This window comes from Eumetopias jubatus, unplaced genomic scaffold (assembly GCF_037043125.1).
Source record: "Eumetopias jubatus isolate StellerSeaLion01/CBP00866 unplaced genomic scaffold, mEumJub1_p1.0 scaffold_1, whole genome shotgun sequence".
Lineage (NCBI taxonomy): Eukaryota > Metazoa > Chordata > Mammalia > Carnivora > Otariidae > Eumetopias > Eumetopias jubatus.
The window spans coordinates 215,739,645-216,289,109 of NW_028274807.1; the positions used below are offsets into that span (position 1 = coordinate 215,739,645).

A 549,465-nucleotide genomic window follows, 5' to 3' on the forward strand; every position below is an offset into this window, starting at 1 on the left:
TAATTTTCCTTGGATAAACAACCACCAGAATGCATTGCTTCAACAGTGATGTGCTGTGGTGGCAGCTGTTGTGGAAATTTGTGGGGGGACTTTGGCTGTTAACTGGCTTAGGGAGCCCCATTACCATTTAGAAGGCAGAAGCCAGGCCGGGATGATGGATGTCATGAAAGCACTGGACAGCTCTGCCCATTTAAGAGTTGTCCTGTGCAGTCGCCAACCCCCAGCATCTTCCAACAAAAGGTCATTCGTGTTGGAAAATGTTATTTCAAAACCCAACATTGCTTGACACAAACACTCAAGTACTTTTTGCACTTTATTATAAACACTTTGAATATAGACAAGTTGCAAAGGTGTTACAAAGGTATGCTAAGTGACTGTTTACTTGGTTGTCACGGTTTCAGGATCCAGTCCAGGATGCCACATTGCATTTAGTTGTGCATTTTTAATATCCAGTAATTTTGTCAAAAGATAGGGACTGTAAATTGATAAGATGGAACTGTGCTTTTAAGTTTTCAATTCTAAATTCTTAGTCACTTCGGGTATTTGGCTTGCTATCACAGCACCTCTATGTCCGTGTGCATTTTCAGTTGTAAAATTTAAAAGGATTCCATTGGTAGGGGCTGTCCTGACGATTTCATTACATATTTGTGTGCTTATCCCAAGCATCTATACGTTACAAGCATGTGTCTATATTGCTCCCTATGCGTATTTGTTTCCTTTTACTGATTTTCTGTGTTATCCTTGTCTCTCTAGGCCTCTCGTCCACAACCTTTTTATTTTTAGTCTCAGGACACCTGTACATTCTAAATCATTATCAAGGACCCGAAAGACCGTTTTTGTTTAAATGGGTTTTATCTACTGGTATTTACCATGTTTAGGAATTAAAATTGGGAAATTTAAATATAATTTTATTTAAATATAACAAACCCATTATGCGTTAACATCTTCATGAAGAAAAGAACCCTCTGAAACAAAAATTGGAAGAGTAGGAGCCTACCTTTTTTCAAATCCCCGAAATCTCTGGCTTTTTCGGGGACAGCCGGATTCTCATACCTGTTGTGTTAAATGTGATAATGTGGTTTGGTTGGATTCTATGGAGAGAATCCAACTTCATTCCTGTGCATGGAAAAGAAAGGCCCTTTAAGAACTGTTATCGGAATTGTGGATGTTCTTTGATGGAACGCCAAAACTCAAGTTTTTTAAAGATTTATTTATTTGACAGTGTAGGGGGAGTGGGAGAGGGAAAAGCAGGCTTCCGCCGAGCATGGAGCCCGATGGGCTCGATCCCAGGACCCTGGGATCATGACCTGAGCTGAAGGCAGCCGCTTAACTGAGCCACCCAGGCGCCCCGGTAATATATTTTTTAAAGACATTACTTACTTGACAGAGATAGTACAGATGGGTAGAGCGTCAGGCAGAGGGAGAGGGAGATGCAAGCTCTGCGGAGCCGGGAGCCTGACGGGCTCAATCCCAGGACCCTGGGATTATGACCTGAGCCGAAGGCAGACGCTTAACAGGCTGAGCCACCCAGGCGCCCCAACACAAGGGGTAATTTCTTAAAGAATAATTACAGTGTGGTATTTGAGACCATATTAGCGAGCTTTTCGTTACTGTTAAACTCCATTGGCCCCTCTTGCACTTTGAAGGCGTCGTTTTCCCATGCAGGCTTTTGTAACATGGATTGATCCCTTGGAAATACTGGTATACCAAGTTTGCTGCTTTCAGATTGTTGACACATCTCATTAAAAATATATTGAAAAGTCCCATTTGTTAACTTTCATCAGGGAAGTGTTGGAAACTCAAGCAAACTTTGAAATACTAATTTTTTTTTGCTTAAAAGCAAAAATTTGGGGCACCTGGATGGCTCAGTCGTTAAGCCTCTGCCTTCGGCTGAGGTCGTGGTCCCAGGGTCCTGAGATCGAGCCCCCCATTGGGCTCCCTGCTCAGCGGGAAGCCTGCTTCTCCCTCTGCCACTCCCCCTGCTTGTGTTCCTTCTCTGGCTGTGTCTCTGTCAAATAAATAAAACCTTTATAAAAAAAATATAAGCTAAAATGTACCATTGGCAACAAATCCTGTCAATTGTTTCCCTTGAAGTGACAGATTCTAATTGTTCGTTTTTGAGAAAATGCCATATACCCAAGTCTAATTTACTATAGTTTGTCAGGGTTTTGTTTTGTTTTTTTTCAAGGAAAATGATGTTCCAACTCATTAAGTGTGCTATGCACAAGCGACTTTCTTCCAAAAAATGCAGTATGGAAAGGGGAGGAGAAAAAACTATTCTGGAGAAACCTGACAGACATGGAACCAGGTGACCAAGATCAATGTGAACAGCAATGTCATGTCGATAGCCTGGACCTGTGATACGGTGTCATGAGAAGGGCATTTGGTCTTCCTCCCTAAAACCCATCACCCCAGTCTATGGGGAAAAAAGAAAAATCCAATTGAGGGACATTCTACAAAATACCTGACCAGTCCTCCTCCGAACTGTCGAAGTCATCAAAATAGGAAAAAAGGAAAGTCTGAGAAACAACCAAGAGGACCCTAAGGACTAAATAATATGTGGGATTCTGGATGGGATTTGTTGAGACAGGGAAAGGACGGTGGGGAAGACATCTGAATGAAGTACGGACTTGGTTATGAGAATGTATTACTGATGGTTTGTTAGTTCTGACAAGCGTGCCATACTAACCTAAGAGGTAATAATTGCATCTAATGTAAGATGTAGTTAATTATTGATGCAACGGGTCCGGGAGAAGGTGTTTGAAGCAAGAATCCAGGCTGACGGGACAGCTTGTGCAAATACCTGGGTGGGAGTGCAATGTTTGAAGTCAGAAGGAGGGCAGATGAGCTGGGAGTGGAGTGAGCGGGGAGAGAATGGCACGAGGGCACGGTAGGCTGCGAAAGTCAAGACTTGGGGTCTTTCGTGAGATGACATCTGCAGTGGTTCAGGGCTTTCTGGCAATGATTTCTCAGCTATGCCATTTCCTGGCTGTGTGACTTCGGGTGGGTTACTTAGCCTCTCTGGGTCTCAGCTTCCCCACCTGCAGAACCGGAGAAATGTTAACATGTTTTACCTCCTAAGATGGTTGATTGGTACCTACTAACTAGCTGTTCTATCGTGTGTCTTGAGACAACACGCGTCAGAAAAATCAAGCATGAATGGCAACACCTGACTGATTTCATTTGCATTTTATGCATTTGGGTAACATTTTATGCATGTGGGTAACATTTTACAAAGGGGGAAACTGCAACTCAGGGACTAAAGTGGTCCCGGGGTCCACCCCAGGAGCGGCCATGCGGGAGCTGGGCCTCTCATTCGCTTGTCTCGTGCTCAAGGAAGGCAGGAGGAGGGACGCAGCAATTCGGCATCGCACCCCTCAGCTTCAGGACCGGGGTCAGAGGAGAGCGGGCGGGGTGGCCCAGAGGCCGGAAGTCGGCCTTCCGGCTTCCTAAGTGTGACCGGCGTCCGTTCCAGCCAATCCGCTGCCGAAGGCGAGCCTGCCGGCCAGTGGCAATACATCATCCGGAGGATCGGACTCCAGCCCGCTGGGCCTGGAAGGAGGCGGGGGGGGGCGGGGCGTCACGAGGGGCGGGCGCGTAGACCAATGGGCGGCGGGACCCCCCTCCCGGGGGCGGGCACTGGCTGACGCGGCGACGTCGACGCAGGTCGGTGCGTCCCGGCGGCCGAGGCGGCGGGGCTGGAGAGGGCGGCGGTGGCCAGCGCGGCAGAGGGCCGGCCGGGGCGCGGGGCCGCGGACGGTGCGGAGCGGGCGCGACTCGTGGCCGGCGGCGGGCGGGGGAGGCCGAGGCGGCGTTTCGGGGGCGCGGGGGGGACGTTCGGGGACCTCCTTGGGATGAGCCGGCAGGAGAAGGGGCTGGGTCGGGGCTTGTGAGGGGCGTGGCGGCCTTGGAGACGCTCGAACCCGGACGTTAGGGCTTGGAGGGGCCTGTGGAGAGGGCCGTGGCGGTGTAGCCTGGAGCTTGTCCGAAGGTTGGGGAAAAGACGGTGGAGGAGACTCTGAGATGTGGCCCTTTGCGGGTGGGGGAGACGGGATGCGGGCCTCTGCAGGGGTGCCTTCGAGGAGCGGGGAAGCGGTTAGTGCTGTCGGGACGGCGGAGGTCAGGGGGCGGCGACCGTGGGTAGGGGGCTGGCCGGAGTTTGGAAGCCATTGTTCAGTTCCCGAGGAATTTAGCACACCGCTGAGGAAGGTCTTAAGAGATCTGTGGTCAGGGGTTTGTGGGGGGGACGGGTGAGGACAGGAGGGGTTAAGGTCGCAGGTGGGCAGGGAGGTGGGGGGTGTTGGCATTGGAACGGCTTAGGATGTTGGACAGGTGCAAGGGAGCCCCGGGTGTGCAGAGTGGGGGGGGAACTTGCAGGAATGTGGGGGGGTGCTTTGGATGAGCAGGTTGGGAGAGGCCTAGGAGGGAGAGGCAGAGAAGGGCTGGGGCAGTGTGTGGGGAGCCAGAGGTGTGGGCCTGGGGGTAGTTTTGGGGCCAAGCCTGCACAGTGGGGCTTCCAGAGACGGTGTGGTGTGGTGTCCAAGTGAGGTAACGGGAAAGTACCCGGCCTGCCACATGCATGTGCCTTTTATGAGGAGCATGGAACTTCGTTTGGGGGCGCAGGGTGGGGGAGGTTGCTCCGTGTAGCTAAGAGTAATAGTTGGTGTCTCACTTCTTCCCTATTTCCCCTTTCTCCTCCAGGGTCACAGCTAGGGGACTCCCTGAGGTCCTGTCTCCAGCCTTGAGCGAAGGGAAGGCACCAGAAAGCAGGCCGCCCACCATGTCAACATTCAGGCAGGAAGACGTAGAAGACTACTATGAGATGGGGGAGGAGCTGGGCAGGTGAGCAGGGCCGGCCGCTGGAGCTCGGGACATGGGAGGGGGGCACTGTGGGGTTTCAGGATAGTATCCCTCCGCCCCGTCCTTCATCCTCCTCTCCGAGAAGGAATGAGTCAGTGGCATGTGCTGGCCAAAGGAATTTAGGCTTTGGAGTCAGGTGGCCCTGTCTGCACATTCCTGTTTTGACCTCTGTTGGGGAGAAATAGAATTGAGCCCATGGAGCACCTACCAGGGTTCCTGCCATGTGGCGGGAGAACAGTAGGTGGTGGCAACGTTTGTTGGTAAAGGTGTGTCCCTCTATTTAATCCTCTCTTGAGGGAGATGATTGGTTTTCGTGCACATTTGCAGGAGAGGCCTCCTGTCTGGGCCCACGTCCCTGCCAATTGTTTAGCATTCTTGTGGGAAAGAGCGGAGGTTTCCCATTCCAGCCAGGCAGCTGATTTCCTGTCTGGCGGGGCCTCGGAGTGTCCCCTGAGAACACCGTGCCTCAGACTAGTCAGGCACCATCCGTCCCCACCCCCCCCCCCCAGCCTCAGACCTTATTTGGTGAGTTCGCTGCTGACCAGCCCCATGATGTCACCAAAAGGGAATGTAAATAACTGAGTCGTGTCTCACGCCTTGGCTGAGAAAGTGTTTCAGGCTCATTTGGGATTCTGAAGTCCCTCCTTTAGGAATTTCCTTAATAGAGTGGTAGAGAATGTAGCCCCCCCCCCCCCGCCCCTCCATCTCATCCTTTATTGTTGGAAATGTGTTAGGTCCTCCTGCTGAGGGTGGCTTGGCCAAAGTCAGCCAAATGTCCCACGTATATGCCCCTTCACCCACCGATTCCACTGTTAAGAATTAATTCCACAGGAATATGTATGTGCACAGACCCAGTGACCTAAGAACAGGGGTAGTCGCTGTAAGGATTTTATGGGAAGTTTCTTCAATGGTCCAGCCCCACTGCCTCTGGAGCATTATGCAGCCTGTAGAATGTTCGCTACTCTGGAGGCGTACTGAAGTTTTGTAGTAGCTGGGTCCGTTTTAATAATTAATATATTTTATTTAACCCAGTAGATTGAACTATTATCATTTTACTTGTAAGCGCAACAAAAATTACAGGTGAAGGATTTTACCACCTTTTTTGGATGTGAAGCCTTTGAAATCTGGTGTGTGATACACGCTTCCAGCACATCTCGGTTCAGACTGGTGTGCAGGCCACTGCGTGGCTGGTGGCTGTCATCTTGGGCGGCACGGCTCTGTCCAATGATCCCAAATGTGCTCAGAGATCTGTGAGGTGAACGGCTAGAGGCACAGATGCTGCACACGCTGTGCCGCAGTTTATATGAGTTACAGACGTCGTTTGGACATCCCAAGTTCTAGTCTGTCTTTCCGTTACTTTCGTTCACCTACGAAAAGAGCTACCAGGCAGGTGCGCCTGCTCTCCCTGTTTTATAAAGAAGCGGAGGCCGAGAGGAGGGAAGCAGCTTGCCCCAGGCCACGCAGGCTGGAAGTGGCCATGTGGGATTCTAGCCCTGAGACCAAGCCCTGCTGGCTGCAAAGCCCAGGTGTGCCGGAACCAGAGGTGGGCATTAGGCTTCCGCCTGCCCCCCTGGCAGAGGCCCAGTAGATGTCCCAGTGGGGCGGGACCCTGTGCATCAGGAAGACGTGCACCCTTGTGCCCGGACAGCATCCTCTCCCATGCTCGCTCTGCACCTCGGCAGGTGGCTGCCGCAGAAGCTCTCAGTTTCAGAGGCAGAGTCTTCCCCGGGGCTAATTACGGACTGTCTTTGGGTAATTCGCAGCCTGGCATCCTCGTGGTGATGAGGACCACAAATAAAGCAGGGCCACGTTTTCTTGTCCCAGGGGGATGGGGCCGCATGGACTGGAAGCCACTTTCTTTGTGTGTGTGCTTGGGAGGGGTTAGGGATTCTTTCTTCCTAGTTCACCTTCACGCTGATAGTCTTGGGAAATAAATCACTCTGTGGGTTGACAACGTGGACTTCCGCTCTGGCTTCCACTTCATAGAGTGGTGTGTGCACTTGTGTGGGCTTGGGTTGCCACAGAAAAGTACTGTGGATGGGGCTCCGTGAGCAGCAGAGATTCATACTCTCCCGGGCCTAGAGGCAGGAGGTCCAAGATCAAGGTGTCCGCAGGGCTGGTTCCTCCTGAGGTGCCTCTCCTTGCCGTGCAGATGATCATCTTCTCCCCATGGCCTCACAGGGCTGGCTGTCTGTCTGTGTCTATGTGTTCTTCTCTTCTCTTAAAAGGACACTGGTCAGATTGGATTCATCCCACTCCTGTGAGCTCATTTTATTTTATTTTATTTAAAGATTTTATTTATTTGAGAGAGGGCATGAGAGAGAGCACACACAAGCAGCGGGGAGGGGCAGAGGGAGAAGCAGACCCCCCGCTGAGCAAGGAGCCCGTTGCCAGACTCGATCCCAGGACCCTGACGCTTACCCAACTGAGCCACCCAGGCGCCCTATGTAAGCTCATTTTAACTGAATCACCTTTTTAAGGTCCTGTCTCTGGATAGTCCCGCTCTGAGGTGCTGGGGGTTAGGACTTCAACAAGGATTTTTGAGGTACCCAGTTTAGCCTGTAATAGCATTTTTTTGCCTATTCCCATGAGCCCTGTCTTACTCCTCTTCATTTGTTAGTTTCCCTTAGAATAAAGCAGGGGAGAACAGTCCTCATATCTGAAAATGAGGCCCCACGTCCAGCACTTAGCCCAGTGCCGCCGGCATGGGGTGAACGTTCAGAATTCGATGTCATTCCCATCGGGGACTTGTTGTGGGACTTGCTTGGCTAGTGCAGGCAGAAGAGAGGGGAAGCATTTCGGGTAGGGGAGAGTTGGTGGAGACATGGAGGGGGCAGGAGAGTAGTGTCCCCCAAGGACCTTTGTGGCAGGTTCAGGAGGTAGGGGGATGAGCCCTGACCAGGAGCACTGCCTTTCTTGGCTGACCTGCACACTTGGCTTTTGGATGAGTGTTTGAGTCTCCTGTCACCGCCGTCACTGATCACCACAATTCAGTGGCCTAGAAGGACGTGCAATTATGTGAAAGGTCTGGGAGTCTGGAGTCTAAAACAGACCTGTAGGGCTGGTTCCCCCCAGGGCCCCAGGGAGACCCGACTCCAGCCTTTTCTTGGCCCGTGGCCCCCCCTTCATCCTCACCGCCAGCAGCATGGGGTCTGCCCATCTCTGGGACTCCCACCCTCTGCCTCCCTCTCCTGAGGACCTCATGAGGATCCTGGCCCCCGGGAACCCAGGGTCACCCCCACCACAGGGGCCTTGACTTGCTTCCACCTGCCAAGGTCCCTTTTACCAGAAGCCGTGATCTGTTGACAGGTTCTGGGTTTCACCCGTGGGTGTCCTTGGCGGGGCCATCATTCAGCCCACTGTGTTAGTAGGTTGCCCATCTTGAACGTCTCCCATCTTCCGATTGAGCGGGGGTAGAACACATCTGTGCTGGCACCATGGGTTGGTCCACTTATCGCCCAAACCCCGTTGGGTCCCTCGCTCGTCTGTGTGTCCTGTTCCTAGGCTCGTTCTGCCTGGCCTGACCTGCCTCTGCTGTTGCCAGCTTCAGAGAGCCTAACCCCCGCCTGTCCCCATCTCTGCCCTTCCTTCCTCGGAGCCCTCCCCCTCACCTCCCTGTCTCTTTTCTCTTGATCCCTGGTGGTGCCTTGATGTTTTCTTTCAGGAGTGTGTGCTTTGTCTTGCACTTGGTCCCCGCTTATGTGGAGTCAGCAAAGTACGGCCTGTGGGCACATCCGGCCCCAGCCTAGTGTGATCCTGCCTGCCTCTGAACCTGGAATGTTTTTTTATTTTTTTAAAAGGTTGTAAAAACGCATAAGAATTATGACAGAAACCACATGGCCCACAAGGCTAAAAATATTTATTGTCTGGCTTTTTTCAGCCAGCTTTTGAGTTAAAGTAAGTTAATATAACTAAGTTCTTGGATAGCAAAATAATTTGGACATTGGACAGCTCCCTGGGGTACAGTAAATAGGATTTCTGTCTCTTTTAATAACTGCTCTCTTGAGATATAATCCACGTACTGTACAGTTCACCCATTTACAGTGTGCAAGTTAGTGATCTTTTAGTGTATTTACAGGGTTTTGCAGCTGTTACCCTAAATAATTCTAGAATATTCCATCACCCAAAAGCAATCCTGTCCCCATTAGCTGTCACCTCCCCACGCCTCCCCAGCCCCCGGCCCCCACGAGCCCCCTTCCTGTCCGTGGATGAGCCTGTTCCGGACGTGTCACCCACGTGGACTCACACCCCGTGTGGCCTTCTGAGTCTGGTTCCCTCCCTGAGCGTCGTGGGCTCGGGGTCCGTCCCCGGGGCAGCACGTGTGGGCAGCTTGCTCCTGTTCGCGGCCGATTGACGTGTCCGTGGGTGGTGGACATGTATTCATCTGTCGATCGCCATCTGGTTGTTTCCCCCTTGAGGCTGCTGGGAATCGTGCTGACTGAGGATTTGTGTAGAACCACTCTGTGGATTTCTGTTGTCATTTCTCTTGGGCAGACATTGGAAGGAACTGCAGAGGTGTGTGGAAACAGTTTCTGTGGGTGCAGGCCCTGGCCCTTGTTCTCTCTGTCAGTTTGAAAATGTGTGTGTTCCTCTTACTTGACCGGTTAAATAAGAAGTCAGTGGCTTTTTAAGTTTTTTCTTAGGTTTCTTTTTTTTTTTAAGATTTTATTTATTTATTTGAGAGAGCGAGAATGAGAGAGAGAGAGAGCACATGAGAGGGGGGAGGGTCAGAGGGAGAAGCAGACTCCCCGCCGAGCAGGGAGCCCGATGCGGGACTCGATCCCGGGACTCCAGGATCACGACCTGAGCCGAAGGCAGTCACTTAACCAACTGAGCCACCCAGGTGCCCCTTTTCTTAGGTTTTTAAACATGACAAAATAGACTATGGAAAGTCAAATCAGTGTAGAATTACATCACATAAAAGAACCCCTCTGGGGCGCCTGGGTGGCTCAGTCGTTGAGCGTCTGCCTTCAGCTCAGGTCATGATCCCAGGGGCCTGGGCTCGAGCCCCGCATCGGGCTCCCTGCTTCTCCTTCTCCCACTCCCCCTGCTTGAGTTTCTGCTCTCGCTGTCTCTCTCTCTGTCAAATAAATAAAATGTTAAAGAGAAAAAAAAAATCCCTCTCGGCCGCCCCACCCCTCAGCCCCCTCCTCTGACACAGGTGGCGAGCAGGGTGGCCAGCTCTCAGGGCCTCCTGCCCACTGTGCCCGAGGAAACACCTCCTGTCGGCCGCTTTCTCCTGGCTGCCTGGGATCCCACCGGCCCCGGGATGGACTCAGTTCCCTTTTGTAAACACTGAGGCACTTCCCTGCTCTCTGCCTGGCAGACCTGCCATGGCTGCTTTGGACCCACCTAGCAGCTCACCTGCCACCTGGCGGGGCCGGGAGGTGCTGTCGCAGAAGCCCCGTCCCCTCCCCAGTTCCTCGCCGGGCCCCTGCTCACTCCTCTGTCCCCGCAGTGGCCAGTTTGCCATTGTACGGAAATGCCGACAGAAGGGCACCGGGAAGGAGTATGCGGCCAAGTTCATCAAGAAGCGCCGTCTGTCATCCAGCCGGCGGGGCGTCAGCCGGGAGGAGATCGAACGAGAGGTGAACATCCTGCGGGAGATCCGGCACCCCAACATAATCACGCTACACGACATCTTTGAGAACAAGACGGACGTGGTGCTCATCCTAGAGCTGGTCTCGGGTGGGGAGCTCTTCGACTTCCTGGCGGAAAAGGAGTCACTGACGGAGGACGAGGCCACTCAGTTCCTCAAGCAGATCCTGGATGGCGTCCACTACCTGCACTCCAAGCGCATCGCCCACTTTGACCTCAAGGTGGGCCCCAGCAGGGTGGTGGGTCCGGGGAGGGGGTCCAGCTCTTACAGCGCAGAATGCAGGCTGGTGACCTCTTGGGGGTTCCCAGGGGAGATTCGGGGCTGTCCTGGGGACGCTGGGCTGGCAGAGCAACAGACCTGCTATATCCCCAGCCAGAAAACATCATGCTGCTGGACAAGAACGTGCCCAACCCACGGATCAAGCTCATCGACTTTGGCATCGCGCACAAGATTGAAGCAGGGAATGAGTTCAAGAATATCTTTGGCACCCCCGAATTCGTGGGTATGGCTCTGCATAGTGCCTTGGGGCCAGGGTTTGTGGGGCCATTTGAGGATTCCTGGCCTGTGGGGGCGCCTCGGGCCTGGCCCTGGGCATCTGGCCCACCCCCCTGATTTCCTCTCCCGGGTCCTGGTGTCAGGCACGTGAAGGTTGGGCCTTCCTGGCCCAGAGCCACCCTGCCCCCCGCGCCCCCTCCGCCAGGTGGGCCCTGCTCCTCCCTCTGGCCATATCCCCTGTGCTGCCTCAGATATACCAGGATCTGACCCTGCCCCTTCCGTCTCCCTGTCCCTGCAGCTCCAGAGATCGTCAACTATGAACCCCTGGGTCTGGAGGCGGACATGTGGTGAGTGGTGGGGAGTGGTGGGGCCAGGGCTGCCTGGCGCTGAGCTCAGCACACACATGCCTGGCATGTAGCCCTTTTGCTCCTCAGGGAGCCCCTCAGCCTGGGAGCTGCCAGGCCACAGCCTCAGGCTGGGATGTAGCCCATCCGCCTGGCTGTTGGGTGTGGGCAAGACAGACCACTGCCTTGGAACGGGGGTCGGCAAATGATGGCCCGCCAGCCAGGGCAGGTCTGTGAGCTCAGAATGGTTTTCTTGTTAAGGTGTTGTTAAACACAAAACAGACAAATAAGGGACAGAAACTGTGACCCAGAAAGCCTGAAATATTTGCTATCTCACCCTTTGTAGGAAGAGTTTGTCAGCCCCGCTTGGAGCACGGCAGGCACAGAGTCCCGCATCTGCCCCAACCTCTCCCCTGCCCAGTTTGAGCCTTGATAGGGTGGGTGTGGCCAGATGAGCTCGGGTTCCCAGTCCTGAGACACCCAGAGCTGAGGGAGGAGTGCCCTTAGTGGAGGCCATGCAGACCCTGGAAGGAGAGCAGTACAGGCCATGGGCTTCTGGCTTCCCCATCTGGGCCAGGTAGAGATTCTGGGAATTGGGGTGCCACCCCCACCACTGAGCTGACTGTTCCTCTCTTCTTGTGTGCTCTGTCCAGGAGCATCGGAGTCATCACCTACATCCTGTGAGTGCCTGGTTGGTGCTTCCTGCGTTTCCTGGGGCCCTGCTGGGTCAGGAAGGCTTCTGGGCAGGGACAGGGACCGTGGGCTCTGACCCACCACAGTGCTCAGTGAACTTGGTGGGTGGGTGGGTGGATGGGTGGATGGATGGTGGATGGGTGGATGGTTGGATGGTGGATGGGTGGATGGTTGGTTGGTGGATGGGTGGATGGATGGATGGATGGTGGATGGGTGGATGGTTGGATGGTGGATGGGTGGGTGAATGGATGGATGGTGGATGGGTGGGTGGGTTGGGTGGGTGGATGGGTGGATGGATGGACGGATGGTGGATGGGTGGGTGGGTGAATAGATGGATGGTGGATGGATGGGTCGGTGGGTTGTGGATGGGTGGATGAGTAAACGAATGAATTTGTATAGGAGGGAAAGGTGATTTCCTGTCTCAGGCTCCTGGAAAACCCTGCTCTGTGCGGAAGAGGTTTCCCTGACCTATTCCCTCAGGCGCCACGGTTGGACTGTTCTCACCTCCATCCCTGTGTTAAGCAGGCCCCCACTGCTCTTTCTTCCCTTGTCAGGTGGCCTAGTGATCCACCCTGAAGGTTTCTTTTTTTTAGATTTTTATTTATTTATTTGACAGAGCCCCAGCGAGAGAGGGAACACAAGCAGGGGGAGCGGGAGAGGGAGAAGCAGGCTTCCTGCCGAGCAGGGAGCCCTATGAGGGGCTTGATCCCAGGATCCTGGGATCGTGACCTGAGCCGAATACAACGCTTAACCCACTGAGCCTCCCAGGTGCCCCACACCCTGAAGGTTTCTTAAGATTTTTTTTTTTTAAGCCTTTAATTATTTTTGGGGTGCCTGAGTGGCTCAGTCATTAAGCATCTGCCTTAGGCTCCGGTCATGTGGGATCGAGCCCCACATCGGAATCCCTGCTCGGCGGGAAGCCTGCTTCTCCCTCTCCCACTCCCACTGCTTGTGCTCCCTCTCTCACTGTGTCTCTCTCTGTCAAATAAAGTCTTTAAAAAAAAAAAAAGATTTTATTTATTCATTTTATGGAGAGAGAGTGAGCACAAACGGGAAGGGGCAGTGGGAGAGGGTGAAGCAGACTCACGGCTGAGCAGGGAGCCTGACATGGGGCTTAATCCCAGAACCCTGGGATCATGACCTGAGCAGGAGCTGAAGGAAGACACTTAACTGACGGAGCCACCCAGGCGCCCCTTACCTCGATCTTTAAAAACAAAAACTAGGGGGCGCCTTGTTGGCTCAGTCGTTAAGCATCTGCCTTCAGCTCCTGCTTCCCCCTCTCCCACTCCCCCTGCTTGTGTTCCCTCTCTCGCTGTGTCTCTCTGTCAAATAAATAAAATCTTAAAAAATTAAAAAAAAATAGAAACAAAAACTGAAAAATATTTAAAAAACCCATCTTGGGGCACCCAAGACTGTGTCCCACAGCTTTAGTCGGTTCTGGTGCCCTCTGCCTGGAGGTGGCTCAGGGCTTGGTCCCACTTGAGCCGCCAGCCACAGGCCAGGTTGTTAGATCAGAGGCTCCCATGAGCCCCCTTGGCCTGGAGAGCCTGCCGGAGCGGCTCCCAGAACTCGGAACAGTGTGCTTATTGGTACCAATTAGTTATGAAGGTCATAGATATGGACCAGCGGCCAGATGAGGAGGCACGTAGGGCGAGGTCTGGGAGGGCTCCGAGCACAGGAGCTCCTGTCTTTGTGGACTTGGAGGTATGCACTCTTCTCCACACATGGAGGCATTCAGAATCCAGCTGGAAACTTCGAGCCCTTTCGTTGAGGGATTTCACGGAGGTTCCATTGTGGAGGCACGAGTGATTAAATTGTCGGTGACGAACTCAATCTCCAGCCCCTCTTCTTGCCCCAGAGGTCAGGGATGGGGCCAGCAGATCCATCCTACTAACCCCATGGCTGCTTCACCTGGCCCCCAGCCCCAGCCCGCGGTCATCTAGGGCCCTTCCATCCAAAAGTGGCCGCGTTCGGGTAGACTCCGGTGTGGCTGAAAGGGGCTTGTGATTGACGGCAAAGGGTTCTTCTCATCTTATCACCTTGCAACCACTTCAGAAACCGAGGCTAGAGACCGAATATCATAACAGGTGCTCCCACCTTCTTAGTTCTTAGTGTTTAGGAGAGTACGAGGCTTATGGGAGCTCTGTGCCTGAGGATGGGTGAGGACCAGAAGTGTATTATTATACGTCACAGTGCCTTGTGCCCAGAGCCCCATGGGGGGGGGTGGGGTGGCCCCCCAGCACAGCTGCTCAGGATGCACATGATATCCTTGTGTCATCTCTGGTGACGTGGCACCCTGCCCGGCTGGCATGGTGTTGGCCAGGACACCCTCCTGGGAAGTCACCAGCTTTTCCTCTGTATTCACTAAACGTTTGGGGCAGATGCTTCCAGCTTCCTTAGAGACACTTGCCCCCTCTTTAGTGCCCATCAGTGGCTGAGCATGACATTTTTGTGCTTCCTGGTGGGACGTTGGGGGCAGGTTCTGGGGGAATGTGGGTGTGCAGGGGAGCTCAGGGCCCAGCATCCGCTTTCCTCTGTGTCTGGCCCCTGAGGTGACAGGGACCAAGTGCCGGGGACGCTGAGCCCTTTGTCCTCCTTCCAGTTTGAGTGGCGCCTCCCCGTTCCTGGGTGAGACCAAGCAGGAGACCCTGACCAACATCTCGGCTGTGAACTATGACTTTGACGAGGAATACTTCAGCAACACCAGCGAGCTGGCCAAGGACTTCATCCGCCGGCTGCTTGTCAAAGACCCCAAGTAGGAACGCCAGGCTGGGCAGGGGGGCTGGCAGGGAAGGCCTTCCGGCTCCCCAAGAACGTGTCCCTCCATGCTGTCCCCTCCGCGTAACTGGGAGTTGGGGTCAGCAGTGGATGCTCACGTTGGCTCCCACTGTGTCCTGAAGAGCTGTTAATTCCTTGCCGATATTTTAGTTTTCGTGTGAAATTCCAAATTCCTTGGGTACTTTTCCCAGGAAAATCTAAAACTTCTGGCATCATGGAGCCCTCATTCACAGAGAGGGGCTCCTGTTGCTGACAGCCCTCCCCTGGTGCGAGCCGCTCATTCCTTCCATCTCTCTGATCCCTCCTGTGGGCGCCGGAGTTGGCGAGACCCAGCGTTTGGTCTCACCCCACTTCACAAAACCCCTCAGAAAGCATGGAAGACCCCGGGGCCTGCGCCCCCACTGGCCCCTTCATGGGCTCCTTGCTGGCTGAGTGGAGCATGCACTCTGGAGATCACAGGTAGTTTCAAGGGCATTTCAGGGACTTGCCCCCAGGCTGGAGGGGAGTCCCTAGGGGTCCGTGTGTAGGAGTCATCAGAGGTGGGGATGGAGAGCAGAGGTGCGGGGGAGAGCCTGGAAAATCCCTTCCCTGTTGTCTGCTTGTCTCTCCGCCAGCCTCATGGGAGGATAGGGCACATAGCATGCGTGGCACTAACCAGGGTGGGGGGCTCTTCCAGGAGAAGAATGACCATCGCCCAGAGCCTGGAGCACTCCTGGATCAAGGTGAGGTGGGCGGGGCAGCTCCCACTCAAGGATGGCAAGGGTGACACGGCCTCTGTCTGGGGAGGGCCCCCGGGGGAGTGGGCCTGAGTGGCATCGGGCGTGGGGTGTGCCCCGAGGTGGTGTTGGTCTCCCTCTAGTGCCCGGCTGGCTCTTCAGCCGCTCTGCACGCAGCAGGGCTCCCTCCCACAGAAACTTCCAGAATGGGTGGCATCTCGGCCAGGAGCATCAACCTTCCCTAAAGGGCCAGAGAGTCTGTGTTTTCTTCGCTGCCATCTCTGGCGTGACTGCTGAGCTCTGCCCTCCTAGCAGGAGAGCGCCAGAGCCATGTGCTGGTAGAACGGTATCTGGGAAAGCCGGCCAAAGGCTGCATGTGGCCCTCGGTGGCTGCCCTGCCCCTGCTGAGGCCACGGGCCTCTGTCTCTGCAGGCAATCCGGCGGCGGAACGTGCGGCGTGAAGACAGCGGCCGGAAGCCCGAGCGGCGGCGCTTGAAGACGGCGCGCCTCAAGGAGTACACCATCAAGTCCCACTCGAGCATGCCCCCCAACAACACTTACGTCAACTTCGAGCGCTTCTCCAAGGTGCTGGAGGAGGTGGCGGCAGCGGAGGAGGGCCTGCGGGGCCTGGAGCACAGCCGGCGCCTCTTCCACGAGGACATCGAGGCGCTGACGGCCATCTACGAGGAGAAGGAGGCCTGGTACAGGGAGGAGAACGAGAGCATCGGCCAGGACCTGCGGCGGCTGCGGCAGGAGCTGCACAAGACCGAGGCACTGCAGCGGCAGGCCCAGGAAGAGGCTAAGGGTGCCCTGCTGGGGGCCAGTGGGCTCAAGCGCCGCTTCAGCCGCCTCGAGAACCGCTACGAGGCCCTGGCGAAGCAGGTGGCCTCCGAGATGCGCTTCGTGCAGGATCTGGTGCGCGCCATGGAGCAGGAGAAACTGCAGGGCGTGGAGTGCGGCCTTCGCTAGAGCTGCAGGTGGGGGGAGGGGCGCGGGGCGGAGGGCACCCGCAGTGTGGGCCTCTGTCACCCCGGGCCGGCCCTGGGGCTTCCTGAGCTGGGGGGGCCGGGGCGGGAGGGGTGCTGGGCTGGGACGCGCTCCATGGGGCTGGGAATTCGAGGCCACTTAGCTCCTCTGTCCCACGGCCCTGGCAACTCGGGGGGGTTCTGGGGCAGCGTCACCCAGGGGACTCTGGGCTCTGCAAACGGTTGGCTGGCGGGGGGCAGCCTCTGTGTGCGGGGCCTGTGTAGGGGGCTTTGCCCAGGGCCCGGGGCTTGGCATCAGAGGGGCCTCAACGGCCTCTGCTGGACACCAGACAGGAGGTGGCTCCCCCGGGGTCGGCGGTGGAGGTGGTTTCTGACCCGGCTCTCTTCATCCCCCATGCTCACTGTGCCCCCAGCACTGAGCTAGCACCAGGGCCAATGGAGGGGATGGCCCAGCCCTCGAGGTGTCAGTTTGGAGGGGCTACTGAGAGTGTGTGTGGCCGGGTGCCGTACCCTGATGCAGAAGCCCAGGGCGTCCCAGGTGCGGGGTGAGGCGCCGTCATGGCCCCACGCTCGTCTCTGAAGCTCCCACGGCCCAGTATGCGGGGATGACACACCCAGCCCCCGTCGCACCCCAGCTTTACTCCCCGTTCCAGTGCTGCCTTTTGGACTGTCAGGGCTCGCGGTCGTGGCCATTGGAGTCGTGGCCCCTGGAATGCTCTGCGAAGGCTCAGGGTCCCCTGAGTGCCCGTCCAGCCCCTGCAGCTCCGCGGGAGGAGAAAGCCCCGTTGCCCTGGACCAGAGGGGGTGAGGGGGTTGCTGCGGGCAGTGCTATCGTCCGCCACTAGGTGCCGCCCTCGAGCAGGGTCAAGGGCCAGAGGAAGGGCCTAAGGTCTGGGCTTCGCCAAAACGTGGGTCCCCGGCGGGTGGTGCCCTGCGCTGGTTCTTCTCAGCTGTTGGTCGGGTTAAGAGAGTGACACCTGTGCAGCCTGTAGCCCGAGAGTTCCCGGGACAGAGGCCGTCCTGGGCCGAGTGCGGGGAGGAACCAGGCAGGGGCACTGGCCAGGACCTCAGGATCTGGCTGTGGGGTCTGACTGGGCTGTCCTCCTGTGTGCCTAGGCCTGGCCCCAGGGCTGGGGTGAGCCACTGTGTACCCCTCTGCGAGCCCTGTTGTACCCATGTGCATGTGTCTGCTGCAATCCTAAAGGAAATAAAGCCCCACTTCCCTGACACACGGCTCTTTGTGCACTCCGGCCCGGGCACCCATGGCCGTGCCTTGCAGGCTCGCAAGTCTGTGCATCTCCCCTGCTGCCCTGGTGCTCTTTGGGAGGAAGAGGGCATCATGGGGGGCTGCGCAGGCCACCCTGATCTCAGGGTTCAGCTGGTCTCACTTCCTTGTCATGAACTGGAAGCTTCCAGGCAACCAGGGTGGTCAGAGGGGTTTCCTGCCCTCTTTGGGCCCCAGCACAGAGCCCACCCCGTCCGCTTGGAGGGGATGTGTGGCGTGCTTGGCACCCCTGCTGCTGATCACTGCAGCCTCTGGGTCTGGACTGTGGTGCCAGGAAGGAGCCCGCACCATCCTCTTACTGCCTCATTCCAAACACCCCGTGCCACATTGCTTGTTTGTCTTTTTAATTTAAAAAATTTGGATCTGACTTACCATAACATTTATCTCTTTTTAATCTCTTTCTGGTTCACAACATCAGGTTTCCGCATTTCAGTAAATTTCAGCTCTTTGCTCAGACCTCAGGTCTTTGCTTGTCCCTGACGGACCTTTGCAGCTGGCCTGTCCAGCCCAGGACCTGGTGTGGCCTGCACATGCGTCTGGCCATCAGGTCCTTTAGGATGATGACTGAGCGGCCAGCCCCCCTGTATCACACTGCAGAGAACAGTGGGCCGGCTGTGGGAGAGGGGTGCCCAGATGTGCGTAGTGTGTGTGAGATCAGTAGGCCTTCAGAGCTTGGGGGGCCCAGGACGGGCAGACGGCCCCGGTCCGGCCAGTGCTGATCAGGCCTCGCACGTCCTGGGCTCTGTGCCAGGCACCGTGCAGCGGTGGCGGGAGGTTGAGACGTCTGTCCTGATGCGGGGGAGGAGGGAGGACTCATCCATCCAGCTGCTCTAAGGTTGGGTAGAAACTGAAATTCACTTTGGCCTTAGACCTACACTTTCAGTATCCAGAGTCCTCTGTGCTGCTGGCTTGAATGGCAGGCATCTACTAGGTAATGGCAGGCGTCCTTGCTTTGGAAACAACTTGGCCCCACCCCTCCTCCCTGGGTTATCTTGGTGGCTCCACTCAGCCCAGCCCCAGGTTCCTCATTCCACCATTTGAGGGCATGGGGAGCCACTTTGGGGTCACACGGCACCTAGCCAGGGCGTCTGGCTCATGCCAGTGCTTAGCAGAGAGTGCTGTCCTTTTGCAGAGCCTGTGGGGCTGATAGTTACTAATCCTGACTTTGGCCCACAGACTCTGAGATGGCCCCCGTGGATCTTTGCCCCCCGCTGTCGCCCCTCGAGAGTGGGCTGGCCCAGTGGTGGGTTCTACCCAACAGGATACAGCAGAGGTGATGGAGGTCACTTGTGTTAGGCTACGTAAGATTGTGGCTTCCACCTTGCTGGCAGACTTTTGGCTCGCTGGTGCCAATGAAGGGAGCTTGTTGGGAGGCCCAGATAGCCAGGAGTGGCCAGCAAGGAGGAAAGCCCACCAACCGCATGAGTGGCCCCAGAAGCAGACCACTCTTCCCCAGTGGAGCCGTTGGATGAAACTCAGCCATCTGATAAAACTCAGCCTTGGCTGGCACCTGGATCGCAGCCTCCCGAGACACGCTGAGCAGAGGACCCAGGTAAGCTATGCCTGGATTCCTGACCCGTGGAGACTGGAGAGAACGTGTGTTGTTTAAGCCACTCTCAGCGGTCCTGTGTTACATGGCAGCAGCTGACTGATACACTGAGGAAAGTGAGCTACAACCCCTTGTCGGTTGACTGAACAATTCACCTGCTCCCGTCCTTTGAGGCCACACTGTGCTTGCTAAGCTTTCATTCCCTCTTCTTTAAGGGGCTGTGATTGGGACGCGTGGTAGTGCTGGGCCGCCATCTTCCTTCCGCTCTGAGGAGAGTGGACCACTGCGCAAGTGTGCAGGGAGGGCTCCCTGCCGTCTGGTTTGGCGTTGTGCAGAGCGGGGGCGGTGGCGTGCCTGTTTCTTGGGGTGGGTTGGAGGAATGGGCCAGGGAGCCATGGATTGCATTCCTCTAGCAGGTGGGAATCAGGCCAGACCTGCCCATAGGTTGGCTCAGATTTTGACTGCAGTTGTGTGTGAAGCTCGTTGGAGGGGAGGATTTAAAGCTTGTGTTTGTCTCAAAGCAAAGCTCTCTAATTGCAGAGCGACCTCGGGCAAGTTACCCCCTCCTGCAAAAGGCGCCCAACCACAAAATGGTGGCGACTCCGCCTTCCCCATCACCAACGCTGAGGATCTGGGGGGAGCTCAGGGTGGGCTCTGCAATCATGAAGTGTGGTGTTAGAGTAGGCGTCGAAGCTGATGGAAGCTGAGTCGGAGCTGGGCGAGGCCACTGCCACGGGTGTCCCCAGGCAACGGGTTGGGTTTTCCCAGCGTGCATCCCCCGACACGAGCTGCAGAGAGGGCACGGGGTGGGCACGGGCATCACAGTCGTGACTAGGGCCACGCTGCGCAGCTCCAGAATCACAGCTCTCACTCGGTGCTCCTCTGCGGTGGCGTGCAAGTCGTTTCACATCTTCCGTGGCTCAGTGTACCCCTCTATGAAACGGGCAGAACAGAACCAACAGCAGGGGTTGATTTTGAAGATGAAATGGATCAAGATATATAAAGTGCTTAAAACAGAGCTGGTCACAGTAGCCAAAAGGTGGACACAACCAAAGTGTCCACCAACAGATGAATGGATAAAGAAGACGTGGCCCATCCACACCCTGGAATATAGTGTTCTGTTACAAAGAAACTCTGACCCCTGCCACAACGGGGACGGACCCCGAGCCCATGAGCCTCAGAGCGGGCGCCAGACACAGAGGGCCACACGGGGTGTAAGTCCACGTGGGTGACGTGTCCAGAACAGGCTCATCCACGGAGAATTGAAAGCAAGGAGTAGAGGAGCAATGTGATTCACAGCAGCCAAATGGTGCAAGCAACCAGGTGTCCATCGATGGATGAATCAATAAACACGGTGCAGTCCATCCACGTGCTGGAACATGATCCAGCCTTAGGAAGGAAGGGACCCTGACACCTGCCACGACGTGGAGGGACCCCGACGATACCATGCTCAGTGAGAGGAGCCAGACCGAGAGGGACATGTCCTGCAGGGCCCCACTCCCAGGAGGTCCCCAGAGGAGTCCCATCCACAGAGACAGGAGAGGGTGGGAGCCAGGGCTGGGGTAGGGGGTGGGGAGTCCGTGCTTTGTGGGGACAGAGTCTGTGTGGGGAGATGGAGAATCCTGGAGACAGAGGGTGGGGGTGCCTGCAGGACAGGGTGAGTGTGCTCCATGCCACTAACAGTGGTTAAGCTTGTTAACCCCCGCCCTGTGCCTCGCCCTGCACCCCTCTTCCACCTGGCTGTTCCTGAGTTATATCCTTTGTAATAAACGGGTAATCTAGGAAGGAAACTGTTTCCCTGTGAGCTGTTCTAGCAAATTATTGAACCCGAGGAGGGGGAATGCACTGGCTGACCCGAAAACTGGTCAGCCAGAAGTGCAGGAGGCTTGGACTTGGGATGGGGGGCAGGTGTGTGGGGCGGAGCCCTGAGCCCGTGGGGTCAGCCCTGACCCCAGGCAGTATCAGATCTGCTTAATGAGAGGGGCCCCACACATGGTGTCAGGAGCGTTGTGGGAGGAGAGAATAGAATGTTCCGTTAGATCCTGGTCATCCGCGGAGGGACCCCAGGTACAGTTGGCAGAAGGATAACGGGAGGCGGGGGGATACACGCAGGGTGGCTCCTGGGGGTTGCAGTGTGTTCCCCAGAAAGAGCAGCAGCTCCTAAACCCTGGAACCTGGGGAAGGACACTTATTTGAAAACAGGGCCTTCACAGATGTCATGGGCAAAGATGAGGTTGGACTGCGGATCCAGTGACAGGTGTCCTAAGGAGGCCACGTGAAGACGATCCCTAGAGGATGGGGCACAGATCGGAGCCGTGCATGCTTCCGCAGCCAGGTGGTGCCAAGGACTGTCGGCCACGGCAGGAGCTGGGAGGGCAGGAAGGAGGCTCACCTGGAGCCTGGCTGGGCGTGGCCCTGCCCCACCTGGATTCCAGACTTCTGACTCCCGGAACTGCGGGAGGCCCGGGGGGCACGTCTCTGTTGTGTAAGCGCCAGGTCTGAGGCCACCCCCAGAAACTAGCTGGGGCTGAGGTTGAAGTGGTGACAGATGTCCGCTGCTGGGCACAGGGCGGGGCGTGCACGGAGCATTTCACAACTGGCCCTGGTGGTGGTTTCTCCAGTTGGTTTGTACCTGGCCATTTGCAGCCCTCGCCTCCCTCAGCCGGGAGCTGTCAGTGCTGTGATTTCCAGGCCGAGGAAATGTCCCCCGCTGGCCCTTGACCGAGCCCCCGCCTTGCTACCCCAGCAGAATCGGGCCCAGCGGGTTCCCACCTGCAGGATGAGGCGCGACAGGCAGCCCTGCCAGAAGGTTCCCCACGTGGGCAAAAAGCACTTGTCCAGGCTAGCGGCCAACAGAGAAGAGGGTCAAGAGGGGCTGGGACCCAGGGTGAGGCAGAGGAGGGCGTCCCGGGGCCCACGCAGGGCCGATGGCTTCAGGGACACCCGTGGGCAGGGGCTTGCATGGGGGAGAGCCAGCGACGGCCGCCGCCTCATGCAGCGCGATGTCCTCACCTCCCTGCCCTGTGGGCGATCATGCTGCCTCTGTTGCGTAGTTTTGTCCTGGGGGGGTCCCCTCTTTGGAAGACAGTGGGCATGACACACCCTCAGGAGAAAGGCCAATTGTGCCTCCCCCCTGGGGTGTCCCGAAAGCTCCCCTCCCCTACTGAGCCTTGCTTTCCAGCTGCCCACTGCTCAAAATGCTGAAGATGAGCAAGTGTCTGTGGGTGGCCACGCAGAGAGCTCTGGGGGGCTTCAGCCAGGCCACGTGTTGTGGACGGTGGAGCTCCAGGTGGGCATGCACCGGCCTGGCCCTGGGCGCCCAGGCCGGGCGGGGACAGAAGTGCGGGCTGTGGCTGGCTGCTGACCATTGCATCAGTGGCTTGTGTTTTAATGAAGTCCTTGTCACCCCGTTAGAGAAGGCGGGTGTCCTGCCATGGGGTAAGGGAGGCGGCCGCACTGACAGCATCCGATAGTGGGCAGATGAGGTCCAGTAGCCATTTATTGGTCACGTGGACTCAGCCTGGGGGAGCAGGACACCACAGGCCCCTCGGGCCACGCGGGGGACGCACTTGGGGACAGAGTGACCCCAGGGGCTGCAGGAGGCGGGCTTTGCTGTGATGCGGCCGGGGGGCCCTGGTTCCCGGGGTGGATGAGCTTGGCTCAGTGGAATGATTCCGAGGCTGCAGGGGGAGAAGCAGGAGCTGTGATCGGGGAGGGGGCTTTGGGCTGGGGGCCTCGTCTGCGGTGGGTGCAGTGGGCGGCACGCGGGGCCGGCCGGTTTTGCCAGCACACGTGCTGGAGCCCTAGCACTACGCCCCCAACGCTTGGGAATAGTCACGCCCTCCGCAAGTGAGTCCGCCGGTTCGAGCTCAGCCCGTCGGGCTCTGGCCCGGGGCAGACACACCTCCTCTCCCCACTGCCGAGTCTGCCCTCCCTCAGTGACAACGGGCCCATCTGTCTCCCAGGGTGGCAGTGAAGGGTGGAGGAGAGGGGTGTTGGGGGCAGCACAATGGGCACCCCCTAAGCATGAGTCTTGTTAGGTCTGGGGGGGAGGCCTGCTGGGTCCGGGGAGCGCCGCCCCCCTTGTAGGTCAGCAGCCGACCGCACGCCCCGTGCCCTGGCCTGGGGGGTTGCAAGCAGGTGCCGGGAGAAGGGCTGGGCCCGCCAAGCCCACGGCTGCCACGCTCCCGACCACACTCGGTGCTGCTCTGAATAACCGGGCAGCCCCTGGAGAGTGGGCCCCACTCAGCGGCCTGGAAAGTGAGCCGCAGGGCAGTGGTCAAGGGACCCCACCCAAGGGACATCGGAGACACAGGCTCCGTGGCGCTCAGCTGTCCCGGGCAGCTTGGGGGCCTGTCCCCATGGGGCAGAGGGCAACGAGGAGGAGGAAGAGGAAAGGTAGGGTGGCCTTTCTCCCCGATTCCCCTTGTCCTAGGCAGGACAGAGCCAGGGACCCTCCTGCCCCGGGCCGGGCGACCCCAGAACGCACGTGTCTTGTGGTGAGCTGGCCATGGTGGTCCCCCTTGGACAGTGAATGGGGAGTGACTGGAATTGAGGACTTCCTCCCTAACCCACCCCCTGGTGTCCCCCTGCCCCCCCCCCGGGTTTGTACTGTGGCAAGACTTACCCTCCTGGCCTGAGGCTGCTGCTTCACCCCTGCCGCCCCTGCCCTCCCCGGGACTCAGCTGTTCCTGACAGTTTCGAGGGCCAGAGAGGCTTAAAGGGCACAGGGAGGTGATGAGGCCATTTCTTGGGCACCCCGGCAGATGTGGGGAGACCTGGGAGGTGGCAGAGGTCATGTGGTCGTCTGTCCCCATGGGCTCGCTCCTACCGCAGGCACCAGCACTCGCCAGTCAGCCCCAAGGACGCCCCCACCGGGGCCTGACAGCCGGGAGGTCGGGGTGCCGGTGTGGAGGCGGCTGGAGGGTGACCGCTCTGGCCCTGTTGGGATGGTGGCAGAGTGGGGGTACCAGCAGAGGCCCTGCTGATTAAGAGGGCTGGCTAAGTGCTCCCTGATGTGAGTGGCACCTTGGGGTGCGGGGGGTGTACTAAGATAGAACAGAGGGGGCCAGGAGCTGCAGCTTCCGGGGGGCAGGAGAAGGATCAGCTTTAGGAGGGCCCCCCAGGGGCTCCGTGGGGGTCCTGGGAAACCAGGGGAGCTGGGGGGGCTCCTCCCGGGGAAGGGGACACCCAGAGGTGACGGGGGTCTGCCACTGGCCCCAGGCACAGGACATTGGAACTTGCCCGTGTTCCCTGGCGCTCCAACCGGGCCTGGAACCGTGTCTCCATGTTTTGTGTGTGACCACAGGCAAGAACTCTGCAGCCCCGGCCTCAGTTTCCCCATCCGCAAGAGAGGGATGGATACACTGTACTTGTCGGATGGAGTGGTGGAGAGAATGGTGCAGCCTTCTGAATGCTGGGCGGGTGTCTAGCAGGGGTCGGTACCGTCCCCACGCTCACGGGGCAGCCTGAGGGTGGGCAGGTCCGGGGCTCCTCCTCATGGTGCCTGTCAACATGAGACCCCTGAGCCCACAGGTAAGGGCAGTGAGGCATGGAGGGGGCACGTCACCTGCCCGGGGACATCTTGCCCGCAGGTGGCCGAGGCAGGGGGATTCCAAGCCGCCCACTCCCGCTCGGGGCTGCCCAGGCTTGGGGCATCTTGTCCTGGGCCCCGGGAGGGAGACCCCCGGGCACCGACCAAGGGCCGCACCTGAAGGGTGCCTGGTGGACACGGGACGGGAGCATCGGGTTTGTCTGAGCGTCGGGGCGGGCAGGTGCCGCAGGAGAGGCCCGGGCTCGCCGGACGAATGTCCGCACCGTGCCCAGAGCCACCCAGCCGGGCAGTGATGGTTTCGGAGGGAAGAGAAAACTCTTCCCGGGGTCTGGGTGGGAAGGCAGATGGCCAGGGGTGGGGCTGAGAGGCCTGGCCCTGCTGTCTCTGCTGGAAAGGGCCATAGGGCTGACGTCTGACAGACTTGAGTTCAAATCTCAGTTTTGCCGAGCGATTTGGGTGGTGTGATTTCCCTCTCTGAGCCCTAGAGAGATGGGTCACAGGATAATCTGATCTCTCAAGGTGGTGGCCCTCGATCAGGGTGACCGACTGGCCCAGTTTGCCAGGACAGGGAACTTTCAGCCCTGAAATGGGGAAAGTTCTGGGCAAACTGGGATGAGGAGGTCACCTTATTGCTACTGTTCTCATTCTTTTTAACTGTGGTCAGATACACACAACACAAAATGTACCACCTTAACCGTCTCTAAGCGCACAGCTCAGCAGCGTGAAGCACACTCACACGGTCCTGCAGCCACCCCACCCTCCGTCTCCAGAACGTTCCATCTCCCCACATGGAGACTCTGTCCCCACGAAGCATGGACTCCCCACCCCCTGCCCCAGCCCCCGGCTCCCACCCTTTCCTCTCTGTCTGTCTGCACGGGACTCCTCTGGGGACCTCCTGGGAGTGGGGTCCTGCGGGATGTGTCCTTCCGGGTCTGGCTCCTCTCACTGAGCCCGGTGTCCTCGGGGTCCCTCCGAGTCGTGGCAGGTGTCGGGGTCCCTTCCTTCCTGAGGCTGGAGCGTGTCCCCGCGTGGGGACGGACCGCGCCGTGTGTATCCTCCCCCAGTTCATAGTTTATGGTACAAACTGAGTATCACGTGACAAGCTGCCGCTAGCTTCTCCGGGCCCGGGAACTTAACAGATGGAGCAGTTTAAAATCTGTTCCTGTTGCTTTCCCAGCTGGTGTGTTTTCAGACCCTAACTGGCGGCCCAAGATCATCAGCTCGACGCCTCCGTACGTGGCCAGTGCATGATTTGTTCCACCTGTGGGAGTGTAAGACGAAATCGTTTTCAATCCAGTGAAATGGAACTGGGCGCCAGTTCCTGGACCTGCCATGGTCCCCGTCTTGCCAAAGGCACCGACGCTGTTGTCTGCTTCCTCCCGCGTACGCGGCGACCCTCGGTCTGTGCTCACCCTCCATCCACCGATGGACACGGGGCGTCGCTTCCACCTTCTGGGGACTGAACCGTGCTGCCGTGCACCTGGGTGGGCACATATCTGTTTGAGTCCCAGCTTCCCGTTCTTTGGGGTGTGGACCCAGACGTGGGGTTGTGGGATCACACAGGAATTCTGTGTGCACCTTTCTGCAAACAGCCAGACTGGGGTCCACAGCCCTGCCCCATCTCCACCCCCCGCCCCCCTGTGCCTGAGGGCCTCGATGGCTCCCCATCCCGGCCGACACGTGTTACCCTCAGAGGGCTTTCTGAGTTGAGGATCTTATTGCCACTGCTCTGCCGTGACCCCGGTGTCTGGGTGGCCAGGCAGGGCTCTGGCAGCGCCAGAACCCCTTGTCCGCGTGCCCCAATTCCTCCCTGCGACCCTTCACGCACCACACGGGTCGCAGATGGTTCCTGCCGAGGGGCACGAACGGGCTGCCTTGGGCTTTGCAGCCCCGAGGAGCTCTGTGCTCTGTCCCCGCTCCCGGCCGCTGCAGCTGGAGGGCGGCCCCGGTGACGCACACCTGACCGGACGTGGCTGCTGTCCTTACAGACGCAGACCTTCCAATTCCGCAGAGTTTGCACGTGGCCCAGCTGTCCCCCCTCGTGTGCTGCCCATGCACTGTGCCCCTGGCAAAAGTCTGGTGAATGAACCAACGTTTTGTGCCCAACGTATCAGCAGGACAGCGACGTGCTGCCGGCCAGTACGTGGGCACTGGGGCATTTTTATCAGCCACAGCTGCTGACAAAGCCCTTGGGTGAGATGAAATCACATTGACTGTTTTTTTTAATCGGAACAGCTTTATTGGGCTAGAATTAACATACTGTACAACGCATCCGTTTAATGGGGAAGACTTCTTTTTTCTTTTTTTGTATATTCACAGGGTGGTGCCACTGTCAGCGGTTGTCCATTTTACTCCTCCTGAAGAAGGAGGCCCGTCCCCAGCCCCTGGCACCCACTAACCCACTTCCGGTCCCTGGATTTGCAGGGCTGGCTCCTTCTGAGGGCCTGCGCGGCGTGCGGACGGCTGTCTCCTCCCCGTGTCCTCACGGGGTCCTCCCTCTGTGTGTGCACCTCCTCTGTAAGGACACACGTCGGGTTAGGGCCCACCCACCCTTGTGACCTCATTTATTTTTTAAGGATTTTATTTTTAAGTCATCTCTACTCCCCACGTGGGGCTTGAACTCACGACCCCGAGATCAAGTTGCACGCTGCTCCGACTGAGCCAGCCGGGCGCCCCCTCCAAGCACAGTCACATTCTGAGCTCCTGGGATGTTGGGGCTTCAACATATGAATTTGGGGGGACACGACTGAGTTCATAAGAGTGTGTTTTGAAAGGTTTTGATTTTTGTTTGTTTGACATGAGGACTTAACAGATTCAAATCCCGCTCAAGTGTACAAGGATGCAGGGTTCTGAGCCGTTAGGCGCATAGCGCGTGGGTGGTGAGGGGGTTTGGGGGCCCAGGCCCTGCTGGCCGTGACCCGCAGGCCTTCCCACCTCTCGTCTGTGGCCCCGGGGGGCAACGCATACGGTGACCCAGCACCCCCCCCCCATGTGCCTGGTTCTCAGCAATTTCCGGGGACGCAGGACTTCTGGTGCTGAGACTGGGAACTTCCTGGCGAGTTGGGGCAGGTCCGTGACCCTACATGGACTGTGTCTTCATGTCGGGGGTTGGGGTGGGAGATGGGGGGCCCACAGGCCAAGTGCACGGGATCCTCCGAGCTCCGCGGCCCCCGCCTGTCCGGCCACTTAGCTCCGCCTCATCTGGGTCTTGCTCTGCTCTGGGTCTTGAGGCCCCAGGAGCGAAGAAGGGCAGCGGGGATTTTGCTAAGCTGCATGAGTTCCGGGGGCAGGAAGGCTGTTTAGAAGGGCCAGCGGCCGAGAGGGCCCGCCAGTCGGGAGGCTCCCAGGCTGCAGCGGAGGAAGTGAGCAGTTTCCCTGGGGACTGGGACCCCAAACCGGGGGAGGGGGGAGCGGGCAGAGCTCGTGGGACCCACTGGGGCCCGGCCAATTCTGTGGTGAGGGGCAGGGAGCTTTGGAGCACCTGGAGAGCATACCCCTCAGACCCCACCACAGGAGGCCCGGGGGGCAGTGGGGCTGGGGCAGATGGGGAGGAGGGGGCGGGGGTCCCGACACCCATAGTCCCTGCCCTGCCGCCTCTGCCCACCGACTGCAAATGCAGCAGGCCCTGACTGCACCTGTGGCCCGTCCCCTGCAAACGCAGGCCTGTGGCTGGCTCTCCTTCCCGGAATCATGCCGCTGCCCAGGCCTGATCTCCCCTCCCTTTTCTTTTGGTTGAGGTGAAATTCACATAAAATTAGCCGTTTTTAAGTGAACAATTCACTGGCATTTGGTGCATCCCCAGTGTTGGGCCACCACAAGTTCTATTGAGTTCCAGAACATTCTGTCACCCCAAAAGAAACCCCGTCTCCATCAGCCGTCATCCCCCCTTCCCCAGCCGTCAGCGCCCACGAGCCCCCTTCCCGTCTGTGGATGAGCCTTTCCATAAGTTCGCTGGCTTTGTCCAAACCTGTCTGGACTGCGGACTTTTCCCGCCCTTCTGGATTGAGAGGGGTGGGCAGCTTGAGGTCCACAGCCTGCCATGGGTATCGCCCTCAGGTCAAGGGGCACCCTGTCCCCTCCCACCCCCCCTATACTCCAGGCTCCCACGGGCAAAGAGAATGGTTCTGGGGAGAGCCAGGTTCAGATTCCAGCTTCACCGAGGCACTGATGATCTCTGAGCCTCAGTCTCCCCAGCTGTGAAATGGCTGCAAAGGAGAAATTGTCCCACCAAGGTTTTGGGGAGGGTTCAGCGAGACGTGGTTCCTGGGCCAGGAAAGCTTCCCAGTCACCTTATAACGTAGGTATGTTCCAATCACAGAGGAGGTGCTGGGGGTGTGGTGAATGTGGGGCGCGGCCAAGAGCCAGGGGCACACTCAGGCTTGGCTGACTTCCCAGCCCCTGCTCCGGGCCACTCTGCGCTGTCTTTGAAAGCTCACAAGAAATTTCCTCTCTGGGGAAACTGAGGCCCCAAAGACCCCCACGCAGACCCCAAGGTCACATCAGCATGGGTCCAACCCGTGGAGACGGTAACTGCCCAGGGTTCTCGGTGCCTCCGAAACCACAGGCTGGACCCCTGTGGTTTAAGAAAACAGGACTGAGTTCTGCTTCCAAGCCCCATCTGGGAGTCGTTCAGGAGCGAGTTCTGAATGTCTTCCAGGACTCGGTGGAAGCGCCCCTCACGGGACCTCCTGCCATTCAGGTACACCAAAACCAGGGGCCCTGGGGACACAGCGGGTCCAGGGCGCTGTTGGGAAGCAGGGGGTCAGTTCCCAGGGAAATGGGCAGACTGCTGAGTCAGAAGGAAGCTGCTCACCTGCAGAGTCGCACCGCTGGACCAGGATGGCCTCCAGGGCTAACAGCAAGAGGTACTGGCAGTGAGACTGGAAGAGGGACTTCCAGGTCTCCTGAATGGGGAGGGGCTGGCCCATGTCCCTCAGAAGGACAGACAGCAACAAGGGCTGGTGAGGATGGGGAGAAATGGAAACCCTGGTGCGCGGCTGGTGGGAGGCAGTGTGGCTGTTCCCCGGAGCACTGAGCTGAGGATTCCCGTATGGCCCGGTGATTCCGCATCTCCATGTCTGCCCTAGAGAAGCTCGTACCTGAATGTGCACAGCAGGAACCACAGGTGTGACAGGTGGACACAGCCCGAATGTCGGTCAGCTGATGAACAGATACACAGCGTGTCCCCCACGCACGGCACGTCCCTCGGCCGCGAGCAGGAGCGAGGCGCGCACACACGTGGCCCCAGGGGCGGACCCCGAGCCCACGACGCTCGGGGAGGGAACCAGGCACAGAAGGCCACACGGGGTGTGAGTCCACGTGGTGACACGTCCGGAACAGGCTCATCCGCGGACGGGAAGGGGGCTCGTGGGGGCCGGGGGCTGGGGGAGGGGGATGAGGAATGACCACTGGTGGGGGCGGGGCTTCTTTTTGGGGCTGATGAGAAAGTTGTGGAACTGGACAGACGTGGTGGCCGCACGGCATTGTGAATGCGCTAAATGCCGCCGAATCACACGCTTTACCATGGTCAGCTGCGTGTGATGTGAACTTCACCTCCATTACGGAGAAAAGCTGAGACTCTTCCAGCTTTGATCAGAGAGACGGGACCTGTGTGGACAGCGGGAGGGTCAGGAAGATGCCGCGCTGCTGGCTTTGACAACGGGAAGAGGGCAGGAGCCAAGGGTGCGGCGCCTCCAGAAGCAGGGCAGGCGAGCAGTGGAGCCCCCCAGGAGCCCCCAGAGCCAGCCCTGCCCACGCTGGACCTTAGCCTCTCCAGACCCACCAGACACCTCGCGGTCAGAACTGCAGAGGATAAATTCATGTTGTTGAAGCCAAAACTTTTTTTAGATAAAAGCGTGGTATTGTTCTACACTTCTGCAAACCTCGTTCGATGTCTGGCTTAGGCCGAGACCGCTGGTGTCTCACCTGCTTCCACCGGCCGTCTTGGCAGGTGTGCAGGAAGAGCACCCAGCCTCACAGCGACAGTGAGAGGAGGATGTTCATGGCCTCTCAGGCCTTTCTGGGCAGTCTCCTTTGTCCTGCAACTACACCCGACAGGTGGAGGTTCCGGAAGGTGAGTTATTCTCTTTTGTCCTCAGATCCCGCGAAATCCACCCGTCTGTCTTTGCACTCTGAATGTATCTTTTGGCCATGCATGATTTTGACCTTGAGGACTCCCCGATAGGGTCTCAGGGACCACCCCCACCTCCCGCCCCCAGGGAGTCCCCCACATGCTTAGCGAACTACTGGTTAAGGATCCTGGGTAAGGGTCCAACCAGCTGGGTGAGCTTGGCCCCACCCTTGCCTCTCTGGGCCTCGCTGTCCTCATCTTCATGGCGGGAGGCAGATGGCCTCAACCCTCGGGAGGGAGGCTTTCTTTGGGCTTGACCCCCCCCACCAGGAGGTTTTATGAAGGGAGGTGGGGGGGGGAGAATGCCCTGCCCCTATGCATCATTTACCTGCCCCTCTGCAGCCAGAGCTGCTGCCACAGGGCCTTTGCACGTGCTATATTTTCTTCCTCGAAACCTTCGTCTTTTTTTTTTCTCTTTCTGGTGCAAAAAAGTGCTTATTATAGCACAGGGACAGGACCCATGGGCAGAAGGAGCTGCCAGAACCCCTTCGGTCTTACCCAAGCCTCCTCCCTGTGGCCTACTTTGCCTAAACCATTGTGTGTCAGCTTGGACGTCCCCTCCTCCAGGAAGTCTTTCTGCTTCCTCCAACCCCTTCCTCTACAAAGGTAGGGCCAGGTGCATCTTATTCTCCGTTGTGTCCCTGGCACCCAACAAGGCAAGGACCCCCTAAATGGTGGGGAAGGAGCTAGTGAAAGAGGAATGAAAGCAGATCATCGAATCGAGCCCCTCAGTGGAACAAATGGGGAAACTGAAGCCATGAGTGAGAGGGAGCTGTTAGAACTTGAAGACGGAGCCCCCGACCGTGACCTCCAGAGGCCTCCCCAGCGTCCTTTCCCTTCCTGTGGAGGCCGAAAGAGGGCTTGCAGGGAGGCGCACGCCCCAATCCCTGCAGGCCGCGGACCGGATTTTAGGTTAAGGACCTGAGCTGGGGAGGGTCTCCTGGATTGTCCAGTGGGCCCCACACGTGGTCAGTCGCAAGTCCTTCACCCTTTCGTCACCTCCCCGCAGGCTGCGGATGGAGGCCGTCTCCTCTACCTCCGAGCTCCTTTCCAACCGGTCTCACCCCTGGGCTCCCCCCCAGGAGCCCGATTTCAGCAAGAATCCTGCCAAGTCATTTAGCCAGACCCCTCCCCCCGCCACCCTGCCGTGTCTCCTCTCAGCAACTCTCTGTCCACCGAGCCGCCTCCCTTCAGCTGTAAAGCGGCGTGTGTCCCCCAGGACTTCTGTGACCTCCCTCTCCTGATTCCGCCGGCAGGAGCACAGTGGCCAACACAGCCGAGGGACACAGAGAGCATGTCGTCAGTTCAGCTAGTCGTTAAGGACTCCGTGCGTGGCTCCAGCCAGGACTGAGCCAGTGCAGAGGTTAGGAGAGGTCACTGGCGCCGTGACCGTCTCTTGGAAGGCAGCCGCCAGGGACAGTGTGAACAAGGGACCCCCTGTGTCCCCTCCCCCCTCCAGCCCCTTCCAGGCCTCCGTTTCCTTGACTGCCAGCGTGGCTGCCCCTGTGACCTCTAGCCCCCTCGGGCACCTGGCGGGCGGCGGGTGGGGATGCTGGTCCAGGAGGCGACCTCTGACCCAATTCCAGTGGCAAGAACTTCCTGGGAGCCTCCTTGTGGGGCACGAAGCCCAGAGCACGGGTGACAGTGACGTGCCCAGACAGGGGCCCTGGCAGGGTGCCTCCGGGAGGCCTCCTGGCGTCCGCTCGCCTGGCACACAGTGCGACACACCTGTCCCCAAACAGCGCACAGGTCATGAAGGCCGACCATCGCGTGTCAGAGTGTTCGATTCCCTTCTTGGGAAACGTCCGGAACAGGCAAATCCACAGACCCAGAAAGTAGCTTAGTGGGTGCCAGGGCCTGGGGAGTGACTACTGCTCCTGGGAACAGGGTTTCCCTTCGGTGGAGATGGAATGTTCCGGAACTAGATAGGAGGGACGTTTGCACAATGTGTGAACGTTCTAAAATGCCACTAATGGTAAATTTAGAAGAGAGAGAGAGAGAGAAGCCAGGTCCGCACTGAGCTCCGGGTCCCGCTAACACCCGTGCGGCTGATCCAGCCCCCGGCCTTTGCGCGGGCCGGGCCCTCTGCCGGGGACGCCCTCCACCCACCTGCTGGCCGGGCTGACCGCGGCTTTCCCCATCGGGTCTCCAATCAGAGAGGACCCTTCTTTCCGGGACAGGGCCTGGCCCCTCGTCCTGGGTGCCCAGTCCTCCTGCACCTGGCAGGGGGGTTCTAGGCTGCCCTCTGTGGGGCACAGCCCCCACTGTCCTGTGTGGCCCTGGGCGGGCCATGTCGCCTCCCCTTGCTCACACGGGCACCGTGCTGGGTGGGGCGTGGGCTCCGACTGTTATCACGTGATGTTGTGATGCATCACAAGAAGGAAACACTTGGTCTCAGTCCCAGCTCCTGGCACACAGTTCCTAAACCCTTGGGACTTCCTAGGTGGGAAGAGGGAGGACCTCTGTCCTTTGTTCCTGAAACAGGTCCAGAGCGATCGAGATGAAGGCGGTGTCTTTTGCTGTTTGTGACGCGCCCTTTAGTCACACCTGTGTTTAGGCGAGTGGGGGGACTTTTGGAAAGCCAAGGCCACAGGCTGGGGCTGGCGACCAGCGGACCCCCGAGGAGAGGCAGGGCTGGGGGTGGGGCTCATCACCAACGGCCAGAGGTGAGGACGCCTCCTGTGGGTGACGGGACCGCTCGGGGACACGCCCCTCGCACACGCCCTGGCCCCCCCCATCTCTTCCGCTGGCTGTTCCTGAGTTAGATCCTTTGTCATGATCAGGTAAAAAGCACGTAAACCTTTTTCTTGAGTTCTGTGAGCTGCCGGGGGAAGGTTGAGGGAAGTCCTGATTTTTGGCCACTTGGGACAGAAGTGTGGGTGACCTGGGGGCCCGCTCCCGGGGCCTGGCGTCTGAGGTGGGGACGTGCACACGTGCGGGGCTGAGCCCTTAACCTGTGGGGTCCGTGCATGACTCTGCGCAGTGTCAGGATTGGGTTAGGTCGCAGGACACCCCACCGGTGGCCGCCGGGAGCTCGTGGGGACCCCTCCCCCAGTCCGGTGTGGGAAGTGTTGGTGTGAGTGTAGAGAGACACAGAGTCTTCTCTTTCAGTAATAGTAATAATAACATATATATAATTGTTAAATTATTACTACTGTCACCTGCTGACTAGGTTTGATTCCAGACAGGACTGGGAGGTTACCCGAGGCCGCCTGCCAGAGGTCACCTAAGGTCACCCAAGGTCACCTGCGGCCACCGGCCCGAGGTCGCCCGGCAGGAGTTCAGGCCAATTCGCCTGCTCCCGGCCCAAGGCCAGCGCCACACCTTGGGGAAGTGGACAAAAGTAACAAACCTCCCTTCTCAGTTACCGCTTCTTTATTTCCACATAAAAATCCCCCAAAGCTCATGGAAATGATGTCTGAACATCATGACAGTAATCCTAATGAATTGTTCTGTTTTTAAAAACCACAAAATTCACCGTCGTTAGGATGGGCGTGTGAGCTACGACTGAAGGACGCATCCCCTGTGTCCCGGGAGGAAAACCCAGCGTCCCTTTCCCACGAGGTCCGGGGGCCGGGGGCCGTTGCGTTTTGGCCACGACCACCCTGGAGACACACGCCTTCCGCAAAGCCGATTTGGAGGTGCGGGCGGCAGCCGGCCTGGACACGGCGGCCCCCTCTGGATGGAGCTGTGCGCTGGGACTTCTCGCGCCTGGACACAGCCCCTGCCCCCGGGGTCTCTCTTGATCCCAGAGGGGCTGCTGCGGCCGAGCTGGGGTCCTGGGTCCCGCCTGCCCATTGTCTGTGGCTGCTGGTGGTCCGGAGGGGTGGCGGGCCGGCCACGCTGGGCCAGGTGGACCCCGTTGCAATTTCTTGTGCAGCCTGCAGGCTCCTCCGGGGGTGGGGGGCGGGAGGCTGGGGTCTGCTGCTTCCTGTCCCTCTGTCGCCTCCCGGGACGCTCAGTAACTGGCTCGGGGTAGACGGCATCAGTTCCTATCCCTTCGCTTGCAGCCAAGTTCCAGCCTCCGGGCAGCGGCTGCGTGCATAGAGGTGGGAGTTTGCAGCTTTGGGGTCCACATGTTGATCCCGGGGAAGGACAGCCGGCCGCCCAGGCCTGGAGTTTGGGGCAGGCCCCAAGCGGACCGGGAGTGGGGTCTCTAGGCGGGCAGCCTGGAAGCGGCCCATCTGCCAGTCTCTGCTGCCTCAGGCTGCTGGTGACACGTCTGGGCCCCAACACGGTCCTTTCATTCGGCATTTGGGAAACACGGCAGAAACACACATTCAAGAGCCCCCCACGCCCCCAGGTGTCCCCGCCTTTCCGGGGCAGTGCTGTGCCGCAGAAGATGCGGGCCCGAGCTCGCTCAGAGACTCACCGTTTTCCAACGCGGTGGTCTCCGGTGTTTGGGGGGGGGGGGACAGTTCCTTGACGTGCGGGACCCTCTCCCGCGCAGCAAAATGTTGGGCATTCCTTTTCCTCAGCACCAAACACCACTGGCTCCCTCCCACCGTTGGACTAACCTCCAAACACCTGACGTCCCAGGTCGAGAGGCATTTGACATCGCCACCGAGGCCGAGAACCTCGTGCTCAGCGCACATGAATCCCGACCGCTAGAAGCTAGCCGCAGAGCCAGTAGGAGGGGTCCCGGAGAAGGTGCCCAGTCAACTTTCACTCAGCTTTATAGAAACAGAGACTCTTAAGATTGGAGGGGACCACAGAAGACCACATTCTGCAAGCGCTTCCCAGCCTTTTCTTAAATGCCTCCACAGATGGGGAACTCACTACCTCTAACGGCCACCCGACGGGTGTTTGGGCTGCATTAGGAAAGTCTGTCTTTTGTCCAAGGTAAATTTGCCTCCTTTGACTGCAGGTCCCCACAGCATCCAGGCCATGGGGATTTCCTTTCCCAAGTGAACTTCCAAATACTCAAGCCTGTAATACCCTGTATCTTCCTTCACGCAGTTCAGAGCCCATTTCCCCTTGGTGGGAGCCTGAGGGGCACACCCCAACCCTGCACTGGGGGGGGATCAGGAAAGGGGGGACACTTCATTCCCTCAGTAGGAGGTATTGACCAGGACTGCCCTGGGGTGTGGCATCCATGTGAGAGGGGCTTGAGAATGTTCTAGATGGGGAGGGGCGGTTTTATAACTGAAGGGCCGGGGTAATTATCGGCAGCTCACTGGTGCCGTGGGCTCCGATGCTCCCAAAGAAGGTGGGTGCCAGAAGAGATGGGGGGAGCTGGTCAGATGAAAACCAGGAGGTGGAAGGCTGGGAGGTTCCCGGGGGGCACGGCACAGGTCGGGGGCTGAGACTCCAGGCCGGATGCCCAGAGCAGCAGGGGCTCTTCTAGGAGAAAAGGCACAAGAACAGATCCAGATCCGGCCAGGGAGCCGGTGGGCATTGGTGGCTCCAAAGGGGGCCAGGTGACAAGCAAGAGAAGGGTCTTGAATCAGGACTTTGTGCAGTGGGAGGGGGTCTCTGAAGCCATCAAGGACACCCGGGCCATGCCCTGAGCTTCTTGCTCTTCTTGGCCATGAGCTCCTGAGCGTGGAAGGGCGGAGGGCTGAGGACTGGGTCCTTTTCTGGAACACACTAATACCGCGTTGTTTAAAACAAAACAAAACAAAACAAAACATTTTCAAGCAGCTAAAAAGGAGGCTGGGTTTCAGAGAGGGATGGAGGAGACTGGCATCCTCCGAAGACGGGGACTCAGGATGAGGGGGGGATGAGGTCCAGGGCCGGAGGGCGTCTGACAGAGATTTCTTGGCATCTAGAATCTTCTTTCTTGTCCTTCTCTGTATTCTTGTCACCTCAGGACAGGCTAGAGAGGAATAAACACAGGTCAGGTCATTGTTACTGTTTTTAAAGCAAGCGGGGAATGCATCCCTGTGTGGAATCCAAGAGCATGACCTAATCCGGCTTTGGGGGTCTTCAGCAGCAAGAGGGGTACCTGCTGCCTGCCACCCACCTTCCAGGTGTGGTTCTGAAGGGGACCACTCCCTCCGTGCTGTAGCAGAATCGGCCCTGGGGCTGGCGCCTCCAGTCAGACCCGAAGGAAGCTTCAAAGCAGCCCCCTGTCCTTCGTCCCCCCATCCGCCATCTATTTACCTACACATCTGTCTGTCCGTCCATCCATCCGTTGCTTCCTACAGTATCTTCTTTTGTGTCTTTCATTATTTTATTTTTAAAGATTTTACTTATTCATTTTTAGAGAGAGAGAGGGAGGGGAGGAGCAGAGCAGGAGGGACAGGGAGAAGCAGACTCTATGCTGAGCGAGGAGCCCGATGTGGGGCTCAATCCCAAGACCCTGAGATCGTGACCTGAGCCGAAATCAAGAGTCAGACACTTGGGGCGCCTGGGTGGCTCGGTCGTTAAGCGTCTGCGTCGGCTCGGGTCATGATCCGGGAGTCCCGGGATCGAGTCCCACATCGGGCTCCCCGCTCAGTGGGGAGTCTGCTTCTCCCTCTGCTGCTCCCCCTGCTTGTGTGCGCTCTCTGTCTCTCTGACAAATGAAATCTTTAAAAAAAAATTCTAAAAAAACCCCAACAAGCCACAACTGTAAGTACAACACCTTTGTCGAGTTCTGTGGGTCCGTCCAGCAAACCTGAACCTGAGGGTGGTCTCCATGACCCCCCAACACACAGGCTTTCCTGGCATCGGGAACAGATGGGGACCCTGAGACAGGCCGTGGGCAAACGGTGTACCCGTGGCTGAGTAATACAGCCCGGGCTGGGGGCCCCTGGCCGGCTCAGTCCGTAAAGCACATGACTCTTGGTCTCAGGGTTGTGAGTTCAAGCCCCGTGTTGGGCGTGGAGGCTACTTAAAATTAAAAATAAAAATAAATAGCTGGGCTTTATGGGGCCTGGCTCCAGGCTAGTGTCTCAGTCAGGGCCACCATGTGGCTTAGCTCCGGGGCCTCATGGCACTGGCGCCCCCTGGAGTTGTGCAGGAACAGGCTGCCTGCCACAGAGGAGACCCTGGAGTCCCGGTAGCCGATGCCTCTCTGACTCCCCAGACAGTGGATCGTGGGGCGGTTCTCATGCGGCAGGCTCCACGTGGGACATCTGGAAAATCAGGCACTGAGATGGCTCTGCGTCCCACTCACCTCGTCTCCTGATCTTCTGTACCTGGCGCAGATCTGTGGAAGAGAGACGTCTTAGCATGATTTGTCTATCTGGGGAGCCCTGGCTTTTGGCCGAGAGCCCCAGCAGGGGCCGACACGGCTTCATCTTCATCTGTTACAAGTAAGGGCTGGCGCGTGTCTGCTGCATAACCAGTGAGCAGGCGGGGTCCAGCGACGACGGGCCGAGACCACCGAGGTTGCTCATGGTCCGGGCAGCCCTGGGCCTCTGGGTCGCGGGAGGGCAGGAGACAGAGGCTATGAGGAGGGTCAGATGCAGGAGGCGGGCAGGGCAGGGCAGAGGTGGATGATGGGGAGAGGGCCGGAGCCGGGCTGTGTTTTCCACCCATCCCAGGGCGAGGCGCCAGAGGACTTGCTGGGTGTGAAGAAAGAAAAGCGGAGGAGGGGAGGGAGCAACGGCTTAACGGGTATGGGGTCCCTTCTGGGGTGACGTTCTGGACCTAGAGAGTGGTGCAGGATGCCCAGCTTTGCCAGTGTCCTAAAGGCCCCCGGAAAGTGCGCTTAAAAAACGGTTTGTTGCATGTGAATTTCACTTCCGTAGAATAGCCCCCGGAGAAGAGGGGGGGGGCTGGGACCGGCCACCCAGCGGCTTGGCCCACGGCCCCAGGCAGGCAGGCAGCCCAGCCGGACAGGAGCGGACTTTTACATTTTATCAACTGATAGTTTATTTATTTTTAAAGACTATTTTTTTTGACGTCCTCTCTCAGCCCAGCGTGGGGCTCAAACTGACAGCCCTGAGATCAAGAGTCCCACTGTGTACTGACTGAGCCGGCCAGGCACCCCGACGGTTTCAGTGGAACTGCTGGCCTCTGCGGTGTCCCCGTGGGGACGGCCCGGGGTGGAGGGAAGAGGGACCCCGATCCCGAGCACTCATGACGGAGCCGGCATCACGCTGGCCATTCCCACCGCTTTCTCAGTCCCCGTCATGACGGCGCCGTGGTCGCTCTTACCGGCCGTTCAGGGGCTCGGCAGCCTCGCCCGTGGTCACCCGCACACCCACCTGCCCTCCGCCGGTGCCGCCTCTGGCTTCTCCTCGGACCTGGGCAGGACGAACTCTGGCTGCGGCCTGGCGCTGGGGACACAGGGAGACAGCGAGGGTGGTGAGCCAGCGTGGCCCACTGTGGCCTCTGAGGGCAGCACGGACGGGGTCTCGCTGCCCCCGGACGGGCCCCGAGGGCGCAGAGATGCCCCCCGGGGTTACTGACAGCAGAGGCGGCCGTGGGGAAGGGGGCGTGAGTGAGGGCAGGACGGGGGAGGAAGGAGAGACCCCGAACATTTGTCTCAGCTGGTCATCCCTGACACCTCGTGCCTTTGTCCGGCGGCCCTCCTTGTGCGGACGCTGTCGCCCTGTGCCCTGACTCCGGCTCTCGGGGCCGGTCTCTGTTCCCTCCACAGCTAAGGCTTGGGAGGCCGGTGGGGCACCATCCGGGGAGACAGAGGGACAGACATGGTGAATTTTATGTTGCGTGTATTTTACCACAATAAAACATTAAAAGAGAGTGAAAGACAGGATGGAAGGCAGAGGGGGAGGGAGGGAGGGTAGAGGAGAAGGCTCGGGCCGGTGCGTCAGCCTGCCCTGGGCCTCCCTCTGTGCGGCCCTCGGCTCGTCATTACTGAAGGACACGGTGCGAGGCTGCCACACCCTCTGCTCCTTATGTGGCTCATCCGCCCACGTCACCCACCCTGCCGCAGGACCCGCTCTCCTTACTTGGTGAGGTGTCCCTCTCCTTTGCCATTCGAGGAGCCCTCTGGACCACGACCCTCTTATCCACCTGTTTCCCCTGAGGCAGGCACAGGGCCTGGCAATGACGGAAAGCCCCAACCCTTTCCCAGACTTGCTGTGTGGCCTTGGGCAGGTGCCTTGCCCTCTCTGAGCCTTGGATCCCCAGGCTGTAAGATGCTGTCAGGAATCCTGGCCCTGCCCCGCTCTGGGGGGTGGGGCGGGCCTGGAATACCCCCGAGGTCCCTGTGACCGCCATTCGTGGTTATACCACTGATGAAAATTGAGCCAGAAAGCTAGTGAAGGGGCATTTCTGGGTCTGTCCGGGGTGAGGGTGGAGCTTGTGTCCTCTCTATCAAGGGACAACTTAATTTTATCATGATTACTACGAGCCACCGTTTTTGCTAAATGGGTCCCATTGTCTTGATCTCTCACGTAACTGAACTTTTTACTCGCCTAACATCACTCTGGGATTCAGTGGGGGAGACCAGGTTAGAACCCTCGTCCGATTCAAAGCCCGCAACACGGCCGTGTGTGTGGATGCCATTGGTCCCTGCTGAGCGGAAGCCACCAGCTGCCCCCCCCGACTGTGGGCCCCACCCAGCCCCAGCCCTGAAGCGGCCCTGATGCGACGGCCCCTCTGCACAGACCTCTCTCTCCTGGCCTTGAGCCTTTCCTCTTCGTACCTGGAAGACAGAAAGTAAAACGCATCAGACACGGCCCTGCTTCCCCGGTCTGTGTGCTGCCCGGGGGCTCTTTCCGCTTGGGAACGGAGAAACGGTCTCATGCCAGCATCTGGTAGATACCACTCAGCAGATGTTTTGGGGGGCCTGATTCAGCACCAGAAATTGCACACAGCCATTAGAAAGCATGCCCCTCCATCAGGGCCGTTTTCTTACAAAAGGCTAGAGAGTAAATATTTTCCACTTCGTGTAGGCCAGTTTCAGCCACAGCTACTCAATTCAGATGTAGCTCAGAAGCAGCCCTAGTGGATCCGTCCATGGATGGGCGTGGCTGTGTGCCAATAAAACTTGATCGATAAAACAAGCTGTGGGCCGGGGCTTGGTGGCCCTCTTACCCTCTAATCTCACATGTGCGTGTTTCACTGCGTTTCCCTCTGCTCTGCGGTTCCCGCTCATGTCTGGTTCCCCAGGCATCCGAGAGGGGAGGGGTGGGGCCCGGGGAGGGGTGGTGTGGGGGATGGGGGCGGGGGACAGTCGCACGCCACGAGGGACACTTACTGAAGCACGCACTCTGGGATTTGCACATGTTCCATGGGGATGAGCTGCTCCAGATCTTCCAAGCTGTGCACGTACTGGATCTTGTTGATGAACTTGACGCTGGCAGGAGGAGAAGGCGGGAGAGGTCTGCGGGCTAAGCCTGGAAGGTGTGCTGGCCGACAGGGATGCCCTGAGCACCTTCCATCAAACCTCCGTCCCTGCCCGGCTAGCCTCTACCCGTGGCCCTCGTGAGGGTGGACAGAGCAGCACCCGGGGTCAAGGGAAGGGTCCCTGCTGAGCTTTGTCACCAGCTGCTGCTTTGAACTCATGGTTACTGTTTTTTTTTTTTTTTTTTTAATTTAATTAAACTAAGTTTGGTGACATGCAAAATACGCTTTCTTTCAAGGTCAAATAATGTTTCTAAATGACAGACAGAAGGTCTGGAGAATACAGCACTACAGAAAATAATAGAATAATCGAGTAACAGTAAAACAACAACAACAACATAAGAGAGAGCCCAACATCTACAAAAGTGTGCTAAGGCGTTTCCTATCTATTTTTGGAGATGAGATGAAAATTCGGCTCCGGCTTTCTAGCAGCCGATGCAAAGGGAGACACATGATGAATTACACGGTTCACAGTGTCCATTAGGGAAAAAGCAAGCCGGCGCTCGGCAGAAGGCCGCTCGTAACTGATTAGGCATGACAGACGTTCCCCGCGGAGAGTCACAAAGCAGCCGTGTGCAGCGGAATGAGCTGCGCCAACTGCTTTCATGCAGTTCAAACCACTCTTTTTTAAATAAGAAGGAAAAAAAAACACCCAGTTATTCTTGGAGCCCGAGGTCTCCCTCCTGTTGTCATGAGAAGGGCCCGCGGGCAGGGAGTGAGCCTCAGACAGACAGGCTGGAATCCTGTCTCCACTACCTGAGTACGTCCGGCCTGGAGGGCTTGCAGGGTGGACCGAGCTGATTTGTTAGAAAGGATTTTAGGGTGTGCAGAGCCCGCACCTGCTGCCACCACCTGGTGATGCCCAGCATGCCGGTCCTCGGACACCAATGCCCGAATCTCCACGGTGACAAGGCTCTGTCTGCCTGTGGGGCCAGCTTCCTGTCTCACAGTGGCAGGCGGGGAGGGGGGGTCCTGGGAGGCAGAACTCACTGGGGCGAGGGGCATCCCCAGCCTTCTGATCATCACAGGACAAAGTGGCCTCGTCTTGAGTTGTAATCACACCCCCGGGGCCGCCGGGGACCCACAATGGTCTCCGCTTTCCTCGGCTTGTAAATGGGGACACTCACTTTTCTCTCCTGCTTCTTTCTTTTGCTTTGAAAGCTCAAAATGAGACCCTCAAAATTCGCTCGTGGGAAAGCAGTCACGGGTGAGAGAGTTATCTGCATTCGAGGCAAATGTCAGCTGCCGGTTGGGGGGTACTGAGGACAGCAGAGTGCGCTCCTGTTCGGCTGGGGTGCGTGCTCACCGTTTAGCCCAGGGGGTCCATCGTTAACACACACAGCCCGTGATGAGCATACAGACTCCCCTGATTTTACTAGTATGCAAATGTTTTAAGGTGCTGCCAAGTCCCTGAACTCAGACGGGCTGAGGTCACCTCCTTGCAAATTGTTCACGCTGAGAGCGTGATCCTTTCGGAGGGTCGACCTTCCCTCAAGCTCATCACACATCATTAACTGGGAATGTGGACGTGAAGGATTTTTTTTTTTTTTAGGTTTATTTATGTAAGCAATCTCTACACCCCACGTGGGGCTCAACCTTAAGACCCTGAGATCAAGAGCTGGGCGTGCGCTCTACCGCTCAAGCCAGCCAGGCACCCCCTTGAAGGATCTTGATTCGATTCAATGCTTTGAATCATATTAAATTAAATATCGGGTTTATGTGATCGACTAGGGCGTTTCACACGACTAATTTTGTTTTACTTGATCTGTATATCGGGCACTTTTATATCGCGCAGTAAAGGATTAACCCAGCGGGTTGAAGTGCTCAAACCCCACCCATTGCAAAGAAAAAAAAAAAAATAACGGGTTCCTGATGCTCGTGGGAGGTGGCCGGTAAGCACTTGGAATGCCCTGCCTGCTGAGTGCCCTGGGTACTTGGGCCTTGAGCCCTGCCGCATAGTCCGTGTTAAGGATGTGACCTCTGGTGGGCGTCTTGGGCACATCCCATCAGTGTGACCTCTGGGTCGCCCGAAGACAGAAGCTAAGGTCGGCCGCTTGGCTACTCCATCCCCGTGTGGCTAAACCCCTGTGAAAACCTTGGAGAGCAAAATGAGCTTGCTGCTTGATGGTAAATTCCTCTGTTGTTCTTACACATCATCATAGAGACAACTGAGGGCTTTTGCAACCAGTCCGTGGGAGGGGACCCCTTTGTCCTTTGCCACCTTCGATCTGCATCCTTCCCCTGTAGCAAACAGTAACAGCTTCTCTGAGTTCTGTGAGTCCTTCCAGTGAATCGTCACAGCTGAGGGTGGTCTCGAGGACCCCCAACACACACGGCTCGTGACATTATTGCTGGGAGGGGCTCAGACCCTCCTGGCATCCTCAGGGTCCCCACCCAGATGCTGGAGTGGACAGAGCTGGGCTCACTTCTGGGGGGACTGTGGTGGCCTAGCTACCTGGCTGCATGACCCTGGCTGAGTCCCTTGACCCTTCTGAGCCCCAGTTCCCTCCTCTGTGAAATGGGTTCGCGACAGCATCAGCCACTCAGGTCGTGGTTGTAAACGTGAAAAGGTATCCAGCATTTACTATGGGAGGGCTGCTTGCTAGTATTTTTCCTGTGTTAGTCCCTTAATAACAACACATGGGATTGAAAATGGTTTAAAGCAACAACACAGGGATGCCTGGGTGGCTCAGTCGGTTAAGTGACTGCCTTCGGCTCAGGTCATGTTCCCAGGGTCCTGGGATCGAGTCCCACATCAGGCTCCCTGCTCAGCGGGCAGCCTGCTTCTCCCTCTCCCTCTGCCTGATGCTCCCCATGCTTGTGCTCTCTCTCTGACAAATAAATAAATAAAACCTTAAAAAAATAACAAAGCAACAATACATATTCATGGTGGAGATGCTGCAAAATACAGATTAAAACAGGAGACGCACACAACCCGGGAGGAGGGCCGGCATAGGGCACAGGGCACAGGGCACAGCGTCCTTACCTGATGAAGGGACGGGAGATGGCCAGCACCGTGCGGATGAACCAGGAGGGGTGCACGATGATGAGGGACTTCAGGTTTTTCCGCAATCTGCGGGGGAAGCAGAGGAAGCAAGCCCCCGGGAGGGAGGAGCTACCAGGGGCCGCCTCCCCTGTGCTCCCAGCGGGCGCCCCTGCCCCCTGAGCTCGTCTCCAGTCTCCAGGGAGGAGAAGGGGCTGCGAAGCTGGGCCCCATCGCGGAGTCTGTGGGCGGCCACCCTGACGTCTAGTCCCGCTGCCACCTCATTCGGAGTCTGAGCTCTCGCCTGTGTGGCCATGCTGCCTCGCATTCCTGGAAGACCTCCCGGGGCGCCCTGGTTCTGACCGCCAGCTGTGGTCATGTCGCACTGCATCTCCCCCCAAATTCCTATGTTGTAGTCCTGACCCCCCCCCAGACCTCAGAACGGGACGTTGGAAAATAAGGTCATCGCAGATGTATTTCACTAAAACGAGGTCACACCGGGGCAGGGTCAGCCCTAATCCAATCGCTGGGGTCCTTATAAAGAGGGGGGGTCTGGACAGAGACACACGAGCACAGGCCACGTGACCACGGAGGCAGGGATGGGGCGAGGGACGCCGAGGACGGCCGACGACCCCCAGGAGCCGGGAGACACGGGGAACAGACTCCCCCCCTCACGGCCTCAGAAGGAACCGGCCCTGCCCACACCCCGCTCCTCGGCTTCTGGCCTCCTGAGGGGGGACAGCAAACATGCCTGTGGGTTTCAAACCGCCCATCTGCGGTCATCGGTTGGTGGGCTGACCACCACGCCGCCTTCCAGGGGTCCCGGGGCCCTTGAACCCCCAGCGGCCCCGCCCCACGCACGCACCTCCTGTCGATCATCTGGTAACACTTCTTCAGCCAGCCGATGCCGGGCATCCTCCGCCGGGGCGTGGCTCCGTTCAGGTAGACGATCATGTAATCCTCGGCCACCAGCAGTTCCAGACTGCTGATGACGTACCTGGTCACGGGTGCGGGAGACGGGGGGGGGGGGGGGGGGGGCGGCGGGAGGGCCAGAGTTAGGCAGCCCCAGTCCCCGCGACTGAACACCTGTGGCACCTGCTTAGGTGCGGGGTGGGGGGGCGTCCTGGCCCACTCGGGGTGGGGTGCATGTAGAGCCCAGCCCACCCCAAATCAGTGTCAGTGGGCATAACCATAGCAGCAGTTACTATTTTATGGAGCACTTATTAGGCACCACGTGTTTTATAGGCACGACCTCATCCAGCGTCTCCGTGAATCCTGACAGGTGGATCTCACAGCCCCAGATCCAGCTGGGGAACACGCACCCCCCCCAGTGGACAGTCCACTGTACTGGACATGAGGGGGTCTGGGGTCCGTCCCTGCCCCAACTCTCCCTGAGCAATTTTAGAAAAATCCTTTCCTCTGTCTCAGCCTCTACTTCCCCTCCGTAAGTGGGGGGGATGGGGGTTCCCTGCTCTCTGGGGCCTCTTCCTGCTCTGACCGGTCATCCTCTGAACCACCCGGCACCCCAGCCCCACCGGGTAAGAGGGAAATCTTCCTACTAACAAACACAGGAGTGATCACGGTTTACGGAGCCCTCTCTGTTACCCTCCAGGTGTAGTGTCTGTCTCCGTCATAACACAACCGTAGCAGGGTGTCCCCGGCCAGGTGACGCAACCTCCCCGAGTCTCCGGTGCTGCACCTGCCTGCCCCCCCTTGCCCCCGGGTCGTGCCGAGTGTGGACCGCGCCTTCACGGACCACGCGCTTGGCCCGTGGCCGGGGGTGAGGATGGGCGGTTCTTGCAGCCGAGAGAACCGTGGGCGTGGGGCGGGGCGGGGCGGGCCACTTACAGGAAGAGGTTCTCCATGATGTAGTGGTAGTCGGGGGAGCTGCTGTCCGGGAGGAAGCAGGCAGCAAACACGATGATGGCGTTGAGACCTTCGCCATAGTACCCTGGGGAGAGGCGGCCAGGGAGTGGCTGGCGCTCTGAGCTGGCCCGTGCTCTGGCCCAAGCGCCCACCTCTTCGCCAGCGAGGCCCCTTCCCAGAGGGTCCAGCTCTGAGTCGCAGCGCCTTGGCTGGGGGAGTCAGCAAACCCCTGGGCTGTCCGGCCACCCTCGCAGGCACCCCTGTGTGCGCCCAGCCGGTCCATGCCTGCCCCTGCCTCCCAGGGATCAGGACCTAACATCCCTGTGGCTCAGATGAAGAGACTGAGGTTCACAGAGGGCCTCTGACGACCTCCAGTTGGCTGGCGGGAGCCAGGGGGAGCCCGATGGGTGCGTTCTCACCTCCGTGGGTCACTACCCTCATGTAGGGCCGGATCATGTGCAGGTCAATTCGGTGTTCTTGTTCTCCAATGATCACTGTCCTCCACAGGCGCCCATTGGTGGCACCGCCATCCTCCGCAGCACCATCCCCAAACAGGTCTGCGCTGTCCCCGGGCATGTTCTTGGCGGCGGCCACGGGGGTGTCATCTGGAAGCAGGCCAGGGCGAGCGGAAGGGACGCCTGAGTCCAGACGTTTTGTCCCAGCCTCCCGCCCGGTACCCCTCTCCCCTGCTGTCTGTGGGCGTGTGAGCCTCATCTTCCTCCTGTGACACCTGGCTATGCGCTTCTCCCTGCCTGGAGGCCCTGCTGGTCCATTTGCCCCTCCTACTCTCCCTTCATGGCCCAGCTCAAATGCCACCTTCTCCAGTGAGCCCTCCGGGGCCTCCCGTTTGCTGGCCTCCCAGAGCACCCTGTTGGTTTTGGACCCAGAGCCTCTGAACACGCAGGGAAATCGGATCAGCGATGGAAACCCCCAGCTCAGGGAAGCCCAGGGCCAGGTGGCTTCATGGCTGAATTCCAGCAAACACCTAAAGAGGTAACACCAGGGTAACACCAGGGGCGCCTGAGTGGCTCAGTCGGTGAGGCGTCTGCCTTCGGCTCAGGTCACGATCCCAGGGTCCCGGGGTCGAGCCCCGCCTCGGGCTCCCTGCTCGGCGGGGAGCCTGCTTCTCCCTCTGCCGCTGCCCCTCCCCCCTGCTCCTGTTCTTTCTCTCTTTCTGTCAAATAAATACATAAAATCTTTATTTATGTATTTATTTATTTGACAAAGAGACATAGTGAGAGCAGGAACACAAGCAGGGGGAGCTGGAGAGGGAGAAGCAGGCTTCCCGCCGAGCAGGGAGCCCAGGACCCCGGGATCGTGACCTGAGCCGAAGGCAGACACTTAATGACTGAGCCACCCAGGCGCCCCAATACATAAAATCTTTTTAAAACAAACAAATCCTTCTCCTTCTCGGCACCGCAGAAAACTCGGAGCGTCCTGGGTGCCGGGGTGGGGGTGGGGCGGCGCTGAGCAGGCCTCCTGCCCCCCCCGTCGATGCCAGGAGCACCCCCAGTGTGACAGCCGCAGACATCCCCAGACATGGCCCCGTGACCCCTGGGGCAGGACCGCCCCTCAGGTGAGGCCCCCCACGCCCTGCCCTGTCCCAACCCCTCACCCCACTTTCCTCTTAGCACCGACGACCAGTGGCAACGAGCTTGTGCACCTGTGTTTTATTGTCCAGAGTCTGTCTTCCCGAGGGCCGCGCGTGGGGACGGGCGCCACCTCCCCCGCCGTATCCCTGCCACCCGCCCCGCATCTCAGTCAGGACCTGCTTCTGCACAAATGTTCCCCACACACCTGTGCAAGCATTGGAGGCACTTCACTTTGGACCCGGTCACCTTTGAGAACCATGTGAAAGCCACGTCCCCCCAGAAAAACCCTCAAGTCCACAAGAAGAATGCATGCGGCGTCGCAGCAGGGGACGGGTGCTCTCAGGGCTGCTCTGTGCGCCCTGGGTCGGAGCCCCTGCCCCACCTGAGCCCCTGGGCCTCACCTTCCCACTCCAGCTCATTGCCGTTCCCCAGAAACTCCAGCGAGTCGGTCTCGTCGGGGGTCTCGATGTCGTCCACGTTGATGTCCAGGTCGTCGGGGGTGTCCAGAAAGTCATCAGACAGCAGGGAACCCTCGCTCTGGTCCAGGGAGATGTTGATCTCCGGGGCGACCAGTGTCTTCCGCTTCCGATGAGCTCCGTTGAAGTTCAACGTGTTGGGAGGGGCTGTGTGGAGAAGGGGAAAATGAGACAAAATCACCTTCGCTGGTTCTTTCTTGGTCCCCTCCCCGTTGTTTCCTGACCCGGTGAGAGCTTCGCTCCATCATGTGAATGGTGAGAAGTCAAAGGCCATCCTTCGGGGCAGGCAGGGGTTCAATGTTGGAACCTCTCACCCTGCAGACACCTTGACTCTCTAAGCTTGACTTACTTTTACCATCTGCCAGATGGGACTCACACAGGGTGAGCCCCCCCCGGGCACCCTACCTGGCTCCGGACCCGCCTGTATCTGATCACTGTTGCCTCTGGATACGGGCGGCAGAGAACGCCCCCCGGGCTACTTTTCACCTCTCCGTATGTTCGCCTCTTTAATAACTGACACCACGCCACATGGGCCCGGCCCTCTGCGAAGTGCTTTCGTGTTTGCAATATCCATGCGAGGCAAGTTCTGTTATTATCCCCTTTACCAGGTGAGCAAACTGAGGCACAGAGGGTGCAGGTCCTTCTGGATCTCTCGGGAGCTGGTCAGGGTGGGCATGCCTCATGGTTTGAACTGCTTTCTCCTGGACGCTCCGAGCTGGGACTCTGGTCTCCTTGTAAAAAGTGGCTTCCCTCCCTGCCCCGGGGCTGCCCTCAAGAGGTTAGAGCTGATCCCACAGCGGGCTGAGCAGAGCTGGCCCCTCGGGGGTGATGGAGGTTACTTTCCCTGCGAGGAAAGCGCCCCCCTGCTGCCCCAAGCCAGCTTGAGGGAAAGAGGCTACTCTTCCAGAGACCTTGGGAAGTCACCTCCAGTTTCATCGGCGGACGGTGAGGACAAAATAAAGAGCCGGGGGGAGAGCCCTGCCCCTCTCCCACCAGATGGAGACATTCATCAATCCACAATTACACGCACCAGCTCCTCACTTTTTATTTTCTTTGACTTTCTCCGGCCCTAAGCCACGGGTCAGAGGCGACTGCTTCGTGAGACATGAGGAGGTAAATGGCGTGATTTCTAGATCTCACCATGACCTGGTGTGGCAAGGCACGTCACCCACTTTACAGATGGGGACACTGAGGTGGTGACTGCCAGGACCACTTGGCTGGCGAGGGCAGCACAGTGGGTGGGGAGTGGTGAGTCAGGGGTGCTTGGCAGAAGCAGGGCTCCCTCTCCCTGAGGGGGTAGAGCTGCAGGTCATGGCATGGTGAGAGGGAGCATGGGGGTGTCTGCACAACACTTCTCCCCAGCAGGGAAGCAAGGCAGAGGTAATGTCTATCCCATGCCTGTCCCACCATCATATGTTGGAAGCAGATAACCTGTCCGGTGTCACATGTTCACAGCTGAAGAGGGTTTGCCCCAGGATGAACCACACCTGAGTCTTCTTCCTTTTAATGGCCCTCGACTGATTAGATGCGGCCCACCCACATTATGGAGTGCAATCTGCTTTACTCAGAGTCTACTACTCATTTAAATGTTAATCTCATCAAAAAGGTGACTCTCAACAGGAATACCTAGAATATTTCTTGATCCCGTCTCTGGGTACTGTGTCCCAGCCAAGTGGACACATAAAATTCACCACCATGTCTTCTCCATCTCCTTAACTCAATAAATCTCTTTTGCAAAGTCCTTTTGGCCATGTGAGGGGACATTCGCAGATTCCAGGTTTAGGATTTGAATATCTCTGGGGGCTGTTATTAAACCAGCCACACCTAGGAAGTGGGGTACTGTTATTACACATTCTTCACTGTACAGAAGTAGGAAACAGGGGTCCAAAGGGGATTGATTCACCCCTCTCTTAGTGCTGTGTGATGTCAAGGATGTGGCTGTCCCTCTCTGGTCACTCTTTTCTCAGAAAGGGTGGGCACTGTGATGAGCCACAAGGGGGAAATGCAGGCAGAAGGGGGGCCCCCAGCAGGACTCTGAGGAGATGCCATGGAGAACAACACATGTTCAGGGCAGCTCCTCTGGGACCTTGGAGCCCTGAGCCCTCCTGAGTGTTTAGGGCAGCAGAGCCTTCCCGGGGCTAACTTTGTGCCTGGCAACCCCTGGGCACTTTATACATGTCACCTCATTAAGTCCTTGCATGCCCCCTTCAGCAGGAAGCTCACTACCTGTATTTAATAGATGAGGACTCGGAGGCACAGAAAGGCTGAGCAACTGGCTCAAGGACACATAGCAACACCACCAGCCAGCTTCGTGACTGGGCCCACATGTCTCTCACTCACCCTGGCTGCTTTCCCTCCAGGCTTCAGAGCAGAACAACCCCCTTCCCTGACACTCCACCCAGGAGGCACACGGCCTTTGACATGTCTATAGTCTCAGCCTCAGGCAGAGCGAGATCTGGAAACAATGCGCCCATTTCTGCACACTGAAGCGGACACTTACAGGACGTGTCTTCCGTGGGGCTGCCAAGTGGGTCCATCCCCGTCTCTTCCGGGAGTGGCCTGCAGACCCGGCCAAGCGCAGACATCAGCCACCGGAGCGCAGGGAGCAAACAAACAGCAACAAGACTTGGTTAGTTCTGGGGAGTCACTGGGACAAAACACACCTGCTCGTCGGCACAGAAAATCATAACACATCAGTGCCGGAGGGCTCCCTTCAGATGGTCTCGTGGATATTAAGCTGTTCTTTCCTCCTTTTGGATGCAGAAAGCCAAAGCCCAGAGAGAAGGAGGGTCTCATGCAGTACTGTGTCACACAGTTTCACTTTGGAATATATGCAGTACTTTTCAGGGGTGGCCCAGCAGAGTTTGGTCTCTGATGAATTTTGGCTACTAAATGCTGCAAGAAGATGTCAAGAAAACACAGTGATCAACCAAAAGAGCTCTCCGTGGCCAATGCCGGAACGGTTCGAGCAACAACACACATTTTATGAGTCCATAAAGATGTAAATAAATGAATGAATAAACAGGGAGAAGAGACAAATTTTCTGTGCAGAAGCATTCCAAATAATGTATGTCGATTTCTCTGCCGTCAAGGAGACAGAGAAGGATTCCCTTCTCTGTAAGCGTGGGCTTACAGAGTGTCCCTCCCCAGCCCCAGCATGCAGAGGGGAAGTGAGTGACCAAGCAGTGGAGACACCTGACCGCCCACCTCAGCCAGGGGACCGAGGCCAACGTCCTCAGTGACAAGCCATGGTGATGGCACGTCCTCCGCCCCTGAGATGGCATCAGGGGAAGGGCACTTGACTTGGGGGTCTTCCTCCCAAAACCCATCCCCCCGGCCTCACCATGAGAAAAACCCCAGACAAATCCAAGGAAGGGGCTTCCTACAAAACCCCTTCCCCGTCCTCCGCGCCACTGTCAAGGGGCATCAAACACCAGGGAAGTCTGAGAAACTGTCCCAGCCCGGAGGAGCCCAAGGAGACATGACGACTCTGTGTCACGTGGGAGCCTGGGACAGAAAAGGGACATGGGGGGAAACTGAGGAAATCAGAATAGATTGTGGACTTTGCTGAGAATGTTTCAACATGGGTCTATTAATTGTAACAGATGAACATCTTCTAATATAAGATGTTAATCATAGGACAAGCTGAATGCAGAACATACGGAAACTTTCTGTAATATTCTCGAAAATTTTCTGTAATTCTAAAACTTCTTTATTTATTTACCTTTTTTTTTTTTTTTTTAGAGAGAGACATGGGTGGGGGGTGAGAAGCAGAGGGAGAGAGAGAGAAGCAGACTCCCCACTAAGCATGGAGCCCGATTCAGGGCTTGATCTTCTGACCCTGAGACCATGACCTGAGCCAAAATCAAGAGAGTTGGATACTCAACCGACTGAGCCACCCAGGTGCCCCTGTAAATCTAAAACTTCTAAAAGGTACAGTTTTGTTTTTTTGTTTTGTTTTTAGGATTTTATTTATTTATTTGACAGGGAGAAATATAGCAAGAGAGGGAACACAAGCAGGGGGAGTGGGAGAGGGAGAAGCAGGCTTCCCGCAGAGCAGGGAGCCCGATGCGGGGCTCGATCCTAGGACCCCGGGATCACGACCCGAGCCGAAGGCAGACGCTTAACCGACTGAGCCACCCAGGCGCCCCAAAAGTTTTGTTTTTTTAAATAATGCTGCCAACTGCCAACTATGCATTTGTCCCCCTTTAATCCTTGCCTGAGCATGGATTTGCAAAATAAGACTTTCTTTTTTTCTGGCAATGCCCAGGCCACTTTTGGGAGCGAAAGCTCACGCTGCCTGGGTTTGACCCAGATGCTCCAGCTCCTTTGCTCCCGGGAAATAGTCAACGAGGCAGAACTTTTGCAGAGCGCTCTAGCTCAGGGTGTGCTGACTCGGAAAAGCGCTAATTCACCCCTGTGACCCAGCAGTGCCAGCAGGGCTGAATGGGGAGATGTTCAGGAGAGGAGGGGATGGAGTGATGGAATGCGTTTTCCTTTCCTTTGAAAACCATTCATTCCCTCGCTGCCTCTGTTCCTCTCAGGGCTGATGCCCTTCTTCCTCTGCTCCCCTTCCTTCCACTCATTAACATCCAGTGTTCGTTGAGCAACCACTACCCCCCAGGCGCAGTGGAGGGTCTGGGGGGTAAGGGAAGAACGGGACCTCACTCTGCTCCCATGTAGCTCAAAGGTCCCCACTGAACAGGTCCACAGGAAGTGAAGACACATGTCCACACAAAAGCTCACACCCCCGTGTTCATAGCGACATGATTCACAGCAGCCAAAACGTGGAAACACTCCAAGTGTCCATCGACAGATTGCGACACATCGACCACGAGCAGGAGTGAGGCGCCCACACGCACTGGCCCGGGGACGGACCCCGAGCCCACGACGCTCAGGGAGGGAACCGGACACGGAAGGCCACATGGGGTGTGAGTCCACGTGGGTGACACGTCCAGAACGGGCTCATCCGCAGACGGGAAGGGGGCTCGCGGGGGCCGGGGGTGGGGAAATGGGGTAACAAGTGGCTGCCGAGGGGGACGAGGTCTCATTTTGGGGTGATGGAATGTTCTGGAACTAGATAGAGGTGGGGGCTGCACAACATTGTAAATGTACCAAATGCCACTGAGTGGTGCACTTAAGACCGTTGCTTTTAAGCTCTGGGAATTTTCCCTCAGTTAAAAGAAAAACAAGCTTGGAATAAAGTCAGAAGAGGTAGACGGGGCTGACAAGCCAACGTCCAGGCCTGTTTCATGTCCCTACTGCTCCCTGTTGTCTGGGCCTCTCAACATGGGTGACTCATGAAGGAGTCCAGGGCCCCGGAGCCCAGGAAACACACCCGCCACCTGCCAGGTTACCCCAAACTCCAGACCGACGGCGGAGGCACCACCTCTAGTTTTGTCCCGCCCACGCAGTATTTAAAAACATTTTAGGTTTGCTGTCAAATCAGAGACGTGACACAAAAACTTTGGATTTCTGTCTTTTCTTCAACCACGGACCTGCCCTCTGTGAGTGGCAGCCACGCACCAGGAGCGGACTGTGGGCCACTCCTGCTGCCCTGGGTGCTGGAATGTTGCTCTGGCTCCTTCCGGCATGTCCACTGCCTGCCAGGTGCCCATCGCTGTCTCCGGCTGCAATTCCTGGTCTGGAATCTAACTTACCCCATGGGCAGGGCACTCGCTGCGTGCCGGCTCGGGATGTTCATGGCATGATCTTACTTGCTCCTCACAGCACCCCTGGCAGGCAGGGAGGAGCCCACTGCACAGAGGAGGAAACTGAGGCTGGCCTTGGGACTCCCTGGGAGGAGGGGAGTCGGGGAGTCGGAACCGCCCCGTGGCGAGTTGATGCCAGTCATTGCTCTCTGCCGCCCCCTTGTGCCCGTTCAGCACACGTGCACCGACCCCAGTGGGACACCGGAAAAATCCATGGGCCTGGGCGCCCGGTCCTCTGTCCAGCCAGGGGTCCTCTGGACCCCCTGTCCTGCCACCATCTCCCCCCTCCCCCACCAGAAGGAAGCTGCGCTGTTTTGCAGCCCGGGCTGTCTGGTTCCTATCAGGATGTGATTCAGCTTCCCAACCCTGGACGGGTCCACGTAAATCCTCTGTTGGTCACAACCAAGTGGAATGTGGCCCGGCCGCAGCTGAAACGTCAAGGTGGGGAAAGCATCCAGCTGCTCGGCGCAGGCGGGGAAACTGAGGCCCCAGGGAGGTAGAGTGCATGTCTGAGAGAGCCTGGAAGCACACTCCCGCTCTGCCACGTTGCAGTGCAACGCACGTGGGTGGTACCCTTCCTGCTCTGAGCCGGTTTCCCTCCTCTGTAAAATGGGAACAGAACTAGCACCTCCTTTTTCATTCCGTTAACAAATGCACGTTGGGTGTTGGGGCTCTGGGCTACATCCCCATTCCGTGCAGAGTGAGGACAGATCCCCAGCCACGGTTAGTCGATCAAACACCATCCAGGTGCTGCTGTCAAGGTGTTTGGTAGACGGACATCCACAATCCTGGGACGCTAAGAAGACACTATAGGCGACAATGTGGGTCTCCTGCCGCCGAAAGGCATCCAGGTCTCCCAGAGGAGGAAGCCACTCTGCCTCCGGCCAGTGGTGTCACCACAGCCTGCCCCATGCATTTCAGACCCGCCCGTCCCCGTCCCCGCGGGGTGTGAGCCGCTGCCTTGGATTAAGTCCTGTGCGTGGAAAATAACCTACTCGGGGCGCCTGGGCAGCTCAGTCAGACTCTTGATTGTGGCTCAGGTCATGATCTCAGGGTCGTGAGATCTGCGCTGAGCACAGAGTCGGCTTGAGATTCTCCCTCTCCCTCTGCCCTCGCCCTGCTTACTCTCTCAAAATAAATAAACTCATGTACAAAATGATATAGAAAAGTATATAATATATTCTATATATACATGTAAAAGATATCTATAATTATATACAATTATATGTAATTGCACATAATTGTATGTATAACACAAAAGTACAATAATTGTATAATATATATTAAAAAAGTATGTGTAAATTAATAAATACAGTAACACCAACAAATAATTTCTTTTTTTTAAAGATTCTTAATTTATGTATTTAACAGAGAGGGAACACAAGCAGGGGGAGTGGCAGGCAGAGGGAGAAGCAGGCTCCCCGCTGAGCCAGGAGCCCAGTGCAGGACTGGATCCCAGGATCCTCGGATCATAACCTGAGCCCCAGGCAGATGCTTCACCAACCGAGCCACCCAGGTGACCCAAATAATTTCTATGTAAATATATAATATGACATATTATATAATTAGTATGATTTTTTAACATAAAATATGATTAATAATATATATCATATATATAAAATGAAAAACTATTGGTTTTGTTCTTTGCAGGGACCCTGACTGATACCAGAGGGGAGAAATATAACAACGGAGTAAACCAATAGATGAAGGAAGCCGATGGTGATACTCGACACAAAGAAAATAAGCCAGAAGAAGGGGAAGGAGGGGAGGCGCAGTTGTGGGCAGTCAGGGAAGGCCTCTTTGAGGAGGTGACTTTTGAGTGGGGACCTGCAAGCAGGAGGCTGGCAGCATGGGAAGACTGGCAGAAGGGCATTCCATTTGGGCAGAGCCTCTGAGGTTGGAATGAGCTTGGAGAGTCCTAGGAACAGATCAGAAAGCAGATGGTTGGGAGGGGGGGAGGGGATGGAGAATGGGGGAGGGGCTGCAGGGTGGGGGGAGGGGATGGAGGAGGGGGGAGGGGATGGAGGGTGGGGGAGGGGATGGAGGGTGGGGGGAGGGGTGGAGGAGGGGGGAGGGAGCTCTCCTGGGGGCGGGAGGAAGTTGTGAGGCCGAGGCACCTGGCAGAGCCCCCAGCACACAACGGTTGTTGGATGATGATGTTCGAGCTCATGCTGACCTGGAGAAGCCGACTCGGCAGGACTCCACGCTCCTCGGAGGAGGAGCCCCGGGCCTGGGACATCAGCCGGGCAAATCCCACCCTACCAGCTGAAAACTGCTATTTCCCCAAGTCCCAGGAAGAGCTCATACTGTGCGGTGCTGAAGCCTGTCCCTAAACTCAGAGTAGATCCGGAGGGCTCCCTGCAGGCTTGCTCGGCCTGCAACGGGCAAGCCCCGTGAGAAGTGGGCTTTCCTCTATAGGCGAGGCGCCCGGCGTGGCTTCATCTTTCCGTGCGGGTTGAAGTCTGTGCCCCCAAAAGATAACTCAAGTCCTAGCTCCCAGTACTTGGACCGTGACCTATTGGAAATAAGGCCACTGCAGATGTAATTAAGGTACAAGAGGCCATCCTGGATTAACGGGGCCCTAAATCCAATGAGTGGCGTGGGGATGAGAACAAGGGAATGGGGATGCAGACACGGGGATGGAGCCACGTGAGGATGAGGCAGAGACTGCAGGGACGTGTCCCCAAGCCAGGGAACGCCCGGGACTGCGGGCCGCCCCGGAAGCTGGGAGAGGGGGGCAGGAGTGTCTCCTTTAGAGGGAGCAGGGCCCTGCTGACGCCTCGATTTTGGACTTCTAGCCTCCAGAATTGTGCAAGAATACATCTGTGTTGTCTCGTGCAGCGCGCAGTGTGGAATCCAGATCTCTCACCCGGGCACCCCTCTAGGACGTGGCGTCTGGGAGCCCTTCAGCCCCATTTCTGCTGGCTATGTTCCCTACCGTGCCCAGGCCCCCTTTGCCCCAGTGCCTTTGCACATCTCAGCCCTCTGTCTTGAGTGCTGCTTCCTGCTTTCTCTAACTGCTTGCTTCCTGCTAGGACGTGCCTCTTCCTATCTTGCTTTGGTGAGTCATGGGCCTGGCCCTCAGAGAAGTGGCTGGTAGAAGGACAGACAGATGAGTGAAGGTGCATCCCGAGAGTGGTGGGGGGCACCAGTGGGAGCATCTGTTGATCTGGAGCAGCTCTGCGGCTGCAACAGTGCTGGCCTAACGGGGGGCTCCTGGCTCCAAGTCTACCCTCACGCTCCAGCCTCTGGCTTCAGTTTCCCATGGTGTGAGACGAGGGGATTGGGAATGAACTTTGACCATGCTCCACCCCCACCCCCCCCACCCCCGCCAAGCCTGTGCTTCAGGACTTCGAGGGTATCAAACTTGGGCGCTGCTGCCTCAGTCTCCCCTCCGGGGCTGGCCAGTCTCTGTCTCTGCCTGCCCAAGGCCGCTTCTGGTGCACGCAACCACACAATCTCTTTCTGGGTAGAGGGAGGCTTTTCCAAGGCTCGAGCCTGGAAACTGGGCCAGCAGTGCTGGGGCTTTGCAGTATGACACCCCCAAAGCCCAGCCAAGAGATCCAGAGAGGCCTAAACCGTTCTTTCTTGGCCACTTTGGTGGTTTTTAGATGCCCAGACAGATGTGTTGTTGTGCCTTCTCTGCAATGTGCGACACCTCTGTCCCTTCGCCCGCCTCTGATTCCCCCAGCACCACAGCCCCGGGGAGGGTCCCAAGGCCCCGGGTGGCACCACAGCTCCGCCCCCCCACCCCAACTCCACTCCCAGCAGTCAGATCTTTGCAAAGAGGATGTTACAGACTGAATCGTGTCCCCCCGCCACATTCATATATTGGAGGACCAACCTCCAATATGATTTGGAGATGGGCCTTTAAGAAGCAATAAAGGTTAAATGAGGTCATAAGAAGGCCTTGATCCCATAGGGCTGTGCTTTGTAAGAAAGAGAGACAGGAGTGATCTCTGTGCACATAAGCGTGGAGGAAAGGCCACAGCCAGAGGGTAGCCGTCTACAAGCCTGGGAGAGAGCCTTCACCGAGCCCAGCCCTGCCGGGCCCCTGACCTGACTTGCCGGCCTCTAGGATGGTGAGAGCGTAAGTGTCGGTGGAATCCCGTTTTGGCAGCCCAAGCAGACTGGACAGAGGAGGAGGAGACCAGAAGAGAGGAGCCGGCACGCCTAGAGCACGGGACGGAGAAGGGCAGAGCTGAGGAGGGGCAGCGATGCTTAGGCTGCTCAGAGCCCTCCACCACTTTGTGCCCTGAACCCGCCGCGGCCGCACACGTTTTTGGGGACTGTTGAGGTGTGTGCCACCCAAAATCAGCTCATGTGCGTGTGTTCAGGGGAGAGACCGCACTGGCGTGCCCTGTGCAGGGATGGAGAGAAACAAACGGGAACTGAGTCTATGTGTGTGTGTGTGTGTGTGTGTGTGTGTGTGTGTGTGTGTGTGTATGCATATATACACATATATATATATATGGGGAGGGGCAGAGAGACACAGAGGAGGAAGGCAGAGACAGAGAGACATAGAGAGGGGAGAGACACAGGAGGGAGGGAGAGATGGGGGAGGGAATGACAAAGCAAAGGGAGTGAAATGTTAACTGGCAAATCTGGGGAAAAGTTTACAGATATGCCTTATACCATTCTTGTAATTTTTTTTCTAAGTTTGGAACTACATCGGAATAAAAAGTTACAAACAAAACCCACGGCCGCTTGCTTGTGGAGGGAAGGGCAGGCTGAGGCACCAGTCAGACATCTGTCTAACCCTGTACTTGCCTCTCCTTAACTATGAGACACTGGCCAAGATGCCCCCTCAGCTTTCCTTACATCCCTCGGTCTGCTCCCACTGGCCTCAGGGCCTTTGCACACACTGCTCTCTGAGCTTCGAATGCTCAGCCCCTACCCCTAGCTTTCTTCATCCTTCACAGCTTAGGAACAGCACCCTCCCCAACCTCTCCAGTCTCTCCACCCGGGTCAGACCCCACCCAGGCACTCTCCCAGGTACCACGAACCCAGCTTCAGTTTTATATTGGGTTGTGAAGTTTATAAGGGAAAAGTCTCTCTCTGCCCCAGACTGAATGCCCCACGAGGGTGTCTGTCCTGTTTGCCGTGTGTCCCCAGTGTCTTGCTTGGGGCCTGGCATACAGTGGGTGCATAGCCTTACAGAGAATGAATGGAGAAATAAGGCAGTGAGCTACATCATCTCCAGGCTGCCCTCTGGGGCAGAGGTGAAGGAAGATGGTACAAGGTCGTGGGGGCAGGAGGCGCTGTGGGCACCGGGCCAGCCCTCTGGCACCCCAGGGGAGCTGGAAGATGCCTCCGGCAAGGGATCACTGGGCTGGAAGGAACAGAACTGTGGGTTGTCTGGCACTAGACAGAGGTGCGGAGCTGCCCTCCCTTCTTGCAGAGCGAGGAAGGCAGACGCCCCGGCAAAGGGCTGGCTCCCGCCCCAGGGCCGCACAGCGGGGCCACTGTGCCGCAGACACTGGCCCACTGAGCACGGAGAGGGACCCTCTGCAGCTGGGAGAAACTCACTTAAAATTCGCATCTGCAGCTGCCCCATTTTGTCTCAACAAGGCTTGGGAGAGGGGCTATCATCTAAGCGATGGATGCGGGGGCAGGGAGCTGGAGTGAACAAGACGCGGCTAAGAAGAGCAATCTGAGGGGGACCGTGCGTTTGGGCAGCCGGCGTCCTGTGGTGAGCCCACCCCAGCCGCTTCATCCTGAGGGCCTCAGCCGGTTCCTCCAACAACTCTGTGAGCGAGGGATTAACATCCCCACTTCACAGACAGGGAAACTGAGGCATGAGGAAGACTTCGGCCCCTCAGGGGCTGGGATTTTCTGGAGCTGGAGACCCTCTCTTTTCCAGGGTGAGCACACGCTTCCCTTCGGCTAGTCCTTCCCAGACGGTTTTATAAAGAGCTCTTGGGCATCATCCCCTGGGGTAAACTGCTTGCCTTAAAGAAGGGCGGAGATGGTCAGTGTGTCCAGCCATCGGATTAGGGGAGCCTGTGCCGACCACATTACCCCACACCTCCCAGAGGGACACGAGGCCTGGGGGGGCACGTGTCTCTGCTTCCCTCCTACACGGTTTCTTACTCCTACCAGTGACCGTCACCCACTCACCCAACAGCTATTGAGCGCCGACTGTATGCCGGGATCTGTCCTCATGCTGCCATACAACAGTGATCCAACCAAAGGCCCCTACTGTGGTGGGCGGGGGTCCATTTGGTGGAGAAAACAGATGATATACAAGATAAATATGTGAAACATTCGGAGTATTAGACTCGTAGCAGAGTCTCCCATGGCTACTGTAACAAATCACCACACAGTGGCTTAAAACAGCACATATTTATTCTCTTACAATTCTGGAGGCCAGAAGTGAGTCCAAAACCGGTTTCATGGGGCTGAAGGCAAGGTGTGGGCAGGGCCGGTTCCTTCTGGAAGCTCTAAGGGAGAATCTGGGAAAGGGATAGAAACAGATCCTCCCTTCGAACTTCGGGAAGGACCCTTTCGGTGACACGGGGGCCCCATCTGGATAACTCAGGGTCATCTCTCCCCATTGTGAGGTCCTTAGCTTCATCACATTTGCAGAGCGGCTTTGCCGTGGAGGGGGACATTGGCAGGGGACAGGAATTCGGAGGTGGACGTCTTTGGGGGCCGCTGTTCAGGAAGAAACAATTCAGGGACTGAGGGAAGGGGTAATGAGTGGGGCCAAGAGGCCCTCCCTGAGAGGGAGGCTTGTGGGCAGAGACCCGAAGGAAGCGAGGGAAGCCTGGGTGTCTGGGCAGGGCATTCCAGGCAGAGGGAGCAGCCGGTGCGAAGTCTGACAGTCAGCGCCGGCCGGGCCTGGGGAAGGAATGGGAAGGAAGCTTCTAGAACTGGAGGGACATGACAGGGATGTGGTGGGAGAGAGGTTGAAGAAGGAGGGGAGGCTGAACACCGGATTTTCCTTGGGGTGGGCATGTGCCCCAGGAGTTTTAGGCAGGAGTAAGACAAGATCCCTCTGGCTGCCACGGGGAAAAATGTGCTATCACCCGGATTCGTGGGAACACCCGTAAGAATGTCATAGTCCACGAGATGGTTGTAGGTGAATGTTCACAACTCTTGAAATAGCGTGGGAATGGAGCATTTGCGGCGCTTTGGTGGGGGCGGGGGTGGGGAATCAATCTTAAAAAAGTCAGCAAATATTTATTATGTGCCTGGTCCCATCCGTCCTCAGCGTGCCCCACACCACAGCTCAGAGGGGCAGCGGGTACCCCCCGCGCAACGCGACGGGCGATGTGGAAACGGAGAAGCCATACCTGGGAAGAGCTTCGTCCTGCCATTCTTCCTTCACATCCACATTTTCCATCCGGAGCGTGGCTTCAGTGGTCCCCATGAGAACCAAGGAGAGGTGCTGGCTTGAAGCAGAGATGAATCCTGAAGGCGGACCAAATGGAGGTTTTACCGGACAGTTATCGTAATAACAGCCCCCCCGCCCATGTGTGGCCCTTCAGATCAATATGCAAACAGTGTCGCATCCTTCATTAAACTGAACCAGCGACCAGCCCCGTGAGGTTTCCCCATGTCACAGGTGAGAAAACAGAGGTGTACAGAGCTGATGACACCCACGTGGGTCTGGAATTTGAACCCAGGTGAGGCGCTGAGTCAGCAGGTATCAGCGCCCCCCCCCGCCCCCCGCTTTGAAGTTCTGAAGTCTATTCTCCTTAGGGCTCATCATCGCGCCCTTACGTTGGAGTTACCTGGGAAGCAATAAACTCATTTATACTAAAGCTTCCTTGCTGGGACTGACACCTTTTTTCTTTCCCAAAGTTTTTTTTTTAAAGATTTTATTTATTTATTTGAGACAGAGAGAATGAGAGATAGCACGAGAGGGAAGAGGGTCAGAGGGAGAAGCAGACTCCCCACCGAGCGGGGAGCCCGATGCGGGACTCGATCCCAGGACTCCAGGATCATGACCTGAGCCGAAGGCAGTTGCTTAACCAACTGAGCCACCCAGGCGCCCCCAAAGATTTTTTTAAAATGTTATTCAATTGAGAGAGAGAGAGAGCGAGCACAAGTGGGGTGAAGGGCAGAGGGAGAAGCAGACTCCCAGCTGACAGGGAGCCCAGTGCAGGACTTGATCCCGGGACTCCGGATTCATGACCTGAGCAGAAGGCAGACACTTAACCGAGTAAGCCACCCGCCTGGGACTGACACTTTCAAATAGGACCTGGTCGACCTCAACCCCCCTCTACTTTCTCCAGGCTACCTGCCCCGCCCCTTTATCCCCTGATAAAGAAGCAAGTCCTGACAACCTGCTTACCCCAGGGCTAATGGAGGCAGTGTGGAAAGAGACTGGGGCTGGAAGTTGGGGTCGTAATTCTTACTAAGCACAAAACACAAGTTTTGTTTTTTATTTTTCTGAGGAGCTGGGGGCAGGATGGGGGTGGCGGGCAGCACCCTAAATGGTGGTTTAGGAGCTGGGCTGTCTGGGAGCAGCAGGAACTGCGGAATGAGACTGAATTGGGGTCTACCCTGAGGCACGGGAGACTCCCCCACTCACCCCTCCCAGCTTCACTATCTCCATCTGCAAACTAAAAAGTTGGACTAGAAATGATCTTTATATAATACCTTTTGGACATAAGATTCCAGGGTCTTATAACTTAGTCAACACAATGGGCTCTATGCTTTTAAACCAGTGGCTTTCAAGTGGGGATAATTTTGCCCTCCCCCCTCCCCCCAGGAGACACTTGGCAATGTTTAGAGGCATTTTTGGTCGTCACAGTTTGGGGAGGGTGCTACTGGCATCAAGTGGATGGAGGTTAGGGATGCTGCTCAACACGGCAGGGTGCTCAAGGTGGCCCCCAGGACCAAAAATGATCCAGCCCCAAATGTCCATAGATCTGAGATTGAGAAATCCTGTCTTAATTGCACACTTGCGCAGGGAACTTGGGCGGGGTTTGACAGTCATTATAGAGGCCTCGCCGCGTCCTTGCAGCCCACCCTCCAAGTAGCTCCTGGGTAGTTATTCTCACATGCCAGCACCTGAGCCTCCCTCCCTCCCTCTCCCCCGTCCCCAGCCCCCCACCCTTCCTGATGCCGAGGCTGCCCCTCTGTAGAGCCTGCAAGGCTAAGGGTTTGGGTGTGGACAGCAGCCCCCTGTGGGAGGGGTCTGCATTTGAGGTTGTGGCTCGGAGAGGGAGGAGCCCGAGGGAGCCTGGGCCAGGTGAAGGCCAGGCAGTGGGGGAGGGGTAGCTAAAATTAGACACCCTCCCCCCGCCCCCCCCCCCCGCACGCTTGGGTGAGAGTTTCCCACTGCATCCTTGTCACTGTTCTGAATGTCGTCATTCATTCATGGAGGAGGGACAGTAAGACGCAGTACGCCAAAAAAAAAAAAAAAAAAAAAACCAACAACAACAACAACAAAAAACCCCAAAACGCTCTTCCTGTTGCCTGGGGCAACAACCACCACCCAAAACCTTACGGCAAGGGAAAGTTCAGATCAATGGAAATGAATTTCCTTTCGCGGGGCGGGGGTCGGGGGCGGGGGAAGAGGTCTCTGCGTCTGTTTTCCTTACCCCGAGCTGGGTGTGACCTCAGCGCCCAGGAAGCATGCCCCCCAATCCCACCCACAGCTGAGACTCCGGGGCCACACTTGCTGGCCCCACAATCCTCTAAATGTGGGGTGTGGGTGGGTCCCCCGTGGGCCCTGTACACGCCTGTTCTAAGATCCCGGCTTCACGTTTGAGGATGGAGAACGAGGCAGTGAGCTTTGGCGCTGTGCCGGCTGAGTTACCGGCATATCACGTTCAAATTCAGAGAAGAAGGAATCAGTCTTCAACCTTCTCCCTTCCTCCCCACCCCATAGGCAAGCCTCGATGTACACATCTATCAAGTCTTTTTTTTTTTTTTTCCTCCCAAATCCGCTCACGGCGTTATAAATAGGAAATGCACAGAGATGGGACGTGTACATTTCGGTCTCTTAGGAAGCGTCCCAGAGAGAGGCTGAGGGTTTTATCAGCCTAATCTCTAAGCATGTCCTGAAAATGGTGCAATCCTCTGCCTTCCAGGTGAACGGTGGGCACGGAAGGTGAACTGTGGGCGTGCATGCCTGCGGAAGGTTTTCCTCGGCATCGGGAGACATGGCTGTGTTGTCATCCCGGGAATCACAAGACCGTGGTTCCCTGCTCCCACCCGCCCCACCTGCCGGACGGGGCTTTGCGGCAGCGGATGTCTCCGGACAGATCTTGCGGGGCAGGGCTGCGAGAAAGGCGGGTGGACTCACCTCGGCGGCCTCTGCCCGTTACGCGCAAACAAAGGCGAGCCCCGCGCGGATGCAGCCGGACATCCCTCGGCTTCGGAGCGCAGCCCCTGGGCCTTCAGAGCATCGGAGGAGGACGCGCGCAGGGGCGGACTCTGCACCCAGCGAAGGTCACCCAGAGCAATGTGGCGGCGCGGATGGGTGCTTTTGTCCAGAGCTGGGGGACCGCTGCAGTTAGCGGCCGGCTGCCCCTCGGCCGGCTGCGCTCCCGGCCCCTGCCACGGTCGCAGCCCGTGCCTCTGAGGTGTCTTCTCGCCAGCTCGCTGCTGGCGGAGGCTCGGCTGCCTTCAGACAGTTAATTATGCTGCTTTTGTGTGCAGGGTGGGTGGGTGGGGGCAGGGCTGACCAAAAAGCACAGCCCCCTGCCAGAATCCGGTGCTCTCGATTGGCTGAAAGGGGAGTATTTCCAAGAGCCTCACCAGAGGCAGAAGCGGAAATGATTTCCTGATGGCGCATCACAGGTTTAAAAAACAAAACAAGGAAAAAACAAACAAATAAATAAATAAGGCGATGGCCTCATTCCTTAGATTAGGAGGGAGGGAGGGAGGGGAAATATCCCTAGGACCCCATTCCTTGGGTCCCTCAGCTGGCCGCTCACTGTGGACCGAGTCGAGTGTGCCGAGGACCCGGCTGCGTGCTGGGGAGGCAGAGTCTTCCGGGACACACTTGCTCTGGGGGCCACGGAGGGAAAGGCGCCGCCTGCAGTTGTGCGCCGCAGCGGCCCTGCCCTGGAGGACTTCAGGACCCCATAAAGAGTGCAGCCTCTGAAATCAGATCAGAAGGAGTTTCGAACCCTGGCTGGGAGGCTAACTAGCTGGGACACACCACGGGGTAAGTGATCTTACCTGCTGGGCCTCAGTTTCCCCATCTGTGAAATAGAAACATGGTACTGGCGTTTGGGCGTTTAATGAGATCATGTAGGAGAGGACTTAGCACGGTGCCCGAGAAAGCTTCTATACCTGTTTCTTGCTGTTGCTGTGTCTATTTTTAGGACATGGCCATGTCCTAACCTCCCCGAACTTGTGAATATGACCTTATTTGGAAAAAGGGTCTTTGCAGGTGGAATTAGGAATCCGGTACTTTCATCTCTAGGTGAGATCCCCTGGATTTACGGTGAATCTCAAATCCAACCACAAGTGTTTTTACATCCGCAAACCAAGGAATGCCAAGGATCACCAGCAACCACCAGAAGCTGGACAGGCATAGAATGGATTCTCCCTCACAGCCACCAGAAGGAACCAACCCTGTCAGTACCTTGAGTTTTGACTTCTGGCCTCCAGAACTGGGAGATAATAGATTTCTCTTGTTTTGAGCCATCTGGTTTGTGGTACTTTGTTACAGCAGCCGCAGGAAATGAACGAATGGCCCCAAGTAGGAACGGATGCGTATTGCTTTGTTGATGCGGTGGTGTTTCACTTGTTCTGTGAACACATCAAGTTCATCCCCACCACAGGGCCTTGGAATATGCTGTTCCCACTGCCAGGAACGCTCTTCCAGCAGATGTTTACATTATTCAGGTGTCAGCTCAGAAGTAATCTCCTCAGAGAGGCCTTCCCCAACCATCCCTCCCTTACCCCCCACCTCCACCACCCCATTCCATTGCCCAGTCCGATTTTTTTTTTTTTAGTATATACATTTTAAAATTGTGGTAAAATACTCAAAACATAAAACTTACCATTTTAACCATTGGAAAGTGTACAGCTCAGTGACATTGAGCACACGCCCATGGCCACGCAACCATCCCCACTATCTATTTCCAGAACTTTTTCATCTTCCCAAACTGAAACTCTGTCCCTATTCAACTAACTCCCCATCCCACAGCCCCAAACCCTGACAACCTCTAATCCACTTTCTATCTCTGTGAATTTGCCTGTTCTGGACATTTCATATAAATGGAGTCCTACACTATGTCATTTTTTTGTCTGGCCTCTTTGGTAGAGCATAATTTTTCAAGGATCATCCACACTGCAGCTTCAGTGCTCTGTTCCTTTTGATGGCTGAACAGTGTATTCCACTGTATGCATTAGCCACATTTTTGTTTGCCCGTTCACCAGTGGATGGACATCGGGGCCGTTGACACTCTTTGGCTATTGTGGATAGTGCTGCTGTGAACGTGGCTGTGCAGAGACTTATCTGGGTCCCTGTTTTCCGTTCCCTTGGGTACACGCCTGGGAACGGAATTACCGGGACATACAGTAGGTTTGTGTTTCACTTACTGAGGAGCTTGATTCCCCCCCCCCAGCACTTGCCACTATTTGAAATTATTTACTTGTTTCTTTGTTTATTCTCTGACCCCTTTGCTAGACTATAAAAGTCAAGATAAAAGAGACTTGGTTGGTCTTTTTTTTTTTAAAGATTTTATTTATTTGAGAGAAAGAGAGAAAGAGAGAGAGAGAGAGAGAGCACGAGTGGGAGGAAGGGCAGAGAGAGGGAGAAGCAGCCTCCCCGGTGAGCAGGGAGTCCGATGGGGACTCGATCCCAGTACCCCGGGATCATGACCTGATCCGAAGGCAGATGCTTCGCCGACTGAGCCACCCAGGAGCCCCTGACTCGGCTGGCCTTGTACATGGCCACGTTCTCTGCAGAGGGCAGCAGTACCCAGCAGAGAGGAGGCCTCCAGGAGATGCAGGTGGAATGTGTGGACGCTGGCTCCCCTCACGGAGATCAGTCAACACTCTGCTCACGTTGCTGCTTCATTCACTGCTTCACTCACTGCATCAGGGTCTGGGGCCTCCGATCCCAAGGCAGAAAGGCGTTGCCTCACAGCAGGGCAGGAGAGCCCAGAGCCTCCTGGCTGGAGGAAGTGGAGCTCTGGGAAGAGACACCCGTGTTAATTGAATGGGAAATCCAGGCCAGTCTTTGTGGCTGGGTGTGGGGGTCCAGTGTGTGAATAAGAAAGACTTTGCTTTTGCAGAACTCCCATTTGGAGAAACAGATGGGCAAAGGAGTCTGGGCTGATTTAGAGACATCTTTGGAGCAGAGTGGCTTGGGGGAGGGTGCATGGGAAGACTTCCCGGCGGGGAGGGTGGGCAGTGACGATGTGAGCCGGGCCCTGAGGAGTGGGTAGGAGTGGGATGGATGAAGAAGCGGGAGAAAAGCATTCTGGACAGAGGGGCATTTACAAAGCAGCAGTGCCTCCCCTGTGAGAGCACACGGGAGCTGTCCGTGGTGCTGTGGCCACTGCCAAGGAGCCGCTGCGAAAGCCAAGCTTGGCTCTTGTCTGGTTTAATCGTGGTTAAAATATACATAACATAAAACTTGACTTTCTGATCATTTTAAGTGTCAAATTCAGTGGCATCAATTACATTCACAATGTGCAACCATCCCCACCATCCGTCTCCAGAACTTTTTCACCTTCCCAAACTGAAACTCAGTCCCCATGAAACACTAACTCCCCTCCCTGCCCCACATCCCCGTTTGCCATTCTCCCATAACGTAAGTTTCTTGAGATCAGAGATGTTGCACTTTGTGGTTGTTGTGTCTCCAGTCCCTGGACCAGTGGTTCTCACGGTGGGGCAGGGATTCTGCCCCTCATGGGACATTTGGTAGTGTCTGGAAACATTTTTGGTTCTCATGACTTTGGGGGATGGAGATGATGTTGGCATTGAGTGGGTACAGACCAGAGATGCTTCTCCACACCTTACGATGCACATGACGGGCCCCCCAGAACCGAGAATTCTCTGGCCCCAAATATCAACAGCATGGGTTGAGAAACCCTGCCGTAGAGGAACACCTGAATCATAATCAGTTCTCATAGAATTGGGTTGAGGCAATGAAATTGCTAAAGCTCCTTGACTATCCTTTTCGTGATTTGCAAAGGGGATTAATACAAGGACATTCGAGCCTCATTATTAGTTGCTTCTCTATTTGTAAATTTGCCTACTGGCTGAAATTCATCTGTAACATTCGTAACCCCCAAATCCATACTCACAGTGCTTTCAGGGTCATTTGCAGACAACGCCGAGGGGTGAAAACTTTGAGTGCTGGCCATACATATTCCCAGCTGGGTTTGAACAAGGCACCATTTTGCGTCCTTATTCCAGCCCAGGTTGTAAATGGCCCCTTTCGGGACCTATTTAGTACCATGATTTTTGCATTTTTGCGCTTTATGTTGGTGGTTTTACTGTTTACAGTGGCCCCCGTGCACAGCGCTGTCTGGTGTTTCTGAGTTTCTGAGCACAAGAAGGCTGGGCTGCAGCTTACAGAGAAAATACATGTGTTAGCTAAGCTTAATTCAGGCATGAATTATAGTGCTGTTGGCTGTTAACGAATCGACAATGTGTATTAAATAAGGTGTCTTTAGACAGAAGCATACAGAGCACAAGATTATGTATTGATGAGTTGATGAAAATATTGTGACCAGAGCCTTGCAGGAATCTACCCCAGGGTTTCCTCCAGGGGCGATGCTTCAGCATTCACTCTTGCAACTTTATAGAACAGAGCAGCCGCCAATAATGAGAATCAACCGTATCTACTTCTAAGAGCTATTGTAAGGACCAGATAAGATCATGCATGCAAAGCGTTTAGCACAATGCCTGTAGTAAATAACGGGGGGGGGGGGGGCGGGTGGTGGATATTATGTAATCCAGAGAAAACATTAAAACAGACCTGCTTTTGTATAAAGCATATAGCCTTCCTTACCTCGTCAGAGCTGCAGGGAATTGGAGGGAGGCCCTGTGTAATTACCACTCTGAACTTTAGCCAGGGCCTGGTGGGAGAGCTGCATTTGCCAGACCTACTCGATTGTTCCCGGTGGCCACACATGGTCATGAAGACTCAAGTGGAAGAATGCCATTCATTAAATCACCCATACGGCTTTCCTTGGCACCCTGGGCTTGCCGTGGTTTCTGTCCAAGAATTAACTAGCCCTGTGCCTGCTTCATATCAAGGAGGAAAGGAACACCACCCCTCCACAGTCGGTACATGTACTGTTTTTCTTATTTTATTTTATTTTTTTTAAGATTTTATTTATTTATTTGACAGAGAGAGACACAGCGAGAGAGGGAACACAAACGGGGGAGTGGGAAACGGAGAAGCAGGCTTCCCATGGAGCAGGGAGCCTGATGCAGGGCTTGATCCCAGGACCCTGAGATCATGACCTGAGCCGAAGGCAGACGCTTAACAACTGAGCCACCCAGGTGCCCCGTACTGTTGTGGTTTTTTTTTAATTAATTGTTAAAAATTTGAAGTAATTGTAGATTCACATGCAGTAAGAAATAAGAGATCCTGTGTACCCAGTTCCCCCATTTACCCAGTGGTAAAATCTTACGCAATTATAGTACAATCTCACCATTGCTTTCCATACAGTCGAGAGCTAGAAGATGTCCTCACCATAGGATACCTCACGTTGTCCCTGTAAAGTGCTTCTACTCCCCACACCCTCCTCCCCATGTCCTTAACCCCTAGAAATCACTAATATGTTCTCCATTTCTGTAATTTTGACGTTTCAAGAATTTTATGTAAATGGAATCATAAGAGTATGTAAAGCATGTAACCTTGTTGCATTGGCTTCTCCCTGCTCAGCATAATTCTCTAGAGCTTCATCCAAGTTGTTGTGTGTTTCAAGAGTTTATTCCTTTTTGTTGCTAAGTAGCGGCCCATTTATATGAAATGTGCAGAGCAGGTAAACCCATAGAGACAAAAAGCAAACCAGTGGTTGCCAGGGGCTGGGAGATTGAGAAATGACGGCTCATGGAGACAGTTTCTACTAGGGGTGATGAAAATGTTCTGGAATCACGCAGTGGTGATGGTCGTGCAACTCTGTCAACGTACTAAAGACCACAGTCGCACACTTTAAATGGGTGAATTGTACAATATGTGAATTCTATCTTGGTCAAGCTGTTATTAACCAAAAAAGGCGCTGTAATTGTAATTAATAGTTTGGTTACGATCTGTCTCCCTGACTCTAAGTTCAGGAGGACTGGCACCATGCACTTTTGCTCACTGCCGCATTCCCCAACGTGGCCCGGCTTGTAGTAGGCGGCTCAAGAAATATCTCTCAAAATGACTTACAGGCGGCTCAAGAAATATCTCTCAAAATGACTTACACTTGGAGTAGGGTTTCTCAGCCTGACATTGGAGCCGGGTCTTTGTGGGGCGTCCCGGCCCCCCACCCACTCCAGGCCAGGGGCCACAGATGTCCCTAGACACCGCCCAGTGCCCTCTGAAGGCAAATCACTCCAGCTGAGAACCACTAGTTTAGGGTCAGCAAGTTTTTAGGTGCTGAGTGGGCTCTTAGAAAGCCCCACGAAAGGCTGCTAACCAGGGGGTGCCCAAGGGACATGCAGGACGTGGCCGCCTCAGCAGGGCCACCTGCACTCAGCCAGAGCGGTCACCGGAACTCCCCAACCCACCCAAGTGGGACACAAAGTAGAAGTATGTCCAGGCTCCCGCTCAGGGCGGGGCTTCGGACGTAGGGCAGAGACACACCCCCTCACCCCGACAAAGGCTTATGGTTTAAGGGAAGGCGGGACTCCGGGAAGGGGCGGGGCTCGAGGCAGAGCCCCCGGATGTTGAGCTGCCCCCCCCCCCCCGGGGGCGGGGGTAGAGGCGGGACTCCAGGAAGGGGCGGGGCTCGAGGCAGGGGCGGGGCTCGAGGCAGAGTCCGCCCGGAGACGTGCAGTGAGAAGCGAGAGGGCCTGGGCTTCGCGCGGGGGGCGGGGCCTGGGGCGCGTGGTGGGACGCGAGCGGCACGCGGCGCGGGGGCGGGGCCCGGGGACGTCACCGCCGGCGCCCCGCCCCTTCGCGCCTCGGGCCAGCTCCAGCTCTGTGCTGACGCCAAGATGGCGGCGAGTAACTGCTGCGGCTACGCGTGGGGCGCCGGCCCACACTACAGGTAACGGCCCCAGCGCCGCCCGCGCCGCTGGCCCGACGCGGGCCCGACCCAGACCCCGGGGAAGCCGCGGGCCGGCGTGTTGGCCGGAACCAAGCGGGACACGGGCTGGGAGGCCTGCGCCAGCTAAGATGGCCGCGCAGCCGGGAGGGAGAGCTGGCGGTGCTGGGAGTCCGTACCTAAGGGGGCGCTCAGGCCTGAGGTGGGGAGGGCAGCGGCTCCCAAGGCGGGCACAGAAGCCCGAGTGGGGAGGGGGTTTGGCCGAGGGTGGCCCCGGAGGGGCACAGCTGGAGGGCCAGAGCGCGGGGACCCCTGGGCGGGGGTGGGGGATAGACGGAGGCCGGGGAGGGTCCTGAGGGCCGCGGGGGGTGGGGGGCGGGTCCGGAGGGGACCTGACTGCGCAGGGTGTGGAGCGGAGACCTTGGCGGAGGAGAGGGGAGCGGAGGGGCGATCTGATTCTGATTTGGGGGTAAGACAGACCCGGGAGGGCACCTGGCTGGGCAGGGGAATGTGGGGTCAGGGGGTACTGACCCCTGACGGGGGTGGGGGTGGTGAGGGAACTCAGAGACATTGGCAAGGGGGATTGAGCCCTGATGGGGGGATCAGGCAGAGACTTGGGGGGGGTCCCAGACTCGACATGGGGAAGTCCTGACACCCAATGGGGGGTGGGCATTAGAGGCTTCCAGGGGAGGGGGAACAGTAAGGAGGGCTAGAGGAACCTGAGACCTTGAGACTTTGTGGGGTGGGTGTAAAGGACGGAGACCCATGCATTTGGGGGGGGGGGAGCTTAGAGAAGAGATGGGGGCAGAGATAGGAAGCAGCCAAGGGAAGGAGGGATCTCCAGGTAGAAACAGCACACGGGGTGTGCTGTACCCCAAGTGTACAAATACACAGCCCCACGCCGTTCTCCACGGCCTCTCTCTGGAGCATCTCTGCTGTTTCCTCCTTCAGCCTGACGCTCAAGAGCAAGTCCCAGGCAGGGATGCAGGGCTGGCGTCCCGCGGCGGGGCCGGGGCCGGGGGGGGGGGGGGTTGTCGAGCGCCTCCCGGAACCCAGCCCTTTCCAGCTGTAGCCTGGCTGAACCTCTCTGGCCGGTTCCTCACCCTGAGGAAACAAGGACGCAGACTGCCCTTTGGGCAACCGAGACATGTGTCGGCTGCACTGTAGGGGCCTTTGCTGCACGTTTCAGTTTCAGCTTGTAGAAAATAGATACATGGAAAGTTAGGGCTTTGAGAGGTAGAGACCTCTCAACCTAGTCGTTGGGATCTGGCCATGTTCTTTCCTCTGGGATCACAAGGAAACAGACCAGGGCTTGGGAATTAAGGGTTATGGAAAAGAGGAGAGCTCCTTATGTTTTCCGCACTTGGAGTGGCTTCTAAAGTGGGGTGTGTGGCTAGTAATGGATTTTCTGATGGGGCCTGCCGTTTCCTGCAACACAGTGTTTTTATTTTATCCTTCTTTGTTTCTATCACCCTCAGTGCTATTTCTATTGCCTGTGCTTAGTTAAAGCAGAATCCACTAGTCCCAGGCTGTTAGAGGCGTGCACTTTTGGAAGGGCTTCACCCTCTGCCTGCTCGCAAGCTCTTTTTTCTTTTCTCTTTTTCTTTCTCAGTGCATTCTTCAGTCATGAGTGGGAAATCACTTGAATGTTATGCTGTCTATTAAGATTACCTTCCAGGGGAGGGGCGCCTGGGTGGCTCAGTCAGTCAAGCATCCGACTCTTGATTTCGGCTCAGGTCGTGATCTCAGGGTCCTGGAATCGAGCCTTGAGTGGGGCTCTGCACTCAGCACAGAGTCTGCTTGTTTCTCTCCCTCCCCCTCGGCTCCTACCCCTGCTCGAGCTAGCTCGCTCTCTCAAATAAATAAATAAATCTTTAAAAAAAAAATTACCTCCTGGAGGAGAATTGAAGTATTTACACTGTTAAAATGGGTAATTGCTGGGCTTCAGCAGATGCATCTGTCATTTATTTGAATTAATGTAGTTACACATTTCAGCCTAGCTGCTGTCTTTAGTCTGATGACTTAGGTGATACCATGTACTCAGCGTGTGACTAAGGATGTGAAATTACCCTGAATGAAATGTCAAATTAGTCTGTGCTTTAGAAGTGTCCCCAAGAACATGTGTTATTCCTTAAGAAAAGAGTAGGGGTGCCCGGCTGGCTCAGTCAGAGTGTGGGACTCTTCATCTCAGGGTCATAAGTTCAAGCCCCACGTTGGTTGTAAAGATTACTTAAAAAAATAAAATCTTAAAAATAAATTTAAGCGAAACTGAAACACAGATCATGGTAAAATAAATTTCAGTCTTACAAAACCTTGGAAAGAGATCATCTGCATTATCTGAATGACTTTAACTAGACATTTTTTTTCTGGGGTAAGTGACTTTTGCTTGGAACCTTCAGCTGCTTGTAGAGTATATATTTCTTATATAACATAGAAGACTAATTACATAACAGATTTTGAGAATGCATACCAACTTTATGGTAGCATTTGGACAACAGTATTTACAAAACCCGTTTTACAAATTGCCAAAAGTGAAGACAACAGTTTTTTTCTTTTTTTTTTTTTTAAGATTTTTATTTATTTATTTGACAGAGACAACGAGAGCAGGAACATAAGCAGGGGGAGTGGGAGAGGGAGAAGCAGGCCTCCTGCCGAGCAGGGAGCCCGATGCGGGGCTCGATCTCAGGACCCTGGGATCATGACCTGAGCCGAAGGCAGACACTTAACGACTGAGCTACCCAGGCACCCTGGCAACAGTTTTTTTCTTAGAGGAATTTTGACTAGGTTTTCTTGGCTTTTAAACTTGATAACCATAGCCCTGGATAGGAATATTCCTTATATCGTTGTCCATTATTAGGGTTGGGATCTGAACTTCTTGAATTGTTGGTCAGTAGGAATTGGATGCACATTCACTCTCGACAGTATAAGAAAAGTTTACAATTGTTGGTATGATGAGTTTCAATTATTGTATGTTGTTTGGTCTTTTAAATCTCCTAAAGCTTTTTTTAGAGCTAGAGTTAGTGCTGCAGATATCCAGAATGAAGGATTAATCCCATGAGGAAAATTGAATTTGGCAGTGCTTTTCATCATCCCAAGTGCAGTTTTCCCAGCAGGGTTCTGTATGCGTTTAAATCACTTTGGTAATGGAAACATCTAGAACTTGGAGCTGTATGCTGGAGGTCCACACTAGTGGAACAGGATAGGCTGGCCCTCTCTGTTACATTTCCTTCCCTCTTCGTTCAGCAGTTTTGTGAAAATTCCACCTGTACAGTACACCTGGCTACCTTTGCCTTCACATTCTTGTTAAGTCTAAATAAGACAGCTGCTGGATTTGGGGGTAATACTTGATTTCTCATCGAGAGAAGCTCTATTTTAATAAGCTTTTGAGAAGCTCTCTCTTTTTAAAGATTTATTCACTAGAGAGACAGAGAGAGAGTGGGGGGAGGGACAGAGGGGGAGAGGGAAGAGAGAATCGCAAGTAGACTCCCTGCTGAGCATGGAACCCAATGCAGGGCTCTGTCTCATGACCCATGAGTTCATGATCTGAGCCGAAACCAAGAGTGGGACTCTTGACTGACTTTGCCACCCAGTGGCTTCTTTTTAATTTGAATGTCTTTGGTTGAATCCAGGGTTGGTAGTTGGACATCTGTTTTACTTGCTCATAAGAACCGCACATTGGTTGTCTAGTCCTGCCTCCCTCTGTCGACACGAGGTGCATGTGTCAGACCAGTGTAGACATGGCGGTAGAGGAGGTTTCTCCACGTCTGAAAGCAGCAGGAGAGGGCTGGAACCACACATAACCCCTCGCCAGTCCTCAAACAGTGGCCTTTCATCAGTTGGATTCACAGCAGTAGACTGGCGTGGTCATCGTAAGCCTGGTTGGAAATTCTTTTGCTTGCACTGCTTCTCTGAGGGCACATGCAGAATGCTTTCTCTTTGGCTTACCCAGCATAATATCATCAGGACAACATTTTTAAGCATCTGCCTGTCAGGCTAACCTCGTGGCCACCCTCCATGTGGGGACCATGTTCCTTTGCAGAAGGATGGAAGAATTGCACTGCCAAGCTCAGAATCCGGCTCACCCTGGAGGCTTGGGAAACGCCTGTCACCAGCTTCGGGAATCCCTGCCTCAGCAACATGGAGCAGCCCAGTGGCTCTGTCTTGAGGAGCCAGGCTGGCCCTGATTCAGAGCTGGAGACTCTTGACTACAGTTTAAAGAAGGTTGCAGATGGTGGGGAATGAAATTCTCTGTCATCTTCTCAAGAGCCCAACGATTTAGTGTGTTTTTGTTTGTTTTTTTAAGATTTTATTTATTTATTTGACAGAGACACAGCGAGAGAGGGAACACCAGCAGGGGGAGTGGGAGAGGGAGAAGCAGGCTTCCCGCGGAGCAGGGAGCCCGATGTGGGGCTTGATCCCAGGACCCCGGGATCATGACCTGAGCCGAAGGCAGACGCTCAACGACTGGGCCACCCAGGCGCCCCTCCATGTGTTCTTTTATGGTTGGCCTCGTAGGAGCAAGTGAGAGCATGTCCCACAGGAGAGAGCCCCAAGGGCCCAAAGATTTAGTTTATCAAACCCCTTTCCAGTAGGTTGGGATGTTTTCTGGATCTGAAATGGGCATTTCACATGGAGAAGGTACGTAAGACTTTCATAATTTAAAAAACTCTGCTAAAAAATAATCAGAATTGTAGGGCGCGTGGCTAGCTCATTCAGAAGAGCATGTGAGTCTTGATCTCAGTGTTGTGAGTTCAAGCCCCATGTTGAGTGTTGAGATTACTTATACTTTAAAGAAATATTTTTAAACATCAGAATTGTCATGTGAACGTATGTCAAATTATATTTTGACGATAAAAACCTCAAGAACCGAAGTGCCAAATGAGATCATCACGGGGTGTTTACGTGTGTGTGTACACATAAAGTCATGTCATCTTACAATAAAACAGATTTGAAAATGTCCTTCCCGATGAATGTCTTTAGTGACCATATCAGCAGTGGGTGTTGGAGTCCACTGCACGCCGTCTAAACTCTGGATGTTCCTCAGCCCTGTGAGTCATCACAGATGTGCCTGGAAAACTGTGCCGAGCTCAGGGTGCTGGAGCTGAGTTTTCTCTCACTAGCACTGCAGTGTAGGTGATCCTTGACGTGAGAGTTCCAGCTACTTGGGGCTCTGCGGCAGTCTCAGTCAGGCTTAGTTTTTGCCACGTGGGGCAGTGATACTGAGTGAACTTTGTTAGCTCAATCACAGCTCACTGTGATTGCAGGAAAATCTTTTTTTTCCACTTTTTTTCCCCCCCTCAGACTCTAAATGTTTTTGGTGTTGTGTGTGCATGTTCCCACTGAGTATGACCCATTGACAGTGGTGTGTATCAGAGAGATGTCACTGCTGCAGCAGACCCAGAACATGTCATTACCTGCTGTAGATTCCTCAGACATACCCTTCTGAAGTGAGGGCTACACTCAGGGTCCATGTGTTCTTTTTCTTTCTTTTTTTTTTTTTAAGATTGTATTTATTTGACAGAGAGAGAACAAGCAGGGGGAGTGGCAGGCAGAGGGAGAGGGAGAAGCAGGCTTCCTGCCAAGCAGGGAGCCCGATGCGGGGCTCGATCCCAGGACTCCGGGATCATGACCTGAGCCGAAGGCAGACGTTCAACCGACTGAGCCACCCAGGCGCCCCTCCATGTGTTCTTTTATGGTTGGCCTCGTAGGAGCAAGTGAGAGCATGTCCCACAGGAGAGAGCCCTGCTCAGAACCGGACCTCCTCGGCCGAGTCCCTTCCATCTCCAGCCCTCCACGTCCCCGTCAGGTGACTGAGCAAAATGACATCAATGGGTCTTGCCAACCTTGCATTCTAAAATCTTACCTAGATGATGTACTCAAAAAAAACCCTGCCTCCCTGAAACAAACACTGAGGCCAAAAAACCATTACGAGATAATTGCCTTGACCCAAAGAGGAGGATGCCAGCCGGGAGTCAGGAAGCTGCATTCGCGTAGATGTGCTTAAATACTGCTCTTCCTGTGCTAACGGGGGCCCAGCATCCAGCTTCGGCTCTTCTCCCTCCTGGGCCGACGGCACCAGCTGGGTCCTTGTCACGGGGTCCTCACTGTTGCGGGGACAGGCACACCCTCCCTTTGAGCAACAGGCGACTTGCAGCTGTAGTAGCACAGGGCTTCGGCTGCGGGCTTAAAGGGAGTCTTCACCAAGAGTGAATTTGTGGCTTTTTATTCCTGTTCCTCATCCATCAGGGGTTGAAAATTGGCAGCTTGCACACCATGTTTGATTCTCACACCTGTCTTCAGCCTGTGTGGTAGGCTTATTGCTTGCTTTATTTGAATTGGTTGCCAGCATTTAAAAATCGGGAGACTTTGGGACACCTGGCTGGCTCAGTTGGAGGAGCATGTGACTCTTGATTTGGGGGTCATGAGTTGAGCCCCATATTGGGTGTAGAGATTAGTTAAGTAAAAAACGTTAAAAAAATAAAAATAGGGTTGCCTGGGTGGCTCAGTCAGTAAAGTGTCTGCCTTTGGCTCAGGTCCTGATCCCAGGGTCCTGGGCTTGAGCCCTGCGTCAGGCTCCCTGCTGCTCCCCCTGCTTGTGCTCTCTCTCTCTGACAAATAAATAAAATAAAATAAAAAATGGGAGATTTTGCAAAAACCCTGATTTTTAGCCTTGCTTAAAATCGGAAGATCTGGCACCCCTGGCCTGCATTGTAAGCCCCTGCCTGCGCAATCTGCTGTAGCACGTGAGCTCCTGCTGAATTGTCCTGCCATCTCAAGAGGTGGGGTCCCAGGCCAATACGCCGAGGGTAAGAAAGAGTAAGCGACTTGCTCAAGGCCCCGGTGAACAGAGCAGGACTGGAAGCCATCCCACTGGGCTGTGGTTCTCCCAGTTCCTAGTCTTTAAACCTTTGTGACTCCAGCTCCGTCCTTGTACAGAACCTCTCATGCTCAGCCTCTCTTCTCTAACATCTTGCTTGAAGGGAATGTCTCACTTGTGCCTGTGGGATTTCATTCCATGGAGGTGCCTGAGTGCAGACGTGGAGAGGTCCGTGTTGCTGCAAGAAGACCTGATCACATTTCCCAAGAGAAGGGGACATGCCACGTCCCACAGGGCCAGACTTGCCATTTGAGCTCAGCGACTGCATTTTGGCACTCCCTGTTCCAGTAGGGATTCTTAACCTGGGGCCTGCGAGGCCAGAGTGACTGCAGGAAAAACTGCCATTTCCAAGGAATCAGAGGGAAGGAAGTCTCAGCTTCCGCCTGATTGGAAATTGAGAGAAGGCGAGGTGACCAATGGCTTCCCATGAAGGGGAGCCTGAGCAGGGGTGGGGTGTTCTCCCTCTGGACCTGTGGCAGGGAGCCTGGGCGGGAGAAACTGCCTCTGCTGCCGCTTTTCCCCCCAAACGCTAGGCTCAACCCCCAACCCCAAACTTGCGGTATCCTCACCCATTTTTGCTGGTCTGAGTTTCTCAGCAGCACGTTTGGCATTGGGGCAGGTCATTCTGGGGTGGGCCCTGGGGGATGGAGCAGCATCCCTGGTTACTGACCCAGCGCTGGCAGCACCCCAGTCGTGACAACCACAGATGTCCCCAGCATCACCCAGTGTTCGCTAGGGACAGAGTCATCCCGGGTGAGAACCCCTATGCCAGATTTCCTAGGTTTTGGCAACCGTATGGGTCATGCCTGTGGGAGGTCTTTGCCATGAGCTGTGTTTTGGCTCACTCAACTCCTAAAACCTCAGTGTGGCAGATGGGTTGCCAGAATGTCTCCGTCCTTCGTTCCTTATGTCCTCAGCCTTTCTGCCATGACCTTGCAGCTTTTCCCATCTTGAAGTAACATCCGTTTCCGTAGCCCTGGAATCTGGGCTTCCTTGTCCTTGTCTTGCCAGCGGACTGCAGTGGAAGTAACGCTGTCACAGGCTGACAGTCGGTGCCCCCCCACAATGGCTAACTGAGACCTAATCCTCCAGATGATGGTATGGGGAGGCAGGGCCTCTGGGGGGGCTTAGGTCATGAGGGTGCAGTCCTCATGAATGGGATGAGTGCCCTTATGAGAGAGGCCCCCTAAAGCTCCGTCCCTCCGTCCTCCACGTGAGGACACATAAGAAGATGGCGGTCCATGAACCAGTCCCTCACCAGACACGGCATCTGCCAGCACCTTGATCTTGGACTTCCAGCCTCTAGAGCCTTTGCCTGTGTCCCCTCCACCTCGGGAACGCTGCCACGTGAAGGACCCAAGGCTGGCCCTGGAGGAAGAGGTGCTACAGGGAGGGAGCCAGGGTGTCCGTCTGATAGCCAGCCACCCTCCAGAAGCGGAGCTGCCTGCCTGCCGCTGACTTCAGGTGCAATGCAGCCCAGCCTACGGAATCATGAGCGAAATAAACAATTGCTGTTTTAAGCCAGGAAACCATTGCTGTTTAAAAGCTCAAACCTTTTTAGTAAAGGGTCATGGAGTAAATACTTGCAGCTTTGTGTGTATCTTAGTTCGGGCTGCTGTAACAAAGGACCACGGACTGGGTGGCTTGTAAACAGTAGGAGTGTATCCCCCGCCGTTCCGGAGGCTAGAGGAGATGAGGGTGCCAGTGGGGCTGGGTTCTGGTGAGAGTCCTCTGGTGGGTTGCAGCCGGCTGCCTCCCCGCTGTGTCCTTGCATGGGGGGGGGGGCAGCAGTCTCCCCTGTGACTCAAGGGCACTCCTGAGTGCGCCAACCTCCTTACACCATCTAATCCTAATCCCTCCCAAAGGCCCCACCTCCTAACACTGTCACCCTGAGGGGTAAGGTTTCAACAGTGAATTCTGGGAGACACAAACATTCGGTCCCTGACACCAGGCCATATGGCGTCTGTTGCAGCTACCGAGCGTCCCCACTCTAGGGCGGAGGCAGCCGTAAATGATACACAAAGTGGGCATGGCTGTGTGCCATCGAAGCTTTCATTTTTGACTCTGAGGGAGAAAGAATGGATGTGCCCGCAGCCTAGCAGTTAGCAGGAGCCCTCCGCCACCTCCCAAGGCTGGAAGAGGCCTTGCAGTGAAGGGTGCCTGGGATTTTGGCGGGTGGGGCTGGGATGCGGCGCACCAGCCTGAGAGAAGGGCCTGGTGTGGACATTGAAATGGGAGAAAAGCACAGGGTCTGACCGAGAAACGGTGCTATGTGCTGAGGGACAGAGGATGTTGGGTGGGGGGGGGGGTGGCGGGAGGCTGGACAGTGGGCTCGGGGCTCTCAGATGTAAGGCAGAAGCTGAGGTTTATGTAGTCAGTAATGGGGAGTCACCAAGATATCTCCTCACAAGATTTGTCCTGTTTTGGGATGCTGAGGTGCTATAGGCTGAATTGTGCCCCCCACAATTCATGTGAAGCCCTAACCCCCAATGTGACTAGAGGTAGGGCCTCTAACAAAGTCATTACAGTTATGTGAGGACACAGGGTGGGTCTGAGGCAGCCACCCTGGCCCCATTCCATGGGCTGTGCTTGGTTTGTGGCCAGTGGGGTGGGACCCAGGCTGGACAGGAGGCTGCTCGAGGAAGCCGGCACAAGAAGGCATATGTAGAATGTACGTGGAGGATACCTTGGAGCCTTGCTGACCAGCAGGAAATTAGAAATAATGTTTGGTGGTTTAAAGAGATACCCACGAACTCTTCAAAAACTGGGGCCTAATCCTCTGCCCTGGAGTGTGGGTTAGAGTCAGTAATTCGCTTCTAACTAATGGGATGTGGCAAAAGTTCTGCCATGTGATTGGTGTCAGAGGCTGGGTCATGACTCAGTTTTCTCTCTCGGGGAAGCTAGTTGCTATGTTGGAAGATACTCAAGCAGTACTGAGACAAGCCCACACAAGAGGACCAAGGCTGCTTGCAGACAGCTACAACCAAAGTGCCCACTGTATGAGGGAACATCCGGGGAGCAGAGCCCGCCGCCCCAGTCAGGCCTTCAGATGGTGCCGCCCCAGCCAGCGTCTCGTGGGCAACCTCAGAAAGACCATGAGCCTAGAGCCCAGCCAAGCCACTCCCGCGTTCCTGACCTGCAGAGACTGAAGATCAGTATTATTGTTTGAAACCACAGCATTGGGGATAATTTTTGACTCAGCACTACATAAACTAACACATAATATAAATGTCTACCAGTAGGAGGATAGGCAAATGAATTGTGAGCCATTCAAATGAGTAAATAACTAGGCTTTAAGTTTGGGGGGCCCAGGATGAATGGACTGCATACCATACATCTAAATACTTTAACATCACGAACCAAACTGGCTAAAAGTTAAATACGGTATGTTTTATCTTACCTACCTTGGCAAATGTACGTTTCTAATGACCAAAGGCGGGGGGGGGGGGGAAGAGGCTAAGGTTTTTCTGGTTGGCAAAACATCAAAGATGACTGAGTTTATTATCATGCATGTCTGGGCATTCTGTTGATGGGCCAGGGCTATTTGGATGTCTTATAAAATAACAAATTCATAAATGATATATTTTGTAAAATGTATTTTTTGAACTTTATTTATATTATTTCAGCATGAATGATGTTTGTGTAACCAAGATTTTCATGTCGTCTGAGTTTTGCTACTATAATGGCCTGAAGCAGCTATCATGGATGGGCTGACTTGTGTCCTCCCTAAGATTTATATGTAGAAGCGCTGACCCCCAAGACCTCACTCACAAGGTGCCTGTACTTGGAGACGGGATCTTTAAAAGAGGTGATTAAGGGGCGCCTGGGTGGCTCAGACGTTAAGCGTCTGCCTTCGGCTCAGATCATGATCCCAGGGTCCTGGGATCGAGCCCCGCGTCGGGCTCCCCGCTCAGCGGGAAGCCTGCTTCTCCCTCTCCCACTCCCCCTGCTTGTGTTCCTTCTCTCACTGTGTCTTTCTCTGTCAAATAAATAAATAAATCTTAAAAAAAAAAATAAAAGAGGTGATTAAGTCAAAATGCGGTCACAGAGATGGGCCCTAAGCCAGTATGACTGGCGTCCCTGTAAGAGGCGATGGGGACCCAGACACACATAGAGGGACAGCCCTGTGAGGACATGGAAGAAGTTGGTGTCTACACGCCCAGGAGAGATGCCTTGGGAGGAATTGCCCCTACCAGCTCCTTGATCTTGGTTCCGGCCCTTACAGGACTGTCTGGTGTTGAAGCTACCCTGTCGGGACTTTGTAATGGCAGCCAGCGCAAACCCACACGGTCTCTTTCCCGATCGGGGTTCCATCTCAGAGCTGCAGAACACAGGAGATGGTCAGAGAGCCCGACGGGCCACAGTGAGCGCCATCCCAGGATCCTCAGAGGGACCTGAATTCTTACCTACATGGATGCCTGGGGGCACGAGGCCTTCGTTTCTGCTGGAATCCCAGTTGAGAAAGGCTGAGCTAAAAGATCCAACCTTAAAAATCAGTTACAGCTGAAGTGTGCAAAGCAGATATATTTTCATCAGAAATGCTGAGTAAATGTAAAACATGGAAAAATCAACATAATTTTTCATGTGTGTCTAAGAAGTTTCTTTCTTAAAATACTAAAAAATGTTAAACATTAAGACAGAATGTATGGGGGGATGGGGAGTGACTGGTAGTGGTTGTGAGGTTTCTTTTTATTGTAGTGAAATAGACACGACATAGAATGTACCATTGGACCATCTCTAAGCGCACAGCTCAGCGGCACGAAGCACACTCACTCTGTCCTGCGACCACCCCCACCCTCCGTCTCCAGAACATCCCATCTCCCCACACGGAGACTCTGTCCCTACGAAGCATGGACTCCCCACCCCCTGCCCCAGCCCCGGCTCCCACCCTCTCCTCTCCGTCTGTGGGGACGGGACTCCTCTGGGGACCTCCTGGGAGTGGGGTCCTGCGGGATGTGTCCTTCTGGGTCTGGCTCCTCTCACTGAGCAGCGTCCTCGGGGTCCCTCCACGTCGTGGCAGGTGTCAGGGTCCCTTCCTTTCTGAGGCTGGATCATCCATTATGTATGAGTGTTGGATTTTGCTTTCATGTTCTAGAGCAAGAGGTGGGGAGAAGGGTCTCCCCAGGGCCTGAGCAGGGTTCGTCACAAGAGCGGGAGTGGGCCGAGATGCTTGTGTGCTTCTCAGTAAACGAGTGTGTGTTTGTGATGGGTGAGGACTTCGCATGCAGCACCGCCCCACAGGACTTTCTCTGATGATGGAAATGTTCTCTCTCTGCGCCTTCCACTGCGAAACCTAAATTAATTAAAATGAAACTAAATGTTGAATTCCATTCCTCAGCTCGATCTGCCTTTTGACCAAGAAAGTCTCTAAGACAGAAGAGACCCATGAATCTCACGAGTGGCTGACTTGAGAAATCTCAGTGCTCCTTCATAGCAGATAGGGTGCTTTCGTTTTTTCCTGGAGAGATGCAGGCATCTCGTGTTACAGATCGGAGGTTTGGCTTCCCGTTGTGTTGTAATTTCACTGTAGAGCTGCAGATTTCGAGTTGTTTGGACGGTGGCATTGCACCTAGGAGTGGCCCCTGGGGTCCAGGACGCTGCCTTCGATTGAATCTAGAAAGCCACTGTAGATGGGAGCTGTGGGGGCTGCCCCCACCCACCCTTTCCCAAACACGTGCCCCCCGGGACGCCTGTAAGCACGTGCCCCCGCAGCTGTACTTACTGCACACCTGCTATGTGCCAAATGCCATTGCAGTGCTTGGTAAGACCTTGGGACACACTGCCCTTCCTGTGCCCCTGTGGCCTGGTGCTGTGGGGGAGGGGACAACCAGGGGAGAGACAAGTCAGAGAGGATCAGGAGGTACTGGGAAGAGAACTCCAGCAGGGCGGCGGGGACGGGATGCTGCTGCTACCCTAGACGGGCTCAGAGAGGGCTTGTTGGAGGAGGTGACGTTCGAGCAGTGACCTACAGGAGGGGATGGGGTGCATGGGCTTCAGGGCTGCGTTTCGGAGCCTTGAATGGTTCCAAGCAGGAGGGCGACGTGGGCAAGTTTGTGCTGTGCTCTCGCTGCCAGGGGGGTGGAGATGCTAGCGAGGAGGTGGGCAGGCTCCCGGTAGGGGTGAGACCCCAGGCTCTGCTGGTCCCCAGCTCCTGTGAGGAGCGTTTGCACTTGACTCTGTGTGGTTGGCCCTCGGTGTTCTGCTCAGCCTGGGCAGCGCTCCCCGGGTTGTCCCAGCTGGGCCGCAAGCCACGCAGAGGGACAGGGGCGGTCCGGCCGTCGTTGCATGGCTAGCTTTGGTCCAGAACGTGTGGAGGTACTTTTGTCCCCAGGCCTGCCTGCCCCAAACCCCACGCGCACACCCAGCCTCATCCCCTGCAGCATTCGCAAGACCTTCATGGGATCCGTGACGGGGCTAAAAGCTCTGATGATACCTTCCCAGACAAATGGACTTTGAGGAGGACCATCTGCTCGGTGACTGATACTTAGTAGCGTGGGGGGCACTTGGGTCACAAAGATCTTGGTCTGAATCGAACGCTTGACCTGCGTCACGATCCTCAGAGTTTCTGCATTTAGAAACGGGACCGACGGACAGGCAGATGGGAGAATGAGGTGGTGTCGACAGAGGCCTCAGTGCTGTGTAGAGCAAGCTGGCAATAAAACGGGTTCTCGTGACTATGAGTTTAGTTCCGTGTTCACTGATCTTCTGTATTTTAATAATTGGGGATCCATTCGTTCCTCAGTTATAAAATACTGTTCAGTCTAGCTTTCTTTGAAGAATCCTGATGTCCAGAAAAAGCTTGCTGCCCACACAGATGAGCTGAGAAGTCGACCAACGGGCTCAGGTCCTGACTTTGCCACTTACTGTGCCTCAGTTTCCTCTCTGGTAAACGGGGACAAGGAGGGTCCCTGACTCACAGAGTTGTTAGGACCTTGTGTTATTTTGTGAAAAGTGCTGAAACCCAAGCCTGCTCCTGTAGAAAGGACCGTTAATCACAGAAAGCACGGATTCACTGTAGCATCCAGAGCTGCCAACGCCCGGGGGCTGATGGCACTTACGTGCTCCACGGAAGTGTTACTTAGAGCTCATCTGATGTAGCCGGATTTTGTGTTTATCTGTGGTTCTAGCACCCAGCCTCCGATGGCTTTTCCCTTCCCCACCGCTGGAGCCAGCCTCGCCACGGGACCTGCTGCTGGAATGGGTCCTGCTTTGACCCCACCGTTTCCTGCGGCCGCCCCGCCCCCCAGGCCTGTCACCCCAGCGGGGTATGGCGGGTACCAGCTCCACTCTAGCCAGCCCCAGGAGCCTGCCCCCGCACGCACCATGGCTCCCTCCTACCAGGTATCAGCCTGGCCTTTCTTTGACTAGCACCGGATAACGTTGAAGGGGGCATGTGCCGTGGGTGCCCCGTATAGGCAGACAGACGGGGACACAGACATACCTTCCTGCTCTCGTCCCTGCCCCTGACAGTGAGCAGGGGATGAGCTTGTGCTCATCGGGCACTTCTGGTGCTCATGATGCCACCTTCCGCTCCCAGAGCTCTGGGCCTAGAGATCTGGCCTCTGTGTTTCCACTTGGAATTGCCAACGTGTCCCATGCTGGACATGGTCCAACCCCCCTGGGCCTCTGCCACCCACCGCTGGTACCCCCTAACGTCAGTGGATGGACCACGGGCTGCCCAGCTAGCAAACCTCACACTGTCTGGTTCCACCTTCTCCCTCCCTTCTCTTCCTGCTCTCTGGTCGCTGGCAAGCCCACCAGCTGACTCCATGTGGGGGCCTCTGCATCCGGCTGACCCTGCTGGGAACCCTGCCCCCATGTCTTCACCTGCTGCCTTCCCTGTACCGCTCCTCTGAGGGGCTGTCTCCAAGCTAGGCATTCCGCAGAGCACTTCTGCGCTCAGATGTTAACATTTCCTCGAGGGCGGCCGCATCCGTGTCACCAGTTACTGTGTCCCCGGCTCCTGAAATGGCCCGGTTTAGAGCAGGAGCTCAGGAACTGTGTGAGCGCGCGCCGCGTGTGGGGCGAGCAAGGGCACACCTTGCCGCTGCCCTGAGGGGCTTCCTCCCTGCTCTGTGTCGCTCTGGTAACCCCCTCGCAGGACAGTTACAGCTATGGACCGTCGACAGATGCCGGTAGCTACGGTAGCTTCGAGAACAAGCAGTATCACCTGCCTGCTGCCAGCCAGCCTCAGCTCCCGGCCACGGCCACGGCCTGCCAGCCAGGTGCGTCTCTGTAAGGAGCCACTGGCTCTACCAAGGGAGGAACCCCTGCAAAGTCATACTTCAAACTTTCCAGATGCGTAGGAGGGCCGGGAGTCTCAGGGCTCTCTTCTCCAACATGCCTGGAAGGCTCTGCGGGGGGTTGGGCTGGTATAGGGAGAGGGAGGGTGGGAAGGAAAGAACTAAGAGGGGAGCCAAGCAGTTTTATTCCGAGGAGGCTTTCCCAGGCGGGAAGGAGGTGGGTTCTGCTGAGGACTTGGAGTTTCGAGATGGGAGAGCATGGGGCTCTGGACTTGGAGGCGGTTGTGGCCAGTAGGGGCCTGGGGAGGCCAGTTGCCACGGTTACAGGGGGAGCATGGCTCCTGCTGTCCACTGGGGGGTTGTGGCAAAGGGTGGCTTTGCAGAGAGGTTCTGCTTGCCCTCCAGGGACTAAAGGAACTTCTGTCCAGTCCCGTGGAGGGCACAGCCAAGTGCAGCCCCTACAATCAGTGGCCGCTGCCGAGGCAGGGCAGCCAGCCAGCACCCTGGCCTTGAGCTACACCGAGAACTACCCCTACCCACTGGTGACCAGCGCCCTGCCCGTGGCCTCCATCTCCACCCTGCCTTCCTGCACCCTGACCTCCTACAGCCCCACCTCTGCCCCAGACGCGGGTAAGACACGTTCCCCGTGTGCGTGCAGGCACAGGCTATGCCTCTTGGAGCGTCCTCAAAACCAGCCCGTCTCCCTCTGTCTGGTTTTCCTCTCTGCTTCTTAGGACCAAGCTACCCGGGCTATGAAGCAGCGGCGCACTCGGCAGCCGGTCCTCAGTGTCCCCCACTGCTGCCCCTCCAGCTGCCACCGCCGCCCCAGCAGCCTCCAGGCTCCCTGTGGGGCGGCCCAGGAAGCAGTCCCAGGGCCAGGTCTGCCGGCAGCCTCTCTGGCAAGCTCCTGGCTCCCTGCAAGCTGCTGAAACCCAAGGGTGGCCCCAGGGAGCCCGCACTTCACTACTGTGACATCTGCAAGATCAGCTGCGTGGGTCCCCAGGTCAGCTGCCCTCCGTGCCGGCTGAGCAGGCCCAGAGGATCTTCCTGGGGACCCTGCTGCCCGCCTTGGGCTGAGAGAGCCCCGTCCCCCACCTGGCTAACCAGACATCAGGGGCGTTGCCTACCGCAGAAGGCCTGTTATTAAACTGGCGATGTCAAGTGCACGTCAGATGTGCCTTTCAGGTGTGCGTGTAGAGCACGGAAAGGCAAGCACGGCACGGACTGCTGGCGGCAGGAACGTGGTCTTGGGCTCCCCTTGCCCGAGTGGGCAGCGTGGTCAGAGCCCCCTCCTCCGTGTGGCGATGGGTGCCACAGGCACCGTTCCAAGAGGCGCCTGGCGGTGGCACTCCTTCGCTGCAGGGCTGCTTAAGCAGGGCCTCGGGTGGACGGAAGCGAGCGTGAGCTCACACCTGTTGTCCAAGGAAGATCCCCCAGCCACACTCACAGATCACCCGGCTAGTTCTCTGGAAAGGTCGTCAGACACCAGGGCTCCATGTCCACAGAGAACCACGCGCTAGTGTTGTCTTCTTTTTAATACTCTGAGAGAAAGCTGGAGGGGTGCATAGACTCTAGGATCGCAGGCCATCAGGGTGTGTGGGGAGACCCCTCATCCAGCCCCCACTTACCTGGGGGGGCCAAGGCCCTTTCCCATCTCCTGCTGTCTCTACAGGCCTGTTGATCGAACCTCCTGTGCACTTTTCCCGCTGAGACTCGCGCTCATTAATGGGAGGTCCATCTTCTCTACGTGATTTTTATTCTGTATTTCGGGGATTCTGGGTTCCTCTCACAGGTCAAACACAAGCCTCTGCTCCTAGTTCTAGACCCTTCACAGCACTGTGTTGCGCGAGTGCGGGACGCTCCCCATGCAGGGGACGCCTGTGATGTGGGGTAGGTTGGAGCCCAGCCTTGTGCTGTCACCTGAGCAGGTGTCTGAGCTGTTCTTGGGGACAGCTGTGGTGACGGGGTTTGCCCGAGCGTGTCCCCACGCATGCAGCGTGCCACAGAAATGGGAGCTCTTGTCGTTCCCAGCTTTTTGCTGAGATTAATAGCACTCTTCAAACTGGAGTTTTTGCTGAGAAAGTTGTAGGTTCGCAGGCGGTTGTGAGTAATGACTCAGAGAGGTCCCTGTACCCCCTGGCCCAGCTTCCCCAGTGCCATCAGTTTGCCAAACTGCAGCCAGTCTCGCAGCCAGGGTGTTGACATGGATCAAGCGTCCTTCTTACTCGTACGTCTGCCGCTTCACCTGTCCCCACGGGCACGTGCGTGTGCGTGTGCGTCTTGTTCTTTGTGAACTCACTTGGCCGTGTGGCCTCCGGGCGAGCCCTTCAGGGCCGGGGGAACCCTCGGCCAACAGGAGCACAGGGCAGGCCCCTTCCCAACGCGCCTCCCTGCTTCTTCTCTCGTCACACACTGAACACGTGTTTACGGTGGGGGGGCCCTGTGGTGGGAAGACAGTCATGAATGGTTCCTCTTACTTTGAGCTTAGGACCCCGCGCGGCACCTTCTGTAGGTCGTCTCCTGCTGCTAACTGCGGCCTCTACCTCAGCGTGTCAGGGGAAGGTCTGGGGCGCAGAACCAGGGACCTGGGACTGGAAGTCAGACCACGGTTGGTCGAAGCTTGCGGTTTAACTGGTGTGTGTGTAGGACGCGGACGGGAACTGCCCCACTCGCTACACTTGCAGTAGTTTCCCGTTAGCATCACTGGGTCTATCCTTCCAGGCTTTTCTCTGCCCCACAGGCTTTTACCTGGGGTGTGTGTGTGTGTGTGTGCGTGTGCGTGCGTGTGCATGCGCGCTGTTGCTCAGGTAAATGTTCAGAAGTTTCTTGAATCCCAGCAAGTACCCCTCCAGCTCCTGTCCCTGCCTCCCGTCTGCCCCAGAACCACCCCATGTCACCGGTCCATGTCACCAGGGCGGCCCAAGTCTTGGCATAGTCAGGGTGCGTTGGTTGAGCTGACCCACGTGGAGCGTGTTCCTGCAGCCGGCCTCATCTTCGGGATTGCCAGAGAGGAGTGTGAGATGCCACGTAGGAGCTTGGTCACCTGCCAGATGCCATCCGATATTTTGGGCACGGTGGTGTGGCATGCGCGGGCCTGTGACTCTCGCACCCTCTCTCGCCCGGACCCCTCCGTGTGTTGGCCGCTTTCTGAAAAGGAAGTGTGCGCGTGTCATTCAGGTAGCGGCTGTCTTCGTGTGGTTTCTGAGGTTAGATTCTGAAAAGCCAGCATTTTTTTCTGAGTAGCCCCTGAAACGAAAGCAGCTCATCCACTTTTAGAGAGGAAAAAGGAAACCTCCTGTGGTTCAGGCAGAGCTCTGGCCTGTTGACCGGGTTTAACGAAGGCACACCGGAGCATCTGGGCAGCCGATGAGTGAAGGGAGGGGGGCGGCGGCCTGGGTCTCTCCCGGGAGTGAACTGCGTATGCACCCACACACACACCTCAGGCCACTCTCGCTCTGCCTGCAGGCCTACCGCGAGCACCTAGGAGGGCAGAAGCACAAAAAGAAAGAGGCGGCCCAGAAGACAGGCACCCAGGTCAGCGGCGGCCCGGGCGGGGTGCCGGCGCGTCTGGGCTGTGGCCTCTGTGCCGTGTGGTGCCCGGGGCCGGATGCCTACGCTGCTCACATCCGGGGCGCCAGGCACCAGAAGGTAGGAGCCCTCCTGGGCCCCCGGCATCGAGGTGGCCGCCGCCAACAAGGAAGCTCTTCTGTGGGGCCCATGCTGTTGCATTCCTCAGAATATTATAGAAGTCTCACCCGCCCCCTGGGCCAAGGCGTGGAGCCAGGGGCGGGGGGGGGGGGGGGGGGGGGTGCTTGTTCCCAGGCCGCAGGGGAAACCTTAGGTATTTACACGTTTATAGAAACAAGAGTTTGTTGATGAGGTCAAGTTGCACGGTCCATTTGGGGTTCTGCTTTTTAAAAATTAAGCAGATCCAATTCGGTTAATACAATTCAAACAGTAAGGTTTCATGTCAATTTTGATAGCAGTGTTTTAATCGATAGGGAATGATTTAACATCCATGCTTTTAATATTGATTGTTGATAGCAATCAACATTTTCCTGTGGCCTTAAAAGTGCCTGTATTATGTCAGCTCATGGAGAAACTTGACGGGATCTCCCACCCGAGAGAAGGTAGGGAGACCCCCACCTCTCTCCCTGGGGCCTGCCCTTGCCCTGCTCCAGAGGGAGCTTTGTGGAAAGCAGCAACCCTTCCCAAATGGTACTGATAACCTGCAAGATAATGCTCTCTTGGGGGGTGTGTGCGCTGCAGGCAGGAAGAGTGCCTGGCAGGACACCAGCTTCTCCCCATGTAGTCACCGGCGGGACAATTAGGAAGGCCCCTGTCTCTTGGCCCCACACAGAACCTCCTCCCGGTGCCCAAGCCCACCTCCCTCCTGCCCCCGGGCCTTTGCTCCTCCCTTCCCCGCGGCTGGCCCTCCTCCAGCTCCCCACTGTGGAGTTGGGCCACCCTCAGATCACCTGCCTGAGGACCTGTCTTCTCCCCTCCTTCGGCCCAGCCGGGGCAGGCTCTCGAAAGCTTGAGCAAATCCACAAAACCCACAAAGGCGAAAGCAAACACGTGGAGGAGGGGAAGCGAGCAGGTAGAGGAGAGGTGGGAAAAGGGGGTGCACAGGCCTGGCCATGCAGGGGTGCAGGCAGAGGAGCTGGGACCCAGGAGGAGTGGGCCGTTCTGGGGGCCCGGGAGAGCCTGCGGTGAGCTCTGGGTGGAGGCAGGTCTGAGCGGTGAGTGTCAGAGACTTGGAGCCTGAGAACAGGTCTGAGGTGGTTGTCCGGGAAGATGCGGCGGGCGGTGGGACGGTCCTTCTAGTAAGGGCATTGAATGGGGCCTGGAAGCAGGAAGGATCTTCTAGAGGGAGTGATGCCTGAGAGCCAAAGGCCTGCCGCTGGGGCCTGGGATGGGACCGACACCCTCCCTCCCACAGGTTGCCAGCCCCCTCCACCCACCACGTGCTCTTCCTGCCTCTTGAGGAAGTCCGATCGGGCTCAGTGGTGGCCCTGACTGGGGGCCTGGGTCTGTTCCAGGTCTTGAAGCTGCACACTAAGTTGGGGAAGCCCATCCCTATCATTGAACCAGTGCTGGGGGACTCCAGCTCGGCCCAGGCCACCTGCACCAGCAAGCCGGCCCCCCTCGCCACAGAGAGTCCCCCCATGGCCTCTGCTAAGCCCACAGCCCCTGCTGGCCCCGGCATGTGCGCCCTGAGCAAGCCAGCGCCGGCCAGGACACCAGTGGCTTTGAAGGCCAGGAGTGTGGGTACGTGTCACAGCCCCACGCCCATGCTCTGACTCATTCCTCAGGCTGGGATTCCAAAGAAGCACTTGCGGGCATGTGTCAGAGCCATCACCTCTCTCTAGAGGGGCAGAACCCTGGGTGGAGGGTGGGGGTGGTGAGGGGCACGCCTGCTCTCCCACTTTGTGGCCACCTCGGGCCACACCCTTGGGAAGCGTGGGCAGAGCCCGTAGTCCGGTGGCAGCATGATTCACGCCCCAGTGCTCAGGGTGAACGGAGTGGGCTCCGAGGTACGTGGGTCTCAGGAAATTGAGGGGGGCTCCTCGGCCCCCCACCTGCGGCCCCACCTCCCCTGTGCGTGGCCTGCCTGGTGGCGCGGACTGAGTGGCTAGGGTCTGTGGGAGACACTCCGCTGACTGCTTTGCGGCATTCCTGATTTGCCCTCCAAACTCTTTTCTGGAAAGTAGGTTCTGTCGTAATCCCCGTTTGCAGAGGGACAGCCAGAGGTGAGGCAAGGTCACGTGCCTGGCCCGGGGCCACCTCAGACATAGTGGAGGTGGGATTCAGACCCAGGGCCGTCCCGCAGGCTCTGCTCTCCGCCGCTGAGCTTTGCCCAGGAGGGGCAGGAGGATTTATTTTGAGCCTCAGCAGCCCTGTGTTTTGAATCACCACGTGATACTGAACTTCAAACCAGAGAACAGTGTGGTAACAGAGACCCGTCTCCCCTCTGGTGCCCAGTGAATTTGCTGAAGGGGGCTAGCTTGACCATGACCCCGGGTCCACCTGGAAGGAACTCCCATCTTCAGCTACCTAGGGGCTGCAGAGTGGCGCGGCCACGGGCTCCTCCACGAGGGGCCTGCCACCCGGGCCTCCCCGTGGACATGTTCAGGTGGGCACCAAATGCTACTTGGGCCTCGTGCTCTCAGCTGTGACCCAAGCTGGCACAAAAGGGGTCTTTCAGGACTGGGAATCCGACTGACTGATGTCACAAGGGGGGGGGCTGAATGCACAGCGGGAGACCTTGGTTTGCATCGCATTCCACACTTGACGCAGGCGGACTGGAAGCTGGCCCTGGTTTCCGGCTGGAGCAGGTCCTGAGCAGCCCAGCTTTTCCTTCCAGGGCCTTCTAAGCCTCAGGTGGCGAGCAGCAGGGCCCCAGAAGGCAAAAGGGCACACCTCGCCCCAGATGGGCCTAGAGATCCGCCCGCCCGAGGAGGCTCCGCAGAAGCTTCTGGAAGCTGTGATGCGCAGCCAGTGGGCCTAGACTACGTGGAAGAGGTAACTGCCAGGCAGCTGCCGTGCCCTGGGCCGTCGGCGTGAACGCTGCTCCCCCTCTAGGCGGTGGTGAAGGACTCCAGCAGGGCTCAGGCTTCAAGACTGCGCCCCGGTTCTCCATCTGAGATGTACACACCTGTCCGCAGGCAGTCCACAGTGAGCCACAACATCTTGTGGAACTCACTGGAAGGTCCAGGCACCAGGTTTCAGATCTTAGAAGGAAGGCCTGAGGCAGACAGAGTCACTGGATCCTTGGGCATCAGGAGCCGGTGTGCGACCTCCGTGGCCACTGCCCCTATGCCCGGAGCCTGCAAGGCCTGCCTGGAACCAGATTTGGAAGCCGCCTCCCCGGGCCGCTTCCCTAGTTCCCAGGTTCCCCCTCAGTGGCTGCAAGGAAGTGTGAGCATTAGCGTGTTTTCTGGTTTTGTCCCGTGAAGAATCGCCACCCCAGATCGGAGTCCTGCCTAGGCAGCCTTGGCATTTCAGAGTTGAGGAGACGATCAGGTGCATAAAAGTGTCAGGAAGCACAGCAGGGCCTGTGATGGGTGGAACTCAGGACGGAACAGAGGCAGGGGCTCTGCAGGACAGGCCACGGGTGTCTGCGCCCGGGGTGGGGAGGGGTGGGGGGCAGGGCAGTGCACAGGAGGGTGCGTTGGTGACACACCGGCTCCCCCGAAGCCCGCTTGGCAGGCAGGACGCCTGCACGCAGGCCTCCAGGGAAGGCTCAGTGCCCCCGAGGGGAGGAGGGTGCCCCTGCCCAGGGGCCAGACGCACCGCGTGGGTAGCGGCCGGCTCAGCGGGGCGCTGTGTCTCAGGTGCGCAACGGGGAAGGCAAGGTGGTCCGGTTCCAGTGCAGCCTGTGCGAGTGCAGTTTCGGCGACACCACGGCCAGGGACACGCACGTGCGGGGGCGGCGGCACCGGCTGCAGTACAAGGTGTGCAGGGCTGGGCGGGGGCGGGGGGGCGGACCGGCCTGGCTTCTTGCACCACCCCCTGTGCCCCTGACAGGCGCTCCAGGCCCCATGGGCCTGTCCCCCACATTCGTGCTACCTGGAGCCTTAAGGAGACCCAGCAGCAGCTGTGTTTCCCATGGCGTCTCGGCTCTGGACCCACCTGTTGCTGGAGGGGTCCCCGAGCACACGGAACAGGCTCACAGATGCAGCTGAGACGGGGCGCGGGGCCAAGGTGGGGGGGGAGCCTGGGGGCTGGGAGGTCGTGACCCAGGGGCTGCTGCTGCAGCGGGGGCGCTGGGCTGTCCAGGCTGAGCGTCCCCCGGGAGCCGGACCTCCAAGAAGTGGGTGCTAAGGCCTCCAGCACCAGCAGGGCCTTTGTCGGGGCGCACCACTACCGCCCAGGGGGATGGCCCATGGGCCCTTCTGCCCTGTGGGCTCCACCAGAGGAGAGGCTGTCAGCTGCCTTCCCCAGGCCTCCCCTCATAGGTTCGCGGGGCAGTGGGCATGTCATCACGCGTGCACACTCCCCTTTTTAGCTGCTCCATTGAGGTGTCATTCACCTGCCACACAGTTCACCCACATAAAGGGTACAGTTTCATGGCTTTTACTACTGTGGATTCACAGAGCTGTGACCCTTATCTCTCTAGTTCCAGAACATTTCATCTCCCCAAATGAAGTCCCATCCCCATTACCAGTCACCCCCACATACTGCCCACGAGTCCCCTTCCCGTCCATGGATGAGCCTGTTCTGGATGTTTCACATAAATGGAGTCACACCCCGTGTTGCCTTCTGCGTCTGGTTCCCTCCCCGAGCGTCGTGGGCTCGGGGTCCATCCCCGGGGCAGCGTGTGTGGGTGCCTGGCTCCTGCTCATGGCCGAGGGACGCTCCCGTGCGTGGGGGACACATTGTGTGTATCGGTCCGTCCGTCTATGGACACGTGGGCCATTGCCAGCAGTGAATGGTCCCTAGACAGCACTGTGCCTTGTGAATGATGAAGGAAGCACCATAAGCTACGTTCAGCGAGAGAATCTGCAGTGCTATTGAAAATGCAGACTGCTGGATTTCATGCAAATGGTGTCTCCCCTGAGTTAGCTTGCTTAGAAATACGCACTTGGCGTTGGCTCTGCCGCGACCCATCCGTGGTCAGCGAGGGTGTCTCATGGTGGGGCCGAATTTCCTTCTTCCCTGGCTTCGCACACGTCGCGGCCATGCTCCCCGTGGAAGCTCCCTGTTTTGTGGTGCCTGGGTCCCGAGTGTTAGGACTCTGGGGGATGGAGCCCTGACTGTTGAGTCAGCCTGCAGAAGGCTAATGACTGGGGGGGCTCCTGGGGCTCCTGGCACTTGTCGAAATGAAGGTCTCCCATCTCACAGCCCTTCCTGCCCTTTCCAGAAAAAGGTGGACCCTGACCTCCCGTTTGCGGTGAAGCCCAGCCACAGAGCTCGGAAGCTGCTGGAGGCCAGGCTGAGGAAGCAGAGGCAGCTGACCAGGAAGTGGCTCGAGGAGATGCGGCGCTGGTACATGGGGTCCCCGCTGGGGTCCCTGCCAGGCCGCCCTCACCCCCCCAAACACCCTCTGCTTGCTTTCAGCCGCAAGGACCCAGGGGCTCACCCCTGCGATGTGGGCATGGGACACTGCCCTTGGGGGAGACGGTCACGCTCAGGACCTGTGTGTCACATAACATAAACGCAGGACGGCACAGCCCCCGCAACCACGGGCAGGCGCCCTGGGTCCCCGTTCACAGGGATGCCCTGGTCTCCTTGCACCCTGACTCCAGTGTTCCCTTGACCCCTGGTGTCCCTTCACCTCCTGTGTGTCCTTGACGTGTGTCTTCTCACCCCAGTGTCCCCTGACGTCCTGTGTCTGTCTGACCCCAGTGTCCCCTGACCACCCACACATCTGTCATGCCCTCTTCCACCCTCTGGAGCAATTTGAAAGCGTTTTCTGACATGGTGTCTGATTGATGGAAGATCCGGGCAGTGTCTGAGCTGGGGAACAAAGTCCAGGACAGACCCAGGGCTGTAGCTGCCCCCTCCTTCCCCACCTGTTGCCCTTGGCCTCTGTCCTCCCGGCCCGCCTCGCCTCCGTCTCCCTGGCCCATGGCGGGCATTGGTGCAGGACCCGTGTCATGGGCTCTGGGGGCCCCGTCAGGCAGCGGCACCTCTCCCTGGTGGTCCTGGAGCCCCAGCCTTGCTCAGCCCCAGGACGAGGCGTGCTTCCGATGCCACAGCCCAGGGGTCCCATGTTCCCTGCAGGCGCGAGCAGCTGTGCAGGAGGCGACTGGAGGAGGGGCCCCAGGCCCCGGATGAGCACTCCGGACCCTCGCCACCCGACCAGCACTCTCCTTCCCTCATCAGCAGGCCGGGGGCACCTGCCGGCTCACCTGTGGTGAGTGGTGGCCTTGTCTTTGTGCCAAAATGCCTCCCTCGGTGGAGGCCCTGCTGGCGGGTGAGCTTCTCAAGCCCTCGCTAGAAAGACCTGAATCCTCCAGGAGCGAGGAACACAACTTTGAACCAAGACCCCCGAGAGGTGCCCAGGGTTGGGAGCTGGCAGGTCCTGCAGGCCATAGCCCAGCCCCGACACTGGTCACCAACAGGAACCCTGGGCCGGGGCCCCACTTGCCTGTGGAGCCCTCAGCGTCCATCCGGGCAGGCCCGGCCCGGGGTTGGGTGGGAGCCTTCCATTCCCACCTTGCTGAGGGGAAGAGCCGCACCGAGTTGGCTGAGAAGCCTCTGGCTCAGAAATGTAAGGACATCACCAAAGGGGAGCCCACGGGCCCCACGCGGTCACACATTCTCGCTGGTTCACTGCCCCATGGATCCTCATCCTTCTTTCGCCTGGCTCTCTGCTGTCCCTTGCCTGTCACTCCCAAAGCCAGCCTGACTCCGGGGCTCCCCGGGGCCCCCTGCTGCACGCGCCGGGCCTCAGCGGGGCTGACACTCACCCGGCCCCCTGCCCGCCGGGCGCCCGGGGCCCCTCAGCCTGGCCTTTCCCGGCAGTGTGCGCGGCGGCCGGAGTCCAGTGACGACCGGCATGTCTTGTGGAAGCACACCGCCGTCTACCCCACGGAGGTGGAGCTCCTGGCCGTGCAGAAGGCCGTGTCCCACTCGGAGCGCGCCCTCAAGCTGGTGTCCGACACGCTGGCCGAGGAGAACTCCGGAAGCCCAGAGCACGCGGGCAGTGAGCACAGGTAGTGGGGGTCACTCTGTTCCCAAGGCCCGGGCTGACTAAGCGTGGCAGGGAGCCCCCCCGCCCCGGGTGGAGGGTCGGGGTTCTGGACAGGACGTGGCTTGCAGGAGGGCAGAGGCGCCTCACCTCAATTGGCTTTGAGCTCTTCGAGGTCTCTGGGGCTTTCCAGCCCGCCATAGAACATCCCCCAAGTTGACATTTCCTATCGAAGGTGCATCTGGGAATGTCCTTTACGAAGGGTGAACTAGTCTGTTTCTCATCTGTGAAATGGAGCTTAAGGGTGATTCAGACCCGTCCCCTTCCTCCGGGGGCAGCGAGTGCCCCTCTGAGCAGGAGATGCCACCAAGTGCCTGCGTGAGTCAGTGTTCCAGTCGCCATGACTGTCGGGGTGGGGAGGCCCCCCACTTGTGACCGGGAGGAAGTCGCCTTTTCCAAGCCCTTTCTCTCTGGGTGGCTGCTTCGTCTCCTTGTTGAGGGGTTTGTATGATGCTAAAATACGCCGTGGCGCTTACCATCTCAGCCACGTTCGCGCGGACGGTCCAGGGGCACGGAGGATGCGTGCGGGGGTGCGCCCATCACCACCGTCTGCCTCCAGGGCTCTTTCACCCCCTGATGCAGAGATCTGTCCTGTTAAGTCACCCGCGCCCCTGCCCCGACCCTGGCACCCACCACTGTGCTTCCTGTCCCCACGGCTCAACCGTCCCAGACACCGCACGCACGCGCAGGAGGGGTCCTGCCGTGTCCACCCGTTTGCATCTGGCTGGTACCCCTCAGTAGCCTTTTGTTACCGCCGCGTCTGCGCCCTGGGGGAGCGCGCGTGTGCCCCTCGCGAGTGAGCTCCAGGGGGTCATCGTGTCCCCTGGGCTCAAACCTGTGGCCTCCCCTAGGAGAGTGCCCCTCCTCCACCCACGTGTGGTAGGGAAGCAGGGGTGCGCCCAGCTGCCCCTGGCACCCTTGCACAAGACGGCAGAGTCCCATTCCAGCTTGTCGCAGGTGTCGTGTGAGCACGCCCGTGGCGCTCAGCTCAGCGCCTGCAGATTCGCGTGACCCCACGACAGCGGGTCAGCCTCCACGTGGTGCGTCTGGGAGCCGCCCCTTCACGGCCCCGCGCTCCACCTCCCCTAAACCGTGCAACCGCCGTGGGCTCAGAAAACAAAACTGACCTCGTTCTTTAAGCTTTCACATGACGTTTACATTAAATCACGTGTGAGGTCCTTTATTTTTCAAAAACACGGAAATGCATTTTTTACAGAGCATCATAGTGAACCGTCATGCACTCAGTTGTGGCAAAGAGCGTGTTGGCGTCGGGGGTTTTCACTTACCGTGGAGGTTCTCTCCCACACGAGTTGACGGGACAGTGAAGCCCCAGTGAGCGCCCGGTGCGGGTCCCTGGATTGTGGTCCCCTGTCCTACATGATCTCTTAGAAGGGAGCTGTCCGGGAGGCCAGGAGCCGGCTCCTGTTTTGACTTCACAAAACCGCAATGCTGTTATACTTCGACAGCATCAGATAAGCAGGGTCCACAGAGATCAGACTGTGGGTTTAGGGCTGTTTGGTTTTACAGTGGGTGTGAATTGGGATCCAGATTGATTGATGAGCCTCTGAGTCTCTTTGCAACACCCCCCACACACACCGCTGCCCCCTGTGCTGTGCCCTCCCTGGTCCTCCGCCGAGTCCAGCCATCTCCCGTCTGCATGTTGCTGGTGGCCTCCTGGCCCAGTCCTCTCGGGCAGCGCTAGGCTCCGGTGCACATGTTTCAGAAACCAACAAGAAACACATAAATGGGGGCGCCTGGGTGGCTCAGTTGGTTAAGTGTCTTGAGTCTCTATCTCAGGGTCGTGAGTTCAAACCCCACGTTGGGCTCCTCGCTGGGCGTGGAGCCTACCTAAAAAGAAATACATAAATGAATTTTTAAAAACCAGGGCCCCTCCTATCCCGAGGAGTGTCGCAAAGCAAGTGGCAGCGGCTCCTGGAGCGGAGGGGGGACTTGGTGAGCGTGTCCAGGCAGAGGGCCCGGCGAGGGAAGCGGCCTCGTGGGTCTGGAGCACAGGGACCAAGGGAGGCTGCGGGTCGGGCTGGGAAAAGCTGGGGTGTCCCCCACCTCCCCACCTGCAGAGGGGCAGCACCGGGAGGGGACATGTCGAGGCAGAGGCAGTCAAGCTGGCCTGGGCTTCAGAGGGGTGAGCGAGCAGGGACCCGAGTCAGGATGCTGTGGGGCGGGGCACCCCCGGGCTCAGGACGTGGGCCGGAGGGGAGAGGGCAGCTTCCCAGCAAAGCACCTGCACGGGCCTCCCAGCCAAGGAGCTGAGGTGGGGGGCACAGTGACCCCAGAGACCCTCGGGAGGGACACAGAGCCCAGGGCCCCTGCGGGTGGATCCAGCTGGCTGAGGACCAGGGGCCACGGGGATGGCCGTTGGTGGCCTTCCTCAGAATGCATATTATCAGGAAGGAGTAACCGCCAGCCCTTACTGAGCACACAGCTTGGTGGGTTTGTTCCCAGGGGCGCGTGCCCATTTCACAGATGGGGAAGCTGAGGCGGAGGCCCGGCAAGGAGCTGGGAGCGCAGGAGCCGGGGACCCTGGTGGCGGCCCCTTCTCCTGACCCCCTTCCCCTGCGGGTCTCACACATTTGCGGGCTTGTCTTCACAGCGGCGGCCTGTCCTCAGCTCGGATCCTGAAGGGCGTGATGCGGGTCGGCCTCCTGGCGAAGGGCCTGCTCCTGCGGGGAGACAGGACCGTGCAGCTGGCCCTGCTCTGCTCGCAAAAGCCCACGCGCGCCCTCCTGCGGAGAGTCTCCGAGCAGCTGCCCCAGCAGCTCCCGGTAAGCGCCGTGGCCCCCGCGTGCGGCCCCCAGACGGGATGGCTTTGTTCCCACGCGGTTGTAAGAAACAAGAGACGTGGCTGTTGGACCCAGACCAGGTTGTTTTTATAATAAAAGTTGATGAGAGGGGGAACTTCGGGGTTCCTTTATAAAGTGAATGTAGGGTAAAACTCAGAAATGACATTAAGCGTCCTGTCACTACGGATGCCGACGTGCCAGCCGTTACAGGGGTGAGTGGAACCGAGCACTGCACGCGGCCCTTGGTGGTGGGGAGTCGAGAGCGGCCCTGTGCAAACCCGTGTGGGGACAGCGGGAGGCTGCCTGGGCCCCTCTCTGGACTGTCCTGGGACGTTCTCACCAGAGACCGTGATTGGGGGGGCACTGAGACCTCAGGTTAAAAAAGTCCGACCCTGGGGCGGAGGGGGTCTCTTTCCTGGTGAGTCTGTCTCTGCTCCCAGGAGAATCCAGCACTTGGGGGCCGCGCAGACCCAGGCCCACCCTCTGGGGCCCCCCACTCTGGTCACGAGCAAGCAGAAGAGCAAGTGGATGTCCAGTGTGCTGTTTGTGAGGCAATGAAAGGCAGAGGCCAAGGAGGGAGCATCGGCAGGGAGGGGGGAGGCGTGCGTCCCGACAGGGAAGGCCTTGAAAGATGGGGGAGCAGTGTTCCACATAGAAGGACCTGCATCTGCAGCGACAGAGCGGCAGGAGGCCCGGGGAGGCACATGGGGGCCTGAATCACACCAGGCCTGAAGGCCATACAAGCAGGTAGGCCTGCGTTCTCAGGGAAGTGGGAAGACAGGAGGGTTTTGAGCAGAGGAGTGACAACCCCGCTTGGCTGATTTACATACTCATTTCTGTGGCTCAGTCGGTTAAGCCTCAAACTCTTGATACAGGCTCAGGCCATGATCTTGGGGTCCGGGGACCAAGCCCCATGACAGGCTCTGTGCTCAGTGGGCAGTCTGCTTGAGGTTCTCTCTCCCCCCTCCCCCTCTCCCTCCTCCTCTGCTCCTCCCCACCCCCCCCACTCTCACAGATGAACACACACGCTCTTTCTCTCTCAGATAAATAAACCTTTAAATAAATCAATAAATACCTGTTTCCTTCACACCCATGACACAGGGGTTTCTTGCCGGCTATTGCAGGGGTTCAGGCATGGCTCAGACGCAGGCTCACGAAGACAGCCCAGGCTGTGGGTGAGCGGGTAGTGCACCCCACGCCCTGGACAGGACTGGGTAGCGGGCAGGAGGAAAGTGTGTTTCAGGCATCAGTCATGCATGCAGGTGGTGTCAGAGGGGCTGGATGCTGGGTGCTGGGTACACATCTCTGTGCTGCAGGCCCCAGGCACCCTGAGGTGGGTGGTCCGGAGAGCCGGTCCCCACACAAAGATGTGAAGCAGCATGAAGTCCAGGGCGGTGAGGGGGAAGCATTTGAACCCCCGTGCCGGCCAGGTGGGGAAAGACAGCTTAGCCGAGGCAGAGAGCATTTCTAGGGGTGCAGAGACAGCTGCCTGAAGCTCCACACAGCTTGGGGGCGCCCTGGCCCCAGGCATCTCAGAGACTTCAAAACAAGGTGAGGGATGCCGTAAGGCCTCTACTGGGCAGTGGGCACTGCACCAAACCCACATTCGTTCTGAAGTCTCCCCGGAGGGCCTGCCTGTGAGGGTGACCCACTCAGGGTACCCCCCCAGGGAGGGGTGGGGGCCGTCCCTGGGCCCCTGTGGCAGGCAAGGGGTGGTGACCAGCGCAGAGGGGGCCTGGGTCTTGTCTGGAACCCGAACACCGAGTGGGTTCTCCCTCTTCTCTCCTGGTGTGCCCAAACCGTAGCATGTTCACGACCTGCTAAAGGATCTTGCTGTTTTTCAATTAGTAGTGCCCCTTGGGTCCAATTTCATGTGCATATTTAAGGAACGTCATTGTGTTGTGTGGCTGATGAGCATTTCATTGCTGTTTGTCCATAACTTGAGGGGCCCTTCTGTGTAGTTGGACGTTCAGGTCATTTCCAGCGAGAAGGTAACCTCGTACGCACGTAAGAGTTTATCCCAGGGGCAGAATTGCTGGCCAAATACGTGAGACCAGATGCTTCTGGTAAATGTTGCCAGGTCAGCCTCCCCCAGAAGTTTATAGATGCCCGGGTTTGCCAGCCCAGCTGCGCCTCACACTTCTTGAGGTCTGTGCTCCCAGGTGATGATGGTACCTCATCATAGTTTTAATTTGCTGCTTTCTTACCACGGGAGTAATCTGTGTCGTTGCGTAAAGAGAGTCATTTGTTTCTTTTCTGCAAGCTACCTGTTATGTCACTCACCCGTTTGTTTTTTTAATTGGATTGCTGGTCTTGTTGTTGAGCTGTGGGCATTCTTTACATATGAAGGCACCTATGTGCCGGGTCTGTTACCCATACGCGCTGCTACGTAGGTGCGCTCCCGCAGGCTGGGGGCTACGTCTCCGTCCCTTGGCGGTTCCAGACGCCCAGCACGGGGCTCAGCACTCAGCCACATCCTTGCTTGTTTACCCGTGCTTCTCAGCTAGGGTGACACGGACTCGTGTTGCATTTGCACCTCATAGATGGTGACAGAAGACAAGTACGAGGTCTCCTCTGACTCCGAAGACATCATCATCATTTCCTCCTGTGAGGAGCCCAGGATGAGGGTCACTGTGTCCCTCACCTCGCCCCTGATGCGGGAGGACCCTTCCATGGACCAAGGTGCGGCCAGACCCTTCTCTCCCGCCCCACGCCCCACGCCCCCTGGTGGCTGAGGGCAGCATCTGCCCGTGTACTGGGTGGGGCGGGGCGGGGTGGGGGCCACGGCCGCCGGCCTTCCGGCACTCGGTCAGCCCTGGGTGCCACCGCCAGAGAAGAGCTGGGCGTCGGGGTGGCTGCCAACAGAGTCCAGGCTGTGGTGCGCTCCGGGGCACCCACCTCGGGGCAAGCAGCATCGTCACCCTCCCCTCGCCTCCGGGCAAGCATAGGCTCCTGCTCTCCACCCAGGGAGACCAGCTGGGCCGGGTCCCTGGGGCTCGGTTGATTCCATGTGTCTGTGTAGCCGGGGCCGCAGCCGACTCCGCGGGTCGCAAAGCCTCTCGTGATACGTGGGGGCTCAGGGGTCTTGAGGCAGGTTGGCATCGCCGGGGCGAGTGGGCAGAGTGCTGGGCCAGGCCCGTGGGCAGCGAGGGCCTCGAGTCACGGCCACGTGGTGAAGGCCAGCTTCCAGGAACGCACCACGGGCCTCCGGGAGCCGCAGAACCTCCCGGAACAGCCCCTGTGACTGTCTTCCAAACTCCAGTCATTCTCGAACCCCCATCACGATTGTTTTGTCATAGCGGAGGGCCACCGTCTAACGTTCTTCTTTAAATCAGTTCGTTTTTGTCACTTAAGTTTTTAAAGAGTGGCACCCTTGAACTGTTGGTGGAAAACGTTACCAGTTGTCATGGGCATCTAAAAAAATAAACACGGGAGATAAAACAACATCGTTAAATTCTAGCTGAAGGCCCCGCTGGGCTTTGCTCAGACACACCAACAAGGGGCACGTGGGAAAGTGTGAGCAGTCCGAGGCTGCTGAATGGGGCTGGCTGGAGGGAACCCCCGCTGTGTCCCTGTGTGGATGTCCAGGCCCCGGCTGGCTGTCACCAGAGGGGAGCTTCGAAAGCCCCTCCTCGCAGACACACCCTAGCCGGCTCATCTCAGCCTGGAGGAGGGGTTGGCCCGCAACCCACGTGTGGGGACACTATGCACAAGTGACACTCGGTTCCATCGCCTGACCTCTGTGATCCGGGGCCTCCTGGAGCCAGGAGGGGAGTGTGAGGCAATAGTAAGAAGGCAGGAAAAGGCACCTGGGTCTCTCCCAGACGCGGGGCTTTCGCCGTCAATGAAGGCACCTGTTGGAATCTGACCCACTTTCTCTCTTGTGGTTGATGCACTTGTTAGCCTCTGGAAATGTGGGTCCATTTCCTGAACTGTAACTTGCTCACCACGGGACCGCAGAGGGAGAGGATTTGCAGAGAAGTGACTTCTCTGGTCCTTGCAGCGTCCTGGAGGAAAGACAGTCTGGAGCCCTGTACCTTCCAGAGACCCGAGGGCCCGGGCCGCGTGGCCCAGGGAGGCGGGAGGAGGGGAAGGGGCTCTGTGCCCACACGCCCTTTCCTTCTAGAGGGAATGCAGGTGCCTCCGTCCGACCCAGGTGACGTCCTGAGCCCAGAGAAGTGCCTCCAGTCACTGGCTGCCCTCCGCCACGCCAAGTGGTTCCAGGTCAGGAGGCAGGGGTGCCGCACGGGTTGGCCCCTGTCTCCCCGCCAAGCATGAACCCGACACTCGTGTCAGGAACGTGAGCGGAGTGCTCGCTGCTCCGGGGATGGGGACGCTGTGGCCACGCAGCCACCTGACAGCGGGTACCAGGGGCTCCGTATTGGGCCAGTTCAGTTGGCCTGGGCCCCTTTGGGCAGGGGCTCCGCTCCCAGCTGCCATGCTTGAGGCCAGTCGGCCTGTGCCGGCCCCCGGAGTCCCTCCTGGGCCAGGCCCACGGCCCCGAGTGTCAGCCCTTGTGCCCCAGGCCTCGCGCACGTGGCTCCCTGAGCTGACGGTGTACTTTTTCCCCCAAAGGCTCGATCCAGCGGCCTGCAGCCGTGTGTGATTGTCCTCAGGGTCCTCCGTGACCTCTGCCAGCGTGTGCCCGCCTGGGGGGCCCTGCCACACTGGGTAAGGCAGCACCAGGTGGCCTCCACGCCCCCACAGGCCTCATTTTGTCTGAGACAGATGACCCCCTTCCCAGTGCTGGGCTTTCCGAAAGGGGGCCCCCTTAAGCCTGAGCAGCCAGGAAAGGTAGATGCGGTGGGGGCATCTCAGGGGTCCCTTGGGGACCGGGAAGCGGCCTGCTGCGGAGCACAGCCTCATCTGACTGCCATCACCTGAAACCCACACCTCGCAGACAGAAGCAGGGAGCACGCGAAGGCAGGGGCGCCCAGGACCCTGGCCTTGGGGCCGCCTGGCACGCTCCCTCCCTCTGGTGGGGAGAACCCCCATGGCTCTGACACCCCCCGGCAGTCAGCCCCGAAGCCCATCGGGGGAAAAGGGAGAAGACAGACGCAGGGGCACCCGTGCCCCCAAATCCCAGGTTGCCTACCCTCTCTGGGACAACCCCCCCGACACCTTTCTCTGGGATCACGCCATGTCCGTGCACCCGTTGGCGGGTCTGAGTCTGTCCCTCTCTCCTTTACTTTGGGGGACGCTTGCTTTGTATGTCAGTTCTGTGGGCAGCACGTCTCCGCCACCAAAGCCGGGCTCTTAGACAAGCAGACCCTTCCCGCCCCGGCCCGGCCGCCCTGGGCCTTAGTCACAAGGGCCGTCTCAAAACCAAGGGCTCTTGTGCCCCCCCATCCCAGTCTCCCCTTCCTGCCCCGTGTCCAGCAGGAACACCGGTCTTGACACGACCCCCTTGTAGACACGGGGTCCTCTCTGACGCTGAGAGGAGCTGTTTCCCTGTAAGCCTCGAAGCACCCCCAAGATAGCATGCGTCCTGGTCCTGCCCACAGGACACCCCCCCCAGGCAGGGTGGCTTCCTGGGGACGGGGGCATGCCGGAGCAGCCCCGGGGGTCATCGGGACCCCAGCTAAATGCACGAGGGTCACAGCAGTTCTTTTAACCCTCGGGACGCCGGCTCACAGTGTTGTCGTGCCCAGGGTTTGCCGATGAGGAATTGGGAGTCGTGAAGAGTGAAGAAACCTGCGCTCAGCCAGGCCCCCCGGGAGGCAGGAGGCGAGGCTCCAGGGATCCCCCTCCTCCGCAGAAATTCAAGGGTGGGCGGGCCTGAGGGAAGGAGCTCGGGGTCCCCTGGCGACCCCCCCCCCCCGGCCTGGCATTGCGGCTCTCCCTCTAGTTCAGGCGGGAGGCAGGCCCACGTGCTCTCCCCCAAGGCACGGTGTCTCTCCTGTCCTCACCCGGCGCAGGCCATGGAGCTGCTGGTGGAGAAGGCTCTGAGCAGCGCGTCAGGGCCCCTCAGTCCTGGGGACGGCGTGAGGCGTGTCCTGGAGTGTGTGGCCTCGGGGACACTCCTGACAGGTCAGTCCCGCGGCCGGGGAGCCCAGATACCTGCAGCATGTGGCTTACACGCACTCGGGAGCACCATCAAGGCAGACGGGAGGACGTGCCCCAGAGGAGGCACGTGGACGCGCCTGCGGAGGAGAGCGGGGCGCGCGGGTCGGGGCAGGAGGGGCCCGCCCGGAGGCAGCACGGCCCTGGTTCTCGGGGGGGCCCACCCGCCCTTTCCGGAGAGCCCCGGGGAATCTTGCCAAAGGAAACAGCCGGCAATGCAGATAAGGGGCTGTAGGCAGAGGTGTTCACACGGCCTATCTTCTGCCCCCAAGGGGAGACCCCGCACCGCCCCACGGTTGAGATGTCAGATGCAGAAATGGGGTTTCCTGGTTGCTCTAGTGACACAGGATGGTAGCGGGCTAAGGGCAGAAGCGATGCAGTGGGCCCGTCTGTGCGGTCACGTGGTGCGCAGGGGGCAGGGACGGACCCCGTGGGACCCGCCTGGGCCCCCACGTTGCCCCACAGCTGTGGCAGTCTCTCACTGGGGGGCTCTCTCCTTTGCCGCCCCCACCGTCCCTTGCCAAGATGGGCCTGGGCTCCAGGATCCCTGCGAGAGAGACCAGAGGGACGCCCTCGGGTCCCTGACCCCCCAGCAGCGCGAGGACATCACGGCCAGTGCCCAGGTAGGACAGCCAGGCCCTGTGGCTCCAGGTGGGGAGCGGCCCCCCTCCCCCTCTCCTTCCCTTTGCAGAGATGGGCGGCCTGAGGGTGACAGGCCTGCCCCCGGGACCTTGCTGGCTGGAACTTTCCTGGACGCCCCTAGGCCCCCCACCCTGTGGTGTGAAAACACCCAGCCATGGCCTCCAGCCGCACGCACCCCAGCAGAGCCTCCGGCTGTGGTTTCCTTTCAGAGGGCAAGTTTACTTAGAAGACCTCCCAGCGGCCCAGAAACCACGTCGGGCCTGGCGCTTACGAATCGCCCCTAACAGGAAGCGCCAAGTTGCTCAGGATCAGACTCGGACAGGAGATGCAGGGTTTGGGGTTCCCGTAGAGAGGCCGGCAGGGGCTGATGCCCCGAGGGGCGTCCTGGCAGCGTCCTGCCACCCGCCGGCCCCAGCGAGGCCCCCACCCCTCTTTGCGCCTGAGTGTGCCCTGAGCTCCGAGTTGGGCTGCGGGCGCGGGGCGAGCCGGGGCGCCGCGCGGGGGGGCACTGACCCGCTGTCTGCCCCCAGCACGCCCTGCGCTTGTTGGCGTTCCGGCAGATCCACGCGATCCTGGGCATGGAGCCTCTGCCGCCCCCCAGAAGCAGGCCCGGGCCGCGCTTCCGCAAGAGGCTGCGGGAGGCGTGTGCGGCTCCCAAGGGCGACGTCCAGAGGAAGCAGGGCCGGCTGGGCGGAGAGGGTCCCGCGTGAGCAGCCTCACCCCTGCACGTGATTCCCTGGTTTCATCCCGACGACGTTGGACTGTCGTGTTTTCCTTTACAGGAAGGCTCCATGGGTTTCTTTAAAAACACTCGTGTTTAAATCCTCACGTTATCCCGGAGTGAGAGCTGCATGGGGCCACCCCCTCCCCACCCTGAGGCCCCCATGGCGGGGTAGAAGGTGCCGCACAGCGATGGTACACCCTGGCGTTTCTCGCTAGCTTTGCATTCGCCCGTGGCCTACTAAGCGTCTGGGTTTCTGAGGCACTTCCTTTGGATGCCGCGGCTGTGCGTGGACTTGAAGCCCTGCCGACCGGCCCGTCTCGGCTGGGGAGGCAGGCCAGGGAGAGCTGGGGGGTGGGGGCAAGGCTGAGGGCACAGCCAGGCCAGGAGCGCCCCCTCCAGACCCCCAGCCTAGAGACACCCCCCACCACCTCCACCACCAGAGGTCTGCAGGCCTGAGCTGGGCGGTGCCTCTCCAGCCCATGTCCACCCTCAGGGAGGGTGGTAGGGCCGAGTGGTGGTGAGGATGCAGGCCGGGCGCCCCCCTCGCCCCCCAGAGAGGTCTGTGACCCACAGTCGGCCCTGGCCCCATACCACTGAGTGCCTTCTAACGCTGCCGTCTGCCACTTCCGTTCGGGCCTGGGCTTCCCCCTCGCTCCCACTTGGGTGCAGCCGACGCAGGCCCAGGGCCGGGCCTGGTGGGCATGGGTGCATCCCTGGCCCAGCCCCTGCCCTGATGCGACCTCCCTCTTTGCTGGGGCATTTTGTCCAGCTGCCGGGTGGTCCTGAAGGAGAGAAGCCCATCTGTGGTCAGTCGGGCCCTTCAATTTCGTTTCTGTGTTTAGGGGACAGCTGGAGTGTGGCTTTGTGTCTCATGTCCTCCTAGAGCTAGCGGAGAGTTTGCAGGGGGCGGGGAGTGAATAAACCATGTCTTCTGGTGTGGACTGTGTGGTCTTTCCCTCAGGGCCCTCCCGCTACTCCCTCCGGGCTCCGAGCAAGGGGCGCCTGACCAGCCAGCATCTCTCTCTGGGACTCAGGCCGCGGGTGTGAACAGTGAGGACGTCTGAGGAGCTGGCGCTGCCCGGAGGCTGCACCCCGACATGTGGGTCCCTCGGGCGACCCCCACACCAGGGTGCCCTGGGGACCCTACCCGAGAAGCATTCATCCCACGTGCCCCACGGCTGCTCAAGGAACCCATCTTGGCCTGGTCCCAGAAATGAGCAGTGGGGCCATCAGCGGGAAGGTCGGGGGCCCAGAGGGCTTCCTGGGGGAGGAGGCAGCCAAGCTGAGTTGGGGTAGGGGGGCTCTCCGCCTGCAGGTCCCCTACCTGGAGTTTTCCCGAATGTTCATTGCAAACCTCAGCGGGGAGAGCGAGGGTTCACGTGGGGAGACGTGGTCCCGGGCTGAGCTTCTGACAGCTTCAAGCGCCAGGGCATCCCCAGGCAATGAGGATGGGGCATGGGTGGGGAGCAGGGGCAGGACGCATGGGTGGCCAGCGGGAGCGGCACATGTCAGAGCACAGGCACGCAGACCAGGGCAGGGAGACGCCAGGACCCCCCTTCTCAGAGCTGAGCCAGGGGACCGCCCGCCCCTTGGGTGGACGAAGCCGAGCCTCGTCCTAGCAGGCACATTATCTCCTGGAAACTGGAAGCAGCTGGCCCCTGCCTAACCACTGCTACTTCCCCGGGAGGGCAGGCCCCTCCCCTCTGCCTCTAGGGCCGCGGCCCCCCTGCCTCCTGCGGGCACCCTGACAACACCTAGGCGTCGGAGCCAGCCCCTCGGCTGGTCCTGGCCGCGGCCGCAGACGGGGCACAGGGGAGGGTGCCGATAGTCTCCTGCCGCAGAGCTTCACCAACCCCCCTCCCTCTGCGTCTGTCGGTGGCTCTGCCCGTCAACCAGCGCCCCAGGCTCACCCCCGCCACCACTGGGGAGTCCTACTGGGTTCCTCTGTGCTCGAGTTCAAGCCATCAGGAAGTGCTGTCGGCCCCACTTCTGCCTGCCATCACAGTGGCCCATCTGCTGCTTCAATCCTCAAGCAGGAAGAGCTCAGAATAAAACTCCAAATACCAACAAAGCCCCACAAAAGCCCATCCCCCACCCTCTCCCTCCATAATGCCGCTTCAGACCCACAAGCCTCTGCTGTCCTCAGACCTATTCTCGCCCCAGGGCCTTTGCACCTGCTGTTCCCACTACCTAGTAAGCTCTTCTCTGACCTATATGGCCAGCGACGCCTCCCTTCCCTCGGGTCTCAGCCCAGGTGTCACCTCCTCAAAGACTCCTTGACCACCTCACCCACATAACCATATTCATTTTCTGTACCCCTCACACCACTGATTAAAATCACGCGTTCCCTGCCTTCCACCGGGGACGAGAATTCTCTGCGGGCAGTGAGTGCATCCGCTTTGTTCACCGTGGTATCCCCAGGTCTAGAACAGACCAAGTACATAGTAGTCACCCAGTAAACGTGTCAAATGCTTGAAGCCATGCTCTGACACCCAGAGATGAGTCTCACTGTCCGAGGGACGTGCCTTGTGGCTGGGAGGACGCTGTTTGTTGCCGTTTTATCCCAGGAGACTGTTGTAATGGTTTGCGCGAGAGGCTTCAGCTAAGGCAAGGGCAACAGGATGGCGGGAAGGGAGGCTGGCTTGGCCTCCAGGGCGACCACTTGGCAGCCGTGACCATCACAGCCTCACCTTCGTGGGAAGCCCTGTGTCCCCGCTGCAACGACCCGCACGCAGTTCCTGGCAGGGGCAGGGGCAGGGGCAGCTCTGGAAAACCCCATCACCCGCGGTTCGAGGGTCCCACCCCTGGCTCCTAGGGAAGACAGACAGTATCCTCACCACCAGGTGCCTAAAACCAACCCTGTTGACAGGGAGTTACAGCTTCCCCCGCCCCGCCCCTCCCCCCCCATCAACTCCAGAAAAATCAAGCGGTTGGTTAGCGAAGCTTTGGGTCCAGATGGATGAAGCGTCTGGGCAACTGCGCTCTCTGCAAGCCCGACGAGCGGTCGCTTCTGACCTGCCCTCTCCAGCCGCCCTCCCACCAGCAGAGGACCCGGAGCAAGCCGGTGGCGGGCAGGCAGAGGCGAGCCCAGGCGCCGGGGAAGCGTCCCTAGACCTCCGGCTGCGGGCTGGGGCGGGCGAGCCCGGTTGCTAGGAGACGGCGCAGCGTGTGGGCGGGCTGACGCGGGCAGTGTGGGCAGGGCTGGAGCTGCACCTGGCACGCAGTCCCCGAAAGACAAAAATGGAAGGGTAGATCTGCCAACTCCCTCCAGAGTCGCTGGTAACACTGACAGCCGGGAAAACCCACCGCGTCCCTGGTCCGAAATAAGTCCCACCCGGGGGTAGAGGGAGCATCTCCCAAGGCTTGGCCGCTCCCGCCGGCCTGTGTGTGTTGGGGGCGGGGGGGGGGGGGAATGCCGGCTCCACGTTCTCCCTGGGCCGCCTGATAGTTCGGCTGCCGGGGCGAGAAGATGTTTCAGGGAAGCAGATGCGGACAAGCCAGAGGACCCGCGTTTCTCCTACAGTGGAGAAGGCAGCCTGGGTCGGGGGAGTAGTGCCCGTTTATGTCTGCTCGAGTTCTGCCAAAAAAAACGTATTGGGAAACATGGGGGTATTTGCACCCCCATGTTCCCAACAGTGTTGTCCACAGCGGCCAAAGGGTGGACACGACTCACGTGCCCATCAACAGGTGAATGGATAAACACGGTGCGGTCCATCCACGCGCGGGAACACGTTCCAGCCTCAGGAAGGAAGGGACCCTGACACCTGCCACGACGTGGAGGGACCCCGAGGACACCGGGCTCAGTGAGAGGAGCCAGACCCAGAAGGACACATCCCGCAGGACCCCACTCCCAGGAGGTCCCCAGAGGAGTCCCGTCCCCACAGACAGAGAGGAGAGGGTGGGAGCCGGGGCTGGGGCAGGGGGTGGGGACAGAGTCTCCGTGGGGGGAGACGGAACGTTCTGGAGACGGCGGGTGGGGTGGCTGCAGGACGGTGTGAGTGTGCTTCACGCCGCTGAGCTGTGCACTTAGAGATGGTTATGATGGTGAAGTTGGTGAGTTTTAGGTCTGCTTTACACTGAAGAGCTTGAGTGCATTGGGTTTTCCCATTACACAGAACTTGGGAGTTTCAGAACAACGGAAGAGTGGAATGAAGTGGACCACTGCGAACACCCCGTGTTTCCTTCCTTTCCTGTCTCTCGTGCCCTCGGTTGCAGAGAGGCTCCTTATACCATTGTAATTCCTGCTGTTCTTCACTTGACGCTGTCACAACTTGAATTTCTCAGGTGTTTTCAGTGTGCTCCGATCCTTTGCCTAATTTAATACTTCTGTAGACCTTACAACATATTTTTCAAATGTGGTAATGTGCACATAATACAAAACTTATCGCTTCATTTCAAAGTGTACAACTCAGTGGTTTTTGGTATTTTTGCAGATGTGCACAAACATCACCACTATGTCATTCCGGAACATTCCGTCACCCCAAAAAGAAGCCTCGCCCCCATCATTAGTCACCCCCTCTCCCCTCCCCAGGCCCCCGCCAGCCCCCTTCCCGTCCGTGGTTGAGCCCGTCCGTGGACGTGTCACCCACGTGGACTCACACCAAGTGGGCCCTTCCGTGTCTGGTTCCCTCCCTGGGCGTCGTGGGCTCGGGGTCCGTCCCCGGGGCCGCGCGTGTGGGCGCCTCGCTCCTGTTTGAGGCTGATATTCCCACGTGTGGTGGCCCACCTCTTGTTGTCCACTCACCCACGGATAGACATTTGGGCTGTTTCAAATTTTGGCTACTAGGAAGAGATGTAGTTTTTAACAGATGCATAATATTCCATAAAACAAACGTACCCTAATCTGCTTAACCATCCCCTACTGTTGGACACTTAGATTGTTTTCAAATTATAAACGACAGCATGGCAAACACCTTCTTGTACAGTTGGGGCTCTGTCTCTTCCATAGATGTCCAAAAATGAAACTTCTCGATCAAAGGGCACGAGCATTTTAAGGCATCTGAAACATCCATGTGCAAGATTACTTTCCATCAGAGCTTTGCCAGTCTCCCTCTCATTGTAAATGAAGGAGCCCCATCCTCTGCCCCCAAATCAGGACTGTGTCTTCTCATTTCCAAAATATTTTTCTTCACATGGACAGAAGTGTAACAGTTTGGCTTCCTTCTGTGATATCTTCTATCACGCTGCTGCTCTTCCATTTTCTCAATTCCTCAACACGTGCTTATGGAACACCTATCATGCGCCATGGGCCGTCACTCATGTGGCTTCTGAATGTCTACCATCGGGAGTGTGGAAATGTATTCAATATTCGATCAGCAGGCACTCAGCGCCTTCCTGGGGAGGACCCAAAGATGAACCAGAAGCTGTCACTTCATGCATGAGGGTGACTCCAGGCTCTAGTCTCAGCATGGTCCTTGAACATAGCTGTGGGGGTCTCAGGACAGCTCACTTCGACTCCCTGAGCCTCTATAAAGCTGAATCATATGGTAGCACCAACCTTTTGGAGCTGGGGGAGAACTCAGTAATAAAATGCATTTTTTCACACTTGCTGCACAGAAAGTTTCCACCTCAGGGACACAGGTGTGGCAGAAGGCAGGTGTGAAGGTGGAAACTGGCAATCGAGAAGAAAGTGACACGTGGAACAGCGGCCCCTTCAGCTTCCAGAGCAGATGTTGCTGGTGTTTGGGACTCCCTTACAATGGCCAGTGCCTCATACTCAACCCAGAGTGAAGCCACCCCAATGGCGGGGGGCCTCTGGCTAGCTCTGCAGCACGTGCCTCATAAATTCTAGCTAGTGAGAGACTATAACCCAAAAAGAGAAGAAAAAAGTAACTTGCTGGAGGAAAGAGACAAAGAGAACAGAAGAAAGCAGTTGGAGAGAAACCCTTCTGCAGGTTATCCTCGGAGAGCTTATAGAAGACACAGTGGCCAGGAAGCAGCTCTACATTTGCCTTTTGAAAAAAAGAACATTCAGGGGTGCCTGGCTGGCTCAGTCGGTGGACCATGCGACTCTTGATCTCAGGGAAGTGAGTTCAAGCCCCACGTTGGGTGTAGAGATGACTTAAAAATAAAAATCTCTAAAGAAAGAAAGAAAGAAGGAAGGAAAAAGAACATTTGAAGAACTAGAAAGAGCCCATGGAAATTAAAAGCCTGATAGTCAAAACGGAAATGTTGACAGGCTTGGAAGAAAAAGTAGAATGAGAAGACAAGAAGAAAAAGGTGGGCAAGAAAATGAGAAGATCAACCCAGGAAGCCCAATATATGACAGAGAAAAGACACCAAAGCGGAAGAAATCACCGGGGATGTCATTTAAGAAAGTTTGCCAGGAATGGAAGGCACGACACAGCCCAATAACTGCCCAGCACAACAGGTAAAAAAAAAAAAAAAAAGACCCACACCAAAACCACACTTTGAAAGTGCAGGATGTGGTGAATGAGAAGATTCTACAAGTGTCCGAAGAGAGAGAAAACAACGTGACAAGCAGACAATGAGGAAACAGCATAGCTTTGGGTTGTTCAACTGCCCAAGACTGGAAGCTGGAAGACACAAGGCAAGGGAAATTAGCCACCACCCAGCACAGCATCCTCAGCCAGACCACCAATCACACAGGAGAGTGGAAGGAAAACACCTTCTCTGGAAATGCCTAGAGGGGGCACATTCTCAAAACGAGGGCACAGACCAAGAAACAGGGAAGCCTGGACCCCAGAAACAGGAGCTACATCCCAGGAATCCCCAGGTGCTGAAAAAGTGAAGGGTCAGGGGTACAGCTGGGCTGCAGCTGGCCCTGAGTGGAGAAGTTCGTTCCATTGGCAAGGCTGGAGGAAAGAGAATTCATAGATACACAAAACAAAGGCAATTACTAACTTCAGGAAAATAACAAGTCCTAGAAGATAAAAGTGTTCCAGAGTGTACACTCCTCCACTGTAAACAATTTACATAATAACATAAGGGTCTACTATGTGCCAGGCTCCAGAGATAAATGATTGACCAAGTCAGAGACAATCCCTGCCCTTGCTCATGGAATATATGTTTTGTCAAGGGGGCCAAGGCAAGTCAGGAGGGCAATCAACAAGAATGAGTAAGGCAGGGTCACAGGCAGTGATGTGGGCTCAGATGGTGGGTGGCCATTATGGGTGGTCAGTAAGGGTCTCTTGGAGGAGCCAGAAATGCTGAAAAGGAGCCAATCTTGAGAGGAGCCAGGAAAAGCACATACTAGGAGGAGACTGGGCAACACCTGGAACATTCAAGGAACAGCAGGAAGAGGCAGAGGCGGTGGTAGAGAGCCAGCCAAGGGAAGTGGAAGGAGCTGAGAGCAGGAAGTGACAGCAGCCAGACCCAGCTGGTGATGGGCCTTGGTGAGGAGCGTGGGTGAATCCTAAGCAGGGTGGAGCCATGGAAAGATTTTAAGCCAAGAAGTGACACAGACCCAGTTTGCACGTGTTGAACCTGCAAGCATGGCTGGGAAATGACAGACCCAGCTCCACCTATAGAACAAGGAAGACAAGGTGAGGGATGTTGAGGGAGAGCAGATAGGCTCTCCCATCAAAGGCAGACCACTCCTGGCACCCAAAGCAGTCGCCTTGAGAAGCCCTTCATTCAGTGAGTGGAGAATGGCCCACCAGACCATGTCTCCAGTTGAGCGATGCAGCAGTTTTCCTCGAAAGAGCAGAGTGTTCCTCCACCGAATCCCCAAATCCCCTGGCAGGGAGGAGAAAGCTAAATTTAAAGGTGTACTAATTGGGGCAGTCTGATCTGGCCGTGTTCTCCAGCGGAAGATCCACTGGGGCCCCGGCAGCTCAGCTGTTCCCACATCTGGCTGCCACTGGCTTGCCTCACCCACCCTCTATAAAACTCTCTTGGGGGTCTGTCATATGCCCAACATCTTGCTGTGCAGCATGTGGGCCCTGGAGCCTGAGAGACCTAGGTTAAAAGTGAAGCCTGCCACTTCCTCTGTCCTGGGGTGAGCCAGAGAACCCTCTGAGCCTCAGTTTTCACATCTGTGGAATGGGTACAATGAAAGTGCTCCGTTCACACATGTCAGCCACTGCTCATTACCCCTCCCTTCCCCAATATTCATTGGCTTAAAAAATATGTTCCAAGCATCTCCTGTGTGCCAGGTATATGGAGGCCACAGCAATTAATGACACTGTCCAAAATCCCTGCCCTTGGGGAGCTGATGTTCTAGAGAGGATGCAGCCAGTAAACAAGGAAAAGAAGTAAAATGTATGGTCAGTTAGACCATGGTAGCTCTCCAGAGCTACAAGGGGAGGTGACAGGAAGTGTCAGCAGGTTGAAATATTCTGTAGGGTGCTGGGATGTTGCTGGGTCTGGGGAAGTGTCCCAGGCAGAAGGCACAACTGATGCAAAGGCCCTGAGGTGGGAACAGGTCTGGGAGCTTTGAGGAAGCTTCCTTGGCCCCTGCTGTAAAGACTACATTTCCTAGCTTCCCCTGCCACTAAATTTGGCCATATGGCTAAGTTCCACCCAATGGAAGGAAGCAAAGGTGTCACATGCATCTTCCAGGAGGAGTTCTTAAAGGGAAGAGGTGTACCTTTTTCTCCAACTTCCTGCTTCCTGTTGGCTGGAGGGCACATGGGAAGGCTGGAGCTTGAGCAGCCACCCTAGCTCAAGAGATGGAAGTTCCTGTGCTGAGAAAGGCAGAGCAGCAAGAAGGCAGGAGCCTCGGTTCCTGACACTGCCCAGGAAGGAGTACATCCCTCAGAGATGAATTTCTATCTAATTCAAGCCTCTAGCACTTGGGGTCTTCCATCCCTGTGTACCAATCCTACTAACTGATACATTATGTCAAGTGCATTATTACACGACTCTGTCTGTTCATTGCCTACGTTGATTTGCATCCATATCAGTGAGGAAGAACAAGTGAGTTCACACACCTGACTTACAGCCCCAGCCAGCTGTGTGACCATAGACTAGTCGCTTTGCCTCTCAGGAACTCAGCTGCTCAATTCTAAAACGAGAGGATTGGCTCCCCTCAAATCACCAAATCCCCCCAAAGGAGAGCATTTGGCTCCCCCCAAATCCTCCGTGGGCCGGAGTGTGGAAAACGGGGGGTGGGGGTTATACAAATCGCAACAGCCAAAATAGGAGAAAGGTAGGAAGTGAAGAACAGTGAACTTTGAATAAATAAGGAAAGGCATTCAGGAGAGAAGGGAAGTGGGTCCAAGGGAGGTGGGTCCCTCAGGGTTTTTCTGTTGCATGTGACGGAAGACAGCACCAGTAGACCCAATGGATGGAATGCAGATTTATCAGATCTTGAAAGGGCACACCCAGGAGATCCCTAGCTGCGTTTAGGGTCATTTAATCTGACTCACCAATTGCTCGTCCTAGAGTCTGTTCATTTCAACCCCCCACTTCTGGCCCCATTAATTTCTTTTTTTTTTTTTTAAGATTTTATTTATTTATTTGAGAGAGAATGAGATAGAGAGAGAGCACGAGAGGGGAGAGGGTCAGAGGGAGAAGCAGACTCCCCGCCGAGCAGGGAGCCCGATGCCGGACTCGATCCCGGGACTCCAGGGTCATGACCTGAGCCGAAGGCGGTCGCCCAACCAACTAAGCCACCCAGGCGCCCTGGCCCCATTTTCAGTCTTAGGAATCTTTTTGCTTGCAAGTGGTGGAAGCCCCCTTCAGAAGCAACCAAAACCCAACTAGTGGCTTCCAACACTAGTCATAGCACAAACCCGAGGCATGGCTGCCTCCGAGGATTTGAATTCTTCCTGCAGGATTCAATCCCTGCTTTCTGGTTGACGGAGGAAGGACGTTAGAGTTCGATGCCAAAGGCCAAGAAGGAATTCTTGAGACGTCTTTGGTGCAAAAAGGTGGTTTTATTAAAGCATACAGGGACAGGACCCGTGGGCAGAAAGAGCTGCTCTGGGGTCGTGAGGAGTGGCCCATTACGTACTTCCAGGTTGGGAGGGGGTTGGGGTAGTGTAAGCCTCCCAGGTGTTTTGGAAACAAGGCTTCCAGGATCCTGAGGGGGTAGCTATTGTTGGGAAGGGTCATTTATTACTGTTTAGTAGACCCTCAGTCATGAGACCCTTCAGATGTATGTGAAGTGCCTCGGTGGGTTGGTGGGTATGCCTGGGGGATGATTGCCAGCCAACATGTATCTTGGGGGGTAGAGATAAAGGAAGTTTCCAAAGGAATTTTTATATGTTAGAGTAGGCTTACAGGATCCTGCGGGTCGGGCCAAGACTGCCTTTTGCCCTTAGCAAAGTATCAACATCGAGGCAGCTGGGTCCCTAGAGGAAGGTCACTCTGCCTGTTTCAAGGACTTGTCAAGGGGCTGTAGGTAGGAAGGAAATTTAGTAATTTTTCTTCTGCCTTTGCTTCCCACATCATTGGGACTGGCCTCCTTCGCAGGCAGGCTGATGGGCTGGGTCACCAAGGCCAGGTGCACAGCCATCACACAGTGAGGTGAGAGCTGGTGCCTGCAGCGAGGAGTCTTTGCAGGACACAGAAGCAGGGCCTGGCTCCGAGAAGGATGGGGGTATCCGGGAAGGCTTCACAAAAATGATGCCGGACGGACAAGGCAGAAGGGCATTCCGGGCAGAAGGGCAGCCAGTCCAAAGGATGCAAGCTCCTGCCGTTCAGAGTTGCCAGACCACTGGGTGCTTTGTGGGAGCAGAAGGAGATGAGGCTAGGGAAGCCTGCTGGGAGCCGAACGGGAAGAGCTCGGGTGGCCGGACTGAGCGTTTTAGGCAGCAGGGTGGTATGGAAGGATTTAGTGCCGGGGAGGGCCACAGTCACATTTTCATCCTTAGCCACGCAGTGGAAGGTGAATGGCAGCAAGGAGAAAAACTGGAGGCAGCTGGGGAACCAGGGAGGGGCTCCTGTTACCAGCCTGCACAAGGCGGGTGGCCTGGGGTGTCAGAGGATTTCTGGAATCAAGTCAACAGGACAGAAATCTGGAGGGTGAGGAGCCCAGGGCTGGGTCGTTCTGGAGTCCAGTCTGACGGTGTGGCTACCAACTGGCTTCAGGCCGGTAGAAGGAAGGGGCTAGTCCCCCCTGCTCCTGGCAGGAGGAGGAGAAACTGGGGTTGCCACTTCTGGGGACTGCAAGACCCATCTAGTCTTTGAGATTCAAAGTGGCCAATTCTTGAATGCTTTCAGGAGTGGGCAGTTCACTCCTTCTGTAGCTCTGACCCAAATAAACCATGGACTCAAACCTATCTCCCTAGAGTCCGGGAGACTGAGACAGCTCAGTGCCCCAAGCCCATATGCGGCGGGGGGGGGGGCGGGGGTTGCACCCCAGGTTAGCCCTTGGAGATTTGGGAACCTGGCACTATCCACCTGAAGTCTGTCCTTCTCCAATCTCCGCTCCTGTGGTTCCTCTCTGATCCCTCTGTTTGGGGTAGGGCCTTCCAGAGTGTAGGACAAGGACCCCTCGGGTCCTGGGGAAGACGTAGGTATTCCTCAGACACTAAGTATTGATTCACAGGGGGAGCAAGCCAGCCCCTTTCAACGCTCTCCCCACCGCCCTGACTGTATCAAGGAGAAAGTCTCCCTGGGGTGCGCGAGCCTCTTAAGGTCTTACACACAGGCTCCTGTCCTTGCTGAGCAGAGAGCAGGCAAGCCTCCATCGTGGGACCTCTGGCTGCAGTCTCTGGTCTGAAGCTACTGGCGTTACTGGGTTTCCTGTGGCTATTTTGATGTTTCTATTTCAGGCAAGTGATGATGGTTTGCCATATATGGTGGCCCCGTGACCCAACTGAATGCTGGCTGCAGGGTCCCCAGCCCTGGGTCCACAGCAGTGCCTGAGGCTGGGAGGTGTGGCCGCACCCCAGGACTCTCCCACAGCCGAGCCCGGGGAGCCTGGGGAGCCCCGCTTAGCAGGAATATCCTTAGCGGGGCATCCTCCCTGCCAACATTACCACTTCCAGTGAATTACACCACCTTGAAGGAAAGCGTCCTCTCCCTCCCTCTCCTCCCACCCCCTGCCCTCGCTGGGGACAACCCTGGGGCTGTTTGGAGGGTCCCCTTCTGGAACTTTCCCCATGTGCTGATTCTCTCCTGTATAACACGAAAGGATGGGGCCAGTTGTGTTGAGTCACGTGGTGGTGGTGGTGGTTTTCGACAACTGTTGATTCTAGAACCTTGATACATACAATTTCCTAGTTTTTGTTCTAGAATATTCCATAATTGGGATGTTTTTACAATTCTGTAACTGGGCCTCTATTCTGAGAAATCACATGATGCCTTGGAGCGTAGACACTTAGCCTTTTGGGCTGACAGAAGATTAAAACAGGACTCAGGCTCCCTGGGCATCCTGGCCCATCACCCTCCTCTGATGAGCACCATCCTTGTCCAACAGACTCAGGCCCTAGAAGCAGAGCGATTGCTGGGCCCCGGGCCCGGGCCCGGGCCCAGCGCGGCGCTCAGCAAACGCTCATCAAACCGGTGTCTGAGGGTGAAGCCCGCGCTGCCGGCTCTGCGGAGGAGGAATCCCTGGCCCAGCTGGGTTGACCCCAGGCAGGCTCCACCAGGAGGCCTCCGGTTCCATAGGGGGCCCCAATATCCCCCTAATGTTGCTGAGGATCCTAACAATACTGATGACCAATGACATTTTTGAGCACTTGCTTTGCGCCAGACGCCAACAACCCTCTCGGCAGAGGAGGTGAGTGAAGAGGGCGTTGGAATCGCAGTCCGAAGTGTCCATTGCACAGTCTGGGCTCTGCGGCTTGCTTATCTCCCCAAACGGGCGGCTCACTCTCCCTATTCCCCCCCTCCACAACTCCCCCGCCCCGTGCGCGGCACCCGCTCCGAGCTCCAAGGCCTCCGGTTCCCCGGGTGGGCGGGGTGCGCCCCGCGGCACCGTGCCAGGGAGTGGCGTGGAGCAGGCGAGCACCCCGGCCCCCGCCCGGGCGCTGCGGGAGGTGCCGGGGGCCTCAGGGGCGGGGCGGGGAGGGGCCGGCGGCGGCGGCGGCGGCGCGCGGAGCCGACCGCAGTGCGGCCGGCGCTAGGACCTGCGGGGGCCTCCCGGGCCGCGGCGCCTCCCGCTCCCCCGCTCCCCCAGCCCTCCTCCCCTCCACCCCAAAATGAGGAAACGGAGCAACTTGTTCCAAGTTGTGCAGCCGGGGCTGCCTCGGGGTGCGCAGCCAGCGCGCCGGGGCCCTCCTGGGTGTGGGCGCGGGGCGCGGCCCGGGGGCGCCCCCTGAGCAGGTGAGCGCGGTGGCGGGGGGGGTGAGGGGAGAGACCGCGGGGCAGTGGCGGGGTGTGGGGGGGAACCCCGAGGCCTCCGGGGGAGTCCCGGGCGTGCGGCGGAGGGGCCGGTGTGAGCGCGAGTGTGCGCGTCCGGCGTGCGCGGCGGGTACGCGGCTGGGGTAGCGGGTGGTTAGAGGCGATCGGGCGCAGGGTGGGGGTATTTTTCTGGGTGCGAGTGTGCGCGTCTGCAAGCTCCCGGGTGTGTGTATCCGCGCGTCCACGTGGAGTGATGTTCGCGTGTGGCCGAGATGCGTGTGCGCGGCCCTGCGTGTAGCTCTGCGTGCCCTGGTGGCCCAGTGTCTGGCGCCCAGCGTCTGGCGCCCAGGTGTTCAAGTGTGGGTCTGTGTGTGTGTTGGGGGGGGACAGGTACACACATTTCTGGACGTCTGAGAGTCTGTCCGTGTGCACCCATGTGTAGAAGTGCACACACCTGTCTCTAGGTGAATGTGTTTTTGCTTGCGCGCCCGCGTGCCTTTGGGTACCTGTGTCCACCTGTGTCCAAGCCCCATGTGTTTCTGTGTGTGCTCGTGTGTACATGGGTCAGTATGCGTGTGAGTACACATGGGGCTGGGGATTTATGGGGGGCAATACTGGAGGGGCAGAGGCTCATCCCTCCAACCATCCCCACTGCCCAGCCACCTGCTGTGGGGTCCAAGGAGGAGAAAAGGGGTGGAAAAGCCCCTTCCCCAGCAGCAGTAAGAGACTGCATGTCTATCCTAGGTTGGCATTGGAATTGGGGGGCATCAGAGAGGCTCAGTTGGTGGCCAGAGAAGCCCAGCAGGGCTGCATGCCCGCTCCCCCCACCCCCTCCCAGCCCCACCCTAGGTTCAGAGATACTTGGGAATGACCTTGAATCATCCTCTGTTTCCTTGCCCTGCCCCTGCCCACTTACCAGAAAAGAGGAACCAAGCTCAGTTAGGTGGCACCATGTTTCCCACCCACTGTGGGGCTGCTGGAGAGCCTGAGCCAGGCACTTCACCCCTCCCCACCCTATGGCCACTTGCTCTGTGCCCACCTTGTGCATCTGTTGCCCTTCCGGGACAATGGCGGGGCTAGACTCTGGTCTCCTCGCTGATGTTCCATGGCAGCAACTCTGATAAGGAACTCCTGTGGGTAAAGACCACCTCCCCAGAGGGGCTTGGGGAGCCACCACCTGGAACCCCCCATGGGGATGCCCTCCCGTACTTGCCCCCACCTGGCCTGGGCAGGAAGTGGTTAGTTAGTAATGGCCGGCGCCCCAGCCTGCCTCCAATCTCCAGCTGGTCTCTGCCCGCCCCCAGGTGAGCCCTCGCTTCCTCCGTGCCTGGCACCCCACGTTCATCTCAGCCAGGATGCCAACGGTGAGTACCCCCAACCCGGGTGCCTGTGTCCTGGGCCGTCCCCCACCCAGTCCACACCCGCGGGACCTCAGCCCCGAGTCCGGGGTGGGGGTGGGGGGCTGGACCTGTGACTCCGGCCCCCTTCAGCCAGGGCTGCACACTCTTTCACTATCACCTGATGCTACATTTCTGTCACCTTTTCTTCCTGACCTTCTGCTTTGGGCCCCTGGGTTTGTGCCTGATAACTTCTGCCCAGGCTGCTCCCTCTTGATTTCTCTTCTGTCTCTGCCTTGCTGTCTTTTGCCCAATTTCCATTTCTCTCTCTCCCTGGGCCTCCCCCTCATGCCCCTTTGGCCCTACCCCCATCCCTCCTCCCGGCCTCAGAGGCGCTGGGCCCCAGGCACCCAGTGCATCACCAAGTGTGAGCACACGCGCCCCAAGCCGGGAGAGCTGGCCTTCCACAAGGGCGACGTGGTCACCATCCTGGAGGCCTGTGAGGTGAGTGGCGGCCGCGGGGCCTGGGCGCGCTTGGGGAGGGGTGTCTCTGCCGGGAGCCCGGACCCCGCCGCCCCACACCCACCGCCGGCTCCCTCCCCGGTAGAGTAAGAGCTGGTACCGTGCCAAGCACCACGCCAGCGGGCAGGAGGGTCTGCTGGCGGCCGGGGCGCTGCGCGAGCGAGAGGCGCTGTCGGCGGACCCCAAGCTCAGCCTCATGCCGTGAGTCTGGGGACGCCCCCCCACCCCCACCCCCGGGGCTGGGCGGCAGGAGGGCCCGGCCCGCCCGGCCCAGCGTGCCCTTCCGCCGGCCGCAGGTGGTTCCACGGGAAGATCTCGGGCCAGGAGGCCGTGCAGCAGCTGCAGCCGCCCGAGGACGGGCTGTTCCTGGTGCGCGAGTCGGCGCGGCACCCCGGCGACTACGTGCTGTGCGTCAGCTTCGGCCGGGACGTCATCCACTACCGCGTGCTGCACCGCGGCGGCCGCCTGACCATCGACGAGGCCGTGAGCTTCTGCAACCTCATGGACATGGTGGAGGTGCGGCCGCCGCCGGGCCTAGCGCCCCAGAGCCGCACGGTCTGCACCGTGGAGGTGGAGGGACCCCAGCCCGGCGCCCCCCCCCCATTCTGGCAACCGGGTGGGCCCGGGACACCCACTGCTGCACGCACAGTCCTGGTGTGGGAAGGAGGGGCTAGTCTCCGTGGACCACCGGCCCCACAGCTGGTCTGAGTCCTCTGGGCCCCCCTCTAGGGAGGGACTGGGGTGGCTCCTCTGGGGACCCCTAGGAACCTCCACGTTGACACTGATCCAGAGACCACCGCCCCACCTTCCCCAGGATCCTCCTGTTTCCTAGCCTGCATCCTTTCCGTTCCCATGGAAACCAGCCCAACTCCTCGGGTGGGAAGCAAAGCCCCCCTTCTCCCCAGCTCCTGCCCACCCCCTTCGGAGAGCCGCCCTGGGGAGGGCACAGAAGGCAGGGGTCCCCTGCACCCCCGGAGGGGCTCACGGCTGCCTCTGCTCCGCCCGCACCCTGCAGCACTACAGCAAGGACAAGGGGGCCATCTGCACAAAGCTAGTGAAACCCAAGAGGAAGCAGGGCACCAAGTCGGCAGAAGAGGAGTTGGCCAAAGGTAGGGGCCCCCGCCCCTCCTCATGGGGCCGGTGGCCAAAGCCGCATCACTTGAGCATGGCTTGCTGTGCCCGGCACTGCGAGCTGAAGACCTGGAGCAGCGCTCGGGTGGGGCAGAGGTGCCCACGGACGCCCATCGGCCCACGGGGAGCGAATTCCCACACCTGCTCTGCTTCCGGGTCCCCATCATCCACCCTATGGCCTGGGCCAGAGGCCCAAGCCCGAGCCCCAGCCCAGCCTCAGACCCTCCCACCAGACCGCCTCCTCTCTGGGGAGCATTCCCCTTCCGCCGGACCCCTACCTCAGTGTCCCCAGAGGTGACTTTCTATCAAGAAAATTCACCCACATCACTCTCCTGCCTTCTAGAACCTTCCCTTGATTGTAAGGGAAGATGGCTGAGCCATCTTTCTTAGTTCATCCACAAGACCCTTCCTCCATGCTCCTTACTTGCCTCCTTGCTTTCCTCTCGCCTCTATGCTATTGTGCATTCTGTTCCCTCCACCGGAAGTGCCCCTCCAGGCCCTGAGTAATGAAATCCCCGATGCTCAAGGCCCTGAGCAAATGCCCCCTCCCACGGCCACTCCTCCTGAACCTGATGATCGTGTCTGTCTCTCCCAGGGAAATCTGGACGTCTCAGGGATGGCCCCCAGGGGAGGCTGGTGTCCCCGTGCTTGATCAAAATTAAGGGCTCGTAATTTGGTGGGGGGGGGCGGGCTTTGGGCAGGAAGGGGAAGGAGTTTGAGACATGGAGTCTCATGGAGTCCCATGTTTGAGACAAGGAGTCAGGGAGGCTGGACCCCAGATGACCACTTAGAACGCTGGGAGATTCTGGAAGATTCGGGAACCTCTGCCAGAAGATTCCAGAAGCTTTACCAGTCTCCATGTCTGTTGTATTTTTTTGCTGTGTGTCCTGGGTGGCCAGAGGTAAAGGTCTATAAAGGGAAGAGTCCCTGGGGTATTTGGAGGGACAGTCTCCAGGTAGAAGAGAGAAGGGCAGCCCTAAAGGGTTTGCCAGCGCCACCCCCTGGACCCGATGGGGCATTCCCGGGAAGCCATGCTGGGGTCCATCCCCCACCCCGTAAGCCCCTTTCCTCAGGTCATCCCGGGGTACACAGGCTCTGTTGCTTTCCAGCACTTGATAAGCAGGCCCAGGAGTGGGGTGTCTCGGACAAGCCCTTGACCATTGCTGGGAGCAGCTGCATGTGTGCCCCTGGCCGGGGCGCTGTGGGGGACACCACCTGGCCTCTTGCCAGGTGGAGCCCGTTCCCCTCTGACCCGGTCCCTACCCCACAGCTGGCTGGTTACTGAACCTGCAACATTTGACGCTGGGTGCACGGATTGGAGAGGGTGAGTTTGGAGGTGAGTGGAGGCCTGGGTAAGAGGCTGAAGGAAGGGGGGCGTGTTCGGGTTTAGGAGTCATGAGGGGCGAGTTAATTCACACCCATGTTAGCACCTGCTCTGTGAGGGGGGCTGACGTCAGCTCAGGCAGGCACTCGGTGATCGGTGATCGTGCTTGATGCCTTCACACCTCCAGGCCCTGTGCTCGGAATGCCACTCCTGGAATTTGTTACTTGGAAGGCTCTGGGGCTTGCTTAGGTCAGGGGTTGGCCTACCTTCTCTGTAACGGGCCTGAGTGCACCTATTTTAGGCTTTTGAGGCCAGACGGTCTGAGTCAGTGTTCGGCTCTGCCTTTGTAGCAGGAAAGCAGCCGCAGACACAGGTAAATGAATGGGCGGGGCCGTGTGCCAATAAAACTTTATTTGTAGACACTGAAACTGGAGCACCATGTAATTTTCGTTTATTGCAAAGTAGTATTCTTCTTTTGATTTTTTTCCCCAAACATTTAAAAAGGTAAAAACCGCTCAGAACCTAGGGGCCTTAACTGACTGAGCCACCCACGTGTCCCTGAACTTAAGGGCCTTGCAAAAGCGGGGTGGCCTCTGACAGGATTGGGTCTGGCCCCCGAGCTGAGGTTTGCCGACCTGGGTTCAATGCTTCTCTTTGATCAGCTTGTAGGGGTGAGGGGTTTTCCAGGCCTGGGGCCCCACAGCAGTGTTGGGGCATGTGGGGGTCGGGGTAGGTGGGTATTCCCAACTGTTTGTCCCCATACCCGTTCCCCCCCGCAGCGGTCTTGCAGGGTGAGTACCTGGGACAGAAGGTGGCTGTGAAGAACATCAAGTGCGATGTGACAGCCCAGGCCTTCCTGGATGAGACGGCGGTGATGACGTGAGTCCGGGGGCAGGGTGGGGGGTGAGGAGGGCATCCCGGGGTCGGGGACCCAGCCGTGCCTTCACGGCCCACCTGCTGGCCCCCCAGGAAGATGCAGCATAAGAACCTGGTGCGTCTGCTGGGCGTCATCCTACACCAGGGGCTCTACATCGTCATGGAGCACGTGAGCAAGGTGGGGGTGGGGCCTGAGGTGCCATCGGGGCCTGGGGGGGCTGCTGAGCAGCCTCGAGCCCCCCAGGTCCATCTCCCTCCCCCACAGGGCAACCTGGTGAACTTTCTGCGCACACGAGGCCGGGCCCTCGTGAGCACCCCCCAGCTCCTGCAGTTTTCCTTGTGAGTGGGGCTCCCGAGGGGGTGGGGCGGGGGGCCTTCCAAGGTCAGGGGGGCACTGAGGCATGGAGCAGGAGAAGCCCGGCCTTGGGAGTTTGCACCCTTGCAGCCACCCCCACCTCGGGCCCTGCCCCCTCCCCAGGCACGTCGCCGAGGGCATGGAGTACCTGGAGAGCAAGAAGCTGGTGCATCGAGACCTTGCCGCCCGCAATATCCTCATTTCCGAGGACCTGGTGGCCAAGGTCAGTGACTTCGGCCTGGCCAAAGCCGAGCGGAAGGGGCTGGACTCAAGCCGGCTGCCAGTCAAATGGACGGCGCCTGAGGCTCTCAAACATGGGGTGAGCCCCCCTCCGCCCCTGGGACCCTTGAAGCCCCGGTTCCGCCTGCTCTGTGACCCTGGGCACATCTCTTATTCTCTCGGGACCTCTTTCAAGGGAATGGCTCTGCCACCCCAGTGAGTGCTTGGCCCACGGTCGCTCCTTTTTAGCCCGTGTCTGGCCTCTCCCTTGTGTGACCCTCTCTGGGCCCCCATTTCCCCATTTCTGAAGCAGACGGGCTCTGCGCCGGGGCCAAGAATAACAAGGCCCCCTCCCTGCACTGGGTCTGAGTCCCACTCGGCTGGGGAAGGCTCAGAGGGAGCAGTCTGTTGGGAGGAGACCAGAGAGTGAAGGTCAGCCCGGGGGGACTTCCTGGAGGAAGCAGGGGCTGGCGCAGAAATCCTTCGGGGCCCCTCCTCACCCTGATCCTGGGCCCCACAGAAGTTCTCCAGCAAGTCGGATGTCTGGAGTTTCGGAGTGCTTCTGTGGGAGGTGTTCTCATACGGCCGGGCTCCGTACCCCAAGATGGTGAGTGGAGTGTTGGGGGGAGGCACTGGGCCCCCTGCGGATCTGGCGACTGTGGCCCTGACCCCAGCCATGCCGGTGTGCACTCTGCCCACAGTCGCTGAAGGAGGTGTCCGAGGCCGTGGAGAAAGGGTACCGCATGGAGCCCCCCGAAGGCTGCCCGGCCCCCATCCATGCCCTCATGGGCGGCTGCTGGGAGGCTGAGCCTGCCCGCCGGCCGCCCTTCCGAAAACTGGCAGAGAAGCTGGCCCGGGAGCTGCGCAGCGCAGGCGCCTCGGCCCCGGTGGGGGGCCAGGACGCGGACAGTTCTCCCTTGCCCCGAAGCCAGGAGCCCTGACCCTGCCCAGTGAGGCCTTGGGCCCCAGAGGAGAGCGTGGAGGGCGCGGGGTGGGGCAGGGGCCAAGGCCTGAGGAGGGTCAGGGCCGGTGAGCTGCCCATCTGGCTCGCAGCAGGGCAGGCCCTCATGGGGGACTCCAGGCGGCCCGTGGACACCACAGACCGGGGAGGCAAGGGGTCAGCGCCTCCATAAAGCCTGGTTCCAAGGACGGTGGGTGTCTGAGTCTCTCTGCAACCCTTGGCGTCCCTCACCCCAGGGGCTTAACACCAGGGGAGCCCCCGCCACCATCGCTCAGCCCAGGGCGATCCACCTGCCTGTTCTCTGCCCGCTGAGGGGCCTACCCAGCCGGGATCCTGTAGCCGCCGTGGGGACACGGGTCCCCAGGGATGGAGTGAGGAGAACCCCCAGGATCACAGCCACCCCCACGGACCTACTTACTATCATCCATGGTTCCCGCTGTGGTACCCCCACGGCTGCCGTATTCAACCCTTGGGGTCCCAGGCTCAGAGGACCGCGGGAGGGTGCCAGTGGCCACGGAGGCCCAAGTTCCACGCCGCCACCCCCTCTGCCCCAGCCTTGCCCCTCAGGGTGGATGTGCGGGAGCCCGGGGAGGGTCCAGTCCAGCCACCAGACTGACCCAGCGACTCAGGCGGAGACTGGCTGAGAAGTGCTGGCCCTGCCTCTCTTGTCCACACCCACACGGGCTGGGGCCCAGGCTCGCACCCCCAAGTTCTGAGCTTTGTGGCCCTGACCTGTGGTGACCAACCAGCCCGAACTGAGAGCATTTCTAGGATGGAGGGACATTAGTGCTAAACGTTAGTGCATCTGGTGAACTGGGGAGTTGGTCCCCCCCCACCTGGGCTCCAGCAGCCTCCTCTACAATCAGGCGTCTTTTCGGGGTGGGGTTGGGGATTGAAGGCCCACACCAGCGAAGGGCTCAGCGCACACAGCTGGTGCTCAGTTACTGCTGTGTCTGACAGTCGCCCCCTCTCAACTGATGTTTCCAGCCAGCCAGCTTCTAGGATGCCTGGAGGGGGTCTCTGGCCAGGCGGGGGTGGCCCTCTCCCCGGGAACCCCCAAACTGGGGCTGGGGAGGGGACACCAGACCATAGCACACCCGCCCCCTTTGGCTGGCCCACCCCCCCCTGAGCACAGCCTCAGCGGGGGGGGGGGGGCTTTCCCAAGGTCACACTGACCTCCTGTGGTGCCCTCCCCCTAAGCCCTGCCCACCCTCTGGTCTCAGTTTCCCCACCGGCAGCTGAAGGGGCTTCGGGATTCTTCCTGGGGGAGAAATGAAGGATGGGGGACCCGTCGGGCCGAGAGTGGCCTGACCCCCACCTAATCCAGCTGGAGGGGACACGTAGCCCCACCCCACCCCGCCCTTAATCCTGTTCTCTAAGCTGACACAGCGTCTGCACCCGAATCAGCTGCATCCGCTAAGCCACCAAAGCCTCTGTGCCTAACGCCCAGATCCCTCCTGCAGCCTCTTAACCCACCCGGGGCCAATTAGCTAATTGGGGCCTGAGAACAGAGCAGCTCTTTAGTAATGAAGCAATTAGGGACTTAGAGACCACCACCTCCCCGCCCCATATTGCAGGCCTCGTACCCCGGCCCCAGAGCCCCGAGCCCACCTCACAGACAGGGCAGCTGGGCTTGGAGGGTCCCAGGGAGCCTCGGGAAGCACCTGGGCTCAGGGTGGCTGGGGCCTCCTTGCCCGGCTCCCCCCAGCCCTGGGCGCTGAGCCCCTGACCCCCCCCTCCCGGCCCTCAGCAGGAAGCACAGCTGGTTCCTCATCCAAGGCCGTTAGTGCGCGTAGTTGGACCCCCCTCCAGGGCCTCGCCCCCCTTCGCTGGGGAGGGGGTTGCACACGCGGGCCCCTCCCTACAAAGCCAACATTCCGGCAGGTGCCTCCCACCTGCTCCCCGGTCCATACACAGGCCTGGACCTCCCTCCTGTCCTCTGTGTCACTAAATCCATCAGACATTTTCTTGGCCTCCCCTTGCCCCCCCCCACCCCCAGACTCCCCTCCTCTTGGGCCCCGGGCTCTTTGGGTGGGGGCGGGGGTGGGCAAACCGCCTCAGGGGCTTCCTCTGGAACCTGCTCTGGCTCTCGGGCCACTGCCTCTGGGACAATCTTGTCATCGACCTGTCCCCAAAACGGGGGCCTGGGTATGGCCGGTTCCTCCCTCTTCCCCCAGACTTCCTCCCCGAGGATTGTTCCTCTGTCCCCCGCTCCCCCCATGTCCATCCCACAGCCCTGGCCCTGATCAGGGCTCTAGCCTCCTCCCGGCCTCCCATCTTGCCCACAGGAGATATTCCTCCAAAATGCCATCTGACTACGTCCCCGCCCCTGCTCCACAACCTCCCGCGATTCCCGAGCACCCTCCCCTTCATACATGGCTGTGTCCAGGGTCTTAACCTTGCCCTCCATCCCCCATTCTGAGAACTTTCTCTAGAAGAGCAACCCACCCTCTTCCCCACCCCCCCCCGCTTGAGTTTTCTCATTAGCCTTATGACCACCCGACACCCTCTATGTCTTATCTGCTGATTGTCTATCTCCCCTCCTAGCATGTCAGCTCCAAGATTTGTGTCTGTTTTGTTCACCTCTGTGAACAGTACCTGGTATACAGCAAGTGCTCAATAACGTTCATTGAATGAATGAAGAGTGAACTTCTATCCATTCCTCAAAACCCAGCGAAAAGGCCCCCTACTCCCCGGTCAGCTCAGTGTCTGGGGGAGGCGACTGGAACTGCCTTCACCTGTCAGGACCTCGGCTTCCCCCACCCCTGTCACCACCTGTGTGTCTACGAGGAACTTTTTCTAGCCCCAGCTGATAAAAACAGTAGCAGTGGACATTCACTGAGCACCTACTGTATGCCAGTCGCTGTGCAATGCTCTACTTTCATCTCCTCCTTGCCCCATGAGAGCCCCATCAGGTAGGTCCTGGCGTCACCCTTCTACAGCTAGGGAAACTGAGGCCCAGAGAGGGGGAGGCCCTTGTTGGTGTCCTATTGCGAGGGGAGGTGGACCCAGGCCGACGGTCACACCCCTCCGGAGCCCCAGCCGTCCTCCCCCATGCCCGCCCTCTGCAGCCAGCGCCCGGGCGGGAGGGGCCGCCTCAAGTAATCACCTCGCTCTAATCTTCACCTCGCCAGACCCCAACCCGCTCCCCGCTTGGTTCTGGCAGGGCCAGGCCAGCGGCAGACGGGGTGCTAGGCCCGCTGGGGCCAGAGCTGCGTGGATACTGGGGCTGTCGAGGGGCTGCTGGGGGCGGTGAGTACTGGGCAGGTGGGCACAGGTGGGCCCTGGTGGGAGTTGGGGGTGCAGAGAGCCCCCCAGGATGGGGGGCAGGACTATGGGGGCAGTGTCCCAGCCTCCTGCCTTCCTGGGGGTCCCGGGCACACAAAGAGATGGACGGACAGACCAAAGCTGAGCTGCAGGCCGATGGAGGCCGTCAGGGAGAGCTCGAGCGGGAGAGTGGGCATAGAGGTGGAGGGACAGACACACAGGGAGAAGAGGAGACGCACGGAGAGCGCGAGCATCCCTCGGTGGACCGGGAGGCAGGGAGGCCGAGTGAATGCAGGCCCCAGCGCAGCTCCCCGGCGCATCTCAGCCCAGGCCCGGCAGGGGCTGGGGGCTCCCCTGCCCTCCCCAGCTGGCCGTCCCTGCTGCCGTCTCACGGCCTCCCGTCCTGCTGCCGCCCGGCCAGGTGGGGGTGCGGAGAAGCCATGTTCCTGAGCCCCGGCGAGGGGCCGGCAGCAGAGGGTGGGGGGCCGGGCCCGGGCGAGGAAGCCCCCAAGAAGAAGCACCGGAGGAACCGCACGACCTTCACCACGTACCAGCTGCACCAGCTGGAGAGGGCGTTTGAGGCCTCCCACTACCCGGACGTTTACAGCCGCGAGGAGCTGGCGGCCAAGGTGCACCTGCCTGAGGTGCGCGTGCAGGTGAGGGCACCCCACAGCCCAGGGAGGGACCCTCCCGGTGTGTAGGCAGCAGGTCTCCAAGCTGGGAAGGCTTCCCAGAGGAGGGGGTGTGGGACTGGGACCTTGGCGGTTGAGTAAAAGTTTTCCAGTTAGAAAGCAGAAAGGGTGGGGGCGTCCGGCTGGCTCAGCTGGTAGAGCGTGCGACTCTTGACCTCAAGGTTGTCAGTTCGAGCCCCATGTTGGGTGTAGAGATTACTTAAAGTCTTAAAAAGAGAGAGAAAGAAAGAGAAAGAAAGAAGCCAGGTGATCTCTAAGCATCCAGGAGTGTGCGCTGAGCAGTGGAGGGGTTACACTGGAGGCGTTTCCAGCCGGTGCAAAGCGGGTGGACGGGGAGGCAGAGCATGGCTGAGAAAGATCTCCGAGTGGCTCGGACCCGGTGCCCAGGGCCAAGACAGGCCGCGGAGCCTGAGGGGCTGGGCGGAGTGGTGAGGAGAGCTTAGCTTCAGGAGACTTGGGGCTGACCTGATGGGGGCCCGGAGAGGAATCCTTCGCTCGAGGCAGATAACACGACGTTGGCCCTGCAGCAGGAGGGAGTCAGGCCGGACAGCAGGCAGAACCCTGCAAAGCTGGGAGCCCCAAAGGACGCAGTGGGGTGGGGAAGAGTGGGCTGGCTCCTCCCCACGGACCCTGAACCAGGAGCACCCCTCTCACTACCTCCAGGTGTGGTTCCAGAACCGCCGGGCCAAGTGGCGCCGCCAGGAGCGTCTGGAGTCAGGCTCCGGGGCTGGGGCAGCCCCAAGGCTCCCCGAGGCCCCGGCACTGCCGTTTGCCCGCCCGCCAGCCATGCCACTGCCCCTGGAGCCCTGGCTGGGCCCCGGGCCCCCGGCCGTGCCAGGCCTCCCGCGCCTCCTGGGGCCGGGGCCCGGGCTGCAGGCATCCTTCGGGCCCCATGCCTTTGGTCCGGCCTTCACGGAGGGCTTCACCCTGGAGGAGGCATCCCTGCGGCTGCTGGCCAAGGAGCACGCGCAGGCTCTGGACAGGGCCTGGCCACCGGCCTGAGTCTGGAGGCCAGCTAGCCCTCTCATCTCGGCCTGTCCGTGGCCACCCACGTCGGTCCCCTCCACCACCTCCTCAGCCTGCCCTGCAAGGAGACCGGCACTGTCTCAGGAAGGAGGTGGCCTGGCCTGGGGCCTCGCCCCCCCCCGCCCCATCTGCCAGACGGGCGTGCGGTGGATGGGGAGGCTCTGGAACAGTAAGGCTGCCATCACAAGCCACTCTGACGGCGCCCAGGTGCCCCGCCTGCACCTCGTCCTTCACAGCCGAGCCCCAGCTCTCGGAGAAATTCCCTTTCACTGCGCGCTCCTGTGTGCCTGTCCTGGGCCCAATCGCTTTACCCCTTGATGACCACCCTTCCCAGAACTCAGCTGGACTCAAGGACGAGGAGGCCATCAAGGGCAAGGAACAGGGTGTGACCAGGCTTGGGGCGGGCCCAGTGTCAGCACGACAGGGGACCTCCCCGTAGGACAGGGCAGCCTGGGTCAGGACAGGAGGGGAGGGGCTCAAGGGCAGAAGTTGCAAGTGACCAGCACCCTGCCTTTGAGCTCTGTCCATGAGGTGACCATAGGCTCACTTCTGGCTCCTCACACCGGTGCACACCACTGGGGTTCAAGCTGGTCTGCTCTTCTCGGTTCACTTGGCATCTCATACGTGAGTCCCAAGGCCGTGTTTTCTTTACCTTGTGGCAGCTGGGGCAATCGCCTGCCCGCCCACCCACGCACCATCCATCTACCCACCCACCCATCATCCATCCATCCATCATGTAATGCGGATGTGATGGTGAACAGACAAAAATCCCTGCCCTGATGGAGCCGCCACTCCAGTGGGAGGAAGACAAGAAGCACAGTTAAATAAATACATACGTACACAAAACACCAGCTGGTTTTAAGTGCTGAGAGAAAATAAAACCCCAAGAAGCAATCCTGAGTGTGTGGCAGGATTACAGTGCAACAGGGTGCTCAGGGGCCTCTTGGAGGTGACATCAGAGAACTGGAGGAGGTAAAAGAGTGAGCCATGGGAACACCTTGGGGAAGAGCCACCCATGCAGAGGGAATGGCATGTTCAAAGGCCCTGAGGCAGGGACCAGCCTGGTGTGTGGGAGGAACCACCGGGTGGCCCCTGGGGCTGAAGTGGAGTGAGCGAGGTGCCAACAGGGAGGTGACAGGAGGCAGGTCTGGCCAGGCCTTGTGGCCATGACAACTCTGTGTCTACCCTGAGAGCCACGGGGATCCACGGGAGGGTTGGGACCTGCTCTGGGCGGGCCACCAGGGAGGGCAGGTAATCCGCTTGGCAGAGTCCTCCTAAGAGGATGAGGGCTCTCGGTTCCCTGGGACGGGGCAGAATTAGTCCCCAGCCCCGCCCACGCCGCCAGACCAGACAGCACAGAGGAGCCTGGAGGGCCCCCGGTCCAGCCCCCCAGGTGGTGCCCGCATCCCGCCGCTCCCCCCCCTGCAACCGCATACCCTCTCAGGCCTCACCCCAGGGCCCCGGGACCCTTCCCCTAGCCAGGCAGGGCAGAAGCTAGGGCTGCTAGGAGCTGATTCTCACTCAGGCTGTGGGTCAGGTTCCTGGTGCCAAATGCAAGACTCCCGGATGCATTTCCTGCTGGGGTGGGCAGGGGGGCGGTTGAGCCCTGGGCACTAGAGGGGTGACAGGAGGACGGTGGATAGGCCTAGGTCCCGGGGCCCAACTGGCCAATGCAGAGAACACATGACCTTGGCAGGAAGGAAAAGGAAGTCCCTTCCCTCTGGCTGGGCTTGCTAAACTGGGTAGGGGGCGTCAGCCAGGAGTCCTGGGGCCACCCCTTTCCAGGAGAACTACCCACCGGAGCTACGAGGACCCAGAGCCAGAGAGAGCCATCACCTGGATACCAAAGCCCGAGCCCAGCGCGCGTGAAGGCAGAGCCCGCCCTGGACGCTTCCGTCTCTCTCTCGTGTTCGGGTAGTTCGGAACGGGTTTGAGCCCCTTGTGACTGAGATGGCGTGTCTAGAAAAACCTCCCCCTGGAGCCATGGGCCTGAGGCAGCCCCCTGCCTGCCTGCCAGCCCCAGACAGCAGCCAGGGCCTGCCAGGGACGGTCCCCCAGGGCCCTGACCCAGCCTCGCCATGGGGACCAAACAGGCACCAGGTCAGGGGTCTCCTCTGTTCTCAGAAAACCCTGTTTTCTCCAGGAAAATAAAGTCTTCCATGGGGGCTGGGTGGAGAAGATGTGCTGTGCCGCGGGGGTCCTCCTTCGGGGCCTGGTGAGGTCCCTGGTGGCTCCAGGCGGCCGGCCCCTCCCCGCTAGAACTTCTGGTTCTTGCTCAGACGGTTGTGACGCCAGATGTTGTGTTTTCGCAGCAGCCGCCAGTACTCCCGGGTCTCGGGGTCCAGCTCTTCTAGCTTCTTGGGGGGGCCCACGTTCATCTGGAACAGCCTGCCGTGGCGTGGGCAGGAGTCAGGGAGGCAGGGCAGACCCCCAGAGGTCCCCCACCCCAGGAACCGTGGGCAGAGGCAGCAGCAGGCTGGGCCCCCCCAGCCACCTGGTGGCGGCATGATCCCGGGGCCCACCCTCCCACCCCGAGCTGGGTTCCTGGCTGTGGAAAAGCTGCCCCATCCCAGTGGTGCTGGAACTGGAGGTGGGCACACACCAAGTCTTGTGCTGCCTCCTGGCCACTGTCTGTGCCATCTGCCGGGAACACCTCCCCACCCACCCATTCAACCTTTCGGAAGCTTTCCTAAGCCTTAAGGATCAGCGCAGGTCAATGGCTTCAATGTCCTGCTACTGGTCCTGGGGCCAAGAGCAAAATCTTCCCTGTATCCCCCCTGGCCCTGCAAAGGCCGAGATCCGTCACCTCCCTGCCCCATCTCCCTCTGCTCTCCACCTTCACTTCCTGCTGTTCTGCTAACAAACCAGGTAAAGTCCTGCCCCGGGGCCTTTGCACAGACTCTTCCCTCTACCTTTAAAGCTCCTTCCACCCACTCAGATCTTGCGTCACGTGCCTCCCCTCCCCAGGGAGGCCCTACGGAAACCTCAGATCTGAGACCTTGCCCTGGCACGCGCTCTCGGGGCTCTCCAGCCTGGCTCACTCACCACTCGGGGTACTCCGCGTCTGGCTTCAGGACCACGTCCTGGCCCTCCTTGTAGATGTTGACGCCCATGGCATGTGTGGTGAGTCGGACGGGGTCCGTGCACACGTCTGGGTCCTTCAGGGCCTCACTGGCCACTCCACCTTTGCCGCCTTTGCCCCCCTTCATCACTGGGGGGTGGGAGAGAGTCATTTCTGCCAGCTGCGTCCTGGGGAGGCTGGCCTTCCCTTCTGACCCCTTTCTCCTGGTCGCGCCCCCCCCCCCCCCGGGGCCCCTGACTAGACAGTGTGCTGCACCCAAGACGATTTTAAGTGGGACGTGGATTCTGCATTAAACACTGACGCTTACAGTGACCAGGCCACTGCTTTCCAATTCTGTTTATCTCACGGAAAAAGAGCTGGTATGCGTCTCGAAGGCCCAACATTTTGTCAATTCCCTCCTTCCAACAAAGGAGGTCAGGCCAGGCTATACCCGGGTGATTTTGCCTTTGCTTCAGTGGCTAATACTCAGATGGGCCCCACTGCGTCCTCAAAGTTCCGGTGGCGACTTGCTCAAAATCACACAGTGCCTTTAAAGGCACAGGCAGGACTGGGACCCAAGTTCAGGACAAACCCCCCCCCGGCAAGAAAGACACCCCGCACCTGGGGCACTGAGTCCAATCACAGCCCAGGTACCTCAAACTGCGCCTGCGCGTATCGCTCAGCGCCTGCCTCTTTGCGCTTGCGCACTGATTCTAGGAAGCGCCTCCCCAAGCCAGCGCCTGCGCACTACTAACTCCCCAATGTCCCAAACCTCTCCCCTCTGGGTCCCTCCTAACCCAGCTCACCCGGTCTCTTGGCATAACCCCGCACCAGGAGTCTTCCAGGCTCGGCAGGGACCGGGAGCTCCCGGGCCCGCCAGCCGTTCCAGGCCCACGTAGTCCCAAAGAGACGTCTGGCCGCCATGACGTACGCGGACTGCCGGCACGTGCCCTTTTCCGGGAGACGACAGCGGCCAAGGGGGTGCTTGGGAGTTGTAGGCTCCTAGAGATTTCTGGGAAATGTATTCCACTCTTAGGCGTTCCGGGTATCTTCTTAAAAACTTTTTTCTTTTTTAAGATTTTTATTTATTTATTTGAGAGAGAGAACAAGAGAGGGGGGAGGGTCAGAGGGAGAAGCAGACTCCCCGCTGAGCAGGGAGCCCGACGCGGGACTCGACCCCAGGACTCCAGGACCATGACCGGAGCCGAGGGCAATCGCTTAACCGACTGAGCCACCCAGGCGCCCACCTTCAAAATTTTATAGATATCCTGTTACTGTTAAGAGGGGACTTTAAAGATATTTCATTTACTTATTGCCCTTCTTCAGTTAGCACTTATTTTAAGACCACGCCCTATGCATTCCTGATTCTATTCAATGAGCAATTAACGAAAGCCTGAAAGTAATTAGGTGATACCTAATAGACTCATTATATCCCAGCCCTTTTGCTAAATCCGTAGCCGGCTCGATCTCATTTAGTCCTCACAAGTAGGAGGTAGGTACTATTATTATCCCCAGTTTAATTGCGGAAGCGAAGCTCAGGGATGAAAAGTTAGGCCAGGACTTGCCATTCCGCCCCCTTACTGTGAGCGAAACCGGAAGTCCGTCTACAATAGGGTCCCTGCGCTGCTTCCGGTGTCTCTCGAGTTGACTCACTTTAATATTCCCAGTCCCATTTCTTCCCATCCATCTGCCATCCATTGGAATCATGCCCACAGCCGTAGATGGCAGGCCGTGATCACTAACCCCAATTTGTAATTGAGGAAACAGGTCCAGAGGCCAGCCGGGACTCCCACTCTGTGTAAACTGCGGCCCGGGATTCGAACCCTTGATTCCGGCACCTAGCGCTCCAGCGCGGCGAGGCTAGCGGGGAGAACTACATTTCCCAGCAGGTCCCGCAAACGTGCGCAAGCCCAGTGGGTCCGAGCGCTGCGCGGACAGACCTGCCGGCGCCGCTGCCGGGAATCGGCGATCCGCGGCCAGTGGAGGACTGTCCGGCTGGGGGCGTGGGGTTCTGGGGGGGTCTCGCGGTCTGAGGCCACCTCGGTTTGGAAAGTGAGTGTCCCGGCGGGGGCAGAGCGGGGTCTGGGGCTGGCGGCTGAAGAAGGGGGTCTGAAGTCTTGAGGCTGGGGTCTGTGAGAGGACCGGGGTCTTAACTCGTAGCTTTAGGTGAAGTTACGTCTTCAGGCTGGGTTCTGAGGTCCGGGTCAGAGTCCGGGGTTGATCTTGAGCGTGGCGTTGGAAGTTTTGAGAGTAGGCTCTGCTTTCTGGCGTCTTGGATCTCTAGTATTAAGTCTGGGGTCCTGGATCTAGTCCTAGGCTGAGGTCCTGAGTCCGAGGTCTCGGGGACCTGCACCTACCGGGTCTGTATAGTCAGGCAGTGTCTCCAGCCTGGGTTACACGTCGCGGTGGGAGGAGACCTGGAAGAACCAAGTCTGGAGGAGCAGGGTCCCCGGGTGGGGAGAGGCCTGGGCTGACAGGTAACAGGGGAGTACTCCGAGGTTCGGAGCCTATGAAGCCACTGTCTTACAACTGCCTGTTCTGCATCTGGATTTCCTCTTCTATCAATTGGAGATCATAGCAGACCCTTCCTTGCAGGGTATGGTGAGGATTAAATTCTGTGTTCTACATGAACGGCGCCCACCTAGAGCTTGGCACCACGTTGGCACTCAGGAAATCTTATCTTTGAATCTCTCTTTCAGATGTTGGCCTGAGCCTGGGGTCCAGGCATGGAATTCCTGACAACTTCCCAATCTCCCTCAGGCCCTCCAGCAATGGACTTGGAGGAGCCCAGGGACACAATTTCACCCTCCCAGGACCTCACCCCCAACTGCCAGTGGGACCGGGTGCCGGGACGCTCCGGCAGCCTGAGTCAGATGGAACTCGATGGGCCAAGTATTGAGGACCTGGTGCAACAGTTTGAGGCTCTGCCTGGTGATCTGGTGGGCTTGTCCCCGGATGGACCTCCCTGCCCCTTGCACGTGGCCACGGGCCACGGCCTGGCCTCCCAGGACGTTGCTGATGCCCATGGGCTCTTGTCTGCCGAGGCCGGCCGAGACGACCTGCTGAGCCTTTTGCACTGCCAGGAATGCCCTCCTTCCCAGTCTTGTCCCAAGGAGCCTCCGGACCCTGCCCCTCGCCCGCTGCAGCCCCCTGAGGACCCAGACGGAGATACCAGTGCCCCGGAATGGGTGGAGGGAGCTTCTGCCGAGCATGGCGGCAGCAGGAGCTCAAGCAGCTCCCCGGAACCGTGGCTGGAGACGGTACCTCTGGTTGCTCCTGAAGAACCACCTGCCGATACCCAGGTAGAGCCTGTCCCGCCCCCCAGGCCGCCTCTGCTGCCAGAAACCAAGCCAGGGGACTCAGTCCTGCCCCTCTTCTGTCTTCTTCCAGAACCCCAAGACCCTGGTGACATACCCTGCCCTCCAGGAGGGTGAGTGTCCTGCCCACCCTGGCCCCCAGGGACTTAGCAATTTCAGAATCGCCCCAATCAGGCTCCTCCCAAAATGGTACAAAGTTTGCCAGGAAGGAGTTGTTTCTAGAGAGGCTTGGAGGTTGGTTGAGTAGATTCCAGATGGTCTGGGAGTGGGGAGAGAGTGGTGAGAATGTTCTAGAATGAATAGGGGATGGAAGGGCATGTGTGGCATTTGTAGCATGGTTCTAGAGCAGGGCTTGGCAAATTACCATCTGCGATCAAATCCAACCCGCCTGTTCTGGCATGTCTTGTGAGCTACCAGTGGGTTTTATGTTTTTACGTGGTTGGAAAAAAACAGAATAGTATTTCTTGATGCATGAAAATAATGTGCAACTCAAATTTCAGTGTCCACAAATAAAGTTTTATTGAGACACCGTCATGCCCATTCATTTACGTATTGTCTACTGTGGTTTTCATGTTACAACGGCCAGGTTGAATAGTTGCAGTGCAGACCATCTGGCCCACAAAGACAAACGTATTTACTGTTGGGCCCCTGCATAAAAAGTTTGTCAATCTTGGGATGCCTGGATGGCTCAGTCACTTAAGTGTCCAACTCTTGAGCTCAGCTCAGGTCTTGATCTTGGGGCTGTGAGTTCAAGCCCCACGTTGGGCTCCAGGCTGGGTGTGGAGCCTGCTTTAAAAAAAAAAAATTTTTTTTCTCAATTTCTGCCCTGAAAGCATGGAAAGAACCAGTTCTGGGCACCTAGAATGTTCTAGGATTAACCCCCCAAACTACCTGAGGCTGTAAGTCAAAGAGCAAGTTTTATGGTTGTGGGAAGGCGAAGCTGGTTTGGACTTACAGTTCCAAGAAGGTGCTGGAATCATGGGTGGAGCCATGACTCACCTTGGGAGTTCCAGAATTTGGCCTTGGTTCTAGATTAAAAGAACCTGGGCTGATAGTGTTCTAGAATGGTGAACAGAGCTGTCTAGACTGGGGGGTTTCATAATCATGGGGTGAATAGAGCATATCTACCATTCTAGCTCGGGGTGTTCTAGCACCGTGGACAGGGCTGTCTGATTCCGGAGTAATCAGAAAGTTCTAGAGTCGTGCTATACAATAGAATCATAATGTGAGTGATGTGTAACTTTTTTTAAAAAAGATTTTATTTATTTTGAAAGAGAGAGAGTGTGTGCATGCTAGCAGGGGGAGGGACAGAGGGAGAGGGAGAGAGAAAAATCCCAAGCAGGGCACCTGGGTGGCTCAGTCTGTTAAGCATCTGCCCTTGGCTGAGGTCATGATCTCAGGGTCCTGGGATCGAGCCCCACGTTGGGCTCCCTGCTTCTCCCTCCCCCTCTGTCGCTCCCCCTGCTTGTGCTCACTCTCTCTCTCAAATACACAAATAAAATCTTAAAAAAGAAAAAAAGAAAATCCTAAGCAGCCTCTCTGCTGAGTGCAGAGCTTGACACAGGGCTCGATCCCATGACCCTGAGATCATGACCTGAGCCGAAATCAGGAGTCAGATGTTCAAACAACTGAACCAGCCAGGCACCCCTGTGTGTAACTTTTAATTTCCTAGTTATCTGCTTTAAAAAAATAAACATAGGGGCGCCTGACTGGCTCGGTCAGAGGACGTGTGACTCTTGATCTTGGGGTCATGATTTCGAGCCCCATTTTGGGTGTAGAGATTACTTAGAAAACAAAAACTTAAAAAAAAAACAGGAAAAAGTAATTAACATTTTAATTAACTCAATCTATTTAAGGTGTTGTTTCCATGTATAATTAATATCTTATAATTATTTTACCTTTTTTTATACTAAATTTTTTAAAATCCAGTGTGCATTTTCAGTTGCCACATTTCAGGTGCCCAATCCCCACACGTGCCTGGCTGCTAGCATATTGGATGGTGCAGTTCTAGAACCCCAGAGTGGAGTTCTGTTGTTCCAGAATCTTAGATCACGAAAGATAATGGGCAGAACGGGCTGTACTTTAAATTCACTTCGAGTCATCCAGAGCTGGGGCCTGCACCTGCAGTTCTAACCCAAAAAAGCAACCACTCCTTGTTAAGACATTCTAGAACTGGGAGAACTGGCTGGTTCTAGATTGCTCAGGGAATTACGGAGCTCGACGGCAGAGTTTTGTGTGGTTCTGGGCTAGGTTGGTGGAATTCTAGAACTATGTGCAGAGTTGTTCATTTCTGGACTACTCAGATCATTCTTGGACTCACTGGGGACAGCTGAGCTGTCCCGACTATTTGAGGATGTTCTAGAACCATAGGAAGAGCTACCCAATGCCATCATGATTAAGAAGTTACAGAATCACGGAGTGGGAAAATGTGGTTCTGGAGGGGTGCTGATTTCTAGAACCCCTGCAGAATTCTATGGTTTGAGAGCTGTCAGGGAGCTCTAGAACCACAAACGGAAGCCATTTGGGGTTCTGGACGGTGTGAGAGTTTTTAGACATGTGGGACGTTGTCTCTTCCTACTCTGGGCAGTTCTACAACTATGGAGTAGAGTTGTCTCCGGTCCTGGGCTGACAAGGGAGAAATCTAGAACAGTGGGCAAAGCTAAATGGCTTCAGATTGATTCGGGGAATTCCAGAACCACTGAGTACAGGTGACTGGTTTTGTAATGTTGCTGGTTTTAGAAAAGGGACTGCCTGGTTCTAGCCTGATGACAGAATTCTAGAAACACAAGGTGGAGGTGCCTGAGGGCTAGAGCGGTTTTTGGATCCTGCTGTGGTTCTAGACTCTCAGAGGGCTCCTGAAACTGGGTCCTCTGCCCTGGAGTCCGTGAGCCGTGGACAGAGTCCAGCTGGCTCTAGACCGACAAGAGGCTCTGGATGTCTGTGGTTCCTGCTAATGGGATGGTTCTGGAACAGTGGGCGGATGTGTATGGCTCAAGAGTGCTAAGCCATGGGGTAGAACACTGTGCTTCCGGACCACTGAGGGAGCCAAGACCCAGGGCAGAGCCCGTGGGGTTGGACGTGCGTGGCTCAGGGCTCACCGGGGCTGACCCTCCTCCACTGTTGCTTTTAGTACCTGGTCCCTGTGACCATGAAGACCTCCTAGACGGTGTCATATTTGGGGCCAAATACTTGGGCTCCACCCAGCTGGTGTCCGAGCGGAACCCACCTCCCAGCACACGCATGGCCCAGGCCCGGGAGGCGATGGACCGTGTCAAGGTGAAGCCAGGGCTGCGCAGCTGGGGTTCCCTGCGGCCAGTGGGCGGGTGGGCGGGTGGGCTGCCGGCCAGGTCCTCCAAGGCCCCTGGAGCCCAGCGCGGCAGAGGCTGGGTCTTCGCGGGCCTCCACCTCCCACCCACCCCCACAGGCCCCTGACGGGGAGACCCAGCCCATGACGGAAGTGGACCTCTTTGTGTCCACCAAGAGGGTCAAGGTTCTGACGGCCGACTCCCAGGTACGGAGCCAGGCCCGGCCTCCGGGGTGTGGGGGCCCCGCCGAGCGCCCGCACAGCCCGCCCACGCTTGGTCTCCCCCCCCCCCCCCCCCCCCGCCACTCCAGGAGGCCATGATGGACCACGCCCTGCAGACCATCTCCTACATTGCTGACATCGGCAGTGTGCTGGTGCTCATGGCCCGGCGGCGGCTGGCCCGGCGGCCGGCATCCCAGGCCCACAGCCATAGGCTCTACAAGATACTGTGCCACGTCTTCCACTCCGAGGACGTGAGCAGCCCTGCTCTGGGCGTCCTGGGGGAGAGGGGGACCCGGGCCGGCCCCACCCTATGCCAGAGCCCGCCTGGCCACACTGTCACTGCAGCATCCTTCCATTGGTCCTCGGCGCGGGCCGCTGTCCCCCTCCCCACCCCCGAAGCCCCTGGTCCTTCCCGTAAGCCTTGGAGACTGGCAGCCGACCCCTGAACCTCCCCTCTCCGGGCCTGTCTCCCTCCCCTCCCCTCGCCCCCCCATAAATTCCCCAAGACAGGGGCTGGTTTCCACAGTCCCCGAAGCCACAGGGCATTGTGCTGTCTCTTGGGAATGCTGCCTCCCTGTGGGGGTGGGAGGGCTCGGCTCTGGGGACGCCAGAGGGTTTGGGGGACCTGAAGGAGGTGGGTGGGACACCCCCCCGAGAGATGCTGCCCATCGGCCTGCAGGCCCAGCTCATCGCTCAGGCCATCGGCCAGGCCTTCACCGTGGCCTACAGCCAGTTCCTTCGGGAAAGTGGCATCGACCCCAACCAGGTGGGTGCCCAGCAGAGCCAGGGCGCCGCGGGCCCCGGCCACCTCCACAATGGGGACCTCGACCATTTCTCCAACAGCGAGAACTGCAGGGAGGTGAGCAAGCAGGCCGGTGGGCCCCCGCCAGCCCCCCAACAGAGCAGCCCTCATGCCTCCCACCTCGTGTCCCCCTCCCAGGTGTGCATCGAGAAGCGCCGGGGCGAGGGCCTGGGCGTGGCCCTGGTGGAGTCGGGCTGGGGCTCCCTGCTGCCCACGGCTGTCATCGCCAACCTGCTGCACGGGGGGCCCGCCGAGCGCTCGGGGGCCCTCAGCATCGGGGACCGCCTCACTGCCATCAATGGGACCAGCCTGGTGGGGCTGCCCCTGGCCGCCTGCCAGGCTGCCGTCCGCGTGAGTCCCCTGCAGGGTGGCCGGGGGCCCTTCCCTGGCGCGGTCCAGAAGGGGCAAGGTAGAGCATGAAGTCCTACCCGCCCCCGTCTGCTCAAGGAGACAGAGCCTTGGAGAGGGGACGCTGCTGGTCCGGGGGGGGCCTTGATGGGGTGAAGGCAAGATTCGAACCCAGGCGGTCTAGCTGCAGCGTCGGGAGCCTTCCTCTCTGCCCCGAGGCAGCCAGTGTGTTCTTGAGTCTTGACCCTTGTTGCCGGCTGGGGAAACTGAGGCTCACAGCGGGGAAGGACCTGGCCAGGTCAGAAGGGCAAGCCCGACACGGTCCACGCAGCATGTTATGTTTGAGCGTGGCAGACGCTGCTAGCAATGTGCTCTCGACAGGGAAACTGAGGCCACAGATAGGGAGGGGAGAGGTCACCGCTCCGACCTGAGGCCGCCCAGCTTGAGTCTGTGTTCTTAGCTGCTTCTCAAGGGGTCTTCTAGAATCAAGAGCCTTGACTCTGAAGCTCCATTTCACGAGTGGGTAAACTGAGGCCCCAGGGGGCTGCAGTGTACCGAGAGGCCCTGCTAGGCCAACAGCCCATGTCCTACACAGGAGGTGAGGTCACAGACCTTGGTGACCCTCAGCATCATCCACTGCCCGCCGGTCACCACAGCCATCATCCGCCGGCCCCACACCCGTGAACAGCTGGGCTTCTGCGTGGAGGACGGCATCGTGAGACCCCAGCCCCAGGACGGGGGAGGCGGGGGGGGGGGGGCTGGTGGCCCCCGAGCGCGGCTGCCTGAGCGGCCGCGGCCCCTCCCTGTCCCCTCCAGGTCTGCAGTCTCCTCCGGGGCGGAATCGCAGAGCGCGGGGGCGTGCGTGTGGGGCACCGCATCATCGAGATCAACGGGCACAGCGTGGTGGCCACGCCGCACGCCCGCATCATCGAGCTGCTCACCGAGGCCCACACGGAGGTGTGTGGGCAGCGGGCGGGTCCAGGGGGGCGCCCCTCCGGCCAGTGCAGGCCCCCCCTGAGCCGCTGGCCTTCTCTCTGGCCCCCCAGGTCCACATCAAAATGATGCCGGCCGCCACCTACCGCCTGCTCACCGGCCAGGAGCAGCCCGTGTACCTGTGACCAGCCACCAGCGCCCCCCGTCCCTCCCCCTGCTGTGCCTTAGCCCCAGAAGCCCTGGGAGCCCGTCTGTGGGGCCTCCAAGGCTTCTGGGCGCCGTGTTATTTTCTGATGTAAAACATTAAATGCTTAAAAAAAATGGGCAAGATCTTGGATCGAGGTCTGTGGGGTTGAGAGAGGAGAGACAGGACTGACTCTCACTCTGTGTCCTTCCCAGAAATCTCCAGAAGCCAGTGTTGTGAAAATACTCTATTTATTAAAGACTGGCAGAAGGAAGCGGGTTCTAGGTTCTGAATGGGAAATCGAGTCCCAGCGCCGGTGGAGAGAAAGGAATATGGGTCAGCCGGCCACCTGGGAGGGGTCACAGGTCAGTAGCCGGACCCCAGTCATAGCCGTCGTCAGAGGACTCCACATCTCGAGCTCGTGTAAACTTCTTCCTCAGGGCCTCCCGCCCGTAGGTCCTGGGGATCAGGAAACAGAGGAGAGGCTGTGGGCGGTGGGGAGGCTTGAGCTACCCTTACCTGAGGCTGACTCTGCTAGGCACAATGGGTGTGGACAGAGATGAGCAGGACTGCTCGTTTAGGGGTCAGGCCTCATGAACAAACTCCTACACATCCTTCAAAGCCCCATCTCATGTCCTGTCCTTCCGGAAGCTTTCCCAGTCCTCTGAGGAAGCGGGCCCTGACTATGTGGGGTGGGACTGGCCCCTCTGCTTTCATCTCGCCCAGAAGGATGGGAGCACATTTAGACATAGCTTGGTTCTGGATCCCTTCATCCCCTGAGCCTGAGTCCCAGGAAAAGTTCTGAGGGGCTCCAGTCTGGAGTACGGGGGCTCTTACCGCACGCTGTCCTGTCGCCACTGACTGTGGTGGGGGTGGCTGTCTACCTAGGAGGGGGGGAAAGGAGGTCAGCACTTCCCCCAAAGTAAGATAAACTGGGATGCAGAGCACCCCTGTCCCAACTCCCCACCTTGGCCCAGGCAGTGCTGCCCACAGGCTCTCTCCTAGCCCCACACAGGTCTGCAACTCGTCTCTAATTTTCAGTGAAAAGATACGCTGGGATGGGGGGAAGGCCTTGGCTGAGATCCCCTAGCCTGTCAGCAAAGGAGGAGTTGGGTTTCCCATCTGCAAAATTCCTGAGGGCTGTTAGGAGTTCATAAATAAGTTCATATATGGAAAGTGCTCAGGATAGTGCCTGCCCCATAAGCAAGCTGCCATGGACAGTTGAGCAGGTCGGGTACTGCACAACTCCTGGGAGCACATCATAGATTTGTACATTTTCACATTTAACTAAAGAGCCTGGAGGAAGGGGTACCTTTGTCAAATTTATAGAAAGGCACTGTGGGGGCTGAGGCAGCCTCACAAAGAATAAATACTATATAAATATTTGTTTTTGGTAAACACCCAAGTCGTATGGGCTGGGACTTGGGTAAGCGCACTGAGTTTAAACAACCACCTTGTGACGTCAAGATGTAACTATTCCATAAGGAAACACAGCGGTGGAAATATTTGTTTTAAGTTGTTCAGTGACGCATTCAAATAGCCTAGGTCTGGGTCTGAGATACTGATCTCAGCAGAGAAGCTTCTGTTTGTTGATATCCTAGGGGGAAACAGGCTCCCGCACCGTGTGTCTCAGCTGCATCCCGAGACCCTTGCCAGGGCCACCCCCGTGCCCTGCTCACCTGGGCCCCTCGGGGACCGGAGGCTCTCCCGTGATCCCGTGGGCTCTGGGGCTCATCCACGAGCACGGGCTCCGAGGACCGGGCCAGAGCTGGCACCGGGGGACCCTCATCCATGTCCATGTGGGGCCCGCCCTCGCCGTCTGTGTAGCCCTCGCCATCTGTCTCGTAGTCACTGTTGACCCGGCTGTCACAGCTCAGATCTGCAGAGCTGTCGGCCAGGCCGTGGTGAGGGAGCTCCAGGTTGTCCTCCGAGGAGTTGTCCAGCTGTGGGGTGGGGGGGCCAAGCTGAGCCAAGACCCCCCCACACACACACCAAGCCAGGCCCTCCCTGATCTCAGACCGGACCCCCGACTGAGGACACCAGCCTTTGACCTCAGTCCCAAAACAGGTCAAGACCCTGACCTCAGGCCAAATCTTGACCGCGGACACGCCCCCAGCCCTGACCCGGTACCTGGTCCTCGGCCGTCCAGATGGGCCGGGTCTGCTGCTCGCGGATGATGGCCTTGAGCTCCTCGTACCAACTGTCACTTGTGCCATGCAGGGGAATGGTGGCTGTGGGGAGGGGGAATCAGCGCGGCGGAGAGACTCGGGTCCAGGCCCCATCGCCTGCCCCGGATCCCCAGCTCCCAGCCCACCCGTGAAGAGGTGTTCGCTGTGCTTCCGTAGCTTCTGCGCTTGCGTGTAGAGGCGGCGGGTGCTGTGGCGGGAGGCGGGCGCCAGCCACTGGCGTAGGGCCTTGAGGGCCGGGCGGCTCTCGGGGGCGCAGAAGACCACGATGGGGTAGTACTGCACGTAGTTGAGGCGTTCGATCGCTGACGGCGTCACGTCCAAGAGCGCGTGCTTGTTCTGGGCCCAGCCCGCAGTGGAGACGGTGGGAGGGGGAGTGCGGGGGGGGGGGCGGGGGACAGACCGCAGAGACAGAGCAGGAGACGGGTCAAGAGGCAGGAGAAAGATCAGCTGATCAGAGATGCAGGTGAAGGGCCAAGGTCAAGGTGGGCCCCAGCCTCGCAACACAGGCCAGCATGTCGGAGGGGTGGGGGTGGGGGGGAGGCTGGGATAGCCCAGGGCTCGCCGCTGTGTCCCTCCCGAGCCCCCACGTCACAGCACCTCCCCGAGGGGCGCCGTGGGAGTCCCTGCTGCTCAGCATGGAGCCAGAACAGGTCGGAGACCTGGGCCTTGGTTTCCCCACCCTTGAAACAGGACCCACAGCAGGGCCCTGCTTACTTTCTCCGCGATCACGCGCACGGTGTCCAGCTTGATGATCTTGGAGGGGCTATCCATCCTCAACACACTGTCTGTGGAGGGGAGAGAGAACCCGGCAGCTTCAGAAGGGCATTCCCCTGGCCACTCAAATTCAAGCCTCCCTGCCCCTCCCCTGCTCAAGAACCCACCATGGCTCCGCATCGCCCTGCGAGCAATCCTAACAACAGCAGCAGCCCCCTTAGCCATGTGCCTGACACTCGCTGCACTCAGTCTCCCTGCTGACCATGGCCTACACTGCTACTGACCCATCAGGCAGATGGGAGACCGCCTCAGGGACATGAGGTCACTGGCTCAGGGTCACAGAGCCAACACGGGGCAGGGTGAGGAGCCTCATTTGGAGTCTGTGTTCCAGACACTGGCTCTCCCACACTTGACCCCAGCTCGAGGCCTTTTGCTCAGACTGTGTCAAAGGAAGCTGCTCTCCCATCCCCCATCTGTCCTCTAGGACTTGATAGAGCACTGCTTCCTCCAGGAAGCCCTCTAGTATAGCCAGGCAGCTGAAGGAGACCCGCCCTGCCCAGGGAGGGGGGCGCCTAAAAGGAACGGGGGGAACACAACCTTACCTGTTTTTTTATTGTTATAAAACACGCATAACATAAAAGGTACCACCTCAACCGTCTCTAAGCGCACAGCTCAGCGGCGTGAAGCACACTCCCCCGGTCCTGCAGCACCCCCAGCCTCCGTCTCCAGAACGTTCCATCTCCTCACACGGAGACTCTGTCCCCACCCCCTGCCCCAGCCCCCGCTCCCACCCTCTCCTCTCTGTCTGTGTGGACGGGACTCCTCTGGGGACCTCCTGGGAGTGGGGTCCTGCGGGATGTGTCCTTCTGGGTCTGGCTCCTCTCACCGAGCGCAGTGTCCTCAGGGTCCCTCTGAGTCTTGGCAGGTGTCGGGGTCCCTTCCTTTCTAAGGCTGGAGTGTGTTCCAGCGTGTGGATGGACCACACTGTGTGTATTCACCGGCCTTGGGTCGTGTCCACAGTTTGGCCGCTGTGGACGATGCTGCTGGGAACGTGGGCGTGCAGGTGCCAGGGTGAGCCCTGGCCTTTACTTCTCTTGGGTGTAGATCCAGACATGGACTCGCTGGCTGGGTCAGACGGTGACTCTGTGTTTAACTTTCTGAGGAGCTGCCAACTGTCCTCCCCAGCGGCCACCCCCCTCTATTCCCCCGGCCATGCAGGAGGGCTCCGATTCCCACATCCTCACGGACACCGCGTCGTTTGACACTATGGCCCTCTGAACCACACCCAGGGGCCTCCTCCCGCCAAGTTCCTGTCCCACAGGCCCTGCATCCCAGGGTGCTCTTGGAAAAGCCTCCGGAAAGCTGCTGAGCCCCCCGGGGCAGTGAGAAGGCCAGACGGACAAAGAGCCTCACCTCCTGAAACACTCACAACTTACACGGGCACGAACACCGTGCCTGGGAGCCCCAGCCGCGAGCCGCCGTGCAGGACACATCTGCCGCCTTCCCTCACTCATCCCTCCCGCCGAGCACAAGAAACCCCATTTGAGAGGCAAGGAAGGGATGTCTCAGAGAGGGCAAGCGGCCAGCTCAGGGTCACCCAGCCACACGGAATAGGAAGGAATTTAGGGACACTGACCCACTGGACTCCCTGGCACTGCCTTGAGCTGAGAGATGCCCACCCAGAGGATCCTCCAGCAGCTAGATGAGATGTTGTACCTCCAAAAGCCCCTCCACCCTCCTCTGGGGGCTCCTAACCAAGATCTCGACCCCACAGGGCTTTGAGCTGAGGCTTTATTAAGTGCATCTGCTCTGCAAATAGTGCCCTCTGCTGGAAAGCAGCTACAGGCAATATGTAAATCAGTGGGTGTGGCTGTATCCCAATAAAACTTTATTTGTAGATGCCGAGATTGGAAGTTCATTATCATTTTCACGTGTCACACAGCATTTTCTTTTAACCTCTCTTCAACCATTTAAAACGTGTACCTATGGGGTGCCTGTGTGGCTCAGTGGGTTAAGTGTCCGACTTGTGATTTTGGCTCAGGTTGTGATCTGGGGGTTGTGAGATCGAGCCCTGCATGGGGCTCTGCGCTCAGCGGGGAGTCTGCTGGAGGATTTTCTCTCTCGCCCTCTGCCCCTCCCCACTCTCGCGTGTGCACACACACGCTCTCTCTCTCTCTCTACAAATAAATAAATCTTTTTTAAAAAGTGTAAATATCATTCTTAGTTAGCAGGCTGTATAAAAACTTAGCTGATGGGCCACATTTGGCCCGGGAGCTTTCATTTGCTGACCCCCTACTCCAGCTTGTTTCTGTAGTGGCTAATTTGGGGTCTCCTCAGGGCAATCATCTTGTTCAATGCTGTGTCTGTAGCTCAATAAATATCTCTTCAACAAATGAAGGAACAGGTAGCACGTTGGCTGCCTGGCGAGCTGTGTTAAGAAGGATTCTGAGGCTCCATCCAGACTAAGAGTGCCAAGACTGATTCAGGACATCTGGCCCCCGGCATTAGAGGGGTGCTGGTGACTCATGTGCCTCATGTTTCCACGGGCTGTTCTAACTCTTCTCATAAACAGCAGCAGCGGCAGCCTGGTCATCAAGCTGCTTTGGTCCCAGAGGTGGGGAAAGGGTTGTCAAATGATCCCCCCACACACACCGCAAACAAAGACCTGGGTTCTCACCTGCGATTTCGAACTGGTCAGGCATCGCAGCAGTCAACTTCTGCATCGCAATGTCTGCCACGGGCCCCAGGATCACCACCGGGCGCTTGAAGCTGGCTGAGGGGCAGAGAAACGGCAACAATCAAGGTCCCATTTGCAGCAAAGACTGCTAGCTCTAACCAGGCCCACGGCCACCCAGCTAAAGACTACGTCTCCCAGCGTCCCCTGCAGGCAAGGACAGCCATGTGACTAGTCCTGGCCAATAGGGTACAAGCAGAGTCGATAGGCACAGTTCAGCTTGTATCCTCCCAGGAAAGGTAGGAGCGCTCTTCACCTTCTTGCCCCTTGCCCCTGGCTGGAATGTGGGTGTGGGTGCACCATCTTGGACCATAGTAAGGCAGAAAAACAAGATGGGAGGGGACCACCCCTGGCTGTTACTTAAAAAAGGCATCTTGTCTGTGTCTGCAGGTGTCACATGGAGTCTGTTAGAGCCACTGAACCTAGCCAACTCGGTGGTCAGCAAACTACAACCCGGGGGCCACATCCGGCCCACTGCCTGTTTTATAAATAAAGTTTTATTGGAACACAGTCACATCCACTCTTTTACGTACTGTCTCTGGCTGCCTTCCCACAGAGCTGAGTCGTTCTGAAAGAAACTACCTGGCCCACAAAGACTAAAACAGTTTAGTGTTGGATGGATACACCATTTTAGCCCTGAGGAAATGGGCACAGAGGGCAGGAGGAAAGGGGGTATCTGCTCTTGTTCTCCTCCCCTGAACTCCAGGCCTCTCTCTCTCAAAAGCTCCATACATTCAGATATTCTAAACATTCTTTTTTTTTAAAGATTTATTTATTTATTTGAGAGAGAGAGAATGAGAGAGAGAGAGAGAGAGAGAGAGCACGAGAGGGAAGAGGGTCAGAGGGAGAAGCAGACTCCCCGCCGAGCAGGGAGCCCGATGTGGGACTTGATCCCGGGACTCCAGGATCATGACCTGAGCCGAAGGCAGTCGCTTAACCAACTGAGCCACCCAGGCGCCCTATTCTAAACATTCTTTGGTCAAAATTAAGTTGGCAGCCTTTTATTTTTAAGTCTTTCTCAAAAAATAAAAAATAAGTGTTTCTCCTCTCCTGAACAGCTCAGCCCGTTCCCATCCTTCCGACAGGTTTTTTTTTGTTTTTTTTTTTTTAAAGGCCTCTGCACCTGCTGCAATTCTTTCTCCCCCGAGGCCGTGGGCGAGGGCTTGCTTCCCTTCCTGTAATCTGGATGGGGCTGTCTCCCCGCCAGCCCAGTGCTCAGAGGATCTATGACCTATGTGCTGCTTTTGTGTGTATTTCTAAATATTGGATTAATTTCTTAAGATTTTTGGCTTTTTAAAATTAATTGTTAAAACAATACATAACAAAATTTACTATTTTACTGTATATTTTAAGGGGTACAACTCAGTGGCATTTAGTACATTCACAGAGCTGTGCAGCCACCACCCCTAGTTTCAGGATATTCTCATCACCCTGAAAAGAAATTTGTCCCCATCAGAAGTCACGCCCTAGTCCCCTCCCCCGGCCCCCACGAGCCCCCTTCCCGTCCGCAGATGAGCCCGTTCTGGACGTGTCACCCACGTGGACTCACACCCCGTGTGGCCTTCCGTGTCTGGTTCCCTCCCTGAGCGTCGTGGGCTCGGGGTCCGTCCCCGGGGCAGCGCGTGTGGGCGCCTCGCTCCCATCTGTGGCCTAGGGACGCTCCCGTGCGTGGAGGGACACACTGTGTTATGTCTCCTCATCTGTTGATGAGCATTTGGGTTGTTTCCACATTTTGGCTCTTGTGAATCACAATGCTGTGAACACGCATGTGCAGGTTTAGGTCTAACGCCTGTTCACAGTATGGGTGTATTTTAAAGGGTGTCTGTTTAGCACCAGCAGCACCCACTGAATGTACAGCCTCCTCTCTCTGTGCTGTCTGGTGCCACGTGGGGCGATGGAGCAGTTAAAATGTGGCTCGACGGCGCCTGGGTGGCTCCGTCAGTTAAGTGGCTGCCTCTGGCTCAGGTCATGATCTCGGGGTCCTGGGACTCGGGCTCCCTCCTCAGTGGGGAGTCTGCTTCTCTCTGTCCCTCTGCCTGCCGCCCACCGCCCCCCCCCGCCGGCTTGTGCTTGCTCTCTCCCACTCTCTCTCTCTGTGTCAAATACGTAAATAAAATCTTAAAAAAAAAAAAATGTGGCTCGTCTGAACTAAGATGCACTTTGAGTGCAAAATACACACCAGATTTTGAACACAGTGCACACACAAAAAAGGATGTGGAATATCTCACTGACAACTTATAATTGGATTATCTATTAAAATAATACTTTGGCTACATTAACAAGATAAATTATTTAAATTATCTTTAACCATTTCTTTTTCGAGATTATATATGTCGTTTGCATATTTCAATTGAAATAGAAATTAATTTTTAAGGAAAGAAGCCCTTTCCTGTTTCCTTACTTCGGCACCCTACAATAACCCAACATGGGTATTTTTGGTGGGAGTAGAGAGGTGAGGATGGGGGCTTCTGAAGGCTGACGTGGCTGAACACTTGGCCCAGAACTTCCAACAATCTTATGAGCCCCCCCCAGCCCCCCACCCCCACCCCAGGGACTCACCTTCTCGAAGCACCACGCGTTCATATGGCGGGTAGTGACCCTGCCTGGTCAGAGCGGACAGGTCTTCGCGGCTCCGATGGGTGGTCTTCTTGGCCCCGCGCCGAAGGCCCCTCAGTCGCCAGAACTCGGCCCGCGCGCTGGAGCCCGCCGAGGCACCCGGCCCGGCCCCCATGGCACGCTGGGCCTCCTCCAGACTGGCCAGCTGCTCCGCCCTGGGGAGAAGGCAGGGGACTGATCACCAAGGGCGGCAGAAGAGCAGCCCAGAGACGGTGGGCAGCGAGGCTATGCCCATGTCCGGCAGGGAAGCTGCGGCCAAGGGGGGGGCCCACCTGCTCTGGTTGGGGATGATGCCCCGCTCCTGCTCCCGGAGGTCGCGGCCCATGCGCACGGCCAGCCAGTGGCCCCCGCGGGTGCGGCTCTGCCCGGGGCCGGGGCACAGTGTGTCCAGCACATGGAAGACGTCTCCGCGGGTGAAGCCCAGGCCCGATGGCGGGCTGGCCTCCAGCTCGAAGTGTGTGCGGATGTAGAAGGAGTCGCCCACGTGGGACTGCACCATTTTCCGGAAGACTGCGGACAGGGGAGGCTCCGTGAGCGCCCAGGCCACCGCCGCCGGGCCCCGGCCCTCCTGGCCACACACACTCACTGTCCTGCTTCCGCTGTGTTACCAGCTCCACGTCCTCGCCCGGCGGCAGCCCCAGCAGGAACTGCACAGCCTCCTCCCGCGTCAGGTTCCGGAATGGCACATCATTCACCTGCCAGGAGGGGGGCACGAGATGGGGCGCAGCCCCGGGAGGAGGGTGGCGGGGACGAGACATGGCGCCGCGCTTGCAGGGGCGAGGGGGTCGGAACAGGGAGGACACTGAACGGGGGTAAGATTGTACAAGGAGTGTAAGTGTAAGGAGGTGACGGTTGTGGAGGGAGGCGAGACTCGCCAGGAAGGCACGACCCGGCCGAGGCCGTGGCCCAGAGGGCGCGGTCAGGACACGGTGGGCGCAGCCGGGACCCGAGCGACAAGATTACGATGCTGACACTGATAACAAGCACGCATCCTGGACAAGGTCATCATTTGGACAATGAGGTCGTGACACCGATAACCAGGACGTGACGTGGACAAGGTCGTGACCCAGACAAGCCACGCCCCAGTCAGCAAGGTCGTGATCCAGCCAACAAGGTCGTGACGCAGGCAGGGAGAGGCGTTGAAATGTGCAAATGCCCGTGGGGGGTGTGGCCAGCCCTCGGGGTGGGCACAGGGGTGGGCACAGGGGAGGACACGTGGGCAGGGAAGACTCGGGTACCACACCCACCGCCCGCTGCCCCAGGTCACCTGCAGAATCTGATCTCCCTCCTGGATGCCCTGCCCGTCGGCCGGGCTGCCCTGCTGCACCCCCGACACAAAGATGCCCACGTCGTTGCCACCGGCCAGCCGCAGCCCGATGGTGGTGCCCTTGGGGAAGCGGACCACCCTGGAGTCGGGGCTGTACCTGGGAGGCGAGGCAGAGGCGGGGTCAGGCCGGGGTCAGGTGGGGTCAGGCGGGGGCGTGCTGGGCGTCCCCGGGAGAGCCCCCACCCCCTCCGGGCCTCAGTTTCCCAAAGAGCCCCGCATGGCAGCCGCATCAACACGCTGGTGCCGGAAGGCAGGACTGTGTGCTAGGGAGGCGGCCCCGGGATGTGCGGGCCTCGGGCTGGCGGGCTGTCTTTCTGGGGGACATACCCACGGTCCTCCAGGCTCTGGCTGCTGGACACCCTGTAGATGTCATAGCTGCTTTGCCTCGGGGAGTCTGAAAGGGAACAGCAGTCTCTTTCCCAAGCCCGTGGACTGGTCCAGCCGCCACACCGCTGCCTGATGGCCTCCCTGCCCCACGGTGCTGTCACCCAGCCCCCCATCCTCCCCAGGGAGCTGTCCCTGACCTCTTAGGCCCATAACAGCCTCTGTAGCCCTGCCTGGCACAGCCTCACTGGCTGGGATCAGAAAAACCAGAGGGATGCTCAAGAGTCACCACCCTTCCGCCGCCTGCTCACCTGGTTCCGAGACGGTTCTGGAATCCACCGAATTTTCCCGCCGAAGTGGGGGGCTCTCCCTGGAGGGGAACAGACTTGGGGTGAAGTGAGGATGGATGCTGAGCGTGACTGTTGGAATTCTAACTTCTCTGCACCCAGGTTCAACTCCGGGTTCTGCTCCCTCCTAGCTGTGAGACCAGGGGGCCACTGCCCTCTCTGGGGATGGCTAAGTCAGCCATGTGAGCCAGCTCGGGAGTGGATCATCCACCCCCAAATCCTACAGCCCTCGACGGCGCCTCGGCTGTAACCTGTTGAGATCGCGCATCAGAAGCACCCCACTAAGCCGCCCCAGCTCCGGACTCCCCGGACATTTACTGGTGTTTGGAGCTGCTGGGTTTTAGGGTACTTTGTTATACAGCCACAGATAACTGAGAGACCCCCTACCTCACAGGTGCAGGACGCCTGAGTAGGGTGCTCGTTATCTAATCCCCACGCGTTGGGCACTTAGGTTTTTAGGCACTGAGTTGTGTCCCCTCAAAATTCATCTGTTGAAGCCCTAACCACCCATCTCAGCATGTGACGGTTAACAGGGCAGGCCCCGATCCCTTGTGACTGCTATCCTTATAAAATGGGGACATTTGGACACAGAGACAGACACGCACAGAGAGGAGGTGGACACCTACGAGCCCAGGACTGCCAGGGGCTACCGGAAGCTCCTGGAAGCTAGGAGAGAGCCCCACCTGCGAGCCTCCAGGGAGAGCCGGCCCTGCCGGCGCCCTCATCTGCCGTCCTGAGCCCCCGCCGCCAGAGGACACCCATGCAAGGTCATTGCCTCCTGTCCCCATCTGTCATCATCATAAGGAACAAGCACCCATGGCTGTTGTACCCCCCAAGAGAAAATCCCTAATAGGCGCCTTATGCACTTTGAAGTCTTCTGGGATGTGTCGGAATATTCAGTTCCTTCTGCTTTAAAGTTGATCCATATCAGGTTTTCCCAGGACCAAGAACCCAGAGCCAGTCCTGGGGGCAGGGAGGACTATGGGTGGACGGGAGACGCCTCTTCCAGGCAGACCACCAGGTGGAAAAGATATGTCCATGTTCCCCTCCTGCTGGACCATTCTGGCCAATGGGCGTACGTACTCGGAGGAGTTGGTTTGGCTGGCGTCCAAACTGCGTTGCACGTGCTGGGGTGGCGGTGGGACGTGCGAGGGCAGCGCCTGAGACAGCTCTGAGCCGAGGTCCGAGATGTCTGCAGGGGAAAGCATGTCCCCTCAGGCCTCCTGCCCACACCTTCCAAACTGGACCCGCTTCACAGAGGGAAACATCAAGGCCGCTCGCAGCAAAGGGGCCTAGACCGAGTCAGGCTCAGCCAGGGCCTCCAGCCCTGACTTACTGTGTGGCCTTGGGCAAGTTTCTGTCCCTCTCGGAGCCTCGCCAACCCCCACCCGGCTCTGCCTGGCACTCTCTGCCCCCTCCCCGCCGCCCTCCGTTCAGCCCCCAGGGCCTGCCTTCTGGCCCCTCACCATCCAGGAGGGAACTGTCGCTGTCACTGACAGCCGGTGGGATGTTCACCAGGAACTGCCCGCGGTCCCTGAGCACCAGCAGGGTCAGCTTCCCTTCTGACTTCTCGATCAGTCGCCGTGTGTCACTCAGAGACAAATTCTTGCTGGACACACCGTTAATCTAAAAGGGGCCAGGAAGGAAGACAGGAAGTGAGTTAATGCAAGATCGGGGATACCAGAAATAGATAGCTTGGTGGTGGGGGGGGACTAGAAGCACACAGTCCCCGAGAATTCATAAAGACAGCCATTCTCAAGAGGAAATAATACAACTGGATTCCTCCCGCTCTGAGGAGACCATGCCCAGAAGTGACTCCTGCAAGAATTCCAGAATTGGCCAATTTCCTAAGGGGTGGGGTGAGCACTAGGGGAAAATGAGAAGCAGGTTGAGGCCCCATCTCCCTAGAAGGGGAATTTCTCGGGAGACACTAGGAACAAACATTAGAAACAAGTCTAAGTAAGGAACAGGGAGTGGATAGCCCAAAATACCAGAAGCAGACGATCTGTAGGAGGTACTAGAAACAGACATTTAGAGGTGCGTCAGAAACATAATTTGGGGAAGAATTTAATGTCCTCTCTGGGCGCTCCGGGAATCCCTTTCTAACGTTTCCCGGCAGGTGCGTCTGTTTTCATTTACCCTGGGGATTGTGAGTTTGTCATTCCCCCCCGCCCCCCCCCCCCCACTGAGCTACCTGTTTCTAGTGTCTGCCCCAGACCACTAGAAACAGACAATTCCTCGGGGTCACTGGAAACAGATAACTCTGAAGAGGCTCTCAAAGCGATCAACTGGAAATGGTTTGGAAATCAAACACTAGGAATCACTAGAAACTGATTTTCAGGAGAGGAGTCTGGAAAGAAACCAGCTCCAAGACAGAGCCGCGCCTCTAAGCCTGGCCTCTGGACCATCAGCCCCGACCAGCTAGGGCAAGTTGTGGAATGAGCACCGTGGGCCAGCGCCCCCGTGTGATTCTGGGGATACTAGAACCCGACATTTGGAGTGTTAGAGCAGAGGTTGGGGGCAGGGGGGGTCCTGCGTTGTCCTCTCTAACCTCTGGGAAACAGGCAACACCCAGCAGGCCGATGGTTCCAGCCAGCTCTGCGGACCTTGCTGGTGGCAGGGTCGCCCGGTCTAGCCCCCGACAGGAAGCCTGGGCTCACCTGTAGGATGAGGTCTCCTTCCTGCAGCCCACGGTTCCTGGCGGCCAGGCCCGAATCGGTGATGTGCTTGATGAAGATCTGACTGCCCAGGGTGACCCCGAACTCTGTGGGGGGCGGAGGGAAACTGAGGCAGGGCCTGGGCTGTGGGCTCCTCTCAAGCTCAGACTTCCCACCTGCCCTCGACCCTCCTGCCTGCCTTCTGGGCCGCCATCCCGCAGGGAGAGCTCAGGCCCGGCTCCCTCCCTGCCACCCTGGGGCTGTTCTGACAGGACCCAGGACCCAGGACGTGTGATGTTAGCACAGAAGGTCATGGGCAGGGGCCTGGGAAGGAACAGAGCCCTGGTCCCCGTCCCCAGCGCCCTGCTCACATCACCACATGGGTGCTCTTAATGACATCGCCATCAGTGTTCAGGGCGTGACTCTTGCTATTAAAATCCCAAGGTGGGGGGCGCCTGGGTGGCTCAGCCGGTTAAGTGTCTGCCTTTGGCTCAGATTGTGATCCCGGCATCATGGGATCGAGTCCCCCATCGGGCTCCCTGCTCAGCAGGGAGCCTGCTTCTCCCTCTGCCTGCTCTTGTGCTCGCTCTCTCTCTCCCTCCCTCTCAAATAAATAAATAAAATCTTAAAAAACAATAATGGTAAATAAAATTCCAAGGTGGGGACAGATGTCCAGTGCCATTTGTCACATCATGTTTAGAATTCTAAGGTCACAGTGCTGCCATTGACTCGAGATGGGGTCAGAGGTCACGTCCCTGCTGTTGGGGTCATGAAGGAAATGCCAGTATCATGACACTCTATAGATGTCACAGTGGGTGAGTTTCCTGGGGCTGCTTGAAATTGTCACAAACTTAGTGGCTTTTAAACAATACCAATTTGGAATCTCATAGTTCCGGGCTCGGAAGTCCCAAAACCCCGGCGTGGGCAGGGCTGGTCCCCCCGGGGGCCCCAGGGAGACCCGGCTCTGGCCTTTTCCCGGCCCGCAGCCCCCCTCCATCCTCACCGCCACCAGCGCAGGGTCTGCCCATCTCTGGGACTCCCACCCTCTGCCTCCCCCTCGTGAGGGCCTCGTGAGGACGCCGGGCCCCCCGGGAACCCAGGGTCACCCTCACCCCGGGAGCCGGGACAAGGTCCCCTCTGCCACGTGAGGGGACACGTCCCAGGTCCGGAGGGGCCAGGACGGGGACATCCATGGGGGCCTTTATTCTGCTGACCACCCGCCACACGGGACGGGGGTCAGGGCAGTGGCGACCCCCCTCTGCGGGAACCCTGGGCCCCACCGCCAACAGCACACCCCAGCCGCTGGCTCACCTTCGCCCTCTCGCCTCCGCACCAGCATGGACTTCACGGGCCTCATCTGCACATCCTGCTGTGGCAGCCGCTTAAAGCCAGACACCAGGGCCAGCCCGTTGGCCTCAGAGTTACCACCGGGGGGGCTCCTGCGCCCATGGCTGCCGGCCCGGCTCCGGCGGCCCGCCCTCGGCCGGCGTGAGCGCTCGCCCCAGGAGCGGCCAGAGCCACTGGATGTGTCGCCTTCGTAGCCCTGGCCATGGTCGGCCTCGTCGGAGTCCCGATGTCCCCGGCCGGAGGGGCTGGCCTTGGTGGCAGGCAGCTGGATTTTCCGCGGACGCTTCACCGTCTGTTAGGGGAGGAAAGGGAGGGCCGGCTCAAGGCTCTGCCCCATCCACTGGGTCGTCCTGGGGGACCCTGGCCCCTCTCTGGGCCTCAGCGTCCAAGCTGTGAAATGGGGACAAGATTCCACTTGCTCGTAGACGCTTATGCTCAGACTGCCCCATGAGCTGCAGGACCAGGTGGGGCTCAGCGGGGGGCTGGGGGGGGCAGAGGTGCCCCCTGTACCAGGGGCTGCCCCTCCCACCCGACCCCCACTCACAATGTTGGCCAGCTTGGTGCAGGTCTTGAGTATCTGAATGGCAAAGGTGGAGGTGACACTCTCCATGGAGACCCCATTCACCATGACAATGTGGTCCCCTGTCCTGAGGGAGGAGGCTGGGTCTCAGGGAGGAGGCCTCACCTTGCACTTTGGGGCGGGCACCCCCAGTTCTACAAGGCCTGGTTCTAATTCACTGGTGTCGCATGTCTCACAAAGACATTTATCCTTCTGGGCCTCAGTTTCCTCATCTGTAAAATGGGGGCCTATCATGGATGCTACTGTACTAATAAAATGCAACCACAGAACAGAAGCTGTGGTTATAACGGGTGTCTCCATACTCCTCATTTCTTCTGTCCATCCCCTCTTTCTGCTATTCTCCCCCTCTTTCCCCATCTGGGTTTCAACATCTCTCTCTCTCTGAAGCTGTTCCTTGATTCCAGGCTGAGCCAGATCACCCGTCAGCCACTCAGGGCCCAGAACCATTTTCCCCCAACATAACTCCCAGGAGCCTCCTGCCCCCAAGGGCTCAGACCACTGGGTTTCCTTCCCTCCAGCCAAAACAGGTTTCCCAGTCTTTCCATTCCAGGAATGCCGTGGGGCCACTATGACCCCGAGACCTACATCGGAGGACCAGAGAGTGCCTTGGGGAGAGGGAGGGCCACATCGCCAACGCCGTCCTGCTACCAGCTCCAAGCCCTGTGTTGGCAGAGCTGGAAGGCGCCAGGCACTTTCCTGGCTCCTAGCTTTGGCCCGCACAGGTCCCTCCTCTTGGCCAGCAACCCTGCTGCCTTGATACGCACAGCAGTCTGCCCTCCGCTGGTCCCCCGGGTACCACATCAGACACAACCACGGATCCACTGGGCCGGTCTCGGCCCCCAGAGATTGCAATGCCGAAGCCTCGCCGGGGGTCCTAGGAGAGGATGAGACATAGGATGAGCTTCTGCTTCCCATGGGGACAAAGGCTCTCCCATCCTGTCGAGCAGCCCAGGATCAAGAAGACATTCTTGTTGGCAACCACGCGGGGAGAGGGAGGCCTCACCTTGCAGAGCGTGGCCGTGTGCTGTTCCCAAATGGTCAGCTCCTCCATGTCCAACACCTGACAGGAGGGAATGGAAGGTGGGCGTGAGGCCATGGCAGGTCCACTGGAGCACTCAGGGGTCCCCTGCCCTGGGTGAGGAGCCCGGCTCTGACACTCCCATGGTCCAAGCCTGTGGGCAAGTGGCTACCTCTCTGGAGACCTCAGCTTTTGTATCGGCAAAGTGGATTTATGTCAGGGGTTCTCAGTTAGGGACCACTCTGCCCCCCAGAGGACATTTGGCAACATCTGGAGGCATCTGTAGTCATCACAACTGGGAGTCCTCCTGGCACCGGGTAAGTGGGGGCCAGGGGTGCTGCTCAACCCCCCACAGAGCAGGGCAGCCCCACACAGAGTACAATCTGGGCCCAAATGTTCATATGCCAAAGCTGAGACCCTGGGTTAAGTGAACCAAACTGGTAAGAGCAGAGAAAAGGCAAGTGCCTGGAGGGGATGGGGGGGGAATCAGTGCCTCAAGGGATCCATGCCTGAGGAGGTCAAGCCTGGGGGGGGGGTGTGTCAAGACTGGGGGGAGGGAAAATCAGATCTGGAAGGCAGAGATTTTTGTTTGTCTCGTTCGCAGTGGAGTCCTGATTCATAGCAGGGATTCAACAGCTGTTTATGGAAGGAGGGAAGGAAGGAAGGAAGAAGGAAGGAAGGAAGGAAGGGCTTCCCTTGTGCCGAGCACTTTCCATGTACTATCTCATTTAATCCACTCATTGAAGGGAGATTCTATTATCCCCATGTCACAGAGGAGGAAACTGAGGCACAGAGAGGCAAAGTCACCTGCCAAGCCAACAGCACTGATGGAGGTGGCGGCTGGGGAATGTGGAAATACCAGATTATTTTCAGGCCCACGCTACAGATGCACGTGCAAGGCCGCACTCCGGGACACCCACCCTGCTAGAGGGAAGGCAGAGACGAGGAGCCCACCCCCCCAAAACTCAGTGGCCCTATTTCCCTGGGGGGCCTGGTAGAAAGGACGCCCCCTCCCCAGCCACTGCAGGTGGGTGATTCCCCCGGCAGAAAACCCTGCGCCGGCAGCCCCAGTGCCTCTTCTTAATGGTTCCCGGGAGAGCAGCATTCCTGGCAGCAAGAGTCGGGAGGAGGGCGGGGGAAGAGAGGAACCAAGCCCGGGGCGGGGCCTCCCGGGCTCTCCGGGCTCCGCAGTTACCAGGGAGCTGAGAGGACAAGTCTCACAACCGAGACTCAAACCCCTTGACTGGCGGTGCTGGTGCCTCTCCCAGCCTCAGCTTCCCCTCCTGTAAAATGGGTTGCCCCCATCCCCGCTGCCCGGTCTTTCAGGGTTGAGGTGCCGGAGCGGGCAAGGAGGAGCCACGCGCCAAAGGCAGAGGGAGCCTGGGCAGAGAAGCTTCCGGAGACGCGGCAGCTGTCCTGAGAGGGGAGAATACAGACTTTCCTCCTTTGCACATGGATAAGAAAACACCGTTCCGTAGCTGGCGGCCGAGTGCTTTCCGCACACCCGCTCGTTCAATCCTGGGGGGCCCTCGGATGTGGCACCACTATTACTCCTACCTTAAGGGAGGAGAAAGGAAGGCCCAGAGAGGTCCAATACCTTGCCTGAGGTCACACAGCAAACGGGGGACACAGGCAGCCCGTCCCACACCCTCGCTCCTCACTGCAAGGCCACAGCACCCTTCTGCTTAATTCTTGTTTTGTTTTCTTCTGAAACTCATTTTTCAAAACAGAGTCTTTTTACTTGGCTTTAATTTTACGCTTTGAATCAGGAAATGGCCTCCAGAATTTTGATTTCCTGGCCTTATTTTAAGAAACAGCCCTAGGGAACAAGGGTCCCCAGGGAACAAGGGCCCCCAGGGGGACAGGAGCAGGTGCCCCAGGCTTGTCCGGCCTTGCGGTTCGTAGGTTCACCTCCTCAGCTGTCAGAGGCCTTGACTAAAACCCAGAGGGCTGAGCCTCACCCCACTGGCCCCGCAGCCCAGCTCACCTCCACAGATTTCCCCTGTGCCTAACACACACTCCCAGGATTTGTGCACAGCTAGCCCTTGCCACTAGGGTTCTCAGCTCAAAAGCTGCCTCCTCAGGGAGCCCACCTTGGCTAGCCAAATTTCCCTGGCTCCCTATCACTCTTCCGTGTTTTATTGTGTTTTCTCGTGGCCTTCAAACCATCTTAAAATATCCTGTGTAATCACCAGTTTGCAAATTTCTGGTCTTTCCTCCCGGGCTGTGAAGGCTGGGTGAGGCTGTCTCTTTGAGCTCTAGTGATGGCCACTGGCACCTCCCAGGCCCTGCGATTAGCCTCCACTCCAAGCCTTAGCACCTGCTGTATGTACTCTCTGGGCAAACTCCTATTCATCCTTCACAGCCCCAGTGCCACTGTCTCTTCCTCCAGGAAATGAGTCTTCAGTGGCCCCATACACACATCTCACATCCCTAATTATTGGAATCTGGGATGTCTCCCATACACCCCTCTAGGCTGGGGCCTGCTGCTGGGCAGGGCTGGGGGCCCTGGGACCCCCACATAGTCCCCACAGGACCAGCAGGGAGACAGTTTGGGGAACGGGTGAATGGTGACATAAAAAGTATATTCAGCCAGGAAATCAACCGGTGTGTCCAGAATTGCTAGAGCCCTCAGCCAGCGGCCCAACCAGGTGAGCTCTGAGGGGGCGGGGCCTGCACCTGCTTCCCCACCTGGAGCCCCAGGCCGGTGACAAACAACGAGGAGAGGAGTCGCCCAGAGGGGGCAGGTCAGGTGGTACCCAGTCACACAACCCCAGACACTAGGCTCGGGGACTGCAGTCCTCTCTCCCCCTCCCCGCCCCCACCTCTGGGAACAAAGGCGCAGGGGGAGGCGGGAAAGGGGGCCACAAATAGGCCACTTGGGGGAGGGAATTCTGGAAGCTGTCCCCGCAGCCAGGAAGAAAGCTGGCGGGAACCTGGACTGCCCGGCCTTAGGGCTCTTGGCAGTGTGGTCTGGGGGGGAGCCACATTCCCCCTACGGCCTCAGTTTACCACCACCACCACCCCGCCCCTCCGCCCGGCACTATCGGCGATTGTGAGTCAGCTCAAGCTCCATGCCTGGAGGGTAAGGTCCCCCCAAATAGAGACACGGAGATGCCCTCCCTCCCAGCAGGTTTGCTCTTGCGTAAAACGGCCTCTCGACCCCTATCTCTGCTGCCCTTGTATACAGTAGGCGCCCAATACATGGTGGTTCCTTCTCCAGCAGCCTCGTCGGGTTCGCCGAAGCCACCCCAGCCCACAAAAGAAGTCACTGCTGCCGTTCCACGGTTACTCAAGCTTAATTCGGCGGAACACCCTGGGAGCCCGGCGTAAACATCTTTACAGGGCACCTAATACGTGCCGAGCGCTTAAAGACACATTTTCCTCTTAGAATCCTCCCTACACCCTTCTTTAAAATGAAGATCACCAATTTTATAGGCGAGGTACGGAGAGGCCTTGATTCACTGGCCCGAAGTTATACAGAAAAGCCAGGATTTGAACCCAGGTCTACCGGGTAACGGAGGCAGACCTTGGGGCAGAAAAAGACCCCAGAGACAGTTTTGGGAGACCAGCGGGCGCGAACGCCCCTCGCTGCGCAGCCTCAGGCTAGCCACCCTACTCCTCTGGGCCTCAATTTCCCCATTTGTAATCTGGGGTGATCTGGGGTCCTGGGTCGAGGTCGCAAGCCCCACTGCAGCTAGATCCCCTCCCCCTCCCGCCCTCTTGCGGGCTACTCGCCTGGAATCTCACCGCCATGGTCCACCCCCTGGGCTCTCCAGCGTCCCTGCCCCTGGGGGGCCTGAAAAGGGTCAATCGTTTCCCACCTTGGGGTGAGGGAGGAGGCTGAGGATGCTGGCGGCAGACAGAGCGCCCGGCTCTCGCCCTCCTCCAGCCCGCTCCGCGGCTCCCGGCTGCACCTGCCCCCCTTCCTCCTCCGTGTCCCCTACCGGCCCCGCCTCCGCCCCGACACGCCTTCGGGACGCCGCGGAGGCCGCCTTCGCCCCCAGTCGCAGGATCCAGGCGCCGGGGCGGGAATACCAGGCCGGGTTTTCCACCCAGCTGAGCACTTGCCGGCCGTCGGGGAGGGAGACCGGCCAGACAAGGCTGCAGTGAAGACCCGGGAGGAATTCCGGCTGCGTGTCCGAACGGAGCCTGAGATTCAACGTCCGTGGACCGGGCCCCTTTCGAGGTTCAGTTGGGACATCTATTGCAACAGGAGCAGGGTGAGTGCCAGAGACCTCCAGAACAGAACGCTAGCCTTTCTCGGGGCACCCCACCTCCGGGATGTTTACCCCCGTTACATAGAAGGGAAACTGAGGCCCGGTGAGGTCTGAGGCACGGACTTTTGATGCACGCAGGTGCGAGCTGCTGAGAGCTTGGTCTTCGCACCCCGCGCGCGGGGCTGGGCCCCCAGCTGAGGAGGGCGGGGCTGGCCGGAGGAAATTCTTCAGGCTCCTGAGAGCAAAGGTCAGGCTTCCCCCTGAGCCTCAGAAGGTGAGATCTGGGAATGACGGGACCAGGGCAGGAAGACCTTTCCTTGGGGCTGGGGGTGGGGGTTGAGTGAGGGAGGAATCACCTGGATGGTCGGGGCTGACCCTGGCTACACCCACACATTCCTTACTGCTATATAGACCCTGACGCCCAACTGCTCCTGAGCGGCACCTCATGCCAAGGTTGAAAGGGCAAATCTAGGCATAGACACCCCTTCCTGGCCTCATGCACTCAATTCTGGCAAAGAGGAATCCCACCCAGGCTGTGGCACAGAAAGGTAGACAAGAAACGAGGAAACTGGGGGATCAGGAAATGCTTCCTGGAAGAGGGAGCATTGCAGCTAGGGTTTTGAAGTTTGGGTAAGAGTTTGCCAAGTGAACAAGCAGACAATATAATAAAAATCTTTGAGGCTCCCCCCAAATTGACTTCTTACCCCTCCCCACTGCAGTTCTCCCAAAAACACAAGTCCGCAGAGCCCAGTCAGCCAGCATGGGCCCCTCAAGCATCTCCAAAGGTCCCCAAGACAGTAAGCCTTTGCAGAAACCCCTCTGAGGACCGACTCAAAACCTCAGGGCTGGAGGGGGGAGCTCAGCTTTTTCCCAATGTGATCTTTGGCCACCAGCAGGTGGTATACAAAACGATTTTAGGTGGAAAAGGTCAAACTTTTTTTTTTTTTAAATAGCTGTGTATTTGTTTTAATGAGTCATAGGAAAACATAAATAAGCTCCCCACTGACATGCATTGTGGGTGTTCGTGGCTGTGAGTACTCGGGAGTGGCCCATATGTGGGGAACATCCTGAGCTCCTGCTCTACCACAGACCTCAACACTATTGTCTGTGGACTAAATGGGTTGAATTTGTGGTAATGAGGCTCCTGGCTCACGTTTATTGAGTGTTTGCTTCGCTGCAGTTACACATAATGAAATCCACGTGTCCGTTTGGCAGCTGGGTTGAGGGGCAAGCCTGACTGGCAAGAGCAGGGTTTGGACCCCGATTTGGCTCTGTTTGACCCCACACCCCTCACTTTATACGAGTGTTTCTCACTGTAGGGGAATTTGCCCATGAGGGCCGCTTGGAGATGCCTGGAGACATTTTGTTTTGTCAAAACAGACTGGTGCTCCTGGTGTCAAGTAGGTGGAAACCAGGGGTGCTGCTCATCACTCCACAGCACCCAGGACTGTTCCCCACAAGGAATGACCTGGCTGAGGATATTAATAGCACTGAGGTAGAGAAACCCCACTCTAGGCCACTCTCAGAAGGGGGGCAACCACCCCAAGACACATGGTCTTCTTCCAGCCACCCAACATGCTGCCCCCATGTATTCATGCCCTACTCAAGAACTCTCAATGGCTCCCTAGTACCCATCAGACAATCCTGTGCTCAAATGCAGGTTGTTTTATTTTTTAAAGTAAGCTCCACACCCAAGGTGGGGCCTGAACCCATGACCCCAAGATCAAGAGTCCCAGGCTCCACCAACCCAGCCAGCAAATGCAGGGTTTTGAAAAAGGGTGTGGCCAGTGCTGCCCCATAGGCCAGAGGAGCTGGCTTTAAGCCCACTATTCCAGCCACCCCCCAGCCAGATCACTTTAAGGAAATAAAAATCTGCTTTCGGTCAGTCTACTTCATTCATGCACTCATTGTTTTTATTCGGCCATTAACGCAACAAAAATGTCTCAAGCCCCTACTATGCACCAAGTACCTAAGCAGGAACCCGGCGGAACCAACTTCTGATCTGAAATTTCAGTGCCAAATTCAACCAGGAGGGAGAAGCGCGGGCATGGCATGAGGGAGTGGGGAAGGTGGGGTCCCAGAAGTACCCCTGAGATGACTCTGCTCCGCCTTTCTGAGTGCCTAGGGGGAAACTGAGGCCCAGAGAGAGAGCTGGGGCTGGACTGAGGCCCCCGAGAGTGGTGGCCACAGGAGGGGTGAGAGCGTGGGGGTGGGGGCTCACGTAGGGGCCTTGGGGCCCTGTGTATACCCAGGACTGATGAGACAGACCTAGGAGAGCCAGACAGTAATCGAATCGTCACATAACATAAAGAAAAAGTACTACCTAGGCTTCTGAGAGCATTGGCAGGGAGACACCACAGGGGCTGGGGGCTCAGGGAGGGTTTCCCTGAGGAATGGCATTCAAAATAAGAACTGAGTTCAGTAGGAGTGACCTAGGTGAGAGGGATCCAAGCCAAGGAACAATTAGACCTAAAGGAGATGAGGGAGGAGCCATGGAGAGATCTAGGTGTTCCGGGCAGCGGGCACAGCCTGTGCAAAGGCCCTGGGGCAGGACCAGGCCTGGCATGTTGGAGGAACAGCTAGGAGGCCTATGTGACTGGAGCAGAGTGGGCGATGGGGAGAGAGGGAGGAGGGAAGGGCAGGAAGAGGAACGGAGGGGTTGGGGGGCTGAGGGGAGAACTTGGGCTTTTATCCCCAGGGAGGTGGGCAGAGGGGAACCCTGATTTGGGTGTTCGCAGGCGCCCCCTGGTGGCCACTGAGGGAAGGACGACGGTGGGGGGGTTAAGGCAGGAGCAGGGGGACCAGGGAGGTCAAACCTGGAGGCCCTGCAAGGTCTGGCTTTAAAACAAACAAACAAGCAAACATTTCATTTTGGAATCATTTAAAATTGACAGAAAAGTTGTAGATACAATTCAGAGTCCCCACATGACCCTCACCTGGTCTCCTCCAACACTAACATTTTCTACAACTGCGGTATATTGTCAGAACTAAGACACCAACATCCTATGTCACCATGAACCAAACTGCAGACTGTTCATGCGCGCGTGCACACACGCATGTGCGCACACGCACACACGCGCCTACACATACATCAAGAATGCTGACATGAATTTACAGATAGACAGTAAGCTGGACAATAACCACAGGGCAATAACCAACAGTCTCTGTAGGACAAAATTCATTTGCATTTCTATGGACCGGAATCATTTGCCATGCTACCGGTTTCATCTAATTTACAGGGCTGTGAAATAGTTCAGAGGCAAGAAGCACAGATAGTTTTAGAGGGTACCCCAAAGCCTGGCATTGATCAGATATTCAATCACTATACAAATGCTAAGGAGCTATTGAATGTTCTTGAGCTGGGGTCGCAGCTTATTTTTTTTTTTTAAGATTTATTTATTTATTTGACAGAGAGAGAGAGCTCACAAGCAGGCAAAGTAGCAGGGAGAGGGAGAGGGAGAAGCAGGCTCCCCTCCAAGCGGGGAGCCCGATGCGGGTCTCAGTCCCAGGATCCCGGGATCATGACCTGAGCCGAAGCAGACGCTTAATCAACTGAGCCACCCAGGGGCCCCAGGTCGTAGCTTATTAACTGCACCTTTATTTATGGGACTATTTTCAGAAGATCTCTTCTCCCTGCTGGTCTGCAAGCTCTACCCAAGCACCGATGGTATCCCAAGCACCTAGAACAGTGCCTGGTGTGCAGTGAGTGCTTAATGAATGAATAAATAGCTCCTGGGGAGCCACCTAAGATTCTGAACAGAGGAGAAAGACCGGTGCTGTGTGCCCTGGGAGGACACATTCCGGGTGCGGCGGGACTAGCCACAGAACACATAAGGATTGGCAACGTGGAGGTTGTGGGGGAGCTTTAATGAGGGCCCAGTGAGGGGAGCTGGCCTGGGGTACAGGTGCGGAGGCCAGGCTGGTAACAGGGACTGTGAGCAAAGGTGGCAGGGGTCTCAGTCCTACCCTCCAGCTGTTGCACAGAAAGACAGAACCTTGATATAAACAGCCTCGTGGGGACCCCCTCCGGCCTTGGGAACACCATAAAATCACCCTCATTTTTCCCCACTGGGGCCTTGACTCCCTCCTGCCCTGGAGTGGAGAAGGAAAGGAAGCAAAAGGAGCGCCCAGGCCAACCTTCCATGCACCTGCTCCACGTCACGCTGCTGCTTCTACTTTTGAAGCTTCCCCGTGATACTGCTCCGAAGTTGGAACCAGGTCCCCATCTTATACAAATGAGGAAACTGAGGCAGGAAGAGGGAGGGCTCTGCTCTTCCCCTGCAGCAGAGCTCCCTTCCAGAGCTCCGGCTTCCTCCCGTCTGATGGTGGGGGTACCTTCTGCGAGTCCCCCTACAGCTGCAGCCCACACTGCAAGCTTCTAGAAGAGTCTACGTGCCCCGCCTCAACTTCCTTCCCCCCTACACCACAGTGCTCTCCTTAAGATGCCCCGGGACCCCCCCAATGTTGCCCTGGGACATCCCTCCACCCTCCTGTGCATGCTAGGCGCCTGCCACACCTGAATCTGCCCCTACTACCCTCTCCCCTCCCCATCCAGTCATGAGGAAGGCATCAGACAAACGCAAAACAAGGCGCTTTCTGCAAAAGCCCTGACCAGACCATCTCCTCCAGGCGGTGAAGGTCAAGGAACAAGGTCACAGCCCGGAGGAAGCAGAGGAGACCTGACAACTGAATGGGCTGTGCAGTCCTAGATGGGGCCACGGGCAGAAAAGGCGATTCGTAGGCTCTGAATATAGTCTGCAGCTCAGCTCATGGTGACGGAGGGTGTTGGTATCGGTCCTGACAATACACCGCGGTTGGGGAAAATGTTAATGTCAGAGAAGACCCCGTGAGGATCATATGAGGATTCTCTGAATTGTATCTACTACTTTTCCGTCAATTTTAGATGATTCAAAATAAAATATTTGATCTAAAGCCACACTTGCCGGGCCTCCTTGGTTGGTCTCCCTGGTCCCCGGGCTCCTGCCCTCACCCCCACAGTCTGTCCTCCCCACAGCAGCCACGAGAGGGCGCCCGTGAGCACCCGAGTCAGGTCCCGCCCTCCTCTGCCCACAGGCCTTCACGGCACCCACCTCCCTGGGTCAAAGCCAAATCCTTGGTGTGGCCCCAAGGCCCTGCAGGACCTGCCCCTGTCCCCTCCCTGTCCTCCCATCCTCCCTCTCTCCCCCTCTCCCACTCTGCTCCAGCCACACGGGCCTCCTGGCTGTTCCTCCAACACGCCAGGCCCAGTCCTGCCCCAGGACCTTTGTACAGGCTGCGCCGTCAGCCTGGAATGCTCATTCCCCAAATAGTCATTTCCTTCATGTCTCCTCAGATGTCACCTTCTCAGCAAGGCTGCCCTGATCTTTCTACTGAAGGTTGTAAAATACCTCTTTGCCCATTTCACTCCTGTCCCTGTTGCTCTTCCACATTTTCCCCCGCTGTGAGACTGACCAGTCTTTAACCCCGGGTACAATTTCCTTCCTTATTATATCTCCTGTTTCTTGAATGTCTTCCTCTAGCAAAACACAAGCCCACAGGAGCAGGGATCTTCGTTGGTCCGGTTCCCTGCTGAATCACCAGGGCCCGGAAAGGCACCCAGCACACAGTAGGCACTCCTTAATTCAAGTTCACTCGCTGGGCAGCCCCTCCTCCCAGCGGCGTCTGCCGCTAAGCTCAGCCCATTCCAAAGGGTGTCAGGCTCCTCCCTGAGCAAACACTGCCCGTCTGGCACAAGGCCAGGCTGAGGAGGAAGAACAGGAACCCAAACTGGCCTCAGCGGACTTTCGCCAGAACTCGGGGACATGCGGAAGCCCTGCACCATGGAGGAAGGACTTTTACAAGATGCTGAGCCCAGAGTGTTGGGTGGGGGTGGGAGGGGCAGTCCCCAGACCTCCTGCTCTCCTATCTGCCTGACATCCCTACTTTACTGTGCAGCTCTGGGCACGTAGCTGCCCCTCTCTGAGCCCGAGTGCAACTTCTGTCTAACAGGAAGGCGGATGGGACATTGCAACCAGCTTGTCATTCTGAGTTCTAGTTTGGGGTGGGACCATTTACCCCAACGCCCCATGACTGAGATTCCATTACTCGCACCCTCCTTTGCTGCTCTCAGCCGCCCTGGGTCATGCTGACTCTAATTGTACCCATTTTACAGAGTGGAAAATTGAGGTTTTGATAGGCAAAATGGCTGGTGCCTAGATCTATCTCACTCTGTGGGTTTTCTCTCCAAATCCCAGGCAGGTGGGACCCGACAGACAAGATATATCCCCTTCCAACCCTACAGACTCCAGGTTTGAAGTCTCTCCACTCCCTGGGAGTGACCCCCAATTCCAGACCAGCTATATACCCTGAGACTCATGTGCCTCCCCTCTGGGCCCCCTCTGTCCCAGACAAACAGACTTGAGGTGCAATCGGACACCTGGCTGGCCAGGAAGCTCTCTTTGTCTTGCACTTTGGGGAGCAAACGACCCGGTAAAAAACTCTTCCCACCCCAGCCTGTCCTCTGCAGGTTCTGGGTTTCCTTTGCCTTGGGGACCATCCAGCACCTTGCCCACAGGAGGCTCTGCCCACCGCCCCCCCTTCTTACTTTTCTCCATTGGCAAGGTTTGCCCAGAGAAGGAATAAGTGAGATAAGCCCAGCGGGACCCCTCCCCGGCCCCCTGCAGGTCCCGGCAGCCGGCGGGAGGTGGGGGCCACTGCCTGGAAACTTTGGGAATCTCTTCGGGAGCTCCAGGAGGAGCTCCCTAGCCTGTCACCTCCCTACCCAGGCCTCCCCTGCTCGGTTTTGGGGGATCAGAGACCAGCCGGGGCCTCCTCTGCCTCCCTGGCACCACCTGGGCCAACAATGATCCTTTTAAGTCTCTGGCTCTGGCGTCCTGGGCAGGTTGCCAGGGGGTGATAACTGCCAGCCAGATAATCCCTTAGAAACTATGTCAAATGCCCACGCAGGAGTGTCAGTTTCCTGCTGTCCGGGCAGTAGAGGGGAGGTGATGGGGGTCCCAGGACCCTGTGGCCGGGGAGCTCAGTCTGCGCAGAGCAGGGCGGGGGCGGGGGGCTTACCTGTCTAGGAGGCGGGGTGGCCTCTGGGCAGGCGGCAGGAGCCGGGGCTTGGGTGCCCGCCTGGCATGGGGGTGGGGAGGGGCCCTGAGGTCTGAGCTCTGTCCTCCCCACTTGGTTCCCCAACGTTATCTCCCTCGTGGAGGCAGCAGTTCTGTCCCGAGTCAGGTGGAACCAGCAGGAGGAGGTGCAGAAGGCCAGGGAGAGACCAGCAGCTGGTTGGGTGTGTGGCTTTGTCGCAAGGTGCTCTCACGTGGGAGCAGCTGGCCTTAACCCCTGCTCGCCCAGAGGCCAGGGCCGCTGAGTGCTCGCCCTGCTCACGCCGCTGCCCACGAGCCCCTGGCCTCAGCGCGGGGACTGGAACATACAGGCGGGTCCTCGGGAAAGCAAACCCCTCTTGGCTCCCCGTCTCACGGGCCTCCTTGAATCTGGGGCAGACAAGCCCTTCCAGCAGGCGTGCCATCCCACAGATTAGCGCAGAGCTGGCTCCTTCCCACCGGACAGATCTGAGCCCAAATTCTGCTCCTTGGCCACCAACTCACCTGCTTGGATTCCTATGCTAGGGGCGTTCAGCCATTTCCCTGCTGGGCAGCTTTGGGCATGCCACTGAGTCTCTTCAGTTTCCTCAGCTGAAAAATGGCAAAATCACCAGCCCCAGCTTCCTAGGACTGTTTCAGAAGTTGGATAAATGAATGGATGTCTGGAAAGTGCTCATAGAACCATGCTGGGTACACAGTAGGTCCACACCCTCTAGCCACTCTCCATCCACAGCTCGGAAAGACTAGGGTGTGGGTAGGTGTAAGACACATGTCGGGTTGGGGCGCCTGGGTGGCTCAGTTGGTTAAGCAACTGCCTTCGGCTCGGGTCATGATCCTGGGGTCCCGGGATCGAGTCCCGCATCAGGCTCCCTGCTCGGCAGGGAGTCTGCTTCTCCCTCTGACCCTCCCCCCTCTCATGTATACTCTCTCATTCTCGCTCTCTCAAATAAATAGATAAATAAACTTAAAAAAAACCCCACATATCAGGTTTGGAAGGCTCAGCATGCAAAGAAGAACGTAAAATAACTGGTTATTTTTAATATTGATTTAATGTTGAAATGATCGTATTTCGGATGTTTTGGGTTAGACGACATATATTGTTAGAATTAATCTTACCTGTTCATTTTTCACCCTTCAAAATGTGGTCACTAGGAAATTTAAAATGACTTTTTAAGTTTTAAATTTTAATTGGCTTGCATGATAGTTCTATTGGACAACGAGGGGCAGGCGCTTAATGCATACTAATGTATGAATCTGTGAAGCCCACCTTTATCGATCATGTCTTCATAGTTGTATCACATCTGTGTTGTTTTCAAAGTATTTATTAGCACCTGAAACTGCCTTGTGTCTTGTGCCTGTTTATCTGTCTTTTCTAGAGTGGCGCCTCACTGAGGTTAGGGATTTTTGTCTTGCTCATTCCTGTGTCCCTGCGGCCTGGAACAGTACCTGGTACACAGTAGGTGCTCAATAAATATTTGTGGCATGAATGAATAGATGAATGAATGAATGAATGAATGAATGAATGATGAGGAGGGGGATGGAGGGATGCATGAGTCCCTACCTGCAGCACCTGCCACTAATGGTAACAGCCGGTGTGGGGGGGCGCACCAGAAACCAGGTAACCTGCCCCAGCAGGTGAGCCTCAGTTTCCCAGCCTGCAAAATGGGAACCCAGGAGCAGGAACCTGCGAGGATGAAGTAGGAGAATCAGAAGATGCAACCGCACCCTGCGACCGGCCTGGATCCCTGCCCCTCCTCTCCATTCCCTGCCCAAGCTTTCCTGCCTCCCACAACACCAGTTTGGGGTTGTCTTCCCCAATAATGCGCGCACTCTAAAGGGTCAAGTTGTCATTTAGGTTCGCTAAAATCAGCAGTGCCATTGCCACCCCACAATTTCTCCCTTCCCAGAGGCACCCCCTCTTTAGCGTCCTTTTTTTTTTTTTAAGAATTTATTTATTTGAGAGAGAGAGAATGAGAGATAGAGAGCACGAGAGGGAAGAGGGTCAGAGGGAGAAGCAGACTCCCCGCTGAGCAGGGACCCCCCCCCCCGATGTGGGACTCGATTCCGGGACTCCAGGATCATGACCCGAGCTGAAGGCAGTCGCTCAACCAACTGAGCCACCCAGGCGCCCCTCTTTAGCGTCTTTTACCTGATTATTTTGACATTCACTTCCGCATGTCTAAGTAAGACCTGCTTTGCCGCTTTTTGTTTTTTTCAGGCTTAGTATTGACTTCCCTCCAGGAGACATTCAGAATCAACCTGAAAGTTGATTTTCTTTTTTTTAATTTGGCTCCTTTTCATGATCCTTATCATTGGCCCAGCCCCCAGGCCTTCTCCAGTTGGAGTCAATGGTTGTCATATTCAGGCATCTGAACCGCCCGGAGTAGGGTGCCTGGTGGGGGGTGTTCCTTGAAATTACAGATTATAGATCCCGCCCATGGAGTGTTTGCTACAGGAAGTCTGAGGCTGCCCGAGAATCTGCATTTCTAACAAGCTGCTCAGTGAAGCTGCTGCTGCTGCTGCAACGACCACGCTTTGAGAACCGTCCCTCTAATTTTTCTCAAAATGGATTTAAAATGAGGCGCGCCCAGCTGGCTCAGTCAGTGGAGCGTGCGACTCTTGATCTCGGGATTGTGAGTTTGAGCCCCATGTTGGGTGTAGCGATTACTTAAAAAAATAAAATCTTAAAAAAAAAACAAAACAGATTCAAGATGATTCAGGAGATCTATCCATGGCATGTGTCCAAAGGGCTCTTCCTGGAGGCTTTTTGTTATTGTTGTTTTAAATGGTGGTAAAACGCACACAACATAAAATTTACCACTCTCACCATCTCTACGTGCACAGCTCAGCGGCACGAAGCACACTCACACCGTCCTGCGACCACCCCCACCCTCCGTCTCCAGAACGTTCCATCTCCCCAAACTGAGACTCGGTCCCCACGAAGCACAGACTCCCCACCCCCTGCCCCAGCCCCGGCTCCCACCCTCTCCTCTCTGTCTGTGGGGACGGGACTCCTCTGGGGACCTCCTGGGAGTGGGGTCCTGCGGGATGTGTCCTTCTGGGTCTGGCTCCTCTCGCTGAGCCCGGTGTCCTCGGGGCCTGTCCACGTCGTGGCAGGCGTCAGGGCCCCTTCCTTCCCGAGGCGGAGTAACATTGCAATGTGTGGATGGACCACACTGTGTTTATCCTTCAACCTTTGATTCCCTTAAGCCTTTGGGCTCCACTCTGGGTTGGTTCTCTTCTGACAGAAGCTGGGGATTCCTTTTGCCACATCCTGAGTCCTGTTCTCCAACCTTCCCTTTCTTGATTTGTCCCCTTGTTTTGACGGAAAACATTTCAGAAACATGTTTCTAGCCTCTGGGTGTGGCTGTGACCTGCTCCATCTTCCTGATTCCCCATCATCCCATTCCCAGGCACCCCAGAGCCCAGTCTCCCACCTACTTTGCCAGCACCCCAGACAGTGATGAGGGGCCATGTCTCCGAGTCAGACAGGCCTGGGTGAAAATATCCTAGGTCTGTCCCTCACCACGTGGGTACCCAGACTCCTCCACTCGCCCCCCAGCAGAAATCGTTAGTCATGAACAAAACAAATATAATACCAACATTTATTACCCCCTGAATCATGATCTCAGAATTAGTAACCACCTAGCCATATCATTAATAAATTCACCCTTCAACTTTAATGACAATATGAACACAGTTATTCTTAACACTGTATGTAAATACACTGATTCGCAGCATGATTCTTTGTGATTTGCAGTAAGTGACTTCAACGTTCTGAGATCCTGTTTTCTTTGTGTGTAAAACGGAAATGATAATAGTCCCCATCTGGTTGATCAATACTATCAAATATTTATTTTCTTCTAGGTGTTATGTTCTATATTAGGTACTGGGAAAGTATTAGTAGTAAAAAAAAAAAAAAGCAAACAAGAAATAGATCCATGACTTATGGAGAGATTGCTTGCAGAGGCTTTTGCACTAGACTGACATTTTAATTACATTGTTACTTGTAACTTACCGTTGTATTATACATGGTGTTATATATTATATATGACACTCGCACATTATATACCATTATCTCTATTATAATAGTACCATACTTTTTCTATCAATGATATTAGTATGCCTATATCTTTTTTTTAAAGATTTTATTTATTTATTTGAGACAGAGAGAATGAGAGAGAGAGAGAGAGAGAGAGAGAGAGCGCACATGAGAGGGGGGAGGGTCAGAGGGAGAAGCAGACTCCCTGCCGAGCAGGGAGCCCGCTGCGGGACTCGATCCTGGGACTCCAGGATCATGACCTGAGCCGAAGGCAGTGGCTTAACCAACTGAGCCACCCAGGCGCCCTGTATGCCTATATCTTAATAACACATATTTTATATACTGTGCATATTAATACAAATCAAATTTATTTTGACTTATTACATCACTTATTACGTCATTATAACTACTACGTATGACAAAGCACATATCATAAGTCAGTGTCATCTGCAATATGATGTTAAGTAGCTGATTAACTGTAGACAGCGCTTGGATTTATGACGTGTGACAATATTCTAGCAATAGGATTAGACGACGCGCATGGCGCCGCCCTTCCACCCCCTGGGCGCGTGGGGGCGCTCGAGACGCGGAGACGCACGCAGGCCCACCCCCGAGCCCCGGCCGGCGGCGCGCGCGCGCAGCGCGCTGGCGCATGCTGGCCCCGCCTCCGGGCCCGCCCCCCGCGCCCCGGGCCCGGCCCCCTCCCTCCGCCCTCCAGCCGGCGGCGGTTGTTGTTCGGCGGCGGCGGCCGCAGCTCGGGTGCAGCCTCCGGCCGCCCGCCCGCCGGCCGGTCCGCGCGCGCGGCCATGGAGCTGGAGGTGCCGGACGAGGCGGAGAGCGCCGAGGCGGGGGCCGTGACCTCGGAGGCGGCCTGGGCCGCGGAGAGCGGGGCGGCGGCAGGTAACGGTGCCGGACCTCCCTCCCACCCCTCTCCCCGAGTGGGCCCGCCCGGCCTCCCCCCGCCGCGGCCCAGTGGAGCCGCCCGAGCGCCGGAGGGGCGCCGGGACCCGCCGCGGGGAGGCCGGAACGTTCCAATCGGGGGCGCTCGCGGGGGGGGGGGATGGGACACACCGGGCGGGGGGCTCGCGGGGGCGCCGCCCTGCCCGGGGGTTCCGGGGGCGCGTGCGGGGCCCGGTTCTGGGAGGACGCGGGGTGAGCAGCCCCCTTCGGAGGCGTGCGGGGAACGCGGGTCCTCACCCTCGGGCGGGGCGGGGGGAGGTGAGGCCACGCGGTGGGTGGGCGCGCTGCCTCCGGCCGAGGGCGTCTGGGGACGGCATCCCACCCAGGCCTGTTGGTGGGGGCGGGGGAGCCGCTCTCCGTGTGTGGGACGGTGCAGCAGCCCTGTTCTGGTGAGGGGCCATGCTTCCGAGATGGGCATGGCAGGGGAGGTGACGCCGTCCCAGACGTGCCCCCGCCTTCCTGCGCCGGCCACCTTGCTGGGGTCAGCTTCTGGGATCCCCCCTGTGGGCACATCTGGGGGGTGAAGGGCAGGAGTTGCCAGGGTGGGGGGCTGGGGGGTCTTTGAGGCCATCTGGGCCAGCTTCCTGACTATCCCATCTCTCTTCGTGGGGGTCACCGCACCCGGCTTCTAGTGCACTGGCCATTCATTGTCTTTCTGGGCCTCAGTTTACCTCGTTATGACGGGAGGGGATTGAGGACATGACATCTCGCCGTGCTTTCAGGGCCAGGGCTCTCTTTGCAGGCAGGTGGGGGAAAAAGAGGCACTCCCTCCCCCAGCCTTCTCCCTGGACGCTGGAGGGCCGCTGTTGGTGTGTAGGGCACTGTTTCCGCCCTCGCCCTCCAGAACAGCAGGTGTGCGGAGCGAGGTGGCCCGGCCCAGCTCCCGGCGGGCTCCCGGCCGGCTGTGCCATGGGCAGCAGCGGAGCTGGGCCGCTGCCCAGAGGAATCTTCTCCTCCACGCTTCCTTCTGGGTCACATTCTCAAGCTTCCAAACAGAAGTTTCCGGATCTGCAGGATCCTCTGCTCCCATCAGGCAGCCCCCGCTAGCAGAGGCCCTGCAGACACCCACACGGGCATCGTCCTCCTTCTCCCCCAGGCCTCCTGAAGCTTCCTTGGCAGGCGGGATATGCTGTGTGGCTGAGGGGGGGGTGGGGTTGGGCGAAATGTCTGGAGAGAGAGCCCTGGAGCCAGCGAGCTTCCCCACTGCCGCCCCACGCCCTGGGCTCTGGAAGGCTCCCGCCGCTTCTGTCCCTACTGCCATCTGGAAGCGCTCGGTAGATGCCCTGCTTCCTTCGACCATCCGGTTGCCTCGCCCTTGTTCTTGGCCAGGGATTGGTGCCCTGGCCCGGCTAGCCCTAGACGTGGTTCCGGGACCCAGCCATGCTCCTTTATCAGACCCCTGACCTCCACCATCAGCCCTCCAACCGGGGCTGGTCAGAGACCAAACAGCCCAAGGCTCAGTGACCACAAGAAAGCTGCATAGCAAACATTTATGTTATTAGGGGCTCAGTGAGCCAGATGGGGGCAGATAAGATCCCAGGCCCAGCAGCGGCTGGGTCTAAGCACAGGGACCTGGAAGATAAGGGGCCAGCCCTGACTGCCTGTCACCAAAATCCACAGAAATCTGACTCCCCTGGCAAATCTTTTCTCTCACTCACTCTAAAATTAAGAGCTGCTGCTCCCTTTCCAAACTCCTTTCTCCTGATATAAATCCTAAGTTTGGGTGAAAACCGTCCAGGCTTTTCCTGCTGCTCATAGAAATGTAGAAATCCATAAACACGTCTGCTTATTTTTCGCCAAGATGGTTCCATGCCACACCAGGGGCTCTCCGCCTCGGCACTATTGACTTTTTGGGCTGGAAAATTCTGTTTTGGAGGTAGCTTCCTGGGCACTGGAGGGGGCTGAGCAGCATCCCTGGCCCCGGCCATTCAGTGCCAGGAGCACCGCCCCTGAGTTGTGATGAATCATAAATCTCCCCAGACATCTCCAGGGTCCCCTGGAGACACAGTCACCCTAGGTGAGAACCTTTGGTCTCACTCTATCTGTTATCCCTTAATTTGGGTTGCTTTTTATCTGCAATAATCTGAACTTCCCAGTCCCCTGTTGGTATCAATTACTTTCTTCAGAGAGAGAGAATATGGGACCATGGTGAAGAGGGGACGAAGCCCAGTTATACTGCCTGGGTTCCACTCAGTTGCTGTGAGACTTTGAAGGGCAAATGCCTTGACTTTTCTGAGCCTCTGTAGCCCCATCTGTAAAATGGGGTGATTTGTATACCTGCTTGGGGCTGGCCACGATGAGCTTCACCTGAGTTAGTGTGCGTCAGCATGTTGAGAGTGCTTGAGGAAAGACAGCCCATTTTAGGCACCAGCCATTACTAGTTCAACCAGCCTCCTGCTGAGGACCATTCTGGCTGCTTCTGGAGTCTACCTTTTGCTGTGACCAGCGATGCTATGGTAAACATCCTTGAACATGGCCCCTAACTGTGGTGCTTTAACTTCTAGCAGTTGAAGTCTCTGCTTTGGAATGGCTGGGCCGTGGTGAGCTGCTTGAAAATTGTTATCTGATGCCTACTGGCTTTCCAGAAAGGTCTGGCAGGGGCCGAGAGGGACCCTCGCCACAGTGTTGCCAGCTCCGAATGTTACCAGCCTCCTTGGCTGGTCTGATGGAGGTGAAATGGTCTCTTGGTGTTTAGAATCTGGTTACTTTAAATGCCCTGCTCTTTGCTCCCGACGCCTGGTCCAGGAAGGGCCGGATGGGGTTCTCTGCTGGCTTTTGGGGGCTTGGATGCATTCACGGGGCCAACTGTTGGGACCTGTGATCTGCCTCTGGGCTTTTGGCCTGAGCTGTGGTCTGGTTTTCTGAGCCATTTCCCTCCTGTCCTTCCAACTTGAATGATATCACAGAACAGTTGGCTTCATTCCCAGCACCCCCCAGCCCCCTCCCACATCTAATCTGGTGGCAGATTATGCTGGTTTTGTCTTCAGAATGGACCCAGAGTCTGCCTGCTTCTTCCGTATTCTCTGCCCCACCTGGTCTAACCCCATCATCCATCACTGGCCTGGTACCCCGTCTCTTCCTTGCTCCCTACAGCTCATTCCAGAAGGCTCCCATTAAAAACTGACTTAGGTCCCGCCCTTCTCTGCCCATAGCCCTCCAGGGCACCCACCTCCCTGGAGGACCTGCCCTCCCCTTCGCCCTCTTTCCCCCTCGCCCACTCTGCTCTGGCCACACAGCCTCCTTTGCTGTTCCTCCCACCCACCAGGCGTGGTCCTGCCCCAGGGCCATTGCACATGTGCTCTCTGTCTAGAACGTTCATCCTTCATATCTGTGTTGTTTGCTTCCTTAGCTCTTTCAAGTTTTTGCTCAAATATCTCCTTCCCAGTGAGGCCTCCCCCAACGTTGCGGGAGGCCTGAAGGGTAGAAAGGAAGATGGTGCAGCCCAGGCAAAGACCTGGTGCGCTTGAAAAACAGCAGGGGCCCACAGGGCTGGGGTGGGGCATTGTCATCGGAGGCCTCCTCAGTAGTTGTGGCCTAGTGGTCCCTCACCCCCTTGTTGCCTGTCAGCTGTGTCCCTTGGAGACAGAAATCTCCCAGTTGGAATTCTGCCCTGGATGCTTCTTGGCAGTGTGACACTTTTACCTCTGACAGTTCAGTCCCCTCCACGGAGAGGCCTTGGGAGCTAGCCTGCTCGGTTCACATCCCAGGTGCATCCTTGGCCAGCTAGGGGGACATGCCGCCTCAGGGTCTCCATCTGTGAGATGGGTGTGATGAGTGTACCTGTCTCATGCGGCTGCATCAAGTAGACAGACTTGCATGCCCTGAGAAGCGCCCCTGGCAGGTAGCCAGCTCTGTGTGGGCACTGGGAGTTTCCCTCCTCGGAGGGACAGGTGAATTCCAGGGGGCCACATGTGGTCTGCTGCTTCGGTGCAGAACCTGGAACAATTACGGGTCTGCTGTCAGACTTCCGGGTACACAAGGACACGCGGGTGCTTCTTACTTTGTCCTTGAACAGTGCTCATTAAACCTTGATCAGGCACCTGCCGTGGACCAGAGGGGGTTCTAGATGCAATGATCTGGGCAACTTCCTCGCAGCTTTCATGGCGAACAAGTAAACGGATAGGATCAGGGGTCAGCAGCCTGGACCTCTAGGGCCAAGGCCCGTCCGTCCCCAGTTTCTGTCAATGAAGTTTTATTCCCACACTGCCACATCCACCCACTCACATGTTGTCTGTGACGATTTTTGCTTGTAGACCTTATGGTCTGCAGAGTCAGAAATACTCACGGTCTTGTGCTTTACGGAAAATGTTTGCCATTCCCTGATGAGAGTGTGCCGGTCAGTGGTGAGCACGTAGTGGGGAAAGGGACAGTCGTGGTGATCCGGTGCAGGACCAGCTGCAGCTGGGGTGGTCAGGGAGGAGTGGCCTGAGTGAGGAATGCAGCCATGGGTTGAGTGTGCCAGGCAGGGGGATTAGCCTGTGCAAAGGCCCTGAGGTAGGAACAAGCTTGATTCATTTGATCCAAGGAAACAAAGTCCGTGTTTTGGGGGACCCTGAAACAGGCAGGGCCAGTCATGCGGGGCTGTGGCAGGGGGGCCCTGGCCCAGCACTCTGGCCGGTTGGTGGGGAAGGAGCTTCCCGCGGCAGGTGGCAGGTGAGCTGTGCTGAGCCAGGCTGGGGGCCTGAATGGAGGCTGTGGGGGTTGAGGGGGGTGAGGGAGCCGCGGAACCCCGGAGGGGTTGGCCTGTGCCCTGGAGCTGGTGGGGGGGGGGCGGTGGGGAGGGCCCGGGAAGGAGCAAGTTCCAGCAGGCTCATGCTGATGTGGGAGGGGCAGGCCGGGTCTTGACCCGGGGCTGACCCTGCCTTGGCCACAGACACTGTGCCTCTGAGCAGGTGAAGTTCCTGCTCCCCATCTCGGCTGCTCTCAGGGTGAGGGCAGCGGGGTCCCAAGAATTCAGGTGACAGGAGCAGGGGGAGGCCTGCGGCCCCAGGGTGGTGCTCCCTGAGTGACCGCTCCGCGACGCTGGCTCCGCGGGTCTCAGGCCCCCAGGCCTTTCTGCCCACACCGCCCGCCACTGTGACGGAGCCTCGTGTCACCACTCGTGACAAGGCTGGTTGAGACCCCACTGGGGATTGCCTGCCGCTGCCAGCTGGACTGCTCACGTGTGGGGATTAGAGACGTGGGGGATTAGCCACAGGGCCCCGCACCCGCTCCTCCACCAAGCCACCCTGGAAGGCTTGGGGTCCAGCCCGAGGGGCCCCACGTGCTCGAGCCAGTGTGAAGGCATTTTGGCTTCGGTTGGAAAAAGGAACCCCCAACATTTTGTCACAATTGCTTTCTGTCTCGTGCGTGCACCATGCACACATTTCTTGGCCTCTATTCTGGATGCGTGGGGTTGCCGTTGAAGGTTTAAGGAAGTGGGGTGCAGTTCGGGCGTTTGTGTATGAAGGACACCCCAAGGTGCGCTTGGGCTAGTCAGTCCCCTTCTCATTGCTCACCCCCATTCCCACATTTAATAATTCACATCTCAGAACTCTCTTTATTTTCTGGGAACCACACAGTTGTATCTTTCCCATATCCATTTGGTCTCTCAGGTCTTTTTCTTATTGATTTGTGGAAGCTCTTTATATATCATGAAAGGTTTTTATTTTTGTTTTTAGTTCATGACACAGCGTGAGTAGTCTTTTCCTATCTTCTCTTACAACGGTAATTAACGCCAGGCAGGTATCTTTGTATTTATGTGGTCAAATTTATCAGTCTCTCCTTTTATGGTTTCTCAGTTTGGTGTCATGGATGGAAAAGTGTTCCCTGTTCTTTCTTTCTTTTTTTTTTTTACAGTTAAGGTTTTGGTTTTTTTTGTTTTGTTTTGTTTTTGAAGATTTCATTTACTTATTTATTTGAGAGAGAGAATGAGAGAGAGAGAGAGAGCATGAGAGGGGGGAGGGTCAGAGGGAGAAGCAGACTCCCCGCCGAGCAGGGAGCCCGATGCGGGACTCGATCCCGGGACTCCAGGATCATGACCTGAGCCGAAGGCAGTCGCCCAACCAACTGAGCCACCCAGGCGCCCTCTTTTTTTTTTTTTTTAAGATTTTATTTATTTATTTGAGAGAGAGAGAATGAGAGATAGAGAGCACGAGAGGGAAGAGGGTCAGAGGGAGAAGCAAGAAGCAGACTCCCCGCCGAGCAGGGAGCCCGATGCGGGACTCGATCCCAGGACTCCAGGATCATGACCTGAGCCAAAGGCAGTTGCTTAACCAACTGAGCCACCCAGGCGCCCCAAGTGTTCCCTGTTCTGAGGTTATAATTTTTCTAGTACCTCTGTAGTTCCACTTAAAAAAAAAAAAGCCTTTAAAGTCTCGCTATATTTGGAATTTATCCTCACACAAGGTGTTAAGAGAGTTTACTGTTCCATGTTTTTCCAGGTGGCTCAGGGTTGTCCCAACTCCACTTTCTGGATAATCTGCTTTCCTCCCCGATTTGAGATGCCACCTTTATCACATACCAGATTCCTGCACGTGGCTGGTCTATTTCTGGACTTTCTGTTCTGTGCCACTCATCTGCCTGATTCTTGCAGCAGGCAAGTCTGTAACTACAAGTAATAACATGTTTCCTTTAAAAGAACAACAATCAGACCTGTGGTCAGGAGGAAGGGAAGATTTCTGTTTCCTGCTCTCTGTTTCTAGGAGCAGAAACCACCATTCCAGGTGGTTTTCTGTGTTCATACCTACCTTTTCTTTTTTAACATCTTATTTTGAAAATTTTCAAGCCTGTGGGAAAAGTTGCAGGCATTCACTGCAGCATTCCGCCCTTAGCCGAGATTCAGCAGCTGCTCACAGACACTTCACCACATTATGTTATGTTTTTACTGAACATGTATTATCGTGTGCTTGCGTGTGTGTGAGAGAGAGAGAGAGAGGGAGAGAGAGGTGCTGCGGGTCATTGCAAGCCAGCTGCAGACGTGTTGCCCCTCTGTCCTAATACGTGGGTGTAGCCGGTTCCCCATCATTCCCAGCAGTTCTGTCCCGTGAAGTCTCCGCGAACACGGAGTTCGCGAATACTGAAGCAGGGCTTCTGCAGGAACACAGAGTTAGGTCCCGGTGAGCCTCTGGTCACGACATTTTCAACATGGAGCTTGTGTCACGTGTGTGTGTTTCTGCTTAGACTCTTTGTAAACTATGTATTGTTGATTCACTAACACTGAACTCAGGGCAGCTGGCGGAAGCTGGTCTAACACGTGTGTTTTCTGAGGCGCGTCACGCACAGCCTTCTCGGCTCAGGAGCCCCAGACCACAGCAGCTCTACCCTCGGGGGCTGCTGTGAACACTGAAAATCACCGACAGAAAGCACAGACATTTAAAACGTGTCCCTCAGTAGGCCATGGAAAGGGCCCTTGTCTGTAGTACAAGAAAAGAGAGACCTGAAGGCAGAGTGACCTCTGCTGGACACATGGGTGGGAGGTGACAGATTTTTCACTCCCCTGGTGTGTCTATGGGTGACCGTGAAAGGCTCAGGAGTATTGATTTGGGGCTGCAAACGGCCAGTGGGTAAATTTGCAGGTTCGGGATCTGCAAATAAGGAGCAACTATGTATCCTATAAGCAAGGATATTCTCTTCGCTAAGTGTGGGGATCAAGTTTAAGAAGTTTAAATCCGGTCCACAGTCAGGATTCACGTTTTATCAGTTAATCCAAAATTGTCCTGGATGGCAGTCTTTGTCCCGTCGCTGGGATTCAGTCCGGGATCACACTCAGACCTGGGGCAGCAGGTCTCCCGGGGCCCCAATTAGACAAGACTTCCTCCCAGGCAGACGTGCACTCTGTGGACCCAGCCCCACCACCTGAGGCCTTCCGCCTGAGCCGTTGTGAGTGAGCCACCCCCTGCTCCAGTCCCTTCAGTGCCAGCCCTCTGCCTGCACCTTCAGGAAGCCCACCTGGTGCTCTCCAGCCTCAGGCCCTGGACTTTGGTGGGAGGCCTGCGTCTGGCACGGACGTGTGTGTAACCGTGTTTGTGGCGAGGGTGGTGAAAGTTCTGGAATCTCCTTTCTCTTTTTCTTCAATGCTGGGGCTTTAGAAAACTGTCCACTGGCCTAAGGCCTGCTGAGTTCTGGATTAATGGCCACCCTCCCCCCACCCTTTGCAAGGCTTCCTGTTTACCACTCTGGAAACGCATTTGCTTTGTGCAGTGAGGTTGAGGTGGGGGGAGCAGGACAGATCTCAGGATAGGGGAGGAAGGGTAGGCTGCTGGTCGGGGCTCTGCCCCCGGAGACTGCCCCCTGCCTCCATTCTCGGCACCCCCAGGTGCACCTTCCCCTCCAGCCACACCAGACCCTTTCTTCGCTGTTCCACAAAGCCATCCCGTCCCGTTCCCACAGGACCTTTGCATGTGCTCTCTCCCCCTTAGAGTGCCTTCGCCCTTCACTTCCCTCACTGGGTCTGCCCATGTGGTAGTTCGTGTGGGCACCTCGCTCTTCTTCCTGGCTGAGCGACATTCTGTAATATGGATAGAGCGTATTTTGTGTCTCCGTTCGTCTGTTGATGGACCCTGGGTTGTTTCCACTTTTTGTCTGTTACGGATAGTGTGTCCGTGAACATGTGCGGGCAGGGTTTTGTGTGGACGGGTGTTGTCATTTCTCTTGGGTGGACACCCAGGAGTGGAAGTGCCGGGTTGTGTGGAGACTCTTAAGTTTAACCTTTTGAAGAACTGCCAGCCTTATCCGCAGCAGCTGCCCCACTTTCCATTCCCACCAGCCGTGCTTGGGGGCTCTGATTACCCTCCATCCTGGACATTACTTGCCCCTGTGTGTCTCTTTGACTCTGGCTGTCCCGGTGGGCATGAAGTGCTTTCACTGCGGTTTTGATCGGTGTTTCCCTGACGATTAGTGATGTGGAGCGTCTTTTCGTGGGCTTGTTGGCTGTTTGTACATCTTCTGTGAAGACATGTCATGTTCAGACCCTTTGCTCATTTCTCATTTGAGTTATTTTTCTTTTTATTGAATTGTAAGTGTTCTTTATGTATTCTAGATACTATTCCCTTCTCAGATCTGTGATTTGCAAATATTCTCTCCCGTGCTGTAGGTTCTCTCTTCACTTCCTTGGTGGTGTCCTTTGACGTGCAAACATTAAAAAATACATATCTTATTTATTTTTAAAGTAGGCCCCACGCCCAGCGTGGGGCTTGAATTCACGACTCCAAGATCAAGAGTTGCTTGCTCCACCAACTGAGCCAGCCAGGCTCCCCAAACGTCTTTAATCTTGAGGAAGTTCAGTTTATTTTCCCTCGGTTGTTGGTGCTTCAGTTGTCACATGCAACTGACCCGTGTGATGGGCCTGACCCATCGTGATAAAGACTTAGGCCTATTTTCTTCTGAGAGCTTTATTGTTGCATCTGTTACGTTGGTTTAGATTTCTTCTGCGTTTTGAGTCACTTCTGTGTATGGTCTGAGATAGATTCCAACTTCATCCTCCACGCGTGGAAATCCAGTTGCCCCAGCGCTGTTTGCTGAGACTGTTCTCTCCCCTTGGAGTGGTCTTGGCAGCTTTGTCGAAATCCATGGACTGTGGACATGTACGTCTACTTCTGGGTTCTCACTGATGTATTCTGGACCACTCCCTGATGTCTTTGTTTGTCTTTATGTGGCAGGGTCACACTGTCTTGGTTCCTGTGGCTTTGTAGTCAGTTTTGAAATGGGGAAATGTGAGGGGCACCTGGGTGGTTCAGTTGGTTCAGCATCTGACTCGGTTTCGGCTCAGGTCATGATCTTGGGTTCAGGGTCGTGAGATTCAAGCCCTCCGTGCTCAGCGGGGAGTTGGCTTGAGGTTCTTTCTCTCCTTCTGCCCCTCCCCCTGCATTCTCTCTTTCTCTTTAAAATAAATAAATAAATCTTTAAAAAAAAGAAAGGAGGAAATGTGAATCTTCTAACCCTGTTCTGCATTTTACACTTTAACATATTCAGTTTGGCTTGGCTCTTAGTTCCTATCAGTGTAGCTCAGAGCCACCATGTTCTTTCAAACCCGTATAATATTCCACTGTGCACATGCTAGTCACTCATTCCTCTTGCTCATCATCAGCTCGTGATTGAGCACTTACTGTCTGCCAGGCCTGGGGGAAGCCCATCGCCAGGGGAGCCCCGAAGGGGCACGGGAAGAGGCCAGCACCCGGGGGTCAAGGATTCCCACCCTGTCCCGCTCTCCTGAGCTGCACGGGTGGTGTGGATATTCATTCAGCAAATGGATCAGACTCCAGCCCTGGCCTGGCCTCCAGTCATAGCAGGGGCCAAGGTGCATCCTGGGCTTGCCTCCAGGAAGCCCCCAGTCTGGGAGTGGCTGGAGACAGACCCTCATCTTAACCGGCCACACGTGGGTCCTCACAGTGACAGTGGCAGCAAGGCCTGTTCCATCCCTGTCCTCATCTCTTCTTACTCTGTTCCAGCCACTGGGGCCTCTGTGCTGATTCCCCAACTCTGCAGGCACAGTCCTGCCCCAGGACCTTTGCACTGGCTCCTCCTGCCTGGGAGGCTCTGCTGGCTCTAGCATGGCTGGTTCTTCCCCATCTCCTTCCCTCCTTGTGCTTGTGGCTCAGGCTGGAGCCTGACTGCCCGGAATCACATTCATCCATTCCCACTTTTTCCTGGGTAACCTCAGGCCAGTGACCTGGCTGGCCTCTCGGAGCCTCGGCTAAACGTAGGTAGCCATAGTACCAACCTCAGGGGGCTGTAGGGAGGGTTTGATGAATCACATGTAGGTGCACCAGATGGGGCTGGCCCCACATTCAGCAGAAGTCAGCTCTTTGTCACTGTGTCCACGTTCCTGTTACTTTTCCAGCCGGTCGCGGGAGCTGACTGGAGCGTCAGAGTTGGTGGCTCAGTGGTTAGAGACAAAAAGCAGGCTGTGCCCGGAGGCTCCCGCTCCCCCATTTGCCTCCTGAGCCAAGCCCTTAGTGCCCTGGGCCCCAGACCTTGTCGTGACTCCCGTTGTCACCACCAGGGAGAAGGGAGCAGGTGCTGGTGGCCCTGCCCCGTGCCCGGCACAGGCCTCCCTGAGCCGTAGCAGTGAAGCAAGACGTGACTCCTGCCTCAGGAGGCTCCTGGCCTCTAAGAGAGCAGCCCCTGGAGGACCAAAGTCATAAAGAGAAGGTTTGAACTGAGCAGGGGTAGGAATTATGGTAGGGGGTTGGAGAATGGGTTAGGGAGCCATCTCAGCCAGGCGTGCAGGGAGGGTCTCTCTGAGGAGACTTTTGATCCAGGCCTGAATGGTGAAATGGGGAAGAGCATCCTAATCAGAGAAGTGTGTGCAAAGGCCCTGGGGCAGGACTGTGCCTGGCACATGTGAAGAACAGTGAGGAAGCCGTGTGGCAGGAGCGCAGTGAGTAAGGGCAGAAAAGGTGGAGGGGAAGGCAGGGAGGCCTTCTGTGTAGACATCCCCCACACCACTGTCCTCATCTGAGCCCAGGGGCCATGTGGAAACCCCAAGCGTATCACGTAGCTATTGCTGTGAAATAAATTACCCCAAAATGTAGTGGCTTTAGACAGTGGCACACATCTACCATCTCACGGTGTCTGTGTGTCCAGAACCCGGGGGTGGCCGAGCTGGGGCGTTGTGGCGCGGGGTCTCAGATCACGGTGTCTGTGTGTCCGGAACCCGGGGGTGGCTGAGCTGGGTGGCTTCAGCACGGGGTCTCAGATCAGGGTGCAGGCAAGCCTCCTGCCTCATCTGAAGGCTCGACCCGGGCTGGAGGAGCTGCTCCTGAGCTGCTCCCTCATGTGGCTGGTAGCAGTTGGCCTCGGTTTCCCAGGCCATTTACATGTCCTCACAGCATGGTGACCACTTGTCCCCCAGAGAGCAATCCAAGAGCAAGGGAACCCGGCAGTGTCTGACCTGTGTCGGGACTCACATGCTCTCACTTCAGCCGTACCCTGTCGGTCACACCCACAGCTGCTACAGAAGCATGTGGATACCAGGGGGCTGGGCCCACCGGAGCCCATTCTGGAGGCTGGCCACCCCAGCGGGCAGCTCGCTTGGCTTCGGAGCCTCCCTCTCTCATCTGCAGAATGGGGCAGTTGTGGTCCTCTCCCCACAGGGTGGCACGCGGCACGAGCAAGAGCTTGAGCTGAGCAGCCAGCCCATGCCTGATGCCAAGGGACCGTCAAGGTGCAGGGGCCCCCGTGGTAATCCCAGAGCCCAGCGGGCGTCAGGGCCCTGGTTCCAGCCTGGCTCTCCGCCAGCTTACTGGCCCTGCCCCACTCAGCCTCCATGTAAAACAGATCCAGGCCCTAGGATTCTGGAAGTGTAGACCCGCCCTGCTGGGGAGACTGGCCCCCACTGGGAAGTTATTGCCATGTTGAGAGAACGCCCAGCCCCAGGTTCCTCCTGTTCGCCTAGAGCCTGACGGGCAGACACCTGCATGAGTGACGAGCCCCGGGCCAAGGGGGGCCTCCAGCTGAGCAGCCCTGGCTTGCCTCGGTGGCTCCTGGCATATTGTAGAATTCAAGTGCAGTGTTGCAGCCCAGCCCTGGCTTCCGGGGAGTAAAAATATGCCTGGGGAAGAAAACTGGGCAAGAAGCCTCACACGTTGGGCCTGAGACGGCGCGGGGTCTTCCATCGGGCGCCTGCTGGCGCTGGGCTCCTGTGCTCCTGCCCCCTGTCCCCAGATCTGGCTCGTCCACAGGCCCCTTCCCCCGTGGAGGTCTGCGGTTGCGTGTCCAGCGTTGGCCACCTGGTGTCCCCTTGAGGAGCCCCCATCCCCCACACCTAGGCAGAGTGCTGTGGCTCCAGGGCTGGGTGGGGACCCAGGCCTCAGGCTCCGGACCTGCGCCCTGCCCTGGGACTTTACAGGGGACAATCAGGCACCTGCGGGGGGGGGGGGGGGCAGGGTGTGCTGGGAGGACAGCAGCACTGACAGGTGGCCTCCAGGTGCAGCCAGACTTGAAGCTCATCACACCTCTTCCGTTAGGTCAGGGCTTGGCAAGCTTTCTGTGAAGGGCCGGATGGTCTCTGTTCTAAGTGTTCAGTTCTGCCCATTGTAGTGCAGAAGCCATGGTAGAGATTCATACGTGAGTGGGCATGGCTGTGTGTCAATAAAACTTTATTTATAAAACAGACTGTGGGGTTGGTGTGCAGGGCACAGTTGGCTGGCCTGAGTTATATTCTCTCTCTCAAATAAAATCTTTTAAAGGGGGAGAGGTGCCTGGGTGGCTCAGTCAAGCATCCAACTCTTGGTTTTGGCTCAGGTCGTGATCTCTGGGTTTCAGATCGAGCCCTGTGTCAGGCTCCACGCTCAGCGGGGAGTCTGCTTCTCCCTCTGCCCCTGCCCCTCCCCTTCAGCTCACTCTTGCTTTCCACAGTTAATAAATAAAATCTTTTTTTTTTAAATAAATAAATAAAATCTTAAAAAAAAAATATTCCTCCAGGCGCCTGGGTGGCTCAGTCATTCAAGCGTCTGCCTTAGCTCAGGTCCTGGTCCCAGAACCCTTGGATAGAGCCCGGCATCGGGCTCCCTGCTCCGCGGGGAGCCTAGCCTGCTTCTCCCGCTGCCTCTGCCTCTGCCCCTCCCCCTGGTCACGAGCGCTCTCGCTCACTCACTCTCTGTATTTCTCTGTCTCAAATGAATAAATAAAATCTTAAAAAAAAATTCCTCTCCACACACACCTTTGTTCTTCCAGCGGTGTGAGTTAGGCTGCTGTCTGAACGTAAAACATCCTAATTCCACTTCTTTGAGGCTCAGTTTCCCTCTCTGAAGAAGAGAGATGAGAAGCATTGCCCAGGACAGGCCCGGTGGGAAGCTCATGGCCTTGCTGGGCATTCAGCCCTTCATCAGATGTTCAGCTCAGGGAACATGTGAGAGCTCCTTTCCCCATGCTCTTCCCCTGAGGCTCCCGGCGGTGCTTACCCGCAGCCACCTCCACGCAGCCCTTCAGGGTTTCTCACTCCGCCATGCACACTGAGGTCGGCTCTGTGCCTGGGAGCTGGTATGGGGGTCACTGAGGGAGACGAGGAAGTGGCCTGTTCTCCGGAGCTCTCAGTGGAGCCAGGAGGGCCCTGAAGGTGGCGTGGCATGGGTTCCAGAGGGAGCTGCCAGGAGAGGCTAGACGTGGAATCCCTGGGTCCCGGGATGGGCACGGGGAAGGCATCCACTGAGCAGAGAGGAGGTGGGAAGGAGATGTGCCGGCGTGCATGGCCCAGGGTCCGGGGTGTGAAGGAACCTGAGCAGCGGAGGACCCAACAGGCTGGGGTGGGGGGTGGGCACTGGCGTGTGACCGCTTGAGTGCTAGGTCTGGGGCCCCAGTGTCTGAATCCATGAAAGAGGAGCAGTCTCTGTGTGCCCCTGTGATGGTGTGGGTGACCCCGCGCAGAGCGTGCACTGCATGCCACGAGCTTGGCAGAGGTGGCCGGCTTGGAGGGCGCATGATCAGGAGCGTCTGTGCCTGGGGCAGTGAGGCAGAGCGGAAAGTCAGCAAATGCAGGGGGAGCGATATGGAGCTCTCATGCTGGGCCCAATACACAGGGTGGTGGTGGTCACACAGGTGACCAGATGGCTGCAGGACACCGGGCCGGGTGCTTGGGAGCACCGTCGGGAGCAGCAGCTCGGCCTGGAGGGTCTGGGAAAGCCGCAGAAGGGCTTAGCGAGGAAGTTTCCGGTTGCTCATGAGGACAGGTCAGCTTGGGCTGCCTTGAGCCAACCTGGGAGCCAGCCCTTGTGGGCGGAGTGAGTCTGTGGGGTCCCTGGGACCCCCTGCAGCTCTGCTGCCTAGAACTGGGCCAGACCTCTGAGCCTCAGTCTCCCCAGCTGTACAGTGGGTCCAGTGACCGTTGCCTTCCGTGAGTGTTAAGAGGTTGGATGTGGCTTTCAGGATGCCAGCCCAGCACTGGGAATGTGTGTGCTCTAGCTCTTTGCTATGGGGAACTGCAAGCAAAAGCAAAAGTAGACAGGATACTACAGTTAGATATGTTTTTTATCCTAGAATGTTTTAAATACCTAGAGAATACTGACACCCACATCCTACCCGCCCCCTGTCATCCCGCACACCCCCGCAGCGGCTCCGGAGTCCGTCCTGGGCACTGTGGACACAGGGCCAGGTCATTCTGTGGGGGCGTCCTGAGCACTCTGGGGGGCTGAGCAGCATCCTGGACCCCACCCCCTCCATGCCAGGAGCCCCCCAAGTGTGACAACCACAGATGTCCCCAGATGGGGCAGGGCTGCCCTGGGTGAGAGCCACCTTTATGTCACTCCCCTCCACCCAGGTCACTGTCCCTGCCTCCGGGGTATTTGCTGACCCCTGACTGAAGGGGTAAACGAGAAAAGATCTACTTAACCTGCTGGTGTCTTTTATGTTATGTTGTGCTTTTCTGGGTGCTTAAAATCTTGTTACTAAGCATCATGTTTAGACAATGCCAGACCCTCCGTAGCATTTCATCCCCACAGCGGGGCCCAGCAAGCAGGAAATGCTCAATGCTCACAGGAATGAGCGAGGGAGGGAGGGAAGGAACAGAATATTCTTTGGGAAATTGGTTGTTAGGGAAAATTTGTAATTCCTTCCCTGACACCATTCCCTGTTCCAGGGGGCTCAGAGTGAAAAATGCAAACCCGTGAGAGGGAAAAACTATCCAAGAGGAAGAAAACAGCTTTGCGAATCCCAAAGCCTTGGTTTGAGGCTTGCCCTCTGTTTTGAAGTTCTAGGCTGTTGCCGGAGTCCTGCTGCTGCCGGGGCCCTGCGTGGTTGCCCAGAGCCACGGGGAGTGTTCTCCTCCGAGTGTGGGGTCAGAGCCGGGTTGGGTTTCCCTCGTGCCCGTGGGGGCAGGGGGCTGGGGGCTAGCCCAGCCCTGCTTTGGACAGGGGCAGCGTTTCCCCCGGCGTCTCCAGTCCTTGACAGAGACGTGGACTGAGCACCTACTATGTGCGGGGCACTGTTCTCTGCACCTGCCACCTCCGTGCATCATCCTGTGTGTGTGCCCCGCCCTGGGCACCTGGCCACATCCGAGTGACCCTCCTCTGTGGCCCCTGTCTCGGTGATGGGCCCACTGTGTGCCTGACCAGGCCCCCAGCTTCGTGTCCTCCCCAGCCCTCCCCCCCTTGCAGCTGGGTATCTCCCTGTCCTGGCTGTCAGCCCTCCGGGGTCTTTCCCAAATCCACGCCCACCGCTCCATTCGACCTGTGGTGGCTGCGCTCGGACCGCGTGCCAGGACTGGGCCAGGCCGTGGGGAAGCAGCAAGACAGTCCTGGTCTCTGCTCTGCTGGTAAGGAGCAAGGCGGTAAAGCAGTTAGCTTTAGACAGTGACGTGTGTCATGAACAAATAAAACAGGCATGGTAGAGGTTGGGAGGAGGTTAGGGGTGGGAAGGGACAGTTCCCCTAGGAGGTGACATTCAAGCCGAGACTTGAGTGATGGAGGAAAGCAGCCTGCCACGGGGAGATGGAGGGAGAGTGCATTCCAGGCACAGGGCACGGTGAATGCCAAGGCCCTGAGGTGGGAACGTGCCTTCTGGAAGGTATGCTGAGTGAATGTGCGTGAACCCCATGGCACACTGCCTTGCACACTGGTGCTCCGTAATGTCTGCTGTTTCCCGTGTGATCACTCACATTCCTCGGGCAGAAGCCACTCAGAAAACGCGTTTCTCCTAAGCTTGAAAACACCTGGCAGCTGAAGTCAAAATTCACCTTTAACCTGGAGGGAAAAGTTTGCAGATAAAGAAAATTTTCAGCTGTACAGAAAAGTTGAAAGAATGGGACAGTGGGCGCTCACTCCATACCACTTGGATCCTACCGTTGACATTTTGCTGTGCTTACTTCATGCACCCCCCCCTTACCTCCCTCCATCCACCTGTCCCCCCACATCCCCTCCCCACTCTGGGGATTTAGTGCCCCTGGAGGACAGGGGATCTTCCCAGCGTCTGTTAATTGGAAAGGGCCATCGACATTTGACAGATAAAAATTAATCCAAGCATGAAACTAGGGAGAGGCAGCCACATAAAGAGCAGGGGGTGGGTGCAAAGGGCAGAAACTCCCAAATTCAGCCTCAGCACTCGTGCCGCATGACCTCGGGTAAGTCACCGGCCACCTGCTCTGCTCTGGTTAGTTCTAACAGTTGGCAAGTTGGTTCTCCCGGGTTTTCTAAAATGTTGTCTTTCTTTCCAACTTCCGTTCCTTCTCTTTTCTTGTCTTACTGCACTGGCCGGCATCCCCACGGCAGTGGTGGCTCTCGGCTGCACTCCTCTTGGGGGGAGCGTCGCGTGTTTGCCGTGGCTTTTCGCTTTATTCTGTCTTCAAGCAAAGCAGTTCTTCTCCCCCATCAGCCCATTTCTGTTGGTTTCTCTAGTTTCTAATAGTTTTCAGGCATGAAATTTGTGTTGAATTTTGTCGAATGCCTTTCTGGATTCTGAGATGTGATCATAGGGTTTTTTTCACTTTCGACCTGGGTGAGTATCTTCAACCCCGTTTCGCTGCCTGTAGAATGGTGGTCGCAGAATGAGATAGTTAAGTCCGGTGGTGCCTGGCCCCTCTGGCCTCCGTGTGGGGGATGGCGTGACCTGGGCCTCTTGTACTGTCACTTTGCAGCACTGCCTGCCAGAAGGAGTGGAGCCTGGAGAACGTTCTGGATGGTGCGCATCGTTGGGCAGTGGTTTTGCAGCTAAAGGGATTTGTTTTTGAGATGTGTTTACATACCATAAAATTCACTCTCTTGGGGGTGCCTGGGTGGCTCAGTCGGTTGAGCGTTCCGACTCTTGATTTGGCTCAGGTCAAGATCTCAGGGACGTGGGATCGAGCCCCACGTGGGGCTCCGTGCTCAGCAGAGAGTCCACTTGGGATTCTCTCTCCCTCTGCCCCTCCCCCAGTTCATGCGCTCTCTTGCTCTTTCTCTCTCTGTCTAAAGTAAATAAATAAATCTTAAAAAAAAAAATTCACCCTCTTAAAGTACACGATTCCGTGGGTTTTACTACATTCGCTATGTTGTGCCACCATCACCACTGTCTAGTTGGAGAATATTCTATCACCCCAAAGGAAACCCCGTCCCCATCAGCGGTCACTCCCCATCCCCCCAGCCCCCAGCCCCCACGAGCCCCCTTCCCGTCCGCGAATGAGCCTGTTCCGGACGTGTCACCCACGTGGACTCACACCCCATGTGGCCCTCTGTGTCTGGTTCTCTCCCTGAGCGTCGTGGGCTCGGGGTCAGTTCCCGGGGCAGCATGTGTCTGCACCTCATTATTTGTATGACTGAATAATCCAGCCTTTGAATATATTTAGTGCTTTTTTGAAAGTAAGGAATTTGAGGTGAACAGAGGAGTCAAAGCTCTATTTCCTTCCTCCGTCCCCGAAGAAGTCCCTGGTGATAGATCCTTACATTCCTTTTAGAAACGCTCTCCACACGTCGGTGCGGTACTTGCTTCCGTCAGCTGTAGCTGCCTAACAGACCACCCCAGGGCTTAGTGCTTGAGAAAACAGCTGCGTGTTTGCTTGTGATTCTGCCCCTGGCTCGACTTCGGCTGGCAGTCCTTCTGTGGCCTCGCCTGGGGTCACACAGCCGTGGTCAGCAGGCGGCATGAAACCCAAGAGGCTCCCGCACCCTGGTCCTGCACCTCAGCTGGGGGCTGCCCGCCTGTCTCCGGAGCCCCGGGGCTCAGGGTTCCCGGAGGGCGGAATCGGAGGCCGCCAGCCTTGCCTGCGCCCTGCGGTTCCTTTGGCGGCACTCTGCTGCTCAGAGCATCACGTGGCTGCAGAGAACCGGCCGTCTTCACTCAGCCACGGGAGCCTTTCTTCCTGTTTGGAGAGAGGATTTGCAAGTGTGGCTCCTGCGCGTCCTGGCGGGCCAAGGCTGACCGGGGCTGAGGGTTGGCATTGCCCCCCAGGGGTTCCCAGCGTCTCCGCAGGCTGCCCGCAGGGCTCTGCTGCAGAGGCCTATGCTGCGGGAGGCCCAGGGCAGCCCGATCATTCCAGCTAATCAGGGAAGTGTGTGCGGCTGGGCCTCAGCACCACTTCCTGGCTTCTCGGGGCTGCTGGCCCTGTCTGCCATGGCCTTGTGCTTTCTCGTTGGCTCTGAGTCACGGGGAGCCGGCACCCTTCCTGGGCACTAGGCAGTCCTGCTCTGGGCAGGGGCCCCACCCTGCACGGAGCTGACAGGCCTCATGCCCCTTGTGTCCGGTGGGGAGTCTCTGTATGCAGAGAGCTCTGAAGGTGTCTGTCAGGGGGTGACTGAGCAGACCTGCTCTCCCGGTAGTGGGGGAGACATAACATGGAGGCACCGGGTGCTGCCGAGTGCCTGGAAGACCCAGAAGGCCAAGGAGGTGAGGAGAGTGACCTCAGAGGGGCTGTTTTGGGCGAAGTGGTTGGAGGACACCTCAGAGGGGGTGACCTTTGAGTCAGGTCTTGGATGAATTAAGTTAGCAAACCCTGCAAGTGTCTCGGGAGTGGTGTTTCGGGGGGGGGGGCAACCTGTGCAAAGGTCCTGGGGCAGGGCCCTGCTTGGCATGTTGGAGGAACAGCGAGGAGGCCTGTGTGGCTGGAGCAGAGTGGGGGAGAGGGAGGGCAGGGAGGGGACAGGGGCAGGTCCTGCAGGGCTTAGGGACCTCAGGGAGGACTTGGACTTTTCCCCCAGGGAGGAGGGAGTCCTGGAGGGCTATGGGCGGAGCAGGGCGGGACCTGACTGGGGTCATCATGGGCGCCCTCTGGTGGCCGCTGCGGGAAGAAGAATGGACTGGGGGTGAGGGCAGGACTGGGGACCAGGGTGGAGGGGACTGTGCTGGTCCAGGTTGGGGGCAGTGGGCAGATTTTGGATGGATTGTAAAGGTACAGGTGGCTGATTCTGCTGAAAGACAGAGGGGCCTTACCGGCCCCTCCCTGGGTCCCCACAGTCCTTCCTGAGCCCCGTCCTCCCTCAGTTTCCACATCAAACAAACGTGGAGGAGCAGCTCCTGCTGAAGCTCACATGCGTGCACAGGGGAGAGGAAAGGGTGTCTGTCTATCCATCCATCAGTCAGTCAACAAACATTGGTAGGTGCCTGCTAAGGGCAGGTCCAGCCCTGAGGGAGGAGGCCCCTCTCCCGTGGGTAGGACAGATGTTGGTGTCATTGTCGCCCGGAGGGGCAGGACAGGGTCTGCAGGGTGGGGCAGCAGTCCGATGGTGGCGCGGGGTGGTGGGCTAGGGAGGGGGCCCAGCTCTGGAGCCCTAGCTTTGGTCACCCACAGGGGCACAGAGAGACCAGAGGAAAGCTGCTCAGAGAGGTGGAGGGACTTGCCTGAGGTCACACAGTGGCGGGCCGCAGGGGCTAGCTCAGAGGTTAGGGAGCAGGGGAGGCAGGGGATGGCCCCCTCCCCCAGAACGGTCTGAGCCCTGGCCGCCCCGTGCCTTCCGCCCAGCGGCTGGCACAGCTGTGCCCTGCCCAGGGCGGGTCTTGGCCCAGTGTGGCACACTCTCTCCCTCCCCAGGCTATTTTTAAAACTTAATTTCCTCAAAAATGGGGTGGCTCATTCAGAAGAGAATGGGTCACATCTTGGGCTGGGAGGAGCTCGTCATGGCGTGGCCTCCTTGGGCCTGGCCTGGCCTGGCTGATGGGAGCATAGGGCAGGGCCATGGGACCTCCACAGCCCACCCGCCCTGAGCAGCCACCAGCCTCTGAAGATGCACGAAGGCCCCCGAGGGCCCGGGGCCACGGTGTTTGAGGGAGCAAGGGGGTCGCTCACGGGCATCGTGCTGCAGCCTCCCTGGCACGGAGCCCAGGACATTCCAGGCGGGAGGATGCGTCTCTCCCTTTTATTAGCCAGCGTGTGAGTTGGGCAGGAGTGGTGTGGCTGTTGCAGGGACCCTGGGCACGGAGCAGGTGACTTGAGGGGTCCCAGGGCAGGGCAGACCCGGGCAGGACCATATCAGATGCTGCTGTTGGTGTGGCCCGAGCACGCAGGGTGAGTGGGGCTGGGAGCCGCGAGGCGGCCCCCGACAAGCTGGGAGACCTGGGAAGCAGGTGGAACTGTTTGTGGGGGGAGGCCTGGACCTCGGGGCTGGGGCTGATCGGGCAGAGAGCCCCAGGGTGAAGGGCTGGGAGCTGCAGAGGCCACGGGTAGGCACGGCTGGGTGAGCTTCGGGCCCAGTGGCCCCAGGCTGGCCAGGAAGAGGGATGCCTGGGGCCCCCAAGCCAAGTCTAGAATGTTCTGTCTACTGCCGGCTTCTTTCCTTCTCTTCCCCCGCCCCCCACACCCCAGACGTAAAACCAACAAATGTTATGTCAGCTTCCTAGCGTCTTCTGCTACCTGGTCGCCTCAGGCTAAGCCTCAGGATGGGTCCAGGTTCATCCCTGACACCAGGGCGCCCAGGTTGGGAAGTCCCACACCCACACCCATCTGTGGGTGGGCGCCTAGTGACCCGTGTGGGCTCTGACCTCCGGCTGGGGTGTCCTCTGGTGGGCCCCGCGGCCGTGGCCCTGGCATCAGGCAGTCACCCACCCAGCGTGTTTCTCTGCCTGGACCATCGCCGGCATCTGGCTGAGGCACAGGGCAGTGGTGGTTACGGCTGACAGAGGACACCCATCCCCCACCCGCCGACGCCAGGCTTACCCACGGTTCACAGTCCTCTTGGGTTCGTTTTTTCCATAAGTACAATTCATACACCATAATTCACACTTCTAAGCTTACAGTTCAGTGTTTCATGTATTCACAGTGTGGTGCACAGGACCACACTGATTCTAGAACATTCTCATCTCCCTAAAGGAAACCCCATTCCCATTAGCAGTCCCTCCCCAGTCCCCAGCCTCTGGCCCTATCTGGTGTTAGAAGTGGAGCAGGTCCCTCCTCTGCTGGGCTGAGACTGACCCCGGACCCCTCACCTGGGACTCCTGCTCCCCCAGCTCCGTGGTGCCTCCCCCGGTGCCCAGGCTGGGTCCTCGGGCCTCTTCCCTCCCCAGCCGCTCCCCTCCCGGGCAGCCTCGTCCACCACACCCCCCCCGCCCCCCGTCTATGGCAGGATGACACCCACAGTCCTGTCTCCAGCCGGGCCCTCCCCTGAGCTCCAGACTCGGGGGTCTCTTTGCGGGGGGCTCCCGGGCGTCTGACACTCAGCTCGACCACGCTGCACCCGACTGCCCCCACACCGGCTCCTGCCTGGTCGCTCATCTCGGCCGAGGCCACTCTGTGCTCTGTTAACTGCTCCGGTCAGGATCCTTAGTCATTCTTGACTCCCTTCGTCCTCTAGCTGCCCTAGTCCCCTGTCGTAGTGTCAGACCTGTCCGGAATCTGCCCACCCATCTCCCTCCTCTGCCTCCACCTGGTCCAGCCCATCATCTCCCGCCGGGACCAGAACCGCCAGAACAGCCCCCTCCACGCTCGTCCCAGGCCGCCGCCTTCACTGCCGCTCCCCCGTCCGTCCTCCCCGCAGCGGCCACCAGAGGGCGCCTGTGAGCAGTCGAGTCAGGTCGGCCCTCCTCTGCGCGCAGCCCTCCGGGGCTCCCACCTCCCTGGGTCCCACCTCCTGACCCCTGCCCCCAGGTCATCCTCCTGGCTCCCACTCCCCTGTGCAGGCCCTTCTCTGGCCCCAACCCCGACTGTGAGCCCTTGAGGGTGAGGGCCGTGTCTGCCCTGGTCTCCCCTGTCTTCCCGCCAGCCTGACACGAGACCCCCAGTGTATGAGCTTGCGACACAGCAGCACAGCTCCGCCTAACACCATACACGTTTGTTAGCACACTCTGGCCGTCACAAGCCTAAAATGGGTCTCACTGGGCTAAAACCCCGGGGCAGGCAGGGCTGGTCCCCCCGGGGCCCCCGGGAGACCCAGCTCCGGCCTCTTCCTGGCCCGCAGCCCCCCTCCATCCTCACCGCCAGCAGCGCGGGGTCCGCCCATCTCTGGGACTCCCACCCTCTGCCTCCCTCTTGTGAGGACGCCGGGCCCCCGGGAACCCAGGGTCACCCCCTCCTCGGGGGCCGTGACTTGCCCACCCCCTGCGTAGCCCGTCATCCGCAGGGGGCAGGGCATATCTGCCGTCCACACTCATTGGACAGATAATCCTCAGCAGAAGCCTGCGTTCCAGGTGAGGATGCTAAGGCTCAGAGAGGTCAGTGTTTGGCCTTCTCATGGGGAGCTGGGATTGGAGGGAAGGGTCCTGAGAGACAAAAACTACCTGCTGCCTCCCTCCCTGTGAGCCTCTTTCCATGGTGAGCAGCTCTCCCCGGAGACTGTGTGGGCAGGAGCCAGGGAGTCGTGGCTCCAGCCCCAGGCACTGGGCCCCTTCCCACTGACCCCGTGGGTTGCCTGACTTCCCCTTGGCCTGAGCATCTGCTGGTTAAGCCCTGCTCCCTCCCGTGGGTGTAGACAGCACTTTGTCAATTCAGCCAGTCATTTGCCGCTGGGGACCTGACGTCTTTGGGGTCAGTGGTGGGTCAGCATCCTTGCCCACTTCCCACCCCGGGTCCTCGAGTCCCTCCGTAGGGGCGCAGGGAGCTGAGTGAGGTCACAGGCACCTGCGTGCAGCGAAGGCAGGGTGGGCTGCCCCCATCTCCAGGCTGAAGCCTCTCCTTCTCTCCTGCAGGCTTGGCCCAGAAGAAGATGGTCCCGACGGAGGTGAGTGTCCTGTGGCTGTGGGCAGCTCGCTGCGCCTCCCTGGGCCCCTCCCTCAGTCCTGCCAGCGTCTTGAGTTTCAGGGAGGGGAGCGGGTGGGGTGGGCAGGGCGAGGACCCGGCCTGGACGGCGAGGGACAGGAGACGGAAGGGCCGGAGGGGCGGGACGGGAGCTGGGCAAGTGTGGGCCCCTGGGGAGTTCCCGGGAGGAGGACCGGGTCAGATGCTGCCGTGGGGCCGTGCCCAGTGCGTGATGAGTAGCACCTTCCGTGTAGCCCCCCGGGTCCCCACACGTCTACCCGTGTCTGCCCGTCATGTTCCAGAGAGCTTTCCCTGGGGGGGGGGGCTCCCCTCCCGCTCGCTCTGGTAGCGCAGGTGGGGGTCAGCACTGTCCCTGGTCCTGAAAGGAGCCTGTGGGAGCGTGTCTGTGAGCCCCGCGTTCCAGGAGCAGCCCAGGTGTGGCGTCCCTGTGCCTGCGCTGGCCGCCTGGCCCCAGGCATCCATGTTCCCTGGATGCCACCACCATGTGGGGTCCTTGTGGGGAGGGCTTTCCTGGAGGGTGTCCAGCCACAGGGCAGTGGGGAGTCAGCCAGGGGTGCGGAGCAGGGGTGGTGCCTTCTGATTGCTGGGGAGAGCCCGCCCCCTGGTGACCAGTGTGCAGAACGCACAGCAGCCAAGCTGAGGGGCGAAGGCCGGTGGGGCATTGGAGGGCTGCCTGGACCCCTGAGTGGGGCAGTGAGGCCGCACGGGTCTGAGCACCCTCAGCTAGAGGCCGGAAGGGCTGCGCGGGCTCTGGATGGTGGCAGGTGTGTGGGAGATGCTTGAATGTCAGTGACGGTCCAGTCCTGGGAGGGGCACCAGCTCTCTCTGCTGGCCGGCCTGGGCCTCAAGCCGGGGCCCCTTCCGCCACTCTCCCCACACAAGTTTGTCACGCCTGCCGTGGCTGTCCCCATAGAGGACCCAGGCCAGGGGGACCTCTCCCCTCAGTTCACAGTCATTCCAGCCCAGGGGTCTCAGCTGGGCGACTCCGCCCGAGGGGACACTGTGTGATGTCTGGGGACATCTGTGGTTGTCGTGACGGGAAGCCTGCGCCGAGGGGTGGGGGCCATAGGGAATGACCCGGCCCAGTGTCAGCTGTGCCAGGGGAGCCCCGAGACTGGTGTCCTGCTCCCCATGCACGCAGGAGGGCTGTGGGTGCTGACCTCCCTGCTTTCCTCAAGGAGCCGGAAGTCCCGGTCCGGGTCTGGGCCCTTCTGGATGTGCAGGGTTGGACCGTGTGGCCCCTGCGGGTGACAGGCCACCTGCTCTACCCTGGAGCCCGCCACTGCCCCACGTGCCTTGTCAGGACACTGACTCAGCCCATCTGGTCAGGATTTCTAGAAAACTCCGGGCCAGCGGCGCCTCCTTGCTGATTTTCAGTGCTTCCTGCTTCCTTCTCTGCAGGCCCCGTTGATGACTGGACAACCGGGTCCTGGCCACGGGAAGAAGTTGGGTCATCGGGGCGTGGACGCCTCTGGCGAAACCACCTACAAGAAGGTTCTCCTCTGCCCTTAGCTGGCTGGGGTGGGGCTCCCAGCCATCCCGGGCCCCCACAGGCTCGGGCATGCTCTGTGCCTGTGGTTGGCTGGAGGCAGATGCTCTCGGGACAGGCCCCTCCACACAGGCCCCCGGTCCCAGCGAGGTCCTAGATGCCTGTCGCGGACATCACAGGAGTCCCCGGCACCCCTGGCCGAGCCCCGGCTCCTCCAGCCTTGCTGGCTCCTGGGAGGAACAGGGAGATGCAGTTCTCCTTCCTTCCCTTGGAAAGCAGGGCTGAGCTGATGGGAAGCCCGAACGAGGCCAGGCCAGGCGGTGCGCGGGGAGACTTCCTAACGTAGCAGCTGGCTGAGGGGTCATGGGTGCCCCGTGTAATTCACCCTTTCCAAGTTAGGTGGTTCCCAGCGTGTTCACAGTGGTCCAGCTGTCCCCACGGTCAGTTTTAGAATATGTCCATGAGCCCAGGATTACACCCCGTCCCCATCTGCTGTCACTCCCATCCTCTCCTTCTTAAGCGGGGGCAGGCTTCAGCCCAGGCGGTTTAGGCCATATGATGCCTGGCAGCCCCAGGATGGCGGGTACCGCCATCTCCATGCCCAACTATGGGTAGGGAAACTGAGGCACGGAGCAGCGGTGTCGCCCACCCAGCGTGACAATGCAAATCACCAGGAGAGTGGGTAGAAGGAACCTGGGATTACAGAAATGAAGTTCGGGTGTCATTATGCAAATTTATGTGGTCCCCCCCCCCCCCCCCGCCCCCGCAAAAGAAAATCCTGACAGTAGACAGACCCCAGCTGAGTCGGGACAGTTTTGAGAAGTTGGAACCTTCGAGAACCTTAATGGAAAACAGGCCTGGGGACTGCATGAGGTGGTATTGGAGTCTCAACCTGGCCACCTCCTTGCTGTGTGGTTGTGTGAACTCAGTGACAAACCAGAGGCCAGCAGGTCTGTGACAAGTACTGGGCAGGCGCCCCGGGGCCCTGTGATGTTGACGGGTGCCAGGGTCAAGCTGCAGGCTGGACATGTGCCCCGACCCCCTGCCCTGGGGGGCTTCTCCTTTTACCTATCACCCTGGGGGCCAAGGGTCGTGATGCAGCTGGGTTTTCCTGCAGACCACCTCCTCCACCCTGAAGGGGGCCATTCAGCTGGGCATCGGCTACACTGTGGGCAATCTGAGCTCCAAGCCAGAGCGTGACGTGCTCATGCAAGACTTCTACGTCGTGGAGAGCATCTTCTTCCCCAGGTAGGCCCAGGCCCTGCGCCATGGAGCCGCTGTTGGGGTGCCCGACAGCCTTGCTGTTCTCTGAGTTCCCTTCTCGGCTGGAGATAGCACAGGCCTCTCCTGCCACCTTGGCTTGGAGGTCTTGCCCCGTATCAGTCACGCTATTAGTTCTTTGCCGAATCAGAGATATGTAGTATAACAGCAATTTTAAGAAAACAGGAAAAGAAAACGTAGTTTCTTTTTCTCTCACGTGAAGAACACTGCCTGGCAGTCCAGTGAGGCAGCTCCCCAGTGTTGAGGTCCCGTGTTCCTTCTAGTGGCTCCGCCATCCTCATGTGCAGCTCGTCCAGCCAGTGCCGTCAGGTGGCTGCCTGGGATCCTGCCCTCTCATCTGCGTTCTATCCGCAGGACGGAAGGGAGAAAGGGAGCAGGGGACCCGTAAGGGCAGGACCTGGAAGTGCCGTGCGTTGCTTCTGCTCTCCCCTGGCTCATTGGCTGAGCAGTCACGTGACCACACCTAGCTGCCAGAGGGGCGGGGTGGACGTTGGGACACGCCCGAGACTGGCCACGCCCTTGGCCCCGGGGAGCCCCGGGGTTGTCCACCGAGGGAAGGCCTGGGGGCTCAGCCGCTGGGCGCTGCCCTGGGCGGGTTGTGCCGCTGGGCGCTGCAGGGAGTGGGAGGGGTGCCCACAGAGTCGCCGTCCCTCACCTGCCTCCCTCCCTCCTTGCTCCACAGCGAAGGCAGCAACCTCACCCCCGCCCACCACTTCCAGGACTTCAGGTTCAAGACCTACGCCCCCGTCGCCTTCCGCTACTTCCGGGAGCTCTTCGGGATCCGACCGGATGATTACTTGGTAAGAGCCGTAGTCAGTCAGCTAGTGCCGTGGGTCAAGTTGCCAGAGACACGTGTGTCTGCTACCTCGTGGTTTCTGTGGGTCGGGAATTCGGGGGCCACTCGGCCAGCTTCTTTGCCCAGCGTTGTGGTGGAGGGTGGGCTGGGGCCGGAGCCTCAGGGGGACCAGCCCAGGGGACGGTCAGCTTCCGAGCCCATGTCATTGGCGGGACCCTGTTCCTTGCCTGGGGGTCGGGGCCTCTTCCTTGGAGCGTGAACGAGAGAGCTGTCCTGTCACCTGCCTCCATTCGAGGGGAGGTGGGTCGTGGGGACCAGCTCAGCACGTTCCCTCCAGTTCTGGTGGAGTCTTAGTCTCTCAAATCAGAAAAATCAAAACCTAGGCCTAGCCTCTGATCTCACAACGCATGAGCGGGGCTCCTGGAAGTTACAGCGCGCGGGCAGATGGGGATCAGTCTGCATTTCCGGGTGGTCTGGTGGCTGTTTGGCGACTGTATTCCGGAAGCCTTAGCCCTTGCACGAGGCACGTCCACAGCCATCGGATCTATTCCACCTGACCCCGCCACCGTCGGCCGTCCCTGGGGCCGTGGTCCTGCTGATTCTCACCCGCGGTGACTCGTTTCCCTGTGTGCTGGGAGGTCCTGCTGCGCGCACCCACTTGGTCCACGGAACCCTGTGCTCTCAGCCACGGCCGTGTCCTTCCACAGGGAAGTAGCTCTCGCTCCGGCCAGGGGTTCTCCAGCTGTCCGGGTGCCCCTTGCCAAGGCCAAGGCCGGGTCCTCTGACCACAGCATCTGTGGCGGGCTTCACGGCGTCCGCCTCTGACCTGCCCAGGGGTCCTGCAACCTTATCGGAGCGAGGACAGCCTGATGGTTCTAGAGTGGAAACGACCCCGGGGTGACCTCGATTTTAGGTCTCGTGGGTAGAGCGGAGGCCTGGGGCATTAGCCATAGCAGTGGAGATGTGGCCTCAGGGCCCATTAGCTGGCGTGTGCTGGCCCCAGAGTGGACACACGGAGAAGGCCAAGTTCCTGTCTCGGCCTCGAGTGGGTGCTCAGCAGATGTTCTCTGTCTTCTTAAGACCCTCCCTGATGTCGTGACAGGGTGACGAGGCCCCCTGGAACCAAGAGGCCCTCCCGCGGCAGGGCTGGGGAACTCAGACGCGGCTGGATTGTCCCCACTTGTCAGCTCTGCCCCCTCAGGCTTCCTCTTTCTTCCCCAGGGGTCCCTGGGGGGCCACAGGCACCACCTTTGCCTCCAAAGACTTCCCTGGTCCTGAGTTTTGTGGGGGTGCGCCCACTGTCCCTGTTTGTGAGGGCCCTGGGCTGTCTTGTGTTAGCCTCAGCTCGGCATTGGGGGTGTCCGGGGGGGGCACGGGTAGGGTGGGGGCTGCAGTCAGTTGACCTCAGGCCACAGGTGCCCCCCTGGCTCTGAGGGAGAAGGGGGCACACCTGGGGTCGTCTGCCCGTGACCCCACCCCAATGGCTGGTCACCCGGCCGGGAGGTCCGTGTATGTCACTGCTTCTCCCTCAGCAGCCCGGGCCCCATGAGGCCTGACCCCATACGTGAGGGCAGCTGCTGTTAGCCATGTGGTTCTGGAACATTCTGTGCTCATAGACTTCTTTTGTACAAAGCCACACACTCCCCGTCCACTGCTCGTTTCTCTCAGCGCTCTTCCGCTCTCCTGCTAGCTGGGGTCGGCTGCTGTGGTGCCTGTGGGGTAGCCGTGGGCTCCGGAGGCCGTGGACACTGGCCCCCACAGGGTCCCTGCCCGCCCCTCGCTGCTGTCCTAGGAGCGGGTGGGAGGTGAGGGAGACCACGGGCAGCCTGGGCGTGGGCCTCTGTGTTTCCGTGGGTATTGGTGGCTCGTGGCTGTGGGTGGGCAGCACTCGTGGCACCCACAGGAGAGGGGGCGTCCCTGCTCCTCACCTGTGTTCCCCCCTCCCCTGCCATCTGCCGGCCCCCGTGTTACCCTTCAGCAACCCACAGCGTCATTCAGCAAACATTTGCTCAGCAGTTACCGTGTGGCGGGCTGGCACCGTCAGCCCAGTGGGGGACATGCTGTGGCCTCATCCACGCTGTATACCAGTGGCAGCACTCAGTCAGGACTCCGGGGGCTGCAAGGGACAGAAATCCAACGCAGACAGCCTTAGTCCTGAAAAGCACTTCACTGACTCGCTAGCTGAAAAGGCCCAGGGAGAGCTGCCTGCAGGGCCTAGCTTTCCTCGCTAGGCTGGGCACTGTCCGAGGTGCTGGGGACCCTGCATGAACAAAACCCTTAGAAATCCTTGCATCCACAGAAGGTTCCGTCTGTCCGGTGGGGAGGGCGTGTGGGGCTGCTGGGTAGCAAGCACGGAGGTGAAGCAGAGGTCAGTGGGAAGAGAGGTGGGGGTGCCAGGCACCAGGGTGGGGGCTGCTCCCCCGAGAAACAGGTCCCCCTCTCTCTGCTGTTCTGGTGCGTGGCCTCCGTACTAAAGGTCACCTTCTGGTCCAGCATGTGACTGGGGTTCCAGCTCTCACATCATCATTCCAGGTGGAAAGACATGGGATGGAGAGAAGGGCACAAACTCGAGGTGCACCAGCTTTTGTCACTCATTTAGGGAGACAGAAGCTTCTACAGATGGCTCGTAAGCCAGAGTTGACTGTTGTGACCTCACCTAGCTGCCGGCGGGGGGGGGGGTTGGGAAGGGAGCAGTGGCCAGATGTGTCAGCCCCTCAACACAGCTGGGAGTCCTACTAACAGGAGAGGGACTGGGCCCTAGGAGATCAGCACCCAGGCTGCTGGTTAGCCTGGGTTCGAATCTGCGCTGTGTGGCCTCGGGCATAGCAGTCTCCCTCTCTGAGCCTGTTTCTTCATCTGTAAAAGGACGCTGACAGTGACCTGTTCCAGAGTTGCCCACTAGCCGCTGGGCCCGTGGGGTGTCAGCGACCCACCTGCCCACTCACTGCCCCCCCCAGTACTCGCTGTGCAACGAGCCACTGATTGAGCTGTCCAACCCTGGCGCCAGCGGCTCCCTGTTCTACGTCACCAGTGACGACGAGTTCATCATCAAGACGGTGATGCACAAGGAGGCCGAGTTCCTGCAGAAGCTGCTGCCCGGCTACTACATGGTGAGGGGCCCTTCCCTGCAGCGCCCCTCCCCTTCCGGGGTTCGCAGCCCTCCCTACCCCCAGCTCCTCCCCTTCCGGGGCTCTGCTCGTGGGGCAGGAGCCCCCGGGGCACCACCCTGCCTCGGGCAGGCCCCGGAGAGCCTTGCTGGGTCAGTGAGCCTCACCCTCAGGGTGCCCCTCACGCGGTGCCCCCTGCCTATGGCAGGCAGGAGTGGCTATCCAGGCCCAAGTGGCCTTCTCCGGGCGGGGTGGGGCATGGGGGCCCGGGGGGCTGGGCACCCTCTCCACCCTCACTGCCCATCCCTGCCCCCGCCGACACCTCTGAGTCATGGATCCCAGAAACCGTGTCTTGTGGGCTCGTGTCTCGGTAGCTGGTGACTCAGGCATGGGGGAGGGGGGCCGGGCCACCAGCTGGCGCGGGGCTCTTCCCGTTCCCCATGTGACTCACCACCAGAAAGGGCACGACAGACTCCTGGGCGAAGGTGGACGCGGGAGCCTCAGACTTCCGTCCCCCAGCCGACCAGGGTCCTGCTGCTGGCACTGATGGGGGTGGGCTCCACCCGAGTGCCCACCTGCCCTGCTGAGTCCGACCTGGCACCTGGCGGGGGTGGGGCGGGGCCTTTCTGGGCAGCTCTGCACGGACTGTGACCCATCTGCGCTTGGGGTGTCTCATCCGTATCCCATGATGCTTGGGTGGGCCCTCGGCTCCCCTGGGTCGGTGGTCAGCAGCCTCTCCCTGCCTAGCTCAGCCCCGCTGTTGCAGCAGGAAGGCCCCCGCGGGCCTCGAGGGAGCGGGCAGGCGTGGCCCAGCGCCAGGGACCCTTCACTTGCTGACACTGAAATGTGAACTTCACGGAATCCTCACGTGTCATGAGATGCTAGTTTTCTGTTTCTTCCCCCGTTTTCATAACGTAAAGCCGTTTTTAGTTTGCGGCCGGCTGTGTGAAAACAAGCAAGTGGTTGCACTTGGCCTTCCAGCCAGAGTTTGCTGATCCTTGCCCTGGACGGTGTCCGGAGGCTGGGCCCCCATGTCACCCCAGGGCAGGCAAGTGGACAGCTGGTCTGGCCCTGACACCTCGCCGTGGACCCTCCTGGAGCATCTCGTCTCAGGGGAGACAGATCCCGGCTCACATCAGGATGCTGGGAGGGCAGAGTGAGGGCTGGCCCGGGAGGGAGGTGGTCAGGGAGGGCTTCCCGAGGGCGGCTCCTGGGCGGAGCATGGTGGCCGCAGCAGCCACTCTCCTCTGACCCTGTCCCCTCCCCTGCCACCCAGAACCTCAACCAGAACCCAAGGACGCTGCTGCCCAAGTTCTACGGGCTGTACTGCGTGCAATCGGGCGGCAAGAACATCCGCGTGGTGGTCATGAACAACATCCTGCCACGCGTCGTCAAGATGCACCTCAAGTTCGACCTCAAGGGCTCTACGTACAAGCGGCGGGCCAGCAAGAAGGAGAAGGAGAAGAGCATCCCCACCTACAAGGACCTGGACTTCATCCAGGACATGCCCGAGGGGCTTCTGCTCGACGCAGACACCTTCTCTGCGCTCGTCAAGACGCTGCAGCGGGACTGCCTGGTGAGGCCGTGGTGCCCACGTGACCCCCGTGCACAGGAGGGCCCGGGGGCCCTCGTCCCTCTGAGCCTCTGTCGTCCCCTCTGCAACACGGGGACGCTGGAGGAAGCGAGCGCCACGTGAACCCAGATCCACGGCCCATCTTGTAGGCGTGTCCTTGTGGTTTCCCCCACCCCAGCAGCCTGGGGGGTATCGTGCCTGCTCCTCTGGAGATGAGGAGCATCCCGGGCCTTCCAGAGCTCTCTGCTCCATCCTCTGGTCCCTCGGCCCACCCAGCCTGGCTCCCAGGCCTCCCCCAGACCTCTCAGGATCTGCTTCCCTGAGCCCAGGTGTCAGAGCCCTTGGGGCCAGGAGGGGTCCTGGGCTCCCCAGCTGTCGCCAGGCAGGCAGGAGCTCTGTTGGGAGGAAGGAAACCCCCTGTCCCAGGCCCGACCCCTTGGTCTCCTGACCACGTGTGAGACGGGGGTGAGGACAGGCCCCCGTGGGGCTGTGGGGACTAAGTGGGCACAGACCCAGACGCAGCTTGGGGGCGCACCAGGCCGGGTTTGAGGAGGGGGACGGAGCGCGTGATCTCTTGGCCCCACCTCCGGCAGGTGCTGGAAAGCTTCAAGATCATGGACTACAGCCTGCTCCTGGGCGTGCACAACATCGACCAGCAGGAGCGCGAGCGGCAGGCCGAGGGCGCCCAGAGCACCGCGGACGAGAAGCGGCCGCTAGGTCAGAAGGCGCTCTACTCCACGGCCATGGAGTCCATCCAGGGCGGGGCCGCACGTGGGGAGGCCATCGAGTCGGACGACACGTAGGTGGCGCGGGGCCAGGGGGGCTTCCAGCTTGTCTGCCTGCACCCCTTGCTAGGTGTGAGGCAGGCGGGGGTAGGGGGTTTGGCCAGGAGGGCAGGAGACCATCTGCAGCCGGTTCCTGGTTTGCGTTAGAGCAGTGGCGCCCACCCACCAGACCCCACGAGGGTCACATGGGTGGACACACAGATACCCGGCTCGTGTGTGATGACCAGGGCCTTCTGGATTAATCTGCCAGCGGATTGAGGCCGTTGGCCATCCATGTGGGAAACACAGGTGTTCCCTTCTCCCACTGGAGCCCTAAACGGGTTCAGGCACCACCATCCGCAGCAAAGCTGGAAAGGTGTTGAAGAAGGTGGTGGTGCTGGGAACGAGGGTGCTGGGCCCAGAGCCCCCAGGAGAACAGGCTGCTGTGATGGAGGAGAAGGTCCTAGGCTCAGAGACCCCGGCTGACCCGATCCTGCCACAGGGACTCGAAGTTTGGTGGGGAGACAGACTCATGGGGCGCCCCCTCCCACCCTCCCTGCACTGCGGACACCGGGCCAGGTTGTTCTCTGTGGGGGCGTCCTGGGCCCTGGGGGGCCGAGCAGCATCCCTGGCCCCCACCCACTCGATGCCAGGAGCCCCCCCCAGTCATGAGGACCACAGACGTCCCCGGACATCGTCCAGTGCTTGTGGAAGGCAGTCCGGTGGGAACTGTGTCGAGATTGACTTCTCGTCACCATACACTGAGCTGTTGGGAAGCAGTACGGCGGCGGTGGGGGGAGGGGGGGCTGGAGGAGGGGGGGCATGACCTCCCCTCATCCGCTGGGGAAACGGGGCTCAGAGATGGAAGCAGCTGTTCTGGGTGCACGGCCAGCTGGTGAGGCCGAGGCTTGCCCCTGGCCTGGCCACCACACAAGGCCAGCAGCTGCGGGGGCCAGGGAAGGAGCAGCCCCGGCCCCCACCAGGCAGGCGGGGGAGCCACAAAGGCCTGGCGCGGCTGGCCCGACCTCCCACCGTCTTGGTGTTTGTAGGGTCTGCGCAGGGCCTGGCAGGGGATGGCGGGGTGCACAGGTGAGCTCAGCACCTGAGTGCTGTGAGTGCCGTAAGCAGAGCCTGCGGGGGCCTGGGCCTGGCGGATCTGGGGTCGTTGGTGACCTGAGGACAGTCGCTGCCTTGTGAGACCTCACTAACCGCGCTGGGCCGGGCACGGGTGGGCCTGGGACTGAGTGAAGGCACTAACTTCCCAGATGGCACCCAGAAGCTCTGGTGGCCCTGCCTGGACTGAGCGTGTGCATGGGTGTGCATGGGCGTGCGTGTGCACATGGGCATGTGGGTGCTGGGCCCTTCGGCCACCTCCAGCTTCGAGTGGAGTGTCCAAGAGGAGTGGAGAGCGGCCCAGTCCCAGCCGTGCCGCCACCTGCAGGGAGCATATGGGCTGTGGCTCCTTCAGTCTCCCCAGCAGGGGGCTCCTGGCAGGGCGAGTCCGGTGGGAAGCTGCTCGGTGGGGTGCTGAAGGCCCTCGCCCCCTCTCTCGCCAGGATGGGCGGGATTCCTGCCGTGAATGGCCGAGGGGAGCGTCTGCTGCTGCATATCGGCATCATTGATATTCTGCAGTCCTACAGGTGGGAGCCCGCCCCGCCTCCCTCTCCTCTCCTCCCCTCATCTCCCCCCCCGCCTCCCCCCTCCCCAGATGCACCCCCTTGCTCACGGCAGCAGTGTGCCCTCTGCTGTCAAGACTTCCTTAGTCCCAGCTCCCCTGCCCCCCCCCCCCCACCGAAGGCTCCCAACTGGCCGCCTGGCCCTAAAGGGAGGCATTTGGTCCCCAGCCTGGTGATGCCACCTTCATCAGGATTTGTGCTAGGAACATGGTGAGAGCTCCCGTCAGACAGAGGCTGAGGCTGGCATAGGGCCTGGGGGTGGGTGGGGTGTCGCCAGCTCATCTTCTGTCCAGCTCTGTCTGTTGAGCACCTACTGTGTGCCAAGCACTGGGCTAAACAGAGCAAGACGGAAGTGCCCCATGGCCGGGAGGCACAACATCCCTGGACAGCTCACCCGGTGGGCAGGAATAAACGCTCATGGCTGGAGCCACATGTTGTGTGGTCTCAAGCGTGGCAGAGCCCAAGGAACAGATACTCAGGCCTTACCCGCAGCTTAGAGCTGGGGTGTCGGCAACCCTGTTACCTGTGCTTGTCCTTTATGAGGTTTCAACAGTGAGTGTGTCTTAATCGTTAGTGTTTTTTATGAGGGTACTGTATGTTCCTTATGCACGACCCGGACAGGACGGAGGGGGCATTGTGGGCACGGGGGTCCCCACTTCCTGTCTACTCTCTCAGGAAGCCCACTGGGCACTGGGTGATTTCTTCCTTGCGTCTTTCTTTCCCAAATACGAAACTCAGCTCCTGCTCATCAAACACTAATATTTGCAGCCTGTTTTCCTACCTGAGGGCAAACCTCTGCCGTAGGGGTATCCCTCTTGATTTAAAGCAGGACTAAGAAGCTTTTGAAGCAGCAAACCAGGGTTTCTGCAGAGGCTCTGAGCCGAGGCAAGGAGGGTGGGCCAGCACGTATCAGGCAACGACAAGCTCATCCTGGGGCTGGGGGTGTCATAAGGGGGTGTGTGCTGAGGAGAGGACCCTCCCCCACTGCGGACTAGGGGCTGTCCAGGAAGTCTGCCTGGAGGAGGCACCATTGTCCCCAGCCCAGGTGCGCAAGGGCCTAGTTAGAGCCACAGTGCCAGGCACTAATTCCAGCTGAGGGGACCAGGGCTCAGCCTAGGCCATGAGGACGGGAAGGATGTACTCTGGGGGGGTGCTGGCCGTGAGCCCCCACAGGGGTCAAGCACCGCGGCCTTTTCACTTCCTCTCCAAGAGTAGCCGTGATAGGAGCTGCCAGCAGGCCGGGTAGAGGGCAGAGGGGACAGGAAGAGGGAGGTGGCTTCTGGCTGGTGCAGCAGGTAGCCTCAGTTCCTCTAGACCGGGGCTCCCCACCCACTTGGTGCCAGGAGCACCCCCAGTCATGATGACCACAGATGTCCCCAGACATGGCCCAGTGTCCCCTGGACCCGAAAGTTTGGCAGGTGTTCAGTTCTTTCTTCTCTCTGCAGGTTCATCAAGAAGCTGGAACATACTTGGAAGGCTCTCGTCCATGACGGGGTGAGCAGCATTCATTTGTTCATTAGTCTACAAATGTAATGATCTCCCGGGGCCATGACAGAAGACGTGTTCCCTCCTTCCTGGAGTCACCATCCAAGGAGGACAGCCCTGTGACCCGGCAGTCACAGGCCAAGGGGTCGGGGTCAAGACGGGAAAGCACAGGCAGCTGGCCGTAGGCTCTCTAGTGAGGGGTCTGATCTCTACTGGTGAGGGGTACAGAAAGGCTTCTTGGAGGAGAGGACCCCCAAGCTGAGTTGGAAGGATGCCCAAGGACAGCCTGACCAGGAAAGTCAGGGGCCAACTAGGCAAAGAACACTCTGGAAATGTGCTGCGATAGGGAGGGGCTCATATGGGTCCAGCTGCACAGCACTGACCCATTGCCACGAGGGGTGTGGCCTGCTCCAAAAGTCTCCACTGCTTGAGAATAACTTGGAATGTGCTTTTTCCTGTCAATGCTGCCAAATATATTATTTCCAAATATAGAAGACTGTGAGGACCAACTGCTGGGGAGCAAACAGAGCCCACCTGGGGGCCCGAGGCAGCCCTGGTCCAGCTGTGCTGATGAGCTGGCTGGGGCCTCAGATGCACACCTCTCCTCCCATGGCCCCCTTCAGACCAATTCTTAATTAAAGTGCTAAGGGCGCTCTGTGTTCACATAGTCTGTAAGAGCCTCTGACACCCCTCAGAGAGTGTTTGGAGGGTTCAGATGGAAGCTTCCAGAAAGTGCACCAAGAAGGTCCAGGGGGCAGCCAGTCAGCAGGAAGCCCTTTCGTGGTGTTAGAAAGCCATGGCAGACGGGAGAGTTGCCCAGTCCTGGTGAGGCCACTTGTAATCTCCAAAGTAAGCTTTGGCTCAGCTCCTGGGGGTCCAGATGTTGATCAAAGTAACCATACAGGCATGAGCAGTCCGGGGCAGGTAGGGTGGCCCGTGGGGTAGAAGCCCAGGTTCTTCTGGGCGTGGCCCTCGGCCCCTAGCCCAGGTGGCTGGCCCCCCACAGCACTCTGGACAGAGGAGAGGGCAGAAACTCTGTCCCTACCTTGGCTCCCTTGCCCTGGGCCAGAACATGGTCCTGTGGTCACGCCTTGTTGCAGCAAGGATGGGAAATGTAGTTTGCATTCTGGGGGCTGTGTGTCCCTATGGGTTCTGTTATATTGCAGCAGGCGGAGGACCCGGGCCATGTCTGGGGACGTCTGTGGTCATCACCCCTGGGGGAGCTCCTGGCATTGAAGGGGTGGGGGAGGGATGCTGCTCAGCCTCCCAGTGCCCAGGATGGTGTCCGCCGTGCCGAGGGGAGACTGTGCCATAGAAGGCGAGGCCCCTGGACCGTGGGGAGTAGCAAGGAGTCCCCGCCTTAAGGGACCCAACATTGCAGGAGCACCAAGTGTGCTGGGCACCCTCCTGTACGGACGGCAAGCATAGCCCCGTCCAGCCTCCCTGTCGCACAGATGAGGAAACAGCTCTGAGAGAGGCCGTGTGTTGCCCAGGGTCACCATCCGGTGAGCGCCGCGACAGTCACATCTGCCTGGCTCCAAGTTAACACCAGCTGCCACTTGTCCCCAGAGCAGGTGTAGCTGGGTGCCACCAAACATTACTTACAATACAGGCGTGCAGCCGTCCTTTGCTGACCCCTGCTTTAGAGAATTCTTCGGGTTTCCTTATTATGATATTTATTCGTTTACTTCTTTGAATTGCTGTTTGATTCACGCGGTTCAAAGGATTAAAAATACAGATGGGTTTATAATGAAAAAATGTCCCTCCCGGGCCCCTCCCCACCAGTTATGTCCTTCCTGCCAGCCCCGTGCCGTGGACCCATCTCCCTGTCCCGCTGCCACCGTGTGGCCCGGGCTGGCCTGCGGGACATGGGGAGCACTGGTGGCGCGGCGGCACTCAGCCCCTGTTGCCCACGGGCCCCACTTCTCTCCCCAGGACACAGTCTCTGTCCACCGGCCCAGCTTCTACGCGGAGCGCTTCTTCAAGTTCATGAGCAACACGGTCTTCCGGAAGAATTCCTGTGAGCTTCCCAGGCCCTCTGGGCAGGAGGACGCCGGGGGTGCTGAGCGGGGAGGCGGGGTCGCCAAGAGCGGGGTAAACCCAGAGCCCCTCCTCCTGCCACATGGCCATCCGTGGGCCTCGGTCAGGAACTTGGTCCAGACAACAGGGGAGTCAGGACGCTACCCTCCTGGGGCCCAGCACGGGGCCTGAAGCGCACCGTCTGAGCTTGAGTTCAGGCTCCATTGCGTCCTGCCTGTGTGACCTCAAGTGGGGTCGCCCTGCTCCATGCCTCAGTTTTCCCATCTGTACAGAGCTGTGAGGGCAAGGTGTGTTTACACACACAAGAGTGTCTGTCCTCAAGGGGGGCCACCTGCAGCCTCGTGTCCTCACCAACGAAACACGGCCTTGGCGGACACGGAGGCAGCCGGGCATCAGCCAGACCGCGCATTGTCAGGGAGGGCACAGGACAAACAGAGGCGGCCCGTGCCCCGTGGGTGGCCTCAGGAGGTCCCCTGTCTGTGCTGGGCCTCAAGTCCCAGACCCTGGTGCACACTCCAGGCCAGGATCCTACATGCTGCCTGGAAGGGTCTTTCTCCCCATGTGTTTGTCTGCCACCTGCACCCTGTTCCCTGTGCCTGCCCCCAGCAGGCAGCGTGCTTGGTCACTCTGTCCCCAGCGTCTAGCCTGGGGCCCAGCACGCAGTAGGTGTTTAGTGTCATTGGTGGGAATGGTCTCAGTGTGCACTTTATTTTCCGGGCTCCACACCGCAGGAAGTGGGTCCACAGAGGCAGCAGGGGCAGGCAGGCCTACTGCCCAGCGTGCGACGTGGTCTCCCAGCCTGGGCCAGGCCTGTATGGGCGGCAACCCAGCCCCGGTCACCCGGAGCCGGCTCGTGGAGCCAGCGCGACTCCACATTCCCTGACATCGAGCCAGTAGCTTGAAATCGATGGCAGTGGGATTATTTACGTTGTGGAAATTGGCAAACGCCACAATTCTGGCCGTTGTCTCTTGAGAGCGGGTTGTTCATCTTTATCAGCATACCGCTTCTTAGAACCTTTCCCAGGGCATCATTCTCACTGGTCCAGAGGGGATGCCAGCCTCCAGGGACCGGAGGGCTGCTCACAAGGTGAATTGAGCACCTCCTGTGTGCTGGGTGTTGTGCTGGCCATCATGGGGGCAGAGTTCACAGGAAGAGCAGGGAGAACATGGTGATGGTCACTGACAGGGTAGGCCGGGTGCAGAGGGCGTCACGGGGTCACCCGCCTTGTCTGACCCTGTTGCTGCAGATGAGGATGCTAGGGCTCAGAGGGGCTGACCCGCATTTCCCAGGCCCCTCATCCTGGATTGGAGCCAGGCCCTTTGTGCTGAGCCCCACATGGCCCAAGGCCTCCAGTTCCTTGTCTGAAAGTGGAGGACATGGCCAAGGTGGGCTGGAACCAAGGGGGCTGGGAGCCTGGGACCTCTGGAGGCAGAGCTGGGTAGAAAGCAGGACAGGGTTTTCTCTGCAAAGAATATTGCTTCTTGCCCAGGCTTGAGGGCCGGGCTGGAGGCCAGGCGACGGGGGCCGTGTGTGCAGGTGGCAGGCATCAAGGGGGGCCAACCAGGCTATCATGCAAAGGAGGGATTAGGGGCTGGTGGGGCCCTGCCTCGGTGCTGCCACGGGGCCCCCAGGCTGCCCCAAGCGCCAGTCTACCTCTCTCCACAGCCCTGAAATCCTCGCCGTCCAAGAAGGGCCGTGGTGCCTTGCTGGCCGTCAAGCCCCTGGGGCCCACAGCTGCCTTCTCAGCCAGCCAGATCCCCAGTGAGCGGGAGGACGCACAATATGACCTCCGGGGGGCCCGCAGCTACCCCACACTGGAGGATGAAGGTGACCGGGCAGGCTGGGGCGTGGGTGCTTTGGTGACGGGAGAGAGAAGGGGGCTGCTGGGGAAAGGCGATGTCCCTGGGGAGCTGAGAGGGGAGGGCATACAGGGAGCAACCCAGTGTGAGGAAGGGTTTCCTGAAGCTAGTGACCTGGGTGAGAGGGGCCTGGGTCACAGTCACCCCCCGCATCCCAGCCCAAGGTCTGCAGCCATCTGGGGAGGGGGAGCAGCTGGGGCTGTAATAGGGAGAGCTGAACAGAGAAGGTCCCACCCGAAGAGGTGACCCACCCATCACCAGATGTCCAGAGACCTAGAGGAAGGAAGCACTTGATGGGGTTGGGCATGATGTTTTGGAAGGTCCCTCCCAGTTCCCAAGGTTAAAGAGTCAAAGATTACAGGCAGGGAGGGGCTGGGGAGGGGGGAATAGCATCCAGGAAGGGAAAAACTGCAGGTGCAAAGGCCCTGGGGCAGTACAGGGCCTGGTATGTTGGAGGGACAGCAGGAGGCCTGTGTGGTTGGAGCAAAGTCAGGGAGGTGGGGGAGAGAGAAGAAGCGGGCGGGTTGACAGGACCTGTGCGCCTGAGGAGGGTTTGGATTGCGGTTTGAGAGTAGGTGGCTATTGGAAGCCTTTGTGCAGAGGGTAAATTCGAAAGTATTTGCCCTCTTAAAGCTGCCGAGCAGAATGGAGTGTTGGGTGGCAGGTGGGGCCGGGGCCTGGATTGCTGAAGGTGAGCCAAGCTGCAGGTGGAGCCAGAGGCCTGGAAGGGCTGCCGCAGGTGCCCACAGCCCTCTCCCCACAGGTCGGCCCGACCTCCTGCCCTGCACGCCGCCATCTTTTGAGGAGGCCACCACCGCCTCCATCGCTACTACCCTGTCCTCCACGTCTCTCTCCATCCCGGAGCGATCGCCCTCGGAGACGTCCGAGCAGCCGCGGTACCGGTGAGGGGCCTGGGCTGTCTCTTTCCGTGAGGTGGGGGCGGGGGGGCACATCCGCAGCAAGGGCGGGGCGGGCGGCCTCCCACTCCCCCCCCCCAACCTACCTGCTTGGTCTCTCTGCAGGCGGCGCACACAGTCTTCAGGACAGGATGGCCGGTGAGCTGAGACCCCAGCTCCCCCCCCCAGCCGCCCCGCCCTCCCCCCTCCCCCCTCCCTCTCCCCCTCCCCCCTCCCCCCTTGCACCTCCTGCGCTTTCCCACCCAGAGCTCCGCCTCTCTGCCCCGCCCTTCCCCCCTCCCCCCTTGCACCTCCTGCGCTTTCCCACCCAGAGCTCCGCCTCTCTGACCACTTTTCCTGGGCACAGATTTAAGTTAGGCTTTCGAACTGCACAGAATCTTGAGTCACTTTGTACTCATCTCCACACACATACCCGGGGGGGGGGGGGGCAGAAGCCCCCTCCACCTGCGTGCTGATCCTTTTTTCTTTTTATTAAGTATTTTTATTCTAAGAGGTACAAAAGAGAATATAGTGAGACACCTCCCCCTGCCGCATGCCTCTTCCCCTCCCTGGGAGCAACCCCGGGACGGGTTTTTTTTCTCTTTCTACAAATATTTTATGAATATACAAGAAAACAAACCTACGGGCCTGTTTCTGCGTTTTGTCTTGCCACCAGCCTAGCTCGGTGCCCCTTGCTTGGCGCACTCAGCAGATACAGGTCATCTGTGAGCAGGTGGAGCGCCTGCGGGCTTCCTTCCGTCTGACAGAATGTAGCCTGCCCTCGGGGCTCTTCGGTTGTTGCCAACTCGACCACAGTGAATAGGCCTTGTTGCTTCCCTTAGTGTTGGGGCAGTTATTCCTGCCATTTGAAAAAGAACAAAACCTCACCACAGAAAACACATTGGGCAGAATGCACTTCCCTCTGTCCTGCTGCCTGCTCCCACCTCGGCGGCCTTTCTGCTCTCTAGTGCTGCCATCCAGAGTCTGCATGCTGGGCCACCAGAATGTTCTGACACACCGACAGCAGGGGCCTGGACCTTTGAAACCCCTGGAACCACCCCACCCCGAGGCCAGGCCCCAGGCCAGTGCTCAGCTACCCCCCGGGAGGGTGGGCAGGATCCAGGCCACCATTCACAGATGCCCCTGCTGGTACCAGAGTCACAGGATGGCCCCAGGTGGCCAACCTTTGCCCCCTTGCAGACCCCAGGTGGGCATGACCGCCCGAGGGACCAGGAGTGAGCTGGGCCAGCTCAGGGCACCGGTCAGATGGCACCCAGAGAGAGCACCCCATGGAGGCTCCCAGCAGGGCTGGAGATCCGCGCTGGCCTGGAGCTTGGCTGGCGCCCCTGGGGGGCAGAGTTAGGGTGAGGAGAGAGTGAGGTGCAGCTTCCCACTGCCTCCAGGCCCCAGGAGGAGACGCATGCGGAGGAGGACCTGCAGCAGATCACGGTGCAGGTGGAGCCCGCGTGCAGCGTAGAGATCGTGGTCCCCAAGGAGGAGGACGCGGGGTGAGTGTCCTATTGCCAGACTCGCACACGTGCGTCTGCTCTGATCTCATTGGCTGAGCATGGTCACGTGGCTAGCTGGCAGCAAGGCAGGCTGGGGAATGTAGTCCACGTTCTGGGCAGGGAAGGGGGGGTGAGGGGAGGCTGGGAATGGGGCCTCCCACTGGAAAGGGGGGGATGCCGGGCGTGGGAACCAGGCAGTCTGCGCAGGGGCCGCTGGGGGCTGGGACTGCTGCCTCATCAGGGCCTCTGATCTCCGGCAGAGCTGCAAGTGAGGTGTCAATCCTGGCGTTCTCACCCACCGTGGCCCGGAGCCCCCGGCTTGCGGGAGGGGGCTTTCCGGTCCCCCTGGGAGCCACCTCTGGACGCAGTCCCCTTTCCCAGCTGTGTTGTGTTCCTGTGTCATTCACTTCCACTCTTCCTTAATGCCTTCCTTCCAACTTCTGGTTTGTCTCCGTGTACGGTCCTCCCTTTCTGGCGGAGGTCAAATGTTTGGGCTCCTTTTTTTCTGCAGCTGCTGTTCTTGGCACTGCACTCCTGCCGTGTTCCGTGGGTTCAGCGGGAGGCAGGTCTTTTCTACTGGCTCTTTGATAGAGGGCAGTGGCCTTCAGCCACCGGGGACACAGGGCGGGGTCTGGGGACACCTGTGCTTGTGACCCCGGGGCTCCTGGTGCCGAGGGCATGGGGCCAGTGACGCGCTCCCACCAGCACCCGGGACCCCCTCAGAGAACTGTCTGGTTCACCCGCCATGGTGCCACAGGGGAGAGACCCTGCTCTAGGGTTTATTTACAAGTGTCTCTCAACTTCCCAGGATTTGAAAACCTGTTTAGGTGTTTAGTACTTATGTCTATTTTAATTCAGTTACAGGTTCAAGAAAGTGGCCTTTAAAAGTGGATGTATATTTTATTTTTTTTTAAGATTTTACTTATTTACTTGACAGAGACACAGTGAGAGAGGGAACACAAGCAGGGGGAGTGGGAGAGGGAGAAGCAGGCTTCCCGCTGAGCAGGGAGCCCAACGCGGGGCTTGATCCCAGGACCCTGAGATCATGACCTGAGTCGAAGGCAGACGCTTAACAACTGAGCCACCCAGGCACCCCTAAAAATGGATGTATATTTTAAAAACGGATCAAAGCCTTCACGGTCAAATACAAAATTCAGGTTTTTTAAAGATTTTATTTATTAGAGAAGAGAGAACAAGCTGGGGGAGGGACAGAGGCAGAGGGAGAAGCAGGCTCCCCACTGAGCAGGGAGCCCGATGTGGGGCTCAATCATAGGACCCTGGGTTCGCGGTACTTAACCAACTGAGCCACCCAGGCACCCCAAAATTCATTTTTTAATGTCAGTGGGCGTGTGGGAGAAACCTGTGTTCCCTGTTGAGGGATGGAACGTTCGGACCTGGCCGTGTCCAGTGTATTGATCCGTTGCTTTACATCCTTACTTGTTGGTCCCATTTGGTCTGTTTGGTTCTGTGTTTGCATTGTTATCAAATTTTTCTTGCTTGCCTTGGGATTTCTGCTTTACATGCTTTTAAAATTTCTCTTCTATCTCAAGACACCTTACTTAGCGGTAACACACACACCCCCAGCCTGCACTTGGCCGTCAAGAATTATGTCACAGATATGCAGATGGACGTGCAGTGTGACACACCTTTCAGCCTTTGTCCCCAAAACAGCCCACCCGCCCACGCTGCTGGAGAGCCAGCTCTCTGTGGTTACAGGTGCCCCCCATTTCGGAGCTGGGCATTTTGCTCACGAGATGGAAATTGTACCCCAATCACCCGGCCACCAACTGAGGCCTAGGCCTAGGCCTCGCCTCACCTTCCATCTGGAGCCTGTTTCCCGTCTGTAACTCAGGACAGCAGCAGCCCCCGCCCTCGGGGAGAGTTGCTGGGTGAATTCATGCCAGGCTCCTGAAAGGGCCTGGCACATAGTAAGTACTCAGTGAAGATTACAGAGGTTCTGGCCCCAACATGGGGGTGGGTGCCAGGTGTCCCTACTTTACAGATGAGGATACTGAGGCTTAACGATGGGAAAGGACTTCAGGGTCACCCAGGGCGTGAGTGGTGAGGCGTACCTGCCCACCCGTGTGTGCGCTTGAGCAGGGGTGGGTAGGGACTCACCTGTTAGTGGGTGGGCAAATCCTCCTCACCCTTGCCTCAGAGGTATTTGGGGGTGGGGGGTTTGTTTTATTCGGCTTCCTGAGTCTTTTGTCTCTGTGATGACCTCCTGATGAGAGGATGGGGAGGCGAGCTGGGGCTGGGGCTGGGGCCACAGGTGCTGTCCAGAGCCCCACCTCAGGACTCCCGTGTCGGCGTGTCCCCAGGGTGGAGGCTTGCCCAGCTGCTGCCGCTGCTGAAGCAGAAACCACCAGCCAGGCCTCGGAGCCCGCCAGCCAGGCCTCGGATGAGGAGGACACACCTGCCACGGACATCTACTTTGTAAGTCCCCTGCGGCTCCTTCTGTCTCCTGGTCCTCGACCAGACACACACTGCCATGCACACACACCCACGCACACTCACGGGGCACTCATGTGGACACAGTGCTCTCACTGGTCAACACTCACATCCATATACTCTTGCACGACCAGTGTGCCCTCACACGCATTCACACTCACACGCTCCCATGGCGTCGGAGCGCCCTGCCCCTCGCTGTCCAGGCCAGGCCACTCCAAGGCTAGGGAACTGCCCCGTCCCTCCTCCCCAGGCCTTGTGACCACCACCAGGCCACTGGGCAAGGCCCAGGTCCTAGCCATGAACACCGCGTCTCCCTAGGAAACATCTGGAGTCCTTAAGCTCTGAGCCCCACTGGGCCCCCTTCGGTCCTGGGCAGACCCGGGGCCAGCCACTGAGGGCTGCAAACTGTGTGGATCTTCTCCCGCTGGGTGGCGGGCGCAGCTAGGTGGGTTCTGTTCTCAAGGAGGCCAGGGGATTGTGTGCTTCATGCTGCCCTCCTCACTGGCCGAGGACTCATGGCTGCTCCCTGATGGGGCGGGGTCTGTTGGAGCAGGAAGGGGCCCTGCTCCAGGGACCCAGGACCTCTCTTCCAGAGCAGGGGGTCACCTACCCCTTTGCATCTCCCATAGGCAGACACATCAGCTGGGCCGGGAGCCTGGGTGAGGTGGGCGCGGGGTGGCCAGGGAGCCTTCAGAGTCCAGTCCAGTGACCGCCCCCAACCCCTGACAGTGGGTCCTGAGGCTGCCTTCCTCGGGCAGCCCTATTCGGTGGTCAAAGGGCCTTATGCAATGAAGGGGACTGCCTGTCCTTCCAGGCTTTCAGTCCTGTCTCTGCCCCCGTGGCCAGTGAGCTGGGGGCCCGCGGCCATGACTGCCTTATATAGCACCACCCTGCTCTCTGTCTTGGGGCCTCTGTCTGGCTTGGAGAAGTGACAGGCGCATGCACTGTGTGTGTGTCCCCACACTCGCCGTCAGCTCCCCGTCCCTGGGTGCTTGGTTTGTGTCCCACCCTGTGGCTCAGCGTGTGAGGAGGCCCCAGGGGGCCGTGTCCTGTGTGTGCGTCTGGGTCCTGACACCTGAGTGGGCGGCCAGGCCCTGCGGGCAGCGGAGAACGTAGCGACCACAGGGGCCCCCACCGCTCTGAAACTCACCTGCCGCTTGGCCATCGGCTTTCCTGCCCCTGCCCAGCGCCCTCCCCGCCTGACCGCCCGCCAGATTCCTGTCGCCTCATCCTGTGCTCTGTTTGCTTCCTCCCCGCCCGCCCGGCCCGCCCAGTTCACCGATGGGAGGTACTGGATTTACTCTCCCCGGCATCGCCGACTGCGGGCCGTGACGCTGAGCTCCTCAGGGACTGTAAGTGACCACAGCAGGCGTCCAGGGAGCCCAGCCCCCGGTCCACCACCCTGGGCAGCAGGGAGCCACAGGTCCTGGCTGCCCCTCGTCCCCTGAGAAGGGACTTGGGGAAAGAATCACTACGACTGAGGCCGGTCGTGTGTCCCCCAGCGATGTCACTTAGGTCCCTCTGAGGTGAGCATTGCTAGGCCTGCAGGCTCACAGCCAGGGCTAACGGGACTTGGCTGCAGTGGTGGGGTCTGCATCTGACCCTGGCCCCTGGCTGCCTCTGCCCCTCTCCCCAGCCTGCCTGAGTCAGGGACAAGTCGGTGGACACTTGTCCTGTATTCAGACCTGGCTGCCGATGGCTCCCCCAGGGGCATCTGCCCTGCAGAAGCAGGGCAGTCATGTGGGTCAGCAAAGCCAGGCTCTTAACTGCAGGAGGGAGGAGATGTATTTCCATACCCACTTCACAGTTGAGAAACCAAGGTCTCGGCTCCCCAGAAAGCCCACAAGAGGGCATGGTTTAGGTAAAATCGGGGTCCAAATTCCCAAGCAGCCCCCGTGTTTAGTAGATGCTCATCTATCTATTGTGTTTGGGACACTCTGTGGATATCATGTAACAGTAGTATTCTCAGGACCTATTACTCTCCTCACGAGCAATAGATGAGGGGCCTAGAGAGGCCAAGTAACCTGCCCAGAGCCACACAGCGCTCAAGCAGGCAGAACAGGTTGAAATCCTGAAGCAGGAGTTTCTGTTCTCAAGATGAGGCCCCTCGGAGGCTCACACCCCCAGCCCCAAATGCCTCTGAGCGTCACTGGGTGTCCAGCTCTGCCGAGCAAACCCAAGAAATGAAAACCACTTCCCCAGACATTCCCACCATGCTGTGTCCTGCTGAGACAGGGACGCCACACCCCTAAAATGATCCAAGAGCTGAGGACGCACAGCAGGCCCTGAGGGCCGCCCACCGGGGGGAACAATTTGCAAACGCTGCCTGCAGAGGGGTTGACCCCAGGGTGTGGGGATTTGGGAGAAGGAAGGGTGGGCTTCGTGGAGGGCACAGTGGAAGCTGGTGGGGGGCACATAGGAGCAGAGGGAGCAGCAAGTATGAAGGCTGGGTGAGTGGGAGCAGAGCCTAGCGCCTGCAGTGCTGGGGAGGATGTGTCCTTGGCCCCACTTTAGTGGGGTCATCACGGGGTCTGGGTCCTGCTGCCCGTGATCCCTCCGTCCGCCGGGACCAGCTCTTTGCAGAGTTCAGGTGGAGACCTTCTTGTCCCACGTTCTTGTCCCCTGGCTCTGAACATTGATGTAGCTGCCCTGTGTTGGACACTGGGCACGAGCAGCCCCAGACAGACCCTGCCCCCGGACTTCTGGGCAGGCTGGGGTTTTTGTGCGCTGTGACCACTAAGCAGTGAGCAGGGCCTATGCGCCATTATACCAGTTCATCTGCTGAGGATGATCTTCAAGGCGTGTGTGGCCCTGGGCCAGGTGCTCAGACAAGAATGAGCTGCCCATGGTGCCCGGTGGGCCAAGTGCCTCCTGCGGGTGCCACGGTCTGGCCCGTGAGGGCAGGTTCTGCAGCGAGAGCTGTAGGAGGGGCAGGGAGGAGTGGGCACAGAGGTGGGGAGAGGCAATGGGGGCCCCAAGGGGCAGCGAGGGCAGGGGGGCCTGCATTCACCCGGAGAGCACAGAGGCCACATGCTGGCGCTTGTCCTTCACCGGGCTCTGAAGAAGGCACCCCTGCAGAGGCGAGGCTGGTTGTAGAGACCTGACCAAGGAGGGGCAGGTCTGGGGGCTCGTTGGGTTGTGGCCTCCGTGGGTTTAGCCAGGGCAGGTGCCTGCTCAGGCCCCGTGCTCCGAGCAGAGGCCAGGCAACGGGGTCGGTCCACAAGCGCTGAAGACTGGGAGGTGGGGGTGCGCGGGAAAGAGGAAGAAGAAAGAGAAGGGGTCTGCGGGGGAACAGACTCAGGAGGGACTGGTGTGGGTGCTGGAAGAACATGCGCCCCCCCTCCGAGTCTGACCCAGAATGGGGAACCCTTTCCCTGACACCCCTGGAGGAAAAGCAGCCCACCCTCTGGCTGGGCCTCTGTTGTTTGCTCTCCGGGTGCCCGGGGCCTTTGTCTCCCCTGGCCGATCTGTGCGTTTGGGCACGAGGAAATGGGCTCCACCCTGCGCGCCCCACGGCACTCATCACCCAGGACTCCCAGTGGAGGGTCCTCAGGGCCCCGCCCCGGCTGGCGGCGCCGGTGGCCACACAGCAGGCAGGACCTGAGGCTGGGGTGCTGCCGGGCGCCCCGGGAGGCCCGAGCAGGAGGGACGACCAAGAGGGCGGAGCAGGAGGGGAGGGGACAGCAAGCAACCCCCGCCCCGCCCCGCCCCCTCCCGCTCCGCTGTCCCAGGCCCCGCCTTGCACTCCGCGCCCCGCTTCCTGCCGCCTACCCCGCGCGCTGCCGCCGCTCCGCCCCGCCGGCCCCAGAGCCGTCCAGGTTGGGGTAGGGCCCGTCATGGGGAGGGCCGCGGGGGCTGAGCCGCCTACTCGTCGTCCGCGTTGGGGTCCGCCTCCTTTATTTCTGTTTCTTCCTTCCTCCTCTCGCCTCTCTCGCGCCTCCTCGCACCCCTGCTCTTCTGCGCCCTTCCTGCACGTGCACCCGCCCGCCCAGCCCACCGATGAGAGGAGCTGGGTGTACTCCCCGCTTCACTATAGCGCGCACGCCCACCCAGCCTCCGACGGCGAGAGCGACACAGTAAGTGCGCCCGCGGCTTGCCACGCCCTGGGCCGGGGCTTCGGACCGCGCGCACCGCCCCACCTGCGCAGGGACCGGCCGGGGAGACGGAGGCCGGGGGCGGGCGGGGGCGGGGCAGCGGCGGGGCCGGGCCCCGCCCGGGAGACCCCGCAGGTGGGGGTGCCGCCCGGCCCCACCGCTGCCCTCACCCGCCCCCTTGCCTTCCGCAGTAATTTCTATGCACTCACCGCCCTGGAGCCGAGCGCCCGCCGCCGCCGCCGCCCTGGCCGCTTCGCGGAGGCACTGCCCGCCCGCCGGACCCGCCTCCGCCGCCGGCCGCCGCCGCTCCTGTCAACTACCTATGACTGTGAACCTCCCTGAGTGTCCGATCACGTATTTATTTTGGGTCTTTACTCTTTGCACAAAGACGGCAGCACAGGTGTGCTTTTTTAGAAAAAGATTAAAAAAAAAAAAAAAACGTGTGGGAAAAAGGAAGAAAGTCCACTCCACTGCACTTTGTAGTTCTTTGCTGTGCTTGCATGTGTCTCCCTGAGGGAATAAGGCCTGTTGGCTCCGGGGACCTGTGCCCGGAGCTGAGATCCACACTCCGAGGTTCTCCTGCTCTCCACTTGGACGGGGTGCCCCCGCGCCCGCAGGCACTCTGGGCTCAGGCACTGGACATCCGCCCTTGGAGGTGGCTGACCAGTGGTCTGGGGGCGGCTCTCCACCCCCCCTCCATGTTTCCACCACCTCACCTGCCAGGTGACTCGGGAGCAGGAATGGCTAGGAGGCCACCCCTCTCCATGGAGCTCAGGACTGTGGGCCTCTCTGTCCTCCCCATGCGGCCTGCTCGGTATCTCGCAGAGAGGGCCTAAGGCCTACGTGAAGGGAGCCGCGCTGGGCCCTCAGGCCGTGGGACTTCCAGAGAGCGGGTCCTGGAGCAGGGGCCCTCTCATGGTCAAGTTGCTCTGCTGTCCAGTAAGAGATCCTCCTCCAGGACCGGGAAGGGCTTTCTTTTTCTTTTGAGGTGGTGACGTGTAAACAACTTAAAGGATAGGAGACAAAGTTCTTCGTGAAAAACACAATAAACTTTGGGGGGTTTGTCATCTTCAGGAGCAGCTCCCCCCGGGCTCAGAGACCCCACTGGATCCAGAGGGGACTATGGGAGCCGCTGGCATGGTGGGGTCTGTCCTGCCCCCACAGAAATGCCCTCCCACCTCTTGAGAGGTGGAACAGTGGGGATGGTTTCCCCCAGCCCGCTCTGCCCCCCGCCCCCCCGCTCCCCACTGGCTTGCTTGCTTGGGAGGAGCTAGGAGCTGGCTTGGAGCAGAAGCTACACCTGGAAGAATTTCTCCCAGCCCTTGCCTTCCTGGCGGAGAACCCACTGATCCAGGAGTTTGATTTTCTGAGTCCCTCGTCTGGGTCCCTCACCTGCTGTCATCTCCCCTCGCACGGCTCGCTTTGTGCGCCTGGAGGGAGCCTGTTGGACTGGCTGCCTTCTGTCCAGGACGGCCAGGGACGCGCCAGCATGCAGCCTGGGGAAGGCAGCCCTGAGAGGATCCATCAGAACAAGCCTGTGGGTGTCCCAGATCAGAAGCAAAATGATGCCCTCTCCTTGTTGCCCTAGGGGGCTTTGTCCAGACGGCAGGAGGTGTCCTCACCTGGATTTCAGATGGGCATCTGTCTGCAGGTGCCCTGGCTGCATGCCATGGGTTGCCAGTCCGTCCCTACCCCTTCCTGCCGAGGAGGTGAGCAAGCAGAGGCCTGGAGGTACATCTCAGGCCTTGAAGACTAACAGGGACGACTGTGTCACCCAAAAGCCGGCATTGGAGTCCCTGCCCAGGCCCCAAAGGCCGGATGTTCAGGCACGTTGTGAGTTCTGTGGGGATGACCAGAGCAGCACGCACAGTCCTGGAGCAGTGTGCCCCGTGTCCAGGGCATCCTCAGCCACTTGGAGCTTTAGGAGCAAGGAGGGGAGCTCTGCTGGTCCCCTCGGGCTTTCCTGAGTGAATCATGGAACAAAGGCATCGCTTGGATGCTGACTTGCAAGAGAAATTTGCAAGCCTCCTGGATATCATGATGTTTCTATTTTTGTGTTAGGTCGCTGAGACCTCTTTGGAGACCTGTTTTGTGGTGTTTGCATTCTTTGTCCCTTCAGAGAACTGTCACGTGGATGCTAACGTGGTCTGCAGACTGTGCCGATGGGAGTTGTTTGCTTATTATTTGGGGGGCCAGGGGCGGGAAGGCAAGACTTTATTTATAATGTGTAGCAAATTCGTGGCCTTTCCCAGGCTCCCCCACCCCCAGAGGAAGGCCCTGGACCCACCCAGCTGTCGCCGACCCCCGGCATAGAAATCGAAATTCCTTCGTGGCGACACCTTGTCTCCCTTGTGGCTCATCTCTGATGGCTGTGGCCGCTGAGAGCCGAGAGCCTGGGCACTGTCCGGATGGCTGAGCTGTGAAAACGAAAGACATTTCCCGAGACTGACAAGGTGCAGCTTCCCGAGAGCCCCTGCTAGCCTCCCTCCTCCAATCTCCCCGCGCCCCTCCCTCCACCACTTGGCTCAGTGCAATACTCCCCTTCTGGTGGGGTCCCTTGCCATGGTACTGTCGCTGCAGCCCCTCGGTCCGTACCGTGGGCCAGCGCCTTCCACCGCCTCTTCTCTGGTGGCTCAGTTGCATCGCCTGTCCCCCACACCCCACCCCCATGTCGTTTTTATGGTCGAATTGATTTCAAAACAATGAAACTGCAAACCTTGTGTGTCTTAATTCTCTCGGGGGGTTCCATGTGCTCAGCCCCCATGGTCTGGTGTGTGACAATCCAGAGCGCGGCCTCATCGGGCACAGAATGCCGTCTCTCTCAAACCCAGAGCCGTGGGCACCTCTGTAACTGTGCAGACCTGCTGGCCCCGAGTAACATATGCAGCCTCGGGCCCCCCTTCCCGCCACCCCTCCTTCTTTTTATGTTGAAGGGTTCTCTCTAATAAAATCGGGTAATAAGCATCAGCCCTCTTTCTCTTTGCCTCTGTGCGTTCCCGGGGTCTGCTTGGGAATTTAAGGACTGACTTTGAACGAGGGCAAAAAGAAACCTTGGTCATATTTTTAAAATAACAACAGGACCCAATGCCTTAATAGCCGTGGCCTCCTTCGGGTTCCAGTTGAGTTCAGAAAACTTAAAAAAATTTCTGACAGTGCCGCCCAGTTCAAAAGAACACACACTCCCCAAAGTTTGTATTGGTTCTGCCAGAGTTGCTCAAATTGGGTAATGCATGGACCCCTTTTAAGAGGAGAACGTTTCTCCAGGATTCCCAACTGGAGAGAAGCTGCTTTGGAAGTAAGATCCCATCCCCATAAGCAGGCCCTTGGAAACCCGGTTTCATCATGATGCAGAACCGCACAGCTCACTTACAGACGCGCAGATGAGATGATCTGGAATGTGCTTACCATCCCATCCAAAGATGAATATGCACATACTTTCAAAGATATATCTGCGTTTTGACAGTCACAGGGCCAGCTCCCTCACGTTTTATCCACATCCGCTGATGAGCTGGCCTGTTATCAAGGGTGATGGGAGATGGTCTTCGGAAATTCCTCCGTGCCACTAGCCCCACCCTGTGCCTTGGCACCAAGCAGAGCGTACAAAGCTAGCATTCAGGATGAGGTCGTGAAGTTGTATGTTAAGGTGAACTTTTGGAAGAGCTTAAACTAGAACATGAAGTACCATCCTCTGGGGTGGGCTGGGGGAGCTTGGAGCAGAGACTTCGGGGTCTTCCAGCCCTACCTGCTGTAGTCCTTCTTGGCCACCAGCCCAGCAGGGACTCCACCTAAGAACCAGCGCGCTCGCCCCTCTCCCCGCTCAAAACCCTCCCGTGACTCCCCAGCACCCACAGAACAAAGCTGCACGACCCAGTTCAGATCCCAGCTCCATGTTGCCTCGCTGGGGCTGGGGGTGGGGGGACTTTAATAAAGTGATTGTCCATCTCTGAGTCTGATCTCGCAGTTCCCGCGCCCGCACCGGCCCAAAGACCTCGCCCGCGCGGCTCGCCTCCCTTTGGCCCCGCCTCTTCCTGTTCCCGCCCTCTGGGCCCCACCCACTCCGGCTCCACTTCCCCTGGGTCCCGCCTCCCCAGGCTCCGCCCCACTTGCTGTTCCTGGTTCGTTCTTGCTCCGCCCACAGTCCCTAGGCTCCCCCACCAAGGCGAGAGGACCCACATAGAGCTGTCCCTAGCACTGCCCAAAGGCCGAGCCCCCAACCCTGGAGAGGAAAGCCTGGCCGGAGTCTGTCATACGGGCCACGTTTGAGGTCAGTGGAGAGGTTACGGGGCGTCGGACCCCCTGCGGGATGGGGCAGCGAGATGGGTTTCCTTCCCCCGGCTCAGGCGCGGACGGGGCAGCCCGGCGCGCGCCGCAGAGGAGGAAGGCCCCCGGCGCAGGCCCCGGATATTTGTGTCAGCCCTGCCGCCACGGTCTCAGCTGATGGGTCGGGATACACGCTCGCGCTCGCGGTCGGCTGGTCGCAGGGGCCGCAGGCAACGGAGCGGTAGTCGGAGTCGAAGTCGGAGCGGGAGCCATGGGCGGCGAAACCGCCGGCGCCGGGACGACGAAGTACGGCGCAGGCGGAGGCGGCAGAGCCGGGAGCGCAGGTGGGGTCGCTGCGTGAACGGCGCTGGGGATCCGGCTCCTGCCCTCGGGGAGCCAGAGATCCTCGAATTAGTCAGAGAGGGCTTCCTGGAGAAGGGGACGTCCGAGTGCGAGTCGCAGTTAGGAAGCGAAAGGAAAGAGAGAGGCGCTCCAGGCAGGGCACCTGGCGGTTGGAGGGACAGTAAAGGAGCGCAGTGAGCGAGGCGGGGCAGAGGGGAAGTGGGAGAGGAGGTCGGGGCGATAAGAGACCGGATCGTGCAGTTTTGTGTACCGTGGTGAAGGGTTTGGCCGCTATTCGGAGGGAAGTAGGAAGCCATGGGAGGATTTTGAGTGATGTAGTCTGGCTTACTTTGTGGAACTTCCTCCGGTTTTCGCGTGGGAAAGGGACTGAGGAGGTTGGCAGGAGTGACAACAGGGAGGAGGAGGATGGTACGGTTGTCTAGGCAACAGATGGTGGTGGCTTTCAGAGAGGGAGGCAGTGGGAGGCACAGTGGGGAAGGATTTGAGAGGGATTTCCTAAGTAGGGGTGACAGCACCTGCTATTGGAAGTGGGTGTCAGAGGAAAGAACTGTGGGTGACAGGTGGCAGGCGGCAGGCCTGGGTTGACTCCTAGGACCTGGGTCTCAGCTTCCCTGCGGCCCACAGTCGTGTCCTTTTGGAAATGGGACACCTGTCCAGGCTTAGCTTGAGTCTGCTCCAGCACAAAGGGAGCAGACAGTGCCAGGGACTGACTTTCAGACCTAGGTCCCAGTGCTGACTCAGCCCCTAACTGGCTGTGACCCTCAGTCCAGTCCCTGCCCCACTGTGGTCCAAGTTTGCTCCTCTGTGTACTCACGACTTCCCTGGGGCCTCTCCCAGCATGCCTTGTCTCCCATCCTGTTGGCTTGTTCACACCGCAGCCACGGTGGCTGTAGTCGGACGTGGCTCATTGCTCTCTACATTTGAAAAAGTGGTTTTTGTTTTTGAGTCTCTTAAGGTCATTGCAACCCAGGACTTTCAAGAAGTTATAAGAAGCAGAACAGGAATAACGCAGACATGGTTTAACCAGGGCTTGGCAGCCTGCAGCCTGGAAGCCAAGAATGGTTTTTAATGTTTTTTTAAAGATTTCATTCGTTTATGAGAGAGCACACCGGTGCGCGTGCACAAGCAGTGGGAAGGGGCAGAAGCAGGCTTCCCGCTGAGCAAGGACGCGCCCCCCCCCCCCCCCCCGATGCGGGACTTGGTCCCAGGACCCTGAGATCATGACCTGAGCCCAAAGCAGACACCTAATGATTGAGCCACCAGGCGCCCCTGGTTTTTACATTTTTAGTTGGTGAGGGGAAAGTTCAGAAAAGGAATAGTATTTCAGGACACGTGAAGATATTATGAGATACTCGAATACGTTCAAGTTTTGGTGTGCGGAAGTAAAAGCTTATTGGGACCCAGCCATGCCCATTCATTCCTGTCTGTCCAGAGCCGCTTATGCTCTGCAACAGCGGAATGGCAGACTTGTGTCCTCGACCGTCTGGCTCTTTACAGAGAAAGTTTGCTGGCTCGGGTGTGAGCCCCCGGTGTTGCTGTTTTCCGCAATGGTTCATGTACAGCAGCACGTTTTACTGTTGTCATTGGTGCATCTTTTATACCTGCTGTTTCCTATATTTGAATTACGATAATCGGCCATCCCAGATGAGTAATTTGAATTGGCACTGTTAGTGAAAACTTGGTTAAACGTGTAGTCTGCATACAGACACTCCAAAATAATTGGTTTTCGTGGTGTAGACTTTTTGACGTGAGCTTAATGGGTGGAGCATTTAACAGAATAAAAAGACTTGGTTGTTCCTCTATGCATTCAAAGGCCCCTGACCATTAACGAATCTATCCCTGCAGCTCGTGCATTCCATTCCCTGATCACAGTGTTTTTGCCTGGTTTTCAGTCCTGCCAATCTTACTCCGGTTCCCTCTTGCCCATCCTGTGGGACCAGTTTAAACAGCACCTTCTCCTATAAGCTCCCTCTTGTTACCTTGGACAGATCAGGTCCTCTGGTTTCTACACTTACAGTTCCTGCACCATCAGGACCCAGCCTGCCGCCCTGCCCTCACTCCTTCCCTCACTCCCCCTGGTTCACACTTTTCCGGCCACATGGGCCTCCTGCTGCTTCTTGAACATGCCAGGTAAATTCCTGCCCCAGGGCCTTTGCTCTTGCTATGCCCTCTTCATGGATTACTCCCTCCCTGTAGCATCCTCCCCCACTTCCTCCAGAGTTGCCTCCTCAGATCTCCATCTTCTCATGCTAGGTCACTCTTCTTTTTGATTTCTAGCACTGTGTAGCGTCATGCTGCATGTTTATTTGTTGATGTGAGCCTCCCAAAGGCAGGGGCTGTCAGTATCACTGCTGGTCACTGCCATATCCCCAGAACCCGGAACAGTGCCCTGCACAGCAGGTACTCAGGAAACATCTGTCACACAAAGGACTGACTGGCAGGCAGTAAGCAGACCTTTGTGATTCCCTCCACAGGTCAGATTCGGAGGAAGAAAGGTGGCAGCGGCGAAGGAGGCAGAGCCCGAGCCCGCTGCCACCACGCTGGCGCTCACAGGACCGGTCCTCTCAGTCCGACTCGGAGGAGGAGCGGCAGGAGCGGCAGCGGGGCCGATGGGCCCGCCGGCAGCGGACACGCTCTTGGTCCCCGGGCTCCTCGGCTTCCAGCTCTGCCTCCCCAGACCGCTCCCAGAGCCCTCGGGAGGCGGCGGCAGCCCTGAGCCAACAGCAGAGCTTGCAGGAGCGGCTGCGGCTGCGGGAGGAGCGGAAGCAGCAGGAGGAGCTGATGAAGGCCTTCGAGACCCCCGAGGAGAAGCGGGCCCGGCGGCTGGCCAAGAAGGAGGCCAAGGAGCGGAAGAAGCGGGAGAAGATGGGCTGGGGGGAGGAGTACATGGGCTACACCAACACCGACAACCCCTTCGGGGACAACAACCTCCTGGGCACCTTCATCTGGAACAAGGTGAGTCTGTTGCCGCCCTCGGCACGTGGCGCGCGTCCTTGGCAGATTCTTCCTGCCTTTCTCGTGGTTTTGTTTTACGTGCCTGTTACGACATCTGCTTCAAGAGACGTGATTGAGCACGCACAGCACGCGTTCCCAGGTGGTGCTTTGCCGCTGAGAGTTTATTTTAGACGTGCGCACGTGCATGCACCCTGGTGCGTGGTGGCTTGTACCGCGTAAACGTTCCTGCCATGTAAGGTTTCAGGTGCTCTGCCCGAAACACCGGGCCAAGCTCCAGCGTGACTGGAGAGCGGGTTCTCTGCGTCACATGCCCGAGACAGGTGCTCAGTCGTCTCGGTGCCGACGGCTCACGCACGGATCACGTACCCGGCCAGTGGCGGCCTCACGCACAGGACTTAAAGCCACAGATTTTGTCGCCCGGTTTTGGAGGTCAGATGTCGACAGAGTCCCGCTCCCTCAGGAGGCTCTAGAGGAGAGTGCCCTCCCACCTCCTGCAGCTTCTGGTGGCCGCTGGGGCCCCCTCAGCCCTTGGCCGCATCACCCCAGCCCCTGCCTCTGTCGCCACCTTCACGTGGCCATCTTTCCTGTGTGTCCCCCTTCTGTCTTGTAGGGACACCGGTCATTGGTTCAGAGCCCAGCCTCACCCCACGTGAGCTCGTCTTAACCCATTACATCTGCAGAGACCCTGTTTCCATGTAAAACCCCCTTCCCAGCTTCCAGGGTTGGGAGGGTGACGTATTTTGTCGGAGGACACGGTTTAACCGTAACGCAGCCCCCGCCTGTTGCGGGGAGGCAGGTGGCCTGCGGCGGCGGGAGCAGGCGGGCACAGTCAGATGCCGTGGCGTCTGCCACTCACCACGTGCACTCCAGGCCTCTGTCTAGAACACACCGGCCCACGGCACCTTGGTACTCACCATTCCTCCGCCTGGAACCCTCCCCACCTCTTTCCACGGCTGCTGCTGTCTCGTGCCTTCAGGTCGCAGCTGACCCGGTCCCTCTCCTAAGAGCCTTGTTGGCACCCCGTAGTCCCATGGGTCCTGGCGCTGCATCTCCTTTCCTAGCACTTCACTGACTCACCTGTTCCGTGTACCTGCTGGTGCTGGGGGCCATGCGGGCCAGGCGTGCGTCAGTGAGCTAGAGAGACAAAGACCCCTGTGGAGCCAGCAGCCTCCTGGGGGAGAGACTGTAAATAAGTCGATTAGCCAAGTGCACAGAGGAGAGAGGGCAGGCCGGCATCGGAGTGCTGTTTGAAACAAGCAGGTCCAGAAAGGTCTTGTTGCAAAGTGTACCTCTAAACAGAGGCTCTGATTCATAATGTGCGATTCCTGCCAGACTGAGCTCCACGGGGCAAACTCTGCCCCCAGAGCCTGGCGCACGGTCGGCACTCGGTAAGTGTTGAATGAACAAGTTCAGGGTGGTTGGTACACACATGAGCTTGGGCATTTCCCCAGCAAGTCTTTCTTGGAGCGCACACTGGCTTTGGGGAATTTGCCCCACGGGAGGGCTTCATCAGCCCCTCCGGTGATAATCACTTGGCGGCTCGACCCCAGCTCAGCCTCTGAAGCCTCTCTGGACAGGCCCGCAGTCTGGGCAGCATTGCGTGTCTGTCTCCTTGTCCCAGGGCCGCTGGCTGGCAGCATGGACAGTCATGACGCAGACTGCTACCGTGCTCCATGCTGGGCGTTGTTCAGAGCGCTCTCCGCCCGTTGACTCTCCCTAACGCAGCCTTGTCAGCTCGGGCTGCTGAGTTGCTCACCCAAGGTCTCCCCGCTCGGGAATGGCAGAGCTGTGATTGGAACCAGGGCTGCTGGGCTCCTCGTCTGTGCTCTCAGTTGCTGTTCTGTGTGGCCGTAGGTGACAAGTACCGGCACTCTTAATATGTGTGGTGGCAGCCCAGGCTGAGGCAGGGGAGGCCAAGGAGCAGCCCGGGCGTCCAGGGGTGGCCCCAAGCCGGGCAGTCCTGTGTCCTACCGGAGGCGCACGTTCTTCTGGGCACTGGGAGAATCCGTGCACAGCCCTCGCAGCCGGGGGAGCGCTCGTCAGAAGTGCAGGCTTAGCGCCCGGCTCAGGCAGCGACTGTAAGGGGATATTGGAGGGCTTGAGGGGTCTCCAGCCCCGTACCTCGAGCACCCTCCTCGGGTGAGGACACGGGGAAGAACCACGTTCGCTGTGTCGTGGGGTGCTCCAGGGGTCTGTGAGCGTCGGGACCGTTGTTCCCCTCATAGCGACCCCGGGCAAGTGTGCTTTCTGAGTCTGTCTCTTCTTCCATCGCTGTCCTGCCTCTGCCCACACGCAGTGGGCATCTCTGACCAGTGGGCATCTGAGGGCTTAAACCCCACAGAGCTGGCCCAGCGAGGCTTCTGTGTAAACCAGGGCAGTGGGTGCCACGAGAGGTGCTCCCGTGGGTGACACTCGGGAGCCCCCGTGGGGGGGTGGCTGCCTCCCCTCTGCACGTGAGCGTACATCTCACCCACGCCGGAGGCTGGTCCAGAGCATTGCATTCTATCACATTAGGTCTGGGAATGCTGAGGGGGCTGCGTCTTCAGTGGAAGTCAGTGAGGTGTGGCCGTGGGCAGGTCGTTTCTTTCGGTCTCGTGGTCTTGTCTTCAAAAACACCGCTCAGCCTGGTGGATCTCGATCTGAAACTTGCGGAGGGGTGCCTGGAACACCCTTGGCAGGTGGTGCCTGGGAAGGTGGGAGGGAGCATCTCTGCTCAGTGGGTGTGTGCTTGGCCCTTCCAGGCCCTGGAAAAGAAGGGGATCAGCCACCTGGAGGAGAAGGAGCTGAAGGAGCGGAACAAGAGAATCCAAGAGGACAATCGCCTGGAGCTGCAGAAGGTGGGGTTGCCCCTGGCCTGCCTACATGGGGTCAAGAGGCCTTCCCTTGTGAGGGCCTAAAGGCTCACCCTGGCTTATGTCAAGGGAGACCCGATTGGCTTACACAGAAAGTCCAGGGGAACTGGCTTCAGGCACAGCTGGATGCAGGGGTTCGGGCAGTGCCTCCAGCAAGCTGTCTCCCTCCACCTCTCAGTTCTGCTGACCTCTGGGTCAGACAGTCTCAGACGCTTCCTTCAAGGTGACCAGAATGACCCTGGCTGCTACAGGCTGCTGTGTTTCGAGCAGAAAGAATGCCCCTCTGTCCTAGGGTCTGTCCGAGGCCTTGGGCTTCCCTGACCAGTCCAAGTCCAGGGCTGGTGGGCTGGGGGCAGGCCTGGGTTATATCCCACCCCTGACCCCAGGGCACCCCATGGCCTAAGAGAGTACAGGGCAGGCTCCACGAGACCCCCATCTGGCTGTTATGGGCCGCCTGTACTCCCCGTCGGCCCCCTGCGCCCCCAGGTGAAGCAGCTGCGGCTGGAGCGGGAGCGGGAGAAAGCCATGCGGGAGCAGGAGCTGGAGATGCTGCAGCGGGAGAAGGAGGCGGAGCACTTCAAGACATGGGAGGAACAGGAGGACAACTTCCACCTGCAGCAGGCCAAGCTGCGGTACGTGGGCCGCAGACGCGGCGCCACCTCCGCCACCTGCTGCCCTCCTCCGGGCCCAAACACATGGACCCCTGCCTGCCCCAGGGCCTTTTCACATGCTCTTTCCACTGCCTGGAGCCTTCTGCCCTGGCTGGTGCCCCTTGCCCTTCAGGTTTCCACCTATCACCTCCTCAGGGAGTCCCTCCCTGACCCCCCCTTCTGGTGCTAACCCCTGCTGTGTGCGCCACTTCCTGTTCACTTCCTTCCTTGAGCCTGTCTCCACCATTGAGTCCCGTGCCAGGGAGACATCTGAATGGTCCTTGCTCCACGTAGTGCTGCTACATGAGCGAGCAGGGTGCTAGACCCCAGGCTGGTATGGTCATCCCTCTCCACCCCCCAGCCCCCAGGAGTATCTGTTCATCAGGCCCAGTCACAGACAAGGACCCATTGAGCGCCTGAGGCCACAACAGCAGGCATCTGAGCCCAGGGTCTGGCGTGCGTGCCCCGGGAACCCGCTCCTGGCCCCATCTGCCCTGCTGCCTGCTGGCTACACCCGCCCCCAAGGGCTCAGACCTACCTGGTTGCAGGGCTCCCTTGGGTTGGACCAACGTCAGCCTCTTGACACCTGTCCCCACGGGTGCAGCTCTGAGGCTTCTGATCTTCCACCCCAGCAGCCCATCCACTGGGAGGAGGGGGTCTTCTCTGCCCCACTGTGTCCCCCCACCCCGCTCCACTCCCACCTGCTGCTCTTCAGATGCCATGCTTGCCTGTGTCCAGGCCTGTGTCTTTCACCTGTCTTGTTCCTGTGCCTGGTACTCCTCTTCCAGGAAGACTTCTTTGACCACCACCCGCCGCAGGCCAGACTCTTCCCCTGGCTCCCACACAGGTCACTCCTCCAGGGCATGGTCTTCAGGAGGGGAGGGGGGCACATCCTGGGCTCTGACACTGCTTCCCTGCTCTCTGGCAGCTCCAAGATCCGCATCCGGGACGGGCGAGCCAAGCCCATCGACCTGCTGGCCAAGTACATCAGCGCTGAGGACGATGACCTGGCCGTCGAGATGCACGAACCGTATACCTTCCTCAACGGCCTCACTGTAGCTGACATGGAGGACCTGCTGGAGGACATCCAGGTACCGCCCGGCCCCACCGCTTGCATCTGGGCCCCCGGGACATCCCTTTGCTACGCTCACTCCTCTGCACTTCCCTCCTCCAGGTATACATGGAGCTGGAGCAGGGAAAGAACGCGGACTTCTGGCGGGACATGACCACCATCACGGAGGATGAGATCGCCAAGCTCCGCAAGCTGGAGGCCTCGGGCAAGGGCCCAGGTAACCCACGGCTGGGGCCAGGGTAGCCAGAAAGTACCCAGTGTGCTCTTGGGGGCACGTGGCTGGGTCTGCTAGGAGCCGCCTTGTTCCGGGTGGCTCCCCACAGAACCTCGGGCTTGCTGCCTGCCTCAGTTTCCCCATCTGGGGTCACCATGGCCCTCTGGAGGCCTCTCCGGGAGCCACCAGGGGGCAGCAGCAAGTGCTCCAGACCCTGAATGGGTCAGGGCTCAGAGCCCAGCAGTGTGCCTGCCCACCAGCTTCCTTTAAACGCTTGTTCAGCCACGCTCTGCTTTCCTGGGAGTAGTGCCGGTGGGGCCTTGTCTGTTTGGGTTTCAGGTTTTTGCTGGCGGCTTGGTGTGTTTGAGCGACAGCAGGACTGGGGACTCGGCTCTGCTTGTCTGGGAACCCCCTGGAGCCCCAGTCTGTCCAACCTGATGTTCTTTTTCAATTCACTTTCTTTCCTTGGAGGTGGCCACACACACGCATAACCTCTGGGGGAATGAGCTCTGGAGCTCAGTTTCTCGTGCTCAGCACTGCAGTTACTGGGCCCGCACCCACTCCGTGTCTGGAGCACCCTCAGTCCTGACAGCCGCAGGTGTCCCCAGGCAGCACCTTGTGTCGCCTGGGGGCAGAATCGCCCTGGGTGAGAACCACTGTTCTAGAGGTTTAGAACCAATTGCATTCCCACCCCTCCACCCCCTGAGGCCACCGCTCAGACAGCGCCCGGCTTCTTTGGGCCTCGTGTGGGCCCTGTCCTAGGCCCTGCTTCTCTTAGGCGTGGTGATGGCCAAGGATATGCGCCCTCCCCCTCCTCCAAGCCTGTCTTACTCACACGGGGTGGGGGGGCTGGTTTCCTCTTAGGAAAAGGAGGAGTGTCTTTCGTCATCTTTGTAAGGGGTGATTGTTGTCCTGTGTCCTCATCTTGGCGGGGCGTGTCCCTTAGTAAGTTCGGGAGAAAGAAAAGGAAATTCTTTGCTCTGAGATACGCGTGAGGAGGTATCTCCTTCGGTGGCAGTGGGCTGGGTATAGAACTCTAGTCGGAGGAGCACTGACCGGGGCAGGTGTGGCCCTGGTGCAGATCCAGGCCACCAGGCAGCTCGGTGACCTCCTGGGAGCCTGGTTTCCCCTTTTGTCCCCTGGGGATGACAGGACACCTCCAGGAGCGTCAGAGGAGAAGAGACAAGTAGGTGGTGGTTGTGCCCCGGAAACCGCGCAGGCCTGTGTGACCAAGGGTCGTAGCGCGCGGGGCCGCCGCCGACCACAGGCCTCCAGCCCCCCGGCCGAGCTGGCCGGGCCCATCGGAGCATCGCCTCGGGCCGCTTTCTCCTGTCGCCATGCCCTCTGTCCGCCTTGTCCCCCACCTCACGGGGCTTCCCTTTGCTCTGCGGTGTTGGAGCCCCTCTTTCTGTGACCCCATGTCTCCCTTTCTTGTGTTTTGTGCCCTCGTGTTGGTGGGACACATTCTCCAGTAATTTCTGGCGAAAAGCAGGAAGTTCTGGGACGTCATGCGCTTCAGGAAATGTGCTTTGCCTCCTCTCTGGCTCGTGGCCACAGTGCTGGGGATAGAACTGCGGGGGCAGGGCGTTCTCCTGCAGACGCCGACGACCCCGACGCACCGTCTGGGGAAGCGTGAGGGCCGTCCCGCTGTGCGCCCCCCTTTGCACAGCGCCCCTCTGCCTCTCTTGCCAGCTGCCCCCTTGGTGGGCCCCTTGCTGGTCACCCCCTTCTGCGGCCGCTTCCCTTCTCCCGGTGATGGCAGAGGCCCCGCTTCCTCTTTCCCTCCTCACTGGTTACGGCAGGGACCCCAGCTGGCGCTGGCTGCCCTCATAGATGAGCTTGCTCTCCGGCACCTCTTTTTGCCATGATTTCCAAGAGGGCTCGCCTCTGTTGTTCCAGGAGACCTGAAAAGCACCGTGTGTTGTCTTTACAAATTCAGTTGGGGCTTTTTTTGGTTTTTCTCTTGTCGGTAACTGGGAACTTGTAACTGTACGATAAGAGTGGGCGTCCGCGGTGGCCCCCCCCACTACCATTCCCTGTGGGTCCTCCCCATGGTGCTGCCCTCTCTCCTGAGCACTGTCCCAAGGAGTGCTCCCAGCAGCTCGGCAGAGCCGCCCCAGCCCCCACCAGGATCCAGCTGGGCCCTGTGTGTTCTGGACCTGGGACGTGACTTTATTCAAACCGTGTAGCAGAGTGTGGCTCGGGTGGAGCCACGCCGGCGGGTGCTGGCTGTGTGGGTCGTGAGTTGTGTGTCCGTGAACGCGGGATGCGGCCCCACAGGCGGGGCGGGGGGGGAGTAGTCACCGAATTCGGTTTTGGTCCCATAATGTTTCTGTGCTCGTCACAGATTCAGCCAGTCTGAGTCTAGGGCTGCCTGGGATGCTCAGCTGTCTGGCAGAGGGGCTGAGTCTCTAGGTGCTGATTCCAGGGTCCCCACGTTGGTTGGCTAGAGCGACCCTTCGTGACCCTAACTGACCAGCTGCAACCCTGTGTCCAGCGGGAGGGCTGCCGGAGCCAGTTTTCTGGAACAGGACGTGCGTGCCACCCGTGCATCCCTGCATTCAGCAGCAGCTTCTCACCAAGCTCCCATGGGCCTAGCACTGTGCCAGGGAGGCAGCATTCAGAAGCCCCACAAGGTCTCCGCCCAGGGGAAGCCACAAATCAGGCCAAAGGGAGCAATCTGGGAAGCAAATGGACAAAGATCATGTTGCCAGTGGAAAGCAACACGTGTGCACAGGCCCCGTGGCAGGGCTTGGTGTCTCTGACGAGTGGAAAGGGAGCTGGTGAGCCAGAGCAGGTCACGCCAGGCGGCACCCAGCCCCGCCCTCAGGGGCCTCTCAGTCTATCGGGGAGGGACGTGGCCCTGGGCCCCCAGCTCGTGATGGATGCAGGACGGGGACACACTTGCCTCGGGGCAGTGTCAGGACTCTGCAAAGCCTGGGAAACGAGCAGCTCTCCTTACTGGGGGAGGAGCCAGGCCCAGAAACGGTGAACCGCTTACCCACGGTCACACAGCCAAGATTGGCAGAGCAGGATCTGGATTCCCGAGAGTCTGGCTGTCCGGCGATCCCTCCTTGCTCTTCCGATGCGGTGGGGGTGGCAGGCCGGGCATGCCAGGCTGAGGTGCTCAGACTTGGCCCAAGGGTCAGACGGGGGAGAGGCTGGAAAACACCCACCCGGCTCCCCCCGGCCCAGAGTCAGAACCATCCCAACTAGGGTCTGTGGCCTGGTGCTCCCTCATGTGTGTTAGGACCCAGCCAGAGGCAGGGGTGAACCGGAGGCCGGGAGGAGGCAAGACCCCAGGACCAGAGGAGGGGCAGTGTGGGCAAAGGGAAGGGTCAGCATCCTGGCCCCGTGCTGAGTGGCCCGTCCCCTGCAGGTGAGCGGCGAGAGGGGGTCAACGCCTCAGTCAGCTCTGACGTGCAGTCGGTCTTCAAGGGCAAGACGTACAGCCAGCTGCAGGTCATCTTCCAGGGCATCGAGGGCAAAATCCGGGCTGGGGGCCCCAACCTGGACATGGGCTACTGGGAGAGCCTCCTGCAGCAGCTCCGCGCCCACATGGCACGCGCCAGGTCAGCCCTGCCCCCGGCCTCTGCAGGACACGGGAGCCGGCTCCTGTGTGACCTCGGGGAGCCTCTGCCCCTTGGAGTCGGGGTCCTGGGCAGCGGGCAGGGCCTCTGGTGGGTCAGCAGGCATCACGGCGGGCCCTGAGCCCGCCCACCTCCCTCCCATCCCACATCCTCTGTGTACAAATTCTCAGCGTGTTTGGCCGCACCCTGTAAACGCAACGCCTGTCTGCCGCGAACTGTGCAGAGCTGTCTCTAAGTTTATTTTCTCCTGCTGGCGTCCTGCGTCCTGGTCAGCCCAGCTTGGGGGCTCCCATGGCACACGAGTCCCCAGTATGGGGACCAACCTTCCCAACCGTGGAGTGCTGCTCCTGGCAGGGTGTGTGACCGAGTCCCATGTTTCTCGGTGCTGAAGCCTGGCCCTCAGCACCCCCCCCAGCCCCCGCAGCCGTAGGCCTCTGCAGGGCCCCGGGCAACACCCCCCCGCCCCGGTCCTCCACAGGGGCTCCTTGCTGCTCTCCCAGGACTCTCGCCAAGAACAGGGGTCAGGACGAGGGCTTGGGGGGAGGGCAGGGTGACCTCCAGCCCCCGTTCCAGGCTCCGGGAGCGTCACCAGGACGTGCTGCGGCAGAAGCTGTACAAGCTGAAGCAGGAGCAGGGCGTGGAGAGTGAGCCTCTGTTTCCCATCCTCAAGCAGGAGCCCCCATCCCCTGGCCACAGGTAGGCCGCCTCCCGTCCCCCTCCCCACCCCTCAGCCAGGGACCTCCTAGGGGTCCCGGGCCACCCTCCCACCCCACCCCCCAATCCCACACCCCACCCCACTGCTGCCGCCCTGGCCCAGTCCATCCCGCTCCCCTCCTCAGCCTGGAACCCGAGGACCCAGTGCCCACCCCACCCGGGCCCTCGTCGGAGGGCGGCTCCGGGGAGCCTGAGGCAGAAGGGGCGGCGCCCGCGGAGGGCGAGGCGGACGGGGAGGCCGTGCTCATGGAGGAGGACCTGATCCAGCAGAGCCTGGACGACTATGACGCCGGCAAGTACAGCCCCCGGCTGCTCACGGCCCACGAGCTGCCGCTGGACGCCCACGTGCTGGAGCCCGATGAGGACCTGCAGCGCCTGCAGCTGTCGCGGCAGCAGCTCCAGGTCACAGGTGCGGGGCGTGGGGACCTGCTCCGGCCTCCCGAGGGGCCCTGCTGGGGGCCACCCACAGGTCTCTGACCACCAGGCCCTCTGGCTGCTCGCGGGGGGACACGGGCTCTTTGGTGCCCACCCAGGGGAACGCTTGGAGCTGGCCAGCACCGGGTCGGGGCGGGCTGCGTTGGGACCGGGCCCACCTCTCCATCTGCCCCTGGAAGCGGGGACAGGCGGGGGGGGGGGCGGTGTGCCCCGCTTGGGGGGTGGGGGGCAGCTCGGTGTGGTGAGGCGGGGAGCCGAGGCCCAGGGCCGCTGCGCCGGCTCACGCAGCCCCGCCTGCAGGTGACGCCAGCGAGAGCGCGGAGGACATCTTCTTCCGGCGGGCCAAGGAGGGCATGGGCCAGGATGAGGCACAGTTCAGCGTGGAGATGCCACTGACGGGCAAGGCCTACCTGTGGGCCGACAAGTACCGGCCGCGCAAGCCGCGCTTCTTCAACCGCGTGCACACGGGCTTCGAGTGGAACAAGTATAACCAGACGCACTACGACTTTGACAACCCGCCGCCTAAGATCGTGCAGGGCTACAAGTTCAACATCTTCTACCCCGACCTCATCGACAAGCGCTCCACGCCCGAGTACTTCCTGGAGGCGTGCGCTGACAACAAGGACTTCGCCACCCTGCGCTTCCACGCCGGGCCGCCCTACGAGGACATTGCCTTCAAGATCGTCAACCGCGAGTGGGAGTACTCGCACCGCCACGGCTTCCGCTGCCAGTTCGCCAACGGCATCTTCCAGCTCTGGTTCCACTTCAAGCGCTACCGCTACCGCCGGTGACGGCCGGGCCCTGCCCCCCCCGGGGCCACCTGCCCCCCCCCCCCCTGCGGTGGCCTCCCCTGGCCTTCCCCTCGCCCGGACCCACTTTCCCTGTTGGGAACTGGGGGGAGGGGGGTCACTGGGGAACCTGCCCCGTAGCGCTGATGGGACGGCGTGCCAGGCTTTTGAGGCGCAGGGACCCGAGTCCAGGGCAGCTGCAGGACCCCCACCGCTGGCCCTTGCCCAGGCTGGCCTGGTGCTGTGGGTCAGCCTCTGCCCGCCGGGTGGGCATGGAAGACCCCTCTGCCATCGGGTCCAGCAGCCGGAGGCCACAGAGACGTTCACAGGCACCCCCACCTGACCCGGGTGCCCCCGCATGTTGGGACAGCTGCATTCCTGGAGACCGCCTCCCAGCCAGCCCGGAGCTGCCCTTGCGTCCCTGTGTGTGGCCGAGCTTGGCTGCGGGGCTGACAGGTGCGGCCACCACCCACTCACACGCTGCCCCAGAAACGTTGCTTCCGACACCTTGTTCCAGACACGTTTCCAGCCTGAAGGGGGATGACCTCCGGCGCCGGCTTCTCCCGACGGCCGTACCCACGCTCCCTGTTCCATCTGGAAGCGTTTTAGGTTGTTTCTCTAAAATGACTTTTTTTTAGGTGGGGTGAAATATCTTATTTTCATTTAATTGGTCTACTCATGAGGTTGCATTTTTTTTTAATAAACACTTTATTTTAGAATATTCCTAGAGTTTCAGAAATGCTGCACGGTCTGGGGCCCCAGGCCTCGCCGCCACAGGCGGTCGCGTTGTTTCCGTCTTCTGTGGGCAGAGCACACACGTTACAACCAGGGTGAGAAGACCTTTAGTGACAGCCCTTAAGAATAGTGGTGGCCCCTCAGGAAGCTTCCCGCCGTCCACAGGTGTCCTTGTCTTGGCCCACCCATGGCTTCACCTCCCCCCGGAGCGCCTGACCAGCTTGAGCGTGGACGCTGGGAGGTGAGGAGCTGCTCTCCCAGGGCAGGGGATGGCGGTCTGTGGTCGTCACGCTGGGGGCAGGGGTGGAGGGTCTCCAGGCCGGGAGGGGGGCGCGGATGCTGCTCGGCCCCCCACAGTGCCCAGGCTGCCCTCATGACCGAGGACCATCCGGCCCAGCGTCCATGGCCAGGACTGACCGTCCCCGGGCCACTGGTCGCCCCAACCCTGTCTTAATACTCTCCCAGGAGCACCTGGCACAGCCCAGGCCTCTCCTCCATCCTGCCCCACCTCACACAAGCACACGGCAACAGGGCTGGGCCACTCAGCAGGGAGGTGGGTCTGGTCAAGGGGCCTCGGAGCCCTGAGCCGGGGACATAAGCTGGCCCACCCACACCAGCCTGGTGCATGCCGGGCGGCACACGGAGCACATCCGGCCCCTTCACCACCCCTGACAGACATCACTAGTTCATCACTGACTGCCAGGGTGACCTTCCTATCTTGCATGTATCTAAGCAGTTGGTACCTGGTGATTCTTGGCCCGCTCCACTATCCTGCACACGGGGCAGGCCCCTGGGCGCAGGGCTGAGTCTGGGGCACACCCAGGAGGCATGTCGGCCCTAGCCTGCCGCTTGGTCACAGGCTGGGTAAAGCGCTGCCTTGGCGTCCCAGCACGGCTGTGTGTCCACGCAGCATCCAGCTCTACGCAACAGCGTCTATGTCCCTTTGTGGGTACTGAGGTTTGCAGAAACCCACATCTTCAAGCCTAGAAAGTGCTCAGGGTTAAATTCTCCAGCTGGGAGAATCCCACCTCCCAGGTCACCGCCCATTGTCCCAGCCTCAGTTTCTCCACCTGCTCCCAGGAGAGTCCCAATTCCTCCATCTCCTCAGCAGTCCTAGCAGGGTGTGGACCCCAAGGGAGACAGCTGCACCAGGAGGGGAAACAAAGTGACTTTCCGGGCGCATGTTTAAGCCAGGAGGCCCACTCTGGAGGGAGGAGGGCTGGGCCCAGACACCCCCAGACCCAAGCGGTCAGGCTGCAGCAGGGGGAGGCTTTGGGGCTAGGGGCTAGGGTCCCCCTGAAGTCACACGGAAGGCTTTCCAGAGATGGGCGCAGGAGCCGGACTGGGCTAGGCAGCACGGCTGCTGGGCAGAGGGCGAGGCAGCAGGTGCTCCCGGGGCAGGGGCGCAGCAGGGTGACTGCAAGCCCAGCAGTTGGGCTCTTCCCAGGATGCTGGGGAGCCGCAGAGGGTGGATGATCTGGACAGGGCTGTGAGCTGGGCGTCAGGGGGACCCTTCAGGCCGACTGGAGGCACCACAGCCAGCCAGCCGCCCCTTGGTCCCCACCCTGGCCCAGGGCCCACCCAGTGCCTTAAGCTGCCCCCAACCCCCCCCCCCACCCTTTTCCTGCTTTGGCTGTGGAGGCTAAGAATAGATCCTCCCCGCCTGGCCCCTACCGGAAACCAGCCCCGGGGGGCGCATCCTGAGCCTGGCCTCTGTTCCCACCATCCGGCCTCCCTGGCCTCCCTGGCTGATGGAGCTGGGCGGGGGTGGGGAGGGAGGCCCGTAGGTGGTGGAAGCCAGAGCTGGGTGCAAAATCCCACCCACACGTGGCCTCGGATGCCTCATTTCCTCCCTCTGGACCTCAGTTTCCCCCCCCCCTTTTTATTTTTAAAGATTTTATGTTTTTAAGTTACATCCACAGCTAATGTGGGGCTGGAAGTCACAACCCTGAGGTCGAGAGTTGTGTGCTCTACCGACTGAGCCGGCCAGGCGCCTCTCGGTCTCCCCATCTTCCCCGCCCCCCACGGCCTTGCAGAGTTGCGGTGCTGCCCAGACTCCATGCAGGTCGAGTGCCCCTCTCTGATGCCTGCTGTGGCCGTTTCCCAGAAAGGCCACTGTCCTTGTTATCTTGGGCAGAGGAAGTGGGAAGGGAGCAGTGTCCCTCAAGTCCCCCCCACATCTGTAGCCCCAGCTCCACATCCTCTTTCCACCACATCTGCCTGCCTTGCAGTTTCCCAAAGCCTCACGCTCCCTCTCCTCCCCAAAGTTTTAAATGTAATTTCTGCCACGACCGTCTCTCTCTGACCCAGGGGACTCCTATTCATCCTACAAAGCCCCAGTTCTCATACCTTCTTCCCTCAGGATGCCTTCCCGGCTCACCTCTGGGCCGCCCTAAGCCCTGTCACTTCCTCTGGTCCCAGGCTGACTGCAGGGGGCTGGGCTCTGTCCCGCTCTGTCTTTCTCCAGCGGGAAGGCATCCTCAAGGGCAGATCTGATGCAGAATTGTCCCAGCACATGGGCTAGGACACAGAATTGCTCTTGAAGAGGGTTGGGGGTAGCAAGACTGCCTGGGAGAGCACGGCTTTACAAAGGAGGGGGCCTTAGAGCCAGGGCTCTGCCAGATGCGTAAGAGTTGGGGAGACCCCTTACCAAGGAGGAGAAATTAGGGTTAACCGCCGGATCCTCAGCGCCTCAGACAATGGGATAGGACAGGGGAGGGGCTGCCTAGAAGGACACAGGGTGGGTGCTAAGGCCCGGAGGAGGCCGGAAGGATGGCAGTGTGGGGAGCCAGAAAAGGGGTATTAGGACACGCAGGGCAGGGGAGGGCAGAAGCACGTCCTCCCCACTCAGAGCCAGAGCTCCTATGTCCTTCCCAGGCCCCCGAGGACTGGGTGGGGCAGGGTCAAGGCCAAACCAGCTAGTCCTGGCCCACGGCAGACCCTAACTTAGGGCCAGTGAGGCCCAGGGTCACCCCTTCACGCCAAAATCCTGCCCTCCACGTGGCTTCAGAGGCTGATCTCAGGCCTGTGGACCCCGTTCGCCCACCTGAGGCCCAACCTCACTTTGCTCCAGCGCAGTGCAGCCTCCGGGGGCTTTTGCTCCAGCGGCGCCCAGCCTGGTCCCTCTCTGCTTTTGTGGCTGATGAGACCCCGGCCCAGAGCCCTGGGTCTGGGGGTCTTCGAGAATGCCGGCCCTGCCTGGGAGCCCTTGGCCAAGCCCTGCACCCAGTACCCTGGGCTCACCCTCACTCCCTCCCTGGGCCTGGGCTTCCTTCTCCCTCCGTCACAGGGGTTAGGGATGGAGGGGGATGGGGGACCGGCCTCCTCACCCCCCTGCAGGGGGCTCTGTAGGGGCTTGCCTTCTCCAGCTCCACGGCCATCTCCAAGCCTTTGTCCTCACAGGACCCTCCCCCGGGAATGCCAGATCCTCCACCACTGTCCACGGACCGGACCGGACCGGACCTGCTCTGGGAAAGCCTGTCTCAAGCAGGATGCCCACAAAGCTGCTCCCTGAGAGCGTTGGCGCCCCTCCCCTCTAAACAGACCCTGCATTGATTAGGTACCTAATTGTGTGCCAGGCCCCAGCCCACCAGGTTCACCAGCTTGGAGCCCTGGGCCCCTTGGGTGGGGGTCTGGGCGCCTAGGGGGCTGATTCCGCCCGCGGGCTCTGCCCCGCCCCTGCCGGCCTTGGGTGCTGCCCAGATGGTGAATAATGCGGGGCTGGTCGGCGGGAGCGCAAACAGGGGTCACGGCTCAGGCGGGTCCGGGGCCGAAGGCTCCCGAGTGGGCGCCGGCCACCAGCATCCCTGTCCCTGAGCCCAGGCGGAAGCGCCCACCCCTCCCCCAGGCGGCTGCGCGGATTCTCAGGCGGGCTGGGGGACACCCACTGACCCCCATCAACCAGGCCGGGCCAGAGGGGCGTGGCCAGTGCAGGGGGAGGGGCCCGTAGAGACGGACGGAGAGACAGAGAGGCAAGGACAGACAGGGCGCGGGCTGCGGAGCGGAGCCCCCGGCCGAGGCTATTTTTAGCCCCCGCGGACCCCCCCTTCCGGGCCGCGAGGGCTCGTCGCCCCTCCTCCAACCCCGGAGCACCTCGCGCACCCCGGCGTCCAGAGCTGCCGTGCCCTCCGTCTGTTCCCTCTGAGGACGTGGCAGCGCCGGGGTCCTCTGGGCGGCCCGCCCCTGGTCGTGACTCGGTTTCCCCAGGGGCCCCGGGAGGCCGGACCACCCCGCTCCCCGCTCCGTCCTCCCGGGCCTGGGCCCGGCGCCCACCCGCCCGCGGGGCTCCGTGACAGGGGCGGCCCCAGCGCGTCGCACCGGTCATCATCGTGTCCAGGTGAGGCTGGGCCCCCAGGTTAGGGGCGGGGCGTGAGAGCGGGCAGGGTGTGTCCAGCGGTGGCCCGCCCTGCTGTGGGTGTGTCCCCCCGGGCCGGTCCAGCGGCCAGGTGCTGGGTGTCCCGGGTGTCGGCGAGAGTGGGTCTGTGTCCGCAGGGGGCGGTTGGGCCCCCCGCTGTCCGCCCCCCGGCCGTCCCTGTGTGGCTGAGGATGTACTGTGTGGGGTGTTTCCCTGGCTGGGCGCTGGGCTGCTTAGGTCCTTTGATGTGGCAGGAAGGGTGCAAGGCGCTGGGTGTGGCTGTGAGCAAGTGTGCGCGTGCACTTTGTGTGTGTGTGTGTGTGTGTGTGTGTGTGCGCGCGCACGCGCGTGCATATGCAATGGTGGGTCTCAGCACACATCCGTACGATCTAACTCGCTGTCCATCCATAACCACGGCCAAAGGCCCGCGGGGCCTGTCCCTCACCCCACACTCACCCTCCTGTGCAGCCCCTCTGCCAGCCGAGTGGTGAGCCCTGAGGGCACCCATTGTACCGATAAGGAAACAGGGGCTCACAGGGGTCCCCTGAGTCAGGGCCGAGGCGGGGCTCAGACCTAGTTGGGCTGACTGTGGAGGCCCCACTCTGTACCCTCTGAGGTGGGGGGCCAGGTCGGTGTCACAAACAGGAAAAGTTCCCGGAAATTAAGCCTTGTGGGCTGGTGAGGGGAGGCAGAGGCAGACCTGGGGACTGACAGGGGCCCTGCCCCTATGTGTGCGTCTCCGCGGGTTTCTCTGGGCCTCCGCCGTGGACCTGCGCCGTGGGCCTGTGAGGCCGCATCAGGCACGGGCTGGCCTGGCCCCTGCAGCTTCGCACTAAAGGGCGGCGGCGATCACTTGGCTAGTGTTCACAGGACTCGGCAGATGTGCTGGAGGGCTGCCGCGGGGCTGCCCCCCCCCCCGCCCCATGCACACGGCCAGCCAGGAGATAAGCCTGGAGCACACCAGGAGCCGGGGGACACGGCAGAGGCAGAGGCTCAGTGGGAGCAGGTCAGGCCTGGGGAGGCCAGCCAGAATGCCAGCAGGCGACTTAGTATCCCCATTTTCTGCATTTCGCAGAGTGGGGGACACGGAGGCTCAGCGGTGTTGGCCCGCAGCTTGGCGGTGGCAGATCAGGGGCTCCAGTCCGAGCTAGTGGGAAGTCAGCATCGCCCCTGCGGGGAGTTTGGGTGGGCGTGGAGACAGGCGGCCTCACAAGCCAGGGCATGGAGTGTTGAGAGGGAGATGGACGTGTTGAGAGATGGCTGGCTCCCCAGAGCAGGAGGAGAGCGGGGCTAGTGGTGACCAACAGGCAGAGGAGGGGCCTGGCGCTTGGGAACCAGAGATCACATTCCACAGGGGGCTGGGCCTGGGAGGGCCCAGCCTGTGTCTGTGCCTCTGAGGCAGGATGGAGCCCCCCATGGCCCAGCCTCACCCAGAAGGGCTGACGAGAACTGAGTGTTACACGTCCTCCAGGAAGGAGCCGGGAGCTGAGACCCAGGTGCTGGATCCCAGGACTCAGCCAGGGTTCCCATCAAAGTTCTGGAACCTCGGCTCCTTGGAATTCTGGACTCGAGGCCTCCTGGGTTCCAGAACCAGGAGCTCATTGGAATTCCAGAGCCCTGGTCCCTCAAAGCCCAAACCTCCCTGCCCTTGAGCCACGGAAGCCTGGGTTTGTCCGGCAAATCTGGGGTGGGAATCTGGGGTCCGTGCCTCCCATGAGGCACAGAGAGGGAGATGGATTTCCCCTCCGCGGGCCACACAGGGCTGATTCTGGACCTCGCACTATGTTTGACAGTCCCTGGCAGGGTGAGGGCCCTGCCATCCCTCCCAGCTAATTTGGGAGGGGATAGGAGGCCTTGCCAGGGGCGCCTACAGGCCTGGCCCGTGTGCCAGGGAACTTGAGACGGCCGCTCTCACCTGAACCTGGGGGTGGGGTGGGGGTGGGGTGGGGGTGGGACTGGAAACCACAGGGCCGTGGCCAGAGGGAGTCATGCAAGTTTCCAGCCTCCCCTGGGGCCAAGGGCTCTGGGTCACAGGTTTGTTCCCAGACAGGGGAGGCGTGAGGTGGGCTCAGAGTGTGTGGCCCCAGGCAAATGAGAAGTGCATGAGCGCCCACACAGGGTTGGGGCTGTGAGCCCTAGGAGGAGCTGGTGGTCGCTCCAGGCTGAGGTCGGGGCAGTGGCCCAGGCACAGCCCAAGTCCCCAGAAAGTTTCAGAAACAGTGCATACCAGCTCTCGAGGGAGAGAGTGCCCAGGCCTAAGAGGAATCCAAATGCAGGCCAAATCTATGATGGCACAGAGCATGCCGCTGCTCTGCAGTGGAGGGTAAGACTGAGGTCACCGTGGACCCCACGCAGCCCCCTGCCTCTCTCCGGGCCTCATTTTCCCACTCCAGGCCCCACCCCGCCCAAGTGGCCGTGGCCTTGGCTCTCGGCCTGGGAGCAAAGCTCAGTGTGGTTGTCAGGGGCTGGATAATTTATGAGGAGCGATAAGGAGTCGCTGAGCAAAGGGGCCAGGCCAGGCACCGGTTAGCAAGACGGGGCGCGAGGGCCGGCACGACAGGAGCGCCCACGGAGGGCTAAGCCCTGTCCTCAGCTCGGCTCAGTCCCGTCATCCGCGCCATTGTGCAGGAAGGGAAACTGGAGCTCACAGCAGGGTCAGTGAGAGGGTTCGTGGCAAAGCCCGGATTCAAATCGGGCCAGACCCGCTTTTTAGAAAATTCTGTCCCTTAGAGAAAATTCCAGTGATGGCGACCCTTCACACCCACGGCCCCCATCCTCCCTCTGACTAGCAGGCCTATGAATCATTTGCACACGCTTCCCACAAGGCCTGGATTTACATATCAGATCAGCTCAGGTCAGGATGTGGGACTTGGACCAGAGACGTAACCTCTCTGGTGCCTCCGTCTTCCCCCTCTGCAAAATGGGGGCCGTAGTAGGAGCTTTCTGAGCTCTAAGTGCCCGGCACCTGTGTCCTGCCCGCGCCCGCCTACCTGTGCCCGCTCTGCCCTCCCCCTCGGCGCAGCCTCGCTGGCCACACAGGGAGACCTGCGGTGTGGACGCAGGGCAGGAGGCCAGGGACCCAGCAGCTAGGCCCCAGCCCACCCCCTGATGGCCTCTCTGGTGTGTCCTTCTCGGGCACTGGGAGCTGTTCTCTGAATGGTCTCTGCTTTTATTTGTACGTGACACCCCCACAACGGGTCTGTCTGTCCACACTCGCGGCAGCTGGGTCCCCGTGTCTCCAGTGTCCTCCCGCAGCCCCGCAGGGTAACAGGTCTCTCTTGCTGCCATTTATAGCTCGTCCCGGGGGAGTCTGTCGCTCCAAATGAGTTGAGGTTTTTTATGTTGTTGTTGTTCCCAGAATGGAACCAGATTTCTGGGTTTATTTCTCATTATAAAAACAATGCCACGAAAACGGGGGGGCAAAAAGAACCCGCACGACCCCAACACGGGCAAAAGGCAGCGTCTTCCAAAAAGGCCGAAGGTGTCGGGCCTCCCGCGTCTACGCGGCGCACTCGGGACCCGGAGGCTGACCTCAGAGCTGGTGTGAGAGCCCGTGACCTCTGGCCGCCCGCCCGCCGCCCTCCTCACCTTGGACGCATCCCATCTCCCAGCGGCTGAAATCTGTCCTGGACTCTGCAGTCGTCCAAGGGCTCAGCCGGGTGACAAGCGGGGCCATGGAGCCCAGAGAGAAGAAATCATTTGCCTGGGGTCACGCAGGGGGCGCCAGGACCGTGGTTCCAGCCCAGAGTTTCTGGGCTCTTCTCGGTGACCCGGAAAAGATCCCTGGTATTGTCCAGGGGCCGCGGAGCAGACAGCGCAAATCCTCACCCTTGTGGGTCACTGAGTCCGGGGCAGGACAGAGCTGGAGGCAGTAGAAGTAGTAATACCGAGCGCGGAGTGAGATGAGTCAGGACAGGCTTCTTCAAAGAGGGGATATTTGAACTGGGCCGTTGAAGATGGTGTAGGAGTTCGCCAGGCCCACTCCGATGAAAATCACAATGAATTACCAGCAAATCTTCTCTCTGCCCCCCCAGGTGTGCCTGAGCCAGCGCCAGTTCTCCCCAGCTGCAGCCCCGGCCCGATGGGGTGGTGACCCTCCCCTCCCCACTCCGGCGCCATGTGGCCCAACGGCACTTCTCTGGGGCCCTGTTTCCGGCCAACCAACATCACGCTGGAAGAGCGGCGCCTGATCGCCTCTCCCTGGTTCGCCGCCTCCTTCTGCCTGGTGGGCCTGGCGTCCAACCTGCTGGCCCTGAGCGTGCTGGCGGGTGCGCGGCAGGGCAGTTCGCACGCCCGGTCCTCCTTCCTCACCTTCCTCTGCGGCCTGGTGCTCACCGACTTCATGGGCCTGCTGGTCACCGGCGTGATTGTGGTGTCCCAGCATGCCATCCTCTTCGACTGGCACGCGGTGGACCCCAGCTGCCGCCTCTGCCAGTTCATGGGCGTCATCATGGTCTTTTTCGGCCTCTGCCCGCTGTTGCTGGGGGCAGCCATGGCCTCGGAGCGCTACCTGGGCATCACCCGGCCTTTCTCGCGCCCCACGGTGGCCTCGCAGCGCCGGGCCTGGGCCACGGTGGGGCTGGTGTGGGCTTTGGCGCTGGCGCTGGGCCTGCTGCCCCTGCTGGGTGTGGGCCGCTACACAGTGCAGTACCCCGGCTCCTGGTGCTTCCTCACTCTCGGCGCCCAGCCCGGGGATGTGGCCTTCGGCCTGCTGTTCACGCTCCTCGGCAGCTTCTCGGTCGGGCTGTCCTTCCTGCTCAACACGATCAGCGTGGCCACTCTCTGCCACGTCTACCACGGGCAGGAAGCCGCCCAGCAGCGCCCGCGGGACTGCGAGGTCGAGATGATGGCTCAGCTCATGGGCATCATGGTGGTGGCCAGCATCTGCTGGATGCCGCTGCTGGTGAGTAGCAAGTGGGGGCTCTGCTCAGGGCTCCTGCCACCCTCCGTGACTGGGCTCCAGCTCATCCACAGTGGGTTTATTTATTTATTTTTAAAGATTTTACTTACTTGAAAGAGAGAGAGCGCAAGCATGAGCAGGGGGAGGGGGAGGGACAGAGGCAGAGGGAGAAGCAGGCTCCCCGCTGAGCAGGGAGCCTGATGCGGGGCTCGATCCCAGGACCCTGAGATCATGACCTGAGCCGAAGGCAGGTGCTTAACCGACGGAGCCACCCAGGTGCCCCTCCACAAGGGATTTAAATCCTCGGTTTTCATCTACCCAAGAAAACATGGACACAGACCCCAGTGTTCGAGTGTCCTTCCTTGAGGAGCTCGTGAACAAGACACAGATGACCTCCAACCTGGGGGGCAGGACTGGGATGCCCGGGGAGGGGCTCCAAGGTTCTGTGGGGTATCAGAGAAAGTCTTCCAGAGAAGGGGCATTGGGGCTGGGGTTTTGAAGGATACATAGGAGTTTACCTATGAAACAAAACCAAGGAAGGCATTCTAGGTAGTATCACTGAATCATCAAACATTTCCTGAGTCTACTTTGTGCCTAGTTCTAGGCTGAAACCCAGCTCTGCCCAGATTTTCCGAGTCAGGGGAGCTTGGCTGAAGTCCTTCCACTGATCAGTGTAGTTAGCCATTTGGGGTGGCTATTTTTCCATTTCTGATTCGATCAGGACATGTCTGGAGTCTGAAGTCAGACACTCGGTTTCCAGCCCATGTCCAGCAAGGACTTTGCTGCATGACTGGCTCTGGGCTTCCCTCCTCCAGCCTTGGTGTCTGATCATGGGGATTAGAAGTCTGCCCTTCCGAGTGATGGTGAACTCATTAATCATCTGCTCCTTCCACAAACATTTCATGAGTGACTCCTATGTTCCAGGCTCTGGTCTAGACACTGAGGACACAGCCCAGAACAGAAGTGACAGAGATCATTCCAGGAGCTCTTGCCAGTGGGGAAGGCAGACCATAAACATAGCCTATGGATGTGGAAAGCGGTAGTCAGTAGGAAGTGAAAAGAACTAGAACAATAACCAAATCGGCAGAGGTGCCAAGTGGGTTCAGTCGGTGGAGCATGCGACTCTTCAACTCGGGGTTATGAGTTCGAGCCCCCCCGTTGGGTGTAGAGACGACTTAAAAATAAAATCTTAAAAAAAAAACAAAAAACCTGCAAAAGGAGAGATCACAAATTTGTTTTTTTGCTTTTGCTCTGGGTTTTTTGTTTTGCTAAGAATTTTTTACAAACGTTAAGTGGTCAGAGAAAAAGTGCAAAGAAGCATCATATTTTGATATTTTGTGACACGTGACAATGACATGGAATTCAGATTTCCGCATCCAGAAATAAAGTCCTGTTAGAACACAGCCACACCCATGTGCTTCCTTGTCGTTTTGAGGCTGCACGGCCCTTGAAGAAAATGTGTGCCACCAAAGGGGCCCTAAGAGTCATTTCACGATTCAGGGAGATTCTACCTAGGATGCCTTCCTGGGTTTTATCTAGAGGTGGAACTCCTACCCATGCTTCAGAGCCCCAGCTCCGATGGTTCAGAGCAGAGCAGGGCTCATTCCGGGCGTCCTAAGAGACTGGGGCAGATCGTGGTCAGGGACTTCTTGGTGAAGATGACATTTGAGCAAAAACACGGCGGAGGTGAGGAAGTGAACTGTGTGTGGAGATCTGGGGTGGAAGCGTTCCAGGAAGAGGGCACAGCACATGCAAAGGCCCTGGGGCAGGACCCTGCCTGGCATATTGGAAGATCAATGAGAAGGAGCAGAGTGGGTGAGGGAGAGAGAGGGAGGAGGGGAGGGCGGGGAGGGGATAGGTCGTGCAGGGCCTAGGGGACCGCAGGGAGGATGTGGGCTTTTCCACCCGGGAGGTGGGAGCCCTGGAGGACGGTGGGCAGAGGAGGGTGGGACCTGACTCAGGTGCTGCCCAGTGACTATTAAGGGTACTAATAATAGTAAGTCAATATGTAAATACCCTCAGATCCATGAGAACAGGCCTGGGAAGGAAACCCCAAGGGCAGGACAAGAGCACATTTGCTAGCCAGAGCAGCATTCTGCGGCTGCGGCCCCCGTGGGAACCCATCGGTGCCAGCAGCTGGGACCCACCCCAGGCACCGACTCCTTGCTGGCTCTCTGCTCCCCTCCCCTGGAGATGCGCACGCCTGTCACCTCACAAGGACCCTGACCTCCAGCAGACTCATCCACGCTGCTGCGCCTTGCTCTCCTCCCTGCCCCACCCCCCCCCCAGGGACGCCCAGAATGGGCTCTGTCCTTCTCTGAACCATTAGAGCTGGGGCTCTGAAGCATGAATAGGAGTTTACTCACTAGGCATAAGGGAGAAGGCGTCCCTTCCCTTAGGTAGAAACGTTGAATCGTTAAAAAAACTGAGTCCCCTTTGTGGGCAAACTTTTCCATAAAGGGCCATATGGTAAATATTTTAAACGTGGCCTCTGTCACAGACACTCAGCTCTGCTGTCCCATCGGGGCGGGAGAGCAGCCACCGGAGACAAATGGGCGTGGCTGTGTGTCCGTAGGACTCCGTGTGTGGACCCTGGGATTTGAATCCCGTGTCATTTTCACCTGTCACAAATGCCCCCCTTCCTAGTTTTTCTCCCACTATTGGCACCGGTAAAAACATTCTTAACAAAACAATAAAGCCAAACGAAAAAACAAAGCAAACAAAACAGAAAGAGGTGGAAGGCCAGATTTGGCCCACAGCCAGCCCCTGCCCTAAAGCCTCCCCTGGCTCCCCATGGCCCCAGAAGATAGGCCCACAGACACTGCCTTCAAACTCGCCTGCGGAACCCCTGTGTGCCAAGCGGCTTCTGCCCCCAGCTCAGCTCCGGCGCCCACTCTACCTCCCACGGGGCCTGCCTCGCTCCCCCCGTCATGGCTCTGTCACCCCCACCGCCACACCGGGACTGCCTGGCCACCATGCTGACGGGGCTGCAAGCCTGTGCCAGAAAGACCTGGTCTGTTGTGGCTGGTGCAGTGTCCCCAGCTTTGCCCAGCACGCAGTAGGTGCTCAGGAAACAGTAATATAATTTTTTTAAGATCTTTTTTTTTTTTTTTAAAGATTTCGTTTATTTATTTGACACAGAGAGAGAAAGAGAGCACAAGCAGGAGGCACAGCAGGCAGAGGGAGAAGCAGGCTCTTCGCGGAGCAGGGAGCCCGATGCGGGGCTCGATCCCAGGACCCTGGGATCATGACCTGAGCCGAAGGCAGACGCTTAACGACTGAGCCACCCAGGCGCCCCTAAAAAGATCTTATTTTTAAGTAATCTCTACGCCCAACGTGGGGTTTGAACTCACAACCCCAAGATCAAGAATCGCACAGTCCACCGATTGAGCCAGCAGGGGCCCCACCATGAATATTTCACCATAATCATTTATTTTAATATAATACTTTAACACAATATGAATGATAATGATACTTGACAATATAAATTTTTAATTATAGTTATAAAATATACATTATAACTATCACATTCTTATTGTATTATAATTTATATTTAATTATATAAATTATACAGTTATAACGGTAATATTATATAATTTTAAATACTATATAAAATATAACTCCAATATATTACGATAATGATAATTAACAATATATTATTAGATAATTAATTTCTTACGTATTTGTAAATCACATGACATGCCATACTAAACATAAATTTCAATAGTAATAAAAATATTTAAATAATTCAATATACAAATGTAATACAGAATTATTTAATATAAAACCGTGTCATAAAATTGTATAAAATATACGTTTTAATATAATATAAAATTATTTAAAATAAAACATAGAGGGCGCCTGGGTGGCTGAGTTGGTTGGCCATCTGCTTTCAGCTCAGGTCATGATCCTGGGGTCCTGGGATCAAGTCCCGCGTCGGGCTTCCTGCTCCGAGGGGACCCTGTCTCTCCCTCTGCCTCTCTCTCTCATGAAAAAATAAATAAAATCTTTTCTAAAAAATAAATAAAATAAAACATAGAACATAAAAATTAAATATTTAGTGTGCAATTGAATAGTATAGTTTTATATCATAGAATGTTTATAAACGGTAACGTGTTTAAGAGGATAATAACGTGGGCAGTCAGTGACTCACCTGCCCACACCTGCGAGCCTTCTTTCCCACCGTGTTTACTTGCCCCCGGGACATGGGCAGGAAAAGTGCGCTCTTTTCCAGCCATATCAACTGAAGCTCAGAGAGGCTGGGCAGCCCTCCCCAGGTCACACAGCAAGGCAGTGGGAGAAGTCCCCCCCGATCTCGGCAGCGGGGGGGTGTCGCAGGGGCTGCGGGGCCCCAGCTAACTGCTCTGACCCCCCGGCAGGTCTTCATCGCTCAAACAGTGCTGCGCAGCCCTCCCGCCATGAGCCCCACGGGGCAGCTGTCCCAAGCCACTGAGCAGCAGCTGCTCATTTACCTGCGCGTGGCCACCTGGAACCAGATCCTCGACCCCTGGGTGTACATCCTGTTCCGCCGGGCCGTGATCCGGCGCCTCCACCCTCGCCTCAGCACCCGGCCCAGGTCGCTGTCCCTGCAGCCGCAGCTCACCCAGAGACGCACGGTGCAGTAGAGCCTGAGGGGGCAGCCGCACGGAAACCCCCCCAGCCAGCGCGTCCCTCCTGAGATCTCCCGCCTCCCTGACGGTCACAGCTGCCTGTCCTGGGGTTCCAGGAGCTGGGAGTATCAGAAGGACCAAGCCTTCGAATGGCAGGATCGTGGGCTGTCCTCCATCAGCGTTGGGGACTCCCCAACTCTTCCCCATCCCCCTCCCCGCCCCAGGAAGGGTGGGCAGGCATGTTAGGGGGTGTGTGAGGAAACGAGACTTGCAAGCCTCCCCTTCCAGAAATCCTCTGGGAATGGGGGACTCCAAACCCTGACTTTGACCTGCTTCCTGGGGTACAGTTGATCCCCTTGGGTACCCCAACCCGAGAAGGCTCTGCTTAGGAAATACTGAATGTGCACAGGTGACACACCCCCTCTCTTGCCAAAATATATCTTGGCCCCCCCAGCCTTACTTTCCTTTGAGTCTGGAAGTCATCAATCTTTAAAGTTGGCGCATCAGATCACTGTTCCACGGCGTGCCCACGGCCGGCAGCCGGAGCAGAGCTGGGGGGTGGGGGTGGGGGCGGGGCAGAGGGGGGACCTGTTTTTTGTGTTTTTTTTAAAAGATTTTATTTATTTATTTGACAGAGAGAGACACAGCGAAACCAGGAACACGAGCAGGGGGAGTGGGAGAGGGACAAGCAGGCTTCCCGCTGAGCAGGGAGCCCGATGTGGGGCTCGATCCCAGGACCCCGGGATCATGACCTGAGCTGAAGGCCCAATGACTCAGCCCAATGACTGAGCCACCCAGGCGCCCCTGGGGGTACCTGTTTCTTTCACTCAACACTTCGGACTCCCAGCACCTTGAACAAACAGCACCTGGCCCGTAGTAGGTGCTCAATAAACATCAGTTGAGGGGACAGGTGATTGAGCCTTTGCAGAGCGCCCGTAACACTTAGTAAAGGGCTTGGCACACAGCAGCCGCTTAGGAAGCATCGGTGTGGTCATGTGTGCCCCCTAAACCCTCATGCCTGCCCCTTCCTCTGCCTTCCCACGAACTCCCCCAGAAATGACACACCCAGCTGCAGGGAGAGGTGCCTTTATTCCCCATGAGCCCTCAAGGTACATGAGGACAAGATTGCCTCCTGCCCCCCATTTCTCCACCTCCTGCCCACATGCCCCCCCCACACACACACCCAGCTTTCCACTCCACAGACCTAGGATCTGCTTACACCTCCCAGAGCCAGGCCCAAGTGAAAATAGAGCCCCTGTTTCCACTCTCCCTACTCTCCCCACCCCTACCTGCTGGGGGAATGAGGTCACCTGCTGCTTCCAGGGGACCCAGGCTGGGAGGGGCCAGAGACAGGATGGGGGGATCATGGAAGCCAAAACTGTGTCACCCTCAAGCTACAGCTCCCCTTGGTAGGGGAGGGGCTCTGACCCCCAAGGAGCAGGCCCTGACTCCTTGAGCGTGTGGGAGGGAACAGGCCTCTGGGCTAGGGATTCAGGGGTCTGGGAATGCAGGAGGGCCACCCTGGGGGCAGAACTAGAGATGACAGATACGGTGGGTGGGGTGGACTTCTGGGGTCCTAACTGGGGCTTGGGGAAGAGGACTGGTTTCTGAGGGGCTGACGGGGTCTGTGGCTGTGGGGCCAGGTGGGAAGTTGGTGAGCTTCGGCCCAGGACAATGTTGGCCTGCGTTCCATGTACCAGATCATGGGGCTGGGGCCGTGGCTGAGACACTGTGCTAGGGGCCAGAGTCGGGGCTCTGCGTGGTGGGCCTAGGGGCTGATGTTGGGCTGGGGGAGTGAGATCAGCCTCGGTTCTAGGGTCAAGGCGAGCGATCTGTAGGTGGAGTCCATTTCTAGAGCTGAGCTGGATCTTTGAGCTGGTCTGGGTTCTGGAGCTGGACTGGGTTCCAGAAACAGGTTGGGTTCTGGAACTAAGGTAAGTTCCAGAGCTGGGCTGAGTTCTTGAACTGCTCTGGGTTCCAGACTTGGGCGGGGTCTCAGGGCTGAGCTGAATCCTAGAGCTAGGCTGGGTTCTGGAGCTGAGCTGGGCTCCAGAGCTGGGCTGAATTCTTGCACTGGGCTGGGTCTCTGAGGTGGGCTGGGCTCCAGAGCTGAGCTCCATTCCAGAACTGATCAGGGTTCTGGAACTGGGTTGGGTTTCAGAGCTGAGCTGCATCTCAGAGCTGAGGCAGGTCTCAGAAGTAAACTGGGTTCTCGAGCTAAGCGGGGCTCCAGAGGTGGTTTGAATTCTTACACTGCTCTGGGTCCCAGAGCTGGGCGGGGTCTTGGAGCTAAGCTGGGTTCCAGAACTAGTCTGGCTTCTGGAGCTGGGTTGAGTTCCAGAAAGAGGCTGGATTCTAGAGCCGAGGTGAGTTCCAGAGCTGGGCTGCATTCTTGAACTGGGCTGGCTTCCAGTGATGGGCTGTGTCTCGGAGCTGAACTGAATCCTGCGACTGAGCTGGGTCTCAGAGTTGAGCCAGGTCTCAGGGCTAGACCGAGTTCTGGAGCTAAGCTGGGCTCCGGAGCTGGGTTGAATTCTTACACTGCTCTGGGTCCCAGAGCTGGGCTGGGTCTTGGAGCTGAGCTGGGTTCCAGAACTGGTCTGGGTTCTAGAGCTGGACTGGGTTCCAGAAACAGGCTGGGTTCTGGAACTAAGGTAAGTTTCAGAGCTGGGCTGAGTTCTTGAACTGCTCTGGGTTCCAGGCTTGGGCTGGGTCACAGGGCTGAGCTGAATCCTGGAGGTGGGCTGAATTCTTGCACTGGGCTCAGTCTCTGAGGTGGGCTGGGTCTCAGGTCTGAGTTGCGTTCCAGAACTGATCAGGGTTCTAGAGCCAGGCTGGGTTCTGGAATCACTCTGGGTTTCCAAGTTGGCCTGTGTCTCAGGGCTGGAGTGAATCGTGGAGCTGGGCTGGGTTCCAGAGATGGAGTGAATTCTTGAACTTAACTGGGCTCCAGAGCTTGGATGAGTTCCAGAGCTGGTCTGCTTCCCAAAGTCCGGCTCAATACCAGAGCTGCCTTGGGCTGTGGCCTGGAGCTGGTATCTAGAACTTGGTAGGGTTTCCGAGATGAGCTGAGTCCCAGAAGTTGATTGAGCTCCTGAACAAGTCTGGGTCCTGGAGCTGGGCCTGCTTTCAGAGCTAGACAGATTTGTGGAGATTACATCTGTTGCTGCATTGGTCTGGGTCCCAAGGCTAGACTGGATTCCAGAGTTTAGCTGGATTCTGGAACTCAGTGGGGTCTCAGCAACTGACTGTGTTTGGGAGCTGGAAGGGATTTCAGACCCAGTCTGTGCTTCAGAATTGAGCTGAGTTCTGCAGCTGGGTGGAGCGCCTGAGCTGGACTGAGCTCTGGAAATTGCCCAGGTCTTAAAATTGTTCTGGGTCCCAGAGTTAGATGGCATTCTAGAGCTGGTCTGCGTTCCGCAGTGAGAGCGGGGCTCGGCATCAGGCTGAGCTCTGGAGGCAGGCCTTGCCTCAGAAATGGATGGGGTTCCAGAGCTTGTCTGAATTCTGGAGATGGGCCTGGTTATAGCACTAGGGTGGGGTCTAGAACTGGACTCAGTCTCTAAGCTGGACTCATCACTGGAAGCGGACCAGGCCCCAGGATGGGGGTGGGTACTTGAGTGCAGTTGGGTTTTAGAGCAGGGCTGGGATCTGGGTCTGGACTGAGCTGCAGCATGCGTCTGGGCTCGTGAGCAGGGTTGGGTTTGGGAGCCATCTTCCAATCCTGAACTGGTGTGGCTACTGTTGCTGGACTGTTTCTGGAGTCTGAACTGGGCTCCAGAATTAATGGGAGTTCCTGAGCTAGACCGGGTGTCTAGATACGGCTGAGTCATGGGGTTGTCTTGAGTTCCAGCATCAGACTGAGTTTTATGGAAGGGCTTGGTCATAGATCTGGGCTGGCTTCCAGAACTGGGATTGATCTCAGAGCTAGGCTGTGTCTTAAAACTTATCTGGGATTCTGACCTTAACTTGATTTTGGAGCTTGGTTTAGCTTCAGAGCTGTCTTGGGTTCTAGGAAAGGGCTGGGTTTTGGAGCTGGGTTGGGTCTCAGAACTAAATTGCATTCTAGCGATGAACTTTGTCTCAGGGTTGGCCTGGGGTCTAGAACAGGGCTTGGTCTCAGAGCTAGGCTTAGTCTCAGAACTGAGCTTGGTTCTAGAGCAAGACTTGACCTCAGAGCTGGGCTTGGTCTCAGAACTGGTAGGGGTTCTAAAGGTGAACTTGGTCTCAGGGCTGGCCTGGGCTCTGGAGCAGGGCTGAGTCTTTGAGCTGGGTTGGGTCTCAAAAGTGGATTGGGTTCCAGAGATGAACTCAGCCTCAGAGCTGGCCTGGAGGCTAGAGTAGGGCTCGGCCTCGGAGCTGGGATTGGTCTTGAAATTGGTAGGGGTTCTAGAGGTAAACTCGGTCCCAGAGCTGGCCTGGGCTCTAGAGCGAGGCTGGGTCTCAGATCTGGGCTGGGCTCTGGTGCAGAGGTGGGCTTCGGGAACTGGCCAAGAGGGCTGGGGCAGGGGGCTGGGCTCTGGGCTGGGGCTGCGCTTGGCCCCAGCGCAGACTAGCCACAGGCCTCCCTGGCCTCGCCTATGGCGGCCCACACCTCCACCACAAACTCGTCCGGGAAGGCGAACTCGCCCAAGACGGAATCTAAACGGTGTGCAAACTCCTGGACGCTCAGCGTCTTCTTGGAGGTGTCCACCATGGTGGATGCTGCAGGCCAAGCAGGAGGGAAGGCTGGTGAGGGTGCTCCTTGGGCCTCAACTTCCCCCTGGGGCCTCTCACTCCTCCCTGTGGGCTGTCCTCCCCCCAGGGGCCACCTGGCTTACCCTGGCCCCTTACCCAGCTCTGGGTCCCGAATGCCCATGTAACTCTCCAGCAGGTCATCCACCCTCCGTGATGCCTCCTCCTCAAATTCGCTGGGCTGGTGGGGGGGGGGGGGAACAGCAGAGGGTCAGAAGCCTGGGATCCCTCCAGCCCAGCCCCTCCGCAGGCCCCGCCCCTGCGGCGAGAGCAGAGGGGGGAGTCAGCACTCTGTGCCAGCACTCCCGTCCTGCCTTGCATCGAGGACCCATTTTGCGGGTAGGGGAGCAGGCTGGACGAAGGAGAGTGTCTTGTCTTACCCAAGGTCCCACTGAGTCAGCTGAATGCTTGGTACAAGAGCCCCTGAAGACTCCCTTCCCCTTCACTCACCACCTCCTCCACTGAGGCAGCCCCCCCAGAACAAAGACTCAGGGTCTCCCTTCCCCTTCACTCACCACTTCCTCCAGTGACGCAGCTCCCCCAGAACGAAGACGCAGGGTCTCCCTCCCACTGGTCACTTTCGCTTCCATGGGGCATTTGCTGCCCCTGCTCCTCTGGCCGATCATATCTGGAGGGGACAGAGCAGGGGAGGGGCATGTGTTCTGGGCGGATCCACATCTGTGTAAGCCTGAGCTTACCAGCTGAGCCTTTCTAGAACCTTCTTATCCTTCAAAACCCCCTTATGTCCATGGGTGAATCTTCAGACACCCAGCTTGAGAATCCCCCCAAATCACCCTCCTCTTTTTTATTTATTTTTATTTTTAAATGTTTTTTAAATAATCTCTACTCCCAGCATGGGGCTCGAATTCACGACCATGAAATCAAGAGTTCATGTGCTCCCCTGGCTGAGCGGGCCAGACGACGCCGTCCCTCCTGTTTTTTTTTTTTTTTTTTTTGAAGATTTTATTTATTTATTTGACAGGGAGACACAGCGAGAGAGAGGGAACACAAGCAGGGGGAGTGGGAGAGGGAGAAGCAGGCTTCCCGCCGAGCAGGGAGCCCGAAGCGGGGCTCGATCCCAGGACCCTGGGACCATGACCTGAGCCGAAGGCAGACGCTTAAAAGACTGAGCCACCCAGGCACCCCTGTCCCTCCTGTTTTTAAAATGACTCCCTCTAGAAGGGACTGCTTGAGATCCTCCTGTAGCCAGAGGGTCAATCTAGAAAAGACTTTGTCTAGAATTCAGTCCTACGGGGGCTGTCCTCCCCCGTTGCTCTGCTAACGGGCAGATCTGGAACCCCACCCTGTCCCATTCTCCCTGGGACCTCCCTCCAGACGTGCCCGGGAGTTTCTAGAACCTCTTGCTGGAGAACAGCGCTACTCAAAGGGCCAGTCCATAATTAAATAAGAGGGTGGTGCTGGAAAGGGGAAAGTGACAGGCTGGTTCCTTCTTTGAGAAAGTTGTGCTGTAAAAAAACTACCTGCTGCTAAACAGGATGGTCTACATTCTAACGCAGAGGTTCTCAACCCCCGGGGCAGGGGCGGGTGATTTTGCCCCCAGGTGACATTGATGATATCTGGAGACAGTTTGGTTGTTACGACCTGACAGTTGCCATTGGCATCTGCTGGGTCAAAGCCAGGGGCGCTGCTCAGCCTCCTATGGTGCACAGGATGGTCCCCATGGCAGAGATGAGCTGGCCCAGATACCACTACTGCTGAGGTGGAGAAACCGTCTTCGAGAGCAAGTCCCTTGTCTCATGCATGGACAGGTCACAGACTTCTCTTTGAAAAGCACCATTCTAGGGGCGCCTGGGTGGCTCAGTCGTTAGGCGTCTGCCTTGGGCTCAGGTCATGATCTCAGGGTCCCGGGATCAAGCCCCGCATCGGGCTCCCTGCTCGGCGGGGAGTCTGCTTCTCCCTCTGCCACTCCCCACCCCTCATTCTCTCTCTCTCTCTCTCTCAAATAAATAAAATGTTTTTTCTTTTAAAGCACCATTCTAGAACTCACTTGGAAAAACATTCTCTAAAATCATAGCCTAAAAGCAGGACTTTAAAAGCTCCTAGCCAGGTCACAAAATAGGTCCAGACACGGCCTCAGCCTATCCCCAGCTTTCCAAACTCCCCTGCCCCCATCCCTGGATTGACTCGAACAACCTCGAAACTACCTACCCATTCCTGACACAGTGCCAGAAGCCCCCTGTCATGTCACCAGAGGCATCTAGAACCCTCCATCCTGTCCCAAGCCCCACCCCCGCTCCCATCCTCCACCGTCTTCACTGGGCATCCAGAGAACCCGCTTCTGGAAGAGCTCCTCACCACCACCCCACTGGCCCCCTGGGCCCCAGGTGGCCCTCACCGAAGGCTCTCTTGGGCTGCACCAGGCGCAGAGTGAAGGGCTGGGACTTGGGCAGCTCCCGGAGCATCTTGGCTACCTCGTAGTGGCGGCAGCCCACGATGGAGTGGTCGTTGATGGCCTCAATGCTGTCGCCCACGCACACAGCCTGGATCCGGTTGATGATGCTGCCCTCCTTGATCCTCTGCAGGGACCCAGAGTCACTCACAAGGCCACCCCAGACACCCTCCTCAGCTTCCCAGAGCCCAGGTTAACCAGAGAGGGGCAGTGGCTCATCCCAGGTCCCCGAGCACGCAGGTAGTCACCCGCCCTCCGGGGGCACCTTGATGAAGGCGTAGCCGGCCCCATTGTCCGTGATGGTCAGTCCCAGGGCATCTTCGGTCTTAGTGACCTCCACCTCCTTGGTCTCGCCACGCACGTGGGCAAAGATAAAGTCCTCCAACCCTATCTGGCCGCCCAGGAGTTTCTGCATGTCCACTTTGTGGCTGTTTAGGGTACAGAATAAGATCTGTCCCAAGGGGAGGGGGAGTGCAGAATTAATGACAGCGCTCATCGCCCTCTGTCTGTGCAGAACAACCAGGGTGATGGGTTCAGGAGCCTGAGAGGGAAACTGAGGCACAAGGAGGCATGAAACTGGCCTGGTTACCCAGCCACCAGGATTCCAGTCCACCGGAAAAGGCGGGGCGTGGGACCCTCAGAATGGGGTGGGCTACAAGAAGGAGTCTGAGACCCTCAGGATGGGGAGCAGGGTAATAAGGGGGCTGTGGGCAGGAAGAGCCCCCTCCCTCACCCCTAAGACTTTCAGTTTTAACCCGTTGGTGCCCCGACATCCCAGAGCAACTTTTTCAGTCGATTCTGAATCTGCTGGCGCCCCCTGGGGGCTATGAGTCGTACAGCCCAGCAGTCCAGGCCCTGACCCCCGCCCCCCCCCCACCCCGGGCCTCCGACTTCGCACCTGGAAGGGGGCTGCCTGGAACCCCAGCCCCCAACCGCGCCCAGGAACCACAGGGGCGCTTACCCGAGGGCTGGGATCCACTGTTAGCTGATTCAGCGCAGTGGGTTCCTGGACAATCTAAGGATCCCCTCACCCTAACTCGGGCTCCCCTTTTGCGCAGGGCGTGCGAAGAGGTTCTCTGGGGCATGGGCACCCCAGGATCTGAGAGGTGTGTCTCTGACATCTGGTGATCGGATCCCCTCCATCCGAGGATGGGGGGATCCGGGGCCCCCAGTCCCGGGTTCCAGGCTCCACCCCTATCCCGGGTCAGATGGGTGGGCCTCTGGCGCCTGGAGGGGTGGAGCGGGGGTGCGGGGGTCCTCACCTCTGTGGGCGCGATCCCGAAGGCCTCGGCGATCTTGGCGTAGAGCTCGCGGACGTTGGTGAAGCCCTCGATCTTGCCCGTGGGGCTGCCGTGCGCCAGCTGCGTGCGAAAGACCAGGCGCGGACGGGCGCGGGGCGCGGCTGGGGGCTCCGCGGGCGAGGGCGGGGGCGCGGACGGGCGCGGGGCCTCGGCATCCTGGGTCTCTGGGGCCGCGGCGCTCTCCATGGCCGGAGAGGAGCTGGGCCACCCCGGCCACCGCCACCGCCGTCGCCGCCGGATCCGCCGCTTCCTGCAGCCTCCCCTCCCCCGGCCCAGGGCGCGACAGCCGAGCCGCTGGGGTAAGGGGATCCGGGAACCCGAGCCGCCCGGGAAGGCGACACCGCGGGCTGCGGAGGGGGGTCCGGCCCCAGGTGTCCAGGCCCTGCCAGGGCCAGCTGCGCGCTCCTGGCGGACCCCGGGCAGTCCTCCGGGGGCCTGAGGCGCAGACTGGGGGAAAACAGGGATCACCAATGAGGACATAACCAGCTGAGCGTGAGGAGCGCTCACCCTCTGCTAGGCGCGCTCATTTAATCGTTGCAACAACCCTAGAAGGGGGCAGGACACGTACCCTGGGATAACCTCAGCCATACCCTGTCCCTTCTTTGACACATCCTTCCAGTGCTCAGTCCTCCCCGGGCAGGTAAAAGCCCAAGGCCTCCCTGAGGCCCATCAGGCTTCCCTGAGGCCCACCAGGCCCTGCACGACCTGCCCGGTCCCCCCTGCCCCCTCCCCTCCTCCCCATCTCCCCCTCGCTCCTGCTACTCCTGCCATGCTGGCCTCTTTGCCTTTTCTCTAATGCCAGGCTGGGTCCTGCCCCAGGGCCTTTGCACCTGCTGTTCTTTCCGCCTGAACGCCATCTCCCAGTCATCCACCTGGTTCCCTCCCTCACCTCCCTCAGCTACTTGCTCAAATGTTGCCTCCTCCTTCCACCTCTCAAACTCTTTTCCCAGATTTTTCTCCCTGGTGTCAAGCACTACCCGCTAGATCAACTGTTCACTTCCTCGTCTTGTATCCTGGCTGTCCTCACCACTAGAATGTCAGCTGCAGGGGGGCAGGGGCTCTGGTCTGTTTTCCCCCTGCCGTGTCCCGGTGCCCCATGCCTGGCAGACAGCAGGCACTCAGGCAATCTTTGGTGAGGAAATGAATGGACCCCCAGGTTACAGATGAAGAAGAAGGGAAGGAGGCTGTGGGCACCAGGAAGCATCTGTAAGAATCCCCTGGGACCACAGCACAGAGGCATCCAACAACAAGAATTTCGGCTCTTATAATATGGCAATGGAATGCCACATAGTGGTGCAAAAGAGGGGCCTCCGCCTTGGGAGAGTCTCAGAAACCAAGCCTTAATGGAAAAAGGCAAGTTGCAGAAAACTTTGGACACTGTAAGAAAATGTTGTGTCAAGTTTAATATTTTTTTTAAGATTTATTTATTTATTTTGAGAGAGTGAGAATGAGAGAGAGAGAGCACATGAGAGGAGGGAGGGCCAGAGGGAGAAGCAGGTTCCCCGCTGAGCGGGGAGCCCGATGCGGGACTCGATCCCGGGACTCCAGGATCATGACCTGAGCCGAAGGCGGTCGCTTAACCAACTGAGCCACCCAGGCGCCCTGTTGTGTCAAGTTTAAAAGCCTGCAAAACATGACACATATTATATGACATGGATAAGCCTTGAACACACGACACTCAGGGAGGGAACCAGACACAGAAGGCCACACGGGGTGTGAATCCATGTGGGTGACACGTCCAGAACAGACTCATCCGCGGACGGGAAGTGGGTTTGTTTCTGTCAGGGGCTGAAGGAGGCGGGAGGGGCGGTGACTGCTAAGGGGTACAAGGCTTCTCTTTGGGGTGACGGGAATGTTCTGGAATTAGATCGTGCTGATGGTTGCACAAGTTTGTAAATATACTAGAAACCACAGAACTGTACACTTTAAAAACCTTTAAGAACTGAACGAGAAAACCAAACCCTGTCAAAACAGTACTCTTCTAGTTAGACATATGTGCTAAAGTAGATAAAGACTCGCCTGATAAACTCCAAATTTGGGATGGGGGTACCTGTGCTGGGGTGGGGAGACAAGGGACCTGGGGTGGGGAGGTGACAGTATCTGGTTGTGTTCGTCTCCCGGGGCAGCCATAACAAAGCCCCACGAGCTGGGGGGCGTAAAACAACAGGGATTTACTCTCTCTCTGTTGGGGGGGGGGCCCTAAGTATGACGTCAGCTTGTCAGCAAGACACCGCTCCGAGACCTCGGTAGAGCCCCTCCCTGCCTGTCCTAGCTTCCGGTGGTGGCTGGCACTCCTCTGTGCTTTCTGGCCGCTTGCACTGTTCCCATTTCTGCCTCTGTGGTCACATGGCTGTCTCCTCTGTGTCCGAATCTTCATCTTCTTATAAGGACACCAGTCATATTGGATCAGGGGCCCACCCTACTCTGGGATGACCTCATCCTAACTAATTATATCTGCAATGACCCTATTTCCAAATAAGGTCACATTCTGAGGACTGGGGTTTTGGGCTTCAGCGTATCTTTTGAGGGGACATGATTCAACTCGATACAGGCATTTGTCCAATTATTCTCCCCAAATTTTAAGATGTCTTAAATATTGCATTACACAAAAAGTCTCAGAGCGGATTCCTCAGTAAGGCAAGCGCAGAATCCCCCTAGGACCAGCAAGCCCATTCCTGGGAGATAGCTTGCAGAAGTGAAAGCAGGTGTTCAAACACCTGTACACACATTATACACAGCAGGACTCACAGGAGCCGAAAGGTGTAAACGACTGAAATGTCCATCAACGGGTGAAGGGATAAACAAAATGTGGTCCGTCCACATATTGGAATATTATTTGGTCACAAAAAAGAGGGAGGGGCCCACACGTGTTGCCCCGGGGACGGACCCCGAGCCCACGACGCTCAGGGAGGGAACCAGACCCAGAAGGCCACACGGGGTGTGAGTCCACGTGGGTGACACGTCCAGAACAGGCTCATCCACGGTCGGGAAGAGGGCTCGTGGGGGCTGGGGCCTGGGGGAGGGCAGGCCTGGGACATCCAGCAGGGGCATCTTGGGGGCCCTGGGCACATCTTCTAGCCCACCTCCCACCCCCCCCCAAAAAAACATTCACAAGCTTGGAAATTCAAATTCCACTTTTTTTACTTAAAAAGTCCAGATTGAGCAAAGGTAGAGGCTGCCTCCGCAAGGGTCCCTCATCTGGATGAGGGAGGGGTGGGTCAGTACCAGCCCCCCCAATTCTGGGGTGCAGGAATCTGAGGGCCACAAGCAGAGGGTCCCACCCCGGTATGAGAGCATGTCCCTGCAGCGTGCCTGCCTGGGGTGGGGGTGGGGGGTCACCTGTGGTGAGCACCTGCTGGGGGTCCCAGCAGGTCGGGTGTGGGGTTTTCTACCTTGTCCCTGGGCCGGTCCTCGAGATCCGGTGTAGCAGGTACAACCCTCCCCACCCTGGGCGTGCCAGTGGCTGTGGGTCCCCTTGTGTCCTGGGTTCCGCAGCCCCTGTGCTGCTCCCATGTCCCTGTAGTGTGATGTGCAAGGGGAGCGGGCCTTGCTGGGCCTTGGGGCTCTGGGTTCTAGGCGTGTCATGTACAGCAGGTGATTTTTCTGGGTTCAGGGTGCTGGGGGAATTGAAAGATAGAGGGATGCTGTAGCAATTTAATTTTAGGGGGGCTGGAGCCCCCAAGGTGCAGGATTGGGCATGGCCCCAAAAGGTGAACCCCCAATCCTCCTCCATGGGGTGAAGGGGCCATGACCAAAGCTTGGTCTCCTCTGGATCCGTGGGGCGGCGGACACCCTCATAGGTGCTCACTGTGACAGGAGAGAAGGGGGGGACTCGTGATGGGGAACCCCCATCATTTATCAGCCCTGACCCCCAGGATGGGGGTCACCAACCCTCAGTTCTTCCAAACAGATGCCACGGTGGGGGCCAGGAGTCCATCCCACCTAACCAGGACAGCTGGAAGCCACCCAGAAAAACCCACGAGCAGCTGCGGGGAAGTTCTAGTCCCCCCAGTGGATCCCGCCGGCCAAGAGGGATTGGCATATCCCGCCCAGCAGCATTCATAAAGTCCCCGATCTGATTGGCGCCCCCCAGCGGTCCGGCCACTGGGCGCCTGCATCAAATAAGCCCCACCTGGTAGATCCCCTGTGGACGGTGGCCTCGGAGTAAGATCCCGCAGCCGGATCCCACCCGGCAGCGCCCAGACTCTGGGACCCCCGTCGGAGGCCGAAATCCACTCATTTCCGCGGGGCCCAAGGCAGGTCTAGCCCCAGGCAGCTCCCCCAACGCCCGCCCGGGGCGGCCCCATCCGGGCCGAGCGGAGCCCGGGGGCGACCCGCCCCGGCACACACCTGGCGACCTGGGCCAGGATCTCCTTGATGCGGACGATGAGCTTCTCGTGCTGGGCGGGGTCGCGCTCGATGGCGCCGTGCAGCCGAGCCATGTAGAAGTCCAGGGTGCCGAGAGTGGGCGTCTCGCCCGTGCCTGGAGAGGACAGGGACCGGTCACCGAAGCCCAGCGGGGGAGTCGACGCAGCCGGGGCCCCACAGGAGCAGAGGTCAGAGGGCAGGGGGGGGGGTCTTCAAGGGCAGGGTCCCGGGGAGGGGGCCAGAGGCGCGGCGCGTCGGTGGGGTCGGGTGGGGGATCAGGACGTCTAGAGCCGGAAAAGTCAAGGTCAGCTGTGGGCGGGGGGCATTAGACGGAAAGTGTTGAGGGCGAGGCCGTGGGCGGGGGGGGCGGTTTACAAATTGGGGAGGAGTAAGTAGCCAAAGTCAGCTGAGGCCAGAGCGCAAAAGGCCAGGGGGGTGGTGGGGTCACGGGCAGGGCCGGCGCGGGCAGGGTCAGCGAGGGCGGGCGCGTGCCCTGCTCACGATGGGGAGGAGTCATTCGGAGCAGCAGTCGCACGGCCGGGGGCGGGGCTCAAGGCGGTAGGGGGTCCAGGCTCGAAGCAGCTGGGGGCGGGGCCAGGAGGTGGAGCCGGCGGGGCGGAGCTCGCCAGAGACAGGGTGTGGGGCGGGGCGGGGCGGGGCGGGGGCGGGGCCTCCGTACCCGGCACCGGTAGCGAGGCGAAGCTGGCGGTGAGCGCCTGGCGCACGGCCTGGAGCTGTTGCTGCAGCGCCAGCGTCCGCCGCTCCTCCAGCGCCAGCTCCTGTTCCAGGCGCTCCCGCGCGCTGCTCATGCTCTGCGTGTGCCTCTGCAGCACGGCGTTCTGCTCCTCGAAGGCCACGTTCATCTTGCGCAGGCGTCGCAGCTCTGCCTCCCGCGCTGCGGCGTGGGGGAGCCGGATCAGAGCCTGGCGCTTCCTTCCTCCCTGCCCTCTGCTGGGCCTCTGCCTTAGCTGTGTCCCCCCGCCACCCCGACCCCCAAGCCGGCTGGCACTGCTCTGCCTCCAGCCCCACACCTCGGCTTCGGGGGGGGGCGGGGGAGGTGGGCGCCTCTGCTTTTTCGAGTGGGTGGTCAGTTCCCCCCACCCGCCACCTCCCCCGGCTTTGGCACCCTTTTGGCCCACACACTCTCCCAACACCCACTTCCCCAAGGACCCCTGGTCAGTGCTCACCTTTGTTTTGGTCCAAGAACTCTTCAGTGAAGATGGGGACGTCAAAGGTGGAGAAGCCATCACAGTCCCCACCCTGGGACAAGATGAATTTTGGGGGGGGGCAGCCAAAACCCCTCTGGGACGTCCCTCACGCTTGGGAGGGACTCCTCTGGCCATCTGGGTCGAAGTCCTTTTACCAGCATTCCCACGATGTGGCTGCCCCACTCTGCACTCCCTCCCACGAGAGTTGGTCTGGTTCACCCAGGGCTCAAAGACCTCCAGACCTTTCTTGCCCAGCCATGGTCCTTGGAGCAGGAGTACTTACCTTGTGTCCATTCAAGAGGGTATTCATGAGCCCAGAGCCCGAGTCTTCTGGTGGGGGAGGAAGGAGGGCAGGGTCAGCCTGGCAGGTCTCCTCCGAGCCCACACATTGCTTTGCGAGTGCCGCCCCCTCCGCCCCGCCTCGCATACCCTTCCCCCGCTAGTTAGCCCTGCTCATCCTGGGGCAGGCTCCTGCCTAGGCCCCCCAGTGTCTGTGTGCCCCCATTGTCAGCACTGCTCAGGCCCGTCCACTCACAGCTGCCTGCTTAGGTGTCTCTCGTCTTCATGGGACCGGGAGTCCCATGGAGGACGGCGGGTGGTCTGCCCAGGGTCCACCGTCTCAGAGCCCGCACCCAGCTGCCTGGGGGCTGGGTCCCTTCCCACCTTTCTTGATCTTCTTTTCCTGGATCTTCTCCGTGCACATCTTGTAGGCTTCTGACTGCTGGTAGGCGCGCAACTCCTTCATGTACTGCTGCTTCTCCCGCTCGGCCTCATCCAGGTACCGCTGGTGGGGGCAGCGGAAGGCTTGGCCCAGCCCAGGGGCAGGGGCGGCAGGCCTCCCGGGCCAACACCCCATCTCCATCACTCAGCTCACCATGCCCCCACCTTCCCGTAGCTCCCTACTGGCCTTGGAGACAAAACCCGCCTCCTCGGCCTGCTGCTTAGGGCACTCCCCCAACCCCCCCCCCCCCCTGCCCAACTCCGCCCTTATGGGCTGCCTTCCCGCACCCATTTCGCTTGTTGAAATACCACTTAGAGGGCGCAAACTAGTGGTGTGTTTCGTTTCCTTGATATTTTTGCAATTTTAATTACCAGGATTTGAAAATCGGAAGGTATCACATAAAAATCCAGCCCCCACCCCTACATCTTTACACCTATCCATGTTGGTTATTAAGTGTTGCGTCGATTCTTGCCTATTGCTACCCTCCCCTCGCTTCAGCCTGCTGGGGAGAGCTCATGGGTGATCAGTTCTCCAGGCGGAAGCAAGGACCCTCCACATTCTGTCCTTTGGGGGATGTGGCTGCAGGGCAGTGTCCGAGTGGGTCGGGGCAAGGTCAGTGGGCCCGGGCCAGCCCCCTCCGTCCACACCTGCTTCTCCGCCGGCTGCAGCTTGCTCCACTCGGCACCCAGCATCTTGGTGATCTCGGGAAAGGGCAGGTCTGGGTGGCGCGTGCGAATCTGCTCACGCCGCTCGTTCAGGAAGCGCACGTAGCCCGTGACCGGTGCCTTGGGCCCATTTGGTAGGATCTTCTTCCGCTTCTTGCCCTTGGGCCAGCCACGCTTCTTCACGGGCTGTGAAACCGTACGCGCCGTTGGGAGGGGCCTGGAGGGCTGGGGCAGGGCTAGAGGGATGGACGGGGCCGATCCAGGAGACGGGGCCTGGAAGGCCGGTAGGTACGGCCTGGTCAAGGGGCAGGATTGGGAGAGGGCGGGGTTCGGAGGTCCCGAGCACTTGGCATCTGGGATGGGGCGGGCTTGTGGGCGTGGTCTCTGGCATGGGCGTGGCTTCTATGCTGGAGGAAAGGCCCACTGGACGGCGGGAAGGTGCCTCCCACAGGGCAGTGGGCGGAGCTGGTATTGCGCGATGGGTGGGACCTGGTTTAGAGGCAGTGGATCTCCTGGGGGCGTGGCATGTGGCACGGGGCGGGGCCTCAGCTTCGGGAGGAAAATCGGGACTGTGGGCGGAGCCACAGCGAATTCAAATCCAGCCCGGGGTGGAGCTTCCAGGCTATGGGCGAGCCCCAGAGCCTCCCCCACCACAGCGCAGGGACTCGGGACTCACCTCCTCCTCGTGGGACCCCTTCTCGCCGGCCCGGGGGCCCTCGCCGCGCTCTTGCTTGACAGCCACCACGAAGCCCCCATGCTGTCCCGGAGCCTTGCCACCCGCCGGCCTGGAGCCACAGGACGCCAGGGTCACCCCCATCCTCACCTCCATCCCCGACCGCGGAGCCGGCACGGAGGGGGCCTGAGTCCTGGGGGCAGGGGTCTGCGGGGGTCATTATCCACGGGACGGGGAAGGAGCACTCGGGGGGCCGGTAGGGACCCCTGGGAGGAACTGGGCCGGGGAGTTGGGGAGGAAGAGGCCGGTGGGGACGCAAGGGGGAGGTCCTGCCCCGGCTGTGTGGGGGGAGTCAAGACCCTGAGGGGCGAGGGGCGAGGAGCTCCGACGGGGCGAGCGGGAGCTGGGCTGCAGCCCCGAGTGGGCTGGGGGAGGGGATGTCTCACTCACGCGGCGGACGCGCCGGGCTGCTTGGAGCCGTGGGACATGGCCGCTCCCGGCCCCACCTGGAAGGCAGACGCGTGGCCGAGTGAGGGGCGCCCGAGCCGCCGACGGGGTGGCCCGGCGGGGGAGCCCCGGAACGCCGGGCCCAGGGTGTTTGGGGGGGCCGGATCCAGGGGCGGGGAGGCCCTCGAGGGCGGGCGCCCCAGGGATCCTTTGTTGGGCGATCGCCCCCCGGAAGGGCCGGGCCCACACTCCCCCGGTCCGGGAGGGGCCCTTCCCCGGCCCCAGGACCCCCGCGCCCCCACCCCCTCGCAGGGCCCCGAGTTCCGCGGCTGTTTTCACCTCCAAAGAAACTTTCCCGGACCTCTCCGCTGCTGCGACGCTCCAACCAACCGCCCCGAGCCCGCCCCTGCCTCTCGCCCCGCCCCCGGCATGCTAATACGGCCTCCGCGAGCTGTCGGATTGGGTGCAGTCTTTCCCTGGGGCGTGACCATGCAGATGAAGGTTGGCGCGCCGGTCGGCGATTGGCTGGGGCAACCGGGGCCGCGTGGGAGGTGGATAGGGAAGGCGGCGGGCGGGTGCGTCAAGTTCGGCTGCGCTCGGCCGCTCTCGGGGCCAATCAGCGCGCTTTGAGGCCTTGCCGGGCGGAGTCCCTTAAAGGGCCAGTAGGCGCGGCTCGGACTCCTCCTCTCCGGGTGAAGGCGAGACCGCCCGCCCCTGCGGGATCCCGGGAGCTGCAGGGCCAGATCAGGCCCCTCCCTAGTTGCCATGGAGACGGCGGCCGGTTGCTAGGAAAGGGGGTTAAGGTCTTTCCCCGCAGTGTCTTCGCCTCCCGCCCCAGGACAAGGTGGGACCTGTCTTAGCCTCTTGCAAACTTGGCGGGGGAGTTAGCCATCCATTCACTGAACTTAGGGCCCCCGGCCTCCCGCTGTGCCGAGTCCTGCAGTGAGCCGGCAGTAGCTGCTCTCCCCCTGGGGGCTCAGCTTTCCCTACTGTGCAATGGGGACCTTGCACGATGTTTAGGACCAGAAGGCTGGGATGCTGCGAAGCTGAGGTCCAGAACTGGGCTGAAAGCATTTGGAAAGAGGAACTGAGACAGGAAGCCTGCAAGGACCTCGTGAAGATGGAGGGGCAGGAGGCTCTGCTCTGGGATTTGCCCCCCACCCCCATGCGGCAGCGTGGTCTTATGGCCTGAGCTGGGACCTCCCCTACTCCCACGGTGACAGTTGTGGTCACTGAATGCTCACGATGTCGTATTAGACCCCAAACAACGGGCCCACATCACCACACTGCCATCTCCCTTCTCTGCTTCCTTGACGTTCCTCAAATACAAATACGTCCGTTTCACTTACCCCTCCCCCCGGCCTTTTCACCTGGCGTGCCCTTTCCTCCCGATTATCTGCTGGCTCACTGCTTGATCTCCTTCAGGTCTTTGCTCACATGTCACCTTCTCAATGAGGTTTCCCCCATACATCCTGCCTTATTTTTTCTCCATATGTTAGTTTTCTCTGTTAAAGAACAAAAAAAAAAAATTTTTTTTTGTTTTAAGTTTTGTTTATTTAAGTAATCTCTACTCCCAGTGTGGGGCTTGAACTCACCACCCTGAGATCAAGAATCACATGCTCTATGACTGAGCCAGCCAGGCACCCCTAAAGAACAAAATTTTAATGGAATAAATTTGAAGATCTAATGGGGTTTGTTAAGGGATTCATGGATGGGGCAGCATCCCATCTAGCAAGTAGAGGGGAGCTCCAAAGAATCCTACAAATTGGAAGGTTATATAGGAAGCCAGAAGGGGCAAGGATGTTCTTACCAATAGAAGAGAAAGGATTGGGCCTCCTTGCAAGGTCACTTTCCCTTAGCAGGGGGAAGAGGAAGAGGTCTTATTATGCACATTCTCTCATTTTCCTTTGGGGCAGAGAGGGAAAGTTCCTGACTGACCCATTAAGACATTTCTGGGGGAGGGGCGCCTGGGTGGCTCAGATGGTTAAGTGTCTGCCTTCGGCTCAGGTCATGATCTCAGGGTCCTGGGATCGAGCGCCGCGTCAGGTTCCCTGCTCAGCGGGAAGCCTGCTTCTCTCTCTCTCTCTCTCTCTCTGTCCCTCTACTACTCCCCCCTGCTTGTACTCTCTCTCACTCTCTCTGTCGAATAAATAAATAAAATCTTTAAAAAAAAAAAAAGACCTTTCTGGGGGAGGTTGAAGCTGCAGTTAGGTTGGTATTAAGCTCCACTTTGGTGACGTGGCCTAAATGGCTCTTTGATGGGCCTCTGGTTTTTAATACTTTTTAAAAAGATTTTATTTATTTATTTGACAGAGAGAGACACAGGGAGAGAGGGAACACAAGCAGGAGGAGTGGGAGAGGGAGAAGCAGGCTTCCTGCTGAGCAGGGAGCCTAATGCGGGGCTCGATCCCAGGACCCTGGGATCATGACCTGAGCTGAAGGCAGACGCCTCACTGCCTGAGCCACCCAGGCGCCCCATCACTTTAAAGCACCTAGAACAGTACCTCTAGGAGCTGCTCAATCCCTATCTGTTGAATAAGCAAATGAGTGCGTACAGTAAATTTCTCAGAGGCAAGTGCTTTGGAAAACAGCCAAGCAGTTCCTCAAAACATTAAACATGAAATTACCATGCGATCCAGAAATCCCACTCCTAGAGATAGACCCAAGAGAATCAACAACACATGTCCACACAGGAACTTGCACATGAACGTTTACAGCAGCACGATTCACAATGGCCAATAAGTAGAAGCAACCCAAATGCCCATCTGTTGATTAACAGATAGACAAAATGTGGTCCATTCATCTAATAGAATATTAGTGGCCATCAAAAAGAATAAATTAGGGGCGCCTGGCTGGCTCAGTCAGAATAGCCTGTGACTTGATCTCTGGGCCGTGATTTCGAGCCCCACGTTAGGTATAGAGATGATTAAGGATAAACTTAAAAAGGGCGCCTGGGTGGCTCAGTTGGTTAAGCGACTGCCTTCGGCTCAGGTCATGATCCTGGAGTCCCGGGATCGAGTCCCACATCGGGCTCCCTGCTCGGCGAGGAGCATGCTTCTCCCTCTGACCCTCCCCCCTCTCATGTACTCTCTCTCTCTCTCTCTCTCATTCTCACTCTCTCAAAATAAATAAATAAATCTTAAAAAAAAGATAAACTTAAAAAAAGAAAAAGGAATAAATTGCTGATTCATGCTACAACAGGGGTGAACCTTGAAAACATGATGCTCAGTGAAAGATGCCAGTCACAAAAGACTACAAGTGTGTGGCTCCATTCATATGAAATGTCCTGAACAGGCATATCCATAGAGACAGAAAGTTAGTGGTTGCCTGCGGCTGGGGAATTAGTGGAGACGGGGAATGGGGAGACACTGCTCATGGGCACGGAGTTTGAGTGATCAAAATGTTCTAAACCTAGACTGCAGTGATGGTTGCATAACTGTAAATATACTGAAAACCTCAGGGGCGCCTGGGCGGCTCAGTCGGTGAAGCGTCTGCCTTCCGCTCAGGTCATGATCCCAGGGTCCTGGGATCGAGTTCTACATAGGGCTCCTTGCTCAGCGGGGAGTCTGTTTTTCCCCCTCCCTCTGCCCCTCCCCCCAGCTTGTTTTCTTTCTCTCTGTCTCTCAAATAAATAAATAAAATCTTAAAAAAAAAAAAACAACCCTCAGAATTGCACACTTTAGATGGGTGCATTGTATGTGAATTAAATTTCAATAAATCTGTTCCCCTAAGAGGCAGCCCAGGGCTGAGTAAGATGAGCGTGCCTTGGAATCATGACAGACCCAGATTCCAGACCCTGATCTGTTGCTTCATGGGACATACCACCCTTGCCTTTGTCTGATCTGTTAAAAATAGTATAGGTGGGGCGCCTGGGTGGCTCAGTCGTTAAGCGTCTGCCTTCGGCTCAGGGATCGAGCCCCGCATCGGGCTCCCTGCCCCGCGGGAAGCCTGCTTCTCCCTCTCCCACTCCCCCTGCTTGTGTTCCCTGTCTCTCTGTCAAATAAATAAATAAAATCTTTAGGTAAGAAGTACAAGCGGGAAGATGGGGAAGCCCCGCCCTCAACCCCCCGCCTCTTTGGCTTGATTGACAAGGTGTTGCGCTAGAAACTGTCCTCCCCCCTCCTAAGGAACCACACAAGGAATTCAGGAATCTTCCTGTACATCAAAAAGAGAGGAACTGTTTTGAGGTTGACTTCTTTAAAAATACTTTATTTATATCCTTTAGAGAGAGAGCGAGAGCCCGAGCAGGGAGGAGCAGAGGGAGAGGGAGACAATCTCTAACAGACTCCGCACAGGGCGGGGAGCCGGAAGCGGGGCTGGATCCCAGGGCCCCAAGATTATGACCTGAGCCAAAACCAAGAGTCCCATACTTAACCGAATGAGCTACCCAGGCGCCCCTGGGGCTGATTTTGAAAGCAGTTTGCCGCTCTTTGGCATCAAGAAAAATACCTTGCGGCATGGATATTCTCTAGAAAGAATAAAAGTGTCTTCCGTCCAGTTCATGCGGAGTCCATACACACCCACACCCCCAAACAAGCAACATATAGAAGCAGCATTTATATTATTTGACTTTACATCCTTCGTGCATTTATTTGACAGCAGATCCTTTCTGCCCCGAAATTATCTTTTTTTTTTTTTTTTTCCAATTAGGCTCCACACCCACAGTGGGGCTTGAACTCATGACCCCAAGATCAAGAGTCACCAGCTCCACTGACTGAACCAGCCAGGCATCCCTTGTTTTTTCTTAGCAACATAAAGTTCTCTCAATACTTAGCCCTCAGTAAGGGCGCCTGGGGGGCTCGGTTATGTGTCCAAATCGTGGTTTCAGCTTCGGTCATGATCTCAGGGTCATGATCTCAGGGTCATGATCTCAGGGTCATGATATTGAGCCCCGCAAAGGGCTCTGCACTCAGCATGGAGTCTGCTTGGGATTCTCCCTTTCCCTCTCCCTCTGCCCCTCTCCCCAATCGCATGATCTCTCTCTCTCTCTCTCTCTCAAATAAATCAATAAAATCTTTAAAAAAAATACCTAGCCCTCAGTAAAGCCAGTAACCACAGCTGTCTAAAGTCATAAATTTCATTTTAGTTTCTCTGCATTCATTTCTGTGCCTCACTTGGAAATTTGTACAGTAGGAAGCCTGGTACGGAGTCCCAGTTTGCAGTCCCAGAAATACGAGATCCATTAAGGATGGCTTAAACTTCTGTTTTTGAAATGAATGTTATTTTGCAAATATTGTGCAAATTCATTTCATTTGTACAAAATTAGTGTAGGTAAGGCCATGGTACTCACACCATATTCCCCATCACCAGCTTGTTAACACTTCTTACTAAAACTTTTCCTACGCGCACGCGCATGCACGTGCACGCACTGCATTAGCCGCTAGAGCTGCTCAAACAAAGCACCACAAAGCCCGGGCCTAAAACAACAGAAGTGTCTTGCGCCCCAGTTCTGGGGCTTAGAAGTCCAACAACAAGGACTCGATCAGAGCTGGTTCCTTCCGTGGTCCTGAGGGAGAATCAGCGCCAGGCTCTCCCAGCTCCTGGGGGTCGCCGGCCATGCTGGGTGTTCCTTGGCTTGTCCAAGCGTCACCCCGATCTCTCTGCCTTCATCATCCCTTGGCTTCTCCGTGTGTGTCCGTCCAGCTTTCCCTTTTTATTGGGTCCACAGGGGACTGCTCCAGCGTGACATCTTAACTCACCACCTCTGCAATGACCCTATTTCCAAATAAGGTTGCATTCCAAGGTCCTGGGGTTTAGGACTGTCACCTAGTTGGAGGGAGGGGAGGGGACACAACGTGAAGCAGAAGACACACACAAATGCAGTGGTCACAGCTGCCCGAAAGAAGGGGTGTGGGGGCGGGGGCCTCAGGCCCCTGAGGAGGAGGCACCCCCACTGCTGTGGGACCTGCAGAAGGTCAGGGAGGTGGCTCCAAGCCCTACATGTGTGACTTGAGCAATTTACAGAAACTGTCTGTGCCTCAGTCTGCCGCTCCACAAAGTGGGACGATGCCTATGTCCGCCTTCAGGAGGTTGTTGCGAGGGTTTAATGAGCTTAATTCATGGCCTCCCTTAGAACTGGGGTCAATGTCACTGGAAGTGGTAGCTGGTTTGGTCCGGGAAGCTGCAGACCCTGTTACAGAGAATTTTCTAGTACTGTGGCTGCCACCCAGGGTAGTTCAGGGGACACTGGACCATGCCCAGAAACATGTTTGGTTGTGACGACTTGCGGCGGGGGGGGGGTGCCCCTGGCTTCTTGGGTGGAGGCCAGGGGTGCTGCGATGCACACAGGACAGCCCCCCACCACAGCGAACGATCTGGTCCCTATGCAGGCTCAATCCTCACCTGCCTCATCTCCCTTAGGCCACCCTGTGACCCTATTCAGCAGTGCTGCTGTCACACCCATTTCACAGAAAGGGAAACTGAGGCTTGGGGGCTGGCCTGAGACTGCCTGGTTTGATCTTGGCTGTGGGCCCCCCACAGCCACCCTGGGATCTAAGGAAGTTCCTGGTTGTTTCCCAGTTTCTAGGAATCCTCCCTCCCCTTCCATCCACCCCGCCTCTCCTCCCCCTCCCCCACCCCTCCCCCTCCCCCGCCCCTCCCCCTCCCCCGCTCCTAATCATCCAGAGCCCCTGGGGAGGAGATCAAAGTGAACCCTCCCTTCCTACCTGCAGCTGGACTGGGGGCCACCAGGGCATCCGATCTCCAGCAGGGGGTGGGGGGCAGCTGGGACGCTCTAGGGACATCAGAGGCTCGGATCTCGCTGGACCCCAAGCCTCTCTCTGTCCTATCCCAAGGGCAGGGCTTTCATCCCTCCTTTCTCACATCCTCCCTCCGGGCAGGACCTTCTCTGATCTTCCCCCACAAATCTCACACGGGCTCTTATAGGGGCATGTGTGCTCTGCACTAGGTTCCCAACCCCTGCAGCCAATGCCTGCTTCAGAATAGACGGCCCCCATCCCTACCCCCATCCATCTTTTTATCTGACTCTCCCAGCTCCTCTCAAAACCCTCCCATGGCTCCCCAGTGATCCGGAGGTCACGTCCAGACTCTGCCTGCCATTCAGTCGGCCCTCCCATGTCTGACCCCTCCAGCACCAGCACCGACAACAGAGGGGCTGGCTCTGCCCCTGCTTCAGACGAGGGGCTTCAGAAGCTTTGGGGCTCCTGCACTGTTCAGCATGAGGCCAGATCCGCCGAATGAGTGAGTCCAGGAAGGAAGGAGGGAAGGACACAGCGCAGGGGCAGCTCCCTGCCAGGGTCCGCCTTGTTCTTGTCTTCCTCCTGCCCCCCCCCGGCCGCCCCCCCAGCGTCCAGGCCAGGGAATATTTGCTGGCTACCACCCGCAGGAAAACCCAGAGATATGCTGGTGTTTCTGCCAAACGCCCCCGCTCCCCGTGCTGGGTCTGCTCGAGGGATGCTCCCTGTGGGTTCCTGACCCACACGGGGGGCTGGTAAGAGTAAACACCGGGCACCTTTTCTCTTCAGGTGGGCCCTCCCCTGTCCGAGAATAAAGAACTCAAAGATGCTGCAGATCACGCGGGGAGCCCAGTGTGGATCCTGAATCTGCCTCTTGTTAGATGTGTGCCCTCTGGCAAGGGACTTCTGTAAAAGCCTGTTTTCTCTGTAAAATGGGCAAGAAGTAGTGTAAGATCCCCTAGGGATGTGGGATGAAAGGAGATGAGAAATGTAAATACAAAGCTTAGGTGAGGGGAGCCCGGCTGACTCAGACGTGGAGCGTGTGACTCTTGATCTCCGGGTCGTGAGTTCAAGCCCAACCTTGGGGGTAGAGATGACTTAAATCAATAAATAAGAACTTAAAAAAAAGATTTTATTTATTTTTGACACAGAGAGCGTGTACAGGCAGGGGAAGCAGCAGGCAGAGGGAGAAGCAGGCTCCCGCGGAGCAGGGAGCCCGACGTGGGGCTCGATCCCAGGACCCTGGGATCCTGACCTGACCCGAAGGCAGACGCTTCACCGTTTGAGCCACCCAGGTGCCCCAATAAAGAAGAACTTTAAAAAAAATGTTAGAGAAACTTAGGCAAGTATTTTGAAACGTCATGTAAGGCTGGGGCAAGAATTTCTTTAAATCACGTTCGTTCTCCTGGAGCAACGGAAGGAGCATGCCCGGCCTTCCCGGGGGAGGAAAGAATTGAGCTTCTTGTCTCTCATCTCCTCCAAAGCGGTGACCCCTTCTCTCCCGGCTCCCACGCTAGGTTATCTCGAGTCCCCATCACCCCACCCACACCCATTTTTCAGGCTCTTTTCCATTAAAAAAAAAAGTGGGTATTGGGGTGGGTGGTCTGCATCAGTGTGAAGTTCTGGGCTAGGACCCCCTTGGGGTGCCTGAGCCTCTGGTTTGTTAGTGGGTTCCTGTCTCCCAGTTTCTGTCGGCGCTTTTGAATCTCCGCCTCCGTGCCCACCCTGCAGTCACTGGACGGATATTTCCTGAGCTCCTATGTGCCAGGCGTAGGCAGCTACCCCGTCCCCGCCTTCATGAGGATCAGAGTTCAGTGGGGGATACAGTTAATAGCTGGGGTCGGGGGGAGAGCAGATATCAGGGTTATGACGGGGGCAGCCCAGAGTACTGTATGACCGGCAGGGGAGGAGAGGGTGATGAGAAAACTTTCTGGCTGAGACTCTTAAGAGCTAACGATTATACAAGATTTTATTTTATTTTATTTTTAAAGGAATCTCTCACCCAACGTGGGGCTGGAACTCAAGACCCTGAGATCAAGAATCGCACCCTCTATGGGCTGAGCCAGCCTGGCGCCCCTATATGACTTTTAGTGTACATTATACCCATTCTAGATCTGGGAAGACTGAAACCCCACAGAGTTAAAGGACTTGTCCCAGCCGGAACAGTTAGCAGGGAGTGGGGCTGGATTTAGACCCCAGGTTTCTGGCTCCAGAGCGCAGGTGTCTAACCGCTGCTGGAGGAGGCGCGGGGGGGTGGAGAAATTGCACGCAAAGCTTGGGGGAACTTGAAACCGCTTGTGTGGTGACCCCGTCGTGGGAGGACCGTTGGAGGAGAGTGGGGAGGGGTTCTGAGCGCAGGCCTTGGGTGGTGTCGCATGCACCTGACTCACTGCGTCCCCGAGCACGCCCTCCCCGCTCTCCGGGCCTGTTTTATCGCGTGTGAAATGGGAGCCACTCGCCCCGCTTCCCTCCCGGCTTGGGTGAGAAAACCCACGTGGGGCATTTGGCAGAGTCAGCGCTCATTAAATGCCAGCTGGTGTTATGATGATTACCCCCATTATTATCCTTAATAACTAATTAATTAGAACTAATGCGTCCTCTCCGCGTGCGACTGGGTCTTTCCGGGCCGGCAAGTTGGGAAGTTACGGGACCCCGAGGAGTGGCGAGCTCAGGCTCAGAATTCTCCCCCATCCCCCACGCCCCCAGCCCACCCCGTCCTCCCCCGCCCACACATTAGGCCTCGTAAAGCTGCGGGCAGGCTAGGGTGGCGCGGCCCTGAAGGCAGGAGTCTGGGTGTGGGCGCCCCTTGCGTCGCCCCCCCAACCGGTGAGGGTCCCGCTAACGCCAAGGTGAGCCGTCGGGCGCTAGGACCGTCCCACCCCGTCGGCGCAGGGCGTGGGGGCCGGACTGGCCCCGAGGCCACGCCCCCCTCTGGTTAGTGGCTCTCGGGCCCCGGCGCGCGGCCCCGATTGGTGGAGGCGGCCGCCAGCATTCCCCGTCCCGCCCCACGCGGGCCTTAATCCGGGGTTCGGGGCCCTGCGGCTGCAGGCGCGCTCGGCCGAGCGGGCTTGGGCGGTGGCGCGGGGCGGGGGGGGGCCGGGCGCTGACGGCTCGCGCGCGGGGGTTGCGTCGGGCCGGCCCGGGTACGGAGCGCGGCCATGGGCCCGGGGCCCCCGGCGGCCGGAGCGGGGGCGCCGCCGCGGCCACTGTCGGTGGCCGCGCGGCTGAGCTACGCGGTGGGCCACTTCCTCAACGACCTGTGCGCGTCCATGTGGTTCACCTATCTGCTGCTCTACCTGCACTCGGTGCGCGCCTACAGCTCGCGCGGCGCCGGCCTGCTGCTGCTGCTCGGCCAGGTGGCCGACGGGCTGTGCACGCCCCTCGTGGGCTACGAGGCCGACCGCGCCGCCGGCCACTGCGTCCGCTGCGGCCCCCGAAAGGCCTGGCACCTGGTCGGTAAGTCGCGGCCGAGCCTGTCCCCCCTCTGGCTTGAGCCTCCCGCCTTCTGACTGCCTGCCCCGGGGCCTTCCCCTTCTGCCTGCCTGCCCCGGGGCCTGAGCCTCCCCCAACGCACTGTTTGTCCCGGGGCCTGAGCCTCCCTCCGCTGCTAGCCTGCCTGCCCCGGGGCCTGAGCCTCCCCCCTCTGCCTGCCCGCCCCGGGGCCTGAGCCTCCCCCCTCTGCCTGCCCGCCCCGGGGCCTGAGCCTCCCCCCTCTGCCTGCCTGCCCCGGGGCCTGAGCCTCCCCCCTCTGCCTGCCCGCCCCGGGGCCTGAGCCTCCCCCAACGCACTGTTTGTCCCGGGGCCTGAGCCTCCCTCCGCTGCTAGCCTGCCCCGGGGCCTGAGCCTCCCCCCTCTGCCTGCCCGCCCCGGGGCCTGACCTCTCCTAGCCCGCCGCCTGCCATGGGCTCCCCGGCTCTGCCTGCCTGCCTGCCTGCCCTACTTACGTCCTGAAGCTCCTCTGTCCGGCTGCTTAGTACCTTTCTATTGCCCCATCCTTGACCTCCTCCATTTGTCTGCTTAACTGCTCTGTACTTCTGCCACCTGACCACTCATGTGACCTTCCAGTGGCACTTCCCTTTGTCTTTCTGTCTGACCCCCATGGGCACCCTGAACCCTCTCTAGATTGGGTCTGACTGCCTGGTGCCACCTCTGTCAGCCCGCCTGGTCCGGCTTGACTTTTCCATTTGTCTGTCTGGGTGACAACTCTGTCCGAGTGAGGGTCAGGCTGCCTGGAGCCCCCTCTGTCAGTCTGTCCCATTTCTCCAGCGCACTCCTGCCCATCCTCTGCCCCATCATGGGGAACCTGGTGCTCGGGAGGTTTAGGGGTGCTGCGCTGGGGAGCCAAGACTTGGGGGCCAAATAAGACCGAAGAGGCAGGGGCCTGCGTGTGTCTGGCTGAGGAGGATGGGGTCTGCGGGCCCAACAGGGTCAACGTGGGTCCTGGGGTAGTTGTCAGAACACCTCTGTTGGTGAGGGGAGGAGGCGGGTCCCCCAGGAGCTGGGGTGTCCTGCCCAGTGCACACATTTGATAAGGCCTGCCTCCCAGCATCCCTTCTCTGCCGCCATGGATCCTGGACCATGAGATTAGCCCCAGCCGCTTTCTCTGCTGTTCTTTCCCTGGCAGAGGTGCCTGCTGCATCCTGGCATCTGGGTTCCGCTGGGCATTTCAGGAGACAGGCATAGGAATCCTGCCCAGTCCTGTGAATTCTGGGTGGCAGCTTTCTAGAAGATAGGAGGGGCTGACCACTGCCCTCCTTGCCCTTGGGAGCAGTGGCCAGGGAGGCAAGGATTCACCCTGGGCCCTGGCGAGTGCTGTTTTTGCAGGGTGCAGCAGATCTCCAAGTGGCCCAAGTGGCCGGATGTCAGGTTTCTTAGGCACTGAGGACACCCAGGCTGCTCTTGGGTCACTTGAGACCATAGCAGCCAGGGAGGGAAGCAGGGGGAGACAGGAGACTCCGACAGACTGGTGATCACCTTGTCTGAAAAACAGACGCGAGAGGTACCCGTCTTTGGGCCAACGTTGGGATTGCTTGCAGAGCTGAGCCTAGTCTTCAATGCAGTTTTGTTCATAATAGATAAACTCATGCACAAACACACAAGACAGCTCCTAGGCCTGATAGGTGACAGAGGTGGGGAGTCTTTTCTCTGGGTCGGGCAAGGGAGACACCCCTGAGGAGACGGAGCCAGCTGTGGGAACGTAGCTGAGCAGTGGACACTGCATGTGCCCCCAGGCCTGACTGTGTGCCCCTCTCGTAGGTGGGAGGGTCCACCTGACCCCGTAGGAAAGAATCTGAGTTCCCCCGGCAGAGGCAGTGGTTAGGCACCTTTGTAAATAAAGAACTGAAGGCTTTGTGTTTATGTAAAACAGGCCTGGGGGACCTCAAGGCCTCCACCTGCACCCCTTTTCTGCCTCAGGGTGAGCATGTGGGGAGATCCAGGAGGATCTGTGGAGAGAAGAAACTGGGGCAGCCCCTCTTGGCCTGATAAGTTGGCTTGCGTGAATCACCTTGGAAACAGTGCCCACTTCTCTTTATTTTTGCCTCTGAGCCTATGGGTGGTGGGTTCACTTTTCCCCTTAGCAGGCCCCCTGGGCTCCCCTGCTCTAGCCCAGAGAGGACCCTTCTAGCCCAGAGAGGACCCTTACAGCCACACATGGATTTTTCCCGTGGGATCCAGGCTGGGGCATGTGGGTGAACTGGGTTTCATAAGGGAGAAGCGGAGCTCTGAAGCTTTGGGGATTTGAGGGATGAATAGGAGTGTGTGGGAGGGGGCTTCCAACCCACTGAAAGAGCTGTGCAAGGGTGACACAGCACAGCTTTGAAGCTGCTGAGGCAGGAAGTGGCCGAGAGCCACAGGAGCTCCCACTTTCATACGTTAACTCCTGGTTCTCATGCTGACTTTGGGAGCTGGGTATTTTCAATGTCTGTACTTTTTTTTTTTTTTAAGATTTTATTTATTTATTTGACAGAGAGAGAGACACAGCGAGAGAGGGAACACAAGCAGGGGGAGTGGGAGAGGGAGAAGCAGGCTCCCTGCCAAGCAGGGAGCCCGATGTGGGGCTTGATCCCAGGACCCTGAGATCATGACCCGAGCCAAAGGCAGACGCATAATGACTGAGCCACCCAGGCGCCCCTCAATGTCTGTACTTTCTGGAAACTGTGGCCCAGGGAGGGAAAGTCACTTGCCCGAAGTCCCCCGGCCAGGCAGCCTCATCCAGGCAATGGTTAACCTGGCCTGGCCAGCTTCAGGGTAGATTCTGGCCAGGGCAGCACATTCTTCTGACTAGAGTCTACATAGTTTGTGCCTGGCCCTGAGGCGGCCCCTGGGGCCCCCAGGCATGAGCTTAGGTTGCCCCTCCCAGGCCCCAGTTCCAGAGAAAATAGCAAGGAAGGGTGCCTTTGCTTTCATTTCCCCATCCCAGGATGTGGAGGCAGCCCCAGGGCCTACGGCATGAGGTCCTGAGCCTGGAGGGAGAGGGGAAGGCCAGCTGCCAGGCCCAGCAGGGGAGGGTGCTGAGCTGGGCCTGTCCTGGCAGAGGGAAGGAGCATGGCTCAGGCCCCAGCGGCTCACACGCTGAACCTGTCTTCATCTGGAAAGTGGGGAGAATAGGGACACCCACTTCTTGGGGCTGTAAGTGGACGACATTAGTATAATTATTCACTCACCCAAAAGATATGTGCCAGGCTCCGTGCTGGTGGCCAGGGCTCCAGAAGTGACCTCAAGAGACCTATTGCCCACTCTCCCAGAGCCCGGTCTCTGCTGGGGGAGGCAGACAGGAAACAAGCCGAGACAAAAGAATCCCTGTGTGGGCTAAGGCATGTGAGAGGAAAGCCGTGTTCAGATGGACTGTGTCAGCGCAGGGAGGGGACTGCTGGGGACTGTGGTGGTCAGGGAAGTGTCAGCACAGGGAGGGGACTGCTGGGGACTGCAGTGGTCAGGGAGAGCTTTGTTGAGGAGGTGGCATTTGAGTTTAGTCCTGAGGCACAAAAGGATGTGAGGGGAACAGTGGGCACAGCTGGTGCAAAGGCCCTGGGGCAGGACCGAGCCTGGTGTGCTGAGGCTAGGAGGCCTCCTGTGTGGCTGGAGCAAAGGTGGTGGGGGGGGGCAGGTCCTGCAGGGCCTGTTGGCTGCCCCCGTGGACTTGGGCTTCTTCTGAGGTATCAGGTAAAGAAAAGACCCCCTCATGAGCTGATAGGGACACCGGGGCTCCGGGAGGGCAGGGTCCACTGTAGCTTCGCCCAGCATCACCTGGCCTCCTGACTGCTGGGTGCGCGGTGGGACGCTTGGCAGGAGCTGGGGGGGGGAAGCCCTGCCAGGAGGCGGGAAAGCAAGCGTGTCTGTGGCGGGCAGTGCTCCAGGGGACCCCGCAGGTGCTCTGTGCTTCTGTTTCCCCACCTGTCACCAAGGGAGCACCCCTGGGGAGCCCGAGGCTAGCAGGGGGGAAGCCCCATTCTTGTCCTGTCTTATCACGTGGCCGTAGGTCCTGGCCCTGCTCTTGTCCTTGCAGCACATGACCTTGGGAACACAACAGCCCGTTGTGTGTCTGTTTCCCCGTCAGACACTGGGGGCACATAACCTGAACTGACAGGTGGAGCCCTGCTGTCCTCTTGGGCTGCATGACCTCGGGGACCCCAGGGCTCCCTGCCTCGGTTTCCCCATTTTTTTAAGATTTTATTTATTTATTGGAGAGAGAGAGAATGAGAGAGAGAGAGCGTGAGAGGGAAGAGGGTCAGAGGGAGAGGCAGACCCCCCGCCGAGCAGGGAGCCCGATGCAGGACTCGATCCCGGGACTCCAGGATCATGACCTGAGCCGAAGGCAGTCGCTTCACCAACTGAGCCACCCAGGCGCCCATCGGTTTCCCCATTTGTCACAGGACCTACTCCCCAGGAAAGCCTTGGGCTGCGGACCCCCCACCCCAACTGTGACTGCGGAAGGGTCCCCACCCGGCCAGGCCCTGGGAGCCCGGGGCTGGTGTGGGAAGGCCCCGTGGTGTGACCTCCCCCGTGTCTGCTCACCCACAGGTACCATCTGTGTCCTGCTGTCCTTCCCCTTCATCTTCAGCCCGTGCCTGGGCTGCGGGGCAGCCACGCCCGAATGGGCCGCCCTCCTCTACTACGCGCCCTTCATCGTGATCTTCCAGTTCGGCTGGGCGGCGGCGCAGATCGCCCACCTCAGCCTCATCCCCGAGCTCGCCACCAATGACCACGAGAAGGTGGAGCTCACGGCCCTCAGGTCCGGCCTCCGCGCGTGCACAGCGGGCCAGGCCGGGAGGCGGGGGCCCTTCTGCGTTCGGGCGCTGCTTGGCTGTGCGGCTCTGGGACAGCGGGTCCCCGCTCACGCGCCTCTAAAACCGTATTAGTCGGCCGTTGCCGCGTTAACGGCCACAAGCTAGCAGCTTCAGACAGCACGCACCTATCAGCTCACGGTTCCTGTGGGGTGGGGTCTGGCTCTGCTTAGCTGTATTTTCTTTTTTTTTTTTTTAAATATTTGAGAGTGGGGGGAGAGGCAGAGGGAGAGGGAGAATCTCAGACTCCACTCAGCGTGGAGCCTCACACGGGTCTCGATCTTGCGACCCTGAGGTCTTGACCTGAGCGGAAACCAGGAGTTGGATGCTCGACCAACTGAGCCAGCCAGGCGCCCCACCACTTAGCTGTATTTTCTGCTCCGTGGTCTCCCGTCAGGGTACTGGTTAGGGCAGGGGTCTCAGCTTAGGTTTTTCTAAGGATTTCCTGATTAGGTCTGGGCCGCCCAGGATAATCTCCCTTAATTCTAGCTGCAGAAGCCCTTTACCTTCACCACAAAATGTTGCCTCAACAAGGGGGTGACATCCCGTGTTCGTAGGTCCCCTCGCCCAGGGGAGGGACAAGACGGGGTGGGACCAGGGCCATCTTAGAATCCTGCCTGCAGGATGCAGCCAGCACTTGGCCTGTTGACTTGCTTGGGGTATTGACAGAGGTTCTGCTGGATAGGATGATACTAGGAGCATTTATGGAGTGCTTGCTGTGTGCAGGCACATTTCTAGGCCCTACACGCCAGTTACTGTCTTTAATCCTCCTGGCCATCCCGAGATTTGTCACGTGTCCTTGAGAGGGTCTGGGCAGCGTGCGTCCCGGTGGGACAGTGTGTGCCCGGAAGAGGGCGGGGGCTCGAGCTCCGGGAGGAAGGCCTGGAACAGGCGGCGGGGCCAGCGTGGCTGGAGCTCGGGGAAGGGCTGGCCCACGGGAGGGCGCCCGCGAGGTGTGCACGCCTCTTGCTGTCGTGGAAGCATCTTCAGTGCGGCCCAGCCTGGCTTCCTCCCCACCCTGCCTTTGGGTTCCACATTCGGGCGTGGCTGGCCCCAGTGACAGGGGTTGCCCAATGCCCAGGCCCCTGAGGGCCCCAGCTGGCGGGTGGCTTGTGAGACCAGGCTCTGGGGCATCTTCTACCGGCAGGCACTTCCCTGCCAGCCTTGTGGCCTCTTCACTTTGATCTCTGGCTATTGGTCCCACTCTCAGAAAGGGAAACTGAGTCCTCATGTGCGATCCAGAGGCTCTGCCCCCGCACCCCCAGCCCCTGGAGGGGCACCGCTCCGGGGCTACAAGCAGGAGGGGCCCCGGATGCTTCCGGACCACGGAGCCCTGGCCCCGTCAAGGCCCAGGATCTGGGAACCAAGAATCCCCAGTCCTGGCTTCCGAGCGTCTCAGGTCTTCCCGGAGTCTCTGTACCCCCGGCCCCGGCAGCTGGGATGTCAGTCATCACATAACGGGCGGCAAGGGCTCTGCTGTGGCCACCCAGTGTTGGGCGGCCGAACGCCCCCCCCAGCCAGAGATTCCCTGGAGGCCTGAAGTGGCTTTGGCAGCGTGGCCGGTGGCCGTGTGCTTTCCTGGGCCCCGCGCTGAAGCCCGCCCTGCCCCCGCCAGGTACGCCTTCACCGTGGTGGCCAGCATCACCGTGTACGGTGCCGCCTGGGTGCTGCTCCACCTGCAGGGCTCCCCGAGCTTGGGGGGGTCCCGCAGGGTCACTGACCAGCTGGGCATCCAAGACGTGCTGGTGTTCCAGGTGAGCGGGGCCTGGCTGGGACACCCCGGTGGCCCCAAACCCGGGGCCCGGGCTGAGAGTGTGGCCGCTGACCCCTCTCTCCTGCCTGGCCTCCAGAACCTCTCCCTGCTGGTGGTGGGAGTTGGAGCCGTCTCTTCACTGCTGTTCCATCTGGGCACCAGGGAAGGGCGCCGGCCTCGGGCGGAGGAGCCGGACGAGCACAGCCCGCTGCTGGCCCCCACCACCGCCCGGCCCCTGCTGCTCTGGAAGCACTGGCTCCGAGAGCCGGCCTTCTATCAGGTGCACTGCCCGGGGTGGGGCGGGGCACAGGGCTGGGGGGGTGCAGGGCTCTGGGCAGGGATGGCGGACATGGGGTGGGGGGGACACAGTTTCTTTGCCGCCCTCCCTCCGTCACTGCTCCCCGCCCCACCAGCCTGGCGGCCAGTCACCACGAGCGGCTCACGTAGGCACCCCCCCCACAGCCCCCCGACCCGAGCCTTTGGTTTGCCTGCCCACAGGTGGGCTTGCTGTACATGAGCACGAGGCTCATTGTGAACCTGTCCCAGACGTACATAGCCATGTATCTCACCTACTCCCTCAACCTGCCCAAGGTGAGCTGTGGGGGCGGGGGGGGCACGGATGGCGCAGGGGGCGCGGCCCCGGGGCCCCTGTGCCCCCCGTGCCCACATCCACTCTGCCCCAACAGAAGTTCATTGCCACCATCCCGCTGGTGATGTACCTCAGCGGTTTCTGCTCCTCCTTCCTCATGAAGCCAGTCAACAAGTGCATCGGGAGGAATGTAAGTGGGCAGGATGGGGTGGGGGGTGGGGGTGGGGGCCCCCACAGCTGAGGACGCCCGGGACCCCGAGAACCGGTGGCTCCGGACCGCGGCGTCCAGCCCGTGGCAGCCCCGGGGCTGGCTTCTGCGTGGCTCAGGGCTACAGCGCTCTAGGACTCCGTGCTGCCTGGGGCCGTGGCCGGCGGTGGCCTGCAGCCCTGGAACTCTGGCCGGTGCAACTAAGGAACTCGACACGTCACTGTGTTTGATTTTAATGGATCTGCGTCTGGCTGCAGCCAGCTCCGTCTCCACACAGCTGCCCGGGGCTGGCTTGGCGCGCTTAGTGCCCCTGGCTCCAGAACCCTCTGAGGTCCGAGCTCGGGGTGCCGCAGGGAGGGTCCAGCTGGACCCCCTCCCTGCTGCGGCCGGGCATGGGGTACGGCCGGCTGAAGACCAGGGAGGGCAGGCGCCACGCAGTGAGGTGGCGCTGATGCTGGCCGGCTCCCCCGCAGCTGACCTACTTTGTGGGCCTCCTGGTGATCCTGGCCTTCGCCGCCTGGGTGGCACTGGCAGACGGGCTGGGCATGGCCGTGTATGCGGCGGCTGTGCTGCTGGGCACGGGCTGCGCCACCATCCTCGTCACCTCGCTGGCCATGACGGCCGACCTCATCGGCCCCCACACGGTGAGGCTGAGGGAGGGGCGGGGCGGGGGCTGGGGGCCGCGGCTGGGCTGCGGGGGCTGACCTCCCTGCTCGTGTACCCAGCACAGCGGAGCCTTCGTGTACGGGGCCATGAGCTTCTCGGATAAAGTGGCCAATGGGCTGGCAGTCATGGCCATCCAGAGCCTGTATCCCTGCTCGTGAGTGCTCTTTGTTCATTTACTCGTTTAGTAAGAACGTGCTGTGCGTGCTGAGTGCCAGGCACTGCCCCAGGTCTGGGGGTTCAGCCTGGACGAAGGCCAGCACACGGGTGCGGCCCGCACACTGGGGAGACCCGCTTGTTCCTGACCTGTGGCACTTGGCGGGCTGTTGTGCGCTGGGGACACAGCGTCCGGACATACTGGGGAAGTAGGAGTGGGCAGGGCCAGGGCAAAGCCAGAATCTGTGTTCGGACCCTCAGAACCCAGGGTTCCGGATCCAGATGGTTCTAGACCACTCGGTGGAGACTTGTAGAAGCCTGGGATCTGGGAACAAAAGCCTGTTCCTCTGTCCTCACTGACTTGGGGGCAATACTGGCCCCTTTAATAAGCACAGAACTGTGTCATCCAAACCAGTGGCAAGGGGGTGTAGAAAACAGCACTCATGGAGACCTGTCTGGGGCAAGAGGTCAGGGAGGGCTTCCTTGAGGAGGTAACATGGGACTGGAGACCTGTTAGGGAGTTCCAGGCAAATGGGGAGGAACCACCAGTGCGAAGGTCCTGTGGTAGGACTGGGCTTGGCGTGTTGGAGGAACAGGGGGAGGCCCGTGCGGTTGGAGCAGAGTAAGGGCAGGGAGGGGATGGGGCAGATGTGGGAGGAGGGTGTGGGTGGTTGAGGGTGACCCCCTGGTTCTGGCTACCCAACAGCTGAGCAGGAGGTCCAGGCTGCAGGGACCTGACAGATGGCAACTCACCTGCTTCTGCCCCCCCCCTCTAGCTTGGAGATTTGCTGCAGGGCCTGCACGGGCTTCTACCGCTGGGTGATGGTGGCCGCCACTGGCGGTGTGGGCGTGGCCGCCACCCTCTGTCTCTGCAGTCTCCTCATCTGGCCCATTCGCCTGCGGAGTTGTGAGTCCCAGCCGCGCCCCACCCCCGCGGGCCAGGGGCTGGAGGGCTGGGTCCGGGGCAGCCCCCCCCCCCCCCCCCACTGATTCCACTCCACCCCTTTCTCCTGCAGGGGACCCTGGAGCCCAGCCCTGATTCCACAGGCGCCACGGTTGCCGTCCTGTGCACATGAACTCTGTACATTCCAGGCCCAGCTGAGGCCAGGAGCAGCCCTCCCTCCGTGCCGCCCCCACCTCCCATCCCTACCCCCCCCATCCTTGCTGGCTGTGGGGGCAGGACAGTCAGGATCCCAGACACGGAGCTCAGCCCTCTGGGATCCAGGGGTGCGCCCGGCTCACCCCTCACCCCAGGCTTGGGTGCAGTTTCCTGCGTGCCGCCAGGTCCCTCGACCATGACGTGGTCAGTGAGCCTGACAGGAGCCTCAGGCAGGGGTAGGGAGGAGCAAGTCCCGTGCTCTGTGCCCAGGCCACTGCTGGACACGAATAAAGAGCCACCCGTGGGTGAGGGCTGTGGTCTCAGCTGTGTGCCCAGAGCCCAGAGTGAGGAGAGGGCGGCTGGTATGCCCTGCGTCTGTCTGCCTCTGGCCCAGTTTTGGTCACTGGCGTCTTGGTTGGTGGCGGGGGGGGGCTCCCTTGATCTGGCCGCTGGATCACCCAAGGTCCCCGGGGTCCCCAGAGGTGGACGGATGCACGGGGGTGGCGTCCCTGCAGCGGGTGGTGTCGGGCAGCATGAACTTTATCAGTGGATGGGCGTGTAGATGGATGGCGGCCGCTGGTTGGTGGAGGGACAGTATGGCTCCAGGTCCCATTGCCTATAGTTCTGTGCGGTGTAGCGGGGGCGCTGGGGAACCGACAGGAACGGCACGTAGTCGGGGCCCTGCCACGGTGACTCCGCCCGGTGCCGGGGCCTGTTGACCACTGTGGGGGGCCGGGACCCAGGTCACCGCCTGTCCCCGCGCAGTTTGAACCGCAGCCGAGGTGGCCTTGCTCCCCCGATCGCCCCCCACCCCCGCCCTGCTCACCGTATTCCTTGCCCCGGATGGGTCGGTCTGTCCACCACGTCCTGGGGGCCCTGTACTGGGCGGGGAGGGCAGGGTCGGACCAGGCGGTCTCCCGGAGGCGCTGGGTGTAGGCTGTTGGGGGCGGGGTAGGAAGTCATCTGTGGTCCTTGCCCCCCCCCCCTTGGGGCAGGCCAGGCTGAGCACTCACCCAAGGGCATGCTTTGCTCCCGGTGACCGTGACATCCATGCCATTGCGCATAGGCCTGGCGGTACGGGCTGTCCAGGGCCCGCGGGAGCCTGCACCGGGCTTCCCGGGACTCGGAGTTGGTCAGGCCGGTGTACCACAGCTGACTGGCTGCATCGCGCCCCATGGGGGCGTACTTCCAGCGCACTGCCTGCCTGATTGCCGGTGTCCAGCGGGGCCCCTCCACGGACAGGTAGTCATCGCTGAGGGGGTGAGGGCAGGAGACAGAGGCTGAGTCTGGGGCCCACCCCTGCCTCAAATGGGCCTTCTCACCCTCTGCCCTGCATTGCCGGCATGCGCGCCCCCGGCCCCGCCCGGCAGAGGAGGGAGGGGTGCTAAGCCCTGTAGTCCCCGCCCCTCTAACCCCCCGGGGACCCTCATTAAAACGTCCACTGTGTCAGCACTTCCGGCCCGTCCCCCCAGGGACAAGGGGTGGCAGGGGGGCGCCTGTGCCAGGAGGCCTCTGCTGCCAGAGCCCGTCCTAGGCTGGACATTAGGACAGCTTCCCTAAGGAGGCAGCTGCAGCCCAGTGCAGGTGGGTGTACAAAGGCCCTGGGGCAGCAGGGGACGGTGTAAGGAGCGGGGCTGCAGTGCAGAGATGGAAGTACGCTACCAACAATCAAGGTCGAGGGGCGCCCGGTGGCGCAGTCGGGGGAGCATGTGACTCGATCTCGGGGTTGAGTTTGAGCCCCATGTTGGGTGTGGAGACGACTCAAAAATAAAATCTTAAAAACTGAATCTCTATGTGGTACCATTAAAAATAAAAGCAGGATAAAAAACCCCAAAGTGGAAGAAACCCCCAAAGCTGCTAAAGCTGCAGGGAAACTTGCTTGGGCAGAAACTTCAAATGGCCGTTCCTTCCAGAAGGCCTGGTAGTAGCAGCACTGCCTGAGAAGACGAGCAGGCGCTTCGCCCCGGTGGTTGGGGCGCTGTTGACCACAGGCTCTTTCACCTGCGCCCTGCACAGCCCAGAGATCACGGAAGACTGGAAACCCACAGGTCTCCTTGAGGGTGGGTGAGCCTGGAAGGTTCTGGGACATCAGTCTTGGGAACCCGACACACACTGAGTTTGCCACGCGCTCAAAGGGGAACTTCACGATCATCTTGGGTACCCCGCCCTTGTGAAACAAACACTTCTGAACTGTAACGTGCACAGGATTTGTAAAACACAATGACTATGGTCTAACGTAACGATGAGAAGTAGGTCTCTCTCGGTCAAATGTCAGTTTAACAAATGAAGAGCAGCACCTCAGAGCTGGAAAAAAACCCCAAACGAATGCTTGCTTGGTCCACAATCCAGAGAGTTCCTGCCCCTTGAAACAGCCTGAGGAAACAGTCCATGTGAGCCACGGCCGCCGGCCCCTGCACCCGGGTTTCCAGCGTGTGCTGCACGTCCCCCTTCAGCACAGACGTGCAGTGGGGCGGCCCAAAGGCACCTGTCTTCCTACATCTGCACAGTCCCCCATTACAGTGTATTTCCCCAGTCCGCTGCAGTGAAAGGGCCCCCCAAAATCCATGCCCGCCTGGTATCTCAGAACCCCACTGGGAAACAGTCTCAGCAGACAACAGTTGCTAAGCTGCAGGCCTCTGGGGCTGGGCTGGCCCTCGTGCAGTGCCTGGTGTCTCTGGAAGGGGGAGCCTGGACAGAGAAGGCTATGTGATGCCGGGGCACAGATCGGGGTGATGGGTCCTTAGAGGGCACCGAGGACTGCCAGAAACGCACTAGAACGGGGAGACCCTGCTCCCTTAGGCCCCAGAAGGAACCAGCCCTGACGACCCCTTGATCTCTGACTTGGGGCTTCCAGAACCGGGAGAGAGTAAATCTTCGTGGTTTCAGGCCCCAGCACCCCAGCCTGGTGGTTCTGTGAGGGGAGCTGCAGAAGACTCCTGGAGACACCTGGTCAGTTCTGCGGGCCGTGCCCATGCCCACAGCGGAACCCTGACCTGCGGTGCCCACGCGCACCCTGCTCTGGCCACAGGTGGGGAGGGGAGTACGAAGGTGCAGGTGGGGCAGGAGATGCAGGGTGCAGCCAGGTTAGGATGGGGTGAGGGTACAGCACCAACATGCCTTGACTGAAGAGTAAATGACACACAAGAGAAGCCAAACCAAATGCCATCAGGCCTGAAACGCCGAGGTGGCGCATGGGGCCGTGGCGGGCACTCACCTGTACAGAGGTGCTGGGAAATCTGCTTCAAGGGTCCCCCGGGGGACGTAGGGCCGGGCAGCCTCCCGCCGCAGGGTCTGCATGTCTGCCTCTGGGTCCCCAGGGGCTCATGCCTGGAAGGCCTGTGGGGCCATTGTTGACAGCGACAAAGGCCACCCTTGGTGTCCTGGCAACGGTACTGGCCAGCGCTGGCCCCCATCCAGACAGCTCCCTCCCTCCCCCAGCAGAGGACGGCAGGATGGCAGGGCCAGGCGGGGGGAGGCACGAGTGAGGCGGTGGCCGTGAGCCCCGGGCTCCCTGGGCCCGACCTGGGGCTCCCACCTCCTCCTCTCTGGGCCTCTCAGAACCACCCCACGGGCTCTCTGGGCCGTGCCGTCCGGCGCACCCTTCCAGGAGCGCCAGCTGGGACCCCCCACATTCCCAGCCCTCCCTCCTCACCCCCAACCCTGTCCCTCTTCTGCTTCTGAGATACACTCAGAGCAAGACCTGCAGGCATGCATGCACAGCAGCTCGGTCCACAGCCCGCAAGTGCACTGAGGACACACGGACCACGGTCCCCCACACGCTGCCCCGGGGACGGACCCCGAGCCCACGACGCTCAGGGAGGGAACCAGACACAGAAGGCCACACGCGGTGTGCGTCCATTTATGTGAAACACCCAGAACAGGCACATCCACGGACGGGAAGGGGGCTCGTGGGTGGTGGGGGGAGTGACAGCTGATGGGTGATGGGGACGGGGTTACAGAATGTTCTGGAGCGAGAGACAGCAGCACAACCTCACGAATGTACCAAAAATCACTGAATTACATCCTTTAAGATGGTAAATGGCAATGCATATTTTACCACGGTAACGAAAAACGTAACAAGAACTGGAAATACGCCTGCCCCTCACTTGCACCTGCTCCTGGCTGCCTGGGCCGCGCCTCCTTCTGGCTCTGTGCCCGGCCCTGCTGCTGGGTCTCACGGCAGTCTCCTCCCTCCCCTCTCGGTGCACGCCCAGGGCTCCCGCCGCCTCGGGGTAGAAGCCCAGGTCCCTGCAGCCCCTGCCCTGTCCCCTCCCCTGTGCGGCTCCAGAGCCTCCGCAGGGACTGAGCCCTCGGTCCGCAGCGCCACCCCTGCTCCCTGCTCTCCGGGCCCCTGATCACACAGCTCAATCTCTGGATTCAAAGGTGCCCTTCCCCCAGGGCCTCCTGCCCCCTGTCGCAGCCACCCGTGCTTCTCACTGTCCACCACAGACGGGGCCCATGAGGGCAGGCGCGGCGTCTGGTGTCTCTGGTCCCCACTGCCCCGGACAGGGCTCCTCACCTGCAGGGAAGAGCCTGGGTGCTGGCCAGCCGTGGGCAGCTGCTCGCTGTAGGGGGGCTCACCCCTCTTCTCAGGAACCCCTGGGGCCCCCTGACCTGCCGGGTCCTGCTAGAGTCACCACTCCTCTGGCCTGGGCTGGCTTTCCTCTCCGGCCCCAAGACCCTCTGCTCCCCTTGATCACCTCCAAATCCCCCTCTTCTATGGTCCTCACGGCGTCCTCAGGCCCCGCTCCTGCCGCCCCCCCACGTCCTCCCCTGCGGCCTCCCTGCCCCCCACGGGCCCCTGCCCCTGGCCTGTGCCGCACGCCCCACTACTACTAAATCGCTTTCCCTTTCCCGCAAAAGCTACATTCAAGGATCAACAGAAACAACTCTTGCCTGCCCCCCCAGCCTCCCCTGAGATGCTGGGCCAGCGAGGTCACCCACTGGCCTCAGTTTCCCCGCCTGTCAGGTGGCGGTGGCAGCAGCGCCTGCCCCACCTGAGAGCTGCTGTGCCCCCCCCCCGTCCTCATCTGCTCCTCCGCCCCCGGCCCCCCCCACCCTGCCATGACCAGCCTGCTGCACAGACTGCCACTCTTGCCCCACCGTCCCCCTTCCAGATGGCAACTGGGGGGGGCCTCTTCCCCGCAGCAGCCGCACCCCAGCTGCGCCACAAGCACTGGCCACGCCCCCGTCCTCGGCCCCAGGGGACCCTGAACTCGGGGTCACTGGCAACTCTTGTAGACTGCCCGAGTCTTCTCCACGACCAGCTCAGCCAGGACGAGCCGCCTGCCCCCGTGTGCGACATCTAGACACCCCAGCTGGGGGCCAGACAGATGGACAGCCAGCCCTAGCAGTGCATGAACCCACAGCTGGTTTAATGACGACGACGCATTTCACAAGAAACAAGGCTCGCTCTGCACCAGGCGCCCCTCCGTCCCCTGCCCGTGCAGTTAGCCCCACGCAGACCCCCACCTCGCTGTCCCAACTCCCAGGCGTGGGTCCGAAAGGCTGGGGGGCACAGTCCCACAGGCACAGCCAGCTCCTGGGCTCCGGCAGCTGCACAAGGCGAGCACGTGGCCGAGTCAGGAGTGTTTTCTTAAAAAAACACTCAAACAAAAATAACTTGACCAATCAAAATACACACATCTATGTACACTGTCCCTCGTCTGTCCCCGCGGCAGGCAGATGCGGGGCCTGGGGCTGGGGAGGCGGGCTCCCACCGCTCCCCCTGGCTCAGGCAGGTTCAGCTGATCGGGAGCGGTAAGCGCTGCCCGCCCCCCCACCCAAATGTGTAGTGGGTGGGCCACTGCTCCTTTCCCACCAGCCTGAAACTTTTCTGGGACCAATCTACAAGAACACAAACAAACCCAAAGAAAGTCACAAGTACGTATATACACGTGCACACACAAGGCCACTGGGACCTGGAGGGGCTCTGCTGGACGCCCCCCAGCCCAGGCCTGCCCCACCCTGTCCACTCCATCAGCACCCCGGGATCCAGGAGGGGAGCAGGAGGGGGAGGACTCCTACTCAGGCCCCTGGCCACATGCAGGCCCTCCCTCCCTCCCTCCCTTTTCGTCTCCGGGTCTGGAGATGAAGCAGGAGGGGATGGGCTCACGTGCAGCTGGGGACAGAGCAGAGTGGGTTGGGGGAAGCTCAGGAAGTTTCTGGAGGGACCTACGGGTGCCTCCTCCCCTGGCTGCCCCACGGCAATGTCACGGATGGACAGGACCCAATGGGGCGGCCTGGGGTAGGGGAAGGGGCTGGGGAGGAGGGGCCAGATGCCCACAGGACCCAGCCCTTAGGGTCGATTCTGCCCTTGGGTCACCCTGACCAGCTGCCCAGCAGGCCACAAGCACCCGAGTCCTGCTTGGGGATAAAACAGGGCCGTGACCCCCGTTAGTAACAAGGACAGTGCAGGGTCAGGGTAAGCACAACACAGCGAGTGGGCCTGTCTCATTTTCCTCAGACAACAAGTCCATCTCAAGATGACCTCCTTCGGCCTGGACACTGCCCGGGGCCCGCTCCTGACGTGGCGCCGTGCCCCCGAGAAAGTCAGTGGCATGGCTGCCAGGGAAAGGGCGGCAGGACTGGCCGCAGAGAAACCTGTCAGGTGGCTCTGTCCCTCTGATCCATGGGCTGACCTCAGCCGTCTGCCCAGCCCCATCTGACCGGCCTGGCGTCCAGCTGTCTGTCCCGTAGGCGTGAGTGGTGATGCGGTGGTGGCAGTGAGCACGTGCTTCTGGGAAGAGCATGCAGCCCCGACGATGCAGTGGCGGACGCAGACAGAAGCAGGCTGGGTCCCAGGAGGCGTCCATCGTGCTCCGAGGAGAGCAGCCAGACAGATGGTCCCTGCTGGGGCCCCATCTCCTGCTGGGGCCCAGCCATGTCCCCGCCCCAAACACCGGCTGCCAGGGTTCGCAATCAGGCTTTAATGAGAATCTTCAGGGTCTCTCCAGGCCCAACTCCCCACCCGCCCCGGCTGTCTCCTCTAGGGACCATGTGCTGGGGAGGGGAGGGTCCATGCACGCCGATGAGAGGTGGGACTCTTCCGACCCGGACGGTGAGGCCCGAGGCTTTACCGGATCCTGGTGAAGAGGTTGAGGACTGACACGGACTCCTGCAGGGCACACAGGAGGGACCGCTGAGCCTGCAGCCCCTGGGCGACCTCCCGGTAACCGCGGGCCGCTCGGTCAGGCCGTCAGGGCGCCGGGGAAGGAACTTCCGCCTGGAGGGCATGCGAGGCTTCGGGCCAGGGGAGCCTGTGGGCACCTTCCCCAGCACCCCGAGGGGTGGAGGGGAGCCAGGCTCTGAGTGCCTTGTGCCACGGGGCTGGAGCTGTGCGGCGACGCGGGAGCAGAGAGAGAGAGGGGACGTGGGCGTCCCAGAGGAGACTCCCGGGGAGACTAGAGCCACCAGGATAAATGGGCCGGTTGGGTGACTGGGGGAGGGGAGCCCCCAGGATAGGCTGAGGGGACGCGCGTGGGGGAACATCTGGCTCTGATACCGACCCACTTTACCTTTGTCGAACGGGTTTTGCTAAAGACATTCCAGAACCTCAGCGTTTCGTCCCCAGCACCAGTGACTATGGCCTCTCCATCAGGGGACATGGCCTGCGGAAGGGAGGAGACAGACCCCCTCCTTGGCCTTATGCCCTGCAGGCAGCCCTACTCTGACAGAGCTGCTGGAATGCAGCCAGGGGCAGGGGACAGGCCCCACCGAGGCCACGTAACAGAGCCGCGGTTAGAGCACCCTGGTAAAAACACAAGGCCGCCCCCCACCCACTGCAAGAAGAGATAGTCTGTTCTGCAAAATCGAACAAATGATAAGTACGTTTTAAGCACAAAACGTTTCACGGTCTGGTGAAACGTTCAGAGATCAGCCGAGTGCTCAGACCTGGGTTATCTACGGAGGTTTCTTCCTGTGCATGTTCAAAAACACACAGAAGAGTGGGGGAAGGGCAGGGATTTGGGAGAGCAGACTCCGGGTTGTGGGACAACCTGACCGTGCAGACAGGAGCCCATCCTGCTGTCCAGGCCTGGAGGCTGCCCGGGCAGGGGGACACGGAGGCAGGGGCTGCACACAGGGGCAAAGGACAGTGGTGTTCTTCTAGACGCCGGGCGGGGCAGACTCACCAGGTACAAGACCCTGTAGGAGTGCCCAGTCAGCTTTGCCACCTGGGTCAGGGACGGGTACTTCCAGACCAAGATCTGGTTCTGCGAATAGCCGTGCGTGCTCACCTGGGGGGTGGAGAGGGCGCTGTCAGAACTCAGGCCCCCCTTCCGTGGCCCTGGGGCTCAGACGCAAGTGGTCCGATGCACCCACCCAGGAACCATCTTGGGCTCGCTGGGCAAGGCGCGGAGGCCACAGGTGACCGCCCTCGCTCCCTGCGAACCTGTCTGGTGCTCCCACCACCTCCTGCCTGCAACAGCCGGGCTTGTCTGCCCCCAGCTCCTCACCGAGGGACCCTGAAGGCTTTCTAGCAACGGAGCGGTAGGCACGCACACTGGCCCCGCAGGCCCTGCCCAGCCCCGCACTCACCAGTTCGTTGGCGTGCTTGGACCAGGCAAGGTTGCACACCTGGGAGCCCGTGTCGATGCACTGCAGCGGCTGCCCTGTGAGCGTGTTCCAGAAGCGGATGCAGCGGTCCGCCGTGCCGCCACCGGACGCCAGCAGCCCGTGCTGGTGTGGGGACCAGGCGATGGCCTTCACGGCCGCCAGATGCTCTGTGTACTGCTGCACAGGGCTCAGGCTTGAGTGGTTCCAGACCAGCAGCTGCGGGGGCAGCGACCGTGAGGCTCCCGAGCCCCTCACAGTGCCCCCCACCCCGGACAACACCCGCACTGCCCTTGCCCTGCGGCGGGAGGGACGGCCCGAGGCCGGGATGGCGGGGGCCCCGGGGCGCCTACCTTGTTGTCGTTGCCCCCCGAGGCGAGGAGCTGGTGGTCTGTGGACCACTTGAGCCCACACACCTCCTGCCGGTGGCCCTGCAGCCGCCGCTCAGACTGCAGGGGCGGGGTCCGGATGTCCCTCTGCAGGATCATGCGGTCCCGGCTCCCAGATGAGAGCTGGTCAGCGTTCCAGGCCAGCGCCCCTGGAGGCCGGGCAGAGAGCAAGGGAGGCTGAGTCCCGGCCACCCCCCCTTAGAGAGCACACCTGCCCCCAGGGCCCGGGTGGCTCCTCACCGACGCGTGCCGTGTGGCCTTCCAGCATGGACAGCTTCTTCCCCGCAGCTGCATCCCAGATCTGCACAAAGCCCTTGTGCGTGCCCACAGCCACCAGGTTGCCCTGGAACCGATCACACAGGGGAGGGAGTGGGCATCAGGCCCAGGTGCAGGGCCCTCTCCCTGACTGGCCACCCTGGCTCTCCTCTCCCTCCTCGCTGCAGGGCCTCGGGGCCACTTCTCTGTGAGTTCCTTTGGGCCAAGAGGATACCCCATCTTGGAACCCTCTGGGAAGACGGGTCACACAAACATTCCAGCTGACACACTGAACATCTGTGTGCTTCCCCACGTTGGGCGGGGGGCAGTCCGCAGGGGACCAAGTCTGGCCCAGGGTGTCTGGAGAGGAGCCCCATCACTGTAACCCAGGCTGGGGACAGGCAGGGGTGCCGAGGCCACTCCTGCAGCTTAGACGAGTGACCTCCAGGCTGGGGTCTGAAGCCCCCTCAGCACTGGGCAGGGCCCCCACCAGTGAGACCAGGTCAGATGTCCCCCGTGCCAGCCCTGCCCAGCTGGGGGGGGTACTGACCCGTTCAGACCAGCCCACAGACGTCACCGAGTCCCCTTCCACCGAGAGGTCACAGAGCCGGGTCACCTGGGAAGACGGGAAGCGGGCGGTGTGAGCCACGTGCTGCCCGGTGGGCCTCCGAGGCCCTCCCCATCTGTTCATCCCTCCATCCGCCCCACAACCACAAGTTCACGTGCTCGGGAACACCTCAGGCCCGTGCGCACTGGTGTCAGTGCTGAGACCTGGGGCAATGTGCCAGGGTGCTCAGGAGGCTGCACGCGGGGGGGGGGTACACAACAGCATGGGGACGACAGACTGCACAGAGCCTGGGGGGGGGTGACCAGGGCACCATCCTGCAGGAGGAGGCCACAGGCTGCCATGTGCTGAGGGGTGGCCCCTTCTCTGAGGCAGCTTCAGTCCCCTTTGGAACGCACCTGCATTTGATTTTATTCCCGAAAACAACCAGCCCACCTCAAACAGCAGTGGGTTCCTGCCCTGCAGTACCCCGGACCCCAGCAGCTACTCCAAGAGATTCACTGCTAAGGCAGGTGTGAGGACCACCACCAAGGACACGGCCCTCACGGCGGTCCCCAGGCTGCGCTGGGCCTAGACCCCATCCCTCTTCTGCTAACACGGAGGAATGGGGGAGGTTGCGGCCCCCCGCAGGGAGAGGTAGGCCCTGGGGGCACGCGGCTGGTGCTGCCCTGGACCCTGGGGACCGGCTCAGTCCTGCCCGCTCCCCCCAACCCCCCAGCGCACACTCGCTCCGGGGCGTCACCTGGCTGGTGCAGGCGCTCCACAGGTACACGCAGGTCCCCAGCCCCACGCTAAGCACGTTGAGGGATGACCAGTCCACTAGGTTCAGGTAGAAGTCGTCCTGCAGCTCTGGTGCGTCCAGGACCTTGAAGGGGATCTTGGAGATCTTGCGGGTAGGTTTCCGTGGCGACCGCAGTAGCTTCTGACTGCAGGGAGGGAGAGCCCAGCCCGTGAGCTCCTCTCCTCCTCTGCAGCCCTAGGAGCCCTAGGCTCCCCCCGTTGGGGTCTCCTGCTCATCCTGCCCCACCTTGTCACCCACGTGATTCCCAAAGCCATGTATGGGTGACTCAGTGGCCACCAACCTCCCTGAGCTCGGACAGCCACACAATGCCCTCTGCCCGGCACCTCCTCTAGGGAGCCATCCCTGACTCCCCTGTCTGGGCCCAAGGCCACTGAGCCTGCAGTGTGTCCCCAGGGAGGCCCCCTGAGCCAGCCCCGCACCCCGGGAGCACAGTTCTCGGACCAATCTTGGCTCCCAAGCACCCCCTGGCTGCCCGCCCTGCCCTGTCCCAGCCCCCACCGGCTCAGACTCACCTTTTGTTGCTGACTGGGGACAAGGAGTAGGGAGACACGTCGTTGCCGTCGTCAGGGCTGGAGCGCTTGGCGCTGAGGGAATACTGGAGGCGGGGGGAGGGGGGCACCCGCTGAGCGGAGCCTCAGCCCGAGCTCAGGGACCTCCCACCCGGAGCCCTGGTGCCCCCGCGCTGCCGGAGGCCGGGCAGGAATGCAGGGTGCGCACCGAACCCGGGATGAGCTCTGGTGAGGATTCAGAGAAGCAAACCAGGCCTCGGGCCTGAGGCGTCGTCTGGACGGTGACTCACCCGTGTCGGCCCCCCCGCTGCCCCCCACAGCCACCAGCCCCCTCAGCCATCTCTCGGGAGACCCAAACCAGGCTCCTTCCCACACTGCACGGGGGCTGCCCCAAGGCTCAGGACCGTGTACTTGGCCCCTGGCCCAGCGCTGCCTTCGTGGCAGCAGGAGAGCAAAGCCTTGGTCCGGGGCGTGGGGTTGAGCGGCTCCCAGGGTGAGCGCGGGAGAGCAAGTGGGGAGCCGAGCTGGGCGGCTCACCGTGAACAGGCCCTTCTTCTCAGGTGTGGAAGGCTGCAGCCTGCGGTCCTCTGTCTGCGGGTCCTGCACCTTCTCGATGCCGGCTCCCAGCAGCTCGTTCTTCAGCAAGGCGGAGTAGGCCAGGCCGTCTGCAGGCAGGGGGCTCCGTGAGGCCAGGGAGGGGCGGGGGGCCGGGGCGCGGCGGGGGGCGGGGGCTGGCTCCTGACCTTTGCCGTTGTCTGAGGTGGCGTCCTTGGCTTTCCGGTTTTGGCTGGGAGACTTCTCATTCTCCTGTGGGAAAGGGGGGCAAAGGAGGCAGGGCCAGCTGGAGCTAGCTCCTGGCCCCCCAGCCCCGGCCCGGCCCCGCCGCCCTCTGGGCAGCCCCTCACATTGATCCTGTGGAAATTCACGCTCCAGTTGGCCCCAGCTCTGGAGGGGATGAAGCGGTCTCCATGCTTGCTGGGGGAGGACACGGGAGAGTTGGCGGGCGTCAGGGTTCGCCGCATCTCTGCCACCTGCAAGGACAGAGGGGCTGGGCTGGTGCCGCGGAGCCCTCAGTGTGCAGGGCCGAGGCCAGTGTCGCCTCTCAGACCCTGAGGCCAGGCCTGGCCTGCCTCCCTGCACTCGGTCTCTGGCCGCTGACCCAGGGGATCAAGTTTAGAAATCCGGGTGGCAGAGGTGAGACGGTGAGTGGGCCACGTGCTCGGTGTGGCCTCCCTGCTCCGGGAGGCCGGACACTGGCGAGCAACAGAAGGCACAGTACAGACCGAAGACCCTGGTCCCTGTGCACGGAGAGCTGCCACCCCCTCAGCCCCATCTCCGTCAGGCAAGGATAGAGTCCCGCGCAACTGCGAGTCACTCACCAGACCCGGGGAGTGGACGCGGGGGCACGGTTCCTGGTCAACCAGCCCACCCCCCTCGACTGTCCCAGAAATGCCCCTTTTTCTATAAGGGATCTGCAGTGGGTTGACTTGTGTCTTCCAAAAAGCCATGTTGGAGTTCTAACCCCCAGGCGCCTGGGATGTGACCTCATTCAGACACAGAGTCTCTGCAGGTGTCCTCCAGATAAGACGAGGCCACGCTGGAGCGAGACGGGCCCCAAATCCACGCCCCGTGTCCTTCTAAGAGTCAGAGACGCCGACACGCACAGAGCAGGGGACATGAAGACAAGGCAGACACAGGGTGGTGGCTCTGAAACCAAGGGCTGCCGGCCATACCAGGAGCGGGGGCAGGCAGGAGGGGCTCCCCCAAAGGGCCCCCCAGAAGGAGTGTGGCCCTGAGACACCACGGGCGGAGGCCTTGACTGCCCAGCGCAGAGCTCAGAGAGCGTGGAGCAGAGTAGCAAGCACAGCCTGTGACCAGTCAGGAGCCCGTGGCACAGGCAGCATGGCTGAAGGGGGTGGCGTACAGGAAAGAGGCACCCCCAAACGCTGCTGGCTCCCAGCAGATAAGGACCGGGCCACCTCATGCCACCATCACACCTCTGCCCGGTGAGGCCAGCCCCACAGCTCTGAACCCCAGCTCGGACACACTGGGCCCTTCACCTCCCTCTCTGGAAACTGAGAGCAGCTCACCTCCCCTGCCCCCCTCCTCAGTCCTGAGTGCGGCCCCACGGGAACAGGGGTCTGGAAGCTGACGGCCCATGTGGGCTCCCGCAGCAGGAGGCACACAGAAAGCCTGAGGAGGGGACTCCCTGGCGTGTAGCTGTGCCTCTCACCTGCCCTGCACCCCATCCTCTGAAGGGTGAAGCCCAGGGGCTCACTGCAGTCCCCACCCCAGCCCCCCGCATGGAGCCAGGACGGTGCCAGTGGGGGTGGGGTGCCAGGTACTCACGCAGGGCATCGTGTTCTCGTTCTGAACAACGATCTGCCGGAGGAGGCGCCGCTCATAGTCCTGGTCCATGGCGACGCAGGGCAGGCCCAGCCCGCCGGCCAACGTCAGCCGGCCAAGGTCAGCCTGGGGCAGGAAGGGCAGGAGAGGTCAGCACCAGTAGGCAGCAGCCCCCTCCACTGCCTGGTGACCACAGGGAACTCCATGGTGATGGCCAGGCCCTCCACCAAGGACCTCCCTCCCAGGAACCAGGGTGAGGGAAGCCACAGCGGGATGTGACGGGGAGGCCAGGGGGAGCCCTGGCCTTTGTCCTGGTTAGCGCAAGTCTCTCATTTATTCCTGGGCCATGAGGCTCACCCTGGGACCACCCCTCCAACCCATACACCCCATCACGTTGCCTTCCTGCTTCAGATCCTGAGGCTACAAACTGCCCCCCAAACAACATCCAGCCCTGAGATTGGAGAAAGGGGCTGAACAAGGGCTGAAGTGGTCCCAGCATGGGTTCCTCCGGGCAGGGAAGCCTGCGTCCTAGAGCAAGAACGGGGCCACAGTCCTCACCCTGCAGCCCCGTGTGTGCAAGCGGGTGGGGTTCAACAGCACCCCCCACTGTGCTCTACCCAGCTCAGAAGGCTTCTCTAAGAGTGAGAAGAGGGGAGGCAGCAGAAGAATGTTCTACGAGGAGGAGCACGTGCAGCAAGAAAGGGCTGAGCACTGTCCAGCACGAGGGGAGCGAGCGGCCACCTCAGAGAGAATGATGCTCTTCACCGCAGGGCTGACACCAGGCCCACAGCCAGTGGTTACTTGCAGAAACCAACGGGAAACGTCTGCAGCCGTGCTTCCCCTTGGGGGTACCGCAGAGCCTCTGGAGGCTGAAGCAAGAATGCGGGGGACAGAGCCCGGCACAGGGCGTGCTCAGAGGACTGCAGCTTCCCAAGGCGCACCTGCTCTCACCCCAGACCCCCCGCGCGCTCATAGTCACCGTCCCTCTGCTACTTGGGCTGGAACCTGGGGCCGGGACAGGAAAATATCAACAAACTGAACAGCAAAAGCTGGCCAAAAATTAAAAGTTTATGAATTCTGAGGTGTAGCACCCCGGAGAAGTCAACGCTTGGCTTAAAAAAAAAAAAAAATTACAGTAAGAGACACGGATCAGAAACCGTAGCGTCGTAACCATTTTCAGTGCACAGCTCAGCTCAGCCGCATGAAGCCCACTCACACTGTTCTGCGAACACCCAAAGCATCCGGCTCCAGAACTTTCTCATCCTCCCAAACTGAGACTCTGTCCCCATGAAGCACCGACTCCCCGCCCCATCCCCGTGAGCTCCTTGCCACACACTCGCACGCACGCATGCACGCACAGCCACGTGACCCAGGAAGTCCACTTCTAGGTACATGCCCTGGAGAAAGGAGGGCAGACCCGCACCGGGACTAGTGCTCTCGTGTCCTGACTGGTGTTATTCGTAACAGCCGAAAAGCCAGAGACTCCCAGGTGTCTCCACAGATGAAGGATAAACACAGTGCGCAGTCCATCCACGCACGCTGAAGTGTGATTCAGCCTTAAAAAGAAAAGATATTCTGACACCTGCTCCAACGTGGATGCACCTGGAAGACACCGCGCTCAGTGAGAAGCCAGACGCAGGACACACCCCGTGCGATCCTACTTTGTAGGGGCTCCCGGGCACAGAGACAGAGAGGAGACCAGAGAGAACATTTGCCCTTTCAAACAAAGACACTGAGGACGCCTGGGTGGCTCAGTTAAGCGTCTGCCTTCGGCTCAGGTCACGATCCTGGGGTCACCAGATCGAGCCCCGCAGCGGGCTCCTTGCTCAGCGAGGAGTCTGCTTCTCCCTCTCCTTCCACCCTCTCCCTCTGCTTGTGCTCTCTCTCAAATAAGTAAACTCTTCAAACAAAGACTCCCAAGGAAAGTACTGGCTTTGTGTCACCTGGGAGGGAGCAGACCTGGGGGACCACCACTCACACCTCTCCAGCTGTGGGCACGAGGAGATATTCAGGCCAACCCGCCTAAGTCCTACTTTCAACACCCCCAAATGGCCTGATGGGTTCCCGGGCCTGCGGTGGAGAGACCAGGTACAGCACGTGGCTGAAGGACCAGCGTGAGCCTGCCGATTTTTTTTTTTTTAAGATTTTATTTATTTATTCATGAGACGGGGGGGGGGGGGCAGAGGGAGAAGCAGGCTTCCCGCGGAGCAGGGAGCCCGATGCGGGACTTGATCCCAGGACCCTGGGATCATGACCTGAGCCAAAGGCAGACGCTTAACCATCTGAGCCACCCAGGCGCCCGAGCCTGCCGAGTTCCTGACCCTCACCTGCGACGAGGGGACATGGAGGGCTGGCCTGGTGTGGTCCAGCCCAAAGCCGGACACTCGGCCAAAGCCAAGCCAGGTGCATTAGGCTCACAAGAACATGAGCACGGCCTCTAGTCACCACTGTGTCCCACACCACGTGCCACATTAGTGGGCGCTACCAGTGCGTGGCCTCACATGCACATAAACACATGACGCCTGAGCCAGGGGCAGCAACACCTCAGGGTCACAAGGGGGCACGGACAGGGGCTCTTGCCCACAGGCCTGAGATCCGTGCCCACCTGCCCCCACGGGCCTCCCTCCACTGGGCCTGGGGTTCTTCTGAGTTCCCCCAGCCCCGTTGTCCCCACGGGGCCACACAGCGGGCCTCCTGCTTTGTGAGTGAAGTGGGGTTGAGGCCCTCCATCTGGGGAGCAGATGTGGGAGCAGCAACCCCCTTCTTGGCCATCACCCCCCACCTTGCATGTACCCTGTGTGCCCTGGCAGAGGTCCCCAGACTGGTTCAGCCCATTTGTCACAGAGTGGAGTCCAGAAGTAGGGGGTGGCTGTGACCCTCAAGCCTCCCTCACTTCTCTGGGGGTGAGGCTCCTTCCCCAGCCTCTCCTTCCTGTCCAGTTCCAAGTCCACCTACTGGCCTGCCCCAGGACAAACCCCAATGTGTATCCTCACCACAGGGACCACTCCTGGGGCGGCACGGCCATGAGTTTCTGTCCAGGCTGGAAATGCCCGTTCAGAAGACACGGTGTTTCCCAAGGGTGAGCCTGGGCCCCATGCAAACCGGGGCTGAGCTCCAGGAGGCCAGCGTCCACTTCGAGGACCGAGAATCCCCAGTGGGATTTTTGGCAGGGAAGAAGAAGGGACATATGGCTTCGTTCTGGTCAGTTCTACCATCAGTGGGTACTCTGCCAGAGTTGGGCCAGTCAGCTGCCCCCTCCACCTTGCAGACAAGGAAACAAGGGCCAGAGAACCACTAACGTCCCTCTGCCAACCGTGTGTGGAGTCAACCCTGGCCGGCCCTGGCTGGAGCCTTGTCCGCCACCCACCAGGCACTGAACCCTGAGGGGAGTCAGGTGAAGGCCATGCTCAGTCCATATGCTCAGCGGATGCCCCTCCCCTGCTCTCCCCCAGTAGGGCTGCTCAGGGCTGGTGGGGCTCTGCTGGGGGGGGGGGTGGGGAACAAGGGGTTTCAGCACCGGGAATGGTCATACTGTGGGCTACGGGGGCCTAAACCTCTCAACCCAGGTGAGTTTGCTTCCAGTGGAAAAGAGAGCCCCCCATTCACAGAGCAAGGCCACCATGCTTGTGTCCCCAGGTGACTCCCTGTGAGGCCGGCAGGGCTGATCTGTCACATGGACGGCAAGGCCCAGGAGAAACGAAAAGCGTCCACAAGACAAGACAAGCCACAAACGGTTTTATTTAAAAAGACGACACAAGCGGGAAAAATACCTGCCAGCCTTGGGAGATACCGAAGCGGTGAAGGGTGTGTGCATGGCGTTCCTGAGAGCAACGCGCACCGTGGCCAGCAGCCGGAAGGTGGCAGGTCCCCAGCCCCGAGCTTCCAGGCAGCTGACACAGCCCGGCCGCCCATGCCAATGCAGAAGGCAGGCACGCGCGCTCCTTGGCAGGAGCTGAGACCCGACTTCCAAGGAAGGCAATTTGGCAGTTGCTTTCCAAATTTAAAACGCACATCCTTTCTGATGCGGTATCTCTACTTCCAAGAATCCGCCCGTAATAGTTGTGTGCGATACCATGTGGGCAAGGACGCGGTCTGCAGGCTGCGTGTGGGAACAGGAGGCGAGGGCTGACGCGGTGGCGTGAGGCTCCTGTCCCCACCAGGGCACAGGGCAGCGGGGGGGGGAGGGGGGTCAGCGAGCCCCACGCACGTGAGCGCAGCTCCAGGCCAACAAGCTACTTCCGGAGGGCGGGGGAAGAACCCAGGAGCACAGGTCAGCTCAGGGGAGAGGAACTGAGGGTGCGGGACAGGACAGCAAGGAGCCTTGCTTCCCTGGGCGCGTCCGTGTGCACTTCTGGGGCTCTGAGGCCCCGGCCCAGGGCTGGAGCACAGCTGGCAGGGCACCCAACATTCGGTCGCCTTCACCGCACACTTGAGAACTTCCTAATAAAATATCTGAGAGCCTGTGCCGACTCTTCTGTTAGCGAGCAGTCTGGGGCATGGACCGTCCACAGGCCGAGACAGAGCCGGGAAGGCAGCAGCGAGCGCCCCGAGCTCACCCAGCTGACCAGGGAGGCTGGTGTCCAAGTCAGGTGAACGGGGGCCAGAGCCCTTGGCCACTCGCTGCCACTGTCCCCTCCACTGGGTACTGTCCCTAGGGGACTTGCCCACCCACCCAGCCAACCCTTAAGAAGGGGGTCTCCTCTTCCCCCCAACGTGGCCCCCAGGATGAAGAGCCAAGAGACCCACCTCAGCCCACTGTCTCAGACAAGCTTCCAACCTCCAAGCCCGCTCTTCTGGGAGACAGGCAGCACCCCCGTCACCTCACAGGACAACAGTGAGGTTCCCTCACAGCGAAAGCTAGGGTCTGCACGGGTCAGGGGTCGCCCAAGCACCCAGGGCTGCCCTCCCGTGCACTGGCCGTGCTTCGCTCCTCACTCACCCTGGGCCCAGAGCTCTCTGAGAGCAAGCCAATCCCCACCAGCAGTCAGGGAGCGGGGCCCAGCCTTCTCTGCAGCTCCCCACTAGCCCCTGGCCTCACCCAACCAGCCCTGGGTGTGCTGCTCACATGGTTTCCACCCACCGAGCACTCAGCAGAGACGGCCCACTCTAGGTAGGACCCAGTGGTTCTCGCTGGGGGCCATCCTGCCCCCCCAGGGGACATGGGGCGGTGTCTGGGGACTTGTGTGGTTGTCACGACTGGGGTGCTCCTGGCATTGAGGGGTGGGGGCCGGGGCTGCTGCTCAGCATCTTCCCCCACCCCTGCAGAGAGTGGTCCGGCCAGAATGTTCACAGTGCTGAGGGACAGAGACACTCTGGGACTAGGCCAGGAAGGCTAGCAGATGAGGGAGACGATGAAACACGTGGGCTGGGCCTGGTGTGAGCAAGGACCGAGGACACAGCACGCAGCACCTCCAAATGTCTCCCAGCCTCCTGGAGTGGGGGGCGGCCGCAGGGGGCACAGCAAGGGCGGTGGCATGGAGATGCAACAGTCTCCCCTCCAGGCCTGGGGGCAGCCCAGTGCACCCACATCTCCTCCCAAGTTCATGCTGGGCCCCGGGGCCCCCAAGACGGAGCACTCTGCTTCCAGAAGTGCTCACCAAATTTAAAGTCCTTCAAGGTCCTGCTCATCTAGAAAAACCGGTCCCTCCTGGTTTAGATGTTGTAAGGCTCTTCAGCAAAAGCCAAAGGAATGAGACATCCCCCACAACAGGGCTTTCGTGACTCGGTGTTTTGAGGGCGATGCCGGTCTGGATGTGGCTACCTACGAAATGATTTACACCGGAGGGTCTCCCCATTGTGACGACCACAGATGTCCTTGGCACCGCCCAGCGTCCCCCAGCAAAACTGTCCTGGGTGAGGGTAACTCCAGCTTCTGTGGGGGAAGCCATACCCGCTAACAGGTAGAGGTCAGGTGGCACCTGCTCCCATCCTGTGTGGGCCCAGGGTCCCAGGTGAGCAGGATACTGCTCCTGGCCCCATGGGACAATGACAGCAGCGGACCAGTGTAGCTCCAGGTCTTGTACTTAACTTTGCCCCCAGGTGCGATGCTACCTCCCTTTCACAAACGAGGAACCTGCTGGGATCCTCCCCAGGAAATGCAGCCCCAGTGCCCACGCTCACCCTCCGGCCCACGGCTGCTCAGATCATGACGCTCCCCCAGGTGGGAGGGTCCCCAGGCCCAGCATCGGAGCGAAGGCCTGCTCTGGAGTGGGGCGTCACATCACGTGTGAGTATCTGCTGGCTGGTTCTCGCAGGAACCATCCACCAATTAGGACTATGCTGGTAAATGGCTGGGGGCTCCCTGGGAACTGTCACCAAGGGGCACAGCCCTTCACGGGGCCCCTGAAGTCTGCAGAGATGCATGCACCCGTGGGAGAGATCCATAGGCGGAGGCTGCAGGAGACCCCAGGATAGCTCCTGGCGCTCCCAGACTACCTGACTAGCAGCCCTTTCCTCCTGGGAAGACGACAGCATCCTGCCGGGCGCCCAGGGGTTGGTCGTATTCTTCTCAGCCTTTCTCTAAAAGGCTGGGGAAGTACCACATGAGAAAGACCCAACTAGAAGAAGGGGGAGTTGTCCAATGTCCCACTCACGTGGGAGCCTCTGGCTTTGCTGCTTCTGCCTCAGCTCAGGCAGGCTTGGAACCAGCCCTCACAGCTCCTTCCCCCACCACCACAGTCAACCCAATCACCATGCAGTCCTAGAGAGGTCTATCAGAGAACGGGGGCGGGGGGGTGCGGGGCTGGCTCCAGAGAAGGACACACCTGGCTTTGAGTCCCAGCCTCCATTCCTACTGGCCCAGTAGCTCTGGGCAAGCAACTTCTCTCTGACCTGGGTTAACGGGAGAACGCCACCTACGTTGCTACAAAAGTGGGCGGGACTTCTGTGAAGCAGCTAGCAGAGGGCCTGACCCAAAGGAGATGCTAGGAAGTGGTGGCTGATCCCCTGGGCTCAGGGACAGGTGCACAACAGCCTCCAGATGGGCCTGCTTCCTGCTCCTCCATCCGCAGCGTGTGTGGGCTGTGTGGCAGGGGAGGTGCCCTGCCGGCCACAGCGGGAGGCTGGGTGGCCAGGTGGGGCCCCTTCTCCTCCCTCACTGCAGCGCGCACCTCCCCCCGCGAGAGGAGGGAAGGCTGTAGTCAGTAAAAGACGTGGGGCTGGTGGTGGGAGGCCTAGCCGTGGTCTCCAGACATCGACTAGAACTTAGGCTCCTGGGCTCCGAAAGGGACTTCTGAACAGGGAGGCCCCACCCAGCGAGGGAACCCGATGAGCTAGTGGTCCGTTGCCTCTCCCTACAGCAAAAGACAAGGCCCAAAAGAGCTGCAATCAAAAAGGACCGCGCCTGACACAGGACAGGGAGACGGCTGATGTGAATCAGCATGAGGGTCAACTTAGTTCTGGGGAGGCCCGGAGGTGGGGGCCCCCAAGGAGCACGTTCCAGCATGCATGCAGTCACTCAGCTAAGGCTGACTCCCTGCACTCGCTCTGTGCAGACAGGCCCTGGGGCTCATCAAGGCGTCCTGCCCCTGCCCCGGGCTGGCAGTCTAGAGAACATGGCTTTCTGGACCAAAGGCTCTCACTTTCTAGCCTGTGACAACGGCTCGAGAGACACTGCGGCTCCCCAGGCAGGCACTGCTGCACAAAGCCCCAGAAACGCGCCCAAGGTGAAGCCGCTCGCCTCCTACCCCTCAGCGCTGCAAGACACCCATTCTCAGTGTGACGGGGTGAGACACCCAGCCCACGAGGCCATTAGGGTCGAGCACGCAAACCCCTACACAAAGGAAGGATGACTTGGCAACAGCACCCAAACGATTTATGCTCACGTACATGTTTACAGCTGTGGTTTATGTCAGAGAGCCAGATCTCAAGGCTGGACGGGCCTTAAAGGGGTTCGGAGTGAGCCCCCTCACAATGGCATCTGCTTACACACCTGCAGGGACAGGGGGCTCACCCCCTCACAGGCAGCCCTGAGCATCAGAAAGTGCTTCCTCAGTATGTCTCGCCATGGATCCCACCTCTGGGTCCCAGGTAGGGGCAGAAGGAAAACCCTAAAACCTAGTACATTTAGGGCAAGGACACGCAACCCCATCTGCCGGCACTGGTGACAGTGGGACCATGTCATTCTCTGTGGGGGACCGTCACGGGCATGGCAGGGGGCTGAACAGCATCCCTGGCCCCCACCCACTCCATGCCAGAACAGCCCCACTGTGACAACCACAAATATCCCCAGACATTGCCCCCAGTGGAGAACCCCTGGTTTACAGGAATCCTCAGGGGGGAGAGTGGTTTCCCTCAGGCTCAAGAGACTAGCGCTAACCTTTCTCTTACTGTTCAGCTTTCCGTAAGTGTAGCCAGACAAGCTCCAAGCAGCAGTCTGCCCCTGCCCTTGCTCCCTCATCCTCCCTCGATGCCACCTTCAACCCAGCCCGCCTCTGCTTACTCCTCCTTATTGTAGGGCACTGTGCAAATACAGCCTGACACATCCCGCACAAACTGGTGGTTCCTTTCTCTGGACAGAGCATGTGCAAAAAGGCATGGGGATCTGGAAGGAGCGGTTGCTGCCCTAGAGAACTGTGCAGAGGTTCAGGGAGGCTGGGTGAGGCCGTGCTGGGGGCAGGAAGAGGGAAAAGTAAAGCCAGAAGAGCAGTCTCCCGGGTGGTGTCCTAGGGCTAGTGGCAGGGGGGTGGGACAGGACAGGGAGCGGGGAGTGGCAGGAGCTGTGCCTCTGTGCACTGGAGGTGGCATCACGCGCAGACCGGGCAGAGCACCGGGGAGCAGGCCCATGCCTGCCCAGCACAGCGGGCTGGTCCAGAGAGGAGGGGCCCCATGAGAGGCCGGGCGCGGGAAAGGTTCACGGAAAGAGTGACCTCTTCTGGGCTACCTCAAGCCAGGTGCCTGCAGGACACCCAGATGACGACTGGCACTGGCCCCGTGGGCCTGGAGTTCTGGAGCCAGCCTCGGGCCGCAGCAGCAAACGAGGACAGGAAGTGAAGTGTGCCCGCCAAGAAAGTGTGCAGATAGCAGAGACGCATCTGAGTTCAGATCAAAAACAAGGGTCACCACACAGGAACCCGCACACCACTGTTTGCAGTGGCTCTAGTCCCAACAGGCAAAAGGTGGACACAGTCCAAGTGTCCACCCAACACGCAGGCACATCCCTCGGCCTCGGATGGGCCAGGTGCCCACACGCGTGGCCCCAGGGACGGACCCCGAGCCCACGACGCTCAGGGAGAGAACCAGACACAGAAGGCACACGGGGTGTGAGTCCACGTGGGTGACACGTCCAGAACAGGCTCATCCTGACAGAAAATGGGGCAGTGGTTGCCGGGGCTGGGGAGGGCAGAGGACTGATGGGTAAAGGGGAGGAGGTTTGTTTGGACGAGAATGTTCTGGAGTTAAGGTAATAGATGCAAAAGCTGGAAACCACTGAACTGTGTACTTTAAATCACTAAATCACATGGCATGGGAATTCTATCTGAATAGATCTGTTAAAAACAAAAATTCAGCAAATAACGAAAAGGAGAGCCAGGGAAGGAGGCTGCTCGCTGACGGAAGGTGCAGGAAGCCAGGAAGAGAGTGGAGTCCACAGTCCAGTTTCGGGGGTCGAGGACTAAGCCACTCGAGGCTGCGGGGCCGAGCCGTGTGCTCCTGTCCCAATCTCAGGCGAGGAAGCCACAGTAGGAGAAAGCAGTCACTTGCCAAGGACACAAGGATGCATGGCGGTTGGGGGCACGAATGTCCCCTGTCCAGAACGTCAATGCCACACGAGAAGGAGCTCTGATTGTGTGCGAGTCGCAGTGCCGGACAGAAGGAAGGAGCTGCAGGATGCGCCTGGCTCCAACTGCCCACCGCCTGCAGCCACTCCGCATGCACCAAATCTTGGGCAGGTGGAGTGAGAGGTGGCCAGAGCAGTAACGAGTGGACCTGACAAGGGGGAGGCTGCTGGGGCCTGTGATGGATCAGAAACTGGACGGCGGGAAGCTGCTAGGCAGAAGAGGGGCGGCCTACTATTCCCTCCCCAGCTCTGAAGGCCATCAGCTCCCTGTGCCAACTCCCAGAATGGGCCAAACGTACCCTACCCTCTGGCTGTCCCCACCCTTTAGCACTCACTCAAGCCAGGGTTCCTGAGCTCCAGTCTTACGGGGCGCAGAGTCCCTGCCCTCACAGGGCTCTTGGACTGAACTCCAGTCCCAGGTCCCCCCCCTTGGCACTGCTGATATTTGCACTGGGCGGAGGGGTGGGACAGCAGCATCCCTGACCCCACCCACTCGATGCCAGGAGCACCCCCAGTCGTGATCACCACAGACACCCCCAGACAGCACCAATGTCTCCAGTGGAGAACCTCTGCTCTCGAAGAGAATTACAACGGTAGTGCCATTTCGCTGGTTCCTAAAAGACCAAGTCCCTCGATCCTGACACCTGACATGAGTCTCCAGGATCGGCCTTCCAAACAGAACCATTTGGGATCCTCACCCTGCTGCTCAGTGCTACCAAGCAAAAGGTCCCCACGATCAACCCCACTCTGGTCCCCAAATCCGCCAGGCCAGAGGCCCCAACAAACAGCACTGGGAGATTTCCTGCTGAGAGGGCCTCGTGTGAGAATGGAGGCAGACTGGCTTCTGAAGACTCATCGCCTCCCCATTTGCTTCCAGGCACTTCTCCCGTAGCCCCAAACAGCCACTGCCACCGGCTGGGCCACAGCGGGGGGGGTGGGGTGTCTGAGATTTCCCCGGGGAAACAGTCACGGGGCCCAAATGGCCAGCACAGCTAGCTCCCTGGACACTGCCCACCACCCAGCAAAGCAACTGTCCTTTGAACCAAGAGCTGTCCAAGGGCCAGAAGCCTGGTTTTCAGAGGGGGAGAGCCCACAATCCTCAACAAAACCCTCTTGGAGCAGTGGAACCTTGTTCACTTGGAAAGTGGCCTTTAACAGCCAGCACAGCTGCTTGCACTCTGGGGCTTAGAAGGCATGCCAGTCTAGTAGTTTCTGTTGAAACAGAAGGGCCCATGACCTCAAAGGCCAAAATGGCCCATGAGAAATTCTGCAAGAACAGCCCAGGATGTGTTCTAGGGGACAATGCACCACTCTGGGGGCTGTCCCCAGGAGATCTCATCAGCCTCTAGTGTGCAAATCCCCTCCCCCCTCCAGGAGAGACCACCCAACCTCCTTCATTTCAAAGACCTTCTCACCTGTCCCCAATCTGGAGTAAGGGGAACAGCTGTGCATGTTGAGATGGATTGTTTTTCTTTTGATAAATCCTCCCCATCTAAAGTATAGTAAGAAGTTGGGGGGGGGGGGAGGGAGGGTGCGCGGTGTAGCCTCGCCAGAGGGAGGCAATGAGGTCATCACTCTGTGAACTGGAGTGGGGTGGGGGTGGGGGGCTAGTTCCTAGCATGACAGGTCCCTGAATGAGGGGAGGATTTCCAGGGGGAAAGAACAGGGAAAAATGAAACAGGTCTAGGCTAGACAGCTGCGCAGCGGAGGGTCTCCGGCTTTGGGTTGGGGGCAGGTCTAGACAGTGCAGGACCAATGGGTGGGGGTCTGCAGTTTTTAGTGCGGGAACATGGCTGTGATGGGAAGAAGCATTCCACACCTGGGGGCTCCCGGATGTCGGGCGGGTGCTTACAGGAAAAGGCAGGATGGTCCGGGATAGGAGGGTAGCGGGGCAGGGACAGGTCGTCTCAGATTTTGGTGGGGTCAGGGCCCACATGGAGAGCTTGACACAGGCTGGATGGCAGCTGGAAAGGGTCAAGCTGGGAGGCTGGGGGCGCAGATGGCAGTGGGGTTGGGAGCAAAGGGGTCACTGATGCACTCAAATGGCAATACCTAAGTGCTTCTGGGTGCCAGGAACCCCGAGGGGCGCCCACACAGACAAGGTCTCCACACCTCCTTCTACTTGTTTCAGGGGCCACAAAGCGGGGGAAGGGGGCCTGGTTCGAGCCTGGCTGTGTCGTGACAGCCGTGGGGTGGGGGGGCAGTCTCGATCCGGGCAGGGCCTGAGCTGGGATGGTCCCAATTTGGAAGAGGCGGGTTCGAGAGGCCAGAGATGGAAGAGCCGTTCTGGGGGACAGCTCGGCCCCGTTTATAAGCGGACCTCGGACCTAGCTGCGGGGGGAGTGCTCGGGCTGCAGGTGGCTCGGGCTGGGGCGCTCATGCAGGGCCGGGTTTGGGGGGTGAAGACGGGAGTGAGATGCGGAGGTCACCCCGGGCCTAGCTCGGCACGGGGGGCTGGCCGGCTCCCGGAGGGCCCGAGTGTGCGGGCCGCTGGCTCGGTGTCGGGGCGGGGTGGGGGGAGGCCCGGGGGAGGCCCGCGCCGCCGTCGGGCCCTGCCCGGCTCGGGGGGGGGGGAGGGTCGCGGCTCGGGCCCGGGGGGCGGGTCCCCACACCCCGGCCGCCTCACCTGGCTCGCTCCGGTCGCCCGCTGGCTCCGCCGACCCCGCCTCTCCCGGCGCCGCGCCGCGCCGGCCGCCGCCGGCCGCAGCTCCACTGGTCCTGCCGCGGCCGCCGCCAACGGGACCCCGGGCTCCGTGCTCCTTAATATGGCGGCGGTCGCTGTTCCGCGGCCTCCCGGAGCCCTCCTCCGCCGCGCGCGCTCCCGCGCCCGGCCACGCCCCCGCGCCGGCGCGCTGCGTGCGGCCGCCCCGCCCCGCCACGCCCCCTCGCGCCCGGGCCTCTCGCCGGGGCCGCGCCCCGACCCGCCCACCCTGCACGACTGCGCCGGCGCACGTCGGGCATCTCGGGAGGACGTGACGTAGCTGCTGATTCGAATCAATACAGGAAGCGCGGCGCCACGCGTTGCCATGGGCGACCGAGGCCGGCCGGATCTCCCCGGCCCAGGGGAGCCCAGTTGCGTGGGATCTGCGGGAATGGCTCTGCTCAGTTAGGACGCGGTTCTCAGGGGACAGTCGCAGGGCCGGGCACTCAAGGGCAGACAGACCCACGCCCCGTGAGGGCAGGCGCACTGCGTGATAAGCGCAGAGAAGCTCGACAACAGGTGCATGTCTGGGCCGGGCCGACCCCACTGCCTGCGGCAGCGCATTCGTTCAGTCGGCCAGCATTTACTGCGCTCCTACGCAGGGCTCGTCCAGGCCCTGGAAGTAGGGCCCAAATCCTAATCGTCTCTGCCCACCCCCCACCCCCTAAATGGGCAGAGGATCCAGACAGACATTTTCCAAAAGAAAAGAGATGACTGGCCAAGAAGCTCACGAAAAGTCGCTCGCCACCGTTACTCATCAGGGAAATGCAAGTCACAACCAGTGAGCTCCCACTTCGCTCCTGCCAGGGCGGCTACGAGAAAAGAACAGAACAGGAAGCGAAACCAGGAAAGTGCTGGTGAAGATGCGGAGCAACTGAGCCCCCCTACGTTGCTGGTGGGGTGGAGAATGGGGCCGCCACCGTGGAGGACGGCCCGGCAGCTCCTCGGAGAGTTACCCGCTGGACTACCGAAGACCTAGCGATTCCTCGCCTCGCTATATCCATCTACCCAGGAGAATTGAAGTCGTGTCCTCATAAACATTTTTACACGGATGTTCAGACAGTTATTCACAATAACCAAAAAGTACGAACAACCCGGGTGTCTATAACGGATGGTTGGGTGGACAAAAGGCGGTATATCCGTGTCGTGGCATGTCGCGTGGCGGGAGAAAGGAGTGATGCGCTGAACGCTCTGCCGCGTGGATGAACCTGGCAAACACGATGCCCCGTGACCGAGGCCGGACACAAAAGGCCGTTGTGTTGTACTGTATTTCCCCGCTTATATGAAATGTCCACAATGTCCGGGCAAATCTGTAAAGACAGAGAGTAAGTTGGTGGCTGCCGGGAGGTTGGGGGTGAGGGAGGAAAAGGCATAGGGAGTGACTGCTAGGAACTTTCTTGCTGGGGTGATGGAGTGTTCTAAAATTGATGTCATGATGGTTGCATAGCTCTGAACACACTAAAACCCAGTGAATTATACCCTTTGAGTGGATTTTAGAGTATGTAAATTGTATCTCAGTAAAAACGGTCATAAAAAAAAAAATCCAGTCTGCCTGGAGCTGAAGCATGGAGAGTAATAAAAGAAGGAAAGATGGGGTGAGGGATTAGAGTCTCAAACACAGTCGATCAGGGACATTTGGGCAAAGGTTTGAAGGAAAAGAATATACCATGGAATGATACATGTTATGCAGTGCACCTTTATCTGATTTCAGTGAGCTCCGGAAAGCACCATAGGATCTAGAGCAGTGTCATCTGATAGACACAGAACACGAGCCACCATAAGTAATTTTAAATTTTCTTGTAGCCACACTTATAAAATACCAAGAAACCACTGTAATTAATTTGTTGAATTAACACGTCAAAAATATTTACATTTCAATGTTTTATCAAAATCAATTATCAATGAGATATTTGCTGTTCCTTTCCTCTTAATGTCTTAAAACCCAGTGTGTATCTGCTTACGGCCCATCTCCGTATGGGGGCTAATTTTCATTGGAAATACTTGATCTCTATAATTTATAAAATTGACAGTGGGACAAGTAGATTCACGTACCGCAGGTTTTCCAAGCATGCTTAAAACGTTTCCAATAACTGAATCAAATATCATCTTTTTCCACCTCTATTTAAATTAAATTTTAAAAATTAGGGGCGCCTGGGTGGCTCAATCATTAAGCATCTGCCTTCAGCTCAGGTCATGATCCCAGGGTCCTGGGATCGAGCCCCGAGTCGGGCTCCCTGCTCCGCGGGAAGCCTGCTTCTCCCTCTCCCACTCCACCTGCTTGTGTTCCCTCTCTCGCTGTGTCTCTCTCTGTCAAATTTTTAAAAATCTTAAAAAATATATAAAAATAAAAATAATCGATTCTGTAGCTACACTGGCCACTTTTTTTTTTAAGATTTTTTTTTTAAGATTTTTTTTTTTTTTTTTAATTTGACAGAGACACAGCGAGAGAGGGAACACAAGCAGGGGGAGTGGGAGAGGGAGAAGCAGGCTTCCCGCCGAGCAGGGAGCCACATGCGGGGCTCAATCCCAGGACCCTGGGATCATGACCTGAGCGGAAGGCAGACACTTAACGACTGAGCCACCCAGAAGCTCCCATGTCGATTTTTCAAAAGAAAAAAAATGCATGAAAATATTACTGATTTATGTGCTGAGGTTTTTGGCATCCCCTTCAATTTGGGGCTCACCTGCCACACCGCTTAACAAACACTTTCCTCTCTCTGGTTCCACTTATTTATTTTTATTTATTTTAGACAGTGCATGCACAAGCAAGGGGAGGGGCAGAGGGAGAAGCAGGCTCCCCACTGAGCAGGGAGCCCGATGTGGGACTCGATTCCAGGACCCCAGGATCATGACCTGAGCCAAAGGCAGACACTTAACCAACTGAGCCATCCAGGCGCTCCCAATTTTTTTTTTTTTTAAGCAGAGGTTCCTATTTTTGACAAACTAGAAGTCCAGAGGGGTGACAGAGCCTGGCAAACATTCTGTAAGTCGCTCCTGAGGTCTGTCCTGGGCAGTGAGAAGAGGCAGAGCAGGAGCCCAGATGAATTCTCTCACTCAGCCTGGCTTGGGGCAGGGGCCAGGCCGACCCCCAGCCTGACATCGGAAGTATAACAAAGGGCTATGGGTTTCATTGCATCCCCGAAAAAGGCATCCCCCAGTACCTGGGGATGGACCCTTATTTGGAAATAGGGTCTCTACAGTCAGCAAGTTAGGACGAGGTTATACCAGAGTAGGGGTGGGCCCCGCATCCAGTGGGCAGTGTGCTTATAAGAGGGGAATCTGGACACAGACAGAGAAAGAGGGGAAGGCCATGTGGGGACGAGGCAGACACTGGAGAGATGTGTCCACAAGCCAAGGAAGGCGGAGGATTGCCGGCAACACCAGAAGCTGGAGGAGACAGGGAGGACCCTTCTCCAGAGGGCTTAGAGGGAGCAGGGTGCTGCTGACACTTTGAGCTTGGACTTGCTCAGGTGTAAAGGAGCCGCAGAACGAAAGGCGTGATGTCTGCGTTTAGCACAGATGTCTGTCCTGCTATCAGTCTGTCGCAGGTCTGTAGGTTCAAGATTCCAAGTTTCCTGACGTATACAGGTCTTGCTTTTGGGTGTGGCTTCCCATATCTGCTTCCTGCACCCTTGGGTCTATCTCCTTACCCCCAGCACATCCTGGGGGCCAATCATACCTGGCACTCTGCCTGGAAGCCTTCCAGAGTCACCACAGTGCCTGGCCCCTGGGGAGGTCCTGCGTGAGTATTAGCCTGAGCCACAAAACACGGTCGAGATGGTGTCCTTGCTGGCCAGTCAAGGTTACCGCAAAGTCAATCCAGAGTCAGCTCTCGAACACATAGGAAGACAATAAAAAAATAATATCAGGGAGCGCCTGGCTGGCTCAGTCGGTAGAGCAGGTGACCCTTGAGCTCGGTGTTGTGAGTTCAAGCCCCACGTTGGGTGTGGAGATCACTTAAAAAAAAAAAAAGGACGTCAGCTCCAGGAGACCAGAGACTATCTCGTTCTATGCCCTCTGTGCCCAGGACCGCCTGCCACGCAGTAGGTGTTCAATAAATATTTGTGAAATGAACACCTGAATGTTTAAACCAATAGTTGGTCTGTTAAGTGACTTCTTTGTTATGCATGGCATTTTTATGTTTTTAATTGCCCACATTTATTTTTTTTTAATTTTATCTTCTTGAGAGAAAGCACATGCGCACATGAGGGTGGGGGAGGGGCAGATGGAGAGGGAGAAGCAGACTCTCTGCTGAACAGGGAGCCAGACACTGGGCTCAATTTCTGGAATCCGAGACCATGACCCGAGCCAAAGGCAGACACTCGACCGACTGAGCCACCCAGGCGCCCCGCGCACATCTCTTATGAGAGCTGGTATGTCAAATCAATTGCTGTCTGTCCTCCCTTAAGAACGGGAACATCCGGCCACACAGGTGCACCTGCCTCAGTGCCTTATGCTTTCTGCCTGGCCCAGGAAGCAAGAGAAAGCCAAGAGGAGAACCGGAGTGGCCAGGCGAATTTTGTCCCCGGGTAAAGCAGCTGCCTTGTGCAGGCTGTTTCCTCCCTCTGAAGGGGCCACTGTCACCGTCCCGAACAAATGTCAAAGTAAATACCATGGCAAAACATTCCAAGTAGCACAGGGAGGTATAAGATTGAAAGTACTTTGGGTAAATGCTTGGATATTTTTTTAAAAAGTCACCCATGTGTAATTTACATACATAACTCCATTGATGCATGAGATCGCACGGGCCGGCTTCGCCTGCTTCGAGTTTTGGAGGTCAATCTTGGACTGCTTTCCTGTAACACAGGAAGGTCTTCCCATCCTTCTGAGGGTCTGATTGTTAGTGTATAAATGCACCACTGTTTAAGCAGTGCCCCTGCGGACAGGCATCCCTCAAATATTTACCTGGCATGTCTCGGTGCTAGGGATCCACTTAGCGATGTGCGGGAGCCCGTGAGTACTGACTACAGAAGTCATGGTCAGCAACTGCACGAGTGGACCATGGTGGGAAGATTTATTTACTTATTTTAAGATTTTATTTATTTGACAGAGCATGAGCGGTGGGGAGCAGCAGAGGGAGAAGCAGACTCCCCGCTGAACAGGGACCCCGATGTGGGGCTCCATCCCAGGACCCTGGGATCATGACCTGAGCCGAAGGCAGCCGCTTAATGACTGAGCCACCCAGGGGCCCCATTGTGGGAAGATTTAAACTATGGGAACTGGCAAACGCTACGGACTAGGGCTTTATTTTTATTTTCCAGATTGCTCCTTTACCACCACACCGCTGTCATGTCATGGACAACAAAGCAGACAAAACCCCTGCTCACATGGTGCTTATTCTAGTGGAGAAAACAGGCAATAAACGAATTAAGTGTGCAGGAAACTATAGATGCTATGGAGAAAAAGAAAGCAGGAAACAGGATAAAGGAACATGAGGAGGTCATGATGTCAATGCCAAGCGCTCTGGCAAGCCTCGGCGAGGAGGTGGTGTTTGAGCAAAGGAGCAAATGTTTCACTGAGGGAGTAAACATACCGGGAAGGAAAAAGGTTCCAGGTAAACAGCGCATGCAAAAGTCCTGGGGCAGGATTGGGCCTGACCTGTTGGAAGAACATTGAGGAGGCCTGATTGGCTGGAGCAGAGTGGGCGACAGAGAGGGGCAGGGCAGGGGCGGGTCGTGCAGGGCCTTGTGGGCCTTGGGGAGGACTTGGGCTTTTCCCCCAGGGAGGGAGGGACCTGGCTCCGGTGCTCACCCGCGCCCTCCGGTGGCCGCTGCGGGGAGGACGGACTGCGGGGAAGGGAGGTGGGGGCCGGGGGCGGGGCAGAGGGGATTGGGCAGGTCCAGGCAGGCGATGGTGGTGGCTGGGGGCAAATAAGAGATCTGGATTTTAAACTGATTCAAACGCGATGTTTTTAGGCTGAGCCCCTGGAATGATAGTTCCCACTTCCTGTGGGAGGAGCAGCTTTGGGCGGTAACGTGAGGGATCCTAAGAACACACTATGTTTGGGACGCCTCACCAGTATCTAAGCGGAGACGTAACGGGGCAGCCGGACCCCGAGTCTGGAGCTCAGCGGAGGCCCAAGCTGGAGACAGGACTGTGGGCATCGTCCTGCCGTAGACCGGGGTGCGGGGGGAGAGTGGACGAGGCTGCCGGGAGGGGAGCGGCTGGGGAGGGAAGAGGCCCGAGGACCCAGCCTGGGCACCGGGGGAGCGGTGAGAGGTGGGAGGGGAGCCGGGTCCCTGAGGAGTTCCCAGGAGAAGGAGGGGGCCGGGCCAGGGAGACACCGCCCGAGGGGAGGGGGACAGACTAGGGCAGGTCTGGGAACAGGAGGGCAGAGCCTGGCGGGTGCCGGTAGGAGGGAAAGGCGAGCCGAGGGAGGCAGTCGGGGTTTGGCTCTTCCTGGGGCTCTTGCTGGAGAGAGAAGCACAAAGTGGGCAGGAGACAGGACCTGGGGATGCTGTGAGGTCAGGAAGGCTTGTTTTTAAGGAATTCCCACGGTCTCTGCTGCTGGGGACAGGTGACTCCGAGGAGAGCAGGGAGGGTGGCTGGTGGGCCAGTGGACGAGGTGCCCGTGACGCTGAGGTAATAGGGAATGTGTGTCCCGGGCCCCAGGCCCCCGCCCCTTCTAAAAGTCTGTAACTTCCTGGGGAGCCTGGTGGCTCAGCTGGTTGGGCGACCGACTCTTGGTTTCAGCTCAGGTCGTGATCTCGGGGTGGGATGGAGCCCTGCGTCAGGCTACGCACCTAGCACCGAGCCTGACTGGGACTCTCTGCCCCTCCCCCCCGCTCTCTCTCTAAAATAATACATCTTAACCAAGTAAAATTTAAAAAGCCTGTAACTTCCTGAGAGGCAAGGGCCAGAGGAAGAGGAAGGCCTTCCCACCACACTTGGGCCCACCAACAAGGCCTGGGACTGCGGGCTCACAGGTGGCTTCAGGATGGGGCTGGGGGCTGAGGAAGGAGGGACTTTCAGCCACACCCTCGGCCCTGGGGGAGAATCACCGTTGGCCACCTATTGAACCAACCTTGCCTGCACACGGAGGCTCCACAAAATCCCTAACCAAGGGACTCAGAAAGCTCCAGGGCGGGTGAACGCATCCCTGTGGCAGAGGGGTTGTGCCCCAAACTCCACAGGAAGAAGCCCCTGCACCTGGGACCCCTCATCCGGTCGCTCGTGACATCCTTTATAAGAAACGGGCAAGTCAAGTGCTTTCCTGAGCTCTGGGAGCTATGCGAGCAAACCATTACCAGAGAGGAGGGGACCCCAGGGGGTCTGTGTGAACTCGGGCGGTGAGCATCAGAACTGAATCGAATTGTAGGATGCCCACGGAGAGATGACTTGCTTAGGGTGGAGACCTCGCGTGCCTGGTGTCAGAAGGGCCAGGAGGAGAAGGCTTCAGCGTGGCAGAACCAGCTCACAGTCACAGCACCCAAGGACCCCCACTCTGGGCACCAATGCCCTCATGTGACCGGTCAGGGATGTTGTTGGCCGGCAGACAGCAGCAGGTGGAATGTGTCCCACGTGAGATTAGGTGCTATGGTTATGCCTATTTTATGGTCGTAAAACAGGGTGTTGAAGGCTGCACGCGGAGAATGAGGCGGGTCGCTGGGACGGGAACCCATAGCCTGGGCTCCTAGCCATACCACTAAACCCCAATAGGGACTGGGTGAGAATGAGGGTGTGGGGAATCCAGGCTGGGAGTGGGCTGGCTGGAGATGAAACCAGGGCATGGGCCTGGAGCTCTTCAAACACCCCGGCCCCCTCCCTGAGATGTTCCTTGAGAGCAGCCCTGCAGAGCCCACAACATACTCTGAGAGTCATGGCTTGGCAAAAATAATTTAATAGTCCATTTGGACCCCAGGGTCTGCTTGTCCCTCCCCAGCCCCCAAGCCTCTAACAACCCTCCCACCCAGCCTAGTCCGGGGCTAGGGAGTCAGAGGCCCCAGGGGCAGCCCTTGGAAGCCCCAGCCCCTGGCTAGGCCCAAGGGGCTTGGGTTTGCCCACAGCGCCTTTCCGGGCGCCCCTGGTTCAAGAGGCAGGGTCAAGGCAACCCCAACTTCCCTGAGCATAGCCCTGGCCTGCACCCTTAGACCCCCGTTCCCGTGCCAACATCCCACCCCCGTGACCAGAAACCCAGGTGCTGCAGCCCTGCGCCAGGCCCCCCGTGGGGGACACAGGACACCTCAGCCTGGCCCTGGGGGAGTCAGGATGCAAAAGCAGCCAGATCAGGCCAAGCAGACAGCCCTGGGGGGACGGGGAAGCCAGACCCAATCCGCACAAGCTCGGTTTATACGCAGCTCATGCCGAGTCCTGCAGGGCAGGCAGGCGGGCAGGCGGCTCTAGGAGGGGGGCGCGCGTAGCTGCTCCAGCCCATCGGCGTACTGGAAGGCCAGCCCGGTCTCGTGCTCATACATGTCCAGGGCCACCTCACAGCTCTCCCGCACCACGCGCTCGGGGTCGGCCGCATGGGCCCGCAGGGCGGCCAGGCAGGCGGGCCGGGCGATGGCTCCCAGGGCCTCAGCGCACTCGTGCCGCACCATGGGGTTCTCGGCCCGCTGGGCCAGGGTCGCTGCCAGCTGGGGCACGGCCGCCTCGTGCTGCAGCTGGCCCAGGACGTAGCCGATCTCGTGGCGGAAGAGGGCGCTGCCACAGTGCAGGCCTGTGGGCAGGAGGGCAAGGGTGGTCACTGGCTGGGCGGTGCCATCGGGGCAGGCGGGGAACTCGGGGCTGAGTGCCGGAGCACAGGAAGGAGCAGGTGGAAAGGGGGCTCCCCGCCCCAGCCCCGGTGGTCAGTGCTGCTCAAAGGGAGGGACCTGCAGCCAGAGGGGCAGGAGAAGCTGGAGCATGGGCTGGTAATAAGCTCCCCGCCAACAGGCACTGGGAACACAGCGCTGCCCTCTGCAAGGCCAGACGGGGCAGGTGTGGCCTTCCCGGGCCCAGGGTCTCCTTCCAGCTGTGCCCACCTCTCCTTGGGCCTCTGTGTTACGCTATCGCTTGTTTAATGAGGGGACAGTCATGAGCACCCTCCCCCCGGGACTCCACAGACAGGTCACGCTTTACACTGATGGGGAGCCCCCTGCTGGGAGGGGCGGGATGACTGCCCAAGACCAGAGGCCCTTGAGGCCGAGCCAGGGCTCGAGGCCACCTGCCTGACTGCAGCCCCTGCTCCCAAGCACCAGCCAGCCCCGCTGTGCTCCTGCCCGGCACCACCTGGGACTCCCACCCTGTGGCCCAGGGTCCAGGCGATGACCAGGCATCTCCCTGCCAGACAGGAAGTTCTGGGAGTGCAGAGAGGGCTCCAAACCCTCTGCGGGCACGCCCCGGGCACAGGGGTGCAGGGGACCACAGACTGCCCGGGGAGAGGCCTGCAGAGCAGCCTGGGGAGCTGGGAGGAGAGCGACTCAAGTCACGATAACAGAAAGGGGCTAAGGGTGCCGGAGCCACACTGCCGCAGACCAGATCCCACCTCCGCTGCTTGCCAACCACTGTCTGCTCAGGCAACCCTCTGGCTTTCTGGCCTCGGCTTCCCCCCGGGGAACTGGCAGGAAGGGTGCCCGCCCACCTCTTGTAAAGCCGGGGAGGAAGTGCCGGGCGCCGGGCCCAGGACGTGCGCTCCCCGGGTCACTCTGTTGCTCCCTCTCACAGGCGCAGCTCCTGAGCCTCACCCAGGCGCCCTGACCGGGACTCCCCACCTCCCGGCCCCAACTCACCCTCGGCCAGCGCCAACGCAGCCTCTTTGCCGCCGGCATCCCGCAGGGCGAACATGGCTCGATAGCGGTCAAAGAGTGGCTGGGCTTCGTCCAGCAGGACCCCCCGCAGCCGCCCCACGTCACGCTCTTCGGCTGGGGGAGCAGGGTCCACGGACAGGTAGGGCCCGGCCACCGCCGGCTCCCCGCGGTGCTGCTGCAGCCACTCGAGCCGCTGGGCAGCCAGCTGGCACGTCTCGGCCACCTGCGGGGACAGGGGTGCCCGGGTGGCCGCTGAGCACAAGACGGTGGACACGACAGACCCCCCTCCCCACCCTCGGGGGCTCTAGTCATTCTAGACGGAGAGAAAGCGGCAGGGGCTCGTGCGAGGAGGGAGCGACAGGACGGAGGGCCGGGGCGGCTCCACACGGAGGTGATGTGGGAGCGGAGCAGAGGCCTGCAGCAGGTGCAGCAGGGAGCCGGGTGCAAGTGGCCGGTGCAGAGCCCCTCACGCAGGGCCGTGCAGAGGGCGAGGCCAGGCCTGACTGTTCAGCCCGGAGAGCTGCACTAAGAACGGGGGGTTCTGTCCTCAAGGTCATTAGGAAACACGAATGCTTTAGGTCTGAAAGAGGTTAGCAGACCTCCGTTCTGCACTCACCCCCCGCTGCCGAGAGGAGGCTGGGACTGAGTTCTGGGAGGTGAGCAGCAGCAGGTGAGACACACACACACATCCACCCAGAAACCCGCACATGCACGCTCACGGCAGCACAGTTCAGGTGGCCAAAAAGTGGGAACACCCCAAATGTCCATCAGTGGGTGAGTGGACAAGATGTGGGCCACCACACACGGGAATATCAGCTGCAAGCAGGAGCGAGGCGCCCACACGCGCTGCCCCGGGGATGGACCCCGAGCCCACGACGCTCAGGGAGGGAACCAGACACAGGAGGCCACACGGGGTGTGAGTCCACGTGGGTGACACGTCCAGAATAGGTTCATCCACAGACGGGAAGGGGGCTTGTGGGGGCCGGGGGCTTGGGGGGGGGTGACTGCTGATGGGGCGGGGCTTCTTTGGGGGCGACGGAATGTTCTGGAATCAGGAGATGGTCGCACACCTCTGTGGATGCTCTAGAAACACTGATGTGTACCCTTTCAAAGGGTGAACTTTATGGTACGTGAATTACATCTCCGTAAAGCTGTTCCCTGAAGAAGGAAGAAAGGCAGGCAGCGGGGAGACCTGGGAGAGGCCAGGCAGGCCGGGGCAGCGGAGGCGGACACAGTGGGGGGCTCAGCGGGATCCTGGCGCAAGGACTGGACAGGGCGGGAGGGGAGAGGCAAGGCGGGTCGGCCGGGCAGGGTTTAGTGTGGGAGCCAGTTTGGTTTTGCCGAACGGGGCCATGGCCTGGGACCACCCTGGCTGCTGCCCTCTCTCCCAGGACCCTGGCCAAGCGGTCGCCCTGGCAACCAGACACAGGGGGAGGCTGGTCCAGGTGGGGGCGGGAGGAAGGGATCAGGCCACGGCACCTCGATGACAGGGTCGTTGGAGTACTGCTTCAGGACTTCCAGGACGTCTGGGTTCCCGATGGCCCCCAGGGCCTCGCCTGAGAAGAACCACACAGACAGCTCACGGTTGGTTAAGAAACGTCGCGGATACCGCGGGGGGTGGGGGGTACAACCAGCAACACCACCTCCTTTGTGCTCCCCCCCACCCCCTGCCACGGCTCTGCTTGTATCTGTGACCCGTGGATTGGAGCTGGAGCGTGAAACTGGGCTGGGACCCCCCCACTCCCACCCCTGGGCCCATGCCCCCTGTGCTCGTGGTCTAGGTGGGGAGACACTGACAAGCACGTCATGACAACTCTGAGACATCGGTTAACATGGAGCCCCAAGAACACCCGGGTGAGTAGAGCTCATTGGGGTGAGCCCCAGAGGAGGTTTTATGCGGCAGTGTGAGAGAGGAAGGTCAGCAGAGCAAGGCGGGGCTTGGTGGGGGAGCCTGACCGTCTCCCTGTAGGTCCCCATGAGCCCCCATGGGCCCATACTGGCACGGAGTGGGAAGAGACCCACGGCCAGCAAACACTTACGCCACACTCAATCCCTCCCCTGCTTTGCAAGTGGGTGGAACACGCTGCTGCCCACAATCAAGAGCATCCTAATGGAACTGATTCCGGGTCAGGTCTGCCCTCCTTGCCCGCAGCCGTCCAGGGCTCCCACCTCCCTCAGGGTAAAAGCCCAAGTCCTCCCTGAGGCCCCCCAGGCCCTGCCCCTTGCCCTTCCCTCCTCCCTCTCTCCCCGTCACTCCCTCTGCTCCCAGCCACAGGGGCCTCCTTGCCACTCCTCCAAGGAGCAGACAGGGTATGGTGTCAAGACGTCTGCACAGGCTGCATCCTCGCCTGAAACACCTTTCTCCAGATAACTGCCTGCCTTCATTCAGATCTCTGTCCACTGATTAAAAAGGTAACACCTCTGACACCCTCATTCTACTCCCTGCTTTATTTCTTCCTTAGCATTTATGTGTTTCCACCATCACCCGACAAGGTGTTCTGCGATACCACACACTCAAAATAGCAGAACTCACGGGAAAGGTGAGGTTTGGAGGAGAACATTCTTGGTGAGGAGAGCTCCAACAAAAACAGTGACTGGCACACTGAGAGTTACCTGGGGCAGCCTGGGGAGAGGGGGCGGCTCAGCAGAGCTGGACACTACTTTGGGGAATAGGGGAAATGCCTAAAATGAGTAAGATGGAAACAGAGCCCTGCCCCGCCCTCATCTGCAAAGCAGCTCACTGGTTACAGAGACAGCCTCAACAGCACCGGCTTGCCACGAAACGTACTCATCTCCCTCGTTTCCAGTGTCCCTCGAGATAACAGGGCCCGGTACACAGCAGGTGCTCAATAAACACTGGCCCAGTGAATAACACGAACAAATGAAACCGATATCAGGGGCTGGCGAGCTCGCCACCTGATTTTATATTAGCAAAAGATGGTTTCTAACTTTTTATTTTTTTCTTTTTAAAGATTTTATTTGTTTGACAGAGAGAGCGAGTGTGCACAAGCAGGGGGAGCTGCAGCAGGAGAGGGAGAAGCAGGCTCCCCACCGAGCAGAGAGCCCCACACGGGGCTCGATCCCAGGACCCTGGGATCATAACCCGAGCTGAAGGCAGATGCTTCACTGACTGAGCCACCCAGGTGCCCGGTTTTTATGTTTTTAAATGTCTTTTTTTTAGGGGCACTTGGCTGGCTCAGTCGGTAGAGCACGTGACTCTTGATCTTGGGGCCCTGAGTTCCAGCCCCACGTTGGGTGAAGAGATGACTGAAAAATAAAACCTTCAAAAAAACCCAACGGATGATATTTCCCGATGTGTGAAACTTAACGTAGAACTCAAATCTGAGCGCCCATAAAGTCCCACCGGCACGTGGCCATGCCTCTCTGCGGAGGGTAGTTTACCGCGGCTTTTAATCACGAGGGCAGAGTTGCGTCTTGGCAATAGGGACTGTCTGGCCCACGGGGCTGGACATTTTACCACCTGCCCTTTATAGGGAAAGCCTGCCAAGCCCTGCTAGAACACGCGGGAGGGAAAGGGGGCACGTGAGGCAGAAGGGATGGGGGGGAGTGTGTGTGGAGGTCAGACGTCCCCTCCCCCGCCACTCACCCGCCTCGTGGCGCACCATGGGCTCCTGGCGGGTGTCACGCAGCACGTCCAGCAGCACGGGAATGGCCCGGGAGTCCTGCATCTGGCCCAGGCAGTAAGCCAACTCGTGCTTGAGCAGGGCAGAGTCGTCGTCAAAGGCCCGGCTGATCCAGGTGATGGCTCCAGGACCACCGAGCCCGCGGAGGGTGAAGAGCGCCCGGAAGCGGGCCTGCAGGGGCTGCTGGGGGTCCACCAGTGTCTGCCCGATTGCCTCCACCTCCTGCTCTGTCACCATGGTGTCGCCGGCTGCCTCCTGCCCACGGGCCCAGGCCTTCCGCAGCCCCACCTGCACCGAAACCAGGGCCTCCCGGGCACAAGAACCTACAGGCAGAAAACCGAGAGCCCAGGCGAGAGGTGTTTTCCATCCACTCATGGATTTGTTCATTTACGAGTGAGGAGAAGCAGTGCGAGCAGAAAGCTGAGAGCAGCTCCTCCAGCCCCGGTCCAGCCTTCAGCTGAAGCAGCCCCGGCCGATGTCCCCACTGCGACCTCACGAGAGATCAGAGCCGGAAGCACCTAGCTACAAGGCCCAGATCCCCGGTCCACCCAAACTGTGGGACACAGCGTTCGCTGCCTTCAAAGCTGCTAAGTGTGGGGTGATTTGTTACAGGACAGGTAGTTGAGGCGCAAATCCTTTCAGCATGTAAACCGGACCCCTGCCTAGTTGTCCTATGGCACCTCATTATTCCAAACTCCCTCAGAGTCCCAAAGGCTCTGTGTGACCTGCCACCCCCCCCCCGCCAGCCCTCCCCTCCTACCCCCCTACCCCTCGCTCACTCTGCTTCAGCCACACGGGCCTCCTGGCTCTTCCTCCAACACACCAGGCCCAGTCCTACCCCAAGACCTTTGCATGGGTCGTTCTCTTCCTCAGAAACACTCTTCCCCAAATGCCTCCCATGCTCACCCTCTCACTTGCTTGGGTCTCAAATGTCACCTTCTCAGGGAACCCTTCCCTGATCACAGTTGTCATTGTTACTCTTTTCCCTTGTTCTACTTTTCTTCAAAGCACTTACCACCACGAGATATATAGGACGTTTACCACTGTAGCTGCGTATGGTCGGTCTTATCTCTCATCAGAACTCTGAAGGCAGGGACCGAGTCTATCTTAGTCACCACTATACTCCCAGCAGTCCGTAAGCCTTCAGTGAAAACAGCCCTACCAGTAACAGCAGCTGACATTTACAGAGGTGCCAGGCCCCTCTGCTAAGCCCCTCACCCTCACGGACTCATTTACTTTTCCCCATAAACATAAGATGGGCACCAGGCTTGTCACCTTTTTACAGGCGAGAAAGCAGACACACAGAGAGGTTAATAACTTGCTTACGAACAGCGTGAGGAGTTATAAATCCAGCGAGCTGGGCTCCAGAGTCAAGCTCTAAACCACAAATGCTGTGTTGAGTGGATGGACTGACACAAAATGACACAGCCTAGGCTGGGAGGTGGGGCACCATCTCTATCCTCTGGACCAATGAAGACCTGGCGGACGCTTCATAAAGCGTGCTGTGGCGTGCTGCAGTGTCAGCAGGGCTGACTGGGCTTCATGAGGGAGGTGCAGCTGCCTGAGCAGGGGTGACCACCAAGGGAGGGAGAACCAGAAACCACAGAAGCCAGGAGTGAGGGAGCTGGCAAGGTGTTAGGGGCCCTGAGCTCTGACTCTGCTACAGAGATGAGCAGTAACTTGTGTGGGCTCACACAGCAAGTCAAGGGCAAACAGGACCCAGGAGTCCTGACTCCCGGCTCTGCAGGGTCGTCCTCAAGACACCCGGAGAAGGCCCTTCATCGCCTACTCATCCCCAGAGTCCTTAAATTCCTGGGAATGAGGGGAAATCTGGCCAACAAGGCAGCTCCAGCTACGGGAGATGGAGCATGAGGAGAAAATACGCTGCTGATCTCCAGGGCAAGACTTGAACTGGGGCAAAAGTCTCTGGGCTTGGTTTCTGCATTTGGAATAAAACTATTAATAGCTCACAAGTCAGGTTTCCTTCTAGTCTCTGTTCAGATACTCAGTGTGCAGGCAGGAACTCTCTGAGCACCCGGATGTAGCCATGCAAACCCTCCGTGCCCTGCACTCCCATTGTGGCGGCTTCAGTGATCCACGCAGCATCTAACAGCGCCTAGTGTCCAGTATATTTCACTGATCAGTTTCTTACTATAGAAAGTAAGGGCCGGGAGGACAGACTTCATATATATATATGTGTATATATGTGTATATATATATATACATATAAATAAAAAGAAATCTGGGGGCGCCTGAGTGGCTCAGTTAAGCTTCTGCCTTCAGCTCAGGTCTTGATCCCAGGGTCTGGGATCGAGTCCCGCATCAGGGGGTCCCTGCTCAGTGGGGAGCCTGTTTCTCCCTCTCCCGCTCCCCCTGCTCGTGCACGTGCATTCTCTCTCCTTCTGTCAAATAAATAAAATCTTTTTAAAAAATAAAGAGAGGGCGCCTGGGTGGCTCAGTTGGTTAAGCGACTGCCTTCGGCTCAGGTCATGATCCTGGAGTCCCGGGATCGAGTCCCGCATCGGGCTCCCTGCTCAGCGGGGAGTCTGCTTCTCCCTCTGACCCTCTTCCCTCTCGTGCTCTTTATCTCTCATTCTCTCTCTCTCAAATAAATAAATAAAATCTTTTAAAAAAATAAAAAAATAAAGAGAAATCTATTACACACACACACACACACAGGTATCTATATTACTTTGTTCACTGCTGGGTCCCCAAAGGCCTAGCATGGGATTTGTCACCATGGCAGGAGGTGCCCAATCCGTATTTGAGCACCCACTGCACACCAACCATGGTACTAAGCTCTTCATACACAGTGTAAATCCGTATTATTCCTAAAATGGGTAAAAGGGGCTCGTGAACCTCACAGTTACTGCGAATAAAGGTGTGCTCATGGAGGGGCGCCTGGCTGGCTCAATCAGTGGAGCGTTCTACTCTTGATCTCAAGGTTGTTAGTTCGAGCCCCACACTGGGCGTAGAGATTACTTAAAAATAAAATCTTAAAAAAAAAAAAAGAAGAAGAAGAAGAAGATGGCGTGTTCATGGAGCACCTTATACGCACTTGACAAACCAGAGCTGGTATTAAATATTCCTGCAGGGAGCCCCAAACCCACCTCTCTGTACTCAAGAGGGAGCAACCGAGCCTCCTGCAAGCCCGCGGCTCATACCTTCAACCCATTCTTCAGCGGGAAGCAGGGCAAGGGTGTGGGCGCGGGGTTGAGGGGATCAGCCCCCAACCAAAGCAGAATCTGGGAATCCGCTCACCCCTGTGAAATCCTCTTGATGAACTAGTAAGGGACCGAGAAAGAGGAGACCGGGCTCCTCGACCTCTCGCCCCCACCCGAGATCTATCTAAACCAAGAATTCCCAACAAAAACACCTCTGGTAACCAACTCTCCCCCGGAAAGGGATCTTCCCAACACGGGATTCCCTCGGGGCTGCGCGCAAGACCCCACCCGTTGGAAGAGAACCCGAAGAACCGGAAGCCTCAAGATCTGTCTACGCGGGTCCCTAAGTACTGGATCCCTCCTACCGTTGGTCCTCCCGAAACTCGAGAAAGGGATCGCCCAATATGGGACCCCCTCCCCCACACGCGCTGGCTCCCCGGGTCCCACAACCTGGGAATCCAGATCCCGGCGACAGGGTCCCCGGAACCTGGGGAAAGGGCTCGCCGGGACGCGAAACCCCTCGGGAGGAGGCCCCTCGACCCCCGACTGACGAACCCGAGAGACGGGGCCTCCCCACGAGGCGTTTCCCGCCGTGCCCGCCCGCCAGGCCCGGGCCACGCACCGTGCTACCTGCAGCCGAAACGCCCAAACGAGCTCCGGGAAGACGAGGCCGCCGATCCCCCCCGCTCCCACAGCGGCCACCGGCGCCTCACCGGCCCGGACGCTCGCGGCCCTCTCTGGGGGCGGCCATCTTCTCGCCCACGTGACCGGGCCGGAAGGCACCAACGCGGCGCTGGGGGGGGTTCCAGTCACAGTGTCCGCGGCAGGAGAGAGGTCTGGAAGCACGAGTCGGCATCGGTGCCACAGCTCACATTCACGCAGAAGATGGGGTCTAAGGACATCCCTCAGGGAAGGGAAGGGCAACGTCCACTCTTTCCGCGGAAGACATTCTCTCCGGCTTCCCCACCCAGTTCGATAAGTGGAAATGGTTTGCGCCGAGGCTGGCCGGAGCCGGGGTCCGGGTAGCGACGGAGCAGGCGCCGTGCTCCTGGGGCGTGGTCAAGTCCGGGGGGCGTGGCCAATGGCGTCAGGGGGCTGGACTCGAGCTGGGGACGGGAGGGGTCTAAGTCCTTTCTTCAGACCCGATCGAGTCGTTGACGCGTCGTTCCCTTAACACATAGTCGATGGGGGCCGAGGACAAGACAACCTGCGATCCTTGCCCTCGAAAACCTCACAGCCTGGTTGTCTGAGGGAGACAGACAGGAAATAAATAAGTAAAATACGTGATAGCTGGTGACACCGGTTAAGCAGTATAGTTCAAGGGCGGTGCGAAGTCCTAGGAGGAGTGGGCAGAGGCTCAGGTGGTGACGTCCGAGCAAACACCTGGCAGGTACGGGAAGGAGCCGCGGGGATGGTTGCGGGCGAGCCGCCCAGACACAAGAAGGACTTGGGTTTACTCTGACGCAGGGAGAAGCCTGAAGTGTTCTAACCAGGGAAACACACATGAGAAGTGTTTTACCTTTGGAATGTGGAGAGTTGGTTGCAACCCGGTATCTGTAAAGGCAAGGAAAAAAATATTGGAAAAAACGGTGACGTGCAGCCCCTCTTCTGCCTCCGGGGGGTTCCAGCCCCCCTTATCTTTCACCCGGACCACCGCAGTCCCTTTCAGCCTGCCTTCCTGGCGGCTGTCCTCCCCGCAGCGGCCACCAGAGGCCACCTGTGGGCAACTGAGCCAGGCCCCGCCCTCCTCTGCCCACAGCCCTCCAGGGCTCCCACCTCCCTCAGGGTGAAAGATCAAACTCTCCCCTGACCCCCAAGGGGTAGGGGGGGCGCCCTCCTTATCCTTCCCTCCTCCCTATCACCTCGTTCCTCACTCTGCTCCAGGTACACAGGCCTCCTTGCTCTTCTCCAACACGCCAGGCCCGGTCCTTCCCCAGGGCCTTTGCACGTGCTGTGCCCTCTGTCTGGACTGCGCTTCCCCCCTGGTACTCCCGTACCTGCTTCTCTTCCTCCTCTGGGTCTGCTCACATGCATCTTCATATGGCCTTGGCTACCCTATTTTAAGCTTTAACTCCCCTCTTAGTAGTCCCAACCATGGTACCTCCACCCCAATACCGCTCTTTTTTTTCTTTTTAGATTTTATTTATTTATGTTAGAGAGAAAGAGAGTGCGCGTGCACATACCTGCACACACACATGCGTAAGAGGGAGAGAGGGAGAGGGAGAGAAGTAGACTCCCTGCTGAGCACAGAACCCGACTTCAGACTCTATCTACCCCACGACCCGTGATCATGACCTGAGCTGGAATCAAGAGTCAGATGCTCAACCGACTGAGCCACCCCAATGCCACCCTTCACTTTCTAACTCAATACATCACTTACTCAAGGTTATGTTTTTTCTCAGTGTATCCCCCTATCTTGAATGTCAGCTCCATGAAGGCAGGGATGTTCCCAGAAGAGGGAGCAGCTGGAGCAAAGGCCCTGAGGCGGGGGAAGGACGAACAGAGTACCAGCCATGTCGGCTGGAGCTGAATGAGGGAGGGGGGCCGCTGGGCGGAAGTGATTAATCCAGGCAGATGGTGGCCTTGGAGGAGCCCCAATCCTCTTACCCAAAGCCCCTAAATACTTCCGCCACGCAGGTCACCTCCGGGCCTCTCTTGCTCCAGGTGGCCATCATGCCGGGGCTGGCAGTCGAGCAGGGGATGGAGGGCTGGAGCCCGGCCCCACCGCTGTATGAGGAGTACCGCCCACCACCTCTGGATGCCATCCGCCTGCCCAGGTATGCGCTGTACCTGCTGCTGGCGGCACTCCTGGTGGTGGCCGTGGCCTATGCCATTGTGGGGCATCTCATCAAGGACCTCGCCCATGACCTGGCTGGTGAGCTGCTACCCGCCACGAGCCCTGCTTGGGGCAGTGCTGGGCCACTCCGGGGCAGCGGCGGGCGGGGGGGGTGGTGGAGGGGGAGGGGCGGGATGCAAGGGCCTCTCGCAGCCAGGGAGGGGACAGAGGGTGGATGAGGCCCCGGGAGGCTCCTCACCAGTGTCCTACTGCAGACTGGGCCTTCGGCCCGAAGCCAGAGCAGGAAGACCCCCCTCGGGAACTGTGCTCAAGCCTGGAGGGCGAGGATCTGGAAGAGCTGGACCTGCAGCTGGCCCGGGCCTGGCGGGGTGATGAGGACCCTGGTGGGGGTGGCGACGCAGCCACTGCAGAAGCCCCCGCCCTGGCTCCCCGCCGCCCTTCCATTGCCTTCAAGGACCCACCTGCTCGAAGCTCCTTCTGGAGGCTGGACTGAGCCAGGCCCTGCCCTCTGGCCCAGGACCTGGGTTTGAACCCCTTTGCAGTTGTGTAGACTGGACTTGTGCCCGCTGGATCCATTGCTCCACTGATCTGCCCCGTCTTGGCAGAGAATGTTCTCTTTCTTGGCTGACAGGTTCCAGTGGTTGGTCACTGGCACTTTCCACACTCCTGCTCCCCCCATAGCCCCAGAGCCTGATTCTGCCCAACCTCCACCAAGAAGAATTTTTCAAAGACTAACAATGGTGGCTAACCCTTACTGAGTGCTTAGTATGTCCCTGCTGTTGTGCTCAGTGAGCCTTTTCCACGTATTACTTCATTTAATCCTCACAGGCCAGGACTTTTCACCCCCATTTAACACATGGGAACATGGAGGCACAAAGCCCAGAAATGACTTGTTTGGAGCAGAGAGAACTTTTTGCAGAAAGAGGCCAGTTCCGTGACCTGCCTTCGAACTCAGAATCCCCAAGGCAGGGTTCTGGCCCTGCTCTCCCGAATCTGCTCCAGCCCCACCTCCCACCTCTTCCCCAGCTCTGCTGCTCTGTCCGCCAGATCTGTTGGTTTCTGGGGGTCCTGACTTCCCAGCTAACCTGAGAAGTCCCGGAGGACAGCGTCTGAGGCTTCGTCCCTCCCTCCTGACCTTGGCACAGACAGGGCACACGGTCGGAGCTTCGCAGGCACCACTCGGGTGGTTGAGATGGGCTTGCTCTGAGCAGGTGCCTGAGCTCCATCACTCTACTGGATGGCCCCTTGTGCAGTGATGATAGACCTCAGGGAGGCAGGGGGCCCCAGGTATGCATGGGTGCTCCTTAAAGGTGTGTGCAGTGACACTGGTACCCCCCCCAGCCCCCAAGGGCCCTGCAGAGCCCCCCGCCCCCCGGTCGGGGCTTCCTGCCACATGCCTGGGCCGTGGCTGTCCAGTGGCAGCTGGGGGAAGGTGCTCCTTCTCCTGGGCAGGGCTCCCTATCTAATCAGCCAGGGACCAAGGTTGATGGACAGGAGAGCCTGCAGCCTGAGTCATCTGCTACCTGGGCGTCCCGTTCTCCAGCCATCAGGGCGTGGATAGTGGGCCATGTGGCCCGTCACTTCTTGTCCCTGTGCTCATCCCCGTATTGGCTGTGGGTCCCCAGGGATCTGGGAGCCAGGATGAGGCCGTTTAAGCCGGTGGTGGGGGAGATCTGGGTTCAGATCCCGGCTCCAGCTCTTTCTGCGTGACCTGTGTGCTCCTGGCCTCCTTGGGCTTCTCTGAAAATGGAGACAGAAACATTCTGTGGGGTGTTCAGAGAAGGAGACACAGTGATGCCTGGCAGCCCTGAGCCCAGGCCCATCTTGGCCTGGCCGCTGCGGCACGGAGCCTGGGGCACCTGGAGGCTGGGTCCTGGGGTAGGGCACGGGGTGGGGGGGCTGGACTCCCCGTGTTAATTGTTATACCAGGTCCAGAGTCTGATCTCCGGGTCTGGACCAGCCCCGCCCCTAGGCCCGCCTGCCACTATATCAGGGGCTGGGCAGGGCCTCACCCAGCTAACCTTGACTGTGCACCGCTGCTGGCTCTTCCATGACCATGGAGACCCTGGAGACCCTTCTCCTGCTCAGCGCCCTGCTCCTGTCACCTGCAGAGGCTCAACGGGGTAGGGCTCCGACCTGGACCTGGGGGGGCGGGGTGGAAGCGGGGGGAGGGGTCGTGGGAGGGGCTCATTCATAGGCTCACCATCTCCCCATTTTTCATGATGAGGAACTGAGACCTCTGAAAGGAGGGGGCAGGCAGAGGAGCAATGGGGCCAGGCCCTTCCTGGAGCCCCCCCCAGCCCCCACACTCCCTCTGGGCCTCTCTCCCCATCCCTGAGATGCCCCCAGCCCCCTCCCCTTCTCTAGAACTGGTCTCTGACACCCGGCCCCTTTCTAAGACCCCATTGGCTTGAGCACCCCCCAGCAGCCTTCCCCTCTTCCCTTTCGGGGGCAGGCCCCGGCCCTGCCCCATCTCCCAGTCCCACCTGCCCCACCTTCGGACAGCCTCGCAGAATCGCCCGAAGCCCTGGCTGGTGGGCCTGGCTGCCGTCGTGGGATTCCTGTTTATTGTCTTCATCCTCATGCTGGTCAACCGCATCTGGTGCTCCAAAGCGAGGTGGGAGCCCCTCTCCCCACTCCCCACAGCCGCTGTCCCTGTCCTCCCCTTCTCCCCAAAGGGTTGGGCACCCCTCCCGCTTCCTGACTCTCTCTGGTCCTTCCCCCCCCCCCCCCCCCCCGTCTCCCCATTTCCCTGTTCCAGCTCAGACCTCCCCCACCCCCACCTCACAGCCTCTCAGTCCAGGACAACCATGCCGCCCATCTGCCTGGCTTGGTGCAGTTCGTGAGCCCCAGCCAGGGGAGACTGTGAAGGCTACCGCCTGCCCTTCATCCACCTTCACCCCTCTACCTCTATTTCTCCCGCAGAGCTGAGGACGAGGAGTCCGCATTCAGAATGGAGTCCAACCCGCATCAGGACCCGAGGTACTGCTCGTGTGAGCACGTGTGGGTGTGTGCGGGGTCAGGGGGCTTGTGGGAGCCCCCTCTGGGGGTGGGAGGGATGGGTGTGCTCTGATGACCCCTGTCTGCTCTTCAACTCTTCAAGCACATTTCTGCCCCGGGGCCTTGCCCATACTGTTCTCTCTGATTGGAACTCCCTTTCCTGTATCTTCTGGCCGGCTCCTCCTTCAGTCCCAGCTCAGATATTTCCTCCTCACAGAAGCCCACCCTGACCACCAGCCTTCCTGACACTCTGTGTCCCCCAGCTGTGCATTCTTCTTTGCACTTAACCACCAGCTGAAATTATCTTAGTCACTTACCCCTTTCTCCACGCTAGCTGGTAGCTTCCAATAGACAAGAGAACTTAGCTTTAGTCCTGGCTGTGTTCCCGGTGCTCAGCACGGGGCCTGGCGCACACAGTAGGTCCGTTGAACAAGACCGTGGTGTGGGATTGGGTAGGTGTCTCCGCACGGGCATGTGATCGGGTGTGGGTGACTCTCCTGGACTCCGTGTCTTCTGTGGTCCCGACTGGTTCCGGACATGCTTCTGGTGGAAGGCTCAGGGAGGTGGCAGGGCTGGGGACCCTTTCAGTGCGATATCCCAAGTTGAGCAAAATTTGGGGGATGGGAACAAGAATGCAGAAGATGGGAGGAGGCCAGCCTGCCTGGAAGATTCTCAGCCAAGCCCAACAAGATGTACGTGAGGGAGAGGTGTAGGCCCGATTGTCTGCTTTGTCTAAGACCCAGTGCAGCTCCAGTGAAATGTGATTCCCACTGCTGGGATGTGCTGGAAGTTCTCGACCCCACCCATGTTGGTAGTTTTCTCCCTGCCTTGTTCATGCCTTCATCCATCCATCCATCCATCCATCCATCCATCCATCCATCCATCCGCCTACCCACACTTCACTTTCCAACTATCTATCATTCATCCATCAATCTCCCTACCCAGTAACACATTGATCCATTCATCCATCCACCTGTCTACACTGCCATCCATCCAACCATTTATACTCCCATCCATTGATCTGTCATTCTCTTCTTTCTCCTGTTCACTCACTCGTCTTCCCATTCATTTATTCATCTCTCCATGAAGCTATCCATTCACCTAACCACTTATCTGCCCATCACCTATGCAACCGTCCATCCATTTATTCCCTTACCCACCCTTCTACCTTCTCACCCACCCATCCATCCACACACCCATTTCCCCCACTCATCAGCCCAATGATCTGTCTACCCATCCACCCTTCTATACTCCTATCCATCCATCCATTGACCCATCTTTCTTTCCTTCTTCTAATCTATTCACCTACTATGCTATCTATTCATCCATCCATGCAACCTTCTATTCACTTCTCTACTTATCTACCTATTCATCCATCCATCCATCCATCCATCATCCATCCATCCATTCTCCATCCACCTGTCCATCCATGGGATGGTTGAGTCTTAGTGTCTGCCTTTGTGAAATGGAAATAGCAAGGCTTCCTCATGAGGAGTGTTTTGAAGAATTCAACAAAGGTGTAGAACACCTGGCACAGGTACGTGTCAATTTAATGAGAGTGGCTGTTTCTCACTGTGGTCTGGGCCCTTTGTATCCCTACAGTGAAGAAGGCAAGAGGAAGAGGGAAGGGGACATAAAGGGCAAGAAGGGCAAGAAGGCTGAGGAAGAAGGAGAGAGAAACTTGGGGCTGGAGCTGGAGGAGAAAGAGGAGTCCAGAGGTAAAGGGAAAGTCACGAACACAGCCATGTGAAGACTCGACACCGACTTCCTCCAGGCAGCCGCCCAGAGATGCCCCTTTCACATCGTGTAAGCGATGATCTGGACGTGAAGCCACCATAATAACTCCGTGCAGAGCTGAGAATACCGCACGAAGAGGTGTGGACTTGCCCCGCCCCACAGGGAGTGGGGCAAGTGTGCTCTGTGTGCTGCGTCCGTGGGCTTTATGCACCCTCCTTCCTGACTTGACTGCCTAGTGATTCTTCTTGCACTAGGAGCGCATTCTTGGTTGTGGAGAAACCCCCCAGCCCTCACCATCTCATGGCTCCACCTATTTCTACCCCCCGCCTGATTTCTTTTCCCTCTCCCTGATATCTGTTGGCCAGAACCTCCGCCCCGCCCCCCCCCCCCCCCCCCCGTCCCATCCCACTCAGCCTGGGGACCAACTTGGGGCAGGGGCTGCCTTTTGGAGACCTGCATTAAATTGATAAGAGCCCTTCAGAAGGGCTCCTGTTGTCTCTTGGGACTCAGTTTCCCCCTGGGGGAGGCAGCTTTTGGGGTTGGGGTCACTGCCTGTGCAGGTGTGGTAGAGCAGGCTGCACCGTGCCCAGATGCCCTGGGCACACTCAGCCCTCTCCCTGCAATCTTGATTTTGCTGCCCTGAGCCTTGGACTTTGAGCCCCGAGAGTGCCGTATCCTGGGAAATCCTTGCTACCCCACCCCTGGTCTGGGCTCACATGACTCCATGCCCGGGAACTGTGTCCAGGGAGGCTGTGTGCCCCGGGGCTCGGCGCCCCCCTGGGAAGGGACAAGCACTTTCTCCTCCCAGTTTCCAGCCACTCCTTTCACCTCACTTTTTCCGGGCCCTGGACCTTGCCCTGGATATTAACCATTTCTTAATAAGGACCTTGATAAAAGCTGGCATTCGGGCTGGGTTCTGGGGCAGGTCGCTGGGGTTGTTGGGTGTAGGATGTAACCCCCAAGGCTGCTAGAACACTTCCAGGGTAGTCCACCAGGGGGGTGGAAAAAACATAAACAAATAAAATCAAGGTACTACATGCCCTCATAGATGCTCCCAGGGAGCGCCCAGCATCTTAATCCTCAGTCTCCATTAGTACGCAGTTAGTCCCATTTTCCAGCTGAAAATACTGAGGCGTCGAGAGAAAGATGCCACTGGCCAGGTGTCGAGGGTTGCTCTTGTCAGAGCTGGGATGAAGCCCAGGCTGCCCAAACGATGAGGGAGTTTGTAGGCTCTGGCTAAGGTCAGATTTGGAGGTTAATGTCCTAGGATGGGAGAGGGTTGGAGTGCCAGGTGTCCGTTCCTGGCTGTGGTTCCTAGCTGGGAGAATGGCGTCCCTCTGGAATGCTGTGCGGCCCCCGGGGAGGTAGCCCCTCATCTGCAACCTGAGGACAAGAGTTAGGAGGCTTGAAGCAGGCGCTGGGGCTTAAGAACCATCGCAAGGCCTGACGCATAGTAGGTGCTCAGGAAACGCGTTCCCCACCTTTCCCGAGCCTCTCCCATGGCTCTGGCTGTGGGGAGTGAGGAGGCCAGGGTGGACCTCTGGGAGACAGGGTGCTGGGATGCTTGGGACGCCGGACCCCTCCCCGGCATACCCAGAATCCAGGGGGGGGCCCCACCCCCCCACTTCCTGTGGCCCTGGCCACACCCTGCCCTGGGGTGTCCGGGGCGGGCCACTTCCTCCTCTAATGGGGTGGCACCCCAGGCCCCGCCGGAAAGAGGCCAGGACAGACGGACAAGGATGGACAGATTCCGGATGACTGCTGGCCCAGTCTCCCTTCTGGCGTCTCTGGTCCCGCGGCCGGTTCAGGCCCAACCCTGTAAGGCCTCGGGAGGGAGAGGAGGTGGGAAGGGAGCCCCCAGCTGGCGGCCCAGCCGCTGACCCCGCCGCACCCTGCCCGCAGCGGCCCAGAGGAAGCCGTGGCTGGTGGGGCTTGGGGCCGTGCTGGCCGCCCTCTTCCTCATCTTCGTCCTCATCATGGTCTACGCCGTCTGGTGCAGCCAGTCCCGCGACAGGTGGGCCCCCCTCCTGTGTGAGTCCCTCCCCTGCTAACCTGCTGGGGCTCAGAGCCCCTCCCCTTCCCTCTCCTCTCCGAGCCTTGGAGGAGGCAGGGCCAGGGGGCAATTCTTTGATTCAGACCCAGTGGGGCCTCCTATGACCTCACTGACTTCCCTCCTGACTCCCTACGTGAAAAACGAGGTGGTTTCCCGAGACCCCATCACTCAGGTGCGTTTCAGGTGGGATCCCTAACGGCCTTATCACCTCCCCTCAAGCCCCACGCACTTAGCCCTCCCTCCCTCCGTCCGTCCATCCCGCTGTCTGCGCCTCTGTCCACCTTGCCCCCACCGCGCCCGCATGTCCACCTGTTCATCCGGCCGTCCATCCGCTCGTTCGCCGAGCCGCCCATCAATCGATCCATCTCCCCACCTGGCCGCCTGTTCCCTCGCACACAGTTCCCCCGGGAAGCCGGGAAGGCCAGATGTGAGGAGGTGGGTGCGGGCTCCCGTAGCTCCCGCGTGAGCTCCCCGCACTTCCTTCTTGTTCAAACAGGGCAGGTGTCCTAACCTGTCTGAGCCTCAGCACGGCTTCCGCACAATGGGAACGACGAGAATGCAGCACTCAGAGGTTCTGGGGGGGTCGCAAGAGGCCTGGACACTGTAACTCCTTATTAAGTGAGGTTTTCTGGACACTTCTTGTCTCCACAGCAAGAAAGAGAAGGAAGAGGTGACCATGGGAGAGGAGGAGAAAGAAACAGAGGGCAATGGGGGGCTGGAGCTGGCTGAGAAAGAGGGGCCTCCAGACCACGAAAGAGTGGCGAGCTCCTCTGAATGAAGTCGTCCCACCTGCCTCCTCCAGGCAGGCCTCCCGGGGACGCCCAATGCCTGCTCTGCACCCTACAAGCAAAGACCTGGTCCTGGGGCCAGCAAAATTATTCCATGTGGGGTTCAGGTGAAGTGTCCCTGAAAGAGGAGCGCTCAGGCCCTACCCCAAGTAACCCCCTTTGCGTTTACCTGGGCATTTTTACACCCCCTTCCCAAGCACCCCCTCCCCCTTTGAGCCCGGAAGAGATCTGGTGGGGGCAAGCCGTGCAAAGGCCCTGCAGTGTTTTCCGGGCCCCAGAGCAGGTCCAGCCCTCGGGCTGTCTTGCTTTTGTTTTGTTGCTCCTGGGCCTGAACTTCGGGGGGGCGGGCAGCACGTGGCCGTTTCCTGGGAGCCAAGGGCCCTCCGACCGCGCGCTGGTTTTCTAGTCACTGTCTGCTAGCTGTGCCTGGGTGCGGGTGCTGAGGGTGGGAGGAGACGGCGTCCTCACCCCCTCTGACCGTGCTGCACTCCTGCGGGCGGCTGCAGAGAAGGCTTGAACTCCAAGCGTCCATGCTGTGTGGCCCTAAGCATGTAACTTAACCTCTCTGTGCCTAAGTGTCTTGTCCTGTGAAAGGGGGAGGACAGTAGCTTGATCCTTTCTAAGTTGTCATGAGGATTAAATGAAATACTGTCCACAAAAATCCCGAGCACAGAACCCCCGGAACCCAAACGGTGTCTAATAAATGTCAGCTTTTTGTTATGCTGAAACGGTGTGGCTGGGGCCCAGTGCATGCGAGCCCCGCCCCCTCCCCAGGCCTGGGGGATCTAGAAGGGCACAGTGTGCGTGTTCAGACTGCGCCTCTGGCGCCCCCGCGTCCTCTGCCTCTGGTCCGTGGGTTCGGATGGGGGGTCCGGAGGGTCCGGAGGGTCCGGGCATGGGGCGGCGCTGCGGTCGCGGGGGGGGGGGGGGGAGGGGAGAAGGGCGGGGCTGTGTGACTCCTCCCTTTCCGCGGGGCGAGACTTCTCCCCTAGGGGCGTCTGGAAATTGTGGGGGGAGTTTTGTGGCTGTCACAAGCCTGCCCCCCCTTTTAGGGCATTGAGTTGGGGGCCCAGGGATGGCAAACAGCCTGCAGTGTTGGGACGGCCCCCCAAAGCCAAGAACTGCAACACTTCAGGGGCCAATGTCTGAAAAACACGGAGGCTTACCTTGAGATCGAGGGCCAGACTGCTGCCCACCCCGACCCGGGCTTACCCCCCACACCGGCTGAGCCCCCCAGCCCTGACTGACCCCCTACCCCGGCCGAGGCCCCCCACCCCTGGTTGAGCCCCTTAGCCCTGACTGACCCCTAACCCTGACTGAACCCCTCAACCGTGGCTGAATTCCCGACCCCTGGTTGAACCCCCATCCCACCTGAGCCCTTACCGCATCTGAGCCCCCACAACAGGCTGAACCTTCACCCCGCAGAAGAAGCTCCTGCTATCGCCCCCTTTCCCGCTGCGGGAAGGGGCTGGACGGCGGGGATTGGGGCGCAGGTGGTTGGGGGCCCTTCCCCCCAAGACCCGGCTTCTGGGTCCAGATCCTCGTCCCGTCCACAAGGGGGCGCCAGAACCGCGCTGCTGAGGGCGGAAGCACCCAGCCCTGCTGGGGATGGGGCGTGGGAAGGGAACGCGCGGGATCTGGGGGGCCCAGGACCCCCTCCCCCGACGATTGTCGTCTGTTCCTGTCCGGGCGGCGGCGTGGGGCAGTGCATCTGTGTGCAGCGTAGGGCACTGTGCCTGGGTCCCTCTGAGCGTCTTGTCTCTCTGCCTTGGGAATCCCGTCAGTAAAAAGGGACATAATCGTCCCTCCTGGGTGGGTCCGTTGCAGTGTGGGAGGAGCCTGTGCAGTAGAGAGCTTTGCTTGCCCATCCTGGTGTTCCTTGGAGGTCTCTGGGGGACTTGGAATGGGGGTAGAATGATGGGCCAGGACTCGCCGATCCCAGCCCCACCCCCCCCCCCAAGGCAGGGAAGTGATTGCCCTTCACACGGGCGATGCTCCTGCGCTGTAAGCCTCCCTCCTCTCTGACCCCAGCCTCTGAGAAGCCCCCCTGGCTGCCGGGGTTGGAGGAGGAACTGGACAGGACCGGCCTGACGGATCAGGGCTGCGGCGGGACCGATGGGGGGCCGGGAGCTGGGAGGCTGAACAGGGGCTTTGCCCAGGCAGGTGGGGAAGGCCTCCGGGATGAGAGGTTGTCATAATGAAGTCAGGTCCTGCCGTCCTTTGCCCGCAGCACTCCAGGGCTCCCACCTCCCTGGGGTAAAAGTCCAGGTCCTCCCCAAGGCCCACAAGACCCTGCAGGACCTGCCCCATCCCCTCCCTGTCGGGTCCTCCTCCCCTGGTGCCTTACTCTGCTCCAGTCACACGGGCCTCCTGGCCGTTCGTCCAACTTGCCAGGCAGGGTCCTACCCCAGGGCCTCTGCACAGTCTGTGCCCTCTGCCTGAAACACTCATCTGTCAGATCTCCAGGAGGCTGTTTCCCTCATTCTACTCGTCTCTGTTTAAATGTTACCTCATGTGAGACCCCCTCTCCTATCCCTTACTTTGCTTTACTTCTTTGGCACTTACCTCCTCTGATATGTATTTTACTTATTTTTATTGTTTACCATGCATCTTCCCAACTTGGAACTGTAAGGGCTATGAAGGCAGGTTATTTTGGGCGTTTTGTTCCCTGCTGTGTCCCCAGTACTTGGTACTCAGCAGATGCTCAGGAAATCTTTGCTGAATGAATGGGAGTTTGCCAGGTGCAAAAAGAGGGAAAGCACTCTGTACATGTATGGAGCACTGACTGTGTGCCAGGTTCTGTCCTTGGGAGCCGGGGGGTGGGAGGGGGGGAGGCAGAATTTCTTGGCACAGAGCAGGTGCTCCATAGATGCCCCTGGAGTTTGTTGATTGAAGACCCTGGGGAGATCTGAGGCTGGTCGGGGAGGAAGCTAGACTGCGGAAAGGTGGGCCGGCCTCCTGGAGGAAGAGGGTGTCGTTGTGGGAGCTGAAGGGTCTGCGTAGAGTGGGGAGGCAGTGATGAGCAGCAGAATAGCAGGGGCCAAGGTTCAGGGCTGTGAAATGGCCCCTCGTAGGGGCGGGGGGACCACTGGAGCACCGGGGGCATTGCAGGAAGGACCTGGACCCAGAGCTCACCAAAGTCAGTGTGTAAAGCAGGTCCCTCCCATGGGCTCTGCGGACACAGACATGGGGCCAGATCGCTCTCTGCAGGGGCGCCCTGGGTGCCGTGGGGGGCTGCACAGCACCCCTGGCCCCAGTCCTCAATACCAGGAGCACCCGTGTCAACAAACATCCCCGGGCACTGTGGAGGGTCCCTGGGGGCCACTGGATGGACACAAAGGTCTCAGCCCCTTCCCTTCACTCTGGCACCGAACAACCCACACAGCACAGAAAGGAGGACCCAGGACAGTCAGTGAGAGTTGAAGCATAGCTTGTTTATTTTATACATTTTTTTCTTCCTTCTTTTGTCTTTTTTTTTTTTTTGCTTTTTATTGAATCTTTTATGGAACCCCCCTTCTTTTTTTTTTTTTTTTGCATAGGGAAACAAACAAACAAAATAGTAACAGCCAGAGTCACTTTCTGTAAATGGTACTTAGGTAGGCGCGTCTGCAAAAACCGAAATGACTGCGTAATATACAAGGTTATGACCAGAGTACGCTGTGAGGGGGGCAGGCGGGCGAGCCGGGCAAGGGAGGGGTCCGGCTGGTCTGCCAGGCGTCCCCCCAGCCCCCGGCCCGGAGGGGAAGGGGGCGGTGGGCAGCAGACCCAGCTCGGACCTTCTCCTGACCTGGGTTCACGAGCATGGGTGTGTGTGTGTGTGTGTGTGTGTGTGTGTGTGTGTGTGTGTGTGTGTGTGTGTGTGTGTGTGTGATCCGGTGTGTGTGGCAAGCAGGAAGCGAGAGACAGAGTAAACTATCCTGGTAATATCAGTAAAATACAAAATGGGGGGGAACCTCAAAAAATATCTTGGGAGGGAAAAGAATGAAAACGAAGAGCAACACCACCAAAAAGTTTTTCAAAGAGCGAAAGGAAGGAAGGAAGGAAAGAAAAGTTGAGAGAAAGGAAACTCAGTCAGGTGGGTCTCTGTCCTTCCCCCCTGCGCTGTGCGCTCTGTCCCCCAGACTCTCTCGTCTTCCCCCATGTGGGGTCCTGGGGGGTGGGAGGGCAGGAAGCTGGGGGCAGAGGCCAGGACCCCCGAATCTGAAGGGACTTTGGTTTTGGAGGCCTGGCTGGGACCCAAGACGGGAGGATGGGGCGTTGATGCATTTGGGGAGTAGATTTTGGGGGTTCCCACGGGAGGGGGCTGGGACAGCTCCCGCCCCCTTCCCGGGGGTCCCCTTCTAGCCAGGAGGTGTGAATGGAGGGCTGTGGGGAGGGCAGTAGCTCGGGGGTGCGTGACTTCCTTCCTGTCTGACCCTGACTCCTGTTGGATCCCACCTCCTCCTTCCAGAGGCCTGGGGGGGGGGCCCCTGGGGAACAGGGGAAGAGAACCCCAAAGCCACACCAGCAGACAAGTGAGGCACTGCTTGGGAAAAGTCTTGTTTTGGTATCGCTGGCAACAAGTCCCACTGGTACGGCTTTGGGTCTGGCTCCCTGCCTCGCCTGGGGGATGCGGGGGCGGGGGGGGGGTGTGCCAGCGCGGGGACGGCCCGACGGGGGAGGCCGGGTCAGTTCAGAGGTGGGACTCTCACGTGCCCGGAGGGGCAGAAACGGGGAAATATGGGGGCGTGCGGAGGAAGCTGGATGTGAGGCTGGATCTCTGGAACCTCTCTACCAACACCCTCCGCAAAGAAAAGTAGAAACCAGGGTCTCAGGGAATCCGGGTCAAAACAAAAAGTAGCCCCTGTATAACCTGTATTATGAGAAAAAACTCCAAAATTACATATATTTATACATATGTGTGTGTGTGTATAGTATAGCCCTGCACTGGAGCTCAAAGTACCGCGGGAGAAGCCAGAGTGGGGAGAGGGCCCGCGAGCGACATCGCGGAGCGCGGAGCTGCTCCTAGCGCCAGGCTCCCGCCTAACTGGCTGCCGGCCCCGGGGACAGATAGAGGGTTCCAGAGCAGAGACGACGGTGTGTGGGGCTGAGGCTGGAATTGTCTGCTGCCTGGGGGGTGCAGACAGCCCCTCACGTCTCCTTCGGGGTTCCTCTTGGGTCTGATTGTCTAGCTCAGGGTGGGGGGGCCGGGGTCTGGGTTCAGAACTCGGCAGGAGCCCGGGTGGCGGACCCGGGCCTGGGGGCCCCCTGACCCCCTTCTCCTCAGTCAGACAGGGCCGGGTCTTCCCGCCCCTCCACACCTCCTTTTCCACTCTGGTCAGGATCGCATGCTCTCATCCCAGAGAGGCGTGAGGACAACTTGCATATATCTGGGAGGCCTCTCTGTTCTGTTCCACAGCAGAGCTGGACCCCAGGGTCAGGTGGGTGGGGGGCCTCCCGTGGGTGGTGGGGGGCAGCAGGCGTGGGAGGGGATGGGGTTTGAGAACATGTTAGTCTCACACATGTAAAAAACAACACAGCGCCCTGTGCGCCCTGCCCCGTGCCTGGAGCACCAACCCGAACTGCAGAGCTGGGGAAGGGGGAAAGGGGTCTGGGTCCTGGTGTTTCCGCCTTATTCTGCCTGCAGCCTTTCCTGGGGGGCGGGGGGGGGGCACACAGGCCCAGGGCGGCACCACCTACTCAGCGGGGCACACAGCTGGGGGTGGGCTGCGGAGGGACAACGTGGTCCCCACGAAGTCCTTGGGGAGGGGTCCCGGGCGGGATGCTCCCCCCTCCCTGGGTGTCTGCTCCCCAATTCTGGGGGGAAGAGAATAAAACCCAGAAATCTGCCGCATGAAACATGACATGCAGGACCTTGAGCTCTCGGACCAAAGGACAGTTCTTAGGGGCGGGCGCTGAGAGCGGGATCTGCCCCCCGGGGCTTGCGGAGACCTCTTTTTTAAAAGAAGACATGGGAATGTGTGCTGGTGGATGGAAGCCAGGCTGCCCGCGGGGCCCCTCCCTGCTCTGGGGGGCGACCATCTGCCCGCCGTGTCCCCACAGGAGATGCGTGGGGAGCAGGAGCTGGATGGACCCAGCCCTCGGACACCCCACTAACCGGCTGCTACTGTCTCAGCTTTGGTCGAGTAAAAAGCAAAGGAAATTGGAAAAGAAAAAAAAAAAAAACAAACCCAACAACAAAGAAAGGAAAAAACAGAAAGGAAGCAAAAGGTTAAGAGGACGAGCGTGAAATCGAGGACAAGACAACAGTTTGGGGGCAGCCACCGGACGGAGGCCCCTGCCCAGGGGCCAAACCCTGCGCCTGCGGGCCCCTGGCTGGGCCTGCGGTGGCTGAGCTAGGTCTATAGGGACAGACAGACAGATATTGCATATATTGGGTTTGGCTTCTGTTTGCTGTTTCATCCCAGATAACCCCCCCCAGTCACAGCTGGAAGACAGAAGTGGGTGCTGGGGGCAGGAGGGGAGCGCCGCCCCAGGCGGGTCTCCAAGGAGGGGGGGTGCCCGGCGAGTCCTTTGGCAAGAAGGAAGGGGGGTCTGGGGAAAGGAGGGGAGCCTGGGGGGCGGCAATGTGACCCTGAGCCAGGGGGACGTCAGCCTGCAGGAAAGGTGGCATGGGGGAGTCTGGCTGGAGGCAGGATGGCCACCCCGTGGGGCCAGGGCTCACCCCTGAGGTCTGTCCCCTGCTGTGGGCGGGGGCCTCGGAAGGGACTCCTCTGGAGCCCAGGGGTGGGGCTGGGGATGGCAGAGCACCAGGGCGCACCCCCACTGCAGCAGAGCTGTGGAGACAGAGCTGGGGGTGGGGGGCAGACCATGGGGCGATTGTTCTGTGGACTGCTTTTCTAAGCACGGGATTTTCCTTTTTTTTTTTTTAATTCTTATTTTTTTATTTTTTATTTTTTTACAAATAGAAATACATCCCTCTTCAATTTTTATTTTTTATTTCATGTCATTGTTTTGTCTTTTTGTTTTTTTTTTTTAACTACACGAGCAGTGCATGCAGCTGTGTGCGCTGATATTGTTTAAAGGTAATACTTATTTTCGGAAGGCAAGGCACATCATGTGGTAGAAAATTTCGTGCAAATTAGGAAACATGGAGTTTTTTTAAGGTTTTTTTTGTATCTTTTTTTTTTTTTTTTTTTTTTTTTTTAAAGAGGAGCGGGTAGTGTCGGAGGGCTGGGGGTGGGCTAGGGGAGGGAGATAGAGCCAGGTATAATTTGCCATGCAGTATCAGCTGCGGCGAGCTGACATCAGGAGCCAGGTCACAGGAATCCCCGACTAAGCACCATGCAAAGTTAGGTAGCTGGGGGCCGCCAGGTGCCCCTCCTCTACCCCGCCTGCCCGCACCCTAAGGTTCCCGGCTGAGAAGCTTCCGGATACCCCAACTGCACGACCCACCCCCTCCTGCCCTCCCGGAGAGTGGCCCATGCTTTGGTCCCCAACAGCCACCCAGTGGAGGGGGCCCTGGGGACAGACGGACGGACCAAGGGTTTTTGAATGCCTCTGGACAATGGGAGGGGGGTTGGTGGGGAAGGGTCTTTCTCTTATGGTTGAGTTTGCCAAGCCCCTTGGGATGGTTTGGGAGGAAAGTCCAGTTTCTGGGGAGGTGGGAGGAGGCTGGCCAGGCCTGGGGTACCAGGAGAGGGCCAGGAGGGCCAGGTTTGGGAGCAGATGAGGCGGAGGCCCAGCCCAGGGTGATGGCTTTGGCCAGGGGGTGGGGGCTCTTGGTGGGGAAGGTCTTCCCCAGGGCCAGGCATGGAGAAGGCCGGCTGGGACTCAGATGGATGGGATGGGAGGGGATCCCCCCCTCCCAGGCCCCCCACCCAAGATGGCCATCCTGGGGTGGGGGTGGGGATGGGGCCAGGGAGCCGGGGTTGGGGGGCACCCGGTGTCCCCAGCTTAGTGTTTTTGGAGCGGCTCAACGGAAAACGTTTAGCAGATGGGAGATCCCCCACATGGCGACAGGGGACCCCCCCCCAGGCGCTGACCCCACCCTCCCCCAGCCAGAACCCTCCAACCCCATCCAGGCTTGTACGGACTGCAGTTGCCCGGCCTTCTTTCCTTGTGGGGGCCCAGCTGTGATGCACCTGCCCGGCTGTGCCCCACTTCGGCGGGGGAAGATGAAAGTGCAAACCGTGGCCCCCCTTTGGGCTGGGAGGCACCAGGGAGGGGGTGTCGCTCCAGGATGTAAGGCACTGGCAGAGGAGGCGAGGGAGGGCCTGCTGGCTTCCCCAGACCCCACCCCCGTGCCCGAGCGCAGCAGGGCTTGAGGGATGCCCAGCTCTGCCCCTTGGGCCAACTGTAGGGGGGTCCCATCTCTCCAGCTCTGAGGGGAGCACAGTAATGAGGGTCAGCGACTGGAGGTGGCCGGGTTGGGGAGGGAATGGAAGGGGCCCGCGGCCACTTCCCATTCCAGCGGGACAAAGGGGGGCGGGTGGTGGGAATCAGGCACTTAAACCACTCGCTCTCACCTCCCCCCTCCGTGGGCTAAGCGGGGGGTCCTCCCCTCCCAGGGCTTGGGTGGATGGAGGCTCCAGACAGGGTGTCCCCTCCTGGGGAGCTCTGAGTCTCTCCACTCCCCCCCAGCCCCTTCCTCGGAAAGTGCATTTCTTACAGTGTGTGCAACGTGGGTCCCTCCCCTGGGGGGTGTGGAGCAGGGCCAGTGGGGTGCGGGGTGGGGTGGCCTCCTATGCTGCGGGGTGGAGCTGGGGTCAATTGCATAGAGACTTCTCCTCCCAAACAGGGCAGGCACGGGGCTGCAAGACCAAGTCCCGAGCAAGCCCGGCCGAGCACGCACGCACACCGTGGGGCAGGCGGAGGTCCCACGGCAGCAGGACGCTCCTGACAAAGTTTCTGCCACGCATCCCAGTCCCCTGGCGACACCCAGGGTCTCCCCACAACCCTCTTCTGCCCTTGTCGCTTCCCTGCCCACCTGGGCCTCCACTGCCCGCCGCTGGCGTCCTTGCCGGCCCCCCCCCCGCCCCAGCACCCCCATAGCGCCCACCTCCCCACTCGGCAGACACGGTGGCGGAGGCCTGGCTGACATCCCGGCAGTGGGGGCACGGGGAGAGGTGGCCTTGCCGGGTGTCCCGCCCCGTGGGGCCTGGGCAGGGGCACCGGTCCGCGCTCACCTGGTCCTGGGCGGAGGCGGGGAGCGGGCGCCTGCCCTTGGAGACCAGCAGCCAGAGATGAGTCCCTGCGGAGGGTGCCCTGCGCAGGCTGCGTCCGAGCGGCGGCAGGGCCTGGCCCTCCGGTCCGGCCGCGGCGTCCCGAGAGTTTTGAGGGGCTGCTGTCTTTACCTTTTGTCTTCTTGGATGGGTGGGTTTATTTTTATGGTGTTTTTTTTCCGTTTGTCTTTTTTTTTTGCCTTTTTTTTTCTTTTTGCTTGTTTCCCTCCTGTGTATATATGTCTGTTCTGTCTTTTCGGCCAGGCTGGGAGTCGGCGGGGTGTTCTTGCTCGCTCTAACTTTCCACTGAAAACGTGGGCCAGGGGCCGACAGTGCGGCCCCCTGGGATTCCCGCGACGAAGGAGCAGGGCGTGGGAAGAAATCTTTCTTATCCCAGATACCAGGACTGGGTACCCGAGAGGGACACACGGAGAGAGGGGGGGGAGAGAGAGAGAGAGAGAGAGAGAGAAACGGGGGTCAGGCTCCACCATCGACTGTACTGGCCACTGCCCGCACCCGCCTCCTCGGGGCCCCTGTCCCCGTCCCAGATGTGTCATAACCTAGAGGACCCTGGACAAGGCTGCTGGATGAAACGCAGGGTGCCTGGGGACAACTGAATTCTGGAGAAACCACAGGGAAACCCGTACGCTGTGCAACTTCTGGTTATATACGTATGCTGAGACAATTTTTTCAAACTTCTTTTTATCTCTTGTTTATCTGGACTTTAAATCTATCCGAGCATCCTGGAGTGTTTGTTTACAACCAGATCTCTGCGCCTCGGTGCCCTGAGTCTACAAGGATGGAGAGGATGTGGCTCTACCCCGGGCTTGCCTCCACAGGCGGAGTCGTTATGAAGTGCCACCTTGTTCAAGCACGGCGACCAGGGCTGTTTGCTTTCGTTTTTTAAACAAATGTTTTCCCATTTAAGGATCCCCGCCCCCGCCCGATTCCACATGAAGGAGGGACTATGCCCCCCACTACCCTGTTTCAAAACGAAGAAAATATGGGCTCAGAGAAGTCAAGGAATTTGCCTAAGACCACCAGCACAGGGGGCCAGAGTGGAATTCCAACTCGGGCCTGCCTCGTTCCAGCCCTTGCTTGGCCCCTGCCCAGGTCTGACCTCTAGCCTGTCCCTTGAGGGGTCACAACCTCCACTTCCCATAGGGGGCCTGGGGCTCAGGCTCAGGGACAGCTCCAGCCTGGGTCTCCACAGGGAAGCCGCTGTACACGCCCTTTCCCTGGACATGCGTCCAATCCACCTGCACGGGGCCGGCCTGGGGACACCCCCTGACTGAGGCTGGGGCGGCGCTGTCCCTCACCCCTGCTGTAAATCAATTGTGCCCCTCCAACCAGGCTGCCCCGTGGGCCATCCCAATGAACTGGCGCCCTGGCTCTCAGCCCCCACCTCCAGCCAAGTTCAAGTTCATCTTGGCCATTACCTCATGTCTGGTTTCTGCTGGCAACCAGACAGACTCTGGGCGTGACCCTCCCCCATGGTGGCCTCCCCTCAGCCCTTCCTCCTTCCTCCCTCACAGGCCTCTGGTCCCAGTAACTTAACACCCTCCCCTTCAGCTGAGGGGGAGGCTGCTGGGGGTGCTGGAGGCGGGGCGGTGAGGTCCCGGCTCTGGACTCCCCCTGGCCTGGCTGGAGCCATCAGTGTGGCTCGGGCATGTGGCTTAGCCCCTCTGGACCTTGGCTTACTCATCTGCTGGATGGGTGTCATGTGTTTCTGGGCAGAAGGGAGCCTGGTATAGAACGCTCAACGGCGGTGGGGGGTGGGATTCCATCACATCGGAGAGGGAGCAGAGGTGTATGGGCCCACGGCTCCCCACTCTGGGGACCAAAGTGATGGATGGCTCAGGACTCGGGGGGATTGATGGGGGAGACGAAGAAAGTCGGTAACTGACCAGGGGGAGATCAGCTGAACTGACCAGGGTCGGGGGCACCCAGGGGGGAGGGGCACTGCTGGGGGAGGGGATGCTGACGGGGGAGGGGATGCTGGCTGGGGAGGGGCGCTGATGTGGGGGAGAGGAAGACAGAAGATGGAAGGTGTGGGGAGGGGAAGAAGCTGCTGTCGGCTGTGGGGGTGGAACTGGGGGGCCAGAGGAAAGCAAACCTCCCAGGAATAACGCAGGGGAAGGCCAAGTGCTGACTGGGTGACACGCGAGAGGCCTCTAAGCTCTGAGCCCTTCACATGGGGGCTCCAGGAGGGGGGGGAGCAGGGTCTGCAGGGAGCAGCGAGGGGGCGCCTGACCCACTAGGGAACTGGGGCCAACCGTCCCACTGACGGCAGCGCTGCCAGGGGCTCCCCCAGAGCTGCCCTCCCTATTCACCCAGATTGGGGTCTCCCCTCTCCCACAGCCCAGGCCCCCTTGGGAGCCTCTCACCAACCTGGCATCTCCCTTCCATGTCCCACGTGCCCCAGCAACACCAGCCCCAGAAAGCTCTTTCTCACTCCCGGGTCTGGCTGTACCCCTCTCCCCCTCACTCAAAACCCTTCCATGGCTCCCCATGGCCCCCAGGACAAAGCCCACATTCAACTGTTTCTCCAGCCTCTGTCAGTGCCAAGCCCCCTGCCTGGGCACCCCTGGCCTGCTCCTCTGCTGGCCAGCCTTTGTACCAGCCCCAACCCCTTCCTACCCAGGCAGGGGGTTGGGTGCCCCCTCCCCAAGGTTCCTCCACACCAGCTGGGGCCCACTGGCCAAGAGGGGGCCATGAGAAGCACGTAGAACCAAAGTACGCCCAGGCCTGCCTCGGCCCCCTTCCTCTTTCAGGACGTCTGCTGGGGGGAGGGACCCCCATGTAGAGGTTGATAATGCAGAGGTGAGGCAGGGGGCTGGGGGCCCGGAGAAGAGTTAAGCAGGCAAGGCCTCCTACTGGTCACTGTGTATTACCTTTGGTTTCTGAAGCAGTTAGGACATTCCCAGCCTCCCCCTGTGCGGGAGGCGGGGGGATATGGGGTAGGGGCGGGAGAGGAGACGCAAGGCTTCAGAGCACTGGGGAGTAGGAGTGTCCACGCTGGGACTGACAGAGGGTGGCCATGGGGTACCCAAAACCCAAAGAGGGGAGTCCTGGAGTTGCCCCAGCTTGCTGGGCACCCTGACCAAGCGATTCCTGTCTGGATCCTGGCTGGAGCTTCGCAAGGCAGAACGCTTAATATTTGGGGTTTGCGAGGGTATGCGGGGCAGTCTCTTTGCCTTTGGGTGCCCTTTCTAGATAAAACTGGTCCCTGAAGGAATGCTCCCCCTGGGAGGTGTGTGAGGCCAGAAGACGAGATGGAGGTTCAGAGTGGGTAAAGCAGTGCCAGGCGTGAGCCCTGGCCTCCTGGCCCCAGGACTCACTGCCGAGGCCCGGGCAGGGAGGGAGAGCAACGGCCTCCCCGTGGCCCCTGCGAGCCAGCAGCAACCAGGTCTGCCCAGGACGGTCCCCAGCTGATTCTGGTCTTAGCTGAGGATGGGGGGGACGCAGCCACCTCTCCGGCTCCTCCTCAATCCCTGCCCACGCCCTGCTGCAGGAAACCCTCCCCCAGCTACTGGAGGGACCACTTGTGGCCCCGGGTCCCACAAACGCCCATGCTCTGTGGCTCTGGCGATCTGGAGATGCTGGGGAGCCCCGGGCTTCTCTCTCTGCACATCTGGGCACTGGAGAGCCTGCAGTGCCTGGCACTGCCTTTGGGCTGTTTGACATCCTATAACCCCCTCCCCAACACATACTGGGGAGCGGGGGCTCCCAAATCCAGCCCCCACCTGCCAACACACTCCCAGCCAGCATGCAGCACAGACTCAGACCCCAGCCCTGCTTGGGAGGCTGAGAGCCACGAGTCTTAGTTCTGGACCCATCAGGGCTCTGCCCTCCACTGCTGTGCAGCCTCAGGCAACTCGCTCCTCCTCTCTGAGCCTCCTGGTCTGGTCCCCGGCCCCTCCCCCTCGCCTGGCCCTGGTGCACCCTTGGCCACAGTTATGCCGACTCCGCCTCCGCAGCTCCCCTCTCCACATCTCGGACTGCAGCCTGGGGTGGGGGTGCACGGGCTCTGCTGGGAGGCCCCACCCCCGGCCATGGGCTGCCTCCATTTCCCCAGCTGCCGCTGGAGTCCAAGAGTCCACGGCCACCCTCTGTCTCCCTTTTTCGTGCTCCCTCTGGCCAGCAGCATGGAAGGGGACAAAGGCTGGGGGTCATAAGCTTGGGCTGACGTGCTGTGTGATCCTGGGCAAATCCCCTCGCCTCTGTGGGCCTCAGTCTTCCCATCTGTACAAATGGGCCTGGGGTGGTAACAGCCCCGGCCTCGCAGCAGCTCTGTCGTGAGCGTCTCCCGCTGGGAAGTGGCAAGCGGGGTTGGGGGCCGTACCACGTCCCCGGGCACGGGCTCGAGGCCCTGGAAGGGTACGGGGAGCCGGCCCCCCTGCCATGCACAGGGGCCACCGTGCCAGGGGTGCAGCTGGAGGGATGGCATGGGACCAGCAGGCCGGCCTCTCCCTGCGCACCCAGGCGGGGCCCTCTGCCCTGCCCCTCCCTGCCCCCCACCAGCCGGCCTCTCGGCCCCTACCTGTGCCTGATAAATGCCCGCTGGATCCCTTGGTCCTAATCCCACAAAGGAACGGTTTGCAGGGGACGTGCCGGGCGTAGAGTAGGCTGCGGGGAGGAGAGAGACCGAGAGCCCGTTAGCGAAGGGGGCTGTGCGGGAGCACCCAGAGAGGGTGGCCGCTGCCCAGGGTCACACAGCCGGGCCTTTGCACCCAGCACCCGGCGCCTCCAAGCTTGCTGCCCTCCCCAGCCGATCCGGGCACCCCGGGAAGCCCACAGTGTCGGGCCCTGGGGTCACACAGGCGGGGCATCTGCTGAGACGGAAGGCACAAGATGAAAGATTCATCATCAGAAACCGCCTGTGAATTATTCAGGGTGCTTCGCTGCCTGCTCCAGCCGCTCCCGCGGCCTGCATCCCGTGCGTGGCGCCATGAATTATGGAGGGCGCTTTATTTATTAATCTTCCTCTTGGAGACTGTGCAGGGAAGGCCGGGTGTTTGCAGACACACGCACACACACACGCATGCATGCACACATTTATGTTTATGTTTACATTTAGAGTTAGATTTTCATCCCACCAGTTACGTTTTGTTGGCAAGTGAATAATTCGCAGCCCATGGCTGCCGGGGAGCTTGGGGGCCTCAGCCAGGCTGTGCCCGGGGTGGCGGGAGGGTCCCTGCGTCCCTGCGTGGGATCAGCCAGGCTGGGGTAAGGGGGGGGGGCGCGGGAGTCGGGGGCCCTGGCGGGAGGAGGGGGGCAGGCTGCACAGGCCGTTAAAACCGGGTGCAGGAGCAGAGGGAATTCCTGGGCCCGTGGACCTGCAGAGGCCCCCACCTAGCAAACGTGAGGATTACTCCCATTTTACAGACGAGAGAGTGGGCGGAGCAGGGAGTACTCTGCCCAGCCTATTTAATATTTACTGTCTACTCTGTGCCTGGCATGGAGTTTAATGTTCTCCCCGATCTAGCTCCTCCCCTCGCTCCCCACCACCCTAGACTTAGCGCTCTGTCCCATTTTATGGCTGAGAAAACGGGAGGCTCAGAGAGCAAGGACATTTCCGTGAAGACCCACGGGCAGTGAGCCGCAGAGACAGGATTCAAACGCAGCGCCCCGTACTGCCTCTGGCATTCAGAGAAAGCCTGTCTGCTCATACAGCTGCCCTGGGTCCTGGCCGGCCCTGGATGGGCAGGGGGGGCAGAGCTGCGGGGAAGGGGGCGAGCTGCTGGCCCCCCCGCTCAGGTGCGGTGACACAGACGCTCAGAGTGTGAGGGGCAGACTGAGAGGTCTGGGGTCTCTGAGATCATCTGCTCAGACTGAGATGGCCTCGGGGGATGCCGAGGCCGGCGGCCCAGAGTGAGGCAGCCTGGAGGAGGGTGGACGGCCCACCCAAGCCTGCACTGGGGTCCAGGGAGAGGCTGGGTACAGAGCCACCACTGATGGGGGTGGACCCCAGGACTGGGGGAAGCATGAGGGGCCAGCGAGTGGTCATCTGGAACGACATCCAGAGGGTGGAAAGTTCTAGAAGGCAAGGCAATCAACTCAAGGCCGTCTAGGGTCAGGTGGGCAGGTGGTGACTGTCCCATCTAAAGGCGTGGCCCAGCCTGGGTCACCAGTAGGAACAGGGCCCACGGTGGCTGCCTTCTTTTTTGCCAAGAGACCAGAACTCTGACATTCTCCTGTGAACTGTCCTGACTCTTAAGACAACAAGAAATTATCATTTTCCATCAACAAAAGATACCTGAGGGCTCCGTCTGCCCCCAGGGCCACCGGTTTGAGATCTTCACCTACCGCCACCTGCTCATCGCACGGAGGGCTGAGAGGCCAGGAGCGGGCGTGCAGGGACCCCAGACACCCCCCTGGCCCTCTCCTGCCACTCCCTAAGGCTGCCTTGGCCCCACGTGGCCCCCCGGGCCTCTACCTGGGGACCCACCAAACTCACCGGGACCCAGCAGGCCGGGCCCGAGCCCCTGACCCCAGCAGTCGGGGAGGGGAGGGGGCCCCTCAGGGACGCCCGCCCTGCCACGGGCACCGCTTCCCGAGTGCTTACAGGGCGAGGTCGGCGACGTGCTTCCTCCCTCGGAGGTGGGTTTGGTGGCGGGGGGGAGCGCCAGCCGCGGCAGCCCAGGGGGCGGGGGTGCCAGCATCTGAGCAGAAAGGCAGTGACTGGACATTTTGAGCTGACCACTTCCATTTAACTGGGAGGAACAGAGAGACAGGTGGTTAAGGCGGCGGGCGCCCCCTCTGCCTCGGGCGGCCGTCGGCGGCCCTGCCGGGGGAGGGCCAGGCTTGGCGTGACCTGGCGAGTTTGGTGGGTGCCGCTGCCGCCCCCTCGCCTGACCCCACAGGCCTCCAGAAGCATCCCGGGACCCTGCGTCTCCTCCTTAAGCCACTCTTTACCCGTCTGCTCCTTCCACGAGACACCACCTCACCCTGAACAACATCTGAACCCACGGGGGCTGTACACTCCCCTTGTCCACTACAAGGACGAGTTCGTCCACCACCTCGCCCACAGCTCCAAAATGCAAAAGGCTCTGAACACTGAAAGCTTTTGTGGAGGTTTGGCAAAGGTGGGCCTGTGCTGAGGCCACAGGACCATGTGTGAATCTGGGTAAACTGTGTGCTGTCAATTCCAACACCCGGAAAAGCCTTCATTCTGATCTGGCCCAGCTCCGGGCACTTCAGACGAGGGAACACGGCCCTGCCGTCCACGAAACCATTTCAAACAGAGGCTACCTGGCGGAGGGCTGCCCAGGACGGCTGCGTGATGTGCCAGGCCCCCCGGGGAGGTCCCCTGGAGCCATGTGTGGGCAGGCAGCCCTGTGGGGCAGAGGGGAGGCCCAAGCCCCCCAAACTCACCGGTCCAGGCTGCTGGCTGGCTGGGTCACAGGCCAGCGACACGAGATCTTTGAGCGGGTCCTGGGGGTTGAGGTGAGGTGGGTAGCGGATGGCCGTGTGCGGGAAGTAGGTGGAGGCCGTCTGGGGCAGGATGGAGGTCGTGGGGAAGTGTAGGGCCGAGGATGGGTGAGGGCTCCGGGCGATCCCTGCAGAGACCAGGAGGGGTAGTCAGTGGAGGCTCTGGGTGGGGGCGTGGTCTCCCAGCGACTGGGTCTGTGGGTGCAGGTCCCAATGACAGAGCAAAACCCAGCCCTTTACACGCCCAAGTTTGAGAACGTCTACCGTAAGCCCATGGGGTTCTGCTATCACCTCCACCTTTTTTTTTTTTTTTTTAAGTAGGCTCCACACCCAGCGTGGAGCCGAATGTGGGCCTTGAACTCACAACCCTGAGATCAAGACCTGAGCTGAGATCAACAGCTGGATGCTGAACCGAAGGAGTCCCCCAGGTGCCCCGGTTTCGTCTGGTTTTGAAACAGGATGACATGATGGCTCTCTGAGGTTATGTCCCCTGCCCCAGACCACACAGCAAGCAGGTGGCAGACCCAGGGGAAGGTCTGGCCCCACAGCCCAGAGCCCAAGCCAAGGCTCGGCTAGCTCTTTCCATAGACGGTTCACTGGTTTCTAGCATATTCTCTGTGCAACCACCATGATGGTTTCTTTTAGGACACTGCCATTATCCGGAAAAGCAGCCCCACCCCCATCAGCCATTACCCTCCCACCCCCGCCCCAGCCCCAGGCCCCCACGAGCCCCCTTCCCGTCCGTGGATGAGCCTGTTCTGGACGTGTCGCCCACGTGGACTCACACCCCGTGTGGCCTTCCGTGTCTGGTTCCCTCCCTGAGCGTTGTGGCCTCGGGGTCTGGCCCCTGTGTGGGCGCTTCGCTCCTGTTCACAGGTGAGTAATGTGCCCATGTAGTATTTGCTTTTTTTCCTCTCCAAACAATCCAGTGACTTTTTGTATATTCACTCCGTCATTCTAGAACATTTCCACCAACCCCAAAGGCAGCCCTGCTTCTGTTACGGCTCAGTCCCCCCGCCCTCTCTCCAGCTCCTGGCCAAACAGTACGTACTTTTGGCTTCTCAGGTCCTAGGTTCTCCTATAGCTACTGGACCCTGCCCACTGCAGCCCGAGAGCTGCCGCAGATGACGTGTCAACGGGTGGGCGAGGCCACGCACCTGTGGAACCTTACTTACAGCGGCAGCTGTGGGCCTGGGCCGCTGCCTCGTGGTCTAAACCACGGCACGAAGCTGGTTTTTACCTGCCTCCCTGTACGTGTGTCTCCCCTGTGCGCAGCTAAAGTGTTATCATCGTAACAACGGGCTCCCCGGAGATGTTCAAGCCCTTGATTTAGCTCGTTCGGTCCTAAGCACAGTCCCGGGGTGGGGGGTAACGTTTATGAGCCCCAACTGCCAGGTGAGCAAACACAGAACCAGGGGCACTGTGCCCAGCTCAGCGCATGCCCACTGGCTGCTTGAGTGGGTCTCCCTCCTGTTCACGTGGCGCCCCTGTATCAGCCGGGTGGCCTTGTGTGTATCCACCCCCTTCGGGGACCTCCCAACCCTGCAGGAGCTGAGTGTGAGATAAGGCGAGCAGGTTGAGGGACAAGCCCAGGCTGTACCTCCTTCCTGTACAGAAGGGGACACCAAGGGACAGAGTCAGGGCCAGACGCTCTGTACCATGACACCTCCAGGTTTTCTCACCTGGCCGGGAGACCGCGGTGACAGGACTCATGGTCAGATGGCCTGTGGGACATCCCTGGCTGAAGGGGGCCTGCTCAGAGCCCCCAGCCGCCCTCCCTGCCCGGGGCCCCCGTGCTCACCGCTGTGCACGGCAATGACAGGCCGGTGGTGCTGGGTGAAGCTGGAGAGGCGAGGTGAGTCCTGGGGTGACGGGCTGTGGAACGGGGACTTGTCCATCTCTGTCTTCTTCACCGGGGACGAGATGCCTGCGTGGGAGGAGCCAGAGGGTCACAGGGCTGCAGGCATCAGATCCTGGCCCTTCCTTCTTCCAGCACCCCGGGGCCAAGGGCCTGGGAGCCCACTTGTCCGTGGTGGGGCCGCACACCGGGGCTCCGAGCACAGAGAATCGGGGCTCTGAGCACAGAGAGGGGCCGCACAGGGTCATGTGGCCCACGGAACGAGGAGCATGGTGCCCACAGAGGCCCCTGGACGTCACAGCCTGGCTCCCGCCTTCTCTCCTTCCAGACACAGGTCCGCTCGGGGCTGCCAGGCTCTGGAGAGAAGGCCACAGGGTCCCTTCGAAAGCCCCATCAGGCAGAGGTGAGCTGGCAGGACACAGACAAGGCCCTGAGGGGCTCTGCGTGTGCAGACCTCATCCTCACTGTGGTGAGGAACAGAACCTTCCCTGTGGGGCCATCGTGAGGATGAAGCGAGACAGAACACTATGGCTGCTAGGTCAGGGCCCGGCACCTGCCCGACCTGCGGCAATCCCGAGCAGAGGGGCCTCACCGCCTCCCCAGCTGCCTGGGGCACCCCTGGCCCTCCGGTACCCCGACAGCCTCCAGCTCAGCCCCCGGCACCTCCCTCCATGAACGACTGGTGTAAATCAGGCCCGCAGAGACTCCACAGAGACCATGGCACAGGTGTCCCCATTGTCCCGACGGGGGCAGACCAGGCCTCTGTTGGGCACACGGGGGCCCTGCAGAAATAGGTGAGCCCCCTGCACCCTCCATCCAGCACCCCACCCCTGCCGTCCCCTAGATGTGCGGGAAGAGGGTGACGAGTGCAGACTCCCGGGCCCGGCTCCAACCCTGCGACCAGAATCTCAGGGATATGGGGCCTGCCGATAGATATGCTTAGAAATTATTTTAAAAATATAATTTAGAGTGACACACACCCACTGAGACTCAGAGTGGATTCAGATGTGGTGAGAGATGTGCTTTCCCTCCCACCCAGCACTGCTGACGTCAGAGCGGGTCATTCCCCGGGGAGGGGGGGGCATCCTGCACGCTGTAGGCCGAGCAGCATCCTTGCCATGCCCCACCCCCATGCCAGGAGCCCCCCGAGCCACAGCCACAGAGGTCCCTGGGCAGAGTCGCCCTGGTGAGAGCCGCTCCCTCCTGAGGCTTGCTGTCATGGTTTCTGGGGTCTCCTGTCGCGCGTGCGCCGTGACGGGGGGGCATGTTCCCTCAGCCACACCGCTGGGCCCTGCTTCCCGTGGTCCCTCCGCCGGCCTTGGTGAACCAGATCTGGGAACCAGCCCCCCATGGCCATTAGGGCAGTCAGCTGGTTCTGCTGTTACAACCCTGGTCGCCAGCCCTGAACACACGCGGTGTGGGTCCTGGGACCTGGGTCAGCGGGCCCCACAGGCCTGGCAGCCAAGCTTTCCCAGGGAACAGGAGGCGCTGATGGGACAGAGGGGAGGCAGCCGGCCCTGGGGTGTGTGTGTGTGTGTGTGTGTGTGTGTGTGTGTGTGTGTGTGTGTGTGTGTGTGTGTGTGAGATCCCTGCTGCTGGTGTGTGTGTGTGTGTGTGTGTGTGATCCCTGCTGCTGGTGTGTGTGTGTGTGTGTGTGTGTGTGTGTGATCCCTGCTGCTGGTGTGTGTGTGTGTGTGTGTGTGTGATCCCTGCTGCTGGTGTGTGTGTGTGTGTGTGTGTGTGTGTGTGTGTGTGTGTGTGTGTGTGTGTGTGTGTGTGTGTGTGAGATCCCTGCTGCTGCTGGGCTCTGGTGGGAACGAGGTTAGGGCCGGGAGGCGCTCACTTAGGAGGATTTCCTAGAACAGGCTGTCCTGGATGGCAATAGCCTGGCTGGACCCTGCTCCCCAGCACATCTCTACAGGCCCTTCTACAGCTTCCTGAGATGGGGCCTGGGGGAACCAGGGCAGGCGGGAGGAAGAGGGGAGACTGACCCCAGGCCCTGCAAGAAAGAATAGCCCTCCGTGCTGCTGGGCAGGCCACCGGAGGCCCTGAGTGTGAATTCCCACATCCGGGCATCCCTCAGTGGTTCAGCAGACTTGCCTGCAATGCCCCTGTCTGAGTAGCTGCCGTCCAGTTAGGACACTGCTGGTATGGCCTCCACCCCTAGGTCCGAGCAGGCATCCTGCTGCTCAACACGTGTACCTCTGTGTTCCCATCCGGGCGCCAGGTCTGTGCCCCATCTGAGAAGGGCCGCCTTTACTGAGCACACAAGCCTGCAGCCCCCCCTTCGTGTTCCCCGCCCCCCCCCCACCCTGCTCCGTCTGGCACCTGTCTAAGCACATCCTCCACCAAGTGGACCCACCTGCATGTGTATCCACTTGCTCAACACACAAGCCCATCCCAGCTCCACCGTCCAGGGCTCCCCGGGCCCCAGCGCGTGCGGGCTGGCCCCCTGCGGTGTGTGCAGGCGGAGTGATGGGCGGGGGTGCGCCGCTCTGCCAAGACCAGCCATCATCTGGTGAGCGTGCGTGACGCAGGGGACGTGAGGCCCAGTGACTCTCCGCGGGGGCGTGCAGGGCACTGCGGGGGTGTGCAGCATCCCCGGCCCCACCACCGCGGTGCTGGGAGCCCCTCCCCAGAGCGGTGACAACCTGGATGTCCTGACTGGAGTCCCCTGGGGGCAGAGCGGCCCAGGTGAGGGCCCTCTGCAAGATCGTGGGCAGGGCACGCAGCTACCCCGTGCAGGACTTACAGGAGTCAGCCCCACATGTGGACACTGGTGCCTGATGGGAGGTCACCGGCTGGAGGCCACGGAGCAGAGAAGTGGTGGGGCTGACTCTAACCACTGCACCTCCACCAGCCACGCTCTGCACCCCTCCTGCCGCCCCGAGTTCCACAGAGGTGGACAAAGCCCCCCCAACACGTGACAGGGAGAGAAGGGAGCTGCCTGCTTCACCCTGGATCCTAACTGCATGTGTGGGGGGCCTACACCCCCTGCTGGAGGGCCCCTGGAGCAGCAAGAACCAAGCAGTCTGGCAGCTGAGCAGAGGGTGCCCCTTTCTGGCCCGCGTGGGTGGGTAATCAGGGAAGGCCTTGGGAGGGGGTGGCCAGGAGGAGAAAAGGCACTCCTACCTGGGCATAGAGAGGGCAAAGGCCTGAGAGGTGTGGCTGCGCGGATGCTGCCTGGGTGGGGCTGACATGGCGCCCCCCCCCCACCCTGGCCCCATAAGGGATGCTGGGGTTGGGGGGCCGTTAGCTGAGCGCTGCCCTTGTGCCCAGAGCAGAGGAAGGGAACAGTGCTCTAATCAGCTTAGCCCCCTTAATGAGCAGCTAATTGGGGGCTGTCTAGACAGGAAGCTGGAGGAAGCCAGGAGGAGGAGAAAGTGGGGGAGGGGGGAGGAGATGGGAGGGAAGGAGAGGGAGGAGGGGCGAAGGCGGAGGAGGGAGGAGAGAGAGGAGGAGAAGGGGAGGGGCGGGCAGAAGGGGGAGGGGAGGAGGAGGAAGAGGAAGAAGCGGGGGAAGAGAGGAATCCATCTTCCCACTAGGCTTGGGAGCTCCTGCGGGGCCCAGACAGGACACACAGCAGGGGTCACAGCGGGGCTGGGGGGGTTATACCGAGGGTCCCACAGGAGGAAGCGAGTTTGCCATCACCCAAGGCAACCAACAGAGGCTAGAGGGGACAGATGCCCTCTGACATTCCCCTGCGCCCCGCGATTCCCCAGCACACAACAGGAGCGGGTGTGGGTTCCTCCCCCTCCCCCACGGCTGCCACTTCATGCTCAAGGCAGGAAGTTCAGACCCAGCTCCAGTCCGGTGACCCTCGAGAACATTTCCTTCCTTTAAAAAAATTTTTTTTTCCTTTTTGAGCTTCCTGCATTGAAAGCTAGGTTTTTTACGTCCATCCCTTCTCTTTTTCTAACCCATAGACTTGAGACTATAATTTTTCCTCTCAAGGCTGCTGTGGCTACATCACAGAGGCTGTCCTCCACCTCTAGGGGTAGTGTATAGCTTATACATAGTCTTGTCAATCACAGAGCCAACGAGGAGTGCTTTCGGCTTCTCAATCAGTAAGTGACAGGGCAGAAGTTAACGGTCTCCCAATATCTGCTCTACCCTTCTTCCTTAGTAGCAGAACCCTTAAATTTGAGATGGGCACATACTTGCCGAAAATAAGATGACATTTCCCAGAGTCCCTTGGGGCAGAGTGTGGCCATAGGACCAACTCAGGGGCATAGAGATCAGCAAAGGAGGTAAGTGCATCTTCTGAGAATTATTCTTAAAGAGCGAGGACATGCTCATACTTGACCCTTCTTTCCTCCTGGCCGGAAAGTAGACCTGATGGCTGGAGCTCCAGCAGTTGTCCTGGACCACGAGGTGGGAAAGAAAACCATATTCACTGGAGCGTAAGGCAGGAGCCTAAGTCCTGCACAACATCCATGTCCAGGGTTGCTGATGGCTGAATGTTTACTTTCGGGAGAAATGTCCTGTCCTTTTGGGTTTTCTGTTTCTCACAATCAACTTAAAGCTTATTAAATACAGGATTTTTATAGAGGCAAACCTGACAGAAACGGGGAATGCACAGAGAGAGCCACAGAGACACCGCGACCCATAAATTAGGGTCTATAATAAATAGATCCTCCCAAAGTACCAGCTCTGAGAGCCACCGCAGTGGAAGAGGGAGGACCCTTGGGGCTCGCGTGTACAACCAGATGAGCTGGAGACTGACTCGTAGAGATGGGAATTGTATCAAGACATAAACAACGAACTGCGTCCTGGGCACTTACCATGTGCCAGAGAGTTGCTTTAGGCACATCCTACCCTTTCCTCCTTCCAACTCCAGGAGAGAACAGTTAGCTCATCAACCCCATTTGGGACATAAGGAAACTGGGGCTCAGAGAAGTCAAGTCACCTGCCCAGTTACACAGCCCCCACAGCGAGCCAGTGGCAGGGCTGGATTTCAGACCCCAGTCTCTCTTCCGTCTAAACCTGCTCTCTTAACTGAAATGTTAACACTGCTTTCCAGGAATCCTGGAGGTATGACACTCTGAACAGAGTTTCATAGGAAAGCTGGCCCTTGGGGGCTAGGGAGGAGGGACAAAGGGGGAAGACACAAGCAAACCACTCCTAAGATTTACTGGGTGGGTATTATGTGCCAGGTCTGTTTTAGGGACACCGAATGCATTAACTCAATCCCCAAAACAACCTCGGAGGAACAGTGCATGTATTAACAACCCCATTTTACAGACGAAGAAACAGGCTCAGAGAAGTGGGTTCCCCAGAGGCTGTACGGGCCGGTGCACCCGAGTCCAGGTCGGCAACCCCTGGCTAATCCGTGGGGTGAACCCCTGATAAGGGCTAAGGGTCTGGACAGTGTGATGCTTCCCGCTGAAGATCTAAGAGTCGCCAGGGACGCCGTGCCCAGGGTAAGGCAGGCGCGTCGGCCGCCCTGCGCACCAGTTCGCGAGCGTCCCCGAGGCCGGCCCGCTGCAGAGCAGAACCTCGGACGCCTCGGAGGGGAATCGCGGTGGAGACGGGGACCCCACGGGGCGGGGGGAATCTTTGGAGGAGGCCCGTGGGGAGCGAGCGCTGCACAGAAGGGCGCCGATGGAAACGCCACCCCTGCAGAACAGGACCCCGATCTGGGGAGGGCCAATGAAGACAGAAGCGCGGGGACACGATCTCCCCGGAAAGGACACCGAGGGAAAAGCGACGGGGCTCGGAGAGAACTGGACTCACACGCGCGAAGACCCCGCGGGGATGAGAATCCCCTAAGAACACGAGAGCCTCTAGATAAGGGTCTGAGGCCGACCCCGGGAAGAAGCGCCCTGCCCTGCTGATCAGAAGCGCTACCGAGTCCATACCGGAAGGCCGCGATGAACCCCACGGGGACGAGGCCTTACCGGGCAGAGGGCAGGAAAGTCGCACGAGGGACAGTCTCCGCTCACCCTGGCCTCAGCGGAACCAAAAAGCTCGGAAACGAGAGCCCGGACTTGCAGCGACGAACAACCCCCCCCCCGACCCGCGACTACAATTCCCAGGAGGCTCCGCGGCTCCAGCCCCCACCCCCAGGTTCCCGCACCCTGGGAGCCCGCGCAGTGCCTACCGGGATATGTAGTCCCAGCCGCGGTAACCCCACCCCGACCCGGAGGCCGGCTCCGCCCCCACCGCCAGGCCCACCTCCTTCCATGTCTTCAGTCCAGTTGCGGCTGCTACTCGTGGGAGAGCTGGGCGAGGTGTAGTAATCGCCGCCGGGGCTCGTGTCCACGTCTTCCTCCATCGAGCCCGATTTGTGCCGCTTGCTCCTAAGGAGTGAGGGAAGGAGAGCGCAGGCCGGTTACCACGGAGACTCGAGGGTGTGGGGCAGGCTGCGTAACTTCCGGTCCCTAGAGGCCAGGGCGAGCAGGGTGCTATCGCGAGACGCGGCGGGAGCCGCGGGCTCTCAGCGGGTGGCGTGAACGCCTGTCTCAACCTGCCCATTGCTCCGATGGGACGCGTGCGGCCGCAGGCGGCGAGGGGCTCAGCCGAGGGCAGGCGGCAGCTAGCGGGCTGCGGACTAAAACCCCATGGGCCTGGCTCATCACGGGGCCTCCCGTAACCCTCCGAACACCCGGGTAGGACTACGGCCCCATTTTACAGATGGGGAAACCCAAGCAACCACGGTGTGACCAGCTCAAGGTCACACAGCGTATCGCAGCGAGAACCGGTGTCCACCTTCTCGTGGACTCTCCAGGGCTGGGCTCACAGGACTCAAGGCTGCGGGAACTCTGGCTGGGGTGCCAGGGCTGGGGAGAGCAGCGCTCGGGGCTGGGTTTTGAAGGATCAGTAGGAGTTTATCAAGTGGACCTTGAAAGCAGGCACTGCAGGGAGAGGAATGAACCACCGGGGCCAGAGGGACGTAGGGGAGGGGTCGTTAAAAGGCCCCGAGGCGGGGGCCGGGGCACGTACCCGCTGGAGGAAGTGCTGGGTAGCGTTCTTCTCATGCCTGTGCTGGCCGGATTCAGGTCGTAGGCCAGGTGTCCCTGCAGCTCCCCCAGGGAGAAGTTGGGTCCTGTTCCAGTCACCACGGGGGCTGCAGAGGGCAGGAGCGAGCAGAGTGAGAGAGGGCGCAAGGTCCAGGGGTGCAGTGTGCCCTGGAGGGTGCGGAGAGCCATCTGGGGGCTGGCTGGCCCGAAAGGGAACCCCGTCCCTGATGGGCCTGGTTCCTAATTTGGCTGAAACTGTCCTGTTCTATGGATCAGAAGACCAAAGCCCGCAAGAGAGCTGGTTCACACTGTGAGGCAGAGGCAAAGCCGGAGGCCAAGCTTGCAAGTGCTCCCTGAGGCCAGGCTCTGCTGATGTGGACAGGGAGGGTGACGGTCAGAGGGACGGTCAGGGTGAAGGCCGGACAGTGCCCACACCTCCCTGGGGTGGAATTCCCTTGGGGGTGTCAGGGGAATGGGTCCCCAGCAGGTCCATTAGGAACGTAAGGGAACGGGAGGCAAAGAGAGGAGGGGGTGGGGCCCTTTGGGGTCTCCTCCTGGAGGGGTCGGGAGGCCCCAGGAAGGGACACGGGCAGGAGGTTTTCCAGCACCCTCCATCCACCGTGTGCAGTCTGTTTCCTGGGGAGGAGCATGGTACCCTGACCCTTGGTTCTAGGAAGGGCCTGGATGCCGCCCTAACTGGGGACCTTGGCTTGGTGACAGAGGGGAGCAGGGCAGGGTGATGGGCTCCTCGCCTCTCCCTGAGACCCTTTTCCTCTCAGAGCCTCCCCTCCCAAAGCCCCTTCTCCCTCTCCATTGCCCCTTCCCTGTGGGAGTCCCTCCCCTCACTGGATCCCAGCACAGGGTGGGCGGGGACACTCACTCCGGGACACTTGGATGAGCTCGGTGACACTGAACACACCGGAGGTGACGAAGCTCTCCTGGAAATCCGTGGTGTCTGGAACAGGGAGAAAATGGGGCTCACTGGGTCTGTTTCCTTCTTCGACACCCTGGGCTACCCACACTCCGGGGGCTGGAGTGGTCACCCTGTCCACCCCCTGCAGCTCTGTGGCAAGACGGCGGTAGAGGCCGCACCCGGGTTCAAATCGCGGCCCTGCTGCCCGGATCTGATCTTGGGCAAGTCACTTCCCATCCCTGAGCCTCCCTGCTCCCTAATCTCGGAAACGGAGGCCACGTACCCTGTCACCTGGGCAGCTGAGAGATATGAATCAACTGCCCAGGAGGGGCTGGCTTGCTTCCTGCGTCACTCCTTACACCATGCAATGCTGCAGCTTCTTATCCTTCCCCCTCCAGACTGGGAGCTCTGTGATGATGGGGTTCCGTGTGCCCAGATCCCAGTGTCCCTGGTGCCCAGACCAGAGCCTGGCCAACAGCAGCGGCTCAGAACCACAGGCTGGATGGAGGGCCCCCCGGCAGCAGTTAAAATCCCCAGTGTCCCCAGAACCACTCCTCCTAGTGTCAGAGGAAGAGGGACCCTTCTCTCTGGCGTGGGGTGGCCGGGACCCGTTTTATGGATTTGGAAACAGGTTGGCTCCAAGAGGGCGGGAGCCCTGGCTGACCTCAGACAGCTGGGAGCTGGCCTCCTGTGCCCCCAGAGGCCCACACGGGCAGGATTCACTTACTCAACAAGCATTTACCAAGTGCCTCTAGTGTCCAGTTCTGAGCTGGGCGCTGCAGACACTGTGGGAATGAGGCAGACACAGCGGCTGCCCTCCTGGGACTCACTGTCCAGTGTGGGCAGTGGACACGTGACATCAATAAGACACAAAACCCTGTACATGAACGCACATAGGGGCGTGATTTACAACAGCCCCAACTGGAAACAACCCATCAGCAGATGAACGGATACACAAAACACGGTCCATCCACGCACGGGGGCGTCCCGTGGCCACGAGCAGGAGCCAGGTGCCCACACGCGCGGCCCCGGGGACGGGCCCCGAGCCCACAACACTCAGAGAAGGAACCAGACACAGAAGGCCACACGGGGTGTGAGTCCACGTGGGTGACACGTCCGGAACGGGCTCATCCGCGGACGGGAAGGGGGCGCGTGGGGGCCGGGGGCTGGGGGCAGGGATGGGGGTGACGGCTGGTGGGGACGGGGTTTCCTTTGGGGGAGAGGGAATGTTCTGGAACTGGATAGAGGTGGTGGTTGCACAACAGTATGAATGTACTTAATGCCACTAACTGTACATTTGATGTTCTGTGAATTTAACCACAATAAAAAATATTTAAAATCATGAAGTCAAATGCGCCAACGTGTCAGGCAGTGGTAGGCAGGCAGGGTTAGGGGAGCCTGCGGGAAAGGTAACCTACTTCACACAAAGGACCCTCGGAAGGCCTTGCTGTGGGTGACATTTTACCAAGACCTTCAGGTAGGGGTGGATAAGAGGAGTGGATGCATTAAAATTTGGGAAATGGCAAGGACAGCAAGTGTTGGTTGCTGTGACTGGGGTGATCTTAAACGTGGTGTTTTGCTGCCTCCCCGAGGGCCACGATATTCCCACTGGTGGCCCATGCAAAGGCCCTGGGGTTGGAGGCCAACAGGGCTGGAGTGAAAGGAGCCAGGGAGGGCTGTCAGAGCAGGGTCAGGACCAGCAGGTGGGCAGCGCGAGGCTCTTTGGGGTGGCGAGAGCAGTTCTTCGCCAGGCCCCCAGGGGGCAGCATGGGCCACAGGGAGCTGACCTTGGTGCCCGGTTTCCCCAGCTGTGGGAGAGCCAAGGCCCGGCCAGTCCAGAAACTCCAGCCTCCCTGGTTATGAGCTTTGTGAACACCATTTGTTGTGCAATTATTATATGCCCAGCCCCATGCTGGGGGGCTCTGGGCCACAACATCCCTGGGAGGACAGGGTGATGGCCCCCCAGTGTCCAGGGGAAGTGGCCATGGCCATTTCCTGCCACCCGGATGGCCAGCTGGTGTCAGCACGCCCCTCCGCCTTCCCCCTCACCGGGGTTTCCTGTTTGTGCAGCACTCGCCCAGCTCCATCTCCAGGGGACTCCCTGGCGGGTGGGAGGAAGCGCTTTCCCCCCCGCCAGACGCTGGAGCTCCCCACGGGACCAGGCCAAGCACCGCTGCCCCCGCCTGCCTTGAACATCTGGCTTGGAGGCAGGCGCCTGGAGATCACAGGAGGCCAAGGAGGACTCAGGGTCACAGACGGCCAGTGGTGAGCAGCCTAAGGGCCCGTGAACCTCCTGGAATCGTCCGGCCTCCCTGTGCTGGTCCTTCCTATAGGGAGGTCCTCACCCACTTGCTTTTTCTTCCATTCTTCCTTCCTTCCTTTTCATCTCTCCTCCCTCCTCACCCCTGCTACACCATCTCTCTAGTTTCTCTTTTTCTCTCTGCTTCATCTCTCCCTCTCTCCTTTTTTGCTTTCTGCAAATATTTATTGAACACTTATTATGGACCAGCTCCTATTCTAGGCACTGAGGACACAATGGTGATCAGGACAGACAAAAGCCTCTGCCCTCAAGGAGGTGACGTTGCATTCGGAGAGATAAACACATGTGCAGTCGCTAAGCAACTAAGCAAATGCATATGCAATCACTAACTTCCTCAGAAGGAAATAAAACAGAAGGTGGCCATTGAGAGTGGCTAAGGCTGCTTGAGATCAGAAGATCTCTCTGGGAGGGAAGCATGTGAGCTGAGACCTGGGAGACCCAAAGAGAGAGAGAGAGAGAGAGAGAGAGAGAGAGAGCAGTCAGCTGTCCAACTAGAGAGCAAAGCACATGCAAAGGCCCTGAGCCAGGGACTGGGCCTGGACTGTTAGAGGAACAGCTAGGAACCCATGTGGCTGGAGCAGAGAGTGAGGGAGAGACAGGGTGGAGGGGAGGGCAGGGAAGGCACAGGGACAGATCCTGAAGGGCCTTGGGGGTCAGAGGAGGACTTTTACCCCAAGGGAGGTGGGAACCCTGGAGGGCTCTGAGCAGAGGAAGGCAGGACCTGACTCAGGTGCTCACAGGCACTCTCTGGCTACTTTAGGGAGGACAGACTGGGGAGGGTGAGGGCAGAAGCCAGGGGACCAGGGTGGAGGCAACTGCTCTGGTCCAGGAGGGTGATTATGGGGGCAGACCAGGGCAGAAGCAGGGCCTCTGCAGCTTCTGAATTCTTTCTGTTCTCCGGGGCTCTGCTCCCAGCCTTGCCTGAGGCCGACTCTCTCACTTCCCACCAACGTAGAAGTGACTCGCCCTGCTCATCCACTGAATGTCCCATGGCATTGCAGGGACCCCTGGGGCCCCTCCTGTGGGGTGAGCACTTCAGGGCCCGGATGCTGGGAGCTGAGGGTTGTGGGTTCCAACCCCAGCTTCCTGGGTGCCCCTGGGAAGGCCCCTTAACCTCCCTGAGCCTCGGCTTTCTCATCTACACAATGGAATAACAGTAGCACCTGTTCATGGCATGGCTGTGATGAACGAATCCACTAATCTCTGGGGTGCCCACACAGGGCCACGCAGAGCACACAGGGTCCCCCCCTCCTTCAGCATCCCCAGACTCACCCAGTGTGATAGGCTTGCTGTCCTCCTGGTCGGAGCCCATCCCTGCCCGGGGACTGCCGCTCTGCTCCGCATCTGTAGAGGGAAGGAGGAGGGGGTGGTGACACTGCAGGGAACCCCACCCCAGGGGGAGAGGAGACACCCATGCTGGGGCCAGGCTGGGCAGTGCCGTGGAGAAGCAGCCCCCAACGCGCCCAGGCCCCGGGGTCTCCACTTGGCCCCTTCCCTTGGCCGCTGCCCCACAGGGTCATGGGCATCTGGCAGGACCCGTACGTGGCAGAACCTGTGTGCAGGGGCTGACTCAGTCGCAGGCTGGAGATCTTCCCCTCCCTGAGCCTGTTTCCTCATCTATGAAATGAAGGTAGCTTGCTTACTAACTCGTGAGGGTAACTCATTCATCCTGCCTTAACCCTGGGAGGCAGGAGCCACCATTATGCCCATTTTACAGATGGGGAAACTGAGGGCCAAAGAGACGAGTCCTTGAGCCCTCAGGCCCCCTCCGCTCGGCCTCTGCCCTCAAAGTCCTGGGGGTCCAGCACTTGGTCTTGGGTTGTCACGCAGGGCGCCCAGGAGGGGGCGGAGGGGCGTCCCCCTGCAGCTTCTATACTGCCACCCACCCGCCTGGCTTGGGGGCTCCCTCCCACCCTGGCGCCCGCCTCTCCATCTTATCTAAAAATAATCAGGCTCCTTGGCAGACGGGCGAAGCAGACAGACGCTGAGCTCAGCATTATCAGCTCTGGCGTCCTGGATGGCGAGTAGCGCCAACCCCCCTCCCGCAACCCCCTCCATGTCCGATGCACGGGTGGGGGGGCCCATGGCCAAGCGCAGCCAGATGGAACCCCTGGCCCTGAGTTGTCTCTCAGGTCAAAGACCAAGGTGGTGCGAATCACCATCAAAGGCCAAAGGAAGAGAATCAGCCCCTTCCACCTGCCACATCCCAAAGCCAGACATAATCGCTGTGTGACATCAGGCATGTTGCTGAACTGTTCTGAGCCTCAGTTCGCTCCTTCAAATGGGTGCAAGCACCACCAAGGGGTGGTAAAGAGATGATACCAAGAACTGGACACATGGGGATGTCCTTCACGTTATCATCATCGTTGGTGTTATGTATGCTTAAATCCCGAAGATGACCGTCAATGTGGCGCTTCATTGTTCCCATTTGAGACGTTCCCTAAAATCCTTAAGAGAGCCACACATCTGGCATCGTCATTGGATCCATCTTATAGACAAGGAAAGCGGAGGCTGAAACAATGAAGAAGGGCCCACCCCACGGCACACTTGCACTCCTCCCTCAGGGGGGTGATTTTCTGCTAGTTTGCACCAGCGCCCAGACATCCACCACGTGGCTGTGCGTGACACGTCTGGCTTCTGGGCTCAGATGCCTGGGTTCCCATCCCAGCTCCAGGAGCCTCGGTGGTGATGGGCCCTCAGCAACCCCGGCAGGCTGTGGAGGTAATGTGCTGATGCCTCCTAAAACAGCCACGAGCCCTCACCCTTTGCCCTGTGGCTTTGCACACACTGTGTGTTGAGCACCTCCTGGCCGCCAAGATTGAGGATGCCCTAAACAGCACCAGAGCGAGGACCCGTGCCTCAGTTTCCCCACCCACAGCACGAGTGGATGGGGGCAGCTCCAGTCGTGACCGACTGGGCTGGGCACGGCTGGGCAGCAGCCGAGGGGAGTGTGCCCGGCTCGGCCCCACGCCCTGTGGCTGCTCCCGGGCTGGGCAGCCAGCGGCCCCTTGGCGCTGGCCACTCCTGCTTGGATGACCACGCGGCTGGGCACGGGTGGCCCCTGCGTTGGGAAGAGCCCAGCCCGGGCAGCTGGCCGTTGGGCTGCAGGCCTCGGGCACAGGACCCTCTCGTGGAACCGGCGCCCACACGGACTCAGCAGGAGGCAGTGCCTAGCTGGCCCGCGGGTGCTGCCCCAGGAAGGGGGCGTGTCCCCCGGGCACCGCCGGCGTGCTGGCGCTCGGGAATCAGGGCGACAGGGCTGCGGGCCTCACCTCTCCCTGTGCCTCACTCTCCTCATCCGGGAAGTGGGCACAACGACAGCACCTCTCTCAGAGGTAGTTCTGAACCGAAAAGGTGACAACGGATGCGACACGCTGCCCCACAGGGTGGGGGGCTCACCATCAGCACTTCACCAATCGGAGGGGGGCACTTTATTACTATCCGTGCGATTTCCCTCGTTTCCGTCCCGGGCGCTGGTACTTTGCACCCACTGAGAGCGATGGCCCTGGGCTAAGCCTGGCTCCTGCTGGGGGCCCTTATCCCCTCGCTCATTCACTCTGTGACCTTGGCCAGCGGCCATGCCACCTCTCTGAGCCTCAGCTTCCTCAGAGTAAAACGGGGAAGATAGCAAAAACCCACCCCCCGGCTTTGATAGGGCACCAAAGCAGCTAATAATACGTGTGAAAGGGTTGGCATGTACCAACATTCAAAAAATGGTAGGCTTGGGGAGCGGCTGAAAACAACATTGTGTTCTTAACTTCGGTCTCTAATTGTCCGTTGCTTGCACGGAGAACGGCCGGCGGCTGGGTTTTTTGTGTCAGTCTTGTATTCTGCAACCCCACTGAACTCACTCAGTAGTTCTAGGAGATGTTTACGTTTGTATAGATTCCTTGGAACTTTCTTAGCAGGCCATCACGTACTTTGCAAATAGGGGCAGCTTTATTCCTTCTTTCTCATCTGCATGCCTCTGATTTCCTTTTCTTGCCTGATTGCTCTGGCGAGGACCTCCAGCACAATACTGAACACAAGGGCTGAGAGCAAGTGTCCCTTCCTGCTTCTGATCTTGGGGGGAACTCACTCAGTCTCTCACCACTGAGTGCGAAGGTAGCCGTGGCTCTCTGCTGACCCCCTTCACTGGGCTGAAGCTTTTTTTAAATATAGTCCCCTTTTCTTCTTCTATACTCCCCAAGCTTTTCTTTTTTAAATTAAATAAGTGTAGTTTCTAAAAAAAATGATGCTGTAATTATATGCTCTTAAATTTTTTTAAATTTAGTTTTTAAATTGTGCTTAAATATACATAGCATAAATTTTACCATTTAACCATTTCTAAGTGCACAGCTCAGCGGCATGAAGCACACTCACCCGGTCCTGAGACCACCCCCACCCTGTCTCCAGAACTTTCCATCTCCCCACACAGAGACTCTGTCCCCACCCCCTGCCCCAGCCCCGGCTCCCACCCTCTCCTGTGGGGACGGGACTCCTCTGGGGACCTCCTGGGACTGGGGTCCTGCGGGACGTGTCCTTCTGGGTCTGGCTCCTCTCACTGAGCAGTGTCCTCGGGGTCCCTCCACGTTGTGGCAGGTGTCGAGATGTCCTTCCTTTTAATTATGCCATCTTATTTTTAATTACCTCTCAGCTTTGGAATATTTCTCGTCCATCTGCTGACCATTTGCCTGTCACTTGGCTCCTGAAAACTCCCGCCTTCTTGAGCTGTCCAGTATGGGAGCCACTAGGCACATGTGACTTGAAATTTACATCCGCTAAACTGAAATTAAGTTAGAATCTCAGGACTTCAGTGGCACTGGTCATCTCTCAATCCTCAAGAGCCCACAAGACTGGTGGTGACTGAATTGGACGGTGCCGAATATCACCATCTGCATAGAAAGTTCCACTGGGCTGAGGGCCTGTGGATGTTTCTATGAAAACTTGGGAGTGCATGGGCACAGGTAATCCCCTCCTCCTCCCAACTCCTTAGACAGCCAGCCCTAAAATGCACCTTCCTCTGGTCTGAACAGATGTACCCAGAGTGGATAATGCCTAAAGGATGGCTAATGTCCAATGCCCCACGATGCCCCACGATGCCCCAGGCCATCAGCTTTCATTTGCCAAGTTTCACTGCGTGAAGAGCTTCATGGCACCATCTGATTCAACCAACCCAACTGATGAGTTTGGTAAACTGAGGCCCACCTCAGAAAGTCTATATCCCAAAGCTGATGTCAAGTCAAAGAAGTTGCGTGCCTAGCACAGAGTAACGTCACTGGGGTGATCTTGCCCCTCAGGACAGTATCTGGGGACGTCTGTAGGTCGTCACGACGGGGGGTGCTCCTGGCACTGAGTGGGTGGGGTCACGGGTGCTGTTCAGCGCCCCCCCCCCACTGCCCAGGACGCCCCCACAGAGAGCGACCCGGCCCAGCGTCTGCAGTGCCAAGTGGGGAGACCCTGGTCTGGACCCACCCACTTTCAGTGGGGGTGAAACCGGTTCTTGGGGAGGGTATGGAGGATCTAAAGATTTTACTCTTTCGTGTATAAAACATCAATATAGATACAGCACACAAACAGACATATACCTGTGATATTAAAACTTCACGGGGCAGAGGGATTAAAGAAAAAAATGTCTATAAAGGATCTGTTGGTGAGGCAATAATAAAAGGGGGGGTACATTTTGTACCCTAGTGAATTTTTAAAGGACTGTAAAAGGAGAAAGGAGAGTATGTGACAGAAACCGTATGAGACGTGCCAGGTCTTAAATATTGACCATCTGGGCCTTTACTGAAAGTCGGCTGACTTCCAGCTGTATGTCGTCCGGCAAGTTCTTGACATCTCCGAGCATCCTTTTTCTTCATCCATAAATCGGATGCGAACCGCACTACCCTTATTCCTTTCCTTTTGAAGGGAACTGATTGCTGAGCACCTGCTGGGGGACCCAGCAGTGACCAAGATGGACAAAAGGCCTTGCCTTCATGGCACTCACGTTCTAATGGGGGAGCGACAGGCGATGACCAAGTAAGCAAATAAATGAGGAGGAGAACTTCAGGCTGTGCCAAGTGCAAGGGAGGCTAAACCACCGGGAGACGTGGGTGGCAGCTCCTGGAGGGTGCGGGGCTTAAGCTGGAGCTCCTGGGCGGGTTGGTAAGGCCCCTCCACGTGAAATGGTCCATTCCAATAGTTAATACTTAGTGAGTCATTTCTTTGACTAGACTGGTCCGCAAGTTTCACCTCCACTGACCTATTTAATCTTCAAAACTCCCCCAGGAGGACAACACGGATGGAGCTAGAGAGTATAACACTCTGAGGGAAATAAGTCAGTCAGAGAAAGGCAAATATCATATGATCTCACTTATTCGTGGAATTGAAGGAATAAAATAAACAAGCGGGGGGGGTGCGGTGTGGAGAGACAAGGCAGAAAACAGACTCTTGACTATAGAGCACGAACAGGTGGTCACCAGAGGGGAGGGGGCTGGGGGTGGGGGGCACAGGTGAAGGGGATTAATGAGCACACTTATCAGGACAAGCACTGAGTCACGTCTGGGACCACTGAACCACTATATATTGTACCCCTGAAACTCATCCAACACAGTATGTTAACTAGATTGGAATTAAAATTAAAAACTTACTTAAAAAGCTTACCCCGACTTAAAAAACAAACAAACCAAAAACCTCCCCCAGCAGGGACATTCAATTCTCGTCCCCATCTGCCAGATAGGGAAACCGAGGCACAAGCTAGGCAGCAGCATATTCAGCCAATGGCGATGGGCCTGGAATCAGGCTTCCCATCGACTCCTGTGCTGCTGACAGAGGTGAGGCCCAGCAGGGTCCAGGATCCCTCTTTTGGTAGTTCGGGGTGATGTCCGGCGTCTGGACCCTGTTCTCTGACTAGTCAGCTAAAGCCCCTCCGGCTGGGGTCCCCTATTCCTCTGCCCCTGCCAAAGGCCCCTTGTGCCATTAACTGTGGTGCTGGGGATGGTGAGGGGCAGCAGAAATCCTTTGTGCCTCCCTGCTCCGTCTCTGCCGACAAACACCCCATCTCAGCAGAGCCCCCGACCCTACTGTACAGGCCAGTGATACCTGCCCTGCACGGACGGCACCCCACGCGCCAGATGTCAGGCGATGCGTCTGACAATCTGCTCTGACACCCTGGAGCAGCCCTTGATGGAGTTACCCAGAGAGGGTAAGTAAGTTACCCAAGGCCACACAGCAAGGAAAGCTGACCGGTTTTATCTGCTCCTCTCTTAGAAACATATATAAGTGAACATCTTGTGGGATTTCAGACCACGTCCACTGCCAGCTTTAAAATGCTGTTTGCTTGCTTTTGAGTTTCCTCGGGACCTGGTGGACTCCTCCGCCCCGCCCCCACGCCCTGAACATGCCGTTCCTGCAGCCCACCTCGGACCAGGCATTCCCACTTGGCACTCGGTGCTGCTCAGAAGGTATTCTCCACACAAGGAACACACAGACGTGCCTCCTGGGTAAAAACTGAAGCAGGACGTGGCCGCCCGTGACCTGTGCTTGCGGTTCCAGACCTGCCCGAGCGCGGGCGTCACGGTCAAAAAGTGCGGGCCTCTCGGCATCTGGGAGCAGCTGTGGGCTTTGCAGAGCCTTTAAAACACACTGAGGGCTTGAGGGAGGGCCGGCAGCTCCCGTGCCCGTCTGATCGCGCCGTGGACCCTGGCCCTGAGTCCCGGCCCTGGCACAGCCCGGTGTGTGACTTCGCACTGGTCAAGTCTCCCCGCTCCGAGCCTCGGTTTCCCCATCTGTAAAGCGAACATTCTCTAGTGTTGTTCTAGTGTAGTCTCTAGTGTAGTCTCACACCCTTCCTTTACGGGTGTGAGGTTGAAATCTGAGGCGCTCTGGGAGAGGAAGGGCCCATCGCAGATAAGGGGATAAATACCATTTTGGTGACAGCGTTTTTCCAAACCCAGAATTTAAATGAACTTATTAGAGAGAGAGAAAAAAAAAAGAAGAATTTCAATGAATTTAGTCCTTCCTCTGCCAACTGCCCTCCAGGGCTCCCCTTTCCCGCAGGCCCCCAGGCCCTGCAAGACCTGCCCCGTCCCCTCCCCGCCCTCCCCTCCTCCTTCTCGCCCCTGTCGCCCACTCTGCTCCAGCCACACGGGCCTCTGGCTGCTCTTCCAATACACCAGGCAGCCACTGCCCTCAGGACCTTTGCACAGGCTGCACCCGCTGCCTGGAACTCTTGTTCCTTCAGCATCTACGTGGCCAACACTCTCCCATCATCCTGGGACCTTCCTCAAAGGCTTCCTTCTCTTTGAGGCACACAAGGCTCCTTAGCACCTGAACGAAGCATAGTTAACCACACACATGTGCGTAGAAGCAACACTCTGGCTGTTGACTACAGGTGTATGGCAAGTGACTCCCTGCGCCGGCCCGGACCCAGTTGTCCTGACTTTCCAGGTCCGTGGGGTGTTCATGTGTAGCCAGGACGTCACCACCTCCTGTAGCCTTTTGCTCAAACAAGCACATGATCGTGGTGACAATAGAAATGTAAACTGGATCCCACTGACGGAGTGTACAAACTGTTCTTTCCTGTCCATGGCCATGAGCCCAAATTTGGTCTGTCCCAGCCCATGACAAAGGCGCCGCCGGGCCTCCGGTCCCGCCCTTCCCGCCGGGGAGCACCCACCCCTTTGCACCAGACAACTCCCTCCATCCTGGTGGCTCAAACTTCCGCCGCTCTTAACTGGGAGACCAACGCACCACCAGACGTTGACCTCACAGATGTTTAGTGATCACCTACTACTCGCCAGGCATTGGGGGGGATGGCAGAGTGCCAAGGGAGGGGGAGATAGACAGGAAGTGAACACACAGAAGAAGACGGAGATAATTTTGCACGGTTCTACGTTCCAGCGAGGCCAGAAAGCTGGGTGAGGGGACAGAGAGCGGCTCTGGGGGAGACTTTCGACACAGACGTCAGGCGGGGCCTCTCTGAGGGGGCCTTAGCAACGGGGTCCTAGGAGCTGGGCAGAGGCACAGCAAGTGCCAAGGCCCTGGGGCAGGAATAAACAAAGGATGTCTGAGGACCGGAGATAGGCCATGTGGCTCCAACCTGGTGAGCAAAGGGGAGACAGCTGGGCCACTCCGGCCACGTGGCTGCCGTGAGAAGCTCAGGCATGATTCTCGAGCACCATGCGCAGTGACATGACTCCAGCTCTGGTAGGTTCAACAGCACCACTGGCCAGGAGGCTGCACAGAATCTGGAAGCCTGGCGCATGGTGGGGGGAACATGAGACGGGGCGGCCGCCGAGGAGGCCGCTTCCCCGGAAAGTTAAACACAGGGTCCCCACATGACCCGCTCCTGCGTATCTACCCCAGAGAGGTGAAAGCACGGACTCCCCACAGACACTCGCACCCCTGTGGGTACGGCCACCACGGACGGACGCCACCCCAGTGTCCCTCAGCGTGTGAAGGATACACACGGTGCGGTCCGTGCACACACTGCAACAAGATCCAGGCTTAGAAAGGAAGGGACCCCGACACCTGCCACGACGTGGAGGGACCCCCGAGGACACCGGGCTCAGTGAGAGAGGCCAGACCCAGAAGGACACATCCCGCAGGACCCCACTCCCAGGAGGTCCCCAGAGGAGTCCCGTCCACACAGACAGACAGACAGGAGAGGGTGGGAGCCGGGGCTGGGGCAGGGGGTGGGGAGTCCGTGCTCCGTGGGGACAGAGTCTCCGTGTGGGGAGATGGAACGTTCTGGAGACGGAAGGTGGGGGTGGCTGCAGGACCGTGTGAGTGTGCTTCATGCCGCTGAGCTGTGTGCTTAGAGATGGTTAAGATGGTGACTAACATAACATAATAAAATTAAAAACATTTTAAAAAAAAGATGGTACATCTTACATTATATGTTTTTTTAACCACAAGAAAACACACACGCGTTAAAAAAAAAAAAGTCTCTGGCTGCTGGGTGAATTCTAGAATCTTGGGGGCTGGGAGACCAGGGAGGTGGCACGGGCAGGTGTCCCAGGGACTTACCAGCCCGGCCCAGGGTGATGGCCTGGGAACGGACAGAGGGGTCATCGTTAATTTCTCGTTGGGATGCAGAAAGGACAGGACCTGATGAAATCATAGTGACACTTCTTTAAAACCTGGCAGGACACGGGAGAGCCTGGGGTTCCTGCCCGGGCCCTGCAGCATGTCTGCTGGGCCGGCATGGGATGCCCGGGGAGCGAGTGAGCCGGATTTACGTTCCAACCTTAGCGGGCGTCCAAATGTAGCTGGCTTTGCCGGGCTGCCACGTCTGCCTCCCAACACCAGCCGGCGAGAGAGGAAACCAAAGCCAGGCCCTGGAATTCCCAGCTCCCGAGTGTCACCAGCCATTTTTAAACATTAGCCAGCTCAAGTTCAACTTTCTCTGTCCTGGAAGGCCATGCCGTACACACGACCCTGGCCTTTGTCCTCCTCGTTGCTGCCATGCGCCTGCCCTGCCCCCCACCCCCTCAGGCAAGCTCCAGCCACCTTCCCAGGCCCAGTTCTAAGATCTCCTTCTCCAGAACACCCTCTCCCTTGGCCCCTTGGCCAAACCTGTGCCCTAACCCCCATCACACCGGACTGAGTCTGGGTCCATAAATATATGAAATTCCAAAGTCCTCCCCATGGCCCCCAAGACCCTGCCTAAACTGGACGCCCTGCCCTCCCCTCCTCCTTCTCTCCCCTTATTCACTCTGCTGCAGAGACACACACACACACACACACCTCCCCACTGGTCCTCCGACACACCAGGCCCAGTGCTGCCCCAGGGCCTTTGCATAGGCTGTACCAGCTACCTGGAATGCCTTTCCTGTAAATGGCTGCCTGGCTCATGCCCTCACTTTACTCAGGTCTCTGCTCAAATGTGGTTTATGTGTCCACAGCCCCAGGGCACGGGATCTGGGCTTGACGTTGGAGAAGTTCGGGAACCCACTTCTCTGTGTCCCTCCCAAGAAGTGTGACAACAGACTCCCATGTATGTCCAGTTATGTGACAACCAGCTTCATGTCCCTGAGCCTCCACCCCCATCGCATACTAGCGTCTGCGCAAATCCAAGCAGAAGACGAAACTGTGATTCTTTTATTCAACGCACTCATTGAGCACCTACTGTGTACCAGACCCTGTTCTAGGCCCTGGGGACACAGCAACGAACAAAACGGACCCGAAATCCTGCCCCACGAGGTTCACGGTCAAGGGTTTTGTCCCTGGCATTCCAAGGAGGGCCGGGGCTCGAATCACAGAAGGAGGGCTTCAGGCTAAACTGACCTTGGCCTTCACTGGGAGTGTGGCAGCAACAGCAGACCGCCCTGAGCTGCAAGGAACTCCCCCACAAATCCGGGCTCCCCCTGCAGCGCCCCCAGGGGCGCGGAACACAGACCCCCAAACCCAGGAACGACGGCGAGGACAACGACCAGCTGTGTGACCTCCACAGAAGTACTTTCCCTCTCTGAGCCCCCACATCTCCGTACAGAGGATCCCAAACCCCCTCTCCAAGGGCCTCTTGGACAAATCAAAGGAAAAAAAGTGCAATGCTGGCCGTCCAAGGCATGCGCTCATCGGCCCCCGGGGAATGGTCTGGGAAAGGCCGACAAGAAGCAGGGGACCCGAGAGGCAAGAGAGGGCCCCGCCGGGTGACCTCCTGGACGCCGGTCTCCACCCGGGGCCTCCCTCGCCCTGTGCTTCCTGACCCGCGTGTTCCTCGAGTCTGGACCACACTTTCCCTCTTCCTCTCCGCGGCCGCCGGCTGCCTGGGCCCGAGCCAACCTGCTTCGGAGTCACTTTCAAAGAAAAGTTTCTGTTTTCTTCCCCACCCAGCCCAGCTCCCCCGCCGCCTGGCCTGCTCCGTGGCCTGGCTCCGGCCCCGCTGGGCGTCCGTGGCCACCTCGGGCCAGTGGGTCAGGGTGGCGGCCCTCCACCGCCCCCCCGCCCGCCTCCCCCGCGCCACCGGCTGCTCCAGCCCGAGGCCTTGGGCTGCTCTTGGGGAGTCCAGGGCGCCCCACGGGGGCTCTGGCCCGGCCGTTTCGGGGCGCCTGGCCCGAGCACCCGGCGGGGAGGTCCCTGCAGGCCAGAGGGCCCCCCTGGAGACCTGCAGGCCGGGACTAGTCCCACCCCGGGACGCTTCTGGCGGCCACGCCACCTTATGACATCATTGCTCAGGCGGCCATTTTCTCCACTCTCCCTCCCCCGGGTTCCAGATGCTTCTGCCGGCCGCGGCGGCCATTTTGTCCGCGCAGGAGGCGCGGGCTGGCACGGGGCTGGGGCGGCTGGGGCGGCTGGGGCGGCTGGGGGAGGCCGCGAGGGCCCCCCCCCCGCCACCAGCGCCCCCCGCCCGGCCCCTCGCGGCCTCCGAGGGCTGCGGCGCGCGTGCCAGCCGGGTGGCCCTGCACACGGGGCCGCGGCCCGCACCGGCGCTGGCGCTCCGCGCTCCGGGTGGCACCGGGGCCGTGAAAAACAGGTTAAAAATACCCACACGCGCAGCCTCCCCCCCCCCCGGTCCCCTCCAATGTCAAATGTGTCAACGCCACCCGGGGAGGGGGGCAGACTTAAAATAACTTGCTGTTTACATTTGGAGCAAATTCTTGGCTTCTCCAGCAGCCAAGCCAGGGCCTCCTCCCGCCTCCCTGGCAGGCCCGCTTCAGCGGCCGCGGGGTGCGGGGGTGGGGGGGGGACGACCCGGGGGGGCGAGCTGGGCGGGGAGCTCGGGGGCCACATGTGCCCGGGCTGAGCACACATGTGCGGGCCCGGGAGGGGACGGGCCGGCCCCAGCACCATCTGTGGCCGCATGGTGGACGGAGCCGGACGGGAACGCCAGAGAACACCCTCTTCCCAAAAATGGGTGCGGGGTGGGGTGGGGGGGGCGCGCCGGGCCAGGCAGGGGGGCGTCCGAGGAGCCACGGCCCCTCCCAGCTCAGCCCTGCTTCGCATGTTTCTTGGGCCGCACCACCGACTCGGCAGCCCCCAGGGGAGTCAGGAGGCCGGAGGCCGGCAGCCTTGCCAAGGGAGGCGGGCACCGAGGGAGGTCTCCGGAGTGGGGCAGAGTTCTGTCCGGGGCTGTGTGGCCACAGGCCAGCGCTGCCGCTCTCTGGGCCTCCGGGGAAAGCACCCTGGCCTTGGAGTGGGGTCGGCAGAACGGGTCCCATCCCAGCCTTGCCTGGGGGTTGGCAGGAGGCCCCGAATGTTGCAGGCCCTCTTCGTGCCTCTTTCCTTTTCTGTACAAAGTGAATGTTGAGGTGCAAACACCTCAGATGTTGGGCACTCCCTTTTACAAAGGGGCAAACTGACGGCCAGAGACGGGCAGAGGCTTGGCCCAAATCTCACCACCAGTAAGGGGGACAGGCAGATCGGAGCCCAGTTACCCTGGTTCCAGTGCCCACACTTTAAACCCGCTGCCTCGAATGCTGGAGGAGGTTGGAAACTCGAGGGCCCAAGCCCAAAGGGGAGAGTCAGTGGGAAGACTTTTCTACTCCCCTGGCCTTCCTGAGACCACTCTTCCGGGAGCCTGGTACACAGTCGGTACTCAATGCTCACACGTAGTTGGCACTCAATCGATGCTCGCAGACAAGTGATGATTCTTCCAGAAGGGGCTGGTACACAGCAGACACCCAATACACACTTGTTGTGTCAATGACTGGAATTATCCTGATGGGGCTTGGCATGCAGCAGGTGCAGAATAAATGCTTGTCAAAGGAATCGGAGGAATGTTGGGGAAACTGGGGGATATTCAGAGGGAAAGACTGGATTGAGGGTGATATAGACCCCAATCAGTGTGAGACAAGAGGTTTCTGACCGCAGGCCCAGGGCTGAGTGTGGAAGGTCACCTAAACATTGCCCATCTAGTCCCCTGGGTCCTTTGGGGATCAGCAGAAATCCTCTCTTGAGTAGGTCCCCCAACTGTCCCTGGTCCTGAGTATCAGAGGGAGGGACCTGCAGCTGGAGAAGCCCAAGGAAGTAACTGGAATCTGTCCTGGGGGCCCAGGAAGGCTTCCTGGGGGGGGGAGAAGAGGATACTGGAGCTGGGGCCTTGATGTGCGAGTAGGAGTTTGCCAGGCACAGAAGGGGCTTGTGGGGAGTGAGACTAGTGTATGAAAATAATCACCACAACTTCCATGTGTTGAGTGCTTAAATGCCAGGAGCTACATACAGATTTACAGAGGGGCTGACGGTGCCTGAGAAGGTCAGGCAGCTGGGCTGAGCTGAAAGTATACGGCCAGCATCCAACCTGAGCAGGGAGGCTTAGCCCCACCACCCGCTGCCTCCCTAAACGTGTCTGGGTCTGGCGGGGGCACAATGGGCAAGGTCTGAGGTGGGTGGGACGGTCTGGCTCCAGTCTTTCCACAGGGTGGATGAGGCCAGGTCAGCTCCCCCTAGGGCCAGGCAGGGGCTGAGGTTCCGGGGCACAGGGGCTTAGTTACATGGCTCCCCCTCCATCAGCTAGAAAACCTGAGCTAATTCAGGAGCCGCCAGGAATCTGCTCTCACCCCTTCAGTTAGCAGCAAAGGGGAACTGGGTGTGTGTGGGGGGGTTGCTTTGGCATCCCCCATTAGTCTCCCCAGCATCCCAGGAGAATGTGTCCAGAACCTCAGGTTGGCCAGATCAACCCTTGCAGCCTCTTCCCTGGGAGCCCAGTAATTTCTTCTGAGCCTAGGAGTGTGCCCATTTCACAGATCTGGAAGCTGAGGCACGGTGAGTGGCTTGGAGCCAGGCCACCTGTTCCAGAAGCGTCTTCTTTTTCCCGGGGAAAGGTGAGATGACCTCCCCTCCCCGCCTCCGATCGGCTATGTGACTCCAGGCTAGCCCCCTGTTCACTCTGGGTTTCAGTTTCTCCAGCTGTCACACGGGGGCTGGGGCAGCATAACATCAGCCTCAACACCTTTTTGTGCTGGAATCTGGCCATGCACTGGGGGTTCTGCGTGTGTGGTCCCATTTCGCTGGAAGAAAACAGGGCCTCAGAGCCTCAGAGAGGGCAAGTGAGTTAACCGCCCGGTGGCCCATCTCAGGGAGTATTATGGGTTTCCACTTGCACACCTCCCATGCTGGCAGGCTCTCTCCCTTCTGGTCCTCCTGCCTTATTGCTGCTGATCACTGCAAAGGTGCCTACTGTATGCTAGGTGCTCACTGAACCCACTCGACAGTTACAGATTATCACTCCCATTTCACAGATGAAAAAACTGAGGCACCGAACAGGGCAGGTGTGGCCTGAGCTCCCGTGGTGAGAATGGGGATGAAAATGGGCAAAATGCTGCTGTGCTGGGGTTGGGCACCTGGCAGCAGCCCTCCCGGCCCCCCTGGAGCCCTGTGGACCTCCCGGGATCATACCCAGGTTGCATGACAGCAGTGCCCGATGCCAGGAGAGGCCCTGGGCGTGTCGGGGGCACCCTGCCCTCACCTCAACCCTCAGTCCCCCGCATATGCCCAGGCAGGTGCCCGGCTGCAGGCAGGGGGCAGGAGGGCCAGTGCCAGTCTCAGAAGGGGCATACGATCCAGGTGACCAACTTGCACGGCCCCACTGAGCCCAGGCTGACAACCAAGGGAACCAACTAGGAATAGGCCTCCTGCCTCTGCCTCTCTTATCCCTCTCCTGAACCCATGCAGTGGCCTGGGTCCCTGAACTCCCACCACCCCCCTTCCCCACTAACGCCCGTGCTCCCCACAGTGGCCAGAGGGTGCCTGTGAGCCCTCCAGGACTCCCACCTCCTTGCGGTAAAGGCCCAAGTCTTCCCAGCAGCTCCCGAGGCCCTGCACATCACACCTGCCCTGTCCGCTCCCCACCCCCTCCTCCTTCTCTCCCCTTCACCCACTCTGCTCCAGCCACCCCGGCCTCCTCGCTGCTCTCAAAACCGCCAGGCCCAATGCTACCCCAGGACCTTTGCACAGGCTGTTCCTCCCACCTGCAATTCTCTCCATACATTTGTTCACACAGCTGGCTCCTCCTCAACCCTCAGGTCCCAGCTCAAATATCAGGTGCTCAGACAGGGCCCCCTCCCGGCAAATAGTCCCCTATCTCTATTCTTTTGCCTTTATTTTTTTGATAGTCCTCATCACCAAACCAACATTTCATTCTTGCCCTTTGTCTGTCTCCCCCAGCGACTGTGAGCCCCACAAGGGCTGTAGTTCTGTCTCATTCCCTGCAGTGCCCCCAGGACCCAGAGCCGTGCTTGGCCCACACCGAGCCCTGAATCATACTTCCTGACTACAAAGTGGTTCTATTGGCTGAGCGCTGAGCTTGTATGTGCTCCATGCTGCCCTAGACCTCTCTCAGGTCTTAACTCATTTCTCCCTCGGCAACCCCACGAGGCAAGCGTATTTCACAGGTGGGGAAACTGAGGCCCGGGGAGAGAAGGAGCTAAGCGAGCGTCAGGGGCAGAGCAGGCCGAGCCAGGGCTTTGTGCCCCAGCGGCTGACCCGCTGCGGCTGGGAAGAAAGAGAGTCGAGCGTAAACAACATCAACAGCAGTAATAATAATGATGGTAAGGTGGCAGTGACGAGCCCGGAATTGGCCGGTTGATAAAGCTCCCCCGTGTGGGTTAGTGCGGGGGAGCCCCGAAGGGGAGACTCAGGGGACACTGGCCCCTTTAAGAGCTTCCCCCTCCCCAGCTGGGCGCTGGCCCGGCCTCCCCTTATGTAAGCTGCCCTTGCATAACCTGGTTACATAAGGAAGCAGGGAACAGGCTTGTCCATCCGGCAGCAACCTGTCCCGGGCCGTCTGTGGGGCCGGGCCTGGGGTGCGGGAGCGCCGAGGCCACCCAGAGTGGCCACCGAGTGCAGCCCCGTTCAAGGGCCCCTGGGGATGCCCCAGACTCACAGACGCGGTGTCCTCTGTGTGGGCAAGCGAAAGGCTTCCAGTCTGCAAGTGGGCATAGGGCCGCTCCCATTGCTCTGAAGGTGAGACTGAGCCCCAGAGAGGGCCAGTGAGCAGCCCAACGCTTCCCAGCCCCGAGCGGAGGACGGAGGTGGCGTGGCGGGCCTGCGGTGAAATGTGGATGGTGTGGCCTCAGCTTCCGAATTCCTCCGCAAAACGGAGCTGCAGGTGGGGCCTTTCTCAGCAGGGCCTGGTGTGCAGCTGGTACTCCATAAATGCAGCCCTGGGCCCAACTCAGCACTGGGCAAGCTCTAAAAGCCTTTTAATTCTATTAACCGGCTTGCCTCTTGGCAGTACCCACGGCCACTGCCCTGCTCTACCCTGAAGCCACAGGCCCTGAGAGAGGGGAATGCCCGGGGCTCAGGTGCTGTAGGACGGCCCCACCAGCTCGGGAAGAGTGCCGACTGTATACCACATTCTGGCCCAGGTAACTGTTCTGTCTGCCCGACAAGCCCCAGGCGGACGCGAGGAGCCCCAGAGACAGATGGGGAAACTAACTGAGACACTGAGAGCTGGGATTTGTCCGAGGTCAAACCCAAGCCCTACCATGCATGCACTGTCTCTGTCCCCAGGCAGGCCCCCCCAGCCCCCGGTCCCCCCCGGTCTGACTACGGGAGCCCGGGGGTGTCTGGGTATGGCACCCCCCCCAACATACACAGGTATCAGTTCTGCCATCTTTGGGAGGGGTGTGGCTCGGGAGTGGAGGCGGCCCCTCTCCTTCCCCTTCTCTCTGGGCACTGGCCCTTTAAGGCAGCCGGCTGCCAGGGCTTGTCCCGGGGTTACCCCAAGGGGCGGGTGTGGTCAGGAACAAGGGGCCCATTCAGCTCCTGCTGCCACCTCCGGGCAGCCCACAGGCTGGCCTGGGTGGGAGGCAGGGAGGAGACTGGCAAAGGCAGGGACAAACTCGGGGCGAGCAGAGACAGAGACAGAGAGACAGAGACAGAGACAGAGACAGGCACTAGGAGAGAGACAGAGAAACGGAGATGGAGAGACAGAGACCCAGAGAGAGACACCTGGCCTCTTGGCTGCACCACCTGCCTCCCTGGTTCCCCTGAATTGAGAGTTTGAGGCCAGCCCAACCCCTAGCTAGGGTGCAGCCCCCAAAGGTGCTCCTTGAGCCCACTGAACCTGGTGCCCACTCACTAGCACCAAAGTCCTGTAAGCCCAACGAGGGGATCCTGGGACATTCTGGGGAGGTCCCTGTCACACCTCAAACAGCCCCTTCCCAGGGGACCATTGTGGGCCCTCAGATCTACCAGACCTCTGCCTCTTAGCTATGTGACCTCAGGCCAGTGGTTTTACCTCTGGGCCTCAATTTCCCCAACTGTTAAATGTGGGATTAGGATAAAATGCAACAGTGCCAACAAAACCGAACATCTGCTGATTGAGTGTAAGTTCGTGAGCCCTTGGGAGGCCCACAAGTGCCCCAATGCGCCAACACACTCGCATGTAACTCTGCCTCCCATCAGGTGTCACAGTCTCAAAGGACAGCCACTGTCTTCAACTGAGGACCCACTGAGCACCCTTCCAGCTGTGGGCAGGAGCTGCCCCGGTGTCCCCTGGCCCCATGACAGCCTCCGGAAACACACCCAGGGTTCCATGTCCCCAGATCCAAAAAGCAACAGACATCTACTGGGGATCAAATGAAATCTCGATTCTTATTCCTGGGACTACCTGGTTTTAGGTTCTTCAAAGTCACATACCCCCACAAAATGCTCCCAAACATCTCGCCCCCAACTGGGGCCCCCATCCAGTCGGCTGCCCCCAAGAAGGCAGCCCCTACCTCCGCCAGTCTGGAGGGAACCTCAAAGAAACTAAAACCTGCCTCCTTCCCCTCCATAAGCATCTTTTCTGAAATATTCTGCTCAGTCACCTGGTCTTAGGACAGACTTCCTCGACTGACCTGAGCTTTCCGGATCTCTGACACAGATAATTCTAGAACCTATCCATGGGAGTTCTAGAACCCAGCTCAAGAACATTCCAGAGCCTGTCCTTGGGTGTGCAAATGCCCAATGTGAGGAATTCTGGAAGCTGCCCCCAGTGCTCAAGAATATACTTAACGGGTTTCTTGAGTATTTGATGAAATCAATACTTGACTGGAGAAGTGCTGACAGGTTTCACAGTTTGGGAATCCTCATACTCTTGAGAACCCAGCTTGGGTATATGTGAGATCTGTTTCCAGATGTTGAAAAAAACTCCCCTCGAAGAATGCTAGAACCCGCTTCAGGGTGTTCTAGAACCCAACTCGCAGAATTTTGGAGCTCATCCCTTAGTAAGCAAAAACCCAACATAAAACATTCTGGACTCTGCTTCTAGACACTTAGGAACCCACCTCAGGAATTCTAGATCAAGGGACCAGCTTGCTGACAAGGCTCTAGAACTAATTTCCTGGGTCATTAAACAGCCCAACCTCAAAGAATTCTAAGGCTTCCCTTAGCACAGCGGTTCTCAACTGGGGTGATCCTGGTGAGGGACATCTGGTGATGTCTGGAGATATCTGTGGTTGTCACAACTGGGAGGGGGCTCCTGGTATCACGGGGGTGGGGGCAGGGATGCTGCTTGGCCCCCACAGTGCCCCGGATGCCCCCACAGAGACTGGTCCGGCCCCGATGTCAGCAGTGCTGACAAGAAGAGACTCTGCCTTTTTATAATCAAAAGCCCCATGGTTAGACCTTCTAGAACCTACTCCTTGGATTTTCAAGAAACCAGCTGGGGAATTCTAGAATCCCTCCTTACATTCTCATCTATCCAACTGGGAGCAGATTTGAGATCGGCCTTGAAATTGTCTAGACTTCAGATGCTCTGGAGCGGAGCCGCCCGATCCATGTGTGGCTCTGAGCCCTGACACGTGGCTGGTCAGAATCGGGGTGTGAGTGCAACACACACACTGAATGCCAAAGACTGAGAACAAATAAAATAACGTCAAACATCTCAATAACTTGTTCATACTGATCATGTGTCAAAATGACAACATTTTGGATGTCCCAGGTCAAACAGAATATGTAGTTAAAACTAATTTCCCCTGTACATTTATACTTTTAAGTGTGGATACCAGGGAAAAAAAAGTGAAATTATTTATGTGGCTCACACTGTAGTCTACTGGATGGAGCTGTTCTGAAGCTGGCTTAGGAGAATTTTTGTTGTTGTTGTTAAGCAGGCCCCACACTCAGTGCGGAACCCTATAAGGGGCTCGAACTCACGACCCTGAGATCAAGACCTGAGCGCAGATCAAGAGTCGGACGCTTAACCCATTGAGCCCCCCAGGTGCCCCCAACCTAGGAGAATTGTAGAACTGCCTGGATGGTGAAGATCCCAGCTCTGAAGATTCTAGAACTCAGGCCTTGGGAATTCCAGAACTTGCCTCCTGGGGGGTCTGGAAGCCACCTCAGCTCTGGCATTCTAGAGCCCCCCTCCCCACATGCAAGCCATTTTCCCTGAGCCCCAGGTTCCTCCCCCCACCACTTCCGCCTCCCAACACCCCTCCAAGTCAGCCTGGAGCACAAGATGGGACAGGATGGACCAGAGGAAGGGCCCTTATAGGGCAGCCCGGGGCAATGCCCCCCCAGGCCTCGGTTTCCCCATCTGGACAAGACACGCAGTGTCCCCGTATGCCCCCTCCCTCATCCTTCACAACTCTGACCATCTGTGACTTCCTGCCCACACCCAGCTGGAGGAAGAGGGGCTGGCCTGGCAGCTGGCTGGGGGGGGGGGATGCCAGAGATGTCCCTAGCTGCCCTCAGCCTCCCCTGGGCTCACTGGGCAGAGGGCCAAGGTGGCAAGTGCAGCCCCGCCATGCCGGGGATGGCCACCACAGGTGCAACATGCTGGCTCCTCGGGGAGCCGGGCCCTGCCCCGCCGGGTGGACGTGTGGACCAGGGCACTCCGCAGGGCGGCCTCTGGAGCCTCCTCACCCCTGCCTGGGCTACAGGGGTGCAACACCGCCTCCAGGGGAGCACTTACTCACAAACGCGCTCCCCCCTTCTGAGCGCTCAGCACGTGCTAAAAGGTTGCTTTCTCAAAGATGCCGTTTCCGTTTCCATCACCAGACACTCCCTACGCTCATTTTGCAGAAGAAACAGAAGTAGAAAGATGGGCACTAACTTGCCCAAGGCTGCCCAGCGGGCCAGAGGGCAGAGCTGGGACGGGAACCGCAAGCACGTTGAGGGTAATAATCACTGTTATTATATCACCATAGCTGATATTTTTATGAATTATTTATCGTGACACGATACATATAGAATACGTTACTAGTTATCATTAACGGCAACAAGTAATTGCTTCCGTGAGGGTAAAATACACAGCATAAAATTCACCATCATAACCGTCTCTAAGCACACAGCTCAGCGGCGTGAAGCACACTCACCCTGTCCTGCAGCCACCCCCACCCTCCGTCTCCAGAACTTTCCATCTCCCCACAGGGAGACTCTGTCCCCACGAAGTGCGGATTCCCCACCCCCTGCCCCAGCCCCGGCTCCCACCGTCTCCTCTCTGTCTCTGTGGACGGGACTCCTCTGGGGACCTCCTGGGAGTGGGGTCCTCCTGCGGGATGTGTCCTTCTGGGTCTGGCTCCTCTCACTGAGCCCGGTGTCCTCGGGGCCCGCCCACGTCGTGGCAGGTGTCAGGGTCCCTTCCTAAGGCAACATATCACTTTCGAGTGCTTACTGTGTACCCCCATGTTCTAGCACTCTGCATGCATTCCCTAATTTAACCCCACAGGGCCTGGTGAGGTGTGCACAGGATGCTCTTATCATGCCCATTCGAGAGGGAAGGAAACTGAGGCGCAGGCAGTGACGTCACTTACCCAAGGGCCATGCAACACAGGAGGCATAAGATTTCAACCTGGGTTGTCTGGCTACAGACCGCGCCCCAGCACTGCCAGCGCCCCCCTTGGGCTCCCGGCCTGCTCTGTGAGCAGAACCCTCACCTGTTGGGTGTCTCTTTGCTGCTGACCATGAGCCTGGAGGCCTGCCATCGCTATAAATACGCCGTCAGCTGGCGTCTGGGCCTCACCCCTGTGCAGCCACCTTCCCTGCACAGACAGACGGCCCGTACACCTGGCTGCCCGGCCCCGGGGGAACCCAGGCTGCCAGGAGCCCCTCACCCCTCCACCGCCCAGACACCTGGAGTGGGTGACACGGCCGGCTGCCAGTGGAGAGCCCATCCTGGGTCACAGGTGCCCCCGTGGGCTCCCTGGGTGGGAAGAATGAAGCCTAGGGTCTCAGAGCAGAACTGAGGTTCCCCCCCCCTCCACTGACTGTCTCCTGGGGCTGGGGAAGAGGATCCGGGAAGGGACAGAGCATTTATTTAGTGCTTCCTGTATGCTTTTTGAGGATCACTGCCTCTGGTCCTCAGTGCGGTGGACGCAGTTCTCATGCTCCCCATTTATAGATGGGAAAACCAAGGCTGGAGACGAGAATGCGTCTCACATGGCCTGGAGCAAGCATGGACACAAACTGCCGTCCGGACCCAGGGTGCGCTTGATGGTGACCCTGGCCCCCAGGCTTAGTCACGGTGGGCTCTTCAACACAGTTCACCGCTATTCCTTCATTTATTCACTGTGTATTCAGCACCAACTTTTTTTTTTTTTTTTTTTTTTTTGTAATCGGCAGCACAACTGGGAGGATGTGGATGTCACCTGGTAACCTCCAAAGTGTTTTTCAGGTTTTTTTTCCTTTCAGGGTTTGGAGGACTCAGGATCCTGTGGGTTCTAATTCTGCTCTGCCTCTCAGGGGCTATGTGACTTTGGGCAAGCGGCTGACGGTCTCTGGGCCTGTTTCCTTACCTCGTGCATGGGAGAAGGTAACAGTCTGTCTCTCGCGGGATGGTGGAGAGAATTAAATGAGCTAAAATGTGGGATGAGCTCAGAACCAGGCTCGCAGTGTCTGGCACACGCAATATGTGTTTGCTGCTGCTGATGTTGCTATTGCTTGCTTCCCGCTTCCATCCAGCAGGGCTCGGGGACCCTCCCTGGGGCACCCTGGGGAGCCCCTCCAGCAGCTGCAAGCTTCCCAAGCCGGCCCCTGCCCACAGCGCCATTCTGGGAGGTTGGCACCGCACAAGGCGGGAACGGGAGGCTGGCCCGCGGCAGCGTCAGCAGATGGGCACCATCTGGGCTGGCGGCTCGGGGCGGGCTGGCAGCTGCTGGAGCGGGCGGGCCTGGCAGCCCCTCCCCCGCCCAGCCCTGGCACCGCGCCCGCCCGCGCCTCAGGTTTCTCAGGCCGCCGGAGGGGGTGGGGAGGCCTGGCTGGGCTTCAGGGCTGGGCCAGCGGCTTCCCTCTCTGGGCCCTGGTTCTTCCAGGCTCCCTCCCAAATGCAAGGCAGGTGGAGGAGGGCCGGGCTTGCCCGCTCCTGGCCTCCCCATCACCCTCACCGGGAAGCCACGCGGCAGGCCTCGCCTCCCCCTCTGAAGGTCCCCAGAGGCCTTCCTGCTCTGCTCCTCAGGCTCTGGGCCATGCCGGCCCCCGGGCCTTTGCACTGGCTGTGCCCCCATGCCTGCCGCACTCCCGCAAATCCCTCTGTGGCTCCCTCACTTCCTTCAGGCCTCATCCCAAGAGCCACCTCCTTGGGGCCTCCCTCCCTCCTCACTCTCCTCAGTCTGGGGCGCTCCCCTCCCCGCCCCTCTCCACACCCTGCCCCTGCTTTGTTTTCCTGCCGTTGTCCTTATTCACTGAACTGTGAATTGTCGGTTTCTGGGACCCCCACTCAGTTGCACCCCACCCACTGCACCCATTTAGCAGGCAGCCCCCTGTGCCCCAAAGCAGAGCTCACATCATCCCCTCATCATGGTTCCCCCCTCCAGCTGGCCCCTAGGCTGCCCCCAGGGCACACACTGAGGCCAGCCCCTGGAATCAGGGCCCTAAGGGCTCCAGATGGATGCCTGAGGCAGCCAAAGTCAGCCCCAGGAGGCGCCCCAGGCTCTGACCGGCCTGGCAGCCCCAGGGGTGAAAGGGCCTTCTCAGATCTCATCCCCATGCCTCCAGCCCTCCAAAGAAACCTGAGGATGGAGGGCTGGGAGCACCTCTGTCCGTCCACCTGACCCCCAGGAGAGACGGCTCCCCCAGGGGCTGCCAGGCCTGTCCTAGGACGGGGCAGGGCTGAGTGTGGTGCTTCCATGCACGTCTGTCTCCGGCTGTCTGTCTGTTCTGAGGAGCCGTATCTGATGCACCAGCTGTCTCCCCATCTGACATCGGAGGTGCTAGCCTTGCAGCTGGAGGGGGCGCCCCACCCCAACATCCACCCTGCATGCACATCCCTAGAGCTCCGTCCCCAGCCTCCTCATCAAATCCCAGCAGCGCTGGTTGAAGGGGGTGCTGCGCTACGGCCCAGGCCGCGACCCCCTCCAGCCCTGGGACCCACAGACAGAAGGAGGGGGGTGGCGGGCGGCGAGCTCTCTCCGCTGTCGGACTGACACCTGCCTGACCAAGAACAGAGATTTCACTGGGACCCAGAACGAGGCTGGGGGTCCTGGAGGGCAAACCCAGCCCACGGGAGCCTAGAACACAGCCCCAGCCCCGAGGTGCCAACAAGGCTGCCGGGCTGCCACTTTGTACCCCACGATTCACCTCCCCCCTCTTCCACCACCATCCGGGGTGGAGGGCTGGGGGCTGTCGTCAACAGCAGCTGCCTGCACCCACATCCCCCCCTCTGCCCTCCCTTGGCTCTGGGACCTTGGGCAGTCAGGCCCTGTTTCCTTCGCCGGCCCTGGTTCCTCACCTGTGACATGAGTACAACAGCGATTCCTGCCTTGCTGGGCTGTGGACAGAATGGGAAAGAAAAAATGCCCAGCAGAGAGCAAGTGGAGTTAGGAGTTAGGGTTCTGAAGCATACGCAGGAGTCTTCCACACGGGAAAGGCCTGCCTGGCATGGGGAGCAACAAGGCACAGGCATGGAATTGGCAAATGGTAACCGTGATCAGGATGATAGCGGGGGTGGGGGGGGAGATGGGGGTAAGAACAGGGGCCCGAGGAGCCCTCGCCCCGAGCCTGGTGTTTCCTCATGCCCCCGTGAGGGTTGTCTGTTGAGCACTCACCACGGGGACCCAACCAGGCAGCTCATTTGAGCTTCCCATTTTAAAGGCAAGGAAAGAAAGCACAGAGAGGTTCAGCGACTTGTCTCGGATCACCCAGCTGGCCAGCAGCTGAGTCGGCTTGGAATCGGCCCTCCCCTCACGCCCAGCCCAGCTGCGGCTGGGTCGGCCGGGGCCAGTTGGAGCAGGGGTTCCCCGTGGGGATGATGGAGCCCGCTGAAAGCAGGGGCGGGCACGGCTTTGACCTTCCCCAGCCCGCGAGCGAGGAGGCCGATCAGACTGGCTGGCAAAGGCATGGCAGTGGGGCACAAAGGTGTCTGGGGAAGCCTGGAGGCCCAGCCTGCCTGCTGAGCCGAGGGGGGAGGGGGCCGGCTGGGGGAGGGGAGGCGCCTGGAGATTGTGCTGACACCGGCAGAAAACTCGCTTCAAAATTTTATCAGCTCAGCGCGGAGGAGGTGGGGGCAGGGCCAGGCTCAGAAGATGGAAGTGGTGGGAGAGGCCTGGACCAGCATGGTAATGCGTCTGCAGCCCCCAAGGCCACCCCTGCCCCCTGCCCGGGACAGCCAGTCACCTTGTCCACCCCTCTGCCTCCTCGGTCCCTAAGGCTGCTCTGCTCCCAGCCCCAGTGGGTTTGTGACTCATGGGTGGGGGTGGGGGCAGAAGAGGGTCAAGGTCAAGGAACCAAGGTCAAGACGGGGAAACCGGCCCACCTCTCCCTCCCACACACCCTGGAGACTGGGAGCCCTACAACCTCATCTAATCCTTACCCCATCACTGGGAGAAGTGCAGCGGTTACCCCCATTCACGGAGGAAACAGAACCGTGATGTGTCCAAAGTCACACAGGCTGCAAAGGGCAGGGCTACGCGTGGCCTCTGGGCAGTGAGCCCTGAGTCTGTCGCCGCTAGACACCCCCCCACCGCCCCTCCCACAGCCTTCCTTCCGTCTGTTTCTGGTAGTGTGCACCTGTGGGATCTGCCGGGGCTGGGCTTGCAACCTGGGTGTACCCACTGGACACACTCATGCAGCCCCCAGGTATGTACCCACATGTGCGCCAGACTCAGCCCGGCGGGGGGTGGTGCTGGTGGGGTATGCGACACGTGACCATTGGGTTCTATGAGCACACCTGACTCTGTCCACACTAAGACACTCCCAGCTGACACCTGCCACGTGGCAGACCAGCGTTCACATGCTACATGCATGATCTGGCGACTCCCCCGGGGCCTCATCCAGCTAGGGACTCTGATAACCTCCATTTGACAGACGGGGGAAACGGAGGCCCAAGGTGGACACACAGCCAGGAAGCAGCAGGGCCCACCGCCCTCCCAGCCAGGCCCGGCCCTGGGCCACCAGCCCTGCTGACATCCAGAGGCTGGGCCACACATCTGCCTCTACATCTTTGCCCAGGCTGCCGACCCTCTGGGACACCCCACACTCAGCACTGTCCAGCCACCCCGTAGAGCTCAGCTCTGCCGCACCACTTTCTCCAGGAGGCTGCCACGGGTTTCCCCACCCTCACAGACCCTGCTGGCCTCCATGTGGGGCACTAACCATGGAGCCAGCAAACACCCAGCTAGAACAGCCAGAGCCAGGGACACAGGGGACCAGAGAGGGTGGTAACCTAGCCAAAGTCACACAGCACCCAGCTTCCCACTCAGCACAAAGGTGGGACCTGTCAGGCCTCTGCTGAAGGTCTGAGAGTTGATCAACTAGCATTCACAGCACCCAACTCCAGGGTTCTTTCAGCTTTTCCTGGGGGGGGTACGACTCTCTCTGCCATTGCTCCCTGTCCTGTCCTCACCCCTAATTCCCAACAAGGCCTTATGTTGCCCCTCGGGCCTCCTGGGACAGGGTCTCATCTCCGGAGATCTCAAGGGCCTGCCTCTTACCTTCAACCCCCTGGACACACCGCCTCCCCGTTCAGACTCTCCTTGAACCGTACCTCTTCCCCTTAGACCTTCACAGCACCGGTGCCTGTCCCGCTCCAGCGCAGGCCGGCAGGCCCCCTCAGCCCGCCCACTGCACCTGCCTCCCGTCTCGGTCCCCACCTGAACCACCACCCCAGCCGGACGCGCGAGTGGGCCGCCTCCCCCGCGCCACGGGCCCCCCCCCCCCGCGCGCACATCTCCCCCCCCAACCCCGAGACCCTGGGCGCGCGCGCCCGCCCGCCTCACCTCGCTCGCGCACGAAGTAGGCCAGGTAGAGGTCGAGCTCCTTGACCGCCACGCCGATGTGATGCGGCTGCACGCAGAGCACCGGGTGACCGCATTGCGCCGCCTTGACCAGGCGCTCGCCGTCGGTGCTCTCCAGCGGGATGCCCTTGAAGAGGATGACCATGACCAGGTCCAGCCGCCACACCTTGTCGGCCTGGCGCAGGCAGTCGATGCGGCGCATCTTGCCCTTTTGGTCGGGGTTGGAGAGCACGCAGCCCGGCGCCTTCTTGCCGGTGATGGCCAGCACGAAGTCCTCGCGGCACTCGGGCCGGATGTCTTTGCGCAGCTTGGCCAGCAGCCGGGACGCCCACTTCTGCTTCACCTCGGCCTTCTCGCCCAGCAGCTCGTCCTTCACGGCGCGCTCCTCGTCCTTCGACATGCGCTTCTCGTGCTTCTTGAAGTACTTGCGCTTCCGCGCCTGCAGGTTGAACCAGGTGTAGGCGAAGGCGCGCACGTGGGGCAGCAGCGCCTCGATGAACGGGTGGAACTCATCCTGCAGGCGCGAGAGGCCAGAGGTCAGGGGGTGCTGGGGACCGTGGGCCCACTGCCCAGCCCGGGAGACTGAGGCCTGGGGGCCCCAGGAAGACCCCCAGGGAGGGCCAGGCGCCTGTGGGCAGGGGGTGCACTGCAGACCTGCTCACCTCCTAGGGAAAACTCGAGGCCAGAGGGGACACCGAAGCGTATGGGGGAGAGGCGTGAACTCCTTGCCCGAGTGGGGAAAGTGGGGAACCTGGGGCTTGGACTACGTGGGAGGCGCAGGCCAAGGCAGAGGTTCATGGAGGGCTGTCTTGAACTCCAATGTACAGACAGGCCAAGCTGAGGGTGCCCAGGTGCTTGATGGGGGCTAGCCCATTGTACAGACGGGGAAAAGTGAGGTCAGGAGAACGGGGATGTTATGGCCCTATTTGCTGTCTACTAGGACGGGGGGGGGGGGAGCGGCAAACCCCAGTCTGAAAGCCTCTTAAAGAAGACGATGAGTATTCCATTCCACTGCAGCTACTCAACTCAGTGCCGTATCGCCAAACTAGCCCCAGACATGACACACAGATGATGGACATGGCTGCGTTCTGATAAAACTTTATTTACAAAAACAGGTGGCAGGCATTGGGCCCCAGGCCTGTAGTTAGCAAACTCCTGCACTAAAGTATGAGCTCCAGGGGCGCCTGGGTGGCTCAGTCGTTAAGCGTCGGCCTTCGGCTCAGGTCATGATCCCAGGGTCCTGGGATGGAGCCCCGCGTCGGGCTCCCTGCTCGGCGGGGAGCCTGCTTCTCCCTCTGCCCCTCCCCCTGCTTGTGCACGCTTACTCTCTCTCTGACCAATAAATAAATAAAGTAAAATAAAAATAAAGTATGAACTCCAATGTCTAGAGCAGGGCCAAGCATACAGAGGCTGCCGGATGGCTGCAGGAGAAACCAGGCTCCGAGAGTGTCCCTATCAGCAAAGAAAGCTGACACCGGATTGTGGGGGGAGCAGTCTGAGGGCTGCCTCTACTGGCCCTTGGCACAAATTAAAAAAATGAGGTCTAAGGGGTCATTCCCATAGACCAGCTGTGCAGAAAGGCCCCGCAGAGGTCCATGGGCCAGGACTAGGGCAGCCTAGATGTCAGAGGCTGCTGGAAGGAGAGGCTCCTGCGCAGACCCACTGTAGGGGCTGAGAAAGCTGAGGCCCAAGAAGGCAAGAGATCAGAATACACGAGAGAAGGGGAGCTGGCCTTGGGAGGTTCAGAGCTGGGGAGAGGGGCCCCTGGGGCTGCCCCCCGACATACCCATTCAGACGGAAAATCTGAGGCCTGGGGAGGCTCTGAGGCCTGGCCAGACCTGTGACTTCAACCCCCGCACCCCCCATCCATGCCTAACTGGTGTTGCTGGGAGGCCACAACACCCATTTTACAGATGAGGAAACTGAGGCCCCAAGAGGAGGGGACCGAGTCATGAAGGACATAGCCCTATCCCCATGAGAACAGCAGCAGCCGTGGCCGGGCCCCCCCGAGAGCAACACGGTGCCATGGGAGACCCCTGCCCCCTCCTATGGGGGTGAGAGGGCTGTCTCATCTCTCCGCTTCTCATCAAGGGGAACCAGCTCTGCAGAACATCTGGGACCTGGTTTCTCACCCTCCAGGAGAAAGGAAGACAAAGAGAACCTTGGGCCCCACGTCTCCGCTCCTGCCGGGGCCGTGCGGGCTTCCAGAACAGGAGTGCTAGCTCTTCACAGGGTATGAGCCCGGTTCCCTGCCCAGCTCTGGAAAGGCTGCCCTAGACTCTTAGTGTTATTGTTGACATTGTTACAATTATTCCGGTTGCTTACAATCTCCCAGGACGCAGGGGAAGGCCCAGGGCTCCGCGACCCACTGCTTGATGGGATCCAAGGCCCAGACAGGGGCGGAGACCCGACCTGGGGGTCCCACGGGGTCTCGGGGCCTGTGTGAGGCCCCAAGCCCAGGCCCCCGAGGCCTGTGAAGGCCATCGGCCACTTCCTCAGAACAGCCTGGGGTCTTGGGGGAAACAGCCGTTCTGGGCTATCAGTCTGCCTTCTGGCTGGATGGGGCTGAGCTCCGTCCCACCTCCAGGCCTGGACACTCACAGGGACCCCCACCCCGTATGCTCTCAGGGCTCTGTGCACCTCTGGCCGGGGGGGGGGGGTGGCGGTGAGGGGGTGGAGGGGTGCCGGGGTGGGGGAGGGGAACGACCTCAGATTTCACCTATTACTGAGGCTCTGAAAATAGCCTCCTGCCCTCACCAGGGTGGGGCGGGATGGGGCTCAGCGTATGGCAGACCAGCTCCCCACTCCAATGTCCCCCAAAGTGTGAGTCACCGCAACAGCTGTGGCAGGCACTGGACCTCAGGGCTCTGTTCCGCTGCCCACTCCCCCAACCCCGGCTGGCCTGCTGAGGCCGAGGGAGAATGGAGGGGGGCCCATCTGTGGCCCGTCCCTGTCCAACCTCCACGGGGCTTTCCTGTGCCTGAATGCCACCTGACAGGCCAGCCCCAGAGAAGGGGAGTGACTCAGCCAGGGTCACACGGCCGGTCAGCAGAGCTGGGACCAGAGCCGGGGCTGCCTGGCCGGAGGGGCTGGGGGTGGGGAAGCGAGAGAGGCACAGGTCGCTGCCCCCCATGGAGGGGACGCCAAGGTGGCAGGAGGCCAAGGCAATGGTGTTGACGCTGGGCCATGGCTGCCACCCAAGTTCTGGTGCTTTACTGGGGCAGCGATAAGAGGTAGCTGGGAAGGGGCAGCTGGATGGTCAGCCAGCAGGGGCCGACTGACAGGTCCCCAGACTCCTCTCCTTGAACCCTTTTCTCTCTGAACCCCTCCCCTGGCTCTGGGCCCCGCCCCTTCTCTGTGCCCTACTCCCTCCGGGCCCACTCTCAGGAAAGGTGCCAGGGAGGCGGGCAGGGGCGGGAGCCCACGTCACCAGTGACCCCAGCTGGTCCGGGAGGAAGGAAGACAAACAGTCTGTAACTGGGTCATGGACCTGCTGCCCTATCCTCCCTTGTCCTCCCTGGGAGGTCAGCCCAGGTGAGAGGCAGGTCTGTCACTCTCTTTGTCCCACGAGACCTGCCACAACCAAGACATCTTCCCCAGGGCGCCTCCCAATGCCCTCACTGGCTGACCAGGCAAAGGAGACAGTCAAGGCAAGCCAGATCCCGAGAATCCTCCCAAACTCCTACACATCCCTCAAAGCCCTGTCTCCAGTGTTCCTTCTTCTTCAGGCAGCCTTTCCTGCTCTCCTCAGGGATCCCCCCAGACCTAGCCTGGACCACACGAGCTGGGGTTCGGAGTCCGGCTCTATTGCTACCTCCCCCCCCAAATCTGAGGCCCAGGGCTAAAGCACCCATTTGCCAAGCAGACTCTGCAAGGGAATGAGGTTGGATGACAAGGGCCTCCATTTTCACCCTCTGTCTGACCCCAGAACAAATCACTGCTCTGCTTTGGGTCTCAGTTTCTCATTTCTGTACAACGGGCAGAACGGGATAGGGCAGCTGTGGGGTGTTGGGGGTTTTTGTCAGTTCCTGGTAACCAGAGAGGCAATGCTGGGGGGAGGGGGACCGAGGCCAGGCCGTTCCCAGAAATGCCACTTGGCTCACTGGGACTTCCTGGCCAAAAAGGGCAGCAGCAGCTGGGAGGTGGACACCTGGGTCCAAGCCCTTGCTGGATGGGCTGGACCATAAAGCTCCTATTCACAACCAGGAAGTTTTCCAGGAAGGATTCTCTCTCCCTCATTTACTCAGTGACTCACCAAACGTTACTGAGAACTATCTTACCACCTCCTAAATTCGTATCACAAACTCTTATGTGCCCTTCAAAGCCCTGGTTCCAACGTCTTTTCCTCTAGGTTAAGGCCAGGTTAAGTGGCAAATAGCAGAGCCCATATTCAAACCCAGGTCCATCTGGCACCAGTCAGTGTCCCTAACCTGAGGTAATTCCTCCCCTCAAGCTCAGAGCATCACAGCTTAGGCATAACTCCCACATAATGAGGGCGAGATGCATTTGCTTGTTCGACAAACATTTATTGAGTGCCTACTGTGTGCCAGCTCCGTGCACGGTGCTGTGGACCCAGCGGTGACCCGGGCTCAGTCCTCACCTGGATCCTGATCTGGGGCAGGGATGGATGTGAAACAAGCCGACAGATATGCAATAAAATGTCAGTTTGAATAAAGCGCTCTGAAGAAATTTAAAGGAGTTTGGGGAGGGCCAGGGAATGCCTTAGGGTTGTTTTTTAGCTGGTAGTGGTCAGGGAGGGTCTTTCATAGGAGAGAACACTTGAACAAAGGCCTAAAAAATGGTGGGCCAGGGTAGGAGCTTTCCAGAGAGTAAAAACAGCATGTGCCAAGGCCCTGAGGCAGCACCGTGCCTCATGTTTTGCGAGAACAGTGAAGAGGGTGGTGTGGCTGAAACAGAGTGGATGAGAAGGAGAGTGGAGGGGGGCAGGGCAGGGAGGTGCTGGGGGCTGGTTGTGCAGGGTCTTGTGGGCCCCTGAGAGGAATCTGGGTACACAGAGCAGTGGGAGTGAAAACTTCCCATCAAAGTGACCAGGGAGTCTGAACCCTGGATCTCCTGCCTTCTTTCTCTGTGCCTTTGTGTCCCAGGACGATGACGGGGCTGAGCCAGAGGGCCAGGGTGTGGGAGAGAGAGTTATTAGAGAGACAGGGCGCGGGGTCCTACCTACCAGAGGCTGAGCATTTACTGAGCTATCAACTCTGCAAAATAGGGACTATCCTCACGCCTGGTTTCTGGAGGGGGAGACTGAGGCACTGAGCACCGAAGCCACCCACCCAAAGTCATGCAGCCAGGAAGGAGCCAAGCTGGGGCTTGAACCTGCATCCCTGTGACTGTGGACCTCCGGACTCCTCAGCCCTGCTCCTGGGCCCTTCAAGCACATGGTCTGGCCCTGTCGCTGGGACTCCCCAGAGATGCCCATCCTGTACCCCACCTGCTCTCTCAGAATCTCGTGTGACTCCCTTCCCCTGCTCGGTCCCAGGTCACGGGCCACCTCCTTCTTAGCCAAAGCGGCAGCCTGGCCTGGCCCGGCCCCTGGACTGCGGCCCCTCCAGGACACAGATTTGGTCCTTCTTGTTCACTGCTGTGCCCCCAGCACCCAGATCCCTGGGGGAGCAATCCCATCCTCTGCCTACGTGACACCCATCCAAGCACCCCACGCAACAGAGGATGCTGGCACCCCCACAGGTTTGGCCAGACTCAGGAAGACCCTGGACAAATCCTTAGGGCTCACAGCTGTTCCCATCACCCAGCCCAGGGCCTGGCTCCTGCTGGGCAGACAGTGACAGCATGAAGGGGAGGGTACGTTGGAAATGCCTCCAAGACATTTAACCCAATTATTAGTTTAGCGACCACCATAATCACAGCCACATTTATTTGGCACCCACTGTATACCAGGCACTGTGCTGAGGGTAAAGCCTCGGAGGAAGGAATGATTGTACTCCACATTTCACGTGGGCAGAGATGGAGGCTCAGAGAGTTCCTTCTCTCGGCTGGCAGAACCGTCCACTCATTCCTTTGTGCAACAGATATCTGTAAGCACCTACTGTGTGCCAGGCCCTGCACTGAGCACCTCACAGGGGTCCTGCCTCCCCGAATCCTCGGGTGGCGCGAGCAGCGGAAGATTTGCCGTTGACTGCATTTCACAGTGAGGACAAGGGGGCACGGAGGAGTTAGGTGCCCTGCCCGGCGTCACGCAGCCGGGAAGCCAAGAACTCAGTTCTGAGCCTCCTGAGCAAGACCTGCATGCAGATCTGAGGCGCCCTGCCTTGGTCTCTGCCTCCGGGACCCCCATTAGGGCCCATCGGAGGCGGGGCAGGGCTGTGTCTTCGTGGGTGAGGTGGCAGTGAACACACACGTGTGTGTGCGTGTGTGTGCATGTGTGTGGGTGTGGTTCAGTCCCTGGGGAGCCCCCCCACCCCTGCATGGGGCACCGCAGGTCCACATGCCCCGATGGGAGCAGGCAGCACACGCGTGTGCGGGTTGGTGTGGACATGGGCCTTCGTGTGTGAGGGCTGCGTGGGGCAGGAGGACCCCGGCCGTGGTGAGTGTTTCCCATCCATTTGGCGTGAGACAGGGAGGAGAGAGAGACAGAGACAGAGGTGGGGGGGGGGAGAGACAGGGAGAGGGAGGAGGAGAGAGAGAGGGGTGGGGGGGTGAGAGAGACAGAGGGAGAGAGAGAAGGAGAGAAGGGAGGGAGGGAGACAGAGAGAGAGAGAAGGAGAGAGAGGGAGAGGGAGAGAACGCTGACTCGCCAGAATCCCAGCTTCGTGATTTACAAGGCGCCTGGCCCTGGCGCTCGCTGAGGCACCCCTGCCTCCGCAGAGAAGGGAGGGGGGGGAGACACAGGGACAGAGAGAGGGAGAGAGCCCTGGAGCCAGGCTGTGCTTCTTGCAGGAGCCGAGCAGAGGCATCACCACGGGTGGGGGGCGCACACAGGGAGCGCCCACCTGCCCAGGCCTGCCTCAACAGCCAAGTGGGGGCAGCGGCCCCAAAGCCAGCCTTGCCCGCCATAATGCTGTGCCACCCAGGGCGGGCCCTGGCCCTCTCTGGTCTTGGCCCCTCTCCCAGCCCCCCAAAGCCCAGGTCAGGCCTAGACCCCACGACCTCCTGCTCCCCCATCCCACCCCTACGAGGCATTTAAAAAAAGTACCTGCTAAACCCATCAAAAGTCAGGGCCACCCTCGCAGCCTCGGTCTCCCCACTGGAGAAAGGGCTGTAAGAGGGGTGCCACACCGAGAGGGAGCGCGGGGCAGAAATGGAGGGAGGAATGAATGAATGAGGGAGGGGCCCTGGCGGCTGGCGTGGCCGCAGCCTCGGCCCCGGGGAATCCTGGGCACTGCAGCCAAGAGGGATTTGGCCCCAAACCCGGAATAACTAACGTGGCGGTGTGGCGGGTGGAGGGAGGCAGGGAGGGAGGCCCGGAGCAGGGCCAGAGCGGGGAGGCCAGCCTTCCCGCCGCCAGGATTTATGGAAGTAACGGCTGTTCCACACAGTTCCTCTTAAGAGTAAAAGTGAAAAAGCGCTTGAGTCACCACTGAAACAGGGACGGGGCTCCCAGAATCCTCCAGGGCCGCCGCCGCCGCCACCCCCCCCCCCGGGGGCGGGCAGGGCCGGGGGCACCGGGGCGCTGGCACCGACAAGGATCCGGGTCGGATCAGCTAAAAGGGAGCTATTTTAGGATGGGCTCAGGTTGTAAAATTAGTCGGGCAAAGGGGGGAGATGGAGGCCCAGAGACGGGGAGACACACGGGAGAGATGGAATGGGGGAGAGAGACACACAGAGACAGATGGAGGCACGGAGAGAGACACGGAGGCAGAGACAGGGAGAGACAGACCCAGAGATCGAGGAGAAACAGAGAGACGGGGAGAGGGAGATGGAGATGGTCAGAGACGCGGGGTGGCGGCGTGCTTAGAGAGACTGAGCCAGCCCGCCAGGAGTGCAGGTCCTGTGCGGGCAGTCGGGGTCCTCCCGGGGGGGCCCCCAGCCGGAGATCCCAGCCCAGGCTGGGTCTGCAAGGAGCTCTGGGGGATCACCCTCAGGCTTTGGGGAGCCTGCCAGGGGGTCCTGGGGCTCCCCTCCTGGGTGGGGGACGCAGGAGCAGAGCAGGGGAGGGGAGCCCCCTGCATTTGGGCCACTCCATCCTCACCCTAGCCCTAGGAGGGGGGCTCTTGGGCTCTCTCTGCCTATCTCTGCCTCCTGTCCACCCCCGTCACTTGCCCCGAGCAACCTCAGGTAGCGTTCACTGTCCACCAGGAGCCCGCCTGGCTGATCCTTGCCCTGCTCCTGGGGAGGGCCGAGCCAGGCCCCATGAGCACACATGCTCACACCAGGGCTCGGGTTCTCACTGCCACCGCCTCTCCTCTCGGCAGCAACGTGGATGAAGGCCTGTCTCCCGAGGAGTCCTGATGGGGGAATTCCAGGGCTCGGTGACAAAAGGCGGCCTTCCAACCTCCTCCCCTGGAATAGCCTCCCTGGCTCAGCCCCCCTGTGTGGCTCTCGGGAGCTGGCAAGCGCAAGAAGGGCAGAGGGGGCGGGGGCGCCCACAGCCACCCAGGCCACCCCGCAAGCCCAGAGACTGGGAGGCCCAAGGTCACGCTGCAAACCTCACTAGAACCCTACTTGCACCCGGGGAGCTTTAGGGCAGCTGGGATGCAGAGGTGGGGCAGCAATGACAACTTCCGGGGGGTCCCCAAAGTTGTTCAGAAAGGGAAACTGAGGCCTGGACAGGAGCAGGGACTTCCCCAAGGTCACTAGGGGATCATGGGTAGGACAAGCCCTGAGACCCCCCCCCCCACTTCGCACCCACCCTCTCCTTTTCTGGCGGGAGCCAGGAACTCCCCAGTGCAGCAAGAAAGATTCTACCATGAATGAGGGGGACCCCAAGATCCTGAATAGTGGACCCTCTCCACACAGACTGGCGGCCCCTGGGACCCAAGCTAGGCATCCACGTGCTCCCCATAAGGGAGAGAGGAGGGAGACCGGACACCCGGGCTCCCGCTGGACTCCCAGAGTGCTGCACTTTGCAATCTGGAGGCCACACTGCCCCTCTCTCCAGAGCCTGCCTTAGTCCTCAGGAGAAACTGAGGCCGCAACCCCACTGGCCTAAAGACACATGAGGACATGGGGGGAGCTGGTAGTAGACCAGCGGGGGGGGGGGGTCCCAGAGGGAGCTGGAGGAGAAAAGAAGTCCCCGGGGTGCGGCCTGGGACAGGGGCAGCCGCCCCCTCCCCACACATCCCCTTGCCCATTGCACAAGGGCTCAGCCCCGAACAGTCTGGGAGCCTGGCCAGGGGTGAGAGGCTACGGGAGGGGGGCAGGGGCAGGTGCCGGGCTGGCGAGGGCGTCCGCAGCGCCGCAGTGCCCGGGCCAGACCCCGGAACGCCCGGCCTCCCGGCTCCTCCCGGCGGCGGCGGCGGCGCAACAATCCAGAATCGATGCGGCGAAAATATCAGATCGGTGGGGGGGGGGGGGGGGCGGGGGGAGCGGGAGACCGAGCCGGGTTGTCAGCGCGCCCCCTCCCCCAACTGCTGGCGCCTCCAACTGCGCGCGCCCCCTCCCCCTCCACGCACACGTGGGCCAATAATGGGGGGAAAGGCGTCCCGAGGTTGGGGTGGCGGGGCACAACCTTGGCTGGGGGCGGGGGGGGTCACTGTCTGGGGAGCACATCCGAGGGATCCTCTCCTCCACAGTGCCGAGGGACCCAGCCAGAACCCTTCGATTCCTCCTAGAGGCAGGCCCGGTCCGGGCGGGGGGTCACGCAGAGGCCTGCCTTCGGCTCCGCGGGGAGGGCGCCCCCAGACCTTCCCGGGTTGGGTGGGGGCTAGCGTCCCGCCAGCCTGCACCCCGAGTCCCGCGTCCGCGTGGGGGGAGAGGCCGGGGCGCCGAGGGCGGGGCGGGAGTCCCGAGGGAGGGTCGGGGCGGGGGGGGGGTCCCCGGCCCAGCCCATCCCCCACCGGCCCCTGGCCCGCGGCGGGGGCACCCCGGCGGGGCGGCGGGAGGGACGCGCGCCTTTCCCGTCCCGCCTCCTCTGGCTTCCCGACTCCGGGGCCCGGCGGCGGGGGGCGCGGGGGGCGCGGGGGGCGCGGGCCGAGCGAGGGGCGTACCTGGGTCAGGCAGAGCGGGGACGAATACATCCCGGGCGCGGCGGGAGGCGCAGGGCCGGCCGGAGCGGGCGCGCTGAACTTACTGAGTCATTTTTCCAAACCCCCCCCCGCGGCCGCGGCCGGCGCGCTCCTCGCCGCCTCCTCCCTCGGTCTCCCTCCTCCCTCCCTCCCGCGCTCGCTCTCTCTCCCTCTTCCTTTCCTGTCCCCCCTCCCTCTCTCCTCCTCCGTCTCTGTCTCTCCGTGTCTCTGTCTCTCCTCCCTCTGGCAGCCTCCCCCCCTCCTCCCCCCAATTTCCCTCCCCTCCCACCCGAACCTCCCACTTCTCAACATCCAACTTTCAAAGAAACGAGGGAAAAAAGAGCGCGAGCGGGGAAGGAAAGCCGCTCCCCCCCCCCATGCCCCATGAACCCCCATCATAGCTATTATTACGAATTACAAGCCGCCCTGGTCCCGGGCACCGGACAGGAACCAACCGGCCGCGCAGAGCCCGGTCGCCACGGGTCCTCGAGGACCGCCCACCCGAGTCAAGTGGGGAGGGGGTGCTGGGCTGTTGTTGGACACTTTGGGGCCGGTGGTGGATTTTTAGGACCCCCCCCCTCCCCGCGCTGGCCGGGAAGTTGGAGAAAAGAGCCAAGTTGGGGGGGGGGGAGGGAAAGAATGAAGAAGTGACGTGTGCAGAGGCCGGCGCCAGCGCGCGTCTTTCCCCTTAAAGATGTACAACCCGGGGTGCAGGGCAGGAGTGGGGGGGGTCCCACAGCATCCTCTCCCCCTGCTCCCCCGAGAGCCAGACAGGGGGCTGCAGTTCCCCCCTGGCACAGGGGCTGGCTCCAAGTGCACTCTCCTCCACCCCACCAGCCCCAAAGGTCCCAACTAACCCGAGAGCCTCCAGGAATCTGCTCTCACTCCTTCAGTTAGCACCAAAGGGGAACTGGGTGTGTGTGGGGGGGTTGCTTTGGCATCCCCCATTAGTCACCCCAACATCCCAGGAGGATGTGTCCAGAACCTCAGGCTGGCCAGATAAACCCTTGCAGCCTCTTCTCTGGGTGTCCAGTAATTCCTACTGAGCCTAGGAGTGTGCCCATTTCACGGATCTGGAAACTGAGGCACGGTGAGTGGCTTGGCGCCAGGCCACCTGGCCCCAGAACCCACCTTTCTAAAGCTCCATTGTTCTCCCTCTAGAGGCACTGGGCACAGACCTGACCTCCCCCAGTCTGTGCCCCCAGCATGCCTGATGACCATGACTTCAACCCTTCCCCTTTCACCCTCTGAATCCTCCCAGCTTCAACTGCTGAAGCTCCCATTCCCACCCCACAGACTAGGGCGATGTGTCCCTCTGCCCCTTGGTGTTGTCCCCTGTAAAGTGCACTAACAGTGCCCACCCATGGGGTCCATGGGCATAAGGATAATGACACTTAGCAGAGCCTTGACCTTGGGTCAAATGTGCACCGAGACATTCTTAGAAAGCCTGATGATTTTGATTTGTCTCTCCCGGTGTCCTGATGCCAGATGATACCCTCTTGCCAACTTGGGTAATGGGAGGTGCCAGGAACCCTATTATTCTCCCGTGTTACAGGGAGGGAACAGGCTCAGGGTCCCAGGGCTAGACTAGGAGGGAGCAGGGCTCCTACGGGAGCACGTATTCCCTGGGCCACACTGACCCCACTGCATGTGGGTGTCGGTTATTCAAACAAACAGTGCTTAGCACATCATGAGCACTTCACAAATGTTTGAAAACCCCTTGGCTGCCAGGCGGCCCCGTGGGGGGGGGTGCATTTAAAACCCCAGGATGAATGGGGAAAGTCAGGTGTCTAGGAATCCAAATGCCAACATAACATAAAGCAATATTTTATTATTTTTAAATGGCCAGGAACACAGAGAGCACCAGATTCCAAATTCACAGACATTTAAAAGTCACACTTGACTGCAGAGGGTTCTCCCAGCTCAGCCCCCTCATTCCCGCCCAGCCTGCCACCTGAGCTCCCTTCCAAGGTGAAGTCTGGAGAGCACAGACTGCCCTTCTCAGAGCCTCAGTCTCCACATCTGTAAAATGGCAACAGTGCTGGGACGCATGGAGGAGGGCTGGAGATGGGAGTCCTGAGGTCACCTGTGTGACCACTGTGGGCACAGTGCAGAGAGTAGAACCTTCTGCAAATTCCCGAACACCAGTGGACTGTTACAAATCTATATATTCTAGTTCGGGTAGGAGGGGCCCTGCGGCGCACACAGTAGGTCCACAGCTGGCCCGCTCTAGCTCAGGCTTGCAGCCTGGTCTACGTCTCCTCCAGCAGCAGCTACACGCCTGTGCGCCTCAGCCTCCCCTCGGTGAAAAAGGGCGAAGGTAGTTTTCACCCCCTGGGTTATTATGGGTGAACAAGGGACTATTTGGGCTGAGGTCAGAACAGTGCCTTGCACCGAGCAGTTATCCGAACAAAGCAATCGGTGGATTTGGACCTACTTGTGCAAGGGTCCAGAAGGGGACCGGGGGGCATGATTTAGCTCTGGGCACTTTGGAGCACAATCTACCTCATTGGTTAAAAAATTAAAAATGCACTCTCCTTATCATTCATTCTGCCTTCTCTCTAACTGTTCCTGATCCAGACGCACAAGCGTGTTGACCACTACTCTACCAGTAATGGCGACAATTTGGGAACAGGCCACTGTGTCCCTCTGTGGAGGGCCAGATCAGTAACGCCAGCATGGGCACAGGCTGGAATACTACGCAGCTCCATAAAAGAACAAGAGGCTCCCACCGGCAGATGTCTCTGAGAGACACACAGCGGGGGAAAACAAGCTGGAAACCAGGGCTTCTCACCCGAGGGTGCTCTGGATCATTCTCGGCTGGGGCTTGCGGCATCCTAAACACTGTGGGGGAGGGGTGCTGAGCAGCAACCCTGGCTGGAGCACCCCCAGCCCTGACCACCGCAGATGTCCCCAGATACGGCCCAGTGTCTCCTGGGGCAGACGAGTCCCTGGGTGAGACCACCCCCACTCACTGTAAATGCTGCAAGTAGACTCAAGATCTCACTGGGGATTGTTTTTACAAAATGTGCAAGCATCCTTTATAAGACTATGTACCTGTTACATGTGCAATGGTTCGGACGAAGCTGAATGAAACCAGAGCACCCCCCGGAGCGGGGACCCACACAGGTAGGGGTGATGGCGCAGGTTGGTTTTCACTTGGGATACTTTGGTATACTCTTTAGATGTGCACGAATGGTTTGTCTCATTAAAAACAAACTTTTTAAAAAGTGCGTGGCCTTCACAGAGCAGCTCAGGCAGGGACCAGAGGTGTCCACCTAGTAACTCCAGAGTGATCACCCCCCCAGAGAACAGAGGACACAGCACCGTGCCAGGCCTTGGGGATGCACACTTGGGACAGCGTCACTCCTCAGCCCTGTGTGTTCCCATTTCACAGAGGAGAAACAGGTTCTAGAAGGGGACGCTGAGGTCTTTGGTCTTGATAAGTAAAGGCAGGACAGGACACAGGGCTGGCAGGGACATGCAGCACATACAATGTGCCACAGAGGGACACGCAGACATCTACACTATGCCACACAGATACTCACGTCACACGAATACAGACACACAGTCACACACCAGTGACACAAACACATAAAGATTCACCTGAACGCAGGCCCACCCACAACCACGGACGTCCCCCACACCTGGCCTCAAGCATCACGACAGAAGGGCACCCAGGGACTCACAGACCCGCTCAAGTGCACACACAGCCATGACCACAACACACATACACTCCTTCACAATCACACACTCATACCCAGACACAACCATACACACCTACGATCACCCCCACCCACAAGCAGAACCCCTCCCAGTATCCCCACGCAGGCCTGGGGGCACATATGTGAAATAACCACATCCCCGCTCCTCCCCCCTGACAGTCCCATCGACATCCCCCCCCACCCCCCCCACCCCCCCCACCCCCCCCACCTCCCCAGAGCCGGGCTCAGAGCTCTCCAGGTGGGGCTGGAGGCGGGGGTGGGTGGGGTGGCTCGTCTCCACTCTCACAAGTGCAGGTGCCCGTCCACGTGTGGCTGTGTGGGCACCTCTGTGTGCGTGGCGTTATGTACACCTGTGTCATGGGTGTGAATGTTCCTGCGCCGATGTGTGCCACTGCACGGGGTGGGGGACGAGGAGAGAGGCTTGCACTGGGGAGGGCAGCCCAGGTGTCCCACTCCACAGGAGTGTGGTGGGAGTGTTGTGTTTCAGCGCTGGGGGCGAGCGCAGGGGAGCGTGAGGACTGGCAGGGGGTAGGAAGTTTACCAAACTATGGGACTCTGAGGGTTGGGTGCCAAGGTATCCCTGTGTCCATGTAGGACGCCTTTTTCCCTTTCCCAAACAGCCCCCCAAAATGGGATGCACGTTCAAAGAAAAAAGCAGAGACGCCGTCCTGGCCTTGGTGCTTTTATATTTAGAAAATTATATAAAGTGCCCTGGTGTGGGGGTGGGGGTGCAGCGGGGATTCCCCTGCAGGGGAGAAAACAACACTTTGTGCCCGCCCCTCGTAGGGGGCAAGTGCAGGGAGGCAGGACTGGGGGGGGTGGCTCCCAGCATAGAGAGGGTGAGGGGGTTTCCTTGGCCACCCTCCTGAGCCCGACCTGGCCCGCGCGCTTCTGTAACCGGCCATCCCTCGGGACCTCCTCCGCCGCGGTGTGGGGGGACCCCCACCGCCCCGCCTTCCTCTGGGGCAGGTCCCCGCGCACGCGCAGCCCCTGGCGGGAGAAGGCGCCGCCACCGTGTGATCGTGTCCCGGCGCCACCTCGCGCCCGATCCTCAAGCCAGGACCACCTGGGGCCTCGCGGATGGGGTACCCCGAGTCGGAGGGAAATGGAGGGGACAGTGTGTGGGGGGTGAGATGAGGGGACAGAGTTTTGGCATGGTAGAGGAAACATCCGTCCCTCACTCAGCAACCCCGGTTACAGGAAAAAAGGAACGGGGCGGGGGGGGGGGGCTGAGGGACAGTGTAAACCCATCCCCACGAGTAGTCCCTCTGCGCTAATCACACGCACACAGCGACACCCAACTGTCCCCTGGGACACAGGGACACGACACAGTTCCCCACTCACCAGCAACCCCCTAACCGCCACACATTCACATGGGGACACCCCATGGGTCACCCAGGGACATCACGGCCCTCGGGGACACACAACCCCGCCATAGAGCTTCACAACACCTTCCCACAGGGACGCACGGTTACCCAGACACAGACACTGTCCCTTAGCCGCACAATGCTCTAAGACACACGCAACAAAACACACACAGCCACGTGGATGTGCAGACACACACAGACACATAAAGGAGAGGACTCGACGCCTCGAGACCCACGGACCCATGGCCAGAGACGGGACCACCCAGCCGTACAGACACGCGGGCGCATCCCCGGCTTCCCGTGCTGACCCGTTTGGGAGCACAGAAGCCCCCAAACGCACCCCTCGAGTGCCGGATGCCACCGACGCCCGCGGACTGGACACCGGAACCCTCAAGTGCAGCCACCGACGCCAGCGGGCCTGGGGCGCGCCGGGCCGAGACCCGGTGACCCCTCCCGGCTGGGACCCGGCGCGCGCCGCGGAGGGGCCGGGGTCGACCCGGAGGCGGGCCTCAGGCATCGCAAGGGCAGGCGGGGTGGCGGCCCCCGCGCGGCGCCGAGCGCAGCCGCCCGCCCGGCTCCAAGTTCAAGGCGCCCGGCGGCGGCCGCTGCGCGCTCTCCGCCCCTCTCCGCAGCGGCCATTTTCCGCTAGCTGGCGCGCGGCGCTTGCCCGGGCCGGGGCACCCCGCGGGGGCCGCCGCGACCCCCGCCCTGCACGGCCCCGGGCGGGCGCCCCCTCCTCGGCCCACGCTCCCCCGCGGGCTGCGCGCTCGGGGGTCGTGCGCTCCGGGCCGCGCCCTCCCGCCTCCGGCCGGGCCAGGGAGGAGGCGGGAGCCGGGTCTGGGGGGGACCCTCTCCCGGGAGCCCCGCCCTCCCCGTTAACTCCGCGGCGCCCGCCAGGGGCCCCCCACTTGGGGTCCCCCGCTAAGCCCCGCGCGCCAGCTCCGCCCCCAGCCGTGGGGGGGGGAGGAGATCGGCGGGCGGGGGTCCCGCAGCCGCGGGCGGTGTGTGGGGGGTCCCCGCCTCGAGCCCCTCCCCTGGGCGGCCCCCGCCCCCTGCCCCCCCCAGACCTTGCAACTTTCGCCGGGAGCCCACGCACCACCCCAAAAACTCCCCGGGCGAAAACGAAAGTGGGGGCGGCGACGTACCATGGCGCTGCTGCGAGGAGGCGAGGCCGGCGCCGGAGCGAGCGCGCTCGGTCCCCGGCGAGGGGGGGCCGGAGGCGGCGGGAGGAGGCGGCGAGGGAGGGCGCGCGGGGGAGGGAGCGAGCGCGCGAGGGAGGGGGCGCGCCGCGCCCGCCCCCCCGGCCCGCAGGACCCTCCCCTCGGCCCGCCCTCCCCCCGGCCCCGCGCGCCGCCCGCGCCTCAGGCCGCTCCGCGCCCCGGCCCCGGCTGCGGCGGCTCCGGCTGTGGCTCCATCCCCGGCCCGGCCCGCGCGAGGGGAGGCCGAGCAAGCGGCCGCCGCGGCGGGTCGTGGGGCCCAGGTCGGGCTGGCTGCGGAGGAAGCGGATCCACCTTCGCCGCGGCGCGCGCGCGCTCACACACTCTCACACACACACACACACACACACACACACACACACACACGCAGAGGGCTCAGGGACACTCGCGGCCCGGGCCTCCTCGACTCCGACACGGACACACAACGCACACCGACGCGCGCAGACCCACACAGTCGCTCTTGCAGCTTGTTACAGACACACACAGCCTGCGGTGTCATCCAGACACACGGGGACCCACGCTCACGGCCGATGGGGTGTCTCGGACGCACACCTCCTTCAGGATGCCACGAACACAGACTCACACAGCCTGCGGGTGTCATCCAGACACTCGGGGACTCACATATTCACAGCCTGTGGGGTGTCACCCAGACAACCACGGCTCCACGCTGTCACATACACAGACTCACAGCCTGCAGGGTGTCACCTGGACACTCACACAGATTGACAATCATAGAAAGACACTCCAGACCTCGGACTGACCTGCACACCGACCCCCAGGACCCCTCCCCCAGGCGATCGCGCCCGCCACCCGGGCCCGTGAGTGCAGGTGTCCCGGATACACGCAGTCACAACAAGCACGCATAGCGGGGAGACGGGACAGATGGGGACACAGACAGAGACTCGGACACCGAGGGCGACAGACCTGGGGGGCGGGGGTCCCCTGGGGGTCCCGCAGGGGCTCCAGCGGGGCGGGGGGCGGGGAGCGCGCGCGGCGGCTTCACAGGTTGGGGGTAAGCGGGCGCCCCCTCCCCGGGTCAGGATTAATGGTGGCGCCTCGGCAGCGGGGGGAGGGGCGGGGCCGACGAGGGTCAGGCCCCCGCCCCTGCCGCGCGGGCAGCCGTGAGCTGGGACGCGGTGCCGCAGCGCCCCCCCCTTCCCTGAGCGCTCTCCCGCAGTCCCCCTCCTCCCGCAGCCGCAGCGCAGGCACCGCCCCCCCCCCCCCCCCCCCGGCTCTGCGTCTGGCGCAGCTGGGGGACGACGGGAGGGGTCTTGCCCGAGCCGGGTGGGTGGAGGAGATTCTGTTATCGTCCTTCTGTCTGGGTTTCCCTCGGCCTGCGACCCCAGTTCCCCGCACTGGGGCTCCAGGATTCAGGGACCCTTTTGGAGAAGTGGTTCCCAGCTCCCCCAGGAAGGACGCCAAGGTTTAGGGTGGGGGCCGGCGGCATCTCAGGACGAGGATCAAGCCCTGGACCGCCCTTCTGGAGCCATGGCTGATTCTGGGGGCTTCTGGAAGTTGATTCTGCGGTTCTGTGTGCGCGGCTGGGCATCCCAGAGGCTGGGAAATCTCAGACAAATGGGATGTGACAGCAACCCTGCCTACATAGTAGGTGCTCAGTAAGTCTGGGCTACACGGAGCAGATCTCCACCAGGCCCGGAGCACCCGCTCTGAGAGCTGAGGTCTCATCGCTTCTGCACGCTCTCCCAGTTTTTCAGAAGGGAAAACTGAGGCCCAGAGAGGGGACCTCATCTTCCCGCTTTCAACCAGCCTGTAGGAAGCTTGAGGACCCTAATCCTAACGCCTTCTCCAGGTTCTCCGCAGGTGGGAGGGGAAGGTTCTGCAGGTGGCCTCCCTCTCACAGACGTGAAGCCAGAGGAAGTGGGGTGGCTACCCTGGCTCTGGGGAGGGAAGGGTTAAGTGGATAGAGACCCCTTCCCCCACCCTCTGTCTCTCTCACCCTCTCCCTCTTTCCACCCCCCCATCCCTAATCTGCCTCTGTTAATCCCCAGCTTGAATCCTCTGCCCCTCCCTCTTAGGGACCTGAGAGGAAGGGTGGGGGGAATGGGTTGATAGCTGCCAGACCCCAGGGATTGGGGCCCAGAGGATAGTCAGGGGGGCACAGAAGCAGCCCCCACCATCACTTTTCCCAGAGGCCACCCCTGGGCTGCAGGAACAGTGCTTTATGGGAGCAGCTCTGTTACCCTTCCCAGCAACCCTATGAGGTGGGTGTTAGTAACTCCATCCCCATTTCATGAGTGGGGAAACTGAGGCCCAGGGAGGTTTAGACAAGTGCCCAAGGTCACCCAGCTGGTCTGGAGGATGCTTTCCTGACTAATGTCCTCATAATTTTAGCTTCTTTTGTGATCTGAATAGGCTGCGCATCTCTCAAATCATCAAATCCTGTTTCCTGAGTTTCTGCCTCTGCAGAACAAGGACCCCCCACCCCTTTCCTCCAGATGTGTTGGCCTGGCCTGCTTTTACTCCATCACAGTCCTGGGAGGCAGACTGAGTAGTAAACGTATGAAAAGTGTCCAACCTTACAAAGACCAAAGAAAGGATAGCAACCCGTAAGAAAATACCATCTCTGGCACTCATCAAAGTAGGTAAAGATTTTTACATTGATAAAAGCTAGTGCTGGTGAGGATAGGGTGAAGCAGGCATTTTCATAAATTGCTTGGAGGTGAATGTGTGTATCAGTTGGGAAAGCAGGTTGGCATGCATGGCAGAGGCCTAAGACAAGTTCAGGCCTCATGGTCCAGCTTCTGGGAGTCTGTCTCCAACTTAACACACGAATGCCCCCGAAGATGTCCTTCACCATATGCTTGTGACAATTGCTACCAAACCGTGTTTCTCAGCCCTTTTTTCATGATATTCCCTCTTGACTTTTTCTTTCCTGATCACCTCTCAGTACACCACATATATACTGCATGTTTGCCTTTATACTTTACGCATATCTGTGTTTTGTACATTAGAAGAATAAGATTTTATGCACCCTCCCACCCCAGGACCAATGTCTGCCCCTGTTGAGAATGCATGCCACCAATCATGGTGTAGCCTTCTGATGAAATGTGATACAGTCCTTTAAAAAGAATGAAGTTCCATTAAGAACAAGACGACTACTCAAAAGGAAAAACATGCAGAAAGCATCAACAGGCATACTACGAATGATGAGACAGGAGTGGCCAACAAGGGCATAATGAGATGTCCAGCCTCTTTGAATGCATGGCCAGGCCATAACAAGGCCCTGTGTCCCCCTTATCATGGCCACAAATTAAAAATATCCAGCGATACCAAATGTCAACAAGGTTGTGGGTACACAGAGCACTTCCACACAGCATCGACTCTGGAAAACAGACTGACGTGCATCACAACACTGGCCATCCATAGGCTACGTACGGGCCCTTCCTCTCCTGGATACATATCCACAAGAAACCTCTGCTTGTTGCTTCCGGGAAACATGCCCCCCCCCCCAACATGAAGAAGGCAAAAACCCAGAAACCACCCAAATGCCCATCACTGAGAGAGTGGAGAGATGCATTGTGGGAAATTCACCTCCCGGCATATTCATCAGTGGCCCGACGGTGTCCTCAGCCACAGGTGAACGGTGTAGAGGGGTGGAGCAACAGGACATCCATTGGGCAGGGAGCCCCCCTTAATGTTCCACACAGCATGATAGCCTCCTTATGAAGTTAGAGTACTTGAAACGAAATGACAATTCCTAACAATTGGAGATATGCTTATTTTTAAGCAGGGGGAAAGGATGAGTTCCAGATGGAAGAGTGTGGTCACTTTCAGAGCGAGAACCCAGACAGCAGGATGGGGTTATTGCTAAACTTCTCTTTATCCAGGTGGTGTTGAGCTGGTGGGTATTTATTCTATTAGCAAACTTTAAAATTTACGGATAAATGGAACTGTGAGGAGAGTAAGTCGTGAGTCAGACTGGGACTGAACTCATTCTGGCATCTGAAGCCCAAACAAAATGCTGAACCACTAGCTCAGAAGGACGTGTGAGAGGAAACTGTCAGCTCCACGCGGCGGGGGTAGGGGGTGTCCTTCGGGTTAGCTCCTAGCTCTCCCTGACACTGAGAACAGCTCCTGGGACATAGTAGGTGCTCAATAAATCTCTGTTGCATGAATGAAAGCCTCAGAGGGACCAAAGGCCTTGTAAAATCCCATTTTAAAAACAAACAACAGGGATGCCTGGGTGGCTCAGTCAGTTAAGCATCTGGCTCTTGATTTCAGCTCGGGTCATGATCTCAGGGCTGTGAGATTGAGCCCCAGCATGGAGCCCGCTTAAGATTCTCTCTCTCTCGGGGCGCCTGGGTGGCTCAGTCGTTGGGCATCTGCCTTCGGCTCAGGTCACGGTCCCAGGGTCCTGGGATCGAGCCCCGCATCGGGCTCCCTGCTCGGCGGGAGGCCTGCTTCTCCCTCTCCCACTCCCTCTGCTTGTGTTCCCTCTCTCGCTGGGTCTCTCTCTGTCAGATAAATAAATAAAATCTTAAAAAAAAAAAGAAAAAAAACAAATCACACATGTATATGTGTATATAATGTATTGACATGTATTATATATTATATATGTATATAAAGTGTATGACAATATGCGTGTCTTCATGGGTTTATTATTTATGTAATGTATTTAAAACATCTATGCTTTAAATATGTTATGTATAATACATATATATGTATGTAACATGTTTTATATAAAATGTATATGCATTCAAAGCTATTATGTATTGTTATATATCATATAATGCATATTCGTATATTATGTATGTGTATATATTAAATATGTTAATTAAATAATTAACCATATTTAAAAGAATCACACAGACCGCCCCCCCCCCCCGGGGTTGCTCAGTCACAGCACCAGCGTGAACCGATGTCCGAGATGCTTTGCCACGGAGGGGAACCCAAATCGCTGAATGATGAGGACATCCTTCCAACATTTATGGCAGAGCCTAGCCAGAGCCACACGGGGCCTGGCAAGCAGGCCCTCCCCCGACCCCCCGTGGGGCGGGAGCCATGCCTAACCCCATTCTGCAGTTGTGGGAACTGAGACCCAGAGAGTTACTAATTACCCAAAGTTCCTCTCTCCTCAGCCCTGCCCCAGGAGCACAGAAGCAGTCCTGGACAATAAGTAAACCCATGGGCGCGGCCACGTGTCTGGCTTCTCTCTCTCAGCATAATTGTTTTGAGGTTCATCCATCTGTCACGTATCCCAATAGCTCATGCCTTTTTATTGTTGGCTAGTGTCCCCTGTCCGGACAGGTCACAGCTTGCTTATCTGGCTCACCTGCGGTGTTTCCTCAGAATGTTACAAATAAAGCTGCTGGAACTTCTGGGTGCAATGTCTTACGAGCCTTCCCTTTCATTCCTCCTGGTGAATGTCTGGGAGTGGAATGGGTCATAGGCTGAGTGTGTTCATACAGAAGTGTGCGCACCGCCGTAAGCTTTCCTTTCTCCTGGGTGAAGACCCAGGGGTAGAACGCTGGATCCCGTGGTGGTAGGCATGTGTCTAGCTTTTTAAGAACTTGCCAAACTGTTTTCCAAAGTGGTGGTACTACCCACCAGCAGGGTTGGGGAGTCCTCGCTGCCCCACCTTGGGTGGCTGAGCTTGAACAAGTTTATGTTTAGCAATATGTTTAGCAATAACCCCATCCTGCTGTCTGGGTTCTCGCTCTGAAAGTGACCACAAACAGAGGAGCAGATGAAGGGGTAAAGTGGCAGCAGCAGTGGGGGGTGAGGTAGTGGGCAAGGTGACGGTTGGAATTGAGCAGGGGCTGGATTATGCAGGGACTAAATAGGTTCCTATTTGCCAAGTGCCTAGAACAGGACCCGGCATGCAGAAGGATAGAGAAGAGTCTGATGTGTGAAAACAAAGCCAGCTGGAGGTGTGAGGCTGTGCGCCCCCGCGGCTCTACCTTAGCAACTGGGAGTAACCTGAGTGCCCAGCGGTAGGGGATGGTAGAGGAAATGTCACAGGACGGGGGAGTCAGGCAGGCTTCCCAGAATGGTCAGTGGTGTGGGAAAAATGGTGGTGATGTGACTTTAAAGAGGGAAAAAGACCATGTGATTTTTGTACAAACCACACATTTCATAACAATAGTGAGCACAAGTATACCAAGTTCATTTTGTGCCCTGCACTGTTGTTTAAAGTTACTCAGGGGTCAAACACTTCCGTAAAGAGCCAGAGATGAAATATTTTCAGCTTTGCCAACCGCGTGGTCTCTGATGCACCTACTCAGCTTTGCCCTTGTAGCTTGAAAGCCAAAAGCCACCAGGATGGCATATCAACAGATGGGCCGTGTACCAATAAAACTTTATGAACACCAAAGCATAAATTTCACATAACCTTCACAAAATATTATTCTTTAGATTTCTTCGAACCATTTAAGAATGCAAAAATAATTCTTAGCCTGTGTTGCACGCAAAAATATCTGGCCCCTGGAAAGTAGTTTGCTGATCCCCGCATTAACTCATCGCTACTCCTCCATGGGAAAGATAACTGTCATCATTCTCATTGTACGGATGAGGAAACTGAGACACAGAGAAGTTGAGAGAATTGCCCAAGGTCACACAGCCAATATGTGGGAAGCCTGGGATTTAAAGCTGGGCTGTGTGGCTCCCAAGGGCTATCTGCCCAACTCCCAGACAGTCCTTATCTTCCAGGGGTTAGCTGTGTAAAAGAGTAGGAAAAGAGAAAGGTGGAGGGGGGAGTAGTCCAGGAGAAAAGAGATCACAATTGCAACAATGGTGTTAGATGATTTTTTTTTTTTTCTAAATTCTTTCTCCTTGTCAATGTTGCTGTAGGAGGTGTTACTATAATGGGGGGGAGGGGTGTGCAGACTTTGCAACAGAAGCCAGGGTCCTCCTCACCTTTGCAGAACTTTCTCAGCCCTCAGATGTTCCCTCTGCAAAGTCTCATCACCCCCACCCCTTGAATCCTCCGGAACCTTGGAGGTTAGCTAGAGCAGGTATCATTATGCCCATTTTATAGATGAGGAAATTGAGGCCCACAGGTGGCCCAGGAGCCCTGATAACAGCTTTCATTGTGTAGGCAGCCATTTCCGGCTATTATCCCATTTAGTGCTCAAACAGCCCCGGAGGCAGGAGGGGAGGCCTGATTAGCATGTTTGGTGGAAGAGGCCTCACTCAGGCCGGGAGAAGGAAATGACCTGCCCAGGGTCACACGGTGGGGAGGCTGGTGTGACCAGGTCTGCTGGGGTCCTGTTCCCTCGGGAGGGCTGGGACTGCCCTGCACGCTGGGTGCCAAAGCTCTCGGTGCAGGGAGCCGGCCACCAGCTTAGGTGTGTCCCCTGCGACCCCTACCGCCCAGTGCCCCCTTCTCAAGGCTCTCCCCTCTCTGGTATCTGTCTCCAGGGGTGGGGGCTGGACTTGAGATCCTCGGACTTTCGGCCTTGCCCTAACCCTCCCCAAAACCCTGGATTGGGCCTGGCACAAGCTAGATCCTCAGAGCTGAAATGAGGGTGAGGCACTTAGGGGGGCCCGCAACATTGCAGGGAGGGGGCACCAAAAACTCAGTCCTCAAGATGGCTTTCTGAACACAATCTTTTCAAGAATCAAAATGAATGCAGACAATCCACAACTAACAAAACAATCCCGTTTAAATAAAGATAAGGTCAGTATCAACTGATTTGTGGTTTTTGGCCTCAGGCTTGCACCTGGTACCCCTCAGCCCTGGCGGTCCGGGGGATGGAAGGCCAGATCGAAGGGGGCCTGGAGGGGGCCCTGAGGCAGACGGGAAGGGCATCCCGGGCAGAGGGACCAGCTCATGCAAAGGTGTGGAGGCAGCTAAGTTGTTGAGTACCCAGTGGGAGAGGGGGCGGCGGCGGGGCTGGGGGGGGGGGCTTGAAGGCCATATGCGCTGTCCTTTGAGGAGGCTGCCCCCTTTTCTGCAAAATGCAGGGGTGCGGGTGGATGATGAGAGCCTCCAAACTCCCTGCCCGCCACCCCCACTCCCAGCCGCCAAGCGCAAGGCCAGGAGTGTGATTTTCAGGGTGAGCCCAGCCTAGGCTTCGTTCCAACCCCTTCTTCCTGCCAACAGCTCTCTCTCCTCCTTTTGATTCTGTTGGAAAAAAAAAAACCCTCTCCCTACCCACCCCCCCCAACCGCTGCCGGGAGGAATCTGACCTGGCAGAGGGCCCGGGTCTCCGCCCTCCCCCAAGCTGTCCTCTGCCAAGTGCAACGTGGCCAAACCAGGGGACCCTCTGCAGATGGTACCCCCCACCCTGGGCACAGAGGCGTGGAGGAGCTCCCTGCCTCGGTTTCCCCCCAGGAGGGCAGTAGGGCTGCTCCAGGGACCCCTGGCCCCCTCCAGGGCTCAGCTCCACAACCCCCCCAACCCCCCCCCCGCCCCGCTCCCGACCTAAGACCATCTGTTCATCATTGAGAACCTCAGCACTGGGGTTTCATTGGCGGAGAGATTCTGGAGCTAAGGGGCAAACCCTGGGTCCAAAGTGGAGGAGGAGAGGGCTGGCCCAGGCCTCAGCCACCTAACCCCCTTGGTCCGAGCTGGGCTTCTGGGCCGGGTGGGCTTTCGGGACCCCTACACTTGTCTACGCACACCCACATGGACCCATCTCCTCTGTTCCCCAGGAACTGGGCTGGATGACTTCTGACACTGGCTAGAACCAAGGCCCAGCCAACTGCTTGGCCAAGGCTCGCCAGGCCACAGAACCTCTCCACAAACACAAGCCGGGTGTCGTCTTGGTTACTCCCCCACCTCTAGTTCAAACAGAAATCCCTTGGACCTATAAAGACGGCCGAAGCGTGCTGGGTGGGGGGGGGCTGTTCTTTTGCCAGCACATGGGGGCCCTGTCCAGCCTCTCGAGGCACGGTGGGGGACCCCCGCCTGGTTCTCTTTCCATGCCTGTTCCTCCCTCCTGTAGCCCAATGAACCCCTGGGGTTCCCCTAGGGCTGGGGGGTGGGGCAGGACAGACACTGGAACTTGAGGTGGCGGGGGAATAAGGATAATTATAGTCATCTTTCATGAGTTCATTCATCGACATTTGTTGAGCACTTGCTGTGTGCCAAGGGCTGTTCTGGGCACTGAGGATGCAGCAGGGAACAAAAAGTCAAAATTTCTGCTGTCATGGGGCTGATGATCCAGTGGGGGAGACAGATGGTGAGCAAGATGCTGAAGTGGAATGAATGTACAGAAAAACCATGCTGGGGGAGAGAGGGAGGGGAAGTGGGGGCTCAGGCTTGGGGGTGCAATTTGAAGGAGCTGAGACCTGAGGGAGGTGAAGGAGGAGGCAGGGGGATGTCTGGGGGGAGAGGTTTCAGGGGGAACAGCCCATGCAAAGGTCCTGGGGTACGGGTGGGCCTGGCACATTGGAGGAACAGCCAGGAGGCCCATGTGGTTGGAACAGAGTGAGTGAGGGGGAAAGAGGGACAGGGGGGCAGGTCGTGTAGGGCCTTGGGGGCCACGGGGAGGACTTGGGCTTTTACCCCCAGGAGGGTGGGAGCCCGGGGGGGGGGGGGGGGGGGAGGTGGGCGGGGAAGGGCGGGACCTGACTCAGGGACTCACGGGCGCCCTCTGGTGGCCGCTTCAGGGAGGACAGGCTGTGAGGCGCGAGGGCCGGAGCCTGGGGACCGGGAGCCTGGGGACTGCACTGTTCCAGGCGGGCGACGATGAGGGCTAGAGCAGACGAAGGTCGCGCACCTACTACGTGCCTTCTTCACATCAGCTCCCCAAGTAGGTATTATTACTCCCCCATCTGACGGACAAGGACATTATGGCCCAGAGGCAGCAAGGCCTTTGCCGCAAATCCCACAGCCCCCGGGTGGCACATCACATCTCCCCGCTGTCTAAAAACCTCCACGTGTAAAGTCCTCCCCACTCTGCCAACAGGCCCTGCAGGAGGACCTGCCCCGCCCCCTCCCTGTCCTCCCCTCTCTCTCCCGCCCTCGTTCACTCTGCTCCCGCCGCAGGGGCCGCCTGGTTGTTCCTCCAACACGCCCAGCCCAGGGCTGCCCCAGGCTCTTTGCGCGTGCTGTGCCCTCTGCCGGGACCTGCTCTCCCTCACATGCGGCGTATGAAGGACTTACTGAACTTTTAAGCATAATTCTGACTCTGAGAACGTGGTAACACCCCAGGGACACATATCTGGGCACAGATGAGGTTTGGGAGTGCTCTTTCAAGCCAGCGCTCAGTGGCCCCAGATTAGGAAGCACCAGCAGAAGGCCCGCTGTAAGGGCCCGAGACCGCTGGATTTGGGGGACCTAAGGGACCCACCCCCAACGCTTTCACTGCGCCAATGGGCTTCCCCGGGGGTGTGGCCTGACTCGCTGGGGCCTTCTCATTGGCCAGGCCGTACCCAGCTTCTCCCGGTAGGCCACGCGGCAGGCTCCGGATCCACCTGGGCCCTGCCTCTCCCCTACCGGCCCGTGCCTGGGATTCCACCGTTTGTCCTGGTGCCCGGCTCTGAGTTGCCTTTTCTTTCCTGGCGGTGCCCGCGGGCCGAGGCGGCGGCCCTGCCCAGGCATGCAGGCATGCCGCCCTCCGATGTTGCAACTGTGGCATGCCCTGGGCTCCTTCTGCCAGTTCCTGGAACCCAGGCATGGCCGGGGTGCCGACTGCCCGCCCCTCCCCAGGTGCGCCCAGAGCCCCGCACGGCGCGGACGCCGGAAGCCGCAGCAGGGGCTGGCTCCACCCCGGGGGCTGCGCGGGCCCCTCTCCGAGCCCGGCTGCCCTACCCCGCTGCTCTGGGTGCTAATGAGGCCGTAGAGCAGTGGTTCCCGAGGGGGCGGTACTGCCCCCAGGGGGGCCTGGGCCCTCTGTGGCTGTCACAACAGGGGTGCTCCGGACGGGAGTGGGAGGGGGCCAGGGATGCTGCTGCCTCCCCCCCCCCACACCACCACAGTGCCTGTGTCCGCCCCGCAGCGACCCTGACCCTGCCGGGTGTCAGCAGTGCAGAACAGGGGAACCCGTGCAGGAGAGGCCTAGCCATTTTGGAAGCTGGGAAACAGTGCATGCAAGAAAGGCGCTGCCGGATTATTTGCTCAACAAGCATGTATTGGTTACTGCTGTGAACGGGGAACGAGCGTTTCCTGTCATGAGAGCTCTGGGAGGTGCAGACAATGAAAACATCACCGATTTATTGTGCACCTACTGTGTGCTGTCTGCACATGAGCTCATCTCACACCCTTGGACGCAGCCACTTCTGACCCATTTCACAGTTGAGCAAACTGAGCCCGAAGCCAACTTCGGAGCCCCTCACGTCAAGGCCAGGTCCTGCCTGGGGCTCGGTCCCTTGCCTGGTGGCCACTGTCCTCCCCCCTGCTCCGCCCCCCCATGCCCTGGGTTGCACAAGAGCATGAGGTAGGTGCTCCCGTGGTCCAGCCCCCATTGCTTGCCTCCGGGAGTGCCGCCTGTTCGCCCACCCAGGGGCCCGCTCCCAGCGGCCACGGCCAGCGGCTGCTCTCATTAGTCAGCCTCGGTTCTCGTGGGTGTTGAATGCTTTGGGTGGCACTGAGCGGTGTAGACAGACTCACTTACTCACTCGTATCATACCGGGAATATTAATAGCCAATATTGACAGAAGTCTGCTGGGCACCAGACCCTGCGCTAAATCCTTTGCACGCTCTACTGCGTGGACCCCATTTTGCAGATGGGGAACTGAGGCCCAGAGAGGCACGCATCTGTTCTGGGGCTCCGTGGCCTCTACGACACGCGGGTTCCCAGGTCCCTTCTGGCCCGCACCTGGGCCTTGCAGGGCACCATGATGGGATACCCAGGGACTGCTGCCCGGGTCTCTGCAGAGCTGGGGCCCCCAGCCCCCCTCCCTTCCCAAAGGGGGGATGTACTGCTTGCTGTTGATGAGCCCAGGGCTTCCAGGCAGCAAGACAGACCACAGCTAGACACTGGCAGCACTTCCCGGGTTTGGAGATCAGTGGAGCAGGAAATCTACCCAATTGTTCTTCCCCTTTGGACACCTTTCACACCCTTGAAAGTGGAGCAGAGCAAAGAGCGTGTGAGTGATGCCACTTGTGGGAAGAAATAGGGAGATTGCGGCTCAGGCAGGTGTGGGCCCTCGCCCATGGGCGGTGGGACTCCTGGCTGGCCCAGGAGCTGGCGCCCTGAATTCTTTGGAATTCTCCAGATGTTGTAGTTTGGAGCTTGGCTGAGCTGGTTTTGCACTTGCTTGCTGTGTGGCTTTTGGCAAAGGTCCGGAGGTGGGACAGCTTGGCCTGCTCGGGGACAGCTCCAAGGCCGAGGAGTGTGCGGCCAGAGTCAAGCCCAGACCTCCGTGGAGGAGACGGGGAAAGGCCTCCGCCCAGCCCCTTCACACCTGGGTGTGGGCACTTGGGTGTGGGACGGGCACCGCCTGGCAGGGCAGAGCCTGCCCTCACACGCCCGCCCCGGGCCCAGCCTCCTGAGGCCCGCTCACACCTCTCCAGCCTCACTTCCTTCAGAGGGAGAAACTGAGGCCTAAGTGTGCCCAGGACCTCACAGGTGGGAGCCGCTGAAAGATACGGGGCCCGGGGACCCTGCCTACACATCCCCTATTACTGCCCAGATTAGGCATCCCCACTGTGGTGTGGGAACTTGGGCGAGCGGCTTCTGTGTTCCTGGCCTCAGTTTCCCCATCTGTGCAACAGGAACTCGCTAACAAGCTGGCAGAGCTCGCCTCAGGGGAGAGAAGATGATCTGCTTCTGGGCCAAAACGTGGGCTGGGGGTCGCCATTGTGGTTTCTGGCCCCACAGAGCCCACCAAGGCCTCCCTCCCTGACCGCCCCCCCACGCCCCCAGGAGTCAGACCTCCGGAGGTTCAAACCCCAGCTCTGCGTGGGTTTGGGGCAGGTTGCCCCGGTAGCACGCTTGCTCTGTGCCTGTTTCCCCATCTGCAAAATGGGCCCAGCCACATGAAGACTGCGGCTGTCCCCCTTGGCAGGACTGGCCTCCTGGCCTCCACGTTCCCTTCCTGGGCAGGGCCAGGGATCTCCTCCTCGTACCGTGAGGGCGGGCCCCGGCCCCCACCAGTTGCTCTGAATGGTCCTGCCGAGTTGGAGGTTTGTTTCCCTTCTGCAAGCTGGGGGACAATTTCTGCTTCTCTCCATCTGCAAAGGGGGCTCCTTGCCCTTTGCCCTTTACCCTCCAGCTGCAAGTAGAAGGCAGCCAGCAAGCGAGTGATCGCCCAGCCAGGTGGCAGAAGGGAGCCTGACCAGCCCCCGGACACGTCGGGGTCGCTGTGCCACTGGGGGGGGGAGGTGGGTGCCTCCCCTGGGGTGGGAGTCCCAGCGTGAAGGACTAGACCCCTCTGCCACTGCGGGACAGGGGCGGGGGTGGGGGACGGGCGGCGGGCACCCAAGGTGGGTCAGTAACGGCAGGAAGTGGGTTACACAGGGAGAGAGTCGTTGGCACTGTGATTTCCGGCTGTGCTGCTGGGTTGCTGAGGGGCGGGGCGGCAGGGTGGGGAGGCGGGCACCCTGACATCGCCACCTAAGCCGGTCCCATCTGACAGAGGCGGGAAATGCGGGGTCAAAGCAGGATGGTTCCCGTCTTGGGGCCACCTGGCGGGGGTATGAATCTGGCCGGCTGGGGCTGGACACGCTCCATCCCTCCCCTGGGCACCATGGGGGCAGAGGGGTGAAGGCAGCTGACTTAGTTTCTCAACTCCCAGCCCTGCCCTTGACTGGCCATGCGAACCCCAGCCTCTGCCCATCTGTCCAATGGGCCTGGACTACTTATTTACTTAGGTACTGGTCCTAGCTTTCTTTCTCTTAGCATATACGTAGACACTCATGTCTGCCAGAGCCCATTCTAAACCCTTTCTGTGAATTTCTCAGGGACTCCAGAGGAGGAGAGGCTACTCTCATGATCCCCACTTTACAGAGGGTGACACCGAGTGGCCGGCTGCCTAGGATGGCACGGCTGGTAAAGGAGCTGAGATCTGAACCCAGACCTCCCTGCCGGGACCGTCCTGAGGCTCAGACTCCAGCAGCTTCGTATTGGCCTCCCCATTCCACAGATGGGAACCCTGAGTCTTAGTGAGCACCTACTGTATGCCCTGCATGCTCCCTGCATGGCCTTTTCAACAACCTGGAGGTTGAGACCTTTGGGACCCCCATTTTCTGGAGGAGGGAGAAACTGAGGCACAGAGACATGGCCAGGGTCAGAGCAGGGCCAGAGCCTGACCTCGGTGCCCTTGCTCTGGGCCCTCATGCTCCCATCTCTCAGACACGCTCAACCAGTCTGCCCAGTGCCTGCCCCTCACAGCAGCAGGACCTGGTCTTGGGGGGGCCAGGGACCCCACTTGGATCTTCATGGAGAGGGAATGGGATGGCCAGGGCACAGGGGGAAGGGTGGGTTGGGCTGCAGACCCTCCTCCTTGAAGAGGCCAAGCCCAAAGTACCCCACCCCCAGCCCCGCTAACAGGACGGTGGAAGAGTGACAGATGGGGGGGGGGGAGCCTGAAAGAATTAAACAAACAAAGGAGAGGCTGGTTTATATAATCTCTAGTACAACGTGTTCTCTTGAGCCAGGATTAGGTGCTGGTGTTCCCTAGGCTACCCTGGGGGTGGGTGGCTGGCACCCCGCTCTGCCTCTGCCCTGGCCACCACCCACCTTGACCCTGGCTTGGGGAAGCTCAGGGTGGAGGGCCGCGTGCAGCTGGGAGGGTACCAGCTTGGCCTGGTGAGGCGGGGTGGGGACCCGGGGGCATGCCACCTGGCAGATCTGCTCCCAGGCCCTGCCGGCCCAACCAGCTTGGGCCCTTGCCCAGACCTGAGACCTCGCTTTGTCCTCTGGGAAATGGGTTAGCAGGGTGACGCGTCTGGAGCATGGTACACAGCGCTAAATAATCACATGCCTTGGAAGGCTGTGGACGCTAGGATGCAAACGTGAGATCGTTCCCATCTGCCCCATGGTGCTCAGCACTCCTGGACATTCCGTGCTCATCTGTCTCTCCCCCTGGGATGTCCCCTCTGTGAGGGCAGGGGCCTTCAGGGTCCAGAATAGGACCCAGGCCCCCGCCCGGGTCTGGGGACAGGTGACTGAAACGTTCACGTGTGTTGGATAGCCACTCAGGACCACGCTGTGCCCCAGGGACACGCTATTGTCCCAGAGCCTCACAGAGCCAGGAAGGGGGTGTCTCATAGCTCCCATTTTTCAGAGGAGAAAAACCAAGCCTCAGGAACTGGGGGGGGGGTCACCTGCTCAAGGTCACCCTGCAAAAAAGCAACGGCACTGAGGTTGGACCCCAGAGCCCCTTGATGTCCAGGCTCCTGGCCGAGTTGCTGACTTCCTCCTCAGGGACACAGGCTCTCTGAGAGCAAGGCAGGAGGAAACACGGGGGCTGCCGGGGGTGCCTGGGACTCTTTCTGCACCCCCCCATCAGGCCACTGCCACTGCGGGCAGTGAGTGGCGTTGCTGCAGGGTCCCCCTGCCGCGGGGCGCCGGCTGTGTGGTGCAGCAGAGGGGACGGAAGATGTGCAAGGAAGGGGGCCCTCAGCCCGGTCCCACGGTCCCTGCCTCCAGCAGCCAGGCTGGGGACCAAGCCTGTGCCCCCCCTTCCCGAGGGCACACTGCAGCCACCGGAAGGCGGACTTATTCTTCCGGTCGCCGTTACTCAGCTCCGGGACCTGGGAGAAAGGTCCCGGCCTCCGCTTTGCCAGCGACAGGAGCCGGACTGGGCCGGGGGGTGGCCGGAAGTCCCGCTGCCCCCACGTCTAGCCTGGCCACTGCTGCCCCGGCAGGTGTCTGGCGTCCTTGGGGGCAGGGTGGGTACAGGAGAGGCTCCCTGGCCCCAGACAGTCCCACGGGCTGCCCCTCTCCCTCCAGCACTCCGCCCCACAGTCCATGTGGTCCTACCCGTCTGTCTCCAGACCCCGACAGCCGTGGAAGCGGGGGGCGGCTTCTTCTGGGGCCCTCCCCGCAGCCGGCACAGAACCAGACAGCAGGAACGGTGGTAGGCAGCAGAGGCCGCTGCCCCAAACCCCGTCTCCTCCAAGGGGCAGCGGCCGAGGCTCACACCCTTCGGCATCTGTGCAGGCCCACGCAGGCTGCTGGCAGACGCGCGGGGACAGCTTGCCTCTGGCTCAGCTCGGAGCTTAGCTGCATCCGACTGGGACACCCGCGCCCGAGGACATCCCTGGGCCTCTTGCTTTGCTGTGAGCCCGTGGGTGCCCTGAGTTTCACTTTACGGGGGGGGGGGGGCCTGAAAGCTGCAGTCGCTGGCCCCGTGGAGGCTGCTCCAGCCCCTCCCTGGTCTCCTGGCTTTCACTCCTGCCCCCACCCCATCCCATCCCTAAAATGTGCCTCTTAAAACTCCTATGGCTCCTCATTGCCCTTTAGATAAAATCAAGTCTTCTTTTCCGGGGGCCCACAAGGCCCTGCATGACCTGCCCCATCCCTGCCCTCTCTCCCTGTAGCTCCATCTGCTCCAGCCACATGGGCCCCCCGGCTGCTCTTCCAACACGCCAGGCCCGGTCCTGCCCTAGGACCTTGGCACAGGCTGTGCCCTCTGCCTGGAACACCTTCCCCAATGCTGCCCTCTTCCATCTTTCAGGAACATTCTCTCCCGCCCTCCCTTCTCCCCTCTGGCCGCTTGTCTGATTTATCCTGTTTACGTGTCAGTGCACATCTGTCTTGGTTACTGTGCCTGGAACAGGGCTCGGTACCCAGGAGGAGCTCAATAAACACTTAGACTAGTGGTCAGCCCACTGTAGGCCAGGGGCCAAGTCTGGCCTACCCCTTGATTTCACAAATAAAGTTTTATCGGTACACGGCCATACCCACTTGTTTACATGTCATCTGTGGCTGCCTTTGTGTGGCACGGCAGAGCTGAGCCGTCCCAGGAGAGACCGTCCAGCGCACAAAGCCGAAATGATTGACTGTCTAGCCCTTTACAGAAAGAGTTTGCAACTCCTGCTTAAGATTAACGGTGAGACATCAAACCGATGAAATCCCTCCACCCTGTCCCAGCTTCCGGTGCTGCCTCTCCCCTCCCCCCTCCACCAGCACGGCTCTGGGAGCACTCTCCTTCCCCGAGCCTCAGTTTCCCCACCTGTCACCTGCAGAGTAAGGGAGCCTGGCCCCCTGACTGATGTCCCCCCAGGCGGGGCCCACCTGGAATAAGGACTTACACGGGGAAGTGAATAGAAGGAACTGGAGGGGGAGAGCTTCATGACTTGGGGACAAGAAGGGGTTTCTTAAATAGACCTTCCAGCGCACGTGTGTGGATTTGACAGTAAAGGGAAGGATTCCTGTCCCATGACGGGCACTCCGAACAGAGCAGGGAGCGAGCTGGCTGGGCACATACGAACGTTCACGGCAGCTTCACTGCTGAGAACCCAGCCCCGGAAAGAGCCTCGGAGCGCCCCCATCAGAACAGACGAGAAGGGGAGGTACCTTCACACAAGGGAATACTATACAGGGAGCAGAGTGAACCGTCTACATTTACAACAGGGTGTGATGGGTTGAATCGTGTCCCCCCCCCCCAAAAAAACCCTCCTATTTTGGAGCCCTAACGGAGACAGGGTCTTCACAGAGGTAAGCAAGCTAAAACTTCGATCCCTCGGGGGGGCCCCCAGTCCAACAGGCCTGGTGTCTTCATCAACGGCAAATGTGGACAGAGATAGGCACACGGGGGGAACACCATGAGGGAGGGGGGACTGGAAGGTGGACAAACCAAGCCGAAAGGCCGGGCAGACCCTTTCTCAGGGTCCTTACAAGACCAACCCCTCCCACTCCCGCCCCCCGTGCGGGCAAACGCCGGTCCAGCTGGTGCTGCGCACCCGTTTTGTAGATGTGATCGCTGATTTACAATCTCGAGCCCACAACATCCATTCCTACCTGAATTTTCAGCATGCTGGCCTGTCCCACAAATTTTGGACTTGCCAGACCCTGCAGCCCATGAGACAATTTCTTAAAATAAACATCTCGGTCTATTTATATCCATATCTCCATATCTGCCTGTCTGTATGTATCCATCCACGTGACACATGCACACACACACCCACCCACCCCACTGGTCCCCATTTCTCTGGAGAACCCTGGCCCATACACAGCCCACCCCTGGCTTTTATAAATAAAGTTTTTTTGAAGATTTTATTTATTTATTTGACAGAGAGAAGGACAGCGAGAGAGGGAACACGAGCAGGGGGAGTGGGAGAGGGAGCAGCAGGCTTCCCGCCGAGCAGGGAGCCCGATGCGGGGCTCGATCCCAGGACCCTGGGATCACGACCCGAGCCGAAGGCAGATGCTTAACCGACTGAGCCACCCAGGCGCCCCTACAAATAAAGTTTTATTCGCACGTAGCCACACCCATTCACTTACGTATCCCTTTCGGAAGCAAATTACACATATGTGTAACCTACAACCACAAAATGCATTTTTCAAGGACACATAGAAATAAAAAAGACACATTGGACACTGGAGACGTTTGTCTGTGCCGCGAAGGCAACGGGGCTAAAGGATCAAAATGGGGTAAAGGGAAAAGCAGGTAGTGATACACAGGTAAATAAAACAACAACAAGGGAGGAACAAGAGAAAGAAAAACCACGAAAATTGCAAAGGGCAGAGCCGAGCGCGAAGGCGGGTCTCCCGGTCCTGTGCTGCCCTCTAGTGGGGACTATAAGCACCGCAGCCTTCATTACTTAGCTTCGAGGTTATTGCCCCACGAAGCAGCGAACATTCGACCTTGTTCGAAGCTGCAGTGGGTCATTGCATGGATGCACGGCAGTTTTTAAAAATTGTGGTTAAATATACATAGCCTATAATTTACCATATTAACCATTTTTAAGTGCACAGCTCAGCGGCATGAAGCACACTCACACTGTCCTGAGACCACCCCCACCCTCCGTCTCCAGAACGTTCCGTCTCCCCACACAGAGACTCTGTCCCCATGAAGCACGGACTCTCCACGCCCTGCCCCAGCTCTGGCTCCAACCCTCTCCTCTCTGTCTGTGTGGACGGGACTCCTCTGGGGACCTCCAGGGAGTGCGGTTCTGTGGGATGTGTCCTTCTGGGTCTGGCTCCTCTCACTGAGCACAGTGTCCTCGGGGTCCCTCCATGTCGTGGCAGGTGTCAGGGACCCTTCCCTCTTAAGGCTGGATTCCATTGTATGGATAGGCCACATTTTGTTTACCCATTTGTTGCACTGAACATTTTGGCAGACGTTACCAAGTTACCTTTAAAAGACACGTTCTCACAAATAGTACAGAAAAGAGTTTGCTTTCTAATTGATATTTTGGGCTGGATCATTCTTTGCGGGGGGCGAGGCCTTCTGTGTAACTTAGTGTGTTGAGGATCATCCCTAACCCTCTCCCACTAGATGCCAGTAGTCTCCTCCCCTGAGTTATAACAATAAAAAATGTCTCCAGACATCGCCGAGTATCCCCTGGGGTTGAAATCACTCCTGGTTGAGAATCAGTGCCCTAAGCCCATACAGCTAGTGTACAAGAAGACTTTCACTCTTCGTGGCAATCTGAATGGTAGATACCCCATTGTTGTTTTAACATGAATGTCTCTTCCTATGAATAAAGTTAAACATCTTTTCATAGATTTTGTTCATTTTTATCTATTGTAAGTCTTTTCTGTAATGGTCTGTTCATGTCCTTTGCATGTTTTTTTCTGTTAATCTTATTGATTTGTAGACACTCTTTACATATTTGTGGTCCGGTAAAAATCTTTTGCAAGTATGTTGCAAATATTTCTCTCACGTTTGTTTGTTTTCTGGACTTGTTGCCAGGCATACAATTTTAGATTTTATGTAATGAAACTTTTAAGTCTTTCTTTCATGGTCTCTGGGGCTTTGTTCTTGCTTAGAAAGGCCTTCACACTCTGCTTCTATAAACAGTTTCTCCCATATTTTCTCCTAGTATTTTATGTTTTCATTTTCTAAATAGCTAAATCTTTGACCCATTTGTAATGCATGTTGTGGGTGATATGATATAGGGAAGCAATTTAAGTTTTTTTCCCCCCCAATGGCTAAAAAGTTGTCCTACCCACAGGAGCCCTGTGAAACAGCTCCAATGGCAGAGCCAGAAAAATCAGAGCAAAAGATTCATAATTCAGTATCAGACAGTAAACTACAGTATACCATTAAGAAAGATGTTCACACTAGGGGAATCAGGGCGGAGGGTATGTGGGACCTCTCTATGATACCTTTGCAACTTTTCTCTAAATCCAAAATTATTCTAAAATAAAACATATGGGTTTTTTTTTCCTTAAAAATATACTGAAGAATCTGTCATTTCTCCACCAATTGGAAAAGCCCCCAAATGTATTGGGGTCTATTTCTGTTCTTTGGATCTGCCTTATTCCATATATAACCAATTCTTAAAAACAGAAAGTTAAAATAACCAGAGTGGAATCCATGACATACTATTTAAAAAGAATCATTAAGTCAGCCAGGACAGGGGGAAGTGAAGGTCCTGAGCTTGGAGAGATCGGAGCTCAAGTAACCGTTTTGTCCCATATTGTTTGTATGATATTTATTCATCCATTCATTCATTTACCCAATAAACATTTATTCAGCACCTGCTGTGTGCCACACCCAGTGCTGAGTGCTAGGGACCCAGAGAGGAACACGGCGGAAGTCCTGTTCCCGTTTTGCAATCAAGTGGGGGATACAGAAATACACAGATATCATCTCAACGTGTGCTTACTGCATTAGTGAGAATAATGGGGGAGGGGCCAGAGACAGAACAGCGGAAGGACCTACTTTAGTTGAGAAGGGAGGGTTTCCTAGGTGCCATCTGAGAACGGAGGAACGATACAAAACCAACTTGGACAATGGGATACGAAACAGAGGACACAGCCCGTGCAAAGGCCCTGGGGCAGGACCTGACTGGACTGTTGGAGGAACAGCGAGGAGGCCCGTGTGGCTGGAACAGAGTGCGCGAGAGGTGACGGGGAGGAGGGGAGGGCAGGGAGGGGACGGGGTAGGTCGTGCAGGACCTTGGGGGCCTCAGGGAAGACGTGGACTTTTACCCAGAGTGAGGTGCGAGCCCTGGAGGGCCTTGGGCAGAGGAGGGGAGTCCTGACTCCGGTGCTCACAGACGCCCTCTGCTGGCCACTGCGGGGAGGCGGGACTGTGGGGACCAGAGAGAGCCACAGCCCGCGGTGGGGGCGTCCAGAGCAGAAGAGATTGTGTTGGTCCAGGCCCACAGTGATGGTATGGGGCCTCAGCGACCCCACCCCTAAAATGGGATTGCAAGGGTTTGGTGACCAGACTCGGTCCTTTGCCTGGCACATAATAAAGGCTCAACACATACCAGCTGGCTCTTAATAGCTCACTTAATCCTTTCAACAGCCTTATGAAGAAGGGATTATTATTATCCCGGCTTATAGGTGAGGAGAATGAGGCACAGAGAGGGAAGTGACTTGCCCAAGGACACACAGCAGGTGAGTGGCAAAGTGGAGTTCTTGCTCTTAACCCTTGCATATCCAGAAGATAAGATTATAGAATAAATGACTGGAGGAGTTGGCCTAGTCTGGGAGGGCTTCCTGGAGGTGGTGACATGGACCTGAGACCTAAACGATGAGCTGGAGCTACCCAGGCAACACGGGGGAGAAAGAGCTGGCCAGCAGGAGGTACTGCAAGGGAGAGATCCTGAGAGAGGACCCACAGGGATGCGGAGGCCTAGGGGAGTCCATCCCCAGTCCATCCCCAGAGCCCAGGGGCATGTTTTTCCCCGACCCCCCCCCCCCGCAACTACAACCACCCTATGGCTTTTTCCCCCTCCCCAGCAGCGCTCTTTCCAGGGACCACCCCTCCCTCACCCTTTCAGATTGGGTGGCTTGGCGCTGACCCCCTCCCCCAGCCACCTCCAGCTGGTAACAATCCCCAGAAAGGGCTCATTAAGTGGCCCAGCTGAGGCCGCCGATCACCGGCACACAGGCACTATTTTAATTTTCCACTGATTTGCCTGCGGTGGGCCCCCCAGAGCTGGGCCATGTGTGTGTGTGGAGAGGAACATCAAATCCCAAAGCCGATTATGGGGAGTGAGGGCCGAGGAGAGGGCTTGGGTGGGAGGGCCTCACTCAGAGACAACTGTGGGGGCAACTGGTATGGTTTCTGGGACCCTGAGGCTCCCCTCCCCTGCCTGAACCGGGGGCTTCCGGGGGCTGTGCTGAGCCCTTTGCCCATACACTCAGGACAGCCATTTGTCTCTAGCTTCCAACAACGCATCCACCCACCCACCATCCCTCTCTCCACCCATCCACCTACTCATCATCCTTCCCTCTGTCCGTCCATCCATCCATCCATCCACCCAACTGCCCATTCCTCCATCCATCCATCCATCCATCCATCCATCCCTCTCTCCACCCATCCACCTACTCATCATTTTTCCATCCATCCATCCATCCATCCATCCATTTATCCGTCCATTTATCCATCCCTCTATCTACACATTTGTCCATCCATCCGTCCATCCGTCCATCCATCCACCCATCATCCCTCCTTTCCTCCACGCCATTGACAAGGAATTATTGATCACAAAAGATGGGCCAGGCACCGTGTGAAGGCCCAGGAGACTGCTCCACACCTCACTCAACACACCCCGCCCCCCAGGATCCTCCAGGGGCCCCAGACCTCTTCAAACCTAGTGTGCCCATCTCATGGACAATTCCACCTTTGCCCCCGTCCCTGGGGTAGGAATCTGAGCATTGACCTTGCCTCTTCCCTCCCTGTCACTCCCCATGGACTGTTGGTTCCCAAGTTCTGGGCATTCTCCCGCCTGGGGTCTCTCCCCCGTCCGTTCCATGGTCCTGGCCTTGGCGCGGGTCTGCCTTTCTCCTATCCAGATGATGGCTCCCATCCTCTCCTGGTCCCCATTTCAAACCCCACACCTGCCTTAGATCTGGCCACGTTGCTCCCTGCTCGGACACCTGCCGTGGCTCCCTACTGCCCTGGAAAGAAAGCCCCTACTCCACAACTCAGCATTCGAGGTCCGCACTGCTCTCACCTCTCACCCCTACCTCACCTTCTCCCTGCTAAGCTCTGTCAGCCCCAGCACATTCCCACCACCACACCTTTGTCTGAGCGGCTCCTTTTGCCAGGAATGCCCTGCCTGCAATCTCTTTGTGCTGAAAGCCTTAGCATCCTTCCAGGCCAGCCCCCAATGCCACCTTCTCCAGGGACCCCCTGACCAGGGGCCACTTTTCTGCTCCGTGAGTTTCTATCAAAGGACCAGGTGCCTCCACCTTGCCATTTGCTCTGCCCTTCAGGCCCTTGGAGGCCTGCAAGGCCACCAAGCGCAAAGGTGAACAAGAGCACCGCGTCACTACCTCACGAGCACGTAGCAGGGGGCTGGGGCGCAGCACACACCACCTGGCAATGCAGCCTCCCAGGTCATCCATTCTCAGACAGCAGAGCCAGACGCTGACCTCTCTGCTCGCTCTGAACCACCACGGCACCCTGGTCACTTTCCTCAACCCCGTATGGTGACTGCCCCGCTCCCGGCCTCAGTTTCCCCGCCCATAAGATTGTGATCACAGCAGTTCCTTCTTCATAGGCTTGTCAGGAGGATTGAATGAGACGGTGGGAGGCTCGCCGTGGCTCCGGACGGGCTGTTATCCTGAGGTCTCCGTTCAGGGCTGTGAGTTTACAGCGGGTTGTTCTGTGACCTTGGGGAAGGTGCTGACCCTCTCTGGGCTGCGGCTTTCCCTTCTCTGATGACTTCTAGAATGAGCGGCACCCCAGCTCTATCCCTCTCTGGGAGGGGCAGGCACAGGTGCCCCCAGGGGAGAGTCTCAATGCTGCGTTTGTCTGCCCCGGAGAAGAAAGGAGCAAGGGGAGCCCAGGTGGCATCCGAGGAAGGACTTCTAGACAGTAGGAGAAGTGCTGGTGGATGGGGGCTGATGGGTGCCCCCAGCTCTCAGCTTCGTGTCGGGCTGAACTGCGGGCCAGGCTGGCTGGTGGTTGCTGCCTTCGCTCCCTCTCACAGTCTGCTCACTCCTGCCCTGACTCATCCACTAGGGGCTGGCCAGGGAGCCCCGGCTCTGCAGCCCAGTGGTCTGGGTTCGAGTCCCACCGCTGCCTCTCCTCAGCTCTGGGGACGAGTCCCTTCATGGCTCTGTGCCTCAGTTTCCCCATCTATAAAGCGAGAGGCATCGTGGTACCCAGTCGTGGATGACAGCTTCACCATCGGCGCCCGGCGATGCTGGGGTCCGCCCTCCACCCTGGTCCTGCCTTCTGCGTCTCCCCGACTCTCCTCTCCGTGGCTCCCCGCCCTTTCCCGCCCCCCCCCCCCCGCCCCGCCGCCGACATTCCCGGCCCCAGCGCTCCGGGAAACATTCCGTGGTTTGTAGCAGACTGTCCGGCTCCTCGGCGCCTCAGATGTGGGCAGAGTGGGCGGCGGCCGGGCGGGCTGTGCACCCCCCGACCCCCCACCCCAGCGCCGGGCACACGGCGGGGGAGGTAGCCGGCAGCGCTCACAGACAGGCAGATGGGGGAGGCCCTCTCCTGCTTAGAGCCCTCCCAGGGCTCCCGAGTGCCCTTTGAATAAAGCCCAGCCTCCCCGCTCCCCCTCCGCCAGGCCCACAAGGCCTGCACGACCTACCCTGACCCTTCCTTGCCTCCCCTCTTCACTCTGCTTCAGCCACACGGGCCTCCTCGCCATCCCCGCCCCCCAACACACCAGACTCGGTCCTGCCCCAGGGCCTTTGCACGTGCTGAGCTTTGGGCCCCCAGACCTTTGGTCCATTGAGATCACTCGGACTGCAATGTCACCTCCTCAGAGAGGCCTGCCCTGCCCACCCGGCTTCTGTTACCCCCTTCCGAAGTCCTACAGCCCTTCTCCCCATTTGAAATAGTCTCATGCATTTATTCCTTTTCTCTCTTACTGTTCCCTGTACTGGACTGAGAGCCCAGGCGGGGGGCGGGGGCTGGGGGGTCCTGGCACACGGTGGCTGGAGCGCACACTCACTGAAAAGGGCAGCAAGGCTACAGAAGTCTTCTTGGAATCTGACCACAATCTCTCCTGCTGTAGCTGCATGCATATCACCAGGATCCGGCCCTGGGCACAGCCCTTCACAGTTTGCAAGATACCTCCCCGGCCATCAGCTGACCGGATTTCCTGCAGAACTTCGTCGGGAGGAGGCTCTGTTCTTCACGGCCCGCCCCGTTTTGCAGAAGAGGACACGGAGGCAGGGAGGTGGCATGGATTGGTCTTGGACCAAATGAGCAGAGACATGATGAACTTGGCTTCGTGAGGACTTTGAGGGCCTGACACACTTCTGAGTCCTCCATGGAAATCAAATGATTAAAGATGACTGTTACGTACCTAGGCTGGATCCATGACTATATAGTTGTCATTATCATATTTACTGTTTCCCTCTGATTGCACAAGAAGTTAAAATGAAAACGTTTCCTAGGGCCCCGAGCGTCTCTGGAGCCCGGGCACTGGGCCTCTTCTGGCTCCGGAGACATTGAGGCTCCCTGGGACTTGGGGGCCGAGGCTGGAATCCCTCTACCCCTCAGTCCTACATTTTGAACGCTGCCTGGCGCCCGTCAGCCACATTGGGGGCTCTGATGTTCTGAGCACAAAGGGACCTCTTCAGAACCGTCTGGTCCACTCTGCTTCGGAGGATGGAATTCCCACCAGTTGGGGCTTGGTTGCCTCCTGTCTGGGATGCCTCATTACCTTTCACCCAGGTAGGAGAAAGTCTTTACCGAAGTGGAGCTGAGGTCTGCAGATGTCAAGCTCTGCCCTCCAGGGCCGCGCAGACCCTCCCACCGGCTCTCCTTGGCTTCCTGTGCCCAAGGGCGGCCCAGCCTGCAGATCTCAGACCCATCTGGGGTTTGGCTGTCTCAGCTCTTCTGTTTGGGGGCTGCTCGTGGGTGGGGCTGGGGCTGACCTCATTTGGGGGGTCCCAGATGACGCAGCTTGGGGCTGAGCCCAGAGGAAGATCAGGGAGAACATAGCGAATTTGACGGAATTTGCCCGGTTGTCTTATGTTTTGGTTGTCTTGTGTCTTGTGTTTGGGCTAAAGCCCAAAGACTGTCTCAGTCTTTCCCTGCAGGCCAATGAGCCCCCACCTCTTCCTCTTCAAGATATGCCCCAGTTTGATACCTGCCCTGACTCATTTTTTACTGGGTCCAAACCTCCCCTGCATCGGGTCTCCTACCTCTATTGATAAGACCTCAAGTTTGCATAGACATGTGTCTCGTACTGCCAATTCTGCATGACTTTCCCCGGACCCTGGAGATGGGCAATGGGGATTCGATACCCTCCCCTCTGGTCTCTAGCCACACGCCTCTTCTCTGCCTCCTGGCTCTGCCCTCCACTTGCCGCGGGACTTTGAGCAAGTCCCTCCGTTATCTGAGCTTTCAAGTTGACTGTCAAGTTCCCGCCATTCTCCCTCCCACCCCCAGGCCCCCATCATCACTGGCCTGGATGCCGCCCTAGGCTCCCCCTCGGGCTGCCACGTCAGCCCCGGACGATCCCTTCTCCCCACAGAAGCCCAAGGGAGCTTTAAAAAATGTAAAACAGGCCTCCTCTGCCCACAGCCCTCCAGGGCACCCAGCTCCCTAGGGTGGAAGCCCAAGTCCTCCCCGCGGCCCCCAGGGCCCTGCACAACCTGCCCTCCCCTCCTTCTTCTCTCCTGCTCGTTCACGCTGCTCCAGCCACATGGGCCTCCTCGCTGTTCCTCCAACAGGCCAGGCCCAGTGCTGCCCCAGGGCCTTTGCATGGGCTGTTCTGCTACCTAGGATGCTGTTCCCCCTTCTCTTCTAATGAATTCTGTCTCATTCAGACCTCATCAGGTCTCAGATCAGATGTCACCTCCTCAGTGAAGCCCTCCTAGATTGCCCAGTCTTATTCAAATTCTCTAGATCCTTACAACCCTCTCCACATTCATGGTTGTCTTACTTTGTGCACTGATATTTTTATTTTCTGTCTCCTCCACTGGAACATCAGCCCTAAGAGGACAGGGATCTTTGTCCGAGTCACTGCCGTGTCCCCAGCAGGCGAACAGGGCTGGAGACACAGTAGGTGTTCGGTAAATGTTGGCCGAATGAGGAATGAAACATGAAACCCACATATGAACCTCCCCAGAAACGTGGGGACAATCTGTCCTCGTGGATCCCAAGATGGCGACACTCTGACATTGAGGAAACAGCTCCCACTCCCCCAACCCACCCAAGTCAGATGAACCCGAGGGGCAGCAGGTCGCGGGGGTCGTGGCAGTTTATGAGGTGCCATCCCCACCCCCATGCCCGACCTCCTCAGGGGCCGGCAGAGCTCTGGCAGAAGGGCCTGAGACATCCAGGCCCCAAGTCATTTTCCCAGAGGGAGAACCTGCGGGCCAGAGAGGGTCAGCCACCGACCCAAGGCCACATAGCACGCCCAGGTCCAAACCCAGGTCTGGGTGACCTTGAACTGTTTGTTGAGGGAAGCGTTCAGAGTCTGGCTATGGGTAATGGGCCAGCTCCGGAGGGTTGCAGGGACGGGTCACAGTGGGGCAGACAATGGAGTGTTGGCCTCCAGTGGGAGCCTCAGACACTTCCAGCCCGAGCCTTTGCCACCCACCCTGCCCCATCTGCCAGATCTTAGCTCAGGGACCTTGGTCACACTCCCTGGAAGCTTCTGGAAGGGTACTCAGTCTTAAGGGTGGAGGCTGCAGGGCATCCACTCCCTCCCTGGGGTGAGGGGGCAACAGAAACGGGCAGAGCCCTGGCCAGCTCATCTGGGGGTTCACCAGCCCCCCAGCCCTCCCTGTGCTCAGAACTGCCCGCCACAGGCCCTCCGGGGGCGACGGGATTCGTGGCCAGGCCATCGCAAGGTCTCCGTTCTGGCTAAATCCCTGCCGACCTGCCAAGAGGACGCTGCCTGCGGTGCCCTCCGGGGCCACAACACGGGCGCCTTCCGGGCAGCCTCGGACCCGCTTCCAGGTGGGAGACTCGGGCGTGCTGTCCTCTCCGTTGTCTGGCCTCGGTTTCCCCCCTCGTGACCACCTCTCCCCATTCTGCAAAGGGCCGCGGAAGGATGGCACGGCCGCAGCTCCTCCTGCCTCGCCCCCGGCCCCGGTGCCCAGGGGTCCCCGAGCCCCAGAGGCCGGAGCGCGCCCCCGGCCCCTGGCCGCCCCCGCCTGCCGGCCGCCGGCCGCCGGGCGCCCCACTCACCATCCACCACATCTTGGCGGTCACGTCGTAGCAGAGCTGCCATTTGACCGAGGTCTCTCCCGGCTTGCTGGACACGGGGGGCCCGGGCACCTCCATGCTCGGCTGGGGGCGCGGGCGGCCGGGGCGCCTCACTCGGAGCGCAGCGCGGGCCGGGCCGGCCGCCGGGGGTGCGGGTCCGGGAAGCCGGCTCCCATGGCCCCCGCAGGGCCCTCCTGGGGGGGGGGGCGTCGAAGAGGGTGCGGCGGCTCAGCTGGGGCGCGCGGGCTGCGGGGAGCGCCGGGCAGGGCGGGAGGGGTGCGGACGCGCTAATCTGAGACACGCCGGGCCATCCCCGCCGAGGGGCCACCCACAGCCCCAGGAGGCCGTCGCAGGCCGCGCGCGCGCGTGTGTGTGTGCGCGCGCGTGCGGCGGCGACCAGCCCGAGCGTGGATTTGTGAATGAGGCTCTGGTTGGGAATATCCCCCCGCCCACCCCCGGAAGGAGTGTGGCTCGTCCCGGCGGCCCCCCGCCTCTCTGCCTCCCCGTCGGCTCCATCGGGGAGGGGCCCCTGGGGCCAGAGGGAGTTGGGGTCCTGAGGCCCTAGGCCTAGCCACCTCCCGCCCACCCACCGCCCTATCCCAGTCGCCCTGGGAACAGGCCCGAGGCCTGAGGCCGTGGGCCGGCGGAGGGTGAGTTTGGAGAGGTTGGATGCGAAATGGGAAGAGGGGTGGGACGCAAGGGCCCTGGATCTGGGGAGGAGGAGATGGGTGCCGGTCTCCGGCTGTGGTGCTCTCAGACAAGTGGCTGTCCGTCTCTGGGGTCCAGGCTCCCTGTCTGGAAAAGGGCAGAGAATCGCTGAGGTTGGGGGCGGGGGGGGGGGAGGGGCGGAGACCAAACAAACACCAAAGCCCATAGAAGGGGCTGTTACTGTCATTTTATTTCCCGTTTTTCCTTCCTTCTCCCAACCTCTGAGGAGAGGTAAGCTCGGGAGAGTCTTTTCATTTCATAATCTAATCATTGCTGTGCATTTATGGAGCGCCGAGTGTATGCGCAATCTCAATGAGAGGGTCCCTGATCTGTGTGGGTCAGTTGTCCTGGCCCCCCGCTGGTAGTAGGAGGGCTGGAAGCAGGAAGGACTGCCCAGCGAGGGCTGCCCACGTGCTCTGGAATGGCCGGGAGGGCATCTGGCTGGAAAGCATTTGGCTTTGGGTTTCCACGTGGCCTTGCAGTCGGCTGAGTAGGAGCTGGCAGAGAGGGCAAGGTTTGTGGAGCTGCGGGGGCTGCACGCGCAGGGCGGCACAGGGGGGAACATGGCTGCCCAGGCTTACCCTCTCTGCTCTGTCCCCCAACGACCTGGACCATTCTTCCTCAAATGGGGCTCTGACTGGTTCTCTCACCTGCCTGCAACCCACCATGGTTCCCAGTGTCCCCCACTTAAGGCCCCGGGGAGTGGGCCTGGCTTCCCTGCATTCCCTCTGCCTGGCACATCCTTCATTCTTTTATTACCTGGGGACTCTTATGCATCCTTCAAAACCCAGCCCGACATTCCCCACCTCCCCCTAAGGGTAAGAGAGAGTTAGAGAGAGACAAAGAGAAACAGAGATACAGAGACAAAGGGAGAGACAGAGATGGAGAGACAGAGAGAGTGAGAGTCAGTGAGAGAATTAGAGAGAGAGATAGCCCCGCCCCGCCCACAGTCTGGGTCACACACTCTTAACTCCCACCCTGAGGGGCCTGATTAGGGCCACGTTTTCCTCGACAAGAAGACACCCGTGTGACCCACAGGTCCCAGGCCCCAGCCCCGAGCACAGGACTGAGAATATCTGTGCCCAGCTTGGGGGCCCGCGGAAGACAGGACCAGGAGCTGAACCCTCACGGGGACTCCCGCGTCACGCAGCACAGGGCTGTGCGTGTAGTGGGCTCGCAATTGCTGGCAGAGGGCGGGCATGTGGATTAGACCCAGTTACTCGAACCTCGTTATTAATAGGAGACCTGTTTACTGACCATTACTATGCGCCAGGTGCCTGATCACACCCAAGCTTCCAAGAGCCGCGGGAGGTCAGTACTTCGATTGTTTCTCTTTTACAGATGGGGAAACTGAGGCTCAGAGAAGTCCGGTCAGGAGCCTAGGGACACACAGCAGGTAGAACTCACCCCTGAGATGTGGGAGGGCCGCGTTTCCACCCCCGGACTTCCCTCACCTCCTTCAGGTCTCAACTCAGATGTCCACTCCAAAGGGAGGCTCCCTCTGACCCCCTCCTGTTTAAAATTGCTCCCCTCCCGCCTTTGTTGTTCTTTATCATGATTATTTATTTCTTGTCTGCGTCCCCTGGCGGAGTTTCAGCTCCAGGAGGGCAAAGACTTTTCATCCATCTTATTCACTGCTTTGGCCCCGGTGTCTGGAACAGTGCCTGGCACAGAGTGGACGCTCAGTAATATATTTGTTGAATGGATGAGTGAGTGAATAAATAATGGGCCAGCGTTTTGCCAACAATGGCATTTCCTGCTGACTTTCACAAAAGGCATTTTCATCTTGCCACAAAAGATGCAGGTCTGGCAAAAGGGGTGGGGAGGGGCAAGGGGCCGGGCACCCACTCTCAGGGCCTGAGTGAGGCCACGCCTCAGCCTCAGCTGCCTCACCCAGCACAGCCCAGCCCAGCGGACGCGGTTCGCCCACATGGAGGCCCCCGCCCGTAACTATAATTTGCCTCAGTACCTTGTGGTTGTAGGAGACAATCACCCCACAGATGTGCGGTTGGAGTAAGGCATTCAGACGGCGGGTCAGAGCCTGGGCCTTGGCGGAAGGCAGATGTGGGAGGCAGTCTTCAAACAAGCAGGGAGGGAGAGAGAGAGACAGAGACAGAGAGACAGAGGGAGAGGTGGGGGACGGGGAGAGACAGAGACAAGGAGAGACAGAGAGACAAACTGAAACAGAGAAAGACATGAACACAAAGACAGAACAAGAAAGGCCGGGAGACCAGCCATACCCCATCTGACGGGCCAGGCTGTGGGGCTGCTGGGTCACACACCCTACGCTCCTGGCCCCAGGGGCCTGGCTGGTCAGCTACAGTTTCCACTCAGGGAAATTGAGACCCCCGAGGACCAGCCCAAAGCCTCAGCCGCAGCTGAGCTGGGCCAGGGCCCAGATCTTTGTGAGTCCCCCCACTTCCTATCCTCCAATACCAAGGGCAGAGGGCCCAGGTCCACAAATCTTTGCCCACTCTGTGCCTCAGTTTCCCCAGCTGCCAAATGAGCAGGCTAGATTAGGGAAGCCCCATTCAACCTTCTGTCACTCGGCCTCTCCATTTTGTCCATATATTAGCAGACATTTTTCTTTCAATTAAACTATATAAAAAGACTGAGATGTATTTATTTATTTATTTATTTATTTTTAAAGACTTTATTTATTTGTTTGACAGAGAGAGAGACACAGCGAGAGAGGGAACACAAGCCGGGGGAGTGGGAGAGGGAGAAGCAGGCTTCCCGTGGAGCAAGGAGCCTGACGTGGGGCTGGATCCCAGGACCCTGGGACCATGACCTGAGCCGAAGGCAGATGCTTAGCGACTGAGCCACCCAGGCGCCCCAAGACTGAGATGTATTTAAAGAGAAAAGTATAACTCACTACTCAGGCTGCCGTGAGTCAAGGTCAGCTATAAAGATAAATGCACTAGACACCTCAATCTTACCCACCTCTGACCAGAGATCAAGCCTAAAGCCTGCTATCTCTTTGTTAAAAAGATAACCAAATATTAAAGAGGTGTCACAGACAGGTTAGGAGCATCCAAGGGCTGTGGGACAGGATCAAATGACCTAGCACATGTGTCATTGGAATCCCAGAAGAAGAAAAAGAGGCAGAAGAATATCTTAAGACAGAATGGCCAATAATTTTCAAAAATTAAAGACATTAAATCACAGATCCCAAAGCTTAGAAAATACCAAACAGAATGAATATCCCTCTAACACATACTCGGATACGTCATATTCAAAATGCATAGAGTTAAAGATACAGAGAAAAATTCTGAAGGGGGCTGAGGACAAAGAGATGTGTTATGCACAGAGGACCGACATTAAGAATCATCACAAATGGGGCGCCTGGGTGGCTCAGTCATTAAGCGTCTGCCTTCAGCTCAGGTCATGGTCCCAGGGTCCTGGGATCGAGCCCCACATCAGGCTCCCTGCTCAGTGGGAAGCCTGCTTCTCCCTCTCTCACTGCCTCTGCTTGTGTTCTCTCTCTCACTGTGTCTCTCTCTGTCAAATAAATAAATAAAATCTTTAAAAAAAAATCATCACAGACTTCTCATCTGAAAATGTACAGGCAAGAAGACAATGGAGGGCTATCTTGTGGATGGGAAAAGACCATCAACCCAGAATTTTATACCCAATGAAAGTATCACTTGAAAATGAAGGCGAAAGGAAGGGTTTTCAGCAAACAAATGCTAAAAAAAATTTCATCATTAGCAAGACACTCACTTTAAATATAAAGACAGATAAAGGATGGAGAAAACGTACAAGAGAACACTAAGTTAAAATATTCTGGAGTGGATACATTAAACTAAAACAAAGCAGACACTGTGGCAAGGTGCATATGCTGATGATGGGCTCAGTTGGCTGATCCGGAATGTGTGTGCAGCTAAGCACATACAATCAGCAAACCATCTAAGAACAGACAGTTAAAATATAAGAAATCAAAACAGATAGACCTTAAAGGAGACGTTGGCAAATCTACAATTATATTTGGAGACCTCCACACCATTCCCTTAGCAATTGATGGGAAGAGGAGACGGGAGGTCGGCAAGATTCTGGAAGAGCTCGATAACACTGTCCACCAGCTTGAAATGACACGTACAGAACACACCATCCAACAACTTTTCAAGTTCACATGGAACATCCCCCACGAGAGGCCATATTCTTTTATATTCATATTCTCCTCTCATAGGGGGACCGTATCCCCCTACGAGAGACCATAGGCTGTGAAAAGAACCTTAATAAATTTAAGAGAATTCAAGTCACCCAAATTATGTTCTTCGACCATAACAAAATTAAACTATATATCAATATCAAAGAGATATATGAAAAAAATTTCCAAATATTTGGAAATTAAACAACCAACTTCTTAATAACCCAGATCAAAAAGGAAAGCATAAAACATGAGAAAATACCTCTAATTCAATGAAAATGAAAATACGGCATATCAAAATTTATGAGATGCAGCTAAAACATGACTTAGATGAAAAATTATAGCACTAAATGCTTATATTATAGATTGTGTGATTGTGCTTAGTGCCATTAAGCTGTATGCCTAAAAATGGCTAAAATGATAAATTTTATTTTACCTGCATTTTACTACAATTGGAGAAAAAATCACAAGATGGAGGAAAGTAACCTAACCATGGGAGTGACACCGTTATCTTTGCCATACTCTTGTGGTTATGGCACTCAAGGGATGGCGTGATCCAAGGGGGGTTGTATCCATGAAATCAGCTGTGCACAGCGCTATTCTCTGCATGAGACAGACTTCTTAGCTCAGGACCTCCTCCCTGACTCTCAGCCCCACACGATCTTCCCGTAGGGTTGCCCGCTGATTTCATCCTTTGCAACCACATGGCTTAACTGTTGCTCATGCCTTCCTGTAGCCGGGGCCCTTGTTCCAGCCGTTGACCCTCACCCTCACCCTTCCAGGCCCCACCGAAATGCCACCTTCTGTGGAATGAGACCTTCCAAGACCACTAGAAGACTCATTTGTGTCTGCTTGCATTTGCTTAGGCAAACCCCTTCCCTTCCTTGAGTCTTAATTTCCCCATCTGTAAAATGGGCCCGATGACGTTTTCTTTGCAACTTTGCTGTGAGAGCCAATGCGATGTCAGATACCTCCTAGCCAGGGCTCTGGGCATAAGATATTCATATGTTGATTCATCAGACTTCTATTGAGCACCTGCTGTATGCTAGATCCGGTACTGAGCCCTGGGGAACATAGCAAGACTAAGGCAGACCCCAATCCTGCCCTCAGGGAGCTCACAGTATGCTGGGGGAGATGAACATTAGATTAATGTATATATCAACATATAATTAAATATTAATATACAACCAATTACATTAATGTATAAATTAAATATTAATACACATTAAAATAAATATATTCATATTTTATTTTTTATTATTTTTAAAGATTTTATTTATTTGACACAGAGAGTGAAAGAGCACAAGCAGGGGGAGCAGCGGAGGGAGAGGAAGAAGCAGACTCCCTTCTGAGCAGGGAGCCTGATGAGGGACTCGATCCCAGGACCCTGGGATCATGACCTGAGCCGAAGGCAGATGCTTAACCATCTGAGCCACCCAGGCGCCCTCATATTTTTTATTTTTAAAAGGATTTATTTATTTATTTGAGAGAGTGTGTGCCTGTGCACATAAGTGGGGGGGAGGGGCAGAGGGAGAGAATCCTCAAGCAGACTCCCTGCTGAGTATGCAGCCCAACACAGGACTCGATCCCATGACCAGGAGATCACCACCCGAGCTGAAACCAAGAATCGGAGGCCCAACTGACTTTGCCAGCCAGGCGCCCCTATATATTCATATTCAAATGACAAAGGTGACAAATTCTGATGAGGGGAATTCTGGGAAGCTCTGGCCTCATCTAAGCCACACCATTTCTTGCTTGGAAGCCAGCATGAGCCTCCTCTTTTTACTTAGCTCTCCCCACACTGTGTTCTCCACACAGCAGCCAGGGAAAGACTTAAAAACGCAGATGCGAGGGACGCCTGGGTGGCTCAGTGGGTTAAGCGGCTGCCTTCGGCTCAGGTCATGATTCCAGGGTGCTGGGATCGAGCCCCACATTGGGCTCCTTGCTCAGCGGGGAGCCTGCTTCTCCCTCTGCCTGCTGCTCCCCCTGCTTGCACTCTCTCTCTCTCTATCTAGCAAATAAATAAATAAAATCTTAAAAAAAAATAAAGTAAAAACGCAGATGTGCATGCCTCACCTCTCCCTCAGGTAAAATCCTCCTATGGCTCCTTACTGCCTTCAAGGTAAAGATCAACATCATCACTGGGTCTCCAGAGACTGTGACACCTTTAGTCAGGCCCCTGCTAAGTTCTCCCACCTTCACTCCCCCAAGGCTACCCCTGTGTGTGGGAACAAGGTGAGAATAATTTGCAGGCAGGTATCTGGAGGAAGAGGGTTCCAGGTAGAGGACACAGCCTATGCAAAGGTCCTGGGGCAGGAACTGCCTGGAGTGTTGGAGAAACAATGAGGAGGCCCATGGGGCTGGAACAGAGTGAGTGAGGGGGAGAGGAGGGTGGGAGGGGACAGGGGCAGGTCCTGCAGGGTCTTGGGGGCCTCAGGGAGGACTTTTACCCCAGGGAGGTGGGAGCCCTGGAGGGCTGTGGTTAGAGGAGGGCGGGATCGGACTCGGGTGTTCACGGGCGCCCTCTGGTGGCCGCCGTGGGAAGGACGGACCGGGGGTCGGGAGCAAGGGCATTAGCAGGGTCTGGGGCGGAGGGGACTGCGCTAGTCCAGGCGGGAGATGATGGGGGCTGGACCAAGTGGACGCAGAGAAGGGGCGAGAAGTGGACAGGTTGATACAGAATTTTGAAAGCAGCGGGGACAGGACTTGCTTATAGATTGGACGTGGAGAGAGCAAGCCGGAAAGAAGTCAAAGATAACCTGAGAGATATTTGGCCCCAGCCCCTGGAAGGATGGCACTGCCATGTGCTGAGATGGGGACGACGTGGAGGAGCGGGATTCTGGACCAGGCACAGCTTCGTCCTGAGGAACGTCCGCTTGGCGATGGCAGGTGGATTCTTGGATCAAGAGCTGGGCTCATTTGAGGCTTTGATGGGGGGCAGACAGGCAGGGAAAGAGTAGGCCCTTGTTCCTGTTGGGCTGGCTGAGGGCCTAGGGTTCTTTCTGGATCCTGTCCCCAGAACGCGCCGCACACCGTCTCCCCACCGGCTCAGGACCCTCCGTCCAGGCCCTGGATCTGTCCACGACCCCCGGTGCTGAAGTTCTAGCTGCAACGCGGCAAACCCGGTGCTGGAGTAAAGTGCTGGCTAGGGACTGACAACTCGAAACCTATCCCTGGACTTCACCCAGGATGGCAAAGCTCCTTCGCTGCTATTGGTCTGAGCCGGTTTCTATGCCTGGCACACCCCAACCTGCATTGTATAGACCTCCAAAGAGAGGCAGGTATGTGTCACTCTAAGTTCCAGACTTCCTTTCTCTACATGCCGTTACAGTCCCTTTAAGGATTACTTAGTGCATCTCTCACTAAGGCTCTAAAGACTGGCCCGAGTTCCGGCTGTGGACTGGCTCGTGAGCTCATGAATATGTAGATCACCCCCACCTCCACCTCACTCTGGTAGGCTCAGGAAAGAGAGGGGGCGGAGAGAAGGCGGAGCTGGGGGCGGGGCGCCTTGCTGGAAGCCCCCACGGAGAATTTTGTGCATTTTGTGTCCTGTGGGGCCTCCAGTACCTATACAGTGTGCAGCATACAGCAGGTGCTCAACAAATGCTGTCGACGCCCGAATCCAGTAGTAGTGATGTCTTGAGAGTTCGCTTTTCTGATTTGGGAGGAGATGGTTCTATTTTGCCTTCGTCATATTACATGAAAATGACGATGACTGTTATTTATGTGCATTAATTAATCTCCCTGATGGTCTCCACAGTCCTGGATGGTGCATACCATCAAGAATCCCATTTTACAGATGAGGAAATTGAAGTTTGGAGAGAGAAAGAGGCGGCCCGAGGGCAAGCAGGCCTTGACTCCGCTCATTAGGTCCTGGGAATCCAGAGTGGGGCCTGCGAGTGCACGTCCTCTAACCCTAACCCTAACCGTAACCCATGGTACCCTAGTTTGATCACCATGCACCCTGCTTGCGTCTTCTGAGCCGAAGGGCTCCTGTTCCGTCACTAGGACATGGCTAATACCTCCCTCTCCAGGATGGCCAGTGCTGTTGTCTGGGCTCAGAAGATCACGTGTGCCTCCGTCCCAATCCAGCATTTTAGGACCCGGAACCGGAAGGAGGGCGAAGGCCGGGTGGCCGGACCGCATTCAGCCTACAAAGGAGCAAGGCCAGACGGGAGGTGGGGCTGACCCCAACGGCTTTAAGGGACAGGTTAAGAAATTTGGACAGGGTGTCTTTTGTGTCCCAGCAGAGAGCCCAGGGGTCTCTCTTCACCACCACCCTCAGCCTCCAGAGCAGTGCGGGGCACACAGTGGGTGCTCAATAAATGCTTGCGGTTTTTCAAAATGGTGACGCCAATACTGGACGAAGGCGTGGGTCTCTGCTGCCCCCTGCTGGTATCCTGGGATGAAGCCTTTGGAAACTTTCAAAGGAATTGATTTGACACTTGCATAGCGCTTACTCCGGGCTGGGCTTTCTAAATATTAACTCGTTCATTCCCACAACAACCCTCAAAACGGGGTGCCCGATTAACCTCATTTTGCAGAGGCGGGACACTGAGAGATCTGAGCCGAGGGATCGGCCACTGTCCTGACAAGTGTCATAACTGGGATTCAAACCCTGGGCTAGGCTCCAGGGAAAAGGGAAGTAGATAAAACCCACGGGCATCGATGGCATGCTGGTTTAGGGAACCGTGCCCGGCAGGCAGCATGTGCCCAATAACCAGCCGTTCGTTTTGGCACATTCTGGTCTGGCTTCCCTTACAATTCAATTATCTGCATGACTTTGAGAATCAGTTTATCCAGTTCTTTGAGAATCAGTTTGTCCAGTTCTTTGGAAACAATTGTGGGGATCTGAACCATGTCGAAGTTCTCTTTAAGACTGGGAGTCTTGGGTGGCTGAGATGGTTAAGAGTGGTTAAGATGGTTAAGCCACCCACACCTGGGTGGCTCAGATGGTTAAGCGTCTGCCTTCAGCTCAGGGCATGATCTCAGTGTCCTGGGATTGAGCCCTGTATCAGGCTCCTGGCTCAGTGAGGAGTCTGCTTCTCCCTCTCCCTCTGCCTCTCTCCCCTGTTCATATTCCCCCCCTCTGTCACATTAATAAAAAAAGTGAATTAAAAAAAAGATTGGGAGTCTTATAACTTAGTGGCTTAAACCATTCACTATCTGAGTTTCTGTGGGTCAGGAATCTGAGGGTGCTTAGCTAGGTTCTCTGCTTCCTGGCCTCTCATGGGCTGCACTCAAGGGCTTGGCCAGGGCAGGGTCTCATCTGAAGGCTCGACGGGGGAAAGACCCACTTCCAAACTTGTGTGGTTGTTGGCAGGACTCAGCTCCTCGTTGGTGGCTGGCCTTTGCCACACGGAGCAGTCATGTGAAATGTTGGCACTTTCCCCAAAATGCCTCCCATACCTGCTTTTTCCATTCTTGCATCTTTACAAGATGCATTTAAAATGAATTCTTAATTTCCTAAATAATGCTTGAATATATTCACCCCATAAAGATCACAGGTGAGTCTCAACTGTCCGTCCTCCCCTCCTTCAACATCCTGGTGAATACACATCTAGTCCTCCTCATCCTTATACACACGTCCCTGGACAGAATGCATATTTTACACACACACACGATATTTCCTGCTGTACTTTTCTGCAAATCTCTTTTCATCAGGTGATGTGGTCTGGAGAGGGTTGTGTTCTCTGACAGCCACATGGATGAGGCACAGGTGATGGTGTGTGGCCTGGAGACAGACCATAGAAGGCAGCATCCTCTCTCCCTCTCTCTCTGTCCCTCCCCCACTCCTCCTTTGGGTCACAGGGAAGCCAGCTGCCAGGTCATGAGCAGCCCCATGGAGAGGCCCACATGGTGGGGAGCTGAGGCCTCCCTCCCACCAGCAGCCCTGCGAGGGCGCTGGCAGGAACAGCTCCTCCTGCCCCGGTCCAACCTTCAGATGAGGCAGCCCCGGCTGGCCTATGTGCTGACCACAATCTCATGAGGAGACCCCAAGCCAGGACCACCCAGCTACATCTGCTCCTGGATTGCTGACCACAGAAACCCTGAGAAAATAAACGCGTGTTGCTTTAAGCTGCTAAATTGCAGGGGGTGGTATTTGTTATGCAGCAATAACTAACTGATACACCCTGCCTGTCACTTAGCTTATCCCCCCGGATGAACACTGACATCACAGCAGGGCTTGGCCGTGTCAAGCATATGCCTGTTCACTCCGTGGACACACCCAGCCAGAACTGCTGTCTTGTAAGGATGTACATTCCAAATGCTCAACAACTTTGAATTACATTTTAAAGCTTCAGTTGGAGTATTACAAATAATAACTTGAATTACAATCTAATATATTTAAATTTTAGCCACTACGTACTGCAGGGAAGTGGGTAAAGCTAGGCAGAGGGCCAGGATTCCCTTCCTGCTGAGCTGCCTCTGGCAGCCACTTACTCTCTCTGGGCCTCAGTTTGGTAGTAACTCCTAGAATGGGGCTGTCATCAGGACACCCATCACAGGGTGATGGCAGGTTATGTGAGTTAAGTCATAGAAAACGCTCAGCCCCATGCTGTCCACAAGAACTTCATGCAGTGATGGACGTGTAGCTCTTGAGCCCTTGAAATGTGGCTTCATTTGGCCAAGTGAATTTATAATTTCGTAAATCGATTTAACTGTAAATAGCTACGCGCGGTTAGTGGCTACTGTTGTGTATGACTCAGGCTTGAAACAATGTTTGGCAAATCATAAGTGCTTAGTAAACGCTTGGTAGGACTATTGTCCTGCCACATTATCTTCCAGAGTGCTGATCTGCAACCCAGCAGCAGCACGGAGGTCACCCTGGTGTCCTTCTCATACCCAAGTAGGATCATGCCTCTCCCCTGCTCCAAGCCCTTCTGTGGTTCCTCATTACCCTCAAGACAATAGCCCAGATTTGTTCATCTCATTGTAGTTACAACTTGTAGCACCCTCTGGAATTACTATTTCCTGCAGGGCTGTGCACTTGTTTTTTTGCCCCCCTTCCTCCTTGACTGGGGCCTTGGGAAGGTGGGGACGAAATCCAGCACTTGGTAGCTGCTTAATCACCAGAGGCCCTCTGTAGCTGAGTCCCTCCCACCTCTACATCTGCCTCTCCAGCCAGTGCTGCATCTTGGCTGACCGTCCAACCTCCACATCTCAGCCTCTGAGCCTTTGCCCAGGCTGTTCCTTCCACCCAGAAAACCCTTCCAGGTGGACTCAGACTCAGCTTTCCAGCTCCCACCCCAACTGGCCTTGTTCTGTCTGAGGTGCTGGAGCGAGGCACCCACATGCGCTGCCCCCCACACGGGGTGTGAGTCCACGTGTGTGACACGTCCAGAAGAGGCTAATTCACCGAGGGGAAAGGGGCTCGTGGGGGCCGGGGGCTGAGGAGAGGGAAGCGACTGTTCACGGGGACGGGGTTGCTTTTGTGGGTCAGAATGTCCTGGAATTAGGCACACGTTGTCTCTGCACAACCTTGTGAATGTGCTTAATGTCACTGGATTATAGACTTTAAAATGGTAAAAATGGTGACTTTTATGGTATGTGAATTCTACCTCAACTTAAAGAAAATGCATATTGTAGAGTGTCTCTCTGCTCCGTGGGGCCGCCTCCATGAGGGGCAGAGACCAGGGCTACCTGGGCGCACAGAAGGGTTCGGCAGGTGTCTGCAGACTGAATGAGCGTGTGAATCCGCCATCACAGGCACCTGCTCTCCTGGAGAAGGAAGAGTCCTATCTCCTCCACTTCTGGACGAATCAGAGGGAATCTTGGTCACGGGAGTATTCTCAGAATATCTCCTCCTGCATCCCCTAACTTGAAATCTGGGTTTTTCCTCCTGCCCAGGCAACTCAGGCCAGATGCGCTCGGTCTTTATTGACGAGGAGAGGGCAAATAAGGGAGGACCCAGTCCTTTAGCAAGTAAAACTTTTATTAAATAAACTTTCAGTTTCTCCAGACCAAAGAGAGGCGTTTGGACATTAAGATGATGCTTGCAGCTTCTCACCTGAACACGCCACAGTGACAAGGATCTCTTCAGCCAGAAATTCAAACCAAGTCAACCCAAAGTTCCCTCTAAGTGCCTTTCTCGTTTTCCTTTTCTGTGTGTGTGTGTGTGTGTGTGTGTGTGTGTGTGTGTGTGTGTGTGTGGCGGTTTGTCTCCAAAAGTCGGTTTGCAAGTTGAAACTTCATGAAATTACTCGTAGCAGAAATAAAGTACATCGTACAAATCACGTAGGTCTTCGATGTGGAGTATAAAAATGGTATTTACAGCCGGTAAACATGGACCAGAAGGACACACGCCACTGCACGCCACCACGCACTCCCAAGCAGGCCCGGCGGGGGCTTGGCAGGTGCCGGGGACGCGGACGAGGCCCCCTCGTGGCCCCTGGGCACGCGCTTGCACACGCAGACGCACGGGACACAGGCACGCTAGAGTGTCTCGGAACAATTATCAAACTCTGGAATATCGAAACAAGTTGGTCATAAGATTTTTTTTTTCTTTTCCTTTTTTTTTTTTTTTTGCTATGTGGTTTTTTTTTGTTTTTTTTTTGTTGTTTTTTGTTTTTTTTTTTTCTGGGTCAGTCAACACATTTTGGTAGAAACAAAAGGGAATGCTGTTTTTTTTTTCTTTACAAATTTTTTTTTCTTGAGCTTATTAAGTTCTCTGGTGCCTCACTTGGCAAGAGGCCCCACTGACGTCCAACGAACTTGACTCTGTGCTTCAAAGTGGGTTTTCACGGTTTGAGTAGCTATACAGAGACGCCCCCGCAAGACCTCCCTCCCCGCCCCAACTAGGAAACAAAAATCCACTGTCTGATTTTTTTTCCCCATTTTGTTCTCTTTTCTTCTTTGTATCTGCTCAGAAAGACCAAAATTAAAAAAAAAATATTTGTAGAGGTATCTCTGGTAAAGGGGTGCTGGGCCAGTGCAGGTTGGCTTGTCCAACGCGCTTGGCAATCTTGGTCATGAGATCGTGAACTCCAGGCTGGTGATCCGAAGGCAGGGAGGGTGGCTGCCTGCCCTTGGGAGGGGGCACGAGGGGCGGGGGGCTCCCCCGACCCCGTCTGCCCCTGACGGAAAGCTAAGGGCTATTGGTCACATGAGTAAGGCTATGACGGGGGGAGGTGGGGGGGGTCTCTTTTGTGCCTACATCGGGGAAGGCAGGGCCCTGGGGCGAGGGAGGGGGTAGGGGTTCCAGAAGCTGCAGCTAAGACCAGGGACACTCGAGCTGGCTGAGCCCAAAGGCCTGCGAGAGCCGTCGGCAGCAGGGGCCCAAAGTCCTGGAGGTATATCGCGTTGGCTGATGATTCCCAGTGCTTCTTGGTGCCCTGGTCTGACATGACAGCGAGAGATGGGGAGACACTGGGCCGCCCGGTCATCCTCAGCCCTTCTTATGTCCCTGCTGAGTGACCGGGCCAGGGTCACCTTCTCTTGGATGGAAGGAAGTCGGAAAAGTTTGGTCCCATGATCTATACTCAAAAAATATATATACTGTCTATAGCTCTATATATATATGCATATATATATATAGGAAAAGTTGCGATTTAGTCTGGGGAGCCACCAAGGAGGGGGGCGGTGAACCCCTCGGCCCCCAACTCAGGAGCCCCCTCCCCCCAGCGCTGAGGCAGACCACGAAGCCCCCTCCCCGCTCCACGTGGCCTTCAGTAGTGTTTCACATTAGGGGATAGGGGCAAGGGGAGACGGGAGAGGAGAGGGAGGGCTGGTGTCCAAACTCGGTTGTAATTTACGGAAAAGTCCGGGATCGGTTGGAAGCGGGAAGCCCTCCTGGGGTGGGAAGGCCCCTCACCTGGCGGAGAAGGGAGGGGCGTTAGGGTGCGGTGATGCGGGGCCTGCTGGCCTACGACATCGCCTCCCACCCGTACCCCCTGCCCTGGCCAGGCTGGGTTCTGGGAACCCAAGGGCCCCTATCTTTTCAGAGAGAGTCCATTTCCAGATTCGGAGGCCAACAAACCACCTGGGAAGGGACTTTGGGTCGCTGAGCCCATTTCCTCCCACAACCTGGGGCCAAGAGCTGTGTTTATTCTCGTCTCCCCTCCCCCGAACCCTGCCACTGAAGCTCCACGGAGGCAGCTCCCCCCCGCAACCCCCGCCCCCTTTCTGGTCATTCACAGCTGTGTCCCCAAGTGCTGGAAACAGAGCCTAGCGCATAGTAGGTGCTCAGTAAGGATTTGCTGTCCCAGAGTGTTCAGGTGCATGGGGCGTCTGTTAGTTGCCTGATCCCGCGACTGAATACCCGCGAATCTGTGGGTGCTGATTTGACAGGGTCTGAAAAGCATGCGCAGCCCCTAACTGAGCACCTACTTCGCACCAGACCCCAGGCGCGGCGCTTTGATGACGACGGCGCTCGTGATTGAAAAAAGAAAAACACAAATGATCAAGAGCTTTCCAGGTGGCGGGTCCTGGGCTCGGCTGGGAAAACACCGCATCCCCAAGCGGATCCTCCCTGCTGCCTCTCGGGAGGCGACTTTCACGAACCCACTCCACAGATGAGGCTCGTCAAGGTTTGCGGTCAGTTACATTTCCCCACTGGCCCCTTAGGCTCACTGTTCATTCCCCAAAGAAGGTGTTTAGTTGTTGATAAAGCTGTTCTCTCTGATGGCAAAATACACTCTTGGGGATGTGTTTGGGGGTATCTTTTTTGGGGGCGGGGCATGCTGGTGAGCAGGGCAAACATTCCACTTTCTCACCAGTCCACTGAGCACGAATTACACCAAATAAGGAGCTATGACAGGGGCCCAGCTGTGAGATTTGTAGGACACAGGACAGAAGCCCCTCCCCAGAGCCCACCCCACCCCAGACCAAACCTGGCCTCTCAGGCGAACTTCTATTCATCCTTCAAAGCCTTCTTCTGGAAGGATTCCCCAACCACCCCTGGACCCTGGTTACACCCTCTGTTCCAGCCCTGACCGAAGGGGGAATGGGGGGTGACTCTGGTCTAGCTCTGTCCTCACCAACCCAACCTGGGGGCTCCTCGTGGCCTCCAGCAGCATCCCCCGGGGCTGGGGAGGGTTTGGAGAATGAGAGGGTGTTTGGCCAAGACGGGGTGGGGCGGGGTGTGGGTGGGGCCGCCTGGCGGCTCACCTGGGCCAGGCCCGCAGCCTCCGGGCGGCTGTGGGCGCGGTCAGTAGGGGTGTCCCGGGTCTTTGGGCCGCTTCAGCTGCACTTTGAGCCTCTTCATGCCGATCTGAAAGCCGTTCATGGCCTGGATGGCCGTCTGCGCGCTGGCCGGGTTGTCAAAGCTCACGAAGCCTGCGGAGACCGGGGTGGACCCGCGATGGTGGGCAACGTGGGCGTCCTCCGCGTCCTCCAGTGCTGCGGCCCAGGCTTCCCGGCTCGCGGGGTCCTGGGGGCGGGGGTGTGCGCTCGCAGGGGCAGATGGGCCCAGGGAGTTAGGAGGGTGTGCCAGAGCACACACAGCAGCCCGGGGCCTGGTTCTGACACCCTCTGGACTTACATGCCCCTGGGGACGGGGTGCTTGCTCCTTACCTGGGGTCTGCTCTGCTGAGACTTCCCACAGAGGGAACAGGTGAGGCCTCTGGGGGTCCTGGGAGGGCCACATTCTCCCTCCCTCCCCATCCTGGCTGCCTGCCTTCTTCCAGACCCTGGATGCTAACCACTATCCATCTGGGATCTTGACCGTGCATCGGACTCTGTCTGTCTCTGTGCGCGTGTCCTTGTGTCTCCTCGCTCTGCCTTTTATCTCTCTTTCTCTATCTTTGTCTCTCTCTACCCCTATCTCCCCTCACTCCCACCAGGCAATCGGAAACATCCCAGCCTGGCGCTCCTCAAGCTTCCATCAGCCCCAATCCCTCCACCTGCCGCCCCAGGCCACCCTGCCCTACTCCTGCCCCTCACCTCTTGGTCCTCACAGGCTTCCTGGGATGGTGTGGAGGCCACAGGGGCCAGGGGCCCTCTGGGGCAAGGGACTGCATGCACAAGCATTTGAGGCGGGGATCCCTGAGCTCTGTGTGAGAGGCCGGGTGGGGGGTCAGGTGGAGAGACGGTGGGGCAGGGTTGAACGGTCTTGCAGGGGCCCACTGGGGAGCTACGGGGGAATGTGGAGCTGGGGGGGACGTCTTCACATCTATTATCTCCCCTAACACTTGCCCCCCGCCATACTGATCAGGAAACTGAGGCTCAGAGAAGACCTAGGACTCCTCACTGTTGAGGGGGATTGAGGGTTTTCCTCTACACACATTGCCTCTGTCGTCCTGCAAGCAGGATGCTGAGGAGGGGCCTGGGCACGGGCAGGGACCCTTACTGGTGTGACCTCAAGTGTGCTATTTGACCACTCGGTGCCTCTCGTCCTTCCTCGCTAAATTGGGGCAATTCTTCTATTTCATGGTTGGATACTGAGTATATACAGGAGGCGCTTACTAAATAGGCAAGAGTTGGCCTTTTGAATACAACAGGGTGGGATTGAGAGTCCACATTTTAGAGTCAAACAGACTGGTTCTAGTCTAGGTTCTGCCTCTTTGCTGCTGTGTGGACTTGGAGGCATCCAAGGCCCCGCACGACCTGCCCCGTCCCCTCCCTGCCCCGTCCCCTCCCTGCCCTGTCCCCGCCCTGCCCTCTCCTCCTCCCTCTCGCCCCCTCACTCACCCTGCTCCAGCCACATGGGCCTCTTGGCTGGCCCTCCAACACACCAGACCTAGTTCTGCCCCAGGACCTTTGCATGTGCTGCTCCCTCTGCCCGGAACCCTGTACCCCGACGTCCTGGGGCTGGGAAATCTCATTATTTGGGTCTCAGCTGAAACATCACCTCCTGCATACCAGCTTCTATGTCCTTAGGAGTAGATGGTGATGGTGTTCTTCATGCCATTTATAAGCCCCTGGCCTATGTCCTGCCTTGTTTATTCCCACCTCCTACCTGTAAACCTGTGCTTTTTGGCTCCGTGGTCGCTGGCCACAGGTGGTAATTTAGATTTAGATTTGTGAAAACTACAACTTCGCTTCTGTGGTTGAACTGCCACACTTGAGGTGTCTGGTGGCCACGTGTGGCTGACGGCTCAGACAGCAGAGGTGTAGAGAACACCTCCGCGGGTGGAGAAAATTCTGTTGGGCAGTGCAGCAAGACTGCGAGCTTTGGAAGGCAGGAATTTTGTTGGCTTCCTTCACTGCTCTGTACCAGCACCCAGCATGGTGCCTGGCACACAGTAGGTGCTTAATAAGTGCTCATTCTAACTTCTAAATGTTATTCTTTTGGACCACACCCTCCCACGCCCCTGTTCCTTGGCGGGCGGAGTCGGGGATGGGGCTGGCAAGCAGGAAGGGGTGCCTGCAGCAGGTACTCACCAAAACATTTGCTCTGGTTGGTGGCCCGATCCATAAACACCTTGGAGGAGATGATATTGCCGAAGGGCAGGAACATCTGCGTCAGCTCCGTGTCTCCAAACTCCTGGGGGAGGTGGTAGATAAACAGGTTACAGCCTTCGGGACCTGCAGGTGGGGGAGAGAAAGACATAAAGCCCCCAAGGAGAGGAGGCGGACCCCCCCCGGGGGAGGGGCGCGGGACTGGAGCCCACCTCTGGCATCTCCAGCTGTTGGGGGAGGGTGCCCGTGACACCAGGAAGCAGGGGCGTGGAGAGGCGGGGAGGGGAGGCGGGGCGTGCTTACCCTCGCCTGTCTAAACCCACACTCAAGTATGCCGAACCTCTGATGATCCTCAGGTCCCAGATAATTTACAAAATTCAGATGGCGCCTCCCCACAAAACTGAGATAAATCCCTCAATGCCAGAACCTGGATAATCCCCAAATCCCAGACAACCGGAAACCCCTGAAAAATCCCTACACTGGAAACTCCAGACCATTTACGACATCAGATGAATTGTATGTGGGGTATGCGGACACTCTGCTCTCTCTTTGCACTAATTCTGTAAATCTAAGACTGGTTTTAAAATAAAATGTTCATGTTTTACAAGTCCGACGATCACAGAATAAAGTAAGACAAATCATCCTCTCGTCCCAAACCCCAAATATCTAGTTTTCAAAACCGTGGATAATCCTCCAAACCTTGAATAATTTTCAAAACCCACACGACACAAAAATAAAATCAAGTAAGATAAAAAAAAATTGTCTAGTCCCCAAAACACCTGGTAATTTTATTATATTTTTATTTATTTTTAAGTAGGCTCCATGCCCAATGTGGCGCTCCAACTCACGACCGTGAGATCGAGAGCCGTGTCCTCTACTGACTGAGCCAGCCAGGCGTCCCCGGCCCCCACCTGGGAATTTTAAAATGATATACTATACCAACCAGAAATACTTTTGCAAAAGTAAAAAGCACAGCTAACTCTCAAAACCATTCCATCCCCAAATAATCCCCAATGCACAGGTCATGTAAAATCTATAAATAACAATCAAATTTAAAAACCTTCATTATCTGAAGCCATGAAGTCTCCAAACCTGCCCCTAATCCCAAACCAACAGATGACCTTCTCCCATGCCCCCACAAAACGCGGGGAACCCCCCAACCACCAAGAATCCCCTTCGGCCTGGAAATGAGTATTCTCCACCCCAGGAAATACAAAAATCCAAGATTGGATTTTGTCCAGTGTCCCATTGACATCCAACCCTCACCTTCCTGATTAGGTCCACAGCTCTAAGAGCGCTTGTTTTTTAAAATGCAAGTGTGTCCCAATGCGATCATCGTGATTGATTCCGACCGCACAATCTTGACTGCAACACAAATGTTAGGTGTGCTTGTGTGCTATCTCATCTCCGAGAAACACGGGGTGAATGCAGAAAGCCGCACCCAGCTGAGTCGGACCTCAGGAGAACACACTCACAGCGGGAACGCCTACCACTCCCTCAGCTCCCCAAGTGTGTTGTGAGCCACACGCATCCCCGTCCGTCCGGGGTTATGACTCCCCGCCTGACTTCAGACAAGTCTCTTTCCGCCACTTCGCAGCAGCCCACGGCGGCAACACTTCCCATCAATGCCATCAATGCCACTTCCACGCACAAACCTGAGCTCTGTGCCAGGATAAAATGCCACACTGAGCGTATTTTTTTAACCCGCTCACGTGCATAACACCGTGCTACCATTTTTATTAGGGCTCTATCTTTAGTTTTGCTTTGACATGTCACGGACAGAGGTTTGGAATGGTGCAAGCAGGAGTCTTGCAGATTGTTCTGCATGCTATGGGCACTCTCCAGAGCGCTGGTTGTGAGTTAACAGCAGCACTGACCGCCTCTGCACCAGCTTTTACCCTCAGCCCAGGTGGAGGGAAGTTGGAGCAGGGACCGGGGAGGGAGACACCCAGGTCCGAGCCATCCACAAAACAGTGACCCGAGGCAGCTGGGCCCTCTCTGAAGCTCGCACTAGCCCGCCCGGGGGTCCTGGGAGGTCACTGAAAGTCACATTGGAGCTGCCGGCACTGCCAAGGTCCTCATGCCTGCTCTGTCTGTGACTTTAACCACAGAGCCCCCTGGAAATATAAAATCTGACGGAGAATGGGGTAACAGCTGGTTGGCGGAGCTGGGGACCCCTCAGCCTAGGGCTCGCCTCCCAAAGCTCAGCTCCTGTATCCTGGCAGTGCCCCCCTTCCAAGGGGCAAGGGCAAGGGAGAAGTGGGGCAGAGCCTCAAAGAACTCGGTCTGCAGGCCAGGCCAACTGCGGAGCTCCCCTGGCCATGGGGCGAATTGGTCACCTCTCCCCACCCCACTAGCTGGATGCAGGAGGGAAAGGGCCTTCCTGGGTGCTGAACCGCACTGTGTGTCAGGAACGGCCCTGCCTCCTTCCTAGTAAGGCCTCTTGACCCAGATGGTCGCTCCTGTTGCAGAAAAGGAAACTGAGGCACAGGGCAGTGAAGTGAAGCTTTCCTTATGACGTCGCAGTCAGAACTGGGTGGATCTGAATCCCGGCTGTCGGACTCCAGGATCTAACTCCTCCCTCTTTCCACTTTACTGGCGAGGCCTCAGTTTCCCCGAGATACCTCATCACCGCCCCCCTGCCCGACCTCAAGACGAACGTCCTTTCCAAAAACTCAGAGAATCGTCCAGTCCTGGAGAGGGCGGCTGGGGGTTTTCCAGAGGAGGGAGCCGAGGCTCAGAGAGGGTGATTCGGTTCCCCCAGGACACCCATGGGCCGCGCCAGAACTCGAACCCAGGTCTGTCCGGCCAGCCCGCCGCGCTCTTAGCCGCGGTTCCCCGAGGCCGCGCGCCAGGTCAGGACCGGGGTCCTGGAGGTGGAGGGGGCGGTCAGAGGGCGGGGCTGGCGCCCAGGGGAGGTCGCGGCCCCCTCACCTTCTCGCTGCTGCTGCTGCAGGAGGGGCGGCGGCTGGGGGACGCTGTGCGCGATGGGCGTGATGGCCGCGGTGGGGTACATGGCTGCGGAGACCGGGAGCGAGACACAGGGCGGAGGCGGGTGTGAGGCCGGTGGGCGGCCCGGGGCGGGCGGGGGCGGGGCCACGGCGGTCTCGGGAGGGAGGCGGGGCGTGCCCGCGGCGGGGGGCGGGCCTAGGGGAGGGGCCAAGGCCCGGCGAAGAGTGGGGCAGAGCCACGAGGGGGTGGGGTCAACGCCTGGCATCAGGCGGGGGCGTGGCCACAACCGAGGGCGGGCCTGGAGGAGGGGCCAAGGCCACATAAGATCAGAGTGGGTGGGGCCAGAGCTTGAGGGGCAGGGCCATGGTTGAGGGCGGGGCCCTAGCAGAAACAGGGCAGGATATGAGGGGCGGGACCAGACGCTGCAAGAGACGAGGAGGGGTGGGGCCAAAACCTGGGATTGGGCCAGGGCCAGAAGTAGGAGGCGTGGCTAGGTGCAAGAGGGAAGGCCAAACGAAAGGGCGGCCCCTGAGAGGCGGGGCCAGAAGCGGGGTGTGGCTAAGGGGGAGGGGCTAGACAGGAAGGAAGCCGGGGCCAAGGGGGCGGGGCCACTCCCGAGGCTGGGCCGGACCGCCCGCGTACCTGTGTACTGCTGGACTCCGGAGAAGGCGGGATGGAGGGTCTCGGCTACGGTCGGGCTCTGAGCTGCGGGGCAGACGGAGGGGCTGAGTGGGACGAGGGCAGCAGATCTGCCATCCAACCCCGATACTTAGGACCCAGAAGGAAAGCAACAAACATCTGCCCCAGCTTCACCTCTGCATAAACGTTTTACAGGTATTGTCCCCATTTTATGGACAGGAAAACTGAGGTTCAGAGAGGTGAAGCAACTGGCACAGGGCCACTCAGATAGGAAATGGCAGAAGTCGAACAGGACTCCAGAGAGGTTTAACCATCACCCCCATCTCTCTGTCCCCATCCGGAGCCCCTCGCTCTTCCTCTTTATTCTCTGGATTCTCCAGGACTTCAGGCCTCTGCTCCTGATCACCCTCCATCCCCATCCATTTCCCTCTCTCCCACTCCAAGCCTCACTCATCAGACACCCCGTGGATCCCCCATGTGGCTGTGACCTCCCAATGGCTCCCAGGGGAGGAGGTAAGGGGAGGGGAGAGGTTGTCCAGACTGCTAGAGCTGGTGCATCAGGGGGGAGATTTCAGCCAAAAGATTCTGCTCGAATGGAGAGAGGTTACTAGAGGATGGGAGTGTGTGTGTGGGGGTGACCATAAAGGGGTCACATGAACGAATCACCCCATGGAGATGGAGCAGTTCTGTGTCTTGATTTTGGTGGTGGTTACACAAACCTATACCTGTGATAACATGGCACAGACCTCATGTGCACACACACATGAGTGCACACAGAAAGTGGTGCAGTCTGAATAAGGTGTCCAACTCCTGTTGAGTTAATTGTATTGTACCAATGTCAGCTTCCTGGTTTCGACAATGTGCTTGGGTTATGTAAGCTGTTAGCTTCGGGGGCGGAGGGCTCGGTTGGAGGGACCAGGACCTCTCCGTACTATTTTTGAAACTCCCTGTGAGTTCCAATCATTTCAAAATAAAAATAAATTCTCCTCAATGGTGGAAATGCAGATGATTTCACCTAAGCAAGGTGTCGGAGGAGGCTTGCCTGGGGATTGTGGTATAGGGTCAGGAAAGGTGGGACCTCTGCTTCACAAAGGTAGGGCCCAGCCTAATTCGGTGCATGGCTAATACTGAATGGATGGATGCATGAATGAATATGGGTACTGATATCTTCCTAAACAGTGATGATTAATAATTAAGATCGATGGTGCTGTTCTTGGTACAGGCGATGTGTTAAGCATTTGACATGCTAATTTCATTGTCAGTGCAACCTCCTGAGATGACTGATGTCATCTGCCCTATTTCCCAGGTGAAGAAACTGAGGCCCAGAGACTCACAGAGACCATCCGGGACCACCAAACTGGAATTTGAACCCAGAAGTGTCTGGATATAAAGTTCCCATGTTTTAACCACCCTGCTACAGCCCTTTCTCTGTGCCCACAGCTCACATCTGTTCAGCTGAGACTCCCTCTGTTTCCCAGGGACCATGGCATAGGAACTCATGCTTGTCCCAGAGACACCCTCCCCACCCCCTCCCCAGATCCCAGGGGACCACTCCAGTTACCTGGGTAGGGCACAAGGCCATTGGCATACACAGTCTCTAGGGCAGGGTGCCCCCCAGGGAAGGGCACGACACCTGCGAAGCCATTGGTGATAGGAGCCACAAGTCCGGGCACGGCAGTGGTGCCAAGCAGGGGGGGTGAGTGCAGTCCTGCAGAATGGAGGAGCACCATGGGGAGCCTGAGCCTGGCCCTGGCCCTGCCCTGCCCACCCATCCTTAGGCCCCTGGCGGACTCTCACCAGAGGCAGGGGCGATGGGCGTGGCAGGCAGCCCATTAAGGCTGACGGCGCCAATCTGCTGGATGTGGCAGGGTGAGAAGGCCACGCCAGGGCTCAGGTAGCTGCCCGACGTGGACAGGACCGTTGTCTGCTGCTGCATGAGCTGGGGGTGGAAAGGGAGTCAGCGTGCACAATAAGGGTGACACCTGCCCTGAGGTCATGACTCATGGGAGGAGGCCTGGTCCTCAAGTAACTTGGGAGGGGAGGGGGTCAGACTGGCTATCTTGGCTCAGGCTGGGGTCCGGGCTCAGTTAGAAATTGGGGCTCAGCATGGGATCAAGGCTCAGTCTAGGATCAGGGTTCAGGCTTGAGATGAGGGCTGAGTCAGGAATCTGGACTTGGTTTGGGATCAGGGATCAGCCAACATTGAACCCAGCCAGGGTTGGGTCTCAGTTTGGAGTCTCGATTTAGAGGCTCCTTTTGGGTTTGAGACCCAGCCTAGATTTAGGGGCTAAGTATGGGGTCGTGTCAGTCCAGAGTTAGAGTTCAACTTGGGCCTGGGGCTCAGTTCATGGTTGGGGGTTCAGCTGGGGGTGGGGGTTCAGGAATCAGCCTGGATTTGGGGACTCAACCATGACCAGGATAGGATCGTGAATCAGAGAGATTGGGCAAGATACAGAAAGATGAGCAGAGAGGCAGAACCGCCAACAGAGCATGGATGGAGAGAGAGACTGAGCCGGACCCCCAGAGTGGTGTTGGGAGCCCCGCTGGAGACAGAAGTGCAACTGCTGGGGTCACTCACAGCCTGGGCGTAGGCACTGTAGGGGCTGAAGGGCAGGGTGAGGGATGGCGTCAGGATGCCCAGCTGGCCCACCATCTGCTGCATGCGCCGCAGTGTTCGCTCCTTGTCGGTGTCGGCAAACTTGACCACCAGGCTGGAGGAGGCACCCTACAGTGGCAGCAGCAAGCAAGGAGGGAAAGGAGGGAGGTAGCCAGGACTTTGGGGTTCCTGGAACCGCGCCAGCTCTGGCCCTCGGGGGGAGCACCGTAGATGTCAGCAGCTGCTGGTCCTGCCCGTGTGCCCGTAGCTGCAGGACACGCACGTCACAGCGAGAACAGCTCACAGATTAGCATCCTGGGTCTCGCACTTGACCGTGCAGCCGCCTGTGGGCACAGGTGGGGCATCCGAGCCCAGGGGGTCGCGTCTGGGGCACAGTAGAGGACCCTGACTATCAGCCACACTCTCAAAAATGGAGAGTCCAACTGGCGGGGAGAAACAACGGAGACCCAAGTGGAAGACCCTATAACTGTCACTCACACTCACACCTAAGGACAGCTGAGACTCCAACCATCAGAGAGGGAACATGCCCCCTTTGCTGGAGAGCTCACTCCCTGATGCGCCCCATCACTGGTCAGCTGTGTGCATGTGAAAGCCTGACCTCACGGTGAGCCGAACCCTGCCACTCCAGGGACTAAAACTGAGGCCCCAGAGCCCAGAATGCAAGAGACAGCAGGCTCTGAGGCTGCCCTGCTCCTCACACCCATTTTTGAGAACAGCTGAGAGGAGAGTTGGTTCTCTAAGGCCTGTCTTCCCTGTGGCAGATTCAGACACTTATGTACAGCGATGTGGCTCCTAGCAGCTCCTTCTGGAGGGCAGGGCTACTCCCAGTACCTGGCTGGTCCTCCCCAGCCTCTCACTGCTCCAGACCTGCCCCTGCCCATCCCCACTCTGGCCCAGGGGACATTTCCAACTGACCTGGCCCCTTCCCTGCCCTGTCAAAACCTTCCATGACTCCTCATTGCCCTAGGAACCCCGTGCTCCTCGGCCGTTGGCTGCAGCCCCTCCAGCCATCCCCCCTGCTCCTCTGGGGCTACGCGCCCCCACCCCCATCCTTGTTGTCATGCCCCACGCCCCACGTTCCCCTGCTGGCCTCCACAAAGCCAAACCACCCCTCAGGCCCCACCCCTCTAGGAACCCGCATGTACGCTCACACACACATGCACACATACTCTTACACACGTTCACACACATTCATACACAGTCACACACACACTCACCATGCATGCTCACACATTCATGCACCTAAAAACATAACCTCACACACCACACATGCTCACACACACACCCCACATGTTCATACACTCACACACATACACACACTATGCATGCTCACACTCACATCCACATGCAGACTCACTATGCACGCTCATGCACATTTGCACACACACAAACACCACCCACACAAACACACTCACAGACACGAATACACTCACAAATATGTGCACACATTTACACTCACCATGCCTATCACACATGCATTCACACAATACGTTCAGAGGCACACAATCACACATGTACACATGCAGTCACATACACACATATTCACAAACACACCCATCCACACACACTCACACACTTGCCCTCACATATACCCACAGATGCACAATGTGCTCGTTCCCTCCACATCAGCCAGACAGACCCACACATACACATGCGCTCAGTACACACATGCATAAACACACACGTGCACACACCTACATGCATACCACACAATCCACTCACACACACCCATTCAGCACACTTACACATGTGCACTGGCACACACACATATCCGGACATATTCTCACACACACACACCTCACGTGTACATTACCAATCCCCTACTAACAACCACACACACATGCACTCACATGTTCTCTCTTAAACACACACAGACACAGACACACATGTCGCCACACACTGGCAGTACGTCCGTGCATGCTCACAGTCACATGCTCCGCACATGCACAATCGCACACTCACATGCGCACACGTACCCATACCACCATCAGAGACTGCACCTCTCTCTCCACCTGTGCCTTGCTGATGAACAGCCTGAGGCTACGGGATGGAGGGACCAGTAGGGAGAGATTTCGTCCCTGTCCCCTCCCCCCTTCCGCACACCCAGCACCATGGCCCGGGATGGGCCCTACTCACCGGCATGGTCTGGCTGCCGTGCAGGGCATGGATGGCCGCCTGGGCCTCGGTGTGGGAGGAGAACTTCACAAAGGCACAGCCTGCCCCAAGAGAAGGAGAATGCGTGAGGGGCAACGGGGTCTTTCTGGGTGGGCAGGTGCCACAGGAGAGGGGACTGGGAGCCCTGGATGGCTGGTCAGTCAGAACAGAGAGACAGCCAGTAATTTGTTCAGACAGACAGCTGGACAATAAAGGATCAGGCAATAAGACAAGCGCACGTATGACATCAGCCAGGTGGCCACCCATTCACTCAGAAAGCCACCAGCTCCACAGCTGTTTGTGGCTCGCGTGGTTTGACAGACACCAAGAGGCGGTGTGCGGTTGGCGGGGCAGGTCCTGCCCGCTGGAACTAGTGAAGGGCGCAGGCTTAGACACCACCAGCTGCTGACACCGTGAGATCGAGTTATAATCAGATATGAAGAGAGAAGGTGACAAATGTTCAGACACAGGCACTGAGATACGGCCCTGTGGGCACACTCAGGCACAGATACATTGAGACCCAGACAGGCCCATGTGACCAGAGTTGGAGAGATGGGGATAAAAAAAAATAGATACATCCATCCATACATACATACATACCAGACAGGTCAGACCCAGCTGGCTGGTCACACAGGAAGAAACCAGAAATCAGGCAACCAGGGACCACCAGACACAGGTGAATTCAGACACACAATCATAAGGAGAGACTACTAGACATAGTTCCAGACAGGCAGAGTACTATGGAAGACTGGGGGTAGGGTAGGACGATGGAATGTTCTGGATTAGAGAGTGGCAATGGTTGCACAATTGTTTGAACATAAAGCACTCCACTGCACACTTTCAAAAGGCGAATTTTACAGTGTGTAGATATCAATTAAAATCAATAAAAAAAAGAGGGGCGCCTGGCTGGCTCAGACGGTAGAGCATGCGACCCTTGATCTTGGGGTTGTGAGTTTGAGCCCCACATTCGGTGTAGAGATGGTAAATAAATAAACTTTAAAAAACATTTAAAAAATGAAAAATAAAAATAATTTAAAGAGAGGGAGAGCCAAGCAAATAGGGACCATGGGATACATTCTGTCCTAGACGATAAAACGTTTTGAGGGCCAGAGACAGGCAGGGCAAGAGTTGCTGCCTGATAGATGAACTCAAAAAGGTAGAATCAAGTAGACGGACAGACAAAGACCACCAGACGCATGAAGACCCAAACAGAAATAACCATTTAGACACTCAGGCAGAAAGTCAGAGACTAAGAGTCGCAGGTGCAGTGATGCTCATCTGCAGTCACAACCAGTCACGTGGACAGACAGGTAAACAGGTCGCTGTGGACCATTAAAGTCTTTCCTAGATGTTCAGCCACGATCAGGCAGTCCACAGGAAAATGTCCCAGTCAGGTAGGCACAGGCGGCGCGCAGGCAGGACCAGGCGGGACCTGACAGTCTCCGCCCACCCAGCCCCCGCCCCAGGAACAAACCCCAGCCTCCCACGTGATTGGCCCCGCCCCCAAGAACCAACCCCCGCCTTCTCAAGTGCCCCGCCCCCAGGAGTCAAACCCCGCCCCCACATACCCTATCCCGCCCCAGAACCTAGTCCCGCCTTCTCAAGAGCATGGCCCCTCCCCCAGAGCCAAGCCCGCCCTCCCACGTGCCAGGCCCCTCCCCCAGGAGCCAGTCTTGCCTTCTCACGTGCCTGGCCCCGCCCCCAGGAGCCAAACCTGTCCTCCCACGTGACCCGCCCGCCCCCGAAGCCAACCTGGCTTCCTCAAGCGCCAAACCCGCCCTTCCACATGCTCTGGCCCGCCCCAGACGCCAACCCCACCTTCTCAGGAGCCTGGCCCCGCCCCCAGAAGCCAACCCCGCCCTCCCAGGTGCCAGGACCCCCCCCCCCCGGGAGCCAGACTTGCCTTCTCCCGTGCCCCGCCCCGCCCCAGAAGCCAACCCTCACCATCTCAAGAGCCCGGCCCCGCCCCCAGACGCCAAGCCCGCCCTCCCACGTGCCACGCCACGCCCCCAGGGGCCAACCCCGCCCTCCCATGTGCCCTGCCCCACCCCAGAAGCCAACCCCGACCTTCTCAAGTGCCCGGCCCCGCCCCCAGGAACCAACCCCGCCCCCCCCGTGCCCAGACTAGGCCCATCCCCCCACGCTCCCAGCTCCAGCAGCGGGCCAGTCCCGCCCCCGGCCGGTCACCTTTGCTGCTGCCATCAGGCCCGCGCAGCACGGTGCATTCGTCGATGACCCCAAAGGGCTGGAACAGCCGCAGCACGTCCTCCTCCGACTGCTGCTTATTCAGCATCCCCACAAACAGCTTCCGGTCTCCTGTGGGCGGAGACACCCCCTCAGCCGAGTCCTGGCCTCCGGGAATTTCTCGGTCCCTCCAACAGAATGGAGGCAGCAGGGCGTGGGGGGGAGCACTGCTGGCCCCTGTTCTGCCTGTGTGTGGGAGGACACAGCCGCGCGCTTCCCTGCTCTGGGCCTCTCCATCCTCCCACGTGCCGTGCACGGCTCATCTCCAAGCCTTTGCTCACGCAGTGCCCCTCTCCTGGAATGCCCTCCCTTCAACCCGGCAGGGCCACCGCTTCACTGCTCCCACCCTCCGGCCAAAGATGGTCTCTCTCCTCGCCCTCGGAGAACTCACACATAGTACTAGCGTAAGAACTGCCTTGCCTGGCCTGGGTCCCTGTCTGTCTGTCTGCCATCTAGATTTCCCAGTCGGGGGTGAGCGCTGATGGCCCCTGCGTCCTCAAGAGGGGCCAGGCAGTCAAAGTCTGTTGAATGAGCGAGGGCACGTGTGCGCGCAGGACCAGGTGCCCGAAGCCTGGAGCCCCCATCTGGTGGGGTGGGGGTGAGGGTCTGGCTGGAGGCCTGGCTGGAGGCACCAGAGTCCTGCTCCCTCTGGTAACTGGGCTGTTCCCCTGCAATCAGGAACATGGCAGCTTCATCTCCCAGGGATGGTGAGCTGGGTTACTATGGAAACCTGTTCTCTGACAGCTGTCACTCATGGGGATGGAAGAGAGAGGCATAGAAGCAGAGAGACTGAGAGTCAGGGAAAGAGACAGGTGAGAGAGAGAGACGGAGAAACACAGAGACAGTCAAAGAGAGAGACAGTAAGAGACAAAGAGAGACACAAAGAGTAGAGAGAGAATCAGAGACACAGAAGGAGAGAAAAAAATGAGAGAGAAAGAGGTATGAAGTGAGAGGGAGAAAGAGAAGGTGAGACAGAGAGAGAGCCACAGGAGGAGGAGGAGGAGAAGAGGAAGAATTATTAAGAGAGAGAGAGAGAAGAGAAGAGACGGAGACATGCAGGACCCCCCAACCCCCGTCCCAATCCCTGACCTACACTAGCAGCCTGTTTTGAGAGTGCGAAAACAGGTCCCAGCCCAGATGGGCTGTACCAGGCTCCTACAAATACACAGGCGTCCTAACAGCCCTGCCCCACACACCACCCCCAAGGCTGGCTGCTCCCCCTCAGCCCCCAGTCCACCTGAAATGGGGAAGGGGTAGGAAAATCTCCCAGAATGGCTAGCTTGGATGCCACTAGAGACAGCCAAGCATTCCCCCACGGTCACATTCCCAACACAGTCCAGACCTATGCAGATGCCAGGCCTCCAGCCCGCATACCCACATGCCCAGCCTGGAACAGTCAAGCACACAGGCTCGCACACACACGCCCACACACAGGCCAGGCATGCAGACATGCACACAGGCCAGCAGGCAGCCCCACCGCATAAGCCACAGAAACACACATGCACGTGTGCACGTGCTCACACACATCTGTACACAGGTGTGCCAAGGTATGCATGCTCACAAACATGCGCACACACACACACTGAAAGCAATCCCCCTGAGGGGTTCCTTCAGGGATCCCAGCCCCTCTGCATCAGAAGACGCCCAATATGGCACCCTACAGGGAGTGGGGCATTTTAAGTTCTTGGGGGAAGCAGCTGGACCTAGCCAGATCCCCCCCACAACTCCTCCACTCCTGGGCCTGTGGCACTGTGGTGTGGAAGAAGGGACACAGTGCCCCCCCCCCGCCACTCTCCTGCCCCAACCCTAGCCAGGGGACTCTGCCTCTCCCACCACCATGAGGTGTGTGAGCAGAGAGGTGACTGCTACAGCCTTCTGATCGGGGACTCCCCTCCGTCCCCCATTCTTCTGCCACCCCCCAGCCTGGTGGCCACGGAGAGATGACAACTACCTCCGCGGCTTTCGCTGTCCGCCGGCTTCACTTGGATTGGCCGCGCCATCTGTAGAGAGAGAGGGGAGAAGGAGGTCAAGGCTGACAGTGGGAGCATCAGGGGTGGGGGCTTCGCCTGAGCTCTGCCAGGCACCCTGACCACCTCCCCAAGGCTCAGCATCCCACCAACTTCCAGCAGCAAATCAGTCAAACGAGTGACACAGCCCCATCTGTTCCACCGATGGGGCTTCACTCATTGCAGTCTGGAAAACTCTTACTTTACCTTCAAAACCCAGTCACAATATTTCTTGCTGTAGGAAGCCTCCTTGCTTTCTCAAGTGTAGTAGGTTCTTTGCAAAGATGTCCGATCCCTCTAGTCCCTGTGTGTGATGTGACTTTGCAGTTTCTCTCATCAAAAACTGGAGCCTATTTCCCCACCCTTCTGCATCTGGGCTTGGCCTCCTGACTTGCTCTGACCAGTGGAATGTAGTGGAAGGGAAGTGGTGTGAGTTCCAAGCTCTGGCCTCAAGAGACTTTGCAGCTTCCTCTTTTGGAGCCCTGACATTGCCAGGTGACACGCCCAGGCAGGACAGGACAGAACTCATGCCCTGAGAGGTCCCCCTGACAAACAGCATGTGGGAATGAGGCTGGCCTGTCCCAGCTCATCCCAGCAAGCCCTGCCTGCCACTGCATGAATGACCCCAGGAGAGACCGGCAGAAGAACCATCCAGCTGAGCCCAGTCTGAGCTTACTAACCCACAGAATCAACAAATAAAATGGTGGGGTTGGTTTGTTACTTAGTAGTACCTGACTTATACCAAGGCAGCTACTTTTAGTCAGCTCTCTGAGCCTTGGGTGGTAGGACTGTCATACCTGAGTGGACCAGCTTTCAATCTGGGCTCCTTGCTCTGGACACTTCTGTCCTCCACCCCCAGCACTGAAAATGATGTTTAACGGAAGAAATCCTCCTCTAATCCCCACCCCCAAACTGACCCGGCCATGGGTGTGAGCTAAAGTGGATATTTGAGAATAAACTCAAGGGATGTGGGAAGGGGGGTGGCATTTGCTTCTCCACTGGTCTGGGAACAGAATCCTCCTCCAAGCCTCATGTCTCCTGGTGAACTCCTATTCATCCTTCAAAACCCAGCTCAAAAGCCCCCATGCGGGCAATCCTTCCACCCCTCTGGGTTCCTTCCTCCATCTCAGGGCAGGGAGTGTCTATGTCTTGCTTTCTCAGAGCAGGCATCTCTCCCCACACCAGACAGGGATAATCCGAGAAGCTTGCCGAACTGAATTGACCAGAAAGAAGTGGCTGATGCACACCAGCATGGAAGGTACCTGGTGGCTCTGCGCCTGGCCTGGGGTTGGAACGAGTGCCAGTCCTAGACCCCCTCCCAGGTCAGACCGTCCCCGTGGTCATTCAGAGAAGGTGCTTGATGGATGTCAGCTTTCTAGTCGCTGTGCAGGTGCCCAGCAAGCTCCAGAGGCAGGCACAATTTTCACCGGGCCTTACAGATGTCAATATCAAGGCCCCGAGTATTTGTCCAAGGTCATGGTGGGCGAGTCGAGGCACTAAGCAGCCTTCCTAGATGTCAAATTCAAAGATCTGTCTACCCACTCCTATGAGTAGAGACCCCTCTCCAACTATGAACCCCCAAATCTCCTTCCCCTTGTCTTGGACCCTATCTCAGCTCTGAGCCTCCCCACCCCATCGGAATCCCCTCCCTCACGCTGCACCCTGTTTCCCTGAGCCCCCTCCCCCTCTCCAGCTTCCCTACTCTCTCTGAGCCCCTCCCATTCTGTTTGTTCCCTGGCTCATATGGGCTGCCTCAATTTGAACTCAGCCTTGGGAGCCTCAGAAGCAGAGAGGCCTCCCAGTGTCCCCAATACCTGCCACCCAGCCACATCTTCAGAGGGACCCTGACCACCTGGGAAAGGCAAAACCATGTCTCCCTTCCCCCACCACGTACATACACACACACACAAACCCGGGCCCTCTCCACCTGGGTACCACACCCAGCTAGCTGGAGGCAGGAGGGGGAGATTATTTCAACCAGATGGGACCAGTTTCTGGGCTGGGGGCAGACAGGTTGTGAAGGGAGGTGGGGGGAGTACGGGCACCTGAACTCCAGCCTCCTGTTCGCCCCCACCCCTCCCACCCCGCCTCCGCTGGCCCTCACCTCCTCCCTCCTCCCAGCACCTTGGGCAGATGAGGATGGGGTTGCCATGGCAACGCTGATTCACCACACGGAAGCTGGCAATTGTTGTTGCCATGGAAACCGCCTCTTAGGGGCGAGACCAGCTCCTGCCTTGCACAAAAGAGATATTTAAATATAATCTTCTGGAGATGGATGAGCTGAGGGAGGGAGCGAGGGAGGGGGGCCACGGGGAGGGAACCTGTCCCCATCACCGCACCGTCCACCCCCGCCCCAATTCTCGCGGCCTGGATACCTGCGCCCCATCTCCCCCGCCCGCTGCGGAGCCTGGGACCTTTCCGCCTCCTCCTGGGAGGCCCCTTCCCCCTCCCGGGTCAGCTCGGGCTCGGGGCAAGGGTCCCGGTGTGGTCCCGAGAAGCCAGGCGGGCAGTCCCCTCCTCCCCAGTCCCCCCCCGCCCCCCTCCACCCCCGCTCAAAAGCCGAGGCTCCGAGGCCTGGCCATCCGCACCCCGCGGCCCGCCTTACCCACCGGCCTGGAGACGCGCGCCAGGCTGGCCTCCACGTGCCGCCGCCCTCCCGGCCGGCCCTGGGCGCACAGGCGCGCACACGCCGCACGCACGCACCGGCCCCGCGCCTCGCTCCCTGCGCCCGACGCCCAGGCGGGAGCTGACGATCCGCCCGCCAGAGGCCGGGCCCTGCAGGCGTTGCCCGCCGAGCCAGGAGGAGGCGTGCGGCGAGGGGGGGGGGGGAAGCTGGGTCTCCCCACACCCACCCCTCCTGTCGCCCCTGCCCGCCCATCTGGCTCGGCCCACCTCCTTCCGGCTCCCTCTCTCCATCTGTCCCACCGAGGTCTCTGCCTAGTGCCCTCCCTCCCTCCTCCACCTTCTCTGGCTCCCCATGGCTGCATCCCTTCCCTGCTCCCTCCCTTCCTCCTTTCATCTATTCAATAACATTCCCGGTGTGCCCCATGCTGGGTAATTTTGCAACCCCAGGGAGGACCCACTAATCTGGTGTGAGGGGAGACAGAGGTAGATACAGTCACTCCCAGACCTATGCGGTCAGGATTGAGGCAGAGGTAGGGACCACCCCCTGGGAGACCCTAGAGCATAGAGGAGTGAGGAGCCAGAGGCTATCCTGGGGCTTCACTGAAGATGGAAAATCTGCGGTGGGTTTTGAAGTATGAGTAAGAGTTTGGGGTAGGGAGACAGTTTCTCATGTTGGAGGAATCCCTATATCCATTGACTTACTTGATCTCTAAACAAGTTTATGAGATGAAAACATTCTCATTCTACAGATGGGCAAATCAGAAAGCGAGAGGAGAAAATCAGAAACAGAGGCCCAATCTCCTGCGGGCGGGCAGGTTTCCTCAGGGTCTTCTTGGGATCCAGCCAACCCTCTAGCCAAGGAGCCAGGGCTTTGGGGAGTGTCTGTGTCTTTGGGGTGGGCACACATTAGATAGCTGAGACCCAGTCCTTGCTCTATCCCCCAGCTTTTGCTGGGTGATGTCAACCAAGCCACACATCATTGAGAAACCAGGGTCCCTCATGTCTGACCTGTGTATATTACAGACAGGGAAACCGAGGCCGCTGGGGGAGGGACTGCTGGAGGTGTCTCCAGCGGTCAGGCGGGGGCCCCAAAGATGGTCCTTTAAAAGATGCATAGTTGTGGCTTTAGAAGACGTGGGGACCCAGGAGAGGCCCCCACTAGGTCATTTCCAGGTGGTATGGAGGAGAAGAAAGCAAGGTGGTCCCCAGGTCACTATTCCAGCCTCCCCTTCTGCCCTGGAGCCCCAGCAAAGCCTCTCCCAGCAAAGCCAGACCCCGCCGCTCTCCTGCTCTAGGTGCTGCCGTGGCTCCTTCTGCCTAGGGGGTGGCATCCTGGCCTTCCTCCCCACTCCTCCTCCCAGGCCCCCAGGACACCACTGTTGAACTCACTGGCTGGCACTCGCCCCTCCACACCCCCTCCTCACTGTGAAGAGACCCCTCACATGACACCTCCCCCTGAAGACTTCCCCTCCAAGTCCATCCGCTTCAGGCGCTACGGCCCCCACCAGACACACCGTCCCTCTTGGGTGGGCTCCCGGGGGCAGGGGCCCGAGAGGCCCTGGGCACACCTCCTCACCCGAGGCCCAGCACAGGGTCCACAAATGACAACTGAAATGAAATGAGACAAGAGCTATGGTTTCCAGACCCCACGGAAAAGGAACCCCAGTCCCCCTCCCCGTGGGCAAAGAGCAAAGTGCTGGGAAATAACTCAAGAGCGTGGGTCCAGCTGTGTCTACACCTTCCCCACTTCATGGAGGAGAAACCAGGCTTGGACAGACGACACAACTGGCCCAGACTCCTGCAGGCTCGGCAGTTCATTCATTCATTTATTCATTCATTCATTCGTTTGTTCATTCAGCATGGATTTACCAAGCTCCCGTTGTGAGCTCAGCAATGGGCCTGTGTCATCCCACAGGATCCTCAAAGCCCTTCTGCAATCCCATTTCACAAATGAAGAAACTGAGGCCCAGGAGAGTCACACCGCTGGACATTTGGCACCTGGGGCCCCTCGCTCAGTCTCAGGTTGGGCTTGGCTCTGAGCCAGGTCATGGGATGTGAGAGGGGGTCTTGCAAGGGGGCCCCTTCAGAAACCCCTGCATGCCTAGAAAGGGTTTTCGGGGGGCTCTGTGAGGGGACCCCCAGCCAGCCAGACAAACCTATCCCTTTCTGGGGTGCAGGGCAGATGTCAGATCTGGGATGTCCTTTGCCCCTTCATGAAAAAAGAGACAATACCCCCCAAATGGCACAGCCTCTCAGAGACAGGCATGGGACCTGCCACGCCCTGCCCCCCGCTGTCCCCACTGGTCTGTTCCATCTCCAGGAACCTCATCCTGGGGTTTGACAGCCTCACAAAGAGCCTCTGCTGCAATCTGAGGCTTCTGCCCAGCGTGGATTCCAGGGTCCTGCGGTCCATTCTGGGTTCTATTCTGGGATTCTGTTATTCAATTTAGGATCTTATTCCAGAATGCTGAGATTTGATTAAACCGCATCCCCCACGGACGCCACTGTCACACTCGAGATGGGGGCTGGAACTTGCTTCAGAAGCAGCATTTGTGAAGGGGGGGCCTGCCTGTTCCCTGGAGTAGGGGGAGAAGCACGGAGCCAGCAAATGACCTGGCTCACTCTCCCCTCCCAGTTCAGGAAGAGATAAAAAGACAGAAGGGTCCACTCCACACTGTCTCCCCCAACACACACGCATGCACGCACGTGGGTTTTTGAGGAGAGGCAGGGGACAGGAGAGACGGTGGCTGTCTTGGTCTCTGGCGTGACCCAGCTGTGGCCCCCTAAGTCCCCGGCTGCGTGTGTGGGCATGTGCGGGCACGTGAGCCGGCCGGGTGGGCTCTTCCAGCACGGGGGGGGGGGGGGGGGACCCTCGTGCAGCAGCAGCTCCATCTTCTGGTGGAGACGGAGGGGGTGGCTCAGATAACCGTGCTCAGATGCGGTTGGCAGGCAAGGGGGGCCTTCCCCGCAGCAGCCCCTGTCACTCTTCCTGCAAGCCGCGAACGAGGCTCCAGCTCTGGTGCTGAGTGTGCTGATACCATTTCTGTGGGTGCCCTGGGGTGGGGGGAGGAGGCTCACCCGCAAGTCAGATCCTTTGCTAGGCAGGGGGGTGTCAGCTACAGAAGCTGGAGGCACACACACTCGGGGGTCGGGACTCCTGAGAACGCGCCCAGAGGAGACACGGCACGTGTCCCTCACAGACAAGGGTCTCTGTCGGTCTCGGCAAAAGCCGGAAACAACCCAGATGTCCACCACCAGGAGGATGGAAAAATCAATTGTGTATTCGCGCTGTGGAATACGACCCGGCAATGATAAAGCACCAGTCACCAATGTGTGTGGCACTGACAGGTGATACCCAGTCTCTTCAGCATCGTACTAAGTGGAGAAAAAAAATGCAGACGGTAAAGACCACATGTACTATGGTTCTGTTCATATTAGGTAAAAAGCGAGATGGGGAAAAGCAACCCAATGTTTTAGAGATATATTCATAAGCGCTAAGAACATGAAGAAAAACAGGGGTTGGTTACCATAAAAGTCAGGACAGTGACAGCAGAGGCTTGGGGACATGATCGGGATGGTTTCTGGGTATTGCTGGAGACCCCTCCTCCTTCCTCTCCAGCCATGAGCTGGTATCAAACCGAGACCCACAATCTAGACATATGATGACACTGCATCCTGTTCCTGAGTCTAGAACTGTCTAACTAGGTCTGCACTGTCTAACGTGGTAGCTGATCCTTGGTCTAGGACATTCTACATCTGTGCTATCCCAAACAGCGGCTGACTCCTAGTCTAGGACATTCTAGGTCTGCACTGGCCAACCTGGTAGCTGCCTCCTAGTCCAGAACATTCTAGGTCTGAACTCACCAATATAGTAGGTGACTCCCAGTCTAGAACATTCTATATCTGCTAACACAGTAGCTGACCCCTGATCTAGAACATTCTAGATTTGAGTTGTCCAATGTGGTGGCCACTAGCCACATGTGGCGGTTTAAGTTTAAATTTAAATGTATTAAGATCAAGTAACATTAGAAATTGTTCCTGAAGGGCGCCTGGGTGGCTCAGTCGATTAAGTGTCTGCCCTCAGCTCAGGTCATGATCCTGGGGTCCTGGGATCGAGCCCCATGTCTGGCTCTCTGCTTAGCAGGGAGTCTGCTTTTCCCTCTGCCCCTCCCCCCCGCTCATGCTCTCTCTCTCTCTCTCTCTCTCTCTCTCAAATAAATAAATAAAATCTTTTTTTTTTTTTTAAAGAAACTGTTCCAGGGTGCCTGGGTGGCTCAGCTGGTTAAGCGTCTGCCTTCGGCTCAGGTCATGGTCCCAGGGTCCTGGGATCAAGTCCCGCATCAGGCTCCCTGTTCCTTGGGAGCCTGCTTCTCCCTCTGCCTCCACCCCCGTCTCTCATGAATAAATAAATTTTAAAAAGTTAAAAAAAAAGAAACTGTTCCCAAGTCACACTTGCCACATTTCAAAGACTCAACAGCTACACAAAGCCAGTGGCCACCAAATTGGACAGCAGAGACAGAACATTTCCATCACTGTGGAAAATTCTATCGGACAGCAATGGTCTAGAATGGGGATCTGCCAACTCCATTCTGGGCCTCTGTCTGTTTTTGTAAAGTTTTATTGACACACAACCACACCCATCCATTTATGTATTGTCTGTGGTTTCTTTTATGTGATGTGACAGAGGCCCTATGGCCCATGAGGCCAAAAATATTTACTCTCTGATCCTTTACAGAAGAATTTTGCTGAATCTTGACCTAGAATATTTCCAAAGGCTACTGTCCAATATGGTAGCCACCAGCCACATGTGGCCATTGAGCCCTTGAAACAGGGCTTGTGTGACCAAGGAATAGAGTTTTAAATTTTGTTTATTTATAATTAATGTAAATATAAACTTAAATCTAAAAACTGATTCCTGACTCCATTCTTAGAAAACCTTTTAAGTATGTTTAGAGCAAGCGGGGTATGTGAACCTCCTTTTCCGACCATCAGTTTTATAGAATGCAAACAGCAAAGGCAGATCGAGCATTTCTGATAATAACTGATTGTCCAACTTCAGACGGACTGAAAAGCAGGACACACACTGGGTGTTGGATGCCTACGAGGGAAAAGGGAATGTGAGCTCTTACTAACTATGCTGACTGCCTGCTGAAATGATAATATTTTGGAGAGGTATTGGGTTAAAATGAAATCTAGTATGAAAATTAATTTCGCCTGTTTCTTTTTAATTTTTAAATGTTGCTCCTAGAAAAATGTGAATGCAATTTGTGGACTGCATTATATTTCTATTAGCACTGTCCTAGAACATTCACCAGCTCCTTGTTCTCCTGATCACTGGATGACAGTTGTCTCTCCCAGTCATGACAATCGCAAATGTCCCCAGACATCACCCAGGGACCCATGGGGGCAGAATCACCCCCAGGGTTGAGACCCCCTTCTGACCTGATGTAACCCCTCCATGAGACAATGGAGGCTCTCGTGTGTTCCCGCACTCAAAAATGCGCCTGGCACGTTCCTACCTCCCAGTCTCGGCACACTCGGTCCCCACGCCACCCCCACCTCCATCTGCCACAGTCTTCCCCATCTCTCAAGACGCAGCTCAAACGCTCCCTCCTCCAAGAAGGCGCCTTGTTTGCCTGCCACCAAGTCATTGGCGGTGGGGCAGCCCCCTGCTTCCCCTCTGACCCCCCACCCCCGAGATGCCGCCCCCAGCTGCCTTATATCCGCTGTTCATTTAGTGCTCGCCCCATTACAGTGGGTTGAATAGGGACTCCCCTAAAACACGTCCAAGTCCTAAGCCCCTGAAACCTGTGAGCCCCTGAACCTTATTTGCAACAGGTGTCCTTACAGATGTCAGTAAGTCATGGATCTCGAGATGGGGTCATCCCGGATTTCGGGTGAGCCCTAAGTCCAATGACAGGTGTCCTTATAGGAGAAAGGCAGAGGGAGAGGGGAGACGTGTAGGCACGGAGGACGGCCATGTGGTGACAGAGTCAGGGATCGGGCTGATGCGTCAATGAGCCAGAGAACATCAAGGATTATGGACGTCACCTGAAGCTGGAGAGAATGGAGCAGGTTCCCCCCAAAACCTCTGGAGGGAGCACAGCCCTGCTGATGCCTTGATTTCAGACTTTGGCCCTGAGAACTGAGAGAGGGCAAGTCTCTGTCGCTTTAAGCCCCCTAGTGCACGGTGCTTGGTTGCAGTGACCCCAGATCACTCACTGGCTCCCCCATTCACTCCTGCCCGGAAACCCTTCCTCCTAAAGCATCTCAAACCCCTGACTTCTACCTCCGCCATCCCTGCCCGAGTCGCTTCCTGACCAACTACAGCTCCCTGCTGCCCCTCTGGCCCCCTCCCTGCTCAGAGAGGCGTCCCCAAGCACCCTGTCTGAACAGAACCTGCATTCGGAGTCTGAAAATCACTCTGAAAGACCCCCCGCTTCTCAGCTCCATGTTGCGCTCACCACCAGAAGCCCTCCCATTGGGTCCCAGTTGGGTCACAGATCAGGTGCTCAGTACGCATCTGACATGTCTGCTGAATGAACCAATGTGTGCTGAGCACGCAGCCCAGGGTCTGCCCTGGAGGGGCCCCTAATCCCGGCTGCTGATGGAGCCCAGAGCCCAGCTTTGGCCCCCAACACAGAGGGAGCTGGGCCTCAGGTGGTGGAGAGGGAGGCTGGCTTTGACTCCATCAGGAAAATGGGAGCAGAAGAAAGCTAAGAAGAACTTAGCTGGGGACACCACTAGAAATGTTAGCAGGTCTCCAAGAGGGTACGGATTTCTCTGGGCAGAAGGGTCAGAGCTTCCAGCCCGAATCTGATCACACACACACACACACACACACACACACAGAGGTCCACTGGACATGGAGGGACTGGGTGCCCGCAAAGTGTCTGCCGTCAAATCCCCGTTCTGCTGTTTGCTGGCCACCCGACCTTGGACACATCCACTAGAACACTGCTTTGTTCCTCTCGGTGCCCGATGCCCCCAGGCTCCTGGTGCCCGGAGCTGGGCAGACAGCGTGTCGCTCTGAGACCCAGGGGCACTGAGCTTCCTCCTTGCATCCTGGGGGGAGCTGGCCGCCGTGCCGCGAGGCTGCTCAAGTGCTATCAAGGTCTCACTCCCCCCTGGAGAGGAAGTGAGACCTCCCGTCCGTGGCCGCTCCAGGGGCCAGCACGGAGGCCGGTCCCACAGCCACACTCAAACGCCGGCTGACCGCTCGACTGCGACGTCAGGAGAGACTCTGAGCCAGGACCATGCGGCAAACTCATTCCCTAATTCCTGACCCAGGGCCCCTGAGATAACTCATGCTGGTGGCTTGAAGCCACCAGGTTGTGGAATAATCGTTAGGCAGCAGGAGATAACTAATATGGTCCACAGAACCTCACTGTTCCCCCCACCCCCCGGTGCTAACCTGTACGGATGGACCTGCCCTCCAGTTCCGGCTCAGTTTGGGGAGGTGCCGGCAGAGCATCCGAGGGAGGGACAACTGTGAATTCTCTTCTCAGATGTCACCTCCTCAGTGAAGCCTTCCGTGACCACCTTCGCTTCGGTTTCCTCCCCTCACTCCCCCCTGTTATACTCTTCTGGTGCTGAAGATCAGAGAGGTTAAGTCACTGGCTCACAGACACAGCAAAGACTGCTTGGAGCTAAGCAAGGAGTGCCGCCACAGCTCTCTACCGCTCTTGTCTCTACTTCGTCCCCCCTCAGAGAGGGACACCTTATTCTTCACTATGAGGTTGAGGCCAACCCCAGGACCATTTTTGGTGCTGTTTGGCGTCAAGTCAACCCCTGCCATGATCTCATGTTCCCAGCAGGTGCACCCCGATTATCCAGCCAGCCATGCTGTGCCCATATTCTCAGCACTTGTGGCCACAGATGCCACCCAAGTCGCCCCCAAATGCCTTTGAGGCTGAAGAGTCCCTGAGAAACGCAGAGGGAAGCGTGGACACCCTCAGAGGTCATGGGGTGCCATGGATCTCACTGTGGTTCCTTCGATTTCCACCCAGAGGCACTGCCCGGGGACTGGGCTCAGTTAGCTCAGGGGGACCACCCTCCCTTCACCGGGGACAGGGACCTCCTGCCCACCCCAAGAAGGCAGGGCTGACAAGGGAGAGCCAGCAGGGATAGAGCCTGGGCCAGCCCTGTATGACTTGCCCAGTCCCCTCCCTGCCCTCCCCTCCTCCCTCTCTCCCTCTTGCCCACTCTGTTCCAGCCACACAAGCCTCCTTGCTGTCCCTCCAACACGCTAGGCACAGTCCTGCCCCAGGATCTTTGCACGGGCTATTCCATTTGCCTGCTAATGCTTCCTCATCCTTCAGGTCTCAGCACGACACTAACATGCTGGGCCAGGTGCCCTTGTGCAGTATGCGACCTACACAACCACACACAACCACTCTGATGGGAAGTATGGAGCATGACATGCGGTAGGCACTCAATAAATGCTCTCTTTGGTGATCATTTCTGTCTGTCGGCACCTTATACCTCTTTCTGAGTCCAGAGGCATGTGGGCTTCACAGCTGATCCTAGGAAGGGCCTTAGGCTTCCCCAGGCTGAGAGCAGCCCCCCTCCCCAGACAGCACCTCAGACTCACCCCGGGCAAGGTCTTCTGTTCGTGCAGGGCAGTCTGAGCTTTGATGGCGGAGTCCCTGGCACAATAGGTGAGAAAGGCACAGCCTGGAAAGGAAAGAATTGGGGGTGTTAAGAGAAAGGAATGCGGAGACCCACGTTCACGGTCACATTGATCCCAACAGCCAGAAGGTGGAAGCAACCCAAATGTCCATCAGTGGATGAAGGATAAACACAACTTGTCGTTCCATCCACGCGCTGGAACTTGATCCAGCCTCAGGAAGGAAGGGACCCTGACACCTGCCACGACGTGGAGGACACTGTGCTCAGTGAGAGGAGCCAGACCCAGAAGGACACATCCCACAGGACCCCAGTCCCAGGAGGTCCCCAGAGGAGTCCTATCCACAGAGACAGAGGAGAAGGTGGGAGCCGGGGCTGGGGCAGGGGGTGGGGAGTCCGTGCTTCGTGGGGACAGAGTCTCCGTATGGAGAGATGGAAAATTCTGGAGACGGCGGGTGGGGGGGTGGTGATTGCACGACAGTGTGAGCGTGCTTCATGCTGCCGAGCTGCGGGGCGCCTGGGTGGCTCAGTCAGCTAAGCGTCTTCCTTTGGCTCAGGTCATGATCTCAGGGTCCTGGGATCAAGCCCACTGCATCAGGCTCCCTGCTCAGTGGGGAGTCTGCTTCTCCCTCTCCCTCTGCCTCTCCACCCCCGCCCCCGCTCGTGCTCTCTTTCTCTCTCAAATAAATAAATAAAATCTTTTTTTAAAAATGCTTTGAGCTGTGCACTTAGAGATGGTTTAGACGGTAAATTTAATGTTATGTGTATTTTACCACAATAAAATAATGGAAAAGGAGGAAAAATTGTTTAAGATGGTAGATTTTATCTTCTTTTTTACTATAAGTTAAACAGAGGAGCCAACTTTTTTGGGGGGCAGGGGCCAACAGCAGTGGTTCAGCTGCCCACCACCCCAAACGGTGAGCTAGGGAAGGGGAGAAAGGAGACCCAGCTGTTAAGTAAATTCGTGGCTGACGCTAGATAAAGAGATACTGAGAAGGCTAGGTGAGGTGCGGTGGGGGGGGGGGTGGGACAGCTGCTGCCTCGGAGCGGGGGTGCACCAGCAGCCCCCAAAGACGCAGAAGGCTCCCCGGGACGGGACGGGGCGAGGAGCACCATGGCTCTGCATGGACGTGCTTCGTGGCCTCGCATGGGGCGCCTCTGCCTCCGTGGACGGGGCGCCACCTCTCTCTGGGTCTCAGTTGTCCCCATCAGAGAGGATGGTCCCAGTGTAGAAGGGGGGGGAGGGACAAGGGGCGGGGGAGGAGCTAGAGGGGGCGTGGCGCAGTGGCCAAGGGCAGAGCCAATCAGGAGAGGAAGGGGCGGGCCAGCCCTGAAGTGGTCCAGAGCCAGGGTGTGATTGACTGGACGTCGTCTTGGGGTGGGGGTGGGGCTGGGGCGGGGTGCAAAGCGTGAGAACTGCAGAGACAAGAGACATTGAGAGAGACAGAAGCAAGGAGAGAGAAGCCCCCAGAGAAAGGCTGATGAGATCAAAGGTATTTGAAAGATGTTTGCCTGAGGCCGGGTGTGGGATGCAGGCAGGTGTCAGGTCCCCTTCGACGGACCCAGGGGACCGGGCCTCAGCCCTGGGCTTTGCCTCTAACCTCTGTGGACCTCATTTTCACTGCGTGTGAAATGAGACCATCGTTGGCCGCTCTGATGCTGTTGGACCCTGTGTCCACCACCCCCATCTCCCTCCCTCTGCCTCCCCCTCCCCCGCAGGACCCCCTGCGCAGAAGCCCTGGGAACAGCTTCGTGGTGCCCATTTTTGCTCCAGGCAGGAGCTAATTAAAGCCGTATCCTTCCTTCTGGGATGAGCTCACCAAGCCCCCACTCCCACAGGCGGGGCCGGTTGATGGGGAGGGGTCTGCCTCAGGCCTGACAGGCTCCCTTGGAACCCTGGGGAGAAAGGCACCAGGCAGAGCTGAGGATGGTTTCTAGCATTTAAAAAACATTTGTTGTGAGAATGTAAAATGGTGCAGCCCCTGTGGGAAACAGTTTGGCGGCTCCTCAAAAAAGTTAAACATAGAATTACCATATGATCCAGCAATTCCACTTCTGGGTCTATACCCAAAAGAATTGAAAACAGGGACTCGAACAGATATTTCAAACAGATATTACACATATTCACAGCAGCATTATTCACAACGGCCAAAAGGTAGAACAACCCAAGTGTCCACCAACAGACGCATGGATAAACAAAATGTGGTCCATTCATACACTGGAATATTATTCTGCCTTAAAAAGTGGGGAATTCTGACCCATGTTACAATGTGGATGAACCTTGAGGATGTTATGCTCAGTGTAATAAGCCAGACATAAAAGGACACATCCCTCAGGACCCCACTCCCAGGAGGTCCCCAGAGGAGTCCCGTCCACAGAGACAGAGAGGAGAGGGTGGGAGCCAGGGCTGGGGCAGAGGGTGGGAGTCTGTGCTTCATGGGGACAGAGTCTCCGTGTGGGGAGATGGAAAGTTCTGGAGACGGAGGGTGAGGGTTGTTTTACAACAATGTGATTGTGCTTAATGCCATTGAGGTGTGCACTTAAAAATAGTTAAGATGGGGGGGCGCCTGGGTGGCTCAGTCAGTTAAACGTCCGACATGTCTTGGCTCTGGTCATGATCTCAGGGTCGTGAGATGGAGTCCCATATAGGGCTCGGCGCTCAGCTGGGGGGTCTGTTTGAGAGTCTCCCTCTCCCTCTGCCCCTCCCCCACCACTCTCTCTCTCTCTCTCTCTCTCTCTATCTATCTCTAAAAATAAACAAATCTTTAAAAAATGGTTAAGATGGGGCGCCTGGGTGGCTCAGTCATTAAGCATCTGCCTTTGGCTCAGGTCATGATCCCAGGGTCCTGGGATCGAGCCCCGCATCGGGCTCCCTGCTCAGCTGGAAGCCTGCTTCTCCCTCTCCCACTCCCCCTGCTTGTGTTCCCTCTCTCGCTGTCTCTCTCTCTGTCAAATAAATAAATAAAATCTTAAAAAAATAAAAAAATGGTTAAGATGGTGAATTTAATGTTACGTGTATTTTACCAAAATAAAAAATTGTCATTGGGATATATTAAAAACATACCCCCCCGGGCGCCTGGGTGGCTCAGTTGGTTAAGCGACTGCCTTCGGCTCAGGTCATGATCCTGGAGTCCCGGGATCGAGTCCCACATCGGACTCCCTGCTCGGCGGGGAGTCTGCTTCTCCCTCTGCCCCTCCCCCCTCTCATGCTCACTCTCTCTCTCTCAAATAAATAAATCTTTAAAAAAATAAAAAATTAAAAAAGTTAAAAAAAACATACCCCCCCAAGAAAAGTGCAGAACATGAAAGTATACAATGTAGCAAATAATTATAAAATCATGTAACCATTTCCCAGGTCAAGGAATAGAACATGGCAGTCACCGGAAACCCCAGTGCCTCCCATCCCATGACAAGCCCTCCATCCGCCGGAGGTGACTGCTATCCTGGCTTTTGTGATAACCACGTCATTGTTTTTCATTATGGCTTCCCGCCCCGTGTGTGTCACTAATCAATGTAGCTGAGTACTTCCTGCTTTTGAACTTATATAAACGGAATCATAGCATATGTATACTTTGTGTCTAGATTCTGTTACTCAACAACAGATGGTTGTGAGTATCAGGAGTTAATTCCTTTTCATAGTTGTGTAATATTTTCTCCTGTGAATATACTGCAAGTTGGCTATCCATTCTCTTGTGAGTGGGCATCTGGGTTGTCCACTGTTAGAGACAATCATGAATAACGCTGCCATGGAACATTCTTATATAGGTGCTTTGATGCACAAAGGCATATCCAGGAATGGGATGGCAGGTTATAAGGTAGGTTTATGTTTAGCTTTAACGGGTTCCTTCAGTTTTCCAAAATGGGTTGTACCAAAGAATTCTCCAACCAACGGGTCTGACAGTATTAATTCTTCATTTTCACCAACCCTTGGTTTTACCAGCCTTTTAAATGTAGTCATTATGGTAGGCGTATCACTGCATTTCATTGGGATTGTAACATACATTGCTATAGTTATTAATAAAGCCAGGCACCGTGTTGCTTTGTAGGAGTTCTTTATGTGCTGTGTAAATAAAGAATACTTTGGATTCTTTTGTGGTTACATCTGATGCACACATCTTCCCCCAACCCATGGCTGGTCTTTCTACTCTTTTTTTGGTGTTTCTATTTTCTGAATTTAATCCCCCAAGGTCTTCAGGGAAAGGAGAGGCACTAAGACAACTAGCCTAGGGCCTGAGAAAAATTAGGCACAACCAGCAAGAAATTGCACTGCAAGAAGATGTGAAATAGAAGCAAAACCCTTCCCCCTTGGGCGCATTCCTGCCCGTGAGGCCTCATTTGCAGAACATGGAGTGTGCTGGTCCTGGGAGGCTAGGCTAGGACCCCTGAGCGGCCTTCTAGGCCATCAGCCTCTGGGTTCGGAAGGTTTTCAGCCAGAGGGACAGAAAGACCAAATTGCATGCCACTGTCCCCGGTGCTGAAATGCTTGCCTGTTCTCTTGACCCCTTAGTTTCTCTTTTCTAATGGGGAGAAATGTGTGATGTTTACCCGTTTCTGGGTAAACACAGCCTCGACGTTCAGTTAGTTCAGTTCCTATTAGGGTTTAATTGGATCCCCCCTCCCCAAAATTCATATGTTGCTGTCCTAACCCCTCAGGACCTCAGAATGGGACCTTATTTGGAAAATGAGCCATTGCATATGTAATGAGTTAAGGTGAGGTCATCCTGGAGGAGGATTAGCCCCAGTGCCATAGGACTAGTGTCCTTACAAAAGGAGGAAATTTGGGCACAGAGACACACACTCAGGGAGAAGGCCATGTGATTATGAAGGCAGAAATCTGGGGGATGTATCGACAAGCCCAGGGACTTCCAACAAACCACCAGAAGCTGGGAGAGACCTGAACCAGATTCTCCCTCCATTTTGAAGGAACCAATTCAACCCACACCTTAATCTCAGACTTCTGGCTCCCCGGACAGTGAGCAAACATGCTTCTGTTTTTGAAGACCCCTGGTTTGTGGTACATTTTTTCCGCAGCCCTAGCATCCTAATATAGTCCCCAATCAGCACAGACTTTCAGGGGTATTAATAAAGTTCACTGGCTTCTAATACTAACAAACTTGTACTCAGTATGGACTCACTCAATCCTTATAACAACCCCACAGAGTAGCTGCTAGTATTGTCTTCATTTTACAGATGAGTGTCCAGGGCAGAGAGTGGGGAAGGGACTTGCCCAGGGCCTCACAGGTGGTAAGTGTGTGCTCATCCAGGCTCCATGGACAGTTTGCCTGGAGCTTGCATCTTTTAAAAAATTTCCCCAGGGCCTAGGGTGAGGATCACAGGCCCCTGATTCACCCTTTCCTGAAAGGAGCTTTAAAATCGTGTCAGGATCAAATGCAGGTTCAAATGCATGGACCTCATTTTAATTGTTCGAGGTCTGTTTGCTGTAGCCTAGTCCCACAGAGACCTTTTGAGGGAAGTCACAACCCAACCAAAGCCTACATCGGGTGAAATTCTCATCTCAATTTCAGCCCTGGCCACCCCTACCCCACACATCAGCCTCACCAATGACAAGGGGGCCAAGTCTGGTGTCCAGCAGCCCCTTCCCATGCTGGCCAACCCCTGGGGTTCTTCCCAGAGTGCTCAGCGCTTGACCATCCCTTCCAACCCACACCCATTTTCAAAGCCTGGACAAGGACTGATCTGGGGTGGGGTGCTGTTAATGCCCACAGATCTCTCTAGGCCCAAAGACAGAGCAGGGACCAAAATGGGGGAATCACTGGGGAACAAGAGTATGTATATATGAAAGTTTCCTAATAACTAGATCCGTGTCATCACAGCTCCCTTGGGAGGGAGGGAGCTCCCCATCTCTGGAGGTAAGCAGCAGTGACTCCCCAGAGAGGAAACTTCTTTGCCAGAGAATCCTCAGAGTCCCTCCTCATGCTAAGATCCTCTGCTCTCTGGTCTGAGATCTGAGCTTTTGGGATTTCATGACTCAAAGTTGTAATGATGATGATAATAATAGTCAGTGTCTGCTGAGCACCAGGCATCCTTACAGGGGCACGTCACTGGTATCAACCCTTTGAGTCCTCAGACTAGCCCAAGAGAATTGCATGATTGTATTTATTATTATTGTTATTATTAAAGACTTATTTATTTAGAGAGAGCGAGCACAGGGCGGGGGAGAGGCAGAGGGAGTGAGAATCTCAAGCAGACTCCTTGCTGAGCATGGAGCCCGACGTGGGGCTCAATCCCACGACCCTGAGATCATGACCTGAGCCAAAACCAAGAGTCGGACGCTCAACCGACTGAGCCACCCAGGCGCCCTGGTATTTTATTTATTATTATTTGCATTTTGCAGGTAGGGAAACTGAGACAGCAGCCACACAGGTAACATAGTGATGGAACTCCAGAGGACTAACTCCAGTCTGTGCCTCCTCGACCTCAATATTCTCCCTTATAAAGATAGTAGTAGTTACGACAACAGCTCCATCACGGAGCACTTGGACAAGGTGGCCATTATCTTGGGGGCCTCGTTCCACCCCCCTCGCCCCCTCTCCTCCCTGCAGGAATCCTGTAAGGTGGGTCTTATGCAGACTATGCAGGGAGGTTTGCCTAAGATGCAGGAAAGGGTAGAGCCAGAGTTTGAACCCAGGGGCATCTGACGTCATGGGTTTCACTGCCATCCACTGTGCTTAGAGGCTTTGATCTCCAGGGTGTGGCTGTGGAGTGGCAGGGGCTCCCAATTCTGCCATCTTCCTTGAAATTCACTCAAAACCTTTGATGTTTTAAGGCAAAGGTGGCCTTAAAAGCATCTATGGAAAGACAATTATGCACCACCTTCCATCTAGTGTAGACACCGATTGTTTGATGTGCAGATCAACGGAATCATTGGGGGGTGACCTAACAATACAGGCCTCCCAAACATGGGCTCTGGGGCAACCCCACAGAGCCTTCAGTGGTGGGAAGAATTGTGCCCAACTTACAGATGAGAAGACTGAGGTTCACAGTGACCCAGGTCACCTGGAGCCCATATCTGCATGACCCCATTGCCCAGGGCTCTTCCCCCAGCCCACAAGGACACTCCTCTATCCAGCCTGGGAGATTCTGTCTCTGAGGAGGGGAGCAAAGTTGACCATGGTCCCTCCGCAGCAACCGGTCTCTGTTCACCCTGGGCTCCGGGGAAAATGCCCTGACTAATGGGCGATCCTAAGGCTCGCAGGCTGGGAAAAGGCGCAAAAGACACACCCCCATGTGTGGTCAGCCCGGGGCAGAGGGTGGGACAGAGGGCTAGGGGAAGCCCAGAGGACAAAGGATGGCTCTGTCTGGCGCTGAGGGTGTAGGGAGCAGGCTGGGGAGTTTGGCAGGTGTCAAGCGATGTTGTGGGGGGCGGGGAGCATAAACACTTTCCTCAGCAGGTGAAGACAATGAGCTGAGTCGAAGGCAGTGGGGAGCCACAGAAGATGTGTGGGCAGGGGAGGGCACAAAGGTGTGTGCTGGGAAGATCTTCTGGGGCCAGCATGGAGGAGGGACCGAAGTACAGAACAGAAGGCTAAGGTCAGGAAGGCGAGGACTGAGCTGGGGCCATGGGGGCAAAGAGGAGAGACGGATGAGACCTTCAGAAGGGGTCTCTGGGGGGCAAGGGGCTGGGGGTAGAGGCGGGGCGGAAGCCCAGGGCCATCCCTGGGAGGGTGTAGCGGACTGTATGGTGGCCCTCCAGAAAAGATATGTGTACATCCCAGACCCTATGCGTGGGAACTTATTTGGAAAAAGGGACTGTAATTAAGATGTAATTAAGGATCGGGGTGCCTGGGTGGCTCAGTCGTTAAGTGTCTGCCTTCGGCTCAGGTCTGGTCCCAGGGTCCTGGGATCGAGTCCCGCATCGGGCTCCCTGCTCCGCGGGAAGCCTGCTTCTCCCTCTCCCACTCCCCCTGCTTGTGTTCCCTCTCTCGCTGTGTCTCTCTCTGTCAAATAAATAAAATCTTAAAAAAAAAAAAAGATGTAATTAACGATCTTGAGATGAGATCCACCCTGGATAACGAGGTGGACTCCAGATCCATTGACAAATGTCCTTGTGAGAGACAAGAGGGGACACAGAGAGAGGAGAGACCACGTGAAGACGGAAGCACAGATGGAGGGATGCAGCCACAAGCCAAGGGGAGCCTGGAGCCCCTGGAAGCTGAAAGAGGCAGGAAGATCTGTCCCCTGGAGCCTCCTGAGGGAATGCAGGCCCTTGATCTCGGACTCCTGTTCTCAAGGACCGGGGAGAAGTCTGCCCTTTTAAGCTAAGTTTGTGGTCATTCGTGACCTACGTCCCAACAGACTCACTGCTCACTGGGTGGAGATCCAGTAGGAAGAACAGTTTGGAAGAAAGATGCAGAATCTGGTTTGGGTCCTCAGACCCATCTGGGGACTTGGGAGACATCAGGGGAAGGACCACCCCCCAGGACTGACTAAAAATCCTCCAAATGTCCCAGCAAGGAAGTACCAACTGAAGACAGAGCCAAGCCCTGGGTCAGACGCCATGGCCTCAGCTGGAACCCTCCTTCTAAACTGGCAGATATTTGCATCCTGTGTTACAGATGCGTGAACCCAGGCTCAGAGAGGCTTAGCAGCTTTCCTAAGGTCACACAGCAAGTCACAAACAAGGCCTGGAACTGAACCCAACCTGGGGGTGGGCACAGGGCTTCTGAGTTTCAGAAAATCCCAGAGTGTGGGGGACTACTTGAGTGGCCTAAATAAAAATAGTTTTTAAAGTTGTTTGTTCCTTCTTAGTATTCATGGTCATTATTTTCATGCCTAAGTGTGGGATTTCTGTCACTTCCGGGGAACTGGGCAGGTCTGGGAACTGGCCATGTCTCCCCGCACCCCACGCTCGGCCTCTCACCCACCACCCTGGGGCTCGCTGCGCCTTGGTCCACACACGCCCGCCCTCATCTGTGTCGCCCATCCTTTCTCCTCCACCCCGCGACCCGGCCTGTGTCCCTTCCCGAGGAGGGGGGTCAGGCACCCCTGCGGCTCTCCCTGAGCCCGTGAGGCACTCTAACTGCCCATCAGGAGTTACTGTCCCACTGGACTCGGAGGCCCTGAGGGTGAGAACCAGGTGTGCTGGCCACTGCACCTGTCCCCAGGGCCCAGCACTGGGCCCAGCACTCTGTGTGCTCAGCAAGAATTTGGCCACAGCTCACAGCCTCCATACTGGTAGAGTGCCCATCCATGCCCTCCTGGACATGTGGTCCCCTCTGCCCTGGTCTCCCCACACCGCTGCCTCCCTCACCCCTACAACCGGCCCCCAGGGGCCACCAGAGGGCGCCTGTGAGCACCTCGTCTGCCCACAGCCCTCCAAGGCTCCCTCCTCCCTGGGGTACAAGCCTAATCCTCCCCACACGGTTCCTAAGGCCCCCACAACCTGCCCTGTTCCCTCCCTGTCCTCCCCTCCTCCCTCTCTCCCCCAGCCCACTCTGCCCCAGCCACACATGCCTCCTCTGTTCCTCCAAATGCCAGGCCCTCCTGCCCCAGGACCTTTGCACAGGCTGTTCCAGAATTTGCTTCTCCAGATCTCTGCACAGTTCACTCCCTTCCTTCAGGTCTTGGCTCAAATGTCACCTCCTTACTGGAGCCTCCTTTGAGCACACTGTTTAAAGTTACGGCCCTCAATCACCCCCTCACCCGGCTCTATTTTTCCTCTGCCCCCATCACCATTTCTATGATGCATACAGGTTTCCCTCACTATCCAAAAGTAGAGTGTTCCTGTGAAACCTCCTGTCAGCCTAAATGGCATACAGCAAGGAAGCAACCACCTTAATTTATATGGAAAACTTTTTGAACATTCCCACACTCAAAAAATAACCTCCTTTAGGCTTTCGGATACTTTAGGACACATCTTGCTAATGGATGCAGAGAATGAACCAAGGTAAAGCACAGATGCTCACACGGTTCAGAGCCCTGGCGGGGGGGAGCATTGCCTCTGTAAGAGCTCACTGCAAAACCAGCGCTGAATGCTCGTTTTGCTTTCTGCTTTTATTCATAAAAGCAAATATCCCCTTCGGATTTCTTCCGGTTGCCAAAAAGAGGTATTCACGTAGGCCTTTCGTGGAAGTGAAGTAGGGTAATACAAACTTTCCAAAAGCAGGGGGTGCCCACATTATATTTATTTCTGTTCCCCACGCCCACTGGAATGTCCCTTCCACAAGGACAGAGGTTTTTACATTTGATTGGGGGGGTACCTAGATAGTGCCTGGCACACAGTAGGTGCTCAATGGATACTCGTTGCCTGAATGCTTGTGTTTTCAAGCTGACCTGCTAATATCAAGGTGACCTCTTTGAGGGCAACGGCATTTGATCCATTTTCATTCCTCCCCTGTCCTACCCTGCGTGGCATGGAGTTATTCAGTATTTCCCGAGCACCTATTATGCACCAGCTGTACAATGGAAACAGACGCAGGAAAGACCCCTTGTTCATTGCTGATCACTAACATCTCCCGCTTCCTTCGCCAGCAAGGACCGACCACAACAGGTCGTGTGAACCCTCCTCTCAAATCCCGTGGGCCCCCAACCCCCTGCACTCCAGGTGCCCCATGTTCTTGGTCTTTAACCTTGGCTCTGTGATCTAGCCCGGCCCACTGCCCCTCTCTGCTGTGTGATCTTGGGTCACTTAACCTCTCTGAGCCTCCACTAAGGATTACAGAAGACAGTCCCATGTGCTGTGGGGCCACCCTCCACCAGCCCTCTGCCCCCGGACACCCTCTCTGTTCCCCTCCATCCTTTCAGCCCCAGGCTGTCCCTACCTACTAACAACAGTGGGGTTGACAGGCTCTCTCCTATATTCATCACACCTCCCCTCACTTACAAAGTCATTGGCTCCTGTGCAAGAGGGCAGGGCTTCATGCCCGAGGCTCACGCTCCTGGACCCCTCCATCCAGTGCACCATCTCTGGGGTGGCCTCCTCCCTCCCCGGCTGAGCTCCTCCTCTGCCCCAGACTTACTCATCAGGGCTCCTCAGGCCTCGTCTGGACACGTACCCCCAATCTCCTGCCCACAGCCATCTTGACTCTTCCCACAGACTGTCACCACTGCTACACCGCTGGTCCCTCCATCCGTACACCCACCCACATGTCCATCCATCTGTAATCCCTTCATTTACCCATTCTTCCACTTATCCACCCATCAGTCCATCCATCCATCCATCCATCCATCCATCCACCCACCTGTCCATCCAACTGTCCATCCACCCATCTGCTGTGTTCCAGGCACTATTCTAGGCCCTGGGGACACAGCCATAAACACAAAAGGCAAAAGACTTCGTCCTAATGGGGTTTCCTAATGGGGGAAGGAGAGAAAAGCAAAATAACATAAAAAGCAAAATCTATGATCTATGGTATGTCAGAAGTCTTCATTTTCACAGGGGGAAAAAAGGAAAGCAGGGAAGAAGGGTTTGGAGTGCTGGAGGGTGGCTGTGATTATAAATCACGTCTGCAGGGAGGCAGCATCGAGAAGGTGAAGGTTGAAAGGTATGAGGAAGGAGGATGCGAGTATCTGGGGGACAAGGAGGCTTCACCAAGGAGGTGACATCTGAGCCAAGACCTGGAGGAAGTGAGAGAGTGAAGCCTGCAGAGATTTGGGGGAACAGCATCCCAGGTAGCAGGGATAGCTCATGCAAAGGCCCTGGGGCAGGACTGACCTGGTGTGTTGGACAAACAGCAAGGAAGCCCATGTGTCTGGGGCAGAGTGGGTGAGGGGGAGAGAGGGAGGAGGGGAGGGCAGGGAGGGGCGGGGCATGTCATGCAGGGCCTTGGGGTTGCAGAGAGGACTCTGGTCACTCTCTGGAATGGGGCCATCCCAGGCATGTGGGGGTGCTGAGCAGCATCCCTGGCCCCCATCCACTGGATGCCAGGAGCACCACCAGTTGCAACAACCACAGATGTCCTGAACATCACCTGGTGTCCCCCGGGGGCAGAACTGTCTCAGGCGAGAACCACTTTGCTAGATCCCTTCCTCTTCTCTACCTCCCCGATGACAGCTGATGATTTGACCCCTTAAATATGTCTCCCCAGGGGCACCTGGGTGGATCAGATGGTTGACCGTCTGCCTTCGGCTCAGGTCATGATCCCAGGGTCCTGGGATCGAGTCCCGCATCGGGCTCCCTGCTCCTTGGGAGCCTGCTTCTCCCTCTGCTTCTCTCTCTCTCTGTCTCTGTCTCTGTCTCTCATGAATAAATAAATAAAATCTTTAAAAATATGTATATATGTCTCCCCAGTACCCTCAAGTCAAAGCCAAGATTACCTGCCTTTGCAGCCCTTCCCAACCTCACCACCGCTGCCTTCTGGACTCTTCTCTCAACATTCCCTCCATTGCCCTTAACTCCGATCCACTTGTAATTCCCCAGACGTGCAGCCTTCAGGCCTCAGGTGCCTGACTCTGGAATTCCAGCCCCTCCCCCATAGCCCTGCTCTCCTCTATGCAGCTTTTCCCCCAAATTGTGGTAGAATACACATAACATAAATTTATCATCTTAACCATTTCTAAGCGCACAGCTCAGCGGTATGAAGCACACTCTCATCCTCATGCAGCCACCCCCACCCTCCGTCTCCAGAACGTTCCATCTCCCCACACGGAGACTCTGTCCCCACGAAGCACGGACTCCCCACCCCCTGCCCCAGCCCCCGGCTCCCACCCTCTCCTCTCTGTCTGTGTGGAAGGGACTCCTCTGGGGACCTCCTGGGAGTGGGGTCCTGCGGGATGTGTCCTTCTGGGTCTGGCTCCTCTCACTGAGCCCGGTGTCCTCGGGGTCCCTCCGCGTCATGGCAGGTGTCAGGACCCCTTCCTTTCCAAGGCTGGAGCGTGTTCCCGCGTGGGGACGGACCGCACCGTGTTTATCGATTCATCCTTCAGTGGATGCTTGGGTTGTTTCCACTTTTGGCCCTTGTGAATTGTGCTGCTATGAACATCAGTGTGCAAATAGCTCTTGGAGACTTTCAATCCTTTCGGATCTGTATGAACTGCTGGCTCATGTGGCAACCATGTGTCAGTTTCTGAGGAACCGCCAGACTGTCTTCCAGAGCGCCGCCCCGGCTCACATCCCCCCAGCCATGCGCGGGCTCCGATTTCTCCACATCCTCGCAGACACCCGTTGCCTGGTCTGTTTTAGAACAGCCGTCCTGCTGCGTGTGGGGTGGCACCTCATTCGAGGTACCCTCGACCCCAGGACGTCCGCTTTGCCCGCCCCCAGCACACATCACCACCCCTTAGGACCAGCACAGACATTCTGTCCACCTCTCCCAGAGCCGTGTGCTCCCTGTGGACGCACACTAGGTCTTGTGCTCTCAAAACTGGCACATAGTAGGGACTCAAGAAATCGTTGAGAGAGAGGAGAGGTAGGTAGATGAAGAAATGAGCTTGCAACCCCAACCATCTATGTGTCCTTGGGGAGGTCTTCTCCCCTCCCTGAGCCTCCATCTCCCCCTGTTGTGAGGTTGCTCTGGGTCCCCCCACCCCAGCCACGGTGGGGTTGCCTCACCTGCTCCCTCCCCCAAGCAGAGGGTCAGGGACAAGGACTCTCTCTCCTAGCCCTCACACGTTTACCCTGACCGCACCGCCAGGCAATCCACCACCCTCAGGAGGCCCTCAGAGGGGCTGGGTGCAACCATGGTGGCAGAAAGCTCCATCTGCACTCCAGGACTCTCTGTGCCTTAGTTTCCCCATCTAGAAAATGCAGGACCCAGAGTCCATGTTCTTCAGATTCTGAGCTCCCTAAGGGACGCTGTCTTTTCCCTGCCCACTGCCTTCAAGGGCTCCCACCTCACTCAGGGTAAAACCACAGCCCCAGGGTCCTCTCCAAGACACACGAGACTCAACACAACCTGCCCCACCTCCTCCTTCCTCCCTCCCCTCACTTTCTCTACTCCTGCCACATGGACCTCCTCGCTGTTCCTCCGACAGGTCAAACTCATTCTGACCTCAGGGCCTTTGCCTGTGCTGTTTCCAGGTCAAACTCATTCTGACCTCAGGGCCTTTGCCTGTGCTGTTTCCAGTCCTGGAATGCCTTTCCCTTGGCTTCAGAACCACAGCTTCCTCATCTGTCATTTGGGTCACCTCCTCAGAGGTGTCTTTTGGTCTTTGGCCACACAAGGTAGGCTGTCACCCTCCAACATACACCCTACATTATCTTCTTCATAGCAACTCAGTCCAATCTAAATCTTACTTCTTTGTTTCCCCATTTATTTTCAGCCCCTCCTCTCCCTGGGATTGCTTTGTGTCCCCAGAGCCCAGCTCAGTGCCTGACACATAATGGAGACTTGAGAAACAATTGTTGACATCTGATTGCCTGGTCATGTATCGAGGACACCTACAATATGAAAGACATCACTCAGAGTCATTACAGTAATCACATGATATAAGTGAACTCTAATTTCTACAACTACCCTGGAAGACAGCCATCAACATTCTTTCTCTTTTACAAATGAGGAAGCTAAGCCTCAGAAAAGATGAGGTGGCTTGTCTAAGATCACACAGAAGCAAAAAAGCAGAGCCAGGAACAGAAACCAAGCCTGTCAGACTGCAAACCTGATGGGTCATTCCCATCCACTATGTGAGGAGGAAGGTGGTAAATGCTGGGGAGGTATCCATCTTCCACCCATGCACCCCCCATCCAGCCATCCACCCACCCACCCACCCTTCCATCATCTGTCTACCCATCCATCCATCCTTCCATCTGTCTACCTACCCATCTACTCATCCATCATCTGTCTACCCATCCATCCATCCTTCCATCTGTCTACCTACCCATCTACTCATCCATCCCCCCATCCAGCCATCCACCCACCCACCCACCCATCCATCATCTGTCTACCCATCCATCCATCCTTCCATCTGTCTACCTACCCATCTACTCATCCATCCCCCCATCCAGCCATCCACCCACCCACCCACCCATCCATCATCTGTCTACCCATCCATCCATCCTTCCATCTGTCTACCTACCCATCTACTCATCCATTCCCCCATCCATCCATCCACCCACACACCCATCCATCCATCATCTGTCTACCCAACCATCCATCCTTCCATCTGTCTACCTACCCATCTACTCATCCATCATCTGTCTACCCAACCATCCATCCTTCCATCTGTCTACCTACCCATCTACTCATCCATTCCCCCATGCACCCCCCCATCCAGCCATCCACCCACCCACCCACCCTTCCATCATCTGTCTACCCAACCATCCATCCTTCCATCTGTCTACCTACCCATCTACTCATCCATTCCCCCATGCACCCCCCCATCCAGCCATCCACCCACCCACCCACCCTTCCATCATCTGTCTACCCATCCATCCATCCTTCCATCTGTCTACCTACCCATCTACTCATCCATCCCCCCATCCAGCCATCCACCCACCCACCCACCCATCCATCATCTGTCTACCCATCCATCCATCCTTCCATCTGTCTACCTACCCATCTACTCATCCATCCCCCCATCCAGCCATCCACCCACCCACCCACCCTTCCATCATCTGTCTACCCATCCATCCATCCTTCCATCTGTCTACCTACCCATCTACTCATCCATCCCCCCATCCAGCCATCCACCCACCCACCCACCCATCCATCATCTGTCTACCCATCCATCCATCCTTCCATCTGTCTACCTACCCATCTACTCATCCATTCCCCCATCCATCCATCCACCCACACACCCATCCATCCATCATCTGTCTACCCAACCATCCATCCTTCCATCTGTCTACCTACCCATCTACTCATCCATCATCTGTCTACCCAACCATCCATCCTTCCATCTGTCTACCTACCCATCTACTCATCCATCCCCCCATCCAGCCATCCACCCACCCATCCACCCATCCATCATCTGTCTACCCATCCATCCATCCTTCCATCTGTCTACCTACCCATCTACTCATCCATCCCCCCATCCAGCCATCCACCCACCCACCCACCCATCCATCATCTGTCTACCCATCCATCCATCCTTCCATCTGTCTACCTACCCATCTACTCATCCATCCCCCCATCCAGCCATCCACCCACCCACCCACCCTTCCATCATCTGTCTACCCATCCATCCATCCTTCCATCTGTCTACCTACCCATCTACTCATCCATCCCCCCATCCAGCCATCCACCCACCCACCCACCCATCCATCATCTGTCTACCCATCCATCCATCCTTCCATCTGTCTACCTACCCATCTACTCATCCATTCCCCCATCCATCCATCCACCCACACACCCATCCATCCATCATCTGTCTACCCAACCATCCATCCTTCCATCTGTCTACCTACCCATCTACTCATCCATCATCTGTCTACCCATCCATCCATCCTTCCATCTGTCTACCTACCCATCTACTCATCCATCCCCCCATCCATCCATCCACCCACCCACCCACCCATCCATCATCTGTCTACCCATCCATCCATCCTTCCATCTGTCTACCTACCCATCTACTCATCCATCCCCCCATCCAGCCATCCACCCACACACCCACCCTTCCATCATCTGTCTACCCAACCATCCATCCTTCCATCTGTCTACCTACCCATCTACTCATCCATCATCTGTCTACCCAAACATCCATCCTTCCATCTGTCTACCTACCCATCTACTCATCCATCCCCCCATCCAGCCATCCACCCACACACCCACCCATCCATCATCTGTCTACCCAACCATCCATCCTTCCATCTGTCTACCTACCCATCTACTCATCCATCCCCCCATCCAGCCATCCACCCACCCACCCACCCATCCATCATCTGTCTACCCAACCATCCATCCTTCCATCTGTCTACCTACCCATCTACTCATCCATTCCCCCATGCACCCCCCCATCCAGCCATCCACTCACCCACCCACCCTTCCATCTTTCCATCCACACACCCATCCATCCATCCATCCATTCAGGCTTCCATTCAACTGCTCTTTCATCTACCAGTGCACTCATACATCCACCAACAGATTGTCATCCATCCATCCATCCATGCCTGCACCAATCTACTCCCGTAACCATCTATCTATCCATAGTGTAGCCAGCGCACCCTCCCACCCTCTCTTTCCCCCATGCCCTTGTCCATTCTCATGCTCCACTTCCAAATGGCAAATAAGACACAGTCCTTGCCCTCACAGAGCTTATGTATCAGTGATGGTCCCCATGACCCCAGGCCAACAGGACCATTGCTAGGTCAGTGTCTTCCAAACCTAGTAGCCCCTTCCTCTGGCACTGGTCGTTTTCAGTCCAAGGACAGCAGCCTCCCTCAATGGCTTTTACCCTGAGCCTTCATCTCCGCAATCACACCTCTTTCTGTGCCTCCTCCACTCCTCTGCCAAAGTGGGCCAAGGCTCAGTTTGGGAGGTTTGCCTCGCTATATTGCTGTGTGACTTGGGGCTGAGTTACACCCTTCTCTGAGCCCCAACTCTTCATATGATCCATGTGGGGGGGAGGGGAACTTGGTTCTCTGAGAACACATGTCTGCTTCTTTGCACTCCTCTTTCCCCACAGTGTGGGCTCACCCCAAGGGGAAGCTTCCTCTTTTTCCATCCAGTTGCGTAGGAAGTAGGCATAACCCGAACAAGACTAGGAGTCTGGAAAGAGGCTGGCTATGGCAGGTAGAGAGACATGGGAGCTCCCTTTCCACAAAAGTCTGAGTTCCTCCCCTGCTCTAAATTCTTCCATGGCTCCCCAGTGCCCTCGGTCTGAGGTCACAAGCCCTGCAGGCCCATGCTCACTCCCTGGCCTCATCTCCCATGTCTCACCTAATTCCTCCTCTGCTCCAGGTATGCCCTCCACACGTCCAGGTCCCTGTAAACCCAGCTGCCTCTGCCCACATGCATGAGGACAGGGACGACTGCCCAGCTCACTCTCTGCTGTGTTTCACCCGCATCATTGGGCCTGGGACACAGTAAGTGCCTCTGTGAAGAAACAAATGGAATGCTTCTTCCACCAGGAAGACTCCTATTGACCTTTCAAAGCCCCTATTCTAAAGCCACTCCTCCATGCAGCCTGTTTCCCTGTCCAGTTCCCTCAACCCTGCATCCTTCCCTCTGAGCCGGCCCTGACCATTGGCTCTAGGTGCTTATGGCCAGCTCTGTGTTGCCATCAGAGGGCTTTCATCCTTGTCTCACCCAGGATGAGACAAGGCCCCAGAGGCTTTCAGGAAGTGTTGGCTGAATGAATGAATGAATGAATGAATGAAAGGGCACCTGAGTGAGTATGGTCCTCCTGAGCGTTCCTAATGGCCAGGTTCTCATCCCCCAGCGTCAGGGGTGAGAGAGAGAGACACGAGCTCGTGCCAGACATAGCTCCTGGGCCCACCCCCAGTGCCAGAGCCTCTCAGAAGAGCCCTCAGAAGAGATAAAAGTCCTAGGTCAGAAGGGGACGCTGGGGCTCCCAGGACCCTTTGCTTCTTTCCCACCAGGGCAAAACATCTGCCCCTCCCCACCGGAAGTTTCCAGAGTTAACACTGCTCTGGGCCTTTGCACATGCTATTCTCTGTGCCAAGAACACCTGTCCCCATCAAGAGATCCTTCTCACCCTACAGGCCTCAGCTCGGTCCCATAATGAGCCCAGTCCTGTGCCAAAAGTCTTAACTACCATTGTGGTCCTCGCCTTCCCGACCCCTCTGAGACGGAAAGCCCCGCAGGTCTCCCGATTCTGTAGGTAGCAACACGGTCTGCCAGTAGGATGCAGAGAAACCAGACGCATCTCAATGCCAAGCTCGGAACTGCTCTTTCACGCTGACCACCTCCTCCAGGAAGCCCTCCTGGTCTCCACACCTGCAGGGGCCGGGGCTGGGGCTCCTCTGGGCTGTCCCTGGAGGCACGTGTTTCCACCATCACAGCCCTAACAGCAATGCCTCACTGTGTCCTCCTGCTGGACTGGGATTTGAAGGCAGGTCAGATCTTGGGGGGCATTTTTATCGGTGTCGCCCAACATCGTCTCCTGGGTCTAGAACGGGGCCTGGTGCACAGCACGTGCTCAGTAAATGTCGGTTATATGGGTAGATGGGTCCATGTCTTGTTCACGCCATCATGAATCCTGCACTGATTCCCGTTCACGCGGATCCCCACGTCCCCACAAACGCCGCACACAGTAGGTGCTCAGTCAACCTTCTCTGCCCGAAGGAGGACGGAGGTGATGCCGTGATCCCAGCCTGAAAGGCCCTGAGGGCCTCCTAAAAGCCTGTTAAATCAGGGAAGAATGGGCGGCTGGGGAAACTGAGGCACAGAGGGGGGCATGCCTCGCTCGGACTCAGGGCCCCAGCAGCCCCCACGTGCGGCTCTCACCTCGCCAACTCCTCCCTGGGCGCCCCCGCCAGGCAGCCCTCCGTCTCCCTGGGGCTGGCGCGCGCTGCTCCGAATCTCATGCCTCAGAGCTCAGCGTGCTCCAGCCTCCCCTCCTGCCGCCAAGCCGAGCAGCTGGTGCTCCCATGGAAACCACAGGCCTCCACCCGGCCCCCCCACCTGCAGCGGGCCCCCCTCTCAACCTCCGCTTTAAGACAAATATTGTCATTAACATGCAAATGCATATACGATTACCATAAATGGGGGGCCGCTCGGCAGTGATGGCCGAGCCCTGTGACGGGCGCCTGCCTGCCCGGGGCAGGGTGGGCATTGATGTTCGGCCCCCCTCGGGAGAGAGGGACAGCACGGCCATGCCAGGCACCTCCGTGGGCCCCCTCTGAGGCCGCTGTCCCCTGGCTGGGGCCTGGTGGGGGGGACATGGGGATGCTGGCCAGTGGGAGCCCCCCAGGTCCTGGCCTGAGCTCCTGGTGAGGCACAGGTCTGAGTGGAGAAGCGGCCTCCCTGCTCCCCTTCTCCGTGGCTCTCCCTGCCTCCCCCTGCCTCTCCCTGGCTGTGTGCGGCGGGGTGCGGGGGGTGGTCCTCCCTCTGCCCCTGTTTCTCTCAGTCTCTGGGTGTCTCTCTCCATCTCCGCTCCTGCTCTGAGTCTCTCTTCGTCTCTTCTTGTGTCTCTAAATCTCTGTTTCTCCATCTCTCTGTCTCCATCCCTTTCTCTCTTAAAAACAAAACAAGCCAGCGCCCAAGGGCCTGCCCTCTTTCTAAGGACTGTGTCCTTCCCATCCTCCCCCGACCCTGCCAAATTCCCAGAGCCCCAGGCGTGGCTGGACCTCCTGCCCATCCCTTGGTCTTGGCATGGGACCTCACTGCACAGGCCCTGAGGCATCGGGGTGCCTCGTGTCACAGCCCCTTCCCTCCGCAACACCATCTCTGAGGGGCCTGATTCTTGGATTGGGGGAACCTGTCACTCCTCCATCACACAGATAGACTTTTGTATTCCCGGGCTGGAGGGAGACAGGTGGGTGACAGTGGGGGCCCCAGCTCCGGTTGGTCCTTGAGACCCAGTACTGGCCCCTCCGAGCCTCAGTTTCCCTTCCATGTGAACCGGGCTAGTGCTCGCAGCCCACCTCAGTGGCGACCCCTTCAGTGGGGGGCCTAAACCGGCCCCCGGGCATGACAGTTAAAGGTGAGATGATCACTGGGACAAGGATGATGCTGGGTGGCCATCGCTGCACGGGGTACCAGCGGCACCAGAAGTCACCCACTTCACCCCCTCTGGCCCTCCGGCTCCCCTGGTGCCCATCATCATGGGATCCCCTAGCGTTCAGGAGGGATTTCTCTCCCCTCTCCCCCTGCCAGGACCACACCCCCAAGCCCACAGCTCTCAGCCAGCACCACCAGCAGGCATCCTGTACCCTGTTGGCTCCCCGGAAACTAAACCAGATCAGTGTTGGCGGGAGGTACCTGAACACCTCCTGGACTTCCCATTTATCATTCCACCTCCCTTTGGCTGAGGCCCAGAGAGGGGCAGCCCCTGGCCAGAGGTCAGACAGCTGAGCCCCAATCACCGGCCTCCCTCCTTGCCACTGGCCCTCAAGAACCCCTCACCTCCAGCTTGCCCCACACCCCAGCCCCTCTCGCAGGTGAAGCCCAGCCAGACCCAGCACAGGTGGGATCAGGAGAGAGATCCATCCTTGACCCTTGGGTGTCGGAGAGTGGATATGAGGGCAGGCCCCCTGCCTTAGCCCCAGGTCCTGTTTCCAGGGCCCCTGGGAAATGGAGGGTGACAGGCAGGTGTCATGGACACCCTGCTTCCTATTTTCACCCTTCTGGGAAAGCTCCTGAGGGGCCCCTAATCCAAGAATTTCCAGCCAGAAAAACAACCACACATTCAAGGGGCCCTGCTCTGTGGACAGCGGGGGAAACTGAGGCTCGAGACACAGTCCCTCATTTCTTCCTGGCCAGGGGGTGGGGGGGGGCTCCAGGGGAGATTTTAAAAATGGGAAAAAGGAGAAGAAAGGATCACCCAGTGTGTCCTTCCCCTGCACCCTATTGGCTTCCCAATCCAGAGCTCACCGACAGCTTTTCAATTCAACGTTTGGGGACTGTGTGGACACCCCTTCCAGTCTCCATCAGAATCTTTCTAGAAATGGGCCCTTCAGGCATACTAGGGGTAAGGGCTGGTGGAAAGAGCCTTCCATGCAGCCGTGGACCCCTGAGCATGACTCATGGGCGAATGGAAACCCCCTGCCCTCCTAGTTCACAGAGAAGAATTAGATTTTCCAAGCCCGATTTTTTTTTTTTTTTTTTTTTTTTTTGGTGATGGTTGGATTTGAAAAGAGGTGGGGGATGGGAAGGGTTTCTTTTCTCCCTCTCAGATACCAGCTGGAGGGTCTAGCTACAGTTACAGGCCTTGGCTCCATCCCGCCAGACTCTCCCTATGGTCTGCCCCAGTCCGTCATCTATCTATCCATCCACCCATCCATTCATTCGCTCATTCATTCATTCATTCATTCAAACATGTATTCACGCTTCCTATGCCTGCAACAGAGAGGATGGAGACAAACGGTCTGAAATAGGTCATGGGCCCTGGTCCATCCCCAAGGCATCTCCAGGCTCTTGTCAGGGGTGTCCAGCACAAAGCCTTCACTGTCCCCACCCTCCGTCGCCAACACCTTTACAGGAGAGCCTTCAAAGCTACCGTAATTCAGACAGTGGGCCCATGATTGGAGCCCAGGGCTGGGGCCACAGCCCCTCGGCACCTCCTCCCAGCATCCCATCAGAGAGAGAATCAGGTGGGAGGGAGGTAGGCAGGCCTCCCCACTCCTCCTGCCTCCCACACTGGGCTCCCAGGTCGCCCACGCCTCCCTGTCCACCCTGGGCTCTGGGCTCTGCCAGATGGACAGTCCAGGCTCATCGTCTTTGGCCTCAGACCTCAACACATTGCTAACAGGCTAGGCCAGTTTTAACTTGAGCCAAAGGTGGAGGCAGGGAGGGGGAGGGCAGAGAAATGGAGGGGAGACGCTGATCCAAACAGAGAGGATGGGTGGGGGGGGGAGGGCAAACCATAGCCTTTTAGCCACCCAAGGCTGGGGAGGCTGGCGCCACCCCCCAGCCTGGCTCAGCTCCCTGATACCCCCACCCCGCTTTCTTTGTAGTTACCGATTAGCCCGGGGTCCTGGGCATCCGTGTCCCCTGCGGCTGGCCGGACCTGCCCCGCTGGCCTGGCTTTGTGAAAATGACCAAAGCAATGGAGTCCAGAGGTGCAAACTTCCCCGACGGGGCCTGGGGAGGCCGAATGAATGGGGGGGCGGGGAGGGGGGGTGATGTTCAGGCAGCTCCCCCAGCAAAGGGGCAGGAAAGAGTGGGTGAGGGAGGGAGGAAGGGGTGGGGGTCCAGGGGGAATGGGAGGGAGAGGCAGAGAGAGAGAGAAGGATGTTGGGGGGGGAGAGGATGGGAGGTAGAGGGAGATGGGAGAGGAGAGAAAAGGAAAGAGAGAGGGAGAGGGAGAGAGGATGCCGGAAGGTGGGGAGGGAGGGAGGGAGAGGGGGCGGAGGAGGGGAGGGGGCCAGCTCGAATCTGTCAGCTGCACCCCCAGAGGGGGGAGGAGGGGTGGGTGGGAAAGGGGGGGGAGAAATGATGCTGTGGCAGAGGCGAGCAGAGGGAGGAGGTGAGGAGAGGAGGGCTGGGGGAGAGAAGATGCCGGAAGGTGGGGTGGGGAGGCCGACAGAGGGGAGGGGAGGGGAGGGAGGGGGCCGGGGCGCCCACCTTTGTGCATGCCCGTGTAGGGGTCTTTGAGCACCGTGAGCTCGTAGATGCGGCCGAACTGCTCGAAGAGCGGCTTGAGGTCCTTCTCGTCCAGGTTGCGCGGGATCTGGCCCACGAAGAGCTTGATGGCGTCCAGGTCCTTCATGCCGTCGGGCTGCCCCCCGGGGGGCTCGGGCCCGCTGCTGCCCACGGGCGAGGGCCGCGTCTGCAGGAGCTGCTGCTGCTGCCGGCGCGCCTCGCTCTCCGTCAGGCGGGCCATGGCGGGCGCAGGCGGGCGGCGGGCGCGGGACCGAGCCGGCGGCGGCGGCGGCGGCGGAGGGCGGCGGGCGGCGGGCGGACTCGCAGCTGGAGCGACGGACGCCGCCTCCCGCCTCCCTCCCGCCCCGTCCCCGCGCCCTCCTCCCTCCTCCGCGCGCCCGCTCGTTCCAGCATCAGGACCACAAAAGGGTGGCTCCGCAGCGGCCTCTGGCGGCCGGAGCGTGCCTCGCCGCCGCGGCGCCCCCCGTGTCCCGAGTCCAGGCGCCCGGCGCGCCGGCGGGGAAACCGAGGCCGGCGGGTCCGCAGCCGCGCCTCCTGACTGGGGGAGCGCCAGCCTGAGGGCAGGGCAGACCTGGCTTCCAGGGGGCACCCGCTCCTCCCGCTGCTAACGACAGGGAAAGACACTAGAAGTGGCGCACAGTTCTATAGGGTGCCTCCTTGGCGTTGACCGGGCTGTCCTCGGCACTTTTAGGTCTCTACGTCAATAACAGTAGTAGTACTAATAATAAATCAGCGACAAAAACCCAAAAAGGAACACTTTGATAACCATGTGCCAGGCGCTGTGCTCAGTACTTTTAAGTTTATAACGTATTGAATAGAAATAACCATCGTCCGGGGTTTCAGCAGCAAAACCCTTGAGCCGCACACACACACAAAACAAAAACAGAAAACAAACAAAGAAATAGCAACCATTGTGCTTTTATCAGCAGCAACCAGAAGTAACATTTTTTTCCTCACACTTGCTGTGTGCACATACTATTCAAAATATTTCAAAGTATATTGACACATTTGGTCCAACTGCTCTAAGAGTATCATGTCACCCTGCCTTAAAACTCTCCAAAGATGTCCCCAAATTAAAGCCCACGAGGCCCTGTAGGACCTGCCCCCTCGCCCCCTCTGTCTCTCTCGCTCACCTGCTCTGCCCCAGCCACACAGGTCTCTGTTCCTCCAGCACGGCAGGCGGGGTCTGCCTCAGGGCCTTTGCACGGGCTGTGCCCTTTGCCTGGAATGCCATCTCCCAGATGGTACATGGCTGACTCACTCATTGGATCCTCATCACTTTCTCTCTCCATCTTCTCTAAAATCATTCAGCCATTATCATGTCCGTTCTCTGGCTTGCTTTTTCCTCCATGGCATGCCTACCCTTTTAACTTAACTCTAATATGCTATATATTTACTTGTTTATTAATAAACCACATAGCTCTTTCCAGGTGCCAGGCTCTGTGCTGGACACTCAACATGTAAGAACTCATTCAATCCACACAACAACCCCCTGGGTGGGTGCAAATAAACAGATTCTGACAGACTATGTTCGGTCGCTGGAGCATGGGACTCTTGATCTCGGGGTCATGAGATCAAGCCCCATGTTAGGGGTAAAGATTACTTAAATAAACTTAAAAAAAAAACCCACTTAATGCAGGGGTGGCTGGGTGGCTCAGTCAGTTAAGCATCTGACTCTCGATTTTGGCTCAGGTCATGATCTCAGGGTCCTGGGATTGAGACCCATGTTGGGCTCCTTGCTCAGCATGGAGTCTGCTTGAGATTCTCTCTCCCTCTGCCCCTCCCCCTGCTTGTGAGTACTCTCTCTGGAGTGAATACATAAATCTTTTAAAAAAAACTTTCTAAAAAAATAAATAAAAAACTCTGATATTTAAAGATCAAAATGCAAAAAATTACAATGAACAAGATATCAAAATTTTAAATAAGCACAGAATTAGTATTACTGAGTTTTCCCATTGGTTCAGCATGGCACTGTTACTGATCCTGATTTTAATTTTTAATTTGTTTTATTTTTATTTTAAATTAAAAATTCTGTTTTAAAACAAAGACAGGACCAGTAACAATGCCATGCCGAGCCAAAAGGGAAACTCAGGAATACTGATTCTATTTAAAGTGTTGACATTTTGTTCATTATGGATTTGTTGGTCATCAGTGTTGACTTTTTTAAATTGCATTAAAATAATCTTTGTCTTGATGACTGGGTTTTTGGCACCCCCTTAAACTTTCTCCCCAGGTGAGCTCACCCTGGTCCCTCCCAGCACAATCCTCAAAGCAACCAACTGTAAGAGGGGCGTACTGTTTCTATACCCCCTCTACAGAGGGGGAAACTGAGGCTCAGAGAGGTCAAGTCACACAGAAAGAGTGCTGGGATTTGAGTCCAGCCAGCTGATTCTGGAGCTCACACACTTCCCACGATCCCACACCATCTTCCTCACGCTACAGGTGGCTAAGCCTCGGTTTCCTTAATTGTCAAGTGACATCAAAGAGTGAACAGGGGGACGTCCCTGGCATGAATTCAGTGAGCTAATTGGTGAGGCTTAGTATAGTGCCTGGGACATTCTTAGCACTCAATAAATGGCTATTATCACGACTATTACCAGCAGCCACCTGTGCAACCACAGACAGGAGCAGGACATCAGGGTTGGCTGAGAAGCAGGGGTTGGGGGTGGTCAGGAGCCCTCCTACGGCATCCCACCCCTTGGCCCTGCCTGGCCCCTGGTTCTCGGCTCAGCCGCAGGATGGGCTGGTGGAGCAGGGCTGGAGACAGCTTCCGTCTCCATGGAGACCGGAGGACGGTGCCTGAAGCCCTGTGGGTCTCTGATGTGCCAGGAGAGTCGGTAAAAAGGACAAAAATTAAACCCAGCAGGCACCCTGTGAGCTAAAGATGCACTTTCCTTAGCCTCTTGCTTCTACCCAAAAGGAACTGGGGGGTGGAGGGGAAGGGGCCGGAGAGAGCCTAGTCCAGCTCCCGTCTGGCCTTGGGGAGCTTAAACTCAGCATTCCACCTTCTGAGCGGTACTCAGCTCTGGAGTTCATTCCCTGACCCAGCTGGAGCACCTCAGCCAGAGCAGGGGTGGGGGCAGGGCAGGGAAAACAGCCTGTGCATCTGGAAGCATTTGGAGCCCATGAGGCCGCTTGGCCTGAGTTGTTTCCAGCCAGGGGTGGGGTGGGGTGGGGGGGAAACCCGGTCACAATTGGCATCATGGCAGGGGTCCTGCCAGCTGGGACATTACTGAAGAAGCAGAGGGTGGGAGCAGAGCCCATTGGAGAGTCCGGGTGGGAGGCTTCCAGCAAATCACTTGGCTCTCCCGTCCCTGTCATCTTCCACCACAAGGATGGACACATTGTAGATGCTTGGGCTGCAGGGAGCATGGGCATGCAAGTATCTGTTCGAGTCCCTGCAAATCAGCTCTTTTTTTAAAAAAAAGATTTTATTTATTTATTATTTAGAGAGAGCGTGAGCGCACTTGTGAGCACAGGGAGGGCAGAGGGAGGGAGAGAGAGAACCTCAAGCAGACTCTGCACTGAGCGTGGAGCCCGACGTGGGGCTCCATCTCACCACCCTGAGATCATGATCTGAATTGAAACCAAGAGTCGGATGTTCAACCGACTGAGCCACACAGGGGTCCCTCAATCAGCTCTTTTTTTTTTTTAAGATTTTATTTATTTATTCATGAGAGACAGAGAGAGAGAGAGAGAGAGAGAGAGAGGCAGAGGGAGAAGCAGGCTCCCAAGGAGCAGGGAGCCCGATGAGGGACTCGATCCCAGGACCCTGGGATCATGACCTGAGCCGAAGGCAGACGCTTAACCAGCTGAGCCCCCCAGGCGCCCTCAATCAGCTCTTTAAATACAAAACAAAACAAACTTAAATAAATTGATCTTAAAGGCTGGGATGCCTGGCTGGCTCAATCAGTTAAGTGTCTGCCTTTGGCTCGGGTCATGGTCCCAGGGTCCTGGGATTGAGTCCCACATCGGGCTCCCGGCTCAGCAGGGACCCTGCTTCTCCCTCTGCTGCTCCCTCTGCTTGTGCACTTGCTCTCTCTGACAAATAAATAAATAAAACCTTAAAACATTTTATCATAAAGGCAAATCTACATTGCTGCCTTAAAAAGGAATGAGGTTTATTAGATATGCGGTGAAAACCATATTTTTTAGGAGGTTTAAATTGGACTCTGACACTCTTCCTCTTGGTTCAGAAGGGCCATCAGCAAGCATTAGAGGTGTGAAAGACCCGTTAGCACCTGAAAGACTTTCTCCTGTCTTCAGTGGAACCGCGAATGAGCTGGAAAAGGTGGTCTTTCCATCAACCCCCAAATCACAGTGGGAGTCCCACCTTTTGGGAAACCCTGGATTAGGAGACAGTGCTCTAACCCTAACAAAAGGTGGTTTGTGCTGTGTGGCCCTGGGTGAAACACCTGAACTCTCTGGGCCCCGACTCCTTTATAGGTAAAATGTGGGGAGGGGCGGTGGCAATTCTGTGAAACGGAGCTGTGAGGCTCACATGATACCATGGATGGGTAGCGGGGTGAGCCCCAGCCCTGCAATAACAGTGTCCAAGAAACGCCGAGTTTTTAGACTCTACAAATTCACTTAAGTCCCAATTCCTGCCCCCATCCTTCCCCTGGCCGGCGGGAAACCCTGGAGGCTGACATTCCTGTGTCAAAACCTCCTCCTCCCCAAGCATGCAGGAGGTGGCCCTGAGCAGCATCTCTGGGCACCGCGTGTGCCCTGAAAACTCCCCCACGTCCGATTTAGGACCCTTTCCCTAGAACACCTATAAGGAGGCACTTTGCACTGTAAGGAGACGTCAAGGGGGAGCTGGAAGGCACGGCAGTAACTTTGTAAGGGGAGGAGAGCAAAGTCCGGAGAAAAACACGGATGCCAAGAGTGAGAACACCACCAGCTACCATTGTATCAGCTAGTCGCTACTGCGTAACCACGTACAACAAACTCAGTGGCCTGAAACAGGTTTACTGTCTCACGGTTTCCCTGGGTCAGGAACTTGAGCTCAGCGAGTCACTGGGTTCTCTTCTTAGTCTCACGAAGCTGCAATCAAGGGGTCAGCCAGGTGGCATTCGGAACGCCAGACCCTCTTCCAGGCCCAGGTGGTTGTCATTCCCGTTGACTTGCTCAGCTCCAGATGCCGCCCGCAGTTCCGCACCACGCGGCCCCCCTCCAGACAGCTCACCCAGGGCCAGCAGCAGGCTCTCCCGCTCCAGTCGGCTCAGATGGAGTCTCGTCACAGAATGTGCATGTGCCCATCTGGGCATCCTGCCCAACACGTGGATCCTGACCCTGCTGGGGCCGAGGGGCGGGGCCTGGGACTCTGCATTCCCAACAAGCCTCCAGGGGAGGGGCTGCAGGTCTGGGGCGATGTCTGCAGTGGTCCCGACTGGACTTTTCACAGCAAGGCTCTTATTTCACCAGATGTGGGCACGAAGAGGGCTGAGCCCCCGGAGGAGGCATGAGAAATGGCTCCTTGTCCTTTTCGGGTCCATGTCTCCCTTGCTCCCCCCCAACATCCTGGCTTTCTGCTGGTGGGGAAATGGCCAGTCAGCGGGCAGGGGCAGGGCATGTGGGTGATGGTCAGCCTCATCTTGTCCCTTTGGACCCTGATGCCCTTCAGATCTGCCCCCTGCACCCCTCCCGCCCCCCCCCCCGCGGTGGGCCACAGCCCCTGGGACCAGGAATGGACACGTGCCCCCCCCCCCCCCCACCGCTGAATCCTCCCCCTGGGAATTTGAGTTTGAGAACAAGAAGAGCCCTCGTTGGGGCTGGGTGTGCACCACGTGGAACCTGGGAGTCGTCAATGGGTTTGTTTTTTTTTCTGCCAAGTTAGAATGAGAGATGGATAATAAATTCTCTTTTCTGAATGAGCCAGCCCCAGTGTGTTCCTGTGACTCGCAATCAGAACCACGTGGGCTTACATACCGTAGGATTCTGTGCATGGGAAGCGTCCGCAACGGCAAATCCAGACACAGAGGGTGGATCTGCGGCTGCCAGGCGCCGGGGGAGGGGATGGGGTGTCTCTTGGGGTGATGGAATATTCTGGAATTAGGGCTGATGGAGGCACAACTCTGCGAATGTACTACAAACTACTGAAATGCACACCTGAAAAGGGTGGATTTTGTGGTCAGTGACTCGATCTCAGTGACTCTGTTTTGTTTTGAATTAAACTAAATGTCAGCTCTGGGGGCGCCTGGGCGGCTCGGTCTGTTGAGCATCTGCCTTCAGCTCGGGTCATGATCTCAGGGTCCTGGGATCGAGCCCCACGTCGGGCTCCCTGCTCAGCGGAAGTCTGCTTCTCCCTCTCCCTCTGTCACTCTCCCTGCTTGTGCTCTCTCTCTCTCTTTCTCAAATAAATAAAATCTTAAAAAATAATAAAATTAATTAATTAATTAAAAAAACTAAATGTCAGCTGTCTCCCAACAACCATTCGACCTCAGGGCGAGATACTTCACGGGTTTGGATTTCTCTTTTGTCCTCTGTAAAACTGGAAATACAAGTGGACATATAATCCCAGCAGGGTAAAGGCAGGAGGGACGGAGTGAGAAGCACCCCCCACTTGGCAGCCATCAGAGGGTCCTGCTTTCAGGCACGAATCCCCAGTGGGTGCGTCCTTGGAGGAGTACCAGGGTCTGCACAGAGACCCTCCCCACCACTGCCTGGTCACAAAGGGGATGATGGTAACTCCCCGGTGGGGAAACCCCAGACGCCACATCATCCACGCCATCGGGGGTTGCGCCCTGCAAAGGACACGGCATCTGGGTTGTGGTCCCCCGGCCCCCCCGACGCAGAAGCTGAACCCAATTGCATGGGCACACCAGGATACCCACACTGTGGGTCATTCTACAAAAATACCTCCTAAAAGGGTCCAGGTCGTATGACAAAAAGTTGGGGAACAGTCCAAGGTACAGCGGGCTAAAGAGACAGGACTCCAGAAGGCAGGTGTGATCCGGAATGTTTTTTACTACAGAGGACGCCGTTGGGGACAATGGCCAACACTTGTCTGTTATTAGTCGATGTCCACTACCTGAGCTGGGTGAGTGCTCTGTGAGGGGGGGACGCCCTGCATTTGAGGAAATGCACTGGGACAGATTTAGGAGAAGGGGTTGGGGACAGGGACGAAGCACATGTGACATGTTAGTGTTCACAGAGCACACGAAGGGTTTAAAAAGTTCTTTCTGGCGTTCTCAGTATGTTTCCGTAAATATGATGTCCAAATAACAAGTTAGGAAACGGCTTTGTTGAAGCACTGGGCAGCGTCCCCACTTGTCCCTTGAGAGCCCGCCCGCCCGCTGCGAGCCCCTCTCTCCCCTCTTCCTGGGGGTCTCTGATCCGGGGACAGGTGCAGGGCGCGGACTGAGGATGCCCCTTGTGTCCTGGGCCACCGGGAGAGACATTCCTGCGGCCCCTGGGAGCCACGTGTCCTTGAGCGACCCCTGCCACCCCTCCTGTAGTGATCAGAGCGCCTCTCCGACGCCAGCAGTGTGTTCTTGCCAAAGGACAAAGGTCCCCTCTGCTCCCCGGCAGTGGCCGGTTCCTCCACAATGAAAGAGGAAAACCAGAGCACAGATGGGGGGGCACAGACTGTTCCTGGAAAGAGCTGGGTGGCAAACATTTTGGGTTTGGCTGGGCACGGGGTCCCTACCGCTCCGCGCACCAGCAGCTGCAGGGGAGACATAACCAGGTGGGCGTGGCCACGCGCCTTTAAAACTTTATCTACAACCACAGGCAGCAGGCTAGACCAGGGCCCAGGCCCTCCCAGTGTTCCGAAAGGCCCCTGTGAAGGTCTGCGGGGGTGGAAGCTGGGGAAAGCTGTGTGTCCGTCAGGAGGAGATTGGGTGAGTAACTGCAGGCACCCTCCTGGGACAGAATACCATTCGGTGTTGAAAAGGGCCGTGTATATAAGGGAAACTATAAAAGCAAGTTAACGCAAGCCCAGGTCGGTATGACGCTGTCTGTGGAAAAAGGTTAGGCTGTACACAAAACACTCCTGCATACTGTCCATGTGTCCCTAAGGATGTACGTAAACACGCTTTTTTATTTTTATTTTTTAAATATATATTAAGTCCTCTCTACCCCCAACGTGGGGCTCCAACTCATAACCCCAAGATCAAGAGTCTCACGCTCCACCGACTGAGCCAGCTGGGCGCCCCTAAGAGTGTTATTTAAAGAACAAAAAAGGGGCGTTTGGGGGGCTCAGTCAAGCGTCCGACTCTTGATCTCAGCTCAGGTCTTGATCGCAGGGTCCTGAGTTCGAGCCCCGTGTTGGAGCCTACTTTAAAAAACAAAAATAGGAACAGAAAGGCCAGAGACAGGGAACAGTGTCTCCGGGGAGCGATGTGGAGGTGGTCTGGAAGGAGGCTCACTTGTGTTTTATCGCCTCAAAACACAGACGCCTGAGCAGAAGTCGAAGCCACACGAGGTGACCCCCTGGCAGTCCTCATGGAGGCGACAGGGCCCTTGCTGGCACACACGTTGGTCCAAATCATTTGCTGCCGCTGCCCAGGGATAATGACACTGAGGGTGAAGCTCGCCAGCCCCCAGGGAGCCCACGGAGGCTTCCTAACCGCCCTCCAGGAGCCACTGACCTTTTTCAAATTAAGTCAGGCCTCATCCCTCCTCTCCTTGGCCCACCTCCTCCCACGGTTCCCCATCACATTGAGATGCAAACGCCCCGCCAATTCCCTCCGGCCCTGCATAGCCCTCGCCTCCTCCCTCTCCCGCCATGGCTCACTGGGCTCCAGCCACACAGGCCACTCCTCACACCGGGCACGGTCCTGCCCAGGGGCCTTTGCACGGGCTATGCCCAATGCCTGGACCACCATCCCTAATTTCCACACAGCTTAATCCTTGTCATTCTGACTTCACTCAAAAGCGCTCTTGAGGGAGTCTCACTGTCCACTCCCCACGTGTTTCCACTTTTCCCTGTCTTCCCCAGCGGACAGTGTAGCCCCTCCACGCATCCCCAGGCCCAGCATGGCCCCTGGCACATGGCAGGGGTGGCAAAGGGCAGCAAGGCAACGTTCGAGTGCGACTTGCAAAGAGCTGTCCAAGCAGAAAGACGGCTGAGCCCCGAACAACATGGGTTTGGATGGCATGGGCCCACCTGCCTGAGGACCTGTGATGGATTTCCTTTCCTAACTGGAAGTTTAGTTAACTCTCTCTCTAGCTTGCTTTAGGAGCACAGCAGGTAACACATGGGCCAATCGGCTGCTCGTGCCAGGGCGAAGGCAGACTCTGGGAAGTCCAACGTTGTAGGAGGGCTCTTTTTTTTTTTTTTTTTTAAGATTTTATTTATTTATTTGAGAGAGAGAGAGAATGAGAGACAGAGAGCACGAGAGGGAAGAGGGTCAGAGGGAGAAGCAGACCCCCACCGCTAAGCAGGGAGCCCGATGCGGGACGCGATCCCGGGACTCCAGGATCATGACCTGAGCCGAGGGCAGTCGCTCAACCGACTGAGCCACCCAGGCGCCCTGTAGGAAGGCTCTTGACAGCGCAGGGGTCGGTGCACCTTGCGCCTGGGTTAAGGCCCAACCGTACCTAAAACCTATACAGGAACCCCATTCTCAAGATGGGAGGTCCTGTCCGCCCACCAGCGCTGAGAAGCAGGATGGAAAAACCCTGGCCGGGGTTACTGGTAGCTTGTTTCCCTGGTTTCAGTCAATGGAACTTTCTGGCTAAGCCACCTTCCGGACCTAGGGGTGGGAGGGCAGCAGGGAAGGGAGACGGCTTGAGAAGAGGTGGCCATGACCCTGGGGCCAGGGGACCCAAGCAGTGCCCGCTCCAGGCCCAGCCCGCACACCTCGGTGAGCCCCGCACTCTGGGAACCCGGCCCCTGCCCACCCCCCCCCCCCCCCCCCCGGGGGGACCAGCCCATCCCTCCGCCTGCACCGCGGCGCCCTTGTTCTCCCCGCGGCGGCCACCAGAGGGCGACCGTGAGCACCCCCCGCAGGGGGAGGATCACACAGCTCACCTCCCCATCTCCCCACCGCTCCCCCAAAAACCCCAGCAGCCGAGACCACGTGTGGTCTGTCCTCCCCCGTACCCAGAACGCCCAGAACGTAAGCTCCCGAGGACACTCCTTTGTTCTCCCTGAGTGTCACAGAGCTGGACAATGGACGCTGCTGGCAGACTGACGAACGGGGTGGACCCAAGTAGGGTCAGCCCCAGATCGGGGTCCTCCCTGTGGAGCAGGCAGGCAATGGGAGCTCCCGGGCCTGGAGCAGAGACCTGGGCCCCATACACCGCCGCCAAGTGACCCAGTGACTGCGCCCCGGCCACGACCTTCCTGGAACCTGGTTTGGGGCTGGGGTGGGCTTTCGCACAGCCCGATGCCCCCCATCCTGGGTGGAACGTGTCCCCCCAGACCCATGTCCGCCAGAACCTCAGCTTGGGACCTGATCTGGAAGGAGGGTCTGTGCAGCTGTGATGTCGGGATAACTCGGTGCTGCACTGGGTGGGCCCTGACGCCACGCCTGGGGTCCTCTAAGAGCACGAGAGAGAGAACCCGCCTCGAGAACACTGAGGCAGAGGCGGAAGCCGCATGGCTACAAGCCCAGGAACCCACGAAGCCAGGAGAGCCCCAAACAGACCCCCCACGGCCTCCGAAGGAAGCAGCCCTGGCCACACCCTGACCCCCAGACTTCTGGCCTCCAGCGCTGGGAGCTCATCCACTTGTTGCTTTAAGGTGCCCCGTTTGTGGTCTGGCTGACTCAGGAAACGCGCGCACTTCACGGTCCCATGTGACAACGAGCTGGTTTGCATCCCCATCTGGCAGCTGGGGGGCAGGAGGGTGAGGCTGACGGGCATGGCGGGGGTGGCAAGGGCCCCTCAAGGACTGCAAAACCCCTTGAGAGTGGGTACAGCCAAATCCCGACCCCAGCCCCCCGGACAGGACACGCGAGGCTGATCATTCGATATGGCTTTATTTTCTGATCGTCCAAGTGTGTCCCACAAACAGCCTGAGCTGACGACCTGCCCTGGGGAGGGAGGGCACCCACTCGGCACCGGCACGCGTGTGCGGGAGACAATGAGCCAGTGCCAGTCCCCACAGCCTGCCCCCCAGAGGTGGCCGGGCTGGCTGGGCACTCGGTCAAGTCTCTGGGGGAAGACAGGCCACCCAGCAGGGCAGAGAAGGGGGGACAGACAGGAGAGCCCGTGGCCCCCAGGCCCTCTGCGGGCCTGGGAGGCTGGGACGGCAGCCATGCCGAGGGGTCGGGCTTGGCGAAGGCAGGAGGCCCAAGACAAGAGATGGAGATGGAGCCCCCAGGAGCCGGAACCCTGCAGCGAGTGGCGAGCTGGCTTATGAGGGCTGGCTGGGGGCACACGGAGGGAGCTAGTCCCCCTGCGCCGCTGCCCCGCCGCCCCTTCCGTGAAGACCTCCCTGGAGGCTGAGGCTGGTGCCCAGAGGCCCTTCTCCCTCATCCCGACCCTCCCCTCAGCACAGAACACCTAACTGATTATATTGCTAATGAATCGGTACGCCTGGGTCTCCCTGAGATCAATCTCAGCAGCGCTAGATGCCCCCTCTGCACCCCTTCCCTTCCAAGGAGCCTGATTTTTGGGGTTCAGGCCTGGACCTTCCTCCCCAGATCCCAGGTCCTGGGACGGGCAGCCCCGTGGGGCCCGCGGCTGCATCTTCTCCAGCAAACGCTCTCCCTCGACCCCCAGCCTGGATGCCCTCCTAGGACACGGGGGCACCAACGGCCCCACCACACACCCTCCTCTCTACGGATGAGGAAACGGAGGCCCAGAGAGCCCGAGGTAAGGGGCGGAGGAGTAGGGGCCTCCTCTCTTCACGGTTGCCTCCTGCCCCAGGGGCTCCAACGGCACCCAGGCTCCTGGGGTCAGGCCCGAGCTCCCCGGGGCGCAGCGGGGAGGGGGGAGCAGGTGGTGGGAAGCACACGTGAAGGCGAACGGCGCAGGGAGCCGGACCGGGGAGGCTGTGGGTCTTCAGGGCACTGGCATCCATGGGGGCTCAAGGGAGACGCACTCCAAGGCCACACCCTGAGGCGGCGGCCCTCAGCCCCGGCCAGGGCGGCGGGACGCAAGGCTTCCGAGGGAGGGGCCAGAACCTGGGGACCCTTCTTCAGACAGGAGGAAGAGCATCCGAGTCACCAGCGGGGGATCGGGTTGGTGGGCGGGCAGACCTGGGCCAGCGAAGGCGGCCCCTTGCCCCTCAGCCTGCGGTCCCTGCTCAGCATCGTGGCCAAGAGGCGGGACACGGAGGCCGTGCCGGGGGCGTCTCCTCGGTCATCCCGTGGCCGGCGAGCCCTGAGGGCAGTGGGGCTGCCTCTGGGGCTGGGGGCTTATCTGCAGACTTGTCCCTAAGTCAATGGCCCGGCCCCGGGCCCTCCACCAAATGCTCCTCCGGGGGAGTTCAAAGGACAAAAAAGAGAAAGAATCCCCCAAATCCTCAAGAGCAACACAGAAAAGCTCTGTAATTCAGGGTTCTGGCCGCTGAGCCGGGGTGAAGCCCTGCCCTCCTGTGGGCTGCAGCACGGGGAGGGGCGGCAGGCAGTGGCTCGTGGCGCCGGCGACGGGCCACGTCACTGCGTCTTGGCCTTCACGAGCAGTCTCTGAACCGTTTTGTACAGGAGGTCGAAGTGCTGGGGGCAGCGGGAGCGCTCGTGTGAGGTCGGGGGCACACCCACCACGAGGAAGGCCCGAGGGCCACCGTGGACTCACCTGCTTCTAGGCAGGGTGGGGGCCGAGGACTCACCTGGCCTGGTCGACCCCCCCCCCCCCCCGCAGAGGGGGCCTCACCTCCCACCTGAGCCTCCCCCTGCTCACCTGGACTGCCGTGTAGGCCATCCCGAGGTAGGCGCCGATGCAGACGGCCAGGAGCAGGTCGAAGATGGCAGGCTTGACCCTGAGGGGCAGGGGGCGGGGCATGGGCAGGGTCAGGGGAGGGCCCGCTGCTGGACCACGTGCCCCGGGCTGTGACCCAGGGGCATCACGGTTCCGATGCAGCGCGACTCACCTATAGGCGTTCATCACCTGCTTCAGCTGGTCATAGAAGACAAACTCGGGGTCCCTGTGGAGAGAGTGCATTCACCCGACAGCCGGGCCACATCCCACGGCCCCCAGAAACCAGACCGCCCAGAGGTGCCACCAGCCCAGGAACGGGAGGGCGTGCGTGCGTGTGTGTGTGCACGAGGCTGCCACTGACCTTCCTGGGGAAGGACGGGCCTTTATTCTGAAGGAACCTTTTCCCTGTTGCTTTTTTGGGTGTCAGATCTTACTCTTTAAAAACTAGGGGCACCTTGGGGCGCCTGGGTGGCTCAGTTGTTAAGCGTCTGCCTTCAGCTTGGGTCATGGTCCCAGGGTCCTGGGATCGAGCCCCGCATCGGGCTCTCTGCTCGGTGGGAGGCCTGCTTCTCCCTCCCCCACTCCCCCTGCTTGTGTTCCTGCTCTCGCTGTGTCTCTGTCAAATAAATAAAAAAAATATTAAAAAAAAAAAATGAAATAGGGAGGGGTGCCTGGGTGGCGCAGTTAGTTGGGTGTCCAACTCTTGGTTTTGGCTCAGGTCATGATCTCAGGGTCGTGAGATGGAGCCCTGCATCAGGCTCTGTGCTCAGTGTGGAGTCTGCTTGGAGTCAGCTTGAGGCTCTCTCTCTCTCTCTCTCTCTCTCTCTCTGCCTTGCCCCTCCCCTGCTGTGCACGCACACTCTCTCAAAATAAATAAAATCTTTAAAAAAAAATGAACTAGGGTGACTCTATAAGATTCTACTGGTGCGGAGAGCATTTCTACAGAGGGAAGACGATCATGGTCTGGGCATCAGCGACCTGGCTCCATAGCTGTGGGTCCACTCTGAGCCTCAGTTTCTTTTTCTGTCCAAGAACCCTGACTCCTAGGCACAACATGAGTGTGGAGAAGGCAGAGAACCAGCGAGGGGCACCAAGCAGTGTGGGGGTATCTCCTACCTGCAGACACCTGCAGATTCCCCTCCTACCACAAGGCCCTGCGGTGCTAGCTTGGCCCAAGGGGGGAGGGGCATCGTGGGGCAGATGGGGGACCCAGGGCCCAAGCCACCTGATACCCCAAGCACGGAAAGACCAGAGGGTGGGTGGGGGTACAGGGCTGCCCAATAAAACACAGGACGTTGGTTATATGTGGACTTCAAAGAAGAAATTGGCTCCTCGTATAAGTATGTCCCAAACACTACATGAGATACTTACACTAAGAAAAACCTCATTTACATGGAACTCACGTTTAATTGGATACTTATACTTCTTATTTATTGTTTTGTTTTTCATCCTCTGCTTTTACTTGCTCAACCTCGCTCCCGGGGTGCAAGGGTCCAGAAATGCTTGCTCCCTGGTGAGCCCAAGTCAGGCCATGGGATGCTTGCAGGGAGGCGACTGACTCACCGTTTGTCGGCCTTGATGTGGTGCTGCTTCACCTCCTTCAGGTAGCGGCTCAGGTAGTGCTCCAGCGTGCTGAGGAACGTGCCGTCCTTGTCCACCAGCTGGGCGGCCCGCGGCTGGTTGGTGAGCCAGTCCATCACCGAGTCCAGCTGCTCCTGCTGGATCTGCTGCGGGGGAGGGGCGGTGGTCACGGGAGCCCCCCCCCGGCGCCCCGCCCCTGCCCGCGCGGGGCTCCCCCATCCCCCCCCCGCCGCCGTTACCATCTGCTCCGTGAAGACTGGCATGTCTGGGGGGGTTCCCTGTGGAGAGAGGAGGGACAGACCCTGAGTCTGACCCGCCGGCTGGGGGCGCGGGGGGCTGGCGGTCGCAGCCAGCTCGGGGGGAGGGGCTCACCTTCTCGGTCAGGTTGTAGATGACTCGGGTCAGGGCCTCCGCGATCAGCCTGGTGTTGCGGGTCAGAGTCTTAGAGTCGACCCGGGACCTTAGGCAGAGTTGAAAAAAACATGCATAGGTATCTAGAATCCACGTCCGTTAAAAAAACCAAAAAAAGCACAATCGTATCTCCAACAACAATAAAAGCAAGAAAAGCCGCAGTGTTCTCAGGGCGGGCGCCTGCCGAGCGTCCGCTCGAAGGACTGCTGGGCTCGGGGCCCATTTCCTTAGCGCAGACGTGGGGGTGGCCGGGGGCCCACATCTGCCGTTGTCAAAGCAGAGCGGAGGGGATGCCGTGTGGCGTGAACAGCGTTCCCCACGTTCACCCCCACCCAGAACCCGGGAATGGGGCCTGCGCTGGAAGCAGGGCATCCGCCGAAGTGGCTAGCGCCGGAGGACAGCCCTACGTCAGCGGGCGGATGTCCTCATGTGAACGGGGAGAGCATCTGTGGCCACGGGGGCAAAGACTGGGGAACCACAGGCCAGGGGACACCCAGCACCACTGCCGACATGCAGACCCATAAGAGGGGCTCGGGTGCAGAACAGTGCTGACCGCTGACGGGAGCGGACCACCGGGGAGAGCGGGGGGCAGATGCCGCGTGGCGTGAACAGCATTCGCGTGCTGACCCCTCACGGGGAGCAGGCCACCGGGGAGAGCGGGGGGCAGCGCTCTCCCTTGGCTCTCACTCCCTCCACCCTGGAATGCCCTTCTCTTGGCCCACACCCCTCAGCTCCGGCACCAACTCCTCCAAGAAGCCTTCCTGATGCCCCAGAAACAGTCAACACCCCTGCCCACACCTGCTCTCTCTCTGGGCCTCACCCGTAGCCAGGCAGGGCCTCTTCCAGGCCCAGCTTCTCATCTGCCAGCAGACACACGGCCAGCAGCTGGGCCGGGCCCAAGGCTGGCCAATGAGTGCGTGTGGCCAGACCAGCCCAAGCCCAGCTCCGTGGCCACCATAAAACCCCGGCCCTGCAGAGGGCTGGCACACCACCGGGAGAGGCAGACGGGGGTGAAATCAGAGGTGCCCCGCGTCTTGACGAGCGGTAATGGGAGGAGGGAAGGGTGGGGGGGGGCTCCCTGATGAGGTATGAGGAGTGAGCCGTGCAAAGGCCCAGGGGCAGGAGCTTGAGCCTCTGAGCCACAGGGCAGGCCGAGGTGCCCAGCATCTGAGGGTCACATGTAGGGTCTGGACATCACACATGGGGGCCAGGGGACCGTAAACCACTCACACGTGACCCCTTGTCCCTAATAAGGGGGGCTCAGTAACCCGACCTCAGGTCCCCCCCACCGGACTCAGGCCAACCACCCTCCCCACCACCCACATTTCAGGTTCATTCCCTGCAGGCGCCTGCGTCCACACCGCGGCCCCTGAGATCATGCACGGCCCAGCAGTGGATGGAGGGGGGGCCGTGCCCACCTCACGTCCATGATGCTGCTGCGCTGGCCGTCACGGTGGCTCTCCAGGTGGGACAGGGTGAAGGCAGGCAGCCGGCGAATGGCGAAGCGCTCGTGCTCCCAGGCCAGGATGTCCTCCGCCAGGTTGATCTTCTTGTGCACCATGGAGAACCGGACCTCCGGGAACTGGTGGGCAGCCACCTGCGTGCGGGGGCGCCGTCAGGGTGGCGCTCCGCCCTGTGGTCCCGGCCCCCCCTCTGCCAGTCTCTGTGGAGGTGACCCCCACCCCCCAGCCCTGGCTCGGGCCATGGATGTTTACACAGGGCCTTGACAGCCAGGAGGGTCCCAAGCCACTCGCCGAACGACCCCGGCCCGGCCCCCAGCTCATAGGTGCCACAGCCCTGGGTCAAGCTGCGGGCAGGAAGGCACCTACCACCTCCAACTCCCGCAGGAAGGCGTGCTGTAGCGTCCCCTCTCGTGGCGGCTTGGACACGTGCAGGTGCAGGCTGTCTCCCCGGCCCACGGTGTCCAGGCACAGCACGAAGGCCACATTGTCCTGGAGCAGGCTGGAGTCTGTGGGGCAGGCAGGGCTGGTTGGGACGGGCGGGGAGCAAGGGCCCCGGCCCCCCCCGCGGGCCACTCACCTGTGTGGTCCAGGTTGTCTTCCAGCCAGCGCTTTGTTCCCTGGTAGTTGAACTTGCCTCCTCCAGAAGCGAAGAAGAGAAGGTTGTACCTGGCATGGGCAGAGTGCGGAATCAGCTTTGCAGGACAGCGACCAGGGTCCCGACGAGCAGGTGGTCTCCCCCCAGGTACTGAACCCTGACTAGCGCTCAGAACAGGGTCTCCCTGTCCCGGCACAGCTGAACCTCTGGGGAGCAAAGCCGTACCTGTGGCCCCCACTCACTCAACGCCAGGAGCACCCCCAGCTGTGGCAACCACAGATGTCCCCAGACAGGACCCTGCAGCCCTGGGTGCAGGATCTGGGCGGGGCTCAGCTCCAGGCCCGGCATACTGGGGGGGGGGGGGTAAGGGGCCCTCCATACAGACCCCGTTATTCCTGGGGTGTGCACATCCCCCAAACCCAGCAGCCCCGCCCTCCCTGCAGCCCCTCCCGCGGGCCGTCGCGTACGCCGCGTGGGTGCGCTTGTAGGTGTAGAGCCTGGAGAAGAGGCGGGCGAGCTCCAGCAGCACAGAGATGCCGCTCCCGTTCGAGTCTGCACCGTGTGACAGCCACTGTGGGCAGGAGGGAGACAAGGCCAGCAGTCAACCCCAGGTCTCACCCAGCGCCTCGCTGCCCCGACCGCGGCAGCCGGAGCCGGCTCCCAACAGCCCCACCTTGCCTCCAGACCGCACGGCCAGGGCGCGGCTGACATCACGGCTCCACTCCAACCCCCAGGAGGACGGCACCCCGTGTCTGCAGGGCTGAGCCCTCAGACACCCTGGGCCCTGCCAGCTCTCCTGCTCGCTCCCCAACACTCTGCACCACGCCCCGGAGCCCAGGGGGGCTGCCTCCGTGTGGTCTCAGCGCCTGCCCCGTGCCACGCAGCACACCCGTGCACTGGGAGGGGGGTCAGCGCGGGCTCCCTCCACTGCAGAAGCCCCCGATTCATCTGGATCCCACGATCTGAAGCGACATTCCTGGGGCACCTGGCTGGCTCAGTCGTTAAGCATCTGCCTTCGGCTTGGGTCATGATCCTGGGGTCCTGGGATCGAGCCCCGCATCGGGCTCTCTGCTCTGTGGGAAGCCTGCTTCTCCCCCCCCCCCGCCCCCTCTTGTGTTCCCTCTCTTGCTGTGTCTCTGTCAAATAAGTAAATAAAATTTTAAAAAAAAACAACAACAACATTCCTGACAGCATGATAACTGGACCTTGGGACCCTTCTGAGGTTACAGTCCATACGCCAACGTATCACATATTGATAGTATTACAATGCGGCGGGCGAAGGCAACACGATGCTCAGGGAGGGAACCAGACACAGAAGGCCACACGGGGCATGAGTCCATGCATGTGGCATGTCCAGAACTGGCTCATCCATGGACGGGAAGAGGGCCCACGGGGGCCGGGGGCTGGGGTGTGACTGCTAATAGGGACGGGGCTTCGTTCTGGGGAGATGGAATGTTCTGGAAGTAGATGATCGTGGTTGCACAACTCTGTTGAGTGTTGGACTAAACTACACGCTTTAAAAGAACAATTGAAATGTTCTGTGAATTCTATCTCAGAAATAAGTAAATAAACGCTCCACAGCAAGGGCTGGAGGAGATTTGGACAAAAATAATCTCACAAGGCTCCTGCTCGGGTGTGAGGGAGACTGAGGACCAGGCTGAGCATTCTGAGGTGACCGCTGAGGCCCTGGCCTCCCAGGCGGGGTGGCGCTTGGAACAGCCGTGCACCATGGGTCCCTCGGTCAGGACCTCACACCAGGCTGCAACTGGGCAACCTCTTTGCTTCAGCTGATTTTTCTTCCAAAGCAAGACTTTCCTGATGAAGAGCAGGCACCGTTCACACTACAGTGAGCCCTGACCTCGCTGCGGCGGTGGCGGCTGAGAGCATGGCCCGGGGGGAGGCCCTGAGACTTCCCTCCCCGGAGGCTGGCTCGCAAGGCTGGCCCTCGGCGGCATCTGGAACCGGACTCCGGGCTCCCACCACCCTCGCTGCTGGGGGGCTCGGGTCCCTGGACCGTCTGTGCAGACACGAGGCTCGGGCTGAGCACCTGCTCCCCTCCCGGAGTCTGGGGTCCGGGCCCAAGCCAGGCAGAGGGGCCCACGAGACCGACCCCCGCAGAGAACCGGGCGCTGGGTCTCTGCCGGCCCCCTGGAGACCACACCTCACACGCGCGGTCCCGTCTCGTTTGGGGGGAGCTGAGCGCGTCCTGTGGGACACCCCGGGAGAGGACTCTGGCAGCTCGCGCCTGGTGTCCCCACCCCTGCCCCCCACGCCCCTGCCCTGAGCTCATCTGGCTTCCTATCCTCTCTGTATAAACCACAGCTGTGGGGTCGACCGTCTGCTGAGCCCTGGGGGTCCTCCTGGCACATCCCTGCACCTGGGCCTGGGCATGGACACAGACACCTGGCCTGGCCACCTATCTGCATGGGACTCCAGCCACGAGACCCACCTCAGATTAGCCTGTTTCTGCTTCCCGAGGACACCCACCCCCGGGGTCCTAAGAGGGTGGGTACTGCTGCTCTGACCTCAGCCACATGCTCCACCCGAGCTAGGCCAGAGCAGCGCCAGCGGTTGGGGGGGGGGTGCCCACGCGTACGTACAGGCGCTACTCCGAAGGCATCATAGTGGGCCACGATGACAATGGTAGGAAGGTCCTCTCCGCCCAGCCCTGTCAGCCGCCCCTGCAGAGAGAAGGTCTGTGAAGGGCCTGCTGGCTGGGGCCCCAGCGGCCAGAAACAGCCCAGGCTGCCCTCCCGGGGCGGGGCAGTATTCCTGGCTTTGCCGGCTCTGTCACGGACGATATGTGAACGAATGGCTGTGGCCACGTGTCAATAAAACTTTATTTACAGACACAGTGAAGAGGGCCACGGTGTGCTGACCACGGCTCTAGCGTGCAGCCCCTCCGGAAACCCGCCCATCCTTCCTGGCTGAGCCGCAAGCCACCGGTGGGCCCAGCAGGAGAGCTCAGCTAAGGACGAGGAGGGGCCGGTATGGAACGTGGCCACAGTCCAGGTCCCGGCGCCCACGCCCTGGCTGGAGTCTCATCACATATGAACTGGCACTCACTAAAGTCATGGGGGTGACAAACGAGAACGGCCTTCTGTCAGCAAAGGCCTTGGCCTCCACGCCTCCCGTCCGAGTGCTGGTCGCGGGGTGCAGAGGGGTCGGACAGCGTGGCCCAGGGGTCCGTGCCAGCACATGGCTGAGGCCCTGTTTTCCTGATTTTCGCAACCAGAGGGTGAGCTCTGCGAAGACCTTGGCCGTGTTGGAGGGGAAGCTGCTGCCGGCTGTGGACATACCGCTGCCCCTACGGGCTCGGGGCTCTTGCCCCGACAGACGGGCTGAGGCCAGTGCTAGCTCTACGGGCCACAGGGGTTGGGGAGAGGAGGCCAGCCGAGCACCCCCACCTGCACGCAAACAGCAGGGATGGCAGAGGGCTCATGGTGGTGCAAAGGTTTCCAGAAGCAAAGGCCAGGGCAGCCAGGCAGGCAGGCTGAAACAGACCCCCCAGTGGCGAGGAGGACCCTCTGCAGCCTGGCTGGCTCTGGCTGCCACTGACCCACAGCAAAGCCGACACTGCTGCTCGGCCCGACCTTCGGAAGCCTGATTACAAGGACTCTGGTTATTGGGGCTTTCTTTGCCCAAATTGCCATGATCCCGCACACAATTTTAAGAAACGTATTCCTTCTAGAATTTCACTGATAGCTTAGATGCTGCAGCGGCTTCCCCACATCCTGGATCGGCCCGTCCAGCCCCACTGACCACCCTGCCCTGCCTCCTTCACCCGGTCTGTACGGGGCAGCCCACAGCACCCACAGCTGGGCACTCTCCTCGCAGCGGCAGGCCTGCAGCCTGGACGTCCCCAGGTGCCCCCGCACACAGGGACAGGGCCGCTAGGGGACGGTGCCCGCTGCCCCGGCAGAGGCCTTCTCCCACTGTGCTAAGTGCCGGCCTGCTGCCCTCAGACTCGTCCCAACTGCCAGTGAGTTCTTCCCGGAAGGAAGGGCATCTTGCTGCCTCTTGCATACAGCGGGGCTCCGGAAGTGCTCACGGAGAGGCGGACTCACTAGTTCTGGAGAGGGAAGGGGTGGCTGCAAGTGTGGCTCCACCCAAGTCCCACCTGCAGCCGCACCCCAACGCCAGGTGGGGGCACAGTAGCCTTGCACCACCTGGTGTAAGCCACTTGGGCCTGGGGCCCAGCACATTCAGTGACAAGTGCCTGCTGAGGGCCTACTGTGCACCAGGCACCAGGTTAGGCTCCGGGGACACAACAGAGGCCACGCAATGAAGTCTCAGCGTCTCTGGCACTCGGGCTGATGGGAAAGAAACTAATGACCCATGGCTTCCGAATGGGTTGAGTGGGATCATCACTCAAGAGAAAGTGAAGCCAGGGACAGGGCAAGCGTGAGAGTGCAGAACTCCGGCTCCAGGTTCAAACCAACCTGTGGCTTTTTGGGCTCGAGCCCAGGCGTGTACAAAGGCCTTGCTTGGAGGACTCCCAGGGGAGGCCGCCCCCCACTCTAGACTCAGGGCACACGGGCATGCCGTAGGCCGGCGGGCTGCCACTGAACACTCGGCCCCTGGCCGGGCTCTTCCCACGTTTGCGCCCCTTGCCCTGTGCCTTCGTGGCCGGGGCCTCTGCCAGGGTCTCTCGGGCTGTGTCCGGGGAGACCTCCTCACTGGGGTGGGGGACACAACGGATGTGACACCACCACAGAGCAGACACTCCCCACCTCACCGTGGGGACCCAGCCCTCCCCGCCCTGGGTCCACACCACTGCTGGAGCCTTTTATCCACACCACCCCCACCCCCCCACAGCTGCCAAGCGGGCCGATCCCCACATGGGGGAGGAGAGAGCAGCAGAGTCGGGGTCTCCTCTGGTCTAGACGCTTGCTTACACCACCACCAGAGGTGATCACAGGCTGAACTCTTTCACGTTTGGCTTGTTGCTTTAATTGGATACTTCCACATCCAGAGCTCAGCTGAGCTCTGAACGACAGGGGTGTGTGGCCCCAGAAAGCTCTAAGGACTTCTGGGAAGGCAGCACTGGAGGGACTGTAATATGATGAGAAGGAGCAGCCACTGTGCGAGAGAGAGCTCTCTGTGAGTCAGGGACAGCCAGTACAAAGGCCCCGAGGCAGGATGAGGAGGCTCGATGTGCGGCTGGGACTGGCGGTGGAAGATGGCAGGAGATTCAACCTAATTTCCCTATCCGAAGCTCCCTCCGGTGGGGGAAGAGGTGAGAGGTGAGCTCAGGGAGCTTGGGTGCCCCCTCCCCAGGCCTCAGTGCGGCAGACAGGGCCGGGCACTCACCTCCACACTGGTGATGAGCCAGTCACTCACAGCCTTGCTCTGGACCCCGCTGGTGACCATCTGGAAACCATTGGCAGTGGCGGTGTGGAGCAGCACTGAGGACGGGTGGGGGAGGTCAGCCCAAGCCCTGGGGGTTCCCGGGCCCGAGCCGGCCTCCCTGTGGCCCCCACGCCCCCGACGGTAGGGGTTCGGTCTAAGCCCAGCTGTATGCAGAAGTGACCCTGTGACCTGGAGCACAATGTGGAGACCGGGCACGGGGAAGAGCCTGGCATCCAGAGCGAGAGCTGCTGAGGCCGCTGCCCAGCCCCAGGCCGGCCGGCAGGGGCGACTCCGAGGGCCAGCCTTCTGTTCCGCCCACCACTTCCATGGGGACGAAATGTCAGGCGGGTCTTTTCTGGGGCGTTTCTTCGACTACTTCTGCTAGCTCATTCTCCACAGCCACCCGCCCCTGCACCAAGCTCGTGGACGTCCTCGGTCCACGGGGCAGGAGAAACCTGTGTCCTCCTCTCCCCGAGGACGCTGCTGCCCCACCCTGATGGGCTTCAGCACGATGGTGATGCTGAGTGTCCTCAGCAAGTGGGACAGACAAACCCAACAGATGCCCACAGGTTCCATAAACCATCCAGAGGCTAGTTGAGCAACACCTCCCTCCAAATTAGTGGTTCTCGAGGTTTTGTTTGCATGGGATCAGCGGGGGGGGGGGGGGGGGGGGGGGCGCTGCAAAATGCAGAGTCTTGGCCTCAACCCAGAGACGGTGGCACAGCAGGGTGGGGTGGGGGGGTAGGGCCTGCAAACCCGCGTGAGACAGGGCCCCGGAAACGGTGTGGCGTGGCCACAGCCGGCTCCGCTCGTGTAGCCCGAGCCCACCTTCGGCAGCCGAGGCGGAGCCCTGGGCGGCGGATGCGGCCTGCGTCTGCTCATAGATGGACAGCAGGGCCTCGTCCTCTACAGCAAAATACACGGGGACGACAGTCTCCATGGCCAGCATCTCCGGCTCGGTCTCCATGAATTGCTGTGGAAGAGACACACGTTGAGGGGCTTCTAGTCTGGGGGTGGGGGTGCCCAGGGGCTGTCCCTGGGGTGCAGGCACGCCTCCTCTCAGGCTGGCTAGCAAGGCTAGGATCACGCTGGAAAGGATGCCGACGGTACGAGCGGGACAAGGACGGAGGGACGGGGGGCTGGCAATGCCCACGGGGCCCCCAGGCAGTACCCATCGGGGAGGAAGCCGGTTGGGAGAATGGGCGAGGGGGGCCAGCCAGGTCTGGGGTCCGATCTGGTGTCACCGGGGGCTGCCCCCAGCCCCACTGGCCATCACACCCTCCTCTGTGAGTGGGCGGCGGACGCTGGCACCCTGGTCCGATGGAGGGAGCCCCACACAAGTGGGCACAAGGTGCCCGGCACTAAGCTGGCCTTCGGTAGCCTGACCTCCCCTCCACCACCCCACAGCTGCGCCTCATCTGCAAAAGCATCTTCATCCGAGGTGTCTCACGGGATCCTATCAGAACCCCCCCCCCCGGCACAGTGGACGTCAGGCGGGTCACTCTCTGTGGGGCGTCCTGGGCGCTGGTGGAGCTCAGCAGCGTCCCCAGCTCCACCCGCCGGACGCCAGGAGCTCCCCAATCCTAATGAGCACAGATGTGCCCAGACATGGCCCAGTGTCCCTCAGGGACAGGATCTGTCCGGCCGGGAGGGGGCAATGATGAAGGCAAACAGGCACCATCCTGCTTCCTGAAGGGCACAGACAGCTTTTCAAAGGCCAGTGGGGGTCTCCCCAGACACAAGGCACCCGAGCACTGACAAACGCAGGACCAAGGGGCGCGCTACCATCTACCATCACTTCCCCCAGGCGCTGGCACGTGGCAGCAACCTGCCCAAGGCCACCTGGCTGACTGCAAACCCGGTGTTCCTTCTTCCATGGAAGGTGAGGGTGCAGACTCACCCGGATGACGTCCTGGGGCACGGCGGCCATGGCCCGTGGCAGGATGATGACCACGGCACCAGCCGACTGCCGCAGGGCCTTCTGGTACTGCTCGTAGGAGAAGTCCAACAGCCGCATGAGCACACAGCGACGGCTCAGCACGTCGGCGTCGATGGTGCGGGCCTCCGTGTTGAGCACTGCGTTCCGAGTGCCTGCAGGAGGGCAGGAGGGTCTCCCTCAGAGGGGCACCGGGGCCCCACCTGGAGACCACCTACATGTCCTGTTACTGGGTGCTGGACAGGACCACGTCCGCCAAGGCCAGCCCCTCACTGCCCGCCGGTGCAGTGCCCACTGCAACCCCGGTGAGTCACAACCCACCCCCCCGGGCACTGTGGGGGGCTGAGCAGCATTCCCCACCTGCTTGGTGCCGCCTGGAGCTCTCCCAGTTGTGACAACCACAGATGTCCCCAGACACTGCCCAGCGTCCCCTGGGACAGTATCACCCCAGGTCTACATCCAAGGGCCATTTCCCACCTCTCTTCAGAGAGCTGAAGAAAGCTCCAGAAAATCAGGAAGAGCGCTACAGCCGGAGTTTCCAGGCAACTGTACCCTACCCCCCACCCGAGAAGTGGCGGGTCAGAACCAGGGTGGCACAGACAGCTTTTCAAAGGCCAGTGGGGGTCTCCCCCAGACACAGGGCACCCCGAGCACTGACGTTAAACGCAGGACCAACGAGCGCGCTACCATCTACATCACTTCCCACAGGCGCCGGCACAAGGCAGGCCCTCAGGGGCCATCTGTCCCCGTGCACTGCTGGGAAAGGGGGCTCGGGCAGCTCCGGGGTCACGGCACTCAACTGGGGTGCTGCCAGAAATCCAGGTTTTACATCCAATCACCCAAATGCCAAAGGTAAGCAATGACTCCAAATGTTTCAAAAGCTGCACCCCGACCCAGGATGCACAAAACAAGCAAATCACGTTGCATGTGGGGACTGGACGGGCCCCCCCCCCCGCCCCCCGGGGTCTCCAGTTTGGGATGCCCACAGTAAGCACTCAAAAAGACAGATGCAGAGAAGTGGCCTGGCTTCCCAAGGGGAGCCCAGCCTGGCAGTCCCGGAGGTCCAAGCTGCAGGGGGAGGCATCGCCCGTCCACACAGATGAGAACCTACGCTAGGCCACCGGGGCCCCCCACGTCCCCGCCTCTGCTTTCCAGGAAAGTGCCATCTGGGAGAGCAGGTAGGTGGGAGATGGCTGGCTTCCAAGGGAGCGTTCTGTGGGGCTGGGCAGGGGAAGCGGACAGCGTCCCGGGTGGGAAGGCCATCTCAGGAGCAGGGAGCCTGTGACCAAGGAGCAAGGTTGGGCCAGGGGTCCCAGGGCTGGAGGGGGTGCTCCCTGCCTGCACTCCCCCAGCCCTCCAGGGGCCTTTTCTCTGATTTAGGCCATTGGGGTGGAAGCCCCAGGAGGGCTGAGCAGGGAGAGGGCAGCAAGACCTTCAGGACGTCCTTGAAGCTCCCGGAATGCCGAATGCCGGAAGGCCCCTCCCCCATGCCCCACCTGTCCTGCACGCTCAGCCTCCCAGAGGCCCTCCAAATCCGCTGGGGGTGGAGACACAGAGGACCACCTGTGGAGCCTACTGTGTGCTAGGCTCCGCAGGCCTTGGGCCTGGTGCCCCTGCAGGGCAGGAATCCCCACTTCCCAGAGGGAGGAGGCCAGAGAAAGGAAGGGGGGGAGCACAGCTGGGTGGATGTGGGCACCCCCCCCCCAACCAGGGCAGAGACCCTCTCATGCTGACGGAAAAGCTGGAGCCGGCGCTCTGTCTGGACAGGAAGAGGTCAGGCTGGGCGGACGACACAGAGGTGGGTGCCAGACACCGGGACAGAAGTCACCGGTTCTCACCACAGGGCCGGACCCAAGCAGGGGTGGCAAACTGCTCCATCAAGGGCCAGAAGGTCAGCCCTCTCCCCTTGTTGGCCACACCGGCTCTGTCTCAGCTACTCAGTTCTGCTGCTGGAGATGCACGCCAAACAGCGGGAGGGGCCGCGTGCCAGTAAAACTTTATTCACAACAGTGGGTCAAGGAAGCTGACGTGGGTGCTGGGAGGCTAACGGCCCCACCTGCCGGGGCCTCGTGTGAACCAGGGGACTGAGTGAGAGAGGGAGGAACGGGGCTGCTCAAGGCAGCAAGGGCCCACAGCAAGCGTCACCTGGGAGGGCCAGAGTCTGCCGGGCAGGAGGGGTGAGGTCACACCCCGTGGCCTTGTACCTGGTGGATCACCCTCGGCCCTGCTCACACTTCAGCACAAAGAGCACACGCCTCTCCTTCCCAGCAGCTGTCAGCTTGCATGTCTCAAGAGGAGTGAACAGGAAGTGAGGAAAGACCCAGAGCAAGGGTTGCACCAGGAGGCAGGGAGTCTGCAGGTGTGGAGAGGGCGCTTAAGACACCGGGGAGACCGCAACCCGTGGTGACCCAGCAGAGCCGCTCTTAGAACAACACCAGCCAGGAGAGGCCTGAGGCTCCCTCCAGCCACACCAGAGGGGCCTCACCCCCAACCACCCACTTCCCCCTATCAGCACCTGCACCCCCTCCGGCTTCTCCCCAGGTGGACACACCTGCTGTGACTGGCAGGGGGCCAGGAGGTGTGTGAGCTGCACACGTAGGACCTCATCCAAGCTTCAAGAGCCAGGCCACAAGCAGCACTTGGCTGAGGCAGGTGTCGTGCCCCCTGCCCCAGGCCCCTGCGGTCACCCCCAGAGCCCAAAGGCCTTCACAGAGGCCACACATGAGGCAGGCAGCCCCTGGGCTTCTTAGTAGAAGCAACACAGATGAGGGCGTGTAGGCAAAGATGTCAGTCACAGAAAGGAATGGGAGGGAATCCCAGGCTTAGGGACAATGGACTCAGGGAGGGGAGAGAAAGCAGTATGGAAACCGAAACTCGGGATCCAGAGAAGGGGGTTATCTCAAGTCCTAGGACCTGGGCCTTCGGGAGGGCAGATTCCTCTGGGAAACCAACAAAAGCTCTAGACCAGGATGGCAGCCACCAGCCACATTTGGCTATTTCAGTTTATTACGACTGTACAACACTCAGATTTCCCCTCCTGCCTTGCCCGAGCCACAGCTCAAGTGCGCAGGGGCCCCCCGTGGCTGCCGGCTCCTGTATTAGCACACAGCACACACCCACCGTCACACCAGACAACGCGGGTAGAGACCCTTCCTCCGGGGGAACGTGAAACATCCTGCAAAAACGTGCCCACGACATCGGGGGCTCCTGGTCTTCCCTCCCACCCCTCCCAAGCCTGGGCCCTCAGGTTTAAGAGCATCACTCACCACGGCCTGCCTGCTCGGCACTGAGGGCATGCAGGGCCGGGTGGTTCTCTGTGGGGGGGCACCCTGTGCGCTGTGTGGTGATGAGTGGCATCCCCGGCTCCCACCCACTTGATGCCAGGACCCCACTCCCCACTTGTGACAACCACGAAGTCATCACCCAATGACCCCTGGGTTGACAACCACTTCTCTAAACAGCAACAGCCTAACTCTGGGGTGAGGAGGGATCTGAGGGGAAGTCTGGGCATGTCTCCAGGGACTGGGACTCCCCAAGGACTTGGCTGGGGGTCCACGGGGCTCAAAGCTGAGGAGAACCAGAACTGGGGAGGGAGCTCCTTTCTGAAGAGAGCAGAGTCTGACTCGCAGGGACCCAAGGCACCAAGCTGGAAGAAAAACCAGAGGCCAGCAGGTCCTGGAGCACCAGATACAGTTACAGCCGGGCAGAGATGAGAGAATTTGGAATTCGGGCTTAGGGGCTGGGATCAGCACCTTGACAGGAGAGGCAGGAGGGGGCAGCAAGGAGCTGTGCTGGATCCAGGCCCAGGAGGTCCAGAGGGAGGACCGAGTAGGGGCCAGAGACAATCCAGGATTCCTGGAGAGACGGAGCAAGGGAGATAGCCAACGCTTGTGCGTGCGTGTGTGTGCGTGTGTGTGCGCGCGCACTAAAGGAAGGGGCAGCACACAGGGTCCAAGGGACCCCCCCAGAAGCCCACAGGCATGGGGACTGAAACGGGGAGGGGGGCTTGGGTAAGTAATCTGAGGAGCCTGATTCCTGCGCTGGGCCCAGAGAGCAGAGAGCCCGGAGAGGTGGGCCTGGATATGAGGCCAGGCCTGGGTTAATGATCTGAGCTCCTGAGCCCCCAGGGGGGAATACTGGCACTGAACAAAAAGCGCTGGGGTCCCCGTGGGGGGGCCGAGAACGGTCAGGGCTGGCTGGACCTGCCCATCGGGTGCCCCGGCCTGGCAGAAACCAGGCCGAGGAGGCTCGTCTCCAACTTAGCTCCCAAAGTGGGAGCTCTGGGCGCAGGGGCGTGACCCAGTGAGGATGGGCACCGGGGTGGCGTCCGGGGAAGGGGGCTTGGGCAGTGCGACTCTGGCCCGCCTCGGAATCAGAGAGAGGGGACCCAGGCAGGGGTCCAGGCGCACAGACAGCTTGGCCTGCGGGTCGCAGCTGCGGGGTCTGGGGCACGTTGTCCTTGTCCGGGGCCAGGGGCCGGGGCTGGGGGAGCCATCGCTGAAGGTTCCGGGGGCACTGGACACCGAGGCCTGGGGGCGTCGCAGGGGTGCAGGCACGCAGGCTCTGACTTGTCTGGGGCTGCCTACGGGTCTGCGGGGCTCAGCGGGGTCTGCGCGCGGGACTGCAGCTGGACGGGCCGGCGCGGCGGGTCCTGGGGCTCGGGGGAGGCCGGGGGAGGCCGGGGTGCACGCACCGTAGGGCTGCCCCTGCAGGTCGTACTGCTGCATGCGGTAGACGGTGAACTCGTGCGCCGCGTCGGCGGCGGGCAGCGGCGGCGCCACGAGCAGCAGCACCGCGGGCAGGAAGACGATGAAGCCGAGCGGCAGGCACGACGCCTTCAGCATGTTCTCCAGCACCTCGCCCGCTTCTTCCAGCATCCTGGCCGGCGGCGGGGCCGCGCGGGGCGGCGGCGGGGACGGGACAGCGGCGGCGGCGGCGGCGGCTCCCGCGGACTCACCTCAGCATGGGTAGCCGCCGGGGTCCTGCGAGCGCCGCGCCGGGCAGCCCGCGCCGTCTCCGGGGTCCTGCGGGCACCGCCACGGGCCGCCCCGCCCGCCGCGCTGCCTCCGGGGAGTTGTAGTCTTCCTGGCGCGCGCGGAGCTTCCTGGGAGTGGTAGGCCCGCTCCGTTACTTCCCCGTGGAGGACGCCGTGATGGACTGTGTGGCTAGACCTAAGGGTGAAGTTTCACGTAATACGCGAGTCAGAAAAATACGGAGACTTTAAAGCAACTCTTTGCAGTGGAACTTTCTCAAACGCTGTCTTCGTGGCGGGGGGGGGGGGGGGCGCCGCGGGGAGGAGGCGAGAGGCGGGGCAGGACGTGACCTTGCGACCCGGAAGGAAGTTGGAACGAGAGCCGAGAGGGGCCCGCCTAGGGCGCGCAATCTCCTGGGAATTGTAGTCCTGTTACACAGGCACAAGGGCTCACGGGAGCTGTAGTCTTCCTCGTCGAAGTCAGAAAATCACTTAAAACCCCCAAGGAACGTGGATGCTAAACTCCATGAAGGCAAAGACTTTTGTCGGCTTCCTGCGTTAATGTATCCCCAGAGCCCAGTGCCAGGCCTGGCACACAGTGGGTGGGTTATGCCGTTTTTGGATGAATGAATGAAAGAAGAATAAAGAAATCATGTTAGAAGTTTCCTAAAGGGATGGCGCAGTGGGTTATGGGACTTGTAGTCTGGCGCCTGGAGTTTGTGAAGGGGTTGGTGATAGGCTTATTTATACTGAAGGCTTGTTCATATTTGGAGCATACTCATAGCAAAAAATAGATTTCGTTGTTCATCGGAAATGCAAATTTAACTGGGTGTCCCAAATTTGTATTTTCGAATCTGGCAACCCTAAGAACCCAGTGTGTCCGGGCCAGGGATCCTAAGGAGCATCAGTAACGCATAGCCCCTCCTCCAGATGGGAAGACTGAGGCCACGGGGTGCGGAACACGAGAGCCCCAGTGAGCTGACGTCCAGGCTCCCATACGGCCGCCCCCCTTCTGTCCCAGGTGCGAGGTGGCGCTGACTCACAGCATTCGGGATTCAAGTCCCAGCACCTCCCCTTTCCCAGCTGTGTGACCTTGGGCAGATTGCTCCACCTCTCAGAGCCTGTTTCCTCAGCTGCCTGACATGATGATAAATAATCTCACGACCTTTGCCCACTCCCCCAGGGGTAAGAATTCAATAAGATGATCCCCGTGAACTGACTCCAGAGAGAGCCAGGCACACATTCCGTGCTCCGAACGTGTTGGTGTAATGTGAACGCACTTGGCTGCATCTGCTATCCCAGCTCCCCCGCCTCTCCGCAGGGCTGACATCTTACCGAAATGACCTCTGGCTGTTTGTCACCCCCACCAGAGTCTGGACCTTTATGGGGGCAGGCAGCAGGCTGTTTACGGGTGCAACCCCTGTGCCCAGAAGAGAGCCTGACACACAGTGGTTAAGTGAATGAATGAGTGAGATGAATGAGAAGTGAGGGCCCCAGCACCAGCCCACCCCTCCTAGTCCTATCTCCTGCTTCCGGGGAGCTCCTGGGCCTGAGGAGTCAGAGATGGCCTGGCAGGGCAGGGAAAAAGGACCAGAACTCATTCTGGCCCCCGTGCTCTTCGCACCTGTTCCTTCCATCTGCCGCCCCGCCCCCCGTTCTTCCAGGTTGGGCTATGAACGCACAAGATACACACGCACACTCACCCAGAGACAGCCCAAGAAGGGGGCCTGAGCCTGACTCAGATAACAAGGCTTGGACCCTAGAGCTGCTCATGCTGCCTCCTCCTCGGAGTCAGAGTTTTCCTGCCTGGAAAGTGGAGAGAGTCAACGAATCCCTAACAAGCAGGGATCAAGAAGCCACCTGCCTGCCACCGCCACTTTGAATCCCAGATCTGCCCCTTCCTAGCTGTGCGACCTTGGGTCAATTACCTAATCTCTCTGGTCCTCAGTTTCTCCATCTGTAAAATGGAGTTGACGGTGGTAGCGGATTTCAGAGGAATAAATTAGTTAATACAAAGGCGAAGGGAGCAGGGCCAGGCACAGAGTAAAACATAAGGCTTTGTTGCTGTTGTTATCCATTTAAAAACGTGCACATCATAGTTCCAGAGCCTCTGAGGGCCTCACCTGATCAACATGCCAGGAGGGCAGGGGCTATCGATATCCTCCTTTTACAGATGAGGAAGCCAAGGCCCGTGGTGTGAGGCAGAGCTGGGAAACGGTGGCAGGTTACAGACGCCCGGGCCATCCCACCAGCAGAAGTCCGGATTCTTGGGGACATTTGTGCTGCTGTCAGGGAGGAGGGCTGGGGTGGGGAAGAGGTTTCTGAGGCTCAGAGGAAGGCACGCTGTTGGGTCCAGAGCTCTGGCCACAGTCGTGACCCAGACGCTGCCGTAGTCTCTACCCTCACGGAGCTCTCAGTCCAGGGGAAGAGATGGAGGAGTGTCCAGAAGTGATGACAGCTGCAATCCATGCGGGATGCGCAGGCAGCTGTGGGAGCCAAGAAGAAATCGGGGGAGACTTCCTGGAGGAGGTGATGCTAAAGCTGACACCCGAAGGGAGGGCAGGCAGCAGGCAAGTGAGGACTGAGGGTAGGCACATGCCAGGCAGGCTGCTGTAGTGGGGACAACAAGGGCAGTGGAAAGGTCCCCAGCTAGGAGGGGCCAGCAAATAGTTCAGCTGACTCCAAACAGAGCGTGTGATGCCCCGCAGAGCAGAGGGGGCAGCCAGGCCAGCTCACACAGGCCCAGGGCACTGGCCGAGAGTTTCAGGGTGGCCCAGGCTCCACTCACCCCAGATTCCGCCAAGGCCCTACCCTGCCTGCAGCTGTCCCAGATGAACGTGATGACAGGAATCGGGAAAATATAAAAATATCCCAATTTATTGTACACCTGGACACATGTTCGGAACTCTATTCAAAGTTCTCGGATGATGGACTTGTCCTGACTCTACACTATCCAAAACAGTAGTCACAGGCCCCATGTGCCTCTGGAGTACTTGAAATGAGGCTTGCATGACTGGACGTTAGGGGCTGAATCATGTCCCCTCAAAATTCACATGTTGAAATCCTCAGAAAGGGACCAGATTTGGAGACAGGGTCTTTACAGAGGTAATCAAGCTAGAAAGGAGGTAGTTAGAGTGGGCCCGACATCCTTGTAGAAAGGGGTCATTTGGGCACAGACGCCCAGGGAGAGCACCACGTGAAGGCGTGAAGAAATCGGGATGACTTCCAGGGGCCAGGGGGCGCCGATGATGCCAACAGACCGCCAGTATCCGGGAGAGAGCATGGAACAGGCTCTACCTCGGAGCCCCAGCGCACCAGCCCCGCGGGCACCTCGGCTTCAGATTTCTAGCCTCCAGAACCACGGGAGGACACGTTTCTGTAAGGCCACCAAGTCTGTGGCACTGACACATGGCACCTCCGAGAGCCGACCGACGCACCAAGAAGGTGAATGTTTAATATTTCGTTTCATTTTCATTCATCGTAAATAGCCACATGTGGCTGGTGGCTGGGGACCAGCCAGCACGGCGAACAGCTTCGGGTCTCCGCACCCCTCGTCGTGCAGAGAAGCCGAGGCTCAGAGCCGAGCGGTCCTGTGCCCGATGGCGGGCAGAGTGCTGCCCCCCAGCCCTGGGCAAGGTGGCAGCAGGAAGACTTGCAGGCACTGGGTTGCCTGGAAGGAGGGAGAGAGAGAGAACTTTCCCCCAGGAGAGGTGGCGCGCGTTGAAGGTGCACCCCTGCGCCATCCAGTATGGTCACCACGGGGACCACGGACTATTTAAACGCGAACGAACTCAAAGTTCACTTTGACAGCCACACTGGCCATTTATCAAGGCCACTGTGGCTCCCGAAACGGACAGCACGCTCCTACCATCGTCAGAAGTTTGGTGGGACACGCCGGACACCACATGCCACAGCAAGCACTACGGGTTCCATCCCCGATCAGCCCATTTCACAGGAGGGAAGGACGAGGCAGTTAGTGCTAAATGGAACAGGAGAGGAGCGGTCAAGCTTCCCTGAGGTGGGGTGTGGGGGGCGCCAGGTGGCTGCGCCTCTGCGGGCCCCCCGATGGGGCCCCTGATAGATGCAGAGGCCAGAGATGAGGAAGAGGCTGCCGCGGCCCAAGACGAGAGAAGGGGTAGGGAAAGGGGAAGTGAGGGAGAGGGGCGGGGGCCGAGCTGGCAGCTCCCACCGGCTCTCACACATGTGCATGCACACACACATGCACACACACACACACACACACACACGAGGTGTCTGTGCACACAGACCCACCAGCACTCTCAGCACACCCTGTTGTGTGCCCACCTCCCTCTCTCTCTCTCGCTCGCTCGCTCTCGCTCTGTCTCTCTTGCACACACACTCACGCACACTCTGCTGCTCCCCGTCACAGCCATATCCCCAATCCGCACAGACCCACAGCCCTCCTTGCTCACACGCCGCCGGCTGAGCCACTGCCCCGCGCCATCGCCCCGGTGCCCACAGGTGAATAAGAGGGAGGCTGGGACAAACCATCATTGAACTTCCGTGTTGCCAGGCCATCAGTCCCTACTGCTGCCCGCCCCTCATAGCCTGGGAGCCCCCCGGAGGCTGGGGAGGGGCTGGGACTCCCCAGAATCACACAGGAGCTGGGGACGTACATAGTAAACCCACTCACCCCCACTCCAGGACCCTCCCTGTTCCGGCGAGCAGCCGCCTCCTCCAGGGAGACCATGGGACACCCGCTTGGCGTCAGCGGGCCCAGGCGCTGTGAGGGGAACCGTGGGGCCTCGGGACACATGCCCAGCCGGCTGCCCTGTTCCTGCCTCTCCATCAGAGCCCCCACACTCCCGGTGTGCTCCCGGCCCCCCGGAACACGGGTCCCTGCTGTGGCTCAGACGCTCCGCACGCTGGAGATGCTGGTCAGGGGCTCTCGCATCCGAAAGCTGAGTGACCGGGAGCCCCGAAAGCTGTCCCTGGGCCTCAGCGAGCTGTCCGTGGTGGAGGCTCCGGAGTGGGCCTCGCTGACCTGGGCCAGGCAGTCCCTGGGCCCCTGCAGGCCCAGCCTGAGACACCCGCAGCAGAGGAAGGCCAGTACGGCCTGGCACACCTCCCGGCTGCGGAAGGAGTAGATGAGGGGGTTCACGGCAGAGTTGAGCACGGCCAGCGCCAGGATCCAGTCCATGCCCCGCAGGTACTCCTGCGCCCAGTCCGTGGAGCTGAAGACATCGGCCAGCAGCAGGCCGAAGAGCGGGCCCCAGCACACCACGAAGGCCACCAGAATCATGAGCACCGTCTTGAGCAGCCGGCGGGCCTTGCGGCGGGAGGGGGGCCGGGGGGCCTTCTGCCCGTTGGCCCGCACCACCCGGAAGATGGCCCCGTAGAGCGCCATGATGGCCGCCAGGATGCAGGCGAAGACCCCCACACAGAAGAGGATGTAGGCCTTGGAGTAGAGCGGGAGCAGGCTGGAGCAGCGCTGGAAGGCACACACGCAGTTCCAGCCGAGCAGGGGCAGCAGGCCCAGCAGGGCGGCTAGCAGCCAGCACAGCCCGATGAAGCCGTACACCCGGCCCCGCTTGCTGGCCCCGCTCTCGGCCACCGGCCGCACCATGGTGGCGAAGCGCTCGCCGGCGGTGAAGAGCAGGCTGAAGGTGGAGGCGGCCAGCGCCATGAAGAGCAGACCCTCGCGCAGGAACCAGTGGGCGGGCGCCAGGTGGAAGGTGCGGGCGCCCGACAGCAGGACGTTGGCCAGGTAGGCCACGCCGGTGAGCAGGTCACTGAGCGTGATGTTGACCAGGCAGTAGTAGACCCAGCGCCGGGACCGCATGTGGGTCACGATGGCCACCAGCACCAGAAGGTTCTCCAGCACCACCAGGCAGCTCACGGCCACGAAGATGCCCCGCAGGACCCCCAGGCTCCCCTCCTCGGGCCCGCCCCGCCCGGCCAGCCTGCCCGAGTGGTTGTAGTGCAGGACGATGAGCCGGCTGTGCCCACTGGCCACCAGCTGCTGGCAGGACTCGGGGGCCTCTGCCGGGGGCCCCGTGGTGTTCATGGCGGTCCCCTGGGGCAGACTGAGGCCCGGGGTGGCTTGCCCTGGGCAGGGTGGGGCTGCCGCCTGCCCAGCCTTGGTTTCCTGTTGTTTCAAATTTCCTGTTATGTTCAAGGTACCCCCAAGCTGGGGGTGAGGCCGGGGACAGGGAGGGGCACCCCAACGGTCGGCTCCCACCCAGGCTCCAGGAGGGTGCTGCGGTTGCTCCCGCCGCAAGACCCTGTCTCTGCCCCACTGTGGTCCTCAAAAGCCCAGGGAAGGGTGGGGGCCCCAGCAGGGAGGGGAAATGCCCCACCCCCCTCCCCCCGGCACACGCCACCCTTCCCTGGGCTGGGCAACTCCCCTGCCCCCACATGCTACCCTCTCCAGGACCCGGCTATGCTCCAAGCCTGCCCGGCACACAGTAGGTGCTTAATAAGTGTGTTAAGGCACACAGGTAAGCACCCCCAGATACCTCACTGGGGGCAGAGATGCATCCCATTTTATTTCCAGGATGGACCTGCAGCATGCCCGTGCACAGAAGGGGAGACTGAGGCCTGGAGAGGCGGTACCAGCTGTCTCCAGTGGGAGATAAACCCCCGCACACGGACCCATGCAGGTCTCGGCCAGGACCCTCCTTACTGGGGTTGCCTGGCCCGCCCCTGAGCTGGCCTTGCTAGGAGCAGAGCTGCTGGGGACGCATCCCCCCCAAGACAGCCCCTCACCTCTGGAGGGGGAGGGGCTCATAGGAAAAGTGGGAAGTCACCCCCCCCATGCCTATCCTGAGATGCTGGGGACTGGGGCGTGGGTGCCAGGTGGGGGGGGGTGAGAGTAGAGCCCGTCGTGGAGAGTCTGCTGCGGGAGGCACAGGGGTCCCATTAGGGGCTCCAATATCTCCATCAGGGGCAGGGCAGTCAGGGGACTGGGGCTGAGGGCAGCCCAGCTGCCTGTGGCCACCGGGCAGCAGCACCCCCCCTTTGTTCACTGTTCAGCCCTGGGACAGAGCAGTTACAGGGAAGTCACAGATAGAAGTGCTGCCTGGGGAGGTGGTAGCTTCTTGTCACTGCAGGTGACCAAGCGGAACCAGGGGCCTGAAGAGGAGGCTGTGGGAACAAGGGCTGCCCAGGCAGTGGGGCTGTGAGGTTGGGGCAGGCGGACAAGCAGCCAAGTCTTGCTCAGGTACCACCGTGCATAGCTGAGAACTGAACCTTGGTCTCAACTTCACAAGGAGCCACCCAACTCAGGCATTCACAGAGAGACACACTGTGTGTTCTGAGGCTGAGCCTGGACCCTGAAATGGTAGCTGATGCCAGACTGAGCCCTGATCCTGGACTGAGGCTGAGCCCTGATCCCAGACTGAGCCCTAATCCCAGACTGAGCCCTGAGCCCAGGCTGAGCCCTGAGCCCAGAATGAACCCTGGTCCCAGACTGAGCCCTGATCCTGGACTGAGCCCTGGTCCCAGATGGAGCCCTGATCCCGGACTGAGCCTTGATCACCGGCCAAGCCCTGATCCCAGACTGAACCCTATTCCCAGACTGAGCCCTAAGCCTCGACTGAGCCCTGATCCTAGACTGAGCCCTGATTCCTGGCTAAACTCTGATCTAGGCTGAGTGTGTGACTATAGGCTGGCCACAACTCTGACTCCTGACCCTGACTGAGACCTGGCCCCGAACTGAACCCTGATCCCAAACTGAGTCCCAATAATTCTAATTGAGCCCCAACCCCCACCCAACCCCCACTCCAGCTGCATCCCTGACTCTAGGCTCAGAGCAAATTCAGGACTAAAGTAAATGTAATGAGAGAGCAGAGTGTGACTAGTAAGGCCAAGCCATCCAACAATGACTTTCTGCCATGAGTTACCTGCTGCCTGGTGGAAGGCCCTATGTGCATTGTACCTCATTTAATCTCAGGACTATCCCCATGCTACAAAAGAGCAATCCCCCCTCTAGAAACCTGCCCGAAGACGCAGCTCTGACCAGGCGCTAGTATGCGTGCAAAAGGTTATTCACTGTTGCTTGTGAATGCAAAATATCAGAAGCAGCCCAAATGTCTGTACACAGGGGAGACGCTGACCAGCCACACCGCATCATAGCGTGGAGTACCACGCAGCCATGAACAAGAGTCCATTGGCGCTACCTCCAGGTCATATTGTTAAGTGGGGGAAAAATACGAAAAGGTATATGTAGTAGGCTACCTTCTGTGAAACAAAGAAGGGGAAATGAAATATATATATAGCTGCTTGTTTTTGCAAAAGAAACAGAGGAAAGATAAGCCAGGAACCAACGAGGTTGGTGCCCTTTGGGGGGGCGGGTAGAGTTGGAATGGAAGGAGGCGGGCATGACGACCTCTGTTTGTGTAATTTTCAAACTCTGTTTATGCTTTCTATATTCCACAATAAAATTAAATCAACAAGGGTGCGGGGAAGTAAGCTTGAGAATGGATTATGAACCAAAAACAGAGGAACCGAACTGTGTTTCAGATGAAAACAAGAACCACACAGAAACAGAGGAGAATGAGCCCATGCAACTTGTGGACACACACTCATTCTAAAGGCAAAAGGAACTACAAAAAAAAAAAATATGACCTTTGTGTAGTAGATTTGTTTTCAGGAGTGGTAGAGGTGTAGTGATTCTGAAACTCTCATGTGTATTATGGGACTGAGCAAAGTAGCAAGTGTACTGATGTTCTTAAGAACCGGGTCTCCAGGGACGCCTGGGTGGCTCA

The 549,465-nt window shown here is 58.6% G+C and overlaps 23 protein-coding genes and 1 long non-coding RNA gene across 58 annotated transcripts; 12 read left to right on the plus strand and 12 right to left on the minus strand.

The window, feature by feature from the left end:
* The first annotated feature begins 3,680 nt into the window (after positions 1-3,680).
* On the plus strand, positions 3,681-17,698 carry DAPK3 (death associated protein kinase 3). Of its 3 annotated transcripts, none has more exons than XM_028126322.2 (9): positions 3,681-3,759; positions 4,702-4,842; positions 10,319-10,679; positions 10,832-10,961; positions 11,253-11,301; positions 11,952-11,978; positions 14,594-14,746; positions 15,446-15,491; positions 15,918-17,698. In XM_028126322.2, the coding sequence occupies exons 2-9, from the start codon at positions 4,781-4,783 to the stop codon at positions 16,452-16,454; spliced, it is 1,365 nt and encodes a 454-aa protein (XP_027982123.1). In that variant the 5' UTR covers positions 3,681-3,759; positions 4,702-4,780; the 3' UTR covers positions 16,455-17,698. The 3 variants fall into 3 exon arrangements, with proteins under 3 accessions (XP_027982123.1, XP_027982124.1, XP_027982125.1); XM_028126323.2 differs by lacking the exon at positions 3,681-3,759 and adding an exon at positions 3,929-3,991; XM_028126324.2 differs by lacking the exon at positions 3,681-3,759 and adding an exon at positions 4,029-4,095.
* A 19,037-nt stretch (positions 17,699-36,735) lies between these two features.
* ATCAY (ATCAY kinesin light chain interacting caytaxin) lies at positions 36,736-63,814 on the minus strand. Its single transcript, XM_088023547.1, has 13 exons — positions 63,703-63,814; positions 61,161-61,278; positions 50,652-50,710; positions 48,077-48,298; positions 46,503-46,688; positions 46,066-46,168; positions 45,083-45,214; positions 44,221-44,307; positions 41,089-41,187; positions 40,498-40,533; positions 39,128-39,199; positions 38,092-38,124; positions 36,736-36,807 (listed from the first exon to the last, which is right to left on the minus strand). The coding sequence occupies exons 1-13, from the start codon at positions 63,812-63,814 to the stop codon at positions 36,798-36,800; spliced, it is 1,269 nt and encodes a 422-aa protein (XP_087879673.1). The 3' UTR covers positions 36,736-36,797.
* Positions 63,815-70,944: 7,130 nt separating this feature from the next.
* On the plus strand, positions 70,945-107,960 carry ZFR2 (zinc finger RNA binding protein 2). Its single transcript, XM_088018101.1, has 19 exons — positions 70,945-70,997; positions 84,999-85,212; positions 85,973-86,096; positions 86,520-86,744; positions 86,849-87,117; positions 89,580-89,762; positions 91,157-91,385; positions 92,482-92,639; positions 93,452-93,571; positions 94,981-95,105; positions 95,844-95,973; positions 96,588-96,778; positions 99,425-99,596; positions 102,158-102,296; positions 103,741-103,838; positions 104,190-104,285; positions 105,533-105,644; positions 106,203-106,300; positions 106,850-107,960. Exons 1-19 carry the CDS (start codon positions 70,945-70,947, stop codon positions 107,027-107,029), a joined length of 2,916 nt encoding a protein of 971 aa, XP_087874227.1. The 3' UTR covers positions 107,030-107,960.
* Positions 107,961-120,080: 12,120 nt separating this feature from the next.
* Positions 120,081-127,153, plus strand: MATK (megakaryocyte-associated tyrosine kinase). 4 transcript variants are annotated; one of them, XM_088018142.1, is made up of 13 exons: positions 120,112-120,222; positions 121,545-121,604; positions 121,968-122,081; positions 122,185-122,300; positions 122,396-122,615; positions 123,115-123,208; positions 124,501-124,566; positions 125,334-125,433; positions 125,524-125,608; positions 125,696-125,769; positions 125,909-126,104; positions 126,525-126,611; positions 126,706-127,153. In XM_088018142.1, the coding sequence occupies exons 2-13, from the start codon at positions 121,596-121,598 to the stop codon at positions 126,943-126,945; spliced, it is 1,401 nt and encodes a 466-aa protein (XP_087874268.1). In that variant the 5' UTR covers positions 120,112-120,222; positions 121,545-121,595; the 3' UTR covers positions 126,946-127,153. The 4 variants fall into 4 exon arrangements, with proteins under 4 accessions (XP_027981859.2, XP_027981858.2, XP_027981860.2 ...); XM_028126058.2 differs by having other exon boundaries at positions 120,081-120,222; positions 121,545-122,081; positions 122,396-122,654; positions 125,524-125,599; XM_028126057.2 differs by having other exon boundaries at positions 120,082-120,222; positions 121,545-122,081; positions 122,396-122,654.
* Positions 127,154-130,672: 3,519 nt separating this feature from the next.
* RAX2 (retina and anterior neural fold homeobox 2) lies at positions 130,673-132,616 on the plus strand. The gene is made up of 2 exons (XM_028126063.2): positions 130,673-130,888; positions 131,588-132,616. Exons 1-2 carry the CDS (start codon positions 130,673-130,675, stop codon positions 131,924-131,926), a joined length of 555 nt encoding a protein of 184 aa, XP_027981864.1. The 3' UTR covers positions 131,927-132,616.
* Positions 132,617-132,783: 167 nt separating this feature from the next.
* On the minus strand, positions 132,784-135,965 carry MRPL54 (mitochondrial ribosomal protein L54). Its single transcript, XM_028126064.1, has 3 exons — positions 135,818-135,965; positions 134,996-135,161; positions 132,784-134,338 (listed from the first exon to the last, which is right to left on the minus strand). The coding sequence occupies exons 1-3, from the start codon at positions 135,933-135,935 to the stop codon at positions 134,206-134,208; spliced, it is 417 nt and encodes a 138-aa protein (XP_027981865.1). The 5' UTR covers positions 135,936-135,965; the 3' UTR covers positions 132,784-134,205.
* A 965-nt stretch (positions 135,966-136,930) lies between these two features.
* APBA3 (amyloid beta precursor protein binding family A member 3) lies at positions 136,931-144,265 on the plus strand. 2 transcript variants are annotated; one of them, XM_028126060.2, is made up of 11 exons: positions 136,931-137,063; positions 137,711-138,313; positions 138,402-138,441; positions 141,459-141,604; positions 141,753-141,839; positions 141,944-142,105; positions 142,534-142,713; positions 142,795-143,007; positions 143,600-143,719; positions 143,821-143,961; positions 144,051-144,265. In XM_028126060.2, the coding sequence occupies exons 2-11, from the start codon at positions 137,738-137,740 to the stop codon at positions 144,120-144,122; spliced, it is 1,737 nt and encodes a 578-aa protein (XP_027981861.1). In that variant the 5' UTR covers positions 136,931-137,063; positions 137,711-137,737; the 3' UTR covers positions 144,123-144,265. The 2 variants fall into 2 exon arrangements, 1 of the variants encoding a protein (XP_027981861.1); XR_003612687.1 differs by lacking the exons at positions 143,821-143,961; positions 144,051-144,265 and having other exon boundaries at positions 142,795-143,523; positions 143,600-143,687.
* Positions 144,266-144,376: 111 nt separating this feature from the next.
* TJP3 (tight junction protein 3) lies at positions 144,377-171,411 on the minus strand. Of its 2 annotated transcripts, none has more exons than XM_028126044.2 (21): positions 171,251-171,411; positions 159,960-160,016; positions 159,721-159,830; positions 158,921-159,023; positions 158,341-158,668; positions 157,033-157,136; positions 155,839-155,998; positions 155,456-155,564; positions 154,337-154,395; positions 154,029-154,095; positions 153,642-153,798; positions 152,961-153,069; positions 152,647-152,884; positions 152,318-152,529; positions 149,702-149,797; positions 147,025-147,095; positions 146,436-146,646; positions 146,252-146,352; positions 145,801-146,064; positions 144,959-145,001; positions 144,377-144,580 (listed from the first exon to the last, which is right to left on the minus strand). In XM_028126044.2, the coding sequence occupies exons 2-21, from the start codon at positions 160,005-160,007 to the stop codon at positions 144,558-144,560; spliced, it is 2,613 nt and encodes an 870-aa protein (XP_027981845.1). In that variant the 5' UTR covers positions 160,008-160,016; positions 171,251-171,411; the 3' UTR covers positions 144,377-144,557. The 2 variants fall into 2 exon arrangements, with proteins under 2 accessions (XP_027981845.1, XP_027981844.1); XM_028126043.2 differs by having other exon boundaries at positions 144,959-145,005.
* A 4,648-nt stretch (positions 171,412-176,059) lies between these two features.
* On the plus strand, positions 176,060-227,840 carry PIP5K1C (phosphatidylinositol-4-phosphate 5-kinase type 1 gamma). 4 transcript variants are annotated; one of them, XM_028126048.2, is made up of 19 exons: positions 194,381-195,556; positions 196,124-196,262; positions 199,784-199,815; positions 201,255-201,347; positions 202,460-202,590; positions 203,306-203,423; positions 206,377-206,529; positions 207,803-208,102; positions 208,693-208,898; positions 210,420-210,503; positions 211,985-212,033; positions 213,960-214,044; positions 215,731-215,892; positions 216,688-216,826; positions 216,947-216,979; positions 218,224-218,328; positions 220,650-220,764; positions 224,772-224,855; positions 225,065-227,840. In XM_028126048.2, the coding sequence occupies exons 1-19, from the start codon at positions 195,398-195,400 to the stop codon at positions 225,065-225,067; spliced, it is 2,190 nt and encodes a 729-aa protein (XP_027981849.2). In that variant the 5' UTR covers positions 194,381-195,397; the 3' UTR covers positions 225,068-227,840. The 4 variants fall into 4 exon arrangements, with proteins under 4 accessions (XP_027981854.1, XP_027981846.2, XP_027981849.2 ...); XM_028126053.2 differs by lacking the exons at positions 194,381-195,556; positions 196,124-196,262 and adding an exon at positions 176,060-176,227; XM_028126045.2 differs by lacking the exons at positions 224,772-224,855; positions 225,065-227,840 and adding an exon at positions 222,054-222,306 and having other exon boundaries at positions 194,379-195,556.
* A 1,445-nt stretch (positions 227,841-229,285) lies between these two features.
* CACTIN (cactin, spliceosome C complex subunit) lies at positions 229,286-243,487 on the plus strand. Its single transcript, XM_028126056.2, has 10 exons — positions 229,286-229,477; positions 231,971-232,451; positions 235,193-235,288; positions 235,790-235,935; positions 236,882-237,044; positions 237,128-237,242; positions 240,619-240,811; positions 241,403-241,525; positions 241,669-241,952; positions 242,279-243,487. Exons 1-10 carry the CDS (start codon positions 229,311-229,313, stop codon positions 242,767-242,769), a joined length of 2,259 nt encoding a protein of 752 aa, XP_027981857.1. The 5' UTR covers positions 229,286-229,310; the 3' UTR covers positions 242,770-243,487.
* Positions 243,488-247,463: 3,976 nt separating this feature from the next.
* Positions 247,464-257,828, plus strand: TBXA2R (thromboxane A2 receptor). The gene is made up of 3 exons (XM_028126062.2): positions 247,464-247,837; positions 251,890-252,758; positions 257,135-257,828. The coding sequence occupies exons 2-3, from the start codon at positions 251,973-251,975 to the stop codon at positions 257,378-257,380; spliced, it is 1,032 nt and encodes a 343-aa protein (XP_027981863.1). The 5' UTR covers positions 247,464-247,837; positions 251,890-251,972; the 3' UTR covers positions 257,381-257,828.
* Positions 257,829-258,435: 607 nt separating this feature from the next.
* GIPC3 (GIPC PDZ domain containing family member 3) lies at positions 258,436-266,021 on the minus strand. 3 transcript variants are annotated; one of them, XM_088018195.1, is made up of 6 exons: positions 265,772-266,021; positions 264,775-264,960; positions 264,456-264,636; positions 262,615-262,727; positions 262,186-262,280; positions 258,436-262,069 (listed from the first exon to the last, which is right to left on the minus strand). In XM_088018195.1, the coding sequence occupies exons 1-6, from the start codon at positions 265,994-265,996 to the stop codon at positions 258,760-258,762; spliced, it is 4,110 nt and encodes a 1,369-aa protein (XP_087874321.1). In that variant the 5' UTR covers positions 265,997-266,021; the 3' UTR covers positions 258,436-258,759. The 3 variants fall into 3 exon arrangements, with proteins under 3 accessions (XP_087874321.1, XP_027982212.1, XP_027982213.1); XM_028126411.2 differs by having other exon boundaries at positions 261,831-262,069; positions 262,199-262,280; XM_028126412.2 differs by lacking the exon at positions 264,775-264,960 and having other exon boundaries at positions 261,831-262,069; positions 262,199-262,280.
* A 2,912-nt stretch (positions 266,022-268,933) lies between these two features.
* On the minus strand, positions 268,934-274,299 carry HMG20B (high mobility group 20B). Its single transcript, XM_028126390.2, has 10 exons — positions 274,232-274,299; positions 273,896-273,951; positions 273,449-273,557; positions 272,755-272,958; positions 272,050-272,170; positions 271,670-271,716; positions 271,366-271,438; positions 270,858-271,073; positions 270,161-270,293; positions 268,934-269,617 (listed from the first exon to the last, which is right to left on the minus strand). Exons 2-10 carry the CDS (start codon positions 273,931-273,933, stop codon positions 269,605-269,607), a joined length of 954 nt encoding a protein of 317 aa, XP_027982191.1. The 5' UTR covers positions 273,934-273,951; positions 274,232-274,299; the 3' UTR covers positions 268,934-269,604.
* A 9,400-nt stretch (positions 274,300-283,699) lies between these two features.
* MFSD12 (major facilitator superfamily domain containing 12) lies at positions 283,700-295,127 on the plus strand. Its single transcript, XM_028126242.2, has 10 exons — positions 283,700-284,043; positions 288,610-288,820; positions 290,488-290,626; positions 290,723-290,905; positions 291,124-291,216; positions 291,312-291,404; positions 291,896-292,066; positions 292,148-292,242; positions 293,018-293,148; positions 293,258-295,127. Exons 1-10 carry the CDS (start codon positions 283,746-283,748, stop codon positions 293,278-293,280), a joined length of 1,437 nt encoding a protein of 478 aa, XP_027982043.1. The 5' UTR covers positions 283,700-283,745; the 3' UTR covers positions 293,281-295,127.
* Positions 293,379-296,953, minus strand: TEKTIP1 (tektin bundle interacting protein 1). Its single transcript, XM_028126243.2, has 4 exons — positions 296,555-296,953; positions 294,354-294,592; positions 294,167-294,277; positions 293,379-294,062 (listed from the first exon to the last, which is right to left on the minus strand). The coding sequence occupies exons 1-4, from the start codon at positions 296,635-296,637 to the stop codon at positions 293,884-293,886; spliced, it is 612 nt and encodes a 203-aa protein (XP_027982044.1). The 5' UTR covers positions 296,638-296,953; the 3' UTR covers positions 293,379-293,883.
* A 1,740-nt stretch (positions 296,954-298,693) lies between these two features.
* On the minus strand, positions 298,694-319,337 carry FZR1 (fizzy and cell division cycle 20 related 1). 2 transcript variants are annotated; one of them, XM_028126310.2, is made up of 14 exons: positions 319,161-319,337; positions 306,763-306,885; positions 305,319-305,444; positions 305,157-305,220; positions 304,951-305,078; positions 304,417-304,499; positions 303,845-304,028; positions 303,088-303,153; positions 302,523-302,625; positions 302,247-302,431; positions 301,879-302,112; positions 301,473-301,577; positions 300,858-300,950; positions 298,694-300,457 (listed from the first exon to the last, which is right to left on the minus strand). In XM_028126310.2, exons 2-14 carry the CDS (start codon positions 306,829-306,831, stop codon positions 300,416-300,418), a joined length of 1,482 nt encoding a protein of 493 aa, XP_027982111.1. In that variant the 5' UTR covers positions 306,832-306,885; positions 319,161-319,337; the 3' UTR covers positions 298,694-300,415. The 2 variants fall into 2 exon arrangements, with proteins under 2 accessions (XP_027982111.1, XP_027982110.1); XM_028126309.2 differs by having other exon boundaries at positions 300,849-300,950.
* Positions 319,338-327,059: 7,722 nt separating this feature from the next.
* On the minus strand, positions 327,060-336,750 carry DOHH (deoxyhypusine hydroxylase). 3 transcript variants are annotated; one of them, XM_028126313.2, is made up of 5 exons: positions 336,402-336,750; positions 332,571-332,930; positions 330,443-330,519; positions 328,946-329,186; positions 327,060-327,894 (listed from the first exon to the last, which is right to left on the minus strand). In XM_028126313.2, exons 2-5 carry the CDS (start codon positions 332,842-332,844, stop codon positions 327,575-327,577), a joined length of 912 nt encoding a protein of 303 aa, XP_027982114.1. In that variant the 5' UTR covers positions 332,845-332,930; positions 336,402-336,750; the 3' UTR covers positions 327,060-327,574. The 3 variants fall into 3 exon arrangements, with proteins under 3 accessions (XP_027982114.1, XP_027982113.1, XP_027982115.1); XM_028126312.2 differs by having other exon boundaries at positions 336,394-336,750; XM_028126314.2 differs by lacking the exon at positions 336,402-336,750 and adding an exon at positions 333,934-336,362.
* LOC148165195 (uncharacterized) lies at positions 330,250-332,485 on the plus strand. The gene is made up of 3 exons (XR_015766712.1): positions 330,250-330,547; positions 330,745-331,375; positions 332,145-332,485. It is a non-coding gene; the product is annotated as an uncharacterized LOC148165195 (long non-coding RNA).
* Positions 336,751-336,927: 177 nt separating the features above from the next.
* Positions 336,928-343,645, plus strand: SMIM44 (small integral membrane protein 44). 2 transcript variants are annotated; one of them, XM_088018239.1, is made up of 6 exons: positions 336,928-337,161; positions 338,436-338,646; positions 338,823-340,691; positions 341,024-341,185; positions 341,494-341,550; positions 343,171-343,645. In XM_088018239.1, exons 2-3 carry the CDS (start codon positions 338,445-338,447, stop codon positions 339,059-339,061), a joined length of 441 nt encoding a protein of 146 aa, XP_087874365.1. In that variant the 5' UTR covers positions 336,928-337,161; positions 338,436-338,444; the 3' UTR covers positions 339,062-340,691; positions 341,024-341,185; positions 341,494-341,550; positions 343,171-343,645. The 2 variants fall into 2 exon arrangements, with proteins under 2 accessions (XP_087874365.1, XP_027982184.2); XM_028126383.2 differs by lacking the exon at positions 336,928-337,161 and having other exon boundaries at positions 338,399-338,646; positions 341,074-341,185.
* Positions 343,646-344,988: 1,343 nt separating this feature from the next.
* SMIM24 (small integral membrane protein 24) lies at positions 344,989-346,874 on the plus strand. The gene is made up of 3 exons (XM_028126391.2): positions 344,989-345,123; positions 345,208-345,319; positions 346,010-346,874. The coding sequence occupies exons 1-3, from the start codon at positions 345,045-345,047 to the stop codon at positions 346,134-346,136; spliced, it is 318 nt and encodes a 105-aa protein (XP_027982192.1). The 5' UTR covers positions 344,989-345,044; the 3' UTR covers positions 346,137-346,874.
* Positions 346,875-349,730: 2,856 nt separating this feature from the next.
* NFIC (nuclear factor I C) lies at positions 349,731-412,058 on the minus strand. Of its 3 annotated transcripts, XM_028126068.2 has the most exons (11): positions 411,981-412,058; positions 401,842-402,373; positions 376,070-376,141; positions 372,445-372,519; positions 371,548-371,671; positions 370,780-370,904; positions 364,546-364,671; positions 362,688-362,872; positions 361,879-362,026; positions 359,854-359,939; positions 349,731-355,716 (listed from the first exon to the last, which is right to left on the minus strand). In XM_028126068.2, the coding sequence occupies exons 1-11, from the start codon at positions 412,008-412,010 to the stop codon at positions 355,699-355,701; spliced, it is 1,521 nt and encodes a 506-aa protein (XP_027981869.1). In that variant the 5' UTR covers positions 412,011-412,058; the 3' UTR covers positions 349,731-355,698. The 3 variants fall into 3 exon arrangements, with proteins under 3 accessions (XP_027981869.1, XP_027981871.1, XP_027981872.1); XM_028126070.2 differs by lacking the exon at positions 361,879-362,026; XM_028126071.2 differs by lacking the exons at positions 359,854-359,939; positions 361,879-362,026.
* Positions 412,059-462,430: 50,372 nt separating this feature from the next.
* Positions 462,431-511,830, minus strand: CELF5 (CUGBP Elav-like family member 5). 16 transcript variants are annotated; one of them, XM_028126252.1, is made up of 13 exons: positions 511,572-511,716; positions 488,453-488,535; positions 477,174-477,228; positions 476,633-476,637; positions 475,172-475,319; positions 472,967-473,046; positions 470,792-470,938; positions 470,011-470,152; positions 469,775-469,921; positions 468,217-468,279; positions 467,557-467,640; positions 464,665-464,748; positions 462,431-462,558 (listed from the first exon to the last, which is right to left on the minus strand). In XM_028126252.1, the coding sequence occupies exons 1-13, from the start codon at positions 511,714-511,716 to the stop codon at positions 462,431-462,433; spliced, it is 1,311 nt and encodes a 436-aa protein (XP_027982053.1). The 16 variants fall into 16 exon arrangements, with proteins under 16 accessions (XP_027982053.1, XP_027982052.1, XP_027982048.1 ...); XM_028126251.1 differs by having other exon boundaries at positions 468,196-468,279; XM_028126247.1 differs by lacking the exon at positions 476,633-476,637 and having other exon boundaries at positions 464,605-464,748; positions 475,172-475,300; positions 477,177-477,228; positions 511,572-511,830.
* Positions 511,831-522,940: 11,110 nt separating this feature from the next.
* NCLN (nicalin) lies at positions 522,941-540,741 on the minus strand. Of its 2 annotated transcripts, none has more exons than XM_028126320.2 (15): positions 540,458-540,741; positions 535,729-535,919; positions 534,657-534,801; positions 533,790-533,884; positions 531,077-531,157; positions 528,944-529,047; positions 528,459-528,547; positions 528,248-528,387; positions 527,837-528,015; positions 526,380-526,467; positions 526,247-526,285; positions 525,990-526,150; positions 524,599-524,652; positions 524,409-524,487; positions 522,941-524,224 (listed from the first exon to the last, which is right to left on the minus strand). In XM_028126320.2, the coding sequence occupies exons 1-15, from the start codon at positions 540,639-540,641 to the stop codon at positions 524,165-524,167; spliced, it is 1,689 nt and encodes a 562-aa protein (XP_027982121.1). In that variant the 5' UTR covers positions 540,642-540,741; the 3' UTR covers positions 522,941-524,164. The 2 variants fall into 2 exon arrangements, with proteins under 2 accessions (XP_027982121.1, XP_027982120.1); XM_028126319.2 differs by having other exon boundaries at positions 525,990-526,153.
* A 2,854-nt stretch (positions 540,742-543,595) lies between these two features.
* Positions 543,596-546,838, minus strand: S1PR4 (sphingosine-1-phosphate receptor 4). Its single transcript, XM_028126240.2, has one exon. It carries the CDS (start codon positions 546,762-546,764, stop codon positions 545,607-545,609), a length of 1,158 nt encoding a protein of 385 aa, XP_027982041.1. The 5' UTR covers positions 546,765-546,838; the 3' UTR covers positions 543,596-545,606.
* Positions 546,839-549,465: the final 2,627 nt, after the last annotated feature.

Bases quoted from the DNA above. Each gene is read 5' to 3' on its own strand.
- HMG20B (XM_028126390.2), bottom strand. From the start codon at position 273,933: ATGTCCCACGGCTCCAAGCAGCCCGGCGCGTCCGCCGC. The intron at 273,558-273,895 runs GTGAGTGAGACA...CTGTGGCTCCAG, and splicing joins CAGCCCGGCGCGTCCGCCGC to GCCGGCGGGTGGCAAGGCTC. The intron at 271,439-271,669 runs GTAAGTACTCCT...ATCTTGTCCCAG, and splicing joins CCCTCTTGAATGGACACAAG to GGTGGGGACTGTGATGGCTT.
- ATCAY (XM_088023547.1), bottom strand. From the start codon at position 63,814: ATGTACACGTCCCATCTCTGTGCATTTCCTATTTATAACGCCGTGAGC. The intron at 40,534-41,088 runs GTAAGTGTCCCT...TCTGTCTTCCAG, and splicing joins ATCCCAGAGTGCGTGCTTCA to GTACGAAGAGGAAAGGCTCA. The intron at 38,125-39,127 runs GTGGGTGTGCGG...TCTCTTCCACAG, and splicing joins GCGGCACCGGCGGAGGGCAG to ATCTGCGCCAGGTACAGAAG.
- DOHH (XM_028126313.2), bottom strand. From the start codon at position 332,844: ATGGTGACAGAGCAGGAGGTGGAGGCAATCGGGCAGACACTGGTGGAC. The intron at 330,520-332,570 runs GTGAGTGGCGGG...GGTTCTTCTCAG, and splicing joins CATGGTGCGCCACGAGGCGG to GCGAGGCCCTGGGGGCCATC. The intron at 327,895-328,945 runs GTGAGTTGGGGC...TCCTGCCCACAG, and splicing joins TGCGTTGGCGCTGGCCGAGG to GCCTGCACTGTGGCAGCGCC.
- MATK (XM_028126057.2), top strand. From the start codon at position 121,596: ATGCCAACGGTGAGTACCCCCAACCCGGGTGCCTGTGTCCTGGGCCGT. The intron at 122,082-122,184 runs GTGAGTGGCGGC...CCTCCCCGGTAG, and splicing joins CCATCCTGGAGGCCTGTGAG to AGTAAGAGCTGGTACCGTGC. The intron at 125,434-125,523 runs GTGAGTCCGGGG...CTGGCCCCCCAG, and splicing joins GATGAGACGGCGGTGATGAC to GAAGATGCAGCATAAGAACC.
- CELF5 (XM_088018179.1), bottom strand. From the start codon at position 511,830: ATGGCCCGCCTGACGGAGAGCGAGGCGCGCCGGCAGCAGCAGCAGCTC. The intron at 473,047-475,171 runs GTGACCGGCCGG...CTCTTGGGGCAG, and splicing joins GCCTGATGGCAGCAGCAAAG to GCTGTGCCTTTGTGAAGTTC. The intron at 462,559-464,604 runs GTGAGTACCTGC...CGGTCTCCGCAG, and splicing joins CAACCAGAGCAAATGTTTTG to GCTTCGTGAGCTTTGACAAC.
- S1PR4 (XM_028126240.2), bottom strand. From the start codon at position 546,764: ATGAACACCACGGGGCCCCCGGCAGAGGCCCCCGAGTCCTGCCAGCAG.
- APBA3 (XM_028126060.2), top strand. From the start codon at position 137,738: ATGGAATTCCTGACAACTTCCCAATCTCCCTCAGGCCCTCCAGCAATG. The intron at 138,314-138,401 runs GTAGAGCCTGTC...GTCTTCTTCCAG, and splicing joins AACCACCTGCCGATACCCAG to AACCCCAAGACCCTGGTGAC. The intron at 138,442-141,458 runs GTGAGTGTCCTG...TGTTGCTTTTAG, and splicing joins ATACCCTGCCCTCCAGGAGG to TACCTGGTCCCTGTGACCAT.
- TEKTIP1 (XM_028126243.2), bottom strand. From the start codon at position 296,637: ATGCAGACCCTGCGGCGGGAGGCTGCCCGGCCCTACGTCCCCCGGGGG. The intron at 294,278-294,353 runs GTGAGTGCTCAG...CGCCCCCAACAG, and splicing joins GGAGCAAAGCATGCCCTTGG to CCTACACCCAGCGCCTCCGG. The intron at 294,063-294,166 runs GTGAGCAGGGCG...GGCCCCCCACAG, and splicing joins CATCCGGGGCAAGGAATACG to TGGTCAACAGGCCCCGGCAC.
- MRPL54 (XM_028126064.1), bottom strand. From the start codon at position 135,935: ATGGCGGCCAGACGTCTCTTTGGGACTACGTGGGCCTGGAACGGCTGG. The intron at 135,162-135,817 runs GTGAGCTGGGTT...CCCACCCCCCAG, and splicing joins GGGTTATGCCAAGAGACCGG to TGATGAAGGGGGGCAAAGGC. The intron at 134,339-134,995 runs GTGAGTGAGCCA...ACGCCACGGCAG, and splicing joins GACGCGGAGTACCCCGAGTG to GCTGTTCCAGATGAACGTGG.
- TJP3 (XM_028126043.2), bottom strand. From the start codon at position 160,007: ATGGAGGAGCTGACCATTTGGGAACAGCACACGGCCACGCTCTGCAAG. The intron at 157,137-158,340 runs GTGAGCCAGCGG...CGCCCCCCACAG, and splicing joins GCGGAGGCGAGAGGGCGAAG to AGTTCGGGGTCACCCTGGGC. The intron at 144,581-144,958 runs GTAAGAGCCCCC...CCTGATCCCCAG, and splicing joins TGGCGACAGGACAGCGTGCG to GACCTACGGGCGGGAGGCCC.
- PIP5K1C (XM_028126045.2), top strand. From the start codon at position 195,398: ATGCCCCTTGTGTCCGGTGGGGAGTCTCTGTATGCAGAGAGCTCTGAA. The intron at 206,530-207,802 runs GTGAGGGGCCCT...CCTGCCACCCAG, and splicing joins TGCTGCCCGGCTACTACATG to AACCTCAACCAGAACCCAAG. The intron at 208,899-210,419 runs GTAGGTGGCGCG...CTCTCTCGCCAG, and splicing joins GCCATCGAGTCGGACGACAC to GATGGGCGGGATTCCTGCCG.
- TBXA2R (XM_028126062.2), top strand. From the start codon at position 251,973: ATGTGGCCCAACGGCACTTCTCTGGGGCCCTGTTTCCGGCCAACCAAC. The intron at 252,759-257,134 runs GTGAGTAGCAAG...ACCCCCCGGCAG, and splicing joins TCTGCTGGATGCCGCTGCTG to GTCTTCATCGCTCAAACAGT.
- MFSD12 (XM_028126242.2), top strand. From the start codon at position 283,746: ATGGGCCCGGGGCCCCCGGCGGCCGGAGCGGGGGCGCCGCCGCGGCCA. The intron at 290,627-290,722 runs GTGAGCGGGGCC...CCTGGCCTCCAG, and splicing joins AAGACGTGCTGGTGTTCCAG to AACCTCTCCCTGCTGGTGGT. The intron at 293,149-293,257 runs GTGAGTCCCAGC...TTTCTCCTGCAG, and splicing joins GCCCATTCGCCTGCGGAGTT to GGGACCCTGGAGCCCAGCCC.
- SMIM44 (XM_088018239.1), top strand. From the start codon at position 338,445: ATGCCGGGGCTGGCAGTCGAGCAGGGGATGGAGGGCTGGAGCCCGGCC. The intron at 338,647-338,822 runs GTGAGCTGCTAC...GTCCTACTGCAG, and splicing joins CCTCGCCCATGACCTGGCTG to ACTGGGCCTTCGGCCCGAAG.
- GIPC3 (XM_088018195.1), bottom strand. From the start codon at position 265,996: ATGGAGAGCGCCGCGGCCCCAGAGACCCAGGATGCCGAGGCCCCGCGC. The intron at 264,637-264,774 runs GTGCCCCCGGAG...GGGTCCCTGCAG, and splicing joins CCGGCTACGCCTTCATCAAG to AGGATCAAGGAGGGCAGCAT. The intron at 262,728-264,455 runs GTGAGGGCCACC...TGTCCCCTCCAG, and splicing joins GCAGCCCAAGAGAGCCTTCG to ATATGATCGGCCAGAGGAGC.
- CACTIN (XM_028126056.2), top strand. From the start codon at position 229,311: ATGGGTCGGGATACACGCTCGCGCTCGCGGTCGGCTGGTCGCAGGGGC. The intron at 229,478-231,970 runs GTGGGGTCGCTG...TTCCCTCCACAG, and splicing joins CGGCAGAGCCGGGAGCGCAG to GTCAGATTCGGAGGAAGAAA. The intron at 232,452-235,192 runs GTGAGTCTGTTG...TGGCCCTTCCAG, and splicing joins GCACCTTCATCTGGAACAAG to GCCCTGGAAAAGAAGGGGAT.
- NFIC (XM_028126068.2), bottom strand. From the start codon at position 412,010: ATGTATTCGTCCCCGCTCTGCCTGACCCAG. The intron at 370,905-371,547 runs GTACGTGCCCCG...CTCACTCCTTAG, and splicing joins CCCAGCACTTCCTCCAGCGG to GAGCAAGCGGCACAAATCGG. The intron at 362,873-364,545 runs GTGAGCACGGGG...TGGTCTCTGCAG, and splicing joins TGTCATTGCCGTGCACAGCG to GGATCGCCCGGAGCCCTCAC.
- DAPK3 (XM_028126322.2), top strand. From the start codon at position 4,781: ATGTCAACATTCAGGCAGGAAGACGTAGAAGACTACTATGAGATGGGG. The intron at 4,843-10,318 runs GTGAGCAGGGCC...CTGTCCCCGCAG, and splicing joins ATGGGGGAGGAGCTGGGCAG to TGGCCAGTTTGCCATTGTAC. The intron at 15,492-15,917 runs GTGAGGTGGGCG...CTGTCTCTGCAG, and splicing joins TGGAGCACTCCTGGATCAAG to GCAATCCGGCGGCGGAACGT.
- NCLN (XM_028126319.2), bottom strand. From the start codon at position 540,641: ATGCTGGAAGAAGCGGGCGAGGTGCTGGAGAACATGCTGAAGGCGTCG. The intron at 529,048-531,076 runs GTACGTACGCGT...TCCTGCCCACAG, and splicing joins ATGCCTTCGGAGTAGCGCCT to TGGCTGTCACACGGTGCAGA. The intron at 524,653-525,989 runs GTGAGTCAGTCG...CTCTCTCCACAG, and splicing joins CACATCAAGGCCGACAAACG to GGACCCCGAGTTTGTCTTCT.
- FZR1 (XM_028126309.2), bottom strand. From the start codon at position 306,831: ATGGACCAGGACTATGAGCGGCGCCTCCTCCGGCAGATCGTTGTTCAG. The intron at 305,079-305,156 runs GTCAGGAGCCAG...CCCTGCCTGCAG, and splicing joins CACCTCAGACAACGGCAAAG to ACGGCCTGGCCTACTCCGCC. The intron at 302,113-302,246 runs GTAGGCGCCCCG...CTGCCCCCGCAG, and splicing joins CGGGGGGCAACGACAACAAG to CTGCTGGTCTGGAACCACTC.
- RAX2 (XM_028126063.2), top strand. From the start codon at position 130,673: ATGTTCCTGAGCCCCGGCGAGGGGCCGGCAGCAGAGGGTGGGGGGCCG. The intron at 130,889-131,587 runs GTGAGGGCACCC...CACTACCTCCAG, and splicing joins TGCCTGAGGTGCGCGTGCAG to GTGTGGTTCCAGAACCGCCG.
- ZFR2 (XM_088018101.1), top strand. From the start codon at position 70,945: ATGGCGGCGAGTAACTGCTGCGGCTACGCGTGGGGCGCCGGCCCACAC. The intron at 95,106-95,843 runs GTACATGGGGTC...TGTTCCCTGCAG, and splicing joins CTCGAGGAGATGCGGCGCTG to GCGCGAGCAGCTGTGCAGGA. The intron at 106,301-106,849 runs GTAGGACAGCCA...GTCTGCCCCCAG, and splicing joins ACATCACGGCCAGTGCCCAG to CACGCCCTGCGCTTGTTGGC.
- SMIM24 (XM_028126391.2), top strand. From the start codon at position 345,045: ATGGACAGATTCCGGATGACTGCTGGCCCAGTCTCCCTTCTGGCGTCT. The intron at 345,124-345,207 runs GTAAGGCCTCGG...CCCTGCCCGCAG, and splicing joins GCCGGTTCAGGCCCAACCCT to CGGCCCAGAGGAAGCCGTGG. The intron at 345,320-346,009 runs GTGGGCCCCCCT...TTGTCTCCACAG, and splicing joins TGCAGCCAGTCCCGCGACAG to CAAGAAAGAGAAGGAAGAGG.